Source organism: Coffea arabica, chromosome 6e (genome assembly GCF_036785885.1).
Source record: "Coffea arabica cultivar ET-39 chromosome 6e, Coffea Arabica ET-39 HiFi, whole genome shotgun sequence".
NCBI classification, from domain to species: domain Eukaryota; kingdom Viridiplantae; phylum Streptophyta; class Magnoliopsida; order Gentianales; family Rubiaceae; genus Coffea; species Coffea arabica.
Window position 1 is genome coordinate 4,490,270 of NC_092321.1, and position 551,449 is coordinate 5,041,718.

General features: G+C 37.3%; 76 protein-coding genes, 3 long non-coding RNA genes, 1 other non-coding gene and 1 pseudogene across 150 annotated transcripts; 38 read left to right on the forward strand and 43 right to left on the reverse strand.

Annotated features, from left to right (window-relative positions):
- Positions 1-309: 309 nt before the first annotated feature.
- On the forward strand, positions 310-3,921 carry LOC113697058 (uncharacterized). The gene is made up of 5 exons (XM_027216489.2): positions 310-671; positions 1,581-1,843; positions 1,975-2,186; positions 2,313-2,577; positions 3,336-3,921. The coding sequence occupies exons 1-5, from the start codon at positions 575-577 to the stop codon at positions 3,636-3,638; spliced, it is 1,140 nt and encodes a 379-aa protein (XP_027072290.1). The 5' UTR covers positions 310-574; the 3' UTR covers positions 3,639-3,921.
- A 1,391-nt stretch (positions 3,922-5,312) lies between these two features.
- On the reverse strand, positions 5,313-6,745 carry LOC113695311 (germin-like protein subfamily 3 member 2). Its single transcript, XM_027214348.2, has one exon. It carries the CDS (start codon positions 6,292-6,294, stop codon positions 5,635-5,637), a length of 660 nt encoding a protein of 219 aa, XP_027070149.1. The 5' UTR covers positions 6,295-6,745; the 3' UTR covers positions 5,313-5,634.
- A 981-nt stretch (positions 6,746-7,726) lies between these two features.
- Positions 7,727-12,196, forward strand: LOC113697602 (protein ABSCISIC ACID-INSENSITIVE 5). Of its 4 annotated transcripts, none has more exons than XM_072054588.1 (4): positions 7,727-8,124; positions 8,230-9,181; positions 10,029-11,388; positions 11,773-12,196. In XM_072054588.1, the coding sequence occupies exons 3-4, from the start codon at positions 10,174-10,176 to the stop codon at positions 11,869-11,871; spliced, it is 1,314 nt and encodes a 437-aa protein (XP_071910689.1). In that variant the 5' UTR covers positions 7,727-8,124; positions 8,230-9,181; positions 10,029-10,173; the 3' UTR covers positions 11,872-12,196. The 4 variants fall into 4 exon arrangements, with proteins under 4 accessions (XP_071910689.1, XP_027073086.1, XP_027073087.1 ...); XM_027217285.2 differs by having other exon boundaries at positions 8,230-8,255; XM_027217286.2 differs by lacking the exon at positions 8,230-9,181.
- A 2,606-nt stretch (positions 12,197-14,802) lies between these two features.
- LOC113697605 (putative F-box protein At4g38870) lies at positions 14,803-15,885 on the reverse strand. The gene has a single exon (XM_027217289.2). The coding sequence runs from the start codon at positions 15,883-15,885 to the stop codon at positions 14,803-14,805; it is 1,083 nt and encodes a 360-aa protein (XP_027073090.2).
- Positions 15,886-22,674: 6,789 nt separating this feature from the next.
- On the reverse strand, positions 22,675-25,422 carry LOC113697604 (F-box/LRR-repeat protein At1g67190-like). 2 transcript variants are annotated; one of them, XM_072054589.1, is made up of 3 exons: positions 25,164-25,422; positions 24,915-24,969; positions 22,675-24,774 (listed from the first exon to the last, which is right to left on the reverse strand). In XM_072054589.1, the coding sequence occupies exon 3, from the start codon at positions 24,291-24,293 to the stop codon at positions 23,034-23,036; it is 1,260 nt and encodes a 419-aa protein (XP_071910690.1). In that variant the 5' UTR covers positions 24,294-24,774; positions 24,915-24,969; positions 25,164-25,422; the 3' UTR covers positions 22,675-23,033. The 2 variants fall into 2 exon arrangements, with proteins under 2 accessions (XP_071910690.1, XP_027073089.1); XM_027217288.2 differs by having other exon boundaries at positions 24,915-25,422.
- Positions 25,423-28,927: 3,505 nt separating this feature from the next.
- On the forward strand, positions 28,928-35,141 carry LOC113697601 (cell division protein FtsZ homolog 2-2, chloroplastic). The gene is made up of 9 exons (XM_027217283.2): positions 28,928-29,250; positions 29,794-30,484; positions 30,862-31,161; positions 32,034-32,124; positions 32,552-32,676; positions 33,318-33,410; positions 34,279-34,344; positions 34,503-34,634; positions 34,751-35,141. The coding sequence occupies exons 2-8, from the start codon at positions 29,855-29,857 to the stop codon at positions 34,632-34,634; spliced, it is 1,437 nt and encodes a 478-aa protein (XP_027073084.1). The 5' UTR covers positions 28,928-29,250; positions 29,794-29,854; the 3' UTR covers positions 34,751-35,141.
- Positions 35,142-41,887: 6,746 nt separating this feature from the next.
- Positions 41,888-46,723, reverse strand: LOC113697073 (protein CIA1). Of its 2 annotated transcripts, XM_027216520.2 has the most exons (10): positions 46,309-46,723; positions 45,897-46,043; positions 45,516-45,734; positions 45,263-45,324; positions 44,694-44,759; positions 44,458-44,529; positions 43,707-43,769; positions 43,498-43,567; positions 42,938-43,021; positions 41,888-42,237 (listed from the first exon to the last, which is right to left on the reverse strand). In XM_027216520.2, exons 1-10 carry the CDS (start codon positions 46,501-46,503, stop codon positions 42,145-42,147), a joined length of 1,071 nt encoding a protein of 356 aa, XP_027072321.1. In that variant the 5' UTR covers positions 46,504-46,723; the 3' UTR covers positions 41,888-42,144. The 2 variants fall into 2 exon arrangements, with proteins under 2 accessions (XP_027072321.1, XP_071910691.1); XM_072054590.1 differs by lacking the exon at positions 41,888-42,237 and having other exon boundaries at positions 42,980-43,021; positions 43,503-43,567; positions 46,309-46,682.
- Positions 46,724-48,933: 2,210 nt separating this feature from the next.
- On the forward strand, positions 48,934-52,052 carry LOC113697148 (large ribosomal subunit protein uL1x). Its single transcript, XM_027216626.2, has 6 exons — positions 48,934-49,088; positions 49,233-49,275; positions 49,822-50,044; positions 50,858-51,023; positions 51,198-51,403; positions 51,842-52,052. Exons 2-6 carry the CDS (start codon positions 49,271-49,273, stop codon positions 51,893-51,895), a joined length of 654 nt encoding a protein of 217 aa, XP_027072427.1. The 5' UTR covers positions 48,934-49,088; positions 49,233-49,270; the 3' UTR covers positions 51,896-52,052.
- Positions 52,053-54,571: 2,519 nt separating this feature from the next.
- On the reverse strand, positions 54,572-57,836 carry LOC113694853 (iron-sulfur assembly protein IscA-like 2, mitochondrial). 4 transcript variants are annotated; one of them, XM_027213753.2, is made up of 6 exons: positions 57,681-57,836; positions 57,266-57,525; positions 56,197-56,321; positions 55,966-56,074; positions 55,026-55,133; positions 54,572-54,697 (listed from the first exon to the last, which is right to left on the reverse strand). In XM_027213753.2, the coding sequence occupies exons 2-5, from the start codon at positions 57,440-57,442 to the stop codon at positions 55,074-55,076; spliced, it is 471 nt and encodes a 156-aa protein (XP_027069554.1). In that variant the 5' UTR covers positions 57,443-57,525; positions 57,681-57,836; the 3' UTR covers positions 54,572-54,697; positions 55,026-55,073. The 4 variants fall into 4 exon arrangements, with proteins under 4 accessions (XP_027069554.1, XP_027069552.1, XP_071910696.1 ...); XM_027213751.2 differs by having other exon boundaries at positions 54,572-55,133; XM_072054595.1 differs by lacking the exon at positions 57,681-57,836 and having other exon boundaries at positions 57,266-57,668.
- Positions 57,837-58,210: 374 nt separating this feature from the next.
- LOC113697513 (putative pentatricopeptide repeat-containing protein At3g08820) lies at positions 58,211-63,056 on the reverse strand. 4 transcript variants are annotated; one of them, XM_072054593.1, is made up of 2 exons: positions 59,791-63,056; positions 58,211-58,865 (listed from the first exon to the last, which is right to left on the reverse strand). In XM_072054593.1, exon 1 carries the CDS (start codon positions 62,508-62,510, stop codon positions 60,450-60,452), a length of 2,061 nt encoding a protein of 686 aa, XP_071910694.1. In that variant the 5' UTR covers positions 62,511-63,056; the 3' UTR covers positions 58,211-58,865; positions 59,791-60,449. The 4 variants fall into 4 exon arrangements, with proteins under 4 accessions (XP_071910694.1, XP_071910692.1, XP_071910693.1 ...); XM_072054591.1 differs by having other exon boundaries at positions 58,211-58,912; XM_072054592.1 differs by having other exon boundaries at positions 58,211-59,356.
- A 113-nt stretch (positions 63,057-63,169) lies between these two features.
- Positions 63,170-70,406, reverse strand: LOC113695909 (uncharacterized protein At5g03900, chloroplastic-like). The gene is made up of 13 exons (XM_027215111.2): positions 69,923-70,406; positions 69,663-69,770; positions 69,476-69,576; positions 69,230-69,310; positions 68,307-68,379; positions 68,165-68,230; positions 67,039-67,125; positions 66,890-66,955; positions 65,590-65,729; positions 65,422-65,508; positions 65,276-65,339; positions 64,310-64,453; positions 63,170-63,562 (listed from the first exon to the last, which is right to left on the reverse strand). The coding sequence occupies exons 1-13, from the start codon at positions 70,319-70,321 to the stop codon at positions 63,419-63,421; spliced, it is 1,560 nt and encodes a 519-aa protein (XP_027070912.1). The 5' UTR covers positions 70,322-70,406; the 3' UTR covers positions 63,170-63,418.
- Positions 70,407-71,813: 1,407 nt separating this feature from the next.
- LOC113695050 (uncharacterized) lies at positions 71,814-74,315 on the reverse strand. The gene has a single exon (XM_027214009.2). It carries the CDS (start codon positions 74,259-74,261, stop codon positions 72,822-72,824), a length of 1,440 nt encoding a protein of 479 aa, XP_027069810.2. The 5' UTR covers positions 74,262-74,315; the 3' UTR covers positions 71,814-72,821.
- Positions 74,316-76,260: 1,945 nt separating this feature from the next.
- On the forward strand, positions 76,261-85,819 carry LOC113694764 (1-(5-phosphoribosyl)-5-[(5-phosphoribosylamino)methylideneamino] imidazole-4-carboxamide isomerase, chloroplastic-like). Of its 2 annotated transcripts, none has more exons than XM_072054596.1 (9): positions 76,261-76,431; positions 81,200-81,369; positions 81,484-81,545; positions 81,973-82,180; positions 82,715-82,800; positions 83,330-83,431; positions 83,697-83,830; positions 84,666-84,714; positions 85,257-85,819. In XM_072054596.1, exons 2-9 carry the CDS (start codon positions 81,234-81,236, stop codon positions 85,431-85,433), a joined length of 954 nt encoding a protein of 317 aa, XP_071910697.1. In that variant the 5' UTR covers positions 76,261-76,431; positions 81,200-81,233; the 3' UTR covers positions 85,434-85,819. The 2 variants fall into 2 exon arrangements, with proteins under 2 accessions (XP_071910697.1, XP_027069430.1); XM_027213629.2 differs by lacking the exon at positions 76,261-76,431 and adding an exon at positions 77,531-77,888.
- A 1,640-nt stretch (positions 85,820-87,459) lies between these two features.
- LOC113695114 (heme-binding-like protein At3g10130, chloroplastic) lies at positions 87,460-91,363 on the forward strand. 2 transcript variants are annotated; one of them, XM_027214090.2, is made up of 8 exons: positions 87,460-87,962; positions 88,113-88,202; positions 88,287-88,357; positions 88,474-88,575; positions 88,686-88,790; positions 90,111-90,249; positions 90,706-90,815; positions 90,956-91,363. In XM_027214090.2, the coding sequence occupies exons 1-8, from the start codon at positions 87,716-87,718 to the stop codon at positions 91,028-91,030; spliced, it is 939 nt and encodes a 312-aa protein (XP_027069891.1). In that variant the 5' UTR covers positions 87,460-87,715; the 3' UTR covers positions 91,031-91,363. The 2 variants fall into 2 exon arrangements, with proteins under 2 accessions (XP_027069891.1, XP_027069892.1); XM_027214091.2 differs by having other exon boundaries at positions 87,462-87,962; positions 90,114-90,249.
- Positions 91,364-92,659: 1,296 nt separating this feature from the next.
- LOC113697540 (uncharacterized) lies at positions 92,660-93,458 on the reverse strand. Its single transcript, XM_027217202.2, has one exon. It carries the CDS (start codon positions 93,381-93,383, stop codon positions 92,901-92,903), a length of 483 nt encoding a protein of 160 aa, XP_027073003.1. The 5' UTR covers positions 93,384-93,458; the 3' UTR covers positions 92,660-92,900.
- A 5,356-nt stretch (positions 93,459-98,814) lies between these two features.
- Positions 98,815-101,802, reverse strand: LOC113694849 (myb-related protein 2-like). 3 transcript variants are annotated; one of them, XM_027213747.2, is made up of 7 exons: positions 101,636-101,802; positions 101,331-101,553; positions 101,168-101,244; positions 100,695-100,752; positions 100,533-100,602; positions 100,383-100,452; positions 98,815-99,743 (listed from the first exon to the last, which is right to left on the reverse strand). In XM_027213747.2, the coding sequence occupies exons 2-7, from the start codon at positions 101,536-101,538 to the stop codon at positions 98,982-98,984; spliced, it is 1,245 nt and encodes a 414-aa protein (XP_027069548.1). In that variant the 5' UTR covers positions 101,539-101,553; positions 101,636-101,802; the 3' UTR covers positions 98,815-98,981. The 3 variants fall into 3 exon arrangements, with proteins under 3 accessions (XP_027069548.1, XP_027069550.1, XP_027069547.1); XM_027213749.2 differs by having other exon boundaries at positions 98,815-99,725; positions 100,533-100,605; XM_027213746.2 differs by having other exon boundaries at positions 100,533-100,605.
- A 5,247-nt stretch (positions 101,803-107,049) lies between these two features.
- Positions 107,050-112,731, forward strand: LOC140009358 (uncharacterized). 2 transcript variants are annotated; one of them, XM_072054597.1, is made up of 13 exons: positions 107,050-107,466; positions 108,618-108,682; positions 108,767-108,839; positions 109,086-109,104; positions 109,534-109,653; positions 110,126-110,195; positions 110,587-110,630; positions 110,716-110,757; positions 110,941-111,000; positions 111,156-111,223; positions 111,991-112,048; positions 112,128-112,245; positions 112,340-112,731. In XM_072054597.1, exons 1-12 carry the CDS (start codon positions 107,156-107,158, stop codon positions 112,215-112,217), a joined length of 1,020 nt encoding a protein of 339 aa, XP_071910698.1. In that variant the 5' UTR covers positions 107,050-107,155; the 3' UTR covers positions 112,218-112,245; positions 112,340-112,731. The 2 variants fall into 2 exon arrangements, with proteins under 2 accessions (XP_071910698.1, XP_071910699.1); XM_072054598.1 differs by having other exon boundaries at positions 112,332-112,364.
- Positions 112,732-116,329: 3,598 nt separating this feature from the next.
- On the forward strand, positions 116,330-119,163 carry LOC113695025 (alpha carbonic anhydrase 1, chloroplastic). Of its 3 annotated transcripts, none has more exons than XR_011816763.1 (6): positions 116,330-116,806; positions 117,217-117,434; positions 117,641-117,747; positions 118,154-118,256; positions 118,339-118,443; positions 118,533-118,672. XR_011816763.1 is itself a non-coding variant. In XM_027213974.2 (6 exons), the coding sequence occupies exons 1-6, from the start codon at positions 116,713-116,715 to the stop codon at positions 118,990-118,992; spliced, it is 858 nt and encodes a 285-aa protein (XP_027069775.1). In that variant the 5' UTR covers positions 116,358-116,712; the 3' UTR covers positions 118,993-119,163. The 3 variants fall into 3 exon arrangements, 2 of the variants coding, with proteins under 2 accessions (XP_027069775.1, XP_071910700.1); XM_027213974.2 differs by lacking the exon at positions 118,339-118,443 and adding an exon at positions 118,840-119,163 and having other exon boundaries at positions 116,358-116,806; positions 118,533-118,715; XM_072054599.1 differs by lacking the exons at positions 116,330-116,806; positions 118,339-118,443 and adding exons at positions 116,821-117,120; positions 118,840-119,163 and having other exon boundaries at positions 118,533-118,715.
- A 4,133-nt stretch (positions 119,164-123,296) lies between these two features.
- On the reverse strand, positions 123,297-124,169 carry LOC113694576 (uncharacterized). The gene has a single exon (XM_027213415.2). The coding sequence runs from the start codon at positions 124,167-124,169 to the stop codon at positions 123,297-123,299; it is 873 nt and encodes a 290-aa protein (XP_027069216.1).
- Positions 124,170-134,648: 10,479 nt separating this feature from the next.
- Positions 134,649-136,173, forward strand: LOC113695743 (uncharacterized protein At3g28850-like). The gene has a single exon (XM_027214881.2). It carries the CDS (start codon positions 134,733-134,735, stop codon positions 135,945-135,947), a length of 1,215 nt encoding a protein of 404 aa, XP_027070682.1. The 5' UTR covers positions 134,649-134,732; the 3' UTR covers positions 135,948-136,173.
- Positions 136,174-138,214: 2,041 nt separating this feature from the next.
- Positions 138,215-142,426, forward strand: LOC113697397 (F-box/kelch-repeat protein At1g57790). 2 transcript variants are annotated; one of them, XM_027216996.2, is made up of 3 exons: positions 138,215-138,415; positions 139,390-140,484; positions 142,072-142,426. In XM_027216996.2, the coding sequence occupies exons 1-2, from the start codon at positions 138,384-138,386 to the stop codon at positions 140,465-140,467; spliced, it is 1,110 nt and encodes a 369-aa protein (XP_027072797.1). In that variant the 5' UTR covers positions 138,215-138,383; the 3' UTR covers positions 140,468-140,484; positions 142,072-142,426. The 2 variants fall into 2 exon arrangements, with proteins under 2 accessions (XP_027072797.1, XP_027072796.1); XM_027216995.2 differs by lacking the exon at positions 142,072-142,426 and adding an exon at positions 141,618-141,912.
- A 387-nt stretch (positions 142,427-142,813) lies between these two features.
- On the reverse strand, positions 142,814-148,277 carry LOC113696110 (heterogeneous nuclear ribonucleoprotein Q-like). 5 transcript variants are annotated; one of them, XM_072054600.1, is made up of 9 exons: positions 148,065-148,275; positions 146,351-147,396; positions 146,156-146,272; positions 145,868-146,008; positions 145,483-145,656; positions 144,774-144,981; positions 144,513-144,673; positions 143,679-143,764; positions 142,814-143,102 (listed from the first exon to the last, which is right to left on the reverse strand). In XM_072054600.1, exons 2-9 carry the CDS (start codon positions 146,816-146,818, stop codon positions 142,973-142,975), a joined length of 1,485 nt encoding a protein of 494 aa, XP_071910701.1. In that variant the 5' UTR covers positions 146,819-147,396; positions 148,065-148,275; the 3' UTR covers positions 142,814-142,972. The 5 variants fall into 5 exon arrangements, with proteins under 5 accessions (XP_071910701.1, XP_027071253.2, XP_027071252.2 ...); XM_027215452.2 differs by having other exon boundaries at positions 146,351-146,854; positions 148,065-148,274; XM_027215451.2 differs by having other exon boundaries at positions 146,156-146,818; positions 148,065-148,277.
- An 818-nt stretch (positions 148,278-149,095) lies between these two features.
- LOC113695315 (replication protein A 14 kDa subunit B-like) lies at positions 149,096-150,982 on the reverse strand. Of its 2 annotated transcripts, none has more exons than XM_027214356.2 (3): positions 150,785-150,982; positions 150,389-150,658; positions 149,096-149,394 (listed from the first exon to the last, which is right to left on the reverse strand). In XM_027214356.2, exons 2-3 carry the CDS (start codon positions 150,645-150,647, stop codon positions 149,330-149,332), a joined length of 324 nt encoding a protein of 107 aa, XP_027070157.1. In that variant the 5' UTR covers positions 150,648-150,658; positions 150,785-150,982; the 3' UTR covers positions 149,096-149,329. The 2 variants fall into 2 exon arrangements, with proteins under 2 accessions (XP_027070157.1, XP_027070156.1); XM_027214355.2 differs by having other exon boundaries at positions 150,794-150,979.
- Positions 150,983-151,432: 450 nt separating this feature from the next.
- On the reverse strand, positions 151,433-157,302 carry LOC113697296 (ABC transporter B family member 29, chloroplastic). Its single transcript, XM_027216854.2, has 10 exons — positions 156,723-157,302; positions 156,217-156,303; positions 155,999-156,106; positions 155,040-155,306; positions 153,818-153,901; positions 153,450-153,666; positions 153,241-153,326; positions 152,342-152,529; positions 151,973-152,102; positions 151,433-151,825 (listed from the first exon to the last, which is right to left on the reverse strand). The coding sequence occupies exons 1-10, from the start codon at positions 157,299-157,301 to the stop codon at positions 151,679-151,681; spliced, it is 1,893 nt and encodes a 630-aa protein (XP_027072655.2). The 5' UTR covers position 157,302; the 3' UTR covers positions 151,433-151,678.
- Positions 157,303-161,417: 4,115 nt separating this feature from the next.
- On the reverse strand, positions 161,418-162,395 carry LOC140010004 (uncharacterized). Its single transcript, XM_072056370.1, has 2 exons — positions 162,042-162,395; positions 161,418-161,841 (listed from the first exon to the last, which is right to left on the reverse strand). The coding sequence occupies exons 1-2, from the start codon at positions 162,162-162,164 to the stop codon at positions 161,698-161,700; spliced, it is 267 nt and encodes an 88-aa protein (XP_071912471.1). The 5' UTR covers positions 162,165-162,395; the 3' UTR covers positions 161,418-161,697.
- A 629-nt stretch (positions 162,396-163,024) lies between these two features.
- Positions 163,025-169,979, reverse strand: LOC113696288 (signal recognition particle subunit SRP54, chloroplastic). 2 transcript variants are annotated; one of them, XM_027215721.2, is made up of 15 exons: positions 169,673-169,962; positions 169,416-169,569; positions 168,924-168,991; positions 168,742-168,843; positions 168,057-168,209; positions 167,894-167,971; positions 167,106-167,231; positions 166,922-167,024; positions 165,959-166,059; positions 165,335-165,472; positions 165,101-165,244; positions 164,831-164,906; positions 164,246-164,331; positions 164,008-164,133; positions 163,025-163,520 (listed from the first exon to the last, which is right to left on the reverse strand). In XM_027215721.2, the coding sequence occupies exons 1-15, from the start codon at positions 169,853-169,855 to the stop codon at positions 163,413-163,415; spliced, it is 1,746 nt and encodes a 581-aa protein (XP_027071522.1). In that variant the 5' UTR covers positions 169,856-169,962; the 3' UTR covers positions 163,025-163,412. The 2 variants fall into 2 exon arrangements, with proteins under 2 accessions (XP_027071522.1, XP_027071523.1); XM_027215722.2 differs by lacking the exon at positions 163,025-163,520 and having other exon boundaries at positions 164,053-164,178; positions 169,673-169,979.
- Positions 169,980-171,514: 1,535 nt separating this feature from the next.
- On the forward strand, positions 171,515-173,963 carry LOC113697456 (putative pentatricopeptide repeat-containing protein At3g11460, mitochondrial). Its single transcript, XM_027217070.2, has one exon. The coding sequence runs from the start codon at positions 171,618-171,620 to the stop codon at positions 173,541-173,543; it is 1,926 nt and encodes a 641-aa protein (XP_027072871.1). The 5' UTR covers positions 171,515-171,617; the 3' UTR covers positions 173,544-173,963.
- A 190-nt stretch (positions 173,964-174,153) lies between these two features.
- On the reverse strand, positions 174,154-177,155 carry LOC113697457 (uncharacterized). The gene is made up of 8 exons (XM_027217071.2): positions 176,879-177,155; positions 176,580-176,755; positions 176,375-176,442; positions 176,159-176,260; positions 175,890-176,045; positions 175,610-175,723; positions 174,674-174,803; positions 174,154-174,594 (listed from the first exon to the last, which is right to left on the reverse strand). Exons 1-8 carry the CDS (start codon positions 176,953-176,955, stop codon positions 174,491-174,493), a joined length of 927 nt encoding a protein of 308 aa, XP_027072872.1. The 5' UTR covers positions 176,956-177,155; the 3' UTR covers positions 174,154-174,490.
- Positions 177,156-177,604: 449 nt separating this feature from the next.
- LOC113694766 (rho GTPase-activating protein 1) lies at positions 177,605-182,069 on the reverse strand. The gene is made up of 5 exons (XM_027213630.2): positions 181,018-182,069; positions 179,862-179,982; positions 179,602-179,721; positions 178,823-179,053; positions 177,605-178,658 (listed from the first exon to the last, which is right to left on the reverse strand). The coding sequence occupies exons 1-5, from the start codon at positions 181,557-181,559 to the stop codon at positions 178,047-178,049; spliced, it is 1,626 nt and encodes a 541-aa protein (XP_027069431.1). The 5' UTR covers positions 181,560-182,069; the 3' UTR covers positions 177,605-178,046.
- Positions 182,070-193,189: 11,120 nt separating this feature from the next.
- Positions 193,190-195,763, reverse strand: LOC113697337 (probable small nuclear ribonucleoprotein G). Its single transcript, XM_027216917.2, has 4 exons — positions 195,371-195,763; positions 195,226-195,248; positions 193,587-193,708; positions 193,190-193,478 (listed from the first exon to the last, which is right to left on the reverse strand). Exons 1-4 carry the CDS (start codon positions 195,403-195,405, stop codon positions 193,416-193,418), a joined length of 243 nt encoding a protein of 80 aa, XP_027072718.1. The 5' UTR covers positions 195,406-195,763; the 3' UTR covers positions 193,190-193,415.
- Positions 195,764-199,461: 3,698 nt separating this feature from the next.
- LOC113695689 (protein SMALL AUXIN UP-REGULATED RNA 54-like) lies at positions 199,462-199,950 on the forward strand. The gene has a single exon (XM_027214823.2). It carries the CDS (start codon positions 199,462-199,464, stop codon positions 199,948-199,950), a length of 489 nt encoding a protein of 162 aa, XP_027070624.1.
- A 1,885-nt stretch (positions 199,951-201,835) lies between these two features.
- Positions 201,836-206,997, reverse strand: LOC113697060 (uncharacterized). The gene is made up of 3 exons (XM_027216492.2): positions 205,677-206,997; positions 204,476-204,644; positions 201,836-202,497 (listed from the first exon to the last, which is right to left on the reverse strand). Exons 1-3 carry the CDS (start codon positions 206,493-206,495, stop codon positions 202,034-202,036), a joined length of 1,452 nt encoding a protein of 483 aa, XP_027072293.2. The 5' UTR covers positions 206,496-206,997; the 3' UTR covers positions 201,836-202,033.
- A 2,194-nt stretch (positions 206,998-209,191) lies between these two features.
- On the reverse strand, positions 209,192-210,932 carry LOC113695346 (1-aminocyclopropane-1-carboxylate oxidase homolog 1-like). Of its 2 annotated transcripts, none has more exons than XM_027214402.2 (3): positions 210,264-210,928; positions 209,775-210,096; positions 209,192-209,652 (listed from the first exon to the last, which is right to left on the reverse strand). In XM_027214402.2, the coding sequence occupies exons 1-3, from the start codon at positions 210,806-210,808 to the stop codon at positions 209,401-209,403; spliced, it is 1,119 nt and encodes a 372-aa protein (XP_027070203.1). In that variant the 5' UTR covers positions 210,809-210,928; the 3' UTR covers positions 209,192-209,400. The 2 variants fall into 2 exon arrangements, with proteins under 2 accessions (XP_027070203.1, XP_027070204.1); XM_027214403.2 differs by having other exon boundaries at positions 209,386-209,652; positions 209,770-210,096; positions 210,264-210,932.
- A 2,037-nt stretch (positions 210,933-212,969) lies between these two features.
- LOC113694972 (uncharacterized) lies at positions 212,970-215,969 on the reverse strand. Its single transcript, XM_027213915.2, has 3 exons — positions 215,027-215,969; positions 213,763-213,928; positions 212,970-213,666 (listed from the first exon to the last, which is right to left on the reverse strand). Exons 1-3 carry the CDS (start codon positions 215,954-215,956, stop codon positions 213,218-213,220), a joined length of 1,545 nt encoding a protein of 514 aa, XP_027069716.2. The 5' UTR covers positions 215,957-215,969; the 3' UTR covers positions 212,970-213,217.
- A 3,563-nt stretch (positions 215,970-219,532) lies between these two features.
- LOC113694810 (kinesin-like protein KIN-5C) lies at positions 219,533-228,149 on the forward strand. Its single transcript, XM_027213690.2, has 23 exons — positions 219,533-219,837; positions 220,019-220,148; positions 220,590-220,748; positions 220,854-221,203; positions 221,287-221,425; positions 221,566-221,663; positions 221,753-221,909; positions 222,523-222,592; positions 222,689-222,765; positions 223,073-223,126; positions 223,220-223,300; positions 223,370-223,481; positions 223,587-223,673; positions 223,764-223,939; positions 224,043-224,204; positions 224,300-224,407; positions 224,586-224,744; positions 224,817-224,900; positions 224,976-225,181; positions 225,361-225,462; positions 226,030-226,139; positions 226,966-227,117; positions 227,705-228,149. The coding sequence occupies exons 1-23, from the start codon at positions 219,779-219,781 to the stop codon at positions 227,900-227,902; spliced, it is 3,030 nt and encodes a 1,009-aa protein (XP_027069491.1). The 5' UTR covers positions 219,533-219,778; the 3' UTR covers positions 227,903-228,149.
- Positions 228,150-228,828: 679 nt separating this feature from the next.
- On the forward strand, positions 228,829-232,460 carry LOC113697415 (putative pentatricopeptide repeat-containing protein At3g49142). The gene is made up of 2 exons (XM_027217019.2): positions 228,829-231,980; positions 232,175-232,460. The coding sequence occupies exon 1, from the start codon at positions 229,277-229,279 to the stop codon at positions 230,873-230,875; it is 1,599 nt and encodes a 532-aa protein (XP_027072820.1). The 5' UTR covers positions 228,829-229,276; the 3' UTR covers positions 230,876-231,980; positions 232,175-232,460.
- A 3,987-nt stretch (positions 232,461-236,447) lies between these two features.
- Positions 236,448-239,968, forward strand: LOC113697412 (beta-fructofuranosidase, insoluble isoenzyme 1-like). Of its 2 annotated transcripts, XM_027217016.2 has the most exons (7): positions 236,448-236,777; positions 237,292-237,300; positions 237,467-238,329; positions 238,672-238,830; positions 238,972-239,216; positions 239,334-239,424; positions 239,544-239,968. In XM_027217016.2, the coding sequence occupies exons 1-7, from the start codon at positions 236,573-236,575 to the stop codon at positions 239,724-239,726; spliced, it is 1,755 nt and encodes a 584-aa protein (XP_027072817.1). In that variant the 5' UTR covers positions 236,448-236,572; the 3' UTR covers positions 239,727-239,968. The 2 variants fall into 2 exon arrangements, with proteins under 2 accessions (XP_027072817.1, XP_027072818.1); XM_027217017.2 differs by lacking the exon at positions 237,292-237,300 and having other exon boundaries at positions 236,449-236,777.
- An 850-nt stretch (positions 239,969-240,818) lies between these two features.
- Positions 240,819-244,136, forward strand: LOC113697414 (beta-fructofuranosidase, insoluble isoenzyme 1-like). The gene is made up of 7 exons (XM_027217018.2): positions 240,819-241,055; positions 241,832-241,840; positions 241,927-242,786; positions 242,948-243,106; positions 243,209-243,453; positions 243,590-243,680; positions 243,814-244,136. Exons 1-7 carry the CDS (start codon positions 240,872-240,874, stop codon positions 243,991-243,993), a joined length of 1,728 nt encoding a protein of 575 aa, XP_027072819.1. The 5' UTR covers positions 240,819-240,871; the 3' UTR covers positions 243,994-244,136.
- Positions 244,137-251,955: 7,819 nt separating this feature from the next.
- Positions 251,956-255,246, forward strand: LOC113695374 (beta-fructofuranosidase, insoluble isoenzyme 1-like). The gene is made up of 6 exons (XM_027214453.2): positions 251,956-252,233; positions 252,994-253,002; positions 253,089-253,948; positions 254,110-254,513; positions 254,650-254,740; positions 254,874-255,246. The coding sequence occupies exons 1-6, from the start codon at positions 252,050-252,052 to the stop codon at positions 255,051-255,053; spliced, it is 1,728 nt and encodes a 575-aa protein (XP_027070254.1). The 5' UTR covers positions 251,956-252,049; the 3' UTR covers positions 255,054-255,246.
- A 1,159-nt stretch (positions 255,247-256,405) lies between these two features.
- Positions 256,406-260,500, forward strand: LOC113695416 (beta-fructofuranosidase, insoluble isoenzyme 1-like). Its single transcript, XM_027214511.2, has 7 exons — positions 256,406-256,809; positions 258,276-258,284; positions 258,397-259,256; positions 259,361-259,519; positions 259,637-259,887; positions 260,018-260,108; positions 260,204-260,500. Exons 1-7 carry the CDS (start codon positions 256,620-256,622, stop codon positions 260,381-260,383), a joined length of 1,740 nt encoding a protein of 579 aa, XP_027070312.1. The 5' UTR covers positions 256,406-256,619; the 3' UTR covers positions 260,384-260,500.
- A 1,041-nt stretch (positions 260,501-261,541) lies between these two features.
- On the forward strand, positions 261,542-263,697 carry LOC113694739 (1-aminocyclopropane-1-carboxylate oxidase homolog 4). The gene is made up of 2 exons (XM_027213603.2): positions 261,542-262,571; positions 263,171-263,697. Exons 1-2 carry the CDS (start codon positions 261,726-261,728, stop codon positions 263,435-263,437), a joined length of 1,113 nt encoding a protein of 370 aa, XP_027069404.1. The 5' UTR covers positions 261,542-261,725; the 3' UTR covers positions 263,438-263,697.
- Positions 263,698-264,444: 747 nt separating this feature from the next.
- On the reverse strand, positions 264,445-268,653 carry LOC113697323 (uncharacterized). The gene is made up of 5 exons (XM_027216903.2): positions 268,197-268,653; positions 267,858-268,096; positions 267,041-267,153; positions 266,368-266,508; positions 264,445-266,148 (listed from the first exon to the last, which is right to left on the reverse strand). Exons 1-5 carry the CDS (start codon positions 268,438-268,440, stop codon positions 265,896-265,898), a joined length of 990 nt encoding a protein of 329 aa, XP_027072704.1. The 5' UTR covers positions 268,441-268,653; the 3' UTR covers positions 264,445-265,895.
- A 2-nt stretch (positions 268,654-268,655) lies between these two features.
- On the reverse strand, positions 268,656-268,735 carry TRNAL-UAG (transfer RNA leucine (anticodon UAG)). The gene has a single exon. It is a non-coding gene; the product is annotated as a tRNA-Leu (tRNA).
- Positions 268,736-269,083: 348 nt separating this feature from the next.
- LOC113697311 (protein ORANGE-LIKE, chloroplastic-like) lies at positions 269,084-273,154 on the reverse strand. Of its 5 annotated transcripts, none has more exons than XM_027216888.2 (8): positions 272,609-273,154; positions 272,161-272,278; positions 271,927-272,043; positions 271,341-271,427; positions 270,636-270,712; positions 270,353-270,480; positions 269,830-269,896; positions 269,084-269,507 (listed from the first exon to the last, which is right to left on the reverse strand). In XM_027216888.2, the coding sequence occupies exons 1-8, from the start codon at positions 272,815-272,817 to the stop codon at positions 269,504-269,506; spliced, it is 807 nt and encodes a 268-aa protein (XP_027072689.1). In that variant the 5' UTR covers positions 272,818-273,154; the 3' UTR covers positions 269,084-269,503. The 5 variants fall into 5 exon arrangements, with proteins under 5 accessions (XP_027072689.1, XP_027072688.1, XP_027072687.1 ...); XM_027216887.2 differs by having other exon boundaries at positions 269,830-269,966; positions 272,161-272,275; positions 272,609-273,151; XM_027216886.2 differs by having other exon boundaries at positions 269,830-269,966; positions 272,609-273,150.
- Positions 273,155-274,491: 1,337 nt separating this feature from the next.
- LOC113694823 (uncharacterized) lies at positions 274,492-277,309 on the reverse strand. 3 transcript variants are annotated; one of them, XM_027213711.2, is made up of 3 exons: positions 276,863-277,303; positions 275,687-275,740; positions 274,492-274,935 (listed from the first exon to the last, which is right to left on the reverse strand). In XM_027213711.2, the coding sequence occupies exons 1-3, from the start codon at positions 277,169-277,171 to the stop codon at positions 274,702-274,704; spliced, it is 597 nt and encodes a 198-aa protein (XP_027069512.1). In that variant the 5' UTR covers positions 277,172-277,303; the 3' UTR covers positions 274,492-274,701. The 3 variants fall into 3 exon arrangements, with proteins under 3 accessions (XP_027069512.1, XP_027069513.1, XP_027069514.1); XM_027213713.2 differs by having other exon boundaries at positions 274,716-274,935; positions 275,719-275,740; positions 276,863-277,309; XM_027213712.2 differs by lacking the exon at positions 275,687-275,740 and having other exon boundaries at positions 276,863-277,308.
- Positions 277,310-277,844: 535 nt separating this feature from the next.
- LOC113697089 (sorting nexin 1) lies at positions 277,845-283,164 on the reverse strand. Of its 2 annotated transcripts, none has more exons than XM_027216549.2 (11): positions 282,978-283,164; positions 282,671-282,814; positions 282,156-282,291; positions 281,432-281,565; positions 280,967-281,041; positions 280,358-280,517; positions 279,742-279,875; positions 279,566-279,634; positions 279,165-279,244; positions 278,383-278,443; positions 277,845-278,304 (listed from the first exon to the last, which is right to left on the reverse strand). In XM_027216549.2, the coding sequence occupies exons 1-11, from the start codon at positions 282,987-282,989 to the stop codon at positions 278,095-278,097; spliced, it is 1,215 nt and encodes a 404-aa protein (XP_027072350.1). In that variant the 5' UTR covers positions 282,990-283,164; the 3' UTR covers positions 277,845-278,094. The 2 variants fall into 2 exon arrangements, with proteins under 2 accessions (XP_027072350.1, XP_027072351.1); XM_027216550.2 differs by having other exon boundaries at positions 282,671-282,811; positions 282,978-283,126.
- Positions 283,165-294,301: 11,137 nt separating this feature from the next.
- On the forward strand, positions 294,302-296,798 carry LOC113697527 (uncharacterized). Its single transcript, XM_027217189.2, has one exon. It carries the CDS (start codon positions 294,439-294,441, stop codon positions 295,156-295,158), a length of 720 nt encoding a protein of 239 aa, XP_027072990.1. The 5' UTR covers positions 294,302-294,438; the 3' UTR covers positions 295,159-296,798.
- Positions 296,799-306,666: 9,868 nt separating this feature from the next.
- Positions 306,667-309,129, forward strand: LOC113694657 (NAC domain-containing protein 90). The gene is made up of 3 exons (XM_027213514.2): positions 306,667-306,971; positions 307,608-307,894; positions 308,595-309,129. The coding sequence occupies exons 1-3, from the start codon at positions 306,818-306,820 to the stop codon at positions 308,910-308,912; spliced, it is 759 nt and encodes a 252-aa protein (XP_027069315.1). The 5' UTR covers positions 306,667-306,817; the 3' UTR covers positions 308,913-309,129.
- Positions 309,130-313,083: 3,954 nt separating this feature from the next.
- LOC113697516 (vacuolar protein sorting-associated protein 55 homolog) lies at positions 313,084-317,008 on the reverse strand. 3 transcript variants are annotated; one of them, XM_027217171.2, is made up of 6 exons: positions 316,715-317,008; positions 315,988-316,031; positions 314,794-314,833; positions 314,597-314,681; positions 313,468-313,539; positions 313,084-313,307 (listed from the first exon to the last, which is right to left on the reverse strand). In XM_027217171.2, the coding sequence occupies exons 1-6, from the start codon at positions 316,731-316,733 to the stop codon at positions 313,241-313,243; spliced, it is 327 nt and encodes a 108-aa protein (XP_027072972.1). In that variant the 5' UTR covers positions 316,734-317,008; the 3' UTR covers positions 313,084-313,240. The 3 variants fall into 3 exon arrangements, with proteins under 3 accessions (XP_027072972.1, XP_027072970.1, XP_071910703.1); XM_027217169.2 differs by having other exon boundaries at positions 313,084-313,539; positions 316,715-317,001; XM_072054602.1 differs by lacking the exon at positions 316,715-317,008 and having other exon boundaries at positions 313,084-313,539; positions 315,898-316,013.
- A 2,775-nt stretch (positions 317,009-319,783) lies between these two features.
- On the forward strand, positions 319,784-333,265 carry LOC113694895 (probable UDP-N-acetylglucosamine--peptide N-acetylglucosaminyltransferase SPINDLY). Its single transcript, XM_027213801.2, has 18 exons — positions 319,784-320,094; positions 321,029-321,463; positions 322,964-323,125; positions 323,222-323,397; positions 323,516-323,591; positions 324,355-324,483; positions 324,812-324,931; positions 325,017-325,085; positions 325,167-325,248; positions 326,553-326,647; positions 326,849-326,913; positions 328,269-328,467; positions 328,737-328,931; positions 329,984-330,078; positions 330,164-330,299; positions 330,413-330,630; positions 331,762-331,889; positions 332,321-333,265. The coding sequence occupies exons 2-18, from the start codon at positions 321,053-321,055 to the stop codon at positions 332,761-332,763; spliced, it is 2,799 nt and encodes a 932-aa protein (XP_027069602.1). The 5' UTR covers positions 319,784-320,094; positions 321,029-321,052; the 3' UTR covers positions 332,764-333,265.
- Positions 333,266-333,588: 323 nt separating this feature from the next.
- Positions 333,589-335,996, reverse strand: LOC113694897 (peptidyl-prolyl cis-trans isomerase CYP18-2-like). Its single transcript, XM_027213802.2, has 6 exons — positions 335,790-335,996; positions 335,552-335,647; positions 335,357-335,418; positions 334,787-334,920; positions 334,264-334,348; positions 333,589-333,831 (listed from the first exon to the last, which is right to left on the reverse strand). The coding sequence occupies exons 1-6, from the start codon at positions 335,859-335,861 to the stop codon at positions 333,786-333,788; spliced, it is 495 nt and encodes a 164-aa protein (XP_027069603.1). The 5' UTR covers positions 335,862-335,996; the 3' UTR covers positions 333,589-333,785.
- A 5,937-nt stretch (positions 335,997-341,933) lies between these two features.
- LOC113692028 (mitochondrial fission protein ELM1-like) lies at positions 341,934-347,193 on the forward strand. The gene is made up of 10 exons (XM_027210364.2): positions 341,934-343,000; positions 343,125-343,294; positions 343,721-343,817; positions 344,077-344,226; positions 344,337-344,463; positions 345,435-345,547; positions 345,619-345,682; positions 346,243-346,336; positions 346,421-346,529; positions 346,900-347,193. The coding sequence occupies exons 1-10, from the start codon at positions 342,896-342,898 to the stop codon at positions 346,993-346,995; spliced, it is 1,125 nt and encodes a 374-aa protein (XP_027066165.2). The 5' UTR covers positions 341,934-342,895; the 3' UTR covers positions 346,996-347,193.
- A 350-nt stretch (positions 347,194-347,543) lies between these two features.
- LOC140009359 (casparian strip membrane protein 1-like) lies at positions 347,544-349,469 on the forward strand. Its single transcript, XM_072054603.1, has 3 exons — positions 347,544-348,669; positions 348,796-348,919; positions 349,054-349,469. Exons 1-3 carry the CDS (start codon positions 348,392-348,394, stop codon positions 349,270-349,272), a joined length of 621 nt encoding a protein of 206 aa, XP_071910704.1. The 5' UTR covers positions 347,544-348,391; the 3' UTR covers positions 349,273-349,469.
- Positions 349,470-349,999: 530 nt separating this feature from the next.
- On the forward strand, positions 350,000-354,301 carry LOC140009360 (mRNA-decapping enzyme-like protein). 2 transcript variants are annotated; one of them, XM_072054604.1, is made up of 8 exons: positions 350,000-350,554; positions 350,965-351,005; positions 351,116-351,165; positions 351,483-351,627; positions 352,067-352,123; positions 352,469-352,592; positions 352,892-353,359; positions 353,872-354,301. In XM_072054604.1, exons 1-8 carry the CDS (start codon positions 350,366-350,368, stop codon positions 353,926-353,928), a joined length of 1,131 nt encoding a protein of 376 aa, XP_071910705.1. In that variant the 5' UTR covers positions 350,000-350,365; the 3' UTR covers positions 353,929-354,301. The 2 variants fall into 2 exon arrangements, with proteins under 2 accessions (XP_071910705.1, XP_071910706.1); XM_072054605.1 differs by lacking the exon at positions 350,000-350,554 and having other exon boundaries at positions 350,983-351,026.
- Positions 354,302-355,632: 1,331 nt separating this feature from the next.
- LOC113691310 (small RNA-binding protein 11, chloroplastic) lies at positions 355,633-357,600 on the forward strand. 3 transcript variants are annotated; one of them, XM_027209410.2, is made up of 4 exons: positions 355,633-355,921; positions 356,896-356,964; positions 357,072-357,178; positions 357,267-357,600. In XM_027209410.2, the coding sequence occupies exons 1-4, from the start codon at positions 355,768-355,770 to the stop codon at positions 357,366-357,368; spliced, it is 432 nt and encodes a 143-aa protein (XP_027065211.2). In that variant the 5' UTR covers positions 355,633-355,767; the 3' UTR covers positions 357,369-357,600. The 3 variants fall into 3 exon arrangements, with proteins under 3 accessions (XP_027065211.2, XP_027065210.2, XP_071910708.1); XM_027209409.2 differs by having other exon boundaries at positions 357,325-357,600; XM_072054607.1 differs by having other exon boundaries at positions 357,072-357,183; positions 357,325-357,513.
- A 1,026-nt stretch (positions 357,601-358,626) lies between these two features.
- Positions 358,627-360,036, reverse strand: LOC140009361 (probable F-box protein At2g36090). The gene has a single exon (XM_072054606.1). The coding sequence runs from the start codon at positions 359,908-359,910 to the stop codon at positions 358,855-358,857; it is 1,056 nt and encodes a 351-aa protein (XP_071910707.1). The 5' UTR covers positions 359,911-360,036; the 3' UTR covers positions 358,627-358,854.
- Positions 360,037-365,323: 5,287 nt separating this feature from the next.
- Positions 365,324-369,273, reverse strand: LOC113691696 (nuclear intron maturase 4, mitochondrial). Of its 3 annotated transcripts, none has more exons than XR_011816766.1 (2): positions 366,313-369,273; positions 365,324-366,071 (listed from the first exon to the last, which is right to left on the reverse strand). XR_011816766.1 is itself a non-coding variant. In XM_072054608.1 (2 exons), the coding sequence occupies exon 2, from the start codon at positions 368,790-368,792 to the stop codon at positions 366,501-366,503; it is 2,292 nt and encodes a 763-aa protein (XP_071910709.1). In that variant the 5' UTR covers positions 368,793-368,827; positions 368,972-369,273; the 3' UTR covers positions 365,324-366,500. The 3 variants fall into 3 exon arrangements, 2 of the variants coding, with proteins under 2 accessions (XP_071910709.1, XP_027065762.2); XM_072054608.1 differs by having other exon boundaries at positions 365,324-368,827; positions 368,972-369,273; XM_027209961.2 differs by having other exon boundaries at positions 366,545-369,273.
- A 2,590-nt stretch (positions 369,274-371,863) lies between these two features.
- Positions 371,864-385,753, forward strand: LOC140003762 (uncharacterized). 6 transcript variants are annotated; one of them, XM_072054611.1, is made up of 20 exons: positions 371,864-372,016; positions 372,182-372,268; positions 373,219-373,699; positions 375,544-375,635; positions 377,231-377,395; positions 377,488-377,881; positions 378,113-378,231; positions 378,337-378,409; positions 378,490-378,710; positions 378,798-378,842; positions 379,362-379,416; positions 380,037-380,228; positions 381,142-381,242; positions 381,320-381,407; positions 381,908-382,057; positions 382,632-382,760; positions 383,835-384,005; positions 385,037-385,096; positions 385,178-385,287; positions 385,382-385,753. In XM_072054611.1, exons 2-20 carry the CDS (start codon positions 372,228-372,230, stop codon positions 385,386-385,388), a joined length of 2,694 nt encoding a protein of 897 aa, XP_071910712.1. In that variant the 5' UTR covers positions 371,864-372,016; positions 372,182-372,227; the 3' UTR covers positions 385,389-385,753. The 6 variants fall into 6 exon arrangements, 5 of the variants coding, with proteins under 5 accessions (XP_071910712.1, XP_071910716.1, XP_071910714.1 ...); XM_072054613.1 differs by lacking the exon at positions 371,864-372,016 and having other exon boundaries at positions 372,050-372,268; positions 385,178-385,335; positions 385,426-385,753; XM_072054612.1 differs by lacking the exon at positions 371,864-372,016 and having other exon boundaries at positions 372,050-372,268; positions 385,426-385,753.
- Positions 385,754-385,966: 213 nt separating this feature from the next.
- Positions 385,967-387,607, reverse strand: LOC113691708 (protein trichome birefringence-like 9). The gene is made up of 3 exons (XM_027209979.2): positions 387,151-387,607; positions 386,351-386,740; positions 385,967-386,222 (listed from the first exon to the last, which is right to left on the reverse strand). Exons 1-3 carry the CDS (start codon positions 387,549-387,551, stop codon positions 385,967-385,969), a joined length of 1,047 nt encoding a protein of 348 aa, XP_027065780.2. The 5' UTR covers positions 387,552-387,607.
- Positions 387,608-391,672: 4,065 nt separating this feature from the next.
- On the forward strand, positions 391,673-395,157 carry LOC113691887 (uncharacterized). The gene is made up of 4 exons (XM_027210214.2): positions 391,673-392,108; positions 392,573-392,735; positions 393,429-393,628; positions 394,785-395,157. The coding sequence occupies exons 1-3, from the start codon at positions 391,965-391,967 to the stop codon at positions 393,620-393,622; spliced, it is 501 nt and encodes a 166-aa protein (XP_027066015.2). The 5' UTR covers positions 391,673-391,964; the 3' UTR covers positions 393,623-393,628; positions 394,785-395,157.
- A 1,748-nt stretch (positions 395,158-396,905) lies between these two features.
- On the reverse strand, positions 396,906-401,610 carry LOC140009362 (B3 domain-containing protein At2g36080-like). 4 transcript variants are annotated; one of them, XM_072054618.1, is made up of 3 exons: positions 400,338-401,606; positions 399,377-399,609; positions 396,906-397,659 (listed from the first exon to the last, which is right to left on the reverse strand). In XM_072054618.1, exons 1-3 carry the CDS (start codon positions 401,218-401,220, stop codon positions 397,609-397,611), a joined length of 1,167 nt encoding a protein of 388 aa, XP_071910719.1. In that variant the 5' UTR covers positions 401,221-401,606; the 3' UTR covers positions 396,906-397,608. The 4 variants fall into 4 exon arrangements, with proteins under 4 accessions (XP_071910719.1, XP_071910718.1, XP_071910717.1 ...); XM_072054617.1 differs by having other exon boundaries at positions 399,377-399,612; positions 400,338-401,605; XM_072054616.1 differs by having other exon boundaries at positions 399,377-399,615; positions 400,338-401,605.
- Positions 401,611-405,534: 3,924 nt separating this feature from the next.
- Positions 405,535-407,633, reverse strand: LOC140009363 (uncharacterized). The gene is made up of 2 exons (XR_011816769.1): positions 406,398-407,633; positions 405,535-405,905 (listed from the first exon to the last, which is right to left on the reverse strand). It is a non-coding gene; the product is annotated as an uncharacterized lncRNA (long non-coding RNA).
- Positions 407,634-409,754: 2,121 nt separating this feature from the next.
- LOC140009364 (uncharacterized) lies at positions 409,755-414,557 on the reverse strand. Of its 4 annotated transcripts, none has more exons than XM_072054623.1 (10): positions 414,002-414,557; positions 413,530-413,719; positions 413,299-413,432; positions 412,831-412,943; positions 412,630-412,753; positions 411,882-412,037; positions 410,601-410,756; positions 410,394-410,473; positions 410,264-410,313; positions 409,755-409,994 (listed from the first exon to the last, which is right to left on the reverse strand). In XM_072054623.1, the coding sequence occupies exons 1-10, from the start codon at positions 414,389-414,391 to the stop codon at positions 409,867-409,869; spliced, it is 1,521 nt and encodes a 506-aa protein (XP_071910724.1). In that variant the 5' UTR covers positions 414,392-414,557; the 3' UTR covers positions 409,755-409,866. The 4 variants fall into 4 exon arrangements, with proteins under 4 accessions (XP_071910724.1, XP_071910723.1, XP_071910722.1 ...); XM_072054622.1 differs by having other exon boundaries at positions 410,595-410,756; XM_072054621.1 differs by having other exon boundaries at positions 413,530-413,731.
- Positions 414,558-416,762: 2,205 nt separating this feature from the next.
- Positions 416,763-420,651, reverse strand: LOC113691716 (uncharacterized). Of its 2 annotated transcripts, none has more exons than XM_027209998.2 (4): positions 420,195-420,651; positions 419,564-420,096; positions 418,646-418,768; positions 416,763-418,413 (listed from the first exon to the last, which is right to left on the reverse strand). In XM_027209998.2, the coding sequence occupies exons 2-4, from the start codon at positions 420,023-420,025 to the stop codon at positions 417,025-417,027; spliced, it is 1,974 nt and encodes a 657-aa protein (XP_027065799.2). In that variant the 5' UTR covers positions 420,026-420,096; positions 420,195-420,651; the 3' UTR covers positions 416,763-417,024. The 2 variants fall into 2 exon arrangements, with proteins under 2 accessions (XP_027065799.2, XP_027065798.2); XM_027209997.2 differs by having other exon boundaries at positions 420,176-420,645.
- Positions 420,652-421,540: 889 nt separating this feature from the next.
- LOC113693994 (UPF0496 protein At3g19330) lies at positions 421,541-425,379 on the reverse strand. 4 transcript variants are annotated; one of them, XR_011816771.1, is made up of 6 exons: positions 425,149-425,289; positions 424,996-425,037; positions 423,866-423,989; positions 422,694-423,774; positions 422,522-422,604; positions 421,541-421,934 (listed from the first exon to the last, which is right to left on the reverse strand). XR_011816771.1 is itself a non-coding variant. In XM_072054624.1 (3 exons), the coding sequence occupies exons 2-3, from the start codon at positions 423,936-423,938 to the stop codon at positions 422,726-422,728; spliced, it is 1,122 nt and encodes a 373-aa protein (XP_071910725.1). In that variant the 5' UTR covers positions 423,939-423,989; positions 424,996-425,136; the 3' UTR covers positions 422,691-422,725. The 4 variants fall into 4 exon arrangements, 1 of the variants encoding a protein (XP_071910725.1); XR_011816770.1 differs by having other exon boundaries at positions 424,996-425,379; XR_011816772.1 differs by lacking the exon at positions 425,149-425,289 and having other exon boundaries at positions 421,790-421,934; positions 422,533-422,604; positions 424,996-425,136.
- A 1,956-nt stretch (positions 425,380-427,335) lies between these two features.
- On the reverse strand, positions 427,336-430,203 carry LOC140003767 (IAA-amino acid hydrolase ILR1-like 3). Its single transcript, XM_072054625.1, has 5 exons — positions 429,681-430,203; positions 428,930-429,055; positions 428,474-428,788; positions 428,210-428,338; positions 427,336-427,917 (listed from the first exon to the last, which is right to left on the reverse strand). Exons 1-5 carry the CDS (start codon positions 430,059-430,061, stop codon positions 427,543-427,545), a joined length of 1,326 nt encoding a protein of 441 aa, XP_071910726.1. The 5' UTR covers positions 430,062-430,203; the 3' UTR covers positions 427,336-427,542.
- Positions 430,204-431,592: 1,389 nt separating this feature from the next.
- LOC140009627 (secoisolariciresinol dehydrogenase-like) lies at positions 431,593-440,794 on the forward strand (annotated as a pseudogene).
- Positions 440,795-443,300: 2,506 nt separating this feature from the next.
- LOC113693913 (short chain aldehyde dehydrogenase 1) lies at positions 443,301-444,655 on the forward strand. Its single transcript, XM_072054626.1, has 2 exons — positions 443,301-443,515; positions 443,655-444,655. Exons 1-2 carry the CDS (start codon positions 443,469-443,471, stop codon positions 444,448-444,450), a joined length of 843 nt encoding a protein of 280 aa, XP_071910727.1. The 5' UTR covers positions 443,301-443,468; the 3' UTR covers positions 444,451-444,655.
- A 4,175-nt stretch (positions 444,656-448,830) lies between these two features.
- Positions 448,831-449,521, forward strand: LOC113692234 (small ribosomal subunit protein eS17-like). The gene has a single exon (XM_027210610.2). The coding sequence runs from the start codon at positions 448,949-448,951 to the stop codon at positions 449,378-449,380; it is 432 nt and encodes a 143-aa protein (XP_027066411.1). The 5' UTR covers positions 448,831-448,948; the 3' UTR covers positions 449,381-449,521.
- A 785-nt stretch (positions 449,522-450,306) lies between these two features.
- LOC140009365 (uncharacterized) lies at positions 450,307-457,136 on the reverse strand. The gene is made up of 8 exons (XM_072054628.1): positions 456,782-457,136; positions 456,542-456,647; positions 456,342-456,446; positions 455,633-455,718; positions 454,530-454,771; positions 452,902-453,079; positions 451,100-451,280; positions 450,307-450,672 (listed from the first exon to the last, which is right to left on the reverse strand). Exons 1-8 carry the CDS (start codon positions 456,844-456,846, stop codon positions 450,367-450,369), a joined length of 1,269 nt encoding a protein of 422 aa, XP_071910729.1. The 5' UTR covers positions 456,847-457,136; the 3' UTR covers positions 450,307-450,366.
- Positions 457,137-458,619: 1,483 nt separating this feature from the next.
- LOC140009366 (uncharacterized) lies at positions 458,620-460,791 on the forward strand. The gene is made up of 2 exons (XR_011816773.1): positions 458,620-458,997; positions 460,458-460,791. It is a non-coding gene; the product is annotated as an uncharacterized lncRNA (long non-coding RNA).
- Positions 460,792-477,439: 16,648 nt separating this feature from the next.
- LOC140009367 (uncharacterized) lies at positions 477,440-478,806 on the forward strand. Its single transcript, XR_011816774.1, has 2 exons — positions 477,440-477,679; positions 477,887-478,806. It is a non-coding gene; the product is annotated as an uncharacterized lncRNA (long non-coding RNA).
- A 5,198-nt stretch (positions 478,807-484,004) lies between these two features.
- Positions 484,005-487,811, forward strand: LOC140009369 (ubiquitin-conjugating enzyme E2 variant 1D). Its single transcript, XM_072054630.1, has 4 exons — positions 484,005-484,415; positions 485,689-485,828; positions 486,468-486,593; positions 487,450-487,811. Exons 1-4 carry the CDS (start codon positions 484,382-484,384, stop codon positions 487,588-487,590), a joined length of 441 nt encoding a protein of 146 aa, XP_071910731.1. The 5' UTR covers positions 484,005-484,381; the 3' UTR covers positions 487,591-487,811.
- Positions 487,812-489,305: 1,494 nt separating this feature from the next.
- On the forward strand, positions 489,306-490,536 carry LOC140009368 (probable CCR4-associated factor 1 homolog 9). Its single transcript, XM_072054629.1, has one exon. It carries the CDS (start codon positions 489,534-489,536, stop codon positions 490,413-490,415), a length of 882 nt encoding a protein of 293 aa, XP_071910730.1. The 5' UTR covers positions 489,306-489,533; the 3' UTR covers positions 490,416-490,536.
- Positions 490,537-490,686: 150 nt separating this feature from the next.
- On the forward strand, positions 490,687-496,602 carry LOC113694276 (uncharacterized). Of its 2 annotated transcripts, XM_072054631.1 has the most exons (6): positions 490,687-492,607; positions 492,701-492,767; positions 494,415-494,465; positions 494,582-494,740; positions 495,284-495,391; positions 496,236-496,602. In XM_072054631.1, the coding sequence occupies exons 1-4, from the start codon at positions 492,457-492,459 to the stop codon at positions 494,673-494,675; spliced, it is 363 nt and encodes a 120-aa protein (XP_071910732.1). In that variant the 5' UTR covers positions 490,687-492,456; the 3' UTR covers positions 494,676-494,740; positions 495,284-495,391; positions 496,236-496,602. The 2 variants fall into 2 exon arrangements, with proteins under 2 accessions (XP_071910732.1, XP_071910733.1); XM_072054632.1 differs by lacking the exon at positions 495,284-495,391.
- A 4,939-nt stretch (positions 496,603-501,541) lies between these two features.
- On the forward strand, positions 501,542-502,519 carry LOC140009370 (transcription repressor OFP13-like). Its single transcript, XM_072054633.1, has one exon. It carries the CDS (start codon positions 501,635-501,637, stop codon positions 502,427-502,429), a length of 795 nt encoding a protein of 264 aa, XP_071910734.1. The 5' UTR covers positions 501,542-501,634; the 3' UTR covers positions 502,430-502,519.
- Positions 502,520-514,987: 12,468 nt separating this feature from the next.
- On the reverse strand, positions 514,988-516,223 carry LOC113692516 (transcription repressor OFP6-like). Its single transcript, XM_027210937.2, has one exon. It carries the CDS (start codon positions 515,977-515,979, stop codon positions 515,419-515,421), a length of 561 nt encoding a protein of 186 aa, XP_027066738.1. The 5' UTR covers positions 515,980-516,223; the 3' UTR covers positions 514,988-515,418.
- A 3,137-nt stretch (positions 516,224-519,360) lies between these two features.
- Positions 519,361-525,769, reverse strand: LOC140009371 (uncharacterized). 6 transcript variants are annotated; one of them, XR_011816775.1, is made up of 15 exons: positions 525,624-525,769; positions 525,361-525,465; positions 525,124-525,197; positions 524,825-524,896; positions 524,663-524,691; positions 524,416-524,466; positions 524,258-524,308; positions 523,914-523,973; positions 523,737-523,819; positions 523,413-523,551; positions 522,076-522,126; positions 521,595-521,699; positions 520,769-520,907; positions 519,664-519,749; positions 519,361-519,534 (listed from the first exon to the last, which is right to left on the reverse strand). XR_011816775.1 is itself a non-coding variant. In XM_072054634.1 (14 exons), exons 1-14 carry the CDS (start codon positions 525,701-525,703, stop codon positions 519,739-519,741), a joined length of 1,050 nt encoding a protein of 349 aa, XP_071910735.1. In that variant the 5' UTR covers positions 525,704-525,769; the 3' UTR covers positions 519,361-519,738. The 6 variants fall into 6 exon arrangements, 5 of the variants coding, with proteins under 5 accessions (XP_071910735.1, XP_071910736.1, XP_071910737.1 ...); XM_072054634.1 differs by having other exon boundaries at positions 519,361-519,749; XM_072054635.1 differs by having other exon boundaries at positions 519,361-519,749; positions 525,361-525,462; positions 525,624-525,747.
- Positions 525,770-529,982: 4,213 nt separating this feature from the next.
- Positions 529,983-533,832, forward strand: LOC140009372 (putative HVA22-like protein g). 2 transcript variants are annotated; one of them, XM_072054639.1, is made up of 8 exons: positions 529,988-530,577; positions 530,762-530,873; positions 531,015-531,075; positions 531,248-531,346; positions 532,290-532,346; positions 532,450-532,513; positions 532,640-532,852; positions 533,314-533,832. In XM_072054639.1, exons 3-8 carry the CDS (start codon positions 531,044-531,046, stop codon positions 533,689-533,691), a joined length of 843 nt encoding a protein of 280 aa, XP_071910740.1. In that variant the 5' UTR covers positions 529,988-530,577; positions 530,762-530,873; positions 531,015-531,043; the 3' UTR covers positions 533,692-533,832. The 2 variants fall into 2 exon arrangements, with proteins under 2 accessions (XP_071910741.1, XP_071910740.1); XM_072054640.1 differs by lacking the exon at positions 531,248-531,346 and having other exon boundaries at positions 529,983-530,577.
- A 3,386-nt stretch (positions 533,833-537,218) lies between these two features.
- On the reverse strand, positions 537,219-542,282 carry LOC113694328 (transcription factor E2FA). 7 transcript variants are annotated; one of them, XM_027213248.2, is made up of 14 exons: positions 541,810-542,282; positions 540,674-540,866; positions 540,407-540,460; positions 540,235-540,320; positions 540,073-540,161; positions 539,884-539,938; positions 539,638-539,690; positions 539,507-539,557; positions 539,362-539,410; positions 539,148-539,213; positions 539,005-539,081; positions 538,666-538,897; positions 538,053-538,119; positions 537,219-537,960 (listed from the first exon to the last, which is right to left on the reverse strand). In XM_027213248.2, exons 1-14 carry the CDS (start codon positions 542,011-542,013, stop codon positions 537,827-537,829), a joined length of 1,410 nt encoding a protein of 469 aa, XP_027069049.1. In that variant the 5' UTR covers positions 542,014-542,282; the 3' UTR covers positions 537,219-537,826. The 7 variants fall into 7 exon arrangements, 6 of the variants coding, with proteins under 6 accessions (XP_027069049.1, XP_071910744.1, XP_027069048.1 ...); XM_072054643.1 differs by having other exon boundaries at positions 538,053-538,109; positions 538,672-538,897; positions 539,314-539,410; XM_027213247.2 differs by having other exon boundaries at positions 538,672-538,897; positions 539,314-539,410.
- A 4,548-nt stretch (positions 542,283-546,830) lies between these two features.
- LOC113692697 (protein SEEDLING LETHAL 1, chloroplastic) lies at positions 546,831-551,360 on the reverse strand. Of its 2 annotated transcripts, XM_072054644.1 has the most exons (4): positions 550,919-551,359; positions 549,607-549,720; positions 548,812-549,434; positions 546,831-547,212 (listed from the first exon to the last, which is right to left on the reverse strand). In XM_072054644.1, exons 1-4 carry the CDS (start codon positions 551,147-551,149, stop codon positions 547,134-547,136), a joined length of 1,047 nt encoding a protein of 348 aa, XP_071910745.1. In that variant the 5' UTR covers positions 551,150-551,359; the 3' UTR covers positions 546,831-547,133. The 2 variants fall into 2 exon arrangements, with proteins under 2 accessions (XP_071910745.1, XP_027066989.1); XM_027211188.2 differs by lacking the exon at positions 546,831-547,212 and having other exon boundaries at positions 548,287-549,434; positions 550,919-551,360.
- Positions 551,361-551,449: the final 89 nt, after the last annotated feature.

The window sequence follows — 551,449 nt, forward strand, 5'->3', positions numbered from 1 at the left end:
ATAAATGCATAAATGTTTAAAAATATAAAAATATAAAAATTATAAATTATAAAATACTCAAAAATATGTTTTAAAAATACCTCTAAAAATAATCCAAAAAACGTCTACAGTAACATTTCAAAAACTTCTACATAATTTTTTCAAAAATTTCTACAGTGCACTACAGTAAAGTTTTAGTCAAACTCCCAAAAAACTCAGGTTCCAAACCGGCCCATAATTCGTCGGACGAAAAATCCAATTTCCTTTCCTCGAGACTTAGCTGAACAGGAAATCTCAATTATTGCTTTTCGTGTATGAATACATCATTTATTACCGTCCTCCACTAACAAGCCACACAAGCTGGAAGAAACTGACCGTCTATACAGTATACAGCTTCAGACGGACGACAGCCAAGAAAGTCCCAACTCCCATCCTACATCACCTGTCCGGCCCCCCGCCCGCCCCAGATCTGTGAAGCTCTATTTCCCGCTTTCACTTCACCCCACGCCACGTGGGTGTGCGAGTTATTGCTGATTTGTGTCGAGGAAATCAGCCTAGTGACCGTTTCATCGTACTTCACAAGCGTCGAGGGAAAATGGCAGCAGGAGTAACTAGGAAAATCTCCGCAGCCTCTGCTAGGGCCCACACCAGGAAATCCAAGCAGAAGTCTTCCGTCCCCGTCCTTCCTTCAGGTCTATTTTCTTTTGCTGTCTTTCTTTGCTTTCTGCTATTATTTGTACGCAGATGCTGATTTTCTTGATTGAGAAAAGTAATCTGGAGTCAACGTTTGCTATTGGAGTCTGATTTTAATCCATGCATATGGGTCTCAACTGTTTGGTTTGACTATTGAGTTTTGATTTTTAATGTGTCCAATTAATGATCTTGGCTCCCAGATTTCAGTTCTCTGAACGCATGGATTGGTGAGATTCTTTAACATATGTCTCTGTGCTTGAAGTTGGATAGGATATCTCACGTACGACAGTACAAGTATACTACTTTTTATCATTTGACTCATCATTGCTTGTTTGTTAACTGGCTTTTATGCTTATTGGTAACGTTTGCAGTATCTGCTCTGCGTCTGTACGTTGTTTAAATCGAACAGCAAAATTTTCGGGATTAATTCTCGAAACATTCTGATTGATTGCGGAAACCCGCTCTAAGTATATGGCTACCTACATATGTGAGAAGCATACTCATAAGGATTCAATCTAATCTGGTTCACTCTGCTAAATGAAGTTGATGCATATGTATTTGATTTCTAAATTTGATTCGCATGCTACAGGTAAGTATTTACCCATAAAGTAATGATGATGAATTCCTTTATAGTTGGTTTGGGCATTTTCACAAGCAGGCAAAGCCAGAAGTGGACTGTGAGAAAACTTCGGTTTTTGCTAAACTGTTTAGGATTTGATAGTAAATTTTACGTGGCCTTGTTTGACTAGTGATGCTATAAAGGCTGAAAATTCCCTTCAATAACTTGACATAATTTGAAGTGGCATGTGCTGCCACGCCACTTCACACTGCTTTCTCCTAATGCCAGGAGGGAGTAGGAGCATTCTTAAAATTGGTGAACATGTGTATAACCAAACCTACAAATTCAGGGATATTTAAGAAGATCCTTGTGGTTTTCTTCATCGGCTTCTTGGCGTGGGCTTATCAAGCTACTCGACCTCCTCCTCCCAACCCGTTAGGCACTCCTGATGGTGCCCCTGTCACAGCACCTAGGATAAAACTTAGGGATGGAAGGCATTTAGCCTACAAAGAGCATGGAGTTTCAAAGGATAAAGCAAAGTATAAGATAGTATTTGTCCACGGATTTCGTTGTTGCAGACATGACGTTGCCATTACGGCTACCCTTTCCCAGGTGCAAATTTTTCTTTATTTGGTTTATGTTGTAAAGATAATCTTACTATCTTATACTTACAGGGATTGTAAGTTTCTGCACAAAAATGTTAAGGATATGATCTCTCAAAATGAAAAGATTTTTTGTAGCAGGATCTTATCGAAAGCTTAGGCATCTATATAGTCTCATTTGATAGACCTGGTTATGGAGAAAGTGATCCAAATCCTAACAGAACACTACAGAGCATGGCTTCTGATTTAGAGGAGCTTGCTGATCAGTTGGAACTAGGATCCAAATTCTATGTTGTTGGATTTTCAATGGGTGGACAGGCACTCTGGCCATCCATCAAGTATATTCCTCACAGGTATGATTCATTCAAGTCATGCATGTGACGGAGGGAAGAATATTGCAGCAGTTGCTTCATCATTCTTCTGAACAGTATCTTATCCATCTCCTCTAGCTCAAGTATAACATCTTTTATTCCGAACAGATTGGCAGGAGCGGCTCTCTTAGCACCAGTTGTCAACTATTGGTGGCCTGGTTTTCCTGCTAACTTGTCGAATGAAGCATACAACCAACAGCTTCCACAAGACCAATGGGCTCTTCGTGTTTCTCACTATGCAGCATGGCTTACCTACTGGTGGAATACTCAAAAATTGTTTCCTCCTGCTGCTGCTGTGGCTCGGAGTCCTGCTGTTTTATCACGTCAAGACCTTGAATTGATGGGCCACAATACTCTAAGACGTGATTATGAGGTAATTGTTAAATTTTCTCTCATTCCCTGAGCATTTTCGCGTTAGTCTAGATAGAGACATGAAGCATACGTTTTCATGTGTGTCAAAATGATTGTGTGTGTGTTGATAGTCAGGAAGATCTTTGTGTATTGTAACCTGGATCTATGCCTGCATTACCCATTGTAAATTTCAGTTTTCTTTCTTCCTGCTTTTGTACAATCAGTATCAGATATACTAACCAGCAAGTATGAGACAAGCTGCACCTTCATCCAATGATTACTTCTAAAAAAATGTTTAGCTGTCTTTAATAGATTACTACACCATGATCAACAGATCCCAACCCCTATCCTCACTGCTGTATATGTCATTTCTTTTCAAAGTTCTCACGAACAGCAACACAAACTACAGAAAATGGATCGGCACTTGACAAGTTCCTTTTTAGTGGAGTTATATATTCAACTATCAGCTACAGCAAATTATTTGCTTTCAAAAATGTTAATTTCACGCTTGTGCAGTGACCCTTTTGCATCCCTACTGGTTGTAGGCTGAACTGATTTTGACCTGGAAAGTATGTATATTTGTGATTGAATCTGCATCGCCAATCAAGTAATAAGATTTTCCTTACAGACATCTGTGAATTTTATCAGGCAACGTCCTCCATGTTCTTTCATTGACTTTATTTGTTGTAACGTGTGTATAAGCAATTGTAGCTCTACGGTTCTTTTAAATTGGAAAAAACCAGTGTCTTATTTTGGATATCGCTTCTATTTCAACATCAGGATCAGATAACACAGCAAGGAGAGTACGAGTCTCTTCACCGTGACATGATAGTTGGTTTTGGAAAGTGGGAATTTGATCCTATGGATCTGGAGAATCCCTTCCCAAATAATGAAGGTTCTGTTCACATATGGCAAGGAGATGAGGATTTGCTAGTACCTGCTTCATTACAAAAATACATTGCCAAGCGGCTACCATGGATTCACTATCATGAACTAGCAGGTGCCGGTCACATGTTTCCATTTGCTGAAGGAATGGGAGACAATATAGTGAAGGCACTTGTGAGTGGGAAGAGTGCCAGGTAATTCTCCTTTCTCATTCCTAAGCTTCTTTGTGTGAGCTCGTCTGAGGAATTTTTGTTTTTTCTAGTCCTTTTGTATTGTGTGATTAGACCTTTATTTTTCTTTTTTTTTTTGGGGGGTCATCAGACTGAATTGCTCTATAACATAGCATGATAGCCAAATTTTGCTCCTTTGGATTAGATAGTACAAGAGATGGAAACATTTACATGTCTCGATTTTGGACAATTGTTTGTCATAGAAACTGCTGCAGTCTCATCTATATGGATCTCTTTGTTTATTTCCACAACGCGGTAAATGGTAGTTCAATGCTATGAAAACATGTTGGAGCCATTTCGTATTGAAGTCGTCATTTTGGGTGGGTAGGCGATACTTTTTCTGCTATAAGGACGGAATTATACGTTAAATTAACCGCGGTACCTCACCCAAAATTGGATCGCCATGAATTGGTCGGCGCAAGGGAAAACCGGGAGCGGGAACATCATCATATCAGGGTTTTTGTGGTGTGGGTAGCTTAATTAGAGGCTCTTCCTATATGCCTCCAGACCGGATGCGTCTCCAGCTCAATTTCGGAGAATCTGAACGGCACTAGTTTCCTCAGATATGCAACTATTAAGCTATTAATTGATTATTTCTATCCAATTTAATTTCCTTTTTCTTCTCAGAATATTCGACAAATTGATATTTTTAACAGAAGGTCTTCAATAATTGAAGTACTATATCTTCTACCAAAGGTTTCAGAAGACAAATAACCATTATGGGTTAGAGTTTTCTCATGAATACTTTGCTAAACGTGAACTAAACGTAAAGATAATTTACGGTCGGAAAGAACATGGTGGTGGTGGTGACATTTCTGAGATTGAGGGGGGATCCGCATCATTGTAGCTTTAAAAGCGGTCTCCCGGAATGAATTTAACCATTGGCAACTAACATTAAGGTGTTCTAAGCTTTTTCTACGAACAACAGAAATTTTTATGGGATAATTTCAGAAACCTCCCTGAGGTTTCTCATAATATTACTCAGTTTCTCTTGAGATTTTAAAATTTCGCTTACCTCCTTTGGATTGACATTTCTTGTAATATTTTAACTCCTTGGGAAGAAAAATAAAAAAGATAAAACTTTTGTTCCAATACTAATCTTATGTCATTCTACTTATGAAATTTATAACAATAATAAAAAAATTAAATTAAATTAAATTTCTTGACAGAAATTATTTATTTTTGTTGTTTATTTTTGTTGTATTGAAACAAAATCAAAATTTACATCTTGAAAAATTCACATATATAAAGAGATTATTTTAGTTTTTAATATAACTTAAATTACACCACGAATTAAAACATAATTCCTCAAAATATATTTTGACTTCTTTAATTGTAATTTAGCTATGCACGAAATTTTTTAAGATATTAATTACTCATCAAAATCCTCCTAAGTGGTTGACTTTGATTACATCTAATTTATCTACGTCCTTTGTTAGTCCATCACAACTCTAATATAAAGAAATATGGATCATTATTAGCTAATAATTAATTTTTTTAATTTACATTTTTTGGTTTTAAGATTTTATTTTGGTTTGGCTTTAAGCTTAAATAGTTATTAAAAGTAAGGGTAATGTTGTCAATTTGTGACATTTGATAGGAATATTTAGTCTTATCAAGTTGATAAGGGAGGTAAATGAGATTTTAAAAACTTTAAGAGAGCTGAGTGATATTATGACAAACCAATTGCAGCAATTTTTAAACAAGCAGCATGACGGCTTAATGAGGAACTAACATATGGCATGGGAATGTCGAAACAGAATCTGGGGTTTTTTTTTTTTTTTTTTGTTATTTAAATTGAAAAACGACCAAAACAATGCACAAATAAGCTAATTGCCGCCCTTCATCTAAAACCTGGAACCAGGAACCGACTAATCACCTGACAAATGCTTGGCCAGGATTTACCGCTAGAATCAGCTCTGAACTGAAGGACGCAACTGGTAGACGCAGATTCCTGAGAATGGCTAACCTTTCCTTCCAGGAAAGAACCTCCTTCTCATCTTCCCAATCTGCTCGAGGGTCAACCCAAAAGCTTTCTCCAATAGCTCATCATTGATTCCGGAACCAAAAATGGTAGATGGGATTTTCTGCACTCCTGGATTTTGGCTGTTGAAACTTGCAAAGACGGTAGCAGTGGACTCGCCAACATTCATTTGGAAATGAACTAGACCCCTTGGGAACACCATCACTTCACCTTGCTCAATCACCTTGGCAAAAACTCGGTTCGTCGAATCCACAAAACCAGAATAAACCTTTCCTTGCACCACGAATGCAATTTCCGTCGCTCTGGGATGAAAATGTGGAGCATTGATGCCACCAACCTGGAGGTCTGCCCGTACAAATGACATTCCTAGGGTGTTAAGCCCCGGAAAAGTGGCGGGGTTGACCGATTTTGCCGAGAGGCCAGTTTCCGAGAAGTTTCCAGGGGCTTTTACACCCGAAAACACGAAATCATCAGGGGTAACCTCCGTTGAATTTTTGCACTGCGCTCTGGCATTATTGGAGCCACCTTTTGCATTGGGTATGCAAAAATCTTGCACGGGGTCAGGATCCCAGGCCAATGCCACGAGATGAGAGTGGAGGCAGAAAATTAGTGGAAGCAAGAGCTCCAGTCTTGGAAACATCTTCCACTCAGGCTATTTGGCTGCAATTATCAACTACTATCAAGGTAGCACTAGGGCAAAATATATACTTGAAAGAAAAGAACACGGTGATACTACTATATAAATATTGGCCAGGATAATCAGGAATTTCCAACTTATATAAATTGCTAGGATTTTTCGCGTGGTACGGTCATTTGTCTAGCTTGAGTAGGGCTATAGTACTGGTACTGCTGTAGGGCATCAACCTCTACTTTTGGCGACTTTTCTGGAGTGCCTCTCAAACAGCTTTTAATCGAATGGAGGGATGTGAGTGCGATGTGATATACACTAAGCAAAGCGTCGACGTGATTATAGCTAATAATTATTTTCTTGACTCTGTTAGGTGCAGGGATGGGTGGCTATGATGCTGAAAATATGATTGCAAATATCTTCAACACTGTGACACATGCAAGCAATCTCTATGAAAATGAGACCCGTTTAAATTTTTTTTTTTTTTTTTTTGCTTTTTAAAGTAAGAAACTAATGCGTACTGGATGCATATTCTTTTCCTTGTGAATAAAGAAAAAAAAAAAAGAGTTGCAAGTAATGCGTAAGTGATCTGTTCCAAGTTACTAGGTCTGTTGGATTGATCAGGGACCAGTTACTACTCCGAATTCTGTCATTTTGCTGGTGCTCAAGAGAGTGACACACACTGTTGAAAGTTGAAGCCGGGAGAACAGAACAAAGCAAAATGGATCCGTCGCGAGTTCCAGTTGGCTTCCTCTTTCGACGGGAAAGAAGAAAAGTGAAACTAGGAATAGAACAGGGTTGGTTTTGTGTAGAGTTTGTAAACTTGTTCACTGAAAAATTCTTTGTTTTCTTTGCCAAGGGATCGATGTATGACAACAACCAACGTCAAGCTCTCGTAACCTGCCACGAACGCTTGTAAAAAAAATAATTATGTTTTAGGACTTTGCACCTTATTATTAGACCTTTTTTTTTTTTTTTGGCTCGAGGCTTGAAATTCGATCACTCTTCTTCACCAAAATGACTCGTATCATAGGATGGGCCACGCATTGAGTCCATCACATGCGATCTGGTTGGTTCACATACTGACGGCCCAATTGGCCTGACAGGTCCATAACACACAATAAGAACGTCGAAGAAGAAGAATTAAAAATAATGAAACAGAACCACAATCAGCAGTTAAGCAGAGTGAACAGCACGCACTGGACAAGTAATCAGTTTGTATGCTTTTCTGTTTAAGAAAAATAAAATACTAGTGTAATATTTTGAGTAGTTCATGCAGGTGGGGGAGAGAAGGAAGGAGACACGTGTAAACATGTGGGGAGAGAGGATGACGCAGAAGAGCTGTGGGGAGGACACATGGGCGAGGACGTGTCAAGGAGGGCAGGCATTTTCAAGTTTCCTTACATGACAATTAGGCCGCAGTTGGAATTTGTGTTATGTTAAATCCGGGACAAGTTTAATACAGTACTACTATTCAGTTTTGACCGCAGGAGCTATCTGTTGTGGGGTCCCCCAACCAAGCAATGGAACTGTGGAATAAGTAGCAGTAAAAAAAAAAAAAAAAAAAATTTTCCTGTTTTTGGAGGAGAAAGATGAGGAACCCGAAATTTGACAATGCTGTCGCGACGTAAGAGCCCTTGAAGGCTAAAGAAAGAAAGCAGCAAAGGCAACTAAGCTAATTGCGGACCGCTGTCCAAAAAGGCAAAAACACACTACTGCTCACTGTTTCAACTCTTCCCTCTTCCTTTCCCGAGCCCCCTCAGATCACCTCAACAGACTTGATTAGCTAAAGGAGCAATTTAGCTAGGCAGAATGACGGTTCTCCTTGATTAGCTAAAGGAGGTCAGAATCATGCAAACATGATTTTTTTTTTTTTTTTATAAATTTTATTACACATCAACTTCTGTTCCATCTCTGTAACATTATTGTTTGAAGCTAATTTTGCAGATTTTATCTCAATCAAGAAATCAAAGGTAATTATTTGCTTTCTTTTTGGTAGCCTATAATCCATATGCATGGAACTGATTTTCGATATACATAGCTGCTCTCTTTTTTTCTCTCTCTCTCTCTCTCTTTAATAGCTGTTTTTTTTTTCTTTTGGGGTGGGGTGGGGTGGGGTGGTGGGGGTGAAAGATGGTTTTTCCTTGCGAGTTGAGAACCCTTGTCACTTCTGGGGTATTCCTTAGTATCTTCCCGACCTGAGATTGAGTTGATGATTACAGCTCTGATTTTGATTGGTGGGCTGATGACTTATCTAGAAGCCGTTTTGCTTATTACCACCTTTAGCACTCCCTTTTTCTTTCTGGTATAATAACATGTGTGTTTGAAACCAATACAAAATTCTTCATGCTGTCAGTTTCGTCTTTTAACTAAAACGACCAAACACAAGTGTTTATATTGGCTTTCCTCGAATTCTTAACAATTGTTTCTTCTTCTTCTTCTTTTTGTTTTGTTTTGTTTTGTTTTTGTGTGTGTGTGTGTGTGGGAAGAGGGGGTTGGGTTGGAGTCAGGAGGCTCACTTAAGTATTGGCATGTGGTGATATAAATATCTCAGGTTAAGTAAATTAGCTGACTGAAACACTTTTCAAAGGCTAGTTGCTTGAGGATCATTCCATTTTGGGAAAATCAACTCTGATAGATCATAGACCAGCAGTCATTTCATGGGGTCACATTTGAACATGACATATCCTCTTACTTCCTGCTCGTGATTTAGTTCAATTAACGGCTCATTGCGTCTCCAATGATGGTCAATTCAATATCAGTCGATCGTGCTCGTGTTGTTGTTTTGACAATCACGAATACGACAAAATAACCTGAGATGCCGTACTGGTCCGATGTATATCCATGGCCATGTCATCCACTGCACCTGGACGCTAGGAAACTTGGATTGCGTACTTGGGTGAGTCACGAATCTCGTATGGACTGTCCCTCTTTTCCCGTACGTCCAATGGGTGATGAATTCAGTCTTCTTCCAAAGATGAAATGGAGATGGAGTGAACGTGAATTTGACAGTTTTCTATCTCAATTTTGCAGGTGAATTCAGTCTTCTTCCAAAGATGAAATGGAGATGGAGTGAACGTGAATTTGACAGTTTTCTATCTCAATTTTGCAGGCAAAATCCCATACATGTCAGCTAACAGTTTAAGACTGCAACCACAGTTTTTGGAACGCATAAGAAAAAAAAAATTATCATTAGGGTCCCCGAAGCCAGTAGCTTTCTTCGTTCTAGGTAGTTGGCGGTTAACCGTCTGCTGACTTCATTAGTTTCTTTTTGATCCCTTATCGTCGCAGACCGAAGGGAAATAACGAAAAAGAAAAAGGGAGACTACGGAATTTATGATTGCCGTACTGCTCCAAGACTATAGATTACTTTTTTCTTTTATATTGTGCGGGGGGGGGGGGGGGGGGAATGGGGTGGGGCGTGGTGTAAGGCTCTTTATATTATATTACTACTGTTATGCATCCTGTTCCTGACATCTGAAATTCTGTCACCTTGCTGTACACATAAATATTTCCAGGTATTGTACATATTTGTTCGATTCCATACTCGATCCCTTAAGGTTTGATTCCAAGTGAATAGAAAAGAACATCCGTTTCATGTCTGATTGATGTCCTTGGATATTTCATTCTTTACGTTTACTTTCTTCGTAGATCCAGATGAATTCTGTTTGGTATATGTAGTTTGATCACATAGCGAAACTAATTTATATTGGCAATTGAGTAAATCCATTTTGTTTCATTTGCAGTCATATACTTGCAGCTTATAAAACCCCAAGTCGGGAATTAGAAGAAAAGGCATACTCAGGTGGAATCGGCTTATAGACCAGCCGGAGAACGAGGAACAGAGAACTCCCAAGTCAAATTCTGATACCAAGATTTTTGGGAATAAAAATGGTTGTGACAGATTCAGAAATGACATCTCATGGTAATAAGGTTGAGTCTCCTCCATTACAGTCAGAACAGCAGCAGCCCAAGAATCATGCATTCGCATCCCTTGGCAGTCAGTCGTCCATCTATTCGCTTACTCTGGATGAGTTTCAAAACACCCTTTGCGAGAGTGGAAAGAATTTTGGGTCGATGAATATGGACGAGTTCTTGAATAGCATCTGGACAGCTGAGGAAAATCAAGCTCAAGTCACTAGTGCGATGGTAGTTGCAGCAGCAAATACCAACCCCAATCCTAAGCAATTGTCCCAGCTGGGTGAAGCCAACGATGCGCCGATAGATCAGAAGGGCATCATCACCAGGCAACTAAGCCTCCCAAGGCAAGGCTCTCTCACACTTCCGGGACCTTTATCGCGGAAAACAGTCGAGGAGGTGTGGACGGAGATTCACGAGTCTCAACAAGAACATGAGCCCCCGACTAATTGCACCAATCCGCAAAATACGGGCTCTTCTCAGCAGCGGCAGATCACATTTGGGGAAATGACTCTGGAAGACTTTCTAGTCAGAGCAGGGGTGGTACGAGAACAGACTCAGCCACCGCCTTCGCCGTTGCCTCAGCAGCCGCAACAGCCCTACGGTGGTACTTTCTACCAAAATAACAATACTAATGTAATGGGAACTGGCTTTGTGACGAGGCCTGTCATTGGTGGCCCTGGTGGCAGTGCTAACGTTGTGGGCTACCAGCCGATGCCACAAACGGGGGATGCATCTGCCGCGTATCCCGGGAGCATGAAGAGGGGCGGAGGTTATGCGGCCCAGCCAACAGCGGCCTGTTTTGGCGGCAGAATGGGAAATGGAGGGAGTGGAGGCGGATACGGGCAAGTGCAGGGATTAGGAATGGGTTCACCTGTGAGTCCAGTGTCATCCGAGGGGTTGTGCGCCAATCCGATGGATGGTGCAAACCCATACGGGATGGACGTGGGCGGAATGATAGGCAGCGGAGCAGGCGGAGGAAGGAAACGTATCATCGACGGTCCAATAGAGAAGGTGGTGGAAAGGAGGCAGCGGAGGATGATAAAGAATAGGGAATCGGCCGCAAGATCAAGAGCTAGAAAGCAGGCATATACCGTGGAACTGGAGGCTGAATTGAACCAGCTGAAGGAAGAGAATGGTCATCTAAAGCAGGCTTTGGCCGAGCTTGAGAGAAAAAGAAGGCAGCAGGTAAATCCCACTCAATTTGTCCTCCTCTTCGTGTACATGTACGTCCCGACAACCGTTTTGAAAATGTTATAGTAGATGCTAGTGGAGTACAAGTTCTTTGCAGATGCTTGGCTTGGTTTCTTCATCGTACGCACAACCACCGAAAGGAGTCCGTCAAATAATAATAATCTGGTTATGCTTCTTGAACGCGAGAATGGATATTGAATAACCTCAAAAAAAAGTATCTTTGCTAATGCCGCCTTTATCTTTCTGCAGCTGATTCTTCTTTTATGCTACATCTTTCTTATACAGACTAGTGTTAGCCATATAAAAAAAGCTAGTAGTATAGCATGCGTAAAACATCTGATTTTTCTTGTTTTTTTTTTTGGGGGGGGCGGCGAGCAGCAGGTTGAAGAGTCCAAGATGAAAGCTCAGACGAGGACGCAGCGAAACAACGATAGATTGATGAGAACCATCAGGAGGACCACCAGTTCTCCTTTCTGAACTCAGAAACAAAAGCGGCGTGGACCCGCAGCCGCTGATATAATGTGCAGCTCAGAAGCCATCATAAGTTAAGCCGGGCCGCGTTGTCTTAATATTCAATTAATGCCTAGTATTTCGATGATAATTCGTGATTAGGCTGCCTTCTTTTTTTTCATATATTTATATATATATTTCTCTCTTCCCCTGACCGGTTTTACTTCTTGGTACCAGAAAATTGTTTGAGATTTTATACATATGCTTACTCTTGAATTTGTTTGTGTGGAATTCTTCTTCTGTAGTTTGTCGGCTGTAAATAATAAATATGATTGAATTAAATTTTGTTTGAGGTCGTGTGTAAATTGTAATAACAATCATCTGTCGTATTTCTCGTTTTTATCCCCGTAGTCGGAGTTTGCATATCCAAAGCTAAGCTGAGGAAATTTCGGGAATATGGATATCGTCAAGCAAATGTGACTGGTCATAAATAATTAATAACCAGTATTTGAGCACGAGATATCGATATTGGTCTGTTGTGTTAATTTGTCACCAACATGTTTTATGGCATGAATCAGTCATAAGAGAGATATTCATAATATTATTGCATGCTTATTTTTTTTGTAAAAAAAAATTAAACGTTTAATCTATTGTGCCCGTGTTGAAAATAATTTATACTACAATTAATGGATTATACGGCGATAAAATTCATCAATACGAAAAAATTAAGTTACGCATATTATTTCATATAGTAATAAAATTTTTACAACCTAAATTATGCATTCATTTCCAATCAAGTAGAAATGATGCAAATTCCATTTTTCTCACAAAAAGGATATTTAATCTTTATCGAAATTAATAATTCAGCAGTGTAACAATTAAAGCTAAACCAATCAAGTTACTCTATAAAAGTTTTCAGAAGAAAAATAAGCCATAAGAAGAATTGATTTGAGGAGAGTTAAGTACAAAATGAGTAAAGCATAAGTATCAGAATGATTTATTAGTTTTTTTTCAATTAAGCATGCCATCTAATTTTATGATTCCCCTCACTATTTGTACATAGAAAGACATATATTAGACTATTAGAGGATGCTTTTTCTTTACTTTTTTTTTTTCTAATGAATTTTATTTACTCGATTCGACTTTTCTCACATGTCCAAACACATGAATTATACACAATGTGAATTTATTTGATAGTTTGAGTGTACAAGTATTCTTAGGGTACTATAGATAATAGAATTTCTATCTTGGGGGCTTCTTATACATAATTTTATTTAGTGTAGAATTTTATACGGTTGCATCACCTATAATTATTGCAAATAATAAATCACAACTTGTAGCTATTTTTTTTTTTTTTAAATGAAATTTTGCAGGGATAACCTAAATCCATACCACTGCAATATAAATTCACGTCTTTTTAAAAATTAAGAATTGATGGCTTACAACATGAGCATTGTTAACTTATGCTATTAGTATTAATAAATGTTATACCATTAATTAATGGCCACTGGGTCTTGCAGTCTACTCGCGTGGTACTTGTCGTAATTAAGAACAAAGGCATTCCATTTGGATAAGTTGGGTTTAAGATTCAAGCCCAAATTTCTGCCCTCTACTGACCCAGGAGCCCAACTTTCTTTCCCAAAAAAAATACGCACACACACACACACACTCGCTGGAGACTAACTTTGTTTCGCAAAGCCCAATTGAAGTCGGAACACAGTTTGAACCCAGTAAGGAATTCATTCATGCATTTCTATTTGAAACGAGCAAGAATTTACTGCTTGGTCCCTGACATTATCTCGAACACCTCAATAATATTTGATCCACATTCCACAGCTTTTGTTTAAAGAAGTTGTTGAGAGCAAACCTTGGCAACAAAGCTTTCGCCTCATTTCCCTTCTAAAATACATCTTTCTCGTCTCCTTTAGGAAATGTTTGCATTGAAGCACAAAGAATGACCTCTAGACTCGTCAATTAATGAAATCAGCATCTGCTATTCTGCCATCCTTTTTTTTTTTTTTCTTTTTGATAATAGCATCTGCTATCTTTCGCAGCATGAATTTGCCAGCATTTATAATATTGTTTTCCTCTAGATTAAGAGACGCTAGGCAGCAACATCACCTAGACTAGACAAAGCAATGATTGATTGATATAATATCAGACCATTTGATAATAAACAATGTCCCAAATGTGTTGAGTATTTGATTAACAACAGAGCATTCGAAGAAGTTAACCAGTTTAACAAGCTATTTTCCTTATTTTCAGTGTGCAAAGCAGAGCTCCCCACAACCATATGATCGACAAAATGACACAGTAATGGCCCCTCAAGCGCAAAAATCCCAAGCATGAGTGCTAGCTAGGGTGGTCAAAAAGCATTTCTCAAACAGACATAGCGTAACACTGATGTGAACATGGATGGATGGTGCACGAGATAAATGGCTAATAGAAATTCATGGCCTTTGATCTCCAGATATTAGCTGACTATGCAAGCAGACAGATTCGACTGCCAGGACTACGAGGATAAGATGCTGTAAAAGGCATTTGAAGCAGCATCTTTCAAGTTGCTTGGAAAGGTTATATTCTAGAACCCTCAATTATGGATGGCTTCTTTTACCTGTCCATGTTTTAATTTTCTCACAAGCAAGACAAGAAGCGAAAAAGTTTGAAGAACAAATCATTATTATAAGACAGCAACATGTGCCCAACTTTCGAATCCCATGACCAGAAAAAAGCTAGATACTAAATGGAACTTCTACCATCAGTTTCTGTTTCTGATTCTCACATGTAATCTAAAATCCATTCAGGAACCCCCCCCCCCCCCCCTAACAAGAAGGTTTTTAAGTTGAAAGGGGCGAAAGTCTCAAACAAAACAAGTGTAATCCAGAGCAGCCAGAATCTGAGAGTGGGGATCGGCAGTTATATCTCAATCTCAATTACTACCATTTTTGGAGAACGCGCCTAATGTAATCGAACGAGACTCTCCTTGTAACTAGAAACTTGCAAACAGTAGCAGTTAATCCGAGGTCCAAGATGCCTGATTTCCTTTGTATCAGGATTCAGCAAGGCTAGCTGCATGATCCCTGTTTCTATGAAAATGAACCCAGTCTTCCAAGACCCGAGAGCCCTCCTGATGTTTAGAAGAGGTCCAATGCTGACTTTTTTAATCCAAGACCCTTCCGCCTCCATAACCCATACATCGACACTCGTTTCAGTACCGCGATTGTAAGCAAACGTAGCTAGTGAATCATTATACAAGGCGAGATTCCCCTGCATTGATTTGAACGTATCCGGAGTCCTGATTTCTCGAAAGATCTCATTTCTCACATCAAAGGCGAAGACTCTACAGCTGCTAATACCCCCCCAGTAATAGAATCCATTCAAGTATGTGTTAGTATAAGATTTCACCACGCGCAGGCTTGAAAATGTGTAATCTCTAAACTGCCTCCAGGAGTGAGAACTCAAGGTGTACACTGAAACAAGAGGGACATACCATACCTGCAAATCATCATCCCAGTAATCTCGTACACAGACCACCTTAAAGTCGTTAGTTGAGGGGTCTTTCCCAAATCCGAAAACATGGGAATACAGAGTCCGTGACGGAGAGGACAGAGGTAAGGAGGAGACTACTAATGGTGGGAGAAGCTTAACCTCTCTTGTAGCTGGATTCCAGAGTAGCATCAGGGAGTGATCGTTGTAGATGAAAACTAAACCGTCCACCGGGCCGAGCACGGTCGAGACGGTTGAGAAGGATGTCGGTGTAGGTATATGATCTTGGTATTCCAGGGATGTGCCAGCCAGGTATTCATCCGGGAACAAAGAAAGCGCAGAAGCTCCACCGTGTACATGATAGCAGTGGACTAAGAGATTTTCTTGGTTTTTGTGATGGCGGAGATGCTTAGCAACAAAAGTAGGACTTTGAATGAGACTGCACCAATACTTGCAGACGGCCTTAAATCGTAACAGTGATTTTACAGGAAGCTTTGAGAAAATCTCCATTACAACATCTGCAGGCAATTCAAGAAAAGTCGTACCTTCATTCATTGCAGCCTTCCAAACTTTTGAAGCCTGGGATCGTTTTATGCGAGGGAAAAAAATTAGAGCAGGATAAAGATCAACGCTCTCAAATTGTTGCAGGAATCAAATTTCCTATCCATCAGTTTTAAAGCAAGGTGATGCAAAGTGCAAACGACACAGGCCTTTTTAATTTTAATTTTTTTTGTTTTTGGGGGGCATAGACAAGGACATACGATGATGACAAGAAGACAAGTGAGAAAGATGACCGCTTAAATGGTTAATGAAATATATGCATATAAAAACCATTTTGCTACTTGCATACGGCAAATGGAACAAACTTCATTGGCAAGACGTGGGAAAACTTCTGTGTGATGATTACTCAAGAGAAAATATTCCACGGGTAGCGGCTCAAACTAGTTTCTGGGTGCCAAAGAGACGCAAATGTGTGTTACCAGGCCTCGTTTTTCAAATAGACAATGACGTGTTACTAGGCCTCTTTCGCAAATTTACAAAAGAAGAAGATCATTGAATACTAGTTTTAAAACTAATTTGTCATATTTAATTTAATTTCAAAAGTTATTTTTGAAAATAAAAACCGTTTATAATCACTTGTTTTACTCGCATACAAAATTTAAAATCAAACTAACTACATTCGATTGATTAATTAAAGGGTCAATTACATGAGTAAATCTTATATACACTGACATTGTATACATTATCATCGTTTGATTCATGACATGTGTGTAAAAGTTGAATTTTAAATTCAAATTTTGCATAGTTAACATTCATCCAATCCTGACAGTGTATAGTGTAGGGAAGATTAATCGTAATTATATTTACTTCCACTGTGGTTCGGCCAACTTATCAAACGGACCTGAGATTTGACCAAATTACAGATTCCCCCCTTTCCCAACAATGTCCGTTAAATTTGACTAACGAAATAGCCCCTCGGGGTCAGCTCAGCCGGTGAACCCATGGGGTATTCCTCATGGTGGCACAGGTTCGAATCTGGCTTCACATATCGCCTGGGTGCTCTTGGGGGCGGGGTACACAGGTGTAGAGGAATTAGTCGGGCCCCTTACGCATTGACCCGGACACCCTCTGTGTTGACAAAAAAAAAAAAAAAAATTGACTAACGAAATGTGTAACTTGACAAAAAAGCTAGACTGACAAATGACTTGTAAATCTAAAAAAATATATAATAAAAGAAAAAGATGCATTTATGCGATTCCCGCCATACCCTTTGAGGCACGGAAAACCAAAAGCCAAATCCCTTTTTTTAATCTCCTCAAAAGCACGATCTCAAATCCACTGCCCAGCAAAATCACATATTAAAAATGGATTGAAGATCATCAAAAGCCGGAGAGAAGTTTTTTGTTGAAGCACTTTGGTTCTTGCGAAGACAAGAGGGAAGCAAAATAGTTAGCCACTTTACTAGTTTATGGCTTGCATGATTATCTATATGGCTGTATACCTCAGAAATGGCCTTTTTTCAAACAAAAAAAAAAAATTAATCTCAGGCAGCATACAACTTATTTAGCATGGATTATTGCAAGTTTTTTAGGCCTTTTTATATTCAGTCGATTGCGTGCTTTTATGTCTTCGTGCTTGTGCATGGGTGGCCATGATTTTTCATCAGTATTTCATGTATATGCATTCAAAATGGAAGATTTTATCTCCTTCTTGTTAATCCGGAACATTTTGAAAAACAATTGGGCATTTTTGGGTATTATCAAATAGTCATTCTCTTTCTAATCAAACGCTTATAAGTGTAGTTTGTGGTCATTTAGGACTATGTGAAGTTATCTTTTGCGTATTCATGCATAGCAAATAGAGTTTGTAATGTTCTGATGCTTATGAAAAAGTTTTTCTTCCGTGTTTGTATGTCGACTGGCTGCAAATTATTTATACTTTTGTGAGTCTTGGAGTCGTAACGCTTAACTAAATCGTTTCATCTTTTTTTTTAAAAAAAAAAAAATTTTCTTTTAATGATTTTGACCTATTCTTTTACCATTGAGATGTTTGGATTGGTGTTTTTGAGCCTGTTTTTGAAAAACTGTTTTTCACATTCCAAATGCTACAGTAAATGTGTATTTCAAAAACAACTTCAAAAACACCAATCCAAACAATATATCAAAAACAACTCCAAATATATTTCAATTATGCATATTTAATTTGTATATTTTAATAAGTATATTTCAATTTGTATATTTTAATTATGTATTTTATATGTATATATCAATTATATTTTAATATATTTTAATTATATATTTTAATATGTATATTTCAATTATGTATTTTAATATGTATATTCAATAATGTATATTATATATATATATTATATTAATATAAATATATTTATTTCAATTATGTATAATATTATATATATTATGTCAATTGAAATAAATATTATATATTTATATAAATACATTTATTTATATATAAATTTATAAATATATTTATGCAATTTTGTTTTATAATATATATTAATATGTATATTTCAATTATGTATATTATATATAAATTAAATTAATATTAATGTATATTATATATATTATACATTTCTAATATTATATATTTACATATACATATCATAAATATTTTATTTTATTTAAAATATATTTTTATATATTTAAAATATATTTACATAAATATTATATGTTATATAAATTATATATAATATAATATATTATATATTATACATTTATATAAATGTACATTTATACATAATATATAAATATTTATGTATATTTATAATATACATTTATATTATATATTATATATTATATAATACATTTATATATTTATATTAATATACATAATATTAATTTTACATTTATACATAATATTAATACATGTATACATTTATATTAATTATATTAATACATTTCAACATAATATTAAAACATATTTATAATATATTAATTTATACATTTATATAATATTAATTTATAATTTATACATTTTTAATAACATACACTTATACATTTAAATATACATTTATATTATGTGTTATATATGATATAATACATTTATACATTTATATTAATATACATAATATTAATTTTACATTTATACATAATATTAATGCATATATACATTTATTTTAATTATATAAATACATTTCTACATAATATTAATATATATTTATAATATATTAATTTATACATTTATAATAATATACACTTATAATTTATAATATATTTATAATATTCATTTATAATTTATACATTTATAATAATATACACTTATACATTTATAAATATATTTATATTATGTATTATATAGAATATAATACATTTATATATTTTTATATGAATATATGAATATATTTATTTATAAATGTATTATAAATGCATAAATGTATATTTATATAAAAATTATAATTTATAATTTATACATTTATATAATATTCATTTATAATTTATACATTTATAATAATATACATTTATACATTTGTAAATATAAATGTATTATAAATGCATAAATGTATATTTATATAAAAATATAAAAATTATAATATTCTAAAAATACTCAAAAATATGTTTCAAAAATACCTCTAAAAATAATCCAAAAAAATCTACAGTAAAAGTTTTTCATATAGTTTTTGAAAAACAACCCCAAAAACAACTAATCCAAACGGACTTGTTTTTCAGATTCGAAATGCTACAGTGGTGTTTTTGAAAAACAACCCAAAAAACAGCTAATCCAAACGGAGCCTAATATTTTCAGTATGGATGATGAAAGCTTCAGTTCCTAGTAAGGCTGGCGCAGGTGGGGTTATTCGCAACCACCTTAAGTGTCTGGACAGGAGGTTTGTGCAGAAATTTGGGGATTGCCTCAAACTTTGCTGCAGAGCTTTGGGCTTTAGAGATGAACCCATTCTCGTTCTCAATCTTTGAACCTTCCTAACTTACAGATTGAAACTGATGCTGAAGTGATTGGAGATCTCATTCAAAACTTGAATGCTAACACTCATGAGTTCTCCCCTATTATCTCTTACTGCAGGACCATTTTCCAGAGTTTTTGCTACAGTTAGCATTAGCCACATCTACAAGGAAGCAAATAGGTGTGTAGTAGATCTTCTGGCAAGAATGGGTGCAGAGCAGGAGCTGGATTTCATTAACTCTACTTGTATTCCTTCTTGTATTTTAAACTTTTAGAGGATGATTGTAAAGGCTTCTCTCTGCCTAGTATTGTAAACTCTTTTTAACTAATTTTAATTCCAGTCTTCCTTATTTACTTTTACGCCTCTAACTAAGCAGATCAATTAATCTGGTTTCGGATGGCCACCGCGAAAGAGCAACCGAAAATAATAGGGGCGATGGCAAACTTCTCTACATTTCTGACTTGATTAGCTTGCTTGCTGCTAATGTTATTCTCACAACACGTGAAATAAACGAAGGTAGTTGCCCCGTGATATTGGCATATCCTCTGGTAATGGAAAACAATAGATTATATAGATACAGGACACGGCACCACAAGAACGCCCTCAGAGATACATGCACAGCCAGGCCACTGTTAGCAATGCAGGTTTGATCCAATCATAAAGACTGTGTCCAGATGCATGCTAAAGTGAGTTTATGCAAGAAAGCTACGTGAACAAGAACGTATGAATTGTATCACACCTTAAATTTAAGCATGTACATTAACTTAACATAAGACTCGTTTAGAAATGGGATTTGCTATGACAGAGGGATTTAGACTTTTGGTGGCAATCTTTTGTTTCTTAAAAAGCTTTTGGAGAACATAACCTGATTTTGGAGATCTTGTACTCACCTTGAATTTAGGCGAAATGTTCATGGAGAAAAGCAAGCAACAGGACTACAAGGGCAACTTTACTCCTTATGCACCCGTTGCATGACAGAAGCTCCATTGGACAAATGCATAAATGCAATCCTTCTTTCTGCACCTCATCCTTTCCAAATGAGCATAATCATACAATAAGTTTAGTGTGACAAGTTTTCTAACAATATCAGGACTATGTCCTGGGAGTGCTACACACAGTAAATTTACTCCTGCAAACAAGCTATTTTCCTATGTGCAAGTTTACAATCTTTCCAGTCAAATATGTCATCTAGAATCTCTCATGATGAATAATAATACATAATGAAATTCAAAAAATGCAGCTACGCCGATAAAATTGCAGAACTTGACGTGTTATTTAAAAATGTTTCAGCCTAAGCCTCAGCCATCATATTTAACCTTCAAATGATACAGACTAATCTCAACTTTTTCAATGTTTTGAAAAAGTAAACTTGTCTTGCCTGTAGTAGGCTATACACACTATTGACAAGTCACAATTAGTGATGATCCAGCAAAGTATAATAGCACAATTCATACAGGTAGGATAAACCTTGATCACCTAAAAAATTCTCAAAAACCAAGAGTTTTCTCAACAAGAAGTTTAGCCCCTTAATCAGTCTGTTTAGAAAGCAGCAAGTACTAACGAAGAAACAATCTCGTCTCTACTTTCTGTGTGATACATCTTTTTGCAGGTGGTATCCACATATACCCTCTTTGTCCTTCATAACTCTTCACTAAATTCTCTTCTAGGAAACTAACCAAAATCAATTATTTCTAGACTGAAATCTCTCATCACAGGATTGCCATCTTTAGCGTCACTCCCTCCTCCTATCAGCTCAACAACCAATACACTTGATAATGTATTTCTAGAGCCTTTAAGCACAGAGACCAGCGAAAGTTGTTGTTTTGATACCAAAGGATCCTTCATGAGACGGCAAAGGCTCTGCACTTGGACAATTTTTTACCCCAACAGCCCTCTCTAAACGTGATGATAGATGAACATACAAGAGAAGCAAAAATAAGCACTTCTTGTAGACGAAACCATTACTATGAAATTAGCCAATTTCACCCTTTAAACCAACTTGTTATCTGCATTCCAATAGCCTGAGAGTGAGATCCATTTTTCTTTTCACAAGCCTGGATGTCAAAGTTTTCAAGCAATTTCTACTAGTCGGTTAGAATGCTCGGGATCTCGAATTAGGTACTTAATGCTTCTATTTGGTGTCTTAATTGACTCCTAGAGTCAACAGGTCAAAATTTTCTTATCTTCTGTACTTTTACAAGTTTCTTCATGAACAAATGACTTTCAGGTGTTTCTTATTTTAAGGTGGGCCGTTAAATGCAATTTGAGTTTCATTACTATCAATGTGATTTTCTTGTTCCTTGTAAGACTAAAATGCTCTCTTCTCATTCTTAATATTTTCTTCTAGTCTCGCCTCAAAATCATGCCATTATTCAGACTCAACATCTTTCTTTGTCAAAAGCTACTCAAAGCCAGCCCAAAGTTACCTTCATCATTAAAATGACGACAAACCACTAAGAATTCACCATAAGCAGCTCTCATTTCAGGTTTCCTGAAGTTGCCGTACATTAAAATGTAGGAGCTCTAAAATAATTCTGAAAGATATATTACTTGACTTTCCTGTTCAGTGATCAATACAAATTGTTTCTTCATTGAAAGAGTAAGGGAACACCAGCTTCCAGCCTCTACTTAACTGCAGTTTACAGTACCTTTCAACTCATCAAACAATTTATGCAGAACCAAGTACATAGATTCAGTTTTTGCATTAAGCAATTGAAAATAAAAACATCCTTAGCTTTAGTAGCAAACTTAAAGACCCTCCTTTTATTCAAACTAGCTAAGCTGATATGGAGATAGAACTTGACATCCAAGGAAAGGTAGAAAAAAGAAATGGACAATTTACCTCGTATAAGAGCTTATGCAAGACAAAAAGATATGTCTTAGAAGTTTTGCACTTATGCATCAGCATCTAAAATGGGCTATGCAAGGATCCAGAAAATCAAACATTTAATATTTCAACAAAATGTTCCAAAACAATAGAATCCACAAAAGTTTGTACAACTGTGAGGCAAAGGACAAGTTCTTGCATTAAGTGAACACAACTCTTTCAACAGAAAAGACAATGATCAGCAAAAGTAGTTCGGCAATGAAGAGCAAAGTATAAAGACAAACACAAGATGTACATAAAAGAATGACTGATATACAATTGCTCGAAGTCGAAAAATTGTCAGAATGGACGAGATGGATACTGACAGGGAGAAGATGAATAACAGAACCTCATCTGAGCGTGTTGTTGCAGCTTGCAAAATCCATATTTGACATCGAATAATTGCGCCACATGGAAAATCTACTCGTATATAAACTGAACTTCCACGTCAGGATATTTCCTCATTAACTTTATCATGAACGAAGAAAAGTTGGCTAAGGCATGGCATTCTTCAGGGGTCTTGGTCTCTGACACAATACCATAAATCACCAACTTCCTGAGGATAGTGCACCTTTCCAGAAGTCCCGCAACCCAGTGCGAAAACAAGTCAGTGATTACCGTCCACCCAAGCTCCAGCACAACAATGTTCTCCAATTGGAAAGAACCTTGCAACCCATACTGAAGTGCTGCCTCTCTTAGATCATAACTCAGTGACAGGTGACTCAAAAGTGGAAAGCATGCCGAAATAGTCTCAATTTCTACAATCTCATCATCATCATCAAACACAACACCCCAAAGCCTGAGCCGTCTCAACTTTGATGATTTTGAAATCATATGATGAAACTTTGCCCACATGATTGTAAAATTGCCAACATCCACAACCTCAAGATTTTCAGCACTTTCACCAATGTCAAGATGGATAACACTAACATCATCAATCCTGAGGAGCTTTAGCGACCCCTTGCAAACAAGCTCAAACACTTCAAGCGTGCAATCTTTTAAGTGCAACTTCTCAAGACTATCTGCCTCAAGTATAAATTTGTCCAAACTAATAGCCTCAACATTTATATCCTTTAATGAGTTACTGCTCAGTTCCATTGTTGCCTGAGGATCTGACATGACAACATCAAGACTGACAAGAGTCAAAACCTCAATTTTTGGACAAGCGGTCAGTAAAAGACTTAGGTCCAAAGCTGATATACTGACATAACTAAGAGCAAGCAATCGCAAGCAAGGAAATTTCTGATAAGTAGGCTCAACCCCCGTTATTGTATTATGAGCCAACCTCAATACTTCCAGCTTGTGTCGACTGCATTTTTCAAGTATATTAATATTTGGTGTCGTTGTGACATTGTAGTGCAATTGCCGCAAGGTATCTCTAGTATACATAAGCCAAGCAATCACTGGGGCAGCTGAGAACTCATCAACATCATCCATAATTATTGAAAGGCACTGGAGTGCATTAGTCTGGAAAATTGTCTGCGTTATGATAATCTCTAGTTTAGTTGTAGTCAGGTCATGGTACACAGGCCAATCATTGGAGCTGAATCTAAGGGCGTGAAGGTGATTTTTCGATGCTTCTCGCCACTTTCGGCAAGTTGCAGATGCAATCAGAACATCACGAGCAGCCCCCAGCCGGGATAATATATTCCCAATGACCTCTACAGGAAGACACTCCATGCACAATCCAGAAAAACGAGCAAAGAATGAGATGCTCAATATTCCTATAACCTACTAAAATCGTCTAAGCCATTGAAGGCTTCAAAGTGAAAGAAAGCACAACCCAAAACCAAAATCTAATAATGGTTTTTTAAGTAAACTCAGTCCAACATATATAAATGAAGTAGCCAAACCTCCAGAATGATAAAATCAACGACCTCCAGAAAAGATATGTGGAGCAACCCCCGGTCAATCAATTTTTTTTTTTTTTTGTTGGCGAATGTCATGAACCAATAGTTCAACCAGCCCACTGACTAATCTGGAAACTGAGATTTGGGATAACGGTTTTTGGAATAGTTGGACAGAAATCCTGCCTGATCATAGTTCAGATAGCCAATCTCTCAACTTTGTCTTAAGATATAGCAGATTAGGTACCGCTAGAAAGGGCGCCAACTTTCAGTCTTCAGCAATCAACATACACAAATTACATCAAATTCTAACCCTGCAACCAAAATATAATCAAGAAAGGACCACTTTCAGATAATAACGCACGAATAAAATAGCAAAGAAACATACGTATTCAAATATTAAATCAGAATCAAGAAAGAAGCTATTGAAACAGAGAGTTTTGTAGCGACTTACCAAATGAGATTAATCAGAGCGTCACGATCAGAACGCAGAATCCAAAATCGACTGACTAATCAAATAAATCAAGAATATAAAACGCATTGATCAAGGATGCCCCTCAATCGAGTGCACCAAAGGAAACATAAATTCAGGAAAAAAGGACAGAGAAACGAGGAGCTGAGAAAGAAAGAAAAGAGATGGATGATGATATTGATTGACTGACGAGTAAGGAGGAAGAACAATCAACCAAAGAAGTATTAGTACCAACTGAGAGAAGGCAGGCAACGCAGGGAGGGCGGGGGAGTTAGGAATCTGATTTGCTGGAAGAAAGAAATGGTCAAGCTAGCTGTGTAGCCCCCCTGGCCTCCGCCTTTCTGCCCTCTTGGCTCCTGCACAGAAACATAACACACACACACGCACTGGTGACTGTTGTTGCCTTGTTGGTGTTCTAGGTTCGCCAAGTGGTTCGCACGTGACTGGAGGAGGAAACAGGAAAGTGGAAACCCGCGTACATGTAGATAGATAGATGGATATACATACGTCCGGTTTTATTCCATGATTCTACGCCCGTTCTGGTTTTTAAGACGATTGAGAGGCTCTACGAAATTGTCCTAGGTAGTTCATGATAGAGATTTCAACGTTTAAAAATATGTAGATCGAATTCAAGAAAAGTGGTAAAAGTAAATGGTAAATATTAGGGACAAGAGTCTAACTCTGATATTCTCGATTGCCCTTGTATCAAACAAAGAAAATGATAAATGTAGAGAAAGATTATTTTTGAGTTTGTTTGGATAGGAGTTTATTTAGATGATTTATTTGAAATAATTACTGTAACACTTTTTTGTGATGTGATGTATATGAGATAAAAAAGTGATTGGGAAATGAAGCAAATTATTTTTTTCTCAAATCATCTCAATCCAAACACATTTATTGTCAAGCTTACTAGAACAATTACACTAGTCAATCCAAATTTGAGAAAATCATACAAATAGTCCCTCAGCATATTAGTATTGCATTTTTTTTGTCTCTCACATATGAAATGATGATTTTTTTGCCGTTCACATGTTGACTTTATATTTTTTTACCTTCTTCACATGTAAAATAATGAATTTTTGTCCCTCGCAAATAACAATGTTCATTTTTAGTCCCTCGATTCATCTATATTCATATTCTTAGTATGCCTAACAAACATTACGGGTAAAATCAAAAGATAGTAGGAAAAAGGGGGAAAAAAAAGTCCCTCATATTTCTTTCTTTTTCATCCTATTTTCCTAACCAAGAATGTGGCAACATCCATGGCTACCTCCAATTACTGTGCTAGCAATGTCGCTGTCGGCAGATACTGCTTTCAATCACAAAATTTCATCTAATTTTGATATTAGTTTTTGTGAAAAAAGGACAAAAATGGCTAAAAAAAATAGAAAAAATATTGGCGGGTAGAATATTCCACAGCTAATATTGAAAAAAAAAACATTGGCATGTTTTTCTCTATTAGCTATATGACTAAAAAAAATATGAAACTAATGTTGAGATCAAAATTTACCGGCCAGTGTTTTTGCCTTTTTTCCATCAACATTTGTTCATTTTTTACAAAAAGCTAATATCAAAATTATATTCTACGTGAAAATTTGACTGAAGAATTGAATTATAATGAAATTTCATAACTAAAATAATAACCACCGATGACAACACTGCGATCAAAGATAGTTATGGCTATTACACTTTGTTTGGATGGAGCATTATTCCAAATAATTATTTGGAATAAATACTGTAGCACTTTTTTTGATGTGATATATGTGAAATAAAAAGGTAGTTGGGAATATAAAAAGATAAATTAGAAAATGTATTTTTAATGCAAACGAATTTTTTTTAAAAATGTAACAAAAAAAAAGAAAGAAGTGTGAAGGACTTTTATCCCTTCTTTCCATTTTTGCTCAAAAAATTTGAGAGGCATGAGATGTGCATGAATGTTTTTGGACAAGCATATGAGTAAAATTTAGATGAGAGACTTAAAAACGTGCATTTTTTGCATTTGTGATGAACAAAATATCATTATTTCTTACACAGAATACATTGAAAGGTAAATAGCTGATATCTGTGTGATGAAAAATCATCATTTCATTTGTGCGAGACTAAGCTAACATTTGAGGGACTATTTGTATGATGTTTTCCTCAAAATTTTGGTTTTTCTTGGTTAATATTTGAATGTCTCTCAAGCAGTTTCCTTTGCACATTAATAGGTTTTTTGTTTTTATAATTTGGTTATTTTTCAAACTTCTCCGTTAAAAATATGAAAAATTTCCATTAACCATTATTGTTTGAAGACTTCTCGAATATGGCATAAGGAGATTCTACAATTTCACACCTTCGAATTAAATTTGTCGTTAGATGGTAAAAAATATATATTTTCGACCATCAGATTGTAACAATTTCAGAATCTAACATATGAACCACTACTATCGTTAAGGATGCGATGGAGGGCCTCTACCGTAGAATTTTCCCACAGCATAAATAAGTGAACTGAGAAAGAGAAATATATTTTTTTATATCAATGTAGGCCCAAATATCAATTGTTTTTGGATCTCTGTTTTTGGAGTATTTTTCAAAAATTAGTTTTTCAAATACAATAAAAGTTACAACAAAGTACTCTAAAAGATAATCTAAAAATTAGTTTAAATTTTTTTAAAAATTTACCAAATATCTCATAATAAAGTGTCAATAAAAAATATTTCAAAATATTTTCTAAAAATATTTCAAAATATACTCTAAAAACTCTGCTACAGCAAAGTTTTTTAAAAACACCCCAAAAAATAGTTAATCCAAACGGAGCCGTCGGAGGAAAGTGTTGAAAAAACAAAAGCGTAAACTAGTGGTGGAGCAAAAACAAATAGCGGCCTATGATTACACGAATCACGACAAAATTTCCGTGTTTTGTCACATAAACAACCATTTTTAAAGATACCATAACGGAAGGCGTTAATTGCGCTTTACAACTCTCAATTATTCTCAAATCTTACTTTCTTACCCTAAACTTTTTACTTCCATAATATACCACCTTGAAGTTCTAACTTTTAACAATCCATTACATTTCACTATTTTATGACAAATTGAAATAGGGTTCAGATGGCCCATAGTTGGCAGAAAGAAACTTTCAACCATCACCTTAATTTTCTTCTAAAATTGCCATTTTTCTTCCTACCAGGAGATGTGCCAAGTAGCACATTTTTTTTTTCCCTTTCCATCAAAAGGTAACAAAATTTTGATTCTTTTTGAGCAGTCAAAAACTTAATGGAACTTTCTCTCTTAATTTCTTTTATTAAAAAATAGAGCTGTTATTAACTTTAGTTGGGTAGAAAATATGCCCACTGCAACACATTTTCTGACCAAAAAAAAAAAGAGGCATTTTAAGGAAAAAATAAGAGTGGGGTTCAAAAGGTCCTTGTATGCATAATTGGATGGCTCATCCATCAATTTGCCAAACTAAAATTAGCAGTCGATTGCAAAACTTAGAAGCTTAAAGTTAAAAATGGAAAAATTCTAGAGTAATAAGTGAGATTTGAAAATAGTTGAAGGGTGCAAAGTAATTCTAATATTATAGTAATTGTTGCACTGGCTTAAGTAGGACAGAAACGATAGAGGATGCTTCAAAAATAAAATAAAAAAAAAGAAACAAGAGGAAATTGAAGCCAACCAATGGGTTAAAAGGCAGTGCGATAAGGGACTATGTGGTGGCTAAATACCATTGAGCCCATGTGACGCATGAGTGGAGTCAATTTTGATTGATGGATTGACACACTCAATATTTTGTTTTGTGCACTGAGTGTGAAAATGGTAGGAATTAAAAAAAACCCCCCCATTTCTTGGATATTTTTTCAATGGTCAATCATCACCAACACAACTCAGACTGTTATCTTTTTCTTCAATGCGAGAGTTTATAGTTTTTTTTTTTTTTTTAGTTCAACAGGAATATGGCTTAAATCTTGCTTGGTTTGTTAGGAGGTAGCTGTAAAAGATAAATACTAAACCCCAAAAGAGAAAGGGAAAAGAAAATAGGACGAGCGCTTTTAGTGCTACTACTTTCTCTCCCCAGTCCGTCTCCACCTGCCCTGCCAACCCTCGCGTACGGTAGCAGAGCTTAGGCCGTAGAAATTAGCGGTACTAAAAGTCTAAACTAACCAGTGGTGTACATAGAAGGGAAAGAATGAAGTGATTAACCAAAATCCCAAAACCCCAGCTCCCCTGACATTTGCTGGCCCCCTTCTCTCAAAGCAAAAACCATTGCCACTGCTTTTCCAGTAAATGCTTCAACCATTGCCACTGCGGTTTACAAGTGCGGCGCTGACTGTCTAAGGTCTCTCTCTCTCTCTCTCTCTCTCTCTCTCCATCTCAAAAAATAAAACTCCTTTGTTTCCAGTATATCGATGTCTCATTATCATACCCAAAGCTCATTTTTCTCTTTCCCGCTTCTGTTTCCTTCTGATTCTTGATGTTTTAGGGCCTATCCTTTTTTTTTTTTTTGGTGTCAAGTGTTGCTGCAATTTCTTGCCCCATTGTAATTTGTCTTCTTTTAAATTGGTTTAAAGCTACTGTCTTTCTTGCGCCAAGGAGCCCGGGAAGGGTTCATGTTTATGCTGTCTGGAATAACATCTTAACACATTTCGAAAATCATCACTATCTGTTGCATTATAATGTAAATGATCTTGGAAACATACGTTACAAATTAGCGTTGGCTTTTTCCTCTTTCTTTCTGCTCTGCTGAGGTTCTTTACTTGTTTATCTTGTTGAAGTTTTCGTTTATTAAGTATTGGTTTAGGTTATGATTGTTGAGAGTTCTCTGGCTGCATTTTACAATTAAACATGAGCTAAAAAGGATATACTGGACTGCAAATTGTAGGATTCGGCAATTTGGCTTAAATTCTATCTAAGTTGCGTATAGTATTTTGGGGTTTTCTGGTATGGCTACCTGCACATCGACTTGTTTTACGCGTTACGATGCTCGAAGGTCAATGGGGGTTTTGACCGTTCTTGGAGGAAAAGTAGGCCCGCTGAAAACGCCCGATGAAAAGATTGGCTTTTTGAATGTTAGCCAAAGGGGTAGTCCAATATGCACTCAGATTAAGTGTTCAACAAACTCTCATAGTGTCAGCCAATTTCAGAGCAAGGATCCATTTCTGAATTTGCACCCAGAAATTTCAATGCTTAGGGGTGAGGGGAACACCACCATAGCCAACCCTCGGCAGGATAGCTCAAGTGGAAGTGTTACAGAGAGTTTGAGAGATACTTCGGGCTCAAACAATTACAATGAGGCAAAGATAAAAGTTATTGGTGTTGGAGGTGGCGGGTCAAATGCTGTCAATCGAATGATTGAGAGCTCTATGAAGGGTGTAGAGTTCTGGATTGTTAACACGGATGTCCAAGCCATGAGGATGTCACCTGTTTTTCCTGAGCAACGCTTGCAAATTGGTCAAGAGCTTACCCGAGGACTTGGAGCTGGTGGGAACCCGGATATTGGGATGAATGCTGCTAAAGAAAGCAAAGAAGCAATTGAAGATGCAGTTTATGGTTCAGACATGGTTTTTGTCACGGTAAGTTCTCTTTTGCCAAGTTATTTTCTGGGGTTGATACTTTTACAGGTAGGCACATACTTGTGTTCCTGCAATTTTCTCTATCAGTTCCAAGAAACAGTAGTGAAGGTGTTCAGTAACGAAGATGATGAAAAGATGTATCAAAGCATACATTTCTGTAGTAGCAACAGATTGTTGATTTTTTGTTTTTAACATATTGTGTTTCCAATCCATGTTCAGACACTAGTAAAATTTAAGTTCCTGTTAAACTCTACTAAATGGTGTAGAAGGCAATGCTATTTCATCTGATATATGTATGCTAATTTTTAGTATTTTTAATTTTTGTGTTAGCCATTTGTTTTATAATCTCGTGTTGGACTTCACATGGACTTCTACAGGCTGGAATGGGTGGAGGAACTGGGACTGGTGGGGCTCCTGTAATTGCTGGAATTGCTAAAGCAATGGGTATCTTGACAGTAGGCATTGTTACAACTCCTTTCTCCTTTGAGGGCCGTAGAAGAGCCGTTCAAGCACAAGAAGGGATTGCAGCTTTGAGAGAGAATGTCGATACACTGATTGTCATTCCAAATGACAAATTACTGACTGCAGTCTCCCCATCTACACCAGTAACAGAAGCATTTAACTTGGCTGATGATATTCTTCGACAAGGAGTCCGTGGTATCTCAGACATAATCACGGTATTGAATTCAATGTGACTAAAGGCTCATCCATTATATCTAGCTAATATAGTTGACACTGCTTATATTTAGCAGCCTACTCCACCTTGCTTATTTCTCATGCACATATACGTGAATACTAAGTTGTGTTGGAGATTGAATATATGAACTCTTCCTAGATGACCAACTCTTGTGGTAGAAGTTAAAGAAGGTCTATGCAATTATCTACTATTTGGGATTTCTGTGTTATAGGTGGATGGTGGTTCTTGTATGTTCCATCAGTTTTGATCAATTAGTAAAACTCAGTGATTGAGTATCTGCTTTAGCTAATTCTTCCAATTTTCTTGAAGGATGATGAATGTCACACAATAATGCAGGTGAAACTAGGCTAGAAATGTATTATAAAAGCGTAATATGTTTCAGTTATAACTGTATATTATATATACTTCTACCTTGTGAGTACCTTTTTAGCATGCAAGTGTGGAAGCGTACCTCATTCATGCACTCTTTCTCCCACCTCGAACTCCATATTTAAAATTCTTTGCACTCTTTCATGATTCATGGTTGTTAAAACACTTCATAATTGAACCAATCAATATGTAAAGTTGCACCAAGTCCTTTGGGTTCTCTATGTGAAATGCTACTGTGGAACATATGAAATATAGAATTTAGGTGTGTGTGGATGTCACATGGACATCCTATACATATAAATTTAAGGCTTTGTTATTGATGCTGAATGGTACAGCACATGACTGTGAACTATGAATTCACCAAGTTTTGTCAGCTACTGTACTCAGTAACAAATTAGTTTAATTTCTGTTTCACCATCGCTTTCAGTTTTTATTACAAGATACTCGTCTTATAGAATTTGTGATAAGTTGTGGTCAATGCAGATTCCTGGGCTGGTAAACGTGGATTTTGCTGATGTGCGTGCCATTATGGCTAATGCTGGTTCTTCATTGATGGGCATTGGGACTGCAACAGGTACTTTCTATAAGCTGCTGAATTGATGAAGTGCGTCTCAAGAAGCATCCGTGCTTCTCTTGTCTTTGTGACCATCTTTTTTGAGAACACCGCCCCTAAACTGGTTTCTTGGTAAACTCCTTGGTGTTTCTTATACTAAGCTATGATTTCACCTTTCGTATTCATTGCTCAGTTCCATGGAAATGACAAGTGAATATCTGAAAAAAATGCTTCATCATAAAAATGACATTATTTGGAAAATATCTTGAATCGGAATTTTGACCATTGTCATCTCCCTGTTAATTCAAATCAAAGGCTTGTTCACTTCTTTCTTTGTTCTTCTTTTCTATTTTTTTCTCATTTGAATGTTTTGTATTAGGGTATGATGATCGAGGTCCTAACTTATAGGATCCAGAGTAACTCACATTCTGGATATTTAACTGTGCAGGGAAGACAAGGGCTAGGGATGCTGCATTGAATGCTATTCAATCTCCATTGTTAGATATCGGGATAGAGAGGGCTACTGGTATTGTGTGGAATATTACTGGTGGCAGTGATTTGACATTGTTTGAGGTATATAATTCTTTCTCTGATGTGTCTGAGCATGTGCTTGGTTTGCTACAGAGGAACTGATGAAGATATTTTACACTAATTTACTATGAAGATTATCTCTCTTTTGGAAACAAAGGATTTACTTTTGAAGGAGACAGAAACCTCTGCTATCTGGTGTCTGTTTTGTTTTACATGAATAAAAATGCAGCCCATATCTCATAAAATAGTTAAATTTTTGCTTGAAGTGGTTTTTAACATTCATTGTTTGTGGACTTTCTCTCTCTACACAAACTGAATTGTGTTGTTTTTGAACTTATAACCTTTTCTTCTGGACAATGAGGTTTTTATGGGGAAACTGCTATTTGGGTGCTTAAGTGGCCCCTGTATCATCATATTATGACAAAATGAAGGTTTTGGGTGATGGTGACACAGTTTTTAATGTTGAAATGTTGAAGATTTTTGAGAATAACAGGCATACTGAACTTCGTACTTTGGGGTCAAGTTTAGGATTTCCATTGTAGCCTATATCCTTCTAACTTCTTCACACAGGTTATGTAATCCGCCCATTTGTGTATGTTGGCATCACTAAATAGTTGTCTTTTGTTTGATCTAGTTCTAAAATTCTTTGTTCATGCCATTAGTGTTTCCTGGCTTTGTAATAGGTAAATGCTGCTGCAGAGGTCATATATGACCTTGTGGATCCGAGTGCCAATTTAATCTTTGGAGCTGTTATTGATCCATCACTAGGCGGTCAAGTAAGTCGCTTACTATCTCTGCACAAGCAGGACAAATCTCGCCATTGGTATTCTGTTAAATTCGCAGTTACAGTTTCAGTGTATTGTGTAATAGTCTTTTGCCAATAATTGGTTTGTCCTTGAGAACAAATGTCGTAAACAAATCCTCACTCATGTCGTGTCTCCCTTTATCAAAGTTTGAAAGGGGGTTCTTTCTTCACATGCGTCTGTTTAATGTTCACCTATGATATCACTTACTCTCCTATTCAACTCACTTGGTAGGATATAAAACAATTTCAGGCAAGGGAACAACTATAATTCAGCCCTGATTTGACTTGTTTGGCTTAGTGTATTGACCGCACTTAATGCAAAAATTAAGGGGGTTTTGTTTTCATTGCTCACCATGTTAGCATCTGCCCTTAAGCTTTTTCCGTGATTCTTCTCCCAAGTTCTTCCCATGAGAAAAAAATACTGTCCCTTTATTGTGTTGTTTCTTTAACTTTACGGAACAGTTTTTTGCATCTTTATTTTTCTGTATTTCCAAAAAGTAAGAGATAGCTAGAATAAGCACTCCTTGATTGTCTTAATTGGAAGATTGAAATATAGAATTTGCAGTGAAAGATCTTTAATTCACAGAACAAAGTAAAAGAAACAGGTGGAAAAAAATTGACTTGGCAACGCTTGGAAGGTGTTACATTAATTGTTTGACAAATCCTGAGTATTACTACTTCTTAATGTTATAATGGATTGATCTGCATCGGTTTTCACTCAAAATTGATACCATTCATTGGTGATGGATCATTTTTTGTTTAGAGCAGATGCTTTAATTCCAGCATTATCATTTGTTTTTCACGTGGAGCTTTGAATTTTGTAATTTCTGCTCATTCAGGTTAGTATAACCCTAATTGCTACGGGATTTAAACGCCAAGAAGAAAGTGAGGGGAGACCTCTTCAGGTATTTATCATGCTTTAGCTGTACCCACAGCGCTCTTGCTGCCCCCAACAAAGTGGGGAAAAGAAAAAAACGCTGTTCTTATGTGCTCCTGGTTTCATTCTCTGTTGTGATGACCGTTTCTTTTTTGAAAGCTTGTTTGACATTTGGTCCACATACAGGCAGGTCAGATGGCACAAGGAGATGCAGGCCTTGGAATGAATCGACGACCATCATCCTTCCTGGAAGGTGGTTCTGTGGAGATCCCTGAATTTTTAAGAAAGAAAGGGCGTTCTCGCTATCCAAGAGCTTAAGTCAGCTTGTTGTTTTTTGCTTTTCCTGTCACACAATCTTCATGTTGAACTACACTGTTTTGTCGAGACTACATCCTCAGTTATGCGAGTATTCAGCAAAGTTTTTGTATGTACAGGATTGGGGTAATGGGTTCAATAGCAAATTTCCACAGGGAAGCATCGTATGCAATCCTTCAAGAATAATAAATACACTGTGCTCTCTTCAAGAATAATGGGGAGGTAGACAATGACGACGACGGGTATCATCTATTGTCCAGGCCAGCGGAATATTGTACAGTATACTTGTTTTTATCACCGTAGATGAACTTGTGCATATAAGTTGACGATTGCAGTGGAATTAGCATTAGTCTTTCAGAGTTCATACCCCTGGTGAGCAGTGTTGTGGAGTGGTTTCTTTTTTTTGGGTTTCCTTTTTGAGATATTGCTTCTCGCAATAGGTGGTTTCTCGTTGCCATTCTGCTGAGACCAACCTTTCTTGCCGTAATTTTACAGATTACGTTCACAAAATTTTTTTGATCCTGTTTTTCGCACACAAGACTTGACTGACTGCTAGTGATTACGATGAATGATGACCCCAAAGTGGCAAATAGCAGCAGGACTGATTAGTGGCCATCCTGAGTTTTTTAATCTAAGCGTAACAGAAATAGTGCAGTGCCCTGTCCATATACGCTTGTGGCTGGCCGCCCAGGGGGGGGATAAGATTACTAGATTAGGGGGAAAAGGACGTGCAAGGGCAATTTTAACTTGTGTCCTATTCATGGTTACAAGTGCTGAGCCAAGGTCTTCCTTCACTTCATTTGTTGCATTGCGTTTTATGGAATTGAAGGTATCGCTACCCAATTCGGCCACAAATACAATACAGCTGCATTTGGTCGTGTGCCATTCCATAGGTTTACAAAAGATTGGTTCAGAGGAATCCTAGGAAAGCGTCAAAACAGTCTGGACGCATCCGCCTCTTGTTTTTGACGGGCTCTTACAAGTGACAACCTGCGCATGGTTGTGCCTTCAAGTTTCAAGAGAGAGTGGGGCCATAGTTTTGAATTGTTAGGTTAGGTATCTCTACCCCATTGTGCAGTATTGGGTCTTTACTCGCACAGAAGTCGGATCCGCAAGACAAGGAGTTGCCTCCGCCCTCACCACTTAACCACTCTCCATCCTTCCTTTTCACTGCTTGACCCATGAACTAAATTTTTAGTTGAGACATATGGTAGAAAGATGTATCCATGTTATGGTAATGAAATTCACTACCCTTCTAGTTTCTTGCATATTTCGATTATGTCTCATGTATTTTGCTTCTCATTTGATCTAAAATATATTCAGAAGTTGTGTAAGAAGTTAAAAAATTTATGTGAATATCATGACTTACTGTGTGTTTTTTTTTTTTTGGTTATTATCACTTTATCCCATTAAACTATATCACTACTATCAGTTTACCCCATAACGTTGGGCCTGTTTGGAACCTGAGTTTTTTGGGAGTTTGTCTAAAACTTTACTGTAGTACACTGTAGAAGTTTTTGAAAAAATTTGTGTAAAATTTTTTGTAAGGTGAAAATTTTTTTGTAGAAGTTTTTAAGAGGAAAAACTTTTTTTTTTTTTTCTTTTTCTCTTTCTCTTTTTCTTTTTCTTTCTTTTCTTTTTCTTTTCTTTCTTCTCTTCTTCTTCTTCTTCCTTCCCTTCCCCCTTCCCCGTTACCAGCCCCCCTCCCCGCAGCAACGCAGCACCCCCTACCCCTCCCCCTCTCCCTCCCTCTGTTGTCACCCTCCCTCTCCCCTTCCCCCTCCCTCCCTTTCCCCTTCCCCTTCTTTCCCCTGCCACTCCTCTTCTCCCTCCCCCGCCACCCCCCTCTGCTCTCCACCCCTTTTCCTCCACTCTCCTTGCCACCCGCCACCCATATTCCTCCCCTCTCCCCCGCCACCCGCCACCCCTTTTTCTCTCCCGTCTCCTCCACCCGTCACCTCTTCTCCTCCCCTCTCCGCCGCCGCCCCTCTTCTCCCTCTGCCCCGCCAACCCCCTCTGCCCGTCACCTTCTTTTTCTCCTCCCCTCATCTATCCCCGTCACCCTCAGCAGCCCCGTCGCCCTCGCGCGAACAGATCGCAGCTCCCCTCCCCTCCACTTTTGCAATCTGGTAATGGGACCAGATCTGGTCGCGGGAGGGGGAGGGTTGCGGGGGACACACAAAAAAAAAAGAGGAAGGCAGTCAAATTGGGTAAAGGAGGAGGATGGCAGGGAGAGGGAGAAAGGCAAAAAAAAAAAGAAAAAAGAAAATGGCGCCGGAGGTGGTGGTGGTCGGCGACGGAGGTGGTGGACTGGGTTGGGATGGTAGAGGAAGAAGAAAGCCAAAGGGAAGGGAATTTTTTTTATGTGTGTTTTATGTATTGGGTTGGGATGGTGGAGGAATTTGTGTGTGTTTTGTGTATTTTGAAGTGTGTGGGTAAAAAATTTTGAGAAGTTTTTTGGGTTCCTGTAGCAAAAGTTGTTAAAAAACTTGTAGGTAAAAAACTTGTCCAAAAAACTAGCTTCCAAACAGGGCCGTTATCTTTTAGTCACTTCACCCCCATAAGTAATTCAACTCAATATGTTAAGAAATTTTGGATAAAAATACATTTTTATTTTATAGCATTACTACATTGTTATTATCACTTTATTCGTTTAGATTATAGTGATACAATCACTTTAGTTCCTAGCTCTCTCTCTCCCTCTCCCCCTTCCCCTCTCCATCTTTCTATTTTTTCAATATTAATGAGATTGTCAAGAAGAAAGAAATTAATACTTTGACTTTTTTTTCTTGATACGAAAAATGAGAAGAGTCACTTTAAATTTTTTATTATTTTTATTATGCAAAGGAGAGGGTATTTTCCTCTAAAGTTTTTAAACTTGCTAAGTTAGTTTAATGGTAAGATAAATTGCCTAAAAAACAACTCTATGGGATAAATTGATAATGAAACTATATTTTATGGGGGCAAAGTGATAATAAATTTAATAGTTAAACATGTCTCTTCACTTTAATTAATAAACTCCGTTAAGTTTGACCGTTAGTCTTGGAGGTAAAGTGACTAAAAGATGACGTTAAGGGAGAAGTTGATAGTAGCACCAAACGTTAAGGGGGTAAAGTGATAGTAACCCCTTTTTTTATTGTTTGTTTGGGCCCATAATGTTATTCTCATAAATATACATATACAACAATCGTAAATGAATTACAGTGGTTGACTTTTTGTTCTTCAATTAGGACACCGCGATAAGTTTATATATGAACCAAAATGGAGTTAAATGTTTTCAGAGTTTGTTAGATATACAAATTTTGACGCTCACATGAGCTAATTAGGACTAGAAAATCATTTGTAGTTATAAGCTTATTATTCATACCTACAATATAAGAATACATGTTTATATTCTCAAGTAATCATACTAGCTAATGAACTTGACACAGCGGATTGTCCAGGCTTTGCAAGAGATCATGGTGCTATCATGATCATGATTATTTTCTTTTGGGCGGAAATCATGGCGCTAGTAGTACAGGGGACAGCAAAACCCGCAACACAAGGCGGGGTACGTTACTAATGCAGGGAACGGAAAGTCAAAGAGAGTCGAAGATGAAAAGAACCAATCTGTAGCCAAAGGAAACGGCTTTGGATTTGATAAGCTGGGAAGTCAAATAAATAAGATCCAGTGCTGCTTGCTGAGGATGCAGTTGAAACTCAGTCGTGATAAGACATAGTGTTACAGAATATACATTAATCAGAGACAATTAGATACTGAAGAGAATGGTGGAAAAGTATGGTCCGGAGGCTTCAACGAAGTATTAGTGGAGGAGGAGGAGAAGAACTTTGTCATCATGCAAGTTATACCCCATAATTGTCCCAGCTGATTAGCTATAAGTCTCTAGCCTTTGAGTTCTTTCGACCTCTGGAATTTCAGTAGCCTGCAGGTATCCTTTTGCTTGCCCTTCGCTTGCTTCTTTTTCTTCTTCAACCTGATCCTTTCTCAAGTGACAAGAATAAGATCTCTGGTGACAAACTTATTAATTTGCGCTTTTTTTTTTTCATTTTTTGTTGACCTGGTCCTTTCTCAAGTGACAAAAACTTATTAATGTAGTTTCTTAACTTGAGAATTCTCATTGAACGCACAATTTGAGTTTCAACAAGAAGTCCAATTATTTTGATTCCGTCCCTTACTAGTTTTTTTATTCTCTAGTATGTATTACTAGTTTTTTGCCCTTGTCAAAGTCACTGCAGCTTATTATAAGTGACTGCCGCCTTCCCTATCCACTACAATTCTAAAAAATAAATGATTGCCAATAGTCCTTTTATTTGAATTTAAGCTATGGCCGTGTAAAATTAAATCCAGGATATTAATCACCTTGCACGTCACCATTTCTGAACCAAAAAATCTCAGCTTTTCAAATCAGACAATCGCTTGAAATTCTATTTTCCAGGTACCATAAAAATTTTCTTTGAATATAGTACTGTATAAACACAATATGATACCTCAAAGGAAAAGAAAAGAAAAGAAAAGAAAAATGGAGAGAACTTTCTTTTCGTGAAATTAATGCGACAATGAAATCTTGAAATAACATGTACACACAAACCAAACCATTGGGCACGAGTAAATGCCAGTAGTAATGGCCTTGTTTGCAACTGTGTGTGGTCTCTCCCTCTTTGGATCTTTCCTGCGATCTCTTCATCCCTCTCAAGTCTCATTCGGTGGCTTTGGATACAAATTTTCAACAATGGCCGAAAAATGGAACGCTGTAAAATAAGGCTGCAGGTTTTGGTTCTTATTGTTTGTTGCATGCATTTATCTCCCTGCATTTCATATGTATGTCAATGTAAACCCAACCCACGTCTCCTCCTCCTCCATTGATTGTGACAGTTGACAGGCAAAATATGAAAAACCCAAAACAAAATGGAAAACTTAATCATGTAGGTAACCTGCAATTTTATAAACCAGAGGAAAGGACTCAAAAATTTATGTCAATGCAAAAATATTTTGCAAAGCTCGATATGATTCAGGTAAGAACGAAAGCCGCCAAGTTTTGCATGAAAGAAATATCTGGCTAACCTTCTTCCAAATCCAAAGTTGTCTCCGTCTGGAATTAATTAATGATTGGTACAAATTGTAGCTGAACCAGTCGTCAACGAAATTCCCTTCCTGAATCAAAATCTCTACAATCATTGGCCAGCAACATCTAAAAATCACATTATCATTGATTATATCCCCAGGGAAAATTAAATTGCCAAATCAACATCAACCTCACAATCCTCCAAAAATCAATCGAAGGTATCAAACTCCCCCTCACAGCCTCTCTTTTTCCTTCTCTTTTCTGCGGGGATTTTCAAGCTTGAAGTAAGCCACACAATTTGGAATCTACATCAGAAAAGACACGTACATTTGTCCCATGCCATACATAAAGAAACATTTTGCTAGGACGTGTAAACGAACACCCCCACCCATTTGCTTTCTAGTTTCTATCTACTAGTACTAGTAGTATTTTCTTTATTACTATATTCCCATTGCTTCCCACGTAGTAAAGGCTTCATGTAATGTAATCCCCAACACTCGATTGGCAATTGGCATCACACACACACAGAGGAATAATATTTTCCATTTTTATATGAAACGAGAACATCCAAGTAGCAGTGCTAGCATGACCCTTCAGAATTCTTATGATTCTGCTCAAGATACTACCGTCTCAGCTGCAGTGCTACTCCTGCAGGAGTTCAAGAAAGCTAATCACGAGACCTTATCCTGCGATGAACAAATCAAGTCGGTCAAGCCACGTTGGGGAACTAATGATGAGTTTAAACGTCATCAGCCACGGCTAATGTCAAAAAACACTACTGTCAAAGACGCAAAACATCAACCCAAAGATGATGGAGCAGCAAAATTACAGCCGTCTTCAGCTGTTCTAACTCCTTTAGTTGAAAACTTGAGGACGACAAACGAGGCTGAGGTGTCGACCGGGCGGGAAAGACTGAAGAGACATCGGATTGAAGTTGCGGGTCGAGTTTGGATTCCGGATATATGGGGTCAAGAGGAGCTGCTAAAGGATTGGATTGACTGCAGTGCCTTTGATGCTTCCGTAATGAATAGTAGTATAATGTCGGCTCGGGCTGCATTGGTTGAAGAAGGAAGAAGAGCCAATTCAAGCAGAATAAGAATAGAGAACCGTTGTTAGTTTTTACTATTAATTTCAACAGATGAGTTCTATTTTGACCCTTTTTTTTTTTATCTTGATATCATGGCAACAATCCTCTGCATATGTGAATTAATTCTCAGTAAGTAGATTGCGTAGCTCTATGATATCAGTTGCAACCCATTGAATTGATGATTATCCAGCATGATTTAGGTAATGGAGATTCATGAATTATTGCAGCACGGTAATTGGCATACCTGATATCGTTTTCTTGTACACAAAAAAAAAAAAAAAAAAAAAAAAAAAAAAAAAAAACCAGTCTAGCAAGTAGCTGAAGTATTTCTCTCTCCTCTGATATAATTTTATTTTCCAAGGCAGATATTACTTAAACAAGCAGTTTTTGAAAATTATTTTCCCATCAAGAGTTTACTATAGCTCTTATAATAAGTTAAATCTCTTCATCTCATGCGCCTACATGAGTCAGGATAATTTACTTGAAGTGATTGGTGTCAATCGTTATTCGCGTCAAAAGGCTCTATCTTGCTCATGTGCAAGTTACTGGCGCCGTTACTCTCTTCTCTTTTTTTTTTTCCCCTTTTGTGGGTTGGGGGGGGGGGGGGGGCAGCCTACTGAAAGAAAAAAGAAGTTACTAGCGGGACCGTTGATTAGGCGAGATGCATTCCGCTTGTCCTTCACTTATTTTGAAAGATGTCCAGATTCTTGCCTCTCGTTTGGAAGCTTCGACGGGGTCCATGAGGGTTAAGCTGGGATCCAACTATTCAAAGACTGTAAAGAAAAGTCGCTTGAGATATAATGTAGAGACTGTAAATATCAAGTCAGGTGCTTCCTTGACGATTGTTCAAGGAAGGGGAAAATTTAGTCCCCATGAAAGGCGTACAATATATGGTTGCACAGGCCTACGTACAGGTCAAAGGAACTTTTACCGTACTAGTATAGCAAACATCGGCTCCGCCTCCTCTTTTCCGGCCGTCTCTTCTTACCGGGAGAAGGTTACATCATCGTATTGGGGCAAGAATGATGCTCAAAGTGTTGGAAATTATCGTTTCGGGCAGCTTCATACCCAGTCGTTTAAATATTTCAAACTGTTGCTCAAAATACTGGGCAAGAATGTTTATGCTTCGCTGGTATAAAGTTCTATCAAGGAAATTACATCGTAAACAGAGAGACAAACTGAAGATGAGAAAATTTAGCAGCATCAATACTCTGTAAACTCCACTGTACTTCTACGTGACTATTTTAACAAGCCACCCCAAAATTTATACGAAAAACTATTTTGGTTCAAGCATTGCGTCTCACGGATGATATCTCCACCACATGCGGGAAAAATCCACAACCGATCAAATTAACTAGTGGTATTAGAGTGGAGGTTTCTGGTCCCCTGCCAGGGAAATCAACTCCCATATCTTGATCGTCCCGTCATCACTTGCAGAAGCAAGAAGCCTGTTTCCCTGTCAAGTTTAGCAAGGCAAACGGGAAACATTAGTAACTTTCAACTAGAAAGATATTAAGATTGAAATGTGCCTTCAGTGACATGGTAGACACAGTACAAAGCAATGTTCTTAACCAATAACGTCTCATGTGTAACACCCCCCCCCCCTCTCTCCCCAAAGGGGAGCAGGTAAAACTTCTGTAGACATCACTGAGAGCCCTAGAATAGCAGATCAGGATGAAATTTGTCAAACAAGCAGCTCAAAGCAATGGCAACACACGTTCAGTATCTGTTCAGAATCCCAATCATTTCCTCCTTCGTTCTTTTGCTCTCACAAGCAAGTAAAACTAATGAATAATCAGACGTGCTGCACCAAAAAATGCCAGCATTTGTGGAGACTGACTTCATTTGTTGACGATTACATCCTACTAGGAGAATAAAATTGGCAAGCATGCCACATGAAGGCAGTAAGAGCATGTAATCAAGTAGCACGAACTCTATGTTTCAGGTGGGTGGTGTCTATGATGCATTTCAAAATGTGCCGGCAAAGAACCTGGCTGGCTAAGGATTTAGAATTTATTCACTGTGTCAGGCAGACAAAAGCCAGCAAAACTCAAGTTTTACCACGTGTCCACAGACATACTGCTATCTAAGAAAAAGATAAAAGAGTAAGTTTCTACTTCACATAGAAGGATTGAAATATTTGTTTATGCTTTTACCGCAGAGCTCCATTGCACAGAATTTACGTCCATATCATGAGCTTTGTCCTTCTTCAGAAGCAAATGGTACTTAGGTTCATCAACCTGTGGCAGAACAAAGACAAAATAGGTGTGAACTTATTGAAGCAGAGGCTTTGATAAAAGATGTATGCAAAATTTTCACAAATTTAGAACGTATTTAGTAGTGACTCTAGAACACCCTTTTGCAAGTTCATGGTCAAAAACCCATATGGAAACTGCACCATCTGAAACCACTGAGCAATTGTAATGTGTGTAGGAAACCTTTGTTAGACTGAAATGACTAACGCATACATACAAAGTGAAACTTTTTTGTCTTGGGTCCTTCATTTTTTTTTTTTTGAAGGGGGGGGGGGGGGGGGAGGGACATATTGAGATGGGTTGTTAAAGCTATCATTTCTTTGGACATATACCAAGTGACTAATCTGCAGAATATCCACTAAAGAATAAAAAGTACTCCCTTGGAATACACATGCAAACAGTAGACCACTAACAACGAAGAACTCTAGATCACATCCATTATGAGATGGGTTGTTAAGTACCAAACCATCTCCATCCTCAGCAAATAAACGTATAGCATCATCAGCTGCTCCACTAGCAATTATTCCTTCCCTACAAGCATAGACCATCAAGCTGTATGAATTATAGTTTATTCGAAGGAAAAGTTTGCACAAGAAATATGAGGAAAGGAGGAAGAAACGATTGAATAAAAGTCAGCATATTAACTGACTAAAGGACAAAGTTTCGCTACCTTGACCAATGGACTGAAAATATAGTTCGATCATGATAACCAGAGAGAGTGCAGATGTGTTTCCTGCAAGAGCAAATAAAAACTCTTATCAGCTGGTATTTGACAAACAAGCTTACTCTAATTGTTGGGTAGGTGTTTTATAACTTGCAAAACTTTGAAAACTACGAAACATTGAGATAGTACTAAGGACCAAATCCAGGTTGTTTCAAGCACAATTACTTAAATGAGATTAAAGAAAACTAGTAGCAATAGTTGGAATTAGATGTATCCCCAGGATAAACTTCTATGTCCTTACCACCGATTGCATCCTTACTATATCTTAAAACTTCTATCAAGTATATCATAAGTATCATCAATTCAACTACCTATATTTCAACTCATTAAAGATGGTCAAGAAGCCATGTTCCAAACTACTGGTATCTCGATATACTGTCTTTTGGAGATCAGAAAAAAGTGTGATGCATAAAGCAACTTAATGCCTCAAATACTCTAACGGATGGGAATATAAACATCACTATTAAGTCCAAATAGCGCAAAAACAATGTAGAACGTATACTAGGTATAAAATTTGGGAAAAAAATCCAAGAAATCAAGGGAAGTCGATGAGCCGAAGAATATCAAGTAAATCCAATGCAAAAGGCTCCTACCACTTTCTCAACTTTTACTCTTAACAACCAATGAATTTATCAAATTACTCCTAAAAAGAAAAGGTAACACAAAATTTTAAACTATAAGGCTCAACAAAACTTACCAAGGCGCAGACCCATTTCCAGACTGAATCGTCAAGAGGTCGCTTCCCCATATTTTCAAGGTAAGATCATCGCTGCAAAAACAATTAATTCCCATCGATTCCCTTAGAAAAAGCTATCGTTGTCATTCCCAGTGCATAATCAGGATCCAAGACGTATCCAGATCTAAGTTATTTGGAAGAAGAGCAGGCATATCGTAGAAAGCAAAATCATAAAAAGCCACAAAGGAGATGCACACCTACAAGTGGCCATTTTGTCTCCAGTTGCATTAAAGGATAGAGCCCAGACCGTAGATGTGTGTCCACTGAAAAGCCAGCAATCTAGATGCATAAGATTTTAACACAACTAACAATCTCAAGCATACATCAATAAAATTCAAACTTTACAAGCTTTGTGAAATCTGACACAAGATTGACTTCAAAGGAAGACACAATATATGATACAGCTAAAGTTGAATATAGAAAACTTGCAATACAGGCAAAGAAGCGTCAAAACTAAAAACAAAATAGTTGAAAATGTTTTACTTCATATAACCAATACTGCAGATCAGTCAACCAATAACTAAATTAAAATGGGACATCCAAGTTATAGCATTTCACTACCTGTTTGAATTGAAAAAACTTTTCTTCCAGGTTTAAAGTATCGAAATGCACACTAATAGCACACGAACAGAAAGAACACACTATTGTACTCATTCCAACTTCTTTCTCCTACCATAATTGACGTGGATTTTCATAACAGCCTACTGGAAAACAACATTCATGTGTACAAAAATGTCTCAAACATTTAAAAAAATGTAATATATACTTGTTAGCTTCTGCTAATGTTTGAACACAATGCCAATCATCATCACCATCCTCCGCCCAAACCTGCAAAATTAATGCATGTTATGAGGCCACAAAAGCTAAATAGGTTGTCAAGTATAAAATATTCCATACAGCACTTGTCTAAAAATCCTAAAGTGCACGTGCTAGATTACAACTAGAACAAAGATATGAAAATTGTTGTTAGCCGAGCAGAATATTTTTTAGTACCAGATGTGTGAATATGTCATATGTACCTTAATAGTGTTATCATAGCTGCAAGAGAACAGAATGTCCATGTTTGGATGCCACTGAACCATTTTAACATCTTGTGTATGTCCTTGCAACACAGAAACACACTCAAATTCATTACCAGGCAAAACTTCCCATATCCATACTGACTTGTCTCGCCCACAAGTAGCGAGCAGCGAGCCGGATGCATTCCAAGAAATGCTCTTTACTTCATTTTCATGACCCTGCATATTGAAAAACCAAAGGATTGACAGATCCAAATGAGTTCCGTATGAATAATTTGTTTTTAGCAACATTCATTAATTGCTTCAGCTAGTGATCACTAAAGATCCTGGATTGACAAATGAAGCTATGTGCATCAAAGGAAATCATGAATGAAAAACTACCTCCAAAGTGGAAACACATTCATAATCATCGCCAACGTGCTCCCATACAGCAGTGGTGGCATCAAAACTTGCAGTTGCTAATAGTTTTCCAGATGGAGACCAGGCACACGATCTAACCGTCCTAGTGTGCGTCTCCTCCAGGACTGCCTGCGTAAAATCACATTCAACGATCCTAAATCCAGTACTCAATTAAACACATCCAATTACAGAGCTTCTCCCTCATATTTTCAATTCAAAGTAATACTCAATGGTAAGTCGCTTGACAGTTCCACAGGTATAGTAATAAAACATAACGAAATAAAGTACCAAATCCTGATATATTAGCAGTTAGCACCGGCAGGATAAAGCTTAATTCCAAATACTAGTATATCTCAACACAGAGCACCAATTGATGAACAACTTAAAACGAAACCTTGCACTGGAAAGAACCGGAGGAAGGACTCTGTTCCCAAACCCGGACGGTTTTATCGCCGCTGCAGGAGGCGAGTACTGCGGGGACCCCGTCGAAGCCAGTGGCAGGTTTCCAAGCGACACTCCAAACCCTATCAGCGTGGCCTTCCAACACCTGAAGTTCCTTCAGCTCGAAGCTCTCGTCCACTAAGCTCATCGGAGATGAGTGGCCTTCCAACAATCCAGTCGTTGGCGAGGGCCGAATGTTTGTTGAATAGCAGCTGGAGTTGACAGGTGAATATCACGCGCTGCCGCAAGTGATGCCCTGAAATGATAGTAGAAATCGGGGATTGGCTTTGTGGGGGCGGGGGGCTCGGGGGAAGTGTGGTGAACTCGTGCCAAATCCTTAGAGCAAGGTTTACTTTTAACATATGAATGAATTACACTCTATTATTATTGGACTTTTGACACCCCCAGATCAATGCCGGCCAACAGATAATCGCATTTTCTACGACAAATCCACCCATAGGATTCGATTTTGACGGCTCTGCGCTTCTAAGTACTCACGTATTGCTGACAGGTATTAATTATCTAGGGCTTTTCGTTTTAGGTAGTAATTCAAAATTTTTTAAACACATTTAACTACCTTCAATAATTTCTTTTTCAACAAACGGAACTACCTTCAATAATTTCTGATCCAACGAAATTAACGACTCTTAAGCCTTCCCTTTCCCTCTTCCTTTTATGTTTAGAGTCAGTCTCCGTAATAGTCACGGATCATACATCTATTTAATTTATTTATAATTTCCTCCCTTATGCTTTAACATATTTTTTTTTTTATTTGATTTCGCTTCTTAACTAATAACTCATATTCTGCATTTTACCCTAAAATGTACTCAAGGCACAAATTATATGAGTGAAATCATTACCATCTCTTTCAATTCAATTAAACAAAATGAGCACAGAATAAACTATGACATAAGAGCTTGAATGTGCCCTCGATTAGAGTTGTTATCCAAATTTTCTCTTGTTTTCTTCCATTCCATGTATCTAAGTTAAGCGGTTTTTGTTTGAAATTTCAATTTTTTTTTTTTAAGTGGGAGCTTTTAAATCTAGGGTTTCCTATTTATAATTCCGAATTCCGTTTGAAATTTCAAGTTGGACAAACTTAGGCCATAATTAGTCTACTTTGTCTTGGAATTCCGTGGTTTGCTTGTACATTAAGTTTGCTTGTACAGTAGGAGCACGTGTTGATTGCAATTTTTGTTTCTTTTAGAAGTTTTATAAATAAAAAATATTTTTTAGCAATTTTTTAAGATGTGATGAATGTAAGATAAAACTATGGTTAGAAAATAAGTCAATAAAATATTCTTTAAAAAATCTAGACAAAATTTTCCCACAAAAGTAAAAACCTAAACAAAAATATTTATTTCTTATGAACCATGTAGTCATGTATCTGTCACGTCTCTTCTTTGCACAATTCAAGAGTATAATTGATGTGCAACGGATCTTCTATCTCATTTCATATACGACTCTCTGACCTTTTTTTTTATCATATTGCTATTTCTCATTCATAAATATATAATTTAGTTTTTTTTGTTTCCTTAAAATTCAATAACTATTAACTGAGTAATACGTATAATTTAACAAACTCGAAAAATCAAAACATATAAAAAATGATTTTTTTACTATATTTTTTATTTTATATTATATATTACTTTTTTGAAGCTGTTGTATTTACTTTTCTATTATATATTACTTTTTTGGAACTTTACTATATTTTTAATTTTCTATTATATATTACTTTTTTGAAACTATTGTATTTTTTTCATAAAAATCTTATTTTTTATATGTTTTGATTTTTTGAGTTTGTTAAATTATGTGTATTACTCAATTAACAGTTGTTGAATTTTAAAGGAACAAAAAAAATTAAAATATAATATTTATGAAATAAAAATAGCAATATAATAAAAAATGACACAAGAAATGAGACAAAAGATTAATTATGCAATTGACGTACGGACACTCTAGGCCCAGAATTAAAAGTGTGAGCAATTAGTTAGGCATACTTCTATGCTGGGCCTCTTTAGAGCCGTGAATTTTTTCGACCTACTTTTAAATGCAGACCAAATAAAGCATTATTTGGGCCAAGTTGGACTATATGTGGATCCAACCCAAAGTTGCTGCCACGGGTGTACCTGAAAGTGGGGTCTGTTAATGATCCGGGTTTAGATTCGAGCTCCATTTGAACCCATAAAATTTTTTATATATAAATACAAATATAACTCCGTCTATTCAATTCGGATTCTGGTTCTTTTTAATAAAAAAATAAATTAAATACAGAATATAGTATTTTAATTTGTATTCAACTTGAATTCATTTAAATAAATTAATGATTATAAAAATATATAATTATTAATTCAATAATACTTATAATAATAATAATATATATTTATTAAAACAATAATATTTATTATACAATAAATTAATAATTATAAAATATAGATACTTATTATAAAAGTCAACTAGACCCATATTTGGCACTCGTTGAATTCGAATCCGAAAGATCAAATGTAAGGCTGTTGGATACACGGGTTGAATTCGGAACATTTACATTAAAATGGGTTTGAGCTTCAATTTTGGCCCGTACCCAACCCATTGATGGGTATGCTGAAAACCCTAGAAGGCTAGAACACATATACATATCCATTGTCCCTGAAAACCCTACAAATAAATTCCCACCCTCGCCTCGCCGCTCTACTCTCTGCTAGTCGGCTCTTGCAGAACTCCGCCACCATTCAGGTCTGCTACTCCATCCCTATCTCTCTCTTTCTCCTCCTTTGCAGGGCTTCTTCCTCTCTCCCCTCTCTCAGTTCTTCGAGTATACGTCAGTTCAACTTGGCCGATGTGTTTCCATTTATTCTTTGATTGTTTTGATGTTGACAGGATAATCGCCTAGGCAAGACGAGACAGAATTTCTCACCATGAGGTATGACTTGTTTTTCTTTTCACAAGCATTTTTCCCGTTGTTTCTCCAATTTAATCTAATTGTTAGACGGAAGTTTCCTTCTCTTTGTTCTATCTTAGATGTGTGTCACTGATTTGACTGGAGTCTCTGACTTGATTGCTTGATCATGTGTATCCAGTGTCAGTTGCAAACAAGGATATTATTGAGTTTTTTGCTTCAATATTCTTTTGTCTTGTTGATTATCTGGATTTTTCGGAAAAGGTGCTGTTCTATCGAGAGTGATGCTTTGCGGGCATCTCCGTGTTAACATGACAAATAAGTGTTAACAGTCTCTGGTGGGTCTGTTTAAATTATTGAAACCGTCTGCTTGGTAACCTAATTTTATATGCCTTGTTTATTGGAGTTTCTTGGAAATCCTGTCTCTCGGTATTTTCGGGCTGGCCTAAACTAGTCCACTTAAATATTTCCCAGTCTGGTTGTTGTAGTGAACAAGTATATATATATGTGTGTGTGTGTGTGCGCTTTTCTGATCCTATGTAATGTAATGGCGCATTTGTTTGTTTGCAGCAAGCTACAGAGTGATGCTGTTAGAGAGGCGATTGGCGTAATTATGACCGAAGCTAAGGGTGATAAAAAGCGTAACTTCACCGAGACTATTGAGCTTCAGATTGGTTTGAAGAACTATGATCCCCAGAAGGACAAGCGTTTCAGTGGCTCTGTTAAATTACCACACATTCCTCGACCCAAGATGAAGGTTTGCATGCTTGGTGATGCTCAGCATGTTGAAGAGGTACATCCATTGTGTTCCGATCATTTCTAACGTGAATGAAATTGGTTTTTTTGAGTTCTAGTGACGATTTACAATGATTTGGGGCAATCAACTCAATGGTTGCAAAACTCAAGCTAAATCGTCACAGATCAAGCCAGTTTGATTCTGCAGCAGTTGAGACTCCCTTTACTGGGAGGACCCTGCTATTCAAGGTGGCATTCTCATATCCTATTGCCTTGGGGAGCTGAGTCTCAGCTATTACCTCTTGGGATTGGCCATGAGAATCACATTCTTTGATTGGTGTTACATAATAGAGAATTTTATTTCATCTTATTGCGCTATTCCAGCTTTCTGCTGAGTCGATGATGGTTCACCACCTTATGTGTCTTGTTCCCCCTCTGCTGTTAATGATCTTGGAGTAGGTCATTTGGGATTTAAGAGTCATTTTCTAGTAGTTCTATTAAAGAAATTTCAGGGAGCAAATGTTTGGTGAAATTTTTAGAGTTTCAGCATCCCATGTGTCACAGATCCAACATAAAATATTGACATGAGAATTGTATGTTTCACAAGAATACTTCATTCTGATGACATTGATTTCAACATTTTTCTTCAGCTGTCTGGCTTCTTAGGCTGAATATTCTCAAAAGGAAAACTAGTTGATATTTGTTTAAGATGTCTAGGAAGCATATTATGTTTGAGCAACATGTGGGGTTTTCTTAATACTGCAATTACCTCCTTGTGATGTGTTTCTGTGTTTTGTATGATCCCATTTTGGAGACTATTAGATGAAAGAATTTTTAACATGTTAACATGACTTCTTTGTCCTCTCTACAGGCAGAGAAGATTGGTCTGGAATATATGGATGTTGAAGGGTTGAAGAAACTCAATAAGAACAAGAAATTGGTGAAGAAGCTGGCAAAGAAGTATCATGCTTTCTTAGCCTCTGAAGCAGTCATCAAGCAGATTCCTCGTCTTCTGGGCCCTGGTCTAAACAAGGCAGGTATGTATCTTGATATTTATTTACTGGCTTTTTCCAGAATCAACTTTTAAAAGGGCATGACTGTTTGAGACAGGTCAATTAAGATTTTCAATAATTTGTCTTTTTTTTCCACAAGGGGATAATGTGGATGTTGCAGAATGTTAAGTTGCCTGACAAGTTCATCAAAAAATGCAGGAAAGTTTCCCACACTGGTGACTCATCAGGAATCTTTGGAGTCAAAAGTTAACGAGACTAAAGCAACAGTGAAATTCCAGCTTAAGAAGGTTCTTTGCATGGGTGTTGCTGTGGGTAATTGTGACATGGAGGAGAAGCAGATCTTCCAGAATGTCCAAATGAGTGTCAACTTTCTTGTCTCATTACTCAAAAAGAATTGGCAAAATGTAAGTTCAACTGTGTCTAGTCTCTCGATCACATACTGGCAGCTTCGGTCTTCTTGAGCCTTGCATTCTGGATTGTTTTAGCTGAAAACAAATTTCCAATGTGTTGGCCTGGGCTTTGTTCTGGTAGTAACTAATGGTGGTTTGGGTGATTATGGTCCCCATACAAAACAACTAGCTGAATCTAAATGTGTATTTGACTTGTGCAACTACTTTGGCTTGTGAGTTGGATTATGCATATTTTCTGCATGTAGTTGCTGATCTTGTTTTTTATTGTGAGCATATCGGTACTTGGGACCTTTTTTCTTGGGGGGTGGGGGAAAGTTCTGTAGGTAATTAGTTCTCTCTTATCTGTGTAATGCATGTAGCTGAAGTTTGACTATCATCGTTCATGTGGAATAAAATATATGATTGTTTATTAACCTCCTTTCTGTGAAACAGGTGAGGTGCTTGTACCTGAAGAGTACCATGGGAAAGCCAAATCGCATCTTTTGAGCTGTATTGGTTTTGCTTTGTTTTGAATCAGTTTAGCAAGATTAAGAGTGTTGGCCAAGTAATACATTTTTCAGCGAATGTTTCAGATATTTTTGTTTCCTTGCTATGTTGAATTGTTGGTTCTCAAAACTAAGAATGAAATTTTAGTTACAGTTGACCCGTTTTGGTTTATATAATATTGTAGTTCTGTTAATCCCTTTCCTCCTGTTGGACTTAATTCATAGTGTTCAATGATATAGGACCCTTGATCAAAAGAAAAAATTGTGAAATTTCTATTAGATATACTAAGAAAATAATTAAACTAACTGGGATATTTTGTTAGTTGTGTATAACCCGAGTTACTACTGGCGCTTTTACAGCTCTTACTTCCACGGAGTCGCACAAGCCAACGTTCTATGAGTCGCCCAAACCAATAATGAAGAAAAGAATAAAGAGAACGATAGCATATCAATCCGTCCTGTTTTTTTATTTTTATTTTGGGTCTGAGGACTTTAACATTCTTTATTTGAGGATGAGAGGTGAGATCTATAGAGATCTTAATTAATTTGTTTGGATAGCTGAATATTTTTTCAAATATATTTGATTATATAATTATTATAATTTTCAATACATTTTTTTATCTTCTCAATTACCTTTTTATTTCACATATATTACATAACAAAAAGTATTACAGTAAAAATATCTCAAATAATTTACAATCCAAACAATTGTAAAAATCTATTGACTCAGTACAACCCACATTTGAAGAAGATAATCTCCACGTTTGGATGGTTGAGGGCAAGTATGTGCAAGCCACCATTCCATAAAGCACGTTGGCCATATGGTTATCTTCCCGCTACTGTCTTCATCAACCCAGTCAGTTGTTCGGTTACGAGACAGGCATCATGGTTTCTATTATCAGCAGCGGAATGTTCCAGGGTTCCAATTATCAGCTTGTGCTTGTGCGAGGCTTCATATTGAGACATCCTTTAGATTTTTGTGTCGAGGTTTTTTCACAGCACGTTGTTTAGACGGGCCAAACCATCCGTTACAACAAAAAAAATCTGTACTTCCGTCTCATTGAGAAGATAACTTGCATAATGACCTTGAGATAACTTGCATAATGACCTTAGCACCAAGTGCTGGTACAAAGATAACTTGGACAATGACCTTAACACTAAAGTCTCAAATCTAAGTTCTGAATTTAAAAATTAAGTGCTTAAAATATTAAGTTACTGTAGTAATTAAGTCATATCTCTTTGATAACTAGTCGAATTATAATATTAAATTAGAATATCACAAAAATATTATGCAATATGGTTCTTATGGGAGGTTTAACAAAACATATATCAATTACCAAAAACACTTTTTTATTAGGTACACTTTCTCTTTGTGGTATTCCACCCTTGGCTTGTTTTTGGTCCAAAGAAGAAATTCTTAATGATGGTTGTATTCAACGATTTTTGCAATAATAGTTTGGACTCCCGCGGGATTAACCGCATTTTATATTTTTCGGATGTATTTACTTTCTTTTGAAGGGCATTTGGAATATTTATAGCATCCTTTTTCTATAAAGCCCCCTACTACTCTTTACAAAATTTTGATTTAATTAATTCAATTCTTAAAAGAGGTCCTAAGAGAATTCTTTGGGACAAAATTATAAATGGTGTATATAATTAATTGTATAATCGTGCTTACATAGATTCTTTTTATACAAGATCCTTCACTGGAGGAATAAGAGGATTGGCTAAATTAACTCATTTTTTTGATTGACGGATAATTGATGGAATTACGAATGGTGGTGGTATAATTAATTTCCTTAATCTTTGATAAAATTTGCCTGTGTTTGTGTGCTTAGAGAGAGAAAATTGTGTGTGTGAAAGGGATATAGAACATAATGAAACAACTTAGAGATGATGTTTAAATGTGCATATTTGCGTGTGTGTGTGTATATCTACTTGCATGCGGGTGTGTGTAGAATAGGAGGACAACAAATGTGTATTTTGTGCAATAACATGCGTGAGAATGCGTTATGTGCTTGAGAACTATAACATATGTAGTCAATTAAAAAAATTTATACACAAATTAAGCAGTACTTAATACACTAAGTGATAAGGCATTTCTGATATCAAACATGTTAAATTCAAAAAAATTTTGAATAAATTAATTTTCAACATTAAATAGAGTTGTCAAACACGGCCTAAGTACTCAGGCTGCAGAATTCCATACCAGCGTCTTCCCCTACATTCTCTACAACGTTGGGTTTATGACCAGAGCTACGTGCTGTTCTTCAAGTCACATAATCCTTATATACCCCAGGGATTTCTTCAGATTAGTTGTACATGTTAATAAAAAATGTGAAAGCGTAAAAAACATTTGAAAGATGCCAGTAACAGTCGATACCAGGCGATTCCATCCATGCAAAATACTACAAATCGTGCTTCTGTGTCATTGATAATGTCCACCTTTCTAGTTTAAATAATATGTCCAAAAATTCCATCCAACTATAGCGGGAATAATAACTACCAAACTATCTATAAATAAAAAAGCACAATACCCTATCTAATTTTCTTCAAATAGGGCTGCATTTACTAGACATAAATAAAAGTGCAGCCTGGATAAAGAAAGAAAATTTTTATGTCATAAGATGGCAAACCTCTCTGAGAAAGAACAAGTCTCCAAATGAAAAAGGACGCATGACCAGAAAAACTGAACATCAAATTGCAATAGAAGAATAACCACACCATACGCAAATAGAGCATCTTTGACTGTTTTCTGACACGAGTGGAATATCATATACATATGGTGGAATTCCGATCAATGCTGCAAGTTCAATAATGACAGTCATTTGACAAATCACCTCAACCAAAAGGATATCATTTTCTTCCCCTGCACCCATCGCATTTTTTACCCATTCTTTTCTCCCCCTCACGAATAGTATCCCAAATTTCTATATGAAGTTCAAGCTGCTGTTTATAGTAACCATACAGCAAATAAACATTGATGAAATTAATTAGGATTATGAGTCAAGAAATGTAGCATAGATTCAATTCCCCCTCCCCGATTCTTAAATCCCACCCTTCTCCTACTAGAAAAAAAAATTAAAAAAAATGTAGCATAGATTCACGACCAAAAGGAGAATGCCAATGACCTCTTGAATCGTGCTGAACAGTGAAGCAAAACAAATATCAGAACTCTACTACACCATAAAGGAACTTTTACAGCTGCAGCCACCTACAGCACTTGGGTTTGAAGATACCTGCATACAAAAGAAACTCGTTACTACTTTATGGACCAGATCCCATATAGGCATTTATAACCAGAATCCACAACCCATATCCATAAAAAGGCAGGTAGAACATAGTATTAAGTAAATTCGACATGAGCATGAATGAATCATTCCATATCTAAAAACTGAAACTATAAGAATCCTACCCACATATAGAAATTGTGTTGGTCAATTATCTTAAAACGTAATGTTGATGAAAGCATATCATCTAATACATCAGGAAAGTGAGAAACTGCTTTGTTCATGAACTCAAAGATGAAAGCTTATGTAACAATGTTGCTGGGTCAGGTTAAGTCAGTCAACTATTTGTTTCCGACTTTTTCTTTGTGCAGAATGTCTCATTCACCATCCCAAAGAACCTCAAAGCTAAGGCTTAAATTACTCTAGGCCCACAAAAAGCAGAGATATAGGCTTAAAGCATTTTTTACAATTTGTTTATTCCAGTCAGTCTAAGTAGTTTGTTTCCTGTTCACAATCAAGTATCACAAACTTTTTGGCCATCTGCGACTCCAATGCTCAAACTATTTTTCGCCCTTCATAATAAAATTATCCAAGAAACACTGAAGCAAGGATAATTTGGGAGAAAGATGCCTTTAACTCATTGTTTAAGAGTAACATTTTCCTTTGTCAACCATACTACAGGTAGGGCAAGGTCAAATGTAAAGCAGATGATGCACTTTTAATGATGGCCAGAACTTTTATTGGAGTGCTATCTCCGAAGAAATCACTTGCTACTCAGCAGCTTACATATGACATGGAAAAATACTGCATGTTTCAGTATTCATAATATATAGCAACAGACCTGGAAAGCTGAACGGATAAGCTCTTCAACGAAATCGACAGTCGCACCGTTTACAAAATCAAGAGATATTTTATCAACTACCAATTTCACTCCTTCTCGCTCAAATATTCTGCAAAGTCAAAGAATAGAAGGCAATAACGTGAATCACTAAGCCACTGAAAATAGCAAATGAAACGAAGCAATAATCCACGGTTGAAGAGGAAACTTATTCCAGTGGAAATTCACGGGAACCTGTCATCATCATTGTGCTTATCATCAAGAGAAAAGTTATATTGAAAACCAGAACAGCCCCCGGCTTCTATGCTCAATCTTAGCATCTTTTCCTTGCCTTCCTGAGATTGCAGTTCCCTCACTCTCTGTATGGAACAGTGAAATGAGCAAAATCCAGTCAATGAACAATTATTTTATATCTGAAACTAGTGCAATGATATCAAACAATTAAAGGAGTAACAGACTAACTACAATGAACTCAACGATGTGAATTTTCGTTTCTTTTCTTCTTTACCTTTCTTTTTTTTTATTTTGGGGGGGGGGGGGGGGGATGGTGGTGTGTTGGATGGATGCGGCTGGGTGTTGACCAAACCTAAAATTGTGTTCGACATTTTGAATTGATGCTTGTTCAAGCCAAGAAATGAGCCTTTATTCAAACGAGCTAAAGTCAAAGTTAAGCAACTTTCATTTACTCATATCCAGATTTCAAGTTTTATCCTTGTTCAGCCAAGCATACAAAGTAAACAAACACTAAAAATGTAATTCGCACTTGGTGAATTAGATAGTGAACCAACAACTCAAACGCGCTCTTATCAAGGCAAGCTGGAGTTGAGCCTGGAGAAGTTTGTATCATCTTTCAGACTAGAAGTAATATCCAATGGAACACAACAGGACCATTTCATACAAACTTCGGAAAGTGCCTTTGAAAGAAGTATGGTACAATAGTACATAACTTTGGAAGAAGGCACACAGACATTCTTAGCTAGCAAGACAAATTAATCTTCGCCAGTACTCATCTTCTAAGATCCAAAAGAGAAGGATGACAATATAAACGGGCATAGCTTCATTGCCACGGAAGTTGCATCGTTCCGTTTACTTATTTAAATTACTAATCCTAAACTACAAATATTTGCAACTTATTCAGTAGACTTTCATCAAATTATAAACAGAATTTCATCCGAATTGAAAGAGTAGGTTGTGAAACGAAACAATTAAAAACTGAACTTATATGGTAAAGGAAGAGAGAGAGAGAGAGAGAGAGAGCTACGAGTTTCGCGATTGCAAAAAAAATAGAATAATCTTAGAGTACCCGGACGCAATTGTCGGTCATGTGAACGGCAACTATAGATTGAGATTGGGAATGGGAAGGCTGAGGAGGAGGAGGTTGCTCGTGGAGAACGGAAGATGACGCGGATGACGAACCGAGGAGTCTCAGGTGATTCTCTCGAATCCGAGCTGCGAAGAAAGGAACCAGTCGACGAATCATCGAACTATACCACGACGTTGCCGCCCACCAGAACTATATTTCTTTCTTCTTCCTTGATATTAGCAGTTACGTGTTTCAGTTTCCTGCATCAGAAATCAATCAGGATTCAAAGCACCAAGACGAGGAGGAGGAGGAGGAGTTTGGTTTTGATTGTGGTTGGAGCCATTAATATTGTTTAGTTGATAGAATCGAGATGGAAATGGATTCCAGGTTATGAGCGACTGCATAACACGCGTACCTGTCCTGGTTGGTTGGGCAGGTTTGTTGTGCTTGACTATGAAGCTATTGGTTGGGCTTCTTCAGCCCACACACGACCAGTGCCACACCTTTTTTTCACTTGAATATATATTTAAGGATTTAGCCACCTGCACCTTGGGAGGATAAGAGTGCTGCTAAGTCGCGATTGTTAAAATTACTGTGGATTTATAATAGGGTGTTCTTTTTTTTGCCTAATCCGTCGACTTGACATTTATTTATAATAGAGTGTTAATGTTTTTCTAATACGCTGAAGTTGTAATTGATCATACGAGTTTAACATTGTAATTGACCTTAAAAACCTCCCTTCTCATTGGGGGGAAAAAATCGGAGGAAATGTTGTGTTGGAACAAAGTATGAACCTTCTATACCCGGATAAGGGAATGAGAATGAGTTTAGAATTTAGATGCCAATCAAGGGGGGAAAATGTGAATGCTTAGAAGGAAGAGATACACGTATTATATATTGCACATGTAGAAGCGCTGGGTAAAATTCCAGCCATAACCATCTCGATTGCAAAGAAAAGTAAACTATATTGGAAGGGTTGGTTGTCTTAAAGACAGACACAGAGATTATCGCGAGTGTGATTTTGTGAATGAACAGCAAACTTAAGGTTGAGCACTCATATTTGGTTCTTTTATGGCCACAGAAATAAGCAACATTTGTTCTCGGAAGTCAACCGACTTGCTATTCCACCGGTCCTTAACTGGTCTCGCTCATCAATCTCCAAAAATGAACACTATTGTACAATATATGTCTACGTCTCTACGGACCTCATATATTCATTACCGGTACATTAGGCTAATATAAATACAGTGTGACTCCTCAAAATCTCTGATCCACATCGCGGGCCTCATAATCTTGTTCATTCAAGCCCTTATTCTTGCTCCAGGTAATTCAATCCTGGCCAGTTTTCTGGGCCATGTCTGAAACACTCAATAACTAGAGCTGTTAAATAAATTAAAAAAAAAAAAAAAACCGAGAAGCAAATGAAAGATTTTAGCCTCTAAATATAGATGGAGTCACTTCCTAGTTCCTACCACCTTTAGTGTCGGCTACTTTAGACAGATACCTCCATATTTTAAGCCCAAAATTACTTCTTGAAGACTTAGCGTTGAGTCCTTCCAGATGGTGATGGTCAAATTCATGAAATCTTAAGATCCCGCGCCTGCAAGCCACCAACTTGTCAAAACTCTAACCAGCAATCCAGGACTCCTGGAGAAGGAACATCTTGCGTATTGGGTTTGTTCAAATGGAAAGGATTCAAGAGCAGCCACCTATGCTAGTTATTTAGAAATCAAACATCTGATTGTAGAAGAAATCAAAATGTGTTGGGAGGCATTTTTAATAGTTTGAGCAGTCCTAACTTTTCATGCCACAATGCAACCTTGGCAGATGCACATTGAAAAACCTCAATGGCATCTATGGAGCATATCAGTAAGTTACAACTGAATGAAACATCCATCTACAGCTTAATAAATATGTCAGATGCAAGCGAGATAAATCCACTTGATGACACAAACGAGATTAATCCTTCATGCAAAAATCAAGTGGAGACATTAAAAACTTGGGACTAAATATTCCTATAAGTGCATGTTTGTTTAGCAGGAAAATTAAAATCTTTCTTGCGCTTTCCCTCACTTTCCTGCATTTTGTCTCCTGCAAAATTTGCAGGATTTTGAGAGAAAATAGCTGGTTAGACACAAAAACTTTAATTACTGCCACTAACTATAACTAGCTTCTCATTTTCTCTCAATTTTTTTCTTGGTGACTACACGTTTTCTAGAATAAGATTTTTCTTTTCCTTTACCTCACTTTCTCTCATACTTCACTTTCCCAAATGACTTTCCCTCTATTCAAACAGAGCCTAACTGAACAATGCTAGACGACCACAACCATAACATGTTTCCAATAGAAAACAACAGTGCAATGGTCATTACCTTACCTGTATGTTTATCCATAAGTGAACCATCTTCCACCAAATCATATCTAACATTACAGACACAATGGAAAAACATTTGTATAGAGAGAGAGAGAGAGAGAGAGAGAGTAGTAAAAAGACAGGAAGTCATGCTACCAAATTAAGTTTATACCTGATTGGGTCTCATGGGGATGACAACTGCATAGAGAACACCATCCAGCGAATTTGAATTCATTCTTGAGCATCTTAAGATTCCTTTTTCAATGGCTACAAAGATATGTGGACCTCCCTGCTTTTCTGATAGATTAAGTCGTATTTTCTACGTCAAACCATCCATAAATAAGATATCGTCAAGCAAAAGAATGGATCATCAAAATCTTTATACAACTTGTTTAGACAAAAGAAAGAATTTCTAGCCCCGCAAAGCCAAATTCTCAAGTGTCAAGATTCACTTTTACTGACACAAGAAATTTCCATATATTAAGAACAAGTAGCTTACGAAATGCTTTACTGAGTCCCTGAATTGTATTATGTGTGCTGAAAAGCATGGTGTAAACCAGTATTTCGACAGAAAGTCACATGATTTTGCAGCATGTGTTCAAGGTCAAGGGTTGCATCAGATATATTGAATTTCCACCAGCCAAACAACTTTAACACCATCTGTCTGCAATCACACCCCACATTTTGTCAAAATTACCTCCAAACTTTTACCCTGTCCTGTGCTTAACAAGCAAGAATTCACGAATGCTTGCATGAAGACCTCTTGTACAGCTCACAAATGCAATACATAAAAAGATACCAGGTCATCTCATGCAAGGTGTGTTTTAGAGACTACCAATAATCATTGCATGAACATGATCCATCAATAAAACAATGGAAACGGTTAGTGTCCCGCACAATAATTTCTCTACCAGTTATCTTTGATATGAGCTTGAAGGCCATATGACAATCACCACAAATGCGAAGATTTTTGGTTATTCGGATGACATCATTTGGTCTAGTACTTATTAGACCAAATGCAAGAGCAAGCTTCTCACTGTGATAGCCCAGCACATATTCTTTCTCTTCCTCTTCAACGTCGAATAGCACAAAATCCGTAATTGGAACATAGCCTGCTGCTCTTAACTTCTTGTCCAATTCACCGAGTTTGGCATATATCTTATCCAACATAGGATGAGAAGTATCTCCCACAAGAAACTCATGAACAACTCCATCTAATTCTATCCAACTGTAAGCAGGTACTTTCTGAATCCCTTTCCCATTCATAAGTGCTCTGATTTTCTCAGAATCTGCCCATTTGTGATTAGCTGAATAAATATTTGATAAAAGAACATAGTTCCCAGAGTTCCACGGTTCTAATTCAATCAATTGCTTTAGCACGTGCTCAGCTAGTTGAGTATCTCGATGTAGACGACATCCACTTAACAGAGCTCCCCAAACCACAGTATTTGCCTTCATTGGCATGTTTAGGATCAATGAATGGGCTTCATCTAACAAACCAGCTCGACCAAGAAGATCAACCATGCATCCACAATGCTCAATTGTAGGATATATAGAATAAATCGAGTCCATACTATAAAAGTACCTGCGACCATCGGCAACCAGACCAGCATGACTACAACCACAGAGGAGACTGAGGAAAGTGTTCCCATCAGGCCTCAACCCATTTTTCTCCAACAACGCAAAGCAGCTAAATGCAGATCCAACATGACCACCCATGGAAAGCCCTGATATCATGGCATTCCAAACAACGAGGTCCTTTTTCTTCATTTGAAGAAAGACCTCCCAAGCTGAAACAATCTTCCCACATTTAGCATACATGTCAATCAATGCTGTACCCATAACAGGATTGGAGAAAAAATCGTTCGTACCCATCAACCTACTAGCCCACTCCCCTACATCCAATGCTCCTAATCTTGCGCAAGCAGATAGCACCCCTACCATCGCATAACAGTCCGGTCTTAAGTTCTCCCGATGCATTTGATAAAAGAGATCCAAAGCATCTCTAGGAAGCCCATTTGCTGCATAACCCTGAATCATAGAACTCCAAGAAACAATATCCTTTTCAGGCATCTCATCAAAAACTGCACGAGCCATCTCCATACTTCCAAGTTTAGAATACATATCGACCAAAGAAGTGCTCACGAAGACATTTCTCCCCATGCCACTCTCCGCCCAATACTTATGTATTAACTCACCAGCGCTCAAATCCCCTAACTGAATACAGGCAGACAATACCCGAACAAGTGTGAAACTATCGGGCCTCAAACCTGTTGTCAATGACCTCCAAAACATATCAATGGCTTCTCTAAATCTCCCAAATTCAATATATCCACTTATTATTGCAGTCCAAGAAACCACATTTTTCTCAGGAATATCATCAAACACTTTCTCTGCATCCTTCAAACCACCACATTTCGCGTATAGGCAGACCAACCCAGTCTTCACGAAGACATCATAATCGAAACCCCCTTTCACCACGAGAGTATGAAGCTTAGAACCGAGTTCCATATCCAACAGCCTCGTGCAGGCTTTCAGCAGAAACGGAAAAGTAAAATTATTCGGTAAAAATCCCTCTTCACGCATAGAGTAAAAAAATTCAACAGCCTGGTCAAAACAATCTTTAGAGACCAACCCACGAATCATAGTGTTCCACAAAAATATATTTGGGGCTTGTGTTTGGTAAAATATGCGTTCTGCGTAATTCGGGCTGCTGAACTTGAAGGTTGATATAAGAAGCATGTTGAGAAGATAGTTGTTTTGGTTGAGACCACTGCGAAGGAGGCGGCCATGGATATGTTTGAGTTGGTTTAATGAGTTGAATCCTTGAAACAGAGCCGCTTTGATCTCCTTCAAAACTGTCGGAACCATGGGAAACGCCTGCCGATACATTCTTCATAGAGGCTTTAAATTCATTCCACGACATGGTTCATTCCCAAATGTGTGCAATTTAGGAACAATCATATGAAGAATTTAGTACCATGAAGTTTTTCATAGAGAATTTAGTATAAAGCACATTCCCTTCCCGCATAAGTTTTAATTTCAGGTTTGTAGATCTGTAATCAACTTCCAATTAAAGTTTCCATTGCCATTGCTATGTATCGAAACCCTAATTCCAATACTTTCTTTTTGCCGAATCCAGACGTGTTGATGAATTTTAAAGGAGCAGAAATGTCTATCTTATGCACCTAAAATCCTTCTCCTGCCGAATTTGCCAGTTCCATTCTCTATAAAGATATCTAAAAAAAAAAAAACACACACACACATTAAGAACCTTACCCAACAAATTACATGGTTTTGATTCCTTAATGATCCGGCCTACTCTTGATGATAATCAAGGGAAAACAGATAACAGTGAGAATCATACATATGAAATATCTGAACGTGATGAATCTTTCTCTGGAAGCCAAACAGCGTTGCAAGTGGCTCTTGAATTCTGGAGCTGCCCAGTATATGAAGCCAGACAAGTAACAAGCGCATGGACCAATTTCCATGAAATCGTAGCGAGCCTTTAGAAACGTTATTCATTTCGTGATAAGAGATGCAGAAAATCATGTTAAGAGACGATTTTATTAGTAGACACCGAACAACAGGCTAAACAACTGGATTACTTCTTGTTTGGCCTAAGAATGCATAAATTACATACACCTCTGCAGTTGATAAATGATATGAAAAATCGACAACAGATTGATTACTTCCAGCTTAGCCTCCCTCAATCACAACTTTCTACAATATACCACTCCCTCTCCAGGCCTCCTCCTTTTCTTCTTGATTGCACATGTTACCAACAAAAGATTGATTCAGTCTGACTTCTCTACCTCGCGGAATCTTCTATCCCATTCACGACCCTCATAATCCTGATCGTACAAGTCCTTGTCTGTACTGTACACAATCCGCTCTTTTCCAATATAGTTTCTCTGCGCCATGTCCCTGGCACTCAAAATCTGAAATGTTCAATGGAAGAAGCAATACAAAGTCGCCGGTTAGCTGCCGGAAATAATGGAATAATTTCCAGAGTCATCATTAGTGCAATGAAAATGTTGAAATGCTAGAAAGTCTAATTGAAAGAAACTATAATTTCAACTGAAGCTGACATCCTCAAAACTTCTTCAAGATTCAAACCATCCGAAGGGTCCCAGGGGAAAAAAATCCCAGAAGATTTTCCCGTATATTTTCTCCTGTTTTGAGGGAGGAGAGAACAACAGCTACAAGCTGTGGATGGAAACAAACGTAGAAGGAAAAAGGATAGAAAGAACAAGGGCACACCAATTTCTAGAAAACAAAAAAAAAAACAGAAAAAAGAGAAGAGCCACCATAAAGAAACAGTACAAAATAAATTGCTGACATCAAACTGCTGTTGAAAACAGTATGATGCCCACAAACATGGCAATAATGGTAAAATACTGGGGTAATCCCCAAAATTGGCATTGAGAAGACAATGATGTACTTCCAGAAGAACACGCAGGTATAGTGTTAAATAATTCAACAAATGGTAAACTTAACAAAAGCAACAAACCAAGTTAAGATGTTATCTTAAGCCTTCTTTTCAAGTATGACAAAATAAAGTAGTCCATTTTCAGGTATACAGAATCAATAATAAGGTTGAACATTTACCTTATGAGATCTCATAACCCTAAAGCAGTAAATTATGAAAAGAAACAGCAGAAAATTGCATAAGGCTTCAGGTTTACCTTCCGCCTAAGAGAGAGATCAGGCAATTCAAGTGCCCGAGCACGTTGTTCCCTTGCTTTGTTTCGCTTTTCAATCTTAGCATTTGTTCTTTGAACGAAAAACCATCGAACCAAAGGAATTGCAAAGAAAGAGCCAGCATAAATCTGCTTATTCCCAATTGCAATTAAACAAAAGGAAAGATCCCACGGGAAAAACAAATAAATAAATAAATAAAAGAACAGAAGAACTTTGCGATGCAATTCCAGATCTCTCAATATATGGTAGAGTCGGCAGTGACACGAAAACCAGAAAATGAACCAGACAATCATAAGACAAATCTCACAGGAAAGACTGCTTTTTCTTGGATGTTTATAAAATGAAGCAATCCAGTATGTGAAAACGATAATTCCCAACAATAGCCAATTGATGCAAATAAGGACCCCATTTGCGAATAATAGCTGCAATACCAAGTCCTTATTGCTAGTTGCTGCATAAAAATTCCTCGAAGTGCAAACAGACAACTCCATCAACCCCCCCGCCCTCCTCTATCCTCCACCTTTTTTCTGTGCATATTCACCTATCCGTCATCCCTTAACACTCAAAATAACAGTATCAGCCACACCAACATGTCAGAAGTATAGCCAACAGAGGAAAGCTCAACAACTTCGCTATGAGTTTGTTGAGAAAGAAAGGATGCCAGAGGAATCACCCTCTGCTGAAACTTTAAACTTCAAAGTCTCCCTTCTGATTAGAAAAAAATTAATAGAAAGCATAAAGTCAAATACTAGAAATATAGGACGATTTACTTCCTCTGATTAGTAGTCTTGTGATCAATCCTTGCTTTTTATTGGACAACATAATGCAATATTGGCTTACCTGTTTGGACTTAAATCTTAAAGCATCATAATAAAAAGAAAACAAAACTAAAAAAGAACTCAGTTGCATCTACAGATTTAAAAAGTGTCCAACAAGACATCCAATCATACCTGAAGCAAGGGAAATATGTCAGGCACAAACGAGATGAAACCACTTGGTGAAACTGTCATACTCCTTCAAGTCAGAATTAAAGTAGAGATGTTAGTAATTGTTACAACTAGAAGATATTCTTAGTGAAGAAGGCCAGCTGACATACTTCAGCATTGTACCAAGAAAAATAACTCCAAATAGATTGAGCCCACCCAAGCCAATGACCATTGCCCTCTCCGAACTGCTGGTTTTACTGCAATATAAGCTCTCACATGTAAGGAAATTATGACAGATCAATTAAATAAAACACAATGGGAAGAAAATGGTTGAGTACCTAAACCTCCACTTGTTTTCCTTAAAGAATTTCTCACCACCAACCCAATCAGACCATTTTCTTCCTATATATTCCTTCCTTCCACTTCTTTGGGGAGCAGCAGTCCGCTGTAGCAATGGAAACCTGTATAGGATATTTCCCTGCAAGAAAATCAGTTCCACTAAGTAGGAGAAATAATTATTAGATAATCTGATAAAACATTCCATTGGCATGAACTGACGGTCATTCTAGGTGCAACATTACAACTGTCTCATTTTAACTTTAGAGCTTATAGATATGGCGTACAAATACAACCTAAAAAGTAACTTCTTGGAGGCTAAAGTTGCACACATTTAGTCCTCCAAGGGATAAGGGGCCTCTACACTCACTATTAGTGATTGTAAAGTGCAATATATTCACTAAAATTACAGATGCAGATGCTTTTAACAATTGTATACAGTCAAACAAGTGTTAAACAACTAATACTTTATTACTTTTCTTTGGAAGTAGTTTCCAAACTCAATCATAACCATTGAGTTCAAGAAAATCTCAACCCATACCAGGAATTGTACTCTACAATTCCAGATGCAATTGTGGAGGCCCCTCATCAGTGCTTCAGGAACCTTGCCATGATAGGACCTTCAACCATAATTTTCCTTTAACCCACTGCAACAAGGGCAGACAATGGCAACTCCATCCAGTTGCTTAAAATTATCCAGGATCCAGACATTAAACACATGTTTATGAAATTATATCAACCATATTTAATCTAATTCACCTTTTACAGTGGTTTTCCTCTTTTCTTTTCTTTTTTTTTTTTTTGGGTGGAGGAGGCATGAGGCATTGAGAGAAAAATCCCTTGTCACCATCAGAGAAGTGTTCCCTTTTCTAAATTCTAACCACCGCAGAGCAAATTAAATTTTCGCTTCTTACAGAATCATGCTGTGACTGAAGCAGATGTAATCTAGACTCCAAATTTACCCATACAACCAAGATCCCTCTTCATTACTAAATAATTTCCATAAAACGAAAACAAAGGCTCGCCAGAACTTTCCAGAAGCAACAACCACATGTACTGAAAACTAATTTTGTGGAAGGGAAAATGGGAAAAAGACATTGTTGAACTGTTGAAGAGATCATATACATGAAGAACAATCATAATTACAAAAACTCCTAGTCCTACAGTTAGAACTTCCACAAATTTCATCACCTTTTCTGCACACTAATTGTGGAATATCAAAAGGATGCTGCCTTTTAACTATGAAAATGCACCATCAAAACTTCTGATCAGTAAGAAGTCGGAACAAGTAATCTAACATACCTCTTCATCTACTTCTGGCTGACCATCAAACCTCAAAAGCACTGGTAATATGTAGGAATCTTCATCCTGAAACAACCAATGGCCAATGACTCATTGCAAATAGGACCAGGATCATGCTAAATGGTAGGCCACATCAAGTATGAACTTACCACTTTGTCAGTAGTCTCTATATCAAGATATGGAGCAACTTCTTCAGCAGTTACAACACCACCATTTGATGCAATGTATTCTCCAATCTAGCGTTTTGGGCAATGAGTAAATCATTTGCAGATACTCTCAAGGAAGAAACACAAAGGACTATAAACCAATTGAGAAGGACAAGAGGGCTAAGTAAGCTTTGATACAAAATGCTTAAATCAATAACTACAGAAAAACCATCTTCTATACTGACGCTGGACCCCCTAACATAAAAAGGGAGATCTTTAAGCAGATACAAAATGGCTAGAGTTACATCCCTGCATCAGACAAAACTAGGTGACACTAAACTAGCTATCAGCAGCTCTCAGTAACAGCTTTATGAAGTTATTTGATGCCAAGGCACTAACAAACCTTTGACCAAACACAGATTTCACTTCCTCGCACTCTCTTTGTGTCAGTCATAACACGACAAAAAAATGATTAACCCTCATGCTTATACATTTGGCACTATGCAGAAATCTTAACATATTCATAAAATACTTTCACAGTAGATCACCATGTCAACAATATGGAGAGAGTTTTCATTTCGTATCTCTGCTTGGTAGAATAAAGCAATTTCCATAGAACTGGATTTAACCATCACGAACTAACTAAATGGCATGTCAGAGAAAGAACTTATAAGTGAAGAGACTAGATTACAAAGTTTGATTCCTGAATAATTAAGTCTCTGAATTTAGATTCCCATGGCAGACAGTGGGTTATAGGAATGGTTCTTGAGGCCTAGTCCTGATCCAAAACATATTAGATGATGACAGGTTTAAGGGAGGCCAGGGTGTTAGAGGTACACTGGATTGTTCATACACCTGTTAAAGCTATGTAACACTACCTAATTTATAGTTTAAAGCCCCAAAGAAAGCAAGGATATTGCAAAAAGCGGAAACATATAACTATGGACAAGTACAAGAGCTAGATGAGCAAGCTTAACTCAATTGTCTTATTTCAGCCTCAGTAATAAGGTGATCAAAGAGGATAACAACATTGATAGGGAGAATGAATAAAAATTGAACATGCACACACAAATAGTTCAACTGCAAACAGTAAAGTTACGGACCACTACATTCAGAGCTCAATTATTACCAACTTCCACCTTTCTTCTTCAATTCCCTGGTTTGGATCACCATCCCCAAATACGAAGGAAAAAACCTGAAAAACATAACCAAAGTATAAAAATGGTTCCTTTTTCACTCATGAGCAGTGGAGGCTTAGAATATTCCCTTACAGATTCAATGAAGTTCATGTCTCCACTATCTTCCCTTAATCGTTGCCTCCGATAGTAATATGGATCCCAATACCTGAATGGCAAAAAATTGCAACAGATAAACAAACAATTGGGATATATATAAGTTATATAGTTTCTTTAATTTCCAGCTCCCACTAATATATGGCACTATAGTTGGTTTTAGCCAGTACACTAGTTTATGTTTACAACAAAATCCAAAACTGATGAAGATAAAGCTGGTTATTTGAACCTGAAATCTGTTTGATAAGGTGACCAAACCAATGCATATAAAGCTGTTCATATTTGAACCAGAGAAATCTGTTTGATAAGGTTTCCAGCCATGTGGTTATTAGTTACATCATTTTCCATTGCTGGAATTAAAAAGAGAGAGAGAGAGAGAGAGAGAGAGAAGCAGCAATCCTGAATCTCCTAGCTGCCTGAGACACCAACTGAATATAAAAATTTTTCTTCCAACTCTCGGGGAACCATATTTGAGTTTAGTCAATTATTTTAGTTACTTAAGTCATCTTAGAACAGTAATATACGATTATCAGCAAAAGGTTCATACTATCAATTGGCTGTATAAATAGATTTCTAAAGTTACAAAATTCTTAAATCATTATAAAGAATAATTTGTCTCAAATTTTGAACTTATATGAGAAATTAAACATAGGCATGTGACTACTAACATGCTTGTGGTGTAAGTTTTATTATTTTTTTTAAGTGCAAGTGGGAGGTCTCGAACCCAGGACCTCTCACTTACACTCCAATTGTAGCTGATATTTTTGTATTTTAACTACAGTGGCAAGCTGACAGGTTAAAAATCAAAGCACGGGGTCAATACTTTAGAACCTTACAATAGAACAGAATGCTTACAGCTTCTATTTCTTTTATTTCTTGAATAATCATGTTAGAAATATTACCAGAACAGATCGGTTGGACTGAAATAAAAAGTGAAACCAGTGTCATAAGATCTGCTACGTCTTCCTCGATTGTCTTCATCACTGCAGAATAGACAAAGAGTGATGTGAGAGTAGCAGATAAGGAACTGTAATTATTTTTGTTATAAAAATTGGATATGATGCAGTACTCTAATTATCAATGAGATGAAAAATTTCAAACACAATTAGTACACGCAACCATTTTAAATAAACTTAAGTAAGAGATACCTTCTACTTGAAAGGACTGCAATTATAGTGGTATACACCACTACAATGGAAGCAATTAGCGCCGTTCCGAACGAGACTCTCACTAGATATTCAGCTCCCAGCTGCCGGCCCAGAAAAAAGGTTGACAACGTTAAGTTTGTTATGCATATGGTACGCTTAGCTATGTAAAATGAACTAGGGACGTCACCTTTGCTTTTTCTACAAGAGGTTCAATCCTTATACTAAATGATTTAGCTGCAAGCTTCGAATGATAATCCTTTGGAAAAACATATAAAACATCACCTTCATCGGATACCTGTTGGAACCATCAGGAAAGTCTTTACCAAAACTACAAGCCCTAGATAATGAGGGGGAAGGTGGGGTGGAGGGGGGAGAGTACTACATAAGAAGCTAAAATGGCTTAAAAGCTAAATTTAAAAAAAAAAAAAAAGAATACTAATAAATAACCTCCAAGAAGCCTTCAGTGTCGGCCGCTAGGGCCTGAAGAGCTTTCTGAGCTTCATTGAATTGAAGCCCAGCTTTGCTTGCCACGTCACCAACAGTGACCCTCCGTCCGCAAGAATCAATGGCGTCCATGGCACGCTTCCGTAAATCGGCCGGGAGCTTATCGCTCTCAACAGCGCCTCCGGGCCGAATCGAGGACGTGGTGACATCAATACTAGCCCTAATTACAGCAGCACGGGCTCTATTGCAGCTGCGACGAAGTTTAAAGCTATGGAAAGAAAGGAGAGACGCCTGTCGGCGAAGTTGGAAAGTGGGTTTGGCAGAGATGGTGGTGAAGTAAGATTTGTACCTGGACTTGGGCGATACAGTGAAGAAGCAAGTGGATATGGCTGCCATTTTCATGGAGCGGTTTTCAAGTGTTTCTTGTATGCAATTTTTAAGTTGTAGCCATATCTGGGAGAGAGGGCTTTGGGGTATGGATATCTATATCTATATCTATATATATATAAATTTGAAAAGAAATTTTTAGCAACAAGCCTTAAACTATCAATTCCATTATCAATTCCACTGTCAATTCCATTTTTTTAGCATTTCATATTTAATTTAATTTATAAAATATATTCTTCTCAACTTCCACGTCTATTCTTCATATTTGAAATTGTTGGTTACCTTTTAAAATCATTTCATTTCAAATTGTTGGTTAATATGCATGTTATCCTATTTGAACTTCAACCCATCACGTTTCCGATTGTCTTGCGATATTTATGATTCTACAACAATTAAAACATCTATAAGACCATAAGAAAAGATAACAAATATAACATCTTTTCATGTTTTCTTATTAATTTAAATAAGTAAGATTATTTACACTCCATTTTTGTTATTCACACTTCAATAATCATTTTGGTTATATAATTTTCATTAATTATACTATATGATAAAACAAATAGTGGAATTACAAATAATAAAAAATGGAGTGCAAATAATATTTTCTTAATTAAAAAGTGGCTTCCATGCCTTTCTATTTTAAAAAAGTAGTGACCCCACTTATATAGGAATTTAGTTTGAAGTTTATTAGTGGGAGGGTAAATAAAAAGAAAGTATTGCCAAACTTAGTAAAAGTAAAAAAGTAAATGACAATATTTTATCTTTTAACTTAGTAATCCTAAGTAAAAGTAAAATTAAATAAAAAATATTCATGAAATAATGTCGTGGATTTAAAAAATTAAGAATAGTACCATTCGTGAAATCCAAATTATGAAATCACTAAATAAAAAACAAAGTACTACTAGCCTTTTAAAGTGGAATTTTTTTTTTAAATATTCATTTTTGATAAAAAAAAATAATGATAATAACAACACCAATTCTACCAAAAATTTTTAAAAAAGTAACATTATAGTTTAAGAGAAAGATATAGAACATTCAACCCTAAAATACTACTTAATTTGTATATATCTTGCCCAAATTTGACATTAGATTTGAATAAGAGTGCAAAACCCATCAATCAGAAGCGGGAGGATTATGCTGGAGTTTTATTGCATCGGTGACCTCGAAATTCTTTAAATTCGTAAAATGCTGGAAAATAATAAATACTATTAGTTAAAAATATCCGTTTGGGATCCTGCAACAGTTCCCAAAAAAAAACATTTTTTTAGAAATCAAGGCTGCAATTCCAGCCGTAATTTTCGGCCAGCAAGCAGAATTTTATCTAATGAATTTTCAAACATTCCTCCAATTAATTTCCTAATTTGTCAACCAAACCTACCTAACAAATCCATAAGGTTTTATTCGTTTGGATAGAATTATTTGGAAAAAAAAAATTAGAATAACATTATTCTAATAATTTTTGTAATTTGATGTATAAAAGATAAATAATTAGTTATAAAATAAAAAATTAATTACAAAATTATGCTTATAATACAACGGAAATAATTTTTCTACATCCTTTTAGAGGAAGAACTACACCTGATACATATGTTCCCTTCATCAGTACAAGAATTTCAGCTATGGTACTCAAGCAGTACATATGTTCCCTTCATCGGTACAAAGCATTTCAGGTTTGAGACTCTCTTGGTTTTAGATAAACTATGCCATCACCAAGCCACACCGTGTAAACTATGGAACTGGGTGTGCCCGGCTGAGCAGCCATTCTCTGCACTCAATCACGTCAAAGTTGGGGAAGACACTCATACTCCACAAGCAGGACTCACATCTGATCCACACACACTGTAAGATGGCTAATGATGCAACCTTAAGCGCATTTATATTTTTGTCCCATTCATTTCTTGCAACTGATCACATAGCAGGCTACTAACCCCCAACAATTGTTATGAATGTAACCCACGAGGTTAAAAGCAATAATGATACTTATTTCAAAGCCAGTCCAGCTCAAAGCCAACGTCCTTAAGAGAATCTTCCCTGTCCCATCTGTTCAAAATCTCCTAATATCCATAGTAATAACTTGTAATCAAAGTAGCAGAAAGTGATAATATCCCGTCTAGATTTCTTTTGTAAATTCAGAAATTGACTTCTTCATGCACATGATCAATGAACTGATTTCACACCTCTCAAGACCATGAAGAAACAGAAACTTAACAGCATGTATGCTCGTCTCTTAATTCTTCCATATTTTGCATTTACTATGAATTGCTGACTGGTGGCCAGAATAAAGTGAAAGGGGACTTCTGGATTATCCTCTCTATTTCTTTGTATTACAAATAAAGTTAGTGTAATCTTCCCAAAAAAGAGGTACACCTCCTACTCTTGCCGTCCATAATGCACCAGGTCCGGTTGCTTTTTTTCACCAACATGGAGTGTTAGACACATCCAGTATCTAAGAAAAACTTCTTTTGGTTGACATGCACTAGAGACCAAGATTTCTGAAAAATTAGTGAGCTGGCAGTTACCGACTCTTTCTTTTAGAGAGTCCAAGCTTCAATTTGTTATAGGTCGCAATATCAGGTATCAATCCGCTATCAAGCATCTCCTCCACCAATGCTTCCCCCTCCTCCTTCTTAGCCTCTTTACTAAAACCAGATATAAGGATCCTGTAAGTCATACCATCAGGATCCAGACCCTTACCAGCAGCCAACAACCTCAACTTATTAGCTTCCACTGCTCTTCCAGCTGCACACATATCACCAAGTAGACAATTAAAAGTCACACTATCCGGTACAATACCTTCTTTTAGCATCTTTTCCACAAATTTACAAGCCTCGCCAATTTGTCGGGTACACCGTAAACCTTCAATCAAGATTATGCAAGCAATCACGCTAGGAGCATTTCCCTTTCCCCACAACTCATCCACCAGCTCCACGGCTCTCCCAACATTTCTTTCCACGCAAAGCCTCTCAGTTAGCTGAAAATAATCAAAATCACTTGGGAAAACCCCTTTTCTTGAAAAATTAATCAATAAATCACAAGCTTCCATAACCCGCCCACCTCTACAAAGTTCATCAACCAATATCTCGCAGGTGACGCTAGAAAGCTCACAGCCTAACTCTATCATCTCATGAGCCAAGGCTATTCCCTCCTCGACTTTTCCCTCCCGAAAGAACCCCTTAATCAAAGTGTTGAAACTAACCACATTTGGGACACACCCTTTATTCTTCATCTCCTTGAACATTTCCAAAGCCAATCCAAACTGTAAATTCCTGCAATACCCGCTTATCAAAGTATTAAACGTAATCACATCCGGCTTAACATGGTCCCTAATCATCCGTCCATAAAATTCTAAAGCCTTATCATACTGCCTAAATTTAACAAACCCATGAATTATGATGTTGTATGTAGCAACATTAGGCTTCCCATCAATCAATCTTTTCATGGAATCAAAAGCAAACAAAGCGTCATCAAATCTGCCAGCTCTACAATAAGCATTGATGGCGAGATGAAAGATGGGCTCAGTTTTGGGACAAGAGAATATACCATCGGAGCAGGGGCAGGGGTTGGAAGCGATGAATTGGACAAGGAGATTGAGGGAGTCAAAGCGATGGGAGGTGGCGAGTGAGCGTACAATCCATTCGAAGGTGGAGTGGTCGTGGCGGAAAGTATCGAGAGAGGCAGCGTAGCGAAAGAGGTGGAAGTCCAGGTGGGTGACGCCAGGGTGGTGGTGGATGTGTGACTTGAGGAAAGATACCAGGTCCTGGGGTGTGAAGGAGGGTTTAAGATGTGATTTGACGATGTGGTTCAGGTGGTTGAGCTGGGTTTGGGTCGTTGGGATTAACGTGGAGGAGGAGTCCGGGATTGGGAGTGGCGGTGGTGCGAGAGGAGGTGTGGAGGTGTCGGCGGGGTTTACTGTTAGGCGGGGTTTGGGCAGCTTCTTCGACACCAATTTTCTCATTTTCCTATTTGCCCGTGGCCTGGGTAAAATGCTTCTTGCTGTTGGAGTCCAGTATATTTACCAGTTGCCTAAGCAGCCCGCGCTTCTTTTTAGTTGGTTCTTATTACGGCCCAGGCTTCAACTCGACTCCACTTCGTAAGGAAAATCTAAAAATTAAAAATATTTAGTTTATTTTGAACAAAAGAATATTTACTTATACTTAGTTAATCGCAAAGTTTTCTGAGCCGGAAATCACATGTATTTCATTGAGCAATGTCTAGTACAAATTGATCAATGTATTTACCTATTACAAATTCTCAATCTACTAGTAAAGCAACTTATAGTTAATAGATTTTGCAAATATCAAATTGGTAATTATTTGACAACACTTAAACTTTGTGAATTCATAGAAAAGCTCAAGCTTAGTTTTATGCATGTGATGTAAGCAATTCATAAATGGTACAAACGATCCCAGGCCTAAAATGTAAAACATTGGATATTTTCAAATATAGTCGACGACTATATGTTTTTAATTTATGATACTAATTTCGGTTGGTAAATTATTGTTTATTGTCATCGAAAACTATTGAAATAATCCATATAAAAGTATCAAGAAAAGTACTTGATCTATAAAGTTCAAAAAGTTAATAATGTCATCGTTTTCATCTAAACATGTATTGCTTACTCACATGATATGACCATGATAAGATGGCAAATTTTAACTTGCACCACTTCATGAAGTTCATGTTATCTATACTATACCAACTCACATACTACATTTTTTTTTTTCATTGTTCACCTTTTTTTTTATCATATGGTTTTTAAAGGCTAATGATTATGCTTATTTTTATCCAAGTAACAAGTTTTATGGGACTTTGAAAACCATAATATAATCACGAGGAATTGAAGTACTGCAAATAATATTTAAAAAAATAATAATTATACTGTGTTAAGCAATAGCTTAATATTGCTATTACAAAAGTTAGAAAGCTTTCTAGGAATCCTACAATTCTTACTATATATATGTGTGTGCGTGTGTGCGTGGACAGTTAAATTGTAGAATTTCATTTTCAAAGCAATAGGAAAGAGTACTAATTTATTTGAACAAGCAAATATAAAAGAAATTCAAATTTATAGGTTGTATTTTCAGGAAAAGACATTACATTTGTTGAATGGATTAGAAAATGTAAGCTTTCTTTACAAACCGTTTGAGCTAGAATTAATTATCATTCCTATATAGTTCCAACTATCTATGATATATATCAGACATAAAATTTTAATTATTATTCCTATACAGTTCCAACTATCTATGATATATATACCAGATATAAAATTTTGGATACTTTTAGAAATGGAATCATAATAAATTTTGACTTTTTTTTCCCTCTAAAAATACAAAGGGATAGAAAAATAAAAACATCTAGATGCAATTACAAATATAAGTAAGAAGAAATATTTCTTTTGTTGGAGTAATATAGCTTGATTCAATATGAAGAGAAATAGTGGAAAACTATTATTTTGCTAACCGCATTTTTTCATATATACTTTTGTCTCGTGAGCACACATTTAAATTATTTTTTGAAGAGGAGGAATATAAACTTGTAAAAGCCCTTCCTTTAGAGACATCTCAAATAAGCACATATAATGTACGTGGAGACAATATTTTATGTGAAAAATAATTATTAAGTTGAATCTTAAATACGTCTCTAACACAAACCCAGGACAAGCTGATAAAAATCAGAGAGAAAAAACCAACAATCAGATAAAAATCAAAGAGAAAAACCAACAAAGAAGAACCCCCCCCCCCCCTCCTTCTTCTCTGTACATTTACATAAATACCCTTATAACTATAACACAAAAGGGTAATTTAGGAAGTAAATAAAGACCGGAGACAAGAAGGTCTTTCTTCCGTCTCACGGCACCGTTTTGAACGGTAAAATAAGAGGAAAGTAAATACCATAAGTGGGACAGGACGAGTTATAAAAGTAAAACACTTAATGGGGCGGGAAATTAGAAAGAGATAAGAGAGGAAAAAATAACATCACACTTATAAATTCCATTTCATTTGTCAATCTACTAAGAGTAGATTTTACATATACACTTGTTGAAGAGAAAATAAGCTGGGTTTATTTGGATTGGCTGGCTACCAGGAGGAAAATTGCAGATAGTCAAACAACTTCCTCAATCTAAAGTAAGTTGTAAGCTAATGATTGTTTAGATCTGTAAGTCTTTTATCACGTGAATTAATAGACTAATATCTCGGTTTTGTTGATTTTGAGCATCATGTTGTACTTAAGATATATTGGAGAATTACTAGATGATCTTTTGATTAAGAGTGTAGCTGAAAGTTATAACCTAATCCAGGCCTGGAAACATTAGAAATGATTGTCAAAAGTTTTTGTCTGTCATTACCATTAAATTGGCCTTTGTTAATGAATATGTTGATTGTTATCATAAAATCCAAAAATAGGGATAATCTTGTGAGTTTTTTGAGTTTTTTTTTTTAATCGTGTAAGTGTTTTTCCTTTCCTTTTGTTTTACTAAGAGAATGCAACGGTCCTAAAAGAAAAAAACCTAGAACCATCTTCACGTTTCATCAAACGTTAATTCTTGGACACAGATAATTATTATTTTCTAATTATCTTTTCATCACATAATAAAAAGCCCTACAGGATTGTTACAGTTTTTTTTTTTTTTTTTCAAATAATCTTCTCTTCTCTCTTATCTTTTCATTTATCACATAATAAAAAGTGCATCTTAATATTTTCAAATACTTTTTTCTTCAAAAAACTCCAACGTTTCATCACATGGTCGTGAAATGATTATGCACCACATTAATACAAAACCAAAAGTATGGAATTCAAATAAATAAAAAGAAAATTTTGGGGGCTGAACAGTTAAAAGCTCAAATTTCCTACTTCTTTCCTCCCATTTTACGAACCCATGAATCCGTGCCTGCGTACGTACTCCATTTGGGTGTTTTTTCGATGGGGGTGCAGACACCAATTTTTTTTATTTTTAATATTTTTTAAAATTTTTTTATTTAATAAATTATTTATTTTTTCTTACATTTTAATACGCATTTTTCTCATTTTTACAAGTTTTGTTTTAGGAAAAAAATAATAATAATAAAAAGCAATAAAAAAAAGAAAATCAAGAAATCAAGAATCTTCTCCTAATTATTTATCTTTCACCAAATACACTATTGATATATTTTTGCACTCAAAATTTCCATAAATCTTTCTTTTTATTTGAGAAAAACCATCATATTTTTCCTTGCATCTTTCTTGTCATTAGGTAAAAAACCGTCATGTTTTTACTAACCAAACACTCCACTCTTCCTCCCTCCAAAAGACAGCTCTCGGTCCTCTCTCTTTCTTCCCAAGAAAAACTAGCAGATTTTCTCCTCATCTCCCTCAATCTTCTCTCGGCTCCCTCTCTGGCTCTCTCAATCACACATGCACTAGACACAAGCATTAAAACTCCAACTCTCTCTGTCTTGGCTCTTTCTCCCTCTCGCTCTCTCAATTTCTAAATTCCCATAACACATCCACACACAAATCAATCACCAAAGGGAGCCAGGAAGATACGCTCAAGGTTTGGAAATTGTATCAAACATCTTGGTCAAGGACTACTACCTACATTGAGGTATTTTCCGATTTTTTTTTTCATTATTACATCCATGTTTCAGTGTCCAGTTTCTTTTGCTTCTTGCTGGTTTTTATTGCTACTGTTGTGTGGTTAAAATTTTGGGATAGGTCATGAACAAGATTAGGAAAAGAAGAATGGTTTTTGTATATGCATGTTAACTGTTTGAAAAAATGTCAAAATGGAAAAAACGAATTTTAGGGGGCTGTTTTGCTTTATTTTAGCCTTTTTATGTTGTTTTCTTGTCAAATTAAAATCATAAGTGTTTTGTAGAAGTTGTAAGGAGTGTTATGGTATATTTTTTTATAATTTTTAGTGAAAGCTATGGTGATTTGAAAAAATAAAACTGGTCTGCCTTTTGTTTTTTTTGGCCACTTTCGGGTCATTTTTTGTAAAAACTAACCCCGGAAATGCAATCTACGCAAAAAATCGAGTGAGGGGGTGTATTTTGTGAAAATTTGGCGGCCGAAAATTCGTCGGCAGCCGGCGGCGGTCCGGTGATGGCGCCGCCGCAGGCCACCATGGCCACCAACTGAAGCTTCTTCAGTGGGCCGGACAAGAAGAGGAAGAAGAAGAGAAAAAGAGAAAGAAAAGAAAAGAAAGAAAGAAAAATGATGGGCTAATGTTTTTTTTGGTGGGTTGTGGTTAGTTTTGGTTGGGTTTTGGGAATGGGTTTTGTTTTATTTCTTTTGGGTTTCGGTTTGGGCTAGGAGGTCAGAGCCCATTTATTTTTTGGTCGGGCTTGAGGTATAAAAAGACGGGCTGGCCTGCTCGTTGTCTTTGGGTTTCGGCTGGGCTTAGGAACTTTCGGCCCAAGTAAAAATAAAAAGGAAGGCCCGATGACCTTTTCTTGCCCAAATCAGAAACTGAAATTTGCACTCTAGCCCCTGTTCTTTGGAGTAGTTTTACTTCGGCTCAGAAAATTTTAAATTTCTTTCATTTAGGTCCTTAAATTAATTCCTCTTTGGTCCCGGAACTTTATCTTTTATTTAATTTGGGCCCCTAAACTTTAGAAAATTATATTTTTACCCCCAAAAATTTTTCAATTTTTGCAATTCAGTCCCTGGTGAATTTTGACTCTCTCTTTATTATGATTGTTTCTTTTCTTTAATAGCTAATTATGCTACTTTTGAATATACTTAACTTGTAATTTTTAGATGTTTTTAAATTTCTTTATGTTTGACATATTAGTGTGAATTTAGTACTTTTGTTATTATTACTTTTCAATTAAATTGGTGCCATGATTTTTTTTGTTCATTTTGAGTATAAATAGAGAAATTTGACTCCATTTAGTCACCACTTCAAAAGGGAGGTACCCCTATTATTATTATTTCAATGTCAATTACGTGCTCCTACGTGTTTATATATTTTTATATGTTTCATTTATTTGATTTAAATGCTCATTCAAATTTTCTTATATTTGTTTAGTTAATTTTTATAATTATTTGAGCAGCATTTAAATACCTCAAAAATGTATTAGATAGGATAATTAGATTTGTTTTATTATATTTTTCCCTTTTAGATTGTAATTAGGTCCCCTATTGCAATAGATAGGGTAGATAAGATTTTTTTTATTTCCCCATTTTAGATTGTAGTTAGATTCTCCACTGTAATAGATAGGTTTTTGCGTGTTTATGTGGCTTATGTGTTATGTGCTTTATCCGTTTTTTTTAGGATTTTTGCATCTAGATATTATATTTATGTGTTATGTGCTACGTGCTCTTCCATGTTTATTTGTTTTAATTTATGTCTTATTTGTCTTACTATGTATTAAGAATGCATGGCGTCACCACACTAGTCCAACGCTAGTTGTGGCTTCTCCATTCGTTTATTTGCTAGTCCAACGCTAGTAAGGATTTTTAGAAATGGGTTAGTCCAACGCTAGATTCTGAGATCTTTCGTGCGTTAAATTCATTTTTGTGTGATATTTTTCACATTTTCATACATATTTTTTATTTTTAGGATCTTTTCTCATTTGCATGATATAGTCTATTATATTATTCTCTCCCCCCTATCCTCTTTATGTGTGAATCATGTCATTTAGAATTGCATCTCATTTAAGCTAGTTCATTTGCTTGTTTATGTTAGGAGAATTATTTTTCAAACATGGAAAATAGGTGATTATAACTTTTTAGTTTAAATATCCCATTAATCCCTGTATAAGAAAATTATGTCACGAGTTTTTGCCTCCCATATATATTATATTGCATTTCCTTTTCTTTTGAGCACTTATACCTATGTATATAATTTAATTTAATTTTCTTTTCTTTTAATTTCATCATTCGCATACTCATGACCTCTTCAGAGAATTATTTTGGCTTTCGCAATTAATACGATTGGTATCAATTAAACCCATGAATGCACATTTTGTTCCTCTCAACGGTTTTATTTACATTTATGTAGGAAACATCAAAATGTGATAAATTTAAGTGTTAGATTAGAGAAAATTTTAACTAAACCACGCAACTAGTTTAGACTAGGTTGAAAGGATGCCTTAGGTTTGAGTTAATTGAACATTTGCTTTCCCTTTTTTCAACCATGACTTCCGAATTCATTTTCTCTTGTTTTTTCAAAAACCTGGAATTGCCGAAAAGGGTTTTATTTTATTTTATTTTTATCAAAAAATATTTTTTAGTGATTTGGTACATCCAAATTCAATATCAAGTGTCGACTCTTCTTTTTCTTAAAAACTCTTTTAGATTAAATTTTGGACCCAAACTGTTGCATTTTTTGAAGTCCCATTCCAGGTCCTTTTTCACTTATTTTTAAATAAAAATCACATCATTTGTAAACATCTTATTTTCATCGCGAAAAAATGGGACGCGACAGCGAGGGCTTCCAAATAATCAACTTGAGAACCATGGAGCAAAGTTGGGTTGTGTCGCTGTTTATGTTAACGAACTGCCTGCGCAGTTTTGTTGCCTCCGACCCAGGTTTCTCAACTCGTCCTGTCCCACTTATGTACGACCAAAACGTATTTATTATTGCTCTGTCAAATTGTAAATGAATAAACACAGTAGTATTTCATAAGTTGATGATCGGAACTTCTTTTAGTGCTGTCGTCATCTATCACCAATAGACTTTCGTAATTAAAAGTCGTAGAATTACATGTGGGTTGTGGGTAATGGATCAGTGAGTCGTTTTAACTTAGCATAGGACGTGTTTGAGAAAATGTCTCTAAAATATGTCGAAGTGGCAACGAGAATAATTCTCTTTCCACGAACGGTTAAATGGATGAACATATTTGATCATATTGTTGACTATCAGATAGCAGAAATCTATTGGTAGCTGATTGTGCCCTTTATGCGCAGATGCCCAGACTCTGAGTTTGAAGCTCAATAAGGTATGATGATTCAGAGCCTTCATGTGAATGCGAGCTCAGCTAATCCTGGGTCACTGTGTAAATGGGGTTTCAGTTCCTCAATATGTGTTCCTCACACGATATACAAATTTCTAAGAGCAGCTCCTTTGCTTTACTACGGTACATTCTTTTCCCTTTCGTGACTGTGTATGTAGGTTGGAAGAAGGTAGTCGGGAGATATTTAAGTACTTTAATTGACAATTGTAGATTAAGTAATTGTTTTGAACCGTGTAGGACCTCAAAGGCTATCTGTCCAATGCGGAGTTAGGTTTCGCCCTTGCATTGACATACACAAGGTGGTATTCAGGGCTTTCTTTTATCCCCTGGTGATTTGCTTATGAAATACTGTCAAATGAATTTTGTGGCAGCATCAGGAAATTTGTTTAACTAAGATTGAAATAACAACTGACATCCAACAAGTTGGTGATTTGTAGCATGCTATCATCACGTGTCCTTGGACATGAGATTTTTGTGTCTTCTTGTTGTCACCCAAAAGTAGTGACTGTTCAAAAGGCAAGAAGAGATTTAGCTGCTTGAGAATCTTTTCACTTTCTCCTTTTCTCTATTGGTGGTATTTGTGGGGGGACAGAAGGAAGGCAGCCCGAGAATTGAGTATTAGTAGCCCATATTGCCATGATGGGAACCAATGTTTGATTCATGCACATCTTATAACAAAGCAAAGCAAACGCTTACTAATTTAGACTTTCTTTCAAATATTTTCAGGGAAAAGTGAAGCAAATTGTAGGATCTACTCTTCAAGATTCTAGGGAAGAAAGTTCAAGTCTCGTAACAAACTTTGAATCTGATAAACCAGCAGCAGATTATGCAAAGCTTTACAAAGATGATGGACTTACGGGAGGTCATGTGATCATGCTTGGCGCAGATCCTTTGAGTAAATCAGCTGCTATTGAAGCATTACATGCCTATCCTGGTATGGTATTCTCGTTGGTGATGCATCTTTTGGCTTTATATGCATGTTAATTAAGACTTGTTATTCAAGTATCTAAGCTTATTGCTTAATTGTATCTCCACAATTTATATCATGTATACTTGAACTCTACCTTTCTGAAAGTAATTTTTTTTTTTGGAAAGTGAAAGACACTCTCGTTGAATAGTTATGTGTTTTTGTGCGCGTGTATGCGTGCGCTCGCACATGATTTTTTTTACTCACAAGTACTCTTGATACTTCAACTGGCAGCCTGGCACTTGATATTGTCATCAATCTTAATTATATAAACAGAAATCAACAAGGATAATGTTTTTTTATATCTTTAATTGCATTTAGTTTTTCTTGTTATCTGTGTCATTAGCTGCTGCACAGATTTCTGTGCTGTTCTCAAGTGAATAGAACTTAATGTAGCCATTGTACGTCTGGTACAATATGAGGCTCACATTTTATGATTGCTAGAATGCGTCAACTTACGGCCATTCCTCTGCTGAACACTGAGATTGTGACAATGTCTAGGTGGTTTGCAAGTTGGAGGTGGTATCAATTCCAGCAATGCTTTTAGTTACTTGGAGGAAGGAGCCAGCCATGTCATTGTCACATCTGTATGTTTCCTTTAATTTTTTTTTTTTTTTTAAATATGCAGTAGCAAGCATCTTATGCACAAATTACAAAGGATTATCACACTTTTAGAAAACCTCTAGGCCCTAGCTTAATTGTTTTATCATATGCAAAAAGAAATTTGTCTAGAAGAGAGGCAGGAAATGGTTTACCTGCCTTAGTTGATGTTCTTTGCTTCAGGAATGCTTGATGAGTTTTAAGTTGACATTAGCTGTCTCTGTGCATGCCTTTTTTGGTTCTGATCAGGAAAAAAAAAGAGAAATATGTCCTACTCATTACTTCTTCTTAAATTTCAAATGAAAGGAGCCTGGAGGCATCCCTTTATTCCATGTTACCATGTCCTTTTGATGCAATGAGAAGTCCTTGTTTGTGTAACTCTGGGTTTTGGATGTTCTAGTGTTGGTTATAAGTTTGAGAGCTCATTTGAACTAGCAACAAGCTAGACTCTGAAGTAGCTTCTGTTTTACTGTTTAATATATATCAAGCTCATATTTTTCCTCTTTTTTCCTGCAGCATGTTTTCAGCAATGGACTAATGGATCTTGACAGGCTTAAAGAGCTTGCTAATGCTGTTGGGAAAGAGAGACTTGTATTGGATCTCAGTTGCCGAAAGAAGGTTTGCTTTGGCCTTGAGAAAAAACATACCTGAGATAAAATCTTTCTGAGCTAATGGAAATGATTATTTATTTTTGAGACTGTTCCATTTCTTATCTTAGAAAACATTGCACTTTATGTGATTATTAGCCCTGGTATGCAGCTTGTCTCAATCTAAGAAGTATAGCACTTACTCCGTGATTAAGAAACTATTTTGGTCATGGTTCCACATTATGCTCTACCATGTAATAAGATTATTTTCAGTGACTTCAAATATCAATTTGTAGGAGGGCAAATATTTTGTTGTCACAGATAGGTGGCAGAAATTTAGTGATGTATGTTTTGATGAGAAAGTGTTGGATTTTCTGGCTCATTATGCTGACGAGTTTCTTGTCCATGGAGTTGATGTTGAGGGAAAAAAGTAAGTGCACTCCTTCAATCATTATATTAATGCTGTCAAGGTTTTTTATAGGTGGTACAGCAAGATAGTTTAATTTAGAATCAGTATCCTTAACCTTGAGTAGAGGTATTATCAGTGTGTGGTTTTCTTCCAAAACCTTTTGTACATATATAAAATTCAAGTTTTTATGCATGTGCTCTTTGTCTTGCTGCAGTTTCAGTTCTTCATTGTGGTTTTTTTCTTTGCTCCGCACCCTTTTTCTTTTCTGTTTTTCGTCTATTTGGGAGTGGGGTGGGGTGAAGGGGCGACGGTCCCTCACCTTGTTAGCTTAGTTTGTTATACTAGCTTTGGCAGAGGGTCTTCCTCAAGCAATAAGTATAACAGGACACGGTACTGAGTAATATGAAGCCAAGCTAAGATGTTTTGGCTTTCAGCTGGGATTTAGCTGTTTAAACAAAGTTTAAACACAGTACTGGGTTCAGTTTTCATCCTGCATGTCATTCTCTAATTATACTTGTGGCTTTAAGGACGGGCTTTTGATTATGTATTACAAGAATGGACCCGAAATCCCACCCCCTCCATGAAATTCCTAAATCTCTGGCATGATGTTCTTTAATTTTAGTTCTTTCCATGAGAGATTTACTCTGACATTTAGGGAAATCGCAGACACTTATAAAAGACAGTCTAGGATACATCTATTGATTGGTGGTGCATTTTGCCTTACTTACATGTTGCTTCAGACTGGTTTTTCGACCAGTTGAGCATACAATAGATTAGAGTGCTATGAAACTGAGAATCATGATTAATCCTGTAAAAGAGCAACTTAACAACACTTTCTTCCACTTGAGTATTGCAGGCTTGGAATTGACAACGAGCTTGTGGCATTGCTTGGAAAGCATTCCCCGGTGTGTACTTGTTCATTTAGCTTTCATTCTTCTTGCTTGTTTTCCAGACTAAGGAAATGTATATAGGGAATTCTTGTATAGTTTAGGGTAGTTTCTGATTGGTTTATGATGTTTTACTATTTTTTTTCACTTAAAAATTGGAATCAGTGACTCAAGGTGGAGTCAAAGTGTAATGCCCAACTTTTAAAAATATGAGAAAAAGAATTTGATAACTGATGATGCAAGACAATGTTGGCAAGCCTTTGAAAACAATTAGCTCACGATTTTTGAATTAACCTATTTAAGTACGACACAGGCCTTGGTACATGTTCTTTTGTTGGAGTCTTCTTGGTTTGGAATAGCATTAGTTGCAGTAATTGTGCTTATGAATCACTATGGAAGTTTGGTTTTTGGTTGGCTTATATTGGCATTATTACTGGTCGCTGGCCTTACATGCAAAATCTAATGTATTGATGAAGTACCTCATTGTGTTTCTGTTTTTCTTGTGACTGGTTCGTGCTCTTACCCTCCTCATGTCTGACATTGCATTTTATGAATGGCAGATTCCAGTGACTTATGCTGGTGGCGTGAGCACAATGGCTGATTTGGAGACAATTAAAAGTGCAGGAATGGGTCGTGTAGATGTCACCGTAGGCAGCGCCTTGGATATATTTGGCGGAAGCTTGCCATACAAAGATGTTGTGGCTTGGCACGTCCAACAGGATGCCTTAGCGGTTTGACGGACCTTGGTGGTCCTTTTCTGCCAGCAGTGTAATCCAGATAGATGATGGTCATGTTTCTGCTGAATATGTGCTTGGGGAATGACGGGGAAGTTTTAATGACTTCAATTTTTGCACGTCTGACGGTGTGAAGTGCTTGCTGAAAATGACGGATGGAGCATCAACTAGAGTAGTGATTGACAAGCAAAATAAATTGTTTTCCAGGCCTTGTATGCCGTCAAGATGTTTTTGTTTCTGATATACACATTCCTAATGTTAATGCTGGTTTTTTTTGTTGCGTAAGATAACGCGTACTGATTTTATTATTAGACCCATTAGATGTTCAAGTTACATTTTGATCCTATGATTCATCTGCAAGTTAAATATGAGATTGCGTGTTACATGAATACTAGTATATGCTTACGTAAGATGGAATCATTTTACGGCATTCATAATTTTGCAACATATCTTTTTCTTTTTTCTTAAAAACTCAGAAGTTGAAGATCTTCCACCTCAACCTTAATCTGAACTCTTGCTAAGTGCACTGAGATCTGCTTAGTTAACGTAGTATTCATGAATTTCGGCAATTTCAAGCATCACCCGCACGGTGGGCTAAGAATTGCATTCGTCTGGAACTGCCATCCATCATCTCAGGAAATTAGTAGTGAGGGAGTGTAGGAGCTTGTTTTTATTTAGCAATACTTAATAGGGCAAATTACATTTTAACCTCCTGTGGTTTTCGCAAAAACCACATAACCCCCCGTGATTCAAAAAGCTATACATAAACTCCCTGTGGTTTGGGTTGAACTGTCAAATAGACGGAAAGCACGAATCATGACGATTCCAGGGCAAAATGTCCAAATTACCCTAATATAAATACAAAAAGGAAGCAGATGAAGTCAGATTCTCCCTTGTTCTGGTCTTTGTCGTGAGAAAGAGAGAGAAAAAACATGACCCCGAATGAAGGAGAGAAAATTTAACCCACAAAATTAAAACCGTAGATTTACCATTGAAGATCAAAAAGTAGCAGTGAAAGAGTTTCACGAAAGCTATTGTTGCATCTGGTAAGTTTTTTTACATCAGTTTAGCATATAAGATGCACTTGAGTATTTTGAACAGAAACTATCGGGCTTCAGACTTTAATAAATCAGTGATGCACTTGAGCATTTTGAATTTTGCTCTACCCGCGGCACCCCTGCCGAAACAACTGTCTAGGGCATGGTCTCAGGGTCAGCTTCTTGTCTGTGCAAATCAGTCAAAAACAAGGCTCTCTTGAACCAACCAGAATTGATAAAAAATGTTAGTGAGCCTTGTTCGGCTGCTAAGCTCGGGGGTTTCAGCATTGAAGTTTCTGAAATACTCGATCTCCCTCCAATTATGACTAATAAGCCACCCCGCAGCAACATCAGCAAGGAGAGAGAAGAAGGGGATTATGAGCCAAGTTGCAGGCTGAAGGGAAGTGAGTACCGGTCTTTGTCCGTCAAAGTGGCCAAGGATGACATTCTTAGGAGTAGGAGTAATAATGCTCGGGGAGTAGGAGTAATATGAGGACTTCCGGCGGCAACAATAAAAACTCTCCCAGAATTGCAAACTGACAGTAATCTAACAATAAAAACTCTCCCAGAATATGATTATTCAAAGTCCTCCGGCGGCAACAATTTTGGTGAGTCCGTCATCACCGGGGGCCGGGGGTCTCAAGCTCAGAACAAACTCTCCCAGAATTGCAAACATGAGGATTCAATATCAAGCCCGCAAAAAAGAAGAAGCTTTTAGGGGTAATATGGAAATGTTTTTAGGGGTAATATGGGAATGTTCCTAACTGCTATCAGTACAATCAGCGCGTTTTGCCCACGAATCGTCACGATTCATGTTTTCCGTCTATTTGACAGTTCAACCCAAATCACAGGGAGTTTATGTATAGTTTTTTGAATCATGGGGGGTTATGTGGTTTTTGCGAAAACTACAGGAGGCTAAAATGTAATTTGCCCTGCTTAATATTGCATGTTGAGATTTCTTCTTGGTTCATTTTCAAGCATCGAATTGTAGTTTGGATAGGGCTCCAATTTAGATGTAGAACCACATAAATTACCAAATTTCCAAAATTCATTTTTTGGCCAAATTATTACTACAAATTTCCACCGGTACCGGGTAATGGCCATACGATAATTTTCCGCGCCAAAAAAAGAAAAAAGGGTGCTGACGACTTTCGGGAGAGCCTGAGCCGCGATCCCGCACTCTCTCTCTCCCTCTTGACCAAACAGAGCTTCAAACAGAGCAGTGGGCAGTGATAGAGCAATCGAAACATGAATCTCTACGGTTCAATCGCCACGACGACCACCGTCACCCCCACCGATTCCCGACTTCTCAGAAATTTTGGGCATAAACCTTCACGTCCTTCGTTGATAGTTTACAAATCCATGGCCACCCGAAGGAGCTCTACAACCGGCGCCAGTCCGCTGCTTAGAATCAATTCTAATTTTTCGGCACTGGAAGCCAGAGTTTCTCTCGTCTTCGCTCTTGCCACGCAAACCTTCTCTCTCTCCCAGCGACGTAATCGTTATCTTCTTCAATTATATTGTCACGTCTTTGGTTTATGTAGAAATTTTGAAATCCGAGTTCGCTTTACTGGTTCTTAATTCTTCTCCTTATTTTATTCTTATTTTTATTTTTTTTGTTTTTAAACAAAAACGACTTGTTTAGTTCTGATGGAATTGGCGAGCGAGACTGCCAAGTACGTGTTCCCTTCGAGGAGATTCGAGAGTCGCACTTTAGAGGAGGCTTTGATGTCAGGTAGAACTTTGTGTTTTGCTGGAATTTCCTTCTCTACATGGAACCTCGTTATTCTTATCTTATCTTCCTTTCGATTTTTTGAAGTTCCGGATATTGAAACTCTGAATTTTAAGGTTTTGAGCCGCAATGATCAGTATGAGATAAGGGAAGTTGAGGTACTATTAATCGCTTTCACGTCATTTTCTAGTTGAATATCTGGAAGTTTTCACTAAAATTTTCATCGTCTTAAAATTCTATGTGGTATAAATATTTGTTTGTGATTTGGATTCAGTCGTACTTTATTGCCGAGACGACAATGCCCGGAAAATCTGGATTTGATCTAAATGGCGCTTCAAAATCCTTCAACGTGCTGGCTGAGTACCTCTTTGGTAAGGTAGCTAGCTGAAGTATTTTTTTCTGATTCAGTCCGTGGGTTACTTGCTATATCATGCTTCGAATTTTATGTCTTTTTCGTGTGGTTGATTTTAACCTGGCTGATTTTAGAATACAAAGGAGGAGAAAATGGAGATGACCACTCCTGTTTTTACTAGTAAAAGTCAGTCTGAGGGGGAGAAAATGGACATGACGACTCCCGTGATAACTAAAAAGGTAATTACTCCGGTTTTTCCCTTGGCGTTCCACTTATCCTTTGCGAGTAAGAGCTGATACATTAGATGGTAGTAATAGTTTTGTAACTGCATTTAGTTCGTAAGTTTCACTCTTGCAGGTGGTAGGTTGCCACCTGAAATTTGGGATATCCTGCAGTCGGCAATTTGGTTTGCCAAGAATGCCCTTAGGGTGACATACACTCTGGTCTGGTCATCCTTGCAGTAGTAGTACACTACTGACATCGTCCTAATGGACAACTGATCAATGGGGCAGGGTTTTCAAATGAATAAGGACGTATACAAGTGGCACTTTGGCATTAGCTCACAAGGTTTACCATCTTACAACTTGAGCCATTTAGAGTCCTTGATAGCACTGGCATAAAAGTATACGCACTAAATAATAAAAGTCAGGCATGTTGCTAATATTTAGATAAAGGTTATTGGAATACATGTGTCCTGACCCCAACCCTTTCTCCAAATGAGGGGTCACAAAGAGGATATAAACTTGCCTATAACTTTCCTTGCCTGATGAAAGTTATAAGCAAAAGGAGATTTTTCCAGGAAAAAGTGGTGCAGTCCTGCTTGTTTGCACCTCCTCTGTTATCTCCTGGAGCAAGGGGCATCACCTACCCAGGGTATCCAATTAGAACTGCTTTTAATCAGTCATTAAAATCTGTGTGTGTGTGTGTGTTTTTTAACTGGAAACACCTTAGAAGTTTTTTTTTAACTGGAAACACCTTAGAAGCCTCTTGAGTGTGTCATAGAATTTTGGGAGAAGTGATATTAGATTATGCATTCAGCACATTGGTGGAGCACAAGTGTGCCAGTTATCGAGTTTTAAGATAACAATTGAACTTGATTGGGTTAATGGTCTATCTATTATTGGAATCTCTGGCTGATTCAATGAGAGCTGTAGTTTAAGCACCTTTAGAAGTTGATTGTTTACATGGTTATGCTGGAATTCTGGTCATTTTTTGAGAGATAAAGTACCCTGATCTGATTACTCTTGGGTTGCTGATCTCATGATTGATACAAGAAGCAAAATGAACCAGCTTCTTTATTTGCACCTGAGACAAATTGAGAGGGTAATAAAGAATGATGGACATTAAGTGTCTTCTTTAAAGATTTTTCCCCGCAGCATATGTAGGTTCAAGTTTCATCCTTGAACAGCACATATCTAGTAGCAAGAGTTTGTTAATCCTGCTACTATAGTAGCAGAAGCATGACAATTTAGCTATTGTGGTAGCAGATATCCAAGTTTATTTTCCTTTTCTTAAGTTCTTGATGTTCATCAAAATCTGATGATTTTGTGAGTTTTCAGCAGGCGGCAGGTCAAGATAAGTGGAAGATGTCTTTTGTCATGCCCTCAAAGTATGGTTCAAATTTGCCATTGCCTAAGGATCCTTCAGTGAGAATAAAAGAGGTGCCAAAGAAAATTGTTGCAGTTATTGCCTTTTCTGGTATTTTCTCTCAATCAATTCAATTTGCTTTTTAATCACTTCTAAAGTTGAAATTTGCATGTAGCAAGTGGAAAGATACATTGTGGTCCAAAATTAGAGCCTTTGAATTTGACCAAAATTCTTGTACTGGTATATAATGCCGTGTGTGTGGCTTTTGTTATTTGTAAAGACTCTTGTGACAAGCAATGCACCCATAAGGATACCTTTGTCTCTTTGAGATGTTTTATGTGTGCAGTTCTCCTTATTTTTTAAATTGAAATTGATTGCTTTGGCAACAAACGACAATAATATTGCTCTGCAATTTGTCATTAAGATGGGTGCCCATCTGCTGTCATTTACTATCAATAGCAGGTGGTGACATGTTTTGGTCTCTAATAGTCAAGTCCAATGGCATACAACCCCCAGATGAAAGAGTTGCCAGTTAGAGTAGCTGACCTGCATTTCATTGTCAATCAGGTTTCGTCTCTGATGAAGAAGTTGAGCGTCGTGAATCCACTCTTCGTGAGTCACTGAAGAAAGACACTGAGTATCGTGTAAAGAATGGTGCGTCAGCAGAAGTTGCTCAGGTAGTTTCTGATACGTCAAGGAAACGTCAATTGGCACTCCTTATGGTGGCAGCTTTTAAGTTGTCTCTACTACCTAAGATCTTAAGCACTTCTGTATATGTTGATCTTTTGTTTTCTGTCATGCTTCTGTTTGATTGCAGTACAACCCCCCGTTCACACTACCATTTACTCGACGCAATGAGGTTGCTCTTGAAGTTGAAAGAATACAAGAATAAATCCTTACTGTACGGCACTCAAGACCTCACATACCTTCTTATTTAGTTTTAAAAAAATTCGGTAGCACTACTAGTCTGTGCTCTAGTCAGGTTAAATGAGACCATATGTGTCTTAAGTTGTGTATTCACGATAGTATTTTGTAGCATTTAATCCCCATAGAAGCCCCCCCCCCCCCCCCCCCCCCCCCCCCCCCCCCCTTCTCTCTTGCTTCCTAATGACGCGTTGATGCGTGTGTTAATATTACAAGTAACATAGTAGAATAGAAGTTGCCCCTGTTACTTCGGGCAAAATTGCAGCCTTAAACAAAAGAATTAGAAAATTTTCACATGCCACTATTTTGCTTATTCCGTTCATAGGCAGAACCCGGCTGCCGGCAGAAGGAGTATCGGACGGTTCTGCAAGTCTTTTAAACTTTTTATTCTAGTCAAATTGGTTATTTCCGATGGATGAGCAATGAAGTCACTGGAGTTCCTCTTGGTTAACCGGCACTGGCTGTGCTACTGTTATATTTCATTCCATTTTAGATATTTGTAATGATCGTTTTGGCCTTCCCCCTTAACTAAATTATATCTTGTATATCCTTTTTGGTTGTCGTCCTGGTGCGATACGCTCAAGCACGTATAATCTTGGTAATATCGTCAGCGTCTTCCTAATCCAATTTATTAGTTTTAGAAGGTGGACATTGCCGGGTACGGGGCAAGAACATTGTACCACAACACTTATGTGTCTCAGCGTCTTCCGTATCCATGGTGTGATAAAATTAAAGTTGTAGTAATTCATTATTAACTATTTGTATAAATTTACAACACTAATGTTTAATTCAGTTATTGGTCATGTATAATTAACAACATTTGAATAAGTTATAATTCATTCTTAACTACTTTTTTTTTTAATGTAAATAAGAGAGAGCTCGCGAACTCGGTACGTTTCTTACACGAGTATTTTTCTCCTTATCATCTAACTTGTCTCTCCTCACATTAACTACTTCTATAATTGTATAACAATGTTATTTTATTCAGCTACTGTTCATATGTAATAATATTTAGATTCATTATGAACTACTTATAAAATTTTATAACAATAATGTTGTATTCAATTACTATTCATGTGGTGTGGATACATAATAATTGCATTATGAGATTGAACAAGTAGTCAACAATGCGTTATAATTTGCTTGTAAAATGTCACATCATTTGCGAACAGTTGTACTACCTTCCCCCTCGGACATTGCCACCCCATGGTGTGGATGCCTATGCGGAAATTCCCGACAAAAAACAGAAGTTACTAACAGGAAATAGCGTACGTGGAAGACTATGCGGAAATTTCCGACGAAAACACTAAAGCTGTAATAGGAAATAGCTCACTCGATATTGCTGAGTTCACTTGTATATTAAAAAGACTGCTTTTGCAATTTGCTGCTGAAGTTGGATGAAAGGCTTTATTTTCTGAATTAGTGGGAGATAGCCACTTCCTTTCTTTTTTTAATTACCGTATAGAAAACATCTCACATAGGTGAAAAGTTGAATGACTGACTGGTAGGTTCATTTTTACGTTAAAGAAAACATCCATTAGGTGAAATATGGTTGATAAGGACTTAGGGATGAAAAATGTACATGGATCTCTCGATAGATTTGAAGTTCCAGTTCTTTAAATTCGAGTATTTCGAGCAAGCATGAGAAAAAAGGCTGTAGTATCAGGTGGAAAGCTGCTACCTTCGTGCTACTTGTATGTAGAAGGTAAGCTACTATAGTATGGGGGTTTTACAAATTACAACACAGGAGTGAGTTGCAATCATAATATTTTGGCAGTTGGGAGGGCTTGTTTTCGAGTTAACTATTGTTCTTTGTTTACTATATTGAAACACCGAAATCAGTTTCCTTCCGGTACGCTTTCCAGCAAAGGCATCCACCTCGGAGAGCTTCTCCTGCTATCACTACTGAAGCTATCAGTACCATACGTTTTCCCGTTATTCTGAAGCTTAGAAACCATATTATCAACCGTAATCCCACCTTTCCGCAGCATTGCTTGCAATTCTTCCTTGCTGATTACGAGCTTTATCCTCAACACTCCACCTTCTTGCCCGGTAGCAGTGATTTTACCTGAAACGTCGCCCGCCTTCCTTGCCCTTTGCGGATGAACTGTCAAAAGAGGTAAAAGATAGTAGACGCGACCACCAATCATATCGGTGTCTGGATGCAGATGACGGACGACAGGCAGTGAATCATAGAGTGCATGCCCACCAAATATTGATAGCACATGGCAGACTTTCATCGGAGGGTTGTATTCAAGTACTCGCCCATCAGATTTAATGACCTTGATGGCCTTCTTCCGCGGAGCTATGCAATTTCCCATATTTCTTGCTAAGACTGGAACTCAACGGAGAGAATACCTAATTTTTACTGATAGAAAGTAGGTCGTTGGGGGCAGCATATTTGCTTGGTTGTATTTATAAGAGAAACGCGACAAGTCTGCCCTTATTATTTGAGAATATTACAGCTAAAAACCTGGTGGCACTTTTGATCTCCACTTTCTAGTTCTTTTTATTTCGGCTGTGCGATCACTTGTCACGAGACAGGGCCAGTGGTGCCTCATTGGGACTGGGGACAATGATGACCTTTTAGGTCGAGAATTCACCATTCTTACTAATTTCAGCGATAACAAAAATTTTTTTTTTTTTTTTTTGGAGTTGTTTTTACGCATTTTAATATAGACAAATCACGGTTTAAATAATGCATGCGCGAGTAATTCTTATGTTAAAACTAGTAGTGAATTTCATGAGAAGATTGAAAACAGGGTCATTAATTTGATCATCAATCAAAATGAGTCAACATAAAAGCGTATTCATATATGAGACGCTGAAAACCTATTCTACAATTTTCTATTTGAAACTACTCGTGTATTCATCATGGTCTGCTTTGAAATCTTAATTGGGTTGGTGATTAGTTGTGAAATGGTGCGATGCATTAGATACACCACAGTGCATGTTGTGAGTCTTGTGAGTGAGTGGATCACAAGTTTTTACACGGAAAATTGAGCAGGACCACTAACGAGTAAAAGACGTAGTAAAACATACTGTATATAGATAGTAGAAGACTTGCGTAGTGGTTGACCGCATTGCGCCGTGTCCGTGTAATTGGTGGTACTTTGGTTGACTCCATTTTCCCAACATTGACTATTTAATTTGTTCGGTCTCTCCTTTAACTTTAAACAGCACGAGTCCACTAAAACAGATACTACTGTGATCGGGCCGCCAGAATGATGATAGTGTACAAAACCCAACCATCCTACTTCAAGGTCCCTCTTGGACTTGTTTGGATTATCAATTTTTTCTCAAAAAAAATTTTATATTTTTTGTGAACTTATTTTTTAATCATTTTTTTATTTTATATATATACATTAAATCACTGTAGAAAAATAGGAATGCAAATGGAATCTTACTATACAATATACAGAGCAGAAGGGTAATTATTACTAATTAATGGGAGAAGAAGGGAAGTTCATTTTTGTTCGCATCACATTTTGACGAATAAGGAAGAAGGCGATGGCATGAGTGTGGCCACGGGATCGGTAAGGCAACTAGTGCAATAAATCATGCATGGCAATGTGGGATTGGAGGGTTGTAGAAACAATTAGGTTCAGTGCTAAGTGATGTTATCCACACGCATGCCTGATATATATATACATATACATATATATATATATATATATGCGGATAATCACTTGCTAGGCGGTTCATGAGTTACTCGTTTTTACGTACTAGTGGAAACTGGAAACACGATTTTTCCCCCCCTTCCCTCCTCTTACATATTTAGGACTACAAGCTGGTTCGTAATTACAGAGCAGAAGTTGTGCTTTGCAGTTTTATCGATCTTGTCCCCTCGTAATCATCGATCCCTTGCGCGAAGGCCCGGAAATTGAGTTGGACAAAGCCGAAGGAATACAATAAGTCCTGTGTGCACTCAAGAGTCTCTTTAGATTTGCCGTGGGAATTCAAACCGGAAAACTTGAGTTAAAAAATGTTTTTTTTTTTTTTTGAGGCATGCTAGAATCAGATTTGATTTGCTCTCAATAGTTTACAGAACCGCATCAGAGATGGTTTTGGTCCTCAATTATATAATGGACCATCTTCATCATATCTGAAAGTGGGGTTGCATCTCACTAAAATCTCAGAAAACAACAATTGATACAGGATTTTTTTTAAAAAAAAATTTGCTAGTGCTGAAGTGCTCATCTAAGTCCCAAATATCTCGTCCCAAAACACACAAAACAATCTAAAATATCTTGTTTTCCATTAGGGTTCCTCTCGGACAAGTCATACAGGTATGCCACTGGCACAGCCTAAGGCACACGGATATGGTAATTTTTCCAACGCCCCCACCCCTCCCTCCACCGTAGGAGAAAAAGAAGAGGCATGCAGGACAAAAGGGGCGTCGCTTTCCAAACAAGTAGGATTACCATTACCAACTTGCTAGTAAGTAATTCCTTTTTTGGTGTACATCATGATTTCTGTTGTCCAAGTGCAGGGAATTTTCTGCATCTTTTAACAAATCAAAATTGGAAAAGCAACTGATGCTTTCACATCAATCATGCGCGGGTCAATCGATGAACTTGCATTCTTTTCTTTCCTAACTCGTGAGATTCACAATCTCAAGCTAACTTGCCACCCTCAAAGAAAGATTATATTTTCCCTATGGTCCTGCTTTTTTTGGTTTACTTTGTTGGCTTCTAGATTCGGATTGGACCATAAATGGTGTCTGTCGTTATATAATGTCGGGCCGGGCGGCCACCGCCGCGAAGAACTCCATATGCATTAATTTTGGCTTGCTTAGCACTCTGGTAGTTTTCTTTGACTGGGATTTTCGGCTGTTATAGCTAATGAAGTGTAAGTTTCAGTCTTTGCTGTAGCTTTCAAGTATGAATATAGATAGACTTTTGATATAACTGGCGTTAATATTTACGCGATTGGGAATTGGAGTTGTTTCACTCCTCTTGTGCGTTTTTTTATGCAGCCATTCCTTTTTTAAAATAACTGACAGTATTTAAAGACTCGTGAAATTAAATTCCTTTGATCTTTTGTAGGGTGGATTACACGGCTAAACCGTTGCACTTTGCTTCATTTGTTGGGTTGCTTGTAATTTGTATGGAAGTAGGGTTTTTGTAACGTCTGTTTGTTGTTCCCAGAAAAAGGGGGAAAAACAATCGGAGGGTGGAGTAGTACCAACACCTAGAAACCAGCAGTAGTCTATAAAGGTATTAGTTTATTTCCAACTTGCGAAGGACGGTACAGAAGAATTTCATCAAGAAAGTGACAGAGAAGTTACCCAAGAAGAAGACTGAAGAGCAGTAGTCTATTTGGCACAGGGACACAAGTCAAATTTGGGTAGCAAAGCCGCGAATTATCAGTATAACGCAGCTAATGGGGCGGTGGGGGATCTGCTGCCTTTTTTAGGGGCCAAAAACGTTATTGCTATTTTTAAAAGTCCGCGGACTTTGCAAAAAAGTGGCGTTGGATGACAATGGGATCCGACGGTGGGGCAGGGAGCTCTAAAATCACCCCCAGCCTCCGTGCCCGTGCCCGTGCAGTATATTTCTACCCCAATATCCTCGTGCGTTGGTCTAATCGTGGTTGTTTAATTATATTTTTTATTTTTAAACTTACAATCATCATATTTATTTTATTTTTTTGATGAATAACTCACGATATGTAAAATATTCACAAAATAATCAAAAAATCATTTTATCATACAAATTATGATATATATGTATATTCACACACACCCATTATTGATGTGTAATTATAATGTGTATATGTATAAAATCATGTATAGATATTTATTTTTTAAAGTTTATATTAGTAATGGGGGATGGGAGACGGAGTAGGGGTGTCCTCCCACGTCACCCATCTCTTCAAGAACAAGGAGAGAAAAATCCCCCCGCCCCCCGCCTTATGAGTCCCTCGGGCACTCATTTCATTGCCATCCATCCCTATTGATATGCTGCTAGTTAAGTAATGTTTATTTTGTTGTTTTAATAGGTAGATGTCGAGGTAATACCCAAGTAGAACTAGTTAATTAGGATTTGGCTTAAAGAGTGTTAGCTTCAAGTGTTAATTTTTTGGTAAGAGTGAAACTGATTTGGGAAAGTATTCAAACACAGTAGTGACAATAAATATGAGTGTGTATTCATATGGTTTGACAAGTTAGATATAAATTTTATGTCTTAATGTAGTGTTAGGAACTTGTTAGAAAAATATAATTAATTAAACTGGCATCACGAATACGGGCACAAATATAAAATTCTATCAATCTTTACTTTTTATCCCGTGAGATCTAACCTTGCCTGGAAATTAGTAGATAAGAATAACATGTAGTTAACCTTTTCTCTAAAACTTTCCAGCCAGAATATCCTCAAAACTCTCTTTTTAATCTTTGTTGAAATAAATTTTCCCTCTTAGAATTTTTTAATGAGAGTTTTTTCTATTATAGATTCTTCTAAGGGTTTTGTTCCCTTGTAAGACTTTCTTTTTATCTTTTTTTTTGTTTTTTTGCTGTAAGCTTTGAGATTTTTTGGATACGGTTTCTCAAAATTGAATTTGTTATATGCATTATGTCATATCTAAATTTTTTAGTTAAGGTTGCAATAGGATTTTTTTATTAGATTTTACTGTCATTGTCACTGTTAGATGACATGCACGAATCCACAGAGTTACAGTGAATATTTTGGAGCTTTAGTGTTCTCTTTGCCTTTATCAATTGTTTAGACTTCACCACATCTTGGATGTATATTTTCTGTCTTGAGTGCAGATTTATGAGAACGAAATTCTGTTTCTTAAAAAAAAAAAAAAAAAAAAAAAAATTACACGCAGCTAAGCATAGCCAATAACTTTCATATTTTCTCAATTAAAAACGCTTACTTACTTTCTTTGGGCTAACTTTCCCGTCCGTGTGGTCGTTTTGGGGTGTGATAACAAGAGTAAGGTGGGTTAACATCCTTGGGCCAGCCCAAAATAAATATTTTTCGGAGAAGACTGAAGAGTGATGCTTGCTTTGCTGGTTTGGAGAAAAGACTCAAGAGTATAGGCTAACGCGGCTCGCTTCGCTCTTCAAGTTCCGTCCCCCTTACTTGACATCTCTTTCTATTTAAAGGAAAAAAAAAAGAAGCTCTTTCTCCTTTTAATAAGAATAATAATAATAATAATAATGCAAGTTTTTTTTTTTTTTTTTGGGTGGGAATGAAAGCTGAATCTTTATTCAGGATTGAGAACTTCTGGGTATGAATCTTGCCCTTTGGATCGATGGGCTTGCCACTGGGTGTTTTACCCCTCGAATCTGACTTTGTATTTTTCTTTTTTCAAAGAAAGAAAAGAAAGAACAACACAAAACTTTTTTAAGTAGCAGTAGTAGTTGTTTGTACGAGGGAGTGCTTGGTAACTAAGTGTAGGATGAATATTCAGAACAGAGAGTTTTGCTAACAAAATTTCGACGTTGCGCATAGCTTAGTGATTGGGTTGACAGTCTTTTAACTATTATCTGATACATACATTACATACATATACATTGGGGGATAAAAATGAAAGAAATGTATCGACCTAAGACTTTAATTAGTTGCCAAACCTTTTGTGCTTTAAGCCGTACAGTAATGCCGAAGTACGGGAAGAAGAGGCAGAAAAAAAAAATTGCAGCTCCATCAAGACGCCATTCTACGTTCGCGCCGATGATAATTGTGAGCCGTTGATCAAGTAATAGATAGATTAAGAAGTCATGTAACGGATGCAGAGATCTGATTTTGCTATCAATTTCTTGGCATATATTGAAGCTTTTGCTTGTTTCACATGCATACAACATACATTTCCTAAGCCAGGCCAGCTTGAACTCTATGCTCTCGATCTGGTATAATCAAAAATCAGAGCGCCACTCCAACAAATCCTTTTCTCCATGAAATTTGGGCCTCTCAACTCCAGCTGAAACCATTTAAGTCGAACTGCTTGCACCTCGAACCTGCATCTGCACCGTCATCTGTGTTTAGATCGAGCTTAGGTGCAAAGAAGGGCAGTTTATACTCTTCTGAAGGCCTCTGAGTTTCGGGTGGAATGGGACCATATCTATTGTGAGGTTGATCAAAGAATTTGATTTCGCTTTCTGCCTCTCTGCCTCTTTTCTCTAAGTAGCTGTGGTGGCTGTTCCATCTTCCTCCTTGAAGCCCAATGCTCATGGACAAGTTGCCAATGTTTTTCTCAGCAGCACATGCCTTTTCCGCTTCCTCGTTCATCGTTGAAACAAGCTTCCTCTTCTCTTTCATCAGGTCGTCGCACCATCTACGTTCAGCATGCTGCAGGCTGGCCTCATTGTTCATGTTATTGAACTCCATATCTGTTCTCAGATTTAACGGTCTTAACATCATTTGATTGTTGTGCATCTCTTGATCCCTCAGGGAACCTTCACATGAGGTCAAGCAGCTGTCCATCGAGCAATCTGTTGGCTGGGGCGTTTGAGTTTGCTGGGGGCATGATCCAGGCAGTTCTTTCATATCTGAAAATGCTGAATTCAGGCACTGGTCGGACATTTTACTGACGAGTTCAGATAATTGAACCTTGGCAGCCTCTAAACCCACGGATCCCAAGTTTTGTCTGCCAAGTGTTTCCTGTGCTTTCTCCAGCACCGCCTGTAAATATTTTCCTTGAGCCTCTATCCTGAGCTGTAAGTGTCGTTGAACCTATATCAGTTCAGAGGGGACATACTTATAATGCTGTCAAAAAAGATTCTTCATTATGCAACTGCAAACTATATCAAAAGAAATCATGTCCATTTTGGGGTTGCATATTTGATCGTTATTTCTAGAAAAGCTAAAAGTTTTAGACTGTATCCATTTAATTGGTATGTTCGGACTTCCTGAAACCATCAGATTAATTTCAATCATGATGTTCATAAACTATTAGCTTCCAGAATTATGTAAACTGGTGAGGTGTTTGTTCTTTTGTGAATGAAATGCTGGTAGCTGCACCAAAAAAAAAAAAAAAGGAAAAAGGCAAAAAAAAACCGATTTTCTTTACTTCTGGTTGTTTTAGGCTATATTTCCCCTAATGTTTTTTTCATGACTAGTATGTAAAAAGTGTTTCGATGGCTGAATGTCTTGTAAGACATTGGGAGATGTGCTATTAGTGACACTGTTTTGCCAGTGGTTGGAGCTGGAAAAAGTTGTTAGGCTATTGCATAATAACTTCGTAATTTGAGGGCATCAAGGGATTGACGTGGCCAGGACTATTTGGAAATGATGTGATTCATGCATCGTTGGTCATGATATGAGAACTGTAACTGTGGTTACTCTGAGGAAAAGAAACATGATCATTCTTACCTCAAGTTGTTCATGCAGCCTTCTCTGCACTTCAATTTGCATCTGTATTGCTTCGCCTATGTGTAAGTTTCTGTATTAACGATTCATAATCAGAACACCTTAACATTCTATACTCTGGAAGTAAAAGAACATGCAATGGATTTTTCTTACTTATTCGCCTGAGATCCAATGCTTGGGTTAATTATGCTTGCTGCATTTGTCTCAGGTATCCTATCTCCTGCTGCTGCAAGCATTTTTTCGCCAAATTACATTTTACATTCAACAAGTGGTTTCATAGTAAAATACTTTCAGGAGAATTTTTTAGCAGCTTACCGGCTTTATTGGTTCCACAATTAGCTTGCCCATGGAGATTCTTGCTCAGTCTATATTTCTGCCAGCAGAATGTGGAAGTTAGTAAAGATTTTGCCACCATGAAATTACAAAGTCACCTAGAAGCCTACAACCTCATAGGTTTCAAAATTACAAAATTGTGGTAATAACTTTAAAAAGGACTGGATGTTCCATTAAAGCTCAGTTCCTGGTAAAGGTTTTCACAAACAAAAAATGAGGTATCCGCAGTATGTTCTTTGCCTTGTACAATGCGTACTAATTGGTATTCCATGAAGTCTATGTACTTAAGATTTATGGCGCTTAATGCAATCTATCGACTCAAAATGTTAAATTAGCTAGGAATAGGTAATATCTGACGGGTAGCAAATAACAGGAGGTCTAATTTGTTGGATACTATTTTCAAACAATGTATTTGATATGTATTACTATCACGCAAGCATTGATCATCTCATTACCTGTAGATGACTCTTTAAATGATACAAGGTTAGGCCTTGAATTCCCATTAGTTTCAGAACTGATTTTGGAGTTGCTTCTGCAACAAAAAGAATAAACCATATTAGCTGGTTGAACATGGTCTAGTTTCAAGCTGCTTGAACTTTAGATGTTGCATGCCCTTACTGTCTGCTCCTCCAAGTTGATTAACTGCTTCTATGAATCGCTCATGAAGGTCTGGAGTCCACTTTAGTCTTGGCTTAGCATCAGTTGAAAGAACAAGTCCCGAATCTCCAGGGCCATTCCCACCTTGCAGGAACAGATGTCTTTCAGGAGGAATAGGCATTCTTGAGGAAGAGTGGATGTTTTTTCCTTGTTGGTGGTGATGATACATCTCCTTATATCTTGTCTTCAAGGTGATAATTTACCATCAGCTTCTTTGTAAGAATATAAAGGAAATCAGCTCTTTCTATGAAAACTTGTAAGTTTACCTGAAAACTTCTGTGTTGCTTGGCCCAATCTGCTCCGACACTTGAAATATGAATTATGATTCTGTCCTAAACGGTACAATATTAACTTTAACCGCTGAAACTTGGTAAAGGGAGCTGTCTAATACAGCTCTTATCAATCTATTTTTTTCTTTGACCATTTCTCAGAGACAAACGATGTGTTTGAGGTCTCCTTATAAGCAAACGAGGAATGAGAGAGGTAGGAAGGGGTTTCAAGTGAGGCACAGAATCTTTGGTAGGGCCATCTAAATGCTGGACCCAGTCCAATCTCTCCAGTGACTGAAAAAGAAATCTTGCCCTTCCAGATCTCTGCATTCGTGGGTCCATTCATGCAACTCCTCCTGTTCATAGACAGCAGCACTGCCATTTTATATTCCTACGTACCACAACTTGACAGAACTCTTTACACCTTACAATAGGTACAAGAATAGATCCACCACACTAGTTTTTTACTGTTAATTCATATTCCTTCGGGCAAAGTTTGGGAACCTTATTCTCAGAACTAATAGTGGAATTTTATTTGATATTGACTGGAGGAATCCACTATCTATGATGTCCTGAGAGCTTCAAAACCATCTTCTCGTTTCTTATGGAAGATTCTGTTGACTAGAGCATCTAGAACTTTGCATTAGACACATACAAAAAAAAAAAAAAAAAAAAGTTAAGAGATGCTTCTCCTCGGGAGTGTTTGTGGACAGTATCGGAATAAGTCAAGATTCCGTTTTGTGTAGTTTTAGCTCGTCTCCACAGCTACCGCGGGTTCAATTAGATGATCGTGCAATACTCTAGGAGATATAGGCATTGGCTGGTATTAAGGAGATCTTTTTGCTATGTGCTCAGACTCGATGTCAAATCAAGTTTATTCTGTTTAAAATGTTCTTTTCTTGTACTTAAACCACCTCCTGAACCTTCCTTAGTCCTTTTGCCGCTGAAGACAACTACCTGTAATCTGCTGCAGCATGAGCCATCTTGTTTTCATGTTGATTGAATCTGTGCTCTGCAAGGACTTCTGCAACGATCATGCACAGGAGTATGTTCAGACTTGCAATTGCAGTCCTCATCCGCAGGACATACATCTCGGTTAAAATTGTGACCACTGAAAATTCCGGTGTTTTTAATATCCTTTCATCTATGTGCACCCTTGAAATATTTGAATTTGGGTAATTGCATGAGATAGGAAAATAGTGGAGAGATTCCTCCCTTTCACTTTGTTGGAAGGCCAGGAATGGAACCAAGGAACACATTCCATTTTGTCACCTTCAGTAAGTTTGGTACTTATTCAGCCTAGACAGAATTAAAATAAAGAGAAGGGTCCAGTGAAACTTTTTCCGCAGTTCAAACGGTATATGACTGCTGGCCCCGAGCCATTGGGTCCCCTTAGTAGGAAAAATGAAGTACAGTACTTTCTTCTACGCTGCGTTTGATGGAAAACATGACAAGTCACAGCCGATCGATAGGCGATCAGATCAATTGCTTGGTTTGGTTTGTCCTTGACTTGGGTTTTAACTCGCGTTGCAGATACTCCAGCATGAATCTCCATATAATTCTCTCATTACAGGATTAGCTTTTACGTTCTTTTTTGATGATAGTGGAATTTTATGAAATGCCAATGTGGCGGCAGCTTGTGCTGAACAATTGGATACTTTTTTTTTTTTTTTCTAAAAAAAAATTATAGCTGGATAAGTACTTTATTTCGATCGATTTACATAAACTCGCATGTACTTGGATTTTATATATGTACTGTACGTAGGGGTTGAATTGGCAACCCGAAGATCTCTTGACTGCCATGCAAATAAACCAGCATGAATGAAATGTACGCATGGATCTCGTTTCATGCCAACATAACATCCAATTAATGCATTAAACTTTGTCTCTGTTTCTCGTCTTCTTGTGGAAGAATTAATGAATGGATCGTTGAAAGTCTTCATGCATCTAATTTGTTCGTGCGTACGTGTTTGATGATTGAATCAAAGTCTTCATGCTGTGTTGTCTATGCTATGCGTATAAATCTTCCATTACGTGATGTCCAACATAAAGAATAAAATCAGCTTCTTATCGAGAAATTTAAAGTACAATAAATAAACCTGCATTACTGCAGAATAAGTTGGCGTAGCATGCATGCAAGAAGATCAAGTACGCCAACATCTTGCCTAATTCAAATAATTTACAAATAAACCTGGTGATCAGAATGAGGAATGCTGTCGAATGCAAACAAACACTTTTGAAAAGACAAAAAAAAAAAAAAAAAAACTTGCTGGTGCCTCAAACGAACGCTTGAGATCACTGATGAAATTTATCAATACTTTTCTGTAAGCTTTACTTTACTGTCAAACCGATGCAAACACAAGCAAAGTACCTCTCCCTCTGTTAATATCTTCACGTCAGTTCCAACTGAACTTTTAGGGAAAGATCAAACGATTCTGATATGTTAGGATATTTTATGCAGTTTGGGAGAATCTATAGAAGCCTTTACGTAAAGTTTGAAAAGCAATATTCCTCATTAGTTTTGCTGGCATGTGGAATTGTGGATAGCAATGAATTGCAGATGGAAAACGATTCGTTGCGCTGATTAAACCTCTAGATTTAATTTCTGATTTTTAAAAAAAAAATTAAGAAGATGGGTATTAATTACTTTAATTTTTCTGCTATGATGGAGAGTACGTAGGATTTTCAAACCAAGTTACTTCCTTCCTGCAGATGTCTTTCCACATTCTAGCTACTTGAGACATACGCCAATATCTTTCTTTATATTTGGTGTTGAATCCAATTTTAACACATGATTGAGCGCCATCATCTGATTTGCTGCAAAAATGAACTGCTCTTTAAGAATGTGGCTTAATTTTGTAATGCGTTTCTTTCTGTGTCTCGTCTCGTACGTCGTAATTTTTTTTTTTTTTTGGGGTCGGGACAATAATTTCTTCATTCTTTCACCGGATTGCGGCAAAGTTCCTCTTCTTTTCATCCTAATCATGATTTGACTGCGTCTAACCGTTGGTAACAGTGGTTGGCTGTGCATGGCGCATCCTAATGATGGTTTCGATCGAGGATATAGAAGTTGCATATATAGTGTGCCCTTTTGTGTCCTTTTGAGACACCCAACTTTCTTCTAATCATTGATGTTAAACCAAAACAAAAAAAAATCACTGGGTTATGTAATTATTTTACTAGTATAATTTTTTTTTTTTTTAGGGACTAAAACCAAACCAGCCATTAAGTTGATTACAGAGACGGATGTAACTTTCACATCATGTTATCAAGACCCAATCATCTTTCCAGTAATGGTAATGGTACATGAAAAGTACTTACCTTTCCTTGATGTGGCCGCAAAGCCATGTTTGTGTTTAGTTTGTAGTATTTTTTGTGTACGGTTGGGACTGGGAGAGCATTTTTATTACTCCCTACCTTTTTACCGCCGCCTGCAACCCAACTTCTTCCTCCTCAAATGTAAACGTTGTTTTCCCTTCGTATGTGATGTGGTGAATGATATAGTCAGATTCTCCACTTTAGAACAGAAGAACTTTTTTTTTGGAGGGGGGGGGGGGTGGTGGTAGGGCAGACTCAGTTGTGCCTTTTGCCCATTTTGGGGTCTCAGTGTTAATGTGAAGTTTTACTGCAAAGGATGAAGCTAGCCCTCAAGAGAAGAAAGGAACACAAAGCAAAGCATAGCATTTTTTAAGAATCAGTACGTAGTTTTATGAGTTACTACTGGTCAATCATTAATGGAAGCACTTGACAATCATAAAATTTCGAGTTGTGAGGTCTATTGAACAGCCCACCCCACCCCACACGTGATAAGATTGGCTAAAGAAATTCACAAAAAAGGATAGAAATGACCACGGAATGTTATTCCTTGTGGAAAAATGTAGAGGGCAGCCGGAAAAAGTTGAGATTCTGAGGAATGGAACTTGGGAATCTTAACTCAAACTAAAGCCAATGGGTCGTATTCTCAAGTCAAGAATTTTGTTATTCTTTTCCGCTTAAGGCCACAAAAAATGGGTTCCCACATACAATTCTTTATCCCCAATCTTAATACACTTAAGATGCTTTTCAACATGCATAATCTTTGTTTTGTCCTCGTAAGTAGCGTCGTTTTTGTCAAACAGCTCCGATTCTTGATGCTTAATTTGTGCTTTGCCAATGTTAGTTGCATACTACTGGAATCGTTTTGATCTTCATCAATCAATACTATTTAATAAATCTCCAAACTAGTAGGGTTGCAAGAATTACCCTTTTGTGTACAGTGATATCTAACACATGCAATGATTGCAGATTGGTCCAGAAGGGGACAAAGAATAAGAAGAAGGGCTGCATTAAACGTTAACGGAGGAGTTTTCTAACGAGAGCACTTGTTAAGACCTGTATAATTAACTTATCACACGAATACACACACTCATATTCATTGCTTCATTTACATTCATTCAGATACTTTCCCAAATTAACTTTAATATTATAAAAAAGTTGACACTCAAAACTATTTCAAAAGAGGGCACTTGTTTGCCAAACCAAAGTTAATAAGTAATATTTTGTCTGCATTGCAATTTTTGCTGAAAAATTTTTACGTTTTTCATTCACGCATTTCCTAATGATTTTTTTTTTTACCTCACATGCATTAAATCATTATAATACAGTTTTTTTTTTTTTTTTTTACAAAAACTCCTAAAAATAGCAATTCAAACGAGACTGACTAGGGCAGGTATTGTGGTCGGGAGGGTTCTAGTTTAAACAATTTCAAGCATATCTTTACTGATATTTAAGTTGATGGTTACATGTTAACTATGCATTAATTAGATATTAATGTCTTAAACTACGAAAGCATGTACGTTCTTTTAGTGAAAATTAAGCATTGGGAGAACTTCGAACTTTATTCCGTTTTAAACACCCCAATCCATCCACTGACGACATGCCAATTAGATCATCAGGAGAAGTTCCTCTAGGGCGATAATTAATGTTGATTGACAAATTGCAATCCAATGAGCGCTGTTAATTATTAAACCCTTTTAACCAACTCAATCAATCTGGCTATACCAACACAGCCTCCGAGGAGAAAAATGAAAATGTTATAATTTGATTACACTTCAACGGGAGGAATGACTTCCGAATCCTACACCATTGCATGACTAAAGACTCTTTTTACTGCTAAATCAAAACCTGGATTAAAGCTAGTACTTGAAAACTGAAGTGAATGTAATCGTCCACTTTCTGAGACTGTGTGATAGCCCAAGCCACACCATTCAATTCACCTTCTTGCTGGGCTATAGGCCCAATCCGCTTCCTCATACTAGGCCTTCTGGTGCAACTCCATCTTGAGAATGCGTGATGACTTGCTAGCCAAGGGACCACGCCTTTATCTTACATTTCCCATTTTCACGCCTTCGAAGTTCAACCAGATTACCTCAAAAAAAAAAAAAAGTTCAAACTATTCTTTGCCACAAGAAGATTCAGTAGCATCTTATTCCAGCTCCAGATTATTTTCGGCTTCCTCTTCGTGCCGGAGAAAAAGACATGGCCGGAATCCTCAGCTCTACAACAACTCCAATTTTCGGGGCATTCTTAGGCAGCAAAACATTATCAACCAAAAGACCTTTTCACGTAAAATTATCTGCTCAATCTTCAGAAACGCCTATTGCTGCATCCACTTCTGTGAGCACCAAAGAAGAACCCTCCACAAGTTCAGGGCCTTCATTTTCACCGCCACCGAATTTCAGGCCTCCGCAACCGAAGCCCTTTTCTGTGAGACCCGATAAGAATTTGGACATCCTAGGGGGTTCCCTTGCCTTAATTTTTCGCCTTGGTACTGGTGTTTTTGTTTCCGGGTAAGTACTACATATCACAACCTTTTCAATTCCTTCCATAGATATATGTTTTTTTTTCCTCATGTCGTTGTGCTTCATGCATATCGCATGTGTTCGACCTTTAGCTAAAGATAGATTTTGATTGGGGTTTAGATGTGGGTTTTGGTGCCTTGATCGTTACTCTCAGGACATAATGGCAGGAAATTTTGTTGAATTCCAGCTGCATAACTTTACGCAATAGGTTGCTTTAGCCAAATTTACTACTTCTTGTTTAGTGGTTAGCTCAATTGCAGACGTGCAATTTCTCATAGTTAATGGGGATTATTTGCCCTTGTAATGTTGCAGCAGGAAGCACAAGTACAGGAAACCTATGAATTTTTTTTTTATGAGAAGCAGACTTGTTTACCGTCAGGCATCCCTCGTTTTAGTAGTTTCATTGCGTCTGCTGCAGTGTTTATGGTCATGCCCTTGCCTTTGCCTATTAAAATGTTACGTACGGTAAATGCAGGTTGATTATGTGAACCTGTCATTTCGTTCTTTTTTTGCATACATATATAACTTAAATTAATGAACTTCTGAGACTAAATAACATTTTCCTGAGATTTCTCTAGTCTTTTAATATGACATAGACCATAAACAGAAAATTTTATGAAATTGACCAATAATTGTGGTTTACCATAAAATCGAGCCTGAAATTTAGATAAAGAAAAACAGATAGAATTGAAGAAAATAAGTCAATTGGCAATTGATTACTGGCAGTTGGATGTCCGGTGAGTATACGACTTAACAAGTTCAAAACATGATACTGCGTCTGATCTTAAACTTGCATACGATAAACTATATCTAGGAAATTTATACTAACAAAGGAGAAAAAAGAGTACAAAAAGGGATAAGGATGGTTTAGATTGATTTATGGCCTAAATGGGTTGATTTCTGATCCTATGGGTGAACTCTTTACCTTACCTAATCTATTGTAAGTTCTAGTCTACATACCTAATTCCTATCATATTGGACAGACCAGCCACTAGGTGTTTTCTGAAAATTTTCATCTTATATTGACACAGTTTGTTTATAGCCTTTGACACCAAAAAAATTTGCAAATATCCTGGGTGTCCCCAAATGTAAGTGCATCTATCTCAGGTTCTCATTTGCTTGTTCGTGCTTAATGACAGGTACTCGGCATCTTTTGTGCCAAAGAATGAGATTCCACCTAGCCAGTATGCTCTTGAAATTGCTGGTAGTCATCAAGTTCCTTCTGAACTTTGCAGGGTTTTTCTTTATTTTCAAAATGAAAGCGTTAAGGTCAACCTTATGTTAACAGGTTTCAAGGTGAAAGAGACTTCAAAGTTAGGTCCACGCCCTGAAAAGCCCATTGAGATATATGAATTTGAAAGGTATCTAGTTTTAAAGATATGCATACAGATGTACAACATACACACACACACACACACACAAAGCCCACAAGCACGCTCATCCATTTCACTATTTTACAGTTAGAGGTATGCAATTCTTTGAGTGCCTAAAATGATTAACCCACAACTTTTTTCTTCAATTCTTCAATAACTGAAGATTTCAAGACTAATGCATTTTTTGCTTTTCCAAATGTGCATGACAATCGACTGCATGGAAATTTGTTCCAGCTGCCCCTTCTGTCGAAAGGTAACCACCTCTGTTTGAGATTCATTCTTCTTTCTTTTCAGCAAAATAGTGTGATAATACAAACACGAATTTTTGTTGTACAAAATTTGTTTGCTCCCCAGGGAAGAAAAATTCTCTTTGGACTAGACATTTGATCACTTTTTTGGATCATTTATGAGATCTAGATTTGTGTGGCATTTACCTATGTTGTATTTCATTTTTCAGTAAAAATCTGGTGCTATGGACATAACCTTTTTGCAGTTAGTCTTTGTAGTGTTAGGCAGCTTAATGAGCAATTGATAGTTTAGCATGAAACTTGTCTCTGGTTTTCATTTGGGAGGTTGAACAACCATACGTTCTAACATATAAGCAATTCCATAGGTATTGTACATGTCATGTGGGCATTTCTTTCTCCATACATGTTAGCCTATGATTTTAAACATATGGCAGGTACGGGAAATTGTCGCAATTCTGGATCTTGATGTTCTATACTACCCTTGTCCAAAGAATGGTCCAAATTTTCGTCCCAAGGTTGTTGAAATGGGTGGAAAACGACAGTTCCCCTACATGGTTAGATTTGAATTTCCTTTTTCCTTTCCTTTCTATTGTTTCAATAAATTCTGAAGAGTCCCGTGTTTTTTGTTTCTTTTCAGAAGAGATTCTCATACTATCTTTATAACACTTCATTTACTTATTTAAGCTACTAATGCTAATTCACCTTTATAAAACTTGGATATCATTTTTATGATGGTAAATTCATGGTTATTTGTACTTCAATTGATTCATTTAGGCAAAATATGTTCTTCTAGATGGATGTGTCCTTTATCCTTGAACTGACTGCTGAGAATTGGAAATTTTCAACTTTATACTCTTTGTTGCGAAAGGCAAAGTACATGTAAAATCTTGTTAGCTATGGTGCTTACTTATCAAGTTCTGCTGCCTACATCCATGAGCCTTTTGCCTTTTTCCTGTGTTCTTTAGTTTTCTGTTAAGAAGAATTTGACACGTGGAAGTTAATTGTTCTTTATTCCTTCCAATGCAGGTTGATCCAAATACTGGGGTCGCTATGTATGAGTCGGATGAAATAATTAAGTACCTGGTTGGGAAGTATGGTACACCATTTTGATAAGTTTGATTCTCGATTTATTCTTGTATTCCGCTTTTTTTTTTTGGGTATATTACTAAGTTTTTCACTTTTGTAATAGATAATGATGCTCTTACATTCCTTTGTTCTGAAAAACTCTAGAATTCTGCTCTTACAGTCCTTTGTTCTAAAAACTCTAAAAAGTCTTTGTATATGCCTTTTTTTAGAGCTTAAAGAGAGTTTCCCAACAAGATTTTTGGAGTTCAAACTTGATTTTGTTCTGTGGCTTCCATAATGTGTCTAGCAAGTGTAGAACTGTCTCTGCAAGACAATTAACCTACTTTTTATCCCGTCATCCCTTTTACTCTTTCCAGTTTGTATACCTTTTATATTGACTGTATTTATATGTTTCATTGCAGGTGATGGAAATGTCCCTATTATGTTGTCTCTTGGTCTATTAACAGTAAGCAATTCTTAAGCCCTAACTACACTAGTTAGCAGAGGACATGGAGTAATTTGTGTTGCTTGCTGACTGTTTCTCTTTGTAGACTCTTACTGAAGGTTTTGCCATGATTGGTCGCATGGGTAAGGTATGGTATGCTACTCTTTCTCTGTAGATGTTCGAGAGAGAGAGAGAGAGAGAGTGTGTGTGTGGGTATTTGTCTGCCATGTAATCATGCATGCCCTGTTGAATGTAACAAAAAGTCTGTCATCCCATTTCACTTCATTTATGCTGTTATTTAGACTGATGGATTCTCTTGTAACATTTTCAGGGTTCTTCCTATACGCCATCAAAAATGCCACTGAATCCCCTTGAGATATGGGCATATGAGGTGAGAATCTGCTGACCTGAAGGATATATGACACCTTTCTTAGAGAGGATAAGGCAAAAGTCATGCTTAGTGGACACCTATAAATTTAGGTCCTTTATTTCCATGTGTCAGCGTGATATGTCATAATGTATTAATGTATCCGTCTTTTATTGTAGGCTTCTCCATTTTGTAAAGTTGTTCGAGAAATACTTGTGGAGTTAGAGCTACCTCACATACTTCGTAGGTAATGTCCTTATGTGTTTTTCATGATCAACACAATTACAAATAATTTTGAAAAGCTTCATTGCTGATCACAAATCACTCCAAGAATAGACATTATTGTTCTTAATATGGTTGATTAAATTGACTGGTTCATTGACAATAAAATATATTCTCATGGAGATGATGGAGAGCCTTGGAAAGCCGTGTATGCTCGATTTGCTTGGAACCATGTAGATGACCTCTGAATATGTTGCTATAATGCAGCATACATCCAATCAAACTGTTTTGCTTCTCATCTCATGTGGTTAAAGTTTCTTTTTTTTTTTTTATGTGTAGATTAAAAGCATGAACGCTGAAAAGTTAAAGGATCCAATAAGCCCAAAGTTAGCCAAGGAGGCCTTGGTCTAGTGGCTAAGGTTGAGGCTCTAGGAATTAGAGGTCCTAGATTCAAATTCCTTTCCCCACCCCCCCTTCTATTTCTGAAATCCCGCGCCTCCCTTGCAAAAAAAAAATTTTTTTAAAAAAAGTGATGCACATTTTACTTCTTTAATTAGCATTAATTGTATTTAGGCTATACCTTTTTTTTTTCAATTTTTTTGGCCTAGCAGGGGAAGGTGGGATTTAAGAAGCGAAGAGGAGGTGGGGGTGGGGCTTTTTTTTTTGGGGGGGGGGGGGGAGTGAAGCATTTAGCCATTTCTCTAGTTCTTAAGTTAGATTCCATATTACCTACTTGATGTACTGAAACAGAACAATTTCTTGCTAATCCTGATTACAAGATTTATGCTGCAGTTGTGCCCGTGGAAGTCCAAAACGACAGGTGCTGTATGAGAAAGCAGGACATTTTCAGGTCATAATATTTGATACCCTGATTTAGTCCCATCTATCAATTGTTTGTAAGCAAGATCACTCATGCTGCATGCTTGCAGGCTCCCTACCTCGAAGATCCAAATACTGGGGTGCAAATGTTTGAGAGTGCTGAAATTGTAGAATACCTAAAGGCAACTTATGCTCTTTGAGAAGAATAGAAAGTCAACTGCTTTTGAGGTTTTTCTTTTCTGATGCTTCTTTAAATAGCTTAAATTTTAAAATACTTTTGTCTAAATCTTTTCTTGCGTGGCTGATATTTGAAGCACTGCAGTTTTGGGAGATCGACATACAGGAAATATTGGCGGTTGCTGAGAGTGAATTGTTTGAGGGGAACAAACGCCTTAAGCAATATTCTTGTGCTTCCTTGGAGGTTTGTCCTATCTATTGATGCTGTATATACGTGTTACCTGTATACTATTTCATTTTGGAAGTACAACGAGCATAAAAACTGCTCCTTGTTTTTGGGGGTCAATGATGTAACATAAGAAAACAAAAACAATAGGTAGGATAAATATGTACTTGATTAAAGATGATTACCCTGATAAAGGTGCAAAACTGTGTAGTATAAATGGCAAATGGGCATAGAGAGGGTTCATTGCCACTATTATGTTGTTAGCTAACATATATGGAAATTGTATCTTTGCACTGTTTAGAGATTTTCAAGTTTATGGTTCAAGTGTCCAATGTTGCTTTTACTTTATTAGGAAAAATGTTCTCTCCTTGACAATGAGGAAAAAAATCTGACAAGAATAAACTTCCTCTCCCCTGCCTTCTCTCCCTTCTCTCATGTTGGTTGGGTTTTATGGGGTTTCTCAAATAGCCTGGCCTGATCCAAGGACTTGAATTTAGTTGTCAAATGAATAATCTTTTCTGTTATCACAAGGATAAGGGCAGAAAAGATTCTATTCATTTCTGGTGTTTTAATTACTTTTTGTTTGTTATTCTTTTCATTTATTCCTTATTAGGGATTACATCCAAACCATTTACAGAGACCCACATATCATGTAATGGCTTAGAAAAGGTCTTTTCCTTCTAGACAATGTAACCAGTATTTCTTTTGAGCATGGTTTGATGTAAAGTATTGGTTGGTGCTGATGTTGTAACCTTCTCGTTGCTATCTGTATGAAGCTGTCTAGTAGGTATCTTCTTTCAGAGTTCGTTTTTCAAGAATCCATTCAACTTAAATTCTTGAGAATCTCTCTCTCCCCACCCCCCGCCTCTCCTTCTCTCTCCTAGTCCCACCTCCCTCTCCTACTCTGCCCATTGTAGTCATTGAAAAGCTTTTCATTCTAGCCATTTTATGTGGAAGTTTAAAAGTATGGATAGCAATAGCATGTTCTTCAATTCTCTCACGATTCTTAAAGGCCATCTCCCACCCACAAACTTCTCATCTTTTTAAATGGTGAAATACCTTTTGAAGATTCTGAAAACGACGTGGCAGAGAAGGCAATTACTTTCTTGAAATCGTTGTCAAAGGCCATTTTCTACACTTCTAGTGAGGCAGTTTGCTTTTTGCATATCCTTCTGGTCCAGAAATGTATCGTACTATGATGCTACAGGAGTCGACTTTTATGCATGGATATACTTAAAAATTTTGAGGTTGTCTGTCTCTTGCTTAGGAGTGCAATTGATACTACTTGAACTCGGCTTGAGTTAAAAAGCTTGGGCCTGAACTTGTTGAGCAAGTGAAAGTTGAGCTGGAGTTCGAGTTCGATTTTATTATGCCTTACTTGAGTTCGATCTTGATCAAATCGAGCCCAATCGAGTAAGGGATAAGATAAACATTTCACACTCATATGTGTGTGTGTGAAGTTCGATTGAGTTCGATTAAGCTTGATGAGCTTTGAAGCTTCACATCTTAGACCTAAGCACAAGCTTGTCGAGCAGTTCGAGTTCTTCGAACTCGGTCAACGCAAGCTAGAGCTCAAGCTATGACCGAAGAAGGTTGGGAATCATACAATTGAGTTCAACTCATTTGCACCCTTACTCTTGCTGATTGGGAGAACCTTTGAAGAATCTTGACCCCTCCATAAAATAATCTTGAACGTCACGTGCTACACTATCCATTATCTTGTGGCTGTGGTGGTGGTGGTGGTGGACCTTGATGTTTTTCATTGTTTGGCCTTCCCATTTTGGTGATCTTCCTGGGAGTGGTGGTTTGAGATAAGAGCTAGGAAGCGCCCCTGTTCCATTCCGCCAATTGTTTGCGATGACCTTAATCTGAGATTGGAAATGGGTACCATGATATTGCGACTCGATAATCGTATTGGGTGAGGACTGAGGATGCTTTGTGCGGCCTTTCAAACTTCAACTGAATACTGTGGTGGGATTTTGCATAATTTTTTGGGTAAAAAGGAATGGTACTTCGATCATGGCACTTGCTCCACTACTTTTTGAAAGTATTGGCATGTTGTATGGTGTGAATAATAGATTAGATTCTGCTACTGTGGGCTTCGACAATCTATGCGGTCACGATGGCTTCTGCAAAAGTGGCAACAGATTGCCGCTGCTCCTCCTCCTTGTTAGGCCTTTCTATTGTGCCATAAGAATCTGAAGAGAAGCACACGACAAAACAAGTTCTATCGTTATGATAACATCTTCTCAATGGCGAGATTCCCTGTGATGTTGTCTTGTAAGGTGGTAATTATAATCTAGGTCAAGTAGAAATGGTAGTGAAGCTGGAATTCAATCCAAACGTACCCCGGCTGATTTACGCTTACTAATCGCCGTTGCCAATTGACCTTCGGGCTCAATGGGCAGTTAACAAGCTGTGGTCGAACGGCCGAACTGTTGATGATTGGAAGTGGCTCTTGTTGAAAAGTGTGGTGCATTGCATTGATGATACCATAACCCTTCTCTGTCGCAATAAAACCCAACGCTGGGCTCTGCTGCAGACTGCATCATGAACCGCGATGGCTAAGCATAGACGTTGACCTGTTGTTAACTGCAATGGCGTGCGATGATAATTAACGACGTCTATCAACCAACATAATTGATCTTTGCTCCCATAGGCAAAGACGTCGAAGACAGGTAATTATTTACAGACAGATCGGATTGGAAAGAGAAATAAAGAAATAAGGTCTGCTCTCCTTCTTCACTCCCGATAGGCCTAAGCCTAATAGAATAAGAGTAAGCCACACCTTCCTTTCTTTGCCTTACTCTCTATTGGAAAAGTTACAAATGTCATCTAATCTAATCTATGATGTCAATGAAAAAGAAATTGCATTCTTACCTATAATATACTTGTACGCATTTCATCTGTGAAGATGTTCAGCCCCCAGAAAATGACAAATACTTGAGTAGTAAGTAACTTGTATATATCCCATGTTACTTAGCTGCGTGCGTGCTACTTTGCCGCCGTGTATCCTTAGGGCAAGGTTTTACATAGGTTTAGGAGATTAGTTTGGTCAAAAAGTTGAAATACCCCTTATTGAATATATATGTATATATATATATATATCCCATGTCACCATGTACCCAAAAAAAAAAAAAAAGGTACTGCTGTTAGGAAGGCCTGTAGGCGTTTAGATTAGTGTGGACCGGATTAGAGTCGGACACAACATATACCACAACATCATATGGTACTAGTAAATAGTAGTAATAAGTCTCATGCAGCACCACGTCATCCCTCTCTCTTCAGCCAGTCTTCCCATTCTCACTCCTCTGTCACTCACTTTCTCACACAAAGCAAAAATGGTGGAGTACGCAAAAATGGCTACTCTATTTTCCGTTTCCCATTTTACCCCCATCACATTCCTCTACTTCCTCCTCCTCCTCCTCTCCATGTCCCATAAACCCATTTTCTCCAGATGAAAAAGTAGGCCATAATCAGAATTCAAAAGCACCTCAAGACCTACTTCTGATTTTCAGCCTTTTTTGGACCCAAATAAAATTTAAGTTTTTAAAATCAGTCAACAAAATAGCTTTCTAAAATCATTTGAGAATATGGCCATAATCTTTTAAATTCTTCAAGTTGCTTGGTGTTTGAAATGTCGGCCAATAATTATATGGAGATAAGAAGCAAATTGATGGTTACTTCAAACAACATTCAAAATTAAACTAAGTCAAAAACTCATCAACAATGAATCCAGAGGTCAATCTATGCATCATGACCTCAGAATATGGATCATCCGTGAATTATGTAAATTAGGATATACTTATGCGTTATGTCAATTTCTTAAATATCCTTTCTTTTTTTGATTTGGTCTCTCCTTGCTATTTTATATCTGTTATGATTGCACACTTGGTTTAATTTTCGCCTAATCCAGGTCATTCTTAATTGAAAATTTCTCCTTGGATATTAAAGAAAGCTGCCAGAAATGCTTCTGTAAAGCTGGATATATATACAAGTATAAACGTCAGTAGGTGAAGCACATAGCAAGACAACATAATAAAGTCAATAGGTGCTTCAAGATGGGGTCGGATACCTTTCATAACTGGACAACATAAAAAAGTCAATAGGTGCTTCAAGAACTTGGACAAGCACTTGTTGGGCTCGGCCTGGGGCTCGCTATATATATTATCCTCGTTTTTGACTGTCTACCATGTGGATTATGATAAGCTACTAGAGCTACTTCTCTGGTTCTCTGCATAAACATTTTCCAGGTTTATCTGTATAATCAAAGGAAAAAAGTTGTCTGGAATATGGCAGCGGCAACAATGCCTGCTGGGTTCGCCATTTTCGTGCTTGCAACCACAGTCTTGATCATCATCCATGCTTCTCCTATCTTCGGAGAAGGTACATATGATCCCAGTATCTTCCTCTAGTGTAAATGTATTCTTTTCTTTTCTTTTCTTTTCTTTTCCCAAAGATATGTAAATGCATTTCTTCAATACGTATCTGCAACTATCATGTCATAACCAAACTTCGTTTGTTTTCAAAGAAATTCTGGTAATAAAAGCTTTCAGGTTGAAAGTAACTTTCAACTGCATACAAATTGCTAGTATTCTTTTAGCACTACAGCTAGCTCTTGCAGAGGACAACAGCCATCTGTTTCCGTTCCGTTAAGTGGAAAAATCTTGTATACATCAGTTGGGGAAAGAAAGAATGCAGTTACAGTATCAATCTTACTCTTGGTGAATTTAGTAGTACTCTTATACTCAACAGGGGAACAGTTTTCAACACGTTTATGTTATGGTTCTGTGCAGAGGCTATTGTACAGATCCCATTCAGTTACATGGGTGCCACGGGCCCCAGCAAATGGGGAAGCTTGAAGCCCGGCTTCTCAGAGTGCTCAACAGGTAAATCACAGTCGCCAATCGACATTCGAAAGGGAAAGGTTGTTCTGAACAAGAAATTGAAACCGCTGACCAGAGAATATAGTTACATCAATGCTACCTTCGTCAACAATGGTTTCAACATTGGGGTCAGTATGTTCTTCGTGTTTCTATATATTCTTTCGTCTAATGCATTGATGTGGATTGTATTTTTATGTTTTCAACACTTGAGAATCTTATTCTATGCCTGCCAATGATTTGCCAGCACTATTTCTTTGTCTCTGATTATGCTTAACTGCCTTTCTTCCCAAGTCTAAAAGTTGCTTCCTGAAATGTTAAATCTTCTGACTTGCAGCTGCGATGTGGTAAAAATACAAACTTACTGATTTCAGATGGCAAGGCTTACAAATTCAGTCAGCTGCATTGGCATTCTCCTTCTGAGCACAGAATTGATGGAGTTCAGTATGCTTTCTTTCCCTCTCTCTCTCTCTCTCTCTCTCTCACCGCATAACTACCCTCAAGCATTTCAGATTAGTTACTCTACACTGAAAAAGAATCAGGGAAAAAGGCTTACTATTTAAATCAATGTGGGCATGTCAATTACACAGGAATTTGCATCACTTCAAAACTCAAAGCGATCAAACAGATATGGAAGAATAGAATTTTCTGTTGTGTACTGTTTAACTCTACACCGCATTACTTGACTGAGCGGGGAGTGAGTAGGTTTCAGGAATTAGTACTTGTATTTCCCCTTAGACTGTTGAAGGGTTATTTTACTATGTTTTGCCTTCTGTTATTTGCTTTTCAAGTTAACTCTTCCAGGTACTACTAATAACTTACCAAATGCATCTGATCATCATCATGACAGATACGATGCTGAACTTCACCTTGTTCACATTGCTGATGATGGCTGCATTGCAGTGATAGGTATCCTCTACCATCTTGGACATCCTGATCCGCTAATTGCTAAGGTAATCAAACTAATCTATGATAGACTTGTGCACTTACCAAACATGGTGCACTCAGAAAAATTGAACTTGTTAATTGATGTAGGTGTCCCTCTTATTGCAAGCTTGACCAGCAAACAACGTCCTTTTAATATATTTCCAAGTGCTAAATCTGTTTTTGTTGTGGTAGCTTGGAGGCAGCAGCAATTCGGTGATTAGAACTTTCAGTAGTAAATTAACATTCGCATTTCCAAATCAAATTTCAACTCTGAAAGTTCGTATGCATCATCATGGTCACAGGTGCAGAATAAATTGTATCAACTGGCTAAAGACATGTCCGGAGTTAAAGAGGGAGGTCAGGTTGCGCTTGGGACCTTCAACATGCATCAACTCAGAAAAAATGCCCGCAAGTATTATAGGTATTCTGGTTCTCTCACTACTCCTCCTTGCAACCAGACTGTAGCCTGGTACATCCTTGGCAAGGTATGAAAGGAACTTATTCCACTAATTTAGGCCACGGGCATACATGATACACGTAATTGCACAAATGAAATGGCAAAAATTCTAGCTAAAGACTTTATATTTGAATCGTCCTGATAACAAACAGGTGAGACCAATATCACCAGAGCAAGTTCAAGCTCTCAAAGCACCATTAGGTTGGGCGTACAAGAACAATTCAAGACCAGTGCAACCACTCAATGGACGACTAGTTGAGCTATATGAAGAGGTGATCCCAGTCCTGAATTTGAATCCATTTTAACTTGCTGAGTGCCTTGCAAGGTTTTCAGCACATATATATATATGTTGGTGAGGAGAGCAAGAGGCTTTACTATATTGTTGTGATGAGATTTTGTTGAGAAATTGCAAAAGCTTGAGGTGCAGAGAGCAAGAGTTCTAAAGCATATCACTAATAAATAGAGAAGTTTAAGCACGTGCGTGTTTATAATGAATGATTCCTTTTGCGCATGATGACTTTGTCCACCATTTCATTACGGAAAACTGTGAAATACCACGTTTTCTAGTATTACTTCTCTCTAATTACGGTTCTACAAGTATTCAGGGGCCTACTTTTGTTTTTATTTTTTTTTCCTTTGTTTTTCAAGAATCAAGTGCCTACTTATGTTAAACGAAACCAATTATCTTTTAGTGAATGCAAATGGATCAACCAGATACTAATTCAGCGTATGAACTGATGAAAGGAGTCAAGATAAAGGGTAAACAGCATACATAATTTAAAAGTTTATGGTTTTTGAGTGGTAGGCCTATCTCAACTCTCGCAACTGCTGGTCTAGATTTCAGAATTATTGGACTTCCTTTTCTTCGCTACTTGTAAGTTACAAGGGCTAATGACACTCCCTCCCCCCCTCTCTCCCCCCAGGCGTGGGGAAAGTGGTGCGTAATGACACTTCTCCCCCTCAATGAAAACAATAGGCATATTATCCATTTGAGAATATTTTATTTAGTATTTGTGGCAAATATTTCATTTGAAAAGGTAGAAAAATGGACTGTTTAAATATGTTGACAATTCTACCTTTATAATTTTATCTTTAGTCAAATTGATCCTATGTATTATAATTCACTTGGTGGTTACAATGTTTGTGGGTGGCTATGGGTAAAAATTAGTTGTAATTACATTGGTTGGCAATGTGCGTAACATGTAATCAGATGGTAAAGGAATAATTAAGCGATCGTGAGAGTAAAGTTAAAAATGAAAAAAAAAAATTATGCCATTCTCCCTTTATATATAATATAAATATTCAAAAATAATTTATTTGATAAATGTGGATAATCCTTATTCCTGAGGTAGAAAATCAAGAAAGAAGGCAAGCTTTCATAAGCAAAATCCTGTTTATGGACATATATCAAGACTTGGGATGGGCACTGTGCAGTTCTATCGTATCTAGGGTTGCAAGCAAGTTGAGTCGAGTCGAACTTTGGTCTAATCGAATTGAACCTTAACTTAGTTTTATCAACCTCGAGCTCGAGTTCGAGTTCGAGTTCGAAAAAATACAAAATAATTATTTATTTTTAAAAAATAAATAAATAATATTTTTCTTAATAAATAATAAAATATTATGGATATATATGTAATTTTATGATTAAAATAATATATATATACTCGAGCTCTAACGAACTTAATATTTTTGAGTTCGAGCTCGAGCTCAAGTTCAATTTGACCTACTCGAACTCGATATTGATCGAGTTCGAGTCGAGTTTTGACTCGAGTAGTTCAATTCGTTTGCAACCCTAATCGTCCCATGCTTATATGGAAGGCAAAACCTTGGGTAGATCAGGTCTTGCAGACCTAATGGTCCAAATTTTGTCGCATCTTTAATACTTAAATTGGTGAAATGATATGACTAATTTTGAATCATTAGATCTACATAAATCGGGTCTACCCAAGTGTTTGCTTATACAAAAAAAACCTACCAATAGAATTTGATGCCATCTCCACCCTAACTTGGAGAAAGAGGAAAGTCGTTCTAGGACTTGGTGGAAAATCTCCAAATAATTCCAAAGGTCCCATTGCCAATGCTGATCTTCTCATTTAGGGCTGGAAAAATACCAACCAAAGCCCCATTTTGATGTTTCTCTTGTTACTTTGTTATATTTATACTATATATAAAGAAAGAGAGGATGGTTGGATAAATAATTTTATATACTTGGAAATTTATGTTTATAAAAATCATTCATTACTTTACTACCGAACATGAATTACTAAAATAATTACTAGTAACCATAACTATCTGAACATATCTTGACCAAATAAATGTATCTATACATTATAACTACTAAAGTTCCATCATTTCATGGGAAAAAAAAGGTTTAAATACCATAATTTACTTTAATAATGAAAATTTTATGTAAAATTAAATATTTCTAAATTGTACACGTATCGCATGTACTTTCAGCACCGGTATATATAATCCACCGTAGGGTTCAATCCTGATGGCTGGATCCTGAGGCAGCAGCAACACTCCTCGTCTTGTTGGACGACAAAAGGAGGCGTGCGACAAATATAAGAAAAGTCCGCCTCAGTGCAAACCGTGATCAAAGTTCTAACGTCGTTCCTTGCTAAATGGTCGATCTTATCGTATTCCGGAACCTACTTAAGAACGACACTTGGCTTTATTCAAATTTATGATGATAATTTTGGGGAAAAAATGGGATCCCCTTCCTCGCTGAAATCAAATGAATGTCGAAACCAAAAACAAGAATAAACATGAAAGATGATTATCACAATTCGCGAGTTGCAAAATCAAAGCGTTTGACACCTTGTGACGTGTGAGGAAATGTGCAATTGCGGCCCGCATAAACAGAATGACCACCCAACAAAGTAACCCCCCCAAAAAAAAAAAAAAAAAAAAAGGGTAGAAAACTACTTTACGATACCTTCAAGTGGGACTGGTCCACCCTTTCTGTTCCATTCAACTCAACTCCATTTTCAGGTCAAGGGAAGAAGGTGAATGACTTGCGAGTCGAATTAAAAACTTCATAATTACTTAATGTTTTTTTATCAATAGGTTTGTTTGGATAGAGGATTATTTTCCAAAATTTATTTGCTTACATCACTATTACGATTTCCAACACACCTTTTTATCTTTCCAATTATCTTTTTATCTCACATACATCACATCACAAAAAGTTCTACAGTAAAAATATCTCAAATAATTTACAATCCAAACAGCTAAGCTGAAATTCAACTCAGTTAAATTAAATCGAGTCAATAATATCATGTAACTAACGTTTCTGCCTGTAAAGCTGAATGTTTAAAACAATTCAAAATGGTGCAGATTTGTTAGTCAAAATATATTCTACTTTTCTTACGTTATTATTTTTATTTTTTTTTTTGAAACGATAGAAATTTATTAATAAGAAGTATAACCATACAACTTGAGCAAGGCTCAAAATAAGCTTTACAATCATGTGCCATGACACGAAGAAATCCCCGGCATTCCTCGTCGCACTTACGTTATTAACCAATTGATCCTTTTCTCGGTACAGGAAAGAGTCAGGAGCACCGAGCGCATTACAAAACTGATGAACTAATCCTCGATCGAAGCTTGGTGCCAAATTTCGTTAAACAATCAAATTGAGCTATTTCTTTATTTTTGGTCATTGTACTTGAGATATATTATACAATAATAATAATGTCTATGGAGCAGTTACGCAGTTAGTAGACAGTACTGGGTTTGTTTGGATAGAGTATTATTTGAAATATTATTTGGAATAATTACTGTAGCACTTTTTGTGATGTGATGTATGTGAGATAAAAAGGTAATTGGGAAGATAAAAAGCTGTATTAGAAATTGTAATGGTGATGTCAGCAAATATATTTGACCAAATAATCTGCTGTCCAAACAAATAAAGTGTTATTGAACTACAGCGCGGGACGTGGAAGCATTACATGTGATTAATGTTCTCATGACAGAGTGTATCGACGGCACAAGCAATTGGTGTGAATGTGATCACAGTCACTCTAACCAAAATATGCAAATCATATGATTATTGCACCAGTACTTGCAGTTGAATTGGGAAAAATATAAAACTTACTCATATAAACAGTCCTGTTTTGTTCTCCAATTAAATTGTTCCACTCACGTTTATATATATATGTATGTATATGTACGCGCGGGTGCAAATAATACCTCAGTTGAAGAAAAACAAATTCTCGCACACAAGTTTTTGAGAAAAAAAATATATTCAACCAATTTAAAGGACCACAATACAAAATTCTACAATCAATTCCCAAAGATTATATGGAGAAGAAAAAGAGAAAAATAGATTAACTAGATACTAGAGTCTAGAGTCTAGATAGGTGGGGGTGTGATCCACAATGTTTGCATTTACAGGCTTTGCAGTAAATCACGCATATTTACAAGTGAAGCAAAACCCGATTAAAAAAAAAAAAAAGAAAAGGGCAAAAAAAGGCAAGATCAACTGCCTTGATCTACCTCGAATTCAACGAGGTTCGGCCATTCTTCAACTGCCACGTCATCACAACCCCAAAATTTCAACGCTCACATACAATTTCCATGCCCGCGGTTTTGTCACGACTTCCAATCAACTTCTTTTCGCGGGACCGTCTGCCACCAGCGAATTAGAGAGTGCCACGTCGAAATCCTCAGTGCTCCACGACCCCGATCTACGACCGGACGCAAACTTCTTCAGCCCTCCCAAACCGGGCGGTTCGGACGCGGGTTCAACACCAACCGGAAATTCGCGCATTCTTACAGTCACGCTCGTCCTTGGCGTCTCCTCCACAGTCGACTCCTCCGTTATTTCCTCAACCTCCCGTCGAAACGGTTTTCTGTCATGACTTCCGGATTTAAATATGGACAAAACCCGAGAACAGAACCCCTTTTTCCGCTTATCCCCAAGCGATCTCGACTTGTCGAGCGACATTTCTCGCTTACCCGATGATCTCCGGCGACCGCGCTTCGATCGCACTCTTCCTATACAGGAAACCTTGGGCGACGACGGTTCCACTCCCGAGACGGGGGCTTTTCCGACGGACGAAGAGGGTTTCGGGAACAACTTTACATTTGCGGGTTTATTATTCCTTCGTTTAGCAGTTTCGATATAGTTAGCCTTCTGAGTCTTGGGCAACCCCAATAGGGAAGTCTTCCTGACTTTCACTGAAAACCGCTGTGAATTGGAGTTGGAATTCGGGTTCTGATTCAAGTAAGCGAAATTTGAGATGCCTTTGGTGGACTCTTTCCGCTCAAAGAAAGCGTTTCGATCAAACCAGTCGAGTTCGGCGTCCTTCGACAGCCAGAACGACTCCGGCGGAAAGTCCTGTGGAACGTCAGCATCGCGGACAGCTACATCATCATTCTCGGATAAGTCGTCGGCGAGTGTTTCGCAAGTGATTTTGCGTTCGGTTCCTCCGCCTGCGCAGGCCGAAACTAGTGTTTCTAAATCAACCTGAGGCATTCTCTGTATAATTAAAAGAAAGAGAGTCCAGAGAGAGAAAGGAAAGAGAGATATTTGAGAAGGAGGCTGGCGCTGGGTGGGAATGCAAGAATTTCAAAGCGACGAAGGAGTTGGAGTAGGAGTCCAACCCACGGCAGGAAATATTTATAGTAATTTATTTAAAAATTGTAAAATAGGATGGTGAATTTTTATATTTAAAAAAATGAGGAAAAAGATTACTAGTACTTTTCCTGGAGGGAGCTTGAGCCAGCCAGCTGATCGGTGGTGCTGCCGTGTGGGCCGTGGGGGGTTTTGCGGTTTTTGTCCGTAGGCATAGGCACGAAACTCGAAACACATGAGCTGCCTTTCTCTAGAAACGTACTAGAAAAGATGAGAACCCAATTGATTTTAGTAAACTTTCCTCTTTTTTTTATTCTTTTTCAAACTAAAATTCAACTTTTCGTCAAAAGTATACTAAAGCTAGTTTTCCAAAATCGATTTCCTTTTCTGAGACTGGTAATATATGTGATTATAATATTATATATTCCAAGGTTCTCTTTTTTACTTTGAACTTCATACTTTTCCAACTTCCATTCTTCCCCAGGCTAAAGATATGTACACGCCACCAATACTGAAGAATGAATAATATAAAGTTTAATAATTTTTATTTAAATGTAGGTGGGAGGTTTGAGACACGAGACGTCACACTTACTCTCCATTCTCCATCTAAGGTTGTCGATAGGGTCGGTTCAACCCGTACAACCCTTAAAAAAAGGGGTCGAGTCTACTGTAATTCTAAGTCCAGCAAAGTTTCGGCTTATTTTTGAGGCCCGATTAAAAAGTGAGTAGAATATGGGCATGTATAGGCTCAATCTAATTAAAGCCCGACTCTTTATTATATATTATTTATATATTTGATATGTAATTATATATATATACACACACACACCCTAATGTATATAACTACGAGTGTATTATTTTTAAATATGTAATGTATAATTAGACTATTAACAATTAGTATCGGTTTGGAAGAGACTTAAATTCATTAAATAAATATATTTAAAGAGAAATACTTAGTAGTGATTATTGACTAATGACTATTATTATTAGTATATAACACGATCAGAAACTAAAAGCCCTATTAGTATTGGTTTATGTATTTTTAATGAACTTTTTATTAATTTATGTGTAGTTTTAATATTTTAGATTGCAAATTTACTTTACTATTTAATGGTTATAGTAATTATATCAAAAAAGTTAAAGCATAATAAATGAATTTGGGTTAAACCCGAATTAGTTTCAAAACCCGAATATATTATGAGTCAAATATGAATTTCACATGTATTAACTCGAACTCATGATTCGAAACCCATACGTTTCACTAACTAGATGAGCCGAATCTAGTTTTATTAAAGCTCAACTCACGTGGCTCAATTGACAATTCTAATCATACCACCTAATCCATCTCTCTCCCCACTCCCCCAGTCGTGTTTACTTATTCGAAGATGTGTAAATAGAAAATTTTCTATGTGAAAAAAATTTTGGTACGACTCAATCTATCAAATTTAGCCCAAACCCATCTATTTTAGTTTTAAAAAAAAACTATCCATTTTGGTGATGTTTCTGCTTCTGCCTACAGGGAGGTTACCCTTCCTGGCCACCTTAAGACTTACGCAATAGATTTTTAATTTCAGATGAGTAACACCAAAACATCTTAGTGCTACACAACGTGTGAGATTAATGTTTTGATTACTATAGACCTCTTTTCTTACTCTTTTTTTTTTTTTTTTGGTTACAAAAATCGAGCAACCCTCTGTATAACATGTGCCAAAAAAAAAAAAGAGAGTTCTGGTAAACATTATGCAACAAAAACGCAGCTCACTTGTAACTGTAGAAAATAAATTTATTTAATCAGTGTATAAAAGATCTAACTGTTTACATAAGAAACAAACATGCAATATACACAATACTTGAAAACAAAAATTGCAGGATAATGCATTTATCTCAATTACCTAGCGCAGTAAATTGTCTACTACGCAACCGAATCTAAATAGCGTGAGACTCTGAGATATCGCACTGGTGGTAAACTTATGCAATCAAGCATGTCTGAAATAAAGTTAATTTGATCCTAAGATGTGTACTATCTAGACAAGTTTGTTAATCATGCTCCATTCATTGATTGCTACCTAGCATAATCCATAGCTGACCGTCTGATACAATATCCTGAAACAGATACCTTATTAATGATGGATGGGCTTATGAGATGGTTTGTTTGGATTGAGCATTATTTTTTCAATTTTATTTGCTTAAATCATTATTACAATTTTCAATACACCTTTTTATCTCACATACATCACATCACAAAAAGTGCTACAGTAGAAATATCCCAAATAACTTACCATCCAAACAAATTTGATAAATTCTTTCGTGATCAGTTGTTTTAATTGGTTGAAACTTGTATGTAAAAAGAGTCAACATTATTGTCAATCCGTTTGTTGTATGCGCTCTACCTAATTGTACCCGTTTTGACTTCTACACACCACTTGTTTATCTTCCCTCCTTACTTTTTGTTTTCTTGGTTGGACTTTTTCTATCTTGATTGGGAATTTTGGTTTGTGTAATAATCAACTAAACTTCACAGGTTGTGCCTTGAAAGATAAATCAGTAAATAGTCATCTTCTATGATGAAGGTGGATGGGGAAAAATAGTATGGAGAATGAACAAAAGAAAACGATAACGAAGGGCAAGAAGACATGGAGTAAATGCACCAATATGGTCCTTGCAGCCGCTTATGTACAAATTCATTTGTCGGTCACGGAATAAATAACTGTTCATAATTGTTTTGCCAACCTGATCCTGATGATGTATGCCAAATTTAAAAAATTTGGTCCTACAACAAACGATGGATTTGGTTGATGAAGCAGTTAGAATGTCTTAATTTAGGATCAAGATGCAGAATACTTGTTGCAGAGACGTATTTTACTTGGACCTATCTCGGCTATACTGCAAAAATACACTTCCAAACTGGGGGATTTGGTTGTTTAACTGTGAGATTCGCCATTTACATACTAGGTTGAACCAAAAAGAGGAATAGGCTTGTAACTTGTAAGGCGAATGCAGTTATCTTCTTCACATGCTCAAATATGTCATCTGTCTTCACATTAACTTATGAGTTTTCTTTTTTTTTTTCATTTTAGCAGATGGTAGGATTTTTTTTAAAAGCCATTGGGGCGGGTCCAATAAACATAGAAGGGTTCTTACAGATTTCTTTACGGTTAAGTTCAGAAGATTCGAATTTTAGACCTATATCTGACGACGGTTGAGTTGGAAAGGATGTGGGAAGAGGTGAGAGGGATAAAAAAAGCAAAAAACTAAAAGATGACAGGGATTTAAGAAGTTCCGGAAGGACAAGGGAAGATTTGAGCTCAAGGACCAGAGGTGGTGATATTCTTGCAGTTTTGTTTTTTTGTCTTCTTGGAGTTTCAACATTAGATTAGGCACTAAATAAAAGCCTCATCAACAACTTATTAGTTATTAAACAGTTCTATCTTCCAAAAGTAACATCTTATTAGATGACGTTCCTCAATACTTATTCCCTTCCTTTTATCTTTCTTTTTCCAAATCAAAGAGAAAATTCCTTTAAAGAATCAAACCGTCTACCAAGAATACGGCAGTACAAATTGCGGCTTCTTTTGTTTTTAATAGCCTGAAATTGAATGTGGGGGAGTCAAGTAGACCGTGAATTAATTTGATACATCTCGTGGTTCAAAATACACTAGAAAATCCAATATTTACGTGCACGAAATGTACACTAGGCCTATTTGAAGTTTTGTATGCAAGCATCGTGCACCTTCACTGTCAAAGCTACACATAGATGAATAATTGCATTTTGTGTTTTTTTTTTTTCAAATGCTAAAAATTATACTCCCTCCGTCCCACTTTGATAGTCCTGTTTGTTTTTTCACACAGTTTAAGAAAAAGTAGTTAACTTTATTGGAACAATCAATTTAGTTAGCTATTTTCCTAAAATACCCTCACATTAATTAGAGTATAACTTTATGGGAACTTGAATTGATGGTAAAAAAAGAATCAACTCTCATTAAATGGGGTAGATTTATAGTAACAACTTACATTGAATAAGGGTATTTTAGGAAAATTAAAATACAACTACATTCTTCAATTGAAAATTAGACTATAATTTGGGACGGATGAAAAAGGAAAACAGGACTATCAAAGTGGGACGGAGGGAGTACTATATTTCAAATAATTCATAATTACTTGGCCTAGTCGAGCTCAGACAAGTAATCAATGCTTGGTGCATAAATCCACCATGTTACTCAGGTGGATATGACGATCTCCCATTCATTCAAGTAACTATTGTAGGAGATAATAAGATGAATAATTGGTGAGTAATCATAACTCTTTTTGCGTGGAAGAATCAACATATTGATTTCATTTTCTTCTTTAGCTTCTTTATAATTAAGTTTGATATTTAATACTTAATTAGATAGTGATGGGGACTGTGGTAATTGTCATAGAAGAAACTTCGCGTCCGATTGGAGTAGTTCTGGAGCTTTTGTAGAAAAATTTACCCTAACAATTTAATAAATATAAGATAAAATTTACAATTTTGATTGAGAAAAAATGACAAACCAAACAAGGTGGAATAAAAAAAAAAAAGAAAAGGAGTAAAAATAAGGTCTCCTTCTAGGCTTGCCTTGTATGTGCGGAGGACAAGGAGAAGTCTGGCTTTTTCCAAGTGGCATTCCATTCATTTATGTGCTAGTGGCATATAATCAATGGATTCTTCTTGACCTGATGTGGTCAGAGTTTATTGATGCCCTGGGAGACCAATTCTTCCAACTAACACCTAACCTAATCGAGATTGTAATCTCGTGTTACATAATTCCAATTCCGATCTCTAGGTAGGTTATTTAATATTATGTGTCTTAATCATCACTTGCCGAAATTAAATCTTTTCCCTTTTAATTATTCCTCTATAGGACTTGCTTACATCCGCGTTCGTTAATGGTAGAAGAAAATGAAATGACTGAACTAAGTCAAACTGAAATGGTAAAATGATACTGACCAGCAGTTTGATTTGGTTCAAATTCTTTTAAGTACGTACGCCATGCATCAATTCGTTTATAATTTCCACTACCAACAAATACATTCTTCAGCTTGCTCCATTATAGAGATCAAATTCAAGTCTATGGTTTGCATCATTTGCACTTTATATTTAGTTGTCAAGATTCCAACTAAAGCATCTTAAACGACATAAAGAAATTGTAGGAGGCGAGATAATAAATATCACTTAATCAGTCAGGTACACGACTGACCTTACCGATGTATACTATTCTCTCTGTTCCAATTATTTGATCATGTTTTAGAAATTTAATTTTTTAAAAATAGTGATTTGATTGTGATGTTTATATTTCTCTTTTTAATCTTATCCCACAAATTCAAATTTTGAATTTTGAGTAGTAATATGCATATGACTAAAAAAAAAGATTATATTTGACAATATGATAAATATTTTGGAACATTTCAAAATGCAAAGTATAACACTTTTAATGGAACTGAGAAAATATGCAGCATTATTTTTTTTTGGGGGTCCTTGGGCAACATATATGGGAGTATGATACGATTAAGCGAGGGTGAATTAAAAATACATGTGGTTTGTTTGGATTGTGTTTTATTTGGAATATTTTTACTGTAACACTTTTTGTGATGTGTGTGAGATAAAAAGGTAATTGGGAAGATAAAAAGATGTATTGAAAATTGTAATGATGATGTAAGCAGATAAAATTGGGAAAATAAAACACAATCCAAACAAACCAACGGAGTTTTGGGAACCAATAATTGAGATAGCACCTTGGAAAGCATTTGGTGGTAATACGTAATCGCATCACTCCGACGATTTGTCTTGTTGGAACTTGGAAACACGCATTCCTTGTTTTGTAATCCCTGCCGCCGTCACGCCTCTGAAGCAGCCAAAGAAATAGTACTTTAATCGACGTCCCATAGACCACACGCAATACCGAGCCCATAGCCCACCCGCCCACCGATTGCTGCCTTTTTTTATTTTTTTAAAAAAAGGGTTGGCAATTCCAGAAACTTTTAGGGGTGGACTCATTGTATGTATTGTTTACTCTTTCCTCTTCATTTTCTTGGCTGTAGGACGGCTGCAGTCCGGATTTAGAGGTTCTTTTGTTCAAGTCTCGGTCTAGCTAGTTTAATTCTATGTTAGTAGGATTTAGAGGCTATATACCTATATATATATATATATATATATGTAATATTATAAAGAAAATAAAAATTTTATCGCTACAATAACGCTACTTCCTTCGGGTTATCTAAATTGGAAAATATTTCATTCATCCGTGGTGGTTAGTTATGACGGAATTGTTAAGAGTTATGCGTCGAAACAAGTCAAAATTTGCAGTGACGGTGAAAGTAGAATACTTTGTGGATGTAGTAAGCAAGAACGTCTCCAATTGGGGAGAAATCTCTACTATATATATTGATCTGTACGACTTCTTTGTGAAATTTAAAATTAATCAGCCGGGATCAAACCTTTCCATCATCTAACCATAACAGAAGGGGCAAAGATGCATAAAGATCCAAGCACAGAAATTAATATGAACAGAAAGAAAGGAATTTGAATGGGAATTGATTTCGGAATCTTCGGTAACCTTTTTGCTCTTTGTTTTTATCCACTGACAAGCATGTTAACTTGGACTTTGCCGCTGAGCTGACATACGTGATTTGACATGCAGTTCAAATCTGTTTAACGTGCGGAGACTAACAAGAAAGTTTGTGCTTACTTAATTTATAGCTAGTTTGGAAGGATGGAAATGAAAAGAAAAGAAAGGTTTTGAAGGGGTAAGAAAGTTTTTCCATTGTTTGGGAGTTAAAATGAGAAGGAAAAGAAAAGAATAGGAAAGATTCCACCGCCCTCCATCTTTTGGAAAACTTTCCGCCCAACATTGGGCGGAAAGGGAAGGAACGGACAGAAGTTTAAGTTAATTTTTTAATATTACCAAATTACCCTTAAAATCCTATACAAAATATTTTAATACCCGATGAATCCCTCTCACATTTGTTTATAGAAAGGGCATATTTGTAAAATAATTTGTTTAAGTATCTTTTCCTTTCCTTTGCATTCAACTTCCAAACAAAAGAAAATTACTCACTTTCTTTTCTTTTTTAAAACTCCCAAACAATTTAGATAGAAACTTTGATCCTTTCTTTTCTTTTCTAACTTATCATTTCTCTTCTTTTCTTTTCATTTCCATCCTCCCAAACTAGCTATTAGCCATTGTGGCTTTATACGTAGGAAGGAGAGTTTCTTTAAAGCTCTTTCGAGAAATAGCCAACATCTCTTGGGCTGTTGGTCACCGAGACCTCTTTAAGTTTTGACGGAGGTTGAAGGTTAAGAATTCGATACTTGTTTCTCATCATTCACTATGTGTGGCTTCTCCTTCTCCTTCCCTTTAGATTAGACTATAATTAGATTATACAAAATGTTATCGTTGCTGGCCAAAAAAAAAAATTTTCTTTAAAACTCTTTGAAGTAACAGGAGATTACTTGCCCAAATATATTTACTTACCATTACAATTTTCAATACATCTTTCTATTTTCCCAATTACTTTTTTATCTCACATACATTACATCACAAAAAGTGTTACAGTAAAAATATCTCAAATAATTTACAATTCAAACACACTCAGTGTATTTATCTGATTTAGTGGTTCATCCCTAATTTTCATACGAGTTTTTTTATACTCTCCCCTCTCTTGTAGTTGTAAGAGCATGATATATTGTTCTCGTTGCGACGAAAAAAAAAAAAAAATGCCTTCTACTGTAGGAAACATGATTCACAACTCGAGGTCAACGCTTACGCCACTGCTCAAAGATTTCTAGAAGCTCATTAGTGCTTCATTATTGGAGCTCTAGCTTAGGACGATTACGTTTTCCATTCCATAACACACACAAAGAAATGTCAAAAAGATCATGCTATGGGAATCTACACATTCCAATCCATCATGAATCAGTCGATTTCAAAGAATAAAATTTTTAACCATCTGGTTCTGGAAGGGAAACAAAAATGAAGTGTACCATTTGATTATGTGGAGACAAGAATGAAATGTAACAGTTAATTATGATTATCCAATCACAGATATTTGCTTCTTTATTGCGGGAGGAGGAGAGGGGCGTTGGGCATGAAAAGAGTATTTTATCAGTTCTGATTGCTGAGCTCGAATGCCTCTCGCAAACGGCCCGACAATTCTCATTTCTCGGTTGATGGAAGGGAACCCCAAATATGTTGTCATATTTTTTTGTTATACTTTTATATACAGAAACGTGAACAGCCGAAAAAAAATGCTGCTCCTGCACAAAGTATCTAATATTTCTTCTGATCCAAATGAAATATGTTACTTGCTTTCTCCAATTCACCCTAAAACACGAAAATTTTCAGCTTCAAGTCCCTACGGTATCTTCCCATAAATTATTCCATACGAAAAAATAAATACTTGTTCGACTTATTTCCTTATTATATGTCTTTCACTTATGTATTCCAAAACATGCTTAACAATATATCCATTGGAATTTTGTCATACTGCTACTAAATGACCTCAGGCTGCACCCAACCCCCCCCCCCCCCCCAACAAAAAAAAAAAAGAAAAGAAAAGAAAAACTGGAGATGACTGGTATGATAGATTAATCATCATACTTTAAACTTGTAAAATTGTGAAACAAGTGTTGATAATCAAATTTAAGTGGAAATTTACTGAAGAAGAAGTTGAATAAGGAGGAGAGTTTAGTAGTTGGGCCTCGACCTTCTTAATTGGATCAACACCACAATTCTTGAGTTGCTCATCAGTGACCCGATGTTAGTATAATGCACATTGAAAGTCAAACATGAATTTGTTTCGTTTGCGTCTCGGAACTCCCCCACACAAACCCAGAAAATGAGACTCGGTAAGAATTGTACATATTAATTTTTCTGAAAATAAGAGAAAGAAATAGCGTTGAGGACCCAGCCTAAACAGAGATTAACTCTGGATGGGTTGAGGGGCAGTCCTGGAAGGATAACTTGAGGAGCAGCCCAAAAGAAATGAGAGTCGTGAACGAAACGCCTATGAAGAGAGCATGGAGCCATGGATCTCATGCGACAACATGGGAGCTGCAAAGAGCATTTCATGCTTTGGGCTTATTGAATTCAAATTCCCAATTGTAAACTCTTTCCTTTTTTTTTTCCCCCCAAAAACTCTTTTATTCTTTCTTCCGTAGTTCTACAATGTAACGAATTCCACTTAACGAAGCATATAAAACTTCCACCTTTTTCTAACCTGTCACATTTCTCCGTGCACATTGATTATGATTTTCTCCTTATTTTTTCCATTAGGAACATTTGATTTATGATTAAACGATTAGTTTTTTCTTTGTTGATCCGATGACTCAAAGGGACTGATAATTAGCTGTTAAATATCATACTCTACGTTTTTTTTTTTAAGATACTATATGTTAAGGGTGCAAAACAAATCAAATCGATCTCGAGCATGCTCGAAATCAAGCTCAACTTGGCAGTGTTTGAAATATCGAGCTCGACTCGATCAAGCATTAATTTAAATGATCGAGTTCAAAGCTTTATGAGGTGCTTAAGATTGACTCGTTTGGTATCGAGCAAGCTCGAGTCTATATATATAATTTATACTATATAATTTTACAATACGTACCGTTCAATAAGACTTGTCGAACTCAAACTTAACATATCAATGCTCGATACTTGATTTGTTTGATTAATCGAGTAGTTCGAAATCGACTCGAATGCAATCAAGATCAATGATTCAATTGCTCGCAAGTTACTCGGTTGGTTTTGTAGTCCTACTGTAGGTCGCTTATAACGAGTTTACATCTTTGTTACTTGTGAGAGGATGAACTTCAATCTCTCCATAGCTCATGATGCTTGTCAATGCAATTTTAACTTATTTATTCAAGAAGATACTTTTCTCTGCTTCATTTTGATTCTTTAATCTCAAAGCAAATGGTTGCAATGGAGAATTACAATTAAAATTGATTTATTTCACTAATAAGAAAATTAATATTTAAAACTTTTAATTGAGTAAAATCTTGGATTAAGGAGCACAAAAATTAAGAAGAGTTGTGTCAAATGTACAATTTGTGAGTTGTGATTCCTGTGTATAGTATCAATTACGGTCTTCATTTAAAAATAAAGGAAAAAAGGTTTTGACTAGTAATAAATTACTGAAACAAAAAACCTAACAACAAAAGACATTCTTGCAGTTTTCAAAAAAAAAAGAAAAAAGAAAAAAAAGAACGATCGAAAAGATAGAAAGACACGAAGACATCGCACACCGTTTACCTCGACAAGTCTTATTCGAATTTTCGGACCGTTGGGCCCTTTTGAGACAGGATAACGGTTACTGAAATGTTTAAAAAAATGAAACTCCCACTTTTTCTCTTTCCATCGGACCACCGCAGTAGCCTTCAAATCTTTCTTACGCATAAAACCACAAAAAACTGGCGAGAAAGAAGAAGACACCTGAACCGCATCAATGGGCTGTGTCTCTTCCGAGTTGTTCAGGAAAGATCTCAGTCAAGAAAATTTGGTTCAGAAAGCAGATAATATCTCCAACCATGTGGTCTCTCTCACGTCGAGTACTTATGGTGTCCTTAGACTTGACAAAGAAAACCAACAGCAACAGCAGCAGGGGCAACATCTTCATCTTCAACAACAATTGCAATCCATCAAAAAATGTGGGATTGATTTGAAGAAGCCTTCACCTCCTCGACAAGAGCCTGAAGTTATCAATGCGTGGGAGATAATGCAAGGTCTGGAAGAAGAAGTACCTCTATCGAATTTGATCCCGGACAAGAAAAGCCCAAAATCGCGACTTCTTCTACGTGGGTTCGGGGATTTGGATGCGAGAAGCCCACTAAAGTTCTTGAATCAAATGGCATCCCCTAGAAAACTGAAGAAATTTGGAGGAAAAGAGAACGCTACCCCGAAATCGGTCTTCAAAGCATGTAATATGCAGGGGAGTTCACAAAAAGCGTCTCCAATGCTGAGAGTTCCAAGAAAAGACAGTCCTAATGATGCCAAATGTGAGAGTCTGAGGATTGATTCAGGGGTAGTTTTGTCGCGGAGGAGGAGTTTAGGCCCGCTGTTTGATCCAGAACTCGTGGCATCATTCGAGAAAGAGTTGTCCGAAGAGAAAGAGCAAATCAAGAAGATGGTTTCAGGAACGCCCACCGCGGTAAAGAAGAGGAATTCCCAAGACTCGGTGTCTATTCTCGAAAATTTCGAGGAAAAATGCCCCCCGGGTGGTGAAAATGCGGTGGTCCTGTATACGACCACGCTGAGGGGTATAAGGAAGACATTTGAGGATTGCAACACAGCCAGATCAGTGATCGAGTCGCATCAGGTTCAGATGTTTGAGCGTGATGTGTCGATGCATTCAGGATTCAAGGATGAATTGAGGGGATTAATGGGCACAAAAGAAGTGAAAGTTCCCTTGGTTTTTGTCAAGGGAAGGTTGATTGGTGGGGCTGACGAGATAGTGAAGTTGGAGGAAGATGGTAAGTTAGGTACTCTCTTCAGCGGGATCCCGAAGGCAGTTGCTATCTGCAATGGGTGCGCAGGGGTCAGGTTTGTATTGTGCATAGATTGCAATGGTAGTTGCAAAGTGTTGGATGAGAGAGGGAAGAAGACTGTCAAGTGCAAGGAGTGCAATGAGAATGGGTTGATTCAATGTCCATTCTGCTCTTGAGATTAACTTAAAAACTTCATTCCAGTGTTATTGCTAACCTCCAATATTTGTTTTTAATGATTTGTGCTAATTATCGTTGGTTCTCCTATGTGTGGAGAATGAGGTTTGTTGGAGTTCTTGGTCCTCTTGGACGTGGAAAGAACTCCAAAGGTCCTCTGTCAGTAGTTGGTGGGGGATCCTTAAAAAAGTGTGTATACTTTTTGGACACCCACCCCACCACCCCCACCCCCACCCCCCAAAAAAAAAAAAAAAAAAATATATATATATATATATATAGTAGTATGTAATTTTGTCTTGGTTGCAAATTGCAATGCTTGTACCCTGGATTTTCAGGGCCTGGGATTTACAATTATGTGTATTGATTTGGATCAATTTGTGTGCAAATGGCAATGAAATTTCCTCCTATGTGTTGTGTTTTTTAATTAGTCGACTGAGCTCGCATTTCCAGTCGAGTTGACTGCGCCTCACCCTTGCAGACTGTTGGTCAATCGCGTGATTTGCTCAATAGGGACAGTACAAGGTTTGGGGTAGACCAGACCAGACCAGACCAGATCTGCCGTCTATTTCAGGGCTTTGACCATCATGATTTAAGCCTGGCTGGGCAAGAAGCTTTTCGTAACTTTCTTCTACCCTTATTCTCCTCCTTTGCAAGTGGTGATCTGTCCAGTTTTGTGTTGGGGCTAGCTTGTACATGTTCTCTGCTATTTTAAGAATTCTGGATAACATAGTAGCTCGATCTCTTTTTCTGTCATTTTCTTTGCTATTGATTGCTAAATAACTTCACAACTTCTGAGAAAGAAAAACTCTTTTTTGTTTCCCTGATTTGGCATTTCTTCCCATCTTGCATGGTTGCAAAATAATGGGCTTTTCTTGAATTGGATTTTCTGAGGCGGCTTGACGTTCGCCGTGATAGATTGCCCTTCATAGATGAAATGGGCATTTGATTGGAATCCCTGTAGTTGACAAAAAAAAAGCAGCCCGTTGGGCCAACAACAATGAAAGGTGTTCAGGTGGCCCAAGGTTTTGAGAGTATAATTCTCTGACGTGTGAGAATAGGGGCATGAGGTTTGCGATTCAATTAGATCAGGTGCACAGATTCTACAATGTCACGTAGCCCGCTGTTGGGGAAAATGGCAAGATTCCAGCACTGAACGTTTTGCATTAAAGAGTGATTAGAGAAATGAAAAATGTTCGACAAAGTCTTGGTTATTATTTGCTCTTAACAACCGATCCAGCGGCTTAACAGGATAGAGCCTCAAAATTCCAACGTAGAGCCGCGATTTTGAACATAATTTGGCTAACAAGCTTAGCGATGAACTCCATCTTTTAGACTGCCGGGCTAGTGTTCCCATATGGACATTAAAGGACCGGCCCTACCGGTTTAACTGGTCAAACCGCAAATTGGTCATGACACTAACAAACTTAGAAAATCATTTGAACCAATCAAATTCAATCAAGAACCAATTGACTTGTCAAAATTGATATTAAAAAAAAAAAGGAATTTTTGAATATGTTTTGTAATAACCAACGGCCCGTTGGACTGTTAGTCACCTGGAAGGTCCGATATCCTGATATTGATGGAAACACGTACGCAGAGTATTAATGCAGAGAGCATCCAGAGAACTAACCGCTTTACAGACAGAGCCTGTGCGGAGGCAGTAGGTTTCTCTGGTGGTATCTGGGTATTCTGGAACAGAGACAATATAGACCTAAGAGTTCAAATCTTGTCTCTCATCGATATGCCATTATACATGGATTCTTCTAAATTCATACGGGTGTGCAGTATACTCATCTAGTCCAATGATGGTTCAATCCCGTCGATTTCTCTAGTCCCTATTGGACCTCTCCTCCCCTAAGGTAGGTTAGAATAAGAGTAGGAATAGAAGTAAATTAGGCTAATTGTTACCGTCCGATAAAAAAAAATTATATATATTTTTGTAATAAATAAAAAATAAAGAAAAAAATACATTTAAAGAGGATTCAATTAGTTGAACCAGTTTGAACCATAAACTAGAAACTCATTCGATTCACTTAACAATTTGGATTTAAAAATATTAGTTACTAAGAATTGAATTCATAATATTTATGGACATGTCTTCCTTCTTTTAGATTTTACATTTCATAATATTTATGGGCATACTTTTTTAATGAGAGGGAGGTGGTATTTCAAATAATGCGTTGTCCAGACGTAAACAACTGTGGAAAAAGATAATTTGAGGTGGTAAAACACTGCTCATGTAGTCGTATATATAAAGTGGCGAGTCTTGACTCTTGAGAAGTGTCTACACTGCTGGCTCCACTCAGTAAATTCCCCTTCTCAACGCCCCATCCTCCCCCGCGACATTTCTACAAAAGTGCCCCCGGGGGGCCAACCGGCTGCCCGCCTTCGCTTCCCTTCTCCTCCAGAAACCAGATCATTTCTGCCCCTTACTCGTGATGGCTGGAAGAAAAAGGAGGAAGTTGAAAAAGTGAGTTTGATCTTTTTCAGTAAATCATTTTTTCGGTTGAATTTTGAGTGTGATTATTTGATTTATGCAAATGTGGTGTTTATCTCGCCTAGGATGGATGAATTCACAGAAAGGATTTTTGCCATAGTCGAGCGTGTTTCCTCTGATAATTTTGGGGGGGAGGCGGGGGTTTAGTTGGAGGAATTGGGTGTCTTTGGTGGGGTTCTGAGTATGTAATACCTGTGTCAAACTCGCCAATTCTTTTAGATGTGGTTAAGTACTTATCATCAAACCCGCCAATTCTTTTAGATGTGGTTAAGTACTTATCATTTTATTCAACTCCTGGTATCTCATTGCTGTCGATAGTACAACCTTTTTTTTTTTAATTTTATAACATTTTTTTAAAGGTTTACTCGAGAGACCGAATGAATCCTTTTATATCTCGTGTTACGCATCAGAACGTTTACGTCTCTTGGGAAATTGAAGATTGCTTGATGCATGTGTTTGTGTTTGTGGGGCTATATCCTAGCAATTTTGCATTTAGAAAATGAGGATGAGGTTCCTCTGAAACTACTATGGAAAATGGAGATGATTAGAGATCACAACGTAATAATTTGTGGTTAATGCGCTTTGGCTACCCAAACATATATTAATGTGCATTATCACTTAATCAAATGGATTGATTGATGCAGTCAGGGACTTCTGGTCATTGATGGTCACATAGAATTTGGCTTCATTTAAACTTTTGCAGGCTTGTCAATTTTTTTTTTCAGGGGATTGATCAAATCACATGTCATGCAGTTTCAAACTCCAGCATAGTTGTTGTAGGGTTATATTTGGATTATAGCGTAAGATATATGACATTCCTACGTTGTATCCATTGTGGACATCTATTAGTGACTTTGGCTTTGTTGGCCTTCTCTTCTTGCTTGTTGTCTTTGCGATTATTCTTTGAGAACTACTGGCGTTAACTTTTCTCAATTTCATACTTGTAGATTACCTGAAGAAAGTAGAGATAAAGAGAATAAGCCAGATGCGCAGCAGACCTGGCTGGAGCTTCCAGAGGACCTTTTGGAAATGATTATCTCACGGTTAACCTTGAGCGAAAATATCCGTGCTTCTGTTGTTTGTAAACAGTGGCTTGCTGTTGCCATCTCAGTGCGAGTGGTGAATAAACCTCCCTGGTTGATGTTCTTTCCAAAATATGGGGACTTGGTTGAGTTCTATGATCCTTTGCACCGTACATTCTATACTCTTGAGTTGCCTGAGTTAGTTGGCTCCAAGGTTTGTTATTCGAAAGATGGTTGGTTGCTTATATACAAGACTAGTACCAATCGTCTGATGTTTGTTAACCCCTATACAAGGGAGTTGATTAAGTTGCCTAAACTTGAATTGACATACCAAATAGTTGCCTTCTCTGCTGCTCCAACGTCTTCTTGCTGTATTGTGTTTACTATTAAGCACATCAGCCCCACCATTATTGCCATTAGTACCTGCCATCCTAGAGCAGCTGAATGGACAACCATCAATTACAGAAACCGTTTGCCATTTGTTAGCAGCATTTGGAATAAGCTGGTCTTCTGTGGTGGAAAGTTTTATTGTCTGAGCCTCACTGGTTGGTTGGGGGTTTATGATCCAGAAAAGCGCAGTTGGGTTGTTCATGTACTGCCCCCTCCCAAATGCCCTGAGAATTTTTTCGTAAAAAATTGGTGGAAGAGCAAATTTATGGCTGAGCACAATGGGGAAATTTTTGTTATATACACTTCATCTGAAGTTAACCCTGTGATGTATAAATTAGACCAAGCAATTAAAGAATGGGTGGAGGTGAAAACTTTAGGTGGTCTATCTATCTTTGCAAGTTTCTTGTCCTCCCATGCAAAGATAGATCTTCTTGGGACTATGAGAAATAGTGTTTACTTTTCTAAGGTTCGCTTTTATGGAAAGCATTGCGTGTCATACTCCCTTGACGATAATAGATACTACCCCAGAAAGCAGTTCTATGATTGGGGGGAAGAGGATCCTTTTGGAAGCATTTGGATTGAACCACCTGAAGATCATTCAAGCTTTGCTTAGAAAGGCCAGTGGAATAGGTAACTGTTTTTCTTGTTATAGAAGTTTTGACACCTTTTTTATCCCCCTTGACCATTTTACTTAATCTGTGTGGGGTGCCATTGATGATACTTGTTATACAGGTGACTTATGCGTGGTTTCTTAATCTTAGCAAACTCCTAGTATTCTTTCTGATACAGTATACATAATCACAAAGCTTGAGTCTCTTCAAGTAGTATTATTGCAAGTCGAATAGTATTAGGGACTTGGGCACTGTTGCTTATGATGGTCTATCTTGCTTCTGTTCTGCAAATTATGAATGTATCTGGTTTTCCTCTTTTGTTGAGTTGCTGTTTCATTTGAGTTAGATCTATCACATCTTATTTGTGATAGAAATTGTATACATGGTTGGTTGTTCAAGTCTTTCAGTGATCTCTTTTGAAAAATTGTGCGGCAGGCGCGAACTTTCATTTAACAAAAAAAAAAAAAACCAAAGTTAGTTTTTGAGTAAATGAGAGCAAATGGCCGTAGCCCCCATTGGTAACTTAAAGCAAATTGTGGACTGCTGCTAGTGAAAACTTGGAGGACCTGGGAAGTAGGAAGTGGAACTTATCTTAGCAAAAGAAAGCCTATTCTGCCTTTGTTTTTCATTAATTTGGTTGACTCTGGATGGTGCAGTATTCAATTTAGGTAAGCAACCACAATGCTGTGGGCAGAAACATGAAAGTAACAAGTGTTTCTGGTAATGCCAATTATAGAGCAGGACTACCTTTTCCCCTTAGACCACCATTAAGCCATTACTGGGAATCAGAGGAGCAAGTTCTGGTCCTCCTTGAACCAACTAGTTGGACATGAGTTTGTTTTTAGGTTCTTAACTCCTCCCCCACCTCTTTGAATATCTGTTTTCTCCCCTTTCCCGAAGAATGATTGCACTTGCTTATAAAAGAAGTTTGCTTTAACATCAGAATCTTCGAGTATTATGGAAATATGATTGGACTTTGATTCTGATATGCGAACTACATATCTTTGTTACTCTCCAGTAATTAGTGGTGTGATATGGATAATCACGGTCTAGTGATGCTCTATACGCATTATAAACACCTGAATAGCTTGATTATCTCAATTTGATAACTGCAGTTGAAAATTTCAAATTCCTTTTGTTTTACCTTGTCAGGAGCTCACTCTTTCATTTACATGAAAGCTCAAGCAAGATAATGCTGCTAATAAGTATCGTGTAGTTTGAGATTGTTGAATTGAAGGGCAGTGCAGCACCTCATTTCTCTTTGTCAATTAATAACGCATGAAGATATGAGTTGTACTTTGGGTTTATTCTAGGATGCAGAATTTTGAGGTGTTTAGTTTATTTAATAGATCAATAAACTACAATGAGGAGTGTAGATTTTTCTTTAGACACTTGAGTGATTTTATTTATATTTTTACTGGCAAAAATGCATTTTGCAATTATTGAATTTTTTTTTTATGGTGTTTCTCCCCTTTACTTATAATAACTTCACGGGCATGTCATGAACATGAGAATTTAGCATCTCCGGAAGTTGTATTTGAAGCATGTCATCTTTGGTATTGCTGAGTAATCGTGCACTAATGCAAATGTGTAATTGATTAATCAGGCCATATAGCATTCATAACTAAAATCTCACTTTGCGAAGTCTTTGGGTAGCGAACCCCATTGAGCCATTAAGGATGAGCTTTTAGCCGCCTGAAGAGTGAAGAGGAGTCCCCGACAGAACGAAACCCGGGCTTTGCAGTGAATCATCCTTGGCCCTTCTGTCAGTACTGCTAGTTGTGCCTTTCCATGTTTCCAGCATCTCACTCTCTGCCCTGATCAAGTATTAATTTAGAAGCGGGCCAAAATACCCCTTGATTTAAAAATCCATGATATCCGAATTGATTCGAAAAATATGATGCTTGTTTCACATTATTTGATCATATAAAAAAAAAAAAAAAGTTGGGTACTCGCTTATACACGAGACGGGTTAGGACCAGAGGATTCAAAACTCACAGGAACTCATCCACCCGGCATTGGCATATATACATGCTGGTCAAGCTAGCCAAATGGTGCGCCGGATGGATGCCCAAGCCGCGCCCACCTCAAATTCAATTGCACGTACTTAATTTTATGCCAACGCCAAACCATGATTGATCATATGCACGATTTAGGTTCCAAATGGATGCCCATTCTTGACATAGATCACATCTTTAATTTGAAAGGAAAATGGGAAACATAACTTTATGCTCGTGGCAGGCTAGCTTTTCAATGTAAACATTCCCTAAAATCTAGCTTAGCCAGGCAGCTTCCTCTAATCGTTCACAAGTGAAACTGCAAATTAAAAGGCCCGGAAAAATACGAAATTTTGAAAAAGAAGATGCAACTTGCCATTTCAGTTGTTTTCCCTATATGTCACATTGATGTACAAACTATCTCCATGTTCAAATGTCAGACAAATACATTTCAAATGAGCATCCCACGCTCGAGACCATCCTAGAGAAGTCAAACAGTGAATTCATTACTCAGTAAGGGTTGTATCGGCTACGTCCACGGCCTCTATCACCACCACGTCTTCCACCACTTGAACCTGCTGTTGTCCCACTGCGGCCACCTCTTTGCGATGGTTGTGGTGTCTGAGGTTGTGGCTGTTGCCTAGAGAGAGAGAGAGAGAGAGTGAGAGAAAGATTCATTTCGAACTTTCTGCATTAAAGCACCTTGTGATAGAAAGCTTGAAATTCAAACTGCCGAACAATTGTTCAACTAAAGAATTTCAGCCTATTCTCTGAACCTTAGCAAATACAGTTCCAAAATTGGAACCATGATCAAGCCTTTTACAGTAGTCAAAAAGAATAGGATGAGGCAAGGCTTAGCACATGACAGAAAAACTAGTACCAAAACCGCGTAAAATCACCATGACAAACCAAACTAATTTCACAGGATTCAGAGCTAGATCAGTAGATGACAATAATACAAGCACACATATCAGCAGAAAATCCATTATGTGGAACTGCATCAACCGTCTTCAAACTTTACATGTATGATAGTCCTACTCAACTAATGCTTCTATTCTTCCATGTCATGTACATCTTCAAAACAACATTTAGGAATCCTCTGAAACTCAGGTCTAGAATTTTTGCCATGAAGTACTAAAGCTTCTTAGGAACCACTACGATAAGAAAACAGGGATTTAGACTTCCAAGTTCAAATAACACTGAAGCGTTTACTTACAGGACATATCCAATCCTTCCATCAGGCAAAAGCATCGGTATCATTGCCAAGCCAGGAGGCGCAGCTCCCCTTCCATAGACCAGCGGCTGCAAAAAAAAAAAAAAAAAGGAAAGGATCTCAACGAACAGAATCATTGCCTGCTATACTCATGCTTAACCCAGGTTTTGATAGAGAATATTGTCTAAGAACTCTTGCACCATAATCTTGTCTCAGTAATTACATGCAATTTGTATTCAGGAGAACAGAAAATTGTGAATTAACTTTTCAAGCAAGGCACTATTCCCCCAAATAGTCATAGATCATATTGAGGAAATAAAATATAAGTTAGTAACTAACATGCAATAGGATACTATTTATTTGGCCCAAAAACTGTATCAAGTCAAAACAAAAGCTGTATTATGCAATTATGGAGTATGTAATCTCATAATCATTGTAACTGCAGAAGTGATTAACAGACAAACAAGCAAAGGCACACTACTTGACCCAAAAAAAAAAAAAAAGAGAAGCGCATGCTCACATACATGAGATGCAGTAGCTTGTCTACCAAACATGCATAATTAATTTTTCTTGCCCAACCAGCATATAATTTAAGTATGTTCTTCTATGTGGATTTTCAAAAAGAGGTAAAAAAAAAAGGAAAAATTTATTGCGCACTCAGTAATAAAATAAGCCTGCTCTTGAACTGAAAAATGGAAATAAGCATGCCAAGCTAATATAGCACACAATGAGAACAAGATAGAGCACAAAGACCCAGCTGAACCCAAAAGAAAAAGTGGAGATAGTTAACTATATGAAAAAGAAAACCTTTGACCTACAAATTGAATATTATCTTACTTGGGTTAAACCTCCACTAACAGCACCATAGTTAGCACCAACCAAGCCATATCCAAGAGGAGAGGGATAGGAAGGAAGAACAGCTCCCTTCTGTGAATTTGGTTGTCCAGAAGACTTTTGATCTGCCTGTGGCTTAGCAAGCGAGCACTCCAAAACTTGACCTATCAAGTAAGTCCAGTATTAACCAACCAAAATCAACTTGACAAGAAGTTATCATAAAGAAAGCATTGTACATGAAGTAATTTTCAAACAACAGTTTACCATCTATCACATATTTCTCTGTATTCTTCAAAGCCTTCATTGCACTAGATCTTTCAGCAAAGTGAACAAAGCCAAATCTGCTATTTTCATGCCCTGGTTTTGCAGGAGGAAGAACCACCTTTGTGATCTTCCCATGATGCTCAAACGACTTTCTCAGCTGATCCTGGGTAACATTTTTGGGTAGATTCTTCACATAGACGGCTTTAACCTATAAATGAGGAAAAAAGTTACCATGTAAGTGTAGTTAACAAAACTGAACAAACTCCTGAAATGCAATTTTAAGTAACACAGTAGACGTTTTTTCACAAAAATATGGTGCAGTCTCTAGATGCAGGATATTGCAGGTGTTTTTCTTCTACGCATTGAAGAAAGATGTGCCTATCTAGCATAATGAGCAACTTCAATAAGTTGAAATCCATAAAAATCACTTAAAATAGAAAATCCCCTTTTAGAGTATGTAATATATGTATCCAACTAAATCAGACTACCACCTATACATTTATTAAGCAAATACATTCAACAGATATCAATGGAAAGGCAGGGTCAAAGAAGTTCAAAAGAGCATTAATATCTTATGCATATTGAAGGCTTCTTATGAAACAGAGTAAGAAATTACCCATAGCAGGATGAACTTTAGAATCATTCTTGGGGCTAGAAGATTCATTGCCAATGAAAGTATCAGTAAAATTGTTCAATTTAAGAGAATTACCAGAGAGGAAGCCGAAGATTCTACATTCTTCGGGTCTGCCCAGCTCACTGTTGGGGCATTTTCATCAAGTTTAAAGCTCGAATCAGACATCCTTTCTCTGGAATATTCAGCACATGCATGATTGTAATACTCAATGAATGCAAAACCACGATTTCGGCTAGAGTTTTGTGGGTCCTGTAACAGCACCTCTTAATTGATCAAAACATACACAACCCCACAGAAAAGTTTATCTATCCATGCCTTGCTGGGAGAAAGGGGTGTTCCATGGAGGGAGAAGACTAATAGATAACAAGCAAAAGAAATGGGTATCACTCTTTTTAAGGAAGAAAGGGTATGCTAACTCAATAAAAACAGTATGACAAAAATGCAGTGGGACGACCCAGACCTTTAGTAGCTCCACAGTAATAACACCAGGCCCAACCTTGGTTACAACCTTTTTCATATCTTCCTCCCCCCAGCTTCTTGGAACGTTACCAATGAACAACCGGTGCTTTTCCTGAGATGTAGAACACTTCAACCTTCTTCCCTAAAAATACAGATTCCATTGTAAACCAGAAAAGTCAGAAAATGTTGAATGGTACGGATGTGAAAAAAATGGAAATCATAGCAGGATAATTCAGAAGAGAAGAAGTTCTCTTCGCAAAGGAAAGGGTTTCAAAACTGCCCTACTTACCTTAAGTTCAGTATTATTAAGAGACTTGATGGCCTCAGATGCCATTTCCTTCGTCCTGAAAGTGACAAATGCATATCCTTTGTTCTCATTTGAGCCCTTTCCTTTCATTATCCTGATCTGCAATTGGCATGCAAAACCTCTGCAGGATAAGAAGTCAAATAGACATTGCACACAAGAAGGACGGAAATGATTTACCTCTGTAACTTCCCCTATGGATCCGCAAAAACTCCTAAGGTCATCTTCAGAAACATCTTGAGTAAAGCCACCGAGGTAAACCTCTGAACCATGAGGAGGAAGTGCAAGAAGTTGATTGTGTTTTTTTTTCACCTCCTCTTCTATCTCAGCATCTTTCATGTTCTCATCATTTATGACATTCTGCTCACCACCACCACTGACATCATGTTCCTCTGTTTCTTCTTCCTCTTCTTCTACTTCCTCCTCTTCCTCATCCTCATCTACCTCTTCCACCTCTTCCTCTTCTACTTCTACCTCTTCATCTTCTTCCACTTCTACTTCTTCTTCTACTTCTTCATACTCAACTTCCTCCTCCACTGCCTCGTCATTATCATTTTCTCCATCCGTGTTCACATGATCTTCGAACTCAACAAGCTTGTTAGTTTCGCCTGGTTTAGTAGCTGCAGCACTTGACCTCGTCCTTGGCATCTTATAGATCTTAAAAGATAAGCTTGTGCTGGAACTCTGATGGGAGCAAAGAAGCCAGAAACATTTGGAAAAGAAAGAAGACAAGCACGGATAGATGGAAACAAAATGAGAGGCCAAAAGAAGCCTCTGAGTAAGATTGTTAATTGAATTTCTGCCATTAGGGGTGTGGCTACAAGGAGTTTCAATTCGAACAATTTTCAATTAAGGGCTGATAGAATACAGTAATACAAAAAAAGGCAGGTAAAGGAGAGTTCCAGAGATGATCGACAGGAAGATGATACTCAACAGGTAGAGAAAAATGAATACATGAATGAATGAAGACGTTCGATCCCCGAATAGTCATGTCCAGATTTTAATCAAAACCATCAATAGGACCAATGTAATTCACAAAAGATTAGAAAGGAAAAAGAGAAATCAACAAAGGGATGTGAAAGAGATCTACAAGCAATAAAATTGGAGAAATATCTCCAAATGGGGAAAAGAATGCTAAACTAGTTTGATCATCAAGAAACCGTCAATCCCCATTTAAAAAATCAATCCCACAACCAGAATTCATCCCCAGAACAACAGTAAGATTCCTGCAGTAAATGTACATTCCGTAAATGTACAATCAAAAAGAAACTAAAATGCATGTTGCAGAACCATTTCTCTACATATAAACCATCAAAGAAAAGGGCATGAATTGTTACAGACATAGCAAATCTATAAATCTGTCTTGTCTGCTAATAGAGAAAGTACCCAATCCTGCAGCTATCATGCTTTTCCCTAGGTTTTCTGAACAATATATGAAAATTTGCGGGTCATGGATCTCGTCAAATAACTTCTTTCAACTAATTAGCTTGAGACATTTCAGACGATATAGTGAATGCAGTAAATTCTTTGAGGTAGGCAAAAAGGCAAATATGAAAAAACATACAAGGACTTTCTTCTCTAATGTACTAGAATCCATTCAGCTCAGAAACCCACATTATAAAGTTAAACGTCCACCCAATTTATCGCCAGACCCCCCGCACCCACCCCCACCCCCACCCCAAAAAAATAAACACCCCAAACCCAAAAAAAAAAAAAAAGCGGAAAATATCAAAATGGCGAAAACGAGGGATATGAAACTTGCATAAAAGAAAGACAGGAAAAAAAAAAATTACAGGTAGAGATCAATCTAACAATAAAAGAAAAGGCATATACAAATGCAGAAAAATATTGAAAAATGCGTCTGTGAATTTAGGCATGTAGTTGAAGAAATTACCAACGAATCTTGAATCTTTCGAACTCTCTAAAGAAATTCCCGGATTTTGGATTTGGAATTATTTTGGCAACCCAGTAAATTGAATGGCTCCCCTGCGGTGATGATAATTAGGGTTTTGACAATTTGGGATATTTTCTTCCCCTCGAAGTCTTAAGGTTAAGGAGCAATGGTACATGACCCGTTTGCCCTCGAGATTGGGATACTTGAGTTTTTATTCGAGAGAGCTTTTCCCTGATGCGCCCATCATTTTGCCCCAGCTTTCTCGCGCCACAAAGCGGCACTTGGACAGCCCTGACCAGTTGGGTGATGGTGATTGGCTTTAGGCCCATTTGATTTGAGTGGCCCAAATAATCCTAAAAGCCCATCACTTTTCTGAGTCAGATCAGATTTGCCTAAAGAAAACGAAGACTAATGAATGGTTTTTTTTTTTTTTTTGACAAATCAGAGGCTTACCAGGTTAAAATTTTGGGGTCCTATCCTTAATACTTTTCAGCTTTATTATTCTTGATATAGTTGATTGGTAAATTTTATCAATCCCATTTAATTGGCACGTAGAGAAAGATAAATAATTTTATAAGTCGGAGTTTACTCTAATAATCAACTGCGGGCATCTTTTTTCAATATCTGGTTCATTCTTGGCTGACATGTTTGAGGTGTTGACGGAGTACTACCATATTTAGTGAAAATGAGGGGACTAAAGCAAAATAATAAACACGTTCATATTCATACGTTGCCATAGAACACCGTTGTTTTAAAGAAGCTAGTTCTACCTCACTTTGAACCAAAGCATACTTTCACATTTTAATCGGAGCTGTTCAATTTGGCTTATTTTCAATTACTAATGAAACTTCGTTTACAATTTCTGAACAGTTTGATCAAGAACCATCTTCCTTTCAGCAGCCTTGCACAAGCTAACACAAAATTTGCCGCCTAGAATAGGAACAATCGCAATGCCAGTTCCTTGCACACTATATCCTTCAAATGATTATATCAGAATTTAAACGAAGCATGACCGCAGAACAATGAACGAGTTTCCCAATAGAGATCTAGCTTTTAGATTTAGGAAAGTAAATTCATCAGGATGCACAAATAAAGCTAAAGCACTAGCAACTGCAGGGTGTAAAAAGTGAGCATCCACCAAAAATAACGCAAAGGTATCAATGATGTCCTGATCCCAGTAGTATCCGAAACCAATCACACGTTCATATACATAGTCACGAAGGTGAAGGTACTCAAAGGATGGCCCTGGATTCCAGCCCGAGCTCTCAAATAAACAAGTGTTTATACTCCCCGTTTGCAAGCTGACAAATATGGTTGTAGCCTTGGGTGTCTGGAAAAACCAAAAAATAAGCAGATCAGAAACATGAAAGCAAAAGCTTCATTTAAGATTGGGTAGCAACTAGCAACTAGCAACAGCACACATACAAGGTAATCTTTTCGTGCAAGAAAAATGTAGCCGTTTTTAGTTCCGCAAGACATCATAACATACTCATCAGAAGAGTCACGGATCCACCAGCAAAACATGTGGGCTTCAGTGGACAGCAATCCTTTAATATCTACCGCTGATATGCGCTCGAGTATTATCATCATCATGAGCATCAAAATTCAACTAACTGGTGAACCTATTTGGGGCTCTTGAAAGAGTTCTAAAGTTCTAAATCTAGTCCACTTTGATCAGAGTAACCAAGTAAACACTTACTGCCATTATATGGATTCTAAAACGCCTACTCCCTGAAATTTGGAAAACCTTTTTCGTGTTTAATTTTTCATGGTTAACTCCTAATTAACAATTGTACAATAGTTTAATTGTCTGACACGAGAGCTAAGAAAATATTGAAAGTTCCCTACAAGATCCGGCAATAAGCACCTGCCCTTTTCAGATTAGGATAAATTGACTACCAATATTGGCAAAACATAGAAAGATATACCTAGTTACACTTTAGGCTTTTAGGTCCATTTGTGCCCAAAATATAATAGGAACCAGCAAATCTGAAGCCATTGGCAAGAGATGCTCAAGGAGTAAGTTCGCTTAATACGCGAGTCGTTGGCAAACAAAGTCCTAGCAAACCAGTTCCAGCATCAAAGCAATTTAGATTTCAAGGGTCACAAGAACCACTTCAATCTAACAGATCCACGCATAGCCGTACAAATTCAATTACACAAATCATTAACATACAAGCGCCATAAGCAATCAAAAAACCCAAGCCAAGACGAGCAGTCTGCCCCAGAAAACAAGCTACTGAAGATTTTTTTTTTTTTTTTTAAGGAGAGAGAGTGCAAAAGGGAAAAAAATGAAAGAAATGTTAAAAAGTGCAAAATCTTACCAAAAACATCGCCAAAGTTGGTCCAGATATCGGCGCGGACAGACTGATTGCTATCAGCAATACCAATGACTTCAACAAAAGTGGAAAGGGGAGCAGGTGGATGCCCTTTCACGAATATTTGTTGCCCATCTGTTGATTTTCCGGTGACGGTGCCGCTTCCATCGGAGCGTAAGACTTGAATCACGGCTCTTACCCGCTTCCCGACGTGCATCGGGAGTAACTCGCCGTTCACTAATACTGCTGGGCTTGAGGTGTCCATCTCTTCTGTATCTGCAATAATACAAGTATACAACAAAATCAACCACAAACGTCAATCCTTAGAGATGTCCATTTCCATTTAATGAATAAAATCAAAGGGGAAAATCGGGAGAATTTTAAGGGATTGAGATACTTTACTTCCTCAACCTTTTAGGTTTTCGTGGAAATTCCTCGATTCCTAACCTGCGACTCTGCTACAATACTACTGGTAATGGAGTATTTGTTTGTCGCGGTGAGCACTGATAACTACTAGTAATACTCTTTTTTATGTTTCCTGGGCCTTTCCCATTTTTTGTTGGAAATGGCGGCAAGTATTCCCGCCCAGTGATCTGCAAAATAGGACACGGGTCGGATTGAAACCGAACTAGCATTAACTGGGTAGTAAATAATGAAAGCCTATTTAAACAGGTATCCTGTGATTTGATAATCTAATTAAATTTTTTAAAGTTCGTAGTTACTTATTAAGTTTGGGAATATAATAGGGTAATTAACTATGAAGTTACCGAAAATTTTCACTTTCGTCCTATTCTTCGCATAAACAGTTTTGAGCGTGTATGGTTAGAAGATCTTTTTTGAAATACATACTGAAACTTTTTTGAAATATTAATAGGGTAAGTAACATTTGAAAGATATATATACATATATATACACACACACACACACTCTCAATCACACTCTTAATCACAGCGTGATTCATCAGAACAAAATATGGTCCGAGTCTTTTGATCTACGATAAGAAGATTAGTATGATGTCTAAAACGTGTAAGTTTACAGCAATCCACAAGATTCAAAATACACGTGCGTGCTTTAAACTACATTAACATTAGTACAATGTTCTAGTAAAACGCAAGTATACAACAAATGAACATGACTGGCACTTGCATTAGGGTCGTAAATCGTAACTACCATTTTCCCTGTACAAAGCCCGAGGATGAATGTCTGTACAAGTGCAAAGCTGATTTTGCAATTGCATGAAGATTATTTAACAATAATATTTGGGTAAATGGATGTTCCGAATTCCCTCTCAAAGCATCATATTACAAGAGCCAATGAAGCCAGTGATGTATGTTGAGCATCTATAAGTGATGACCGACTTAGCTCCTGAAGCTTACCATCATCTAAGAGTAAAATTCTTTGGGCCATAAGAACTGTTTCCAGACGATGTGCAATGACTAGCACCTGCAAACACTCGTAGACGTACATCAGCACCTAAGTGGACAAAAAGTTAAAAAGAAAAGAAAACGAAAAAATCATTCATGCTGCTGCTATGACTATGAGGCGATAAGATGCTGAAAAAGCTAAAGAAATAAATAAAATTGTACTTACGGTACGGTTTTGCATCAGCCGTTCCAGAGCTCGTCTCACTTGCAACTCAGACCTGCTGTCTAAAGCAGAAGTAGCTTCATCCAGAATCAGAATGGAAGGGTTTTGATAAAGTACCCTTGCAATTGCCAGTCTGACATAAAATAATGTTAAATTACTGAAGGTTCTGCAGCAGTTGTGACAATTAAAACCATAGCCAATATGTTTCAGAAGAAAAGAAATTCTAACACTGATAACTCCTCCTAGAATTTTGCTAAAACTCGTCCTATGAGTCACGGGAGAACTTTCCACTTAATGAACCCACGCCATTCTCTATGCCATACCCTGGCAGGGCTAAGAAAGGCTAAAGTACACTCGCTAAAAAGATGATACCTTTGCTTTTGGCCTCCACTCAGACTTGAGCCCCTAGGTCCAATATTGGTTTGATACCGATCTGGAAGTGTTTCAATGAATTCATCTGCATTTGCAATTCTAGCAGCAAATTCAACCCTCTCCATATCAATGTCAGCCATTAGATCCCTATACCCAATATTTTCAGCAATAGTCCCTGAAAAGAGTGTCTGACAAACAACATAAAATAAAATCAGATCTAGCTACAGAAGCAGTTTTGACACCGTGAGAAATGTTCCATAGATCAAATCATAGCTGTAAATACACGAGGTTGGCATGCATTTTTCAATTGGTCTTTGTTAGGATAAAATAATAGAAGACATATCATCCACATTTCTCTGATGTTCAACTAAATATCTAGAGGAATGTCAGCAATCCAGCTTTCTCATCATTCTTAACTAGGATTTTCAAAAGTACAAAGCCTCATTATTTTCTTTCATCCCAGTTAGCAGTGTTTTTCAAGGTTAAAACATGGAGCTCCATAAGAAAATGAAGAATGGAATGACACTGGTCTTCAGGACGACTTCTCAGCATTCCCAACTTTTCAAAGCTACTAAAACTCTATCATCCTATAAATCAAAGCTCTCTAGTGTGTCATATTTGATGCTATGCATATCCCATTCCCAAGACTAAAACTCTATCATCCTATGGTTGATGTTTTCATCAACTGCAGACAGAAGATGTAACAACAGATGAATCTTAAACACATTACATGCAAAATACTCATTTAATAATCCCCTAAACTGAATAAAAATTTTCACACAATATTTGGACTGTTTCTCACCGAAGCAGCGCCAAACTGAAAAGATACCTCAAACCAAAGTAAGACTAGAATTAAACAAACGTGAAGAACATAACTAGATTAGTATCTTGCTACTCACTACATCTTGAGAGACGAGACCAACATGCCTCCTTAGATTTTCCAGTCGTATATTTCGAATATCATGGCCATCCATAAGTATGACACCTGTCAATAGAAAATAAGTAAGCTCCTCTACACAATAGGAAAGATGGGTATAGTGATCATAAACAAGGATCAAAGGCCAATTGAAAATGTGAAAGCATATGTTGAAATGACAACACAACTTACCACAAACAGGATCATACAAGCGAAGAAGAAGTTTTGCAACAGTAGTCTTTCCTCCTCCTGATGGCCCAACAAGAGCTACAATCTCTCCGGCCTTGATCCGAAGATCCACACCATTCAAAACAAATTGTGTACTATCTTCATATCTAAAAGAGACACCAGAAAATTTTACTTCTCCATGAACTTGGTCTAATTCAACTGAATCTGGCTGCTCAATCACCTAAAACGCAAAAAATTGAATAAATAGCTTGTTGCACAAATAAAGAGTGATGCTGCCAGGGCTGACAGGTGGTATATTCTCCACACCCACCCCCCAACCAGAAAAAGAGGAAGATCCTATCCAAATAGAAAGTAGTTAAATGATTTAAAACCTGAGGTATAAACCTTGTCAAAGTAAACAAGCGCTCTACTGCTGGCTCTCCTTGCTTTAATTCATTGTATGCTTTACCCACACCCTGCATAATCCTGTAAACTTAGATTTATACTCTAAGATAGCTCCACATATTCTAACAATGATATAAATACGGAGGATCACAAAAATATGGAGAAATAGATGTGAAAGAACATTCAGGCATTAGAAAGATGCGCAAAATAAAGACCTGAACTATTTCCATCATCTTCACACAAAAAATGCATAATTTAGGTAGGACAAGAAATTAGCTAGGTGTAATCACATGGCACATTATATCATCTCTATATTAACAACTAAAACTACCAGTTGATGAATATAGAACTGCAAATTTGCAGCAGCACTGGAAGGATGATAACAACCATATCTCCTGCAGTATCTAATATCCCATCAACTATGAAACAGTGCATTGTCAGTCCCAAGGAAAATTGAGTTTTGGAACCTGTTCTCTCATGGTTCTCATGACAAGTTGACAACCTAGGAATTTAATAGATATTAAATTAAGTTCAATGCAATTATTGATACCAAGTATAAAACCAATTAAGGAACAGTTGCAGAAAATGTTCATGTACCAGAAATGTCAGCCCTGAAACCTCAAAATGCATTAATTTGTTGAGAGTCAACCAGTAAAAAATTATGAGCACCATGCTTGCAAACGATCATATCTACACAGATGCATACTGACAACAGAGCCAAGAATGATTGTAAAAGATTATTTAGCAATGCGCCATCTACTGCATCATGACCTTTTTCCCCCTTTTTGGCTTTGTTTAGCTGTGTCATGACCTTATTCCCTTATATGAAATATTATAAAAAAAAATGCCTCAGAACTAATCAATATCAATCCCTCATACATGGTGTCAACAACTAAGGGGTAACAAATACAAAGTTGTTGGTACAAATCCATCATTTATCACTTAGTTCAAACAATAGTAAGAGATGAAAACTGTACCAACTTTTGTCCTTCATCAGGGAGAGAAACTCATAACCTTCTAGGGATAAAATTCTAATGCAAGTAATTGGGATTTCAGAAGTAACCAAAACTTCGTCATATCCAAAATTGTAAAACTATGTGAAGACATCCAATGAAAGCAGGTGTATAACTCATAAAGAACCAGACACTTACATGAGGAGAAAATACTACTAACATGTAAAATGCTTCACAACATTGAAGAAAATGTTACCTGAATCGGCTCGATCAACAGGTACAATGATGTTATGAAAGAAACAATTGCAGAACAATCAAATGAACCTCTTGAAGCTACCACTGAGCCAGCACAAATTGTGAACAATAGCCCAAAATAAAAGATCTGTATTATATGTGGAATTAAGGCCTTCATTTTCTTCTTGTCTAAACACGCAGAGCAGTCAGTGGAAGCAAGCAACTGAAACCTGATATTTTCGCAGAGTTCTGCATTATTTGCCTTCACAAAAAGAATTGAAGGCAGAACCTATTTTGAACAACGAACAGAATTACACAGTTATCCTAAGCATGTAATAAAAAAATATATAGCCAGTAAATTATACAATCACAAAAACTGAGGAAAGGCTAATTGCCAAAGAAGGCTTTGAGGCACCACAACTTGACTTTAAAAATGCCATAACTGGTTATCAAGATGTAACAAAGGAAAGACCAACATGCATAAGTAAAGCTGATCCAAAAATGTGATGCACATGATAGGCAGAGAAAAAATATATCAAGAATGCACGTGTCCAAAAAATTACGAATACATTTCCTTTGTGCTCTTTCAGGAAACAGCATAGACCTGGCCAAAGGCCAAGGAACAAATCTCTTGCAGTTAAGGCAAATTCTGGTAATCAGTTGTGAAAGCTTTATCAAGGCTTAATACAATGAGAAGGCATAATACAATAGTTCAAAGTTTTGCGGAGTAAGTTAAGATGCCTCACAACTCCCAAGAAACAGCTCATGACTGACAAAACAGATAGCTCCACTCGCTCCACATGAAGAGAAAATAGTGCTGATTTTTACAAGCAAACAAGACAACACAGAGTGTTTCTTATACCCATCCATCATGAACTCAAATTTTCAAGATAGAGGAATCAACATAGTCATTAACGTGTATACCAGCCAAATTAAACCATTAACGTGTATGAAACGTATGCCAGCCAAATTATACCATACCTCATTCAAATAGGCCGAGAGAGAAGCAACACTAAGATGCGCTCTATTAGATATCTCACGAAGATTTTCACCAAGGCATCCAACCATAAGAGCCATAACTGGAATCACCTTCAAGAAATGCCATAGATTTGACAGTGCAATCGGATGCTCCATTAAAACACACACATAGAAAACCACAAAACAGGAGAACAAAAACTTATAACCTATCATTTCCTCACCAAAGCCGAAATCAAGGAGAGTACAGGGCTAATGACCAGCATCTGAGTACCCATTGTAAATAACTGCAAGGTGCTGGGCACAATGGTCTGCCAAAATAAGTAGAGAAACAAATTATATTATAGAGCAATATATCCAACAGCCTTAAAAGTACACTTAGCAAACCATAAAGGCAAAGTTTTCACACAGCTGATGGCCACCAAAAAAATTGCATTGAAAATAATCACGAATCAAGCTAGTTGACTCAAAAAGAGCTTGTTCCAGATCAATCTATCACATGGTCAAACAAAACTCGAACAAGATTTTACTGGTTTTAGCCTCTTTTTTTTTTAGCTGCAGTCAGCCTCAGCTCCAGTTTCCAAAAGCTTAGAAGTTACACTACATACATCAAGCAGTTGAGCACGACTCTGGCTTGGCTAGATAAAAGCTTGTCCAGATTTAGTTCAAATAATGATCAAGCCAATCCCGATCCAATAAAAAGAAGTATAGCGGGAAAAGGGACACTCACGTTTAAGAAGGAATAAATAGTATCCGCTACGTCTGCGGACTCAGCTGTGATCCGATAAGCTATATCCCCGGCAGAAACTCCATTTTTACCTTCAAAAAACCCTAAATCTCTCTCTAAAACTCGACGGTATACAGAAACCCTGATATTATACACACAGTTGAGAGCGGCGTCCCAGAGGAACGCCTGCTGCAAGTAACTCGAGATAATTCTTACAAGCACGAGAACACCCAAAATTAAACCCTGGTCTCGCAGCGTCACGGCATCTAAAGTGGTCAAGACAGCGGATAATCTGCCCGCCTTGGGTACGATTTGGGATAGAGAGTAGACTGAAATGGCGCTGCAGAGCCAACCATAGAGGACGGGTTGCCATTGGGCTTGGAGGTAGGGTTTGAGGGGGTACAGCCGGGCAAGTGTATGTGGTGTAGAGTTGAGGTTGGCCCCGGGAGTAGAGGATTTGAGACAGGACGGAATAATGCAGCGGTGTCGTTTTGAAAGGCGGTGGCGACTGAGTTGGAGATGGTGGAGGGAAGGGGAGTAGGAGTAATAAACTGGCGGTGTAAGTTGAAACAATAGCGCCATACCGTAATTTGACGGCAAAGTACTTACTACTAAGTAAAATAATGGGATAATTTCAGAAACCTCCCCTGAGGTTTCTGACAATTTCACTGACCTCCCCTGAGGTTTCCACAATTACACTGACCTCCCCTGGCAGAACTTGGGACCCAATTGCTGACATCATATAATGCAAAATTACTATTATACCCAAGACATTTTGTGTTATTATAGGACTAAAATATGATAAGGCATATGGTGTTTTTGGATAGTATTGGATTGCATTTCTATTTATTTAATGTATGGTTATGAAATTTGTAATGATATTACTCTTGGATTGCAGTTTTGGTTTGCACCTTATTACTGTTAATGTTTTATAAATGACTGTTTTAGTTCTTGGATTACACCTTACCTCCAAAATTTGGGAATTTACCCAAATTTTCCATTTTCTAATATTCCTACAAATATGCAAAATTATGCATATCCCTCAAATCTACCCAATATTAATGTTTTGTTAAACTCTAAATAACAAAAATATGAAATATAATATTTAAATATATTTTAATACACACAAGTTGGACGGGTAACTAGTGTGTCAGAGAGTTGCCATAATCTCCTTAAACCCGCATGCGGGTTTAAAGAGTATTCGGATATTCTCATATGCACCTATGCAAATCGAACCAACCGGATATCTTATCCGTATCCCATTTTTTTAAATAAAAATCTTATAAATTTGAAAAATAAAATCAAATTTAGATGTATTAGGGTTTTAAAAATATTATATAAGTGATAAAAATTTTATAAATTGTAAAAATAAAATCAAATTTAAATAATTAAATGTTATATTTGCATAAGAAATAATACAATAATCATAATAATGATAATACAATAATATTGGTGTAATAAAACTGCCATTAATTTAAATATTTACTTATAATACCCAAAGAGGCTAATTACCAATTTTTTCTTCTCGCGCTCAAATATAACATTAACCCGCATGCGAGCTAACCTTGAAATAGAAAAAACACAGAATCCCGCTTGCGGGTTTCAACGTTATTATGCAGGCGGGATTTTAACCTGCTTGCTTGTGAACATGTACCACATTGCTTTGAATTTTTGTGACAAGAGGAAAGCTTTGTCTGATGAATGTATTTGTGAAATGACCTGAGTGGTGGTAGATGGGTTAATTGGGTCGGTTGCGTTACCCAATTGTTTATATCCATAAGTAAAATTTTATGATTCCCATACCCATCCCCTCACTTTTTCTTATTTATTTCTGATTTTTATTAGTTTTCATTAATTCACTAATATAACTTGTACACCTACCTTAAGGGCATTTATGGGAACAAAATTTCCTCTCTTTCCTGAAAACACTTTTTTATGTTTACTTTTGTGGTCATGGGCTGATTTTGTTACAAAATCAGAAACCTCAAGGGAGGTTAGTGTAATTGTGGAAACCTCAGGGGAGGTCAGTGAAATTGTCAGAAACCTCAGGGGAGGTTTCTGTAATTATCCCTAAAATAATACGTTAGTACTACTCTGGTGGAAGCAAACGCCGACGTTTTATAATGACCTTCGCACTTTGGAAATTCTTTAGGCTTGTTTGGGAGGCTTTGATTCATGATCATCGGAGAACAAATCCGAGAAATAATTCGCTCAATATATATGATGGATTCTTATTAGAACACTAATAAGGTTTCTGAAAGTGCGGCTGTATTTGATAATTTTTTCAGCTAGTAATTGTGATTACCAATGGAAATGCTTAATCTCATGTCGAGATAATATAATCCACACATTCTCTTTATATATTGATAAGAATATGATAGATTAGTCAATAAGAATGATATCATTTCATGTTTTCTTCCACAATGCAACTAACAACTCGCGAGACCTATATAATTAAAGATTAATCTTCATATACTAACAGTGGTGTTTTGACCCGTGCTATGCACGGGATTATATTTCAAATCAAAATAATATTGTATATATTTATATATTATGGTACAGAATAATAAATATATATATACTAAAAATTTTAAAGAAGTGATGCTTAATATTTTGAAAAAAAAAATAATCTATAATGATTTACATGATAAAAGAATTGTTAACGCATTTAAGGAGAGGGTTAGGTTGGGTGGTAAGGTGAGAAGAGTTTTCTTAAAAAAAATCAATTTATCAATATCCGATAAAACATATTATGTTATACTCATATATCAATACTTATAATATAAAAAAATAAATTATAACCAATTTATTTTCTTCCATTTTTAGAAAAAAAATCTTTCTCCTATCTTGTGCCCCTATAATTGTTGAATGCATTTAGATTAGCATTTTTCATAAACTTTAACGTATATTTTAAAAAAAAATCTCTTAATATGTGTTTTTAGAATTCTCAAAATTATTAAAAATCACCATCATTTCTCTCTTCCCTTATCCGATACCTAGTATCATATGTCTTCTACAACTTTCATATCTTCTATCATGGTACCACTCTCTCTATTATTATTTTTTTGGCATCTCGATCATATTCCTGCAATCCCCCTTATTCTTCTCTCCCTTCTCTGCCCATCCTTGTAATCCATATTTCTTTTTCAACCTTTCCTGCCACTTTTCAACTTCTCACCATTTTCTTCCTTCTCTCCCCCCCTATACCTAACCTCTAAATTCATATTCCTGCAACCTAATGTATTTAACTTTACCTATCATAATGAAAATATAAATTTGAAAATTGATTACAATGGTTGCAATTATTAGTATTTAATAATGGGAATGAAAAACTGATAATATCTATAATATCCTCAAGTACTACAATCAATATATATACATATTTAACATAGCAAATACATATTTACATATGAAGACAGCAATAAGAATACATAAATAATTAATGATATCAAAAGTTATCCTTAGTGTTTGGGTTTTGCACTCTTATTCAAATCTAATGTCAAATTTGGGCCAGATATATACAAATTAAGTAGTATTTTAGGGTTGAATGTTCTATATCTTTATCTTAAACTATAATGTTACTTTTTTAAAAATTTTTGGTAAAATTGGTGTTGTTATTATCATTATTTTTTTTTTATCAAAAATGAATATTTCAAAAAAAAATTTCCACGTTAAAAGGCTAGTAGTACTTTGTTTTTTATTTAGTGATTTCATAATTTGGATTTCACGAATGGTACCATTCTTGATTTTTTAAATCCATGACATTATTTCATGAATATTTTTTATTTAATTTTACCCTTTTACTTAGGATTACTAAGTTAAAAGATAAAATATTGTCATTTACTTTTTTACTTTTACTAAGTTTGGCAATGCTTTCTTTTTATTTACCCTCCCACTAATAAACTTCAAACCAAATTCCTATATAAGTGGGGTCACTACTTTTTTAAATTAGAAAGGCATGGAAGCCACTTCTTACTTAAGAAAATATTATTTGCACTCCATTTTTTATTATTTACAATTCCACTATTTGTTTTATCATATAGTATAATTAATGAAAATTATATAACCAAAATGATTATTGAAGTGTGAATAACAAAAATGGAGTGTAAATAATCTTACTTATTTAAATTAATAAGAAAGCATGAAAAGATGTTATATTTGTTATCTTTTCTTATGGTCTTATAGAAGTTTTAATTGTTGTAGAATCATAAATACCGCAAGACAATCGGAAACGTGATGGGTTGAAGTTCAAATAGGATACCATGCACATTAACCAACAATTTGAAATGAAATGATTTTAAAAGGTAACCAATAATTTCAAATGTGAAGAGTAGATGTGGAAGTTGAGAGGAATATATTTTATAAATTAAATTAAATGTGAAATGCTAGAAAAATGGAATTGGTAGTGGAAAGATGCGTGGAGGCTTGTTGCTAAAAATCCCTTCTCAAATTTATATAGATATAGATATAGATATGCATAATACATAATCTGAATTTGAATTTAAAATTCAAATTCTGCGTATATATCGTATATCCAATCGTGATAGTGTATACACCGTAAGATTTACTATATAATTAATGTTAAAAGTAAATAGGATGCTACACTTTGCTTGCATAGGTTTCGCGAGTTGTAAAACTACTACTATTAATTACAGTAATAAATAGGAAATCTTTTCAGATAAGAGAAAAGTCTGAACATGAGACATTAAACATGGATTGTTATTTCTTCGAGTCAAATGTTATAAGCAACTCTTGGGTAATCAGGCGTTGTCATCTCAACCCCAAAGAACTGTTAGAAAGGAAACAATAATGGTTCCACCAAAGAACACCAGAAACAAAACAAAATTTGCTTAATCTTACAAAGAGAATAGCAAAGAAGAAAAAAGGGTATTTTCAAAATAAAACAAAAATTGACAACAATAGCCAAAGAAGAATAAGAACAAAAATTTTGTCCAAGATATTCATGGAACATTTAGTATCATTTCTCTTTTAACTTTTTGACTATGGCGAACACAGCTCCAGCCAGAGCTACAACAATTCCTGAAACAAGGATAGCTGATTTAATTGTATCCAATGCATCTTTCTTCTCATTTTCCTTTTTCTCTGCTGCTTCAATTTGTTCCTGACAACATTGCAGCATTGTAAGTAAGTTAAACAGCAACAATCAAATGCACCAAAAACAAAGCAATCAACTAATATTGAGAGCAGCTTGTGTACATGATTCCACAAAAACTACTTTGGACTCGCTCAAACCATCATATCTGCATTCTAAAGTCAGGAAACTGACATCTGCACTGCAGGCTTGGATTTCGGAAACATTACCTTAATCTGCAAAGAGGTAGCAACTTCTGAGGAGACGGGATCGACCTCGAAGTTCTTGTTTTCTCCTGGGTTTAACTCCTTTTCAGCGTCAGCAGCCGGAAATGCGTCTCCAGGGCTTGCCATTTTCTGTCAGGATTACAGTATATTTGTTGATTCGGGAAACAAATAATATACTACTATTTGCTTCCAGTCTTTCTCTATATTTCCTCCTCTTGTAGCTTGTCTTGACTCTTGATCGTTAATGGGAAGGAGAATGGGGAAGGAAGAGAGCTAGGCTGATAGCATTTGGATTTCCAGAATTGGAAGCAAAGATAAATTGGCCAAACACTTGTCAGTAGTCCTACAAATGCTATCGTGAAAAAGGATCTCAACTACCGCTTCACCAAACCCAATAATAAAAAATAAAAAATAAAAATAAAAAAACTGCCACTTCACCGTTCTTGCTTTCAACTGCCCCGACAAAACAGGTGCTGCTTATCAACCTTGGACCTCCAATTTCCCAAATCACCCTCGATCACTACTCCTGCTCTGCTGTGCCGATTCTTTTTCTTCCTTTTTTTTTTTTTTGGCCCTCCACTTTTTTAACGCAAAATGGGATTTCATAAAAATGCTATGGTCAGCCATGTATATATATATATATATATACGTTGGTTGTCTTGATGTTTTTGCTTTCTTATATTTCCATGATTCGTCTGACAATATTTAAATCCATGGACTTTTCTTTGCCACATAGATATTGTTCCTTAGACCCAAGAAGAAAGGAGCAAGAAAAGCGTGAGGAAGTTAAGTAGTAATGGTTACTTTAAATTCTGTTTGGATTGAAAGAAAGCTACACACTGAAGTATCATGATAATCATTAACTATCGATTTTTCCCTTAATTTTATTTTATCAAATAAGCATCCACAAGAAAGTAATTTTGTTCCTCTACCTCAGTTTCCTTAGTTAGCTCTTTAATCTATTTATATATATAGCCGGTATCATATAGGGATAAGTAAAATTTATTGGGAGACGTCACGACGCATGAAGAATATTTGTACATCAAAGTCATGAAACACAAATCTAGGCCTTCCGTTCGTGCAAGTATATCAAACAAAATTACTGCGTCTCCGAAAGGCCGCAGAGATAAGTCATGTCATAAGCACTTTCACCCGAAACAACTAATCTCTGCTGCCCCCCCAGCCTTCCCCGTTCGACGACCCCCCTGCCTCCCAAAAAAATAAAAAGAGGCAGTAAGCTTTCTCTTTCAAAGGAAAATTTTCTAAACCTCTGCCTTCTGGTGTCAACTGGAGAACACAGATGGAATATGTTAACTGGTCCAACTGCCCAATGGCAGGCACCTTGCCACTGTAATTGGTTTGAAAAATTGGCTCTCACTTCTTGGCTCCAAAACCTCGAGGGCCTGGTCTTGATGATGCTGAGTCAGCAAACTGTCTCCTTGACTCTGATCTTCTCTTCCTCCTAGCAGTACCAGGAGGAGCCTGATGTAAGAAAGGCACAGAAACAGAGTTCCAAACGTGTTAGGTTCATTAACAAAAGAATGGAGTTGTCAATGAATCAGCAGCTACATTACATGTTAGCTTTGATGCATTCCGAGAATAAAACAGTGATGCAACTTTGGTGACAACTGTAGAGCATCGATCAACATAAATGTTTAATGGAAAAACACTTAATATTCAGATAGGATGTGACCAGATAGATGCTAGTATGATACAAAAGTTTTTTCTTGAACCACATTGGAGAATCTGAATAGAATATTGGGTTCTCGCAACAAACAACGAAATGGGAGATGCTCGGTTCCAGTTAGAGTAGGATCAAGCTAGACTATGAATAAAAAATCAAGTTCAGGATAAAGCAGGAGTAGAGTTTGAATGATGCATGAATTAACTTGTTTTGTCTATTCCAGCTCTTCTGAGAAGTTTGTACATGAAGAGATGGCACATGCAAATGAGACAGATACATATGCACCTTCTGTTCAGCTTTCATTGCCTCCTCAAGATTGCTCAATGCAGGAATAGATCCACCTTCCATTACGCCCATGAGATTCTTCATACGTACACGCATTTGGAAAAGTTGAGCAACAAGTTGACTCACCTAAAAGTTTTACCCAAAACTATATTAGGCAATGATGCTGCATACCTGCAGAGAAAAGATAATAAAAGTTTTGTTTTGGGCTGTCGATGAACCACCACAGGACTCCATATACCTGTTGCTCTGTTTTTCCGGAATCTTGTGCAACCCGTTTCCTCCTTGCAGGTGATTCTGCCAACAGTTCTGGTTTCTCCCTTTCCTCTGCAAGTTATCAGGTTAGCTTAGCTGACAAAAGGGAATATGTATAAAGCATCCTATGTTTATTCTAAAATTATGACTAATTACTAAAAAAGAAAGTAAAAACAGAACTCATTTTGATCATGCAAGAAAGAAAGAGTGTGTGCACTGAATCAGAACACATTCAAAAAGACATTCTGAAGCCGGGTTAGACAAAAGAAGAATCTGTCTTCCTAGTTCACATAGCAATAAACCTAAAACGTTCTCTTAAGTACATACAATTGTAACCAAGGAACACATGAGCCCTCAAAGAAAAAGCCAATTTTTACCATGTAATGTATCAGAGTCACTATATATGAATAAATTGTTAATGTCCTACTTTGAACAAGTAAATAAGAAGTTGAAAATATGTGATAGAAAGGTGAAGACATGCTAATTGGTAGGAATCAGAGGAAAGACGAAAGAATCAAGTATAAGATTGCTTCACAAGATTGTAGAGATTCCCAACAAGACTTGATTAGACCTGGGGTCATTGCTTCAATCATTGCCTCCATTATCTTCAAATTCTTCTCTGCCTCTCGAATTTGTGCTGGTGTAACCTGTTTGTCCATCAATGAAATATCCATTCATCAGAAGCACTTAACCAAACTAAATTAAGTATCCAAAATTTCAACTTGTTGATCCACAACTCTGGAAACATGAGCTATCTAAATTTCTCTACACTTACGGAAAACAAAAAGAACATGATTATATTTTTAAACAAGCAAACTACAAGAAGAAGAAGAATTTATACCTTCCCCATGCCAGGTATCATTCCAATTACACGAGACATGGAACCCATCTGTGCAACTGCACGGGTTTGCTTCAGGAAGTCATTGAAATCAAATTTAGCACTCATGATCTTCTTCTGCAATTCTTCAGCATCTTCTTGGCGCATCTGTTGAGTGTTGGAAAAAAGGCATAAATGATCTTGCGATTCCACAGGATAAAAGGAGCAATTAAGTAGAAGCAAATTAGTTGCACTCACAACTTCTTGAGCCTTCTCGACAAATGATAGAACATCCCCCATTCCTAAGATACGTCCTGCCATACGGTCAGGATAGAAAGGCTCAAGATCCTCGATCCTCTCCCCTCTTCCAACAAGCTTGATTGGCTTTCCAGATACCTGTGATTTGTTTAAGTATTATATGCCACCAATTTCTTTTCATTATCAAGAATAATTAAAGTTTTAGGTGATTTATCCTTTTTTAATTTGTTGGGAAAAGGTGCACTGACTAATCTTTTGAAGACTTCATACGTCAAAAACCATTTGTTACTATATTACAAATTCATCCCATTCCAACTATAATGACCTAAAATATTAGGCCTCAAAGGGTTGATGGTAATCAAAAGCAGAATGTCATATCACAATTTTCATGCTGTAGAAGATGTTGAAGCAAAATGACATTCTATTACAATGTTTTTAATTCATCCTATAAAGAAAAACCACGAATGGCTGCACTATTTATTCGAAAAAGAAATCATGAAAATGCACTCTTAATATCTGGGCAAAGTAGTTTGAGGAAATTCCAACTTTACTTCTTTAAAATGAGGAATGGGAAAGCCAGGGGAAACATCATAAACATAAGGTCACTCCTATAAAAGGCAGTACCTCTTTCACACTCAAAGCTGCTCCGCCTCTGGAATCTCCATCCAGTTTAGTTAAAATGGCACCAGTGATTCCAATTTCAAGATTGAAAGTTGTGACCAAAGCTATAGTTATTGCAAAAAACTACAGTGAGAAATAACTCTCAAAATATCCAAAAGGAATCTCATTTTCCACATTAAATTTGTAAATTATACTTATACATCTATAATTCCAAATAGACATGAATGCACACTAACTAGCAGATAATTGCATTAGTTACTAAGTTTCAATAATCCATGGTTCCAAACATCTTTTTGCTAAACGAAAAAAATATCAGATTGTTTTTTTTTCAAGAAAAAAAATATTTGAGATGATATAACTAAGAGATTCACTCTGTTGAAGCCATACTTTTTTTAAAAGATTCTTGCACTCATAAAAAAAAGGAAAAAGAAAAAAAAGGCACGTGTTTTTCTCATAGCAAGACAAAATGCATATTACATTTCTTGAACTGACAAGATGCGTGAATATTATGCAAATGTACCAAACTCGGATATACAGGTCATGGTTCTGCATTGCTGAACATGAACCATGAGAAAGGGCATCTTGTACAAAGCCACATAGTTGAGATGACCAGAGGACAATCAAGTAAATGACTAGAACAGCAACCTGATGTGGTACAGCAGATTGCTAAGCGTATTGGAAAGGGAAAAACAATTCTTTTGCTCTTAGTGATGCTAAAGGGATCAGCGTTATCAATGCGAAAGCTTTATCTTTTATTGTCTACATTTATCATTAGACATTCTTAGGACAGGCATTCTTGTAATCAACCACAAGAAGCAACTTAGCTCCGATAACAAGCAATGTACATTTCACATTGAAATCAAAGAGGTGAAAGGTTACTTTAATCTACCTAGTAAGAAAATGACAATGAATACCCTCAAAGTTATTACAGATGTTAAGAATTTTAACAGATACAAGTACAAATACCTGCAGCTTCTTGGCCAGTCATTGCATCTACAACAAGTAAGACTTCTGTAGGATTTAATACCCGTTTCACTTCTTTCAATTCATCCATCATCACTTTATCTATCTGATGAAAGAGAAATCTTAAGACATCCTAATTCATAGACAGTAAAATAATCTTCAAATTCTTTGTAGCGTAGATTATTACCTGAAACCTTCCAGCTGTATCCATAATAACCACATTGACATTCTTCTTTCTGGCCTCTTCTAAACCTTTTCGTGCTATCTCAGCAGGTTTGATCTCAGTTCCTGCTGAATAAACAGGCACGCCAACCTATTCCAAATTTTAAAGAGTTTGCAAATGAGGTGAAATCAGTCGGAAGCATAAAATATTGTGTTGCAGACAGGGGGGAAAAATGACATTGGGAAATGCATTTCACCCATTTACCAACAACATGCAAGGGATCACTGTGAAACATGAAAGAACCTTGATGAATGACATATCTTTCTAGGCCCTCTTATGTATGAAATTAAAGATCAAATTCTAGTTTATACTAATAAAGAAAGACTGGGCATAACTCTTTGAATTGTAAATTTTCTAACTCTATTAACAGTTACATTACTAGCAAACTCCAAATTGAAACCTGAGCTAATAGTCAAGTTAAATCAATAATTGTATCCAAATAATGCTCCTCATAATATGTTGCTTTTTTACTCATTGACAGCAAGTAACAGATATGGTTTGGCCCTGGTTTTGCTCTTATGGTGCTACAAACATATCAACCCATAGGAAGTATTTTATGTAAACATATCAAGGAGTGGAGAATTTCTAGGCACTGTGTAATAAGGAACTTAACAACTGGGAGACTTACAATTAGGAAACAGAGTAAGTAGCAAGGTTTTTGAAGTGCAACTTAAGATTATTTTTGGCATAAAAATTTAAAAAGAAGGGAAACCTAAGTAAGATTTGTCATGACTAGGTAAAAAATTTGATACCTGTTCACCTAAAATGACAAGTTGGTCTATTGCAGCAGGCCTGTACACATCTCCAGCGATAAGCATGCAACTCTTTCCCTGCACTTTATGAAACCATAGCTTCATCAAGTCCATGTAAATCTACCTAATGCAGAGACGAGAGAGAGAGAGACAGAGAGAGTACCTGCTTTTTGAGATATAAAGCTAACTTTGCACTAACAGTTGTCTTTCCAACACCTTGTAGACCAGCCAATAAAATTACAGTTGGCCCAGTTTTTGCAAACACTAGCTCAGAAACCTCTCCTCCCATAAGTTTTACTAGCTCATCATTCACAATCTGCATTGACAAGTAATTACTTACACATGGATGTACAGCCAAAAAGGGAAAAAAATAACCAAAGAGAAGCACCATAGCAGACAAGTATTTTTATTCCAATCATCCACGCGTATTTGAATTTGGTCTACATCCTTGAGTTGACATGACAACCAAATTATTTTAGGGGCAGAAGTGGCTATAGTCCAATACAAGTAACAAATACTTGCAAGAAAACTGAAAATGGAAACACCCCAGGTAGGAATTTTGAAAGTCGAAAGGACAATAGAATGATAAAAGGACAGCACAGAAAGAATTCTGTGGAAGCAGATGATTGCCAAGAGAAATTCAGCAGTGATAAAGCAAACCCTCAAACTTAAATAAATAAAATACAGAATCAACCACTGCAAGTTATGATCTTCAACAAGAATTTTTTGAACTGCACTCTTATTTTGAAAAACTACATACCGAAAATATCCAACGTGAAGATATGCTTGGCAAGTGAAAGTCATTTTTTAACTTGCATAGTAGGGTCCTTTCATCACCAAAGTTGTACCTTAACCAATTGTTGATCTGGCCTTACTCCACGGATTACACCAGTGCCAACAGCTTGATCACTGACGGCTTGAACAAACCTTCTCACAACAGGAAGGCTAACCTGCCAAAGTGAAAAAAAATATCATTTGGATTCACCAAACAACCCCCACGAGGAATATAGGTGAACAAGAAGTCACTTACATCTGCTTCTAAAAGAGCTCTCCTAATGTCTCTCATAGGTTCAGCAATGTTTTCCTTGGTCAAGACCTCTGACACAGAAAATAAGTGGAAAAAATATCAGCTTCTTGGCAGGAGCAAGCAGAAGAAGTTTCGGAAAGGCAAATGAAAGGCTCAATTTAAACTTTATGCAGCTTCAATACAGATGGCCATTTTTTATGACATTCTTCATTTTAGATGGCAAGGTATTATCCTAGATAACATGAATAAGTTCTCAATGACAAGAATAGTAAATCTGTTGGCTATTTTCTGTATTTTGTAGATCCAATTCACAATCATGTTCAGTTGGCCGCCAAAAATTATGACCATGGACTTTGACAGCAGAGGTAGAACATGGAATTACAAACACAAATTATTTGTTCACAGAAAACAAATTTCAATTTGGAAAGTAACAATCAAAAATTGGCATGAAAATACTATTACATTTACATGTTAAGGAGAGAAACAGAGAAGAACCTTCCCCTTTGAGCTTATTCCAAGCTGTTTCAAGTCCACTAGTCAGCTGCCCAAACATCTCAGCCCTAATAATAAGTCCACCGCCCGCCATTTTTCTTGTTCCAGTAACAGCAGCATTCATGGAACTGGAATGGATCACTCCCCATAATTCTCTCTACAGTTAAATGCCCAATGAAAGTTACATTAAATAAACAGATGTACTAAGATTACGATAGGGTTAGTTGAGTGATAGCAGTATCAATGTAAGCAGTCATTACAGTGAATGGATTTCTTGAAGCGAAGGAAAGAGAATGTGTAGAGCCGATAAACGAAGAGGAAGAGCAGGGTTGTGTGGATCTTCTGAGAAATTTGGAATTCGAAAGGTGGGTAGTCTTGGAGAGTGGAAGTGCGGTCGACAAATGGCGCGAAGCAACGGTCGACACAGATGCTGTAGCTTCCATGGTACTCTTCAGACGAGGAGAGCAAAAGAAGCGAAGAAAGAAAGAAGGAAAAAAAGTTCTTTCTTCTTCTGTTCTGATACTTTTATCCTTTAGGAATCAAAAGCGAATAACGTAACGATACGTGTAATCTGTTCGTTTATCCAGACTGGCTATGTTTGGATAGCCCGCGGGCGCACCGTTGTAAGCTTTCGACCTTCCTGTACTGCTAGCTTTAGACGACTGTTCAAGGCAGCGTCCAGCACCAAACCCCCCCCCCCCCCCCTCCTCTCCCCTCCTCTCTTCTCAAAAAGAAAAAAAAAAAGGCACAAAAAAATTACAGTTAATGTTTTTTTTTTTGAAATGATAAGTGATTTTTATAAATTACCAAACTTGTATTGTTGTAAGCAAATTCTCGCTAGAGCTATACAATTAGCGTGCTTGGAAACATTGAAGAAGCAAAAATTCCTCCTCTTGAAAGGCATATTCTATTACAAATTCCTTACTAATTAGACAAAGAAACACATTTGAAACAACAATCTTAATTGATGAATATCTTCTAACAAAATTGCTAATCTCATATCATGAGTTTTCCTATACATAATGTAGCTGAGAGATTGCTTATTTTGGACTTGAATCTCAACCTTTTTCCAATTATACCAACCAAATGTAGGGTTTGGGGCCTCCCAAGTTTAGTTTGAATGCGCCAAAAAAAAAAAAAGAGTTAGTCGAACAAGTTGTGTGAATTTAATAACACTAGATATAAAATTGTACTATTTCAATATAACCGTGAATTTTACACAAACGTAGTTGCAAGTTATAAATTCAAAATTTACATCAAAATTATGTTAATTTATATCAGGTGTAATAAGAATTTCACAACTGTCGAGAACGTTTGGATTGCTTTTTTCTTAATCTTTAGAGAAAAATATTTCGTAATGATTTGATATATGTAAAATAAAAAATAATTTATAAATGTATTTATGAAAAATATGAATTATTTTTGGAGAAAATTGACAATCCAAACACGCTAGGATACCTTGAATTTCCAAATACATGAGCAGTAGTACAAGCAAACGCATAATTACGAGTCAGACGTTTCCTATATAAGAGTTATAATTTAAAATTGTATCTCTTTTTTTTTGTTTTTGTCAATTTAAAAATGTATCTCACTCGTACCATATTAGAGGAACCCACCTTCTGAAGTGTGATACAATAAAACCTCTTCAGATAACAAATGACAAGGCTCCAAATATACTAGTCCTTTTTTCGCAAGTACTCCTAATGGGTTCTGCTAATACCTGTTGATTTTTTTTTTTTGCGGTCAAATGCTAATGCCTGTTGATTAAGTGACGATAGATAGATGTATATGAAACTTGGAAAAAGAGAAACCTTTCAGATTACTAAGAAAGAAAGAAAAGAGAGAACTTAGGAACCCCAAGTTCAAGACAATCCTCATGCTAGTAATTAGTAATGAAAACCATGCATAGTTAAGTTTCATGGCTAATGTTCGAGTCAAGAAAATTTGATTAAATCAAGTAGATTTTGCTAACTTTTACTTCGGTTTTCATCACAGGTAGTAGTACCTTTTAATTAATACCAAGTAGATTTTACACATTATTTTTGAAAAATAAATGCCATATAATATATTATTAGAGTCAATGGGGGCGAGGGGAAAATCCGGGTTTAAAGAAAAAATAAAATAAAATAAAATGAAGCCAACGGCGGAAATGCCGTTAGTGCTTACTCCGCGAGTCTGGGTGGATCGAGCTCATAACATGATTTAATGATCAGGCTACTGCGGCCTTTCCAAAATAAAAGCAGACTAGTCTTGCATCGGTGTGAAGCTCCCAAAACCACCACCACGCAGGCAACAACCATCCCAGTTCCATGGAACACTCGACTAAGAGAGCTTTCCAAACAAGGCCAGTACCAACAAAGCCTCACTGTCTATCGCAAAATGCTCCGTTCCGGGGCCGCCCCAAATGCTTTCACCTTCCCCTTCACACTCAAGTCCTGCGCCGCACTCTCGATTCCCATCACCGGCACACAACTTCACTCTCACGTCACCAAGACCGGGTGCTTGTGTGAACCCTTTGTCCTAACCGCATTGATTTCTATGTACGCAAAATGCCTTCTAAGTGAAGACGCTTATAAGGTGTTCGACGAAAATCCACTGTGTAAGAAGCTGACTGTCTGTTACAATGCTTTGATTGCTGGGTACGTTCAGAATTCAAATCTTTTAAATGGGGTCTCGTTGTTTTGTGAGATGAGACGAATGGGTGTCTCGGTTAATGCAGTCACAATGGTAGGATTGGCCTCAGGGTGCACCAATCCGCTGCATATGAGCTTGGGAATGTCTCTACATTGTTTGAGTTTGAAGAGCGGTTTTGACAATGACTTGGCTGCTGAGAATTGTTTACTTTCAATGTACGTCAAATGTGAGTCAATACAACTTGCTAGAAAGCTGTTTGGTGACATTCCTGGGAAGGGTTTGATCACTTGGAATGCAATGATATCTGGATATGCACAAAATGGGCTTGGTACCCATGCTTTGGATCTTTATTATGAGATGGAATCATCAGGTATAAGCCCCAATGCTGTCACGTTTGTTGGGGTTTTATCATCTTGTGCTAACCTCGGCGCTCGGAGAATTGGTCAGGAAGTTGAGCAAAAGATATGGAACTTGGGACTTGGATTTAATCTTTTTTTGAAGAATGCACTGATTAACATGCATGCTAGATGTGGTAATTTAGTCAGAGCTCGTGCCATTTTTGATGAAATGCATGAGAAAAGTTTAGTATCTTGGACAGCTATTATTGGTGGTTATGGCATGCATGGGCAGGGAGATATTTCCGTGGAGCTTTTTGATGAGATGATTAGGACCGGCATTCAGCCGGATGGACCAGTGTTTGTGACTGTGTTGTCTGCCTGTAGTCATGCTGGATTGACCAACAAGGGCCTGGGTTATTTTGCTGCAATGCAGAGGGATTATGGTGTCAAGCCTAGTATAGAGCATTACTCTTGTGTTGTGGATCTTTTAGGTCGGGCAGGTCGACTCGAGGATGCTCGTAAACTTATTGACTCAATGCCTGTGGAACCCGATGGAGCTGTATGGGGTGCCCTTCTTGGCGCTTGCAAGATTCATAAGAATGTCGACTTAGCAGAATTAGCTTTCCATGAAGTTGTCAAACTTGAACCAACGAACATTGGTTATTATGTGCTACTGTCTAACATGTACACTGAGGCTGAGAATCTTTCTGGTGTCTTGAGAATCCGATTGATGATGAGAGAACGGAAACTTAAAAAAGATCCGGGCTGTAGCTATATTGAGTTCAAAGGGAAGATTCACCTCTTTGTGGCTGGGGATAGAAGTCATTCTCAGTCAGATGAAATACATTCAATGTTGAGCAAGTTACAAGATCTTATTAAGGAACTTGATGGGACAAAAAAATATAATGATGAGAAATCGGATAGGGAACTTTCAAGTGGTGTGGGAGTGCACAGTGAAAGGTTGGCAATTGCATTTGCATTACTGAATACTGAAATCGGGGTTGACATTCTTGTGATAAAAAACTTGAGGATGTGTGGTGACTGTCACTTGTTCATTAAGATGGTAAGCAAAATTGTGGACCGTCAGTTTGTGGTAAGGGATGCTACTCGTTTCCATCATTTTAGAGGTGGAGCTTGTTCCTGTAATGACTACTGGTAAGACCAGAAATCGGAGTAAGATGGCTTATCAGAGGAGGACATGATTTCATCACACCTAAAGGAAAAAGAGAATTTTGCCTTGAGGTCAAAGAGATTGAGCCTTAAGGTCAAAAAGAATGAGCCCTCGGATTGGCCTTGACTACTTTGAAGCACAATGTGGCTGCAGAAGTTATTTTCTGAAGAACTACGTTGATGAATTAGTTTAAGGAACAAGTTATTTTGTGACTGCGATTTTACGTGTTTTTGGAGCATCCACCAATGGCTGATGTGGCAGTTGTTGAAGGTTTATCAGGAGATTTGGATAAATGCACAATCGAATATGATGCTTCTGCATAGGGTGATTGATTGCAAAAAGTTTTATTGGTATGCCATGTTGTATCTGTGATTCATTAAAGGTACATCAGGTTTCAATGGTTGTACATTGCATAGTGCAGGATTTTATGTCAACCACAACAGAAGAACCACCTTTCTGGAGTTGAGAACAGGTTAACCACAGAATGGATACAAATAAGCTTGTTAGGTTTACGGTGTTGTTTTGCAACTTAAACTGATGTGGAAAATGAGGTTCTTTTACAGGGAAATTCCAAATAAAGATGTTTACACCATCATGGTGAAGGCAAAAGAACTCAGAATTTTTGAACCATAATAGATTCCATGAACAATACAATCACAATAGACACAGAAAGAAGCTAAAGAATTGCTAACCTTAATTGCCTACAAGTCAAGATTATCTCCGTGGTTAGGAAAGAATATAGATTTATGGCTTTATGCATCACTGTTCCCATCTTTTGATGAAACTGGAAGTCCCTGGTAAAGGCGGGACTGGACTAAGTGTTGATCCTTTCTATCCAAAAATTAAATTGCTGTCACACAATGTGGTGCATAACATCCACTCTGTCAAGTTACCACCAAAATGATATCTCGCATCATCAAAATGAGAATCTCAACTTAGCCACTAATAATCACAACTGCTGCTGTTCCTGAAACGCATTCATCGTGAACGAAGGGAATTGTCTTCCATACTGTCAGTTTCGTAGGAGTAATCTGTATGCCTAAAAGGTGAATTACACTTAAATGGATCAATTCACTTTGTGTTTATAACGAATCAAAACTGTAGGAAGACATTCACACCTTGAATGGAAGAATCCTTTTTGGTACAAATGGCAGCATAATGAGAACCAGCCAAATCCATGAGTACAAACTTCCAATCACTTGTAAGGTCCATGGAGTCATCAAAAGAATCCACCACTATTTCAGAAGCCTAGAAGCAAAATGTAATTAGTGAATGAAGCAATACATCTGACAATGAGGGACATATACAGTAATTAGCTCAACATAATTTGTAACAAATAAGTCCTAAATCCTAGCTACAACCAGACGCATAGGAAAGTAGTTTTTAGTTGAGGTATCAAGGAATGGAGAACCTGAGGTACTCACAATTAAGTTGCAGACGTGTATGATAAAAGATAAAAATCAGGGAATCTACATCTAGTTGAGCATCTTCAGCTTTTCACCAGCCTCCCCTCAAAATTCATCCTTCCTGTTATTTTTTTTTTTCAGAAAAATGGAGCACAAACTGTCTATTTTTTGTTTCTTTAGATTCAGAAGTAAACTTGAACCTCAATATTTCCTTCTTACCAAGTCAAATTGGTCGATTAGCTTAAGTACCATGCAAAATATTTATAGTGGTTCCAATCAACAGAAGGGAAGCGGTTTAATGACTGGTTGATGGAGTTGTGCATGCCATTGGCATCAGATGAGGGAGTTCCACAATTTTTTTTTATTTAATATCAATAATGTCGTCATGCATGTGCTTATATTTCAGCTCAGCTTCTGTGGAAATTAGAAAGAGAGAAAAGTAATGATTTAACACATGCTACTAAAAATGTGTGTTCCAGCCATAGTTTGATCTCTGTTCTCAAAGGCAAGACTTATTATCAGGCTATGGTTACACAGACGGCAACTGGTTGGATAACTTTAATTGCAAAATGTCACTATGTGAAAAAGCAGTCTAAGGCTCTGGCTGTCCATAAAAAAGTCCAAACGATTTCAATATTTCTGGCATACCTCAAAATTGGAATTTCCTGCAAAGCTTCCTTTAGTAGCAGACCTAATTCGAATTGTGAAAGTCTTGAATGGAGCATCTGAAAAGCCTCGTCCCAATGCTTTGACATATGCTTCCTGGAAAATATTTGACCTTCAGAAATAAGTAGGCACAAGCTTATTTGAGTTTATTTAGGCAACTGGGAAAAAAAGTACTTATGTGCCCCATAAATCTCCAACTTCAATCAAGTAGCAGCAGGTGGGATATGAATCATTCAGGTTCAACAGTTCATAACTATCTGACCTTGAGAGTCCACAATTTTATAAACTCCTGCAGCTGAAGTTGGGGATCTGAAATAGCAGACAACACTTGAACTTCATGTTTTGAAAAATATCGTTGAGCAAAGGACATGACATTATGCTTCAGTCTTCGATTCTTCTTTTCCACATCAATACCAATCTGAAGTGGCAAGTGAATTCAAATGAACTTAAACAAAAAACAACAGCACAAGGATGCAAAATTTTAAAACCTCAGACAAGCACAATCTATTAATTGAGACCGAGAATCCTAACAGGAGAGTCGACTGTGACTCCGCAGGCTATCAAAGACGAAGTGTGTGAGATGTTGAAATGCAGTGGCAGTGGACGCCATTGTTCGCAGTGTTGCCAATCCACCTAACAACATAACATTTTCCAGAAAAGCTTTTAATGGCAATTCGACTTTAACAACAACACATACACTGAAACTAGCACCGTGTACACTCACACAGAGAAGGAATCATAACAAACCTCTGGTTTCCCATGTACGTTCTTAATAAACTTCAACGATCGTGGACTAACATGAGAATTTATCTGATCTAGTACAAAAACCAAATCATTCAAGCTATAACATAAAATCTTTGCCACCTAAATATAAAACTAACAGATGAAAAAGGATGAAAAGAAAGAATGTCCAGCTAAACAACAGAAAAAAAGAATGATCAAAGCTACGTACATCTGGCAATGGTAGTCCGAACCAAAGCACGAGCCAGCAGAGCTCTTTTTCTGAGCTCCTCGTCGCGCATTTCGAAAACTATTTCTTTCTCGCATGGGGATAGAATTTCGGCGTACTGATTTAATAATGATTGGGATTGCACTTCACTGGGTATTATATACCATAGATGAGCCTCCCTGAACAACAATCATTTTAACAGGAGATCAAAAAATTTTCAAGATTCTATCAAATCTCGTACGAGATTAATTTTGAAACAACATCGAAAAAAAATTGATAAAAAGAGAGTTGCTGGATCGTGCATTGGAGATGAGAGTTGAATTCGGGGCAAATTCGCAGAAGAATTGAACAATTGTTTGCCCAAGCACTGAAGTTTCATTCTGGAGGTCGATTTACGACGTAGAGATGATGCGAGAAAGTATTTAAGTGAGAACTATTGAGCAATGCATGAACAGTTCCCAATTCGAAACCCTAATTAGATCACACAGTAAGCCGATGTAGCAGAAAAGGTTTTATGCTTGGACGTCGTCGTTTCCTAAGCAGTAATTCACCATAGGAACGCACTTGTCGTCGAGGAAACCAAGAACGATTGTTCCGGCCTTGAGATCTTCTCCCAGGAATGGGCCTCATGACATTGGGCCAATGAGAGCTGTTTCTGAGATCAACTTAGGACTGCTGTTTTGGGCTTTTTCTAGGTTGGCGGTAGAGATTTTCGATATTTCTGAGAGCAGTAGGCATGCATATGCCCTTGGGCCTCTTTTTATGGACCGGAAAAATACAATGAAGACATGTTACCACTACTATTGTCTAAAAGATTGCTTCGTTTACACGAAATTTGTCAGCACAAAAAGGAAACAAAAAGAAAAAATTGTTACTCAATAGAAGAAATCTACAAAATCTTTTATCGTTTGGTAAAAAAAAAAAAAGAGAAGAAATCTACAAATTACTCCATTATCTTTTGATAGCCAACAAGCCATGAATAACGTTTCCCCTGTTGAGAAACATCAAGTTGCCGGTCGCCAAAGTGATGATAGAATATTCCATTTTTATACATGAATTTTATCAGTAAATAGAATACAAGAGGTGAGGAAGGAGAAGATGCAAACTCAAAGTTGATCACTCACTATACTTACAATGGAAACAATAATGGAGAAAATAAGTTACATAACCAGCTAATTTTCTCAAAGCCTGAACCTAATGGGAGTACACAGATTCATTACATGAACTGGAAAAGTTCGATAGCGATAGGCATTGAGGCATAGAAGTTCCAGTATGTCAGCATGCGCTACTGAAGAGCAGCTGCATTTCCAGAGAGACAAAGTACAAGACTCTACCAAGAAACAAATACAACATTCCACGGAACCTAAGCAACAACCCCAAATCAAAGTGAAAATAAAGATGACTCTGTCCTTCGAGTCTAAAAGCACTTCCTTGCCTCTCGATCTCCCCATTGACACAAATAACTGAAGTTCACCGCCAGGCTTCGACCCGTTCTGTTTGTGAATTTATGCGGCTAATGATACTAACCTCCTTGTTCTTTTCTGCATTCCTAGTTGTTTGAATGACTGGCTGCTCCATGAGCTTTTTTGCTGTCCTCTTTAGGCCAGAATTACTTGACTGCCCAGTTTTTGTCCTCCTGCTTTTTGATTGATATCTTCCACTTGCAACTTTACTGTTATTTCCTTTGATTCCATCCTTTGATGCTGCAGCATTATTTAGAATTTCACCAGGGAAATACTTGACAACGTTTTCCTTTTCACCAGGAGGGTCATTCTCAGTAGAAATTACAAAAGCATCTGGTGCATTGGAGACATTCGACTCATCCTGATAAGAATGCTCCGTGGTATTTGAAAGTGGCTCTTTGGCTACTAACAGTTGGTCCTCTTGGGTCTCTTCAACTTCTTCCCAAATGATTGATTGTGATGCACCATGATGTCCATTTTCGTCAGAGGGCTCCAACTCAGGTGCATGAACATATTCTAGGATAGCGTCTTCTCTTTCCTTTAAGGTTTTGACTATTAGAGTCTTCAGAAAATTCATTACTTGCACAGCATACATCAATGCTGTCAAAGGATCTGCCATCTGTAACTAGTAGAATTAGTACTGAAAAGGAACTCGAGAAGATGATTTCTTTTAGTTTTTTCTATATCTCATATGTTCTTTTAATCATTTTTCCTTGATAGGTGAAAGCATGACGTAGATGTGATTTTAGCAAGTATCAGGACTAGCTAGAATTAGGTGCTCACCTGAGTCATATTTGGTGCAAAAACCATAGCAATATTGCGTGCATTCATTTTGTTTAGATGTTCCAGTTGAGCAACGTCCGCCATCAAATTTATGGCCCAGTCCAATAGAGCTGCTTCAGTAGATGGAAGAGCCCTCACAAGCTGTGAACATTCTTCTTCCGATTGTGCCTGCATGACCTGCTCTGGCGGGAGAGAATCCAACAACCCAGCCGGAAGTTCTCTGAACCAAGCCTACAGCATTGGCACTTCAGATTAAAACAGAATAGTTATCAGAAAAGCCAAAAAAATGCAGTACTATCTCCAGCCAATTCCAGAAGGCACCAGAACCTCAAATTATTGCGAGATAATTTCAGCTAAAGCTGAAAGAGGGAGCTTTCAAAATCTATATAATTTATTGTACATAAAAGAAGCCCAACCCAATTGGTCAGGAAAAATAGAATACACTAGACAGAAACATTGTTCTAGCTCATCACTAATAGTTTGAAGAAGGTTAGTTACTTTTGGTCTATCAGTTGAAAGAAAAACTATATAATTATAGACAACGGTAAACCAGCCACTTGAAAGAAAAGAAAAAAAAGGATTCCAATACTTGTTTGTTCATCATGATGCGATGCACTAGTGGTCATACCGAATGCTATAAGAGATACTCTTTCATTACCATGGATACGGGTTATTTGGTAGAGTTGAGAGCCTTGGTTGCAATTCTGGTCTCTATCAAGCCTAAGGTGGTAAATTAGGTAAAGAAAAGGTATTTCTGCATTCATGTTGCAGAGCAGTACCTTGATTAGACCTGCTAAACAATGTATGTCAACATTCTCTGGCACTACTCCACTGTTCAATTGTTCCCTAACATACTCTTCTTGGCCATTCTCAGCGTTAATCCTGAAGATTCCTTCTGCCTGCAAAAAGTTGAATTTTGCTGTAATTGGAAAGACACGCGGTTTGATTTTTAACAAATCCACCAAGACCTCCCACTCCAAGCATGAGATAATAGAAAAACAGCAAAAAATGGCTTTGAAGTGTCTAATCAAATATGTACCTGCAGTCCACCATGGGCATAAAGCCGTCTTTGCATCATCAGAAGTATAGTAGGCACGCTATTCCCTCTAGAGTCAAAAGAAAGCTGCATAGACTCAGTTGAAACCCCGAAAACTCTCGTGCTGTGGAAGCATAATACTGAGAATCAGTACTACAATGTATACCTTGGTGCTACAAGAATCTCATCTGCTATTGACCCATTCTGATACAATATTTGAATAATCATCTAAAATTGTCACAGAGGTAATATATGGATAGCATGATAATGGTAAATCCTCACTGATCACAAGAAGGCTTTCCAGTCTTCAGGTACCACACACAAGGGATCATAAAGCTAAACCGTAACCAAAAGTCCTTCAAATGGGTGTTGCAGGGCACAATTGTGTAATAGTTTTATTTTTGTCTTTTCCTGTGTTACCTATGTAATACTATCTTTCTTTGAACCTGTACTGGCTAATAAGTTATCCTGACGATAAAAGGACCAGGGAATGGACATCAGTTCATAAAGCAGCATCATGAAGGGGGCATATTAAGGCCACAATTTTCATGATAGATGATGATAATGAATTTATGAGGGCTGATACTATCGCCAAAATTTGAAATCTAGTGATCCTAAACAACTTCATTCTAACCCAACAGTCATCTTTGAAGGGACCCTGTTTGCTCCAGAAAATTAGCATGCTTAAATTACAGAAGTCAGAACTGTTAAGTGACAAGTTCATCATGAAAATCCAGATTCCCGAAACTTGTTTTTACTTAACTCTGAGAAGACAGAACAATAACTACATTAAACAATTACGATAAAATTTTCTTCCTGCACCCTTTTCCAACAAAGTATACAAACAACACTAAGGCAAATTGAGAGTGCTTCATCTTTCTATAGTTCAGAAGTCAACTTAGAAAAACTTTCCAAGTACGAAGTTCATGATCTCATCAACATGAGCAAAGTTTTTAAAGTCCCTAAATGATTCCAGCTGATTGAACTAAAACTTTTTTCATGTCATACGCTCAGAGTTCAAGGTTTTCTTTCCCTAATGATATGATCTCGGCAATCAGTTACAATGACTTTTTACAATCACTAACAGAGAATGAATTAATGCCCCAAAAAAAGTTTTTTTTGCTCCTGAAAAGGGGAAAATTACTGAAATGGAAAAGACCTGGCACTAGGAGGCCTCCTGGGAACCTCAGGTTCAAACTCAACCGGAAGACCAAGAAAACCATCGAAGCGATCAAAGGTAACATGAGCAACATGTCTCACATTTGTAGGCCAGCTAATCTCCATGGCAGAAGAGGAAGATAGCCGTTCTTCAACTCCACCACCCTCTTCGCTCCTACAAGCCACCAAAGATTTCCTAAACACGGTAACTAACACGGCCAATAGAGACAGCTGATCTCCTTCTTCTCTCTCCCTCTTTTTCCTCTCTTTTCTGAACTCAACGCTCCTACTACTCACACCACCAATACCAACTTCCTCCCTTTCTTCTTCTTCCTCTTCTCCTTCTTGTATTTCTTCTGTATCTCCCCTGTATACTGCTACAGGAGAAGAAATGATAGGACTGTTGTTAATAAGGGTGGTGTCATTTTTAAGATGCGTATGTTGGTCTAAGCCATCATTATCTGTAGGTGGTGATGATACAAATGTAATGGTGCTTGAAGATGAAGGCAAATGTTGTGGTGGGGATTGAAGTATTTCTGTCATTTTTCCGTGTGTTTGAATTAGAGATAAAAAGACCGGATTTTTATTGGGATTTTTGATGGAGGGAAAACAATGAATGAAAGGATTCGGTTGGGTGGTTTTATCTTTTCAATGGATTGTTTATGATAGTTTGGTAGAATCAGTAGATTACAAAGAGGAAGAGGAAAAGCCAAGGATGGGAGAAAGCTTGTGAGACTTTCTGTAGAGTTGGATTGAAGTAAAGGTTTTGGAAGGTGAGACTTAAGCATCATGATTTACTTCTCTTCCCCATGCTTTTGTGTGCATATATTGCAACTTTGTGCATGTACTAGTAGTTATTTTTCCTTTCTAAAGAAACAAACAATGAGGAGTTTCAGAGAGAAGTGGGCAGGAGCTGTGTCAATGAGACAGGAGAAAAGTTTCAGAGAGAAGTGGGCAGACTGTAGAGGAAGAAGAGTGCACAGTGCTTTCTTTTCCAGCTATATTTTGGGGGTTGGAATCCACACTATTCCCATCTTATAAGCAAACTAAACCAGCAAGGCTAATTAGGCTCCCTAGAAACTGGAAAGAATGGAGCTTCTCTGTACTTGATTTTGTTAACAATATAATTACATCATTTGATGAGCACTACTAGTTAATGGGAGGGTCCCAGTAAATAATCAAAATTCTGCAGGAATTTTGGTTGATGAGATTATGACGTTAGGTTGTGTACACATGGGATGTACGTATCTTAATCAAGGATCTTAAAGACACTCCTATTACTTCTGCATTTATATGTAGAATTTTTAAAAGAGTTCGTTTAATAATTTGGAATGGCTAGAAGTCTTCATTTAGCTTTGGTTGAGCTTTTCAAGAAGCCAGTTGTGACAGGTACAGATCCAAGGACGAGAGGATGGGAATGTTATAGGGTGGAAGACTACACTGCGTTTCATAAAATTGAAATATGAAATATAAAATTTGAATTTATTAATTTATTAATTTATTATGTATTGAATGTAATATAATTAATTAACATTGAATACAATCTAGATATTGGATAATTCTAGACAGTTGAATATTAAATTTATATATTTTATAATATTAATTAATGGTGCTGTTAAAATATTATATTTTATTAGTAATATATATGATTTGATTTCAAAGAGTATAAGATATTAAAAAACTAAAAAATGAACCACCACAAGCATTTAACAAAGAATAAACTTTAGCATAAATTTCAATAGTTTCCTTTGCTCCTCTGCTAACATGTGCACGTACAGTAAAAAAAAAATTGAAATAAAAATAATAAATCTTGCATTTTGTATTAACTGATAAACGAACATTTTAGTATCTAATTTTTGGAGTAAGATTCGCATAAAAAATTCATAACCAATTAATTAATTAATTAAAATGTTCTAATTTTATTATCAAACACATATATTATGTTAAGATATAAATTTATTAAATTTAAATACAGAATTGAGTCATCAAACAAACCAACCCACTTGTCCTGATCGGAATGATTGAAGAAAGAGAATGGATCTAAAATAAAAATCAGTTCTGGGCATAAATTCAAAGGCTAAAAAGTAAAAACTTGACCCCAAAGTTAGTCCTAGGTTGCCCAAGTCCATTAATTCGGACCAAGATTTTCGTTAAAAGAATATTTCATTTCACAAGTGAATTGACCAAATACTCAACAACATCTTCCAATTTTCCCGGTGTAAATTAAAGTAGCCTACGTGTACATAAACATTCACATTGGAAGAAAGGCTAGTTTTTGTTTTTAAGTGGTAAACCGGAGGGTCTTAATTCCATTGGTTGGGCATGTCAAATCATGAAAAAGCGTCGAACGCTCTATGAATTCCTGCGCCTTCATTCCGTAGTTTTGCAAGACAGTTTGCTGCTCATTAACTACCAACGACTGCGATGTAGTCTTAATTTGATTTCTCTGTATTCAACGTAAGTAACTTCTCCACCCACCTTCGGTAATAATACAACAGGGCACGAGACCAATACATACAAATCTACATTTTGAAACTTTTCTAGTTTATGCTATCGCACAAGCCACATACAAGTCAAGTTCTACCCCCTCGGAGTCGGATCCGACAGTGGAAATAATTATTATTTCCATGCAGCAAAGTGGAAAAGGCCCAGCCAGGTATGAAAAGGAAAATTCGACTGAAGAAACTGATTGATTTACACAGTTCAAAATTATTCTCTTCTGGATAAGATACAAAGTAGCCTAGCAGCCCGTTATAGCTTTCTTCTTTTTTGTTCTTGCCTATTGCCCTTCAGTTGTAGTAGTCTCTTAACTGGGAGGAGTAGACGAATATTTCGATGTGCAAGCGGATAAAATTAATGTAAACGGTCTGATTTTGCAGTACTACTTGCAAGTTTTTCAGTTCTATTTTTGTTCTTGTCTGGACAACAACTGTTATTACGAAAGGACCGCTCAAACCTAGAATAACGGGGAACTTAATTGGAAACTGTTGAGCAATTTTAGCTAGTAGTAGTTGGTAAAAAGTAACTCCCGAAGACCCATCTCAACCATATATTCTGAAGCCACTGGTTAAGAAGGATCTAAATACATACAGGAGGGAGGTACCTTTATTAGTTTTTGGGATAATATCAGAAACCTCCCCTGAGGTTTCTTCAAATATCACTAAGCTCCCTCCACATTTTGGAAATCTCTCTTACCACCCTTTGAATTGACATTTTCTTAACAATGTCAGCCCCTGGTGTCTAAAGTAACATTAGAATATTGGTTTTGGAGGAGGGAGAGTATTTTAATTCCCTTCATACCCTTAGTTTGACTGAATCCTGTGATTAAGAAAGTTGCAGTGGGTGGAATGTGAATTGGAGAAAAATTTTGTGGTATGAGCACTGTTGCATGCCGTTGGACATGCAACGGCTAATTTGACATTGCTTCCAGTGGTATTAAAAGGTGACGGAACCGCATGAAGTAGCTGCAAAACTTAAAGAGGAAAGCAAGCAAAGAAATGGCTAGTTCATCCTTCCAAGGTCAGTCATACAATTCACCTTCATCACTAAGCATGAAGAACCGGTATTGCAAATGCAACCGGAAGGCTACATTACGAATCTCAGAGAGTGAAAGAAATCCGGATAAGCTATATTTTAGTTGTTCAAAGTGCAACTACTTCCAGTGGTATGAAGGAAATGAAGGTGAAGAGTTGCAGAGGCAAAGAAATGAAGTTGAAGAAGTGCAGCGTACAAGAAATGGTGCTGATTCTGCAGTGCTTCCATTGAGGAAAGCAAATCAGGAATGTAACTTTGTGCCTCAACAGAATGCATGCATCACTTTCTTGTTCATCATCAATCTTGTACTCTTAGCAATTTATCTTTTCATTCAAATTGTTAAAGCAATCACAGTTTCTTGTTCCAGTAATAGTAGATGTGTTCCAAGCTGTTTGGCCCTTACTGGCCATGCATGAAAGAACCAGAAGGCATGTGTAACTTGGAGATGGTGTTAAGCTATGTGAAAAAGAGTTGAAGGAATGTTTTACTTCATACGTATGCCCCCATATTTGTTGCCTATCAGTGTTATACCAAAGTTAAGCTAGACAGAAAATGCATTAAGCTATCAGGTGTAGTTCCTTAGGTATAACAATACTTTACTGCTAAGTTCATTCCAATTATAACAATAAGGCTTCATACATAATGGTAAGGAATCCGAGACATAGAGTTAAAAAAAAGCACAGCATACACGTTGGAGTTAGCAAATTCCATACACAATGGAATAAGTCATCATGTTCCAAGATCTGTGGATAGCAGCAGAGCATATTTGGCAAGAGTAAATTGAAATTCCACCATATTGCACCAAAACATATGTCTAAGATTTTGTTCACTGGGACTGGGAATACATATAAGTACTTGGCATACGGTACAAATAATACTTAGCAAAAGTATATAGCAATCCACGAGAATTGAAAACATCATCTAAAAACATCATTCTAGATGATGAGGATTGCTACATATATAACTGTACCAGATCAGTCTCCCAAAGCAAAACTCATATTACTAGTACTAATTAAAACCACATACTGATGCTGCTATTGTCATTGTGAGTTCCAGTGGTAGTTGCAGAAGTGGATATTGAAGAGGCAGTGACTGTTGGAGCTGTTGCAGATGCAGTGACTGCTGGAGTTTGATGTGGATTAAGAGCTGCATTTCGTCTGGCTCTCTTATTATTGTTAGCAACAGTAGTTCCAACCCATGCATTTGGCCCTCCTCTCTGAAGCCATGCAACAAATTCTATTAAACTAATGGCCTTGACAGTTAAAATAGTTAGCAATAGGTAATGAAACTAATTTCTGATTAGCATTACCTTTCTGGTATTAGTACTAGTGCTAGCAGAATGAGTAAGTTGAACATTAGCTCCAGTAGTTTGATTTTGAGTGCTTCCATTACTGCCTTGACTTGACACAATCACTGGCACATTTCCTTGTGCATGTTCCTGACAAATCATGACAAAAAGCTAAGCTCATTTGCAATCCCAAATACACATAAAGATACTGTAAATATACAACTGCTACAATTACCCATAGAACAGATCCTGCTAATCCAGTATTGGCAATGCCTCTTCCTGGTCTTCCTCTTCGTTCTGCTACCTGATTTGCAGAGGTACTGCTGCCTCTTTTTTCAGCAACAGGAGCTCCTTGACAAGTTCTCCTATTATGTCCAAATGCACCACACTTAGAGCACCTAAAACTGATTGATCTCTTGTGTTGAGATGCAGGAGCTCCTTCATCAGGTGCTCTTCTTCTATTTCTTCTTGGTCTACCAGCTCTTCTTCTAAGTGGTGGTGGCAAAACTACTGCTGGTGTCACATCTTCCATAGGAGGCCACCTATTCATATGTGGAATTGGGTTGATCATGAATGCATATGTTTTCAAATACTGATCTCTTGAAAAAGCTGCATCACAATAACTTTCCAGTTTCTCCCTTCTGTAAATAGCTCCTAGTGCTGCATGTTTGCAAGGAATGCCAGTCAACTGGAAAGCCCCGCATTCACATGTCCTCTCATGCAGCTTGACTATATAGGACTTATCCACATCTGCTACTTCAAATGTGTTCTCACTTGCCATTGTCAATGAACACTTTCTTGATTCAGATGCAATATCCTTCAGCTTACCAGTAACATGTGGAGTAAGTCTAGATGTCCATGTGCAGCCTTTTTGATACCTCTTATGTAGTTTCTTCATGAATTTTTGCCTCAGTCCATCAGCCAGAGCAAGTATATTCTTTCCTCTCAGTTCACCAACCCATGCATTAAAAGATTCTGTGAAATTGTTGGTGACATGATCACACTTAATTTCAACAGAAAATGCATGCCTTGCCCAATTACACTTAGGAATGTTTGCTAAGTATCTCCAAGCATCTATGTTAATATTCTTTATTTTTTCCATAGCCTCATTGTGTCCTATCAGATCATAGCTTTTAGCTGCTTGCCAAAAAAATCTTCTTAGAAGCAATCCTGGAAATTTCACTTTGAAGTTGCTATAGATGTGCCAATCACAATATCGTGCAGCAGCTTGTGGCACTTGTTCCTCGTATGCAAGGTTTAGTCCCTAAACAGAGAATGGACAGAAACAAATTCCTGTTCTGTTACTTGACAGCCATGCAAAACAACAATGGAAGAAATCTTATACATAAAACATAGAACCAGGAAACATACCTTCTGCCTATCACTCATGAAGGTGAGTGGAATATTGTTTGGAAAAGGTCCAAAGAAATCCTGAAAATAGTAAAAAAACCAACTCCAAGCTTCCTTGTTTTCACACTCAACAACAGCAAAAGCTAATGGAAACAAACTGTTGTTCCCATCAAGAGCAACAGCAGTCAACAGAATGCCCCCAAATGCACCTTTCAAATGGCAGCCATCAAATCCAATAAATGGCCTGCAACCTGCTAGGAAACCATCTCTTTGTGCCTTGAAACTTATGAACAATCTCAGAAATTTAGGCTCCATAAGAAGGTTTGGCCTATCGTAGTGAATTTTCATGATGCTTCCCGGGTTATTAATCCTCAAAAGTTCAGCATATTTTGGTAACCTTCCATAGGCTTCACTGTGTGAGCCTTCTATTTGTTCCAAGGCTTTCTTTTTTGCCCTGTAAATTTGCATTCTACTTGGCAAGACTCCATGCTTCTGCATTTCAGCCTTTACTCCCTTGCTTGTCATCTCTGGGTGATCTCTCATAACAGAAATTAATTTTTTTGCAATCCAATCTGATGTTGCTTCTGAGTTTTTCCTATCCATCACACACGTATGCTCAGGTGTATATGTCTTAACCATGAATGTGGTTGTATCAGCAACTGGGGATGCATGAATCCTCCAATTACAACCCTCAGCTCCACACTTAGCAGTGCATCTGCTCTTTTCATTTTTCAACCTCACCAATGGAAATCCTTTTTGAATAGCATAGTCTTTTAACACTGCTCTAAATGCATCCACATTAGTAAATAGCATTCCTTTCTCAAACTCAATGTCCTCTCTTGGATTGTAAGTCCACATTTTTGACAGCATGATTGCTCTCAAAGGATCTGATTCTTGGTCAGATTCTGAATCAGGCCCAACTTGTGCATCCTCAATCTCCTCATAATCAGACAAGTCATTTTCCTCCTTGTCACTGGAAGAAATTAAGGCCCTATCTTCAGCTATGACATCTTCTAAGTCACTATCCATGTCATCTTTCCAAGAGTCATCAGAACTAGAAGCATAAATCTCATCATCACCCTCACTGTCAACTACAAGAATAGGAGCTTTTTCGATTCCTTTGTCTTTCTGTGCATCCTGAAGTTGGTTATTCCTATTGTCTACCATATTCTCCTCTGTAGTAGGAATAATATCCAGGTGCAGCAAGTACAAGTTTATAACAAGATCTTGCTCATGAAGTTTGAACATATCAGATACTGATTTGTCACTACTGATGTCCATAAAGCTTGTTGTTCTAGGAATCGCACATTTCATATGCACAAGCATGTTCAAATTTCCAGGCAAATCATTCATTGCCTTATCAGTAACATCACCGAGAAGGTCAATATATTGGTAGTTCTTTGGATCGACATTTGGAATTCTGACAGTGTTTCCCATGTAATGAACTACAATATCATGTGCAATAATTCTTCCCATCCTACATATCAGTGTGTTCCCAAGAAAAGTCTCAATCAGTTGCTATATGGATCACATACTCAGACGGCTATAACACATGCATGCTTATTCAAAGTCAAACTCAGGTTGCAAAACAGAACCTTCATTGCAGCTTTCATGAACATCATCACTCTCACCAGCTTTTCATTTAAATTTTCACTTTTGTCTACTAACCAACAGTATACACTACACTTAGAGCTTGTCATATGTATTGCAACTTTAATCTACAAAGCTAAGCTCTTCTTATGTATTACAGCTTCAAAAAACTCAATATTCATCAACTTTTTTGTTCATCAACTTTATAAAGGTCAGGCATACATCATCAAATCACACATTTTTTATAACATCCAACATCAATAATACTTAATAAAACAAGAGCATACAAAGGGTCTGGTTGGATTATAAACTCAGTCATCAAGTCCAACAAAACAGAAAAATATAAGGAAAACAGAGATATTATAGGCAAATCAAACAGAAAGCTTAATGACACCTGCATTTTGTCCAATTACATGTTGATCATATCAACCAGCAATGGAAGATTTTTACCTGTTTTGCAGCTTAGTTTTGACAATCACACTTTCGGTCCAACCGAACGCATGCAATTCATTCAAGTGCCATATTTCTCCTCCTCTGCAATATCCAGCAAGAGATTTCCAGAAACATAGCTTCAATTGGTTCTCCAAGCTACAAATAACAATCACAGTTATAAGTAGTATTTCATTCCTTGGCATTTCCCGGGCACTTAGATGTCTTATCAGAGCAAAATGGCGCCATGATACACGTACGGAACTCAACTTCTAGGCGGCAATGGTTTCCCGCTCCTTATACAGTTGCATGCTTAGTGATATTGTCATTTTTTCTCCTTTTATAAGCTGAATAAGACCACAGCAGAAACAAGGGTATTATTGGCAACTGATGAATTTTCATAGTGACTTCTGACCCTACCATCACTTGAGGGGTGGTAGGAGAGATTTCCAAAATGTGGAGGGAGCTTAGTGATATTTGAAGAAACCTCAGGGGAGGTTTCTGATATTATCCCTTAGTTTTTTGACAAAGTATATATAGGCATTGTTTGGCAAGCAACTTTTTGGTCAAATTTGTCCGATATAAATTTTTTAATAACTTTAACTACAGCAACATCAAAAAAATTTTCAAAGTTTTTAAACTATACACTTCAAAATATTCAAAAATTTACACACTTTAAAAAAATTTTCTACAACTTCTACAGTTAATTGCAGTAAAATTTTAGACAAACAACCAAAAAACTTACTTGCCAAATGGGACCTAATTTAGGAGGAAAACGTCTAAATACAGGAGTTACTTTTTGTTATGATTGTATATATTCGTATGGCAAGTTAAATGTAATATAAAACTAAGCAGCACCTTTTAACAAAATCTATAGTTAAATAGTACAAATAAGATGCTAGTGCTTAATTTCCGGTGGAAAAAACAAAAGAAGGAAAGTCTGCTTATTGCTTATGCACAAGATTTCTATGGCACAATCAAGGGCATAATCATTTTTGGATGCCTTTTTAGGCTCGCAAACGCAAGGAAAGAGTGGTGTCTAATTATGTCTGGGAAGACTAAAAGGGCTCGTGGTAAAACATAATAGCCCCAATTTGCGGGTATGTGGGGTGGCCATGCTGCTGTTCTTTGCTCCCACACATGTACATATTCTCCATTTACAATAATCATAGGACGCACGAGGATCACAGAGTACAGGACAGGCAGAAACTGTGTAATGAGTGGTTAAACAGTTCTGCATCTAATATACGGTTCTCGGTCCAAGACGACAAGAATGAACCCATGTTTGTATTGGTGTTTCGATTCTGGTTTTCTACCAAACACGTGCTCCCTTGCCATCTGCGAAAAATTCTTCAAAACATCTTGAATTCTACCATTAAATATGAACATGTTATTCTCTCATTTTTTTTTTTTTAATTTTAACCTCTTAAAATAATCGCAGTAGGAAATGTAAAAGAGCGTTATGTTTACACAGCAACTGTGTCAACTGAATAACAATGAAAGTCATAAAACAAACATGAGGCTTCAACTTTTAGGATTAATCTTTCCTACGCTGATAATGATGGTGTATACACTGTCAACGTTAGATGAATAACAATTATGTAAAATTTGAATTTGAAATTCAACTTTTGCATGCATGTCATAAATCAAATGGTGATAATGTATACACTGTCAAGTATATATAAGATTTACTGTTAACTCTAAGGCATTGCATTGTGAACACTAGGACATACAAATACTGAACTTAGAAAAAAGGACAGCAAAACCTAAGAAAAAGAGATTCAAGCATGGATTATAGTCCCTGTAATTGGATGTCTGATATGCGTTAAAAATCCAACATAGGTAACAAAGAAACTTGCTTTGCTTGTTTTGGAATTATCCCCTTCTTTTCCTCGTGTATCTCCTCTAAAACTAAAACGAAACAAAAAGACGTAGTAGTAGTAGTAGTAGTACCATATATTTCCATGTCCAATTGTCCATTCCTCGAGGGAGGGGTGGGGCAGGGAGTTGGTTGTGGCGTAGATTTGGGAGTAGGTTATGGCTTTGTATGAACTCATCAATAAACTTTCCTTGTGTCCATTAAGGCTATGACGAATAAACCACCAACAATAATCAGAAAGTAATAGCCTTTTAACCTCTTAATGTGCTGTGGCTACCTGGCACTGTATAGGACCACAAGGAACACAATTTATTGCCCACTGCTTGCCGGAAAAATGGACCAACCCTACATGCATCTAGACTATCAAAGCAAATTCTTTTGCCCATTTTTCCAAGCATTAAACCAAGAAAAAGTAAAAGGGCATTAGTTTGTTGTAGTAGTAAAGATTTGCATCGACAATGTGCTCTTTCTTTAGCAGTAGTATTAATGGGAGATTTTGGGATTTTCCTTGGACAGCTCAAAGCAACAGCGACAAAAGCAAAAGTGAAAAAAGGTCGCAGCCCAGATTTGTACGAAAGCCAGACCGGGGGAGGGAGAGCGTGCTGTTTGGAAACCCGTAGTGAAAAGCTTTCTAAGGCAGCTGCCCGTTGTATTGTGAGTCGTCACTCTTCCAATTCCATAGATGATAGAACAGAACCTCCCCACTGTTTCAAATTTGAACTTAAAATTGCGGGATACTCACTTTGTCATCGGACATACGGATGTAAGAGTTGCTAGACTTGAAAACAAAGCAAAAATTATTCAAGTCAAGTGGTAACTTTACCAACACCTTGCATTCATTTATTTATTTTTTGGTCCCTTCCAAAGAGAAAGGTATTAGTATTACTTGCCATGACAGACATCTGATTGGCACATCTAGTTGACATGCGTTCACTTCACCATTCATAGTTCAATATTAATAGTTCGTTGATAATTATAGATGATAGGATTGTATTTGACATATGCATTCGACATTTTCTACGTAATGGCATTTGTAATCCCCCTTTGAGATGGAAGTTGCAGAACCAAAATGTTTAAATTCGACTTGACAATTTCGGAGAACCCATACCGTGGGTGTGTGGCTGATGTGTTCTGAAGGATTCTTCTTTTGACGGTGGTACCGTGCTGCTTGTGAACTTAGGTGAACGATTCGTTTTTGTGTTTGATGGTGTATACTTTCGACTGATAAAATGCATTTCTATCTTTATCATAGATAGTTCAAACTTCATTATTGATTTTTTAAAATAGAAAAGCTGGAGCACCACTTTGAGCATCCAGTATCAGTGTGATTCTCAAACAAAATTCACTTCCGAAATGATGTTTATCAACCACCTTAGAGGTAATTCTGTTGCCCAGAAGGATTTTTTTTCCTTTTCCGACAAAAGTAACGCACTTGGAAACCAGGAAAACCTGCAAGGTCGAGAAGACTACGGCACGCCTGTAAAATCCAGCAAAAAGAGTTGCTCAAACATGTAATAATTCAAATCAGGTCCGCATCCAGAATCATACGCTTCCAATCCTGAATGGAAACACCCGTTGGGCTTTCTTTGGTCGAATGATGAATAGGTCAGTTTCCAAGATTTTCAACTTTCATTTTGCCCTAGACACAAAGCTAAAAACAGAAGCTCGGATTTAATCCACTGTGACTAAACTATAGTGCAATCAGCATCAATAAATGAACAGAAATTCTACGGCTAAGACCATAACAGAGAGAGAAATGGCCACGGGAAGATCACAAAAGGCTTTGAAATGTAACGAGCGTGTTTGGATTGTAAATTATTTGAGATAATTTTGTGAAAAAATACTGTAACACTTTTTTGATATGATGTATGTGAGATAAAAAGATGATTGAAAAATATGTTGATGATGCAAGCAAGTCAGTGTGTGTAAATAATGTGTAATTTTTTACAAATAACAAAAAATGACTGACGAAGAGGAATCTCCATAATTCAACAGTTCAAGCACCAGAACAACTTTTCTAAGAAGAATATCGACTTGCTTTTTCTCCACCTGCTGACATCAAAGACCTCAATACTGGAAATATATAGTTTTAGACGGAAGAAATGCTTTCCAAGATAGACGTCGTCACAGCTAATCATATCAGGAGTCATAACTCACAACACAACAAACCAAGTAACCCAAGAATTTTACACCAAAAACTACATAATATGCCACAGGCCATTCCATTTGCTTAGTAAAGTATTAAAAAGTTACATGCTAGTATCACTTAACCTCCACAATAACATCGGATTGCATGATAAAATAAAACCACTGCCTGAGAAATATACAATCACTGTGCTCTGGCAACTGGTTCGAGTGCTTCAACAGTGACTACACTATTTCCTCTGACAACCTACAAGAAGACAACATGCAAAGAAGGATGAATAAGAAAAGCCACAAAGTAGGAGCACAAGCAATAATTGAAGCATAAATTTAAAAAAATCCAAGAAAATATACTTACAACCATCCCTATCTTAATCTTATCATTGCCATTCACTTCCACTGTGTCATCAACCACCAGGTTCATGAACTGATCAAAACCCCGAAGTGTTCCAACCACCATGCGGTTGGCATTCAACTTGACTGCAAAAAAGATTATCACAATAAATTTCACACCAAACTTTAAAACTTTCAAGTAGGATGGAAATATTGAACTACTCAAAAAATGAGAATTATAAAATTCTGGTTGAATCTTACTGAGGCAGTGTATATGGGGAAGGCCCCAAACACTTTATAGTTTGCACAGAAGTGACAAGCAAAGTTTGTACAGAACACAAATAGCTTGCACAACACTTGAAATCTTTTGCTAGAAATTTTTGTACTTGAAAAGTACCGCCAAACGCATTTGCAGGGCAACTAAATTAGGTTAGCACATCACAGAAACAAAGAAAAGTGGTAGACTCAATGATGATTCACTCAGAAATATCATAGCATAAATCCATTTTACCAAGCAGGTCAAATTGATGCAATAATACACCTACCCAAGGCATAATCCATAGACTTATTAGGTATAAAATCTACAGGTAGAGCCTCCTCATGGCAGAATAAGTAGTTGTCTCCCTTCAAAACTTACTCAACTTGGATATTGCATGCTTGATTAAAGGACTGATACCAGATTTTACCCTCCTCACCAACTAGGAAAGTGAAAATCTACTCGTTGACTTCTCAATATTAAATGGGGCAATTCAGTGAAAAAATATGCATCTTCAGAAACTATGTGTGTCCTGAACTGCATCACGTTGCTGTCTTCAAATGTAAACCTACCAAAACATCTACCAAAGGATCTCAAAAAACGATTTCACTAGATGCCCTCACAAAAAATTTGAACCATTAAGTGAATAATAAGTTATTAAATCAAGTCCCATCTCATCAAGCCTCAATGTGAGACACAAGCTCCATACCTATCCCATATTACCGAAAATCGCACAATGGGTATCTGGTTGAATGTTCCAAAAGAAAACTCTTACACCAGATAAAACAGTTGTTCATCAATTTAAACGAACAACTGGATCATATTCCATTATCCTAGTATTGCAAGTCAAAGTCATTCAATACAAAAATAAAATTACTTAAAGCATTATAAGAAACGAACATGAATTAGCCAACTAATCTGTAGTCACACAACAAAAAGTTGCAAAGAGCAAATGTGTTATCGAAACAACTGATAGGCAGAAATTCAAAAAATCCGTTGGCCATTTGGTCAACTATTGAATTTAAAGTATTCCAGGAACTTCAACATATACATTCTACAGAAACCATATCAATCCATGTAATTTCACAACAGTTGATACTTATCATGTCAAAAATTATGCTTAAGCTTCAAGTTGACATCCAAGCTCAAAAGTTATCTTTGATCCTATTTTTTAAGGTCAAATTCGGGCATCATACTTGCGCTTTTTAGCCATTAACAGGAGGAACAACATAACTAAGAAAGTTATCATGTATTTTATAATAGTCCTCTAAGGTTCAGCGCAAAACTGGATGAATTCCTAAAAAACTTTAAGCTTATGATTTTTAACTTTCTAAATTTAGCGATATATGGCCCAGGACAAACAAATATACGAGGAAAAAAGAGCAAAACATCGTAGCTGAGAACATACTCTGGAGTTTTTTGTCCATGTACCTGCAATAGAAACAAACAGACAAGCAATTTAATTTAACGGCATAACGTATAAAATCAAAATTAATGCTTAAATTAAAAATCAAGATGAAAAGGAAAAGAGCATATGGAAGTAAGAGAAGTACTTCTTCAGATCCGGGGGTTGGCCCGATCGACTCATGGTGAAAACCCTACACACAGAGAGAGAGGGGGAGTGTGTGTGTGTGAGAGAGAGAGAGAAAGAGAGAGAGAGAAAGAGAGAGAGAGAGAGATAGACTCGCGAAGCACCGGTGAGGGACGACCAAATAGGGAAAGAGCGAGAAGCACCTCTAACAGGGGTTTACCAGTGGTCAAAACCCTACCGTATATGCTCTCGGAAATCGGAAGAGAGGGTGACCTCGGGTTTATGCGACCAACGATCCACCACCTACAGAAAATTAACCCATAGTTCATGGGCTGGATGGCTTCTTGATCTTGGATCTTTTAATATTAGAGATGGCCCAACAGATATTGTTCTCGAAACGGCTAACAACTGATGTGGCTTCCTAGACATAAAGTTTTGAAAAAGTACATACATTTATTCGTATTTCCATATTTTTTCCTCCTAGACTTTTAGGGATACATGATATCTAGTTACTGAGTGGTTACTACTTACTAGCGTTTTGACAACCAGACCGGCTGGTTTAATGGGTCGAATTGCAAACCGGTCATATCTCCAGTCCGGTTTAATAGTTAACCCAAAAAATTTAATTGAATGGATCAAATCCAATAAAAAATCTGTTGAATTAATAAAAATCAGAAAAATTAGATAGTTCAACCGGAGTTACTAACTTTTTTATTTTCTAGAATAAATATTTCAACGTTATTCACTTTATTTAATATTAAAATAATTAAACAAGATTCAAACTTTGAATCCGAGTTGAACCAACCGAATCAGAAACTTTTTTGATTCATTCTCCGATTTGGGTTTAGAAACATTGGTAGTTACTACTTTATCATGGCACCCGATGTTGTTTTCTTTTTTTTTTGTTTATTTTTTAGGAAAGTGGTGATCTAATCTCTCAAAAAATGTGTTTTCATCTTTTTTATTGCTTGGTTGTATGTTTTTTCTTTCGCTCCCAGTTTTATTGTGATTTTAGTAGCATCACAAATATTTGTAACTTTAAAACTGCCAGACATATATAACATTCTCTCAATCTCATCTTAGTTACTTTTGCTTCCCTTGGAATTTTAAAAATGCCCAAGAATTAGGAGGGTAAAAATCCCTAAAACATAGGATGACAATAGATTTTGGAAAACTAAAGGATAAAGAGTAGTAGGTAACTCTCAAAACGCATCTGTAACATCCCTATTTTTCTCTTATGAATTTAAGTTTTTATTTTCATTTGGATATAGTGCACTTAAATCACAAGCTAAAAATTGTCAACTCGTTGCATTTTAACCATGGACTGAGGATGACTTTACTGGCACTGTCAGGGGTCTCAATATAAACTAAACTTTGTAACGACTTGTTTGCCAAGTGGTTAACCAATGTTGACATCCCTCTTGCAAGTAGCGCAACTGGTTGGGTTTTGCTTTCGAAGTCAACCGAGTTCCTTTTCACGGCTTGACGCTCTTGTCATGGAATCGAGTCATGTTGAAACCTTCAATTCTGGTCGTATTGATATTTCCACAATGATGAGAAAAGTCTCCAAAACCAGGTCTCGTGAAGAAATTAGGAAAAATTTATTTGAACTCCTCTTTTTATTATTTGCACTTTTATTACATAATTTTTATTTGTTAGATATAAGATACAACAAATGATGATAGTGCCAATAATAAAATATGAAACGCAAATAATATTTTTCAAAAAAAAATTCCAGGGCAGAATCAGATACCTCAATAAGCTTCGTATTGTCTGATCCTAAGGCGCAGCTCGCATAATCTACTGTTTCTATCAGGCAATGGTAGCTTCTGAGTTGTGGAACTGCCCTTTTTTTCTTCATTTTCCATGAACTTCCCCCTTAGGATAACCATGAAGAATCAGGAAAAGAACTCAATTAAAACAGCAGCCTCGCCATTTAGCTTGTTTTGAAGTTTATCCTGACGTAAAGAATGCCTAGTCCATATTAGTTTTATTTATCTTCCACTCCTTACCCTGTTTCGGTCAGTGCATGCAGGCAAGTTTTTTTTTTTTTGCGTAAAGACTAAAGGCAGGGAAAAGAATAAAAGATCCATCAAGTTCGAACTTGAGCAAAGCGGTCGGCACGTAGAGCCAAGGACTGCAGCTGGCAATGGATTCATATATAAGATCTCCCCAACTAAAACTCCCTACACAGTCGTCCGTGGATCGGGAACAATTTTGTATAATTTGATTTGTTGCCGCCACGGAGATTGCGTAATCCAATCGTTGATTGGAAGTAGCCACGTCAATTGTTCATACAAAGTCAACCGATGCTTATCTACATCGAAGCCTATGTCAACCCTCCATTGTGCCAATCCCCTCTCGCCGTCAAGACTGAATTGCAGGCAATGCCGTCCAAGAATTCTACGTCTCTAGTTCTTCTCTTAAAAAGTTTGGTTAAAAGATTTTCTTATCGGGGTATTCGGTAAAGGATATCAGCTTCATTCCCGTCCACGTATCATGAATCAATGGGCCTCCACTCTTTCAAGTAGGTGATATATTATCGAACCAAGGGCACGTTTGGGGTTGACTAATTCTCTTAGCACTTACATTACATGAGGCCGAAAGCCGGTAATGTACTGCAGAAGCTGCAGAGTATTTTAATTGCTCCCTACCATCTGATTTATTTTTAGATATGTGTTTGCTTGTTACCCACCGTTTGATTTAGCCCTTGGCCGAACGCATCTTTCTTTCGCTCTAAAAGCAGGAGATAAGAGAGGCGGGTGATGGGATTCTCTTTGTTGAATTTAGACGAAATTCCTTAACCATCAAATCATTTTTTCCGTTTTGAAACGCTGCGCAGGATGTGCGACAAGTATGGCTTATGGTCCTCGACTGAATTATGGAATGGTTATAACTAATCGTGTATCACGTATTCTATGTGTTTCCGAATTCGATTCAGAAACACTAAGAAATTGAGGAAGGCCTGTAGTTTAGAAGGTTTGGTTGCAATTGACGCTCTTGATATTTTAGTCTGTTTATTCAACCACAGATTTAAAAATAATTGGCAAAAGGAAAGGATTATTAATAAAAAATGCAATCAAATGAAAATAGCTAGGTTTAGGTTTGTGCTCAAAGGCAACGTGGCATCCCCTCATTTTTTTTTTTTGGAATAAAAAAATCATCATTTTATTAAATCTATAGTAATGGTAGAAATTACATTAGCTATACACATATACAAATAGATCTGGAGAACAAACACTTTGATACCGTAGATCTAGAAAATCAATAGAATATTACATCAAAACTCCAAAAAAAAAATCAAAAGATAAAATGCTTATAACCCCAAAAATATCATTCCAATTATACTGCTTGCTTCGTTCTAAATCTACTAATGAACTGATTCAAACCCAAATGTTAAGGTGAGATCTCACCATGCATGTCTAAGAAATTTCAGATCTAACAACCAAATTCGAAAAAACTTAGATCTAATACAATAAATAGACTAACTACAAAAACTCTTGCTAGAAATACTTAAGAGAAGGTGAAACTCTTATTAGAAATCTCTAAACAAGAAGAAATTCTCACTAAAAAATCTATGGGACAGTAATTGTAACTGCAGATGGATAATTGTTTGGTTACTTTCTGGCCTTTGAATGCATTAAAGTAGTTGCAACTGCGAATCGATATGGAGCATCAATTATTGGGCAAAACACCACTAATGAACATTTGGTGCATCATCTTCATCTCAACACTCCTAACCCCGTTAAAAATATTTATTCAATTCAAAAGCGAAAAATTAAACCAATTGACAAGTGGTACGGCCCCATTTTTTTCGAAAAAAAAAAAAACATTGGTATGGCCCATTTTAGGGTATCAAATCGGCGGAATATTAAGGTCCCGCAAGGACGAGTGAAGGTACCCGCAAGGACGATTCCAAAAGGAATGACAAAAGCAAGCCACCCACAATCATAGACTCTAATTGATTCTATACCCTTTTTTAGCAGTCCAAAGACTCATGAACACCCTCACCGTGAGTTGTGAGTTTGAGTTGGGGAGGCATTTGTATTGGCCCCGATAACGAAGTCGCACCTTATTTACATAAACCTTTTTCACCCACCACCCCTTTCTACAATGCAAGCTTCTCCTCAAGAAAATTCTCTTCCTTTAGCATCAATCTCACTGTCCAACCGTTCTTCTTCCTTCAACCCTAATACACTTTCTAAGTTCAAAGGCATGATGTGGGGAAAGAAGATTGGATCGGTGAAGAAATTAGCCAGAAGGGCCAAGTCAATCAAGAAAGTTCAGCGTGAGCCATCACAACAAGAGCATTTGCTTATGGGCAATTGTGAAGCTGAAGAATCATCACCTTCGACAACACCAACAGGAACATTTGCTTTGTATGTAGGAGAAGCCCGACAAAGATTCGTGGTACCAACCGGCCACCTCTCTCACCCTCTTTTTAAGATGTTGTTAGAGAAAGCATATGATGAATTTGGTTTCGATCAGAGAAATGGTCTGGTGGTACCATGCAGCGTCACTGCATTCCAAGGGGTGTTAAGTGCCGTCGAATGCTGCAACGGCAAGTTTGATTTTGGAGATTTGGTGCTGGAGTTCATATAACTATGGTAGACCTAGTTCTAGAATTGATGTAGGTTGGGGCCTTTAGCTTGAAAATACCGCAGTTTTCTCTTTCCTTCCACTAGTGAAGTGATTAAGCTAATCGACTTATCGAGGTAAATTTGGGAACAGATGTAGGAGAGCATTGTAATTATCCATTTTCTAAGTTCTACGAATTTGACCATGCTTGTAATTCTATTCGAGTTGAGGTGCGAATTAATTTGTTTGGATATTAAATTTTTTCAAATAATATTTCACTAGTATTATAAATATATTTTTTAATTTATTTTTTTATATTTTCAATCATCTTTTTTATCTCACATGCATCACATAAAAAAAATATTACATTAATTACTTCAAATAATACTCTATCCAAACAAATCTGTTATTCTTCGCCGAGATGGCTACTTGTCTGGCTTGATCCGCGTTGGGTGGATAATTGAGCAGTGTTGATTCAGTTTTCCAATTACCTGCCGGCCGGCCCATTAGTTAGAAACTTCAAAATTGCTGTTCCGATGGAGTGGCAGTTGGGGTATTTAATCTTCCTTTTTGGCTCTTTAAGTGATTAGCGTGTGAACGTGAGAGGATTAAGTTTAGGACTCTCTACTATGGATTGAAAGCAAAGTGGTTGGTCCCGTTCCAATTGCTGAAAATCTATGCGTTTTGTCTCGTAATGAACGTTTCCTATGTGCCAAAAGCCAAGAGGACCCATTCGCCCCGCCAGTTGCCAGAATGATTAGTCCGGAGCTTGGTCTTAGTGAGTATAATGACAGTGATATTATTTCGTTGTTGTTGTTTCCGAAAACAAGAGCAATTAATTACCTTCAGATGGGATGGTACTTGTTGGTGCGTACATGATCAAATGAAGTGATTAAATCATCGTTTAGTGGAGGACACGTTTCGCTATCCTGGTGTTTGTTTCGTTTCTTTTGCCGGACATTTTATTCTACCAATAAAAGCCATTTGAAAAAAAATCAGAGATAGAAAGAGAGAGAGATTCTAAAATCTTGTGTTTGGATTGCATTTTTCCATGATTTTTCATGAAAAAATTACTGTAGCGATTTGATGTATGTGAGAAAAAAAAGTAATACGGAAATGTGATCACGAAAAACGACGTAATTTTTCGACAGAAAATGACAATCCAAACAGGGTATAGGGATGTGCGCTTGTGACTTTGGTATAATTAAAAATCTAGCAGATTTAATATTTATGGACCAAATCATTAAACCGAGTTTATTGACAAAATGATGAAAATTTTGTGGACCTATTTTAGGAAAAAAGAATCAGAAAAAATAGAAGCATGTTGACCCACTTGTGACATCAGCTACTCGTGTGCTGATCATCACAAAGTGGCCAAATTTCTTTATCTTATTAAAAAGAAAGCGTAATCATTCCGTCTGCTTGTCCTGAAAAAATTTAAAAAAGAAATATGCGGACACATCTTACTTATAATAAGATTAGGAGCTCACGGGTTGAATTCTATAAATTCAAATTGATTTATATAATTTTTATCACATTTAGTGTAATATTGTAGTGAATTGGTATATAACTGTCAATTTAATTGTATCAGTTGATAGATTTAAATTTACTTTTATTAACTTATATGAATTTACATGAAAAATTATAGTAAAAGTTACTCCATAGAATCGATTCGAATAGGACAAAAATCAACCTTGTGAAAGCTTGCTCAAATCGGAGATGTGACAGCATCTACTCCTCCGCAGTCTCTCTTTCCAATTTCCACATTCCCTCGTGCCTCCAATTTTCACCCATATCAATGCCTTACCTATTGGGTTCAACGTATAATTATAGCAGCGTGTGCTGGTTTTATCTACCATGACAAAGCTTCAATAACCAACAAAAAGAAAAAAGGAGAAAGACGAAGAAGTGAATCAACCAAAGCAAAAACAGAGGTGGTTGTAATTCAAAATTTAGTGATAATTCCAGTCGGCTAAAACTTGAGACACAACCTCAATGCTTATTCCAAAGAACAAGTTTGTGCAATGAAATCTGTCTCCACATTCGACAAGCCGCCCATTGCGAGACAAACATGAATTACTAATCAGCTTCTGTAGTCACTAGCTGGTTAGCTGGTGTCTATGCCGTTGCTTGCCTCCACAAGAATCCTTCTCATTTCGCCGATCAGCTCATGCATTTGATCCCTGGAGTGCAAAGGCGATGGATACACACATGCACAGTCCAGTTGTCCGTCTCTTATGGTATCAAATAATGCAATTGAAGGGCCTACCCCGTGAGACGAGGCGCAACCGACGTAGTCTTCCAATCCAACCCTTTGGTGGAGCTGGTTAGAATGATCGATGACAGGGTCCTCAAAAACGGATATCAGGGCAGTTCTCAAGGATGAAGATGGAGTCAAACCCGGGTTTTCTATGGCCTTGCACATTAGAAAGTTGACGTCGGACATGTCTGAGAAGTGCTTATTGTTGTTTTTAGCATTGTTATAGGATGCGTGGGTTCTCTCCGCCAGCTCCCACAAATTCTCTCCGCCCTCAATGTCGTGCGAGTTTAAGATGGCAGAATGATAAAACCCTGCAACCGTCATGTAGCCCGCGGCCGGTCAAGTACAAACCATGAAAATATGCTAGAGGCAAGGAAATAGAGCTGTACTAACAAGCTTGCCACTGAAACAAGTGGTGGAATTGATTGTACCAAAGTTTGGCATATGTATATACAAGGTTACCGATTCAAGTTTAACATTTCGGTAATCATTTTAGACAATTTTGCTAGGATCTGTTGCAGATAATAATATACCATGGCAACGACCCCAAACTCTAACCAAGATTGTGTACTGATTAGCAATGGCAGACCCAGGAAGGAAGGTTTAAAGGGGGAAAAACATAGAATCGACAAGCATAAGAATGTGGAGAAAGAAATTCAATTTTTAAAAAAAAAAGAAAAAGAAAAAAGAATTTGAGGGGGCAAAGCTAATTTTTTTAAGAATCTGCTTATAAAAAGTAATGTTGGGATGTATTTAAAAAAAAAAGGATCATTTCAGAAACCTCCCCTGAAATTTCTAATAATTTCAGATATCTCCCCTCACGTTTTAAAAATTACACATACCTCCCCTAAAATATAGGTTTGGATTTTACCTTGATGATGTAAGACCAAAAAAAGTATATGAACACCCAAAATTACCCTCATCTAATTTTCAAAATATGAATAATCATTAAAAAATTTTAAAAATCAAGAATACACTTGTATACTACAAAATTATGAGTTTTATTACTTAGTTAATGTCCTGAGCTTTCCATCGTATGATTTTCTATATCCATCCAAAATTTCAAACTCATCACGTATTCTTTTTCCGAACAAACTCTTTATTTTAGATGCCAAAATCCACCATCATAATTCTTACCTTTATAATTTTTACCCATTTATAGGTTTCTTCCATATATTGCCTACCAAACCGTCAGTTACAAAACACACAATTCTTACATTTTTCCCACTCAAACAGCCAAGATTCTTCCTTTTTTGAGTGATAGAAGGTTATAATTTAATGGCCATGGATGAAACAGTTTCGTTACAATATGCGGCTTAGTCAAGAAGAATTGTTTTCCTTTTTTTGTTATCTTTTTTATCAATAGCCTGTCTTTGAAAAAATTATGAAGGTTATTATAGTCAATGTCTATCATCAAGGGTGGTAAGTATAATATTGAAAATCTCAAGGGAGCTCAATGAAATTTTTAGAAACCTCAGGGGAGGTTTCTAAAATTATCCCTTATTGTAACATTTTTGTTGTACTACTTTTCAAAATATCTTCTTACTACTAATTTAAAGGACTTCGACGTGTGATAGAAGGGTTACTCAAGTATTAAATTTAAACCCGTGAGCGTGCAGGTCATTTCCTATTATAGCACATTAAAAACAAGCTGGTCATTGCTATACACAACGCCAATTTGCTGTACGTGCACGACCGGTATTTGCCCATTTGGTACCACTTGCCAGGCTATACAAAATGTCACTATTGTAGATTGATAAAGAGAAAGAGGTTTTATGACAAGAAAGAAAAAAGTCACTGGCCATTTGGTCCAGTGGTCATCACCATTAAAGGTATTAAAGGTGATGCTGGAGGTCAGAGGTTCAATCCCTGCCTCCCACAAATTTGCCACAATTTGTGGCGGTCTTAATTGACCTTCATCGATGGAGTCTGTACTCACATCGAACCCCCTCTCCTTCCCCTTAGACTAGGCTAGATTAGGTTATAAGACATCTATCGTTGCGACAAAAAAAAAAAAATGACAAGAAAGAAAAAAAAAAGAATAATATTGCCAGGAGGAAGAGATTTTATAAGGGAAGGAAAAAAAGAAAAAGAAATAAAGAACGATGTGGCCTAACCATCCCGATTTAGTAAGCGAAGAACGGTCCCCCCAAAGGGAGAATTTGAAAAGAGAAAAGCAAAACTAGAACAAATTGCCTTTTTCACCTGGATGTGGTGGAAATTTTGGCACCCAAAGGAAAAAAAAAAAAAGGAGAGAAAGGAAAAAGCAACAGTAAGAAGAAAACTAACCGTGATCGTTGTTTTCGAGTACTGGATCCAGAAGCGAACGACAGTCAATAAGTGTGACCACTGCGTACTTTTCCCAGTGATCGTCTGGAAAGCATTTTGCGGAATGGGCAGCAATTAGGGCAGCAGCCGCCAACAGCCCGCACAATTTTATGTTCCTAGCTTGGCATCCCTGCAAGGTTAGGCCCTTATTTTTTTTCACGTCAAGAGTGGTAGCTTCCCTACTCCCTAGTACTCAAAATCCACTAGTCCAAACCATCATAGACTCCTGTTGTTTGGTGAATAATGAACCCATTTACTTAAAAGTTTGACCGCAGCTTTAATTTTACTTACAAAATTCCATATGACATTAGTTCAAAAACTATCCAAATAAACAACTTTTAGCGTTTTTGAAGCTTTAGGATGGCTTGAAAAGCGCGACAATAAACGTGTATCAACAACTATCAAACCACAAACTACTGAAAATTAAAAGGAATTCGGGTTTCGCTTGAAAAAACCAAGTTAAACGTGATCAATTAAAAAAAATATTTGCATAATTTTATATGTTCGGCCAAGAATTTTTTTTGTTTTGTTTTTGTTTTTCTTTTTCTTGGGGCGGGTTGGGGGGCAATGGTTGATGGGGGACCTGTGGTAACTTTTCTCCCTCGTCCGCGACACTAATAAGGTATTCTTCTTCTTCTTCTTCTGTTTTTTTGGGCCAAATAAGATATTCTTCTTTGAAGGTGAAAATCGCTTCTCTGACACCTAATCGTCTACCGCGAGTAGCTATACTTGTACCAAAATTTATTGCGAAATCCAATGCCAGTTTGGCAGCCAGTCAGTTTGGTCCGGCAAATTGCAAGGCGCAAAGGTAATTGGTAATCCACTCAAATGGTGTTCCTACAACTTATTTGCTTGTTTTCATTCAAACAAAAGACGGATTTATTTATGCCAATATATACAAGATTAATTTCAGCTTTTTGGGATGCATCAGTTCTAATATATTTTCCTAGAAATGCTTGTCTAATTCCTTGTGAATAATGAATGCTTCACAATGAGCGAAGAAGGAATCTCTCTAGTTTCTATCCAAGCATAGTGACCAAAAAAAGAGAGGAAAAAAAAAAGGGATGTAGCGAATTCAGCAATTTAAGAATATTCCCTGTAGCATAAAAATTTGGGAAAATTTAGGATGGATGGAAAATAAACTGTGGTTTGAGTGACTTACAGAAATGAGTTTTTGAGTGACATCCGCATTGATTTGCAACCTTATGACCTGTGAAGATCTGGGCAAGCCAGTGTCCTGGAATGTTAAATTTGACAGCCTGAATGAATTCAACGAGTATCCAAGCATGTCCACTCCCCTGGCCCAAAATGGCTTATTACCCTTCCCACTCGGCACGTAGTCTTCGATCCCCAATCTAACCTCCAATAATTCCTCGTCAATTTCCTTTTGCGTCCCTTCCCCATTGTCCGCAGACATCAGCTTCAGCAACTCCCTCAGCAGTGACACCGCGGTGGTACGGTCGCATACCGACGTGTGAAGCCGGAGGGCCACGACCCACTTGTCATCGCTCAAAGTGTACACGCTGGCAAAGAATATATCCACATCATCAGCTTCTGATGAAGGGTCGGGATTTGGCCAGACGATTCGATTTAGCTCGTGCTCGAGGATCAGGCGGAAGTCTGAGGTGGAGATAGTGCTACTGTTTGAACGAGTGAGGCCTCGGAGAATCTCAGACGTCGATGCAAGATCGAACGGTTGGATTTGGAGCTGAGGAGTTGAGGGGATGATGTAGGAGTAAGTGGTGGAAGTGGAGTCGTAGTGGAGTTTTGATTTGAGGATGGGATGGGTGTTTTGGAGGTTGCGGAGGGTAGTTTGGAGAAATGGGACATCTGGGGCTTTTGAGAGGAGTAGAGCCAAAACCGTGATGCCGGTGCCGCCTGGAACGGCTTTGCACCAACTTTGCTCCGTGCCGCCGGCCGGGCGGCTCTTGGGTTCAAGTACTCGTGGCATTGGGCTGCTAAGGCTCTCCTGCTCAGACATTGATGCTTCTGTTTTGAGTAGAAATTCAAGACTCTTTCAGCAGCAGCAGCACACTAGTACTATATATCTGTTAAAGAGCGAGGGATGATGCTTTGGTGTAAAAAGAAACCTCGAAGCTGTGTCACACTCGAGTCGAGTCTCGACAAAGGATAAAAGATTTCTCAACTACCTCACAAGATAGATTAAATGGATAACTCGCAGGATAAACCAAGGTCTTGCAGAAATTAGCCTCTAGCCATCGCAAGGATAAGAGAAATCAGTGCCCTGATCTTCTCCGTGATTTATCATTATCATCTGTAAAAGAGCAATCAATTGATGATGTAAAGGAAGCAAACCAGAAAGGATCAGAGGAGAATATTCAGGTGAGGTTCTCCCGTTTATCTTGGTATTCTGGGGGCTCCTAATGGCCTTATATGTTGCAACTAGCAAATTTTGGAGACAATTAATTGATTAAAATGGGAATTAGTCTTGTTTCTTCTGTATATTTGACCGCTATCTCGATCAGTAACAGATGTGTGGCGCAATTTTGCAGTAAGAGTGTGCAGTGATAGCGTCAAAAATATTTAAGGATTTAGCTAATGAATGCTCCGGAGACTTCCTGAAGCAGTTTCAAGTGTTTTTTCTTTTTTTTTTTTGCTCCAAAAAAAATGTTTTTTTTTTGGTGAGGGTAAAATTAATTGTGAAAAAGTATGCAAATATAGGAAAGCGATAGATGTGAACATGTATATTCACGTGATAAGTTTAAGTTAGTGTAGTTTATACATTTTGAATCTGTGCATCTATAGGTTTTTGTTGAAAAAATCCAACATATAAAGCAACTAATTTTCTTTTTAAGAAAGTCAAACTATAATCACGACTCCATCATAGCGTTGTACTTCCAAATTTGCTAAACCACAACAACTGTCCTTTGAAAACACATCCATCCGTAGAGGTGGCAAAATGGGCGGGATGGGCGGGATTTGCTTGGGTTTGAGATGGAATCGAGTCATATGGGTTTGGGCCCAACCTTACCCATATGTGTTTTGGGACTAACTTGGGCGGGATCATTTTGGGATGGGTTTAGATTGATCCCGCCCAATACCCAAATCCATTTTCTACATATTTTTTTTCCTTTAATTCATTTTTTATTTTTATATAATTTTAATATTTTTGATTTATTAAATTTCTTTTAGTTTTATTAAATAAACATGCAAGTGCTTTATACTCAAGATTCCCACCAAAAATTGGATTAACAAATAAAGGAAAAGATAGATATACAGCCATATTCCAACATATATCAAGATGGCCAAGGTCCTTAGGATGTTGAATATTTATCCTTATCATTGTCCAAGAATGACAGGTCTAAACTAACTGAAATGCTGGAAATTCTTGTGGATAATGACTAGGAAGACTACTAGATTATATTCGCTGGTATGACTATAAAAATTGTTAAAGATAATTTTTGAATCTAAAATTCCGTTTGGATTGACTTTTTTTTCAAAAAATAAGTTTTTCAAATACAATGTTACAGTAATATACAATAACTCAAGAAACATCCCATCCATATTAATATATCAAATATTTCAAAAAAATTTTATAGTAAAAATTTTTCATATACACTGCTACAATAAAATATTTCAAAAACACCTACCAAAAACAGCTAATCCAAACGGAGCCCTTGCCATTTGAGCCCAATGAGTACCCAAGTATTTCCCATCCTTTCCCATTCATTAATGGGTATAGTTGGGATGTGTCCCAACTTAAACCCAATACCAAATTATAATACCCATCCCGCCCAAAGTTCCTTTAGGCATGGGTAGCCCATTGGGACTTGGGACAAATTGCCAGCTCTATCCATCCGTTTAATGATTCTTGCTCACCCATTTAAGCCCTTTCAACTGTGGTTCATCCATTTAAGCCCTTTCAACAAAACTGTGGTTATACACACATGTTACCACAAATTTCCTTTTTTCATGGTACTTTGAAATTTCTATTGAGAAATTCGAGTCTGATAAGCTTTTGAAACTAAACACTTTATCACGCTGTTGGCATTACATGCTTAGACATGAAGAAATTGTACACTTTTTTTTCTATAAAAGTAAAACATTATTGTTCGTGAAACAAAAGACAATTTAATAACTGAAAACAATTATGATGCTTTTTACACATTTAATCAAAATGCAGAATCATGTTTTATGGTGCGTTTGATAAAACTGAAATTTGAAAACTGAAATCCGAATCCATTAAGTTGTTGAATTGTTAAGTATTAAATCTAATACATCTGAGTGCATATCATATTCAGTGATAAGTGAATAGCTTATCACTTAATTTTGAGTGCAAGTTTTGCCTATGAAATTTAGTGACACTTAATTAATTCATATGTTCAATTTTTGGTTATCAAACGATCTGAATATGTTAAGATTTGAATCCATTAAATTTAAGTGCCGAATTGAGTTATCAAACAGGGCTAGCTAATCTAGAAAAATTATGTACTAATAGACAAGTTTTCTTTATAACACACCAACATTAGTCATACGAGTGTGAATTTAGGCCACAAAGGTATGGATTTGGCAACACTCTTGTGAAAAATTATGGGAACTAGCAAAAATTCATTTGAGTTGACTGTTTCAGTTCAGTGTAGTAATTTAATCCAAAAGTTAGTAGTACCTAGTGAACCACTAGAAACCAAGTCAAAATTCCACTGCCAGGAATTTAGGTGAGGGACTAAAGTATACACTAAAATTTATTTGGTATTCAATGCAAAACACAAGAATAAAATGTTTATGCTATCATGCCTTTTTTTTTCTGTACCGTTGTTCATTATGCAGAAAACATCTATCGGAGTTGAACAGAGTTTTTAAGTATTGTGATCTCACACTCTTACAATTCACTCGAGGTTAAATCTGTATCATTTCCATACGGATAATTACAGCCGGTAGTGCAGCAAAGGAGAAGTTCCATCGAGTCCCTTGGCGTCGAAGTAGGCTGAATAATCCTTAATTGTGGTTTCCCGGTACTTGGGTGGATCATTTTCTGAGAGCAACTCCTTAATAGGTCCGTAGAGCTTTGTAGATGGCCGGAGATATGTGGTAAAGAAGGATGCCACTGATACCCTGGGACCAACACGATTGGCTACTACTCGATGCCGAGCACTGAGGAACTTGTCATTGGACACCAGCTGAGAAGTTCAATCAGATCAGAAATGGTTAGTGCTATTTGAATTCGTTTCTGCTGACTGCTGAGTGCAGGGGACGATTAAAGTCAATAAACTAGTATAGATTACAACAAGCGTGACCTTGCCTGTAGAAGGTCCCCAATATTGACTACAAGAGCTCCAGGTGTTGGAGGAACATCGATCCACTGGTTCCCGTAAAGAACCTGAAGACCTCCTACATGATCCTGGAGAAGCACAGTGAGAAAGTCATCGTCTTCATGTTTGCTGGCGCCTAATGTCAATTCTGGTTGTGGGCATGCTGGATAGTAATGGCACAAAACAATTAGCCCCTCCGCACAATCCATGTCCTTCAGATGATTTGGATCAAGTCCAAGAGCCTCCGAGAGTAATTCAAACAGAGAATATCCCAATTTCGTTACTTCCTCTGAGTACTTGAGTAAAATTTCACTGCAACCCAAGGATAAAGGGCAAAAAGAAAACGCACACCAATAAAGTTTATGAAGATCTAGAACGTAGCAGAACGAAGCTAAAATTGAAAATAATACTACCAACAGGATCTGAAAACCTGCAGGTATCTCAAGTAGTCGTAATCTGAATCTTGTAGAATGACGTACCTGCAGACTGAAGGCAAGTCTTCAGGACTGGGAGGATTAGGAGCCATGGCACAGGTTAATGTATCTCTCCAGTTAGTTACTGGTGCACTGTACAAGTCAAAATTGCTATTGTACACGACTCTTCTTGATCCGGGCTCTCTTGTGTACCATGGCTTTTTGACTTCAGTATCTTGCTCGTAGAATCTGCGTACACCATTTAGCATCTCCTCAAGAACATCATCAGGGATCCCATGATTGATCACTTGGAAGAAACCCCATGTTCCTGATGCTTCACGGACTTTTTCAACCGTCTCCTTCCGCTGGGCCGCATCTTCGTGGATGCCATGTAAGTCAATGACCGGAAACTCATGCTGCTCGCTATTGGAATTACTAGAAGCGTTCAAGTCTTCTGGTGGTCCAATGAACATTCGAGGGACTTCCGTGATGCCAGCATCAACAAGTCCCTTAACACCAGCTTTGGTGTCATCAAACGCTTTTATTTCACGCTTCCTGTCGTACTCTGCTTCAGTTTCATGGTTAACATCATTTCTCTCAGAAGCGACCATTTTCTGCCGGTAAGGAAATCAGTGATCTCGTTCTGAGCAAGGTTAAAGTCTTGGTTATACACAAAGTTTTCTAGTTCAGAGGAGCCTTGGTGGATGTGAATTTCCATAACGGGACATGCGTTTTTTCAATAAGACAAAATCTGGATGGACAAAGATGGCGGGCTGTGTACGGTATATTTTTTTTCCCCTTGGGCAAGTACCTTTCAGGAAATATATATCTTATTCGTTTTTATTGGCACGTATCTAACCCTCCGATGACGCATTCTGGGCAATCTGGGTTCCGGGTTTGTTTGTGGTTGATAAGTGCTTATCAATTATGGGACATGCTAACACCATACTTATCAATAGTCGCAGTTCAGAAATCCGAGTTAAATTAAGGCCTAGAAAACAACAAATTCTCGGGTTATAAATAAAAAATTCTTTTAGCTACACCATCTACCAACCTAGAAATATAAATTTCTTGTTGGATGTCCACAATTTTCACAGCCTAGAAACTGATCCAAATAGTTGGAATGATACTCGAAACTTCAAGCTACTTCTCTTGAAAATGGATTTGTTCGTGGAAGCAAACGTGCAAAAGCCTGGCTTGATGTTTTTACCTATTTGTTTATCCAATGTTTCTTACCGGGCAGGCCTTCGGTTCAGTATCTATTTCTGATACAAGGGAGATCAATAGAATAAATCATACAAGACACACACATCTTATACGTACGAATGGCAATTACATAAATTTGGCTATCAATCCAACCCTATGCTATATATGTAGCTAGGCTGCAAGCGATTCATGTTAACACTTGCTCACTCTCTTTGTAACTAATCATTTTCGAGGGAAGTTTAGAAGAGATTGAAACAGGTGAAGGGAACTTAATAATGTTCGATAAACATATTTTAGAGCTTGAAGTGCAACCGGAGAGAAATCGTATCTATATTTTATCACGAGTTCATTAGGCAATTAATCTAGTAAAGTCACCTTGAATTAAAACTAAAAATATCACTTTGGTTTAGTGGCGGATTTAAGGTGGGTGTATGGGCCCCCACTACCCCCCTTAAATTCCTATAATACATGTATAATTTCAAGTGTGTCTCCAGAGGTTTTTTTATGATGGAAGTGAAAGAATTACGTGGTTCTCTAAGTTGGTTTATGAACTAATATTCTAAAAATATATGTGGGTTACAAATTTCCATTTGAAGTAAACTAAAAAATGGTTTTTCATTTCAACTTGTTGGTGAATATTTTTTTTGCTTAAAAAACTTAAAAAGGAATAGGTAAAAAATTTTATTGTTGTTTTTGTCCCCACTGAAAATTTTTTCTGGCTCCGCCACTACTCTGGTTCCAAAAACATTGAAGAGTAATGTTTGTTATCGAACCATCATCTTCCTTAATAACAGTTTTACACTTTATCTAAATAAAATGAAAGAAAAGGTTAAGAAATCCTTATCAAATTGAAAAAGAATTATTTTTATTGAAGAGCTCATCAGTGGGCTACAAGACCTAACGCAGTTTGCCATGGAGATGGTCCAGAGTGGGCTGCGTATGTTTGCGTGAATGAAGGGAGTGGTCCATGACAACGAAAACTAGATACGCCAAAATGGTTATTGAAGCCCTAACGTCACGTCTGTTAACAGGCTCGACAGCTCATTAGTGGGCTACAAGACTTAACGCAGTTTGCCATGGAGATGGTCCAGAGTGGGCTGCGTATGTTTGCGTGAATGAAGGGAGTGGTCCATGACAACGAAAACTAGATACGCCAAAATGGTTATTGAAGCCCTAACGTCACGTCTGTTAACAGGCTCGACAGCTCATTAGTGGGCTACAAGACTTAACGCAGTTTGCCATGGAGATGGTCCAGAGTGGGCTGCGTATGTTTGCGTGAATGAAGGGAGTGGTCCATGACAACGAAAACTAGATACGCCAAAATGGTTATTGAAGCCCTAACGTCACGTCTGTTAACAGGCTCGACAGCTCATTAGTGGGCTACAAGACCTAACGCAGTTTGCCATGGAGATGGTCCAGAGTGGGCTGCGTATGTATGTGTGAATGAAGGGAGTGGTCCATGACAACGATAACTAGATACGGCAAAATGGTTATTGACTTTATAATTGTACATCCCGAAAAACTGAAACAGCTACGAAGATGGGAATATAGAAGATGGGCAATCTGTAATCTGTGGACTGACCGGTAATGTATTAATGATCCGAAAGGGCTACAGCAGCAGAGAACACAATTAGGACAAAGTGATCAACCCTCCGTAATGAAGAAGGGCGTTTGTTTTACTCTTAATAGAGGAATATAGTAGATAATAATAAATTATCAATATTAATATGAGTTAAACATAATAAATAATGATTAATTTGTGCTCAATAGCTGGACCCTTAGAAGTGGTACTAGAAAATGGAGAGCAAGATTTGCTAATAAGTAGCATCGACGAGGACGGCCTTCATCTTCTCAACCAGCTCCTCCATTTGAGCCCTCGAATGCAGGGGCGACGGGTAGACACACAGGCAATCCAGCTTCCCGTCTCGTATGGTGTCGAAGAAAGCAATAGACGGACCAGCCCCGTGAATTGAAGCGCAGCCCAGATAGTCATCTAATCCAACCCCCTTCTGAATCTGATTAGAATTGTCGATGACGGGTTCCTCAAAAACGGAGATGAATGACGTTCTGAGGGATGATGAGGCAGTCAAGCTAGGGTTCTCGATGGCTCTACAGAGCAGAAAATTGAGGTCAGCCATGTCCGAGAAGTGTTTGTTGCATTTCTTTGCATTGTCGAAGGCCAAGTAGCATCTGGAGGCCAAATCCCACAAGTTGTCTCCTCCTTTTACTGCATGAGAGTTGAGGATTGCAGCGTGATAAAATCCTGATCAAAGAGTAGAGTAGAGTAATTAGTTGGTGCTGCTGCAGCTAGTTTTTCCTTGCGGGCCATCAAAACAATCAACAGCTGTGAGAGGGTTACCGAAATTATGAGGAGAGAGGGGTGGGTCAAGAATGGAGCGGCAGTCTGTAAGGGTCAACACCCCGTACTTCTTGCGCTGATCAGGGCTGCTTCTGGAAGAATGTGCTGCAATCAGTGCAGCTGCTGCTAGTGCTCCACACAGCTTTATCCCTCTCAATTTGCATCCCTACAGTTTTTTTTTTTTTTTTTTTTTTTTAGATTCAGTATCATTTACTTCTTCAATCTTCAAAACTTAATCCAAATTGAGCATTATTAATATTTTTTTAATATTAATTAGTAATATGGAAGCAGAGACCAAAGCATCTTGAAATTAACTTGTATGGATCAGGCTACAAAACTTGACGGCTCTAAGCCTCTCATTTGAGTGACATCAACGTACTAATACCGACCATTACGATATTATGGTGTCCCTGTAATGCAGCTAGTCATGATCAAGGAAAGATAAAACTGTTCTAAGACAAATTTGGTTTCGAAAATCTTACGAAAAGGGACCTGCATGGTTTAATTCATCTTCTCTAGAATCCTATTTGTTAACTGACTAATTATTAGGATTATAAAACAAGTCTAAGCAACATTGACCAAAGCTCCAAACATATTTTTTTGGGATGGGGGGAGGGGGGCAGATCATGTTAATTTATAGTATTCTCTAAGGTAAAAGAGTAATGATCTTACAAGCTATAGTGTTATCAACATTAGAGAAAGGAGCGTATGATTTTCAAAACTGTCATAAGATCCCATTTGGGAGTAGCAGCTTGATATTAGTAAAACTCTTGAGTATCAACAGCCTGGGAACATTATGTGCTGGTAATGCATTAGACATGAGTTTTCAATTAGGAGTTCACTGAAGAGGCCAAAACCCGCTTAGAAGTTTTGATAATTAAATAAGAGTCAAAATTTCATCACACTTATTCGAGAGAGAGGTCCAAGGTTTCCATCAGAGGGAACATGGATGTAGGCCAGACTGACCCCAGAGTACTCGGCCTAATTCAATGCAGGTCCAGACTGTCCAGTCAATTAGAGATTCGGCCGCTACTAAAGAGAGGAAAGGTGAACGGACAACAAAAACAAAATCCAACGTTATGGCTTGTTCTAATGTCATTACTGTTTCTTTTGATCCAACATTATGGGCCTGTTCTATAAGTCCTTGATTTCAGAGATTCCCGTACTCATTCGTTGTATGTTTTTAATATCGCTTCTTAGTTCTAATGCAGGATCAATGGTGATTGGCGGAATGATATTGTAATTTAAATAAAATGCCACTTACAACGAGTATCTGGTTGGTCTCATGCGGATTCATGCGCAGTCTCGCAACCTCAGAAAACCTCGGCCACTTGACATCTTTGAACTTGAGATTGGTCAGCCTAAGCGAGTTCACCGAATATTCCAACACGTCAATCCCGTGAGCCCACAGAGTCTTCTTTGCCTTCCCGCTAGGAATCAGATCCTCAATTCCCTGCTGCATCTTCTCCTGATATTTTATCGGACCCTCGTCGGGCTTCTCGCCGCCCTTTGCTTCTTCCTCAAGTCTGTCCCCAGCAAGCTCCATCAACTCCCTGAGCAATGTCACGGCCGTGGTCCGGTCACACACTCCCGTGTGAAACCTCAGTGCAATAATCCATTTCGAACCGGGCAGCTCATAAACACTAGCCAGGAACACGTCCATGCCACTGCCAGGAAAGTTGTACGGATTCGCCCATGCGTTGTTGTTCAGTTCGTTTTCTTGGATCATGTGGAGAGGAGAAATGGAAAACCCGTTACCACATTTTTCAGAAAGATTCTTGAGGAGGTGTGAGGTTGTTGAGGCGTCGAACGATTGAACTTGGATGTGGGACGTGGCGGGTGTTGTGAATGAGAAAGCCTTTTTCGATGGATTGTAGTGAAGCTTCGACCTGAGTATGGGGTGGGCATCTTGGAGCTTGCGGAGTGCTTGTTGAAAAATAGGGATTTCTATTGCCTGAGACAGTTGAAGGGTCAACACAGCAACTCCGGTGCCTTGTGAAAGTGCACGGCACCAACTGTGCTCCGTGTTGCCCGCCGGTCGGCTGATGGGCTCAACTCTTTGGCCGTCATTGTGGTTTTTCCCGGACATCGTTTGAGAGAGATGGCTAAGTGGAGACTGTTCTGGAGGAGATATAGCACTTTCAGGACAGGAAGTTGATACTTTGGCCCGTTGAGCCTCGTTCAAGAGTTCCATATATAAAGGTGAACACTAGGGCACTGGTGGAATATTGCTGATTTGGAAGATTTGGAGGAGTAAATATCGCCATGGATGGTTTGGTGAGTAAAACTTAAATGACATTAATTGCTAGGGGAAAGTTGTTCAACCAGAATCCTTAAACAGATCAATCTACTAGTATTTTCTTTTACCTGGGCTTTAACTGTAGATATTTACGATTTAAGACAATCTTGACCGAATTTACAATGTGGCTGTTTCATCTAAGTCACTTTTCTCAACCTCTCGCAAGTTCTTTGCATTTACAACTTCAAATCGGTGCTACAACGACCAAGAATTTACTTGACTCTTAATTTTGACGTGACATGCATGCATGCATGGCTTCGTAATTAATATCCATCCATTTACCACAGTTGGATATTGGATATTTATGCAGTTGCACATGTAACATGTTAGTATATTCAAAGGCCCATAGCAAAGAGTTCATCAATTTGACGATCACCTGCCTCGATTCTTGCTAAGAAATTGTTCAGCCCCATCCTCAAACTTCCATGCTCAGGTCTCTTACCTTTTCACTTATACAGTTCGTCGCAGAAAGTTGTGGAGCTTTCTGACACGCACATGATGTGCTGCCGTTGTACTACAGATTAGGGTCCTCAAGAATTAGTTAGCTCTCGTAATAAAAGGTCAGTGCAGTTCCTGGAACGAAGGACAATCCCTCGCCCCTGTACCTACGCTCTTCGCTGGAAAAAGGCAGAATGTAATTGTGGAAATCAAGTGTACAATTTATGTGGTTGCTCCCCAGTTGTTTGCTGAGATTAAATGTCCTTCTCTTAGCATATACTCCACTGCATAAAAGTCTATGGTCGAAGCTGGCAAGAGCACCATTCTTAGATCGGGGTGGATGGTGGGTAGAGAGTCGGAATAATGCTATCGACAACGGTAATAAATGACGACAGTAATGGGCAGTTACCTTAATGAGCTTGGTAACAAAATGCAGGAGCTAGATCTATAAGATTAATGTTATCTCACCATGTTATGTTTTTGACTTAGAAATTTTTTTTAAAAAAAACTTGGTTCTTCATTAGTTTTATTGATTTGGAGTTATTTCATTTCTTTTGCAATTAAAGACAAATTTTTTTTTAATAAAAAAAAATTGCTTTAACTTTTTAGAGGGATGCATCGGATTCCAAACGACATATAAAAATGTACAGGTCGAAATTGCAGAAATAAACGCTTTTCATGCTTGATGTAGTGAATAAAGAGAGGCAAGGAGTTGGTACATAATTAATGTCCTTATATACGAGGATATCGGATGGACCCTAGAAGTTATTTCCACAATGTTGTCTTCACGAAGATCATTTTTTTATATAAAAAAATAACAATCATTTCATTAAATATGAATCCTATACATATATAAAAAAGCAGTTTGCATCTGACTCTTGGGAATTTTTCATCTGTCTTGTGGAGGGGTATTTAAGGGAGTGAAAAAATGACATGGCAGATTTTGTGCAAAGAGTACAAGCTAGTTGATATGTTGTAGTAATAGTGTGTTCTCTATATTGCCCTTTTGGCTTAGTTCGTGACAGGTGGTTGGGAAATGAGCATTATTCTCTGTAGAGGTATTTTGGTCGGAGGCAAGTAGGGAGAAAATGGTGAAGCCTAACATATAGTAACATGGTAATACTTTTGCCAATGTTGGTTGCCTATAATACCCTCTTAAGTGGGCACATAGCTTTTAAGTAATGAACTTAATGGCTTAAATATGACATAAGAATTTGACATAAGAATGATAAAGCTTTGTTGGAGAAAACTTTAATGGAGGGTACTTGGATTTTCCACTTGTGTAGTATAATCGCAACAAGTGAAGCATTATTTGCAATACTTTTAAGCTACTATGACCAATGAATAGTTGGATGATTTATTTGAGATATTTACTGTAATACTTTTTGTGATGTGATATGTGTGATGTAAAAAGGTAATTGAGAAGATAAAAAGGTGATTGAAATTTGTGAAGTAAATTATTTTATCTGAAATCAAGTCAGTCCAAACAAACCCATTGTTAACTCTCTATGTATAGGATTCTTTGCGCAATGGTGTGCCTATTTGTGTAGATATCTCTGCTAATTTTATTAATTTAAATACTTTGTTTAGCCTACCTGACAAAGGTGTTGCTTTCAGTACTTAATTTACCATCATTGTTTTGCAGTTGCTCTTATTTATTGGAATTGAGTTGTTGTTGGTTAAAACTGGTGTAAACTATTGGAGCATCCTATGTTTGGCACCATTTTGATAGTAGATGTAAAATTGACCTTATTTGCACTGATATTTAGGATGGCTGGATATAACGATAAATTTATTGCTAAAAAACAACTTGGCAATGAAGGATCAAACCAGCGATATGGTTCGTTATCCATTGAGCAAAAAGAAAAAATTCGTAAAAAACAACTGCAAGATTTTAAGAGACGTAAAGCAGTTGGGAAATTTGTTGGACCTCCATTTCAACCCACGAGGGGGAAATTTGCTGGTTCTTTTGCTCCATCTACACTTATTGCACTTTTTCTCATTGTAGTGAGCTTGTTATACCAAGCTCATTCTTCTGCTTTCATGGCTAAAAATTATAATTTTTTACAATTCCTTTCATATTTTGTGATGCATTACAACTGATACAACTACCCTTATAACCCACCAGCATCTACAAGTTAATACACAAAAAACCAATTCACAAGTCAAAACACCCGCACTTTGCTCGGGCGGACCCCCAAAATAATCTAAATTAATGGTAGATATTACATCAACTACATAAACATATGGAAACAAATTTGAAGAACAATTACTTGATTTTTCTATCGTTGAACCCAATATAATAACGAGGTTAAAAACTTTGAAATTTCTATCACAGCTTTGCAATTCTCGTATTAATATGCGATTCCAAAATATGTTAATTACTGTTATACGTCGTACTTTATATATTAGTCCAAGTCTTCAAGAATTCAGTGGAAGACTTTCAATCTGAATTTCCATATTTTGGGTTAATTAATTAAGCAATGCAGTTAAAAAGCGACAAGGTTAAATTCTTAAGAAATCAAATTTTTAAGAGTTGATTTGTCATTTTTTAAGGATAATTTACAAAGTACACCAAGTTATGTGGAGGCGTCAATCAAAGCCTTGCAAAACGTGAGCAAACACTTCCACAGACTAGAGAGATAGTGGGGAATGGGAAAATTGTTTGAAAATTTACCCTGTATTTAGCTTTTCCTTGAGGAAAAAATAAAATTGATTTGAAGCTAGATCTGCAAAACAAATTTGTTATTGTTTTTTTTTTTTTTGGGGGTTAATTTTGTTGGTTTCCTTCTCCGAGACTAAACAATTCACGATAGAAAAGATGATGTTTGCGATGGAAAGATTAACCGGAGAAGCGAAGCCCCAGTTAATCAGGCCTTGGACCCATGGACCTAACTTCGGTGCTTAAGATCAGCCCATGTACTTATTCAAGTCTTCCATCCAACGGGCAGCCCAAAAGAGGGCAGATGCCCCATATACAAACCGGAAGGGCGTCATTGTAAATAAAACCATTATAATATTCCGACAGACCATAAACCGTCGGATCCAAATGACCACGAAGAAACCAACGGCGGGATCAAAGGGCAACAGAGAGAGAGAGCGGCCCTGGAAAATTCAAATCCCACTGCTAAATTCTCTATCCCGCTCTCATTTCAGATTTCACTCAAACCTTTGACACTGAACCGGCACCGTAGATACAGAAAACAGAGATCTGGGTAGCTAGTAAGAAGATTTCGGTTCTATTCCAAATACACTCTTTCTCATAGCCGCTAGAAAACAATGTCGAGTCGGCATGAGAAAGAAAAAGGAGTTAATGTTCAGGTCCTTCTTCGTTGCAGGTACTCCAAAGTGACACTACTGAATCGCTAAATAGGCGCTTTCAAATTTTTTTTTTGCCTTCTTAAAGGTGCTTGCGTTAGTGATGTAGTAGTGTGGCTAAGGGTTTATTTTTCATTGGTATTGTTTATGGAAAAAAAGTTCAAATATTGAACATCTGAATGCAAATTTGCTACTTGGCAGGCCGTTTAGTGAGGACGAATTGAGGAACAATGCACCCCAGGTTGTGACCTGCCACGATTATCAGAGAGAGGTTTCAGTGTCGCAGAGTATTGCTGGGAAGCATTTTGATAGGGTTTTTACTTTTGACAAGGTAATTTTGCTCCCCCCCCCCTCCCCCAACACCCAAGTTACGCGTTTTCTATCTAGTTTGTTCTGGCCTGCATCTCCACTTCCATCGCTTCAAGCTTCGAGATTTGAGCATTCGATAATTAGGGCTTAGATTAGGAATCAAAATTTTGACTGATTTCATGCCTTTTCTTTGATGGTGAGAGAAAAATGGAGGAAAGGTTTTATGTAATTGTTCCAGTATCTTTGTTTCTCGGAGATTGGCGTCAGGATAGGAATTGTAATTGCCTTCATTAAGGGACTCTGAACTTCGAAGACTCTTTAGAACTTGTAACCTTTTAAAATTTACAGATTCAAAGTTGAAGACCCCGTTTCTTTTCGTTTTTGATTTTTGGGAAAACAAACACTTCAGTATTTTCAAGTTTGCTTGTAATTTAATCGTACTTGGTTACCTTGCTGTGTTCAGGTTTTTGGTCCATCAGCTCAGCAGAAAGAACTTTTTGACCAAGCAGTTGTCCCAATTGTCAATGAAGTTCTGGAGGGTTTTAACTGTACCATATTTGCTTATGGGCAAACTGGGACTGGTAAAACTTACACCATGGAAGGTGAATGTAAGAGGTCCAAGGTATTTTGTCGTGGTGTTTATAAAGCATCTACTTGCGTTTTGCTTTTGATTTGGATTTTCTTGGTTCTCTTAATTCTCATGTACTTTATAACTCTGAATCACTAGAGTGGCCCTAATGGTGAATTGCCTCCGGAGGCTGGTGTAATACCGAGGGCTGTAAAGCAAATATTTGATACACTGGAGTCACAGAATGCAGAATACAGCGTTAAAGTAACATTCCTGGAGCTGTATAATGAGGAAATTACTGATCTGCTAGCCCCTGATGATTTGTCTAAAGTTGCTTTGGAGGACAAGCAGAAAAAGCAATTGCCACTCATGGAAGATGGGAAAGGAGGAGTTCTTGTGCGAGGACTTGAAGAGGAAATTGTGACTAGTGCCAGTGAGATTTTTACTTTACTTGAGAGGGGGTCTGCAAAACGTCGTACCGCAGAAACCTTATTAAACAAACAATCTAGGTTGTAACTCTTCTACAGTTATGGCATTTAATAACAATTTTCACTTCTTTTTTCAATTTTTATATTAATTTTGTTTTGTACAGTCGGTCGCATTCTCTCTTTTCCATAACGATACACATCAAGGAAGCAACCCCTGAAGGTGAAGAACTCATAAAATGTGGAAAGCTTAACTTAGTTGATTTAGCTGGTTCCGAAAACATTTCAAGGTCTGGTGCCAGGGAGGTAATTGCTTGATCGCTTTCTAAATTTTCAACAGCACTGTTGTAGTATGTTGCATGGTTATATATTTTGAGCTAGTGAACATAGTCTGTAAAACTTGAAAATTATGCTTTGCTTGAAATTTCTTGTTTCAATGTCCTTAGGGTCGTGCAAGAGAAGCTGGAGAAATAAATAAAAGTCTACTTACACTGGGACGAGTAATCAATGCTCTTGTGGAGCATCTAGGGCATATTCCCTACAGGTTCGGTGGATGGTTATATGTTAATTATGTTGTTTGTATATTGTTCTTGTTCCTTAGGTTCTAATATACAATTTTTATTCTTGGTTCAGGGACAGCAAGCTTACACGTTTACTTCGTGACTCGTTGGGAGGAAGAACTAAAACGTGCATCATTGCCACAGTCTCACCTGCTGTACATTGTCTTGAAGAGACCTTAAGCACACTGGACTATGCCCACAGGGCAAAGAACATAAAGAATAAGCCTGAGGTATGTTCTTTTACCTATGAACTGATCTCGTGTGAATCCATGTTAGCAATAATTTCACCACTTTCTCTCTGTCTATCTGTTTGTTGAACAAAGAATACAGGCTTGCAAGTTGTATGATTTCGCTGTTAACTTTCCTTTGTTATCTGTTGTATTAAATGTATCTTCACCTTCACAGAAATTTATTATTTTTAGGTTGATGAATGAAATTCTTAGTTGGATGACTTTCTTTTTGTTGATTGGTTTATTCCATTCCTGTGGCAAAGCTGATATGCTATCTTCTTGGTTTTTTAGTGTCGGTTCTGGAGATGTTTCCTGACTGGTAGTTTGTTTCTGAGGCAGTACATGGTCTCCTCTATATAGATGAACTAGTTTTCTATTTTGTAGTTAAGATAAGATACATGCAAGTGCCTGCATGTATTCTGTTGTCTGGGCATTGTGCATGTGTATATAATTTTACTTTGCACCAATGTTTATTAGAATGTTTATGCCTCAAGGACACTGTTTGGGTAGCTTCAGTTTGCCTACCCAATTATTTTGTCAACTATGATGATATACTTGTGATTATCTCTTGAGCGAAACCCTTCTTAAATGTCAATATTTTGTTTCCTTGCAGGTTAATCAGAAAATGATGAAATCCACCCTCATTAAGGACCTTTATGGTGAAATTGACCGGCTTAAAGCAGGTAAATGGAAAACGTTGTGCTTTTTTGTGGTTAGATTATTTCCGAAGTGTTTTCTTGCATTCATGAAAGCTAGGTTAAGTTTCTTGACTTCTGCAGAGGTTCATGCTGCACGTGAGAAAAATGGAGTTTACATACCGAAAGAGCGTTATTATCAGGAAGAGAGTGAGAGGAAGGTACTATATTGGGTTTATCTTTAATTTTCAAACTTAGTGTAGATTCGTTTTCTACTTTTATCAGGTACGATATGCTAGCATTTTATTGTACGATAAGTTGTTGTGGTCTATTTTAAGTTAGCCTTTGTTTTCTACATTTTGTATTTCTAATTTTTGGTCTATAGAGTACAAGTTGGGTCACAGCTAGGTGTAGGATCAAGATATCATTTTTTGTCTCGTACATTTTTTGTTTCGTTTCCTCCTTGCTTGCTTTAATGCATTTGGATCAACTTGCTGATCGCTTTCATAATCTCTTTTAATTGCATAGGCAATGGCAGATCAAATTGAACAAATGGGAATAACAATAGAAAACCATCAGAAGGCAAGCTTCATTTCGAATAGCAATTGTATTACTGTTTCACTCCAGGTGGCTACTGTAGCATCATGATTCCAATTCTTTGTTGTCAATGAACAGCAACTTGAGGAATTGCAAGCTAGATACGATGCTCAAGTTCAAGAGTGCTTAGACTTGAGGACCAAGCTAGAGAGTACCCAGGTTACTCTTTGTTTACAAATATTGTGTGCTGTTTCTAGATGTTGAAGTACTAATTGAGTTGTTTTGCAGAAAGATTTGTACAGAACCACCAAATTGTTGGCTATTACGGAAGAAGAGTTGCGAAGATCCCAATATACTCTTGAGGAACGAGACTATTATATATCTGAACAGAAGAAAGCGGGTAGGTTCATGGATGATTGTATTTCAAATGTAGGTTCATGGATGATTGTATTTCAAATGGTGCTTTAATTCTCTCTCTCTGAACCATGTCTGGAAATTTCAACAGAAAATGCACTGGCTCATCAAGCATGTGTCTTGCGGGCTAATTTGGAGAAAGCTCTTCAGGATAATGCTTCATTATTAGCAAAAATTGGTATGTAGCCTCCTTATGGCTAGTGTTTTATGAGCCTTTACACTGGATACCTCATATACCACTCATCTTCAAATGAAATGATTGCTATAGCTAGAGAGGACAAATTGATTGCTGACAACCAGTTCGCTGTGAACAACTTTCAATCTGAGCTTGCACAGCAAGTTAGTTCCCTCTGTAGAATGGTAACTGGATCAATTTCCCAGCAAAATGACCACATAGAGTGTGTTGATAAACTCTGTCATTCTTTTCTTGAGTCACATGAAAAGGTACTTTTAGATTTCAACTTGCAAGAACTCTTAATGGTCATTTGGCTTTCAATTCTTTGCTTTGTTTCTTTTGTGTCCAATGATTTAAAATATTTGCTTGTAGGCTATGGCAGATATTAAGAAAAAGTTAAGTGCCTCAAAGGCTTCGTTTATCTCCCACTTTGAGGCTATGCAAAATGTTGTTCGACTGCATGGAGCTACATCGAATGCTGCTTTGGAGGAAATATCAGCTTTGGCTGCTTCTGATGCAGATTCTACTGAAGAAGTAAGAAGTGCACATTATTTGATCTACTAAGATTTATATTTAGCTGGATTGGCTAATTGTTCTTATTCACAAATGTTTTGGACCTGTGGATATAGTTCTTAGCTGCAGATTCTGTTGAAGCAAAGTCAGTTTTTGACAAACTTCAGGATACACTATCTACACACCAAGGGGAAATGGCACATTTTGCGAGGGAACTTCGCCAGGTTTGCATCTTAGCTTAAGGAGGGCATACATTTACCTTTTGTTTGGTAGTCCTCTATTGTTTTCAACTTGATGTTTCTACTTTGCCGATTGAATTGCATACATTTGGTTCGCGCCTGAGTGCACTTTTATTATGGCTCTTTTAGTTTCATGTTATAGTTGACCTATTCTAACCCACAGAGGTTTAATGCTGGTGTTGAGCATTTGACAAGCACGTCGGATGGCATACATGGCTTCCTTGAAAAACTCATGGAAGAATCTAAAAGGCTTGAAAGACATGCATCTCAGATTGATGAAGTTCAGACAAACAGTATTGCTGAATTTCAGAAGGCTTATGAGGTACATTGTAAAACCTAAAAACTGAAACTGGGATTGTGAATTGAGATGCTTATATTTTTGGTCTGATTGTAGGAACAATCCAGGTCTAATGCAGAGCAGCTCATTGCTGATATGACAACACTGGTTTCCACACACATACAGCGTCAAAAAGAGCTGGTTTGTTGTGATTTTTTCGTTTTGGTGCCTGTAGGCTTTCATCTTTGTATTTGGATTGATGGATAAACTCAACAGGTAGATGCAAGACTTGTCAATCTTAGGGAGACAGTTACTGGAAATAAAACATTTTTGGATGGGCACATTTCGATGGTGGATGGTATTACTACAGAAACAAAAAGAAAGTGGCAGGATTATTTCATGCAGGCTGAGAATGATATAAAAGATAGTGCTGACTTTTCTGCAGCTAAACATTGTCGGATGGAGTTACTTTTTCAGGAGAGGTATGAAATGTTGATGGCTATGTTCTTGGACTGTAATTTTTCTTTCTACATGGGAAATACAATCTTTGTTTTTCCTATCTGGATAAAGTGTTGCTTTAAAATTTATATTTATGCTCTTGTGGTGCTCTTTTACCACTTTATTTGTACTTTCTTTAGTCTTGCTTTTCTTTTGAATCTAGTGTATCGACTACTCAAGCAGCAATCAAGAGGTGGGAGAAAGCACAGGAATCTGTTACTGAGATGAGCAGTCAACATGTCACTAAAATGGCTTCACTTGTTAGGTCAGTGCTAAACTTTGGAGACTATCTTCATTTGTGAAAGGAACAGTAATTAAGGCTTCTAAAATAATGGAAGAAATAGGAAAGTTAAATGTTGGTTAATAAGGAAGGAAAGGCATTGTTTTGCTTAAGTATGTTAGTTCTTTTCCTCCCTTAGACAGAGCTTTTGTGCCCTTAGCATCTGTGCTTTGAATTGTCTCCTTCAAACAGCAAAAAAAAAAAGTCACTAGTTGACAGTCAGATCCAATTAATCTTAACCAGAAGCTGGTTTTAAAGATCAAATCTTGCAAATGTTATTTTGGATCCTGTTTTGGTAATTTGGAGTTGGACAGAAATTAGAGAGGGCCCAGGTTTTGGCCGGGGGGGGTGGGGTTGTTACTGTTAAATGAATGCATCCTGGACTGTGCAATTTCATGCAACTGATTTGCTTTTTCCTGGATGTGGTAGTCTTTAGTTACTTGAAACGTGCAGAACATTTAGAGGCAGATATTAAATAGGTTTGCTATTGATTGCTTGAAAGATGATTAATAATGGCACTGTATCAAATAGATTTTAAAACTTTTTTTACAGGAATCTCTGTGACGGTAATGAGCAACATTTGTCTGAGATAGACTCTGCAAGAATTGCAGCTGAAGTGGATGTAGTCAGATCCAATGAAGACACAATCCAATGCTTTAATGGTAATACTCGCAAACTATTACTGCTTCCAATACCAGATTTAAACCTGTGATTTAGATTGTCATTTAACTGATAAATGTCTGTAAACGCAGAAGAGTCTGTATAGAATGTCATTTGTTTTAAAAAGATACATGTCTGTGTCATTTCTGTGCCATTTACATATTTTTAGTTAGTGTTGGATATCCACAAATCTTGGCTGACATAATTTGTTAATATTCCCTGTCAGTTTGTTTTCATGCCAATAACATGAGGGGGAGTTTGTGATGAGCTTTCCTTCATTCTGGCCATTTTTCTGATCTTTTGTGGACCTTCAAACAAAGGAATTTAATGTGGTTATTGCGAGGTACTAGGATGCTTGCACTAAGCACTTAAATCTTTAAAAGTCACCACAGAATACTGAGATCTACAATCAGAATTGCAATTTGCTAAAGAAAGGAGAGAATTTTAGTGACCAAGCCAAAGTATAGCATTTTGTTGATCTTTTATTAGTGCTTATGCCTGTGTTGTATGGCATGACTCATGATAGATTCAAAACAAGCCTAGTTTCAGCCTTACTGACACTGTGTTATATATGACTCCACTCATTTATCGCAATATAGCCATGCAGATTACAATTTGTATGTGCAAAACCAGCAATGCAAGGGCAGATCACTGGTAGAACAGAGATTTTATTCTTTGCATTTCTGAAAGTAATCTGTCTGGTATAGGAGGACCTTATATATTACTTTTTGTGCATGTATATGTACCTTAACGGGTTGTTCGTGCGATTTTAATGGATCTTAAGAATTATGTTGATGCTTGGTGATTGCTCTTTTGCTGAAAATTCAGGCATGTCAGAGCAAGAGAGGAGGTCTGTATCTGAAATTCTGACAGCTTCAAGAGCTCATTCTGAGACGCTTGAGAAACTTCAGAATGATCATAATATGCAGTCTGCCGTAATAGGACAAAAGGCTAATGAAGCCTTCAATGAGCAGTATATGGTATGATGATTTACAACTTGTCTATCGATATCTTAATTAGTCCACTTGTCTATAGATGTTCAATAGGCTTCACTCTTCACTACAGTGAGAACTGTACGCTTTGCCTGAATTTATTTCTTCATAACTTTTAATTGTGAAGTAAGCCATCTGTTTCATGCTGGATGCAGACATTATTCTTTTGCCTTTTGGGCTTCAAAAATTAGGTAGTCAGATAGTGAGAGAGAGAGTAGTGACGAGACCAAAGCTGACAACCTTTGTTACTTCCCTAACCGTTTGTAAAAGTTTCCCTGTTTGGCTAAGGGCTAGGACTTTTCTAAGTTTGATTCTCCACTAGACAGATATAATTGGATGGCTATTTTCTCAAGTAGCATAAGGTACTACACTTTGAGGTTTCACAGTTCCCCTTTGTGTTTATATAAAATTGAGTCAAGCAGTCAAGGAAGGAGATTTGGTAATCTTAAGCTCAAAACTAGTAAATGAAGCATGGCGTTCTTCACTGTTTTCATTTCGAATTTTGCTTAGAGGAAAATGCTATAATGCATTAACGTGGTTTTTTGTTTAATGTGGCGGGTTAATAATCGGGTCAGGATTATGAACCAACGGGCACAACACCATCTCGGTCAGAGCCAGATGTTCCTAGCAAGAGTAGTATTGAAGCACTTCGGGCCATGCCGATGGATACCCTTCTGGAGGAATTTCGGGAAAACCATTCATATGAATCTTTTCGAAGAAAAGAAGCAAAGCCGTCTCTTATTCCACGCTCCCCTCTGTCACAGATCAATTAACAGCTTCATGGTTTCTGGCTTGGACATGTTTTTATATTTTGTTTTGTATCTGTATGTTTCATGTATACCTTTACTATCAACTGCAATTGATACATGCAGAGCAGAAATTGGTCTTAGGATTTGTATTATTATAGGCTCATCAATTATAAATAATCCCTACTTGGGATTAAGGTAAAAGTTGTAAATTGTGGGGAGTCTCAACGTACATTTAGAGTACTTACATTTGTTTGTTACGCACCTTGTTTCAGTCAGAGTTGCGGCAAAGTCAACTATTTCCTTTTCGGGTCGGGTCACCAAAAAAACCCGTCTTCTAATTAGCCATGTATTTATTTTGACAAAAAAAAAAAAAAATTAGCCATGTATTTATATCTAACAAATATATTGGCTATTGGCCACCACTATAGTTTTTAAGATTTGGTGGAATGGAAGATTAAAGGTTTAAATTTTGTTTTTCATCATTTAACTAACTCCTTTATTTGTGGGATGAGAGGTCAAGAGTTTAAATTTTACTTTTCTATCAATGTAGTTTTATATGAGAATTGTTCTAAATTCACATGGATGGATGGTGCACCTGTATGATCTGATGTCGATTCAATTCTTGTAAGTCCTCCCAGTCAATTGGATCACCTCATAAAAATTGCCATGTACTCTTTGTATCAAGTTCAAGTACTTTTCATAAATATGATTTTAACCTCTAAAGCTTTTGTTAAATTTTTGAAATTCTATTTTGACTACGAACTTTTGATAAACCTGCAAAACATTTATCTTTTAGAAAAGAAAACTAAAAAAGACACAAAACAAAAACTAAAAAGGGTTGATTTTATAAAAGAGGGTATTAAGAATGCTTGGGGCGTGATTTTCCTATTTTGTTATTCAAGACAAAGCAGAAAAAAGATTTCAATAAAATCCTCCTAATAATAAGAAGGCTTGGGGGTTGATTAAGGTCAATTCAAAAATGGCTTCGCCAGGAGTTCATAACCAGTCTTACATTGTAATGGTTACAACACTCGTTTCTTTAAAGTCAGGCTCTTAGTCTTAGTTAATCGACTCCTAGGAACGAATGTTCAAATTTAAACACCAATACCTTCTGCCCTCTCCTAAGTTCGGAAGAGTTGGCTTACTTTCAGCAGGTCCTGGCAGTCCTGCTACTGCAACAGTTGAATCCTTGGACCATCCCAATGATGATGATCCAGAAGCTTTCCCAACTCAGATCACGCCATTTTAGAAACATCTAACTCTCAATCATTGGACCCAAGTTTTTATCTTTTTACACTTCCCAAATGTAAAAACGTACCCCAGATCAAACAAGTTCACAGCCAAGTAACTGTGAACGGACTGCTTAAAAATCTTGTCATTGCTAATAAACTTCTTTACATGTACACAGCGCACAGGGCTGTAACTGAAGCTCATGGTTTGTTTTGTGGAATTAAGGAGAAAAATTCAATGTCTTGGAGCGTTATGGTTGGTGGGTTCGCGAAAAATGGGGACTGTGTAGATTGTTTTAGGACTTTTAGGGAGTATATAAGGTCAGCGGATCATCCCGATAACTATACATTGCCTTTGGTGATAAGGGTTTGTAGAGATACAACCGACCTCCAAATGGGTAGATTGATTCATCAAATTGTACATAAATTTGGATTGCATTCTGATCCTTTTGTTGCTGCAGCCCTAGTGGATATGTATGCGAAATGTAAGGTTATCGATGATGCCAAGACGATGTTTGATACAATGCTTGAAAGGGACCTCGTCACTTGGACGGTCATGATTGGGGCGCAAACTGAATGTGGAAGCGCAAACGAGGCCCTTTTGTTGTTTGATAGGATGCAAGAAGAAGGTATTGTCCCGGATAGCGTTGCTATGGTAAATGTTGTTAATGCTTGTGCCAAATTAGGGGCTATGCACAAGGCTAGGCTTGTCCATGATTATATTTCTGGGAAGAAATTTTGGTTGACTGTGGTTCTAGGAACTGCGATGATTGATATGTATGCCAAGTGTGGGTGTGTGGAATCTGCTAGAGAGATATTTGATAGAATGGGAATAAAAAATGTAGTAACTTGGAGTGCAATGATTGCGGCTTATGGATATCATGGGCGTGGTAGAGAAGCTCTTGACTATTTCTCTATGATGTTAATGACTGGGATGGTGCCTAATAGTATCACTTTTGTCTCAATATTGTATGCTTGTAGTCATTCAGGGATGGTTGAAGATGGGCTTAAGCTCTTCTCCCTTATGCAAGAAGAGTATGGTGTTAGACCAAATGTGAAACATTTTACTTGTGTGGTTGACCTCTTGGGCCGCGCTGGGAGACTTGATGAAGCCTCGAGCTTAATCAAGAATATGGCCATTGAAAAGGATGAGGGACTGTGGGGAGCTTTACTAGGGGCATGTCGAATTTATGGTCATGTTGAACTTGCAGAAGAGGCAGCAAGATCTCTTCTTGAATTGCAGCCTGAAAATGCTGGGCATCATTATATATTGCTTGCTAATATATATGCCAGAGCAGGGAAGTGGAAAGATGTTGCCAGGATTCGGGAACTAATGACCCGTCAGAGATTGAAAAAAGTTCCTGGTTGGACATGCATTGAAGTGGATAACAAAATCCATCAATTTACCATTGGAGACCATTCTCATCCTCAGTTGAAGGAGATATATGAGAAGCTAAAATGTTTGTGCAATAAATTAGAGCTGGCTGGCTATGTTCCCGACACGAATTATGTGTTGCATGATGTTGATGAGGAATGTAAGCGAGGAATCTTATACACACACAGCGAAAAGTTGGCTATCACATTTGGTCTCTCTGCGACTCCTGAGGGAAGCCCTATTAGAATTACAAAGAACCTAAGGGTTTGTGGTGATTGTCATACATTTATTAAATATGTTTCATTAGTGGCAAATAGGTTAGTTATTGTGCGAGATGCAAATAGATTTCATCATTTTAAGGATGGTGCTTGTTCTTGTGGAGATTACTGGTGATTGCTGTTTCCACGTTGGTGGGATGACTCCTCCCTCACCCTACATAGAATTTTTTGTTTGTGACTATGTGGATGCAAAAATGGCGTCTGTTGTGAAAATTTGAAATTTGAGGGTTGTATACAGACTCGTGGGACACTCTATGCAGAGCTTCTGCAACTGCTGTTGATGTGCGCTTCTGCCACTGTGAATGCTAGCTTGGTTGCCTTCACTATCTTGTGGTCCTTGACGCCGGGCCTCTAGTTGATTTTAAGTGATAAATATATTGTGTACATAGTTAGAGCTATACTAGCTCCTTGTTTTGAATTCTTCGTTGTCTTCCAAATGTCCAAAAGCCCCATGTGATCATATCATTCTGCTATACTGCACATGAGTGTTCCACTAACAGAGCAAACGAGGATATCTCCACATATCTGCATGATGTTGGTAAGGAACTCGAACACGAATCTTATACATACACTCACAGTGAAAAGTTGACATTGCATTTGGGCGCTCCTGATGGAACCATATTAGGATTACTAAGTATTTTAGGGTCTGTGGTGATTGTCACACATTTATTAAGGAAGGTACTTGTTCTTGTGGAGATTGCAGGTTAATGCTGTTTCCACCCTGGTGAGGTGAGTTTTCTCCCATCTGTGTATCTTACCCTCATCCATAGTGCTACAACTAAAAAAATCCATTATTAGAATGCCATTCTTTGTGATTATATTGCACGAGAAATGGTATTTGGAACAGAAAATTTGGACAGCTTGTACAGATCTAATGGCCTATTGGAATTGGCAGTCCATCTACAGGTTCTGCCACTGCCGTTAATGCGGAGTTTTGCTACCATGGATGCTAGCTTGTTTGACTCTCTCTATCTTGTGGTCCTTAACTGGCAGGCCTGCTAATTGATTTTGAACTGTTGAGCCCATATGCGTCTCAACTTCAGGATGGATCAGTTTGGCTCCATACTTTCTTAATTGTCTTCCAAAAAACACAAGTTAAAAGCACCATGTGCTGATATCATTGTGCTACTCCGCTCTCTACATGTTTCTTCAACCAACAGAACACTCAGTCAGCATATCTCTTCATACCTGCTCTGGGCTTAAGCTGTACTATCTTCCAGGTACGCAATGTTAATTTTTACTGCTGAAAGATATTTGCAAGAGTCTAGTATCAGAAGCCTGGTTAGGCCTTGCTCTTTTTTTTTTTTTTTTTTTTTTGTCGACGGAGTAGGTATCCGGGTCAAGTCCGTAAAGGCCTTGCTCATGTACACTAATTTCTTACCATAGTTGACCTAACATTCACTATCCTTCATAGGTCTGTGTCTTTGGAATCCACAAGGAATTACTACTACTGATTGAAGTGAGATGTACAGAAGCTTTGACATGTTATTACGCCCCCAAACAAGCAAAGTTGTAAAAGTCCATACTTTTTAATTGCTGAATGGACTTAGTGCATGTATATGTGTGCACCGGTAACTCTTAAGCATTGGCTATGCTGCATTTGCAAATGTAGTACAAGTCACTGGTCTAGTCTCGATTCTTGAAGTAAGAAACATTTCAACATTGAACTGATGATATTACTTAAATATAGCAATTGGCTACGCTGCACTTTGACTTAGTGGGCTGCATAATGCAACCTACCCTAACTTTTCCTGTACAGTTAATGCAGTCGCATTTTCCCTGAACTTCCCGATACATGAAAGACTCTGACGTCAAGAGCCCGCATTCATTCTTTGGCTCCGCCCCAGAGTACCAATTTGTATTCCGAACATTAGGCTTTACATATCTTGTAAGTAGTGGGAATTCATATGTCCCCTCACATTTTGAAAATTACACATACCTCCCCTAAAACATAGGTTTGGATTTCACCTTGATGATGTAAGACTAAAAATGTATATGAATGCCCAAAATTGCCCTCATTTAAATTTCCTTAGTATGAATAATCATAAAAAATTTTTAAAAGGCAAAACAGCAACAAAAGTGCAAGTTTGGGGTAATAATTTTAGTACAGTCTATCAAATTATACTTTATCGTAATCTAGTAGCTTTTTTTATGCTCAATAATATGAATAATTGGGTTGTTGGCAGTGATAATTGCTTCCATCATCATCAATAGCAATAGCATATCTGAATGAAAGAAGGAATGAGACATCTATCTTGATTAACATATTTGAGTGATAGAATGTTATAATTTAATGGATATGACTAAAATAGTTTGGCCACAATATATGGCCTGGTCAAGAAGAATTGTTTTCCTTTTTTTTTATTATCTTTTTCCTTTTTTATCAATGGCTTGTCTTTTGAAAAATTATGAAGGTTATTATAGTCATTGTCTATCATCAAATGAGGTAAGTGTAATATTGAAAACTTCAAGGGAGTTCAGTGAAATTGTTAGAGAGGTTTCTGAAATTATCCCAATGGGAAACTGATGGTGCATCTCATACTTCAATCTTTAAAAAAAAAAAAAAAAAAAAAAAAATTCCCTCAGCAGTCAGCAAAGACCTTAACCGAATTTCAAGTTGCTCGAAAGGTCTGGAGTGGGGAGACGTGGATCGCGAAGGCAAATCCATTACTGGACTCAGATATGTTCTAAATTTTAAGAGAGGCTACGTGGAAATGTAAGAAATAAAAATCCAGGACCAATTCCAATGGAAACCAAGACCATTTCTGGATTCATGTTTCTTCGTGGTCGAGTAAAAACGCGAATCAAGTCAGTGGAGGAGGGTACAATGTCGGTTGTGGAACTCTGAAATGGGCGCTTTATGTTGTCTTACTCATTTGATGTTGGATCTTTATGAAAATGCACCCACCTCACATCTTTTTCTAAGGCCAGAAACGTGCAAGATCATTACAAGAATCATTACAAGAATACGTGTATGTAGATAGATGCATATATTATCGGGCAGGTAGTGGGAAACTGGGAATGTGCCTGAGACAAGTGTGTTTTGAGGCTCTTTTCGGCTGGAGAGGGTAGAGAGTTTCACTTTAGGGAAAAGCCCGTGGAGGACCATTATAGTGATTTCGGTATTTGTCCAATCTTTATCACCAGTCTGGAGAGGTCTCCAAATGGCTATGGTGGGTATCGTTTTTCGGCCTCCAAATGGCTTGGCTTACCCTTCCAAGAATGCATCATATATGTGAAGACAAAGACCGAAAGATCCTTTTGTGATTCGTAGCTGTGGGGGTATACGCATTTTAGTGAAGAAACCTGCAGAAAAAAAAGAATTACAGATTTCGGACGAATGCTTCAGAAGGAAAATGCCATTTTAGTGACAAGGCATGCAACTTTTGTCATTTCAACTTCAGTGAAGGCATTCAAGAAGATTAATATACAAGTCTTTTGACCTTTTCTGCTCTTCTGCATAATTGTCGCATTCAGCCTTCTAACTTTAGCTCTAGTTTAGCACAGTCATTAAATTTTAAATACCAACTATTTATTCTGCTTGATAATTCATTTTTCAAAAACAAAATTCATTTATGCATAAGAAATGTTAAAATTCATTTATAACTTTAATTACTTCTTGACTTTCTCTTAGCTTTTGCGGCAAGGATTGGGTTGAATAGTAAAGCGGAAAGGGTTATAAATAAAAAATCTCAAGTTCAAGTCCTCTCACTAAAAAAAAAAAAACTTCCCATAGTTTTAGTCAGAGGACTTTGCAACACACTACAAATTATATTTGTTAATTATTTAAAAATTAATAGAATGTTATAAATATGCAATATTGATTTGAAAAGGTAGAATACCAACTAACTGTATAACATATAACCAATAAAATGATAGGTATGCCAAAAAGAAACTCAAAATTTGTTTTGAAATTCAGAAATCTTAGTGTTGAATTGCGATTTCAAAGAGTATGAAACGATGATTATATTTTTCAACTATGGAAAATAACATAGTGTGCCTACGGGTAATAACAACAAAGCACTAAAGAACTCCATTCTATTGTTGTGGAGCATTTTTATGTTATTTTTTCTTCTATTCTCCCTTGCCATTCCTTTATAACAAACAAATTTATGTGAAATTGTAAAATTTTCATTACTCTTTGTGTACGGTGTTTGTACTTATTCTAAATTTTGGTATATATTTACCAACCGAATGCTATTCATGCATTAAGCAATTGTGTACGAATAACAAGGTTATATATATAATGATATATCAAGTTATATATATGACAAATACAACAACGTTGTAACTGCATCAAAATGCCATCCTTGCTTGCATTTGTACTTTGTAGATATGATTTTGTATTAATTGAAGCTGCTAAGCATTCATTTTACTCAGACCCATGCACCCGGAAAGGTTCTACTGCCAAGTGCTTGTTTTCTCACATCATTAGTCAATTATTATCTACCGGTGCTTAGGCCTTCTTATACAAGAAACAGGAGCATCCGAATATTAGTTTAAAACATCGTGAAGTTAGCACTTGCAAATGAGGCTAGGAAAGTAGGAAGAAATTCGTTATATGAGGGGGTGAATGTCGATCGCCATGTATCACATAAATGAAGAAGCATATGCAAATGTCGCCATGTATCACATAATCAGCATTTGGTCCTGCAGTTGGCGACTGCGAATGCTCACCCAACCTTTTTGTCAGAAACCAAGCTGCAATCAAATGCCAACACAACAACATGCACCGCAGTTACTAGCGAAGAAATGAACATTACAAACTTTTTTGGGGTCGTCATTTTCGAACTAGAAAGATGTATGTATACTCTGGTGGTAAGAATGATAGTGCTCTCATCTCACTCATTCCCCCGGAACGTTTCCACAAATGCAATGACCACATAAGCACTTTATCCGTGCCCACAAATTCTTCCACTTTCAGAAAAGATCTACGTAAATGCAGATGGTAGGAAGGGGTCGGTACAATAATGTTTCCAAAGTCCATTATCGTTTCCCCCCAAGGGTTTTCCGAAATAAATCTGTTAGTACCAATTTTCTCGTGTCTAGAGTAAAACTTTTGGCTCCGCAGATCGATCTACCCAATTTCACATACTCTACAAATGCTGAGATAAAGCCATGGGCAAAAGGAAAAAAGAAAAAAAAAATTCATGCTAGGGATTTTAACAACTTTTTCATCCAGTAAATTTGCTTTTCAGTGTTTGATGTTTAGTAGAGATCGATCTAGGTTCTTCATCCAGTACTAATTTCAGCTTCTTGTTCCTAAACGTTAAGATGTTTCTGAATTCTTTGGTGTTGAGCGAACCACACCATACAATACACTATTCCGAAATGACTGGAGCTTAATGTGACGTAAAAAGAAAAAACTGGAGCTTATCGTTTCCAATATATAGCCAGTACAAAAGCAATGGTAATGGCTGGCTATCATCATAACTAGTTAGCGACTCGTACAAAATATCGAACATCAAATCCAAATTAATTTATGTGGTTCATCTCATATAAAATCTTACTCATTTTTTTTTCCACTCAATGATTTAACAAACTTTCATTAATTATGTAAGCTCTTGGCGAGTAAGAAAACTGATTTTGGAGAGAACAGTGGCAAGTCTTGATCCAAAAAATCAAAATTTCCCGATTTTTTTTTCATCCACTCAAAATCCCTGTCCAACTCAAGACAGAATTATATTATATATATCCGTCGTTAATTGTCTTGCTCTCTCCCCGGACAATCCAAGACGTACTTCTGTCTGTCTATAAAAACCGAAAACATATATTCAGGAAACCGTGAGTGACACTTTAGATTGTAAGCAAGATGAAGTGCTACTACTGTGATCATGAGCTTGTGCGGGCTTTGTCACTTGTTTTCGTATGTTTATTGCTATCACTGCTAAGCATTAAGAAGGTTGACGCGTCGCACCAGGTTTATCCGGAATATCAAACTCTACCTGCTGTGAAGGTGAAGCAATTGGAACACAGAACCGGCTATCATTTTCAGCCTCAAAAGCATTGGATCAACGGTACCTCTTCTTCCCTGTTAACTTCCATGCATGTTATTTACTACTGTCAAGGATGAATGGGCTTCATGCATGTTATTTACTACTCTCAGATCTCGGCTAAATTGCCAAATGCTTCCTACATCCCATATCCTCAGACACAACCGACCGACATCCTCAGACAAACAATCTATCTAGCTAGATATGATCAGTTCGTTTTGCGTATTATTCTGTGTTATGCTTTAGGCTTAAGCGCTGCTTGTGTCAGATGCTGCTGCATAAGTCATGACTCTTGGGTTCTGGTGGTTGGTAATAATATGTGTTTGCAAAAGAAAACAAATTTACCAAATGAAGAAAAAGAGGAGGAGAATATTCACTAATCATTTCCATTTAACTTTCATGGCCAACATCAGAGCACATGTTAACATCTTACTGAACTATATAGTACTTAATTCTTTTCGTCTTTTAAAAGTTTTGCTAATGAATTTATATTTCTTTTCCACGGGAACTCAACGGGCGTTAAAATGATCAAGAGCAGATCCGAATGGTAAGCAAACTAACATGAATTTCTTTCTCCTCCTTTCACTGAAACGGACGATCTTCTCTTTCTTTTTGGTTCGTTTCCTAAATACATCTCTTTGTTGATTAACTTTTATAACCTAAAAAATTCAAAAATTTTTTTTTTTTTTTTTTTTTGGTGGGGTGCTGAGCAGGGCCGATGTATTACAATGGAATTTATCATCTCTTCTACCAGCATAACCCTTATGGTGCGGTCTGGGGCAACATAGTATGGGGCCATTCAGTGTCAATGGACTTGATTAATTGGAAAGCATTAAAGCCCGCAATAAAGCCCACAAAACCATATGACAAACACGGTTGTTGGTCCGGCTCAGCCACGATCCTTCCAGGCAACAAGCCCGTTATCCTCTATACTGGGGTAGTAGATGAGAACCAGACACAGGTCCAAAACTATGTACTACCTGCCAACATATCCGATCCATATCTTGAAGAGTGGATCAAGCCCGACGACAACCCGTTAGTCGTTGCTGAACCGGGCGTTAACAGGACAGCTTTCCGCGACCCAACAACCGCGTGGATGGGACGGGATGGCCACTGGAGAATCCTGATCGGTAGCAGGAGAAAACACACGGGGATTGCCTATTTGTACAAAAGCAAGGATTTTATCAAGTGGGTTAAAGCTAAACATCCGTTGCATTCAAAGGATAGAACTGGGAATTGGGAGTGCCCCGATTTTTTCCCGGTTGCGAGGGAAGGAAAAAAGGGACTGGACAATTCAATGATTGAAGAACAAAACGTTAAATTTGTGTTAAAAGTTAGCCTTGATACCACCAGATACGATTATTATACGGTCGGTAAATACTTTCCCGAGATCGACAGGTACATACCTGATAATACTTCCGTGGATGGCTGGAAAGGATTAAGATATGACTGTGGAAATTTTTATGCTTCCAAGAGTTTCTTCGATGCCAGCAAGAATAGAAGGATCCTGTGGGGTTGGTCCAATGAATCGGACACCAAAATGGACGATGTTGAAAAAGGATGGGCTGGAATTCAGGTATTGTAGGATCTTATACTAATAATAGCCTAGCCTATCTTTTCAATAGTAAAGTCATGTGTTTGGACAGTTTTTACTAACATACTACTAATTAAGTTTGTTTGTTTGTTTGTTTTTTCTTTTGGTGAATCATTTGATAACCTTCATATGATAGCTCGTATGATAGACGATATGCTTGCTTTACGTCTGTGTGCTAGACACCAGACAGATGTACTACATTCATTCCTTAACACGTGCATTAAGTTTCGATAATTGATTACACCAGATTTTATCTTTTCTGGTTTGGGTAAATCATAAATGGGAGCTGAAGATGCTAATTCGTCTGCTTTTGAATCGTCGTAGACTATTCCACGTAGAATATGGTTGCATCCTAATGGAAAGCAACTGTTGGCCTGGCCTATTGAAGAAGTGGAAAGTCTTAGAGGACACAAGGTTCAGTTGAGGAACGAAAATATGAAGAAGGGAGACGTTGTTGAGATCAAAGGAATAACAGCTGCACAGGTTAGGTTTGCGTAGGATATTCGGGTTTCGTTTACGCTGTCGATCATACTATGGATTAATATATTATGGCATCGTTAACCGAACCCTAAGAGCAAATTACAGGGCTGATTGAATGTGCTTTGCTTTGACATGCACTTGCAGGCTGACGTTGAAGTAGTGTTCTCGTTTCCAAGTTTGGACAAAGCGGAGCGGTTGCACCCTAGTTTGGACCACCTTGATGCTCATGAGCTTTGCAGTCGAAAGGGCTCAAGTGTCCATGGAGGACTGGGGCCGTTTGGTCTTTTAACGCTAGCTTCAGGAAAGCTAGATGAATACACTCCAGTCTTCGTTAGGGTATTTAAGGCCAAGAACAAACACAAGATTCTGCTTTGCTCTGATGCTTCAAGGTTGGCTGATCAGATCTCAACCAGCTAGCAGCATTAAATCTTTGGTTTCTGTCTTTAAATGGTCGTGCTAATCTTGCATGTAGTATTAATATTTACTATTACCCTTGGTCTTGGCAGCTCCTCCCTAAAGAAAGGGTTGTACAAGCCCTCATTTGCAGGCTTCTTAGACGTAGATTTGGCAAAGAAGAAGCTTTCTCTCAGGAGCCTGGTGAAAACTTTCACATCTCCCTCCGTTTTTTTTCTTTTTTTTTTTATTAAAACTAAGAAAAAACTTTTATTCTGTTTTAAAAGATATTCGTAATGAATGAGATGTATTTCTGTTGGCAGATTGATCATTCTGTGGTGGAGAGCTTTGGCGCCGGAGGCGAAGTGTGCATTACATCTAGGGTATATCCTGCTTTGGCAGTCTCCGACAATGCCCATTTGTATGCATTCAATAATGGCAGCGAGACAGTTGCTATTGAGACGTTGGACGCTTGGAGCATGAAGGGACCTAAATTGATGAACTAATCCAATACGACATGCATGGACCTCATTTTTCCAACTTCATATATTATGTACTGCCTAATGTATTTGACGTACTTTAGCTAGTCAGCGGTTGATGTTTGTTTGGATGGACATTGAAATTTATGACTATAACGATCGTCTCACGGTCAATTGCATTACATCTAGGGTTTATCCTACTTTGGCAGTCTCCGACAATGTCCATTTGTATGCATTCAATAATGACAGCAAGACAGTTGCTATTGAGACGTTGGACGCTTGGAGCATAAAGGGACCTCATTTTTCCAACTTCAGATATTATGTACTGCCTACTATATAAAGAGCCTAATATGTTTGACGTAGTACTTCATATACCATTTTTTGGATGGACATTGAACTATATGACCATAACGATCATCCCACGTTCGATTAATATTCGGTCGGTAGCAACAGCTAATTTTGTTCAAAGTTGCCGGGGAATTCTGAATTTTCAGTGTTTGCTTTTACCAAGGTCCTTGATGGACATTTTAGCCACGATTATTCATGTACTTAATTTTCAAAGCGTCCATAGACAAGTATGAAATGAAGAATGAACGTGAGAAAATTGTTTGAGCCGAAAACGTTCTAGCAATGCAGGACGTTGTGCAGATGACGTGAACTGGTTGGGATCTCTTTCTCCTCCCATTTTATTTTTACTTTTCAAGAAGCAAAGATGATTTCTTTCTTTTCTCTTCATTCGGTTTTCCTGTCGTCAGACCCCACGTTTTATTTTGGCCGAACTCAAGACACCAACCGCGATTATTTCCTGGTCAAAAATAGAATAAAACAGGTAGTTAAAAATGGAAAAAGAGATCAAAACTATTGGACGCATACAAAACGGCCGCAGGTTAATTTCGCAGTTATTTCTCAAGCATTCCCATCCATAAGTAATTTTCTGATCTATATAGACGTTGTTCTTGCGGTCAATTTTTTTCTGATCTATAAATACTCAAAAGTGCACTAATTAACCATTCAAAATCCTAAAATCTCTCCCATCTCTCTCTCGTCTGTTTTCTCTCCCATCTCCCTTTAAATACCAAACACACTGCCTATCGAATAGCATCAATTGTTCTTATTTGTACATATATATTGTATCTTTTTTTTGTAAAGATAGTATCAACTGTCAAAGTCCAATGGAGCTCCATAACAAGTTTCTTTGGGCTTTGCCAGTATTCATGTTATCCTTTTTAATTTCTTATAATGGTGTTGAAGCCTCCCACAATGTTTATCTTCATTATCAGTCTCTTTCCGCCATCAAAGTAGAGCAAGTGCATAGAACCGGCTACCACTTTCAACCCAAGAAGCATTGGATTAACGGTAATTTTCCTCATAATTTTTTGTGGTTTGCTACAATTTTTAACGTTCTCTCTTGGGCATCATTACAAGTTTACACACAATGCATGCAACCTCACATGATATATTCTGCTTTATTGATATTCACACTATTTCAAAAAAAAAAAAAAAAAAAAAAAAGAGAGAGAGAGAACAAGCAAGAAAGCTGAAAGAGTTGACTCTCACCCTTCAAGTAATTGTTTATATGACAATCTTTTGGCTAACATTAGAAAATTCACATACCATTATCCTATAGTCAAGGAATTTGAAAAGGTTTTAGTGGATGATGGAATAGGATAGGCAGCCAGAGTCTCAATCCAACCCAACATTCTTGGTTGTGCTATGCTGGCGTAGACATTCTGCTCCCAGAAAGATTTCCTGATGTGGTCGTTCATTCCAATTGCTCAATCTGATATAGGGCAGAAAAATATTAGAAAAAGCGAAAAAGAAAGTTGAGCGGAACATGTCATCCTAGCATCGACGACGCCATTATCCACATGTTTAGGATAATCCAAATCCAGCATAAAGTATCTAACCCAGACTGCATTCACATATGTATGAAGGTTTCGTAAAATACTACTGAATAATACAATCATGCACGTTTCTTGCTTTCTTTTTTTTTTTTTTTGGGTTGCTTTCTTTTTTTACACTTAGAGAATTTCTGGGCGTGCCCAGTCCAATTGGTTTCTTCTACTAACTACTAATGGTCTGAACCCTTTGTTTACATGTCCATGCGGGACCATAAAATGACTGGAGGGCAGATCCAAATGGTGAGCACTCTCAAAAACCACGCCTTTTTAAAACCTTTCCTTTTTGATGGTTTAAAAACTAATTTTCATCTCAACGCTGATGACAGGTCCTATGTATTATAATGGCGTCTACCATCTTTTCTACCAATACAATCCCAAAGGAGCTGTATGGGGAAACATTGTCTGGGCCCATTCAGTGTCGACTGACTTGATCAACTGGACTCCATTGGAACCTGCAATCTTCCCTTCAAAACCCTTTGACAAGTACGGCTGCTGGTCAGGCTCTGCAACAGTTCTTCCAGGCAACAAGCCGGTCATCCTTTACACCGGTATCGTGGATAAGAACAATACCCAAGTCCAGAACTACGCCGTGCCAGCCAACCTCTCCGATCCATATCTGCGCAAGTGGGTCAAACCCGATAACAACCCACTGATCGTCTCCGAAGCCGGCGTGAACAAAACAGCATTCCGTGACCCAACCACAGCCTGGTTGGGCCGAGATGGGGAATGGAGAATCTTGATGGGTGGCAGACGGAAGGATACAGGAATTGCATTTTTGTACAAGAGCAGAGACTTCATGAAGTGGAAAAAGGCTGCAAATCCCATCCATCAGTCTGCTGGGACTGGCAATTGGGAATGCCCGGACTTCTACCCTGTAGCCAAATCAGGAACAAATGGGTTGGACACTTCTGTATTGGGACAAAATGTAAAGCACGCCTTGAAGGTTAGTCTTGATGCCACGAGATTTGAGTACTACACCCTTGGTAAATATTACCCCGCAGAAGATAGGTACGTACCCGACAATACGTCCCCAGATAACTGGAAAGGGCTGAGATATGATTATGGCAACTTTTATGCGTCCAAATCATTCTTCGACCCAAGCAAGAACCGGAGGGTTTTGTGGGGTTGGGCTAATGAGTCCGACGCCGCCAAGGACGATATCAAAAAGGGTTGGGCAGGCATTCAGGTACATATTCTAAATATTAGTATTAGATTTTACTCCAAGAATCATTTATATATTGCTGGACTATAGGTATTCTTTTATACCCCGTCCAGTCGAGTAATACTCGTATTGATAATCTAATGTTGTTTCACATATTTTTGACTAATTTGTCTTCAATTGATCAGTTGATTCCACGAACAATCACGCTCGATCCAATTGGGAAACAATTGCTTCAATGGCCAGTTAAGGAATTGGATACTTTGAGGGGGGCACATGTCCGTCTGAGCAATCAGCTGCTGAAGAAGGGCGACCTCGTTGGAGTTACAGGAATAACTCCTGCACAGGTTTGTCCTCATTTCCCCCCAAAACAACAAGACATGGGAAAAAATTAGGTGAATATTGGAATGCATGAAATCTTCTACACTGATTCATAAATCCTGTTGCAGGCCGATGTGGAAGTGACGTTCTCTTTCCGCAGCTTGGACTTGGCAGAGCCATTTGATCCAAAATGGAAAAAACTTGATGCTCAAGATGTTTGCAGCAAAAGAGGTTCGTTTGTTCAGGGCGGTCTCGGACCATTTGGTCTCGTGACGCTTGCCACTGAAGACCTGCAAGAATACACTCCTGTATTTTTCAGAATTTTCAAAGACGCTGGCAAGCATGTTGTTCTCATGTGCTCTGACGCTACGAGGTTGGCTAGATATTTTACAAGTCAACTTTCTTTAGTTGGCAAATAATTCTACTCTCGCTCTTTTTTGACTTCTCTAAAACTAATGCTTTAATTATACATTGATTGAACAACTTTCCACTCCCTTATCGCGTCTCAGGTCATCCTTAAAGAAGGAGTTGTACAGACCCTCATTTGCAGGATTTGTAGATGTGGATCTGACTGATAAAAAGCTGTCTCTTAGGAGCTTGGTATGGTTGCAGTTCTTTTTCTACCCTTTTACTATTTGCCTAGTCAGCAGGCCTCCGCCTGCTGTATATTGATTTCCTTTCCATGATGTTATGATGAATCATTCATTCGTTTGTGGATTCCTTGTTGGCGCAGATTGATCACTCAGTGGTAGAGAGCTTCGGGGCCGGAGGGAAGACCTGCATTTCATCCAGGGTTTATCCAACTAAAGCCGTCTCCGACAAGGCTCATTTGTATGCATTCAACAACGGGACTGAGGCTATTACAGTAGAGACTTTAGATGCCTGGAGCATGAAGACTGCTAAGGTGAATTAAGATGCATGGGAGAGCTCTACAATCACCATTTTGGAATTTTTGTTTTTGCATATGCTTTTGGGCTCTTTGACCAGAGCGAGGGATAACCTATATTAATTGTTTTTTTTTTATTTTTTTACCTTGTATTATCAGCAAAAATAAAAATTTACGATTCGCGTCCAACTATGAAGTCTATGTCTTTGTTCTTTGATTTTCTAGCTTGTACAACCTTTTACATCCCGAGGAAATCTTATCAATTGTTGATCATCTACTCGCTCATAACTTGAAGAGTAATGAAAGTAAAACAAAGCATGAACGCAATAAATTATTTGAAGGGTTGACGTTATTTTAATGTTGATAAGAAAATCCATCAGAGATTGAAAAAAGTTCCTGGTTGGACATGCATTGAAGTGGATAACAAAATCCATCAATTTACTGTTGAGACCATTCTCATCCTCAGTCGAAGGAGATATACGACAAGCTAAAATGTTTGTGCAATAAATTAGAGCTGGCTGGCTATGTTCCCCACACGAATTATGTGTTCATTGATGTTGACGAGGAATGTAAGCGAGGAATCTTATACACACACAGCGAAAAGTTGGCTATCACATTTGGTCTCTTTGCGACTCTTTAGGGAAGCCCTATTAGAATTACAAAGAACATAAGGGTTTGTGGTGATTGTCACACATTTACTAAATATGTTTCATTAGTGGCAAATAGGATAGTTATAATGCGAGATGCAAATAGATTTCATCATTTTAAGGAGGTGCTTGTTCTTGTGGAGATTACTGGTGATTGCTGTTTCCACGTTGGTGGGATGACTTCTCCGTCACCCTACATAGAATACTTTGTTTGTGACCATACATGGATGCAAAAATGGCGTCTGTTGTGAAAATTTGAAATTTGAGGATTGTATACAGACTCTTGTGGGACACTCTATGTACTAACCCTGTTGAAATTTGAAATCTGTAGTTATACTAACCCTGTTTTCACTTTTAATATATTTCTTAACCTTCTCTTTATAAGCATGTAAGCAGTCACACAATCTTTCTTTACTGTTTGCCGGTTAATCTTTTTATAAAACGGGGATTCAACTTTCATAAATTTGTTAAAAACAACATGGTCCAGCATAGAAAAAGGATATTCATATACAAGAACCATATGAGTTGCTAAGTCTCGGACCTTGGCATGACCATAGAAAAAATTAGTTATAGAAGTTATACCATCCGAGGGTCCTTCAATGAAGGATAAGACTTGTTGCCTTTTTCGATTTTCTTCCCCAAGAGCTAGCTTCTTTTGTAGACAATTTTTTAGGTGACGCTTGTGTTGAGAAGTGGTTCCAGATACACTTTTGGCAAACAGTTCTTTGCAGTGATTGCACTGCATTTTCATTGTTCCATCGGTCTGCTTTACTATTTTTATATCCTTTAATATTGTTGACTTCTTTTTCCTTTGTTTTTTTTCAAATGATTTTGCTCCTTCATTCGACTGCTCTAACATATCTAGGGATGGCAACGGGGTGGGGATGGGGTTGGGGCGGGGGATTTTATATAATTTTATTATGATTGAATTTTAGCAAATAATCAAGTACTAAAATATCAACACATCATCAAATTATTATTCATTGTAATTTTACAATTGAAACTTATAAAATCAATCAAATAAAAATTATTTGAATACAATCCAACATGATGAAATAAATATAACTAAAGTAGTCAAGTTTTCACTTTTGGCACAAATACAATCACTAATTCATTATTGTGCTTGTGCTTTTTTTAAGAAAAAAATGTTATTGTATTAAGTGTAATTAGGGATTTAGTATAAATGTATTAGTAAATTTAGTATAACCAATTAATAATTTGTATTAGTACACATATATAATTATTAGTATAATTAATAATATCAATTATATTATATATACTAATAGACATTATATAATACATATAACTAATAATATCATTATCATAAGTTTGTAACTAATTAAATTATATATTATATATAATTATATACATGTATATTTTATATATTTATTTTTTTAAAGCGGGTGGCGGGGCAGGGTTACACTCCCCCGCCCCGTTTCTAAGTGGGGGGAAAAAAATTCCCCCCGTCCCAACCCCCTTTCCATTAGCCCCCCACGGGCACCCGCCCCCATTGCCATCCCTAAACATATCTAAATCCAACTTTTCTTCGCTCAACTCATCAGCATTTTCCTCCACCTCAAGTTCTTGATCGGCAACTTCATTTTCAACCTCCATAATAGGACTTAATGATGATTTTTTGAGTGAATGAAATAGAGGGCTATACATCCATGTTTTTTGAAAGGGAAAAAACCAATCAATTTTACTGTTAGCATGATTCAAAAAAGAAAGAAAAAGAAAGCAGATAAAAACAGGTGTATAATTGCACTCAAATATGTCAAACAACCTTTCACAAATATTGTTAATAGTGTCAGTAGTTGAGTATACACTATATGAATTTAAAATTTAATTAATAACTTTGTTTATGTCTTTCTATATCAATATTTAAAAACTTAATTAACAGGTCATAGCCTTAAAACTTAGATAAGTTCATGTGCTCCAAAATTTGAAATTCAAAGAAGAAGACATCAACAAAGACTTCAATATCCGTGAAGTCTAACAACATCCATGAAGTCTAACAAAAAGAACATAAAGAAGAACACAACAACAAAATATGGTATATTGCTATTGCTACTTAGACACTAAAAAAAATATATCAAGGGTACTACAAAAATCTAAACTGGTTGACTAAAGCAAAACATTACCATATCAGAAATTTACTAGTCCAGTAAAGAAAACATTACATTATTATATTGGCAATTACCTTATTATTTTTATAATAATTCCAAGTTTGTGTTTTTTTATTGGCATTGAATTTGATCACTACTATTATTCTTGCTTCCTATGGCTACATATAAAAATCGGGGATGTTGAGTTTGGCAGATCTCTCTGTGCCCCATGTGTTGAGTTTAGGTGGTTGGTGTCATTTTTGTCTCTCTAGGCGCTATGTTAAGCAGCTTTCTGCTGCTAAAAGATTTTCCTCTTTTTTTTCCCCTTTCTTTCCAAGGAAAAAAGTCCCGCACACTACTCTGCGTACACTGCTTATTTCTGTGGGCTTTGCAGGATTGCCTTGAGGCAATCTCTAACGGCTTGTTTAACAATTATTCGAGGAAAGCACCAAAGACCCGGGTCATATTTTTGGATTTTCTACAAGGGATTTTGTTTTTTGATCCCAATTTCGACACGTAAAGAGCCTCCTCATTTGGCGATGTGTAGGGAGGGGAAATCACATAGAAAAGAGAAGAAAGAAGGGGAGCGTTTTTGTTTTTCGATTTTTGTGGGAGGTGTTGTTATAGAACAAAAAAAAAAAAATGTTAAGCAAGAACCATCCAACCTGATTCATTGAATTTTCGAAATTCATCAAGAATTAAAGCACCTCGCCAACAAAGTAATAATAGGTATTTTTCCTTACCAAAATTGACGATGGTTCGGCGAAATTAGTCAAATTGGATTGGTCAGCGGTTACTTGAATGCTTGCGGTGATTTTTGCTGGAGGTGACTGGAGCTGGAGGTAACCAAATAGACTGAGCTAAAGATGCAGCCGTGACTGGTAATAGCAGTGAAAAAATGAAGGCCTTTTTGGTGCAAAATTTCTAATAGATAAGTGGGGTGTGACGGAGAGGTAGAGAGGAGGAGATGGTGGACTGTGGGGTTGAAGCCGCGAAATAAACCTCCACTTGGTTGTGACGGAGAGGCATAGAGGCGAAGCCGCGAAATCGAAGAAGAAGAGGAAAAATTATACAGAGCTGGAGAAGCGAGAAGTGAGAACCCTAATTAGATTTGTTATATTTTGATTTATAAAATGGCAAATATGCCTTTTATTAACAAGTTTTAACGAGCTACCCAGCTACCAAACGAGTCGAGTAATTAAACGAGCACATTTCTAACTCGAGCTCGGCTCGTTTACCACAACTAACGAGTCGAGGTCTAACGAGTTTTTGAGCTACTAGTTATGTTTAACAGCTCTATTAATGCTGTTTCCACCTTGGTGAGGTGAGTTTTCTCCCATCTGTGTATCTTACCCTCATCCATAGTGCTACAACTAAACAAATCCATTATTAGAATGCCATTCTTTGTGATTATATTGCATGAGAAATGGTAATTGGAACAGAAAATTTGGACAGCTTGTACAGATCTGATGGCCTATTGGAATTGGCAGTCCATGTACAGCTTCTGCCACTGCCGATAATGCGCAGTTTTGCTACCATGGATGCTAGCTTGTTTGACTTTCTCTATCTTGTGGTCCTTAACTGGCAGGCCTGCTAATTGATTTTGAACTGTTGAGCCCATATGCGTCTCAACTTCAGTTTGGATCAGTTTGGCTCCATACTTTCTTAATTGTCTTCCAAAAAGCACAAGTTAAAAGCACCATGTGCTGATATCATCATCCGACTCCGCTCTACATGTTTCTTCCACCAACAGAACACACAGTCAGCATATCTCTTCATACCTGCTCTGGACTATCTTGGCTTAAGCTATACTATCTTCCAGGTACACAAGGTTAATTTTTACTGCTAAAAAATATTTGCAAGAGTCTAGTATCAAAAGCCTGGTTAAGCCTTGCTCATGTACACTAATTTCTTATCATAGTTGACCTAATATTCGCTATCCTTAATAGGTCAGTGTCTTTGGAATCTACAAGGAATTACTACTCCTGATTGAAGTGATATGTACAGAAGCTTTGGCATGTTATTACTCCCCCAAATAAGCAAAGTTGTAAAAGTCCATACTCTTTTAATTGCTGAATGGACTCAGTGCCTGTATATGTGTGCACCGGTAACTCTAAGCATTAGCTATGCTGCATTTGCAAATGCGGTACACAATTCACTGGTCTAGTCTTGATTCTTGAACTAAGAAACATTTCAACATTGAACTGATGATATTAATTAAATATAATAGTAATTGGCTATGCTGCACCTTGACTTAGTGGGCTGCATAATGCAGCCTAACTTAACTTTTCCTGTACAGTTGATGCAGTCGCATTTTCCCTGAACTTCCCGATACATGAAAGACTCTGACGTCAAGAGCCCGCATTCATTCTTTGGCACCCCCCAGAGTACCAATTTGTATTTCAAACAAAAGGCTTTACATATCTTGTAAGTAGTGGAAATTCACATGTCCCGTTATTTTGTCCACCAATTTGCAAAAGTCGCAATTTGAAGCATAAACAAATCCAAGGTAAAATGAGAAACTGATGGTGTAGCTAATATTTCAATCTTTTTTATTGAAAAAAAATTAAAAATCCCTCAGCAGTCAGTAAAGACCTTAACCGAATTTTAAGTTGCTCGAAAGGTCTGAAGTGGGGAGACGTGGCTCGCGAAGGCAAATCTATTACTGGGCTCAGATATGTTCTAAATTTTATGAGAGGCTACGTGGAAATGAAAGAAATAAAAATCGAGGACCAATTCCAATGGAAATCAAGACCATTTCTGGATTCATGTTTCTTCCTGGTCGAGTCTAGAACTTTTCAATGAAGGGGGAAAAAAAAGAAAAGATACTAGTACTAAACCCCAAAAACTCGAAGCAAGTCAGTGGAGGAGGTTACAATGTCGGTTGTGGAACGCTGAAATGGGCGCTTAATGTTGTCGTACTCATTTGTTGTTTGATCTTTATGAAAATGCACCTACCTCACATCTTTTTCTAACCTGCCCCAGAGGCCCGAAACGTGCAAGATCATTACAAGAATGCGTGTATGTAGATAGATGCATATAGGGCAGGTAGTGGGAAACTGGGAATGTGCCTGAGACAAATGTGTTTTGAGGCTCTTTTCGACTGCAGAGGGTAGAGTTTCTTCACTTTAGGGAAAAGCCCGTGGAGGACCATTATAGTGATTTCGGTATTTGTCCAATCTTTATCTCCAGACTTGAGAGGTCTCCAAATGGCTATGGTGGGTATCGTTTTTCGGCCTCCAAATGGCTTGGCTTACCCTTCCAAGAATGCATCATATATGTGAAGATAAAGACCGAAAGATCCTTTTGTGATTCGTAGCTGTGGGGGTATACGCATTTTAGTGAAGAAACCTGCAGAAAAAAAGAATTGCAGATTTCGGACGAATTCTTCAGAAGGAAAATGCCATTTTAGTGATAAAGGCATGCAACTTTTGTCATTTCAACTTCAGTGAAGGGATCCCTTTCTTCCATTCAAGAAGATTAATTTACAAGCCTTTTGACCTTTTCTGCTCTTCTGCATAATTGTGGCATTCAGCCTTCTAACTTTAGCTCTAGTTTAGCATAGTCTTTAAATTTTAAAAATCAACTATTTATTCTGCTTGATAATTCATTTTTCAATAACAAAGTTTTGACATAAGAAATGGTAAAATTCATTTATAGCTTCAATTAATTCTTAACCTTCTCTTAGCTTTCGCGACAAGAATTGAGTTGAATAGTAAAACGGAAAGGGTTGTAAAAAGAAATCTCAAATTCGAGTCATCTCACTTATAAAAAAAAAAAAAAAAAAACTTCCCATAGCTTTAGTCAGAGGACATTGCAACATGCTACATAAAGAGGAGATGATACAGTAGTATTTTTTAGGTGTCATACTCTCAAGTTAGATTATTATTGGATTATGAAATAAATGTTTTTTATTCTTAAATTTTAATCATTTCAAAAATTTAAAATATAAGCCACCATTACCATTAAGAGATACATATTAAAGGAATAATACCGAATTTTCCCATACAAGGATTTGAACGTTGACCAATAACCTTCAATACTGTGTAAGGCAAATTTACAAATAAGATATTCCCAGTTTAGATTGTTATTTTTAAAAGTTTTTTGTAGAAAAATATATTGTAACGATTTAATATATGTGAAGTAAAAAGGAGATTGCAAAATATATTCATAGAAAATGTAAAATATTTTTTGCGAAAAATTGCAATCCAACCGGTACTCTAAAAGGTGAAAATGTTGGGCTAGGCATTTTCGTTACTCAAGGGTAGCAAAAGTCCTGAAGCACATGACATAAGTCCTACAAATTATATTTGTTATAATTTAAAAATTAATAAAATGTTACAAATATGCAATATTGATTTGAAAAGGTAGAATACCAACTAACTGTATAACATATAACCAATAAAAGGATAGGTAAGCCAAAAAGAAACTCAAAATTTGTTTTGAAATTCAGAAATGTTAGTGTTGGATTGTGATTTCAAAGAGTATGAAACGATGATTATATTTTTCAACTATGGAAAATAACATAGCGTGCCTACGGGTAATAAAAACAAAGCACTAAAGAACTCAATTCCTATAGATTTCAAACCTGAAAACTTATACTTCAAAGTTACAAATTTCTTCCACTTGCACGAATAGCTGTTAGTACAAAGTGTTTGCTTTTACCAGGGTCCTTGATGGACATTTTAGCCACGATTATTCATGTACTTAATTTTCAAAGCGTCCATAGAGAAGTATGAAATGAAGAATGAACGTGAGAAAATTGCTGGAGCCGAAAAAGTTCTAACAATGCAGGACGTTGTGCAGATGACGTGAACTGGTTGGGATCTCTTTCTCCTCCCATTTTATTTTTGCTTTTCAAGAAGCAAAGATGATTTCTTTCTTTTCTCTTCATTCGGTTTTCCTGTCGTCAGACCCCACGTTTTATTTTGGCCGAACTCAAGACACCAACCGCGATTATTTCCTGGTCAAAAATAGAATAAAACAGGTAGTTAAAAATGGAAAAAGAGATCAAAACTATTGGACGCTTACAAAACGGCCGCAGGTTAATTTCGCAGTTATTTCTCAATCATTCCCATCCATAAGTAATTTTCTGATCTATATAGATGATGTTCTTGCGGTCAATTTTTTTCTGATCTATAAATACTCAAAAGTGCACTAATTAACCATTCAAAATCCTAAAATCTCTCCCATCTCTCTCTCGTCTGTTTTCTCTCCCATCTCCCTTTAAATACCAAACACACTGCCTATCGAATAGCATCAATTGTTCTTATTTGTACATATATATTGTATCTTTTTTTTTGTAAAGATAGTATCAACTGTCAAAGTCCAATGGAGCTCCATAACAAGTTTCTTTGGGCTTTGCCAGTATTCATGTTATCCTTTTTAATTTCTTATAATGGTGTTGAAGCCTCCCACAATGTTTATCTTCATTATCAGTCTCTTTCCGCCATCAAAGTAGAGCAAGTGCATAGAACCGGCTACCACTTTCAACCCAAGAAGCATTGGATTAACGGTAATTTTCCTCATAATTTTTTGTGGTTTGCTACAATTTTTAACGTTCTCTCTTGGGCATCATTACAAGTTTACACACAATGCATGCAACCTCACAATGTCGATCATCTTATATATTCTGCTTTATTGATATTCACACTATTTCAAAAAAAAAAAAAAAAGAGAGAGAACAAGCAAGAAAGCTGAAAGAGTTGACTCTCACCCTTCAAGTAATTGTTTTGGCTAACATTAGAAAATTCACATACCATTTATGCCATTGATATTATTGTTAATTTAAGGAATTTGAAAAGGTTTTAGTGGATGATGGAATAGGATAGGCAGCCAGAGTCTCAATCCAATCCAACATTCTTGGTTATGCTGTGCTGGCGTAGACATTCTGCTCCCAAAACGGTTTCCTGATATGGTCATTCATTCCAATTGCTCAATCTGATATAGGGCAGAAAAATATTAGAAAAAGCGAAAAAGAAAGTTGAGCGGAACATGTCATCCACGACGCCATTATCCACATGTTTAGGATAATCCAAATCCAGCATAAAGTACCTAATCAAGACTGCATTTACATATGTATGAATGTTTCGTAAAATACTACTGAATAATACAATCATGCACGTTTCTTGCTTTTTTTTTGTTGCTTTTTTTTTTTTTAACACTTAGAGAATTTCTGGGCGTGCCTAGTCCAATTGGTTTCTTCTACTAACTACTAATGGGCTGAACCCTTTGTTTACATGTCCATGCGGGACCATAAAATGACTGGAGGGCAGATCCAAATGGTGAGCACTCTCAAAAACCACGCCTTTTTAAAACCTTTCCTTTTTGATGGTTTAAAAACTAATTTTCATCTCAACGCTGATGACAGGTCCTATGTATTATAATGGCGTCTACCATCTTTTCTACCAATACAATCCCAAAGGAGCTGTATGGGGAAACATTGTCTGGGCCCATTCAGTGTCGACTGACTTGATCAACTGGACTCCATTGGAACCTGCAATCTTCCCTTCAAAACCCTTTGACAAGTACGGCTGCTGGTCAGGCTCTGCAACAGTTCTTCCAGGCAACAAGCCGGTCATCCTTTACACCGGTATCGTGGATAAGAACAATACCCAAGTCCAGAACTACGCCGTGCCAGCCAACCTCTCCGATCCATATCTGCGCAAGTGGGTCAAACCCGATAACAACCCACTGATCGTCTCCGAAGCCGGCGTGAACAAAACAGCATTCCGTGACCCAACCACAGCCTGGTTGGGCCGAGATGGGGAATGGAGAATCTTGATAGGTGGTAGACGGAAGGATACAGGAATTGCATTTTTGTACAAGAGCAGAGACTTCATGAAGTGGAAAAAGGCTGCAAATCCCATCCATCAGTCTGCTGGGACTGGCAATTGGGAATGCCCGGACTTCTACCCTGTAGCCAAATCAGGAACAAATGGGTTGGACACTTCTGTATTGGGACAAAATGTAAAGCACGTCTTGAAGGTTAGTCTTGATGCCACAAGATTTGAGTACTACACCCTTGGTAAATATTACCCCGCAGAAGATAGGTACGTTCCCGACAATACATCCCCAGATAACTGGAAGGGGCTGAGATATGATTATGGCAACTTTTATGCTTCCAAATCATTCTTTGACCCAAGCAAGAACCGGAGGATTTTGTGGGGTTGGGCTAATGAGTCTGACACCGCCAAGGACGATATCAAAAAGGGTTGGGCAGGCATTCAGGTACATATTCTAAATATTAGTGTTAGATTTTACTCCAAGAATCATTTATATATTGCTGGACTATAGGTATTCTTTTATACCCCGTCCAGTCGAGTAATACTCGTGTTGATGATCTAATGTTGTTTCATATATTTTTAACTAATTTGTCTTCAATTGATCAGTTGATTCCACGAACAATCACGCTCGATCCAAATGGGAAACAATTGCTGCAATGGCCAGTTAAGGAATTGGATACTTTGAGAGGGGCACATGTCCGTCTGAGCAATCAGCTGCTGAAGAAGGGCGACCGCGTTGAAGTTACAGGAATAACTCCTGCACAGGCCGATGTGGAAGTGACGTTCTCTTTCCGCAGCTTGGACTTGGCAGAGCCATTTGATCCAAAATGGAGAAAACTTGATGCTCAAGATGTTTGCAGCAAAAGAGGTTCGTTTGTTCGGGGCGGTCTCGGACCATTTGGTCTCGCGACGCTTGCCACTGAAGACCTGCAAGAATACACTCCTGTAATTTTCAGAATTTTCAAAGACGCTGGCAAGCATGTTGTTCTCATGTGCTCTGACGCTACGAGGTTGGCTAGATATTTTACAAGTCAACTTTCTTTAGTTGGCAAATAATTCTACTCTCTCTCTTTTTTGACTTCTCTAAAACTAATGCTTTAATTATACATTGATTGAACAACTTTCCACTCCCTTATCGCGTCTCAGGTCATCCTTAAAGAAGGAGTTGTACAGACCCTCATTTGCAGGATTTGTAGATGTGGATTTGACTGATAAAAAGCTGTCTCTTAGGAGCTTGGTATGGTTGCAGTTCTTTTTCTACCCTTTTACTATTTGCCTAGTCAGCAGGCCTCCGCCTCCTGTATATTGATTTCCTTTCCATGATGTTATGATGAATCATTCATTCGTTTGTGGATTCCTTGTTGGCGCAGATTGATCACTCAGTGGTAGAGAGCTTCGGGGCCGGAGGGAAGACCTGCATTTCATCCAGGGTTTATCCAACTAAAGCCGTCTTCGACAAGGCTCATTTGTATGCATTCAACAACGGGACTGAGGCTATTACAGTACAGACTTTAGATGCCTGGAGCATGAAGAGTGCTAAGGTGAATTAAGATGCATGGGAGAGCTCTACAATCACCGTTTTGGAATTTTTGTTTTTGCATATTCTTTTTGGCTCTTTGACCAGAGCGAGGGATAACCTATATTAATTGTTTTTATTTTTATTTTTTTACCTTGTATTATCAGCAAAAATAAAAATTTACGATTCGGGTCCAACAATGAAGTCTATATCTTCGTTCTTTGATTTTCTAGCTTGTACAACCTTTTACATCCCGGGAAAATCTTATCAATTGCTGATCATCTACTCGCTCATAACTGGAAGAATAATTAAAGTAAAACAAAGCATGAACGCAATAAATTCTTTGAAGGGTTGATGTTCGTTTGATTCAAGGGAATTTTTAAAACTTCTAAAGGAAAGGGTGCTTGACCGTCGGATCAGAAGTTCTGAATTACGAACCAGCACATCATTTTTGCTAATGGATAAACAAGCGCTTCATTTTATTTTTTTTTAGGAGTAGCAAAAATATCTATGTGGAAAACCTGCTTACTCCATTGATTTGACAAAATCTAGTTGCATTTTTTCTTCTCAACAAAAGCAAGTAGGTCGGTGAAACATTCCGGCCCGGCACTGGTTGGCTTCGCTACCTGCATTCCATCTGTACCCGACTCGGCATATCTAACTTCTGACCTCGTAAACAGCACATGCCATTTTCCAAATCCAGCAGCAAATGTATAGCCAAATCTTTGGGATTTTGACTCCTATTTTTTTGCTATAGTTTTTGACTTTTGACTTTTGAAGTCCAAGATGCAAATTTTCTCTGGTTGGCGGCTACCTTCTCGATTGCTCGCTATGAATTATCCAAAACATCTTTTATTCCAGGAATAATAAGTAGTTAAGTACTTTTCCCACTTATTATGAAAAAATATACTTCCATCGGTGCAGCAAATGTAGATACTACTTTGTTTCTAGTTCCAATGTTCCATGTAATATTATTATAGATATTATTATTATCTGGCAAGATTCTCATAAGCTAAATTAATCCTTCCTCGGGATTAGAGAGATGGAGGTTTTTATTAGTACATTAATCATTCAAATTAAAGTATTTTAAAGGAGGAAAAAAACAACACAGTAGAGGAAAGTGAAATTGCTCAAAGAATAAAATACAAGAAAAAAAAAACAGTGAAGATACAACAAATGTTTTTATAGGTTATAGCTGATTGCAATTTCCAAAAGTTAAAGAAAAAGTCGTTGAAACAAGGAAAGATAAAATTACTACCAAAAAGATTTTGAACAAATCAGTTAGCACGTTTCCGGAACAAACACGGTCTAATTTTCAAAGTTATCCAATAACCAATCCTATCCCTAATAAACTTCTGTTAATTCTATAAATACAGAGGATTTTAACCATTGACTACTCCAACATTTCTCTCTCTCCCTCTCTCTCTCTCTTTTTTTTTTTTGCAAAAAAAAAAATCACGTACGTCTCACGTCCTTCTTTCCTTGCGCTTGCTAAATTGCAATAGCCGGCCAATTTCTGCGACCGCCGAAAAACATATAGTTGTTGCGGATTTGTGTTGATTCTTAGACAAGTTCCAGCGCTGTTCTGCAAGTAAGGCCAATGGGGCAGTTTTGCAGTGAAAAGATTTTATGGGTTTTGGCACTAGTTTTCACTTGCGTTTTGGTTTCCATTAATGGCGTCGAAGCCTCGCACAAGGTTTATCCTGATTACCAGTCTCTTACGGCTTCAAACGTTGGGCGTCTGCACAGAACCGCTTACCACTTTCAACCCAAGCGGCATTGGATTAACGGTACGTTTTGCACTCTCCTTCCTTCCATACCTTTGTTCTCAACTGATAGATTTAATTTGAGATTTTTTTTTTGGGTCCAAAAATGTCGAAAATTTTTGGATTTTGGTTCTGAGTGATCACTAACTGCCCGCGTTTTATAGTCTTTCTATTCTCTTTCCATTCTCAACTTATTTCTAGATTCATCGTCTATGTATCTCTTGTTTTCTGCGTCCACCATTTAATCTTCGTGAAAAAAAATAATTAATTAGATTAAGAAATCATTTAATCAGAAAAAAAATTCATTTATATTTCATTGATATAGCATATACAAGGCTAATATATCGTCATCTTTTTGTCAAAATCTATTCTTCAAACTCTTTTCAAGAACACCTATTCATTTATTTAAAATGCCTTTTTTAAAGAAATCAATTTTACAGAGTCAGCTTTTACAAAATGGTTAATTTTTTTTTTTTTTTGAGTATTCGTTTAAAAAAAATGTACAATGTTTTACATGTTTCCTCCAGATTGATGTAGAAAATCTGGGAAGCTGGTACACTAGTTATGCTCATCAGATAGGTTTAGTACTTCAAAATAGACTACATATAAGCACAAAAGATGACAGATTTTTTAATTGAAAGATAATCTGAGTTGTAAGTTAATGATGCTCTCAAAGATAGAGAACACGGCATGAGTTTCGGCAGTGGTGTGGAAAATTCGATATGATGCTTCAGAGGAAGACGTCTGGTTTATGAATTATGACCTTCTGCCGGCGGCGATCTCAATTTATAAAAGCAATTGAATGCTCCCTTCCCTTATGGATTTATTTCCATTCTGTGCATGCATGCATCAGAAAGATGGCGTAACATTTATTTATTTATTTATTTTACAGTTCCCCTTATTTTGTACATGCAACTGCAAACGTATAAACTCTTGTACTCTACTATGTATATTTTATTTACTTCAAAAAAAAAAATACTAGTAACTCTTCCCTTACTTTAAACAAAATTTGTTTTCTTCCTATAAAAACAATAATATCTTTTCTTTTTCTCCGTATTCTTCTGAGACGTTGTTGAATCATGAATGTTACGCCTGTTACAGGTTCAAAGTTTTATCCATTTCGGAATATGAGTAGAAGTATATTATTATTTCATAATCCACTCCAAGATTCTTGGCGCTTCTGACGGCTTCCACGTAGAAAATATTACCCGGCCCGAATGATGAAAATATGCTGCAATGGAATGAGCTTAAATCGCTTGAGGATAGCAATTCCTAATATGGACCCAATTATTAATATTGAAAATGCTAAATTAATTCCATGATCACCTTACGACAAAACTACGTTACCTGTGTTGGTGTTCTTTTTTGGTTGCTCGGAACTATTTTGTGAGTTTTCTTGCTTCTTTTTTTTTTTTGCTAATAATTATCTCACCTTTTTTGCTTTGCCTTGCATGTTGCCGTGGGACTCTAAAACAAATCTTGCTGGACAGATCCGAATGGTGGGCAATGACGCTTTTAAGCTTCTTAACAGTTGATGTATTCTCATATGAAATTAGTTATTGCCTTCCTTAATTTATTTATTTACAGCGTCTAACTAATTAGTAATTACAGGACCAATGTATTACAACGGTGTTTATCATCTATTCTACCAGTACAATCCAAAAGGTGCTGTGTGGGGCAACATTGTTTGGGCCCATTCAGTATCTACTGACCTGATCAACTGGACCCCGTTAGACCCCACCATCTTCCCATCGAAACCCTTTGACAAGTACGGCTGCTGGTCCGGGTCCGCAACTGTCCTTCCGGGGAATAGGCCCGTAATCCTCTACACTGGCATAGTAGACCAGAACAATACCCAAGTCCAGAACTACGCCGTGCCAGCCAACCTCTCTGATCCGTACCTTCGAGAGTGGGTCAAGCCCGACAACAACCCCTTAATCGTTCCCCAAGCCGGAGAAAACAAAACGGCTTTCCGTGACCCAACAACCGCTTGGTTGGGCCGGGATGGCCGCTGGAGAATCCTGCTGGGCGGTAAGAGGAAGCATCGGGGAGTGGCATTTCTGTATAGGAGCAGAGACTTCTTGAGATGGACCAAGGCAAAGCATCCATTGCACACCGCTGCGGGAACTGGAAATTGGGAATGTCCTGATTTCTACCCTGTCCCAAAGCAAGGATCAAATGGGTTGGACACGTCCGTGCTGGGCCCAAATGTTAAGCACGTCTTAAAGGTTAGCCTTGACGTTACTAGGTATGAGTACTACACCCTCGGAAGTTATGACACCGATAAAGACAGGTACATTCCGGATGATACATCGCGGGATGGTTGGAACGGTTTGAGATATGATTATGGCAACTTTTATGCTTCTAAATCGTTCTTCGATCATAGCAAGAATCGGAGGATTTTGTGGGGTTGGGCCAATGAGTCGGACACTGCTTATGATGATATGACGAAGGGATGGGCCGGCATTCAGGTACTACCCAAATTTCTAAGACTCCTCTTTTTTTTTTTTTTCAAGCAGTTTCTAAGACTCCTAATTCTGTGGTTGTCGAACGATTCCGCTGGGCATTTTTTCAGTTGATCCCGCGAGTAATTACGCTGGACCCCAATGGCAAACAACTGTTGCAGTGGCCAATTCCAGAATTGGAAAGTTTGAGGGGGGAAAATGTCCATTTAAGCGGTCAGGTGCTTAAAAAAGGCGACGTTGTTGAAGTGACGGGAATAACTGCAGCCCAGGTTCGTGCCCGGGGTAAATATACTCTTAATACTGCTGCATTTGATTTGAGCGTAAATAATGCATGGCAGAAAGAGGGAAGTATTTAGTATTTAGTGAGCGGACCATTCATATTGCAGGCCGACGTGGAAGTGACATTCTCCTTCGCCGCCTCTAGCTTGGACCTGGCAGAACAGTTTGACCCGGCGTGGAAAACGCTTGATGCTCAGGACGTCTGCGGCCGGAGAGGCTCAACCGTTGAAGGTGGGCTTGGTCCATTTGGTCTCCTGACGCTCGCCTCCGAAAACCTGGAAGAGTACACTCCCGTGTTCTTCAGAGTTTTTAAAGCCGGATACCAGCATGTGGTTCTCATGTGCTCTGATGCTCGAAGGTTTGTTTCCTTTTAGTTACAACACCATCAAATCTATTAGTAATAATATTATTATTCGCTTCAGTTGTTGTGCTTTTCTCGTCAACATTCATTTGTTTAACCTCATTCCGTCTCGTCCTCTGCGTTTCAGTTCTTCTTTAATGGATGGGCTGTACACGCCTTCATTTGCGGGATTTGTAGATGTAGATTTGACCGATAAGAAGCTTTCCCTCAGGAGTTTGGTACGGCTGATTGATCGATCATTTTTGCTAAGACTGGCAGGTATTCTGTAGTTAAATCATTTTTGCTTATTCCTTTTTTTTTTTTTTTCTGGCAGATTGATCATTCAGTTGTAGAGAGTTTTGGGGCCAGAGGGAAGACGTGCATTTCATCCAGGGTTTATCCAACCTTAGCCGTTTCCGACAAGGCTCACTTATACGTATTCAATAATGGCACTGAGGCTGTTAAAATTGAGACTTTAGATGCTTGGAGCATGAATAGGCCTAGGATGAACTAAATTTAAGTACCAACATGTTTATCTTTTTTTGCATTGGAACACGACAAGGATACCTTACCTTGTTCGCGTGGTTTGGTTTGAATTATATATTCTCGGTGACGTTTCTTATTTGCAAAAGAGGAGTATGAGTTGTTGTATTAGTGGAAAATAGTGGCAGTACTAGTCAGAAGAAAAATGGCTATTATCAAAGAAGAACACTAATTAATGGGCGAATTGATAAAGAAGCCTTTGACAAAGTGAAAACTATGCCAGTGGAAGGCACTTGGGATCCTCAGTGACATATTTTCTATGCTGAGAAGACAGTATCATATTTTCTGTGCTGATTGATCAACGAAACAGACCTTTGCTTTCTGATTCGGGTCTCCACAAATTACTTACTAATGATACTGTCTTCTCAGCACTCAAGGATAGCGCTGCGATGGGATATTTGGCTCCTGAGTACAGTCCTACTGGCCGGTTTACAGAGAAAAGTGATATTTATGCATTTGGGGTACTTTTGTTTCAAATCCTTTCTGGGTTCGAAAAGTAACCAGCACAATGCAAGCTACTGCTGACTTAGGAAAAACTCAGGACTTCATGGATAGAAATCTCCATGGAAAGTTCTCTGAACCTGAAGCCATCATCCCAGATTCTGTGCATAATTGGACTTCTTTGTTTCCAAATATTTATTATGTTATTCCTTGTCTCCACTGCCGATTGTCTCTTTTTGGCTTTGTTCAAAGCAATCACCGATGAAAGAGTTTGGAGGCAATTTTGTTTAGGTTTTCTTTTTCTTTTTCCCCAATGCAACAGATCGTGAGTGGTTATGGTATTTGAATTAGACCAGTCGGTTAATTTTGGTTCAAAGTTTTAGAGGGTAGAGAAAATTTGTGTTAAACCAAATCAATTTGAATTATTAAAAAATTAAAGTGTAAATAATAACAGGACACTTGGCGACATATTAGAGGTGGCATTGGATTGGCATAGAAAATATGTCAGCGAGGATCCCAAGTGAATGGAAGGTGGGTAGACGCGACCTACAATGACATTTATACTTTGTTTAACATTCGGTTGAACTCAAACCTTGTCGTCCATATAATACACGTGAACACGAGACATTTGCCTCCATAGTGGAACGGTGCGCCCTCAATAATGTCTTTACCAAAATAGTGAATAATCACTTGCTGATTGTCACGTGCCTTCCACTAATACACGTAGTGGGTACCACACTGCAGACCGCAGGATGAATTGCCGAATGGAAAGTTTTAGCAATTAAAGTATTAAACCCACCCCCGACCGACGTTTTCATTTCTTCCACAGAATTCCCCACAACAGCACAAATCAAGTTAATTAGCAAACTACCATGGCAGCAGCTGTGACGACTACCAGCAGTGACCGAATGGAGCAGCTGAAGGAATTTGACGAGTCCAAAATGGGAGTAAAGGGTCTATCCGACTCGGGTATCTCCACCATCCCAAGTATCTTTCTACATCCCCCGGAAACCCTCTCGGACCTCAAATCTTCTACAACATCCTGCGGCACAGGAATCCCTGTCGTCGATTTATCAAACCTTCATTCTGATTTCCACAGACCAAAGATCGTAGAACAAATCCGTGAAGCCGCAAGTAGCTGGGGTTTCTTCCAAGTAGTCAACCACGGGGTCCCTGTCTCAGTACTTGACGAGACAATCGCTGCCATTAAAGCATTCCACGAGCAGCCCGGAGAAGAAAAAGCTAAGTATTATAAGCGAGATCAAGAAGGCCATGGCGTGATGTACTCGAGCAACAACGACCTGTACCGTTCGCAAGCTGCATGTTGGCATGATTCGCTACAGTTGTGGATGTCTCCTCAGCCCCCGAAAGCGGAGGACATACCGGAGGTCTGTAGGAGGCAGGTGGTGGAGTGGGACGTGCACGCAAAGAAGGTGGCTGATACAGTGATGGAGTTGTTGAGTTTAGGGTTGGGATTGGAAGCCGGCAAGTTCAAGGAGTTGACATTTTCGGATGCTAGGGCGGTTGTAGGGATTATATACCCTCCCTGTCCCCAGCCGGATCTAACCATGGGGATTACCTCGCACACGGATCCTGGTATCATCACTGTTTTGCTGCAGAATCAGGTTCCTGGCTTGCAAGTGAAGCATGGGGATGCCTGGGTTGATGTGAAGCCCTTGCCAGGAGGGCTGATAATTAACATGGGAGATTTTCTTCAGGTAAGAAAACTAGTACTGTACTACTTTTTTTTATAAAGCAAAAAAAAAAAAAAAAAAAAAAAATTCACACAACGTTTTATTTTATTATTTTTTTTTTTTTTGTGTTTTTGGGGCGGGAGAAACGTTTTGAATTTCTATAAGCAGATTTATGCAGGTCGCTTACTGATAAACTAGGAAAGAATAGAAGTGATTAAACCCCACAAGTGTTAAACTTATTTAGAATTCATATTTTTCTGGGGAATCAAGAAATTCTTTCAAATTAATTGATAATAAGAATTTATGCACGGAAAGTCAGTAGTCAAACGTCCTGCTCGATATCCTAGTTAGTATATACTATATAGAGATGATACAGTTTAAAAGGTCACATAGTAGACACGTCAGTCATGCATACTGGGAAAACAAATGTAGTACTGGTTGATGTCCAAAACTTATCGCTTGAAAATATATTATTGTACGACAAGTTAAACAAAAAAAGATAGCTGCAGGTGATTGATGGTACAACAAATTAGCGCATGTTCTGGAGTTATTAAGCACTTGGGACATATAAATGATAGCGATATCCTTCCTACTCTACTCTTTTTCGGCACGATTTTTACCAGATAGTCTCAAATGGCGAATATAGAAGCGTGCAACACCGAGTGTTGGCAAATGCCTCCAACGAGCACCGCATCTCCATCGTTACATTTTTCAACCTGACGAAATGGAGAGAACTCGGCACATATGGACCCCTGCCGGAGTTGCTGTCGCCTGACAAACCAGCCTTGTATCGAGATTTCACCCTGCAACAGTTCTATGACAACTTTTACAGCAAAGGATTGGATAGCAAATCTCTGATTGAAAGAATTAAAATTACCACCTGCAGCTAATGCCTTGTAACCCAGTGGCGAAGGTCAAAAAAAAGGATGTGGAGACGGCGCTTCAATTTCAGGTGATATGCTGTCCGTCCAGTGCCAAAAGTCAGTCGTGTTTTAGTAATATATTCAAATACGCAGCAATTTTCCTGTAATGATTTCAAATTTCAAAGTCGTGGGATCGTGCAGGAAATCCTTTCGTTGTTATATGGATATGAATGTATGCGTGAAATTGAGGTCAAGAAATAAAGTAGTACTACTATTAATTTCGTAAAGCACTGTACGTGAATGGGCTCGATTTGCTTCTCTAATTCTACATTTTGTGATAGATTTTCTTGTAATAATCCAAGTTAAAAAAATCCCAGTTGATAATTAGTTCCGTTCAGCAATTGAACTTCTTGAATGTCAGACATTATTATCTCCTCAGTTTGGTGCCAAGTGCCAACCTTGTGGCGGCGGTAAAGGACACCAACCCGAAATGTCCCGAATGAAAAAGTCCTTTCATTTAGAATAAATGTCTTTTCGGTCACAATAACATGATGGAAAGAAAAACTTTCATTCCAATATTTTCAGAGCGGGTGGAACATTTTCATCAAGGATAAGCCAAAATCTTTCGTTTCGGTGGGTTTTAGGTCGTCTTTTTCGAGGATTTTTCTCCATCAAGGATTTGGTGGGTTATAAAAGTCTAAATGATTTTGTGTTGCTTTCATGGATTTTTCCTCGTCTTCTTCCCAAACATGAGATTGTGGCTGGCCAATTGTATCTTTTCCCTTTTTCCCCCATGACTGATTTGTAGACCATCAAAGTCGACTATCTCTATCTGCGAATAAATTTCACATCGAATCAACCACACGGACCCAACAATCGGGATACAAAGTTGGCATGAAAATCTTCAGAACAAGCCATACAGCTCTTGAATGTGGCACAATCTCCAAGCTTTGTATCATAAAAGGCACAGAAACATAGGACGCTTGCAAAATCTTCAGCAGAAAAGCCATCTACAAAAATCACGGACATCAAGCTCTCCGGAAATCAATCTCCGACGGTAGATAGATTATATAATACAGTTGTTCACCAGAAAAGCCACTAAAAGCAAACTATACAATTTTCGATACCACTTCAAATGACCAGCATTTTCAATACCACATTTAGTTGCAACGTGACAGCAATTAGCACAACGATAACATTTTAAAGCAAATGAACCATCTACCACCCACGAAAATCAACTGCAAGTGAATCAACTGCAAGCTGACAAAGTTAAAAGAGTGGCAATAAATGTAGGGACCTACAGAGCCCCCCTTGCCACTCTAATAGCAAACGGGGCAACAATATAAAAGTCCCATCCTTAAAAGACTAATTTCGAGTTTCTAAAAGCATCAACATCAACAAGCTAAAAAAGAAGGCAGAAGCAAGGGGAAGGCAGGGAACCCTCCCAGCAGGAAAAAGGGTACGTGGCTAGCTTCTACATCCTGCTTTACATGTTCTCGGATGCTGCTTCCTCTGGAATTCTTGGTTGAACTTCCAACACACCAAATATGAAAATCATTATGGTTACAGTCAATGAAACAAAGGACGAAAGGACATGATCCAGAGACCTAAGGATTTAATTTGCCACCCATTTCCAGATTAATTTCTGCTTCGTGTATATTATCAAATTACAGAATGCAAAACTGAAGAACCACTAGCTGAAAATAGATTGTTACTCCTTGAACCTGACAAAAAATGAGACCTTGTGCAACAATCCCTTGATTAATGCCTTTAACCAAGAAGACAAACATTTCATTCATAAGAAAGCTCAAAGATGACTTCAACGAAAAAAATACAATTTTATCCAACTTACCACTTGAATTTCTTCACATGGAGTAAGCTACACTCTAACAGACACTATCGAGTACGACAACAGACCACTATCAGACATCCTCTATCTCAAAATTCAGGCCACACTCACATGCACAGGGTCTAGAGACAGCAGCAAGTGCATATAGCAATAAAAGAATGAGCCGATCAGAATTTGATACAGCGATTGGAGGGTGATGCAGCTAGAACAGTTGCACGATTCAACTCCAATGGATCCTTCCACTGTTGCATGAAATGGCAGCACATAGACAGACTGCCAAGTGTTGTGGGATGCTCGGACCATTTAGTAGGTATTTTCCACCCAGAAAGTGCTGCTGATCAAATATTACTAACAAAAACATTCAAATAATTACTGATATGTCATGCACACAAGCACATGATGATGCTAACTTGTACTTCCAAAATTGTTATCCAAGCACATGTTAATAACAGTATGTGATTTACTGAAGTTTAGCATGCACCCGTATATATAAAACTCAAGTAGGTAGCTTCTAGGTTCAACGACAAATAAAATTTCTTTTTCTGTGGGGTATATTGATTGTTTATATTTCCACTTGATGGAAAAGCAGGAAAGCTTTCCATGCGAAAAAACCTCAAAGCTTGACAAAAAATGCAACTAAGTTATAGATGCAAGTTCAGGAGTCACAATCTGAAGAAGGCCCTTTGGATTATCCACATGAACCCAGTGCCCTGATTTGGAAAGAACATGATAAGAGACTTTCCCATCAGCTTCATCAACTCTTTTGGCAGCAAGCCTTTGAATGCGCTGAATGGTGTCTTGCGTCCATCTGTCACTGTTCTCAGCCCGGACGATTGCTATCTCCATCCCTTTGGGAGGTTCGTCCAACAGAGACCAATAATCTGTTTCCCTGATGAAATTTTATTTATTCAACAATGAGTTCCACTTACAACTGGTAACTCTTTCTTCTTATTTTCCCCCTCCCGGATCGATAAATGTACAAAAAAACATATTTTCTTCTTACTTTTCAGATTATGAAATTTTTGTTCCTAGATTTTTCTTTGGCAGCGGTCAGACAGTGAGCAATAATTTTCATCCTATAATCATAACAAGCAGCAGATTAGTGTACCTATAAGAATTAAACATCTGGATTGCACCTTCAAAATTAAATGCCCATGTCTCTTGGTCTCCGGATCTCTTCAGATTGCTTCCAATCCATTCTGACAATGCCTTTGAAAACCCACGCTTCATCATGTGATCCACCAACCATCTAAGAAGATGATTCCCGACAGAATGGCACGTTAAGTAAGTATAACCCGAATAGAAGAGGGAAGACTAAGGCAAAAGAATACTGATGTGTGAGAGATAAAGCACAGAACTTCACAGCCATGCAGTTGCTTGTCTCAAAAAAAATAAATAAATAAATCTATGTAGTTGTCGAATTTGACCTGCTATAGAAATTGAAACTAAAATTGTTGTACATTTTTTTTAAAGGCTGTACCTGATAGGTTTATCGGTTCTAATGAAGAAAAGTTCAAAAGATCAGCTTTTCCAAGAAGCATGCCATAAAGCAACAATAGATTGCCTTTAACCAGGTAAAGCAGTAATAGAGTACCTTTAACCAGGTTGAGTAAAACTGAAGACACTTAAATTGTCAGCTAATCACAAAAGATACCACAGGAAATATTCACATAACATGAGCGCACAATTCCTGTCTCAACAATCTGAGACTTGGCTGGTAGTGCACAATAAAGTATGCATATAGGAAACAAAAAAATCATCAGAGGGGGAAATCGACATACTTTCGAGATGGAATTGATGAAGGTAGACATTGCAAGGTCTGCAATACTTGCTCCACTTCTCCATCACTTTCCTCAGGGTCTACTTTCCCAGGGACTGAGTCAAGTACCCATAACTGCTCTGCATCAGGAGTCTTATGCATGAGTGAACCATAAATTGTTACAGATACGAGTAAAGTACAAGTACTCAATTGACAAGTATCTGAGGTGGCAAAAATTTAAATTCAATATGAACGCTTGCATTGCAGGTATACAAGAATGAGTTGCAAAAACCTTTACAATTGATTTAATGAGGTATGGTATCCTTAAAAGCATCTTTGGGAGAGAATTAAAGCTAGCTTGTTTGCAGTAGTCACGTTGTTCATACACCTTTTACTCTTCAACACTAAAGATTGAACTGTGCAGCAGAACATTAAAATTCGAAAAATAACCAGCCAAGATGATACCAGAAGCTCGGCAGTACTCATAAGTTATCAGAAGTTACAATAGATTCCAGTCAAGGAAATTTAAAAACCGGAGTTCTATAAAATTCGAAAAAGTAGGCAACTGAACGCACAACAAATTGCCTATCACTGGGACTGGTAAAAGGGACACTATCATTGGGCTATCAAAACGTACATCCTACTTAATAACACATGCCAGTTCAGGCTTTCATGCACAAAAGGGACAACGATAATAGGAGCAAGTATTTCAGTAAAATGACAAGCAACTGTGGGTACAGTAACAGAGTGAAGAAAAAAGCATGCCACAACTCCCAGAGTGATTAACAACCAAAGACAGCAGACGAATTATCAATGGAACAGGATACTAGGAAAATGACCTGCTTGGGCAAACAAGCATGTTCCCCATAATCACCACGAGCACAACTCCGAGCGAAATCCAAGGCCACCTTGCCACCCAAGGAGTGCCCTATAACCACATCAGGCCAATCCCATCCTTTTGACTTCACCAAATCAGCCAAATCTCGAGCCGCACTCCCTATAGTATGCGGTGGCGACAGTCCTGTTATCTCGGCCGACTTCCCGTGATTCCTCAAATCCACCATCACCATCCTCCATCCTATCTCAAATTCAAAAAACACACCAAAGACAAAAGGGGAAAATAATTAGCTCAGATCACATGGTTGTAATGCAATGTCCGATAGACATTTGTAATGTACCTGAAAGAGAGGAAGCGAGGGAACGGGAGAAGGAGCGCCAGTTGCGACCGGAGCCTAAGAGGCCGTGAAGTATGAAAGCTGTATAAGTGTAGGGCTTGTCTGGGGAGGATAAAACTTCTTCGAAAGCTAGGGTTTCGAGGGTCCTACTGGACTGGTGAAGGATCGGATTGGGGCACGGCAAGATTAGGAACCGGTTCAGGAGTTTTGAACCGGGCTTGGTTACTAGAGATAGAGTTCTAGACATTGATGGGGCTTAGAGCTGGTGGGGCGTTGTTGAATAGGAAAATTAAAGAAGATGGGAACTAAGAATGGAGACAGTATCGTGGTGGAAGTTTGGAAGGGACGAGAAGAGAAGACGAGAGACCGAGACCCCAGAGGATATGGAAGAGGGGTACCGTCAAGACGATGTCGTTTCAGTGCCCCATCTCTGAATATCAAAGAGTACTAGTGCAAAAATGTTGACAGCTGTGGGATTTGAACCCACGCCCTTCCGGACCAGAGCCTAAATCTGGCGCCTTAGACCACTCGGCCAAACTGTCTATTTGTGTCTATATTCTAAAGAAATTTTAGGATATTACAGTACACAGACGCCATGGCTCAAATCGCTCTAATATGCAGTTGCGAACCCTGTGATGCGCACCAAAAGTGTATCTAAATAATAAAACTGTGTTGATTGCACTTTATCATTTTTATTTCTTGGATGATAAATTATAGTACATTTTTTTCATCTTCAACTAGTTTGGATAACGGCTTACTTTTCATTTTATTCCCAGTTTTTTTTTTTTTCTTTTTTCTGTGGCCAAATGCTAAGCTTGGAAAAGACAGCTTCTGAAGAAGCATATACTTATACGCCAGTCTCTTTTCTTCCTAGAAATCAAATTCCGAGGTGCAAATGAATACAACTAAATTCTTTATTTAAGCCTTTCCCCAAATATTTGCAAGCGAATGGGCATTAGACAGGGGAACTCCCACACAAAATGTCATGCAGAAGAACAGGACCGTCGCCTTTCTAAGATATACAGTAATAAATCGTGTATTTTTTAACTTTTCAAAATGGGACAAATTAACCAACTCGAGCATTGTATATTGATGTGGCGTTTGTCCAGAAAGTAATCAATACGTCGGCATTTTGATCAACTTTCAAATTCCCATTTCCAGAGGACCTGTGGTTGAACTTCATCTTCCATTTCAACTTTTGATATCATGCAAGTCCGTTTGCTCAGAGGACTGCCCTTAATCGAAGGGATCTATTCGAGGGTCATGTTCACTTGCCATGGCCATCCCAGTGCAAAGGCATGTCGGGCACATCACCTATCAAAGAGACAAGGAGTCAGCAAAAATGGCAGATAGATTTTAAGGAGCTGGAAATCAACTGAAAGCATGCAATCAGCATTCAGTGTAAAAAAAAAAAAAAAAAAATTTCAACATTCTGCGGTGCCAAGTCTAATTTCCAACAGAATAAGCAGCATGATCTGATGCCAAAAAACACAAGAACAGAATAAGCAGCATGATCTGATGCCAAAAAACACAAGATAGGTCATAGTCTTTTTTAGCTAGGTAAATTTCCCTTTGAGAGAGGTGTGTTGAATATTCACCAGATGTTCACAAATTATGCAATTAACAAGTCACATACCTTTCCTGAGCCTGAGCAATTTTGACACCTCTGAGTAGTTGGTCCATGCAATTGGCGGATGGAATCACTGCTAGTCGAGATGGGTTCGAATTTTAAGCACGTGCCACTAGCAGAACAACGGGCGCATGCCAAGTATCCTTTTGACATTACAGTGCAGACAGAGAAGTAATGGCTAACAACGATCAGATATCGAAAATAAAATTAATTGCAGAACAATATAACTGTAACATAACATAGCATTCAAATACATTTTGCAAACCAAAGTAACAAAAAGCAAATGAACAGTTGTAATTCAATTTGAGATATCTTAGCATATTTCATTACACCAAATTAGAATGTTTTCAATTGACATTAACCTGGAAATCTGATTAGAAAAAGAAACCATGGCTTCTCTAAGCCTTAGCGGTTAATAAAGAGCTATTTACGAAAAAGAAAATATTCATTTAACAAGATACCAGGTCTTGGGTGGAAGGGGGAGTTTTTGAAAGGCCAGAAAGAAGCCTTCACAAGTTTTTGTGCTTACCACTTCCATGGCAATACTTGCATCTTTTCTTCTCTTGTTGCTCAACATTGTTCACTTCTATTAACATCAAAGCAGAAATAACCCCCACTGCGCCTCCTGAAAAGGATGCCACTATTGGATCGACCTGACTGAATATACAAGGAGAAGATTGTTCAAAAACATCCACCAAATGAACTGTATATGGCAGAGCAACTGCCAACCAAAGAATGCTGCTAAAATAATGTACAGAGATATTATTAAGAAACTTTCGATTCCTGACATATAATTTTTGTATTATTTATACCTTAATTGCATAGGCAAATGCAAAGTGTGGATGAAATCTTCATATGACGTGCCACCCAAACCTAATTTCAGCTCCAACTGCCATGTGAAACTGCTCCATAAGTCGCAAAACAATAATGTAGTACTATGCAAGTAGCACAGGTGAATTCGTCGAATCATTCAGGTCTTAGAATACAGTTGACTTCCACTTTTTTTATAATCTCTATCCACTGTACATGCATGCATCAACTTTTTGTTCATATTATACCTTCCCAGCAGGAAAATTGGTTGCAATCTTACATCCAAAACTAACAACTTCATCTTAAGCTCTCTAATATTGTGAATCTGTCCTGTTTCTGAGATGGACAAGAACAATATGCAGCGTAATTGTAGAACTACCTTCAAGAAAATAGACAATTGTACTTTCAAACTAATTCTTACAAGCCATCATACACGAGCACAATTAGTTTGATCAGTCTGATCAAATACACCTGAAATGGTGTATAAATCTATATTAGACAATCAGACCTGTGCAGTTTTTAGATTATGTCTAACTTCAAGTAAATCCAGTAGAAAGCACATCAAGCAAGAGGTCATTCTTATTGCTTTCAGATATTAGACCTTTTTTTCATAAGAACGAACCAAAAGCAAGACAGATAATACAAATGGTATAAGTTTTGCACAATAGCAACAGCATATACAGTAGTTTGTGGATGAGAAGGCTCACAGTTGGTGCAATAAGCCCCCCAAAGACAATTATTCCAGATACAAACGAAAAACTTGTTAGATAGAGCTGCTTCAGCGTCTTTGGCGTCTACATCAAAGGAAAAAGATGTATTCCTAAGTTAGTATTGGACAGCATGACAAAGAAGAGAAAAACAACAATCTAGGACTCAATCAAGAAGAATGATATAGAACAAGAAAATAGTAGACAAAATCTCTTTAAAGTGCATCTACGTCCATCATGACCTGGTTATAGAGGCTAATGCCATAATGCACATGTCAAATCATGCATTGAGCTACTTGTGACTAAAGTTGCAATTGTGAAGATATAGAGAGGATTAATTACAATAGCTCACAAAAATGTAGAGTTAGTAGAAACGAGTACATATCTGTTTCTGTTATACAGCTAAGGATTATCAGCAGGGATTATATGCTTCATCAAATTTCAACCTAGACATATATTGACTAAAGCTGATATTCCTTTCCCGACATAAAAAGCTTCAATCCTGTTTGCCTAAGCATAAATGCGTTGAGTTTCATCCCTCAGGGAATTCATACTTCAAAAGCACAGATAAATTTCAGAGAATCACCACATGGGGGAGAAAAGGAATTGATGAGGGGATATCAGGCATCTCATTTTCCTGTTCACCCGTCCCATCAGAAACTTTTATGCTCTTTATGTGTTGTTGTACTCTTAACCTCCGTACCTACATGTATGAGAAAAAGCTTAGCAGATCATTTCCTACAAACATCGAATGATTAAAATTTGCAAATTGTACTAGAGAATATACTATTCCCTTTCTGAAAGCAAGGAGAAAACAAACCTCCTCCATGAGGAGAAAGATTTTATTGCGCCTGCTCCTAATGTTCTCTTGTATCTCCTGCAGCTGCATTTGTACAAAATCCTCAACTGTTTCTGGCCCTTCTATAATGCAGAAACTGCTGTGAATATGAAGAAAACATTTTAATAATCTGAGAAAAGTTGAATATATACAGAGCCAGCAATATTGACCAATACAACCAGGAGGCAGTCTCACTCTTCTTTAAAAATAAAGGTCTTTGCGAGACAAAACAGCAATTAGCACCCGTCCCCAAAGAAACGTTATTATATACGAAGAAAAGTTTATCTAAATCGGTATGAAATTACAGCTTCCAAATCCTACAATCCAAACATGAATAAAAAGACATCCATAATATTCAGAAATCATACCCTCACCCAAAGAAGCCCATACGAAAAATGGTATAGAAAGTTGAGAAATTGGAGACATCAACCTTCGGATATTCTCCCCAGAAGGCATAGAATTGGGATCATCTGTAGAGGAACATACTATTCTTTGAGGTGTCGAAGACTTGTTGAGCAAAGCTCCGCCTTGGGGTCTTGCAACTCTGGAAGAGCTCAAGAAACTAAGGTTCTTGGAGAAATTAACATGTGAAGGATGCAGTGATGGCACCAAAGAGTATAGACACGAAGAAGAACCCATAATCTTCCCCAAGCCACTCTACAATGATTTTCCTGATTTCATTTACAACAAACTAATAATGCCTGACACAGAAGAAGATTGCGCAAGAGGAAAGGGGATTAGGGATGAAGGGTGCGGGGCTTTGTCCGTACGCAGAGGAGTGTGGGTATGGCATCTCAGAAGAATCCAGATGGAGACGACAGGAATCCATCCAGTATGTTGCTACAGAAGCCGGCAAGTCAAACCTGTTTGACCACATGAATGGAGTTGCAAGTTACAAGCTTTTCATTTTTGGTTATGCACAGGTGGCCAGCCCAAAACTTTCAGGGTGGCTTCAGATGGCAGAGTAAGGCCCGCTCCAGCCCCGCATAGTACATCTATAAATTTATCCTGCGCCCTGCATAGTTAGTGCATCTGCATCATATTTATCTATAAATTTTATACACAATTCACGGGTATATTATGTACACAAATAAGTAAAATATGTACAATATGTATATGTGTACATAGATAAGTAAATATATGTTCTTCAATGCTTATTATATATGTTGCTTATGATATAAGTTATCCATTTTTTTTCAAATAGTTTGTAATCTTAACGTAATTTCCTCATATTGTGTTTCAATATCTTATTTCATTTGTTCACATGAAAATACATACTTCCAATAAATGAATTTTGTGAAACATAAAGCCAATGTAAGATTGATGGGAATACAGGGTAGGGGTAAGGCTTAAATGAGCCAGCATTGGGACCAGAATTAAATTATTTAAGCGTGGCCAGGGCCAGGGGATGAGGATTAAATATAAATATGATGAATGCCGTCATCTTTTTAGAATTAATCTTTCTTACACTGGCTGACGGGGTTGGTTGAATGGCACATCATCTGAATTTAAATTTAAACATCAAATTTTACTTATTCGGCATGTATCTAAATCCGCTAGTGTATATACTATCAGTGTATAAAAAAATTTATCCATCTTTTTATCTCTTTAATATAATAAAGAGTTTGACGTTTTAAAAAAAAAAAACGTCATTATTTGTTATTTTAAAAATTAATGAACACTACATTACCTTCAAAGAAACTTTCTAATTAATTTTTTATTCTGTCTTTTTTGTTATTTACTTTCTTCTAAAAGACGCACCCACTAGTCTAAACAGGGCTTTGGCCATCCAAATGATTAATGATGGCGACGAGGATGGTCAATACTACTTCATTCCTGCTTTTACACCCATATACAAAATATTACGGATATTATCTTGTTTGAATCAAACACAAAGTATTCACTCAAAACGATGGGAGTTACTATATGTGCTCGGCATTCTTATTCTCTCTTTTGTTAGTCTATTTCAAATTTCCTCTTAGTAAAATTTATTTATTAATGATGTACGAGCCTTAAAATTTAAGGGCACCGAGATAGCACCTTGGCAAAGACTATTTCCCAACTGTTAAAAGTGGAAGGGACCTCAGACCATTGCATCTCCTCATTCGGCTTTCATAGTCATTTACACCATCCAATCCGAGTGAGAACTTATCGGCGGCCATTAATACCATTTACGAAAAGAAATAGACTATTAGAAATTGATGAAGGATGATAATACTGTCTATCTCTTTGCATCTCATCTCCCTTCACTCCAGCCCCACAAGTCGGTTCTTGTGAAGCTAAGGAAGACAGAGGATTATGTCAACTAGCATGTACACATGAAGGTTAACGTAGAATTGCATTGACTAGAGTCTTTAACATGAAAACATAAATCTGGAAAGCAAGTATGAAGATGGCGCAATGTAACAAGGTACATTCCTTCTACCAATGCGGTAATGCATAGCTATTTAGTCTGGCATGTAGTAATATCCATTCAGAGGTAATTGTAAATTTGTAATCTATCTAAGCAGCATTAGTTAAAGTTTATACTCTGGCAATTTCCACTGATTTTTGAAGAGCTGCTAGAAGGCTTCTCATGATTCTTGGCTCTCCAGGAGGTGACTGAGCTTTCAAGGGTCCATTCCTTATGGCCCGAAAAATTGGACCTGAACTGTCAGTGGCTGGAAAAACTAAGCAATCTATGTAGACTAGTACTTCGGTTTTCCCGTCTCCAATGGTAATAAAGCCAAGTCTAGCTCCACCTGCAATTTTGTCAACCTGCACATAAATTGCATAAATAAGAACTAAGCCATTCATAGACGGACGCCGCCTCCCATAAAGTTTCACAATCACCCTCCTGTTTCAATATGACCAAGGATATATCAAATAACTTTTAGGACAACATTAGCCCATTCAAAATCAGTATCCAAGAATAACAGCAGTGTAGCCTGTTATATATGTGCCAGCTACCTGTCTAATGTTCACAACATCATAACACAAGATTTTGCCCCAATAGGTAAGGAATTTCCCATGATCATCAAGGTCATGCACTTTACACTACCCTGCCCCTCTTGCCATCCAAACCATAACATTTTTGCTGAATTGCCAATGCTTAAGAGTAGGTTACTAGCCTTGCCCAGCAATACTTTTCCTCATTTTTCCCGGACTGAAATTTATGAGAGCTGTCTTCTGCTGTGCATCTCCTGAGCATTGGCAGAGGTCAAGTTTGGCCTTTGAAGCTAGGATAAAAGCCTTTTACGAACACCGCTCAGTTTTGACTCAGATTATACAATTAAAGAAGGATACAGCAGGACCAGGTAGTCATGTAAATCAAGAATTTTGTTTTGCTGCTGGCAGCAACCTAGATGGTACTCTTGAAATAAGAGAGGGGAAGCCTAAAGGATTCGCATTTGGTACTAAATGGACAAGTCAAGTGAAGATATATTGCTTTGTTAGCATAGTTTCAGTATGATTCACTTAAAACAGCATGTAAGAATGATACATTGACCAAAAATCAATAAGCATGAACCTTAAGAGGTACTGGTAGTGGTAAATTGGCACCTTGGCAGAGACTGTTCCCCCACTGTCAAGTCCAAGCACGAGAAACAATTGGTCAATAACAAGTTCAAGATGCATAATAATGATAAAGAGGCATTCAGGTCAACACTGCAGTGAAAGAAAAGTATTATGTAATGACATTAGAATAAAAGAGAAAAGGTTCTGACAAAGATAATGAAGCAAATAAGCAGGTACAACGGCAAACTTGTATCTGTTTGACTTGTGAGGATCGTTTCAGTGATACAATAAGACAAATTTGTGCTCAGTTGCAACTTAGATGAACCGAGATGGTCTTGCTTAGTGGCCGAAAAGGAAAGTTTGAGCAGAAAATGAGAACGCCTGGAACACAAGTTCATTCCCCATACCATTTGTCAATTTATCTATACCTTACATACAATTGGAAGGTAAAACACACCTAGCTTAGTGTTCGTGTGTTGGGAATTTACTAAAATACACTAAAAGCCCAGTGACGCCCAATGAAAACTAAGCATTCTAAGCTGCACTACTGTTGTCAAGCTTATAGGTGTTTCTGTTCATGACCAACATAATTATTGTCCAATTGCTGGATCCTTTATCACAACTCAATGCAAAGCCTGGATAAATTTGATCCCTAACGTTCCTACCAGCATGGTAGTATGTCTACATCTTTATCCAATTTATTGATCTCAATTGGAGAAAAAGTTTTATTTGATAAATTCCAAGATTTTGGCATGCCTGCATCAATAACATACATGGGTACCATCGAAACAAAACAACAAATCATAGTTAACTCTTATTGGCGTTTCATAGGGCTCAACTAGGCGAGGATAGACCGCAAAAACACAAGTTTCGAACGGTAAGAGGTGTAATCCAACTATTCAAGTCAATCACCTGGTTATTAATTAAAAGGTGTGACCAATTTATCAAATTAACAAGCACTCATCGTACTCATCTTGTTGTCCGAGATAAAGCCTAAAACAGCACGAAAAGGACTCCCCATTAAGTTTAAGCAAGAAAATCCAGTTTTGTAGCTTCAAGACGATGCCTTTTACTCAGAAGGAGATACCAAATTTCAAGAAAAGCCACAACGTAGTGTGTCGAGACACTTAGGAAACTTACACAAAGTTAAAAAGAGTCCAAAAACATCAAGACATCCGTATGCATTTACCTGAAAAAGCAAGGTTTCGAATTTTGCAAGGTCAGTATCTAATGGGAGCTTCATGGTTCCTAACGACACGCCGTCCTCGTAATCATTGGCGGATGATATGGCGTCGTTTCCCGTGGTTGCCTTCAAGGCCTTACGCAGAGTCCTTTTGCTTGAAAATGAACGAGCGTGGATTAATAGATTATATTTGTCCCGGGAGCCAATTGCTGGTGGAGGACACAGAATTGATTGGCGGAACAGACATTTTGTCGCGTGAAAAGCTTGCGTTAAGGGAAAGAGATGTCTACCAGTTACACTTGCGTTACTAACCATGGCTTCTGGGGAGGTGGGTTTGGGCCAGAGGAGAATCAGGACTCAGTAGTCAGGAGACAGATAGGAAGCGCTTACATATACCATCGAAAATACAAGGACTGGAATTGGATAGGATGTGCTCCTCAGTGGTTTATTTTTCTTACATTCTATTTGATTCTATTATTGTTACCACTCCCAGGCATGTTAAATTTATTATCCTTTTCAAGTGAGAGAGCTAGAATTCCACATGTCTCATTTACACTTTCTTCTCGAACCCCTCATTTACACTTCCTTCAGGAACCCATTTTTCCTGCAGGTATGTTCATTACTTGTTTGTTAGCAAGAGGAATGTGTACATTCAATCTAGTACTCTTTTTTTTTCCTTTTAAACTATTTATTTTTACATCCTATCCAAATCTGTCAGTTAAAAGTCGAAAATAAATTGAACACCCAAGGTGAATTGGAAACAACAGAATTAGGACGCATCCATCTCCTCGGCATTTACCATTTAGCGTGTTTTGATAGAAATCATGAAATACTTCAGCCCTTTACAACACTGGAGTTTAGTTCAACGAATGCCCCAAAACATTACGCACACATTATACCACCCCATATCTGGGACATTTACATGGATTCAAAAGCTAGTGCATAGCAGGAGCAGGCCTTCAAAGGATTTGCTTGGTGAATCTTTGAGTTCCTCACTAAAATTAACCTTTTATTCATCACTGCGTTCTATATGTGCTCCACAACTCTAATTTTTTCTGCCCTACTTCAGGATCTGTACATGTCACAAAATGAAATTATCCTATAATTCTTACAACAATAGAGAGGCAGAACACACTCAACAAATAATAATCCATCTCACACCAAGAGGTGCCTCAGTCATCTTCGCAGTTGTCATCAATCTAGTGTGTGGTTATCTTGGCGGCTCTTTCCCAGTTTCGCTATGAGGAAGCACAAGCTTCAAGCTTTGGAAGAAGACTCCGCCAGGCTTCAGCAATACCATTTGCTAAATGTGCTTGTCCCTTAGCAAATTCATGAAAAGCAAGCCCCATATCCAGTGTCTTTTGTTCTTGAAATCGGACAATTTCTTCATTCATTAGCTGGACGATTGCCTCAAATCTTCTTGTTGCTTCCTCACCATCAGCCTTCAGCTGCATACACAAACTCATAATAAGGGGAAAAACAGCAATCATAGTAAAAGCAAACAATACAATTCAAGGCCAACTAACCACGTCATATTCACGCTCAGCGTCAGCCAATTTTTCTGAACGCGTTAGCCTAAGTTTGTTCCTGCAGAAGAATACAAACACATTTTCATCAATAATAAATTTCTAGCAGTAAATTCCAATTAGTAGTTAATTATTAACAAGTTCTCTGGATAAGTTTCTATAGATTTGCTAATATTGATGTTCCCTTGTGCATAACTTGACAAGACAATATTTTGAAAGAACATTTCCTAAGACAGAGCAACAAGGAAGAAGGGCGGGTATTGCAACAGCATGGTCAATGTAGTTCTGGCTTAAATTTGGGTTCATAGGAATTAAACCTTTAAGTAACATTTAAGTTCATAAAAAAGACCTAATACAGATTAGTGCAGTTGTTTACAAAACTTGATTTGCTAAGAACCAGAAAACATGTTGTAAAATTTCTTAAAGCAACAGTTGGTTATCAACATTAAAAAAAAAAAAAAAAAAAATCCAAATTTTGTTCTGCTTGCATCACAAACACAATTTCCAACCACCTTCTTATCTCACACGCATCACATCACCAAAAAATGCTACAGTGTTATTTCAGATATTTTCCCCAAGCAGAGTTGACATCACTACCTACCAGCCTTGCATTTTGTGCTGAACATGAAAGAGTTGATATCATTATTCAATTACCAAGCATTAGCTCACTAAATCCTGAGTTCATGTACAAACTCACAATCTTCTACAGGGCATGAAGTTTCTGTTTTCATAATAATGTTTCCAAATATAAGATCCACAAACTAATGCAAGTTGAAACTCACAGATCAATTTCCTTGAACTTTATAGTTTCAGCCAATTCACATTGCTGCTTAAATGCATTTGCCCTCTCAGCTATTGTAGCCTGTTAAGAAAGAAGGATGGAAAGAGTGTCAGATTATATTGGTAAAAAAAAATGTGATAAAAAAATAGACAAAGCAAGAATTGCGGATCAAGACAAGGCGACATCATTCCACTATTCTTTGCCACAATTGTTGTATGATATTTGGTATTATAATTTACATAGAGAGAAAAAACGGGGGTTTTCTTCCTTGATTTATATTGCAAGAGCTACTCCCAATGGCTAAATAAATTCACGTATACGTTTCAAGAAAACATAATATCAGACAGAAGTCTCCACCCTTCAATAGGACACATGAACAATGCATAAGGCTCCCAGACTAACCTTAATTGACTGTACAGCACGAACATAGTCTTTCAAAGATTCTTCAAAGTTCATCAACAGGTGGTGAGCCTGAAACTCACCAAAAATAAATATACAATCAGATAAGTAAACTTCAGTTTTAAAGTAAAAAAAAAAAAAAGTTCAGTGTGATATTTTATATAAGTACAAAAACGCACCTCCCTCTGCATCTTAACCGAGACTATTTCTGCTTTGTCCCCAACCTCAGAAAATACCTTACCGAGAGCATTATCTTCACATGTACCAAGCAGCTTGACTGCCTTCCCAAACTCTGACAGAGATTGCCCCAACTCTGAGGTAAAATATCAAGAAACTCAATATGTGTAACTACCTTCATTCAAATGCAGCAAATGAGGAACCAAATCAATGTTATACAATAGCATTCAGCTCTGGAAAAAGAAGAATCTAAAACCACGAAAACCCATAAATGAGGTTCCACGAGAGAAAATGGGGAAAATCCAGTTTAATAGAGAAAAACTGAAAAGGTGCTGATGAAAAAAGGCAACAGTATGAAACACGTTTCATTGTGGAAAATCGACTCTCTAATCTCTCAGAAAGAAATCTCTGCAGATCAAGTATTGGGAAAACAAATACTTTACTTTGTTTTTGGGAGATCAAGTTTTTGGGAAATCTCTGCAGATCAAGTTTTTGGGAGAACAAATACTTTACTTTGTTTAAAATGATAACATTTGCAGCATATACACCAGAATAGCATCCTACTACTGACACTAAAACATATAATCGAGCATTACAAGGAATGAGTACCCCTAATACCTCTATGTCTTTTTACAAGACGATAGGCATGCTTCTGAGCTTCAGCTAAGTGATCTTCAAGCTCAAATATATAACGTTTTAGTTTCTCATACTCAGGAGTCGATTCTTCAACAGGTTTCTCCTTTCCAAGAACAACATCACTCACCTTTGACTGTACATCCTGCACAATATTGCAACTCTGTCAATATTATATCTCTGAATACACACCTTTCAAGTTTCAAGGGATATTTCAAAACATTCTGCCAGTATGAAATGGTATTGAGGACCAACCAAAATGCTTATTGAGCTCCTTGTGAACGTGATGGAACTCTATGATGTGGAACACAGTGACCAGGAAAGACCAACTCACTAAAAGAAACCAGCAAGGTATCTCACTTTTCAGTATAAGCATCTCCTAACTTTTACCAACAGCTTAAATTTGTGAAAGAAAGAAATTGCAACATTTTCAAAATGTAGTTATCTAGAGCTCTCCCTAGCAAACTGGTGTGGTATTAAAGATCACCTGAATGCATCTCGATGGCTAATTTTCAAAGGATTAATCAAATTTAAGTCAAAATTCCATCTGAGATAGAATAGAGAGTTTGAAATTTCAATCCAAATATACGGTACCTTGAAAATCTGCATCAAATCAGCTGGTTTCTTCTTGAAGATACCAATCTCTTGTGATCTTGCTCTTTCCATTGTCTACAGAACAGCCAGTGAAACGACACAATGCATAATGTACCAAACAAAGGAAGAAAAATTGAAATGGCATAGCATATAGAACGTTAAAAAGGTATGAAGTAAAATACAGAAGAATCAAGACAATGGAAACGAAATATGCACTTCAGATGCATTGTAAGAATTGACAGGTGTGGAAAAAGTCCTTGAAAAGAGGTAAGTAGGCAAAGAAAATGCTGCCAGACTGAAGTTGAACATCAATTCTTGAAAATGAAACATTTTTAAAGTACAACCTTAGAGAGGAAAAGGGTGCTCCCTTTAAAATAAATTTCCAAATGCAAGAAAAGCTTTATTCAAAATGAATTGCAGAACACCAAACCTTTTTTGTTAAAGCATCAAATTCAGCCAAACTACCTGTTCATCTGCCTGCAAAAAGATTCTCAGGTCCTCACTCTGCTGAAGAATGTGATGAGAAGCTATCCGGTTGACAAATATATCAAGTGCTTGACGCCGCATTTCGATGAACTCGGCAGTGAACCTAAATTTTTCTGCCCAAGGAAGGACAAAATTACAGTTACAGAAACACAGAATTGTCCCAACTAATCAGATTCACTGTGTGACAAGGTCAAAGTGCCTTAGACACATGCTAAACAAGACTTGCACTTCATCAGGATTTGTAGTAGTGAAATGACAGATGCATAAAATGCTATTCAATTCCTGGGTATGATGAATTGATGAAACTTTCAGGACATGGATGTGAAAAGAATATCAGTCATTAATGCCACTTTACATTTATTTTTTCCAGCCTAGATTAAAGTTGAAAAAACAATGGACAGTAATGGCTAAGTAATTCGATAAATGAAGACAAGGAAAAAGACAAAGAATTATTCTGAGAATGAAAACCTAGCATTACTAATATCATCTCCCATGAGAACCTGTTCATGAATGTTTGATCGTCCCAATTAGCATATTTCGGAACTATAACAATTGCAGGAACATGGTCTTTACTTTTGACACATTGCCACATCAGTCACTTCCCCAATTTGGCAACAGGAAAACCATAAATGGATGACTATCATGCGGAACCACAGATAAAACAAGGAGAAACGAAGGAAAAGTATGTGCATTAACTTATTACCTACTGTGCTCTTCTCCGGAAGAGGAGGGATAAAGATTCCCTTGTACTTCTCAAAAAGACGATCTCGCAACCACACAAAATCACTATATCTACGAATAACAATCTTCTCTGGCCCTTGATAATCTGGCAAATTTGTCTGCAATAATAATTCCCAGATATAACTGACGCAGCCGAATCAACTATTCAGATAATTAAGAAGTAAGCATCCTATAATAGAAACATTCTAAAAACCTAACAATACTAATACCACTTTGACTTGCTTAAGGGGTGCAACAGAAAGTAAAGGCAAACCCTGACACTACAACAATGTAAGCACCGGAAAAATATATCTAACATTTACCGCTTATTTTTCACTACAGTTATCAAGAAAGCATCGCCATCAACTGTAAAAGTCATCACAGTAAGCTACTTTCCAAAAGAGCGATCTGTATCTATGTATGTGACTTGATAAGATATTTAATCAATCACAGCATACAATATTCGAGCAAATGAAGAATGAGGTGAAATATGCCAACCTTAGTGATAACTTTGTAGGAGATATAAGCTTGAACGCCATTGCCCATCTTAGCTGGATCAATCACTGATACTGATAAAAACGGCTCTTGCGACGACGGGGATCTAGGGCTCTGCGTTGACCCCGATCCACTCCTTTGCAGCTGCTGCAGCGTATTCAATCAATTCGAGTTAAATCCGTCATCAATTATGAATCAGAAAAATGTTTATTACTGAGACATGATATTGAATTTATACGCATGCAATATAAATATAAACGCGTTCAACTAAGTTCAATCACTACAAGGATGGTGGCATGTGTGTAAATACCGTCGGGATCATGGTTGTTCTTGTATTGGAGTCAGTGAAGAAGAGCGGCGGAGATACAGAGAAGAGCGATAGAAGAGGTTTGTCGGATGAGAGGCGGATATGGAGTGTAGAGTGACGGAAGAGACTTGTTTGGAAGTTAATTGTATCGGCGGTGCTGGGGTAGTTGCTTCACCGTTCCGGCGAGTCCAGAGTGTAGTAATGTGCCAAAGCTGGGGGTATTATTGGGGTGGGATAAAAAAGGGGGGGTGACTGGTGAGGTAAATTCGGCCATTAACTGATTCGCCAGCTTACGCAATGGCGTCTGAGTTGGCAACTAACAAGTGGAGAACCCTCTTGTTTGTGGGCCCAATACCCTCGAGTTGTTTGTTCTAGTCCAGATAATGGTCTAAGATGTCTACTTTAATAATAACCTTGAACTTAGAGCACTTTGAGGATTAGCATGTGTATCATAAACTAGTACTACTAAACTGCTACTAGATGCTAAGGTGTAAACAAGATTGGTCGAGCCAACATGAGGTAACAGAAAAATTTAGGGTTCTTTTGCTTGGATAATGATTATCATGCAGTGCCAGTTGGAGCCTAAACTTATATTAGATCGAGTGTGTTTGGATTGTAAGTTATTTGAGATATTTTTACTGTAGCACTTTTTGTGATGTGATGTATGTGAGATAAAAAGATAATTGGAAAGATAAAAAGGTGTATTGGAAATTGTAATAGTGATGTAAGAAAATATATTTTGGTGAATAACTTGCAATCCAAACATATTTTCGATTTTTTACTTGGTAGGTTGAATTTATATTGTCAAGGCCTCTGCATTTTATTTGCACTAGTTAAGAGCCCATCTAATGTATGTGAATTTAAAAATATTAAAAATGAATTATCTTTGTATATATTTTTTTATATAAATAACATTTGTATTAGTTTTTCTAAAGAACTTTGGTTTGTATGGTTACAATAATTTAGTAGTTATAATTTTTGGAGTAGTTATGGATAGTTATTACAATACTTAGGTGGTTTTGAGTAGTTGTATCAATAGAACGTGATTAGATGAGTAAGGTTTTTTTTTTGGTAAAACTATAATTGAAAGTTCAAAAGATTACAATGATTGTTTATATCAATTGCCAATACTCTAACTTTTTATATTGTGTAGATTTGACTTGACTAGATTGACCAATATTAATTTGCAGTCACTATTATAGACGCAAATCACGTTCAAATAAGAATTCTTTCCCTTTAAAGTGTTGCTGTGTTCTTTGCCACCCTCCCTCCTCCCAGAAGGCTCTTCCACTACCCAATCCACCATCGTTTTTCATCCAATTCACTACCGTTTTCGTGAATGTATTTAATTCTTCTCTTAACTTCTCTTCTTGCTCTATTAATCAAAAGTATCTTATATATAATAGTTTTGAAGTGACAACTAAACTAAAAAGGAAGTGAGACCGGTGGCAACTGCAAAAATAGGTTGACTTTTTTCCATTTTGGTTATGTCTCGTTTAATATGAGATCGATTCCTAATGAGATCAATTTGATTGACTAGTGCCCTATTTAATTTTCTATTTCTTGCCTAATTAACATCTTAGATTTTTTAAGACATGGCTTTTGCCTTATGGTGCCAAAAGCAACTCTATCATAAAATGTAAACTTTTCTAATTATCGGCATAATAATTCACTTCATAATATCTAATCTGTAATCATTCTCTCTAATTCAAATAATTAGCTTCATTTTATGTGTTGAATTTTGTATGGCTTTTATCATTGAATACGTGGCCCGTAATGTTATCAAATTTGAACAAAAAGGGGACAATTGATGATGAAAATTGGCTCCTAATTTTTTCATTTCGTACAAAAAAATAAGTATATTAATAATTAGAAAGATTCAAAAAAAAAATCAATACCTATGAAAGTTTTGAAAGTTACATAGGCAATCATTGAAACAATATAAATAAGGTATATATATCTTAAATTTTTATGAAGCTATTTTTTACCTATTTCTTGTGTATATACTAATGGTAATTATAGTTTCAATTTTTAAGTTTTAACAAAAATTATATTTGTTTGTCAAAAATGAAAGTAAGATGTGATAGATAATTTTAAGTATTTTTATTTAACTATTATAACTAATTTGCATGTGGTTATCATTACTAGCAATTTGCCAAATTTTTTCAACAATTCTTTTTTATTGTCAATATTACAAATATTATGGATCATAATATGTTTCCTTAAAAGTTAAGAGATCAATATATTAGGGATCATATATTTTAAATTTTGAAATACATGAAACTAAATTTGTTATCTTGGTGACTACTTTAACTCGGTATCTAATATTTGACAATTGTCTCGATAAGCCTACCTAACAAATACAATAAAAGTACAAAATGGCATCTAAAGTCTTGTATACTACAAATATAATCAAATCTTATTAGATCTCCGTAGTGACCTAGGGTTCAGCACTCCCGAACTTTTATCGGGAGTTCCACGTGTCTTTTAACCTCTTTATCTTTTGGGATGCACCATTTACAACTTTGCATAGGCCGTCTGAGTTGTACATCTAGAACATCAGTCACATTTTCTTTCTTTACAATCTATAAATGTCACCCATACTCCATTTATTTAAGATAATGACCAACTCCACACTCTTAGGCACAAAATGGCATCTAAAATCTTGTATACTACAAATATAATCAAATATTATTAGATCTATGTAGTGACCCACGGTTTGGCACTTCCGAGCTCTTTGTCAGGGACACCAGGTAATTTGACTATCTAGTGTGGAGATTGAGAGTTAGAGGAATGAATTAGAGAAAAGAGAAGAGAGGCAGAAGAGGGAAAGAGAGAAAACTGAAGAGAGAGGGAAAGAATGGAAATTGTTATTTCTTCAAAATGTCGTTGTTACAATTAATGGTGGTCCCCACCTTTATAACAACCTGATTCTGGTAGTTAATCCTAACCGACTCAATACTCACTACTAAACTACATCGTTTTGATTGCAATTAATCCAAGCCTGACAATTCCCTCCCCATAAAACAGACTTGTCCTCAAGTATAGAATTCAGGGAATTGATGTTCAACAAAAGACTTGTCCTCCCAAGATGCCTCCTCATAATCCAAGTGATTCCATTTAATCAGAAACTGAATAACTGGCTTAGCATCTCGCAAAATAACCCTCCTTTTCAGAATTACTTCTGGCTTTAATGGACATTGATCCTGAAAGTCTAACTCTGGTAGGGTAGTGGAGCTGCCCTGCATTGGTCTCAATTTCTTCTTAAGCAAAAACACATGGACACTGAATGTAGTTTGGAGTCGGCTGGCAGCTTAAGTTTACAGGCTACTGCCCCCACCTTCTGCTCAATCTGGAATGGCTCGTAGTACTTAGCTGCTAATTTGAGACATTTTCTGATAGCCACAGTCTGTTGTCTGTAGGGTTAGAGCTTTAGAAACACCCAATCCCCCACAGAGAACTCCCTTTCAGATATGTGATAATCAGCATACTGTTTCATCCTTTGTTGAGCCTTGGTCAAGTTCTCCTCAATGCAGTATGATATCCTGATCCTTTCCTGCACCATGTTGGAAACTGCAGGAATCATGGAGTCTAATACGGTCCCATTGGTAAATGTACTGGCTTGTATCCAAACAAGGCTTCAAAAGGGGTCATTCCCAGGCTTGAATGGTAGGTGGAATTGTACCACCACTCAGCCAGAGATAACCACTTGCCCCACTGGGAAGGAAGCTCTCCAGTCATACACCTCAGGTAGTTTTCCAAACATTGGTTGAGTCTTTCATTCTGACCATCAGTCTGAGGATGGTAAGATGAAGAGTAATGTAGCTCAGTCTCAACTAGCTTGAAGAGCTCTTTCCAGAACCTGTTGGTGAAGATTTTGTCCCTATCAGTGATGATAGACTCTGGTAGGCCATGTAGCTTATAGATGTTGTCCAGAAAAGCTTGAGCAACCTCCTTTGCTGTAAATGGATGTGTCAATTTGATGAAATGACCAAACTTGGTGAATCTGTCAATAACTACCAGTATAGTATCATAGCCTTGTGACTTAGACAATTTCTCGATGAAATTCAATGTGAGATCATGCCTGCTTAGGTACAGAGAATGGTTGCAGCAATCTGGGGTAGAGAACATTTTTAGACTTGTTTCTTTGACAGACATCACACTTATGTATAAAGGACACCACTTCTTGCTTTATGCTTGGTCAGTAGAATAAGTTCCTAATTTTCTGCCAGCAATTCCTCTGGCCTGAGTGACCACCTATTGCTGAAGCATGTAAGGCCAGTATAACTTGCTCCCTGATGTTCCCTGCCTCTCCAACATAGATCCTACCCTGGAATTTCAATATTCTATCCACCATAGTCACTGTGAGAGTTGGGATCCAGCACTAGTTTAGCTATAATGTCTTGGCAATGAGTGTCATCCTCATAACTTTTCTGCAACTCTGCAATCCAGCCAGGTTTGACAGAGCTAATAGCCATACAAGAGCTCAGTGCAACTGTAGGTGTAACTTCATGTATCCTAGACAATGCATCAGCCACCTGGTTTTCTCTACCTTTTTTGTACTGTATCTCATAGTCCAACCCTAGAAGCTTAGTCATCCAATTATGTTGAAGTGTAGTGTTTAATTTTTGATCCAATAGATACTTCAGAGACTGGTGGTCAGTTCTAATGATGAAATGATTCTCAACCAAGTAGTGCCTCCATTTAGTAACTAGCATTACTAGAGCAAGGAGTTCTTTTTCATACACTGATAATCCCAAGTTCTTAGCTAAGAGTGCCTTGCTTAAGAAAGCAATACGGTGCCCTTCTTGCATCAGAATTGCTCATATACCTCCTTCACTGGCATCTGTCTCTACTATTAAAGACTTATTGAAATCTAGCAACTGAAGAACAGGAGCTGAGCACATCAGTTTCTTAAGTTGATCAAAAGAATTTTGTGCTTGCATTTTCCATTTGAAGCTGTCCTTTTTGAGCAATTCAATAAGTGGCTTGCAGACAAGCCCATAATGCTTTATAAACCTTCTGTAATGTACTGTAAGTCCCAAAAAGCCTCTCAATTCCTTAACAGTTTGTGGTATGGGCCATTGCATAATGCTTTTGATCTTAGAATCATCCATAGTGATCCCTTGTTCAGTAATGGTATGCCCCAGATAGTCCACTCTGGTCTGAGCAAAGGCACACTTGAATTTCTTTATGTATAGTTGATTACTGCTCAGAATGTCAAACACAATCCTCAGATGATGCACATGAGTCTTCACTGTAGAACTGTATACAAGGATGTCATCAAAAAATACCAGAACAAATTTCCTCAAATAAGGTTGAAATATATGATTCATCAGTGATTGGAATGTGGCAGGAGCATTTGTGAGTCCAAAAAGCATGACTAGAAACTCAAAGTGCTCACAGTGAGTTTGAAAGGTTGTCTTGAAGGTATCCTGACATTTCATTCTGATCTGATAATATCCAGCTGTGAGATCCAACTTAATCTTAAACACAGCACCTGTTAGTTCATCCAGTAGCTCATCCACATTGGGTATTGGGAATCTGTCCTTGACAATTAATTCGTTTAACTTTCTGTAGTCCACACAAAATCTCCAAGTACCTTCTTTTTTCTTGACTAGCAAAACAAGGGAGGCAAAAAGACTATTGTTGCACTTGACTATACCCTTCTGCAACATCTCAGTAACCTGCTTCTCAATTTCCTCCTTATGGCAATGGGGGTATCTATAAGGTTTCAATTTGAATGGCTTAGTTCCTGGTTTGAGGGGTATTTCATGATCCACATTTCTACTGGGAGGTAAGTCATTTGGGGTCTGAAACATATCTTCATAATGTTGTAGTAGTTCAGCTACTTCTGAGGGTATAGGGTCAGCTTCTCCTCTTTCATCCTGTGCTTAGCTCATTGCCATACACATCTGCTTCTTGTACTCTATGAATCTCCTTAAATCCTTTCCCTTGATTAGGTCCATATCACAATCTTCTGCTCTCCCATGCAACTGGATCTCATCTCCCTCATGATGTAAAGATATTCTGAGCTGATGGAAATCGAATGTAATTGGACTAAAGTGTGTTATCCAATTCACTCCCAATTTTATGTCCCAACCCCCAAGTTTCATTACTTTGAGGCTGAATCTGAAATTATGTTGGTTAATCCTCCAGTGCACATTAGGACAAATAGCATTACTAGTTACACACGTTCCATTGCCCATGATAACAAAAAATGGCTGATCCACCCACTGATACCCAATATCCATGCCAATAACCAACTCATTGCTGATGTAACTGTCTGAACTTCCAGTATCCACCAGAATTAGCACCTCCTCCCCATCAAGGATGCCCACAAATGTAATGATTTTCCTTTTTAATGTTTCAGATAATGCATGTAAGGACATCTCCATTGCCTGCCCAGGATTTCCTGTCTGTTCATCCTGCTCACTCACTGCATCTTCAAAGGCAGATTCCTCTTCTTATTCAGGAACATGCAGTTTGCATAGCTTACCTTGTACTGGTGGCCTATTCCATACTTTTTCCCACACTTGAAGCATAGTCCATTAGCCCTCCTATACTGCATTTCCTGTGTTGAAGGTTTCTTTGAGTCCTTGAATTCCTTTTGAGAGTTTCTGAACTTGGAATATTTGAAATTGCTACTGACAGGCACCTTATATGAGTGACTCCCAGTAGTTGGTGTATTACTCATTGTCATTCCAAACTTATGCTCCCCCAGAGCTCTGGTACTGTCCTTAGTATTCCTACGTTGGATCCTGATTGACTGTTCCTGCCACTATGAAATCTCAAATGTTTCTGTCAAGGTAGTAGATTTAAGCATCCTGACCATAGGTTTGATTTCTTCATTTAATCCACTTATGAAACTGGAAACAAAATAGTTTTCATCCAGATTTCGATTCTTAGTCATCATCAGAGGTTTCAATTCTTCAAATTTTTCTTGATATTCTCTCACACTCCCTTCCTGTTGCAGCTTATTAAACTCTTCTATCATATCTCTGCAAGTACTATCATTGAATCGCCTATACAGTAATTCACTAAATTCTTCCCAGTCCAAATTAGATTTCTCAATTTTTACCCCTTGAAACCACTTGTCAGCTCTACCTTCTAGATACATCTCAATGACCTCAACTTTCTGTTCCTCAGGAACTTGATAATTCAAAAGGTATTTATTACATTTGCGGAGCCAATCCCTAGGATTTTCACCAGAAAATAATTGTAAATCAATTTTTGGAGGATTTGGAATCTGAAACTTACTCCAGTCCTTCTTAAAAGGTCTTTTGAGCCTCAATTTCAGCCTGTAGCCTTTGGTGAGCTGGAGGAGTAGGTAGAATTGGTGTTAGATCCACGTTTACTCTTCCATCCTTTTCTGGAACCTTATATTTCCCCGTTGTCATCTTCATCAGTAGGTTGTTAATCTTTTGTTCCAAATTCTATTAAGATTCTGTTCCATTCCAATGACCAGGTCCTCCATCCTCTTGTTGCTTTCTTCGAGCTCTATTTTCAATTCGCTCCTAATTTGTTGTTGCTCCAATTGAGCTGAATGCAAGGATCCTAGCAGTTCCTGGAGCTTGAACTCCTATTTTTTCACTTATTCCTCCAATGTTTGAAGCCGATTGCCTTCTGCCATTGAATTTCAAAGCGAGCTCCAAGGATCGTTTGCTCTGGATACCAATTGTCAGGGACACTAGGTAATTTGACTATCTAGTGTGGAGATTGAGAGTTAGAGGAAGGAATTAAAGAAGAGAAAAGAGAGAAGAGAGACAGAAGAAGGAAAGAGAGAAAACTGAAGAGAGAGAAAGAATGAAAATTGTTATTTCTTCAAAATGTCGTTGTTACAATTAATTGTGGTCCCCACCTTTATAACAACCTGATTCTGGTAGTTAATCCTAACCGACTCAATACTCACTACTAAATTACATCGTTTTGATTGCAATTAATCCAAGCCAGACACTCTTATCGGGAGTTTCACGTATCTTCTAACTTTTTTTATCTTTTGGGATGCACCATTTACAACTTCGCATAGGCTGTCAGAGTTATACATCTAGAACATTAATCATCTTTTCTTTCTTTACAATCTATAAATATTGCCCATACTCCACTTATTTAAGATAATGAACAACTTTACACTCTCTTTAGAATGTGAACAGTTGGTACTAACTTGAGTATCATCAACGAGACCCTAGTTTTGTATTGACACTCTTTTTAAACCTTGAATAACTTGAGTATCATAATCATCTTGGGGACGAGACCTTGATTTTGTATTGACAATCTTTTTAAACCGTGAACAACTCGTACTAATTTAAATATCACAGTTATCTTGGTTTTGTATTGACACTCTCTTTAAATTGTGCTACCTTGAATATCATAATTATCCCAGGATAAGATCTTGGTTTTGTACTTGAGTGTCACAATCATTCAAGGACAACATCTTGGTTTTGTATTGTTGTTCAATACTTACAAGTGTTTAAGCAATAGATCGTAGCCCACCAACTTGTACCTAACCTAGACTACTCAAAAATATATCTGAGAGCATTTCTAACCCTTCAATCTATAGGTCTTATTTTTCATTTTTTTAGCAACAAGAAGAAATCACCATTTTCATTGAGAATTACGTCTATCTATTTTTAAAAATTAAAAAATCAAACATTTACACAAATTGAAAACTACCATGTATAAATGTGGATTAAAATTTAAAGAAACTTGATGTGTATATTTTTTTTGTGGTTTGATTAATATTTAGGTTACAAAAATTATCAAGTTTTTATAAACACAAGTTCAATTTTTTTTAAGTTCTAGTTTTTTAATCACTAAGTAAGAGAATATTAGGATACGTTGGATAAGTGTGTTTTTTAGCATGTTTTTAATTTTTCTCTCGCTGTCACCAATATTTCTAATCAAATCTATGTTCATCACTATTATCACCACTCTCAATTCCTCCCACCATTGCTTCATTTACAACTGTTGCTTCTCGCCACCATAATTTTTTCACTTTTGTCATCTTTTCCCTGCCTCTCATGCATTTTTCCTCCATTCTTCAACCATTTCTTCTGCTTTTTCCTCATTTTCTCTTCCTTTTCTTTCTTTCCCTCGCCACTTCCCTCTTATCTCTCTTTCTCCACCCATCTTTCCTATTCACTGTCTCTTTCTCTAAATCCAGTTAGGCTATCAGATCTAGGGAGAGAGAAGGAGAATAAAGGAAAAAAAGAGATCATAGGAGGATAATGAGAGAAAGATGAGTAAATAGAAGAAGGGAAGGGGAAATGAGGAAGGAAATGAGAGAGAAAGAAATGAAGAAATAGAGAGAGAGGTAACTATGTGGATGAATTGAGAGAAGGGAAAAAGAAGACGAGAGAGTGTAACTGCTGATAGTAGCAAGTGAGGAAAGGGAGGCAGTGGTAGTGAAAAAAAAAGGAAAGGATGGGAAGCGGCGAAAAGGCAGTGATATGATTAAGTTACTATAAATATGATTTAGTTAATTTAGCTAGTTAAGTTAAATTTAAATATGATTTATTATAAGGGGAGGAGTAGAAAGGATAGCACGAAAAGAAGAAATGTAAGTGAGGTGTTGTGAGTTAAAGGCATATTACTTACATTAAATACACATCCCTCTTGATATATGTATGACTAATAAAACGTTAATGTTAAAATTTGCGGAATTAAAAGGGGGGAAGTATTAGCCAACCAATAAGCGGTATGGTATCCGACAATGCAAAAGTGAAACTTCACTCGATGCTTCACCCTTAATTTGGGACCAGGGACAGGAACGGTTGCAAGTGCTGAAGGTTATGTGCATTTTACATACGATGTAACTCTGTTTGTACATGGTGTAACTTACTTTTAACAACGTGTAATTTTAGAACAAAATTTTATGGATCCTCCACATATTATTAAAAATGAGATACAAGATGGGATCTAAATCGTATAATTTTTTTGATCAAATCTTGACCGTGAGCTGCTCAAGGACGGTTCGCTTGATGGCTGTCCCTGCCCCAAATCCCTTAATTTGCGACCACTTGCGATCCTCGTACGATTCTTCATATACGGCATACTCCGAAAGGTAGAAAGAGACCTGACGCATACCATCCATCCATACTAGGAAAAGGACGTTCCTTTTTTCAAATACGAACGATTGACCCACCAAGAAGCTGAGGGATAAAAAATTGGGATAATTTCACAAACCTCCCCTAAGGTTTCATGAAATATCACCTAGCTCCCTTGAACTTTTTAAAATCTCACTTAACACCCTTAAAATGATAGTAGGGCCATATGTTAATATCAAAGGTGATGAATTGTCAATAACACCCTCCTATTTAAATTTTCTAAACTTGTTTTTCTTTCTCTAAATGTCAATAAAATATAGGATTTAATAAATGAAATATTTAGCGCATTTGGAGAAAAATAGCTGCAGATTCTTTTTTCCTCTTTTTTTTTGTGTTTCATAACTTTATTTATTTATTTAGTTATTTGTTCCTATTCATGTAGAGCGCAAGAGAAATAAAATAACTAAAACACCGAACTGCAGTTTTACAAATTCTGAGTTTTTTATAATAAAATTTTCATATTTCTTTCCCAGAAAAAAGTCGGTCTATTTTGAGTAAATTCTCTGTATGCTATTGAAGTTGAATTTCATCTATTGCTGAGTTTTTTGGCTCAAATGTATGCTTTTTACATGCTAATTGCCTTCAATGCTATGGAGGGTTTTATTTATAGAAATGGTTTAAAAAAATATTTGCTTTTATTGTCTCTCTCTACTATAGAAATGACTATTGGTTGTAACATAAAATCTTATAAATTTTCATCTTCTCATTTTTAAAATGATTCCAATTTAGTACTTTTTTTCTTGGTTTGTCAAATGTTCATTTTTCTATAGGCTACGGGTAGTAAAGGCACTAAAATAATCTCTCTCCTCAAATATGAATTTTTTAATATGACAATGTTACCAAAATGTCAATTCGAGGGGTGCTAAGTGAGATTTTGAAAACCTCAAGGGAGCCAGGTGATATTTCATGAAACCTAGGGGAGATTTCTGAAATTATCCCTAGAAAATTTAAACGAGGTGAAAGGGGTGGTGGGTCCCGCGTTTGGACTTCACACTGGCTCTCTTCCCTGTGATAACTCATAGAAATTATCACTCCCATCATTGCTCTCTGCGACCCCTCGCCACGTCATTAAACCTTCCCATCATCCAATCGCTCCTCCCTCCCACTCGGCTTGCATGATACGGATACCATCGTGTCCGTTCGATTCCTAGTGGACCCCGCACCCTACAAAGAAATATGGGCCCCACATATTTCTAGGGGCATTTATTTTTTCCTAGGCCCGTTTTCAGGGGATAAAAAATAGAACTCCCGAAACCCATCCCAACGCCAACAGAGTACTCGCGCGGTGCTGCAGTTTCACTACTACCGGAGGCAGCAGCAGCTGCAGCAGTAGGTAGGAAGATAGCTGTCACACTCAAATGGACCAAAACGGCACCGTTAATTCCCGTCATCGTCGATCGCCCTCCTCTGACAGATTTCTCGGCGTTTTCTCTCCGACCGAACGAAGCACCGCTCTCAGTGCTTCTGGAGACAACTCTGCCTCCGGCGACGAGCTTAACGAAGACGACGTCTTCTGGACTGGTGACTTTACTGAGCCTCGTGGCCGGTCCTCTTCCCCTTCCTCAGTCATCAACATGCGCCAGCCCTTCCGGAAGCCGGAGAATTTCGGTATACTTGCTGCCTTGTCGGATGACCACCGTAACCCCAACCAATCTTTGCTCTACAGGAAGGCCTCTCTCTCTCCCTCGACGTCGTCGTTTAACAAAACCCCACTTTCGGCTTCACCTACTCAACCGTCGCCGTTTTCACGTGCGATTCCTTCTATTCCGAAGCCGCAGCAGAACTACAGCACCTACTCGCAGTCGATGCCAGCAAGGAAGTTCCAACAGTCGGCTCCGGTGAATGTGCCGATGATGCCGAGAAAGGTGAGGAACGGCTTGCTGGCTGACGTGGATGTTGATGATAATGACGCCGACGATGAGATGCTCCCGCCGCACGAGATCGTTGCACGAGGATCGGCGGCTGGGTCTCCGAAGACCACGTTCTCGGTGCTTGAAGGCGTCGGGAGAACTCTCAAAGGCAGAGATCTTCGTCAGGTTCGCAACGCCGTCTGGCGCCAAACAGGTTTTGTCGATTGAAAAGCTACGATATCTGATTTTGACACAAATATACCCGTATAAATTGGGGTTTTTCGGACTGAGAAGTTTGAATTTTTGCTAGCTTTTCAGAGGCCTAAGATACAATTGCTGTTGTAGTCAGCCGGGGACTTCAAAGGTTCCCCATTTTGGCGCATCGGAGTTATTATAGTGCTGAGGATGTTAAATGTGTTATCTATAAGATTTTGTTGCGGAAGAAATTCTTGTACCATTATGGTACAACCTGGATAACAGATACTAGTCTTGGTAGAATTAAGAAGGAAGAACTTCTTTTTTCTGAATTTCAATCATCTTCAATACTTGAGGGACTAATAATAACAATCGACCATCCTCAATAGTTATCCTACTAGTTATAAGGTTTGAATGCTCAAAATGAAGAAATGAAAATGAAGGATAATTGTTAGTTGTAATAGTGGCTTTTAAGTTATGGTAGGCTAAGTATATAAGCAGGTTGCTGCAGATTAACTAGTTTTGCAAGTTATAGGTACTTTAAAGTTAAAAATCAAGGTCCACCTTTTCAATACATGGATGCCGTAAGCATTTGTACTCTGGTAGAGATGGAGGACGCAGAGAAGACTGCCTTCTATTATAAATTTGAGTACATTTCATGTAATTTCCAATGTGTGACTTTGTGATCAATCCACTTTGGTTTGGTAGGTTACCATCACACACTCAATTCCGAGTGTGGATATACTCTAATCGAGTTAAACTTGGATTACCTGGTAGTTTTCTAAAATGTGTTAATTAGTTGTGTAATTTGAAATAGGATGGCCTGTTAGTTACTGTATTGTCTTTTAGTCTTTCTGTGTTGCTTATTTAATAGTATAGAAGGGTATTGATTGTCAAGAAAAAGAAATACAACTACTTAGCACCTTGATATCATTTTTGATTTCAAATAATACTCTATCCAAACAAACATGCTTCCCGTCCATGTTGTAACTGTATTTAATGGAAGTCCAATGCATTAACATCAATTAATGTCAAATGTTGTCTCAGGTAGAGGCCTGACAGGTATTCAGCTGGTTCCTTTGCATGCTCCAACTTTTGTACTAGTTCATTGGAGAACTTGAATAGATTTTGTTCAGATATTGTTACTTTTTCCTGTTGGTAAATTTTAGTAATACAAGTGGGAGATAGTCACTGTACATTTTATTCTACATTTTAGACTGCAAAGTGTGTCCATTTAGGATATTAGTGGTGCAATGCTGAGGAATGACAAACTTGTGCTGGACAAGATTAGAGAAAGAATAATAAGTAGGTAATGACATTTTTCTTGGTGGTTGTGTATTGATGTGACCTAGAATGGAAACTCAAAGGAAATGCTGGTAGTCAACTCTTACAGGGATCTTCAAATTACTCTGATTTCACTAAATGTACTGTCGGGGATATTCCAGATGCCGCTGTGTTGTGGATACATATTAGTTGTAAGAGAACAAGATTATTTTTTTCTGAAAGTAGCAGGCCTGAGCTATGCTTGCTAATTATGCTGTAGCTGGAAGGAGTACAATAGTTTCTCTTCTGATAATTATGTTTGCAAATTTCACAAAATGTACAATAACTTTTATTTGATTTGTGTGCTTCTGATATTTTAGATTGGACCAAAAGAGAGAGCATTGCATTTACCTTCTCTTTTTAGTTAACATTAAGAAGCTCTTTGCTTTGCACTTTATCAAACTCGTGAACTGGCTGTTCACACCACCACCAACGCAGTTGATCTAACTTTCTTTAAGATCAATAGCCATTAGCATGGTTTGCACTTAACCCGCACATTCGGTTATGCTATCGGCATTGATCATTTCTTTGCGCAACTGCATATCCACCTTGTGACTAGTTAGAAACTTGCAGTTCACGTCTTTAGTCGGCTAGTTATGATTGATATTGGTTACGGCTTGGCATAACCATGGCGTACTGAAATTTGAAAAAGTAACAGTTCTTACTTGGTCAGAAGTCACATAAGTGATGCCATCAGCACTGTGTTTTGTTTAACTGTCAACGGGATTGGCTTTGGTGATAAAAGTTATATACCTGGTTTGATGCTTCTTCTAGTCACCTATACTTGAAGCTTAATGCATCCTGCACGATTTTGTCAAATATGGTCCCATTGAAAGATCTGAATAGTATTTGAACCAAAATTTTTTGCAGTTTGCCTGCCTTGACCACTTACAACTTAAATGTGGATATTATACCTGGTGTTAGTAATCTTGTAGTCATATGGACTTGAAGATCAATGCATCATGCCAAACTCGGGTCACATTTAGAAATTTGAATGGTATTTGGATTAGAATTCTTCACAGTTACTCGATTTTGTCTAATCACAATGTATAGCTGTTATAGTTTCATGAAAGTAACTGGAAATCATGGTGTTCTAATCATGATGATTTATTTAGTGAGAAATGCTCTTACTCCATGTGCAATTGATTGAATGGATTTTCAACGGTTACAAACTAAGGCTCGTGTTCTAGTTGTGTAGAGTCAAGACACTTCATTCAACACTACTGTATATTACTAATAGTAAATAGTATCGTGTTCATGATTAGAGAGACGAAAACTTGTTTGTACAATCTGCACAAAGAATCTAGATCTAAATCACCTTGAAACTATTCATGAAAACAATATATGAAATTCTATAACTTTTACTGTTTGAAGGAACTTTTGCGATGAGGCAAATTCTAGCAGTTCATTGGACCTAATCTAAAGCATTATACGACCTATTTACCAAGGCATAGCAAGTAGGTTTCACATTATGAAAAATCTAAAATCTGAATACTCTCTTCATTTTGTAAAGGACTCGTAGTTATTTGCAACTTTGCTTCGTTCAAAATTTAAACTTGGACTTGAGTAGCTCAAGCTATTTAAATTCCTTGTGATCTTACATGAGAAGTCTATTTTAATCTAATCTATTTAAGGTGAATGTCTATTTTATCAATATGTTTAAAACATAAATCTGTACTACTTGAGAACTCAATTAAACTCGAATTATAGCGTGTTAAAACCGCCTGTTTAAGTACCTATTAACGCCTCTAGTATGTTAGCTGTAGTCATGCTCCCACATAAGGATCTCCTTTACGTTAGAGCTTGAGGAATAATTAGAAATGTGAGAAGCCTTGCTGATTCTTGTTATACTTTAGCGAAATAATTAAAATAGAGGTAAGAATAGTCGATTCTCCATTTCTTTATCCATGTTAGTATATTTTTTAAATAAAAAATTCATAATTCATTCTCACAAATCTGTACTAATGGCACAAGATGCATCAAATCAAATTAGCATGTGACAAAAATAACAGATATATTAGATCTGAAAAATTTTTAAAAAAAAAATTAAAACCTTGTACAGAACAAAATAGGAGAAATAAAAGTCTACCTATGAAATCTTAGGAGAGAGAATACTCTAATTAAAAAAAACTTTGGACAGGCTTTATTTAAACAATACAAGAAAATTAGAAATTCGAGGAAGGGAGACCATGGTCGATTGAAAAAATTTGTCTACAAGAGACAAAGAGCTTATGAAGATTACTAATAATGCTTAGTATAGTGTGGAATGAAAAAAGATTTCGATCTTTAACCATGTCATGTTTGGGAGACAAGGTAACTTTTTGCATTCATGATCAACGCTACTGCTATTTCTTCATCCGAGTTATGGGTTGGGGAACAAAGAACTTTGCTTTAATGATAAACGGTTGGGTATTTAGCTCGGTTTTGTGCCTACACCTAATTGTTCTTCACATAAATCTATTCATCGACAATACAGAATATCAAGATTCAGGCAAGACTAGGAACAAATGCCCTTTCTTATTTCTGAATTGATTTCGATCAAATTGGAGCACCTTTATGCTTTTGATCAGAAAGACGAGCGTCGGACAAAACGAGTCAGATTTCCATATCCAGCAAACAAAAAGCGTGACAAGTCAGAATATCAATAAGCGTTAAGTTGTGGAAGTTCACAGGGGGAAAGAATCCCCTCACCGTCCATGATCATTTTCCTCATCCTTGCCACTAAAGGATGCAACTGCCCGCAAATGTCCAACATATCAGATAAACTTTAATTTTCCCCCATAGAAACGCGCAAATGCAACAAACAAAAGAAAAAATTCAAGACCAAGAACAATTTGAGGCCAGGGCAAACGCAAGTCAGGATATCAATAAGCCTGAAAGCAGAGCTCATGGAGGTATTCACCTCTCGCACATCTAATTTTGTCTTCATCCTCGCAATGCCATCCCGAATCAAAATCAATCAAATGAAAAATTACAAGCACAAGAAACAGTAGCCCCTGTACTAAACAATTATTGAATGCCCAAGGTAGTAATTCCCCCATATTTGATTCTGTTACAATGATAAAACTAAAATCCAGATGAAAAGAAATGTACCCCACTTCACCGCGAGACATTCACCAATCAACAATTTTGACCCTGCCAAACCCGATGTCAGAACCCAAACAGAAAGTCATCTGCCGGAATTCCAACAATTAGGAAAAAGCGGGCAGCCAAAAAAAAAAGTTATGCCTCGACAAATAAAAGAGAAGAGCGGGATAAAACAGGACTGAATCCTCAATAGGAAAACCCTAAAGAGAAAGCCCTAGGCATATACGACACGCCCCAAAAAACAGGGTCTGTAGTATATAATCGTTAATCTAGCGCAGCTATGACTCGAAACGCTTCCATTGCTGAAAGGTGGAAGGCGATCTTAAGGGCTGCGCCTGGGCATAATATTTTTGAATTGCTATCAAACATTCAAACGTCCAACTGATTGATAATTGAAAGCACCAAGAGAGAAAAAGATTGAAGCGAGAATGATTTCAATTTTTCCCACTCAAATCGAATTGGTTCGTCAAACCCTAGCCTGCGGCCGTTGAGATGTGGGGGAGCGGAGCAAGCCAGAGTTATTTATACTGGTACTTTTTATCTTCCTCTTCTACGGGCCTGTGTCCCCTCGGATTGCCGAGCCCATTCGGCCAGAAATTGCTTCCATCAATAAGGTTTAAAACACAAACCCTTGAAGTTGGCACACCGACTTGCATGGACAACCCGGATTGCATTGCATGCCTCCACACACTGGAAGATCCAGCCCAAAGCCGCAAGTGATAGAGCCCACCAAAATTTAGACAACAGGTTACTCAAACACGTTCAGCATCTCTATAGACCTAGGCTTGGCTTGGATTTTCCTCCCGTCTCCCGGACCATTGCTTTAACATTTTTTATGCTTAGGCATTTTTTTTTTAAGCCCTATGGATATGTTCTTACAAGAAATTTTTATTTTTTGATCTTCTTTCCTTTTTGACAGGAAATAATCTGGGGAATATAGAGCTTCACTAGGCTGAGGGGAGTTTTATTTTTTCCTCTTTTTTTGGCAGAAGAAGAGAGTGTGAGCTGTTTTGCAAGTTTCGTTCATTTTGTTTGAAACATGATGCTCGTACTAAAACTATTAAGAATTTGTTTTTGAATTAATCTTTCTATGTACTTACTAACATGTATACCTTGTCAGATTTGCATGCACGATAAATAATTTGAATTTGAACTTTAAATCTAAATTTTATATATACATACGTCATACATACATTTAACCATCAGTATATATACATAAAATTACTCCTTGCTCTTCTACACCGCGGGGCTGGGTGTTTAAATCATAATTAGGTGATGATGCATGCACTAAGGGCGCAAATCGACAGAGAGACTTTCTCTTACTTGTGGATGTGAATTGAGTGGTGCTCCATAAAATTCTTTTGAATTGGTACCATCACTCTTCAGTACTCTTCTTCCATGCATGTACATTCTGGGGGAAAAGGCCTAGGCGATATCGGAATTCCGATGTATTTTACCAATTTCGTTTCAGTTGTAGGTAAGAATCTAATGCGGAAAGTCACCATCCGAGAATGCCAAAGCCGATTTCGTTTAGTGAACTGTGAATAACAGCCGAATTTCAGCTGCAACTTCCCAATCGAACTCAATTTTCTGTGTTGAAGAATTTATGTGCAAGGAGTGGTTGGGCTCAAAACATAAAGCAGTAGTGTCATTTCGTTGTAGAGTTTCGTCGTGCTTAGTGAGGATTTTCATCTGCAATTGCTCGAATAACTCTCAATTTTCTTGATGAACAACATGCGTCAAACTTACCCAAAAAAATCATGCGTCAATGGGATTTTTTTTTTTTTTTTTATTCCGAATCTTTGATGTATCAAAGTACGTGCTTTGAAAGTATCGGAAAAATAACTAAGAAAGGGGACTTCCGGGTCAAAGACACATCATTGGCAAACTTCATACTTGGACACCTGTCATTAGGCTTTCTTTTTTTTTTTTTCTCTCTCTTTTTCAACAAGGCAGGAGTGAAACTTAGGAAGTAAGGAAGGACCATGAGAATCTAAATTTAGAATTCTTAATTCTCAGGAGTAATCTAATTTATGACGAATGGATTATGTCAAAAAGATCCCTAGCTTGTATTTCTCGCTGGCTGGCGTGGTGTTCAAATCCAAATATAACATGGAAATACCATGGTTCAGTACGTTCGAAGGTTCGACCAATCAAATATGTGCTCTCTTTATTTTAATGTTTTCTCCCAAAATAGTAAATAGTAATAAATGTTTTCTCCAATTTGAGGAAGTGCGCATGCGAATGGAGGAGAAAACCAATCGAGTGTTTGGACTAACTTTTTCTGTGCGATGGCGAATTTTCACTACTACTAATATATTTGGAGATTATTCTTCCAGTACTAATTGACTCTTATTTAACCCCATAATTCTGTAGATTGACCAGCATTTTTTGCATGATCTTGCCTGTTTGCTTCACGACGACAGATATCAGGGAACAGAGATGCGCGTGTCTGTATCTGATGCTTCCAGCAAAGCCTCCCCGCCGCTCTTGTTCTTGTGATTTTTATGTTCCCAAGTTTCTTTTAATTTTTAGAATTAATCTACTGTGCACTGAAAGTGTATATGTTATCACGATTGAATACATGATACATATTTAAAATTTAAGTTTAAATTACGTGTCATGCATCTAATAATGAATATATGTATACACTGTCAATCAGTCAGTCAGTCAGTATACTACAGTAGATTAATCCTAACTTTTATCCTCTCTTCGACCCAAAGTTGTATACCTTGATCATGGGAATCGTACGTGTTGACATTTCTCCACGTATGCTGCCATTCCAGGAAAAGATGTACAGAACATTATTATGTTGGTGTGAAAAAAAAATTTGAATTCCACACCTGGAAGAGAATTCTCTTGAAAAACACGAGTTCCACAATCTGGTCTCCATTGCTCATTTAATGTTGGCGTACTACCGGTTTCCGTAGAAAATATGTCGCATACGTCACATGCCTGAAAGCAAGCAGGAGGAGGAGACTTTAAACAAGTAGTATAAGTCTATATGTTTAGGAGGAGACCACAATTTGGTCTCTCTATCTCATTTAACTTCCAAAGGATTCAAAGTTCTTCCTCAAAGTTTCTATATACTTTTAATTAGTCTGCATGCCCATCGTCTACTGCTGCACACGCATTGGCATTGGTTTGCTTCCGAAAGGACCAATCTGATTACAGACAATTCGTGATCGAAAGGAGCATCTTTACATTTCCGCAATCACTAGAGCCAAGACATGAGGGGACCTGACCGACAAATCAAACCACGTCGAAAAGAACATGCACAAATTGTTATAAATATAAATGAATTAATAAAAATTGAACTGACCCATAAATAGCGAGGACTACAATCCAACTAATATCACGACAAACTAATCAAAATAAATTAGTAGGCGTTTTTGATTGCTAGAACAAACTCGAAAATATCCAGCTCCACGACCTGCGCATCGATCACATCTGATGGAAATGGGCAATGATGGTGTTTTGATTTGGCATCGGGTGGAGCAGTTTCTCGGCCGAAAAGAGGAGCAGAACCGGAAGAGTTAAACAAAAAAGAAAAAAAAGAGTAAAGGTTCCACAAGAAATTGGATCTATTCTAAATGCGCGTTTAGAAAATGACTTGTAAACTATCGTGATTCATTAAACGCAAGACATGGTATATCATTCCTGTTGACTTCTCTTGACCAAAACTCTGCATGTTCCTCCTAGGCTACCATTACATTAGTGATGAAAGTCTTCATCCGAATTTGTACGGTTTCCGAACAGAGAATTGGACTTCATAGACGTGTAAACGCAAGGACGAGGACGTGGAGCTGCGAGGTCCAGGTCCAACTACATATGTATTGACATTTGACATATACTACATACTGTTCATATATATATATATATATATTGACATTGAGGTTTAAATAATACCTGTGTAGACCAAAAAGTTTTCTCATATTCTCCAACCGCCACCGCCAAACGCTGCCATAGAACCAAATGAAGACCACGCTGTTAAAAAGTCCATTCGCGTTGGTGGGACTTGGGGGTCAGGGAACCAATGAGATGCATTTTCCAGGTCTATCAGCCTAGCAAAATATTGCAGTGAGGGTTGAACCTCGCGTAATACAGCTGGCTAGCATATGGCATTGCTGTATGCTGGGCCCGAACGGATTCTGCTGTCACGAGTGACGCACGGCATTGCTCTACGTAAATACTGACGCAACAAATGTATATATTAAATGTAATAAAATTTAGAATATAAAATAAAATAAATTTTTTTCATTCATTCATTGAAATTTGTGCTGAAAAATTTATTGGCTTTTTTACATATTATTATGTTAGTATCTATATTTGTTGTTTTGGCGCTCACATTTGTTTTAGTAGTATGCACGTACGTCTACGCTCGACTTTATCATGTTATTAGATCGGGTAATAGCAGAGACCCGTGATCCGCCCCCAAAAAAGGAAGAAGGGGAGGGGGAGGAGAACAAGGAAACAGAAGTCGTTTCACAAAAACTGAGAACCTCATTTATTTATTTTTTTTATTACAACGACAACATTTCTATAACCTAATCTATTCTAATCAAGGGGAAGGGAAGCCGATAAGAATAGAAATTTTATCAGAGAAAATCACTGTCATATAGAATGACAATTTGGTGGAAGATAAGGATTAAATCCTTGACCTCCCAACATCGCCGAGACTTGAATGCTCGGCAGGACCACTTAGGCCAAGGGCGGGTAGCTTTGGCCTGGTGGCTATTGAGAACCTCATTCATGATCCCGAAAAATGGGGTATTATTCCAATAATGAAACTATCAAGTTATTTCACGAAAACTGAGAACCCTTTTCGTGTTAGTTACTGGGAAAGAATTCCAGTCTTCGGTCTTCTGTCCTTTGAAAAACAGTCAACCATGCGTCGTCCTTAGTGCGCTGATTCTCTATTTCAAATTATGTCCTCGGTCACATACAGTGGTGTATATATTTTTTGTCTATGTGGAGAAGTAAATATCATGAAGTGAGTTACTTGCGTCTCCGAGTACAGAAATCAAAAGAGAAAGAGCCTAGATCGATTAAATTAATTTTAAAGTTTGAACGGAAACAGTTTTCAAAGAGAACAGTAGTAAATGGCAGCCAACAAATAAGTAGCTAAGTGCTCGTCCAGAAGAGAAGGATGGTCAGTCGAATAAGAAGAATAAGAATCCTTGACCTTGAATCCCAGAAAAGAAACGAGCATGCTTTGCTTGATCGACTAAATTCTGCTGCCAAATAAAAAGTACCAATGCATTTTGAAGACGTCAGGTCTAGGGCTTTAGACTAAGAACTTCAGCGTTATTAATATGTTTGGTAATTGGTATTAAAAGTGGCGCACCTTTCATCACTAATATAGGCCATGGTATTACGCGGGTTAAAGATGCCTTTCCCCCACCACTTCATTTCACCGTCATATTGATTTTTGTGATTAATTTGCTTGAACTGCTTTTTCAAAAAAAAAAAATATATATATATATATTTTTTGCTTCAACTGAATCCCTTAGAAAAAATTTTACCATCCAGCCAGGATACCAGAACCTCAAAGTACACTTAAGAGTAGCCATGAAAAATGATCAGCAGTTGCAACCCAATTTTACTATTGCCGTGAGTTAATTACTTCTGGATATCATACACATTGATTTAATGGTCCGAGTTTAAATCCATATTTTGCACGGTTGTAGGTTATCTTAAACTTGTAATATACTTTAAGAAAATGTGCACACACGTTTTCTTTTACAGGTAATGCAAAAATTAGACATAATCATGAATTCATTTTGAGGAAAAAAGAAAAAAGGTACTTGTTGCCGAGTTTGAGATCGTAAACCTAAATCCTTGCCATTGAGAACTAGGAGACAAAAGTTTGCATGTATATGTACACCGTGTGTGTGTATATATATATATATTCCAAATTAAGTTAATGTATAATTATTGATTGAGGATCAGGAGCTTCCGTTGTCACTAGATCAACTGAAACCGTAGACACCTAATAAATTTTAGGATTATTATCACTTTACCCCCTTAAACTATATCACTACTATCAGTTTACCCCCTAACGTTATCTTTTAATCACTTTACCCCCATAAGTAATTCAACTTAACATGTTAAGAAATTTTGAACAAAAATACCCTTTTATTTTATAACATTATTACATTGTTATTATCACTTTATTCGTTTAGATTATAGTGATACAATCACTTTAGTTCCTAACATTATTTTCTAAGCATTTTACTTCATCATTAATCTAACTAGTATGGTCAAAAAATTTTAAATATATTTACCCTTTTTTATATATAATTAAAAATAAAAAAGTTGGAATGGTTATTGTTCCTTTTTTTTCACTTTAAGAGATCGAAAAACATAAAAATAAAAGGATTTTCTCAAAAAATAACTCTAGGGGGTAAATTGATAATGAGACTATAGTTTATAGGGGTAAAGTGATAATAATTTTAAGGGTTAAACATGTCTTTTCACTTTAATTAACAAACTCCGTTAAGTTTGACCGTTAGTTTTGGGGGTAAAGTAACTAAAAGATAATATTAAGGGGGAAATTGATAGTAGTCCCAAACGTTAAGGGGGTAAAGTGATACTAACCCTAAATTTTATCTCATAGGAGTAATACATACACATGCAAAAAAAAAAAAAAAAAAAAAAAAAAAGAAAAAATTTGCTGATTTTGTAGTTAGAATTGCCAACCATAAAGACGACGTAGTATTATTGAAAGTTTAACAACGCAGAGGGCACATGAAAGTTGACTGCTAATTTGACCAATGCTGGAGGGGCGTTAATAAGGCGCTAATGGAGCAATCTTGAACGTTCAATCCGTAACTTTATGTCCCCCCTCCCTAACATATTACTGCTAAGGGATTATTTCGTAAAATAAAAAGAGAAAAAAAAGAAGCATTTTCATATGCTAAGTACACGGTGAAATTATCGGCGCACCGTAGTTATAGACGGTATTGCATGCACCGTAGCAGCATTAAAAAAAAAAAAAAAAAGGAGGAAATGAAATTGACTGACTCAAGGAAGTAAGAGGGAAATTTCCGAGGAAATCCAAACCTCCATCATTTTTCTAACTTTACTCGGCTATGGTCTCTTTGCTTTCTTCTCCTCATCTATTTAACCCAGCACCCTTATAGAAAAGAAACTCATGAATGGTCTTTTTCCTTTGTATACAAAACAGAAACGAACACGTAAGCACGTGTGATAATCAGTTTGCAGTCATCAACACGCATGGTTTTAAACCGTAAGAAGAAGCGCAGATTGTAAGACGAAAATGGAAAACTTACCGCCTGGTTTTAGGTTTTATCCAACAGAAGAAGAGTTGATCTCTTTCTATCTTCATAGCAAGCTTGAAGGAAGAAGGCAGGACATTGACACAGTAATCCCAGTTGTCGATATTTATGATCACAAACCATGGGATCTTCCGCGTAAGTAGACACACATGCCCGCATGATCATAAGTTCTTCAATATGTACGACATTAATTTGTGAACGATGGTCAGCTTGTGATTCAATGAAGTTCTCTCTTGCATTTGCTTGATTTTTTGCTCCAAGGAGCATCTTCAGCTCAATAGTTTTGTCAAATACAACACAAGAATCTTTAAATTTTTTTTTTTTTTGGTCATCGTTAAATTTTCTTAGATTTTTTTTTTTTTTTGGGTTTTACTGGTTCCTTATTAATCAGCTTCTATATTTCTTTCCTCTGATTTGCAACTGAATTTCGTAAATACCCAATGAACAATCTCATAAATGTTCAGGATATCTATACATATGCCATTTCGTTGACAGTTTCATCTTTTTTGCCGGTTGTATCGCATTAAAGTACTAGCTAGTGATTAAGTTATCAGCTAATGATTTGGGAAAAAAATAAAAAATAAGCAGTAGTAGCTAGCTATTAAGTTATCGGTGCAATCAGATCGGGCCGTCACCTGATTTTACGATTTTTAGTTTCAAGTGCAAATTTGATAAGGGATTAAAAAAAGAATTTTGCATGAAATTGTGCAGCAACTAATATTGAATTATATATTATTACTTGGTGACAAAAATTGATCGTTGAAAAACCAGAATTTGCTGGAGAATGTTGTCGGGGGGACCCGGAGCAGTGGTTTTTCTTCATTCCAATGCAAGATAGGGAAGCTCGTGGAGGAAGACCAAATCGGCTCACCACTGAAGGATATTGGAAGGCTACCGGCTCTCCGGGTTGTGTTTACTCTTCCCAGAACCGTATCATTGGAGTGAAAAGAACCATGGTGTTCTACAAAGGAAGAGCACCAAACGGAGAGAAAACCCAGTGGAAGATGAACGAGTATAAAGCTATTGATGGCGAAGCCTCCTCAGCAGCACCTCCAAAGGTATGGCTTTTAGCCTGCCCATATATGATCCCTATGAACCAGTTTCTGTTCTTAACTTTTCCCTCTATTTTTCTTTTTTCAAATCTGAAGCAATGAGATCATAAGACCTATTAATACAGCTCAATCATTCTAAGCTTCCCATTTTAAACATGCTTTGTCAAGGGTATAAAATGTAAAAATATATAGTTAGTGACCATAAATAGCAGTTAATATCACAAACCGCAGGAAAAAAAGGGGGTGGGGGTAGGTGTTTGGAGGTAATATATGCATGAATCAATATAATTGTTTCTTGTGGTGTAGATGGTCATTTTTGACTTAGCAGCGACTTTCTTATATGAAAACCTAATTTACTCTAAACTAGAGATAACAAAATTTGCGAACAAGACAACCAATCTGACATACTGTTGTGGTAAGATTTTGAACTGACATTTACATTTCCAGATCCATAATATGAACAAGAACTAACTTTACCTGGTTTATGGTCTCAAAGCTCCCTCTACTCAGCCTTCAATAACTTCCCATAATTCAGACACAATGCTTTTCCTTGCTGAGAGAGAAAAGCTGTTTCATTTTTCATACTTGGGCTTAATTTTTGGATGTGGAGCTCTGGCTAGACGTATGATGATATCTAAAGAACTATTTCTTTATCTGATTAATTTGTTCTTAGTTAGTTTTAACTTTGCATATGAGATGCATGCAGTTACGGCAGGAGATGAGCTTGTGCCGAGTATATATTGGATCAAAATCGTTGCGGGCATTTGACAGACGCCCACCACCACCACCTGGAGAAACATCGTCTCATCATCGTCAACCTCATCACCAGGAGGACCAGCCAGCAACCATTACGTCCCATCAAACTCATCCACCGTCACTAGCAGCAGAAATAGCAAGCTCAACCTCCGGCTCCGGGGAGGACAATTTTCTGGCTTCTTCCTCCCAGGGAATGGAAAATGAGAGCCATGATTTGGCTTTTAACCCCGAACCCATGTGGGATTGGGAACAACTCAATTGGTTTTAACTCATTTTCTGCCACCAAAATCAGTTTGTTGAACTCTTAGGGCGGTTGGATCTTTACTCATTAATAACTTTTTCCTAATTATGTTTGGTGCCCTTCAAATAATTAGCTACTTTTGTCCTATGTTGTCTTAGTCAAATGTAATTTTCTCTCCTATATATTCTCACGAGTGAATGCTTCCTGAGATATATATACATGAAAGCCCGTCGAGTTCCATGTAGATTTTTGCTTGAAGAGTATCCCGTTACCAGGCCGTGATTTCCGCCCCATGACTATTAAATAAAAAATGAATTATCATATCATGCTTCAGCTTGTATATACGTCACTAGCTTGATTTACTCGCTGACTACATTGGAATTAAGTGGTTGATTTTTTCTTACACTAGAATTTCGAAATTTGTCAAGTGTAGATGAAAGTGGAACCATTTTGAAATTACACACATCTCAAACTTGGGCAATTTGTCAGGCGCAGGTGAAACCATTTTGAAATGACACTTCTCAAACCTGTGCCTCTCTCTCTCTCTCTCTTGCGACTAGCGGGATTGGGAGAGGAAGGGAGAAGGGGGTGATAGGGGAAGAGGGGAAGGATGAGAAGGCGAGGAAAGTAGAGGAGGAGGGAGGGAGGGAGGGAGGAGAAGGGGAAACTAGAAAGAGCGAGGAGAGGGAGGGATAGACAAAATAAGGAGAGGGGGAGGCGGTGGTGACAGCGGCAACAGTGGACTTAGATGGAAATGATTAGAAACAGTGGTGATAGAATAGAGAAATGCGCTTATGTTTTTCGATATTTTAGAGTGTGCATTTTAAGATTTTGTAATATTTTAAAAGCATTTTTACAGACAAAATTGTTAAAAAAAAAAAAACTTGTTTATCACAAACATTCTTTCTTGTTTTTTTTTGGATAATTCAAAAACATTCTTAAAAATAAGGGTGCCAAACAGAGCCAAGAGTCCAAAGTAATACTAGTATTTACTAGCTTGGACATCTTAATTGTAATGTTAGCACGGCGAGACTTCTTGCTTGTCATGTGTCGTAATTTTTGGTGTGATACCATCGAAAGGTGCTTCTAGCTCTGCAATTAGTAGCGCCAATCCTACAGTGTAGGTACTAAGACGATGTAGACAATACGATAATAGAAGTATGAAAAAACAACAAATTTCGTCACTAATCAAAAGTGATGTCTACCATCACTTTCATTAATCCAATTTCGAATTCACCTTATCCGTGATTATATAATATAGCTGCTTTGTCAACTGCAAAGTCTTCCCGAAAGGGAGTGGCAACATGGTATACAACGGAGTTTGGCCTACAAGACACTAGTGATTAGTGGTCCTTCGAGAGAAACATGTTCATTTTTTGGCTTATTAATATGTTCATGAATCAAAGCGCACGCAATTGGCTGAAATTTACTTCTGCTATAAGTTGAGACAATTATTTCAAAAAAAAAAAAAAAAACCAAAACTATTTCCAAATTTAGGAGGCAAAAAAAGAAAACTATTTACTTCTGAGATGCCAGTTTGCAGCATATTTACTGAATTTTGGGTTTTCAATTGTAATTGCAGGTACGAAGAGGGAATAAATTGATTTCGATCTTCAGACATGTGTGGTTTCCTTAATCTAGTTGCACTAGCATAACCCAACTTCTGGTAATTATTATTAACCGGTTCAAATTAAGGAGTTGAAAGAATAAATTAATGTCTTTGCATATATAAAGCTTGTAAAACTACACTAGTTAATGCATCGGTTGTCATCTGTATATGGTCATCAAAGAGCAACTTTTTTTTTCGCCCCAACCATAATATATTATGGTCCTAAGCTCTTGTTCCTCTTATATGTAAGACGAGTTTTATTACCCTAAGCTGATAACTTTTCAATCTTTCTACACTCTTTAGTTGTAATAATACTACTATTATTAGAGTCGTAATCTAGAATCACCTGGCTAGGAAAGACACCAAAATAAGAACTTTCAGTGACAACTAATGAACACCCTCGCAGTCTATTCTAAGATGAAGTTAAAAGAGTGTTTGGCTCTAATTAGCCAAGACTTACAAGTAGACTTGTAAAGAAGTGCTTGCTTGACGTAGTGCATGTATGCTCTTGACTTCTTTCCCGTGTCATCTTCTTGAATAACATCGTGCTACAATAATATTCCACTCGTTTGTTTTTAGCCTTCTTCTCAACTTCAATTTAGTGGTGGACCATAGCAGACACTGTAATATGATATCCATGCATCATAATCCGGCCTGAAAGCTGCCTTCGCAATGCAACCTTCACCGTCTGGCAGAAGCTTCATTCCTTTTTTTACTAGTCTTTATGTTTTATTTATTTAGTTTTTAAATCCTTTCAGCAAGAGACGGAAGCAAAGATCAGTAACAATATGGAAATATAGAATTGAGGTGATACTAGGCTAGGGCTGACAGTGAAAATTGCCTGAGGATTGCAAGCTTTCCATCCTTCATATTCTAAATCTAACTCAGTACCAATGTTTTTGAAAACCAGTAAAAATCAGGAGGTTCAACAGGTTTTTATTAAGTATTTATTTTTTAAAATAAATATTTTAGTTTTATTCAAAATTTTTAACACTAGAATGAATAAAAAATTATTCAACTTTCGAACCGGAATCGAACCAGTTGAACCGATCGAATCGTGCATCAAAAGGTTCTCCGCTTCACTTTCCGGTCCGAATTTAAAAACATTGCTCAATACCTGCAATTTTATTGACACCGCCCCAAACGGATGTAATTTCTTTGTTGGGGTGTCCATTTTGACGCCTGGCTTCCAGTGAAAGTGTCATCAGAGGAGGAAAATTCCATATATTTACATTTCATCTCTTCCTAATTAACCATAGCCTGTTTATCAAGTATTTCCTTTTGGGATGCATAAACACTAAACAGGGCTACATGCATATTCATAGTTTTTTTTTTTTTTTTTGTATTTTGAAGTGTCATAAAAGAGATGACACTTCAAATCATTTTCCAGTATTCTTCAAGTACTGGACAGGAAAATGGCATGTGCTTTCACATGCTCAGTCCTAGAGCGAATTTTATGTCGCAGTCCTCGTAGTCTCTCGTCTCGTCAGATGGAATTGGAAACAACCATAAAATTTCATCTAAAGTCTTTTTGAGGTAAATTTCTCCTTCAGTCAAAGACTGGGCAGTGTCTAGACGCGGAACTTCACGTAAATTATTTGCCATAACTAACGGAAAGGAACTTTAGCCAGCGATCGTATTCCGTAATATAGAGTGTGTTTGGACAGGAGATTATTTGTTCAAATATATTTGTTTATATTACCATTACAATTTCCAATACACCTTTTTATCTTCCCAATTACCTTTTTATCTTACATACATCACATTACAAAAAGTGCTACAGTAAAAATATATCAAATAATTTACAATAGTAACTTTGATATTTAAGACAAAGGGTTTTTCCTTTTGGCGGTCAACCGACCCACGTTACCACGACGCAGAAGACCTTCAACGGTATATTGGTAAATCGGCGTATGCATACTTGCCGAGAGGGAACAAGCAAAAAAGTGTTACAAAAAAAAAAAAAAAATTTCAAATTTTATTCTACGTGCATCATATAAACACAATTTTTAATCACTCACGTGCATCATATCATATCAAAGAAAGTGTTGTAGTATTATTTCAAATAATTTTTCTTAAGTAATCTCCGGTCCAAACGGACCAAGAATTATTGTTTACCAAAGACTGAACAGCTGCATGGAAAATGGAAATTAGATTATGTGATCGTAAATTTGTAGTAATTGCTAACGGCGACCGAATATTCTTCTGTGTTAGTCCAAGTAAACCTGAAAGCAAGGTTTGCTCTTGCAGAACATGACGAGTCCTATAAAACAATGAACCTTGACGATGGATGAACCATCTCTGGTCGACTGGTCAGTCACCACAGAAGGAGCATAACTTTTCATTTGGGGAGAGAATGCGGGTCTTCCATTCCATTCCGTACCCGATGAAGCTGCTGTAAAAGAATTCAACGGAACACGTGGATCACTGAGGTGTACCCATTTTGCATAAAGGAGTTGAGAAGAAATAAGGAACGGAAGCAACCGGACCTTTTTATCCCCCTTTTTTTTTTTTTGGGTTCCTTCCTTCCTTTCCTTTCCTTTCCTACGGGAACCAAACCACACTACTATCTCCAGTACATGCAACAAATACACAATTCTTATGTGATTATGTCTGCACGTGTTTGTAACAGGTCTTACTGATCTCTTAGCAATAATATCTAATCCCGTTATAAAATTCATATCACAACTTGTGGAAGAGGGAACCTAATAAATTATGAAGATTCAGAAAAGAACTTGTGTTCTAGCTATATACATGGGAAAACATTCTCCACTTCATTCCGAATGTTATTCTTCATTTGTCTGTTAGAGCACCTGCAAGCGATCAACATGCAAACTTACAAGACTATTGCGTCATTACCATCACCATTCATCTTCAAGACTAGCACGGTGGAAACACAAAACAGTGCACACAAATATGAAGAAAGAAGTAAATTCAATGAACATAGCTCCGGTTCCAATCAGATTCGCATGCCTGAGAATGATTGGAATGGCTAGGCTCCCCACTGCTGATGCCCCTGTTAAGAACTTTGCAGCATCTATCCATCTATGAGAAAAGAAGAGAGTCCGAGTTACACAGTGCAAAAAACAGCAGAAATCTGGAGCAAAACCAACAGAAATCAATATATCTCCACAATAAATCAGTGAAGGAAAGAAAAGGGGAAGATGCAGCGCAGCATCCTCTTAAGAGCAACCAAATAACCATATACTGAGATCGTGTTTCCAGAACAGAAACATGTTAAAGCAATGAATATCAGCAAGCTCTAAAAGTATGAACTTGGAAGGGAATGCTTGCTAGAAGGAACAGATAGCAGCAACCGTTATATGAAAAAGAATGAGACCTCGTACACCAAAAATCAAACAAGAAGGCAGGCCAAGAATATTCAGAAATTCAAATTCTTCGAAAACATCTGTGGCAAATAAGAGTGACAGAGAATGCCTCAAAAATGTTTCTTGCATGTCAACTTAATATTCTAAGGGCTACGAAAAATCTCAAAACGAATTTTTAAATGACTTGATGGACCACTCCTATCAAGCTTCGGGATGAAGCAATCAAGTTGGACGGCTAAAAGAAAAGGTCACAAGGCCACCAAGTTTGTGATTAGACATAAAAAAGCATCCCATGAGTATAGTAGCAAAGTACCTAAGTTGGATAGAAAATGTAGTGAACTTTTCCAAATATATACTCGGTGCAAAACGTGCAAACACAATACACAAAATTAACTGCACGTCCTCAGCTTTGTGACTGGACATAAAAAAGCATTCCATGTAGGATAGCAGCAAACTAACCAAGCTACCTCAGCTTTGTGACTGGACATAAAAAAGCATTCCATGTAGGATAGCAGCAAACTAACCAAGCTACACATCAAAAGTGGTGAACCTTTTCCAAGTATATACTTCGGGCAAAACTTACAAACACAATACACAATTAACCGCATGTCCTTGACCTTGTGATTAGACATAAAAAAGCACCCCATGTAGGATAGCAGCAAAAGTAACTAAGCTACACATAAAAAGTGGTGAACCTTTGCCAAACATATAGTTGATGCAAAACTTGCAAACACAGTACACAAAATTAACTGCATTTCCTTAAGATCACTCACCCTCCACCGTCACGACTAGTTAAGAACTGAGTAGTCCCACCACCAAAGAACATACAAGGCATGGGCACTAGAACATACATAAGAGCTGAAAAAACAAAGACTGGTCAGTAAGTCAGAAGAAACAGTGTTCAATAACTACACCTCCTAAATGTTATTACTCTTTGCATTACAAGAAAAAACGGCATTAACCCACCAACCTGATAACAATGGCCACCAGTTACTGTATATTGCACAAGCCTGTAAAGAAGAATAGAAAATTTACTGCAACAAGCGAAAGTACAAGTTTACAACTGCACAACTACGCACTAATGCACAGAGGCGAAGAAAAATCAACCATTTAAAATAGAACATAAATCTTTCAAAATCCATTAGCAAAAGAGTCTAATCAAAAGTTTGCAAAGTGAAAAGCAAATTTCTCCTTTACCTAATTGATGATTTTGAAAATTTGCACTCTATAAAGTTGTAATATAATTGGTATACTAACAGAATTCCCTCTTTCTATTGATCCTTCTGTTTCATCTGTGAGAAAATATGACTAAAACACTAACTTCAATTGCTCAACAGCAATATACAGGCACCATTTAGTGGTTCGGTCTATTGATGGGGTATGGTAACCAGATCTACACTTTAGAAAGCAAATTGAAACATCTATTTCAACCATTTCATGCATGATGAATTCTGAATATCAATTTCAAAGTTAAGCAGACTAGCCAGCCTCACATTCACAAAATGAATATGCTAAGATCATTTTTCTTTAGTTTTTCATTAAAATTATAGTCAGAGTTGTATTCTTTTGTTTGTATCGAGCAACCAGTGCTCTTAACTTGTTAAAATAATTTTAAAATTCCTATTGATATAGGCCAAGAAATGATATTGATGGGGTATGGTAACCAGATCTACACTTTAGAAAGCAAATTGAAACATCTATTTCAACCATTTCATGCATGATGAATTCTGAATATCAATTTCAAAGTTAAGCAGACTAGCCAGCCTCACATTCACAAAATGAATATGCTAAGATCATTTTTCTTTAGTTTTTCATTAAAATTATAGTCAGAGTTGTATTCTTTTGTTTGTATCGAGCAACCAGTGCTCTTAACTTGTTAAAATAATTTTTAAATTCCTATTGATACAGGCCAAGAAAATGATAATTTTAAAGATTCTCAGAAACTTTAAGGTCAAGACTAGCTGTACTGCTGGTTGAGGGATGAGATTGCACAAAAAAATCATCAAAGAAAACCTCGACCCATGATAGAACTTGATTACTAAAACAGGCATGAAGACTTGAACAAACTGCTTACAGAAGAAAGTTGCACCATCCAAAGACATCGCTCTCACAAACTACAAACGTATCCAAAACAATCACCCTAAAATAGGCTCATAAAACCTACCAGGATCTGTAACAATATGCTAGCTGAGAACATAAAAGCAAGCCCTGCAAGCCTGATACGTATGAGTAAAGTTAGAATTAAAACTAAATCAGAAATTCAGAACAAACCCAAATGTCAACATCGAACTTACACTGCATCCGATGAGCGAGCACCATGAAACAAGAACCCCAGGAAACCGATTAGAACGACCAAAGAAGAAGTGTTAGCGCTTTGAAATATCAAACATATCAAAATGCAACCAACGGGATACAATGTCCGCTTGAAACCAACAACTACTAAATCTAAATCTCCCCGTCATTTAGATAAAATACTCCACTTTCTCTCTGCTCTCTCTACTCAAATAGGATTAATAAATTGCAATAATTCACGCTCGATGGCAGAACTACGATATATAAAGCGTGAAAATGCGTTAAGAATTTTTTTTTTTTTTTTTTTAAAACAGAAGTCAGCCACTAAAATTTCAATATACGCGGACCTGGGCTTTTAGTTCACACAAGTCCATTCATATTTCGTGAAATTAAAGACTAGAACAATCTCATAATAACGTTCATATACAAAAGCAATCCTGATTATCAAAATGATAGAACTCTAGAGTACTGTTAACAATTGAAATTGAGTTAATTAGTCAACTGCAAAATTAGACAAAATACTTAATAATAATAATATCAGACGGCACTGCGTTAGAGCAGTTGAGTAAATGCGAAAAGTCAATCGAATAAGCGTGTACCTTCAACGGTCATCGCCATAGCTGAGCAGGATCAAAAGGGGGCAAAAGTTGCAGATATTTTAGTAAAATCAGGGTTTTCGACTTTGCAGGAGAAGATGGGAGGACGATCGACAAAGAGGACGGAACAGGTAAGGTGAAACCGTGAGAGTTGATGGAGCACAGCGGAAACTACTTTCCCTTCATGACTTTTGCCAATTTCTTTTTTAAACTGGATATTCCAGAGTTTGGAAGCCAAAGTTCAAGTTACATCTGTATATATTTGCTGTGCACCGGGTTGCCGCGGTCCTAAATGGTAAAACTGTATCTTTTTCGCTTTTTGTTCCACATCTTTTTTTTTTATTTTTGGGATCTAATTTTAGGTTTTTTTTTTTTGCAGAAAATAAAATTCAATTTTAGTGAATCACTAAATACTAAATACAGAGGATAATAAATGTGAATATAATTATTTAAATTGTATGTATGTGTCTGATAAATGCTTACGAGTCATGACACACCTTTTTAGGAAAAAAAAAAAGAAAATACTTTGAATTAAATATATTGTCGATATCAAAACATTTGATTTATTGATTGCTAAAAACCCCTTTCGTCTTATGCCTAGGTTGCTGAATTTAGAAGACCAGGTTCAAAAGAGATAGAGCTTAATACAAAACAATAGTTACGAAGATAGGAAGAAAATATAATACAATGACGAGGATTTTTTGGTTTAAAGTTATATGAATTATCCCCAATAATGTACCAAACAGCTTCATGGTAATTTTAAATGTTTTATAGTTGAATTTTAGACAATGTGGTTACAACTTAAGCTTTTAATTACTCAACAGAAATAATTAAACATTAGGTCATTATTAAAGATTAAAAGGAAAGCTGCAGATAATTTTTTAAGAGTTTTCACATAAAAAAAATGAAAAAGGTGTTTTAAGTGCGGACACGTGATCTCATGTGACCTCTTTCTCACAAAAATTAAACAAAATCCGTCAATTGTTCACTTTCCCAAATTTTGTTATATTTGAGACCAAATTTGTTTTATGAAACAAATTGGGGACTACTTTTTACGCATGACCTATAGATTGGGAATCAAAATTTCAATTCTTCCTAACGTATGAAAACCTGTCAGTTATCTTAAAATTGCATCAATCAAATGTCTTATTTAACTGCATAAAACCCACTTTATTTTAAGGTGGTATGCCTTCTACATGCATAGTTCGTGAAATATGGAACAGATATAAATACGAGTGTTTGGATAATAGATTATTTGTAAAAATTTATTTACATGTATCATCAATATATTTTTAATCACCTTCTTATTTCACATTTATCATATCAAAAAGGTATTACAGTATTTAAAAAAAAATAATCCCAAATAATCTAATATTCAAACACATTTTTTTTTTCATGTAAGTGGGAGGTTTTGAAACTATTATATATTACTTACAATCCTTTCCACCAAACTACCCAACCCAACAATTCCCTGAGATGTGTTGTATGTATGAATATTATGTGATTTTTTTTCGAAAGTATGATTAAAAGGTTAGCACAAAAATACGTATTCAATGAAATTTATGCATATAAATTTCTACACGAATAGTATGAATATATTTAAAAATTATAAAACTTAAAATACAATTAGAATTTCTATATATTTTTTAAAGAATGTGCTATATTTATACTAATTTTAACTCGTGTCCTTGTATAGGAGATGGTAAATTTATTGGAATTTCATCACCTCATTACTTTTATATGTATAAATCTACAGAATTATATTATATGTCAATGTTCTTTTATAAATAACCAAGAAGATAAGCCATTGTCTTTATTCAAAATTTAAAAATTTTCAAAATTGAATTATAATCCATGAAGTATAATATGTCAAAAATTTATTATGTGTTTTACATAATTAATTAAAAAGTATGAATATTTTTAAAATATAAAAAATAGAAAAGTTTTTGAATTATGTGTAAGAATGAATATATATATATATATATATATTACATAGGTATACTACGAATATTTACTAGAGTAAAAAATCTGGATGGCCCTCAAACTATTAAACTCATCGACTTTTAATTCTCTAACTATTAAATGCATATTTTTGCACCTCGAACTTGTGATGCGGTATATTTTCCACCCCTTTTAGCTACAGAATTTTTTGGAAACTTCCCTTAGATTTATGTAAATATTACTTGACACTTTTAAAGTTTAAAACAAATCACATGTGAAAAAAAAAAAAAAATCACTAATCTTTCATAAAACCATACTTTTGTAACTGTCTTACCCTTGTATTATTAAAATATTCTTATAATAATAATACAACGTAGAGATATATTTTTCTCCCAATTCTACCATTTTGTGTTGTTTTATGTTGAATTTTCTATCAAATTGATTACAATATAAGATTTACGTGGTTTGTTTTAAAATGTTTGGCCTAAAAATTGATTACCATACTTTTATGTTGAATTTTCTATCAAATTGATTACAATATAAGATATATGTTTCTCCCAATTCTACCATTTTGTGTTGTTATTTTTTATAATGTTTGGCCTAAAAATTGTTAAAGTATTTAAGATCATTTTGTGAATTCATGTGCTATGATGCTCATTAATGGATCCACCTCACTGATATGAAAGTTGAGTGATATCTTTAAAACTTTAAAGAAGTAGTTTTAAAGGAAGGTTTTTTTTTTTTTTTCCCCCGATAATCCTAAACGAGGGTTTTTGAAATTCTCTTTAGCTAAAAGGGTGAAAAGTATACAGTTCATATTTACTAACTGGGTGTATCTACGCAACGGCATCGGGGAAACGAGAGAACCGGCACCACTATTGATGGTCATAGGCAAGAAACGTATTCCCGACTTAAAAACCCCAAATAGCCCCTGGTCGTAGCACAGTAACTAGCGAATTCGCCACCGTCTTAGTGTTTGACGGACGAATTTGATCGATTGGGCAAAGGGCATAGGGGCGTGGACCACCCGGTGGGCAGAAAAGCAAATAGGCAAAAGGAGTAGGGTTAATTAAGTCAAAAAGACGGTTGGTATATGGTGGGCAAAATAGCAACCGACGAGCACCCACCAAGGGGGGAGGCTCCGGAGCTTGGGAGACATCACAGTCACACACACCCCTTACTGTCGGAGAGAGAAACAAAGCCCAAAAGCCGCCCCCCCCACGACTCCCCAGCCCCACCCCACCGTCTCGTCTTAAAACGCCTTCTCTTCTTCTACAGTTTTCCACTATTTTTAATACTCCAGACGCAGTTCCTTAAAAAACGACAAGAAGAGAAAAAAGGAACGAACAAAAGTAACAGGTATAGCACAGTCAACTATATATGTTACTGGTTCCCAGTATAGAGCCAACCATCGCAAGCTTCTTTCTCGGAGTTTTTGAAAGGTAAGCTTTTTTCTCTCTAATTGTACTTTTGCCCCCTATTTTTTGCTTCAGCTGAATCTTTTTTGCATTATTGATTGAAATTTTAAAGATTAATGCACGTGTTGTTTCTTGTTCAACTTTGTGGTTTCCGCTATAGTTGCCAGATTCCTGTTAGGGGTTTAAATAATGAGTTTAGAAGCTGTAATGCTATTAGCCCGCTGGTTTTTAGGGCTTTCTTTTTTGTAGTCTAATTAATGCGTAATGACGGTTTAGTTGGTTTGCTTTTTTAACTGCTAATTGTTGTTAGCCAAAATGGTGCTTTTTTTAACAGTTTGGATGTCTGACATAACAAAAAATGACTTCGGGTTTAGTTTCTAGGGTTTCGAGAATTTGATGATAGGATTGATTGCTGGGTTTGGATGTGAAATGCGGATTTTTATGTGCTTTTAGAGCTGAAATTCAGGTTCTTTTTCTGAAAAGAATGTTTTTCGTGAAATGCTTATTACGTATGCGTACAGTTCACTGTATTCTGGAATTGCCGTGAGCATATGTTAGAAATTTCAGCGGTGTTCTGATTATTACGTGGCTATATGACTGATTTTAGAAAAATTACTTTTGTATGTCCTCACAAACTGTCGGTCAATTTTTTTTTTTTTTTTCAGTTAGCAACTATACAACTTCAAGTTTGCATTTCAACCTTTTGATAAAATTATAAACTTTCCGCATATCAAAATGTTAGCTTGGTCTATTACACTTCGACAAAACGCCCAAAAAAAGAAAAAGAAAATGGGACAGCAAACGACTTGGTGTCGCATTATGTGGAGAGATGGGGTTCAAGCTTGTCAATACAGTAAACTTGAGTAATGTCTATGTTGTCTGGGGGGAAGTTGTCTCACTTGGCATAACTTTTAAATCTTCCTTTTCTAACGAACAACTTACTCTGGAACTATACCAGGGAGTTGGTTTGAAGCATATTTGAATGGCGTGGACGGATAAAGATAATGGCAATGTGAAAGAAAGAGATTTGGCTGGTGAAAATGGTTTTTTAAATGGAGGGCAGCCTTCTACAGTTTCTGGAGGTTGTCAAGTTAGCAATAGTCCTGTAAAGAAGATCTTTGAAGGGAAGGATGCTCTGTCTTATGCCAATATTCTCCGCTCCAGAAACAAGTTTGTTGAGGCACTTCAGATATATGAGAGTGTATTGGAGAAGGATAGTGAAAATGTTGAAGCTCACATTGGTAAAGGAATCTGCTTGCAGATGCAGAATATGGGTAGGCTTGCTTTTGAGAGCTTTACTGAAGCCATCAGACTAGATTCGCAAAATTCATGTGCTCTCACACATTGTGGCATTTTGTACAAGGAAGAGGGCCGCCTTGTGGAGGCTGCTGAAGTATGCTTTTCGCATTTTGGTTATTTATTTCGTCTAAAAAGCACTTACATTGTTATTACTTTGCCCTATTCAGTTATTTTTTTTTGGTCTTATTCTACTGTTATTTCCCTTATCTCTTACAACTTCTTGTATAACCATAACTTTGGCTTCTAGATTTACCATGTTGAGTTTCCTCATGCATAATCGTCCTCACGTTGGACTATTGGAAACTTTTCCCTCTCTATATATGTGCGTATACATTTGGATGAGCTGGTCTGAATTTGCATACACTCGATATGTCTATCACATGGGTGTATGTTTCCCCCTCTCTGACTTGGATCTGATTTACATAAATTAGTCACTGTCACTGTTGCTTCTTGTTGCATTTAATCTTGAATCGTCTCTAACAGTAGAAAAGCGGGAAGAAGTTTAAATTGATATTGCAACGACTTTTTCTTCTTCATCTGGACATATCAGGATATAGATCAAATTAAGGCAAAACCACAGTCTGAGGGACTGAAACTGGAACTTCTCTTTGGGAAAATTCATATGTGCATTAACTGCCGAGTTTTGGAAACTGAATGAGATTAAGTGGCTTCTGAAAATGAAATACACTTGGCTGTTCTGTTTGCTATTTGTAAGTGTATTTTGTTTGCTTAAATTTGAAGTTTTTCTCTTGATGTTCTGGTTTGTATTATTTTAAGATGCAAAGAAATTCTTCCTGAAAAGGTCTCAAGATATAATCTTTTGAAATTTTAAGACAAATATTCTGTTACTTATTAAAACATCATTGTGAAAGAACATTCAAGCGAATGAGAATAAGTTATGAAGCTGTTGAGTGATTTTTGCCTAAAATTGATGACAAACAAATAGCTGGGTTTGTTTGGATTGTGAATTATTAGAGATATTTTTACTGTAGCACTTTTTGTGATGTAATGTATGTGAGATAAAAAGGTAATTGGGAAGATAAAAAGGTGTGTTGGAAATTGTAATGATGATGTAAGCAAATATATTTTGGCAAATAAACCGCAATCCAAACAAACCCAGTGTTTCTCGAAAACACTTTGTATGCAAAAGTGAAGGTTTGGGCGAGCGGCATATGAGGAAACAACTCATAGTTTTAGAAAAGTTGGAATCAAGGGAAACAAAAGACAGATTTTTGGATCCAAGGTTGAGGATTGATAAATATATGTAAATCTTCATAAAACTTCAAAAAACTCAAGTTCCATTATAAAGCTACAAAATTCATCTTATGTTTTGGTAATTAAACTTCAATTCTGGTTATTAGGTTTGATAATTCATAGTTGCTTTCACTTTTCTTGCTGTACTAAACCTCTTGTCAGAGCTGCTCCAGTGCGTGAAGAGTTTTCCTATTTAATGCCTGACTGTTCCTCCATACCGTAGGGGCAAGGCACATGTTCTGATACTGGTTTTCCAGACAGCTGAACTGGAATTTCAAATGACTAGCTGGCTAGATTACTTTCATTCTGAATAGTGTTATACTTGTTCATTTTTTTGCAGTCATATCAGAAAGCTCTTAGGGCTGATCCTTCATATAAGCCAGCGGCGGAATGCCTAGCGATTGTACTAACTGATCTTGGTACAAGCTTAAAGCTTGCTGGTAACACTCAGGAGGGAATCCAAAAATACTATGAGGCAATCAAAATAGATCCACATTATGCTGTAATTCATGTTTTCTTCCTCCTGCCTTTTGATCACTGGTTCCTGTTCAATAACTTCAGTTTTCATTGTTAACGTGATGGATTTTCATTCTTTCAGCCAGCTTATTATAACCTTGGTGTTGTCTATTCCGAAATGATGCAATATGATGTGGCCCTTAATTGCTATGAGAAGGCTGCACTGGAGAGGCCTATGTATGCTGAAGCATATTGCAACATGGGTGTCATCTATAAAAACCGAGGTGATCTGGAGTCAGCAATTGCCTGCTATGAGAGGTCCGCCACCGTGTTTTATATGATCTTTCCTTTTCTGTTGTTCCCCCTTCCCCACTAAAATGTAGATTAGGATTTATCTGCACATCTGATTCTGTTGGTATTTTTCCATGTATTTTAGGTGCTTGGCTGTGTCTCCAAACTTTGAGATTGCGAAGAATAACATGGCAATTGCCTTGACAGATTTAGGCACAAAGGTAATTAAGATAGTATTGTTGGTATCTCATTCTCTGTTACCTGATTGGAGATTGCACAGGACTATATCTTAGGCCTATTATTTAGAATTTAATGAACATCTTAACCTTCTTTCTGGGGTTCTGCCTTCAGTCGCTCTTGATGTAGAAGTGCCAAATGGCTGTCCTGATTCATTCTTTTTGATTGTAAGCTAGAACAGTTGCTTTTTGAACATGAAAATGTATGCCACTGATTTTTGTTGGTGTTTTCTTCATTTTACGTCATTCGGAGTGCACTCATTTAAGAAATATGATGTGATGCTAGAAGAATCAGAGAAGTAAAGATCACCTAAATTTGTGAGGCAATCTAGGTTATCTAGTGAAGACCAAGAGAATATCCTGCACAACCTTAATACAGAAGAGCTGAGAAGAAGCGGCAAGTTAATGACCGAATGAATGTTGATTCATTATGAGAAATAGGGGTTGAAGAACTAAACTGACAACTTATAAATGAAACTCCAAAAACCTACAGCGCTTAATGGTAAAATCAGAGGTATAGATTTTACTCTACAGAGTGGAGGAACAGTAATTAGAATGATGGCCAACATCATGTCCGGAAGACAAGGAAATTTAATTCTGGGGCAATAATGGTGCCAATTTTGCTGTAAATTGGTGGTCCTTTTTCTATTAAGTCAAGGAAAATATCGTCAATCTTAAATAGATTATTTCTGCAAATTTGGAACTCATCTTCTTTAATATTGGATTCTTAGTTTCTACCGCCATCCAGGTCAAATTGGAGGGAGACATCAATCAAGGTGTGGCATACTACAAAAAGGCGCTATATTACAATTGGCATTATGCAGATGCAATGTACAATCTGGGTGTTGCTTATGGTGAAATGCTTAAGTTTGACATGGTAATGTGTGCTGTTTTGTTTTAATCTTTTATGAAAAGGTTAGATATGGCAGTTGGTGATTGAAATTATGTGATTCCACTTGCTTTCTCTGTGACATCCATTTTTCTTGGTATTGCTTCCTGCACATTGTTGGAAGTTATTTACTTAATCCTGTAAAAAAATTTAACTTCTGGCCTATATGCCATTAATTTTTTTTTGTAAGTCACATGTCATTAATTATTCATTTTACTTTATCTGAATGTCCTTTCTCCAGGCAGTTTCCTCTTCATATATTTATGCATCTTAAGTTTATAGCATGAGAGATTTGTAAAAAGAATTTATTTTGCAGGCAATCGTGTTTTATGAGCTTGCGTTCCACTTCAATCCTCATTGTGCAGAGGCATGCAACAATTTAGGGGTGATATACAAGGATCGAGACAACCTTGATAAAGCAGTGGAGTGCTACCAGGCAATATTGGTGCTTGATGCATTTATAATAATTGAGTCACTTTCTTATCTGTGTGTTTACAGAATTTTTAATGTCTATTTTGCAGATGGCTTTGTCAATCAAACCAAACTTCTCTCAGTCATTGAACAATCTTGGAGTAGTTTACACTGTTCAGGTTTATTAACCATGCCAGTGATTTCAGTGTTAAAGAGGAAGTGTTTGTAAGATAATGATTTGCATACATGATTACCTGTAGGGTAAAATGGATGCAGCTGCAAACATGATTGAGAAAGCAATTGTTGCCAACCCTACATATGCAGAAGCATATAACAATTTAGGTCCCTGTCTCTTCCCTGTCATATACATCTATCTTGTCTTTATGCATTCACCTACCTAATTTTGTTCATTCTCTCAATTACTTCCGCATTATTGCTCTGTAAGTGTATTTTTCCCTTAAGATGAAACTACCTTCATATTATTCCTCTGTAGTTCTCTGTCAGTGTATTTTCCCCTAGTTAATATATCACTGAATTTTCCTGTATTGTTTCTCTCTCCTGAATGATCATTTTAGGCTCTAAATGGAAAGAGTTTGGGGTTTATGTAATAAACTTGAAGGTGGAGTGTAGATTGTTTTGATGATCTTTCAATATTGGCAGCTTAGATATTCGTCCTTAGGTCGTTTTATGTGGACATCAGAGCGCTTTAATGAGGCAAAAGCAATATCTGTATCTCAAATTTGATGTTGACTTATCACATAAATAATTTCTGGAAATTAAATTTTTCGCATTTTTAGCAACAGAATCTCCTGGAATGTACTTTTTAATTTCAACAATGTTACCAGGCTGACTTTGTGGTTCTTATGTCCATTGGTTAGCTTTCACTATTTCTACTTTCCCAGTGGGCATGGGGATGACATGAATTTAGATAATGACCTGACTTGCATTAAGTGGTGTCTGGGCTTGTATAGCTCTCCTAATGGCTTTTGGGGATTGGAGAAAATGCTTTGCGCTTGGTATAGAGCATTTGGACTTAAAATAATTTGTACTTCAGCATGTTTGCGTAAATGACGTGTTCGATGGCTAGATGCCTTTGCAATCTAGGCTAAATGGTAGCAGGAAATTTCCCTTCCTACTGTCCATGGCCAAAAACAAGTAGATAGACAGAAGGCAGATCAGAGGCTTTCCCATTATGAGTTGGTTCCAAAAGCCTAGCAGCTAACTTCGCATCATTTTTGCTTCTCTAAAATTGGAATCATATCATATTTGAACTATTTTGACGTGTAGGACCCGGGGCGGGGGGTTCGGGGGAGAACAGAGTGGGTAAATCATATCTTCTTCCTTGTTTTATAATTTCTTTAAAAAAAAAGAAAAAAGAGATGACAGAACTGACCACCAAATGGATGGGCCTTGCATTATCATGTATGTGCATCTTTATAGCATTCAAAGTGGTTTGAAGTTAAAAATTTTTATGCTGGACTGTTTTCCTCAATTTTCTTCAATAAAGCTGTGCTTGTTATCTTCTATGTCATAGTATTATGTCTAACGTTTTGAGTTTTTTCTTTTCTTTTACCTTTTCTCATTTTCCCCCCTTCTTTTTTTGGTATTAATTGGCTTGTTGGTGATAGTTTCTTTTTTTGGTGTAGGAGTTCTTTATAGAGATGCAGGCAGTATATTTCTGGCTATTGATGCATATGAGCGGTGCCTTAAAATTGATCCTGATTCTCGTAATGCAGGCCAGGTATTTTTTTTCCTGATATGAAAGCATAAAGTTATGTCAACTCTAAATGCTTCTTGTACCATGCAATAGCATCCCGCTCCTTACTCATTTCTCTTTTCTTGTGCAACATTCTGACTTTTTAAGTTCTAGTCTTGTTTGTCTAGCTACACTCATCCTTTGTCCCTCATTTTCTGATACTTCATTTGGTTTTCTCTTTTGCAGAATCGACTGCTTGCAATGAACTACATAAATGAGGGAACAGATGACAAACTATATGAGGCTCACAGGTTGAGTTTGCTATCACACATATATGTTGCTTTTCTTTGCTTTTTCCAGTGCAAGCTGCATTCTTTATGCATAAGGGTTTTCCTGGAGCTTTTGTGCGAGTTGTTTGAACACAAACCATGCTTACAATGGCATAGTTGATGTCAGTGTTGTTCCTACTATAATGATTATTATGTAGCTCAGGTTATTTTGAAAGATAGGTTAGTAGAAAGTAAAATATCTAATTTGACTCTGGAATTTTGTTATTGTTTTGGCTTTTTGGCCTGTTTTGTGCCCCAGCCCTACATTATTTTTCTGCCCAATATCCTGTTGGCTAGATTAAGGCTGATGATATATGAATATATCAATTACATTAGATGGAAACAGTTGAAACCTATGTGGTAAGCACTTGTCTTCTAAGATCTGTCAGCAGATCATTTTTGGGTGATTTGATGTAAAGCTGTTTGTGGCTATGAGAAGGTTGTTTGTGGGGGTGTTGGTTTCTCAATCATTTGTTGTTGCTTTTGGAAATGATGTAATGGCCGGAAATATGGCAAGGTTGTTAGTTTTTGTTGAAGAACTTGGAGAACTTCATTCAGATGTGGGAACAGATAACCTTGAACCTGAACAAATTGGCCATCCACAATGTCCGACATCACTCTTATGTGTGACCTTTTACATGTATTGCTGCCCCTGCATGGTTGATCCTAAAGTGATTAGTATCTTCTGTCATGAAATCCATATGAGAATTGGAAGAAGATCTCACATAATGCACTACGTTTAGATCCCTTTCCTTTTGCTACTTTTTTTCCTCCGAGGATAAGAGTAGGGGAACTATCATGAGATTGTATGCTGCTTGACGATCATGTACTGTCAAATTAAGGTGTAAATTGTTGAACATCAAGAATTCTTATTTGCAACATCATTTGTTTTACTTTCTGGTAAGCTTTTGTTAGTAACATCATTTTCTCCTTCTCTGCTTTACGTGTTAAGTTTAACTGCACTTTAGATGATTTGGGAGAATCAAGGGTTTTCCCCCTATTATATATTTGCTCCTGCAAATTTTATGTGTACAAATCTCATGATGTAACATTGAGATAAACTATTAAATCTAAACACCCATGTTGAAAGTTTCACCTTTTTTTTTCATATGTTGATACTGCATGTCATCATGGGCTTAGCTGATGATTTTTTTTTTTTTTGGTTCATTGGATATCTTTGTCCACAATACTGGCTATCCACTTGCTTTTACAATTTCTTGTATATTTTGTTGCCAGGCTGAATTTGTCTTTCTGAAGCTGTACAAGTTATTTGGAGTGCTAGAATCCCTTTTTGACATTATCCAATGCCTTATTTTAATTCAAAGTTTTACATGCAGGGAGTGGGGCAGTCGCTTCATGAGGTTATATTCCCAGTACACCTCATGGGACAACCCTAAAGATCCAGAAAGGACACTTACCATTGGATACGTGTCTCCTGATTATTTTACACATTCTGTGTCATATTTCATTGAAGCACCTCTTGTCTATCATGACTATGAAAATTACAAGGTTGTGGTTTATTCAGCAGTCGTAAAGGTACAAAGAGTTGCAACTTTCTCTCTGACTATTCATGATTGCTAGCATTGTGTTAGATCATGTTGCAGTTGTCATGTACTTCTTTGGTGTTGGATCATGTTGCAGTTGTCTTGTACTTCTTGGTGATTTTCTCTGTTGTTATAGCCATTCCTATTGAGTGCAATGCATTAACATAGACTGTGCTTTCCTGACTCTTTATCCCTTTGAAAGCTGCATTATAGCTGTTTTAAGCTTTGAGGTTTGTTAATATGTTCTGTACAATGTGACAGGCAGATGCAAAGACAATTAGGTTTAGAGACAGAGTCTTGAAAAAGGGTGGTATATGGAGAGACATATATGGGGTCGATGAGAAAAAGGTTGCCAATATGGTTAGAGAAGATAAGGTTGATATATTGGTTGAACTTACTGGTCATACTGCAAACAACAAGTTGGGAATGATGGCCTGTCGGCCTGCTCCTGTTCAGGTACTTTTGAGGCAAACACTTGGCTTATCACCATTTCTTCTATGTTTGTCTGTGTCAGTTCTCCTATGAGTCTGTTTTTAACTGTTAGAACTCTGCCTGAATTCCTTTAACTTAATATAGATAGATAGTCTGCCAACCAATTTGTTGGCATATTCATTGATCTTCTAGCGTGACAAACGAAATTGTTTCTAGAGTTGCAATGAAGCTCTGTTATTTAAGATTTCTTAGACTTGCTGCTATCATTCAGAAAACAGGTGTAATAAGGATGAGGGGACTTGAATTTCCTTACTCATGTAATTCTATCTTAAACCTTGTGAGTTATTTGAAATATTACCGAATGGAATTTTACATGCAAAAAATTTCAACCTTGAGCTATAATTGCAACCATCTGCTGGTTTGACTCTGTTTGTGGTTGAATCATGCAGCTTACTTCATACTGGTGGTGATAATCTATTGTACAATGCATCTGTTGGTTTTCCGTATCAGGAGCAGGATATCTGCCAAATATCTTTGACATGTGACATTTTTCTGTGTCTTTTTGCTGTTGATTTCTCCTGGCATATTATTTTGTAAATGGATGAAATTAACCGTGGTTTACAAATTCCGTTCCTTTTGGTTTTTTGGTATGTAAGCTCATGAGTATCATTATGGGGTCTTTTCTTTTTATTTTTTCTTTTTGAGAAAATTTGTTTTATCCCCTTTACCAACTTCAATTGTTAGAGACTTGGCCAACTTTAGCAGTCATGTTTGCCTCGACTTATTTGTCTACCAAGTAAAATTTTGTTCCTCTCTCTCTCACACACGCACACACAAAGAGGGAATCGGGTAAAGAATGTGGTGGCCAATAGTTATCTTATTTCAGTCCTTTCATTTAGCTAACTTGGTGGGTAAGTTTTTCCCCTTTTTCTTTCCTGAAATGACATCGCGAGCCTTACTAGTATGAGTTTATTGAGACACTACTGCATCAATTCTTGGGTAACTTGATCTGGTGCCTCTTGTCAGTTGATTGCTAATCTTGTGAATTATTTTCTGTATTTGTCCTTGTGTGATAGGTAACATGGATTGGCTATCCAAATACAACTGGTTTGCCCACCATTGATTACAGAATCAGTGATCCCTTGGCCGATTCTCCTGATACTAAGCAGAAGTAGGTGATCCTTTGGTCTTAAATTAGTTAAAATTTGTTACTGGATCCATTTGTGTCTTCTTTTGATCACTGATACCTATGGCAGACATGTTGAGGAATTAGTAAGATTACCAGCATGCTTTCTTTGTTATACGCCTTCCCCTGAAGCTGGGCCAGTATCTCCCACTCCTGCTCTGTCCAACGGCTTCGTCACTTTTGGTAGCTTTAACAATTTGGCAAAGGTATTAATGTCTGTCTGAAGAAACTTACTTGTAAAGTAACCTTGGTCTTCAAGTGGGTTTTTGGTAGGCTGCTGGTTTTATTCATACTGTTTTTATTGTTCTCTTAACATTAGATAACACCTAAAGTGCTCCAAGTTTGGGCAAGGATTCTACGTGCAGTTCCAAATTCTCGGCTTATCGTAAAGTGTAAACCTTTTTGTTGTGATAGTGTGAGACAAAGGTTTCTTTCAACACTAGAGCAGCTGGGGTTGGATTCGACCCGTGTAGACCTTTTGCCGTTAATTCTTCTCAATCATGATCATATGCAAGCATATTCTCTCATGGATATAAGGTAATTACTCCATTGCTAAAAACCAACCTTAGTATTTCGTTTCTTCTAAAATGAGTTAGTTAAGCCTCTTTCTTCTTCTTCTTTTTTGGTAAGTGGGAGGTCTTGAACCCATGACCTCCTATTTACAATCCCTCCCCCCTTACCACCCAATCAAGCCCTCCTCCCATGTTAGTTAAGCCTTATTTGTGCTGTTATTGGAATAATGTTAAAAAGCGGGTTTTGTTTGGCAAGACTGACACTTACAAAGAATTTTAAAATGAAAAAATTGGATAAAGAGAACAAGAAAATCTCTATCAGTTATGTTTTCTGGTGCTCCTGTTCCTGGATGATTCTTTGTCTTTGAGATATACAAGTCTGGCACATGTATGCGAATACGTTAGTTCCAACAGGAAGCCTCGAAGAAAAGAAACACCTCCCCCCCACCCCTTCCCAAAAAAAAGCACAAAAATGAAAAAAAAATTCTGCCTAATGTTAACCACAAGAATTAAAAAAATGTTAAAAAGTAATTAAGTTGCGTGTTTATCTTGTAAGTAGCATGGAAAAAAAGGAATTCAAGGTTTCATTTGTTTTTGTGCTTTGTGAGTCATTGTTTCGACAGCAAGCTGATAATGCTGTAACTGAGGTGTCGGCTAAATCTACCTCTTTTTGCGAGTCTCATGGAGAAAAAGGAATTCAAGGTTTCATTTGTTTTTGTGCTTTGTGAGTCATTGTTTCGACAGCAAGCTGATAATGCTGTAACTGAGGTGTCGGCTAAATCTACCTATTTTTGCGAGTCTGTTAGGAACTTTTTGTGCCCTCAGTTTCATGGCAGACTGGGAAATCAAATCAAAAGGCTTCCTACTTAATCTAATGCTTCAATGTCCTTGTGTAGCCATTTTATCTTTCAAAATGAGAATGAAAAGCTAGTTAAGCAATCTTTTAACATTAATTAGCAATGCATAAAGTGGCAATTTCAAACATGAAACCTTTAGGGTTTTTTTAATTTTTTTTTTTCTGTTTTATATGATATGATAATTATTTTTGCCAATTGTTTGCAAGCAATATTGAGATTGTTATTCTGAACAAGCTCTGAGATTCTTTTCAATTTATGACTTGGCAAAACTGACTGATCTTTATCATTGTTATGTGTAGCTTGGATACATTTCCTTATGCTGGAACAACCACAACATGTGAATCTCTCTACATGGGAGTTCCATGTGTCACCATGGGAGGTTCAGTGCATGCACATAATGTCGGTGTTAGTCTACTAAATACTGTTGGTAAGTAACTTCTTGTGAGTTTTCTTAGTTTCATTGCCATGTTAGATAACTCTCATAAAATTACACTAACCGGAATGAAGAAAAAATGGTAAAGAAATATTTACATGATGATGACACCAGTAGATGGCATGCTTTGGATAATATCCTGGCTCATTGCATTGATGTTACAGTTCTCCCAACCCTTTTGTGTGTTGAAAAATGGTATAGAGGGAGGAAGATTAGAATGATAAGCGCATGTCCATCGTTTCTGGATCAAAATTAGAATGATAAGCATATGTCCATTGTTTCTGCATCACTTGTATTTGCTAAGAAATTGTGTGCCTCATTTTGTGAGCAGAACTTTATGGGCCTTTTAGCACACGTGGAGCTTTAACTAATATCTTAGTTTTATGTCAACGTCATGGATTTTTTTCATGGCCATTGGGTTGCAGGTTTACCTAACCTGGTTGCTAAGAATGAAGATGAATATGTGCAACAGGCTGTACAGTTAGCAACAGATGTTACCGCTCTCTCAAACCTGAGAAGAGGTTTGCGAGATCTTATGTCCAAGTCACCTCTTTGTGACGGACCTAAGTTTACCCAGGGCCTAGAGTCTGCCTACAGGAATATGTGGCGCAGATACTGCAAGGATGACGTGCCGTCCTTAAGGTGGATGGAGCTTTTAAAGAAAGAGCAGGCACGGGAGCAGGCGCAGCAACAGAACTCACATGAACAAGAGGTAGTTCCAGAAGAGCCAGTTATCAAATTTTCAGACCCCACGAGGATCTCTACATCTAATGATGGCCCGTTTGGATCAGTTATGGTTAATGGACTCAGTCTGGGGCAATCTTCCATAATAAACCACCCCTCATCTGTTGAAGAAAATGGGGTTTAGTCAAAGATGACAGCTTACCTGAGGCACGTTGTGGCTAGTCTAAAATATGAAGGCCTGTAACTGAAGAATTTTCTGGAGAGATTTGATTGTGCGTTAGAATCTGCAATTGCTCTTTTTAAATCGAGCCTTCTGTATCATATATTGAATTGAGGCTTGATGTGTTAGTACTCACGTTAGCCATGGTGGCAACCAAGTGTTGCTCAGTGTTTAGGCCCAGATTTTTTCACGAGTAGGATGATGGCGGCATTGTTTACCCGAAAAAACTTAACCTGCTTAAGGTATAGGAGGAGTATAGCTTATAGCGACACGGAGGTGATCATATGGTATTTGTATTAAGGTATGACATTCCACATCTACATCTACATCTACCCCAGTAGCAAAAGAGATGGGGATTTTGTAAAATATAGGATCTTCGAATATCATATTGAGCGCTTTTGAAGGAATTTTTTTAATATAAATTTGTGGACCAGTTAGCGTCGACTGATGGTTCATATTATTGAAAGCTTCAAGAATTCATCAAGAAGTAGACTGGACATCTTGAACTAACTTTGCTGGCGAGTATTTCATTGCCTTAAGAAATTTAAAAGCCAGCACGCTCTTCAGAGATTATTAGTACTCAAGCCGAAGGCTGAAAGGGTGGGGAAATCGAGCTTTACCTTTGCAATGATCCTTGCTGGTTCATGCACTAGGCGCCCTTCACTTTGACCATAAAGGATTGGAAAAAAAAAAGAGGAGAATGGCACTGCTGTCGAATTATGAGAAATGAGGCTCAAGATTCATGACATTGAATAACAATAAGGGAAAACCAAAAATCAGATGAAGAAGGGAGCAAATTAGAACCACAAATTAAACCCTTTTCAAAGTATATCCGTTGCAACATTTCCAAAGAGTTCCTTTTTTTTTTCCCTTTGATTTAAAAAAACAAAAAAAACCCTACCAATAGTTTTGACATTTCTGAATTTCAATCACTTGTTTCTACTTGTAACTGCTGAACCTCGAATACTCGAGCCACACGATATACATCAATCTTTGACTACAGCCCGCAGTATCTTCACATCATGGATTGGTCTGATAAATAAGAAAATATGAAGTCATAAAAAATTTCAACTATACAGCTTAAGAAAGCAAGATGTAAAAGAAATCGCAAGACAGTTTAAATGTCCACGAAAGAATGCTATTTCACTGCAATTTGGGGAACTTCAAGTCAAGCGAAAAAGGAAATAATATTTAATAGGAGACGCAATGCCGATTAGTATTTTGTAATCTTTTGCAAATAGATGGGCAACGACCACTTCAAAATGTAAAGAATTAGATCAAAAGATCTAACGCTCAGTTGAAAAAATGCAACCGCTCACAAAATCTTTGCTAACATAAAAAATAAAGGGTAAATCTATGAATCGATGATGGACTATGAGCCTATGGCTAGAGATGGAACAGCAACGGTTCATTCCTTACACTGCACAAGAGAAGCAGTCAATAACATGATCAAGAAAGACAAACCTATCCGTGTTGTCAGTCTGAACACTGCCGAGTCTCTTGACAATTTCCATTCCCCTACATACTCTTCCAAATATTGCATGTTTCCCTGCGCACCCAAACAAAAAAATACAAGTCTTCATCAACTGCTGATGATTCGTACACTGACTGGACCAGTAGGTGATGTTGAAAAAGAAATTTGGGACTTTGGACAAGCAAGCTCATGAGTCCTGCAGCATGGGGAGACATATGCAAAATTGAACCCCAACACCCCCAGAAAAAGAAAAACAAAAAACAAAAAGAAGCACCAAATGAGGAAGGAGGAGGGGAAAATTCTGCACTACTACAGGAAGGCAGGTACACAAGGGTTTTGCTTGCCCATCTCAAATCAGTTGAGAAACAACATTCGTGCCCAGCAAGAAGAATTGCCTTTGAAAAAAAAGAAGTAGGCTAATAGAGATCGATGAAAAGTGCAAGTTACACAATAATTAATGGGAGATACTTAGTACTGAAATCTGGTTGTAACGTGAGGGGAAGCATAAATTACCGTCAAGTGACTGTGCAGGTGCCAAGGTAATGAAAAACTGGCTTCCATTAGTATTTGGACCAGCATTTGCCATGCATATGATACCAGCTCCAGTATGCTTAAGCTGCGGAGTAATCTCATCCTCGAATTTGGGACTGCCAATCATAAGAAGTTACAATCACATCCTTCCAGGGTCTATGTCGAAAACACTAATCCATAGCAAAACACGAGGAGGAGTTATAATGAAAAATCGAGCGCAGACTATACAACCCCACTACAAGGTTAGTTATCCAAATGTCTTCAGGGAATCCATTTGATATGTAGAGTAAATCATCAATGCATACCACAAATTGCAGCCAAGAAACCATGTATTTCAATAAGACTATCCCAAACAGAAAATCAAACACACACGTGTACAAAACATATATAGTCTTGATTATTGCGCAAACTAGACTTCACCAGGTGAAAGCAGGACAAAAAATACTTTTCTTAAAGCAAAGAAAAAAAAAATATTAGAGCAGAAAAAATTTCATGACATTGAATTTATACCACGACTCCCTCCCAAAAAGAACGGAAGAAAATAGGTCATACCCGTAGATGGATTCGCCACCGCGGCCAGTGCCCGTAGGGTCTCCACCTTGCACTACGAAATCCTACTTCACAATATCCAACAATAAAGCATCCAATCGTATTATTTTATTTTACGTAAAGAAAATTAACAACAATATTTAACATGGGATTTGGGAGTAAAAATAATTAAAAATGAGAATGGGGATAGAAAGCAACCTTGATGATTCTATGGAACTTGACGTCGTCGTAATAGCCTCGACGAGCCAGCTCTATGAAGTTCCTACAAGTCCTCGGAGCGTGCTTGTAGTACATCTTTTTTTAAAAAAAAATTATTAGTAAAAAAATATTGATGTTAGGGCAAGAGTGTGAACTGAGATGCATAGGTAGGGAAAAGGGAAGAGGAGATTCAAAAAAAAAAAAGAAAAAGAAAAAAAGGAGGAGTAGGAAGGGGTACCTCGAGGGTAAAGGAGCCCATGGAGGTTTCCAGAGTCACCTCCGGGGCTCCTCCTTCTGAGCTTGCCCACATCTCTCCCTCCTTCTCCTTCTTCTCCAATGCTCAGAGGCTTTGACTGTTTAGACTTGAGAGGACTACTCAACCATACAGCGCTAATTATCAACGACACCCCCAATAGATCATCACACTAGCCCAATAAATGAGTCCACTCTTAAAAAGACAACTAGCAAAAGGACGTGAACAAGCGATAGATATAAAATATGAACATTTTTGAAATTAAGGAGGTGAGTTATTATTTAGTATTAATTCTTCCTTCTAGTAATTTCTTTCAATAATGATACCATCGTGCGGATGTTTACATAGTTTAGTATGTATTATGTCGTAAAGAAATATATTTGTCACCCGTTGAAACAAATAAACCATGCTTTTTTTCATTAATTCTTTATTTATGCATTTTCAATTCTTATGCTAGTAATTTAAGTAAAAAAGGAAAAATGAGTCGAATCAATTACACAAAGATAAAGAAAAAAATTGCTCGGGATTGAACTATGATCAAGTCACGTACGATTAAACTTATAAGTTGATAAAAAAAATTAATTTCATTTAGGCTTGTTTGTCTCTCTTAAGAATGAGCTCGTATCAAATCTAAATACACCTAATTACATGAAACTATTGGTACAACTTTTATTGTTTTGGCGTTTCAATGCCCTTTTTTTTTTAGTACATGAAGGGTGAAGCACTGAAGCTATGTAAATAAAAAAAAGATTATTATCATTTTATCCCCTAAATTATATCACTGCTGTTAGTTTAACCCCTAACATTATCTTTTAGTCACTTTACCTCCATAAATAATTCAACTCAACATGTTAAAAAATTTGGACAAAAATACCCTTTTATTTTATAGCATTGTTATTATCATTTTATTCATTTAGATTATAGTGATACAATCACTTTAGTTTCTAACATTATTTTCCAGCCATTTTACCTCCGTTAATCTAACTAGTATAGTCAAAAAATTTTAAATATATTTACCCTTTTTATATATAATTAAAAATAAAAAAGTTGAAATGGTTATTCTTTTTTTTTTTTTACTTTAAGAGATCGAAAATCATAAAAATAAAGGGTTTTCTCAAATTTCTTTTTTTTTTTCACATTTATTAATACTAGGAAAAGAAAAAGAGATAGGAAAGAAGGAGACAAAAAATTAGATTTTGCAAAAAAAGAAAAGTCTAACATTATCGTATTACTTTAAGGTTATCGAGATTAGGATTAGAATTTGGTGGTAAACAAAAAAGTGAAATAATTTTAAAATAATAAAAGTATTTAATTCTTTTTATTTGTAATTTTTTAAAAAAGAATTGAGCTCTCTCTCTCTCTCCCCCCCTCTCCCTCCCCATCTTTCTATTTTTTTTTCAATATTAATAAATTTGTCAAGAAAAAAGAAATTAATATTTTGACTTTTTTTCTTGATACTAAAAAGGAGAAGAGTTACTTTAAATTTTTTATTATTTTTATTATGCAAAGAGGAGTGTATTTTCTTCTAAAATTTTTTAACTTGTTAAGTTGGTTTTAATGGTAGGATAAATTGTTTAAAAAAAACTCTAGGGGGTAAATTGATAATGAAACTATATTTTATGGGAGTAAAGTGATAATAATTTTAAGAGTTAAACATGTCTTTTCACTTTAATCAACAAACTCCGTTAAATTTGACTATTAGTTTTGGGGGTAAAATGACTAAAATATAACGTTAAGGGGGAAATTAATAATAGTACCAAACATTAAGGGGGTAAAGTGATAATAACCCTAAAAAAAACCAACCAAGAAGGAAAAAGAGAAAAAAAAAAAGATGAAATTACTGAAGGGTCTTTTTTTTTTTTGTCGAAACGATAGCTTTATAAATTACTCAAATCTGTACATATTTGGACAAAGGTCCATACACCAGGACAAAGGTCCTACTAAAAACTTTAGTGTCTAGCACTTCAAATTGGGATTCACCCATTCCTCATCAACAAAGATTTTTAGAGCATACATGCTCAATTTGATACTACCTACGAATCCTGATTCAACAAAAGAGAAAGTACACTTTTGGAACAGATTACTTATAGATTGAATATTCTCCAACAGAGTAGCCATCTGTTGATTGCTTGTCCTTGTATGTTTTATGCACTCTACCAACTCACTATCCTCCAGCTCCACTTTAATACATGTCCAGCCTTGATTGATTGCGTTCAGAAGTGCAACCCTCACCGCACCAGCTAGGTCCTGCTTTGTATCTCCTGACGTTCTTTCCCTTAAAGCCCAACTCACTTGTAGACAACCTGTTAAGTCTGTCACAGTGACTGCAATTCCCACCATTTGTTGCCTTCTGTCTTGGTGGGTGTGGACCTTGATCATCAGCCTGGCTTGGTTCTCACTCTGTCTTTGGTCTTGCTCAGCACATTCCATAATTTCTGTTCCCTGAGTGTTCTTCCTAGTCTCCTTCCCTTTGTTGGCCTCCTCAAATTCCGTCCAACCTTTCACAGCTTTTTGTATTACTCTATGAGGCTCCTTTTCCTTGCATTCAAACTCCCTCCCGTTTCTGGCCTTCCAAATCTGCCAGAGAATATTAATGGTAAGGTTCGCATGGTCCTCTCCTCTTCTCTCTTTTTGAGCTTCCACGATTGCAGTCCACCATTTCATGAAACAGTTAGATACATGCTGTATGCCATCCCATTGTACAGGCGCTAGCTTCCAAACTTCCTTTACTTTGTTGCATTGTAGCAACATGTGTTCTGTTAGGACCGGGGCAGGAAATAGACAAACTCAAGTTAGCACAAATTAGGCGATATAACCGACCATATAATAGATAGGCGGTAGATACCAGCCATATAATAATTAGGCGGTAAAACCGACCATATAAAGACGGATAACAAAGCAAATAAGAGACACAGAAGATTTACGTGGTTCGGTCAAATTGACCTACGTCCACGGGCGAGGGAGGAGCAATATTTCTACTATAAAGAAGAAATACAAAAGACAGTAGGAAAGTGGTTCCTAGGCCAATAGGCACTTACAAAAGAGTTTAGAAAATATTCCTAAACTCAAAATAAGAGAGCCTAAAATATTTGACTGAATGAGCTAAATGACTTAAGAAGCTAATATCCCATATAACTCTCTTAAGTGGTGCGAGTTTATTCCTTCATCAGGCTCCCTTATTTATAGGAAACCAAAGGAAGAATTCCTTTGTCTTCTACCAATGTGGGACGAAGCACCAAAAGCATTTGGTCAACAAATGCGGCTTCAACAAATCTCCACCTTGATGAGTCCCCAATATCGAGTGATTATAAACTTGCTCCACCTTCTTCATATAAGCCCTAATGGGCTTAAATCACCAATAGCGAACACCAACCAAATCCAAGCACTGCTTGAACTTGTAAACTGGAAGAGGTTTCGTAAACATATCGGCTGGATTGTCCTTAGTATTGATTTTCTGAATAAGGACTTTTCCCTCAGCAATGATATCCCGAATGAAGTGATACTTCACATCAATATGTTTCGTCATCTCATGATACATCTGATCTTTAGTCAAGTGTATGGCAATTTGACTATCACAGTGAATATCAGTAACACCTTGATATAAACTTAACTCGCTAAATAAACTCTTCAACCACAAGGCTTCTTTGATTGCCTCGGTCACAGCTATATATTCTGCTTCTGTAGTAGACAAAGCTACGACAGGTTGTAGAGTAGCTTTCCAACTGACAGCACAACCGCCAATGCAAAATACATAGCCTGAAAGTGATCTTCTCCTGTCAAGATCCCTAGCGTAGTCTGAGTCTACAAAACCAACCAAAGTGTTATTATTTCTTCCAAACTCCAAACATGCATTTGAAGTACCTCGCAAGTATCTGAGAATCCACTTCACAGCTTGCCAATGTGTTTTACCAGGGCAAGACATATATCTGCTAACAACACTGACTGTTTGTGCAATATCTGGACGAGTACAAACCATTGCATACATAATACTGCCGACTGCACTGGAATAAGGAACCCGTGCCATATAATCTTCCTCTTCATCTGATTTTGATGATTGAGCAGCAGATAGCCGAAAATGGCTAGCAAGAGTTTATTTAGCGAGTTAAATCTATATCAAGGTGTTACTGATATTCACTGTGATAGTCAAAGTGTCATACACTTGACTAAAGATCAGATGTATCATGAGAGGACGAAACATATTGATGTGAAGTATCACTTCATTCGGGATATCATTGCTGAGGGAAAAGTCCTTATTCAGAAAATCAATACTAAGGACAATCCAGCCGATATGTTTACGAAACCTCTTCCAATTTACAAGTTCAAGCAGTGCTTGGATTTGGTTGGTGTTCGCTATTGGTGATTTAAGCCCATTAAGGCTTATATGAAGAAGGTGGAGCAAGTTTATAATCACTCGATATTGGGGACTCATCAAGGTGGAGATTTGTTGAAGCCGCATTTGTTGACCAAATGCTTTTGGTGCTTCGTCCCACATTGGTAGAAGCCAAAGGAATTCTTCCTTTGGTTTCCTATAAATAAGGGAGCCTGATGAAGGAATAAACTCGCACCACTTAAGAGAGTTATATGGGCTATTAGGTTCTTAAGTCATTTAGCCCATTCAGTCAAATATTTTAGGCTCTCTTATTTTGAGTTTAGGAATATTTTCTAAACTCTTTTGTAAGTGCCTATTGGCCTAGGAACCACTTTCCTACTGTCTTTTGTATTTGTTCTTCATAGTAGAAATATTGCTCCTCCCTCGCCCGTGGACGTAGGTCAATTTGACCGAACCACGTAAATCTTCTGTGTCTCTTATTTGCTTTGTTATCCGTCTTTATATGGTCGGTTTTACCGCCTAATTATTATATGGCTGGTATCTACTGCCTATCTATTATATGGTCGGTTATACCGCCTAATTTGTGCTAACTTGAGTTTGTCTATTTCCTGGCCCGGTCCTAACAAACTCATCATCAATTTTCGAATTTATATTTCACAAATCCATAATAATGGAATCAAATTTATCAAGATGGGAGAGTATAGATGTACCTTCAGACATCCGAAACATGTACAAACTCTGCTTCAAATATAGCCGATTCTCGACTGTCTTCTTCATATACAAGGCTTTCAATTTATCCCACATAGCCTTGGCCGAAGTCTCCGTTGCTACCTCACGCAATACCTCATCGGAGAGATTTAAGATTATGCTGGATCTGGCCTTCTTATCCATATCGGCGAAATCCGTATCCTTTACATCTTCTGGTTTGTTCTCGATTCCTTGAATCGCTAGATCAACTCCGTCTTGAACAAGAATGGCCTCCATCTTGAGCTGCCACATTCCGAAGTTGACATTCCTGTCGAATTTCTCGACAACCGTCTTTGTTATCGTCATTATTGCCACAAAATCAGTAACTTAAAATTTGTCCCAAAAAATTGGCCAAACAAATATGCAAGTCTCGTGAGCGGGCCCCACAGGGTGAGCGGGCCCCACAAGATAAGCGGGCCCCATGGGGATGAACGGACCCCACAAGGTGAGCAGGCCCCACAGATAAACGGACCCCACAGGATGAGTGGGCCCCACAGGATGGACGGACCCCACCAGATGAACGGGCCCCACCAGATGAACCTGTCTTGCAAAATATAATAACCAGCTCTGATACCAGTTTGTTAGGACCGGGCCAGGAAATAGACAAACTCAAGTTAGCACAAATTAGGCGGTATAACCGACCATATAATAGATAGGCGGTAGATACCAGCCATATAATAATTAGGCGGTAAAACCGACCATATAAAGACGGATAACAAAACAAATAAGAGACACAGAAGATTTACGTGGTTCGATCAAATTGACCTACGTCCACGGGCGAGGGAGGAGCAATATTTCTACTATGAAGAAGAAATACAAAAGACCATAGGAAAGTGGTTCCTAGGCCAATAGGCACTTACAAAAGAGTTTAGAAAATATTTCTAAACTCAAAATAAGAGAGCCTAAAATATTTGACTGAATGGGCTAAATGACTTAAGAAGCTAATAGCCCATATAACTCTCTTAAGTGGTGCGAGTTTATTCCTTCATCAGGCTCCCTTATTTATAGTAAACCAAAGGAAGAATTCCTTTGGCTTCTACCGATGTGGGACGAAGCACCAAAAGCATTTGGTCAACAAATGCGGCTTCAACATGTTCTACTGTTTCATCCTCTTCACCACACGCTGCACATTTAGGATCTCCTTGCTTCGTTCGTCTGTAAATTTCACCTCTCACTGGGAGCCCTCCATGCAGACATTTCCATATGAATACTTTCATTTTTTGGCACACTTTCTGCTTCCAAAGTGATTTCCAAGCTCTCTTTATAGATCCTTCATAGCTTGTCCCTGCTTCATCCCTCCTTCCTATACTCTCCAGCTCCTTTTCCTTCAGCCAATTCTTATATCCAGATTGAGTAGTGTAATGTCCAGTTTGAGAATGAATCCAGTAATGCCCATCTTCTTTCCCTGTAAAGCTTATAGGTATCCTCAGTATTCTTTCGGCATCTTGCTGGCTGAATATTCTGAATATCAATACAACATTCCATCTGTTGTTGATGATAAGATCTGACACATGCTTTAAATGACATCCTGGTGGTCTTGGTGTTGTTGGTTTCCCACTTTTACTGTCTGGAATCCAACAATCTTCCCAGATACTCGTAGCCTTGCCATTTCCTATCTTTCTTATGATACCCTTCTGTACTTCTTTGCGCACCTCAGCAAGGCTTTGCCAAATCCAAGAAGCATTTTGAGGGACTTTACTGGTGAATAAAGATTGCCTGGGGTAGTATTTTTCCTTCAAGACTCTACTGACTAGCAGGTTTATTTTCTCAATCAATTTTGGTTCCGTCGTTGTTTGCGTCTCGCGTTTTCGAGTCGTGCTCTCCATCGCTTATACACTGCGCTGTCGTTTTGAGCTAGCGTTCTCAGTTCTCAAAGTCAACTGGTTTGTTTCTTAACCCTCGCTAAAACCCTTTCCAAAACCTCTACTGGGAAGAATTTCTACGGTACCATCTTTCTGCCAATTTTCCATCCATTTACATCCTTTACCCGTCCAGCCATCCGTCCTTCCTATATATGCCAACAATCAGGAGAGCGGTTATAATCGGCAACGGTATTGCCGGCGCGGAGAACCAATGCCTCGGTTTGGTTCGAGCCTTGGGGCTCTCTCACACTCTCTACGTAAGAGTAAAATCATTTGACGAAATTAGAGATTCAGTACATTCATTCTAGAACCAATGCTTCTTTTTTTCCTTTTTTTTTAAATTGAAATTGAGTTTTACTTTCACTTGAAATTTAATTGCAGCGTGTTACTAGACCCAGGGGAGGAATTAATGATTGGCTTCGCTGGTTGCCAGTTTCCCTTCATAAAAACCTTCATAATGTCGTGAAGAGATTTCGTGTTACAGGATTTTCGGGTATTGCAGAAGCTAAAGCACATTATATTGCGAAACTGGCGCGGGAAACGTTGGACAAGTATGTATTTCTGCTCTTTGGTTTCTTTTTTTTTTTCTTTGGTTTCAACTACTTCAATTTTTGGTTACTCTATTTATTTTACTTGAGATTACTCATTACCCCTGATATATGTCTGGTTTCTCTTGTTTGTGTGGACTAAATAAGATCGTACCTCCATCAATATACTTATGGGGGGTGTGTGCGTGTTTGAGGTTTTTTTTTTTTTTTTTTGGAGGTGGGGTTTGTGTCGTGTTCAGTTTATCTCAGGTGATCTTTGTCGACTATGATTCTAGTTTTAGCTTCATCTCAGGCTTATTTGTACTATACTCTGAATTCTATCATCAACTTTTAAAGCATATGAATGCTGCTAAATTGATTCTGTTTTTTTTTCCTCTTAATTATTGGGGTTCTATCTAATTTTCTAGTGTGTTCAATTAAAATTTCTAGGGATGGCCCTACATTGGTGGTTGCATCAGGGCGGGATACTATTTCTGTTGCTAGTTCTATAAAACGATTAGCTCCGGAAAATGTTTTTGTTGTTCAGGTTCGAGATGGCTCATACAATCTTTACAGTCTGTTTTTTATGGTTGTGTCTCTAACTCTCTATCCATGTTTGCCTGAAACAGGGCTGGCATGTCTAACTTGATTATCTCATTTTGTCAACCTAATTGGTTCTCGTCTATTCCTTCTCTTTTCAAAATCAATAGCAAGATAGTTTGGTTTATGTAGTTTACAAAGTGAGTTGTGGACTTCTGCAGCTGCATTGCTTCATAAATAACTTTGCCTCTGTGTTATGCTTTCAGATTCAACATCCCCGATCAAAACTAAATAGGTTTGATCTAGTGGTCACGCCTCGTCATGATTATTATCCCTTGGCACCTGAGGGACAGCAACAGATTCCCTGGTTTCTTCGAGGTTGGATAACTCCTCGTGAACCTCCTGACCAAAAAGTTGTATGTGCTTGATATATCTTTGAACCAGATTAGTTTCATCAAATGAACTTCTATATGCAGCTTTTTGGATTCTTTGTTGACTCTGAAGCAATCACAATGTGGTATGTCAGGTACTTACCATAGGCGCTCTGCATCAGGTTGATTCTATTGCACTGCACAGAGCTGCGTCTCTCTGGCATGATGAGTTGTCTCCACTGCCTAAACCATTGGTTGTTGTCAACATTGGGGGGCCTACTGGTAATCTCATGCATTTGAGCCTTGTAATGTCAGTATAATTGACCCTTGTGTTCTGGGTATCAGTAAAAAAATCATCTGTCTTCTTGTTAAAGTTATTTAGTTTAGTTATATCATGGTTGTCCTCTTGCGCAATATTATTCTAATTCTGTGTGTTTCTGGGAGGATGAATTAGCTGCAAGCGTGAGAATGCTTGTTTTCTCCACGAGAGACTAGTGCCTTAACTACGGTGTTGCATCCATCTAGTAGTTACCTACCTAAAGATTTTGAGTTTTTCGGCCTCATCGTACATTTGGTAACATAGTCACTCTTTTGTTGACCACAGGTTTCTTCTCAATACCCACTTTTATTTTCTTCAATGATATTTTCAAAATTTGGATACCTCAGCCTTCTCATATCAATGCAGAATGAAGGCATGTAGTCTAGCACGTGTACAAGTACTTGCTTTCTTCAAAGTTTTATGTTTCCCTATCAGCAGTGGCTTTTATCTGTTGCCATGAGAAATCAATGTCTGAACATTTCAGTAAGGGGCCATCCCTTGATTGGGAATCGTTGCATTTGTTTATCTTTTTCATTCATACAGGATATACTGCTATTATGAAATTTGGAAATATTCTGTTTATCTTCCATTTAATCTGACTATAAATTTCCTTGCTTGAGGTGTCTGAAGTGTTTGGAACTGTGAAACATAAGCTTTACTCAGAATAAGATTTAGTGTGTTACTTTTTTATTTTCATAACTAGAAATCTAGACCAGGCTCATGTTATGTTATACAATTAAAATTGCTGTTTACTTGAAACTGATTCTCCATCTGGCACTAGCACCTGTTTTATAGCTTTTGTTAAATCTAAGGACAAGATAATTAGATGAAGCATCTATTCTGTTGGAATACTGGTATTCACTTGTTTTCTTTGATAAAGAATAAAATTTCCCATTGCAATAATCAGTAACTTTTAGTGTTCTTACAAATACAGGCCATTGTGGATATGGGGTAGATCTTGCTAAGCAGCTAATTTCGTCGTTGCTGAATGTTCTCTCAACTTGTGGCAGCCTAAGAGTGTCTTTTTCTCGTAGAACTCCAAAGCAGGTATGTTCCTCTGGACCCTTGCTGTCCATTTGGCTGATAGATCTAAAGCTTGCAACTGCTCTAGTAAACAGGTATCAGACATCCTCGTCAGGGAACTTGGAAGTCATCCTAAAGTTTACATTTGGAATGGTCAAGGTACTCCCTACGCTTGTTCACCTTTTCCTTCATGAGAAATGTAGATTGATACAATTCATCAACAACTAGGTCTATGTTTATCTGCTATACACAAAATTATAAGTACAGAAGCCAGTCTATGCATATCTTGTGCACGCAAGTATCTCTCGGTATTTTAACACAAAAGATCATCCCCTTGAGAAACTCTGTTTGGAGGATTTGGGCGAAGGACAGCAATCAAAGGATTCATAGAATTCTAAATAGATTTGAGCCTGTTTAATGGGATTCCACTCCTCCATATTTCTTTAATTTGTTTTGCTTTTTTTTTTTTTTTTTTATATCAGAAGAGGGCATGATGAATCTATTTTTAGCATGCATTTATGCTTTTGGTCCTTTAGAAAAGGTCTAGACAAATGAAAATCGTTTTAGGCAACAGGTATTACTAGAAAGTCCACTGAATGAGGATATCAAAGTAGGACATCTGGCATTCCTTTTACAATATCTAATTTATGTAAATTTGGAGTCTTTTGCACTTGGACATCATGCCTTTGTGAAATATTGTCGAATATGATACTTGTCAGATCCAAATCCACATATGGGACATTTAGCTTGGGGTGATGCGTTTGTCATTACAGCTGATTCAGTTAGCATGTTGAGCGAGGCTTGCAGCACAGGGTAACTCTCCAGTTGAGGATTTTAAGGTCCTTTACATATGTTTAAATTGTTTATTTGTTTCTAGTTCAAAGCTTGTTGCTGCAGGAAGCCTGTTTATGTTATTGGGACGGAGCGGTGTAAGTGGAAGTTTGCAGACTTTCACAAATCTCTGCAAGATCGGGGAGCTGTTCGACCATTTACTGGTGAAGAAGATGTGAGTTATCTATTACTGCAACCTCAGTCCGTGGTTATCATGAGTAGAAGGAATTGGGAAGCATTATGAACTTCTAAAATCTGATGGCTCCATTTTTTTCCCTTTTTTGGGTTGTGTGGGGGTGTGGGGCAGAGTTATTTGACACTTGCTTTTGGTCCCATGTTTCCTTCATCCATTTTCGTCCATGCAATTTGGGAAGTATTTTGCTTCAGCTAAGTATTTTTTCATTAACATTGTTGTGCAATGGAAGTGAATACTACATAATCGCCCATTTAAGCGTACTGACTTCATTGCAGACCGCTTCTTTTGCAAATATACTCTTGACGGTTGATATGTAAATTCTAAAATTTTGTCCTCTTATATGGTTCAGATGTCCGAAAGATGGAAGTACGTTCCACTTAATGATACTGAGGAGGCAGCTGCTCAAGTGATAACAGCACTGGCTCAGCGTGGGTGGAGGTTGTAGGCACTGTGAGTGTGTGGTGAGTGAAGTCGCCTCGATTACTTTTCCCCTCTATGATTTGCGTCTGTTGCGAGTAGTTCGCTTTTTTTTGCCCTTTTCTTCCCCCTTTAGCTATGTGAACAGGGCAGGCGTGCTTCCAGGTCATGACATCGATTATTATCAGCTTTCGTTTCTATTCCTATTATAATGTTCACAACTCTCTATATGTATCAACCACCACCACCCCCCCTCCCCCAAAAAAAAAAAAAAAACCAACAAAAAAACCCTGAAACAAAAACAAGACAACAATAAGCCCCTTCCCTCGCCCCAAAGTGGGAAAAAAGGGAAAACCCAAAGAAAAAAGAGAACTGAATTTGTTGTGGATTTTTGGTTTATGCGAATGAATTTATATTGATCAGATGCGCTCTTGACTGTATTGACCCTCCATCGATCAGCGGGAATCCATTTAGGTTTAGTCAGGCTAACAAATGTGTCAAAATAATTTGTGAATGGTTTGACCGAAATAGGGCCATTCGACTTACATACATCCATTTAGTCTATGTAGAGTCCACTGATGGTCAAACCATGAAATTTAATCGTTTTTAAGTTAAATCTTACAAAATGGTATACGTGAACACCGGAGCGCGCGAAGGGGTTAGGAGAAAAAGTGAGCCGAAGAATCAAAGTCCATCATAATGGATTAGGGCAGAAGCTCGTTGTTTAGTTGACTAATCATGCAAATAAAGTAGCAATTTTTCTGAAAGACAAAACAAAAAGTTGTATAGTTTTGTCTTAAGAAAAACCGTTTTCCATCCAATGTTACATTCCCTCCAGTCAAGTCTAATACTACTACTAAATACAGAAGATGATACACAATAAAGAATTAATTAGTGGCGCCTGTACCCAGTTCTTATGAGATGTTTACCCCCCGAATGACGAGAGCTTTTGACGTGCATCAAGAGGTTTAGGCAGTCCCGTTGACGCCTCCAGCCTCCAAACATAAATGATTCGACTTCAAATCGGTTAAAGACAATTGTACTGATCATCAAAATTAATATGAACATCCATCCATCCATCCTATATTATCTTGTCTCGCCCAGCTACCCACCCCATCATAACCTATTGCGTTATGATTCAAAGGTCGATGCAAATAATTAATAATTCCACTCTTCTTGCTCCATTAAGTGAATCATAAGCTGGCCTCCCACTTCTCTATTAGAGTTAGAAATCATTGATTGACTTGCATCTCCGTCTTCTATATAAAGGTTCGATTCTCTTGCATTCTCATCAACAAGCGATTAGCGAAGCCAAAAGCAAGAAGAAGTTGCATTTTGTACACCCTCTCTCTCTCTCTCTAATTTCGTTAGTCAAATATCCGCATTACATACAAGAATCTCTCGAGTGCCAACAAAGTCTGGAAATGGAGAAATCTGAGTCAGCCAAGATTGACATCGCCGAGACCGGCAGGGAAAGAAAAGGAAAGGCGCCACTTCTGGGAGGAAGATCAGGTCCGGCGGAGCGTGCAAAGGCAGGAGGATACAAGAGGGGGATTGCAATATTCGACCTCATCCTCAGAGTAAGTGCTGCTGCGGCCGCTTTAGGCGCTACCGTTTCCATGGGAACCGCCGAACAAACTCTTCCTTTCTTCACTCAATTCTTCCAGTTCCAAGCCAGTTATGATGATCTCCCAACCTTCTCGTAAGTCACCTCAACAACCCCACTCCTTGATACTGCTTCCAGTGCTGTCTACTACGCCTACTTAAAATGCTACCAAATTCAGATTATTGTTCTTTACAACTGAACATGCCGTCAATTTGTACGCAGATTCTTTGTGATCGGAATGGCCATAGTTTGTGCCTACCTTGCCCTATCGATACCCTTCTCCATAGTGTGCATTGCTCGTCCGCATGCAGTAGCACCCAGGCTCCTCTTAATCATCTTCGATACGGTAATTGAATAAGCTCCTACATGTAGCACCATAATTAATCTGCATATCTCATGGCGGCTTTGGTTTCTTTATCAATTATCGTGTTGGTATTTGGTATACTGATCCTAGTTAGTTACGTGTGTTTGTCCATGTAGCTGGCATTAACTCTGGCTACATCTGCTTCGGCTGCAGCGGCAGCTATGGTCTACTTGGCTCACCAAGGAAATCCAAATGCAAACTGGCTTGCAATATGCCAGCAGTTCACTGATTTCTGCCAAAAGACTAGTGGATCTGTGATTGCAGGATTCACCACGGTCGCCCTCCTAATATTCCTGGTGGTGCTCTCTGCTATGGCTCTTCGGAAACGTTACTAATCCAGGAGATATGATCAAATTTACTGGTCGATCAACCATTTCTGTTTTCTTCAATTATCCAATTGTATTAATTCTGTGTGTTTGTGTGTTGTGGTTAATCTTGAGAGCTCTTTCTGGTTAACAAGGACCTAATCAGTCAAGACGAGGGGAAACAAGACAAACTAGTTTGTGTTTATTGATGAAAGATTGCAATTCAATTTGCTGTATTCACGAGAATTGCTTGTTAAGAACAAAATATTGTCCCTGTGCCAAAGAAATGGATCGAAACTACCAAAATGTGTTTTGCATTTTGCTTCCAACTCTTTGCCCAACAAAATGAAGTAAAAAAATAAATAAGAGGTTCTAAAACAATTGTGCAAACATTTTAAGATGGAACTGAAGCGGCTAGTTGAGATGAAACATGATTCTAATTTCTCAGACCTAAGTGGTTCAAATTATTTCCAAGTACTTTGATTCCTCTTCTTCCTCTTTTTCTTTTTTATTATTTCCGTTGTCTTCTTGGATCTTTAATGGTATACTTTAAATTACCGAGCGAAGGGCTATAACCAATTGGGACACTCCCCGTCTTTTTTTTTTTTTTGGGGATAATTTCTGGAGGTTGCAAATTGGTCTGAGCCCAAAGAGCTGTCCTGAAGAGGGGGGTAAAATATGGAAGCCCAAAGGCCCCAACCAAGGTGCGAGTTGCTCTATCGTTAATAGCTCACTATCCCCCCGAAAGAAGAATAGTACAATAAGAAAGGGTTAAAAAAAATAGAAAAATAAATAATTCCCCCCCCAACAAACTTCGGCCTTTGTCTCCCTCAGCGGCAAAGTCGATCAAGTTTGCTATTTTTTTTTTTTTTTTTGATAATGATCAAGTTTACTATTAAATACTCGTATAGTCCGTCAATAAATGTGTTGTATAGATAGAGACATCTTTTTACATGTATGTATGTATATATATTTCGGGAGTCTGTTCCTACCAAATTTTTTTATTTCTGTTCTGGGCAGTCCATAGATAAACTCGGTTTCGGTTCCAGTAATTACGCTACTGGTAAGTAGGGTTTTGCCGTTTCCGGAATTCAAACAGTTAGTAGAATTGGAGAAGAAGAAGATGTCGTCGTCGTTGTCCACTTCAACGACCTCCTCGCTCACCGGAAAGCTGACTCCTAATTTGGACCAGCACTGCACTAAGAAGCTCAATCTCACGGTCCTCCAAAGAATTGACCCCTTCATTGAAGAGATCTTGATGATCGCTGCTCACGTCACTCTCTACGAATTCAACCTCGACCTCAATCAGTGGGTGGGTAACAATTCAATTCCGCTACTAATTTTAGATTACTGGTGCAATTTACTTTACTCGCCCTATTTAATCTCTTTCAAGGCTGGTAGGAATTGGCTTACTTCTCCAAGAATTTGGTAAATTCCATAGTATTACTTGTTAGATCGAATGCACTTGAGGATACTAATAATGCCTAAGAGCCTTATACCTTTATTCATACATGTGCGATATTACCAGATGTAACTGAGTTGAAACTAGTGATGGGAAGGACTAAGGAAGTTGCTAGTGTTGTATCTGTTTCTTACACTCAATCGATGGAGTTTGGATATGTTTTTTTTTTTTTTTTTTTCATTGGCGGCAGCACCAACGGATGGATGCTTGGGGCTTCCGTCTCTGATGTCTTTTGGTTTTTCTTTTCGATTTGGTTGCAGAGTCGAAAGGATGTTGAAGGGTCTCTCTTTGTAGTTAAAAGGTGATAGTCCAACTACATGAGGTTATCTTGATTTTTCAACCGTAAATCTTTCATTTCATGTGCTGATTAGCAGTCAACCGTCAATTATGATTGTTTACTGTTTGTATCAGGAACACACAGCCACGGTTTCAGTTCATTGTCATGAACCGGCTGAGTACAGGTTTGCATACGTTGTACATGTTCTTATATTTTTTGCTTCTTGTTTGTGAGTGAATCTCTTGTTTGAAGTTCTGACTAATGATGATTGTTTAATTCCAAATATTATTGCTCGTTAAAATAAACCCCTTCATTGCCTTTTCACATTGGATTTTGAAATATGAGAGTATCCGCTTGCCAGCTTCAATGATATGTTAAGAGATTGATCAGTAGTTGAACAGAATAACACCCATTCCACACTGGAATATCTTGATGCTTTCTTGATGTCATTAAGCCAATCTTTTTGTGCTTTTGTTGACGTTTTTTTTTTAATGTTGTCAGAAAATCTTGTGGAGGATCTGCTGAGCGATTTTGAGTTTGAAATTCAAGTTCCATACTTGTTATACCGCAATGCTGCCCAAGAAGTGAACGGTATTTGGTTCTACAATACTGTGGAATGTGAGGAGGTTGCCAATCTCTTCACTAGGTATTATCTTATTCCTTCACTATCCCGACTTGCTGTCACTCTTTCCCTGTTAGCTCCATGTTGCCTTTTCTCGGTCTTAGATTTATATAGAAGATATGTGCCCTGAATGAAAGGTTATAAGTAATTGATTTGTATGTTGAAGTATTTCATTTGGTATTAATTGCACCCACCCTATTTACTTCCTGAATAAATGAAGAGAGATACACCTTCAGTTTGCAGTGATGCAATATGTTTACTTGGCATTTTTAAGACAGACTCATTATTGGTTAGCAAACAAAAATAATTTTCTTTTTATCGGCGTACTCAATGGTACTGTAGTTGATGTTCTTGGATATTCTTTAAAGAGTAAATGTGTTCTAGAGGGGTGTTATTGTTGGTGTCTGTATACATAAATAGATAATGTGTGCCCTTGACAAGTTGACTTTGCTTTCTGATGCAGGATTCTAAATGCATACTCAAAAGTTCCTCCAAAGCCACAAGCAACTCCGACCAAAAGGTATGAAGCAAATCTTAAATGGGGGATTTTTTTTGGTGCTACCAGCCTGCTATTTCCTGTTAGGAAATAGAGTAAAGGGCTGACTGATCCTGAGTTGGGGGGAGGGGGCGGTTGTCTCCTGCTGCCCCCCTTCTGTCTTCATTTGTTTAATATTAGTACTACTGTTTGCTTTTTGACTGGGTGAAGCAAAGTGAAGAACCTAAATTTGTTTGAGTGACTTGGTTGATGTCATCAGTGCTGCCAATAAAGTGTTATAGCATGCAGAAGAATATTCTGCTTGGACAATCTGTTGGTTGTTATATCAAGTGCTCATTTTTTCTTTTGTTCTTTTTATCCCTCTTTTAGTGAGTTTGAAGAACTTGAAGCAGTGCCAACAAGTGCAGTGATTGAGGGACCACTGGAACCATCAGTTAATCCCACCATTTCATCAGTTCAGCCTGAGGATTCTTCTTTTGAAAACTTCTTCAGTGTGAGGATTCTTGGATAAGTTAATCATACCTTACTCTGGATCATATAGGAATTAAATGGTATATAAGCTGAATTGATAAATAAGGAGATAACTTAATTTTAGGTGCTAAAAAGTCGAAAAAGCTATTACATGCATCTAATTTAAGCAAAGCAACTGATCTGTTACACATACTATGTTTGTTGTATCATGCATATGACACAGTCTTATCTGCTTCGAAAGTGAATATTGATCAAGATTCTTTGCAAGAATGTAGGATTACACTGTTATAGACACTTATTTCTTTTGACAATTGTTTGCAGACGGCTATGAATATGCAAAATAGCTTCTCAAAGGGCTTACAATCTGGACAACTTTATCATACTAGTGCACCAACTGCTCCTTTATCCCATGTCTCAAATGTCACCCCCTCTTATGCTCCAACTGTCCAAGCCCAACCATTTTCTGGAACCTCTTCGTCAGTTCCAATGATGACCACGCATGATGGATCTGACCATATCAGCAGTAATAGAGTTGCTAATCTAGTCAAGCCTTCTTCTTTTCTTGTAACCTCTTCATCATCTTCATTGTTGATCCCACCTGTCTCATCTATTTCATCTCCTGCTCTTCATCCTCTATTGAACCTGCAGCGTCCGCATGGTACCCCAATGCTTCAGCCATTCCCTCCTCCAACACCACCTCCATCTCTTACTGCAAATCCCACAACTGTGACAGAATATGGACCTGTGACAAGGGAAAAAGTTAGAGATGCACTTCTAATGCTTGTTCAGGTATTTACTCGTTTATTACCAAATTTTTGTTTTGTTCGACATCTTCATCCTATTTGTCAATATCAGCAAAAACATCTTTGCTTTGATGTCTTTTCATTTTGATTAAAAAAATTTCCATGTGTTTTAGTTTTGGCACAAAGTTTTGGATGTCATTGCGATAAAATTACTTCTGTTTTGCGATGACGCGAATGATATAGAACTTCACTTGGATATTATTATAATGATGTATACATTGTATGGTAGCTAATGGAGGTAATTTTAGAAAGCTAAAAGTGTGTGTGGTGAATGAGCTAGAATGATGTAGTGAAACGTAATAAAATAAAAATCCTGATAAGAATGGATACACCAGCATATGCTCAAGTTTTGAAGTGTTCGATAATCTTAAGCAAAAATTTAAATAAAATCATATCAGGACACTAGTTGTGTAGTTAGATATATTATTTTATCATATTGTATTTATTTATTGTTTCTTTTTTTTTAAAATTTTTAAATTTTTTTGCTTTTTGTGGCAGGATAACCAATTTATTGACATGTTTTACCAAGCATTGCTGAAAGCGCATCAGTCATGATATCCTTGTAACCATAACTTTGTAAAATATAGTTGTGTGTGGTTAGTTTGTATATGCCTGCTTAATCAAAAGGGGATGTTCTTGTGGAAGTTTGTGGTTTATCCTTTCTTGCTGTCTCAGTGGTTTCAGGTATTCATGTGTTAGCAATTGTTGATAATGATATGAACAATTTGATTTAGGGGTCATAGCGAGTATACAAGTAGATGTATAGATTCCTCTTGCTGTGGCTTGATTGCTTCCAGAGATATATTTGTCCAATTTAGTTCGCAAAAGGTGGCGGCAACAATGGCAAAGAGGATGGGTATCAGAGAAAATCCAGTTGTCACCATTCATCGTTTCAACTTATTAATTGAGCTGATTTGAAGTTTATTAACTTTCATTTGCTTCATCTTTTCTTTTATGATTAATGGGGAGATTGACAAACTATAGAACAGGTAAAAATTAAGGCGCGGATTTATAGTAGTTTGAAGCTGTTGAAAGAAAAGGGGAACTGCATATCCATTTGATATTTTTGTTTAGTTTTTCCATTTGGGTTTGTGGGGGGGGGCGGGGGAGCGGTACAGATTTGTTGATCCTTGCGGATGAGAATGCTCCTAAGTCGTATAGTCTGAAAGTCAACACCGCTCCTACACATTTGTGCGAGATTGTGGCAGAGCCGCAGAGGCTTCTTCAAACGGACTTGCGTTTATTGAAGTAAATTACTCCAGTTGCACCTTAGGTGAAGGTCCTACTCTACAGGCATTGGTTGCTGAGGTCGGATTTGTTAAATTATAAATTGATAAGCCAATGGTTCTTTCCCCGTGGGATAGGCTTAATTATTGACAGACCAGCCCCGTCCAGCACCCCCCACCCCCCCCCCCCCCCCGCCCCCCAAAAAAAAAATGGCCCAAATGGATATCTGGTCAATTTTCCTATTTCACCATTATGGAATCGGGATATACGAAATTATCCCACTCATTAGTTCGTTTACTATTCTTTTCTTTTAGAGGCATGGCAAAGCATTGATTCGAACAGGATGCTGCCTAATGTTTTCCTCATCCTTCTTTCAGTTCAATTACCAAAAGCCGAATAGATTGGGGTGGGGGGTTTAAAATTTTCACTGAAGTATGTGCTAAATACAAGAACCGATTTTCGAAGTTAAAACTGTTCTCGTAAACAAATCCGTCCCAATGATGGTCCGAAATTGGTTACAACTCGTATACAGCCCTAGCACTCCATACCCAGGGGCTGCTTGACACCCCCATTGCCCAACGGATATTCTGTCCCACACACTGTATCATTCTCTGTCTCACTTTTTATTATATTATTATTTCTCCTTCATAAACGTCATGTTTTAGTTCTTTTTTATTTCCTTAAGATCCAATAACTATTAATTCAGTAATACACAAAATTTAACAAGCTCAAAAAATCAAAATGCATAAAAAATGAGATTTTTTATGACTTTTCTGCTGTATTTTTTAATTTTCTATTATATATTATTTTTTTGAAGCTGTTGTATTTATTTATTACTGAATTAATAGTTATTGGATCTTAATGAAACAAAAAATAACTAAAACATGATGTTTATGAAGGAGAAATAGCAATATAATAAAAAGTGAGACAGAGAATGGCACAGGATGTGATGTGGGACAGAAGATCCGTTGTGGCCCCATTGAGTGTAGTCCAGTATTAACGGATGGGAAATTGGTCACAACTCGGAGACAGCCCACTTTGTCACTTTTTCGATTGGATCATATCATTCCAAAAATCCAGTCCAACAAAGATCAACCTGAAGGCAGCCGGAACGGTAAACCCTTGAGCTCTGCTGGAAGTGTTGCAGCGACGGCTTGATCAACAGAAATGGCGGCCCTTAGAAAACTCTCAAACAACTTAGTCGGTCATCTCTTACAACCCAACTGTCGAAATTCCACTTTTCTATCATCATCATGGCCCTCTTCTTCTCCTGCCCTTTTCATCTCGCGCAGAGGCATAGCTTCCAAGCTCTTCATTGGAGGTCGGTTCCCCACCATGCTCTTAAATAACATCACTCAGAATTATAATACTGAGAAATTGCGTATTGGGTTCTGCTGTCAACATATGAAAAATAAAAAACAATTGTGGTCAGGGTACATGGAGGGTTAATAACGAATGCGTCCTTTTGAAATTCAATGGCTTCTGAAATTGAATTGAGAATAACTGACGCCGAATCGTTGGCGTTAGCTTTGTGTTTTTTTTCCCGGCCCATCTGCTGTCATCACTATCTCACTCTGTGCCCTAGGGAACATTAAATTGGTAATTAGATGAAGGATGGATATCTTATTTTTCAATCTCAACTGAAATAAATTTTCTGATTCTTGTGTCCCCCTTCACGGTTTGTGTATTGATCCGTCATTGAGCTTTGCTTCCATTTCCATTTCTATGATAAGCATACTACTATTTTCTGTTTACTTGTTATTGTTTCGTACCGTACTGTACAGAGTACACAGTGTAGTTTTCTTTCTTATTGGCAATGAGTGAGTTGAACAAGTTCTTGCCAAACTCATTTCCCTAGAAAGCGACGGAGAGGTAGTTGTTATGAACTGTGGATGCATCCAAATGGAAAAGATTGAAATTTTCGGTATGGAAGGAATTTGATATCTTCATTTTCCCATTTCTGCTGGGTTAGGTTAGGTCGCAACCTCAATTAGTTCGGTCCTTCCTCGAAGCACAGGATATTTAGCTGAAAATTAGAGCTGAACATTTTGCCGTTGATGGAATTGGAAATTGTGGTGTCAGAGGCCAAAACAGTTTGGGGGTGTAAAATATCTATCTGTAATGATCAATTCATTGCAGCATTCTCATTATTGGACATTGCTGTTTTTTTTTTATGATTTTCCGATCCAGAAAATATGACTTCTAAGTTGCCTGGAACTTTTCGAATGCTGGCCCTTATTTTGATGATTTTCTAGTCATAGCGTTAAGAATATTTATGCTAGTGCTGTGTTGCAGGACTTTCATACTACACAACAGAAAAGGGATTGTCAGAGGCGTTTTCTCAGTATGGCCAAGTTGTAGGAGGTGTGCTGAGCTAGTTTGATACTAGTACTTAGTAGTTGTTAAAGAGTATTTGCTCGTGTGATTAAAAACTTCATCAACTTTGAGTTTAACAACAGTGATTTTGATAGCTAAAATTCCCATGGATAAAGTCTCCGGAAGATCGAAGGGTTTTGGATTTATTACTTGCGCTTCAGAAGACGAAGCAGAGAATGCCATCAAAGAACTGAACGGAAAGGTAAGGTACCTCTTTTATGGCCTCGTACTCTGTTTCTTGCTCTTCCCATCTGATCACTTCCAACTCCATGGTTTTTTTTCATTTCAAGAGAGGAAAGGAAAATTCTGGGTACAAAAGAGCTAAGTATTTGGAGTTGGTTGCTGCAGGCACTGAATGGGCGTGTAATCTTTGTGGCTTATGCAAAACCTAGAACCGGATTCGGTGGGGGAACGCCAATAGCTCGAGGGCCCCCTGAACCAGCCCCAGGCCAATGACACTATTAATGTCCTATTAGAGGCAATTGAAGTCAATTAATGATTTCAAGAGCGTCGTATGAAATGTTACTTACAGGGTTTGTTGTTGTTGTTTTTCTTTTTGAATTAATTAATGTTTTTGTTGGAAATAATAATTAATGTTGCTTGCTATGAAGTCGCTCTTTTTCATTTGTTTGTTGGACATGAGACACGAGGATCCATGTCGATGGAGATTGCATTGAAACCAGAGATTTATTTCGTAGATGGGGAAGTTGCAACTGTCCGGACCCGAGGCGGCCGAGATTTATTTCGTGGTAATAAGTATATGCATGACTGCAGAGAAAAGTTGGTCGGAGGAGAGGCGGCGCGCATTCATATTCATATTCATAATCATAATCATATTTGTGTGTGGTGACTGGTGAAGAAGATGATGCAGCATTCATGCTCCTTCCCTTCCTCCTATACACAGACAGACACAGACGGGTGGGTTAATACTTGCATGATGATATCGACGTTAACAATGGCAGCTATATACTCCATCAACCGTTGGTTTTTGTTTTGAAAAAAGAAAATTTGCAACGTCATAAATGTTTTTGTTGGAGAAATTATTTTCTTATTTTTATCAATCAATTATTTTTTATCTCACGTACACCACATTTCTGTAATTAAAAAAAAAAAAAACTACCTTGCTACAATCTTACATGCAAACATGCTCCATAGTCCAACGACGAAGAGGGAATCATGTATTACCATCTAACATTAGTGAAAACTTTTTCTTATTACATTCACCCTTTGGGTTACTACTGTTTCTTATAATTAGAGACTTGTCTCTCCTCTTTTGATTTTGTAGCCAAAAGAAAAGAAAGGGATGGTAAAGAATCATCACAACGCCTCTTTCTTTTACCCGTTCAACTTTTCATTGAACAGTGTTACCATCTTGCAAGATCTTTAGGTAAACATCCTTTCCTACCCTGAAGCTCCTCTTCAGCTTTGGATTCATTTCTTCCAGTTTGCGCCTGTTGTGGTCGGTGACGATGAATGATGATTTCCACCCTTAATGTGAGTCGTGACAGATTTTACGAATGGTACTAACTCTGATTAGATTGAACAACAACATTACATACAATTAAAACTTAAAAGCTGCTTTGGAATTGGGTGAGTTTTAAGACCATATGACAGTAAAAGTTAGCAACAAAAAATCAGCACCCAGTGACCTTTCGCTTTTGATCCAACGTTCCGCCTTACACAAAGTATTTCATCTCCTCATCCCTATTGCCCCCCACCTCCTCTGTACAATTACAAACAAAAAAGCTAACAACGTATTTGCAATTTGGAATTCTTCCTTCTTTCTTTCCTTTTAGGACTCTACTATTTATCCTTTCTTTTCCTCAATTACCACTAACTATATTTGAGATAAGTTGTTTGTTAGTAGAGAGAGTAGTATCATCTCCACCAAACGAAGCACCAAAAGGCCACGAATGTAATTACCCCAGAAGCCACGCACATTACATCCAATGCCCCTTCTGTCCTCATCTGTCGCTCTTTCCTTTCACTCTTCATTCCCACGTACTCCTCGTACCTCCTCCTCCCTTCCTCTCCTCTATTTCTCGCTTTTCCCCTTTTGCCCTCCAGAGCCCTGTGCAAAATGACCAGGCTGTCCTTCCCATTCAAGTGCATCCCGTCCATGTCCTCCATCTCCATGCTCACGTCCCTCACCCGCATCTCCCCTCCCTCCGACTTCCCGCACGTGACCACCACCTCGCACTGCACGTGACCCCTCGCCGGCCCCTTATGATCACCCACCAGGATTGACGCAAACCGCACCTGCACCTCCCCGCTCAACCAGTGCCGCTGCACCGCAACGGGCTTGTGGGATGACAAGTTCACCGCTCGCCTCCCGGCTGGGTCTATCAAAATCCAGCTCAGCGTCATGTCTTCCATCAGGGACGTCCCACTGTCGTTGTCTCCCTCCGGGTGTTTTATTGGTGTGGGGACCACGTCCTTGGGTTCCAGCAGGTCAATTCTAAAAGGAGAGCACCGGAACCACCCGGTCACGGTCTCCGTCTCCTCAACCTTTGCGAGGATTAACTCGCTCCTGTAGTATATATCGACGGCCGAGATCAATTCCGACGGCTGCGGTGAGCGTGAAGCGGCGGGAGTGGGGTCCGGTAGAGGGAGAGGGAAGGAGTTTGCGAAGAAGGCGCGAGGGCCGCCGTCGGGGAATGCAGAAATGAGTCGGGAGACACGTGGCAAGGCGGTTGAGGGCCACGTCGAGCGGCATATTTGAGACCACAGGTGTTCTTGGGAGGAGAGGCGGTGGAGAGTTGCGGAGGAACAGCCGGTTGTGGCGAGACTGGGCCCGTCAAGGCGGGTGAGGATGTGAGATTCAATGATGTCGGGGTGCAACATGGAAAAGTTGGGGGTAGCACCGCCTTGATCATCAGTCTTGGCGGTGGAGGAGTCGGAGGACGGCAGTAGGGGTTTTGAGGTGGGGTTCATCTGGTGGGTGGTGGTTTCAGGTGTGGGAGTCTAATAGTTTAGCAGTAGGCAGGCCCGGCTTCCCCAGTCGGCCGGTGACCGAAAATGCAAGTTTGAGGCTTTGAGTGCAAGCGGGATGATTTTTTTTTTTCAAGTGAGGCAGTATATATACATACATACATATGGGTCGTCATAAATCATAGTACACAGTACTTAAGTTTATGAGTCCAATTTTACCCTCAATTGTATCTTTAATTACGGAGAAAAGGCGATCAGTCTCAGAAAGTGGACTCGGGTATTGGGGTTTGACCACGAGCAGGGCGACTCAAATGGACTTGAAAAACGTTTTTAAGTGATCGATCATTCTAATATGTACAACATGATTTATCTCCTCCATCTCCATGCAATTCTAAAATTTTCTTTAATGGAGGGGAAAAAAAGCCCGGTATGTTGGAAGAAAGTCCCGAGGATAAGTACTCAAAATGTTACTGTATAATATTTATAAATTTATAGAATGCCTCTTATTTTTTAGCACCTCGTTTAGTGAATCTGCAGCCCCCGCAACGGTGAGGATTTATGACGGGTACGGTAATATGACTTGAATTCAGTTTCAAAAATCTCAAAAAAACTTACTTGGTTTACATCCATCCCTAGTAAAGTTTACCCAATATTAATAAGAATAAATCTTATATATACTGATAGTGAATATATTATTATAATTTAATTTATGATATATGTATAAAAATTAAATTTTAAATTTAAATTTTTTCATATTAATCATCTATTCAACGCTGACAACGCTGACAGTACTGTCAGCGTAAGAAAGATTAATCCTATTACATTGTCTGCACAGAAAAGATTAATCTTATTAATAATATTACTTATCATTTCTTGAAGAAAAAAAAAAAAAGAAGGTATCCCTCCATAGTAAGTATCCTTATACTATATAAGAATGAGTTTAGGGCAAAAATTTCAACCGCAAGGATGGGGCTATTTTGGGAATATGAGAGTATTTGAGGTGCAATTGGAATATTAAATATGAATCATTATAGCTGATTTGGTTTTTTTTATAATTACTTAAATGTCCTTTCAGACATTTAAAGCTATGGGTAAGTTTAACATGTGACAGTATTCGATGGATAAAGATTTTAACTGCAATGATTGGGCTATTTTGGGAATATGAAAGTATTTGAAGTGCAATTGGAGTATTAAATATGAATCATTATAGCTGATTTGGTTTTTTTTTTATAATTACTTAAATGTCCTCTTAGACATTTAAAGTTATGGGTAAGTTTAACATGTGACAGTATTCAATATCCAATTAATATATTAGGTACCATTGAATTCAGCTTGTGTTTTAGTGGAATTACATAAAAATCCTTTTAATCATTTAATTGTATTAACATCCAAGTCTCTTAATTTCTTAAAGCCTCTCTCAATAGTTATTTGCAAACTTATGATATATAGATGTTAAGACACAATTAATGCTGATTAGTAGAGAAGTTTGGTTTCTTGGCTGTTACCATAGTAACTCCCATCTATTCAAATTCATTTCATTTACCTATAACTTTATTCCACTACAATCATGTAGTCTATTGAATTCAGATGTTGCTATATTAGCTACTACTCTTTCCCATTTTGCAACATCTTTCTCAATAGGTATGTTTTCTTTAGCTAATATACTTTTTTGGTTGTAAGAAATTTGTAATCTTGCAAGTTGTATGTGCAATATTTTTTTAAGTATTTTAATTCAATTGCCCATGTTAGATAGGCTTGATAGGGAGGAGATCACATTTGTTAATTGTTATTTGTGGTTTAAAATAAGTTTGTCATCATAAATTTTTTTATTAATAGATTGTATCTACTTCTTTTGTTGTTTTAACTATTAGTTACGGTAATTTTCAAATCATTTGCTACTTTATTGATGATTCCATTTAGGCAATTTTTCACTTCATTTGATTTGCCAATATGTTTAACTATCTACTTAAAACTATTTGACTGCAAATCTAAAGTATGTACTTCATTACTTTTAATTGTTTTCTTGAATTGAGTGGATTAAGATGTTTTAGTACTTTTTTTGAGGTAATTATTCATCTAGATTAGCGTGTTAGTTATTGTATATCTTTGCAACTAGGTCAAAAACTAATGTTTTGTGATTGTAACCCCTATCGAGAGGTGTTTTTCTGGCAATAATTGGCATGATAGGGGCTGCTTGTTCCGTCCCTTTTAGCTTAAAGATGACTGATAGGAACTGATACTGACTAAAGGCCTAAAATTACTAAAAATGTGTATGTTTTGAATGGTGTAAATGTGTATGTTTTGAATGGTGTAGCTTTGAATTGAAGCTTGTTGTCAACGCCTCTTTCGCTTCCCTCCCCTTAATTAGCTCTCTTCAATAATCATCAATCAAGGCTTTTTGTTGAATCAATTTTCAAGTCTGAAATATGAGCTTTTATTATGTTTCCCTTCTCCTGCAAGTTCAATGAAAGATTTCTGGGTAAATTACATATAATTTCTTGTAATTTTATCTATTATCACATGACTCCTCTAACATTTTAAAATGTTGACACTACGCCCCTATGATTTTATGTAAAGGGGACTCTTGACGGAAAATAGTCTATGTAACGTCGTTAATTGAAATACTAGTAGTGCCATTACTTAAATACTAAATCAATCGACGGTTTAACTATTTTGTATAAAAAAAATATAAGAGATTACATTGATAAATGCAAAAATAACAGGGGATAAAATGGATATTCATACAAATTATAAGACAGTTACATGAATATTAAAATTTTATCACACGCGCTTTTTAAAATGTATTTGGTATAAACATCGTAACTAATTGTGTATTTCATCAAATTTTTTACTTTACATAAAACCACAGAAGGGTTATGTGTCTATTTTAAAACCTTAAGAAGATCCTCTAACATTACGTAAAACCACTGGAGGGTAATAAAATAATTTACTCAGGATTTTTTAAATAAATTATCTGCAAAAAATCACAGTCCAAATGCACCTAACATAGCTTCTTTATTCTTTTACTATTTCTAGTTTTTATTATAGTAAGTATGTTTCCCTTCTCGTGCAAGTTCAATGAAAACTTTTTTTGAGTAAATTATTTGGTACTCCAACCTTTTTGCATCTCTCTCTCTCTCTCTCCCAAGTCCGAATATGAAACATAATAGGAACGCTCCCTAGTCCCTACATAACAAAAAGGACAATGGTAGCTTTCAATGACGGTCGCGGGTCTCCTTTCCAAAGCCAATAATGAGAGAAACTACACGTAACTCCTCCGTCCATAGAATTTCCTTCCCCACTTCTTAAATTCGTAAACTAATCAAAACAATGCATTATGCACTGGCCCGCCGCATGATTAGTTTAATTACCGGCTCCTTCACGCTAACCTCTCCTCTTAATAAATCCTGAATATCGAGTAATCAGCATAAACTGGAGAGGGGTTACATCATAGAATAGACTAGATTTTCTCGACAATTGAATCGGCTCTTGTTTTGTTTTATGCGGATTAGTTTACTTTTATTCTAGACTTTGTAGTTGGGAAATACTCTGCCACAGATAATGACAGCATGGCTACGGGAGAAAAAAGAAATCACAATTTTTAAATTCAACTTAGATTACAAAGGGCCACCTCTATGTTTTCTACTTGCTTGGTGGGGTCAGTATCAGCCTGCATCATGAGGTTGAACGCCATTTATCTCCTAGATCATCCACATCCGTAAGCAAGGATTTTTTTTTTTTTTTTTTTTTTTTTGGTCTTAGTACCCAGTAGCAAGTGAAAATCATTAATATGGTATCTATACTGCTCTGAGTCGTGCATAATCCACATCGATGAGAAGCACATCAATGTGGCCTTTGCCATTCTGTTATTAACCGCGGTAAAAAATCCATCTCAAATGTTGCAATAATAATGATTCTCAAAAGAAATGCGCAAAAAATTTACAAGGACGGGTGACTCTCTTACCGGTTTTTATGAATCTTGAAGAAAAACGTGTGAAGAGTTTTAGCAAGATATATACGAAATTAGGGAACCTGAAACCCATCATTCTGACCTGAAATGCTTGCACAATTAATATAGCAGGAACCAAAATTAGGAAGATAACAGACGCCTGCCTTTCCACCGGTCCAAACACAAATAAAACCCCACTCCAATAAAGATCAAGCAGTGTCTAGCCATACCGCCGTAGGACCATATGCCACAACTCAATTAAAGGAATTAGGAGATTCGTGGCAAAAGGGCACGTCCCTCTGCGTTACACCCACCACCCACGGCATATGACAAAAAATGTTAAAATCACGAGTTGAGGTTAGGACCGGCCGGGTAGGCAGGTTGGCTCCATGTCTCCATTGAAAATGTTGGCATATAGCAAATTTGCAATGCGAAAGAGACAGCAGACCCAATTAGCCAATCTTATTAAACTCTAATCCTCATCCTTTTGACGGTGAAAGTGAAACTTGAATTGGAAGCCCTTCGTATCCATCTCCTCGTCCAACTACTTCGCTTTGAAGCTTCAAGCCACATAACGCCGGTTAAAAACTAGGCAGTCGAGGTCTTCTTGCCGAACCAGGCAAACTAGGACATTATTGGTACACCATAATCAGAATGGTATTTCCATGGATTTCTTTGAACCCAACAATCTTACATCCTCATTCAAGTTTATGAGGTTTCTTCTTCTTTTCTTTTTTTTTTTTTGGCTTAAAATATTTGATCACTGAAAGTTCTATCAACTTTACATCTTGGGGTTGTACATACAGTCAATCTCAAACCAGATTGATTTTGTAGTGGCATCTTTTCGCCTAGTTGACGTCATAATTGAAATTTGACGAAGTCATACTCATACAAGCAAGAATGTCGGTTTTCCTTTTTTTTTTTTTTTTTTTTTTTTTTTTTAACTAATGGTAATGAATTTACTAGGTTGGGTAGCTGCCCGCCTGCTTATATATATAAAAAAAAAACCACACGAAGGCCAATTAACAACCAAGAAAGAACTCAAGGGTCAACAACGTTGAGGCTTGGAAGTCGATCAATAGCTCACTCAGGCACAATAGGTCACCATGAGTTTAAAGAGTAATAAAAATTGCAAGATTATCACAAGTGGTGTGGTGTGCGTACACGGACCTTGAGTGAACTATTATTATCCTTTAAGGCCTTGCTCTTAATTGATTTTCGAGACCTGATTCCAGATTTTGATTTTAAAAAAGCTATTTTGTTGTGTTCTCAACAGCTTTTTATAACCTGATTTTAGATTTTTAAAAGCTTAAAAAAGCTGAAAATCAGAAGCATCTATTTTGGTGCTTTTTTATTCTGATTTTCTAATATCAACTTTTACGCAATCAGAAGCAGAGGCTTGATGTGAATGTACTGATTTTCGCTCTACATTTTTCATGCTGAAACACCAAAGGGTAATACGGGAGCTACCAATGCTTCAAAGTGCTGAAGCAAATTAATCAATTTCTTCCCTATCCACGAACGGGAAGCATGGCACCGAACGACCACATATTTGCCGGAATTATGTGTCTCTGTTTTTTAAGTTCCGGATCTCCATATTGTGGCATGATATTACATTTAAAGTGGAATAAGTAGAACATGCATAGTACTCACATTCTAGAAATGGCTACTTTGATAACTATTATCAGGTATTATGGAAGCGCCTTAGATAAGTAACAGAGGGTGCCCAAGTTTACTTATAGACTTTTCCTCTTTCTTCGGTATCTATCCACCACGTTATTCATGAAGCAATTCCACTTTCAGCAGCTTGAATGCGAATAAAATTTGATCGATGGGGAGGTGGCGGACATTCACCTTGTACTTGAAATGATTAACGTCAACAACATCAGCTGATCAGGCAAATTTTTGACATGTAGAAACTTCATACAAAGGCATGACAGTCTTGTATGACTCTATCCGTGCATGACAGTCTTGGAGCTGGAAAACAGTGTCTGACTGTCTGGATCCACTTTGGCTGGCTACCTCCGTTGTATCATGCTCCTTCTACGTTCCCGTACCTATCAACCTCTGAAAAGCACTACTCTTTGTATTTACCATGCCTTCTTCAATCCTAAATAGTATGACATAAGGTCTCCAAGACAAAGTTGCACGTTAGAAGAAGAAAGGGTGAAAAATTCCAGGGGTTTCAAGCATGCCAAGAATTTTGCTCAGAGCTCTGCAACAAAAGCTAAAACAAATTAGTACTACCACCTATCCCGGTTCCTTTTACAGCAACGTAACAGAGTTCTCTTATTTACAATGAATAGTGATATAAAAGTCGGCAATACTGAAATGAGCTCGTGTTCATGTGAGATAATTTGGCAGAGAAACTATTCAATAAAATTAAAGTAAGAACAACTGAACAGACCAGAGAACATCAGGCAAGTCAACCAATTAGACAAAACTGAAATAGATACCTTATAGTTAACATGTCCAACTACTATATAGCATGAACAATCTGTCATCCATCTACTGCAGTTCTACTTTAGTTAGGAAGAATTACTGTAGTCTTCACGCTAGAGCGTATGTTAAAGACCTTTCTCAAGCATTGGGCTGTTTATAGGCTGGGGACTCCACTGATTAAGAAGAAACTATACCGGGATTTTCACCTCCAAGCACCAAAATTAATAGATTGAAGTGATATATTACCAAGAAACAAATCTTTTAAATGCTGCCTGCACAGCCCAATTCGCCTCCTATTTAGGCAAGGATGGATGGAGCTTGAAAATCCAGTCTTCCAGCCTGGGAATTTCTGTCTTTCCATCACATGAAGAGTATAAACACAAGGAGCAGCAACCGTGCATCCCATGACAAAGCAGTTGCAAGGTCGCGACTGGCTTACCATTCTTGCCAAAGATAACAAACATAGACTGTTATTAGACATTCCGTTGAACAAGGTGTCGTCATTACTAAGAGCTTCATCAGTTATCTCCTGTTCTACCTCTTGGGTGGAAGGAATTCTGCTGAGTAGGGAATCAAACCTTTTCTCTATTTCAATCTCATGTATTCTATATTTTGCAGCCAGTGTTCGGATGCAGGACATCCTTACTTGACCAGATATAATAAGCTTAACCTCATTAAAGTTGTCACACTCATTATACCATCTAAGCCACCGGCCAACAATTCCTGAAAACCAATGAATGATATGATCATCATCCTGTAAAATTAGAATATGACACATTTGAGGGAATCCATCAGCATTTGTTAATCCATATCTTATGAGACGCTTCTTTATGGCTTCAACAGGGGCTTTAATTTCTGTGATAAAAGGAGATACTGGTGGATTAGGACTAGGCAGAAGAGCAAGAGTAGCAGTTGTCTCTGATGAAACATATTCTTTGGCATGCTTCTGGAAATCATAATAGGAGTCTCTTAGTTCTTGTGGAACGGATGGTTCCACAACGTGCTTAGACAAGATCAACTCCTCACTGGGCTCACACTTAGCATTAATATTCTGCATCCATACCTTCAGCAGGAGTTTGTACCAGTGATCAGTTTCCATACCAGCTTTACGGAAACAGGAAATTTGGCTTAAAATCGAGGTCTTGTCAGCTAGATGCTTTATCTCAGATTCTTTTACCTTCTTCAGCCCATGAGCTAGACATTTCTTTCCTATTCTAACAGTCCCAGCATCCCAAGCCTCTTGTTTCTGTGAAGCAAACAGCTTTACTTTTTCCTTCAACTTGTGGACAGCTCTTACTGTTGGGTTCTCTTTCAGACTTCTTTTAATCAAAGTTCCAAGAAATCGGACACTATGGGGACCATCACATGGCATAACATTTGTGTGATCAAGCTCTATGTGTAGAGAATTCTTCAAGTAATTCTCGATGTCAGACTTGCATGAAAGAGCAATGTCCTTGGAGCCTGAAATGGCAACAAAAATTTCATCCAAGAAGCGGCAACAATGTATTCTGATGATAGGGCTCTTCACAGTAGTGCATTCTTTTGCAATACTGCCATTCATCTGTCTCCTAATCCAGTTACGCAGGTTTGAGTGTGTTCCATCATCCTCGGTAGCCAATTTTGGATCAAGAGCTTCATAATTCATCGACATCCTGTAAATTTCACGATCAAATATATCAAGATAAATATTCATCAAGATTGGAGACAACACTCCTTCTTGCGGAAGACCATGGCCTTTAGGGAACCCCCCAAACTCCAAATTCAGAACCTGCACATCGAACATGTCTTGGATTACTGCATAAAGGCCTGGATCTTCTATCTTATTCTGCATATCAGAGATAAGCCTATTAAGGATCCGGCCATTCAGTTTCTGGTGAAGAAGCAAGGTGAACCACCAGTTAGTATCTTTCATCTCTTTCTTAATATATCTTAAAGCAGATTTATGATCCCTCCCGCTTCGACCACTGTGTGAAATCTTAGAAAAGTGAGGTTTATAGACAACTTCCAATACTATCCTAATGGCCTCTTGTAGCACTTTCAGTTTAACATTTGGGAAAACAAGAACTTCCTTATCTGGCCCCCTCGTTGATATGGAATGCGTATTGGCGTTCACATCAAAATTCCCACTAAACAGCTCATCTGCCATGGATTCGAAAGGCAAATTGTCCCCATCCGTTGTCAAGTCAACGTTAGAGTTCACCCTGATACAATCATAAGCGTCCCGGAGAGTTTTTGGATTAGCAATGACTTTCCTCATAAGGTCTCGGAACTTGCCGTTTATATACTGTTCCTTGACCCTCTTTTTAATACGAAGCTCAAGAATCCTCATGAGCCCCATGCGAGTTCTGGGCTTTCTCTCCTCAATGATGGAAGATTCTTCAACCAAAGAAGCTAAGTCCATAGCTAGTGTCCCCTTTCCTCTCCCCCTCTTATCATCGCCATCAGTTACTACCCTTTGCGCTGTTGAATAAAATGAAATCTCCACGAACCTCATTCTACTTGGCCTCGCTGCCCCGGAGAATTTGTTCTCTGAAACAAAATGTTGCAATCTTTGCAGGACAATAGTGCGTTTTGTAAAGCAGATTTTTCTATAAAAATGAGACAACCTAAGCCACATCTTTTATATTGGTAATCTAGGAACAAGAAGAAAAATGCATGGCCAAGGTGAGATACCCAAATGTAGAAGCTCAAAGTTGCACAGATCTTGGCATGCTTGAGGAAAGAGAACATCTTTCTGAGGGGCATATCATCAAGCAGGAGATAAGCATTAAAGGTGGAAATTCAGCATCCACCAGTTTACGGCTCCTTGCTGCAGGAAAAGTGATGGAGGCAGAGACTCGCCGGGGACTTGGTGGAGAATGGAGAGAGGAAAGGCTTGAGAAGCAGCAAAATTAAACTGAAACTTCCGTCGCATTAGCATTTAGCGATTGGTATTTCTGAGAAGGCTCTGGCCTGTAAGATTGCGGTTAGTCATGTGAAACGTTATTCACATTTTATAAAATAATTTTTTTTATCCTTCACATTTAAAAGTATATTTTTACGTTCTTTATAAATTTGATCTCTACTTAGATTTTTTATTAGTTTTTTACCAAAATTCATCACATACCTTACATGTGATCATTTTTTAGAGATAAAATTGTCAAATTAAAATTTACATAATTTGATTTATAGTTTCTTACATTTCACAAAATGAATTGTTTCGTCCCTTACATTTCACAAAATTAATTTTTTAATCACATTTCACAAAATCAATTTTTTCATCCCTCATTGACTATATGTACAGATAATTTTTTTTTAAATTCATGTATATATCTATTTGATTTCACCTGAATAGTATGAATAGCGTGTAATATATATGTATTTGATTTCACCTAAACAGACTAATTATAATTGTATACATGCTATTCAATAGATATATACATGAGTTTAAATCTAATAATTTTGTTTTAAATCCAATATATATATATTTATTTAATTTCACCATATGAATCTATCTAATATTTGTAACCTTTCTCTTTTGATAATAGTTCGTTTTATTGAACTGTGTAATAAGGCCATCTAATTAATCGGTTCTAATTTGAATTCGGTAGTCTTGTTAACAAATTGCAGTTTAAATTTGAAATTTTTACTTGCCACCTTTAAGACCAACAGTTGAATTTCTTGCCTTGTGCTAGTCTTAAAATTTGAAAGTGTCAATCACTTGCTTCTTTTTGTCATACTTTTTTATTGTTTATTTTTTCTGTCCAAAATCTAATTTGATATAAATACTTGATAATGTTTATAATTAAATATCTTCTTTATTTTCACTTTTTGAGGAAAATAAAATAAACATGAATGAAAATTTAACAAAGTTTTTAAACTCTTGTAGATGAAATCAAATAAATATATACATGAGTTTTTAAAACAATTATTCTTACACATGATCAATGATGGATGAAAAATTTATTTTGTAAAATATGAGAAATGAAAAAAATCATTTTGTGAAATGTAAGGGGCAAAAAAATTCATTTTATGAAATGTGAGGGACAAAAAAATTTATTTTATGAAATGTAAAGAACATGAATCAGAGTGTATAAATTTTGATTGGACAATTTTATCCTTAAAAATGATCACGTGCAAGACACGTATTGAATTCAGACAAAAAACTAGTTGAAAATCTAGATAGGAATCAAATTTGACGATTGTAAATTTATAAGGAATATAAAAATATATTTTTAAAATGAGGGACAAAAAAAATTATTTTATAAAATGTGAGGGACGTTTTAAACGATTTTTCTATAAATAATTTACTTTGCCACTGAAACCTGATTGAGGGCAGACGCTGAATCTTCTTCACCGTCACATGGATTCGAACCTGTATCATGTGTTGAGGTGGGAAGGGTCGAATTATGTGTTTGGGCGGAAAAGGCGTGAGTAGGGGTTGGAAAAATAATAAATATATATAAAACTCAAAAAAAATCTAATTGATATTCAAATCAAATTCGATGTATACGAGCTTATTAAAGTTTCGTTCACCTGATAATCAAACCGAATTTGAACATCATTTTTTATTGATAAAATTTTCTCAAATTTGGCTTGATACGCATGTAACTGAAACTTACATGTAAAGAGTTAAAATTACTCGAGCTTGATTCGAGTTTGTCTCAATAAAAATTGGTTCAAGCCAGGTTCGCAAAGTAAACAAATTAAATTTAAACAAAATTAAACTCGTCAAAATAATTAAACAAGTTTAAATACTATAATATTTAGTTCATTTAAACTCGTTTATACCACTACAAATAAAAGAAAAAATAACCAACTCTTGTATTGCTATACATTATTGTTTTTACTATAATTTGGCCTCCCTTATTTTTTAACTCACTACTGTCATTACTAGCATTAAGATTTGCAATGCTATTATCGTCACAATTCAAATTTTATTTCCACAATCATTTCTTGCCATTTTCAAAATTAAGTACTATAATTTTGCTTATAGAAATAATCTTGTCATTTCGACAAAAGTTGCTGCAGGAAAAATATTTATTAGGGGAATAAAAGTTTAGTTTATCATTTGCCAAAAATGTGCTAAAAAAATATTGAGTAAATTGTATGTAGGTATTTTTACCAATTTACCATGTACTATATAATGAAATTAAGTAACACATAATAAAAATTAAAAGTAAAGTATTATGATGCAATAGATCGATGTCATATAGCTTCCATGTTGAATTCAGAGATGAATGCTGGGTTAAACTACTCAAAATTTGGTTTATTAAGAGTTTATTTGAATTTAGTTCACTGACTATTCAAGTCAATCTTAAACACCATTTTGTATTTGCTAAATTCTCAAACTTTTACGGATCAAAAGTTGAAATTATCCAAATCTCAATTAAGTAAAAATTTATTTAAATTCATCTCGATTAATAAACAAATTAAACATGAACATAATTTGAAATTTTATCAAAATAATCAAATAAATTGGAACATCATGATATTCTATTTGATTAAAGTCGTTTAAACTCCGATCTAAACTTAAAATCACCACAAGTTGCTGATTTGCTAAATAAAAACTGTGAGGGAGGCTATTGTTTGCGGCAGACATATGTAAAAAGGGCAAAAAATTGAGAAGTGAAAAAAGAGAGAAGCGATGGCCCACAAAAAAGATGAGAGGGAGGGAGAGAAGCGATGGCCCGAGAAAGACAGAGAAACGATGTCTCGACTCTCGAGAGTTCTGTGATGGTACGTTTCCCCACGTTTACGGAGTACGGATAGAGCTTTGGTTCAGCCACGTCGACATTTGTTTTCTCCACTTATTACCTATTTTCAGTAACATAGAGAAACTTTTCCCACCAAATTTAATTGGATCCCGTTTTTTTTTTTTCTCTCCATCTTCACTCTGTCCAGCATCAAGATTGAAACTACGTTAGATTGACTAACTGTTTTGCCTCCAATGCCACTCATATTGCATCAGCGCAGCCTCGTATCTTCAAGGTTATCTCCTTTTCTCCAATCACTTTCTACTTTCATTTTTATTTTTGTAATTCTTTTATCCATTTTATTGTATAACATGCTACTGACAAAGTTAAAGCTGTTTTTCATATTGTACGCATGTTGTTGCGTTGATCATCAGTTACTCAGTTTAGTTTATACTATTTAAGGAGCAAGGACTAGTCGCAGGTCCGAAGTTAGTCAAGGATAAAAAGAAAGGGTATTAGGGTTTCAGGGTGGGTGGCGTGAAAGGGTTTATATGATCAACTCTACACCAGACTGGTTTTTTTTTTTTTTGGATGCATAAATATATAATCAAGTAGCTTAATCTTCAAAGCTTGACAGATCAACAGTTTAACTGGATACTGGGATGATAAAATGTGCCTTAACATTGCTTCAATAGGTATGCTTGGGTCTGACTAATGTTATTGCAAAATTACATTGCTGTTTAGCGTATTTCTTCATGTTTGTAACTTGGTTTGCACTTGAACATCTTCTTTTACCAATTGAAGATTGAACAAGATTTATTTTCTCTATATGTAACGTACTTTTGCGAAGTTCTTATTGGTTGGTACCTCGAGCTCATAGCCTTGTTGGTGAATTTTTTCATCATCTTGTTCCTTACTACAATATGGCCGATTCTTACAGTGGTTGTTTGGGACCACAGTGACAGCTCTACCAGTATGCGTAGTGTCTATGCTTCATTAATGAGAAAACCAGTTGATGTGTATATCAGAAATCAACTTATAGACTTGACACTGCAATCTGGCAACGTCTGACTATGCTGGACATTCTCTCGTGGTGCCATAAAATTAATGCTTCTCAGTTATGGGCTAAATAGGTGCCATGGATATAACATCTGCAGTCCCCCCCCCCCTCTCTGGATTCAATGTGATTTTATACAGTTTTTCTCACTAATGTTTGCTATTCTTCTTGTATTTGCCGTGTTGCAGCGCTCCAGATCCATGGCTTTCAGTTCAACCATCTAGAAACTGTAAGGTAGTTAGCTTCAATCACCAGCCATTTTACTGGTGTTTTAGGAAGAAGAGACGTGGTTTGAGGCTTTCTTTGTTGGATGATGGTAATCTGAAGCTAAACTACAGCTTCCCAGATTTTGGGAGACATACTCTAAATTTCTCCAGATCAAGAAGAAGTGGACTCCTGTTACCCTTTGCCTCTGCAGATGATGGGGTGACAGTTAATGGGAGTCCTCGAGCAAGTGCTGGTGGTGAAGTTGAGGAATTGAGAGTTAAACTTGATCAGTCATTACAAGGTGAAGACTGTAGTACTGGACTGGTCCAATCATTACATGATGCCGCTAGGGTATTTGAACTTGCTATCAGAGACCAAAGCCTATCATCAAAAGTTTCATGGTTCTCAACTGCATGGATTGGTATTGACAAGACTGCTTGGATAAAGGAACTATCCTACCAGGTAACTCCACTGAATATCCTTGTCATTTATTTTTTTCCCCCATATTTTTTTTGAGCTTCTAAGCAACCTTGCTTACATAATCATGGAAAAGGTCGTCCTATCTGGAGACAATATTGCCTTCTGCTAGTCCAACTGCCTTTCAGTCAGTTCATCTGTTTCTGCAACTACTGGTGTAATCATGTTACTTCCAATCCTTGTTATTGGTTTGCCAGTGAGTTTCCCAGCCGATGAAGCCAAATTGGCAGATTTCTACTTTGCCAGCTCCAAATGAGCTCTAATCTCTATCATTGTATTTACTAAAGCCATACTATTATAATCCTGCTGCTTTTAGTATGATAACAAGTGCATCGTTCATGCAGCTACTAGCAGCATTTTACATACTTGGTCTTTAATATCTGGGATACCAATAGATGCTCAAGTTTTTTCCATCTCAATAGAGGCTACTGTTGTCTGTTTAGAAAGATCAAATCCAAAGAAAAGGGCTGTTACTCGTGTTTTTGAGGGTGTAATACTATAGTTTCTCTTCTGGAACTCAAGAAATATGATCTTCAAAGCTCATGGTTTGTTTTGGAATGTCTTCTATGATGCATGAGCCCATATTTACTTTCGCTGTTACACCACACAATTAGTTGTTATTACTTCCTACATGCCATTGAGACTGTCATGCTTTCTATTGATCCATCTCTATTGTTACTTACCTTAAATGGCAAATAACATCTTGTATGCGTTTCTCCTTTACCCTACACACGTTGAAAATCAGAAGCTTAACATCTTAGCTGTGGCCCCATAGTGTCATGTTTTACTTTTTGGCACAGAATTTTGAATAAAGTGGATGCGATTGTCACGACATGTATGTGAACTGTAGCATCCATGTGCGGAATGCTTCAGAGCACTTTGAGGTTACTAATGGAATTGACCCACGTGTTTTTTTTTAATTAAATTTTGCACCACTGAAGCACTAGGGATAGAAGAGGAAGCAAAAAAAAAAAAAAGAAGTGTTTTGCGGTCTACATGTAAAAAGTAGCGCAACTTCCCGATATGACAAACAAATTGGGGCAGATGGAGTGGAAAGTCTTTTGACTTTTTCATTATTTGTCAAAATGAGTTGCAGCTATTTAGTTGCTATTATTAGTCTGTAGCCTGTGTTGGAGTTTGGTCAAACTAAAAAAGCCAAACCAATATATTCTTAGCTTTTGTCGCAGAATGTCATTTCAGTCTTGACTTTCACACTTACAAGTTTCAGTAGTGCAGATCCCAGAATGAGTGGAGAAGTGTCTCTTTGGTAAATGTAATGTAGTTGAAGCGATTTTGGGCCATGTGTTACTAAATTCTAAGAAGCAATTATGGGACATGTGTCACTAAACTCTAAGCCCACTTAGAGTAATGGTTTTCTACTTCATCTTAGACACACAGCAAATTGTAGTGATAATCTTTGTGATGACTGGGAATAACTCAAGCTATGGTTTGGGGATGGGGGCTGTTTTCTATTAATAAGACTAGCACACTGGCATTGCAAATGAGTTCTGTCACTGAAAATGAGTTTACCTCCCCTTTTTAGCAGTTTGAACATATGCATGTGCTGAAAAGCTGGAGAAAAAGGTCTGAGGTGCTCTATTATGGTAGCAAAATGTTAGCAGCAAAAAATTTCTTGCTTTATCTACATTATAGTTTAAGGCTGTCTTCCAGCATTTTTTCATTTTCCATCTGAGTGTAACTAGATGGTTGATATGGGGGTTTTTTATATTCTTATCTTTGGTTTTGAATATCTGGAAGATTTCACTTTGTTTCCTTTTGCTGGGTTTTATTATTGGTTAGGTTGGCTAAAGGTTAATATATTTCTTTAGGCATCAGTTTATTCTCTACTGCAAGCGGCAAGTGAAATTTCATCTCGAGGAGATGGAAGAGACAGAGATATTAATATTTTTGTCCAAAGGAGGTATGAAGATTGTACTGTCATATAACCCAAGCTTGTGACATGCTCATGAAAGCAAGGAGATTTAAGAATATAAAATTGCATTTTACTTTTTAACATTTTGATTTGTTATTTTTGCTTTAGCTAATTTACTACAGTTGTCTCTGTGAGTCCTAACAAATTATATTGCTAGCAAAATTAAGTGTTACTTTTGGCAATTTTTGAAATATCCTGAGTACTTAAAATTTTTGTTTTCCAACTTTTTTTGATATTGTTCATGTGTATTACTTGTTTGTGACCATTATTTCATAATTATCAGTTCCAAGTATTCCAGTTCCGTAAGAAATGGAAGGTTTTACATTTCATTTTCTTCCCACAGTTCCTTAAAGCTAAATAGTCAGTTCTAGGAACAAAAAAGGAAGAGAGGTCTGGGGGTAACTTATCTTATTAACATCATTTTGGATATAAATTAAAGAAATATCCATGATTTTATTCCTTTTCCCGAAATAAGGAAGGCAATTTTCACAATATTGACTTCTACTTCTCCCCTTCTGAGCTCCTTGCTCTCCTCCTCTTCTGTGTCGTTTCCTTCCTTCTCACTCCTTTTTTCCACTTCTCCATTCCTCATCTCCGCCTTCTCCATCCTTCTCACCAACCCACCTCCATTGCCATCAAACCCTGCTCTCTCTTCTTTGGCTATCAGTATAAAACACGTGCACACACACACAAAAGCTGAATTTTGAGTAGGGTGACTGCTGCAACTGCCGAGGCAAGTCTTGCTGCCATTGCCATCACCAGTGTCTACCAGCCCTTCACTGTCATGGCTGCCAGATTGTGTAATCACTAATTGGAACTGTTTTTTTGGGCTATTAATGGTCAAGAGGGAGGGTGGGAGGAGGGTTTTGATGGCATTGGTTGTAAAGTTGGGGAGAAGGGAGGAGGAGGCAGAGAGGGGGAATGAGAAGGGAGCAGAAGGTGTAGAAGAGGCAGGGAGGAGTTGAGTAGATGAGAGTCAATTCAAAATCAACTTTGAATTCTGTTGTGTTAACATCAACTTACCTATTCTGGGAAGAGGAATAAAAGCATCAATATGTTTTTAGTTCTGGTTAAAAATGGAATTATCGAGAGAAATGAGCCCATGGTTTAGGTATAGAAGTCATATATATATATATATATATATGTTTTAACTTATATGCATGAATTAAAGAAGTACTTTCGATAGTATAGGATTGAGAAGAAGGAATCCTTATGAAAGTGTTTGTGATTCATTTTTGTTAGTTGTGATAAATTTGACTTATCAGCTTGAGAAAATAGGTTTTGTTGACTACATACTTGTTAGTAGGACCTAATGATATGGCCTTTGGCTTTTCACTTTCCTGATCTTTTTCCCTGTTGGTTGGGTAATTAGATAATTTTTTTTAAAAAAAAGCAATTTTCTGGATTTCTGTCTTTTTTTAAATTATTTGCACTGCATTTGTATTTAGATGGAAAGAGAGCACGCAATTGACACATCCAAGTATATTTTTTAATACGAATAATCTATGTCAATCCGTCATTCTTCTTCAATGCTGGTTTCTTTTATGTTTGATTTTCAATATGTTATAGTTGCTTGAATGTAGTTTGTTGCGGCAATCTGCGGCATTGGAGGCTGTAATTAATAATAAATTATCAGCCAAACAACCTCAAGCTCATCAATGGTTTTGGATGGAGCAAGTTCCTGCTGCTGTCAGCAATTTTGTAAACTATATTGAGAAGGACCAATCTTTTTCTGCTTTTACTTCAATGTATGTAGTTTGGCTTTTGTATTTATGTTAAAGAACATTTCATTTGCCCACAAAATATACTTGATAATGTTCTTGCTCTCTTCTTTGTTAAGGTCTGGGAAAGTAATGCCTCTGGTTTCGGAAAATGCAAGTGACTTGTCACTTCTTATGCTTGCATTGAGTTGCATTGCAGCAATTATGAAGCTTGGCCCAACTAAAATTTCTTGTGCACAGTTCTTCTCCAGTATGCCAGACACGACAGGTAGATTGATGGACATGCTGATTGAGTTTGTGCCTATCCGTCAAGCTTATCATTCCGTGAAGGATATTGGTCTCCGCAGAGAGTTTCTTGTCCATTTTGGCCCTCGTGCTGCAGCAAATAGAGTAAAAAATGATCGACACACTGAAGAGGTTATGTTTTGGGTTAGTCTTGTACAGAAGCAGCTACAAAAAGCTATTGATAGGGAGAGGATATGGTCCAAACTCACAACATGTGAAAGTATTGAGGTTAGCAATTTGGCTTTTCAATTATGCGTTTAAAAGAACACATAAAATGGGTGGTCACCATAACATTTCTGTAGGGTAGAAAGTTCGCTTACGTATGACACTTTCTGGATTTATGTTTGTTCTATGGTTGTTTCTATGGGATTAGACTCTTATAAAGTGCTTCAATTTACTGCTGAGCCATTGAACTTATTATTGAAGAGGTATAAGCTTTTCTTATAATTTACTGCATAGGTGCTAGAGAGGGATTTGGCCATATTTGGGTTCTTCATTGCTTTAGGAAGAAGCACACAGTCCTTCCTTTCTGCAAACGGTTTCGATTCTGTTGATGAACCTATTGAAGAACTTATGAGGTATACATGAATTTAAGTTGCAGTTGTTTTTGTTTTAAATTGTGGTTATATCATAATTGTTGACATATATATATATATATATATATATATACTCTAATGAATCAGGTATCTGATTGGGGGAAGTGTGTTATATTATCCTCAGCTGTCATCTATAAGTTCTTATCAACTGTATGTGGAGGTTAGCATGTTAAGCATAATATATCTTTTGAAATTTTGTTTAAGAATAATTTAAACTGACAGACGTTTATTATGTTACAGGTTGTTTGTGAAGAGCTAGACTGGCTTCCCTTTTACCCAGGAAGTAGTAATAGCTTTAAACGCAATATGGGGCATAAAAGAAAGGAAGAAAGTCCTCCAAATCCTGAAGCTATACCCCTAGCATTGGATGTTTGCTCTCATTGGATCCAGAGTTTCATTAAATACAGTAAATGGCTGGAAAATCCTTCCAATGTTAAGGCTGCTGGATTTCTTTCCAAAGGGTATTTGAGCTTTTCAATGTTTTGAATTTTAAAACTGTGTCTAGAATTATTAATCTGGAAAATTTTCTGCTTTTCTCATTGTTTCAGGCACGAGAAGTTGAAGGTGTGTTTGGAAGAACTAGGTATACAAAAGTAAGTCAAATGGGCCTCGACTTGGCTCCCTATCTTAGTGTGCATACCCTCATACAAGGCATATACATGATGAATAAATTTCTGGTTGTGGAAAACCTGCACAGTGCAATACATTGTGGCTTGGTTTCAGATGATAAGAAATAGTTTGAATTATCAAAAAATGATGAAACCTGAAAAAAATAGAATGATTAGGAATAAGATTTCATTTAAAGAGATAAACTAACGAGTGTTGGTTTCTATCTGTGTATTCAACAGTGGAATAACTGCATAGGGTGCTTTGTATTACAGTAGTTGCTACTTTGAAGTTTGTTTTGCTATGACTTTGACACCCAAAAAGAAGACAAAATATTATTGTTAATGTCTGATTCCAAATCTTTCGCCTCCATCACTTCCTGTTAATATGTTGTTCCTTCCCCAGATACTTAGTTGCTTTATTTGGAGCCAACTTTTTCTGCAGAATCAGTTAATAGTATTGATACCAAATTAGATAATTTGATGCACTAATAAGTCAGTGGACAGGACCACATCTGGAACTTATTCACCAACCGAGCTAGAGTCTGATTCCTTTGATAAGGTACTTTCATTTCTTGTCATTTAGGTTTATCTGTAAGCTTGTTTCTTTTCTATGGAAACTTTTGTGTGTCATTCAGTTTTCTCTGATTGGAAATGATTTTAAACTAGCAATTCCTCCCTTCATCTCTCTCTCTCCCTCCCTCCCTCCCTCTCCCCATATACGTGTCTCTCCACTACTTTTTAGCAATTCCCCATCTGTAGCTGGGTAGAATACCTATTTGCATTTGATTCAGTTGGATTTAAGTTAACATCTCATCACTCAGTCTGCAGAATAGAAACATTCATTGGGGAGCCTCTGGCCATTGCAAAACGATATATAAACTCTAGGTGTAGCTTCCTCTGGAGCAGTATTTAATATGTCAGCAATCTTATACTATGAGAGTTATTTTATCAATTGGGGGTTTTCCCTCAGAATAAACACATATCTATGTCCATTAGATGATGAAAGATATGCACCTTTCATCTGGTGGTCGTTATATGACCTATAGCATTTGCAATCTTGCCAAGCATTGATCTTACAGAAACTGATTGCTGTTTCGGTTTCATCACTGCCTCTGTTAATCTGCCTATTTTGTATTGTTTAGAGCACTTTGATGATGCTGTTGTTGGTTTTTGTACTAGGCTTTGGAAAGTGTTGAAGAAGCTCTGATGAGATTGGAAGGATTGCTTCAGGAGCTTCATATGTCAAGCTCCACTTCTGGGAAGGAGCATCTCAAAGCTGCTTGTTCTGATCTTGAGCGGATAAGGCGGCTAAAAAAAGAGGCTGAGTTTCTTGAGGCATCTTTCAGGGCGAAGGAAGCTTCCTTACAACAGGTTTCTGCTACCATTTTATTGCTTTTCTTTTGGGGAGCAAAATATACCACTAGCCTTTTTTCAAGGGCATTTTAGCATTATCAAATTGGCGTTCGTCGCAGTTTGAAAATCGTGTTTTCAGTTGTTTAGGATTTTAATTTGATTTGGAGCATATGCCATAATGGATATCCAATCAAGTCAAGCAGTTAAGGTTTTCTTAATCTGGATCCATATTACTTGTAACATTAAGAGAAGTCTTTGGAATCTACAAATTTTTTGCATTAGATTGTTAAGTCATATAACTTCTGTGAGTCATGTTAAGAGTCATTTGACTCTTCTTGGTTGTTTGAAGCATCTTTTGCATTCAGGGATTATAAGTGAGGAGAACTGACTCTTGACATATTTCTTTGGCCCCAGGTTTGATATAGAAGCTCTCAGATCTTATTATCACCCTTTCAACTCTTATCCTGGCCCCTCCTTCAAACTAAATCTATATAGTCAAAAGAACTTTTTGTTTTGGTGACATCTGCTGCAATATTTGCAGCCTGTTAATTCCCACTGTACTTTCCCTAGTCAATTGCAACATTTTCTCCTATCTACTATTAATCAAAGTAATTACTGAGTTTCATTAGAAATTGTTGCATAAAGGCTTTATCACCTAGTTTTTTGGAGTTTTGTAAGGTTAATTGCCCAATGAGAGAAGATGATGTCATTTATGCACCTTAGATGACTTGAAGGCAAGTTCTAATGTACTTGATAAAGAATGATACCTCGTTTCTAGCTTGGTCTAGACGTGTCAATGTTTTTTGTTGCTACGTCACGCTTAATGTCAATTACACCAATTTTTTTCTATTTGTTGTTTGGGTGATCTGAGTTGTTTTTAACTTTATTTATTAGGACTTCTTTCTTATCATCTGTATTTTATTTAAGATAGGAGGGTGATGCAAGTGATTCATCTTCTGTTAGCAATGAGAGACAGCATTCTAAGGGAAAAGCCAGCAAGAGGGCCAGTATAAATAGAGATAGTGGCAGCAGGTACGTGACTTCTGTTAATTTTGAGTTCATAAACCTTCATGCCACTCTCTGCCATTGATTGAGAGTTCTTGATTCAGGGTAAGTAAACCTCGTGGATTGTGGAGCTTCCTAGTACGCCCCTCAAACAAATCCAGTGACCTTGGGATGTCAATGGCCAATGCAAATGTATGCTTTATGGTGGTCCTTTACCATTTTTAAACGCTTTATGGTTTTCTGTTCTCTCTAGATGCTACCTTCCACAAAAATCTTTGAAATTGAAGTAGATCTTTAGAGGTTGCAAGCTAAATTTCTTGCCCTAAGGTAATTCTAACGTAATGGGAAGCAGAAGGGATTAGAGCCTGTCAGCAAAAATCCTCCAGAAGAGCTTTCCCAGATATTCCACCTGTTAGTCAAATCTTCAGTGAATAGTTACACTACTTAATTCATGCAGAATTAATTGTACTTATATATACTCACTGGGGCCTCAACAAAGGTTATTTTGTGAATTTTGAAATTGGATGAGGACACGTCGTTGTGTAAGGTTTACTAGCATTGTACTTTCTAGAAATTTTAATGGACAAAGACCAATTGTATGGGCACTTCTGCACTGAAATCACCGTTAAATTGTGCTTAACAGTTCTGTCTCTCCTTTCAGCTACTGGTTATTTATTTTTTTCCCAATGCAGGATGATGAATGCTTTGAACAGAGAACTGCAGGCACCGTGTCTTCATATTCAGAGTCAAATGAAATCCAACGCTTTGAACTCCTAAGGAATGAACTAATAGAACTGGAGAAGCGAGTTCAAAAGAGTGCTGATCGGTCTGAATATGAAGAGGTATCCTTTGACATTCAGTGGGTACTTAACATGTAATTCCCCATTGTGTATCTGTACTCTGTTGATTCCTGTTCGTCTTTTGGTTGTTCTGTTGCTTTATTCTTCATCATTTATCTATTGTTCTTAACTGGTATGTTTTAGGAATTTATTTTGTTTGACCCACTTGTAGGTAGCATTTTACCTTAATTTCTGTGCTATTCTTCTTTCCCCCTTTTAACCACAAATTTCTTCTTGTTTCTAGGGCCCAACTTCTTCTTTGATTGTGATAAAATATGGGAACAGAAATTTCAGAAATTTTGTTTCTGTTGCTGTCAGTAGAATACAGTTGTTATGGTTTCCTTTCTGTTTGACAACTTTTGCTGATAGATCAAGAAAATATTGTGTTTGCTGTGTTCAAGACTAGCATTATTTACTCTATGTTACAGAATAGGGTCTTGAATAGAAATTATGTCCATGTTGCTTAACTGACTTTATGTTGTGGATGGTCTCATAGTATTGAATTTCTCTCTTCTCATCCTTGAGGTTACTCATAAATGATGTGACTTTTAAAGATTGATTTAATCTTTGCTTTCAGGAAGATATTCAGACAACCGATGAAAGTTTCAGCCAGCGAAATGAAGTTAAAGGCCCTAACTTGGTTCGAGTTCAGAAGAAGGAAAGCATTATCGAAAAGTCATTGGATAAGCTAAAAGGGACTAGCACGGTATGTATGTCAATTTCTATGCATCCAAGAAGAGAAATGTGGTTCAGCATGAGTATGTGGCACACAAAGTTGGGTTGAATTGACCTAATTTATCGTATTAAGAAATTGAAAGAAGTCCTATTTTTAGGAGTGCATTTCTTGTTCCTTCCATTTGGTCTCCTTTAAATTATTAGTGTGATTTTTGAAGACCTTTTAACTGCCAAGCCATAGGAGAAAAAGTTGTTTCAGCATCTGTATTTGATTTTATTCTTTGCTAGGTAACCGTCGCTTTAATGATTACAAAATACGATAGCAAAATATTTTTTAGAGTATTTTCATAGTCCCCACATCAATCAAGCTTGCTTTCCTGTATCATGCTTGTAGTGCCCCCAAGGCTGGAGTCTTTATTATGTAAGAATGGTAGAACATGGCACCTGGCTCTTGTTGGGCATCAAATGAATGACTAATAAGGGATGTTGCTCACAGTAAAGACGGTTGCAGGAGTGGCAATTTTGATGAATGGATTTGTGGAAGCACTGTTTCCATTGGAGAAATTGACTATGCTTTGAAAAAGCTCCAAATGATTGCAGACTCTGTTTCTGTACATTAGCATTCATTCGGGAACATGGGGTGCAGGTGCATGTGCCTTTGAGGAAGAAAGACACTTCCTTTTCGATTTTTGAGTGCATTGGCCTTCATAGCATACTATGTTCTTGGCATCTCGGGTAGGGGGAGGGTTGTGGACATATTCATTTGTACTGTTTCAGTTGAATGCCTTTTTTAAAGCATTGAACATAATAAATTCTGTAGCTGCCCATTAAAAGCAGACTGGTACAAAACATTGTTGCACTTGTCAGGAGAAGAAAAAAAAGGGAAGGAAGGAAGCTTATGTCTGCATAGTTTTATGATTGTCTATGTAGTTTACTACGTGCAGTAAGATAAAAAAATTTGCAGACACTTAATGAAGCTTCAAAACACTTCTTGTGATGTTCTGTTCTGACATCTTTGAAAGAGTTCTTAAATAGTATTATAGTAGTACTTGTCTTTTCAACCCAGTAGTTAGGTAGTTCCTCAGTCCATTAGCTCTATGTGCAGGATGTTTGGCAAGGAACTCAACTTCTTGCTATTGATGTTGCTGCTGCTATGGGGCTGCTTAGGAGGGTTGTAATAGGTGATGAATTAACGGAGAAAGAAAAGCAAGCACTTCGAAGAACCTTGACAGACTTGGCATCTGTAGTTCCAATTGGCTTTCTAATGCTTCTTCCTGTAAGCTCTTAATTTTACTTTTATTTGGTCTTGTCTGAGCTTGTGTCAGTAATTTCCTTTTTCCTGTGACTGTTATTGGCACATTATCTAGAATTGAAAACTGATATGAATTGAAGTACCCTGTTGCTTATTCCAATAAACCACAATAGGTAGGAGCTTATAGGAAACCCTAACTATGTTTTCAGGTAGCGTTTATCCTTGGTTGTTCAAGTATGACTTTAAATGCGAATTTTATGGTTATCGGTTTGTCTTGCTAAATAAACTAGATGAAAGTAGAACATGAACATTTTAACTAAACAATCTAATATCCATATATATATATATTTTGCTTTTCCACCTCAAGCACTTTACTGGCCAATTTATGCAATTTTTTATAAGTAACTTAATACAAGTCATATTTCAGGGTTTCTTTTTTCCCCTCGAGCACTTGATATATGAATCTATTCTAATTATGTGTGTATTATATTGTGAAAGAATTGAAAGATCTTAGATATCGTGCAACTAAATGAAGCAATTTTAGATAGATTTTTCCATTATTCAACTTCTTATTACTAGGTTATATTGGTCTGGACATTATTTTTCTTATGTCTAATTCCTTTTTTTTCTCTTAGTCCCTCATTTGAACGTTTTTCCAAATCAGAGTGAACGATAGATATCTTATCTTCAATTGTTTTCTGATGTGCTCATACATTGGTATTATTAAAGGGAAACAAAGTACTATACTATAGTCTGGGGCAATCAGATTTCATTTCCTACAAATCATGGTTTCGCATTGGATGTTACTGAAGAAGAATAGCTGTTTCTTTTGAGATAAACCTGCCAAGAACTAGCCGCAAGATGCAATCCTTTGGTTGGTGGAGGTCTTTACAAGCGAGATTTGGTGGTTAGGAGGAGAAGATGATGGAGTTTATGGCCTTGTATTGTGTGCATTTAGGACAAAGATTTTCACAGGACAATATATTTCTAGAGTTTGTTGCTCCTGAATTTGATGTCTTGGAACCTGAACTTGGTGCATAATTCATCTTTTGCAGGTTACCGCAGTTGGGCATGCTGCTATGTTGGCTGCAATTCAAAGATACGTGCCGTCTCTGGTGCGTACTCTGCCATTATCACTTCTTTCTTTCGTTGAATATATGTGTGGACTCTAACCTGAGTCAGCCACCCACTTGTAGATACCGTCCACATATGGACCAGAAAGGTTAGATCTCTTGAGGCAGCTGGAGAAAGTGAAGGAAATGGAGGATGAGGTGAACTCCAAGGACAATGCTGATGAAAAGCCCAGGTAAAAGCATCGTGAACATCTTTCCTCTGAACTTCACTTTGCTTTTAGGTGAGGCTCATTTTGTTTTCAACCTGGTTCTGTATTGTTTGGACAGTAAATGAGCATAGAGAAGTTCATTCCATGTGTCTGGCACCCCAGGTAAGCACCAGTGGCTGCAGTCTTGCGGTGCCGTTTCTGGAGTGCCCGGTTCACGGTGGATTGATGGGTGACCATCTTTTCTGAGCTCTGTCAGATATGTGATATTTATGAACTGGGCCTTTATTTGTGCATCTTCCATTTTCTTTATCACCTCAGAAATTTGTAAATTGTTCAACGGCTCACTCTCGAGCTTGGTCAGATCCATTTCTGGTGATACAAAAGTGTGACAATGACCGCCTTCATCCCATGTACCGTTCCTGTAATTTCACATCAGATTTTTTAATTTTTAATTGCATTTTTGTCCCCTAGTAACACCTCTAGGGCTTAATTTTTTTTCCTCATATATATATATATATATATATTTAGTATGTTTTTAATATAGTATCAGCGTACAATTTTTACTTTTCATTGCCAAAAGAAGAGAAGATTATGCAGAAAAAAGTGTCCTGCTGCTTATCATAGCGAATTAAATTCCTCGTATCGTTGTACTATTCCTGGCCTGTCTTCTACTTTTTTAAAGTTTTCGGATGAACTAAAAACATTATTTGATCATTAATTTGTACAACGAATAAATATAAAGTATTTCATATAAGATACTTAAAGAAAAAGAGATGGCAGTGAGGTAGGTTTTAACTTGCCTGTAATGCACAGGAGAGTAGCTGCGGAAGAAGATATAACTCTGTTCTGGCTTCAAGCTTTGCAAGACCCATGACATTAATGTAATTAAGGACTTTCCAAAAGCCTCCTTCACATCGATGGTGGTGTTCACAGCGCCGCCTTCCTGGAAATAGTTGCCCCTGAAATAGAAAAATCTCTTTTCTAAATATAATTGGAGAACCATTAAGTTCTAGTTCTGCTGTTCTTCCTCCGTTACAGAAGAAGAAGAATTTTTTTTAAGAAGAAGAAGAAGAGGAAATGTTCGTACATCTTCAGTGTTTTATCTTCGTTCCACCAGTGTCCTGGGCTGAATAAAAGAATATCTGCTCCAACCCATTTGGCACAGTACCAATGTAGCCTGTCAACCCTAATGGCACCTCGTACTTCCTTTGGGGAATCTTTTGGGGGGCGATCTATGATTACCAGGAAAGGCACCCTGTAGTACTCAACCGTGAGGTTGTACTCCTCAAAGTGCATTGAAAGATATCCCTTGTGCTTTGTTATCGGGCTTCCATGTTCTTCATATATCGTAGATTGGTTAGAAATTCCTTGAGCAAGCATGCAAAGCAGGGATTCCCATTGGTTTCTAACTATGGAGTCGCCGGCGAAAACTATCCTTCCATCGCGGGCCCGGTCAAGAAAGTCGGTCGCATTAAATCTGCAATACAGCATTGGTAAAAGTGAAGGACAAATAAGTGCAATATGCTATTGTGCTCATGCATATGACAAGGATGATAGCATTCAATTGAACTTATTGCACTAAATGCATCACGGGATTCAAAGGTGGCAATTTAAATTACAACTTGGGCTGCTCTAATTTGCTAGACTAACTTGTGGAAAAGCATTATTATCGATACAGTTGGTCTACATGGTGATGATCGATAATAGGACATGACAGACAATTAAACATGATTGGAACCTTGGGTTAGGACTTGGGAAGGATAGATGAGAGGAGAAAAAACGCCCAAGAATAAGTTTATGTTCTTGTGTAAAAGCACGCACCACCTACTGGTGTCCTATTATTAATGTTCTTGTGTAAAACTAGGCTAGAATCTCGCACAAGTATACCTAGGAAGATTACAAGCACGTGGTTGCCAACGCCATTTTTGATAGCCTGTATCCGGTCGTCCACTCTGTTGGCATCGGAAACCGGGATCCAAGAACGGACATTTCTCTGTGTACTTGTGAAGCGGGTAGCTTTCGTCCCGAACCCATGATCCATACGAGTAGTCACATACTTTCGGTGCTGAATTTTGATATTTGGTTAGGATCTGGGAAAACAAACCAATGTCAAGCAGAGATGACGGCTGAAATGGCCTTGTTATGGTAAAGAAAATAATACAACTCAGGAGCAGAGAGAGAGAGAATATTGCAAGGGAGGTTGGTCGGTTTTTAAAGATGACTGGAGAAAAGGAGAGGCGTGGAAAATGTTGTGTTTTAGGAAGATGATGAGAGGGCTGAAGATCCATGACAAGGGGATGAAAAGGAGGAGGGGCGATTTTAGTTCTTGGGTCGAAGACTTCTTGTTGTTGGTTACTAACGTGGGAGGTTGGAGTTTTTATGGACGTGATTTTCTTAAAATAGTAGTAGCAGTAATCAAAGATCTATTTGACTGTTGGCGCCTACTTTTGATAATCATTCATAATATTTGATGTCTTTAAAGCATAATCTGTGGACCTCAACGTGTCCTGAATTCTTGATTTCTTCCTAAACGTGCACTGCTTATTTTTTATTGCTAACCTTTAGATTTCATCATCTTTGCCTACCTCTCTCTTTCTCTGTTTCTTTCTGAAACAATTAATTGTCCATGGCTGGTTGAGAAGTACTAGTAAATGAGAAGCAGAAAAGCAATTATCTTTGTCGGCTGGAGTTTAAATTTCTTTTCATGTTGACAAAGAAAGACTTGCATCATGTTTTAAACTACTCGTACAAGTAAGGTTTCATGGGACTGAATTTGCCATTAGATTGCAGCTAAAGGCGGTTGACAGATTGGTTCTTCAATTTGCCTTACCGCATTTGCCTCCACTCCGTTACATAAATGGGTGTCTATCGAATAATTGTGAGAAAAATCTTAGTAAATGAATACAATAACGAACCAGAGAGTTGGGAGCGGCCAAATTAGTAGCGAATGTATAACAAGGTGCCGGCCGTGCGTCTTCAACTATGTAGGTAGGTACGATGACGCTTTCGTCTTTTTATTTTTGTGCGTGCCATCTTCCCTTGAAAGCAGCCTGGGAACTTTTCTGAACGAGGACGATGCCTTTGGTGCAAGGCACTACTATTGCAACGGGGGCGGAACCTGGTTAAACATGAGATGGTACAATCAACTTAGCCAATTACATATATATATATATATTTTAAAGCAAATCTTGCTTGGAAAATCTTTAACAGTGTGTAATATCATGCAGCAAAGTGTCATAATGGAATCCATTTTGAAACACTGCGTTATCTTTCAAAATTATGATTAGATTACTGCATATCATCTTTCTCTCATCATTTTGATTGACTCGTACGAAGATGTTTGGATAGCAGATTCTTTTCAAATAATTAATATTTCGCTTGCATCATAAACATATTTTCAACCCATCTTTTTATATTTTCAATCACCTTTTTATCTCACATACATCACATCACAAAAAGTGCTACAGTAATTATTCCAAATAATATTCTATCCAACAAGATGTTTTTTCTTTTCTTTCGAAATAAAAAAAAAAGAAGTTTTTCTTTAATGTGCAGTTGAGTAAAGTAATTTATCTTCCCTGTCGTGGGTCCCATTTATGTAGTATGGTAAATCTCTGAGAATTCTAACGTTTGATATAAAAGATAGTAGTAGTTTTTAAAAGGGATAATTTCAGAAACCTCCCCTGAGGTTTCTGACACTTTCACTGACATCCCCTGAGGTTCTCAAAATTTCACTTACCTCCCTTGCTTTTGATTTTGTGGTAACAATCCAGTCCAAATCAGATTAAAATATTATTTTCATGTGTGAGAAGGTATTTTTATTCCATAGCTACCCTTTGCAGAAGTTGTATTAGTAGAAGATTCAAAGAAGAATAAATGATTTGGACTAATTAGTAAAGTTGAGGGGGGTAAGTGCAATACAAAAAATTGCATGCACCAGATGTGCCATGCAACAGTTATTTGGTAGATTTTGCAACGGCTAGCTGCAAATTGCAACGGCCAGAAGGTTTGCTGTTTCAGTAGCAATAGCATATAAAGCAAAGCAACTTAACTACCTCTGAGGTTTCAAGCTATTAACATTCTTTGCTACTAATTTGGAGTGATAACAAGTGCATTTGCTGTGCTACAATTAGAGCTCTGAGTAAAAAGTTTTAGCTGCAACCATGGCCTCTTCAAGCCATAGGGGAGAATCATGGAATTCACCTACATCTTTCTCCATTAAAAACAGGTTTTGCCGCTGTAATCGCAAAGCAACCGTAATGATATCAGAGAGTGAAAGGAATCCAGACAAGTTGTATTTCTATTGAGAAATTTCCAACTTTGTGATGAATTTTAAAAAAATTCTACAAAAGGGGTGATTTTGGGTTTAATTTCCGTCAGGGGGGTCTTCGCATTTGTGAATTTCACAAATGCGAGCTTACAAGAGCTCGCATTCGTGGAATGCGAGCTCTGGTTATTGAGCTCGCATTCCACGAATGCGAGCTCTTCTCAATTTTTTTTTTCCTTTTTTAAGAGCTAGGGAATTATTTCTAGGAAGCAAATGCGAGCTCTTATCTTTTTTATTTTGGTATTTTTTGAGAGGTAGGGAATTATTTGCAGAAAGCTTCTAATTTTTGTTTTAAAAAATGTTGCAAATATTTAAAATTTTGCAAATAGCTCGCATTTGTTAAATTTGACCTGCAAAAATTGTATTTAACTTTTTTGTTAGATTTCGCATTTATAAGTATGACTTGTAGAAAATTAGATTCAAATTTAGATGTATTAGGGTTTTAAAAATATTATATAAGTGATAAAAATTTTATAAATTGTAAAAATAAAATCAAACTGCTTGGATAATTAAATGTTATATTTGCATAAGAAATAATACAATAATCATAATAATGATAATACAATAATATTGGTGTAATAAAACTGCCATTAATTTAAATATTTACTTATAATGCCCAAAGAGCCTAATTACCAATTTTTTCTTCTCGCGCTCAAATATAACATTAACCCGCATGCGAGCTAACCTTGAAATAGAAAAAACACAGAATCCCGCTTGCGGGTTTCAGGAGTATTCGGATATTCTCATATGCACCTATGCAAATCGAACCAACCGAATATCTTATCCGTATCCCATTTTTTTAAATAAAAATCTTATAAATTTGAAAAATAAAATCAAATTTAGATGTATTAGGGTTTTAAAAATATTATATAAGTGATAAAAATTTTATAAATTGTAAAAATAAAATCAAATTTAAATAATTAAATGTTATATTTGCATAAGAAATAATACAATAATCATAATAATGATAATACAATAATATTGGTGTAATAAAACTACCATTAATTTAAATATTTACTTATAATGCCCAAAGAGCCTAATTACCAATTTTTTCTTCTCGCGCTCAAATATAACATTAACCCGCATGCGAGCTAACCTTGAAATAGAAAAAACACATAATCCCGCTTGCGGGTTTCAACGTTATTCTGCGCTTCGTGTGTTTGCTTTTGTTTTGCTTTTGTCTTTTTTTTTCGAAATGGAGGGTTGGCGGTGGAGCTTAGTACGAGAGCTCACTGAACTCTAATAGGTTTCTAATTAGGTTTCTAATAAAGACTTCGTTCGATATGTGATATTTCAGCCGAACTTCGAATCCATGGCACTTATTACGCGCTTAAGCCACCTGTCCACATTAGCAATCAAATGGCTTGATATCAAGAATTCCACAAAGGTAAATTACCTAATAACCTTGCAAAATAGGCTATCCATCTTCCTTGAGTTCATATAAAAACATTATCCTAAATACCAAAAAGGACAAGCTTGAATTCCCAATCCCACCTGTGTACATAAATTGTTCTTATTTGATTGAACTTCTTGTCTTGTAACAAATGACCCCACAGACATTTTCTTGCAAAGTACGTAATTTGAAGTCAGGCGTGTAATCTTGCATGACAAGAATAGGTACGTAAAGAATAAGAAAATTCATTATGTAACTTAAACATAAACGGTAGTAATTAACCCCAACTACTTGGGATATATCTGTAATTTTGGCCCTGATGACGTCAGAAAAGGGGCCCAATTTTTTATCAAGGGAGGTAAGTGAAATTTTGAGAACCTCAGGGGATGTCAGTGAAAGTGTCAGAAACCTCAGGGGAGGTTTCTGAAATTATCCCTTTTTAAAACCCATGGATGTAAATGTACCCTTGCATGTTTAAATACCAAAATACATTTTGTTTGGATTGAGATGATTTCAAATAAAATAATTTACTTCACAAATTTCAATCACTTTTTTATCTTTCCAATCATCTTTTTATTTCACATACATCACACCACAAAAAATGTTACAGTAAATATCTCAAATAAATCACCCAAATAAACTCCTATTCAAACAAACATCTCTGGCAAGAGAAGACGTAACAAAGAAAACACGTTTTTCTGAAGCCAAACTCAGAGTTCATATATACAAGCGAAAAACGCGACCGGACAACCGTTTCAAACTGGAAAAAAACGCTTTTTCTTGGTCCATTTCGTTCCTTTAGCAGTGTCCCGTCTATTGTGCTCATCTTGTTCGACAGAATGCCTCAGTGAAAACACACTCCTGTTTCTGTCAGGGTTAGAAACAGTAACACTAGGATTTCTTTATTGTCATCGATTTTACTTCGTTTTATGGAGGAAAAAAGTAGTAAGAGTGTGTTAATTAATTAGAGTGCTGGAGAAGATGGGAATAAAGCTAAAGGTGGTGTGCAGGAAAGTTTACGATTACGTCCGTTATGATCTAAAGGAGATTGCATTTCCTTCGTCTTTGCCCGACCCACCTCATATCAAAAAGCGCCGCAAACTCACTTGGAAAGAGCGTTTTCTTGTAAGTTTCTCTTTCTATCTGGTACTAGTATGCTATTGTACTCCACAATATATTTGTTTGTTTGTTTAACGGTCTTGATCTAAATGATATGCTTTTACCCAATGACGATTGTGAGCACATTTTTGTACAATCCGTTGTTATCTTCTCTCGTTTGTGCGTCTTGTGTCAACATTATCTTAAACATGAGAATCACTCAAGGTGTTGTTCTTGTTTAGTTAAGCGCAAATGCGGCCTCTGGAATTCTTCTGTAGTTGTTGTTGGGGGCTGTTACAAGCTCGTGGCTTTGAAACTGCTTCATGACTTTTCTCATGTTGAGCTGACAAACTTCTTTTTTCTTTTTTGGGTGCAAATTTGTGAATTCAAAATTCATCTTAGCAAATAATGGATGTGAAAGAAATTAACTCCGAGTGCGATTTGCCTGATGCATTTTAATTATTCTCTGCCAATATAAAATCGTTGATCAGGTGTTGAAGGAAGCTTCTAGACTCTATGCAGCAAGTTGGGTTAGGGATATTGGTCCTGAATTAAGGCCGAATGATTACAAGAAGAAGGTAGAGAATGATGATAAATTTGATGAAGAAAACAAGGTAAAAACAGAGAAGGAACCCTCTACACTTGAAGATCTTGGTAAGTCACTTAAAGGTTCCCCTTTCTTATCACATCAATAGTTGTTGGTTAGAATGAAGTTTACTGATTGTTTGGGTATGTTTGGCTTTCTTTAAGGTCATTTGGATTGAAAATGTAGTGGTGTACAGGGGATATGATGAGAAGAAAAGTAGAAAATTTGAATTACAATGTGAGTTGCACTGAGAGGGCCTCTTTCAAAAGTATTATCAGTTGCAAACATCAAACAGGGACACACTTCAAGGGTACATTGTATTCATACTAGGAATCAATCTAGAGACTTTTAATTGATATTTGTAGTTCTGTATGTACAATGCATTCATTATCACGCACACAGAGACACATGGAGAATTTGTACAGGAGATGGAAATAACTTGCATAAGCCAACTTTATACAAATTTTTTATTAACATGTGCTCGTATGGCATGAGCATCACATTTTGGTTTAGTAGCATTAGCCTGCCTATTAAACTTTCATGGTTAATTTAAGATAAAATAAGATAAAATCTGCTTAACTTTCAAATGGTTTGAAGTTGTATCATCCGGTTAAGTTCAAATGGCACCCCAGGCTGACAACTTTTGACACACACCCCTGGCTTAGACTATTTCTTTCTTTGGGTGATCATCTTGTTGATTAAATTGTTACAGGATCAATCTATTTTCTTACCAAATTCTGATACACTATTTCTGTTAATAGCTGTTGCTGCAAGAGGTGGCATGGAAACGCTAAGACCAGCATTGCAGCGAGTGTATATGACAAGAGCTTCTGCATATAGAGATGCACTCAAAAGTTTTATAGAGGGTTATCAGGAAGGTGTACAACAAGTCATGGAGAAGAGAGATTCTGCATCTCAATCAGAAGAAGGCACTCCAAAAAGGCCTACAAAATAATCATTGGTAATCCTTTTTCTGAGAATATATTTTAGTTGCTTCAGTATTAGACTGCTATAATTATGTGCAAATGCCTAAAAGGTACAAGATGAAGATATTGATTTCGGTTTAATAATTTGGTTATGGGAAAGGAAAATCTGCAATCATCAAATGTCTTCGCATCAGTGTTTCTTGTTTTATGTTCACTCATATTTTCAACTTTAATATAACAGAACTTTACGATTAACGAGTATTTGGTTTGTATTAATTTAATTGATGTTATAGTATATTGTACAGACTTCGATGACTGCTTTCTTGTGTACAAATAATACTTCTCTGGTTATAGACATGAAAAGAGAGAGAAGATTCTTTTTCGTTAGCTTGCTAAGTTGAAAACTGTTGGTGTCCTACCTGTAGAAGAGATTTTCTGAGACAAAGATCAGATAACCATAACTTCTTGTTGAATTTTCTTCTGAAGATGTGTCATTTATTTTATGTGTTCTTTGATTTTGTAACTGATTATTAAATGAATGCGAAATGGCAATTAATGACATTGAGATGAGATGCCATATGGTAACCAGCTTGAATTTCAGGTAAAGAGGGCATGGGCCCTACTATCTGGTGATTGCATGGGGTTTCTTAAATGAGGAAATGAATTTGGGCTCTTTTATTTGGTTTGTTAGGTCATTATGCCAAGCTTCACGTATGAAACTCAAGTTCCAATTTTTTTGTCAAGCATCAAACTGCATATAGAATGGCTTCTGTACCTGATGGACCCATCTGTGAGCTGTTTGTGGGCTCTCTCTAGGTGGTTGTTTTAGGGCCTTAACCTATGAGATTTGATGGATTTACTCAGGTACCTCAAGCATGCGGGTCTTCCTTTAAGACACATGATGTTGATCTCCTCTTCTTCATGGTTAAGAGTCGTATATGTAGCTTCGTATTAGATTCTTTTGTGCAAAGGCTTCAGGATCGTTTCACATTCCACATGAGCCATCAATGTAGTTCATAAGAAATTGATTCATTCTCCTCTGAAGATGCACCCGTTCTTTATTGATTACCTGTAAACGCTATGGGAACATTTTCTGAGCTCTTGAATCTTTGCAAATTCTTTCTTACGGTTAAGTCAATGAAATTGTTTTCTTCCCAATGTTAATGGAAGTGGATCCTTTCTGCTTGTCAGGTGCAAAACTTGGAGAAGTTGAAGTTGGCTCTAGAATCTCAAAAGGCAAAAAGTACGAGGCCAACGAAGGCCAAGTTAGAGGGGAAAAATGTTCACATGCTTTTGCATATGTATTCCTGTACTTGGACATGAATGCTTGAGATATTGTTGCTGAAGCAGTTTCCTTATGTTTTAATTAAAATCACTATTTTAAAGCCCATGGGCCTTTGGGGAGCCTGCCACTTGCTGGGCACACTACTAGTTGGTAACCTTCGCAAGCAGATGTCAATGGATTCCTCCATTGTCTTAGTTCTTTTGGATGCACGTAATCACGTCCCTGAATTTAGACAATGTAATTCTTCCTCACTTGGCATTTTTCATTTTCCTCTTCTAACTGGTGACCTTTTCATTTCTACGAATCGGCTAGTGTATTAAGTTAAAAATTCAGCCTTATGCCTTTGCTTCATGTGATGCTGATGCATAGCTAGCTCAAGATTTTGACTGACAGTTCCCTTCTGTTAGGTGCATTTTTGAAGATATCAGCTGAGTTTTTGCAGGGGAGGGGGGTGTGGGCGAATCATGCTTAGCCGGAATGAGTAAATTAGTCCCACAAACCCTCCTTCCCCACCCACTGGCAAAACAAAAAGAGAGAGAGAGAGAGCGAGGCGTGCTGTATTTATAGTCATTAAACCAGGTATATACATTCTTCAAGGCTAAAAGTTCGATAATTTGATTTGCTTTGAACGTGATCGTTAGTTCCCACGCTTACGTATTTTTCTCAGTTCCTTTGTTTCTTTCTACCGTATTGGCTGGAGGATGATGGGTGTTCGAGGAGGCTGTTCCCAAGTTTACACGTTCAATTCTGATTTTGACGGAACCTTGCAGCAATTTTTTAGTTCTCTCAGGCGTGGCTGAAGTTTATGTTTCTCGGAGATGAGACTGAAGAATAGCCATGATGTGACCTGATATTGTCTTTTATTATTTTCTTCCATGACTAATACCAACAAGTATCAGCAACGGACTGATAGGTGACTGCAAAGTGAAAAAAAAGATTTTTTTGGTAAAAACAATATTATGGTGAATTTGATTTCGATCACCATCACGGGTCAGAATATTGTCCATGAGACTCTTAAGTACCTCATAGAGGTAGAGATTCTTATAAATCGACCATCAATATAGTTATCACATCGACAGCATGATTCAAACTCACAATTTTTTTGTACGAAAATAGTATATTCTTACCAATAGAGCCAACTCAGTGTTGGCTTCGTAGTAGAAAGCTGGTCTTGTGGAACTGTTATAGAGCAATTTGTTTGTAGTTTATGCATCAACTTGTCTTTGTAGGAGTGAAACAGCAAAGCATGCTGAATAATTGAAGTGAGTTTCTCCGCTTTTGGTTAGGTTAGATGGCTGTCCCCACGCCACGCAATTGAAATAGAGGAGGGGTTGATGCCCACCAGAATATTATCAAGAATTTTACAATACTATTTGGATTGGTAGTTTTTATATATTTACGAAAAATATAAAAAGATAATCGAAAAGTATATTTATGAAAAATATAAAAAAAAAAATTTGTAAAAAATCACAATCCAAACTGGAGAAATGCTCGAGATCAAGTAGACAATAGCTGAGGTATCGATTTTACATTTTAGTCGAGAAGTTTAGTAAAACATAATGTGCATCCATTGTGTCCGTAATGATTTAAAGTGGAAATTACAGGGCTTGGTTGAAACTGAAAGTTGCTTCTGGTGGGCTTCAATGAACCTCCTCGGTGAACCCTTTTCCTGAGCAAGAGCACTTTGGAGGATGAATGAGGACGTGCAAATGACAGAAACGGTGCAGATACGTGGATGATGCTAATCTTTCAAAGCATTGCGTGGTGTCTTTACTCTTTAGTACTCATCTCGCATTAGAATTTCGGTTTTCAGATTTCAAGTTTCTGAGGGCTAGTTTTAGCTCCAGTGCTGCGTTGTCTACTCTACCAACAATTTTCAGTGATGGTGAATATCATGCAGACTGTAAACACCTCTTCATTTTTGTCTAAAAATTTCACCGTTCTGATGAATGCAGATTTAGGATGAATAAGAGATGAACCCTCAAACATGCACGTCTCGTAAACTAACAAGCAAGTGGGCAAACAAAAAAAAAATTTACTCCAGAATTAGATTAGCATTAGTATCGATCGAGTTTCACCTCAGAGGAAGAGAAATAAACAGTCAACCTACTGGTGCTATTTGCTGCACCGGTGAAGCTGCTGCAAAATCCCATCCTTTCACCACTTTACCCACCCATCATCTCCGGCTATGATGATGATGATGATGATGAAGCCTGCGAAACATGTTCAGGCAATATCTCAACAGTAGCGAAAATAGCAAAAAACCTATGCATATATTTTATAGTAGATTCTTGATTTATAGTAGATTCTTGATTTAACGACCCGCATTCTTCAATTTGGGTCAAGGCTACAGCTGTTCAATATTTCTTATGTGGGCCCCTGGTCGCCTCCGGTGAGTCCATTCCGATTTGGCCATTACCTCTACTGAGGTCTCTTTCAAGCTTCAATTTTCAACTTCTCCATTGCATGCGCTTTCTCTTCTCACCCTCTGGTTTGGGTTGGGACAGTTTGGTAAGCCATTCAGCCATTGCCACCTTTTTCTGGTTAGAGAAAGTTTCCGGGATCTCCCTTAGCTCTCTTTTTCTTTTTCTTTTTTTTTTTTTTGGTTTTTTGGTTTTTTCAGTCTCTCCATTTTTTCCCCACTTTTTTGGTGTCCAAACTATATATTATTTTCCCTTGAAGTTCCAAGTCGCCCAAATGGTCAATCCTGGACGTCACATCCACAGATCTTTATCCCTGGCGATACCCCGTCTGGTTCATGTCTCTTGAGAAATTGATATCCTGTTGCAGCAACCATATACACAGCTATATAATTATTGCTTGTGAAAAATGATGGGCTGTTTGAGTTGAGCTGAGCACACAAACTTGAAATTCGCGGCCATCCATACAGGGATTTGGAGCCTCCACAGTTTGACCAATTGGCCGCTCCAAATTGGATTGCCATCAATATATAATTTTCAAAATTTTAGACAAATAAATAAATAAATCGAAGCCCAAATTCAGTGGTCTAGAGTGGGTAAAATTAGATGTCGCTTGACCTAAGCCGCCAACCATTATTTGCAACTGCAAGTACAACTGTAGACAGTCTCATCCTAACATACAAAATGTACTGTGCATTCTTGAGACTGGCATCTCTTAATAGTCATCTATCCCGTATTACCCGGCCTTGCAAGTATAATACATAAAAAAAAAAAAAACCAAGAAGATAGTATAAAAGAATCCAAATCAATTTTGTCCCCAAAAAAAAACCAAATTAATTAGTTTCGTCAGGTTAAAGGCTTGGCGAATAAAAACCCACACTACTATTTCATTTGACTACCTGAAATTAAAGATTTACCGACTGCAATCAGTTTATATTATGCGGAGAACTACAAAAAAAAGCTAAGAATTGGCAATTTTCAAGGGGTGACAATTGTGTAGGGAAGCAGCTGATGCTTTAGTGAACAGGATTCATGTGGGTTCTAAAATCGGCCGTGGGCTGGGAACACGACTAGCAAGTTGACAAGGGTGATGACCTTGCAAAAAAAAAAGGTTGGCCTTTTCTTGGAACTAATAAATGTCTATCTTATACAGTAGCATGGGATTCAAGATTTTCAAAGTTGGCTAAGGACCACAAACCAAACCGGTTGATACACGATAGAGTGGGATAATAGGCAACACCAATATTTAAAGATAATATGCCACTCTCAGTAAGGTATGGCTACTAAATAAATGCATTCCCTTGCTAAGTGTCCAGGTTTCACACGATTCCTATCTCACACATATTCAACATATATATATATATATATATATATATATATATATATATTCTTCTAGAGGGGAAGAGGGAGGGGTGGGCGGTGCCGCCGGTGGGGCTTTGGCCTTTGGCCCTGGTAGACTTGATAGGAGTGGGTAATATTTTTGGGGGGCAAGAAGCTGTGGGTAAATGTTGCGGATGCGTGTAATGTGGACTGCTAGGACGGGTTGGGTGGGTGGGGGAAAGAGGACAGCAAAGATTTCCCCAGTTGAGCAAGCTAACTCCAAATTGTGTGTTTCAGTTCTTTTCATGACCGGTTGTGCCATGCATTTCAGTTCTTCCACAAATGAACATTACTTGTTCAACTGGACTACTTTTGTTTTGGGCGGTGAGGGGTACTAAGACCGCAAGAGACTTTTGACCACTTTCCTTGGTTTTATGACCAACCATTTCTGGTTTAACTAATCCTGATCCATCCTCTAGTTAGGCAGATACAGATTTTAGACCTTTTTTTTTTTTCTTTTCAATTTCTTTTCTTTTCAGATACATATATTATGTGTGCGTGACAGTAGTGTCTCATTAGGGGAAACAGCAAAATCATTATGGGAAATTGGACTGGTCATATATCTTTACCCCTCCTACTCCTGCCCGATGCCTAGTCCCCTTGTGTTTCTTGGGTCTAACATCTCAAAACTTATAAGCACGCAATTAAATTTTTTTTTTTTTTTTAAAAGAAAGGATATGTGGGTGGGATTAGCCTACCATGTGATTGTGATGGTTAAAATAGGAATGATGAAGTCTGGGGTTGTAGGAGTGAAATTGGTAGTGGGCTTGATCCTGGGTCCATGTCGATGAAGCCTCAGGTGTTGTGGGCGGCTCGGAGGAGGTCTCGGAATCATGATCTGGTTGCTGCTGGCATTCTAGGTTTACACCAAACAACCTCAGTCTCTTGGAGTTGGCACTTGCTGCTGCTGTTGTCTGAATCTGCAACACTCCTGCTGCTATAATCACAACACGTGCGCTCATTAGCATCTGCTAGTGTACTAGGGTTATACTACTCATTTCACTCACTCCAGATAAAATGAACTCTCTCTCCCTCTCTGACGCTGGGTGGGGAGACAAAATTTTAAAAAAAAAAAAAAAAAAACAATACATGTTGTACAAGTAAGTATATACAGTAGTGCAATAAAGACACAGAGGAAGTACAGCAGTAGAATTGCGCAAGGGTACTATCTTCATTTCAGTTACTGCAAAAAAATTTTCATGTTCTGCAATGTGACAAAACTCGGGTTCTCTCGTCCGTCATCAGCCAAAGCCAGACTATATATCTGAATACTGACGACCATCCAACTTTGTCTAACAGTTACAAAACTTGAATTGCGTAGACATCACGGGTCATATTCGTCGTATATCATTGGGAAAAATAATCACCCCACCTTATTATTACCATATAACTAGTCAACACATAGACTCGTATACCAGATGGAAATGGAGTCAAGAAGAAGAAAATGTGGTCATGAAAAACATGCCAATCTCCCTGGATGAAGTCCGAGGAAAGTGTTTCTCACGCCCCTTTAACGTGCGTCTGATGAAACCCAAGGGGCACAAAAATCCATGGCAAAAATATGCATGTCTACACATGTAAGTTAATGCAGAGAAGAAAGAAACAAAAAGGGAGGATAGGGTTCTAATTGTGAAAATGCGGGTTGTAGGAAAATGATACCTGGACGAAGACAGTCGGGTTGGTATGGGAGGGCAGGCCCATGACCATGACCATGACCATCATCATGATGATACTGCTGCAGCTGTTGTGGATAAGGATGATGCCCGGATGGAAAGTACACCCGGGTCCACCCACCTCCTCCGCCGCCCGACGTAGCTGGCTGAGCTTGAGCAGCTCCAGTACCCTCTTGACCACCTTGGCTTGGACCACCTGCTCTCCTTTTCCTCCACCCTATAAAAAGCCGGTCACCGTCTAGACGGTGCCGTTCGAACAGAACTACATCCCCCGCATCCAGCCGTTTCTCTTTCACGAAACGGCTCCAGCCCTTGGTCAATACGTAGCTCTGGCTGCTGTTCCAGTAAGAATATCGAAACCGCCACCCCTTGCCGGACTCGTCCTCGAAACTCAGTAACAGCCCTTTCTCTCCTCCCGAGTCATTGTTGCCACCGCCTCCGCCGCCGCTGAGAGGAAAATATTTCTCGGCGTGTTGCTTCGGGATGACGAGGCGGTTGAGCTTGCCGACGTCACTCGGGGTCAATGGCTTCTCGAACAAGGGCTCTTTGGGTACTATTTCCTTGTCTTCCTCTTGTTTGGCACTGATGATGCGGGCGTTGCTTTCCCTCTCATCCTCAATGGCAGGAGCTTCATCCTCCTCTTCGTTGTTTAGGTCGAAGCTGAAAGCTGCTGAATTATGCGGATTGTGGGCGGAGATTGGCCGGTAGAGGTGGGAATTGGGCCAAAAGGCGGCTGCGGTGGTGGTGTTGGGCCTGGAGGGTGGAGTTTTTGCGGAGGAGGGTTCCATGGTATGGTGGTAGTGATGCTGTTGTTGAGGCCACCAGTAGTGTGTTTCTGGGAGGTCCGAAGAGAAGTGGTTGATGGACATCACGAAGATCGATAAATTTTAAAATAGAAGGCGAAAAGAAAGGAGAGAATGTGTTATGATTTTGTGAAAATCTTTGCAGTAGTAGGAGCGAGGTGGTGATGAGTGATGCTAAACAGAAGTAATGGGACTGAGAGAGAGAGAGGGTGGGTGTTTTGGGATCGTGAGGGGGGACGCCGAGAGGCGTGATTTGATTATGGTTGGTTTTTGATGTGGGAACTATTCTATAGTATTTGATTTGAAGTACCCCCCAACCCCAAGAGATATACAATGCTGTACTCCCAACTACTAAATGACACTACTAGTACTGCGTGTTTTTGTGTGTGTGAGTGTGAATACGAGAGACAGAGAGAGAGACAGGGGCATGGCCGCATGGGATGGGATTGTGGGTAGGGGGGGGGGGGGATATCATATCGTCGTCGTCGTCGTCGTCATCATGGTAATTCATGTACATGTGTATGCAGAAGTACGAGAGTACTTTTCAAGGTTTTGCGTGATGAGAAAATCATCAATCATTATATTCAGTGCAAAATTTATGGTTGGTACTTTTTCTGATTCAGTAGTGTTATAAGTAATAAGATTTAATAAGAAGAAGAGCATCAGGATGGAAAAACGGGACTACTGAAATTGGCAGAAGAACACGTAGCGGGGTTGATGAATCTTTGAGAAAGAAGACAGAGAGAGACTCTCTACTTCCAAGTTCCACCCCACAGGTGAATAATAATAATATTACATCATCAAGTCTTGAGAAAATTAAAGGAGGGGAAAAAAAAAATGATGCTAATAAGTAATAACACACACTGACCCGTGTTACCATGCTGGCTACCAGCAGCTGATCGATTGGTGGTGGGTCTTGTAACCAAAGTCCTCTCAGTTTCTTAACCAGCTCACACGAGTCTACTACACATTACCGTGAAGTCTACCCATTAATTCCAATATTGCAATCCAAATCAATCCAATGGCGGTGGCCTCAATCCTTCTCCTCCTACTTTTCATATTTATTTTCCCTAAAGTTGATGTACCTCATTTATTATTAGGTTGACAATAACAATGATATTGTATTCTGGAGCCGGGATTTATTTTTACCGGTATGACAGGTGACCAGCTAGACAGCTTGTAGTAGTACTACAGTACTCCCTCCGTCCTACTTTGATAGTTTTGATTCTTTTTTCACACAGTTTAATAAAAAGTAGTTAACTTTGTTGGAACAATCAATCAATTTAGGTAGCTATTTTTCTAAAATACCCTCACATTAATTAGAGTACAACTTTATGGAAACTTGAATTGATGGTAAAAAAAAGAATCAACTCTCATAATTAAATAGGGTAGGTTTATAGTAACAACAACTTACATTGAATAAGGGTATTTTACGAAAATTAAAATACAACTATATTCTTCAATTGGAAAGTGAACTACAATTTGGGACAGACGAAAAAGGAAAACGGGACTATCAAAGTGGGACGGAGGGAGTATATAAGATGGAAAGTTATTTCAGTTTTATGACCCTTTTTATGTAAATTAAAGCTGCAAGTGGAAATGCCATCTCGATCGGTTTTACTTAAATTAGTCCTAGGTTGACGAAATATCTCCCCAACAAAAAACCTTAAAACAACCCTGCCTTGCCAAACCTAATTTCTTAAATCAAGGAATTAAGCGATTGCACAGTGACTTTACAATATTGTTTATTACGTGTGCTGGAATTCTACGTAATTGAGAGATGTGGATGGATAATATCATCTCTTCCACTCCGTTAGCTGAAATGAAAATTTTAACATCTGTTGGACAATTGATCAGACTTTTAGGTGAAGATTGAAAGAATTGGTGGGGAGATGTAGTGGTAAATGTAGGGAGGGATTGCAGATCGAAAGAAGCTGGAGGAGTAATTCAGCTCACGTGCATGACAGCAGAATTATTGATGCTAGTTCATCATTCATATATATATAGGAGCAGAGCAAGAAAAGAACAGTAATATTTGCGGGAGGGTCTGATTCTGATCTAAACACCAGACATGCCTTCAGTGGAATTCCATTAAGCACAGGGATGAGATAAGATTTGTCCAATAGGAAAACCAGTACAACTGCTTAGACGACTTCTGGTTTCATTTCTATTATTATTACTCTTCTTCTTCTTCTGCAATCGTGTTTCAATCCTCTCCTCATACAATCGTGTACAACGTAACCCACCCCTCTTCCGTCCCTCTCTCACACATTAATAATCACGCTCTCTACTTACAGCATACAGCAGCAGCATCTCTGTGTCCCTATCTCATGTTTTATGTTCCATATTAAATTCGGCTGTGGCCATATTTTGCATATATCTGTGCGTTTTGTTCCAAGTATCAGACAAAAGCCCCACCTCCTCATTTTCCAGGTAGATGCAGACACCCTTTTCTTCTCACAAAAAGGTTGGACTGACTGACTGACTGACTAGTTTTTTATTTACTGCCACTACTATCATATATATCATATTGATTGATCAATGAATAATAATAATAATAATATAATGTGCGTAGTAGCATATAGTATAATATATCATAATTAATGGACGTCGTTGCGCCATCGATCTTATGCTTGCATCTGATCATATCCTCATATATATCTACAATTTGCTTTGCTCATCTCACTCCAGCCCATGACTCATCCTCAAATATAAACAATATTCACATCACATGCGACTACTGGATATGCTTCCAATTCCCCCTCCTCCATTCACCTAAGTTTCATGAATCACGCTAATTCATGAACCCTCCTCTAAAATATCTGCAATAACCTTTTTTTTTTTTTTTTTGTTTATTAATTAAGCCTGCAGCCAAGTGAAACTGTTGATGTTTAAGAATTTAATAGTACTAGTTGGTTTGATTATGTACTGACAGTTCAATTCAGAACTAGCTAAAAAGGTCTAGTTGCTTTGTAGGGGAATCTAGCATGTTATTATCGGAGAGTTTCTGTCATTTTTTTTTTTTTATGTTCACACGCTAGAAGAGAAGAGATTTAGTCAGATGATTGACTCGTGATGAGGCAGACAACTAGTATGTATGTATATCGATAATGCAATTATCAGTAGTAGTGCAACACAATCCATGTATAGTTATGCATTAAAATGGGATGTTGAGTCATGCAGTTCGAATATTTGATAGGTGAATTGAATTGCAGCACAAGAATAGGATAGAATGGAATGTGAAAACTCATCGTCATTGTCAACTGTCAAGTTTTAGTTACGTTGTTGGACCAAAAATAACATGCCGTAGCTGTTATGCTGAATATATCTAGTTTTCTGCTAGTCAAGTTTATTCGTATATGGTCCCGGAGCGAGCGCAAAATAATACAATTGACCGTTCTTCTTGTTTCTAACAGTGTATTATTTAACATACCCGGTCTACTTCTTGTTCCCAAGTTAAACCCACCTGCATTTTCTTTATTTATAATACATCGCCAGTCTCTGCCACTTTCTATATTAACGTCCAACCACATTATATAGCCACCTAAAACCCCACACACACACACACAGTTAATTTAAGTGTGTTATCAAATGGAGTACTATAGAGTATAATAGTTTTTTTTTTTTTTTTTTTTTTAAAAAAAAAGGGGGCCTGGGAACACGTGAAGGTATAATAATGACCAAGTTTTTCAAGACAATAATAATATTCATGATTGAGCTATTTTGTAGCATAAGAAATCCAATTGTTTATGACTTTGAGACCTCTGCAGACGGCATCAGTTCATGTAGTAGTATGATTTAACAGACCTCACTCCCCAAAAGCCAACCTTAGACCAAGAACAATGCACCATAATCCAAACCCTGATGCGAATCTCCATTATCTCAAGCTTCATGGATGTATAATTGAATAATTCCCAATTGTTGTTGCCTGTTGGTGAAGAAATCCTTCCCCTTCAGCATGATTACGTACGTATGGAATCAAGTAATTAATGTATTTGCGTTTTCTAATTGCCCGGGTTGTATTTAATTAATCAACTATGGCGTTCGTTGAATTAGGAAGCGATACAATAAATGTGCAGTTGCTACCTAATCGAAACATGACTCCAGTATTGGGATTATAATCTGCTGACAAAGTTGTTTATTTCCTGTCTCCATGTTCTCTAGCTGTTTAGATTTCATTTGCTGTGTACGTACGGCCACCTCCTCCAGTACCCCCCTTTTTCCAGTAAAAAAAAAGGGAATTAATCATAAAGCGAAATGCAATTAATTTGAAAGGTCAATCCATTCCACTTTGACGATCTTTGGCTGTTTATTGAGGTCCCCTTTGTCTGTTGATTCTGACTGATTAATGGTTTAACTAGTAGAAGTGATCAACCGACGAATAATAGCATAAACAATTTATGTTTTCTGATTAAACTGGAAAAGATCATTTGATTGAATTTTCGGACAACCAGTAACCACAATTTTCAAACGTAGGTCTTACTTCTCTGGGGCAATAATTGAAGAAGGAATCAAAAGATGCATCCTAATTCTGGGGAATTTTTCTGGCACCTTTGGATGTTCAGATGGCTTCCAAATGTCATTATTGTGATTTAAAGCGAAGATTAGCAAAAAAAAAAAAAAAAAAGTGATGGTCATCATAAAATAAAATCCTCCCGTTGAATTTTCTGTTCTTGCATTTCTGGCCGTCAGGTCGGCGTAGGGGACCTCTTATACTCCATATACATGTCTGGAGATTGGACCATTACAACCTGTTCACACACAATCATGGAGCCGTTATATTAGACTCTGAAATCTAGGTGGGCCTAAATCTATTTGTCATCAGGAGAGGAGATGTGCCTAATTAGAAAGGGGTGTGGAAAAAAGAATGGTTAAAAACCAGTCTCGCTCCGCAAAGGTACAAAAATTAACCAAGGAACCGTGTCAACTTTCCCTTCACTCTCTGTTTAATAATGAAGAAGAACTAGTACCATATGACTGCATTTTTCAGGAAGAACATGTCATGTCCACCTAAAAAAGAAATTTTGCCGTGCTCAATTTAATTGGGAAGGACCGAATCTTCTTTTTCCTTTCTTTCCACGTTTTTCGTGGAAATTCTGGAAAAAGGAAATCAGAGAGTAATATCTTCCTCAAGGGTACGTTAGAATGCAGGATTTCAAGTGAAGATAATAAATTACTGTAGTGATACAAGTGATGTTGTTGTTCAATCTAAAAGACATGACAAACAGATATGTAGTACGTACCTGCGTAATTACTTTCCCCAAAGGTTGCGGCATATCCCCACCAACTATCCCGAAGACATTCGTTCGTTTACGGCTTCAAGGAGATTTTGAGATCACTTTCTTCACTAACTCTTCTGCGGGTTGTACTTATTGACATGGATATGGAACCATTTCATTGCTACGAGTACTCATTTTAGCAAGGAAACAAGGGCCACCTACCACCATGAGTTTACTTTCAGTTTCACCAACTACAAGTCATGAACTACTTGCTACATTCGTGCAGGCAAATCGGAAATTGGAGCGGCGGACTTGCTTGCTACTTGATCACATTTTTTCTTTTAGAAAAAAAAAAATGTTAGTGAAAGAACGATGAGATTAAAAAAGCGAAGAGAAAAAAAGAGAAGATAAACCTAGGATTTCGAATTTCTGGCGTTTCAATCTTAATCATAAGAATAACATCTCCTAAGAGTTGCTTGATCACTTGCCCACAGTCAACTATAATAGAAAATTCTAGCATATAGAATATTATATTCTATATAAAAGAAGCATGGATTCAAGAGCTTTTGAAAAACTGTTTTTGTCTTTCAAATTTACAGTAATAAACTCTAAAAGTAATTCAAAAAACCAACTCAAAAAAAAAAACACATCTCAAATACACTAAAAAAAATAAAAATCCCTTCTTTTCCCTTCACCGATCACCCACCCCCACCACCATCAACTTTCATCATACACCATCACCCGTCGCCGCCTCCCTTTCTTCTCTCCTCCATCCTCCTCCCTCCGCCCCACTCCTCTCCCGCAACTCCCCTTCTCCTCCCACCCTCTTTGGTCGCCACCAACGACCCGGTGACCAAAAACTAGCTGCCAACTATGGCGACCAATTTTTGGTCGTGAGGGGGTTGCGGGGAAGGAGTGGGGAAGAGGGAGGAAGGAAAAAGGGGAGGAAGAAAGGGAAAGAGGAAAAAGGAGAAAGGAGGAGGGAGGGGGCGGAAAAAGTTTTATAAAATTTTAAAAATATTTCATTAAAATTTTAGATTTTAAAAATATCAAAAAATATATTTTCAAAACCATCCAAAAAAAAAATATTAAAAACATTTATCATAAAAGTTTTTTACATATATTATTACAATAAAATATTTTAAAACATTCCAAAAACAGCTAATCCTAAAATATTGCCACGCTCCAATTTCTCAAGGCTTTTATTTCCGTGACAAGTAATTACATGCCGTTAAGCTAAGAGTTTATTTAGGAAATGGAGCAGGGCCAACCATCAGGACGATTCACGGCTATAATTGATCAAAATATATATATATATATATATATATATATATATATATATATATATATATATATGATGTCATATGTGAGACTCATAAAAATTTGATCTATATTTATTTTGTATTTAGAGTGAATTACACATTGAAGAAATGAATGTGCATCATGTAGCGGAATCGTACAAAACTGACATAATGTCCCAAATCCGTTTATTTAATCTTCAGGATGGATTATTTGTATAGTTCATTTTTCGTCCATTATTGGAAAAAAGTATGGGTTGCAAAAGTAGTAGTAGCCTTGTGGCAGCAGCATATAGAAGCAGCCACGTCTTCCCTTTTTTCCTGGTGGTCCGGACCGGCTCCAAATGCCAAATGGTCCTTCAAGTCGAAGATCAATTCCATTCCATCCGCATGGTACATAGTGGTAGTATATTAAAAACGGCAGAGCAGAGAAGGCGTGCAGGGACTTCTCCAAACTGGGGCCCACCAGATCAAAACACGAACATTTGTGATTCAGCCCAATTTGGCCCACACCCCATATTTGGTTCTGATACATGCAACTATTTGTGCTCTAGTCCCGTGAGTGCGTGTGTGTGTGGTTGTGTCCATCATTCTATCTTCTTCACTCCCCTAAGAACAAAATTTTGAAATTGGGATAATGACACGTGGGAGATATCTGTGGAAGCAACACAAATGGGGTACATTACATGGGGTGGAAATGCGGGACCATGAATGATGGAGCCGGTCCAGCAACAGTGCGTGGTCCCAAATCGATGAGCCTCAAGGCCCTGATCAGCATCATCGGTCGAGAATTTTGAACCAAATGAATCAGAAAAGAATGGCTATGTAATTGTAAACAGGAAGCTGAAGGTGCCACCACCGGTTTCAGGAAGAAAGGTCCCTGCCCTGCCCTGCCCGTCCCGTTAGCTCAGTGGGTTGGAATTGGATGCGATAAGGATTCGAGGAGTGTCAAAGTCAGGTCCAGATTAATCTCTAATAAGGACTGAACGTTGCGGATCCAAAACGAAATGCAACTTTCAGTGTCTGCCTGCTGTCTTGGAAAATTCTTTGAAAGGGAAAATTTGTAGAAGCCAAAAGGAATCATGCAATTGCTAAATGGACCGACCGCTTTTCCTCGTTAACCACATGAATCTTTCCAAGTCCTGTGTCCTTTTTCACACAAAAAATATGCCACCCGAAATGCCATTTTTATCACACGCTGCTACGCTTAATCCTCTTGTTCTAGAACCTTTTGAATTCTTGTCCAAAATTCGGCCTACATGGGATTGCCCTTTCAATGCTGAAATTCTACCTTTGTCTGGTTTAAATTCTTGCGAGGCATGATTAACTTGCTCTGTGACTAGCAAAAGAACAATAATATTTAACTTGCATGTACTTGAAATATAACCCGTACCAAGGCTGAACTAATGGACTTCTTGGTATAAGAATGCTCTGCTCCGTCTGGTCTTCCCCCTGAAAGCCACAAAATATTTGACACAGACCCATAAGAAAAAGATGAGCAAATTAAACCGGAAAAGGGAAGAACAAAATATCATAAAGGTTGAAATATTTCTCTCCAGATGCAATTAATTTGCTTTAGCTTTATCCTATGCTGGTTTTTTTGAGGTCGAAATCCGCGGTACACATGATAATCTAGCCACCTAGACTTGGACATTTATTAGCATGAGGTGACAACGACTTTGAAAAGTCATTACTTATTTGCACGTGTCTACAATTTTTCACTTTTCCCGTTTATTGAGATGAGATGGAGCATCGATCGCATCATGTTCTCTGCTTTCATAGTGTTATTTATTTGACTAATGGACCGACCTGGCCTAACTTGGAAACCCTACCAAAAGCTGTCTGAAGAAGACAGCTTTTCGTCATCAATTGCGTCAACAACAATGAGATTAATAAAAATTTGCAACATTTTTGTTTTTGAGACATTCCTCCTGCACGTCAATTTTCACGAACTCGGCAGCCATTAATTGTCCGCCCATTCGCAAATTACCTTTGGATGATTCTTTACGTATCCACTTCGCAGAGCGGATACCCAATCGATAATCAGTTTTCTCTTCTGTGTTTGCATAATTTCCAGTAAAAGTGAGGAAGAAAAAGAAATTGCGGTATATATATATTGGCACTTGATCTTATTGAAAATCCCATGTGTATATGCCAAAAAATATGCGTTTGGAAAAAATCAAGAATCACATCAATTAGCTGCTGCTGGAGCGGTAATATTGAGAGAGCCAACTCTCGATGATCTTGACCTCTCTTCTCCTCGCATGCTTAAGCCATTCTGGATCTTCAGGCGTCGAGAATCTAAGGTCCACATGGTGTGCACCTGTGACACAAAATCCAGAACACGTCATCAATTTCACTTTACATTATTATTATTATTATTTTTTTTTTTTTTAAAAAAGAAGCTTGGCGTACGAGATTTCTTCACTTTAAACTTGATATACTAGGTCATGAAAATGATTTGCAAAGACAACTTAGAAGTTCCAAATTGTCAAAAGCAACATGCTTAAATTTTCCTTTTCTTAAGAAGTGTGTGTAAATGGAAAATCCCTCCAAAAAAAAAAAAAACTAATAGCAGTAAAGTAAACTGACCTTCCTTTGCAACAATGGCTACGAGGCTTTTCGATATATCCTGTAGCACCCTGCAATAATTACATGCATTAATTACAACACTGAGGCCATATCATATAGAAATCTCATTTCGAACGAAGAGACGACTGACCCTCCCCCGCTCCATGGATCCCTCAGTCCGTTGAAGAAAATAATATTGCTTCCGAAGCGCTTCAAAACTCTCTGAATGTTCTGTCAGGGAGAAAAACAACACAAAAAAAATAGGCATGAATCCATATTCATTATTAAATTAAATACTACACAAAAAAAGGTGGATTTGGTGACTTGTCCAATAAGTTGGGAATGGGATGACCCTCACATGGCCGCCAAACTCCGTGGTAATCCAGTTGGGCCTGGGCTGGACACCAAGAGCATCTTCGCAGGATTGGGCTCTTCCTGCGTAGTCCCACTCCGAAGGGGGAAATATGCTGTCCGCATTGTTACCGCCAATGGGCAATATCATCTCCGTACATGCCTGAAGAATAGATGACTCCAGAAGATTCATTTAAACCCACCTAAGCTGGATCTTCATTTGGTTGAGAAATTCAAAGAATGATTGATAAAAGTAGCAATTCATTTTCAGGGGCATCGCAGCAGGGGCTAAGGACAATTCATTCAAAAGTGTTACTAGTATATACGCTTTTTAAACCATTGTTGAACCTTCCTCATAACATTTAGTTAATCAAATTCAATATAACATATATTTATTATTATTATTTTGATTAGGAACAAAACTAGAGTGGGTAGTATTTGAAGGCATCTAATCCAAAGGCCGGACTACTGGAAGGGGGCCAATAATTGGACTCGCCATCACATTCACAGGTCGTCGAAGAAAGAGGAAGGCTTACAGCCTGTACATCTCTTTGACAAATGCATCAAGCAGTTGAAATCCCCAATAGGGCCCACCAATGAATTATTATTATTATTATTTTTTTGAATATCTGATGGTGAAGATCTGTCCTACTAGACTCCCCCACTCGTACGTGAAGCAGACTGGATTCCACAATACTACTATAATATTAGTGTGGACATCTCGTTGTTTCAGTGCTAAAAAAACAAAATTTTTTTTTTTTTGTTTTTGAGGAATACGAAAATTGGTTTAGAGTGAGAAAGTGAATCTTTGCGTCTCTATTTTTGAACTTTGTTAGTACTCCTACAATTTTGTCTTATTTTCCTCGACCAAAGCAGGCCCTCAAAAAGATTGACCAATCCCTCAAACTCTTGAAGAATATTACTCCGTTTGAGAAAAGGTAAAAGCATTATTAACTTTTAGTTTTGCGTGGCCCTGGATCCAATGAGTAGGATATATTTATATACAGAAATCCTCCTGTTTAAGAATCAAAAAGAGCTCTTCAAAAAAAAAAAAAGAAAGAATCCAAAGAGTTGCTCCCGTGGAATCGAATCACAGACCCACTCGTCATTACGTTCCATGTTAATCTGACTTTTGAATAGCCTGACTAAGACTATTCTGTCCTGCTATCACAATAATGGTGTGTGTGTGTGTGTGTTTTGCTGTTGAGCTCAGAATCCGGATCCGGGGGGGGGGGGGAGAATATTCCTTCATTTCTGGTAACAAAGGTTCTTACTTCTTACTACTTACCTGCCATGACCATTCATCGAGGCCATGCGGATCTGAATCATCATTCAGATTGAAACACGTGGCTCTTCCGGTCGAGTTGTAGTAGACGTTAGCTGCACTGTACAGCTTCTCCAACGTATTGTTTCCCGCTTTTCGATCGTCAATGGCCTTGCACATCTGCAGTGAAAATATTCACAGGCATTTCTCAGGTTTGACTCTGCAAATTTATTTTCACCCTGTCCTTCCTCTCGTCTTTGAGAGCATTGATGAAGATGGGTCGGGTCTCTCCGGTTCAAGTTATGTTGTTGACTTGTGTAAACTAATATTTTGATGATGTAATTGTAAATCTTATACCGACTTAATTATAATTTATATTTACATTAAAATTATAGTAACTTACAGACCCCATTTCCATAGGAGATTGATCCATTTGCAATTAAGTGTAACCTTATTGGAAGCCAATGGAATTATTTGAGGGTGGTTGGTGAGAAATGATATGCACCCAATTGATGTAACGACACCTTTCTTGATTAGATTAGATTACATTGCCCAGTCGATGGACAAACTGACTAGTGAGCTCTGTCAAGATATTTCAAATTAAAGCGAGCGAGGTTGTTAAGAAATGGAAACGATATATATAATACGTCCAAATGACAGCTTAATCCTAGAAGTAATGTGTTTCCCGCAAGCAAGCATTACCATGAAAGCATGAACCACTTTCCTGCAAATTTTTAAGGGGATTCTAGCTTTCAAAACGTATAGTACATACCTGCTTCACTGGATAGGCTGGCAAAGGATTGAGAAAATTGGATGGAGTTGGATAATCCGTCATGGCCGTGTAAATAAACGCTGTGGATAGCCAACTTACAAGAGCACCCGCACTGATGTAGTTCCTGTGATTCAATTTAATTAAAGTTGCATGTATTAAAATTCTTTTTTTTTTTTTTTTTTGGGGAAATTTGTGGTTTACTTGCATATTCTGAAGGACTTCCGGAGTGTGTCCAGGCCGCCTGATTGTTCTGCAGTGTCTTCTATTTGTTGCCACGATCCCTTTATCACTTTGTAGCAGTTCTCACTCTCGCTCTGTTGTCACACGCCACAATATCGCTGTCAATTATACATAACTAATATATACACTGTCAGTTCATTTGTAAAGATTTTTTTTTTAATTTTTTTATATATACTAATAGACATAGAGATATATGTGATACATGAACAAAATGTGAATTTAAAATTTGAATAATTATGATGTTGCATTCATTTCATTTAAATATTGACGATTCTTTCAATATATCCAATGTACTTTTCTGTATGACTTATATCTTAATTTAACTTTGGTGTCTTTTGCTTTGGACGTATGATACTAAAAAATGCGGGCACGAACAACGACGACTACCGAGAGAGACGAAGACAGAGAGAGGGAAAGAGAGATACATGCCCTGAAATCATTGCCGACGGTGCTGTGGAAGCTGTATTCAGATGTTATGTTGTCAAAATAGAGGATTGGTGCAGAGGATGCCAGGGCTCCTATTGCAACGTGCGGATACTTTAGTCTGAACCAAGCTGCAAGCACTGTCAGGATCAAACAATTAAACTGCTCATGATCAGCTCACTCAAATTAATTCACTAGAAAAAGAAAACCAAACGCCAAATAAATAAAATGCCATACTTCCCCCGTAGGAGCCTCCAAACACTACCACCGGCGAATCAACTGCACTCAAATTCTTTTTGAGGTCAATGATCAAAGTTGCATAATCTGCCAATGCCTGCGTGGAGCTCAAATATCCCAGAGTACTTGAGTTTGCGTAAGCCACGTCTTTATTGCCCCCGAACGGTATCGATTTTCCATAAAATCTATGCTGCAGATTGATCTTGTACATAAATTCCAAATCCCCAAAAAAAAAATCAAAGCGTGTACTCTGTTTCCGTGAACATGTGCATGAAAACACGATAGGATGGATATGAAACAGTAACGATTAATAACTATTGACATATTTTCTTTCCGCCTGATTATGTTGCAGGGCTTTTACTAGTAGTATTTCTGAAACTTCACATCGTACTAAGGCACGACGCAAAAAAAAAAAAAAAAAAAAGGAATAGAATTTTAACCGGAAGAAAGAAACGAATAAGATACAAATTACCTCGATGAAAACAAGAAGAGCTTTGAAATGAGGTGCGTTCTCGAACATGAAACCTGTATTTTGAGTAAACCACTCGATGTCTCCTTCATTTCCCGTATAGACGAAGATTGGGGCATTTTGCTTAGCGCCGCCCCAGTGTTTGTAAGAGATTAGATATCTCTGTTGAAAGGTTTGATAACTCTGGGGAGTATAAGTGAAATGATCGAGTATTTGAGTGTAGTATTTTGTTTCGTAAAGCTTACTTTTGATGGAAACAGATGACGATGATTCTGGCCGGAAGGTGGGAGAAGGAAACCTCAAGGTAATCTTGGCCGACGAGATAGCACAGGAAATGAGAAGAAGTTGCAACGTCAGAAACAACAATCTGAATCTGGTACCACCCATAGCCATGAATTTTTGTGTGCAGTGGTGTGTGTGTTTCGGAGAGAGGGTTAATTAATTCTAATTCTGCGGCGAAGGGCTCTGGGCGAGTTTGTTCTTCCTTCTTCGGAAGGACTAAGGACTAAGGAGGAGTGTCGTTAAAACAACCCAGATGAGATGAGACCAAATTAAGCTTTATTGGTGCCTCGTTGGAATATTAAGCTTCTTTTCTTTTCTTTTTTTATATCTTAAAAAAGCAGATTAGGAGTTGACAATCACGACCATACCAACTAGGGCTGCAAACGAATCGAGCCACTCGCGAGCGGCTCGAGTCGGCTCGAGCTCGAGCTCAGAATATTAAGCTCGTGCTCGCGAGCTTGGGTATATATATATATTTTTTTATTTTTATTTTTATTTAATAATAAAATTACGTATATTATATATATATTTTTTTTTATTTTTTATTTTTATAGTAAAATTACGTATATATCCTTAATATTTTATTATTTATTAAGAAAAAAATATTATTTTATTTATTTTTTTAAAAATAAAATAATTATTTTTTATTTTTTTTCGAACTCGACGAGTCGAGCTCGAGCTCGAAATTTGCCGGCTCGTCGAGCTCGAGCTCGAGCTCGAGCTTGGTAAAATTTAATCGAAACTCGGCTCGATTAGCTCAAAGCTCGACTCGACCCGACTCGTTTGCACAGCCGTAATACCAACCAACCAATCATGGTCCTGGTCAGCATTAGTCACGACCACTAATTAGTAATTACCATGTGCCCACCCTTTCTATCGCTCTATGTAAATCAAAAGTAATATTGATTGCCCGAATATGATCGAATCACGAGCATAAGCTAGCATGCTCTCACGAACCAATCACTACATTTATCTTCATATTTTTTTAATAAAAAAGAAGAAAATTATATTAAGCGAATTGAATTGCTGAAAGTCGTCAAACGCGATTAGCTTGGCTAATTTGTATGTATACCCATATAAAGAACACGTACAAAGAAAAGAGAAATGAAAAATAACGAATTCAATGTTTGAAGTGCAAATATTTTTTTTTTAAAAAAAAAAAGTTTGCAGAGGATAAGAATCTTGTCAGTCTACAATTAATTAATTTACAAATTATCAAAGTTAATTTTTGGTCTATTCTTTTTTGACCCATTTCGACAGAAACCAATTCAGAGGTCTTAAAATTGTTGAAAATTGGGTGATCGGAAGCTCGAACGGTTCGATCTTCTCGAGTGAATGTGAAATATAAGATGGGCAGAATCAAAAGCGGGCGGCTTGCTTGCTGAAAGAGCGCTGAGTAGGTGCGTACGTTCTTGACTGTGGATTCATTTTCCACTGTCTATTTTTTTTTTTTTTTTTTGTAAAAAATTTTCTACTATTTATTTAGTCGTCCAGTCTATAAATGGCATCTAAATGAAAGATTTTCGGAGCTCCTGCCTTCAAAAGAAACATCCTTAACATTTTTAGACTAAAACGGTAGGAAGATCAAAGATGAGGCCAGCAACAACATTTCAGGAAAGAGGTATTAGGTGATTTAGGAGAAACCAGAAATAGCAAAAAATCTCATTAGGTGTCGAAACGTTTAAAAAATCATCTTTGCTCACTCACACTGTCAATGCGAAAGGATTGACATCATTCACAGGATCGTGTCAAAAGCTCTTAGACAAAAACTGAGACCACAATTGATGGACGTGTTTTATTCTTTTTCTATTTTTTTTATAACAATTGATTCCCTTCCTTTTTTTACTTCCTTATTTATAGCATGATTTATTATTTATGGTCAATTTCAACAAATCTATTAATGATTTATCTTATATAAATTTGTATTAATTGTACCCTATTTATTTTTTTTTTCAAACAATTTCAATCACATTCTTTATTCCTGATATCGGTTCGCGTTTTTCAATCACAATCTTTTATGCGGGGTTGTAAATGTTCTCTCAGATTACTTTTCTTAATTTTTAGTAATTTAAGTAAATAATAAGTTCATCATCTATTAGTTTGCTTTTAAAACTCTTTTTAGTCGTGAAAGAATAAAATACTTAAGGACACTTATTTCCTAATATATCTCCTTCTCCATTAATTAGAGTAAACTTAATTGAATTACAATATAAGATTCTATTAAAACTAATTATTAAGTTGTTATAAATTAATCATTTTAATATTTTTTTAATGTTTGTCTTACAATTAGTATATTAAATTTTTTTAAAATAGCATTTTAAGCTTTTTTATAACAAATTTTGTTTTGAAAAAATAAAAATTATAGAGCATAAAAAAAATGCCCATGCAAATGCACTGGAAAGAAACTGGTGTGCTAGTATTTTCAGGCGTATTTGTGCAGTTTGCATTATCTCATGAGAAGAAGCCAAACTAAACATGATGGTTTAAAACCGCAAGAAGATTAAAGCATGATTAACTCATTAGAATCAGAGATTTTTGTACAAGTTACACTCAAAACTGACACAATTTTCTACATAAAAAAAAAAAAATTACAAAGACAGATTCCTGCTGAGAACTTTCAAAGCATAACTAACAAGATGTTAATTCTTTCTTTTAAACATTCCAATTTGTCTCGATCTGCGGAGCTATCCCAGGTCCACAGCCTTCAGTGCCAGTCTGCAAACATTAGTTTCTGAAGCAAGAATTTACCGTCTTGATCTTCTTGCAGACTGTCCATCTCCTCTGCTTTCTGCCAGTCTTGACTTTGAGCCACTTCCCTGCGAAAAACTATTCCTCTCTTGAATAGCACCATGAGGATCTCTTGAAGGCCATGGTTGCTCCCACTGTCTGGTTGGGCTCATAAAATCTCTAGCTGATCCTGTCCTGGAATTAGACAATAATTGGTCCCTTAGGCCCTTCACAGACTTGTACCTTTGTGTCTCATCTGCAGAGCTTTTTCTCTGAGCTTGCTTCTCGAGTCCAGAGAACCTCTCCCTGTCTATACCATCTGCTGGGTTTTGCATGCCTCTGGATTTAAACCCCCATTCAGCAGTATCTGAAGTGCTCCTTTGGAGAGAAGAGCTTCTCCTAGGGATCTGTCCAGTAAAAGAGTTCCTCCCCTTCCCTTCAGCTTCGACAGAGATCCTCCTGAATTCAGAACCAGCAGCAGATGCATGGGCCCACTTATATGCCTTGCTGTTATTGTCCATGTTCAATTCTATAGGATGTAGCTCACTCTCAGCTGAGCCTTCTTCAGCGTCCTCCACCTCTCCTCCATCATCTTTTTCTTCACTCAAGTAATTACTGCATTGAATCCTACTTAAGCATGCCACTATATCTTCACCGTTGCCAAAATTATGAGAGTCACTTCTTTTTTCTTTACCTTTCTTTTTCCCCAGGAAAGCTTCAATTTGTTTCTTTAGCTTGTCAACAGCAGTATCTTTCTCCTCAAACTGGTGTTTAGCATCTCTCTCCTCGCGCAGCGTATCAGCTAAATGGAGCATCTCTCTTCCCTTTTCAATCTCTTCACGGACCTTTTCTGCATCTCTCTTTAGCACTTCCACATCTCTATCCTCATCAACATCCCTAGCTAACTCATCATATACTTGTTCCATTATCTCCCTGGTTCGTTTCTCACTCTCAAGTTCTTTGACTGCTTTCATAAATGATGCTTTTGTTTCTGATAGTTCTTTTCCAAGTTTTTTGTTCAAGCTCTCAAATCGCCTCCTTAACTTCCTCTCCACCTCAAGTTCACCTGCAATGGTATCAATTGCAGACTCAACAGCTTGACGCTCTTTGCTTTTCCATGCAGCCTTCTCCTCAGCAAAACACTTGATCATATAACTAATTTCATTTTGGTCCATATGTTGCTCTTGTATAAGCTGATTAACCTGCAGCCGAGCCCTCTCAAGCTCAGCATGTAATGCAGAAACAAGAGACATGCTAGACGAAGGTTGATCAGCATTAGCCCAGAGGCGATTGATAATTTTTAGCAGCTCTTTTGATGTGGTCAAAGCATTACTAACATCCTTCAGACGGTTCCTTACACCAACTACTGATCCACTTGGTGTCTGTGCTCGAGATCTAGTCTCAATCTGCAAGAAAGAAGTTCCAATTTTAACAATTACTCTTGGTAGATGTGATAAGCATTTCCAAAGCCCTGAATCTTAGAAGTCTATTAGAATCTAAGGAGCAGGAGTTTTACAAACAATGCTAGCAAGTTCCCTTTGAGGAACACCTTAACTGATGCTGCAGAAGTGAAGTAAAAAACAAACTAGTGGAGGGATGACGAACAGAATTGTTAGTTATAGAGGAATTAGATGTTACCTCCATTAAACTAGCACTGCTAAGGGAATCAAAAACTGCAGCATTGTGGTCTAGAGTGCGAAGCCTTTGAGAAACTGATGACGACCTCCTCTGGTAGCTACCGGTTCCTGATCGATCCATCCTCTACGATATCAACAGATGTCTTAGATCAACACAAAAGTAACTCAGACCACGATATACTACTGTATAAAGACAACTATTATGCCAATCGATAGCTAAAGTTCTAAAAATTGGATCAAGCTTATAATAATTAGAAAAAGATGTAGCCAAGTTACCCTTTCCAAAGATGATCAATGACACCTGTTTGTTTGGTTCTTAGAGATGATATATATAATTTTCAAAAATCAAGTACCAACAATCACTTGAAATCTGAAAATCAAGTACCAACAATCACTTCTTTCTCGTCTTTTAATTAAAATCCAGTAACAAGATGGGCAAGTTTTCTACGCCTGAGAAATTTCCAAACAGATGGGGCAAAAGAATAAGAACGAAGAAAGACAGATTAAGGCTCAACCCCACTTTTTTCCCTTACAAGAGACGGAACAGCCCAGTTCCCAACCCATTGTTCACGTTCTGGTAACTTCAAGATTTAAACCTAGAGAACCTCAGAAAACCCAAAAAGGTCAGAAAATATATCAAAATGTTATTGTCTTTCATCTTTCATTAGCTTCGTCAGGCAATTGAAAAAAAAAATTGTCTACTACTTAATCAGTCCACATCACAACAGTTACTAATTTATCAACAAAAAGTTTGTAAATTACTATCAACAGCTTAAACCAGTCAACATAACAAGAAAACAGTAAATTATCAGGACAGAAAACCTGCTGTGGATTTGTGGTCAACAACAAACATTACTCTTTAACGGTAAAAATCATAAACTAAGCACAAATACATAATTAAAAGCAAGAAAAACCCCACCTCAGAAACAGGGCTATGAGATGGATCAGACAAATGGGGAGGCACAGATGACCTTAACTTCTCCTTCTTCAACATCATCAACTTCTTGTTCCTTTTCTTCTCCTCCTCCAAATTCTCACTCAATTTAGGCGATGGCATCTCATTCATTTCCCACAAAGTAGCAGCCAGCCTTCTGGCAGAGACCGGCCGGGACCTCCCACCACCATTACTCTTCTGAGAAAACTTAGGGGAGTCAATGGCGCTCTTCAAAGGCGTCATTTTCCAACTTGGCACTGGCGTGCTGGATCTGGACCCTCCGAGCCCGATACCTCCTCTAGCCTTCTTGCCCACCAAAATGGCCCGCTTGAAACTGTAACTGTGAACCTTTGATGACGAAGATGATGATGTCGAGCAACCCCTTTTCCGGATCTTGGGTACAAAATCCCCCATTTCCATCATCCCTCGGTTTTGCTGCCTCTGCATTGTAACTAGCCCTAATTCTTGATCTGTCACAAAAACTGCTCTTCAATTTATGCTCAAATCTCCTTCTTGATCTGTTATAACAAGTACAAGACAAAATATCAATAACGTAGGAAAAACTAAGGGCAAAAATTGTGGAATAGAAGCTCATACAATTTTGTTGATCGAGTACCGGGGTAGTATCACTTCCGCTTTCAGTCAAGTTTCAAATTTTAACTTAAAAAGAACAAATAGACTATCTCTGCTCTCTCTGGCGATTTGGTGGATGGATTTGTTGGGTTTTTGTCAATTTGGAGTATTTGGAGTATGTGGCCTAAAGTATTGATTTTGATTTTTAGGTGGGATGAGAGAGGGGGAGAACTAAGAGGGTTCAGGGAGAGCAAATGAGTTAAATTTGAATTGGAAGGAAAATTTGAGCAGAGTTTCGAATCAATTAACAAAATGTAAATTTTTAGTATAATTAGCACATACGACGACTAGGACATAGTACTACTATCAAACACTTTGACACGACAACAACGTATTACGGAGGATACGCATGATGATGATGATGATGATGATGGCGTGAGATGATGAGAAGTAAATTAATTCGGGGGGGAGCAGAAAAGGGAAAAGAGAGCTCTAAATCGCATGTGACACTACAATGGTGGCAGGGAATTATTGGTTTCTGCCTCGAATCTCTTTTTTGCTTTCCTTTTATTTCTTTTCTTTTTTTTTTTTAATTTCCGTCTGGCCCATTTTGACTTGTTGACTGGGGTTGTGATGCTGCTGAGCTCCATCATTTTGCCCTCTTCAGCCAGCCTTTCTCTCTCCATTCTGCGCATCCATCCATTTCAAGTCCAGCTCAAAAGAGCTTTTTCGTTTTTGCTGCGCATCCTTGACTGGGTACAATGCGGAAGCGAAGGCACACGCTGTTTGATCTCTCCTCCAAGCACAAGGATGACCAATCTCCTGCTTGGACCCCGTTTCGCGGAGAACAAACAAATGCCACTCTTCTGGTTTAGCTTATGTCAGATTATCGGGCAGGCATCAGAATACGGAACCAAACAAATAATTTAACTCAAGAAAGTAGGAGATTATATGATATCAAGAGCCGCCTATGCGTTATTTCAAAACTAGGATAGAGCCCCAATCTAATTCTTTCCATCTTCTCTTGGCATGGACGGAAGACAATAGCACCTTGCTACCCTTCGGGCATGGCATCAAGAAGGCATGAATTCCTTCAAATACAGCCCAAAAAGATGCAATGCACCTTGCGAAAGTGGACAGACCCAAAGTCCAACACAGTAATAGGTCGTCCAAGTGCACCGGTACAAGCAGCGGAGTGAAGCCTGATGGGTGGCAGCAACTGCTTGCAAAAGGGATGAGCAAAGTTTGAGGTCAGTCAGACCCGCTCGTGAACTTTTGTGCCTTTTCCTCCCAGAGAATGGAGGTAGACGCGTTGAGTTGAGAACTAAACTATCGTAAGCTGATTTAAGAACAGCGGCACACCCTTTAGATCACGTGCATACGCACAAATTTCAAAGAGACCGAGTACAGAACTTCATTCGCGAAAATTTTCTTTTGGGTGGGGGGGTAATCATTTAAGGACAATTACAACTGATTTTGAAAGACAAGAAGCATAATAATCCCTATAAGTTGGCACAAAAAAGATCTAATACCTCCGACGATGAACCTTGCTGACATGTACAACATCTCTCGGGGTTTTAAGGGCAGTAGTCTGTCATTTCACCTACTAGTATAAAATAAGCAACAAAATGAGGTTCCTTCGGGTCAGTTTACGTGTCAGGACGACTCTGTCCTAAGTTATTGCAGCATTTTAGTGGCCACTGCCATCTGATGACATCTCCTTGCACATTCTGAAACTGTGAGAGTCAACTTTAACGGGTTCCAGTCCCAGCTATTATGTTTCCTGACATTTCCATAATTAAAACAAATTACTATAATACTTGAATCAAAGGCTATACACCATAAACGTTGATAAACATATGAAAAACTATCTACACAAATTATTAGAACTGATACCACTTGCTCAGACTTTTATTTTTCCAATATTGGTATTTTAGGCTTAATTTGGGTGATGCAATTTGTTTTTCTTGCTTCACTTTTGGCCCCATATTCTTGAAATCTGTAAAGTATCAGCACAAAACCATCCCTAACATCCTACTTGCAAAACACGTGATGACCCACAAGTGAGCAACTATTTTTCTGTCATTAACCCACAAAAATACTCATTTTAGCGCCACGTTCATGCAAAACAAGCAAGATCAAAATGCCAATAGAAATACAAAAATGAGCAAATGAAGCATGGGAGCAAAGTATTTAGGCCCAAGACCTTTCAATTACTTTCCTGGTTAAATCATAAAAGAGTTCTCAGAAATGCTATGTTTAATTATCATAAGCATCGCAACGTCTCTTGGTTCTGATTATCAAAAAGGCCAATCTAGTGATTAGCACCGGATAGCCATGACTAGTAGATCAAAGGAATTTACATATTACCAAATTCTCACTTGCTTAAACACACCAAGCTTGTCCTGATATAGCTTGCAGGACCTCCAGAAACCACTGTCCTTATTTGCCATCTGTAGATACAAACAAGCTCATTCAGATAAGTCTGAGCACAAGCCAAATATGAAATTCCATAAAGCAGATGAATTAAAAGAGGACTCACTTGATGGTATAGAAATGCGGAGATGCCATGGACTAATAAATTTGTATCTCACCAAGAAGAAGTGATCTGGCCCGATTGATTGCAGCAAAGCAGAGACACAAGTGTTCATCAAGATCTGTCAGCTGCTGCAAAAAATTTGAACGGGTTTTGCGAAGCTGCTTCACAACCTCCTGGATAGAATGCCTGTCCCTGCCCCTCTCCAATCCCAGTCGTATGAGAAGCTTGTCACCCTCAAATGCCATGTGCAGACGGGCCACTAGGCGATCAATGGTGTCTAAATCATTGTGGAGAACATAAGTCCCCTTTGCAGCAGCATCAAGCTGTGCCAGATGGGACACCTCTCTCTTACTCACTTTGGAAGGAAGGCAAACAGGACATAGGGGGCTGGCAACAAGGGCGGCAAAAGCATGAGTAGCTACAACCACAGCCGATATAACCACTCCAACCGTAGCGGCAAATAGGCAAATGACAGAGCCTCTAGTAGCATGATGAAGGAGGCGTATTTTCGATCTTGACTTATGGAGACGGTGGTCAAGCTCTTGTCTCAGCTGGGAGAAGCAATGACGCATATCATCAAAGTTGTATGAACCAGGGCTGGGAAAGGGGTTGTCAAATTGGTCAAATTGAAGAAAAATGTCAAACACCCTGTCACATTGGAACTGTGACAGGGAATGAGCACCATTGTCCAAATCTTCAGGTAGGATGTCAAGAAGGTTATCAAAAGAGGCATAAATCAGTCGAGCATGATGAACACTTCGGTGAATGAAAAGGCAGAGTCGCGAAGTGGACTCACTGTGCTTGAAGTAAGTAGCAACAAGTTTGGTTAGAGGGCTCGGCCTAATATGGGAGAGTGCCTCTGAAACAAACTCATGACTCGGACGGAAGACCTGCTCTAGCAGCTCAGATTCCTCAAGAAGCTCCACCTGCCCTACATCAACCTTTTCATTGTAATGGCTGTCATGGTGAATTTTAGACCATATCTCACTGTAGGAACTGGTTTGAACAGCGCAAGTGTATTCACGAGTCAGATTGACAGTTGGAGAGGGCTGAAAACTAGAAGCTGCAGTCCCATCCGCAGATCCTGTAGTTCAAATCGACAATATTGCATAAAAATCAATAGACAGCTCACAAGGAGAATGTCAACGAGTTGAAGGTTGGTTGGACAAGTTTACCTTGGGAAAAGGTTGGGGAAGCATGGTTGTTCGTAGCTGCAGTTGACGGTGAAGGCCTCAGACAAGGCAGCATTTGGCCTTGTCCTTTGACGAAGACGACTAGAGATCATGAGCACATTACAGGCTGAAAAATATGCCCCATGAGCCAGGGCGGGAAAAAGCAAGCTAAGATAACCAAAACTAAAAACTTGACTCTTACACTAAGATATAATATTCTACAACCACATGGATAAAGCACATCACAAGTAAGAGAACTGATACCGCAGGAAGACAAAACAGATACTAAACATTAAATTCAATCTCATCTCAATAGGTTCTGCAAGGTGACAAGTTGTAGGGGCATAGGGAAACTCCAATCTAATCATGCACAAAAGCTTAAATGAAAATGCTCAAAGCATATCAAAATCAGACCCATTTTGAAGCAAAGGAACTGAATTAATCTAAGCACATATCCGTTTCTATGCTAACAAAAAATGATCGTGACAGTCAAAAAAATAAGCCAGTTTATATTTGGCTCGAGACCATAATTCTTATTCTAGCAATCATAATTTCAAAAAGCAAGTATACAAGTGCATCTGTTAGCTACCTTGTACTTGTTCAATTATTAAAGCCAATTTTCTGGAGTTCATCTCTCAGAAACCACGCAATATTAGGGACAAATAAGACCTCAATATTAAGGCCCAATTAAGAAATCTTGCTGAATAGCCAACTGTACTCAAGCCCCATTGAATTTAGGGGGTAAAATTGTTTTTGGCCACAATGTTGATAAATACTTCCCGAAGGTTTTAGGGTTTATAGTGAAAAAACCAAAATATCTGTTTCTTCGGGCATTGGACAAAGAAAACTTTTACAGACATTTCCAAAATACCCAAAAAGGCTAAAATTTCCTCTGAATAACCAATTGCTAGTAAAATGAAAGCGAAGCAGAAAAGTTGGCATATCATCGAACAAAACCCAGAACCAAGAATCCAACTTAAATCCAATCGAATACTGGAGGCAGAAGGACAGCATAACGTGAAAAACCCAAACCCAGTGAAAGGATCCATTTCTATCCAATAGAGACGACATACAAATGCAAACATACTTGAAGTGAATAAGCTTAATTAGAATAATGGCGTGGATGCGCATACCTGGTACAAGTAGTAAAAAGACTGAATCTTTCAAGCTCAATACTGAATGAAAAAACAAAGAAAGAACTCAAAAAGAATTTTGGGTGGGTAAATGGTAGGGGAGGGGAGGGGAGGTGTAGGGTGAACGAAAGAAATTAGTCGTCAAGGAGTTGCCTGAGGCGAGCTTTGATGTAATCCTTACGGGCCTGAGTGCGGGCTTGTTGAGGGGCGATGTTAGTAAAGGAAAGGTAGGCCCCAACGGCGAAGAAGGAAGCACCGGTGACCAAGCCGCAGACCGTAAAAGTTAACTGCTTTGGTGTGGGCGGGTACGACCATAAGACCATCTCTCTCCCTCTTCTTTTTCTAGTTTGAGGAAGGCAGGGACTGGAAATATGGAAGTCCCTTATTTTCAATTGAAGTGAAAAATTGTTGCGGCGAGACAAGTTCCTTTTTTTTTTTTCAAATAAAGTAAACTTTTTTTTTATTAGAGGAGAAAATGAAACCCATGTGGTGTGCTTGACTTTTTTTTTTTTTTTGGTCAAATGTCAACTTGTATATATCTGTGGTGTGCTTGACTTAAGCAAGTGATTGCTAGTTTGCCGCTGCATCTGCATCTGGTGTCCTCTTCCTCTTCTCGAGTGGCTGAGTACTCCCCATTTATTTTTTATTTTTCTTTTGAGTAAATTTTATATAAATTGTTATTTAGTGTACAAATTATCACGATTAAATGAATGACACATGAATAAATTTTATATTTTAAATTCAAATTTTATACATATATCATATATCTAATAGTAAAGGTGTATACACTGGTGGTGTATATAAGATTAATCCTGACAGTGCATACATTATTACCATTGAATCTATGACACATGTACAAAAATTGAATTTTAAATTTAAATTTTACATAATTGTCATTCATATAACACAGTGTAGAAAAGATTAATCCTTTCTTTTTTTTTTCTTTTTTTGTTAGCTGTTAAGTACTCCCAAGCTAGGGGAGTCTTGCTGGGGAAGTCAATACTAGTCATAGTATTTTGCCCCAGAAAATTACTAATCCTACCAGGCTATTTGTCAAAGTTGTTATGGGTCTTATGGCTCTTAAAAAAGAAATGTAGAAAACAAAAGTGAAAAAATATGTAAAATAGCAGTATGAAATTGTGCTAGGTAAGGTTTCTAACCCTTTTTCCCTTTGAAATAGAAAAAGGAAAAAAATATGCTGGTTGTTTTTTTAATTTTCTGAAATATAATTGATACTTTGTCGCGAGTGCATAATATAAATAATTATTAAATGAATGTACACCAGTAATTATGAGATCACCATGATGAACAATGTGAACATCATCTAGCCCAAAGGGCCGAAATTGCCCTTAGGAATTTTTGCTTCATTCTAATCCGAATTTTAGTACTGTTGTGAAAATTCATAATTGTTCGCTATTTGATGCTTATTTCGCGTTAATGTGTTATAAATCTTCACAGCAACAACTATGAACACAAGGATAAAAGTTGCTTTCGTTGCACTAGTGTTGTTAGACCCGGATCGGACCGAACGATCCGGCTAGTTCCATCGTGAACGAATTTTCTTTTCGAGTTGATTTGTAGCACAAAATTGTTTTGATAAAAAAACAGTCGAAACCGTAAAAAATCGATTAAATCAGTGATTCGATTCGATTGATTTACCCGATTCTCAAACTTTTCTTTCTTATTTTCCCTAAACATAATGAGTTATCTAAATTGTAATAGGATTAAGAAATCGCCACTCACTTAGTGTAAATGTTAAAATCACTCACTTTCCTGAATGATTTTTAAATCAAGATGTTTTCATTATGATCTTATTAATTTAGCATCAATGATTCCAACTTGGATTAATTTGTTTTAATTTAGTTTTTCAAGTAGTTTTGGAGAATAAACATATTTTAACTATGAATTTACATTTTTATATATAATTATTAGGTGTATATTGCAAGTTTAATATTTTTGAAACTTATAAAAATATAAAATAATTATGACATCATACTAACGTCAGTGAGTTTAGCCAAGTGGTTATCCGGTCTAAATTTAACAAAATTGCATTGCACCTCCTCTTTGATTTGAAATGGACCTTTGAGAGCCAAACCTACATGCGTTTCTCCCCCAAATTCGCAGCTTCTTCTCCTTCCATGTATCCGACGCTAACTAAAATTCTTGTTTCATATTTTTCTATCACGTTGGACTTGCGATTGCTTGGAGAAAACAACAACTACATTTCTAGGTGTATGTAATCATAACTTTCTTGGTATTCAGCATCAATTGTAGAAAATTTGTGAATGAGTCACCAAATGTTCCACTTTTTCACCAGTAGAGATCTTGAAGGTTTTGAACTTCAATTAACACCAATATTTTTTTATTTTTTTTTTTTGGAAACACGAGGGTTCCTGGATCTAAATTATAACAATTGCCTGTGCGAAAACTGTTTTAGCACACATGAATGATGGTCAAACTTATATTGGCTACCTTCATAGTTGGAAGGACATTCTTCCAAGTCTCAGCCTTTACCATCTTCTGAAAGAGCTGAAAATGGTCATGCTCCTATTGAATCTGAGCATGGCTATCCAAGTAAGTAGTTGCAACTGCAGCATGAAAAGCCGCTCCGATGGGAAGAGCTTCTTCATCTATGGCAAAGTAGGGTGTGTGTATATCTTTTATTGAATCCATCGTCTTATTTCTTATACCTATCTTAAAGAATGCAGCTCGCATTTTCTGTCCGTAGAAACTGAAGTCCTCAGCCCCCATCGACATTGGAGTAAGCTGCACTCCGTTTTCCCCAAGTAAGATGTCTCCAATTCTTTTTGCATGTTTGTACATTGAAGGATCGTTGATGGTTGGTCCGTAAGGCCTCAGTTTCTCCTCCATGAAGTCAACAGTAGCAGTACAATGGTATACGTGCGCTTGAATTTCTATGACCTGAAAGCAGTGCACATACAGAATAGTATTGCATTAACACTTGTGTGAACAATGCCAACAGAACATTTAAAAGTGCAGACAAAGTGATAATATCCGAAAGAGGCATGAAGTGGTCTATGCCTCCTCTTGTCATGCATGCTTAAACACAACAAATATCAATTCTTTTAACACCAGAATGTGATAAAATTATGCCATGATGATTTGTTGATCTTGTATCAGTGTTAAGAAGTAAGAACAATTTTGGAGCTAATGTTGATGACACTCCGAAGAATATTTCTTTTAATGATAGTACCTCCTTGATCCTTTGACGAAGGTAGGAAAAACCTTCAGAGGTCATGAACCGAAATGTGCCTCCAAACTTAACTGTCTCAGGGATCACATTTCCTGCTTGACCACCATCTATGGATCCAATAGAAACCACCTTCACCAAAATAAAATAAAATAAAATAAAAACAAAGTCTCGGTGTTTCTTAGAACTTAACTTTGCAGGACCAATTGAATAGCACTAGCAATTTTAACATGTAAATTCTAATGAATGTTCTAAAGGAGAAAATACCCTGGCCTCTAGAGGATCAGTTTCTCGAGAAACAATCTGCTGCAGTGCAACAATTGCCATGGAAGCAGCAACAATTGGATCTCTAGTTTTATGAGGTGCTGCTGCGTGTCCACCTATGCCTTGAACTATTGCTGAAAACCTGCCTGATCCAGCTAGCATTGGACCTGGTCTTGAACCGATAGTACCTACAAACATCTCTGGGGAAACATGGAGGCCAAAAATTGCTTCAACCCCTTCTAGTGCTGCTTCTTGTAAGACATGATATGCGCCAGCATGACCTTCTTCACCAGGTTGGAAGACGAGCTTAACAGTCCCCTATGAATTTAAAGAGTAGAATATTCTGAATGCAGCTAATGCATTTTAAGGCACAGGCTCAATGCTCATCTTTATTTCCAAAATTGGCTTTTCCTTGTTAAAATCTTTCGAAAGAGTAAAGGATTGGATATCATATCCTACCTTGAGATTATTTTTGGTGTTCTGAAGCAATCTAGCTGCTCCAAGCAACATGGTGGTATGAGCATCATGACCACAGGCATGCATTTTACCATTGATTTTGCTTTTATGCTCCCAATCCACCAATTCCTACAAGTTGAGAGTATTGGAAAAGTATTAGATTCTGAACTAGCAGAGATACTTCATCCTTTTGACAGCAAATTTTACGAGCACCATCTAAAGCCCTCTTACTTCTATTAGATCACTGGGCCAGGCCTGTCGCTAAAATCACCTGATGAGGAGGTCAGGACTACCTTAACTCGTATACAGAATCTACTGGGGAAGACGTAATATACTAATTTATCCTCCTGCAAGCCTGCAACTCCAAACTCATCTCATCCCTGATTTCTTACTATACTAAGGACATGATTTTATACTACATTATCATTTCATCTTACAGAAAAGAAGCAAAGAGTCAAACGGTGTATAATTGCCACCAAACCGTGCAAGGGCATGACACCTTATTCACCACAAATGGAAAGACCACTAGTTTATCAAAAAAAATGTATATATATATATATATATATATATATAGTAATCAAAAGTTTACAATGTGAATATTTTGATGGTTGTTTAGGTAATTTGCCGGCCTTTGCTCAAACAATAGTCAATGATTCAATTCGTCGAAAATAGAAAAAAGCAGAGTCATAAAAAACACAGAAAATTATTACTCGTAGTTACAAGGGTTGACCGATGATGTGAGAAAGAGGGAGACCTGAATAGGAAGGGCATCCATGTCTGCTCTTAGAGAAAAGAAAGGCCGATTTCCAGACCCAATTGTCGCCACCACCCCGGTTTTAGCAACTGGCCAGGCGTACTCCACCCCGAGCGAGTCCAGCTCATCTCTGATGAGTTGACTCGTCTTGTGCTCCTCAAATGCCAATTCCGGATACTCGTGAATTCTTCTCCTAACCCTTTTTAACCATTCGAAGAAGTCGGACTCCCTTGCCGATTCCAACAATTCCCGAATCAGCAAGTCATCAGTCTCCGAAACCACCGTATTCTCCAGGGCCCATGATTTGCAGTAATAGGATGAATTCGATGACAGTAATATAGTCAATACACAGCGCCACCAATACTCTCTAAACCGTCCCATTTCCAGTCAGTAACAAACACATCAATTCTTAGGCTTAGGTTTCTCCGTTTGGCCCATCGAACTCGTTTTTGACTTCTTTCACCTTAGTTACCGGATGAATTTGGGGGGACGTTATTATAATTTTATTTTTCTTTTAATTCCTGGGTGGGACTGAGTTTATTGGGCCAAAAAAAAAAAAAAGTTCCAATTACTCATGTCATTCAGAAAAATCAAATCAAAACTATATACGCAAGATGTCAAATTAAGGAGCCAAGTAGCTGCCTTTGAAGCAGTGCAAGCACGATCCAAAACGTCAAGAACAAGAAGATTGGTTATGTAAGCTTCGTTTGGATTGATTTAACAAAGGATTTGGAAAACCATCCAATCCGTTTCAGTTGTTTGGATTATTCATCAATTATTCAAATACGTTTTAAACATTAGAATAATTAATGATTTACAAATTTAAATATTTTCTAAATAATCTAAGCAACTAAAGGAATTTGATTTTTTTTTATAAAATTACAAAAAGTACCATAATGGCCAAAAAATTACAGCTCAATATTATATTTATTATAAATTAGCATATAAATAATTGGATGGATAGTGATATATATAATCAAAGCAACTTAGATATAATGAAATTAAAATTCATGACCTTTAATTCTCTAGAATTTAATGTTAACCACTAAACTAATTAAGGATCCATCGACATTGAATACTACTACGTCTACTAGGCAACAACAACACATTAGAGATTTAGAGTAAACTTGTCATTAAGCAAGTGCTGATGTTAACTTGTTATTGAATAGGTGTAATAACTAATAAGAGGGCTATCTATTTATATGGGTTAATAACAATTTATCCCCCTAAATTACAGGAGTAATCCTACTCACATTTATTAAACTCCTTTGTGTACGTATAAATTAACTCTAATTTTACAATAAATAAATACTTACTAGGTACCTGTTAGCCAAAATCTTTACATCTCTAATTAAGAATATCATGAGTCCGCAGAAGCATAGTTTAACCTTAATGATACGGAACACTTACTGGATCCAATCGGATGCTACTGGTGCGGAACCCTTAATTGGATCCAATTGCATGCTTCATTTCTCATGCAGTTTGAGCTAAGCCAAACCACTCATCATGAAAGGATTAACAACGCTGAAACCTCCATCAACCACAAGTTTCTGCCCACTTACAGAACTAGTTTCATCGCTGGCCAGGCATAATGCAGCTTTGACCAACATCGTCCGCCGTCAAAGTCTCCCCCTTCTAAGATTAGCCACACCATATATAAACATTTGCATTTGCGCGATGTGTTCTTCAGGATGGTTCCCTCCTCCAATGCCACTCATCACGGCATAAGGCTGCTAACAAGATGCATCCCCTTGCGCTACATCACAGTGAGAGTGTAGCATGCATTTTTGCCAAGCTTAAATTGCTCGCCGGCCCAGAGTATTTCGACCATTGCCATGAAACAGGCGGGTACAGCTGGAACCTCCCGTAATAATTTCCGCCTTTAGCGTCTAGCCTGAATAAGGGGACGAAAATGGAACTTGCATTGGAGCGGTTGGTCGAAAGAGTGCTAGCAGTAATAGGAACAGCTACAGGTAGTTTTTCAAAATTTGCAGCCAAACAGATGGGAAAGTATCGAATCATAGACTCAGAGAATCCATGCAACAATTAACTATATATCCATCTTAATGCTCTTCCAAAAAAATTTATTCATTTTTTGCGTAGTTCATTTCATGCCATCCAGACAGTGAAACATTTATTGGGAAACCCGTATGGCTAGTTTGTGATCTTGAAGTCGTAAAGAAATATAGAATTGTTTGCGCAATTTGTTTCCGTTCTAAAGTAATGTAATCTCTAAGTGATTTTTAGCTGAAGTAAACTGACCGGGCATATAAAAATTGGCTCAAAACGAATAGATAGCATCATTTTGTCCTTATCAGTCTAAAATTTTGTAACATCTGCTAAGCTATTCATTAAACTGAAATACAAACCTTTCATTGGAGGAAGCAACTGACGGATCAGCGCTTATCTGATCCTAAGGGATTGTACGGATATCAGCTGGCCCCCAGCCACGAGTTTGAAAAGAGAAGGATCGACCTTGAAGTCTACCATGAACTCGTGCAATAGGACATCAAACAAAATCGTGAAGGACGATCCGGAGAGAAAAGCAGAGATGACGACTTACAAGCAATTGGCTAGTGGCTACTAAGGAATTAGGATTCTCGTCAGTTGGTTGGAGAGGATTTTTCTCCATCACAGCATGACAACTCTAAGTTTAAACATATGATTTATAATTTTTTCATAAAAAAACTTATGATTTATAATTAAAACTATTCAGTGCGGTATTCATAATTGCTAATCGTAGTTATAAAGAAGAACTGGAACTAAATTGATTAAATGTTGCCATTTGAGTGATCGTTTTAACTTTTGTCATAATCTTAACTCAGTTCCACCCCTCAAAATTTGCATGCAAGTCCAAGTATAGAAGACTTTTAGTGGTCAATGAAATTAATTTCATAATTAGATGACAACGAAGCACGGTCTAGTTGATAAGACGCTTTATCTGTAACTGACAGATTCGATCATTAAGAAAAACTTAATACACGAATACAAAGTTATCTTAATTATTTTGGTACGAAGTGTATCTTGTTGAACTCATAAGGGGGGTAAAAGACAAACTGACCTTAAAGCAATCCTGTCAAAATTTGAAATTTATGAGAGGAAAAGATGAATCTACCACTCCATGATAGTTTAAAATGTCTACATCTACTAACTTTAGTGCTCAAATACGGTAATTATTTAGTAATGGTAATGATAGTAACATTAAATTATGGTTTGGCTTGCATGGCATTTAATTGCAGTCTTTATTTTGATTGAATTGGGCAGGTAAGATTGTGTACTGTCCTACGTACTAAATATACGTTAAATACATCTCCATCCAACATTTCTTAAATGCCGTTGTCTTCACTTCACAGTGCCAGAATATTGGGAACGAGAAACCATAGGAGGAAAATCAACTTTGACGGGAATCGCTTCATTTTGAATCGTAATGGCCTATATCATTTGTTGCAAAAGAGGTGGTGTTGTAGACACCAAATTCTTGTCTCATTTTTTTTTTTAATATTTGACATTTGCTTGAATTTTGTCTATTTAAGGGTCATTAATTTTATGCATTTATTTGCCCATATTTCTTATATTGTAGATTTTCTTTTGTTATAAAAAAAAAGGAAGGAGAAGAAAAGATTTTACACTCTCTAACCATTTTTTCCTACCAAAATCACTATTAACCCATTTTTACGCTGAATATCCATTGACCTTTCTTTTCATTTTGGTAAAAGTCCATCATGTCACCCCTGGTTCTTTCTTGTCATTTGATCAACTAATTCCTTTGCCCCTCACCCTCGGCTCTCTCCTTTTCTTTTCCGCACAAAAACCACTCTCACACACTCTCTTAACTCACGACACTTCCACTACACAAACACACGCAAAGAAGAAAAACTCCTCCACTCTCACTCTCGGTCCTCCTCACTTCAAAAAATTTCCAGCACACTTCCATTACACAAACACACACCAATACAAAATCACTCCCCTCTCTCTCGGCTCCTTCCTTCTATAGCTACCTTCCCACAAACCATAAAAAAAAAAAAAAAAGAGAGAGAGAGAGAGCAAGAAAGGGTAAAATACAAGATCAAAGTGAAGTTGGAAGCTCGTTGCCAGCGCCGTTGCCACCATCACCGCCATAATAATCTATTTGTAAAACCATTGTAAGTCTCTCCTTTTACTTTTGATTTTGATTCGAACAAAGATAGTTTTCTAAAAATTTGGTAAAGATTTAGTTGATTCTTATTTTATATAAAATTGGTTCGGTTCTTTTCTTCTTTCTTTGGCTTTGATGATCAATAATTTTGTGGGTCTTATGAAATGAATTGGTTGCTAGTGTTGTTGAAGTTTTTGGGACAAGTCATGAATAAAATGAAGAAAAAAGAAATGGTCCGTGAATGCATGTTAAGTGTTTGTAAAAATGCCATGATGAAAAATGAATTAAGCTAGTGAATTTTTTGTACTTATTTCTAGTGAAATAGATGGTTATAGTTAGTATGTGATTTGAAAAATGTTGAATTATTTAAATGTTTTGAAGTTTTGAGCTTTAGAAGCATGTAAATATTTTTTTTCATTTTGGGCTGTTTTGTTTTGATTCATCACTTTGTTGTTGTTTTTTTTGTTAAAATAAAATCATATAGTTGTATTGTAGAAGTTATAAGGAGTGTTGTACTATAAATTTTATAATTTTTGATGAAGGTTTGAGTGCTTTAAAAAAATAAAAGTTGGGCTGTCTTTTTGCTATTTCATCACTTTTGGTCCATTTTTTTTGTAAAAACTAAACCCAAAAATGGATTCTACGCGAAAAATCGAGTGAGGAGTGTGTTTTGCTCAAATTCGTGACGGGAGAGTTTGCCGGCGACCGGTGACCGCCAGTGGCTGAAGTTTCAGCCTCGCTGGAGAGAGAGAAAAAAAGAAGAGGAAGAAGAAGAAAAAGGGAAGAAGAGAAAGAAAAAAGAAAGAAAATAAAAGAAAGGTTGGGCTGGTTTTTTATTTTCTGGTGGGCTAACGTTTTTTTTTCGGGCTTTTGTCTGAGCTCTAGAGCTATTTGACACTTGGACTTGCATTTTATTTTAATAAAAATAGCCTGTGTTTTCTTTTGGGCTATAGGGAGTCCGGCTCATAGTACATAAAAAAGAAAGAAGGCCCAATTTTTTATTTATTCATTATTACCCAAATCAGAAACAAATTTTGTACTTTAGCTCCTGATCTTTTGAGTAATTTTATTTTGGCCCAATATTTGTAGATTTATTTCACTTAGGATCTTAATTTAATTTCAATTTGATCCTTAAACTTTATTTTAATTTAATTTTGATCCCTAAGCTTTTGAAAAATTATATTTTTACCACAAAATTTTCTAATTTTTGCAATTTAGTCTCACTGTGACTTTTTGACTCTCTTAATTATAATTGTTTTTTTCTTTAATAGCTAATTATGTTATTTTTGAATGTATTCAACTTGTAATTTTTAGATATCCTTAAGTTTTTTTATGTTTGATATATTAATATGAATTTAGTATTATTATTATTATTATTATTTCCAATTAAATTGGTGCGATGATCCCTTTGTTCATTTTGAGTATAAATAAGGCAATTTGACTCCATATAGTCACCACTTCAAAAGGAAGATACCCCTATTATTATTTAAATGTCAATTACGTGCTCTTATGTGGTCATGCGTGCTCCTCTATATTTATATATTTTTATATGCTTTGTTATTTATTTGATTCAAATGTTCATTCAAATTTTCTTATATTTGTTTAGTTAATTTTTATAATTATTTGGGAGGTATTTAAATACTTCAAGATGTAATAAATAGGTAATATTTTTAAAAAATTGTAATTAGATAGACAAATGTAATAGATAAGATAGACAGGTTTATTTTATTATATTTTTTCATTTTAGATTGTAATTAGATTTCCTATTGTAATAGATAGGATAGATTGGTTTATTTTATTATATTTCTCCATTTTAGATTGTAGTTAGCCTCCCCGCTGTAATAGGTAGGTTTTGTGTGTGTGCATGGCTTTTGTGTTATGTGCTTTATCTTTTTTTTTTTTAGGATTTTTGCATCTAGATATTATACTTATATGTTACGTGCTACATGCTCTTATGTGTTTATTTATTTTAATTTATATCTTATTCGTTTTACTGTATATTATTAATGTATGACGTCACCACACTAGTCTAACGCTAGTTGTGGCTTCCCACTCCACTTACTTGTTAGTCCAACACTATTAAGGACTTTTAGAAATGGGGTAGTCCAACATTAGACCCCTTAGATCGTCCATGTGTTAGATTCATCTTTTGCGTGACATTCATTATATTTTCATGCATATTTTTTTAGGATTTTTTCTCATTTGCATGATATTTCCTATTATATTATTCTCTACCCTCACCCTCTACATGTGTTAATCATATCATTTAGAATTGTATCTCATTTAAAAAATTGTAAAATAAATTAGTTTATTTACTTGTCTAAATTAGGAGAATTACTTTTTGAACATAGGAAATGAGCAATTATAACTTTTTAGTTTAAATACCCCGTTGATTCATATATGAGAAAAATTATGTCATGAGTTTTTACCTCCCATACCTATTATGTTGCATTCCCTATTCTTTGCCCATTTATACCTAGATATATAATTTAATTTTTTTTCTTTTTTTTGAATTTCATATATGCATGCTCATGACCTTTTTAAGGGATTATTTTGGACTTTGCAATTAGTGCGATTGGTATCAATTAAACCATTGAATGGACATTTTATCCCTTCTGATATTTTCTATAAATTTAGATTTGCATTTATGTAGAAAAATTCCAAACGTGATAAATTTAAGGGTTAGATTAGGAAAATTTTGATTAAACCTCGCAACTAACTTAGATTAGGTTGAAAGGGTGCCTTAGATTTGAAACCTTTGTTTTCCATTTCTTCAATCATGATTCTCGAACTCATTTTTCTCTTGTTTTCCAAGATTTGGAGTTGTCGAAAAGAGTTTTATTTTATTTATGTTTTATTTTAATTTTGTTAAAAAAATATTTTTTTGGTGATTTGGTACATCCAAACTCAATATCAAATGACGACTCTCTTTTTTTTTAAAAACTCTTTTAGATTAAATTTTGGACTTAAGCTGTCGTATTCTTTAAAGTTCCATTTTAGATTTTTTTTTACTTATTTTTAAATAAAAATCACATCTTTTGTAAATACGTTTTTATCGCAAAAATGGGGCGCGAAAGGTGTAGTGATTGATATTCTTCAAATGTAAATTCTATAATAATAATAATAAGTGATGTATATCTTTAAATTCATAAGTGATGCATTTAAAAACGTTAATGTTTATAATTGATAGTGCATGAAAAATTTATCTTAAATAAATTATTAGTTAGTCGAGAAATGTCAACTAAATTTTATCAGCGAAAGCCTTGTATTCGGAACAGGCTGCTCAGGCGAAGCAGGTTTAACTCTGGTTTTTCATTTTTCTTTTTCTTTGTCTTACGTGGTATGTAGTAGGGGTGGGCAAAATTATCCGCTAACCCGAAAACCCGTCATATTCGATCCGATCCGATCGGAAAATTAGGATATCCGATTTTTATTATTTGATCGGGTCAAAAGAGAGTCGAGTACCCGCTAAAATGCGGGCCGGGTTAGGGTCACATAATTAAAAATTCGCGGGTACCCGATCCGTCCCACATATATATATTTTATTTTATTTTTATTTTTATACACATACTATAAAATAATAAGAAGTAAATAAGTAATTTTATTGAACAAATTGCAATACAAATATGAGAGACTATAGTTTATTTACAAAATTCATTTGTAGAGGCCATGATCTTATATTTTATAGAAAAAAGTTTAATTAATGTGGAATATATATATTAAAAATTGTGCTACTTATGTCAAACTTTTATTGATTTCAAATTCTTTTAATTTTTTTCCTTTATCTTATATTTTCTTTACATGCTTGTTTCTTGGTGGGAAACCTTTTTTTAGAAAAAAAAACATTTCTTAAATCTTAGATGAATGTATAAAATATAAAATTAAATTGGTATAAATCATTTTTTTAAAATTAAATAATAAATGGGGCCGGGCGGGTACCCGTTGACCCGACCCTACGGGTAAGGGTAAAAAAATGACTGACCCGCAAGATGCGGGTCGGGTCAGCCAAATGGTGAATGAGGCGGGTACTCGACCCGCGCCCAGCCCTAGTATGTAGGATTCCTCTACACGAGGAGAACAAGCCAAGTGAATATTCTGCTTTTGTTTGCACGCGGATTATTTTTTCCCTAGTGTGATGATAGATGCATGCTGGCCTTGAGTTGATTACCTAAAACAACACATTTTCATTAATGAGATTTCCACCAGCCGACAACCTACTCTTTTAATAATTCTTAAACAAGATTATCTTTTGTTTGATACTATTAAAATAAGAAATAAAACTCCTATCCTTTCTTGTAAATGTCTTTCTGCTTTGCTTTACTAATTGCATGGTAATTAAACCAGCACTAGCAAATAGCAACTCTTGAAAGCAGAATTGCTACTACTAGAAAGTAAACAAGATTGCTTCTGTGGGCTTTTTCTCTGAGCTGAAGCTCCCCCATAGCCTCAGCTGTAAACGTTTTCTCGGTCATTATTAGCCGTCAGGATTTCGACTACCCCCAAGACTCTCTCTCTCGCACCCTCACCAAGCAATGGCAGCTGCCTCTGTATTTTCAGCCATGACAAGAATGTATGTTTTTAATTAACGTAGTTTTCGGATGGATGTAATTAATAATCAAAAAAGAGAGATGCATGGGGAGTAGAGAAGGAATGGAAAAGCAATGCCAAAGAAGGCTGCAAAATTCTCATAGTAGCTGTATTTGGTAGACCACTGTTTGCAATTCAGGCATCAAACTAAGCCCAAAAAAATCACGGCAAGAAAATTCTAGTCAAAATTCAATTAAAACTGGGATTGGTGGCTTCAGAAAAAAAATGAAATTAACAAGATATCCTTATACTATATAAGATTGAGTTTTGGTCAAAGAGTAGGTTGGATATCAACCGCATAAGTGGGGGCTTTCTGGAAATGTAAAATGTTGTGTATTAATTTAAAAACTTTAGGTACAAATTAAGGAAGCATGTATTTGGGTATGTTTACTGAAATGACCCCATTTTAATACATTTAAAGTTGTCATTGATGAGTCATCTGGGTATTGATGTAATGTGTAATTAGTATGCAACCGTTTTTGCATTATGTACAACCCATATATGCTTGTGTGTTGGTGTAATTACCGGAGTATTCCTTAACTACCAATAATTCCGCTTTTCAACCGCAAATAACCGTTTGAGATGTTGCTTTGTCTAAAACATTTGAATGGCAATCGGATTTAGGAAATGAACCAATGATTTCTCTATCAATGGCAGAAACTCATTTCTCTATCATTTATAATCTGCATTTATGAGTCACAAACGTTGGTCATTTTATCCCCTTTCAGTTTCAGGAGTTAAGTTTTCCCTTTTTGCTTTTGTCTACAACGATTTGTCTTATCGTTTTCTCTTCCATCCAAGCTCAACTCTGAAATTACCTATTATTTCGTCATTAATTACATCCAATTCAATTGCCGAACCGTTGGTATCTTAATTTCTAAACGGTTGATTATCAGTTTCTCCCTGTTCGCATTTTAGGATTGAGATAATTCTATCTGGTTTCATACTAATCAGCTCATAATGCTCTTCAGTCCCAGCTACTCTTGGTGGTTCAACGTGAGGTTAGATTTCACCGTCCCCAATTTTTCAGTTTCTTCCTTAATTTTGTCGGTGTGTTTTTAGTACCTACAATTAGCGACTCTTATCGCGTTGCCTAACCGCAATATAGCATTTTTCGCGTAACCTAACCCCAATTGGTCTGAGTTGGTTATAATCTTATAGGTTTGGAACAATAGCAAGAAAGAGTTCTCGGTGGGGATTCTAGAATAAGGTTAGCTTTCTGTGTTGCTCTGCCTTTCTGCATTATCAACGACCTTCAATTTGACACAGTTTTATTGTAATGCTGTGTGAATTGATTGATTATATCGTTTATCTTTTCATACTCAGTTTTATTTATTCTCACAATGTACTATCATTTGTTCAACAAAAAAACCTCCTTCCCCACAGGTACCAAACACCCGCGCGATGCGCGGGCACTCCTCCCTAGTGTTGACAAAGTAAAATTACTCAATATAAGCCTGTTACAACCATGTTATATTCTACAGGCTAGAAGGGAAGGTAGCACTGGTAACCGGGGGAGCCAGCGGCATTGGAGAATGCACTGCGAAACTCTTCTCCCAGCACGGTGCCAAAGTTGCAATCGCCGATATCAAAGACGAACTCGGCCACTCCCTTTCCGACGCCTTGGGTTCATCTAATAGTACCTACATCCATTGTGATGTCACCAATGAAGATCACATCAAAAATGCCGTGGATAAAACAGTAGCGACTTATGGAAAATTGGACATCATGTTCAATAATGCAGGAATTGCTGATCCAAACAAGGCCCAAATCATAGACAACGAAAAATCAGACTTCGAATGCGTTCTGAGGATCAATGTAACAGGGGTTTTTCTTGGGATGAAACATGCCGCTAGAGTCATGGTCCCTGCTCGAAGCGGAAGCATAATTTCCTCGGCCAGCTTAGCCTCAGGGATTGGCGGTGCGGCATCGCATGCTTATACTTGTTCAAAGCACGCTGTAGTTGGGCTGACCAGAAATTTGGCGGTAGAGCTGGGCCAATTTGGGATCAGAGTCAATTGCTTATCACCCTTTGCATGCGCAACACCTCTATCCACCAAATTCGTGGGGCTTGAGGACGAAGCTTTTGAGAATGCCATGAATTCGATGTCAAATCTTAAAGGGAACTCTCAGGACTGATGATGTCGCTAAAGCTGCCCTCTACTTAGCAAGCGATGACTCTAAATTTGTGAGCGGACACAATCTCTTCATCGACGGTGGTCTAGGTATTTGCAACTCGGCATTCAACTTGTTCGTGTATCCAGAATCTTAGATGTAAGCAATATCTATTTGGAACTCAATTTCACCGTGGTGTGTAGATAAATTATGCACAAGGGGGCTGCTTAAATTTGTTCCTGTATCCAAACATTTTGGTTTGTTCCGAGTTTTTTTCCTTTTTCCTTCCTTCCCCCCCCCCCCCCAAGACTTGCGAGCTTCTAGAGCTTCGTAAAGATATACAGCCCTCGTTGGTGCTTGAAATTAATAATTAATTTGGGACGCAACTGTCGGAATTCGCATATAATTGGACGGAGCAATTGCAAGTGTTTGATGAAAATCACCACTAGCTGCCTTGTCGAATATATATAACGACCATCTTCACATAGTTATTTAGTTGGCTTGTCAAATGATTGTTCGTTGGCATGTACAATGATTCAACTGGAGACATTGACCACAGTATATTATATAGTTTTCAACCCAAAACAGTAGTAGTTAGTACGTAATTTCCCATCTCTTGTGGGGAGGACTTGAACAATTACATATATCACACGTACGATATCGGATGGACACTATATATGTTCTAAACAGTTGTCAATGAAGAAAGAGGAGATGTAAATGTAAATGCGCTGTTGAGTATTTATTAGATGAAAGAGCTTGTGATCCCCGTTGTGACCGGTAGTAGAGACTAGAGAGAATTAAGCGCAGCAGAAAATTAAGACTTCTTCGAGTTTAACCACGGTATTTTAACCACGGTATTTTATATCTATATATATATATGTATGTATGTATATAAAAGTTAATAGGGAGCACTTTTGAGATACTCCCACGTCACATGCTTCACTGCTCAATTTGTTTAAGATTCGCCGAAGCACTCATCATGGAAGAGTATTAACAACGCTAAAACCACCGTCACAAGAAGTTTGAGTCCACTAACATAACCAGCTTGCTTCATTGCTGGCCAAATATAGGCTAGTGCGGCTTAATTGAGCTACATCCTCACCTTTCAAACTCTTCCCTTTCAGATCAGTCACCCCTAGGTATATGAACGTTTCCTGTCGAGCAATTTCTTCTTCAGAAGAATTAATCCGTCCTCCTATGGCAGTTGTTAAGGTGACACATTGTTGACTCGTGCGCCATGTTCCCCAGGCTCAGTTGATGAATGCTTAGCTAGACCCAAAATTCCATATATGCTTTGTGCTTGCATAGGCAGGAGTTCCTAGGATCACACATGCATGCTCTTGGCTGTGAATGATATGCATGATTCTCGCAGCGCCCCACTTTGCATCCGCCACTGCTTATAATGATGGACGATTAAATGGCAAAAAAATGAAGAAACCAAGTTTCGTTTCTGCTGAATCATTGTGGTGGATTCTTGCAATTCTAGCTTATGTGCATGTTGCAACTTTCAACTGGAAACCGTTTTAAGTGCTTAAAGGAAGAATATATCTGCAGTTACCAAGTGCTCTGTGGCTTTCTGCTGAGAATAGTGACCTGAAGTATACTAACAACTGATATCACAACGGTATTCTGTAGATAGAATCTACAAATGTATGTGGTTCAGCGTTTACCAAGTCTCTGTGACATCTTGAAGGTTCTGAGTCTTCTGCAGATTGTGTGTCAATTATAGAGGAAAGGTAGAGCAGAATGGTCTCGGTCGAACCAATGCAGGTTGGCTGGTGAAGCTAATTAATAGGATTTGAAACAGAGTAACGGAGTTCTGTACTTCGAATGGGTGCATGCCTTGTCCTTCCAAGATTATGATTAGAATTTAGTTGGGCAGGCCGAATGCAAACTATTTTATGCGTGATGTGAAACTTGCGTCTTTTTTCCTCGAAATCTCGTGTAACCAGCTACTGAAACGTATACTTTTTCAATGGGGATGGTTAGCGTTTATTCTTCCTTTAAGAATGAGAATTCAGCTATAATTTTCACCACTTTATATGTACCATTTTTTACTTTTTTACGTTTAATAATTAATACCACTATATCCATTACATGCTTCAGTCTAAATCTGGAAGGTGTGGCGAATTTTATGTGCGAGAAAATACTCACAAAGAATAAGGGGAAAAAAAGATCTCTTTTTGAAATGCATGCTCTCTATCAAACAGGCCCAACTAAACTATTCACTTGGTTGAGTCGTTCCAATGCACATGCGTAAAGAATTCATCTACTTTCTTTGTTGAACTCAAACAATTTGTGATACAATGCAATTAGTGCATGTTGTAATTCAGGAATCGGGAAGCGTAAAACGTTAACATTTGAAAATCAAACAAAAGAATAAGCAAGTTTGGCCCTTCATTAGATCAAAGAGTATGGCTCTCTCATGAATTCCGTCCCTTTAGACAAATAATATCCGCGCACAAATAGGTCTTCTTTTTCGCTCTTGGTGGTGGTGGGGTTTGTTTCAGGTACGGAACAGAAAGATCAAAGTATAATCTCAACACCTTATTAACTGGTATACATGATCGATCCTTCAGCCCAGACGTCAGGCAAGTTGAACATCATTATCCTCATTTATAACACATGGAAAGTAGCTTCAGCCTCCTTTGTTTTTCTTCACTTATACAGTGTCCAATTCTGGTAGCGGTTGTGGTAATTTAATTCTTCTTGATTTTCTCTGTACTTCTTCCATCCCATACTGTCGCCCCCCAAATCGAAATTTAACACAATCATGTCGATCAATCATAAAATTACGAAGTGCTAGAAAAGCCTTTGGCATTGGTTGGCTTTTAACCTATTTTTCGCAACTCAAGTAGTAGTAAATTTTTATTATAAATGCCAGGCTAGCCCATAGAGCATCCCATTGGTTAGGATCTCCCAAGTCATTGGCAACCTACAAACTGTTAAAGATGAACGGTTGCTCCTCTAATTCATCAAATGGCCCAACCAACAAAAGGTAAACTCACTACTTATAATCTGTTCGTCATCTGGTCCGGACTTCACTTCTTTCGTTTAATTTCCCAATTAATTAATTCAGGTAACTAACTAACGTATGGAAATTGGAAACCACTCCTCCGTCCCAAAAACGGATGCAGATTAGAAGGCAAAGTTGCCATTATCACTGGTGGTGCAAGCGGCTTCGGTGAAAGCACCGTGCGACTTTTCGTACAGCACGGGGCAAGAGTAATCATTGCTGACGTTCAGGATGACTTGGGACACTCCCTCTGTGAAGAACTCAGTTCTTCTGGAGATGTTACCTTCGTCCATTGTGATGTTACTAAAGACATTGACGTTAAAAATCTGGTTGATCTCGCCATGTCCCAGTATGGCAAGCTGGATATAATGTACAACAATGCCGGGATCCCCGGAAACTTAGATTTCACCATTGTAGATGCAGATAATGAAAACTTCAAAAGGGTTTTCGACGTGAACGTTTACGGTGCATTCTTGGGAGCCAAATATGCTGCAAAGGTTATGATCCCAGCTAAGAAGGGGGTGATCCTCTTTACTTCCAGTCTTGCTTCGGTTTCTTGCGGGGAGTCACCGCATTCTTACACCGTGTCGAAGCACGCAGTCGTGGGGCTTACCAAGAACCTGTGCGTGGAGCTAGGGCAATACGGCATCAGAGTTAATTGCATATCTCCTTGCGCCGTGGCCACTCCATTGCTGAGAAATGCGATGGGGTTGGACCAGAAGGCTGTGGAAGGGATCATTTGTGCGTCGGCCAACTTGAAAGGCGTGGTGCCCACCGCTGAGGACGTTGCCGAGGCAGCGTTGTACCTATCTAGCGATGCGGCCAAGTTTGTAAGTGGATTGAACCTGGTCGTGGATGGAGGTTATAGCGCCACCAATCAATCGTACATGACGATTATAAAAAGTTTGATGCCTTGAGGTGTATTTGTGGTCGCCTTTCATCCTTTGTTAGCCAATAGTATGGCAGTTTAGTCCTCTTAGTTACATACTGTACTATTTATTTGTTTTTTGGTCCTAAATGAAACTATTAATTAGTACTCGTATTTGTTTTTCAGTTCTTGAAGAAGTCCAGATCTCTGTAATCTGCATTTTCGAGATGGTTAATTCCCTTTTCTTTTTCGAAGAGAGTTATGTTGTAATCTAGTCCCAACTATCATTAAACATAAGTCACTTGGATTAATTAAACTTACTAAATCAGTCAGTCTTACGCGCGCTTATCCAAAGTATGCTGCCCCCTGTGCTTTTTTCTTGCTACATTCCTTCCAGCAACCAAATGTGCCAGGTTATCTCCACCTTTTCGTAATTTTATTTCTCGTAAATAGCAAAAATATTCAGTTGGATCTGAGTAGTGTATGTCCGTTATCCAATTGATTTAATCGCCCTCTCTTTATTTCTCCGCCGTTGCATTTCCGGTCTAGCCATTTCCAACTATATACTACATACTCTTTGGCATCTTTAGTTTTATTCTCTCAATGTCGGCTTCACGGTTTCAACTTTCAACTATTTTATCGCATCAGTTGCCCCATTCTCCGGCTTTCTTTCGACCAGGACTAGTTCTTCAACCACCCCATTAATGGCGCTCCTCCCTTGTTGAAGTGATAGGTTTTCACGTAATGTTTATTGGTCAAGGTGTACCAACCGTGCTTGTGAAACCGTAGTAGAAGCTATGCTGGATATGTGGAAAACTAAGGAGTGCAAGATTTTCTTTCTTTCTTTCTCTCCTTTTTTTTTTTTTTTTTTTTTTTGAACAAGAAAAAGTTGCTAGAGAGGATAAATGAGCAGCAACATGGAAGTTGCGATGTGGGGAATTATTAAGCATTAACCCATGCGATCCAGTTGTCACTTTCCTCGATTGTGAAATGAGTGTTGGGGAATATATATTTACTTATTACAATTTTGTTAGGTTTATCCCTTCGTTCTTTCTGAAAAACATTTATGGCTCTTGATTTACTTATTTACGTTGACTTTATATTCTTAGCAAGTTAGCTTAACGCTTTGAAACCTTTGGATCGTGGCCTGTGGGATATGCATTATTGCAAGTGTCGGCAGGATGGATTATATTACGACTAGATTCATTTCATCCATTCCTTGCCGGTTTCTTTACTGACATTTTCCGGAATAAATATGACCCTTAAATTCCAACTCGAATGACAAAAGGTTCAAGAAACAGAAAAGAGAAGGAACAGTTGCCCCTTAACGGCGAGTCATTGCCAAAACAAAAGGAAATCATTGACAGCAAATTAACCTGAATGACTTCAGAAAGGAAAGATCTGCAAGCCAAGAACTCGAGAAGGAACTAAAAGATCCAGGGGGTAATTTTACAAGTGCATTATGTGGAAGAGGCAAAACGCTGAAACTAGTTAATCATGGGGACCAAACAATTGCTATTTCGCGATACTGGTGTCTTACAGCATCTGCTGTGACTCATGAGTGACCAAATACCAACCTGACATGTGTTCTGCAGCAAGAAAGGATTCTGAGTAACAAATGTAAATTAGTATTAAACACCAAAAAAAAAATCTTCTTCGACTTGCTACGTACGTTGGTTAGGCAGAAAACTACATCGTGTTAGAAAATAAAAGTGTCTGTACCTCGTGGAACATTAGAGCCCACCAACGATTATTGGACCTTTCAACTGGCCATGAAACAAAATTATTTCACCTTCCAACGCATATCGCAACTAATAGCAAGCCGCAACCTTTATCCTATTAGCCTGTGCATCACTATATGTTTTCTGGCATATAAATGTAGAAGTACGTATGGACGTCTTCATATACGTACAATTTAGGAGTTAGAAGACATCTACACTAACTAAAGAAGAGCTCTAGTGGGAGCCTGGAGATGGCAACATCTGATTTGCCAAATGGCCATATTTTCCATAGATAAGGCTCTATATCATCTATAGTTATTTGATTTTTCATCTCCAGCACAGAATAGCAACTGAATTTAATTCAGTTCACCGGCGCAGGCAGAGGCTAGAAGGTGAAGTTGCACTCATAACTGGCGGGGGCATGCGGTACCATGATTGCTCAAAAATTTAGGCTGCGAGAAGCAAAAGGCAGAGGAATATGTTTGTGAGATTGCAAATTTGAAAGAGGCAGTTTTGGAGAAAAATGATACGGCTGAAGCAGCACTGTTTCTTGGGAGCGATGAATCCGAGTATATAAGTGGGATCAATCATCAATCTTGTGATAACCACCGGCTCTTGGGCTGGTGGCCACCACCAAGCTCTTAAGGTTTTGGCACCAAAAAATGCCACTCTTGTGGCTCTGCTTCAAATCCAGACGGGTGCGTAGTGCACCCCGGGTCTAATGAGCCAGGCTTTGATAAGATCGAGTTCAGCTCATTTAATTTGTAATATTTTCGGGTTTCGGGCTATGAGTTTCAGGTTAATAAATGTGAATTTGATACTCAACTCACATAATATTCGGGTTGTGAGCCTTATTCAGGCTTAAGCTTAACTAGAGCTGTAAACGAACCGAATCGAACCGAGTATCTCATGTTTGAACTCTGTTCGTTAAGCAGTTCGAACAACGTTCGTGTTCGTTCGTTAATTTTCGAACTCCAAACCTGTGTTCGTGTTCGGTTCGTTAAGTAAAATTCGTGTTCGAATTCGAGTTCGAGTTCGGCTCGTTTAACATAAATTAGCCGTTCGCGAACATGTTCGAAATGTTCGAATCCAATTTATTTTATGCCTTAAATATGCTATGCAAATTATTAATCATTCTAAAAAATAATTAAAGCACTAAGTGACTAAATTATATTATTCATTAACTATATAACTAACATTAACATAAAAACAACAAATAAAACAAAGAAATTTGCCCTCCAAATATAAAAGTCCAGTCATAAAATTAATCCTAAAATTTGTCAAATGATAATTATGTCTATGTTCGCGAACGTTCGTTAAAACTCACGAACATGCTCGTGTTCGCTCGATTATTAATCGAACAAAAAAATTCGTTCGAACTCGGTTCGTTTAAAATTTCGAACGAGCCTTTCACGAACACGAACGAACCGAAACGAACCGAGCTACCGAACAGCTCGGTTCGTTTAACAGCTCTATGCACCCGTCTGGTCCGGTGGTGGTTCTGTCCCCATCGATCCCCATAGGCTCAGTTGAGCCTCCCCCGTAGATAGAGTAGCTCGGTTCGTTTAACAGCTCTATGCACCCGTCTGGTCCGGTGGTGGTTCTGTCCCCATCGATCCCCATAGGCTCAGTTGAGCCTCCCCCGTAGATAGAGTAGGAGTAGATATCACAATCGGAAAAAAAAAAAAAAAAACATCAATCTTGTGATTGACGGTGGCTATGGCACCACCAACATTGCTTTGAGAAGTAGGCAAGCAGAAAATGTTCCCTTGATTAACTATATGCTTCTTCATACTTCTATGACCCCCAATAAGAACTTGCTTGCTCTGTGCTAAGTCTTTTTTTTTTTTTTTTCTTAAGTGGGGATACCCATATGGGTTTTATCATGCTATACTACCTCCACCACAACCCAAATATTAAGAAAAAAAAAAAAAGAGAGAAAGGATTCAGAATTCCTTCTAAATAACATTTATTTACCAGGTCTACACGAGTCTCTTGAAGCAGTAATGCATTCAGAAAGCATTCATTTATCAACAACTGCCGAACTTGAGAATAATGATGGGCGAAAGTCATTCATCTATCAATAGCTGCCAAACTTGAGAATTGAGGGCCAAAGTCGGATTTTTCCTACTCTAGGATGATAAAAGTGTATCATGCGCGGTCCATACTCCATACGTGTCTATAAATGTAACAATTTCCTTTGCCATTTGTATTTGGAAGGTTTTGGGTCCTGTACAAAGTTACGTGCACAACCAATTATGGTCACACCGTACTAAATGCAGCAGAGTCTCCAGTCCCCACTGCCTTTAAGGAACCATCACTTACAAGTCTTGGCCTGTGAAATGCGCCATGCCAAGCCTTTTTTTTTTTTTCTTTAAATTTTATGATTTTATTTTAGATAGTGACTGACATACTAACAGTTGAGGCCTGTTTTTGTTTGATATGGGCAAGCAAATGTGCATTAAATTAAATATCATGTGAATTCTACTTCTTTTCTTATGTCCGAGCCCAACATTCGGCCCACATTAGGAATTTTGATAAATTAAGCCCATACTTAGAACTGGTCTACACACGTCCTGCTATAAAGCTCACCAGGGCCGGGCCGGTGACAAGAAGTTGGGTCGCCCCTACCGTCCTACCCAACTCTTGTCCCAGTTTGGTCACTTCAGCTACCCACATCCACTCGTATAAAACCTCCATCCACCGCTTCCCCAAACCCTAGTCTCAGCACCTCTCCCATTTCCTCCGGCTCTCCGCAGCTTCGCTCGCCCCCCCCGCACCCCCTTCCCTCGCCGCCCGGGCTGCAAAAAACAAGCCAACCAAGAAATGGGTCGCGTCCGCACCAAGACAGTGAAGAAGTCCTCCCGCCAAGTCATCGAGCGGTACTACTCCAAGTTGACGCTGGACTTCCATACCAACAAGAAAGTCCTCGGCGAAGTCGCCATCATCCCGTCAAAAAGGCTCCGAAACAAGATCGCCGGGTTCTCCACCCATCTCATGAAACGGATCCAAAAGGGCCCAGTTAGGGGTATTTCGCTCAAGCTTCAAGAGGAGGAGAGAGAGCGCCGCATGGACTTCGTTCCTGAAGAATCCGCGATCAAGACCGACAGGATTGAGGTCGATAAGGAGACCATTGAGTTGCTTGCCGTCATGGGTATGAACGAATTGCCCGGTATTGTCCTCAAGGAGGAGCAGTCTCCTCTCATGGTTGCTCCGCCTTTGGCTTATGGCGCTGGTGGCCGCGGTAGGAGGTACTAGACAGGTTTTGTCGTGGATCAATGTACTTCTTTTTTAATTTGTTTTGGACTTTAATTCAAGAGGTATTTAGACTTGTTTACTGTTGTTATTATTAAGTGGTTTAATTTTGAGTTTAAATGTGTTTGGAACATTTTTTGGGAATTGCTATGTTGGATTTTTCTTACACAAAGGAGTATTTATCGGCTATAATGCGCCCCCCCCCCCACCACTTTTTTTCCCTCTAATTATTGGTTGTGGTTGATGATGGACGGATAAAGCAAAGCAACCTTTGGAGTGTTTTATTTTGGCTGTCATTTTGCTTGTTGGTTATTATTCAGTTGGCCGATGCTATTTAACTTGAACGAATAGCAAATCTCTAGGCGAGCAGAGAAATTAGGGGTACGTTCTTCCATTTGGTTATTATTAGGATTATAGTGTTGGAATTCCTTGTGCTATTTGTATGAGCTGTGTTGAGTTCTGGATGATCTCCAGATTAAACATCTAATATTGGTACTGAATATGAAACGACTTTGAAGCGGCATTGGCATGCGCGCGTATTTGCGACTTTGGGAAGCTTATGTTTAGAAGTCTACCCCTGCTTTTATTCTCGTCTGTTTCCTGAAATTGATTTGTGCTACGGAGAGTTCAAGGAGTAGGGTTGGTGATGAACACTGAAACAGAGACTGACATCTGCTTGGCAGGGATTTCTTTAGTTATTTTTTCCCCTTGTGAACGGGTGCATATTTCGTTTTGAATCGTACTTCAAGAGTTATAATGGCATCCAGCAGCTTCTTTGTGGGATCTGAAAAGTCTATTATCTACGTCCTCTAGTGTCTTCTAAGTTATCAAGGTCCCCGAATTTTATGGTGGGACATTTTACATACCGCACAGATATTTGTTCATTCTACTGTGAGGGCTTTTTGCAATTAGTTACGAATCCATAGGTCTGATCAACAAAATTGCAGTATGATATATAACTTGGTGTATGTGGGGTGTCATTGAACAGATTAATCACTTGAGTTAGCAAGACCAACCAAGTTCAACATATGGCGATCCTCCTTGAATCTCTCCAACACAGTACCTCTAATGGCTTCTGATCTTTCCTGTTGAGCTCCCTTTGGCACCATGCCCCAGCATTCTATCACTTCCGGGTATATATAGTTGGTCTTGGATAAGCAAGGGCTACCAAAAGTCGTGCACTCAAATGTATGCCCCTTGTCAAAGTTAGCTGAAATGAACAGGCCAAAATGATTTACTCGCCCTCCAAAACCAATTCCATTGGGAATGCTTTCCGAACTGAAATTCACAGCACACTGCAAACAAATAGAAATAAAAAACCATTTCAGTGACATTGTACTGGATACCGCAATGAAGCTAAATTACGGTACGTATCATTTTGGCTGTCAAAGAATATGAACGCAAGCACGAATGTGAATTACTACGTCCGGTTTGTAATTTAGAAAGAAAAAAAAAAGAAAAAAGAAACAAGGTATCTTTCTCAGCTGACCAAACCAGAATGGGTGAACAGTAGTCTGTACATGCTACAACTGGTGTTTTTCTCATCTTATGACTCTGATTATCACAACTAAACAGTAGAAGTATTTACAAAAACTATTTTTCTTAATTCGGATAGCTTATAGTCACATCTTCTTAAGGACTGGGATCCCATCTGAGAAGATTATTCAAACTTGAGGGTCACTGAAGCATTCTGTATACTGGTTCTATAGTCCAGTAACTTACCCATTGCATGTTGTGATTTGCACCAGTAGGCCGGAAGATTGAAGCCTTTGGATATAGCTGGAAAAGGAAAGACTTAAGGTCCCCATAAAAATCACCATGCTTTTCCCATGGCTGAGAAGCATAACCTCCATAGATGCATCCTTCTCTATCCTTGATAACCAAAACACTTGGTCCATCATCTCTGCAGTTCAACTTAACAGTTATCCAGTCTATCCTACTCGAGAAATATTATCAAATATTTAGATACAAATTTGAAACAGAAAAGCCTTGCCCCTTATCCCTTGGACATAAATGAGATGAGTATTTGGTCAGATACTTTCTGTTTTAAGGTTGTGATTAGTGAAGGAATATGCTGTAGTACATCAAAGAACTCAAAATGCTGGCAGTATAACATGACAAAAGCATCAAAGAAGTGGTCCAAAAAACAAGGGTCACAAAAAAAGTTAAAATGTCCTAATTTAATTAAGAAGCCCTAATATTCGCCTTTATGAAGGTCAGGAAAGAAAAGGCCTCGAAGAACATACGAACGCAAAACACACGGCTATATTTTGAAGGATTTTTAGGGCAGGGTGGTCCTGTGTGAGTCTCAAATTAGTTGTTCCAGTAGATTTAACAACAAATAAAGTAATTTCACTGTTTCAACTTTTCCTACAATTAACAGACCTCTCTGATTGAGCTATGTTCTTTTGGAGTTGAGTTATGGATACTTGGCTAACCCAAGCAAACTACCCTACCAAGCAGTATGGCTCGACTGGATTAATCTGTAAATAACTGAAGGAGATCAACTAAACATTAATCAAATAAGAGAATAAGTGATATCTTGCTACCTACATCACACAGTAGTAAGATTGGATTAATGTTCAACTCAACCAATACAAAATGACCACAAAATGATCTACCCTGACATCAACTTCTGGTCAAAACCATCATGGACCTAGCAGCCAGTCAAAACAATAGCAGATGGTTTTGAAGAGCATGAGGCCAACCCTAAGTTGGAAGCTTGACATGGTAACAAAAATCTGTTTCACTAGTTTTTCTTCTCAGCTGCCTACATATCATAGCACAAGACAGCCTTGGGCATACTACTAACAAAAATGGAAAAAGGAGCTTCTCACCAACTATATCTGCCTCAACTGAAGGTGGCCTCCCCCTTCTTATCGAGGAAAAACAGATAACAGCTGGGGGCTGAAAAAGAGGATCCTTTGATTCAAACTTACACTAATAAGAAGCCAGAACACTTGCATTGACCATTATTTTCCCACTAAAACTCATCTTACCATTGATATGTTTTACAATACTGCCGTACATACTAAATGTTCAGAAATCATATTAGATATCTTTACAAGCAACCAAGTTGATTACAGCATAAGTGATCTCACAAGAAGAGTCAACAGTTGGTGAGGAATAAGGTTGAAATATATCAAGATTAGTTTCAGAAACAACTTCATTGACATATATATAATATACCTCATATTTACTCATTCTAAAATACCATTTTTTTATTCATAATGCAAAACCTATTAGCTGACCTGCACACCTTAACAAACAAGAATCAGAAAAGCCAAATTATATATATCAATGCAAAATGATTATTGATATCTGATTATTTTCTGTCACATGAAATCTAAATCAAAATACACATTGCATATCAAAGTTTATGTCCGATAAACTTGCAAGGTTTTGCTCGAAAAGTGTGACCCAAAAATTTTTAGTTATAGGAGTAATGTATAACGAAACACGGATAAAAAATTGAATAAGCTAACCGAAAGGGGCAGATATGACCATATGGAATAAGCACTTACGACATTTTCCCAAGGAATGTGTTGAAACTTTGACCATGAACTGCACTATGATACAGAAGTTTCCATTCACTCAGTTCATGGGAAAGTGCTCCTCCAATAAGCCAAGCATACTGCTTTCTCATCAAGACTAGATTGGGGTCAATACTTTCTCCATCTACCAGCTTGGGAACTTGAGAACCTATGGAAAGAAACAATAAATCACACGTATATAACAAACTATTTTAAATTGCATATTTCCCTTGAAAATTGCATATGCATCAGCATAACTATCAAGTATAAAATGTTCTTTACATCCATATTCACATGCATTTGTGTACTATCATATTTTTTCCAGCAATTTCAAAATAGTCTATGAAAGAGAAATGGAAGAAACATAGTGACCAAAACATAGATTGCAATGTGATCTAGCTAATGGCAATATAGTTGTGATAAGACTGGCCAAAAATTGGTGATTCAATAAATACATGCCCAACTTATTTACTGATCAATATTGGGCTAGCCGAGTAGCCATTTACTTTGTTGCTAGGCTAGACCAAGTTAGAAGTCCCTTGCCGGCTATACATCCAAATAAACATTAAATGGCCCCAGGAGAACATTTTTTCTACCTTCCAGCAATGCAACATCTTAGAACTATGTGTCAATTATGGTTCCTAAAAAACCTAAATAGCCTTTAAGAATAAAACCTTTTACAGAGAAATCACCACATTCTCCATTTTTTCCATTTTTTGAAATACAAGTTTTTCATTTACAATGCTATAGTAATACACAACAAAAACAACTCCAAAAACACCACATTCATACAGTATATTAAAAATAATTCCAAATATACAAAAAATTAAAAAAATAAAATAAAATAAAATCTACACCATTTTCTTCTTCCATCTATCACCACCATCTACCACCACCACTGCCACCATCCTCTCCTTCCTCCTCCTCCCTCTCTTTCCCTCTCTATCCTCGCTCCCTCTTTCTCCTCCTCGTCTTTCCTCCTTTCCTCCCTTTTCTCTCCCCTTTCCCGCCACATCCACCCCTCCCCTCCCTTCCCTCCCTAATCTGGCTGCGACCAGAGCCTCGATTTGGCCGAGGGGGAAGGAAAGGGCGGGATGTGGTGGGAAAGGGGAAAGGGAGGATGGAGGAGGAGGAAGAGGAAGAAAGAGAGGGAGGAGGAAGAGGGAAGGGTAGTGGTTGTGGTGGATGGTAGTGTTAATTTTTTCAAAATATCCTAAAAATTTTTATCCTTTAAAACTACTCCAAAATACATCCCAAAAACACCTTAAAAAACACCACTAAAAACATCTACAGTAAAAGTTTTTCATATACATTGCTACAGTAAAATATTTCAAAAACACCCCCAAAAACAGCTAATTCAAATGTAGCCATGGTTGTTTCAAATTTTCCATTTCTCACAATTCTTGGATTAGACAAAGTTTTCAAGATGCAAATAGTGTGGATTAATAGTTATGCACCATTCAATTTTGATGGGTAAAAGACAAAATCAACACCATAAAAATAAATGCCAACATTTAACAAGTCAATGAGCTTCTCTAATTAGGTCATGATAACTGGACGCCATCCAACTACAAGTTTAAAAAATTAGCTCAAGAAGATAAACACAGGTGTGTAATAACCTGAATCAGGTGGCATCAATAAGCTTCCAAGGAACTTCCTGACAGATGGAAGAAGGGCACACCACCTTCTGAAATCCTCAAAAGACAAACTACTTTCAGCTTTGTCACTAACATCCTTCTTAAAATTTGCAGCATTGAGAAAAATATCAACACATTCTTGTTCTGAGCCTGATCTTGATTCAGAGCAGTTCTCAGAACATATAGAATTCAGCATGGTAGCTAAAACACGCTCGACATCAGACCTGTCAGTTGAGTCTCAAGATTAAGAGAACATATTAGGAAAGAAAACAAAAAAGACAAGGCAACCAAGTGTTTAACATGAAAGCTGTTGATTTATGCACTTCCAGTCCTAGAGATCTTAAAATAAAGCTATGATGCTGTCCCTAAGTACATACTTGAGGTTTAAAGGCGTGAATTGTGAAGCCCTGACAGAAAATTTAATAGAAAAAACCTTAAACTGTTAGGCTTAATCAATCCCTTCACAGATATTGCTGATTTTGAAATTTTAGCCTGCACTAGCTCATTATATGTTTAGGGACATGGGACCTCACCAGACACAGAGGTGAAAAGGAATATTGTACTTTGGAACTTGTGATGTCATTGACGGAAAAAAAAATGAGCAAACGATTCTGTAAACATGTCCTGGCCAACTCGTTATGTCATGATACCCATCCTGTCAGTGCTATTCATAACATCAAAGTTTTCAAGATTCATTGAAACATAACAAATCAAACATTGGCAGGAAAGCAATAGAGGCTGGAGAATTTACACAATATTTAAACCAACTTGAGTTTTCCTTCTCTATTATGCCTAAAAAGAAATTAAGTTCATTGCTTCAAGAGTCGTGGTAAAACCAGATCGTTGGTTTATACAACTTGAGAGAGTTGTTCTCTATATTTTCTGCGAATCAATTCTGACCAACAATTACAACCGAGAGAAAGCTACTTACAATTCATTTTTATTAAATCTGAGACAAACTCACACTGACACATGATATGATTTATTTACTACATTTGCAAGCTTTAGTATAGGAACCAGCAAAAGAAGAGAAAAGATGAGAGAAAGACTTCCATTACGAAGGATGAAAAAGTTTAATCTTCTACCTTCCAACAACACCATCACCATAGACATCTAATAGTTGATAAATGAACTCTTCAATATCATCTTTTGTCCCTTTCTCATAAGTACCCTGCAATAGGCAAGTATGAAGCCTGTACTGAAAATTTAAAGCATCTAAAATATGTCATTGTCATAGTTAATACCCTCTGTTACCATGTCTGAGAATTGACAGTTTGAAGGTGATCTTTTCTAACTCAAATAAAGAATCTAGGAACGCTATGCATTACTAGCCACCCGTGTTCCTATTAAATTCATCTACTATAATTTATATCCGTGGTAATTTCATCCATATATTTGTAAAAATGATTGTAAATGAACAGGCTATTCAAATTATAATGATGTTGGAGTTGCGAATGTAAATGAGGCTGACTGAACCACACACTACAGTGACAATATTGTTTTGATTCTTTAACACATTTAAAAACTTGTTAGCTCGGCTTAACAAAAGAGCCAAGCCCAAGTAGCTTCATATGTGTATATGTAAAATCGAGTTTTGTGCTTAAGAAGCCAAGCTCGAGTGAGGATCAGAAGTTAATCGAAATGGAATCTTGCTCAGGGGGCCTTGGTTTGGTTAAGTGATCTCTTATACACTCGAGTTCCACTCATAGTAATGAGTAGCCTCCTAAGCCTATCAAGCAAAGTCATACTGTTAAAAGCTATAATTAAAGAATGAAAGAGTAAGAAACAACTTACTTTGGCAATGACGAGGTCTTGGAAGGTTAGCTTTTGATCCTTGCGTTTCTGCGTAACCAAATCGAACATTCTATCTCCTAAAGGTCCTCCAGCTCCTATGTACTCCTGGAAAGCGTAAAACTCCATATAAAAAATTAAAATGGAAATAAAGGGAAAGAGAAATTGTCATGGATTTGGGAAATTTCCAAAAAAACAGGAACCTTGAAAACCGGTGGAGTAATGTAGTGAGGATTGTCGCTTTGGGATTTGGCAGCAAGAGATACGAATAGGGATTTGAGGTCTTCCAGTTCCTTCTGCGTGAATGCTCTGCAAAATTTAATCAATTCAACAAAAAGAGGTTCTTTTTTGCCCTTTTTTTTTGTATTCACTATTTAGGCGCGTTTCAAGTTCAGAACCAACGACCCATTACAACGTATAAACAATTTAACAGAGAAAGAAACCTGCAAGCGGATTTGAAGCGAGGATCAGCAGAAGAGGACGATGATGATGATTCTGAGTTGCCCATAATGGGTTTCTGCTCTGCTTTTTCAACAGTATTATTGGCAATTCTTATTCTTCTTTATTTCTTTCTCTGAAAATCAATTAGAGATGGCTGGGTAGAAGAATAACAAACACTTCGGCTTAACTGATCTCAGCATCCCGCAATCATAAGAGGCTCCAACAACTGTTTTACTTGTCTTTACACACAAAAACAAAAAAAAAATGACTTGCCGCTTCGCGCCTTCTAGGGACAAAATTGATTTTCTCCTTGTTTTTCTTCTTTTGCGATTGGGTCACCACCAGGGACAAGTGACAACTGTGACCTCCACTTGTCTTCAGTTACTCTTCAGCATCTGGATTTGTTTCCCCTGACCTGGAGATAAATTAATGGGTAGTCCAGCGAAAAAATAATAATAATTACTAATAACTATGATGATAATAATCAATCGCGAAGTAATGAATTACTTGGAAAGGTTTTTTTTTTTTTTTTTAAATATCACGAACACGACTTCTAGTATCTTTTTTTTCAAAATATTTTAGTTGCATTATAAACACGTTTCTCGATCACATTTTTATCTGACCAACACACATTTTGTGTTTCTTATATATTATATTAAAAAAATATTATAGTATTATTCTCCCAAAACAATTTCAAATAATCTTCGATCCAAACACATTAGTTTAGCTTGGCATGCAATTTTACACAACAATGTTTTGGGATAGAATTAGGGCAAACCAAAAAAACTAATAGTGATGATGTGTGATAGTTCCCTTTACAACGTCATATCTTAAGGTAAAATAAGGATTTTTAACTCTTAAATTATAATAATTTTAAAACATATACCCGTTTAAATGACATCACAGATCATTTTTCCAAAAAAAAAAAATGTGACATGGAGCGAAAATAATTGAGGGAATGATTGGCTATGAAAACAACCATAGAAATTTTCGGTGGTTTAATGGTATACATAAAAATACTTATCTATACAATATATAAAGTCAAAACATGATAGTTGGTGTAATTTTTTTTGTCATTTCTGAATTTCCAAATTTATTGTTATAGAAATTAATTTTTGTCTTAATTACCTAATCATATTTTACCAACATAACTATTCATAGCCACTCTAAATATTGTAATTACCAAATCACTATAACATTATAAATCAAAGTTCTTTAATAAATTTATATAGATTGTATTTATGTGAAAACCAAAATTTATATAATATTAATTCATTTTTATTTTTTTAAAAATGTACATGCATTGAGTGTCTCCTTAGCAATAGTTCGTAAAATGTAGAAGTACATGCCTAATTGTTTGAATATAATATACATTGTTTTGTTAATTTCAAAATACGCCCTTCAAATATATGTCAATTCCCACTTTAGTTCTTAAACTATAAATCCCTTTCCACTTAAGGACAATTATCAATGGAATCTACCAAACTAATGAAATACTAGTCAAGTGAACAAAAAATTAAATAAATAAATAACAAAAAATTGTAAAATTAGGGAGAAGAAAAGAGTTTAGGACTAAATTGAGAATTGTGGTATAACTTACGACTAAAGTATTTCAATTTAGAGTTTAGGGACTAAAGTGAGAATCAAAGTGTAATTTAGGGATTGAAGTGTTCCAATTTAGAATTCAGGGACCAAAACAAAAACATATATAGTTGAAGGGCGTAAAATAGGATTAACCGTAAATGGATTAATTACTGGAATCAATTTCGTGCGTAAATATTCGGTCACAAATAAATTAACCGTTTACGAACAGTCCCTGATAAATCACTGGAATCAATTTCGTGCCTAGATATTCAGTCCCGAATTCCGCAGCGGAATGCTTCTCATCACTTCCCGAATAGAGGGAGCTAAATTCTATCACCAAAAGAAGAAATTAAAAACAAGAAACGGTAGAAGACAGGAGCGTATAAGTAATCAGAAACACTGAAAATAACATCATCAAGACATAAAGCAGGGTACATGAGAGGCGGACCAACAGTCAAGAGAGACAATGCAGAGACCTACTGTGGTTATAGTGTTGTTGATGATGATAGTGCTGACTTCTAGGATTGAGCTGAAACCTCGTACTCTTGTTCAACCAGAAGTTGCAGCAGGAGCAGCAGCCACAGCAACCCATCTTCACGGATTCTCGGATCCTCAACAATCTCTCAAAGAAAAAGTCAGAGCCTTTTTAGTCTTCTATGTTCTCATTTCTCCTTTCGCTTTTTTATTTAATAAATTAACATATAAATGGTCTCTCACTATTACTCTTATTGGAGTTCTACAGCATCATCAGATCTCTGCAGTATATCATCCAATCATTGCTCCTTGCTATTGAAATTTCTCTTTAATTTTTCAAGTTCATTTACTTTTCTTTTCCCAATTGAGAAAAGATCCCATTTTTTTCTCTTTTTCTTCCATTTGTTTTTCTTTCAACTTTAGGAACGATAAAGTGTAGAAAATATTTTGTGCTGCCAATTTTTAATCCAACAATGTCAGGGATAGAATTTTAGGTAACTATTTTGGGCAGTATGCAGCTTTAGGATCATTTATGCCATAGAAAATTCTATATTTTGCTAGTCCAATTTCGGTAATACTATATAGGGTAGGATGAAAGAAGGTATTGATTAATTTTAGTGGATGCTATTTCAGGTGTGTCAAGTAGATGCTTTTGGTAGTATCCTCCCAAATTTCTAGTGGAGCTAATTCAGCTTAGTTGCAGCTCCTTGGTCTCTTTGTAACTAGCCACCTGGAGTCCAACAGCATACTAAAACTTTTGGCTTAATTTGTTTGCTGACATATATCTCTAGTGGTTATTTATTTAGCTTGTCAACCCCATGGAACATGACCAAATTCGTTACAAAAGGGTTTCAGTAATTAGATGAGCCTCCTAATACCAATGGATCAAAAGGAATAATCATTACTGGTCCTCTATGTTGCTCTATAAAATTATGTCTTGTGAGTTCATTTTGTTTGCATTAGTTTAGTCACCAGGGGAAAAAGGAAGGGATTCATCAGTTTGTTCCTTCTTGCTAAGGTGACTGATGTGATTTCATTAGTGTACTTCACTATAATGGGGATATTAGCTGTATGAAGATGTCCAAATGTAAATCCCTACCCAAACTCTTCCTTCCAGTCTATCCATCACGCACTGTTGATTATCTTGGATGCTACTTGATCACACATCTGGTTTATTAGGGATCTACCTTACCATTGTGGTCATTTTTAGGATAGGAAGCGTCATTTGTTGTTTTATAACCATAAATTGTCGAAGAGCTGCATCCAATGAGTTCAAAAGTGTCTAAATGCAGGAAGTAGGAAGCGAGATATTCTCCCTTACATGGTAGTTGCAAGTGCATGTGATTTTTTTTTCTTGTTTCCTTTTGTCTTTTAAGGAATTACGGAGAAATGCATTATTATTCTTGTTTCAAGATTTCTTGTTTCTTTGTGCTTCATCTGCGCTGCTTTAAACTTGCCCTTTGTTACAGTTTGGTCAGGCTAAGATCCTATATTTTGACGGTGCACAATACTGGTTAAGCTAACCATTTAGACAGATTAGGACTTTATCGTTCAGCTTAATTTTTCTCTCCATGCAGCTTTAACATCATCGAATCTCATACATGTGCAAAATGGATGCAGATTATTCTGTCTCAAGAGCAGAGCATTCAGAAGTTAAATGAGCTGGTTCAAACTCTTAAGCAACAGTTAGAATTCTGCAGGGCAGTGAGTAGGAATGCTGTAAATGACACAGGGACCTCTGTGTCTCAACATCTGAATGAGATAGAGCATCCATGAATTATAGTGGACAAATCTGTTGTGTCAGTTTGCTTTATATGTGAAAATGGGTAAACTTATACTTGTTTTTTTTTTCTTGGCACAAGTGTATATTTTGATTGTATTTATCCGTTCTTCATGCTTTCCTCAACTTTCAAATGGTATACTTCGGTATATAGTCACTTGTCATCATGAGTCATTGCATTGTGTTCTATTAGTTTCACCTTCTGTCCTTTGGTGGGTATTGTTTATATGCATTTACACTTCTTCTGGAGTAACTTGTACTCGCTGCAGTAAAAATGATGATACAAGTAAACAATTTGGTGCAAAGAACTTGCAAAAGGAATTATAGCAGCAACAACTATATATGTCAAAATAAAAAAGAGTAAAATGTCATGATCTATTTGATCAACGCATCAATGGCTGTGTCGCTGGTTCAACATCAATGTTGATATGAATCCGATCTTAAAACATCATTAAATGTTTCTATCTGTAAAATGTCATGTTTACCAAGTTTCAAGATACCAATTTGATATTTACGACCGTCTGCAGTTGTTTGATGGAATTTTGTTCGTCAGTTCAGAAGTCCATCTTGCTATCTGCGGAGCACAGCCTGTTATCACATTCGTTCAACTTCTCCTATCATTGAGAGCTGAGTAGCTGACACTGGTAAATTTTATGGTCAACAGCTAAGCCATGTTCGGGTTGTTTGGTGCGGTTTTAGTTTGAAATTACTATACGTTTCGATGCCTCTAAGAGTGGCTTTTCCTTTGACCAACTCATCTCTTCCATTTGCTTCAGTTCTGGTCTGATTAACCGTAATTACCTGGATAATGTGCTCAACTTCAGAGTGAGGTGAGGCTGCACTACCAATGATAATGAATATTGATAACTGCCCCTGGAAATCATTTCCGGGCCAATCCACCGAAGGTTTTTGCAGAAACATTTTCCAGAAAATGGTAATAAGCCCGGTGCAAAATGTTGTCTGCCATCAAATCCCTTCACACCATAATAATGTAGTTTGGCTCCTGCCCTGCGAGGCTGCGACATAAAGCAATTATAAGTTGGGGGATCCAAATTCCAAATCCATTTCGAGGGAGAACTTTGTTAACAAAATGGAAGAATTGAAAGCCCCCCTAATTCTTGGCTGGGTGTCGTTATGCCCAAGGTAAGCACTAAGCAGAGTACCTAATTTCCGGTGCACAAAATTATTGATCCGTTGTTTGATGGCAAAGGCAATAAATTCCGACATTCATATGTATCTACACGGAACGAGCTTTAACGAATTTTGCCAACTTTCAGGGAAAGAAAATCACAATCCTAAAAAGGGTACATTCATATGCATCTGCGCGAAACTAGTAACATGCATCAACCCATCAAACTTAATGCCAGGCGACAACACTTCAAGAGGCACCTTTCAGGCGGCAGTAACCTCAAAACGTTAGGTTGTAAGAGTCCGGAGAGAACAAGTCATGTGCTTATGAAACATGAGGAATCGGCAGTCAAAATCGAAATTAAGACTCCTACTACACGGTACTCTGTCTCATGGATGAGCCACGTTGTCGAGTTTTAAACGCTTCCAGAAGGAACAGTAATCCGAAGCCATCCATCTTTTGATGCTCCAATTAAAAATTAGATAGAAAAACATCAGCATCTTCCTATCCTTGACTAACTTTTCGATCCTGTGGTAATTCGCTCAACTTAATTTAAAGAAAGCCATCAAGCTGCAGCAACTTTCCATTTCAATTTACGCAGAAGCAACTCAACCATCATTCATCGACTCTTACTTTGGTCGCTGTCTTTTTTTCGTGCTGGTTATAGAAGTCACGAGTATCAATTCAAGTGGCCTGCCGGGTGGAATTTTGTTATCTCAAGTTCTAAGATGAGAGAAGCCATCACTCACAATCACAGCAGAGACACAGACTAGTCTCATCCAGGACCGAGGACTCGTTTGCTTTCAAGTCCCAAATAATCTTACTTACTTTTCTGAGGCTCCTTAATTCTGATTTAGATGATGCAATCTTCAATTCGCCATGGGAGGGTTATGAAATTCATAGGAGTCACCACTCTTCTAGTTCTAGCTTTGATTACATTAAACTCTTTTTTTTTTTTTTTTAACAACGAAAATGATCTGCGAATCTGTCTGTTGATGAATGAAGGCTAGTCCATTTGACCAACCTGGGCTGCCTACCAGTGGCGGCCCAGATCTGCATTGCTACTATTTACTCTTCCACTCCTTGCTTCCTTCCAAATTACTACTACTACTACTATCAAAACTCACTTCTGTACATGAAATTGTTGAATTGACCCTTTCCTTTCTGAAGCCAGGGACAATTTGGACCTAAACAAATCAACAAAACTTGAATTTTATAATCTAAATTAATAATGTGCGGCCGTGGCATTTGAAGGAAAGCATTTTGTTCCTTGGGTATGCCGAATGATCAATTTCTCTTTTCATTCTACGCACTGCACATAGTCCAGTACGTGTAAGAAGAATGAACAAGCGTGAAATTAAGTAAGGATTCGGCTATTGATATTATTAACGTGTTCCAAGTAATTACAACGAACGACTGATCGAGCAACTCTTAGTCTAATCTCATCCACCTTAATTAGTTGGCTGATTCCTGCCCTTTTTGGACGCATTTCTTTAGACAAAGAATCTGTTTTTCCCTCTTTTCGGATGGTAAACATTTCTCAGAATATGGGGTGAATTGAAATTGCATGCAAGTTCTTCCCTGGCCCGAGTCTTCCATTGCATGAGAAATTCACTTTGGAGGTGAGAGTGATGACTGATGAGACGAAACTGACAAAATCTAAAAAAAAAATCACTTGAGAAGGTGGATCTTTCAGCCAATCTGGCAAATCTTAAACGTAAATAGCGTATTGCTTGGACCTAGTTAATGATGAATGAAGGAAGGAAGAGAGGAAGCAGCGAGAGTATTTATGGATGGGGCTGGAGTGGACGGTTGCTTTTAAATCCATACATTAATTATTTTTAGGTAGTGAATCTCAAGTGCTGGAATTTTCTTTTTAAAATCATTCTCTAAGTACAGTAATTACTGCTTCATGCCTCGCTCTATGCAGATGTATGCTATGCTCATGCAAGTTGTTCGATTGGATTGGTGAGGATTAATTGTACAGTTTAGGTCCCTGAAGGTGGTGGTGGAATTTTGTAATTGTTGGCGCAAAAATTGGGTTACGTTAAAAGCTAGCTCGGGTCGTGAATGCGCTGCTGCTGGATCAGTGTTAAGACTGGTCATGTCTTATCAACCACCGCAATACAGGCACACACACACTGAGCCCTCCTTACTCCTCACACTGGGGGGCGGATGAGAGTGGTGGAGTGATTCTCCTACTCCACCCGCATCTTTACAGATTTTAAGACCCTAATCTGTTGGTATATCAGTTAATGCTGTATATGACATAGTATATGAATGCACTTCAATGTGGGGAGGTTGAGAGTTGAATTCAACTTTCATTAACTCAACGAATGAACAATAAATCAGGTACCCTGCATCCCACCAAAGTCACTCTTTTGATTCAATACTGCTGCTACTACTTGATCCTACTTTGTACTAATACCAACTCTCCTGGATTTCTTACTTGACTCGCGGTGAATTGCATGGTTCAACATGTTGCTTCCCTCTAAAACTGGACAACGTTATTTCAAATCACAAAGCATAAAAACCATAATGGGACCTATTCACGTACTCTAGATATTATGAACAAGCTCACCACCAAAGGGCTTGTGTCATCTTCACTGCTTAATTTGTCATCATGACAATTTTGCAGGATGTGCAGAAGAGTTAGAATGATGCTTAAGATTGCACATCTACCAAGTGCCCAAAAGCTGCATTACGATGACAATATCGACAGCATAAACTAAGAGCAGGACTGTTAGAAATTTCAGAATGCTCCACATTGCATGTTTGTTATACTATACCTAACAGCAAAAGTTTTCACGAATTCAAAATGAATGGAATGGTGTGGATAAAGAACTTGCTGCACCTTGTTGCACATATTTTCTTCCGGGGGTGCACCAAGTATATATATCTTAACATACGAATGTGCTCATATGATGGTGAGCTCCAGCCAACCACCTTAATTTCCTTCGGGGGAGTTTTTATACCATCCTCCTAACGATGAGATGTGTGTTCCAGGTGTAAAAGATTGATTTTTCTTCATACATTCGGAAAATTCTTGCAAATATTGCATAAAATTCGGATGCTTTAGGAACTAGTTTTGGTCATAGCGACACGAATCGTCCTCTTAAAAGGGCATTCGTATCTCGGTCAACTCTTGCGTTTGGGGTTTTTGCTACTGCTCATCGAATCACATCAGCTTACTAATTCATCATATTTGTACTGCAGCTATTTATGCGTTTCCTGATTCTATTGTTTTAATGTGGTGCATCAGATTCTTAATGGCCTGAGACATTGGACCACTAGTACCATGTATAAATTACATGTACGATCTGTTCAGTGTGAATTAAGACAGGTATGTGAATTTCTATGGAGGGTAAAGTGAATTCATTTGCTAGTGGATCTGGAAACCTATTGTTCTAGGTTTGTGATGACAAATGCTCAAACAATGGCACTTCACCGAAAATCCACAGTTAAATGTATTATTATTGTGTTTGTAGCATGACACAGGTGTTTCAGAACTCAGGAGTCATAATCTCAGTGCCGACTTTCATCAGGCCGAGCTAGGCAGTCCCACTGCGAGCCTTGCTTGACCGCTTGAGTTAAAATTAAAAACTCGCCTCTCTTCCAAAGGGTGTTCGTGTAAGTGAAAGGGGATTGTATCTTTCAATCATGAACTCTCGGGTCCCTAACTCATAGGGACGGAAAGGATAATATTGAGAGAGCTTTCCCATCAAGGGTGTCAACCTGGTTCGAACAAAATAAAATGCAGACAGTAAAAACGGATGCAGAAAAGAAATCAGTTCATGATGTTTAAATCACCTTGATCTTCCGTTTAACATGTACATTACATTATCCAAACTTGCTTTTATCCAGAAATCAGGTCATGATGTTTGCAGAAGAGAAACAAGGTCTCAATTTTTTTTCGGTCACTGTCGAAATTAATAAGAAAAATAAGGCTCTTAGGTCTTCTCCAGTGTCAGGTTCAGCGTTAGAATTTTGTGCCAGACAATTAGAGGTAGTAGGGTAAAAAAAAAAGTTCTTAGCTTTGTGATTCTCAGCCTTTTGCTGTTCATAATGTACCCGCTTTAATGCAACACCTAGACGCGATCAGATTTTGTATGAGGTGCTTTGCCTTGCATAAGATTTTCTATATTTGGCGGAGTAAATTGAGATGTTATGATATTAGAAAGCATTAAGTCCCAAATAGAAGTTAGGTATGCATTGTCGAGAGAAGAAGTATTAGTTAGGTACAGATGGTAAAGAATTTAGAAAATTAAAATGTGGAAAATATAATCAGTGTAGTGGAAGTGTGACTGATGGAAAGCTCAGGCTACAATCCTAGGCGACTTCAGTGGGCTGCCTGGGAAACATGTCCTACATTAATTTGGGGTCCGGCCCACAACTGAATAGCTATAAACACTAATGTCAAAAACCAGGTATGAATGATTGAGTTGTGAGTAACTTCCAACGTTCAATTTGTCGTACTGCTGCTAGAAACTAGAAACCAGAAACCACACCAGGAAATTGGAAAATAGACGGCCAGATGACAAAATAACGAGATATGACGTGAATGGATTAAACAAGAACTCAAAAGTGATCGAACTTTCTTGTCTCCAAGCTTGAAATAATTCTTTGTAATTTTGTTTTAAATACAACCAACGAATAACTAACTTTTGTTTCTTACCAAATAAATAATTTTCATTATGTTATTATGCTCCTAGTACAACAAATAAATCACATTTTCAACAAATTTAGAGACAAAATTGAACTGATCCATCTTTGATGAAGTATAGAGCTCCAAGGCTTCAAAGCTTCAACAAATTTAGTGGCAGTATTATCCCCTTATTATGAACAACAATAAGAAATTTCACATAAAATTTTGAATACACATCTAAAAAAATATCTGGGTACGCTTCGATGGTGATAATTTCATAAAACGTCTTCTTCTTCTTTTTTCTTCCTTCTAAATACATCTTTAACAAACCCATACCACACTAAAAAAATCCAAACAACACGCCACCACACACATCATCATGCTCCTCCTCCCCCAGCCCCCCCGCCCACCCCCACCCTCCTCCAACCCTAGATCGCCTTAAAAGGATCATTGTTGCCTAGGGATAATAACGAGGCAGTTTTGGAGCAGGGTATTAAAGTTTTCCCCACTTTGCTCCGTTCTCCGTTACTCCAACTCCCGTCCTTGCCCTTACCCTGCTCCATTACTCTCGCAAGTGCACCCGCCTCACCTCACTTTTATTATTATTTTTTTATTTGATTTAACTTTTTCAATTTATATAGATCTAATAGTAGTTTTATTAATCATATTTTGTAGTTTTAGCAAAAAAATTTATATCATTTTATCATAACAACATAACATGTTACTTATTTTATAAAATTAATTGAGCTACTCGACGAGCACTTGAGTAGGACAAAGAGAGGCTCGAATTAGACTTGATTCCTATATTAAATTACTTGGGTTCGAGCTCAAACTCAATCAAACCAAGTTTGACCTGAGCGTTTGATCGAACCGCTTGTCACTCGCAAGCGACTTGACTTGCCAGCACCCCTTGTTATGGAGAAGGATTGACGGAAAATTTAAAAGTATATAGACTCAATTGAAAACAGATTTAAATTACCACATGTATGATTAATTAGCAACATGTGGTGCAAGTTAAATTAGATTTTGCCATATCAGGAATTGTTTAATGAAATATTTTAGGAGGCTAAGTCACATTATTTTCTCACTTCATCCGTTGCTTTTTTCATCATTTACTAACAAATGGGAATTTTTATTTTTTTTATCCAAGGGAAATGGGAGATGTTCAAGGCCCAACTCCAACTAGATCAAGATGTTTTTCTTTTCTTTATTATTTTAAGAAATGGCAACATTTTTAACGTCCTCATTCCTTCCGGGGCTATAGTATACTGATTCTTTTCTTTTTTTATCTAAACGTGGGCAATTCTGGTATTGCTCCTATGAATGGACTGATTTGGTACTTGTGTAGATAAGCACGTAACGGTAAGGACCATCTCAGTGTAACTTGACCTTAGGATTAAATTCTTACGTGGGCATCGGTTTTCAATTACTAACGAAATAAAAAATAGATCCCCTAGAGCCATGTCCGACACATTAACTTTTTCGAATTTGTGGTACTCTCAACTATGGAGGCTCGTGATCACATTGATATTTCTTTTCTACTGTATTTAAGTGATGCACCATTGCGTTGTGCCCAAGCGTCACTTAGAAAAAAAAAAAAACAAAAATAAAATAAACCCAGGAATTAAATCCCAACCCGAAAGTAACCCTTCAGTTGCTTGAACTATTTTACATCCAGTGTTTATTTCTACCGTCTTGGCTGATCACCAAAACTCAAGTACAGAGAATTCATAGAACTGTATAGCTGTCGCTTGTCACTGTTGTCAGTCAATATGGCTTGCATTTATCTACTCCAAGCCCCAAAACAAAACCTTGCCCCAACATAGCCCAACCAATTGCATTTATCTAACACACCACCAACACCACCCCCCCCCCCCCCCGGGCGGAGCGGCACCAAAAAAAAAAAAGAAAAAACCACCAAAAGAAAGGGAAAATTTTCTCGCGTTTTATTTGCCGTTGGACCTCAAACGTAGTGAAATACATTTCCCCATTTTTAGCTACGATAATCCAATATGGAAGACATTAGGTAGTAGAAAATAAACAATAGTAGTGTCTTCTTACCATTCTTGCATCCTCGTCCAATTGACATGACCGATTGACTACTTTTTTACTAGATTAACTTTTTGTATCTAATTTGCTACGATATTCATGACACATTTTAGGTACATATGAGCTTTAGTTTAATTATACGCATCATACAGAACCTCTTATTTGGGGTTCACTTGCTGTTTTCTAGAAATTTCATGGCTATTAATACCTTTTTAAGCAAACTATATATTGCAGGAGTACTAGGAATTTTGTATTTCAGAGTTCAAAGTAATAGCAATTTTTGATATCATTCTTAATACAGTTTTCTTGACCGTTGGATTTCATTTCTTCGATAGAACTGAAATAGAAGAGAAATTGTATATACATCTCATTCTGAACTTATATTAATGGTCTGCATCAGCTACAGTTTTACTCTCAACTCAAAGGCGTTGCATTCTTGTATTCATTTTGTGTGTGTGTGTGTGTGTGTGAACGAGCATGTAATGTTGGCTACATTTTAAAATATAGTTTTACCCGAGCATGTAATAAGCTAGTTGTTTATTTGTATTTTTTTTTTTACATGGGGGAGTGGGGGAATATATTGTTATACTGTCTAACATGCTTTCCTTCTTTAAAATGAGTTTCCCTAATTCATTTATGGGAACATCTCTTTCCGGTGGGAATGCACCTAACGTATGACTTGCATAACTCTCATCCTAATAGTATAAGGTAAAAGAAAAACAATATTTGAGGGCAAAGAACGCTTTTGTCAATAAACTCTTGAAGTACTTCGCAATTTGAAGGGGAGTTGGGTATGATGATAAGGTAGGAGGAATTGAAAATGGAATGTCTTGGATTCAAAACCTCTCGCTTATGTTTTTTTAAAAAAAAGGTAGTTTGCATAATTTTAACAAATAATATAAAATATAATTTATGAATTATGTACATAATTACTACGTAGTTTTTTTTTTTTTTTGGCAAAGGTGAAATGAAGAAAAAGCAATTTTTGTGAGTTTCAATCATTGAAAGCATATTGAGAAAGAAGCTAAAAAAGGGTGCAGGTAAACTTGAGTTTTTGATCAAGAGTGAGAGGTAAAATATCTAGTTATTTATTTTTAAATTTGTTGAGTTAGGATGTCACCTGAATATTTTGTTAAAAGGTGGTAAGCAATAATCTCTAAATGTGGTGGCATATGATTATTAATTTACACATTTGTACTAAGGACTTTGGTAGGCCTTCAAAGCAGTGGGGGCAAGTGGATAATATTATCTAAGCATTGGGACAAAATTCTTAATTTATACATACATAACCAAGGATTTTGCAAGACTTTCAAGTCACTCCTTAATGATATTATTGTAATTCAAAAATTAATTAAGAGAGAATGTAATGCTCGCACTAATGATCATAAGGTATAAATTAACACATGTAACTACCGTAAACGAAGAGGAAAAAGTATATACAGCATATGACCGATGAAAGAAGAAACACTTGAAAATTGTTTTTTTTTTTTTGGTTATTTACTCTATCAGTGATAATAATTTATAATAGTGATTTCATATGCATGATTAAGTTGAAAATGTTAATTTCGTATATATAGGACGCATGTAGACCCATTAATGCTAAAAAAAAAAAAAATTCTTGACATCCACCGTGTAAAGAGTATTTGATCTAACACACACTAGTTTTTTTTTGGTAAAAAATCAAACATATTCTAGTCAGAGGCAGCACAAGGAGGTCCTCCGATTGACCAAAAATAGTTACCGAAGCCGGGTACTCCCCGCCTGCTTCTTATATAAGGTTCAAGTAGATGAAAAGTACGCAGCTTTATTTTGGGTTTCCAGTTCAATAGAAACATAACCGGCTGTAATTAATGTCATAGACCACTCAGGCTGGTGGTAATAATAAGTAATAACCGAAGCCTGCATGTTTCATGGGGAAGAAGGAAGGTGGACCTTTCGAAGAATTTAAGGAGGCAAGGTGAAGACCCCGCCAACATTTGTTCGACCCTTGAATGCCCCATAGGAGGGAGGACAATTGCATGTAATGCTAGGCGTGCCCTTTTGGATCGGATCCCAAAAGAAAGTGACCATTTTGAGAGAACAAATATATAAATTTGAAGGAATTTACCAGATGGACGTTTAGCGAGAAGCTTGCTGGGCTCAAGAATATAAATGGCTTTTATTATCCCATCTACTCGTCATCGACGCAAGAAATTCTTTTGTAGTTTTGCGGGGACCTTGTAATTCTGACCTCTCTGTGGGTGTTGTTGGGTGTTACTGCTTCTTCAAGTGATCAGTCCCACCGGACCGGACCGGACCGGCAAATCATCCTTCCATGTACAGGCGGAGGGCTTCTGGGTTTTGGCGCCCACACGAGAGTTGCATAAACAATGGCCTGGTAATACCTCAAATTTACTTGTTCCCGGAAAAACTTGGGGAGTAGTGTATTCCTCTACACTACCATATTAAGCTATAAAACGTGATAATTTTACTATACCCCAATTAATTAATTAAAACCAAAAAAAAAAAGATTGCCAGAAAAAGAAAAGTTTTTCATTTCACCCTTAAAATAATCCTACCCTCTCTACCCCTACCTAGATAATACTATTTGGTAGGGCGACGAAAGACTACTTCAATTGAGACTACTAAAGAAGGAAACTTAAGAGGGTAAGAAGAAGGCTTGTTTAATCTGAAGAAACATTTCAACTTCTTGAAATAATTTCTTAGAACGATACACTATTTCACACGACTCAAGCTACATTTTATCAACTTTAGTTAACATTTTTTTTTTTCTCTCTCTTTAGCCCTATGTCTTTTATCCTTAGGCGGCCTGCCTCCACTGGCAGTAAATATTTCAAGATTGCGACGTGTGATGCATAATATTAATGTGTCGTTAGAAGGCTTCTAAGCTGTTCCGTTTTGCGGCTGCGCAAAACGTGCAAAGTACCAAATTCCATCATCGATGAGTAATTGGATTGGATACTTCATTATTTATTAGTTATTGGTGCATATGCCTATAAGGTCAATGTTTTCCGATCTCTCGAATTCGAGAAGAGTGGTAGAGAAGTTTCAATAACAATAATATCCCTTGGGCCTTCAATTCAAACTGTGACCTATTAATATTTTGCCACATTAGATCCAGACCGAAGATGCTGCAAATTGCCGCTCTCTTTATGAGGCCCTTACTTCTCTAAGGACCTTTCAGCACCAATTCACAGATCCAAGGGAACGAGCTAGTCTCTCACCAACTTTCCCCCATGGTTAATTTGTGAATTCAGAATCCCACCATAACATTGACCCGAATGAAGGGCATTTTACTAGATTAAGTCTGACGGCTTTTACTAATTTTATCATAACATTGACCCGATCTCCCTAGGTTTTTTTTTTCCGGGACCGGGAACCCCTTTGCTAATTTGTATCCCCAAAATATTTATTCCTGGCAGATCATAAATAGATACTGGTAACATTTCACAAACTTTGTTGCAAGATTCAAAACATATTTAATGTTGTCTACGGTCAAAGGCAGCATTTTCCGCAATCCAGCTATTTACGTGTTCTTGCATCCTCTGATTTTTGACTTCATTTTAGTCACTCATTTCATCTCCAATTCCCATCTTTGCAATAATATCATAGGCTCTTGACGCTCCAGTAATTGCCTCGCGATCAAGCTCGAGTTTGCAAACTCACGCACGCCACCAATAATTTAGCAGCCAAGGCACAAAATGCAGTTAATTAATTAACGTTTGACAGGTTGAGTTTTATATACGGTGAGGACATCCCCATTATGGACGATGCATTTTCCATTGTTTGTTGGACGTTTCTTTCAAAAGAAACGTGGAAACCAGTTATATTACAGCATTAAATTTCTTAATTGCTGCCTTGTACCGTATGATCTGCATGGTTTGCTAAAAAAGTTTACCAACGTTTCTTAAGAATATTTGTGTGGCGTGCTAATTCTTTCTGTAGTGCCCACTTCGCCTTCACGCTGTTGCCTACCTCTAAAGTATAGGTGGTAAACAAATTCATTTAACTAAATTTATTTATACCCGTCCATGAATAGATGTGTATGGATATATTAAATTTTTGCATATGGGTATAAATGGGTCACCTAATAAAACTCATTTATTAAATGGGTATTCTTTCTGTAGTGCCCACTTGGCCTTCACGCGGTTGCTTGCCTATAAAGTATAGGTAGCAAATAAATTCATTTAGCTAAATTTACCTATACCCATCCATGAATAGATGAGCATATGTATCTTAAATTTTTGCGTATGGATATAAATGGGTTACCCAATAATATCTATTTAACAAATGGGTATTATTGGGTAACCTATCTAACTCAATTAATCCATTTAGAAATTGTTTTCGCCCAAATCTCCTCTCTTCCCCCACCCATTTTTTTTTCAGATTTTTCATTTTGTTATAATGTTAACTACTTTTGTTTCATCATTATTATTATTATTGGTTGATTTTATCTTATCATTTTATTTTCTCTTAGTTTGTTAACTTGTTCATTTTTCTGCATTACTAATTTATAATAAGTTTTAGCCTCTTTTCCTACCTTTCCAAAATGAAATTTTAAATTTATACACTAAAAAATGCTAAGGGTTTCAAAATTTTTGGATTAAGTTTTTATATTAACTTTTATAGTACTTAGTTCAAATTTTTATATTCTTATTGTTTAATTATTAAATAATATGTAATTTTGCGACATAGAGTACGGATGAGAAAAAATTTGGTAATTAGGTTTATTGAACATTATAAGTAAATATTTAAAACTAATGATGGGTGCAAAGGGTAGTATAAATTGATAACTTAGTTTGCAAAAATGAATTTAAATGAGTTTACAAAAAGGTAAAATAAATGGGTTATAAATGGATAATTTGATTACCTAATTCATTTTTTGACTTATCCATTTATACCAATTTAATTAAATGATTATAAATGGGTTAACTCACTTATATCCATTACCCATTTTAACCAACCCAAACCCGTCCAAATCACCCATTTTGACACCTCTATTACAAAGTATAAACCTGGGGGACTACTTTCATTCTTATTGTTGTCAACGGCTACTGTTCTACTCAAAACACTCGCACCAGTTTAAGTTTCTAAATAAATAAAGAAAATATGCAGCATTTTGAAATTTGTTCGGGCCTCATTAGGCAGAAAGTAAATTTACCTGTAAACTAATAGTAGTAACATGAAAGCTCAACATTGAGTATCATTATTGCTCTAACAAATGTGATTTTCGATGAAAGAAATCTTTTGCAGGTGAAATTTTGCGAAGACCTTCCTTTTTTTTTTTTTAACATGATGAATAACAAATGGTGTATTATAGACCAGATAAGAAACCCTTTAGATGATATTATGTAGTAATACCAGATTTCCTAACTTGTTATTCATCAAAAGGCAAAAGAATCTCTTTATGACGACGAAATTACCTTAGAGGGGGGCATCATTCAAACGTGAATCCGAATCAGATCCATGATCGAAATTTCTCTTGGTTGCTTGGATAGTTTAACCGCATTTTCGGAGCATTGACTTTTTTTTTGCCCTTTTCGCAGCGTTGACTTCAGCCCGCATATCGCAAATATTAATTTTCCACGTGCTTCTGGTAAATAATTAGGGGGGACATGTCGCTGTTGACAAGAGTAATACGTACATTCCGAATTTGCATCAACAGCAATCTCATCAGACCTAACTTAAATTTAACCCCCCTCTGCAGTCCAAGGCTCCCAGTCTTTTTTTTTTTTTAACCCCTGGTCCATTATAAATTATCCTGAAAACAATAGAATTTATTATATGAAAAGCTTAAATATATGAACATCTTTAATAAAAACTCTTAACCAATTAAAAAGAAAAGATAAAAAGAAAGAGAGGGGGGAAGAAAAACAAAAATCTATGCAGACTGTCGCGTTGCATGGAACGTATGATGCTTCAAATCATTGAAGTGCTTTAAGAGACTCATTTTTATCCACATTGCTGGATCTAATTTTTCCCAATTTTTTCATTAAACCTGTTCCTCGCCATTCCAGACCTGAAGTTATGCGGAAAAAAAAAAAAGAACAAATAACTGAGATACCAGCACGAGGTGCGATTCATCAGTAATATAAATTTGCTGTTCTTTGAACGAAATGGGAAGGAAGTAAACTCTGAATCCAAAAGATTTTTGTAAGAAATGAGTTTTATTGATTTACTGGTCGGGATGGCAGAGCAGACTAGAGATTAAATCATCTAGTTTGAGAAGTCATGAAACAATTGATCCTAAAAAGTGAAATAGAACAGCAAATATTAAACCGGAAAGAACTAGAGATTTTTTTTTTTTTTTTTGTCGATTCCTGAATTTGAATGATATAAAAAGCAAACGATTTACAAAACATAATAACAATATGCTTTCTGAGCTTGCTGGGGTCTTTTTTCTTTTTTTTTTTTTCTTTTCTGCTTACGTTTACTTAAAGCAATGTAGGAGGATCGGCTAAAGTTTACTGTTCAAGGATATTGCCTTGTTAATTGTTATCCTAAAAATGATTTGTTGTTGACTTGATTCCCATATCCGCCAATCTGTATTTTTTGCTTTCTTCCTTTTCCTATAAAAAGGGACAAATTACTAAAGGCTATTGTGTAGTTCTTGGGATCGTTCCACTACAAATTTTGGTTGACTTTTTTTTTTTTTTCTTTCAAGGCTCATTAGTTATCACAGTTGACTTTCGATGATAGAGAACATAAATCGGATATGGGTATTTGATTTTCTTACCAGTGTCATTAAAAGCTTCACATGATGATGCTTAATTGCAATAGTTAAGAAATGTTGTCCATCTGTCCAATTCGTATTCAAGTTTAGGTTGTAATGATTCTATTCATCTTTTGTCGGTCCTGTAATAGTAGTAGTAATAGGCTAACACGGTTTGGTAAACTAATCGTTTGGTAAACTAATCAATCGTGTAAATTGGTTTATTTAACCTTAAGTATTAAAAAAAAAAATCTAGTTTCTGATTACGCTACGGTCAAACACTCTTTTACATAAACGTCATTAACTTATGGGAATAACATTTACTAATAATAGGAGCATTATTTTGTAAAAGTAGACTAACAAAGTCAAGATGGCTCCTTCCTTTTTTGTGAGTTGGGTGCATCGATTTCAACTTTTTAAATAGAGTGGGACATGAGATGTAACAACATCATCAAGAGTCGAATTCGGGCACAAAAATCACCTACTTTTCTTCTAAAAGAAAAAAGGAAAAGACATGGCGCAGGAGAAGACTATCTTTTCATCACTTAGGGTGCCATGCGTTTGATCAGATTCATTTCACTCGTGTTTAATTATTGGTCTCAACATCGAATTAGTTCTTGGCCAGAGTCTTGAGACAAGAAGCAGGCGGAAGAGGGCCAATCCTAACATGAAAACTCTCGAGTTACATGATCGATAAAAAAGAAGGGGTAAAAGGAAAGTCATGCGAAGAACTATGCTTAAAAGCATTAAAAGAAAATGAATCAAATGAACTTTTTGATTTATGGTTCAACCCAGTTCAAACATTGTTTATTTTTCGTTCAAAAGTTCAATTAGATGAAAAGAAAATTCAGTTTGAATCAGTTCCAAAGTTCAATTTTTAATCGATTCTTAATTGGATTTGACTGGTTCAATTAATTTTCTGAGTTGGCTGACGAATCGGACTACTGATATCATGGCCGGTTCACTATTTGACCGATCAATTTTGACATGAATTTCAAAACATTGTTAAAAGAAAATGTGTTAAATTTAAAATAAAAGCAATCAATTGTACGAAATTCAGCATAAAATTTGTTACGGGTTTGACTAATGGGTGCTAATTTTTCAGCCAAAATGTTATAAATTTAAAACAATGTTTAAATGTAGGGGTGCAATAAATAAGAATGTATGCATCAAAGTAGCAAATATGGTGTAAATTAGGCATACTAACAGCGCACTGGACACAATTAAAAAAAAAAAAATCCATTTGTTAAAGGTTTGTGTTATACGTCTCGACTCAATCAAAAGTAAATCAACCACTTCCCAAGTTAATTTAAAAACTTAGCATTCTTAAACGCTGGAATAAATATACTACCCCATTTTCACCAGGTTGACCAATGTAAATAATGCAGTTTTCCAATATAAGAATATGATCGATGTTCGGTTCAGGTTATTAAATGGCGGTCTAATAGACACAGAAAAAAAGATCAGATCGCGATTCTGAATTTGCACCCTAAGATTTGTTCAATCAAAGAAGAGTATTAATCATTTCTGAAGCTCAACATTTGAAATTCAACTAAATACATTAACTCGCAATAAATGGGATATTGAAAACAATAAATTATATTGGGCCGATCCAAGAAGCAATGCTTAGCTGCTAAAATCATAGCATCGGCGGCGAGAAATATGTCCATCAAACCAACAAAGGAAGGTCAATAATATTACGCAACCTATAAGGTTAGCAATTAAACTCAAATCTGCCAAAACTTTGACAAACCGAAAAAAAAAAGGCATCATGAATGGGAATGGATACATACGTATACGAAATTTATAGCAGTGTGGTTGGATTTGTTAGCTAATAAGTAAAGCTTTATTAAAAGTTGTTGAGCTTTCCTTGGCGTTGTATTGAATATGAATATTGATGATCACTCTTCTTCTTTTTTCTCTACTACACATAATAAAAACACGCAGATAAACACACATACCGACTCAATAAGCAATGAATGAGAGAGAGGCCTTCCTGCACTTAAATTTAATTGCAATATTTACTCCAAATTTCCTTTTTCTGCAACCATCTTGGGATTTTTTTCCCCCCCACAATTAATACATTTCCTGTCCCTCAATTTACACTCTCTCTCGTCTTCTACCATTCCCCGCCTTCAATTCTCTCAATTCAATTCTCCTATTCACTACACATCTTCTCTCCTTTCCACCTCTTCCCCATAATTTAATTTGAACTTTAAAGCAATCTCCTCTCTCCTCTTCCCTATTCTTCTTGTATATATAATGGCCTTACATCTCCATTACCAACAACAACAACAACAACAACCACCCCTGCTCTTCCTGTATTCACACTTCAAGCAGCCGGTGGTGCGGCCAAAAGCTGGTTGAGCGCCTTGGCCATGCTCTAAGCTGAAATTCCGGCAGCCCTTCCTTCCATCTCGATCTCTCATAAAGTAACAAAACCCTTTTCCAAATTCTACAACACCCTTTCTGGCTTTCTCCTCCTCCTCTGCCTTTTAGGTTGACTAACTGTTAATCAATCTAAAAGGTACACAAACACACGCATACGTTCACTTGTCAATCAAAACTCAATCAAATTTCGAAAGTTTAATTTGTTTCAGTTTTGACGACATGTTTTTTATACTTTACATGGCGTGATCAATGAAATATCCTTCCATCTTTTTTTCCTTTGTATGAGATGATTTTGACGCTCTTTTTTTTTTTTTTTTTAACTTTCTTAATGTTGTTTGTACAGAGAGAAAAAAGATAATTAACGGAAGAGAGCGAGATCCCTGAAAGAACGAGGCATCATCATCATCATGAGTCGCAGGAATGGAAAAGCTCCTAAACTTGATTTGAAGCTGAATTTGTCGCCGCCAAGAGGGAACCTCCGGCTTCAGTCGCCGAGCCGATCATCGACGGTGTCGCCGACATCTCCGCCCAGTTCTTGCGTCTCCTCCGAGCTCAACCAGGACCAAGACACCTATACCTTCTCCAACAGCCCTGATTCAACAGCAATGATAGTGGCGGGCTGCCCCCGCTGCCTGATGTACATCATGCTTCCGGAGAAGGATCCCAGATGCCCCAAATGCAAGAGCACGGTTCTGCTAGAAGTGTTCAATGAGAGCACCAAAACTGGCGGTGCCCCCAAGCCCACCTCAACCACAACCACCTAGATGAGGAGTGGTAGACTTCTGCCTCATATTACTAGGAATTGTTACCTTATCTTGTCCGCCTTGGCTCTATCTACCCTTTGTTTTTTTTTTTTTTTTTGGGTTTGGGTTTTTGGAGGGGGGGGGGGGGGGTTGTGGTTTCTTTAAAAGTGACTCTATTTAGACTCCACTTTTTTATCCATTGCATTTTTTACAGTTGACGGGGACCAGGGGAAAAAAAGGGGGAAATTAGTAATATTCAATATATATATATATATATATTATATGCATGGATTGAGTGGAATTTGAATAGTTTCCACTTTTCTTTTATCTTTTTTCAATTTCTTAGGCATAGGATGCAGCCTTTCTGGGATAGCAGAAGATGTTATGGTGGTTCTGAGTGAGACAATATGTAAACGGGTTATATAACTAGAAAACAGCCCAACTTTTTTGTTATCAAAAGGAAAAAAAAATTGAAAAAGGCCAGGTCATTTTCTGCCTTGTTTTTCCAGTGGGATTTTCATCAATAGCCCAATGTCGTTATGTAATGCATGATGCCGTATTGCCAATCACTGATTACCGATCAGTCGATACGCTGGTGGATACCGCAGGTGTGAGTACAAATTTTACTTAACCGAAAATTCAGAAATTGGCCACGATGCTCTCGTACTTGAACTTGAAGAAGAGCAGCAGCAGCAACAAAAGCAGAAAATTATATAATTTTTTTTGTTTGTACGGTCCCACTAAATTGCCACGTGCACAGCCCCCACAAAATTCAACCTTAGTTCCCAAATTCGTAGGCCTAATTTTGCCGGATAATTCTCCGTTCCTATGCCACGTCAGCTTATGCATCGCGTTACGCATAACCTTCCGAGAACGTCCAAAATGATTGTCAAACACGAATCCAGCATCATCACCTGCTGGTTCTTTAGTTTTTACCCACATAGAAAAACCAAACAATTATCAAATGAAGAAATACTACTACTAGTAAGTAAACAAATGAAAAGAAGAACGGTAAATAGATCCATTTTCCCATGAAGACAAAAAAAAAAAAGAGAGAGAGAAAGAAAAAGGAAAAAGGTGAGTAATTAAGGTTTGGTTGGAGGAGGAATACATATGGAGCGGGCAGAAATTGAATTCGCTCCAAGAGAAGTGGGCAGGCATGAAAACATTAATGTGATCCCAAGTTGTTCAACGTCAACATTATTGTTATTAACCAAAATACTACGTAGTAATCAGCTGAAATGATAACACGATACCGGCCTACATGCATGTGACGTAATTATTAGGTCAAAGACGAGAGAAAGTAATGGGAAGGGTAATTAAGTAAATGTGAAGGACCCGGGTAGCTCGGGCATTGAAAAAAAAAAAAATGGGGGACTATTTCAGATTGATAGACCATTAAAAACAAATAAATGCAAAGAGTAATTGAGACGGTTGAGAATAATGAGAGTATTGCGTCATATGATAAATACAAATTGAATTCGCATCCTTTCCTTGCTTCTTCGCCTTTGCCCTCCTTACTTCTCTTTCCATCTTTTTTTTTTTTTTTTTTTTTGCATTTATCGACATTTGTACTACTGCTACTACTTTCATGATGCACTGCTATGGGGTGGTATCCGTATGTGCAAATAAATTGTATGCTTATTTTTGCAACATTGCACCAGCTTTTTACACTTGTCCCACTAAAAAAGTCCGATCCCATGTCCTTTCTCTACTTCAACAATGACAGATGCTTCACCTTTCTGTTCCTGCCAATTCTAAACTCCCTTAATTTCGTTTAACAGACCAATTTTACCACACTCCACTTGTGCTCATTTCACAAACCATTAGTATAATTAGCCATCCGATTTTCTTTTCTTTATTTCTTTTTCATTTAAAAAAATATTTTTTTTTGGGTTGTCAAGGTGTATTGATGTGCTCCATGTGGTGATAATTAATCGTATAAAGAAAGATGATGCATCAACCCCAACTGCATGCTATCGTTTATCTATCACTCACTTCGACTTTGTTTGTTAGATGTTAATATTTAAAGGGGGCCAAAAAAAAAAAAAAAAAAGCAAGCAAGCAGATGACACCAAACTCCCAATTTAGTCGAGGGCCAAAAATGTCAGACACTAAAACATCACACACAATCTGATGAAAGCTGAAAGTGTGGCCTTTTAAGTAGTAACATAAGGAGTGGGATTAGTCGGGTCCTGTAAGGATTGACCCGGATACCACTCCGTCAGAAAAATAAAAAATAAAAAAGTAGTAACATAATGAGGAAATACCACGTCCAACTCCCCAACCAAACTCTACGTTCTACAACATAACCCAAATTTTGTCTACAAGTTCATGTGGAAAACGCAGGGGTGACGTTACGCACACGCTTTAACTTTGGAAAATTAGCTTTTAGGTTTAGAAAAATTTTAAAGTTGCATCTTATTTGACCCCACTAAATTTTAACAAATTTTCTTTTCTATATACATTGACCCCAAACAATTGAAAATTCATAATTGTTATCATCACAAGAATTTTAAATTTATTTCAAGTTATTTATGAAAGTTATTTCAAGAATAAATTCTTCCAGAGTACTCGTAGGGTACGTAAAATAATGAATATTTCAGAAGATAAGTACTCTGGGGTACAATTATGAATATTTTGGGTGGTAGGTGGAAGGAAAGGGTGGTACATTTTTCTTTTAAGTAATTTGTTAGTATTTTTATTGGGTGTATTTGGAATGTTTTTAGAGTTATTTTTTGAGTGTATTACCGTGTACTTGTATTAGAAAGACTAGTTAGAATCAAAGTGCATACAGAGGCATTTGAAATGTTTTTTAGAGGTATCTTTTGGGTGTGTTTGGATGGAGATGATTTGAGATAAAATAATTTGCTTCACATATTTTAATTACCTTTTTATCTTCCCAATCACCTTTTTATTTCACATACATCATATCACAAAAAATGTTATAGTAATTATCTCAAATAAATCATCCAAATAAACTCCTATCCAAACAAAATTGTTTTTCACATACATTTTCATAAACTATAGTGAGAATGGTATAGCACATAGCACGAATAATTTTTTATACTAGCTGGAGCAAGTATTGCTGTATTGGTCCAACCTGGGGCTTTTTAATTGGGTTCAATTATTTAGACCCAAAGTCCATATAAAGTTAGACCCCAAATTTAACGGTTCAAACGGGCTAATCTCGGACTAGTCGGGCGCTGTCAACAAGACCTGTGCATCATAAATATTCAAGTCAAAACAAGACCTCTGCATCATAAATTTGAATAATTTTAACTATTGTTAACAGGTAAAGACACGTGTCATGCATAAATGCAGATGTGCATTGTTGGAAATGGGAATAGATTTCACTAGGAAGGAACCAAATCCGTTTCAAGACCGATAGACAATTTGTAAGAATAATCGGTGAAAGCCACTTAATTAATGGGCAGATGACATGCTCTGGCTAAAAAACCTTAGGTTGTGTTTGGATTGCATTTTCCGTGATTTTTCATGGAAAAATTACTGTAGCGATTTGATGTATGTGAGAGAAAAAGGTAATAGGAAAATGTGATCACGGAAAACGATGTAATTTTTCGATGGAAACAGGCAATTCAAACAAGGCCTTTTGGGATAATTTCAGAAACCTCCATTGAGGTTTTTGATAATTTCATTTAGCTCTCTCGAAGTTTTTATAATTACACATACCTCTCTTATCATTTAAAATGACAATATTACCCCTAAATATTTTAATGCAATTCCCTTGCTTGATATGCTTATACTTAGAATGACTTTTAAAATTATTATTTTTTCATTCTTTTTCCTTCTTATTTAAATTTTTTGTCAATAAAACTGTAAAACTACTACTATTATCTCTAGTTTCTATTGTAACCAAATGTTGAATTAGTGATTTTTTTAATGAGTTAACTTTACACGTAATACAATATTTTTTGCTAATCTTTGTTTTTTATTTTTTTGGCATTAAAATTAACAATAAATTAAAAAAAGGTCCAAAATCACTATTAAATTATGATAATCCCACTATTCGAAAAATTCATAAATTCTAAATTAATTATTTTGACATTTTCTTTCATATTTTATAAATCTAAATCCATAATAAAATACCATAAAAAGTATCCTATCATAGTGATAAATTTATTATTATTAATATTATAGTTATTTGTCAAATAGCAAGTATGGACATGAACATTTTGACATCTTTTCCTTATAATTACACTAGATAACGTTATAATTGGACAGGGAAGTAAATTAAAACTCACTACACAATGGCATTTTTGAGTATTCATTTAAAAATTTAATCAAATTAATATTATTTTAAGGTTTTGTTACTAAAACTATCAAATCAAATGAGGTAAGTGTAATTTTTCAAATTTCATGAGAACTTAGTGAAATTGTTAGAAATCTTAGGGGTGGTTTCTGAAATTATCCCTAAATTTGTTAGTTTTTTTTCTGAACTAGACAAACTAAAACAAAAAACGCACTAACCACCGAACTCAGAAGTGGTGCAAGAAACGTTTTTAATCCCATTGCGTAATTCCAACGCCTTTCTTACGCGACAAAAAGGAATGTCAAAACCATAAAATCAACGGATAAATATGTGCTCATTTTAGTGAACCAAATTTTGTTTCTAATTAAAGAAGGAAAAATGATTAATTTTTACATTATACAGCTATGCAACCAAAGTGTAAATAAAAAAAAAAAAAATAAGTAAGGATCTTATTCTTTGTTCTCCTAATTCGACTCTTCTTTTTACATACTGAATTCCCCCAGCTAGTAATCTCAACTTGCATCGTTTAGCAATATTTCTTAAAGAAACACAATTGCTGACATGATTCAGAGTAGCGCGGTGGTTTTATCTACTGTTATTATATTTTTAAAATTTGGATCATATAATTAGAAGTTAGAACTCATGAATTAAACGAGAGAAAGCAAAATAAAGTGAAAAAAATGACTTCTTTTTTTAAAATTAGATTTCGTAATTTTTCACTTATACCGCTTTCCCTTTTGCTATCCAATTAGGATGAAACACAATTGCCTACATGATTCAGAATAGCGCGGTGGTTTATCTATTGTTATTATATTTTTTTAATTTGGATCATATAATTAGAAGTTAGAACTCAAGAATTTAAACGAGAGGAAAGTAAAATAAAGTAAAAAAATGACTTTTTTTTTTTTAAATTAGAATTCTTGATTCTTCACTTATACTCCTTTCCTTTTTGCTATCCAATTAGGGATGTCAACGGGTCCCCCGCCCCCGTCTCGCTGCCTAAACATATGCCCCGCTCCCGTCCCACCCCGTCACCCGCTTCGCCCCGTTTTCCTTGCAAGTGCCTACGAGGGGAAAAGTTTATAATTAATAACAAATATATAATAAATAAAAATTATAACTAATAATTCAATATAAATGTATAATTAGTAAAAAATATCTAATAGAATAAATGTAAACTAGTAAAAATTGTAATTAGTAATTTAGTATAAATATATTAGTATAACTAATCAATAGTTTGTATTAATATAAATATATAGTTATTAGTATACCGAATAATATTAATTATATTACATATGCATAATTTGATATTTATAACTAATAATATTAAATATGTTATGTATATAATTAATATATATATTATTTTATTTAAGTGAAGGACGAGGTGAGGGATGGGGCTGCCAAGTTTTTTAACCCGGAGGAGGGGGGACATTTTACCCCATCCGGTCTCATTAATCCCTGGTGAGCGCCCGTTTCAATTGCCATCCTTACATCCATTCCATCTCTCTCCCCCAAATAAAGGAAATGCTTGATCCCCACTCGGAGAGGGAAAAAAAGGGGGAGGAAAAGAAATACTAATGACTACAAGGCATTAAAAAAAAAAACGAAAGGGTAAAATCGCTACACTAGTGCGTATTTTGTCTAGGCACCCCTTGCGTTTTCCTTGTGAATTGAGTAGTAGTAGAATAGAATAGAATCTGCGCAGCTGCTGACTCTCTCATCAAATATCTCTCGCCTTAGTCCTCGGCGTCGTCGATCAAATCGATCTCTTCACAAAATCATCCATCAGCGACTGAACAAGCTTTATAAGCTATCTTCACTCATGACGCTTGGCTCAGGAGGATCCAGTGTCGTGGGTCAGTCTTTTACTTGTTTATCTTCGATCTCTCTTCTTGAAGATTTATCTTCGTCTTTATTTATTTGCTTCAATTTCCAATTCGAATCTGCTAGGTGGATGACTCGATTGTTTTGTGCATATCTATGTGCATCACCTGATGTGAGTTTTTTTGGGTTTCATTTCTTGTCAAACTTTCCTCGTCTCTTTAAATGATTGAATGGTGGAATTTTGATGGTTCCTTCTTCCTTTTTTTTTTTTATTTTATTTTTTTGGGGACAAATATCCTTTCATTTATCTCTGCTTTATTTGTCGTTCATTTTTGATCCGTTAGAGCTATTATTTGTTTCTTTCTTACTTACTTTCCTGGTTTGTGGGTTTAGCATCTCAGTTTGATTGCTGCAATAAGTTCGGTGGATTGTGAAGGGGTTTTTCGAGATTTGGTGTTATTGGCTTTAGTTTTTGGATGTTCATGCAATTAATTGTCATAAATGGGGGGTTTTTTTTCATCGAATTTAAGTTTTTTTTTCGGCCAATTGTTGCTGCAAAATTGTATTTCATGTTTTTCTTTGGCCATGATATTTGCATTCCAAAATATCTCCGGCACTCCACTCTAACACGTGAAGGAATGTGGAGTGCCAGAGGATTATCTCGCAGGGAAAATACCGTTTGCCTTTTCTTTTCTGGAATTTTCCTGGTTGAGTTCACTCTCTTATTGAGATTTCCGAATGCTATTCTTACTAGTTCAGTAAATTTGCTGTCATTGTCAATTCTAAATGCTGCATGGTACATTTCATGAAAAATTCTGAATGAAGCTGCAGAAATAGAGGACCTAAGTAATGTGTTTCTTTGCTTCCGGTGGTTTCAATTTTCCCAAGTTTTTCATTGTTGGTGTGGAATTCATTGTTTGGAGATGCATGGATAGATTGTTACTATTTTGGTGCTCTGTAGCTATCTTTCACTTATGGTCTTGCACAAAGCAGGGAAGCAGGGAGTCAAGTAAAAGTATTACTATTGCCTTATCTTGATGATTTTGAGTCTGTGTAATTGGACAATTGGTTATTATATTATCTGGTATGATCAGCCTTTTGTTGGTATGTCGGTCTAGTTTCAAATGTTGCCAAGGAAAATTTGAATGAGCTCAGGAGGGGAATACGTTGCAATCTCAGGGTTGTGGTACTTCTTTTCTTTTCTTAACATGCATTCACAAGCATTGGAAAGTTTTATAATGTTCGAAAGCAGGATGCTTCATTCTGGAGAATTTTAGCTTCTCACACCTTGAAATCGCCTTGCAGTCCCTCGAAATTTTAGATTGCTAGAGGAACTTGAACGTGGAGAAAAAGGTATTGGAGATGGAACTGTGAGCTATGGAATGGATGACGGAGATGATATTTACATGCGTTCTTGGACTGGCACCATTATTGGTCCTCACAATGTAAGCATCTTTTTTTTATCTGTGACAAGTTTGATTTTTCCCTGGCTTGGCCTTGTTTGAAGGCCGCTGAAAGAGTTGGTAGCAATAATTGCGCATATTGCTGAATTTTAACGTGTCATTTTGTTTGGGAAACAAAGTTCAATAGACGAGAGTGATCAGATGCTCAGATTAGCTTTTTTTTAAGCAACCAAGGGCCGGTTCTGGTTCTCAACTGCATATGGCCATATCGTTGCATAGTTCACAGGGTTACCAATTACATCTGCCATTTGGTGCCTTCAAACTACTGTTCTTACCTTTCAATACTGCCAAGTGGTGGGTCTATGGTTTGATATGCAAGAACTGTTTTTTATATATATATATTTTTTACTTTGGAACCTTTATTGTCATGTTTAAGCATGACCATCCAGTATATGTGGAATTGAAATTTTTGAAAGTTGTGGAAATATGATTCAAACACAATATTTGTTGGCCAGAATGTGCAGGAAATGTGTATTCTTTCAGTTGGGATGTTCTATCAGCTGACTGTTCCATCCTTTCATTTTAATTAACTTTTTATAGATCTGGTTTGATTTCTCTATTATATTCTATCTTTGATCTTACTAATTTAGCTGAAGGATGTTATCGTTTTCTTTTTTTCAGTCTGTCCATGAAGGTCGCATTTATCAGTTGAAGTTATTTTGCGACAAGGATTATCCTGAGAAGCCACCAAGTGTTCGTTTTCATTCTCGGATCAACATGACCTGTGTTAACCATGAAACTGGAGTGGTAAATGTCAACCTTTTGTCTTTTAAGTGGTCAATCATGTATTTTTCATTTGATCTGGAATTTTTTCAATTTACTTGTGAAGTTTTGCTGACCACTTAATTGATTGCATATGTTTACTTTCTTTTTAACCTTTTTGTAAGAGGGGAATAAGCGATGAGGGGTTTGTTTGGCATGATTAGCTCCATGTTATTCTCCTCTAATCATGTATGATGCAATTGAGGTAAACAATGATATGGACCTTAGGACTTTGACAACTTTATTTTGAAATACATGGCCCTCTTGGGTATGGCTTATATGCAAATTCAGATATACATATTGTTTGTGACTCTGTACAAAATGGTGTCAACATTGGGTGTATCATGCCCTGGCCAATATGAATATGCCAATGTCAACTATTTTGGACATTTTAAGTGTATATTCGATTGAGTCCTGCAGTAGTTGAGTTTTTTAAGAAGCATCATCATTTGAAGCACTGGGAAAATCTTGATCCCACTATAGATGGGTTAATTAGCAGTGAAACTTAAAGCTAACTGATGATGTAATAAGTCTACTGCACGATATGATTGTCCCTGCTAAGTTCGAGTATTATGAGCACTTACACGGGACTGCTTCCAAAAGACTATTGACAAAGTCTGCTTAGCTATTGCTACATCAATGCATGTGCACCAAAAGATGTTTGTTCTCCTTTGGGAAAAGTTATGCACAACTACCTTCCGCTCAACTTCTTGTGACTTATATGTTGAGATATTATCCAGTACTTTGCTCAGTATAAATAACAAGTTACAGTACCTTGGTGCGTTGGGTGTGTGTGATAATGCATATGGTTGGATGATAACATACCGACTGTTTGGTGTAGGTGGAACCCAAAAAGTTTGGGCTTCTGGCGAATTGGCAACGGGAATACACCATGGAAGACATACTGACACAGCTGAAAAAAGAGATGGCAGCACCACACAACCGTAAGCTCGTCCAGCCTCCGGAAGGGACCTACTTTTAGCATAAAGGCTTTATAGTTCTTGTTGGCCAAATGCAGATCTTATAGTTGGTAATGCTGTGGTGAGCCTAAATAGGAAAGGAACGTCTCAAGAAACTTCTGTTGACTCTCCAATTCCTATTCATCTCTTTCTTTGGCTGTCCTATTCTGTAAACTGCTCTGCTGAATGTTGTTCGTTGATGGGATCGTAACTGTGTGCCAATTATAAATACTACTTCATTGAATTTTGCGTTGCCTTTTTAATGTTTAATGCTCCATGCACAATCCTTATTTCGCTCTTTTTCGCGCGTATTGTGCTTATTTTAGTCGTCCATCTTTGTCAAAGCACGTCTTGTGGTGCCAAACCTCAGCATCCTAGTTTGGAACAGGTAATTAAAGCGGGTCCGCTGCTCAGATTATTATATGGCTCTGCTGGCAGAACATCGTCTTTGATTTGAATGACCTTACAGATTGGTAATTAGACCAACCAGTGTCCTTAACCGCGGGTATGTCTGTTCTTTGAGCCCATATCCCATGACCCATAGAAATCGATCTGATTAAATTTTGGAAGCCGGTGTATCCTCTGTCCTCCTTTCTGGCTTTCTGCTTGCCTAAAGCTCGTCAAATCAAAGGCTGAAAATAGTAGTGTGTGGATTGTAAATTATCTGAGATAATTTTGTGAAAAAATACTGTAGCATTTTTTTGATATGATGTATATGAGATAAAAAAGTGATTGAAAAATGTGTTGATGGTGCTAACAAATCAGTGTGTGTAAATAAGATGCAAATAGAGTGTAATAATTTATGATCAAAACACACTCGATTTGAACTCCCTCGCCTCAATTTCTGATTTCATTTTTCGTATTCTCTCTATATTTCCTTTTTTGTTGGGAGGGATGGATGAAAGGTTGAAAAATTATTGATTGTATTGATTGGAGGAAGGATAGAAAAATTTATCAGTTCATTTGACCAATTACGAAGGAATTTTGTAACCTCGAGCTATTCACACAAAATCAGGTATGACTGGAGTGGCCTACAACTGCTCATTTTAGCTTTTACATGATTCAGTTACATTTTCAAATAAATGGGAGGTTGAAATGCTTAGGTTGTGTTTGGATTGTAATTTTTTGGAATTTTTGTAGAAAGTGTACTGTAGTGATTTAATACATGTGACGTAAAAAAGTGATTAAAAATATATTCACGAAAAATGTATAAATTTTTTTTAATCAAAAAATCCCTTTCCAAACAAAGCCTTAGGATCCGAATTAACAACTCATTTGGAGATCCGAAAAGTAAAATCGAAGCAAAGCAAAAGCTCTCCATATTCCTGCCCTCCCCCAGTCTCCTCCCCGCCCCCAAAACCCCCCAGGGAAAGGGCCCCCCGGGAAAGGGCAAAAAAGGGAAAAGACAAAAACAAACAAATTGGTCGGAAGAAGAGCCAACATTATACTACTAATTAAAAAATAAAATCAAGCAGTTGTAAGTTGTAACCGGTAACCTCTGTGTGATAGGCTAATTTTTGGGGTGGGGGTTGTTTTACTCACACACAGAAGCCGATGGCCCTAGCAAGCCAATCAGCAGTAATTGTGATATGGCGAAAGGGTATTCTCGTAATTAAACGAGCCCAAATAGCCGAAAAGCGTAAAACCAGTGGGCTCCACATCCTACGTTACTTCAATCAATCCCATCCGCCTCTCTCCCACTAGTCCACGTCGGCCACCTCCTCTTCCCCATGCCTCCACCCATACCCCACCCAAAAAAAAACGCAGCAAGTCCCCTCATCTGTTCCTGTTGTTACTCGCAGAGACATCGCTTTCCGTGCTGCTTCTATTGCTACTTGTACAAAGCCCTAACTTCACCAGCCTATCACCATCATAACCCCCAGAAATTAATAAACAAATAGTAAAAAAATTTTAAAAAGTAAGGTGGGGAAAAAAATCGCCGCGATCTGGAGCCGTCAGATCCTACATGTCCCCTCGCTTCTCTCTACTATCGTCGCCGTCCACCACCACCACTACCCCGGCGGCCGACGGCGTTCTCAATAGACAGATCTTGATCCGTTCTGTCTGGTCCAGCAACTTAGAGTCCGAATTTTCTTTGATCCGCCACGCCATCGACCGTTACCCGTATGTCTCCATGGACACCGAGTTTCCCGGCGTTGTCTTCCGCCAAGATTTCCGCCACGGCAGCCCTACCGATCACTACAAAACTCTCAAGTCCAACGTCGACGCCCTCAAGCTCATCCAGGTCGGCATCACACTCTCCGACTCTCATGGAAACTTCCCCGACCTCGGCTCCCCAGATAACTACTACATCTGGGAGTTTAACTTCTCCGACTTCGACGTCACCCGCGACGAGCACGCTCCCGGTTCTATCGATCTCTTGCGTCACCAGGGCATCAATTTCGAGAAGACTCGTATGTACGGAGTCGAAGCTTCCCGTTTCGCTGAGCTCATGATGTCCTCCGGACTCGTCTGCAACGACGACGTCTCCTACGTCACTTTTCACAGTGCCTACGATTTCGGCTACTTGATCAAGGCCTTGACGGGTCGCGTTCTGCCGGCGGAATTGGGGGAGTTTATGGAATTACTGAGGGTGTTCTTTGGGAAGAGGGTTTATGATGTGAAGCACTTGATGAAGTTCTGTAAGAGCCTCCATGGCGGGCTGGACCGAGTGGCGAGCACCCTTGAGGTGTCCAGGGCCGCTGGCAAGTGTCATCAGGCAGGTTCTGATAGCCTGCTTACGTGGCACGCATTTCAAAGAATCAGGGAGGTCTACTTCAACGGGGATGAGGGGCTGCCGGAAAAGTACGCTGGTGTACTGTATGGGTTAGAGGTCATCTCTGCTTGAATATTTCTTTTATATTCTCTCTTAGGCAATGGTACCTCGTGTTGATGTAGACTGCTCTTCGAATTTCTTCTTGTCAAGTTGTACAATCCTTTGGCATTATATCAGTAGTAATTTCAGCTCATTTGTTTCCTTTAGCCTGATTAATTTCCCATGGAGCTGCATGTGTGTGTGTGTGTGAGACAGAGTTTGCACACAGCTCCGACAGGTTCACTTGTTTTTACGTTTAGTTATTCAAGTTAACAGGTTTATGGGCATAAACATGATACTACTACACTTCCCACCTTTTTTTTTTTTATTGTTCTTGAACTTCAAGTTGTCGATTGGCTGTCGTGCACTTCTCTTCATTATAAGGTTTACAGTGGATCGGGTTTGATGAATGTGACATGCTTCCTAAAGTAAATTTACCAAGGTTGAGGGTACGATATACTTCCTGTGTGGTAATACCAGAGTTAGAGGTTAGACCAAGAATTCTGGTCATAGTACATCATTCTGTTGGTACAAGTCTTTTTTAAGCTTACTGGTACTTTTCCAAACAATGCAGGAGTTTGATGTATCCGTCTGATTAGAACTTCCAAATTAATGCTTTTAACTGTGAGAGTGGCTTTAGGTAGTAAAGGTTAGATTTTCAGTCTGACTTGTTAGGTCGTGTCCTTTGCTAATTGTGAATTACCTTTTTGCTTTTTCTTCTTTTTTCAGTAAATCATTTCATAAGCAATTTGCAATTGGTTTTAGAGGTTATGAATTTTTAATCTCTGGATTATTTGTGCAAACTTCTCTTCTATCAGGATTAGATGGAGCTTAATTTTGCTAATTTAGGATTATCATGGAGATTTGGTAAAGTTGGATTATTAGCACATGGAGTATTTATTAGAAAACTTTTCCTTAGACCTTGACCAAATTTACTCAGCAATCATAACTGTGATCCAAAACCAACGCGTCTGCACACTAATTTGCAGATGAATTTTCTCATATTTCTATTTTTTTAAAGATTTCTTCACAAGATAGTCATTTTGGGTCAATGAAAGAGAAAAAGTTAGATTATTTTTCGAGCTAGCGTTTTTCCTTTACCTTCTGGATGCTTTTGGGTTAATCTTGTATGTATTACCAGGGCGAAAAACAAACCTTGCTTCACTTGGTATTTTTGAGTGCAAGCCACTGAGTTACTGATTGAGCCAACTTAAAGCTTAATGATGTCAAGCTTATATGTTTGCTAACCTGATCAAGCTTTTGTGTGTGGATAGTTTATATTATATTCCTGACTTCACCTCACCGTTTTTTGTTCTCTCCTCCTTGAGATTTCCCCCCACCACTACCGGCCGAGCTTCCCCAATGTCTCTCTCTCTCTCTCTGAGGGATGCCCTTGCTGGTACACTACATCAAATGCAGTTGCTTTTTTCTTGCTGTCAAACCAACTACAACAACTGGGGTTTGATGGTAGCCACCAGAATTGGGGCTTCTCTTCTTGTGTCTTTCCAGCAGTCAATTATCTAGATAAGCACCAAACTTCATTTTGGTCTTCTTTATGGTAATGTAATTCAAGATCTGATGTTCTTGATGCAAAAATACCTAAAAAATCTGCTGTTCTTGATAGAATATTTATATGTTCTGGGATCATTACATTGATTAAATTTGTTGGAGTCAAACAGGCATCGAGAAGCATGCACTTTGGTGTTCCATCCGAGATTTCATATGGTTATTCCCTTACTCAAAGTTGTATGTTTTTCTAAGATTATGGCTGTTTTTTATACGCATCTGGTGGCAATCAAATGTTGCAATGCAAGCTTTGCTTCCTTTTGGAGTGAGGAATGTGCAGCTATACCTCTTGACTTTGCTCATGGTCATTCAGCAAAGAGATCTTTTAATGTTTGTACATGTTGACAAGGTTGTCAAGAACTCTTTGGAGGTGGAAGTTTCTTATTTCTGTACTACTTCATGATTGTGACAGCAGGAAATAGCTAAAACACGATAGGCAACTGTACCTGGTGTGAGTGGCAAGGAGCTTGGCTCCCCTTAAGCCAGGTCTCAGGTTCAAGTCTTGCGAATGGAGAGACAGGTGCTGGGAGAGCTTGCGCCTCTTATGGGGTCCAACCTGGCTCAACTCCGGATTAGTCAGGGCCCAAAGTGGCCACTGGATACCGAGGGGTCTGACCGAAAAACTATACCTGAATGCATCGTTCATCCAAATATTCTAGGTAATGAAGCTCTTTTGAGGTATCATGGTTTAGTTGTCAATTGTAGTGCCATCTTTTCTCATTTATCCATGGTTTTTGTTCTGATTGTGCTAGGTAGAAGTCTGCCATCGGCAGCCAAGCTGCTGTTTGACATCCTAGTAGGTGGCGTTTTTCATATTTGGTATGGGAATTTTCTTTTGGTTAAGAAAATTAAGGCTGTTCAAGTTATTGACTTCACGTCTATCATAGCCATTTTATTTTGGATCGTTTGGAGATATGTGGCATCAGTCTTTTGAACATTATATGCAACTACATGGTGAATTCATTATAGATAAACAGTTGATTCTTGCTAATGGCTAATGCGATGCATGCATACAGTACCTATGAGATAAAAGCGTCTATAGAAAGGTTAAAAAGATTATATTCTGTGGCTGGAGAAGGACAAAGACTGAACAATTCTGGTGATTTGAGAAGCTGTAGTTTAGCTGGTCAATTTCACTATTATGGTTTTTTTTTTTTTACTGTGGCGCTCTATTTTACTTACACGTCCTATAAAATCGCAAACCAGAGTCAACTTATAGTGTCGATAAATTTGGACTTAAGATTTTATAAATCATCGCTAGTCTTCAACATTTCATCTGCCTTAAAATTGAATCAACCAATATCAGAAACAATTTTTATTTCGGTAGTCGCCGTTGTTGTTATCCATCTAACACTGCACTTTTATGATGCTAATTAGTCTTGAGAACTTTACTACTAAGACGTGACCTTTTATTGGTAATAATTTATCACTTCTTTTGTAGATATGTTGGTTTATGTTACTGTGTCTTGCAGTTTTTCTGATTGCTTGTTGTTTTAGGTTTTGCTGTTGGTTGTGCATTAATGGGGAATATCTATGTTACTTTAAACGGCAAGATTTACTTTTAACAGCCATTCAGTAAATTGGTACCTTATGCACGCCATTGCAAGGATTTTTCATTTAGCTATTTAATATGTTGTTTCCAAGACAATGTTTTCAAGTGTATAGTGAATTTTCCACTTAGTGGTGGATGATATGATGTGGACTTTGATCAACTGCTAAGGGTTGATTACTTGTAAGGTATCCAATTTCAGGATGTTCCTTGGTTGCCTTTTTAGGCGATTAGGACAATTTACAGCAAGGTCAAAATACACTGAGGTTTATGCCCGAGACAAAAGCTTTACTTCCTTAGGATTACAATTAACTGAATTCTCTAACATTTCCTTGAGGATCTATCTTAATTTATTTGTATGTTTAAATACTTTCAATTTGTCTTTTGGAAGTTGGGGCCTGTTTGTGGAAGAGACTAACTAAAAGATGATACTCAAACTTCAATTGGCGTGTAGTTCTGAACTTTTTCCCCAACTGATGTTGTTCCTAGATTATGTCTTTCAATAATTTGCCTCTGCATCTTATTTTGAAGGTGGTTACATCCTATAAGAGAACGTATTCAACCTCACTTCTGCTCTTCATTCATTCCCCTTCTCTTTATTTATGTGGGTGTTCTTGATTTTAGCTTCATTTTTGTTCAATTTATCGGATGATAAACTTGGGGTCTCTTCAGTCAAATTGCTGTACTTGATACCCATTTGTCTTCACCTTATTTGACTTTCATATAACGTTTACTGAAATAAATGGTATATCAAATTCTTGCCGTCCAAAGAACTTGTTTTCGATAATTTGTAATTTCCCTTTGCTTGTGCTTTTGTGACTGTTGTTACTGTCTACCATATTTAACAGCTTAGTACCTTAAATTGGAGCTTTCTTTTCCATGGCAATGCTGATATTCTATTTTTCTTGTTGGTTGAGCAAGTTGCTGATGGAAAGAGAAACACACCGAAACAGGAATTTAGCATGTTGGTGAGGCTTTCATCCTGGTATTGTAGATTTAAAATTTTGTCAGATTTTTAGATCTTCATCATCATGGTTCTCTTTTAGGTTTGACTCGTTTATGCATTGTTGCTGGTAACTTGCAGTAGTGTCTTTCTTCTGTTGGAACTTTGTCTTCATCTTGGATGTTCAAAGATATGTCAAGTTGTTCGTACGGGAGGCTTCAGGTCTTCATCTTAGTTCTTCTTGTTTATGCCAACTGGCTTTGGTGGACGGGAGGCTTCAGGCGGGGAGATTTATAAGAGGTAAGGTTCAGAATGTCGATGTACTTAATATTTTCATGAAAGTTAAAAGGAGTGGATGAGTTTATGAGATGGCTTTACTAGAGTTTTAGATAAATAGTTATATGTTTTTTACTACAACTGTTGTTTAAGTTGATGAGTGAAAATGAAATTGAGTAAGATTTTAATTTGTCTTAGTTGTCGGAGTTAGGTTTTTTGCACAGGAAAAAACATTTACTTCCTTACAACAATTATGATGCAAAAAAAAAAAAAAAGAAGAAAGAAATGTTCTTTCGAGTTTGGATTTAGTACCGGTTGCTTTCCCTAGCATTCCTCAAGTCCCAACTACTGAATAGTCCTAAATAGGCTGAAGTATTAGTTTGGTGGGGTTAGGTTATCACTCTTAGGCAAAGTAACGCTATAATATCCAACTTGGGCAAAGTCTCTACCCAAACTTCAAATTATATTTTTCCAAAAATTTTTTTTTTTTCTGGTAATGCGCAAGGATATCTCCCCGATGCATTATTTTGCCAAAAGGAAAAAGGTATTTGAGGATTTATTTTTCAGGTAAGGATGTCACGCACATGGGGTTTTGGTTGGTTGTTATTCCTATTGGGATTAAATACATCAACACGTTAGGCTGCCGGGGTTCACCGAATCCAGATGTCCAAATTTGTAAGTCGTACTCTTATTTAGTTTCATCCCCCCTCGAACGCAAATCTTTATTTGCTTTTTGTTTTTTTTTTGTGTGTTTTTTTTTTCTGTTATGGCATATAAGAGAACAAAATCTTACTCTGAATAAATAAGAGCCAGAAATGAGAATGTCAAGAGGGCTCAATCGGTGGCTCCTCTAAATCCACCTGAGATCTCAATTGCCACCACCACATAATATTCGGACTTTCAAAATTCGTGATTCTAAAAGAGAGAAATTTCTTTCCCCTTTTTTTTTTTGAATTGGAGTTGAATAATCATAAATATTTTAAGACCTTTGTGAGTAAGGGTTGTTCTTGTTTGATTATTTCATATAATTTTAGATTCTAATTTTGGAAAATTATTTAACTTTACTTTTTCATTTGCCTTTTTTTTTTTCTTTGAACTAAATCTTGGATTTTATAAGTGAAAAGGCTAATGAGTTTAGAATTTTGCGGTTTGTAAGTAAGTAGCCTTTTTCGAAATCTATAGCGACAGAAAACAGCTGTGAAATTTGTTCTCTTGTTCGAGTTAGTTAGTATTTTTCTTGTCGTCAACCTCCGCTACGATGCAAGTCGGTCCAAACTTTAAAGTGAAGAGGAAGTTAGCGTCTGAGAAAGGAGCGTGAGATTAAAACAATAACAGGAGAAGGAGGATAGTATTAATTGTATCTAGTTTGACGAAGTGGAATTTTAAAGCTAGTTAAATCCTCCGACTTATTTAGAGTAGTGATCCCCTATTACTTTTTGATGTCCTATTTTTACTTAGAATCAATAACGACTGATTCGACAACACGCCACTTTCCTCATCATTCATTGTCAATTTTCAGATTTAAGATTTTGTACAATGTCATCAATTCCTGGGGACCAGAACGAGACTAATTAAACACAAGTGATGGAGCCTTGGTCGACGTCAAGGTTGATGCGCTGCGATGGGATGCCCCCAAGATCAAAAGGTTTATTATCAAAAAATTAAAAAACCGTAGGTTCACGTTTCATCAAATTGTGACCGTATTTCTAATTTTTTGTAAATATCGTCTCACCAAGTGTAGGGGCTAGCAATAATTGGGTTTGTTTGGATAGGGTATTATTTAAAATATTATTTGGAATAATTACTGTAGCACTTTTTGTGATGTGATATATGTGAGATAAAAAGGTGATTGAAAATATAAAAAGGTGGGTTGGAAAATGTGTTTATGATGCAAGCGAAATATTATTTGGAATAATTTCACTATCCAAGTCAAGGTGGTTTGGAATAGTATTTGGGGATGCATGATCTTATCAACTTGTACTGGTCTCACAACTGTGAATATATATATTTTTATCAAAAAAATATTAAATGATGCGAAAAACTGGGGATTTTTATTTTTCAGTCTGAAAACTGATTTCCAGCTTGATTTTGCATTATCCTTTAGGAGTCAGGCTTGAATCTGGCGGAGGGGAGAAAGTTCTTGTGGTGGTCAGAAGGAAGCATAATCACGTGGACTTTCATTTTAAAGCGAGCTGTTTAGGAGGCAAATGATGTCAAGTTGTAGTCTGATACATCATAATCATGATCATCAAGTCATTAACGTTATCATAAATGGTGTTTCATATGCTTTTTCTTCGAAGCCCTCAAAAACTGATAATCGTTGTTAATTCTAAAGGCCGCAAAAAAAAAAAAAAAAACATGTATTTATTCTGGAACTAAAATATTTAACACCTCAACTGTCTCTTCATGACTACTTTAATCAATCCACAACTCCTTCGCTCTTGTCATTAGCACGAAACATATGTACATGTACTGCAGAAAGTTAAAAGTGGAAGCTTCATTGTACACTGCTGCGGCAGTCGCATAATTGAGGCCCTCAACTTCATGGGTAGTAAGTAGTAACTAACCAACAGCCACCACCATAGTCTTTTAAGGCTTGGTGGTCATAGACAAGTGACGATTGACCAAAAAAAAAAAATATCATGGTTCTACTACTGCTACTACTAATTTATGGTGCAAGCAGCCTGTTGAGTGCGAGATGCTTAAAACTTGCTACTTCCTCTTCAATGACCAACTTTTTCCTACAGAAGAAGCTTGCAATAAATGTACAAACGGCTCGTCTTTGTTTCTTGACAATTTTGAATCAAGGCTGGAAATGACGAAAAGGATTTTGAAGACAATAAAAAGAAATTGAGAAACCTTATCAAGTGTTATATCCCAGCTACTTTTTGTTTTCTGTGTGTGAGGAAAAGGGATTAAATAAGATAATTGAGGAGTAAATTTTTAAAAATAAAAAATGGGAAGAGTTATTGAAAACTTAAAGAAGTTCTGGTTATATCTCTATGAAGAGAAAATATTAATGAAAGGAAAAAGAACTCGGACTTGCTATATTAGAAATGCATTTTTTGAGTTTTGAGTATGAGCATGAGACTTGTATTATTACATTTCTTTGTCATTTGGGAGTGATGCCTTCTTCTTGCGATGGGAGCACTCGTCAAATCATCAATCCTGAATTGGTCTAGCAAGCCATTTGGATATTTTGAGGAGCAATTTCTTAGAAAATTAATTCAGTGCTACTTACGAAGACAATTCAATTCTCAGCAACAAAGGTGAAAATGTTCATTGAAGCTCATTTAATGCTCCTAAGATGGTCATGGGATTTTGAATTTTGATGCAGTCATTCGCATTTGAAATGTCCCGTTTCGGCCGTCAAACATCGGGAAAAATCCACATTTCATTCCTAAACTTTGAGCTAGAGACACATTTCGTCTTCAAACTTTAAGACGCACAACATTTAGTACATGAATTAATTATTTTTTGCCACATTTAGTCCAAAAATGGTAAATTGTTTAATTTGGATGGAGAAAGTCGCATGTTTGACATATGGCTGTTAAGTAAAAACAATTTCTCAGTCAAATTTAACAGTCACGTCAACATTCTCCATCCAAATTGAATATTTTGCCATTTTTGGATGAAATGTGGATCAAAATAATTAATTCATGTATTAAATGTGGTGCGTCTGAAAGTGTGGAGACGAAATGTGTCCCTAACTCAAAGTTTAAGGATGAAAAGTGGATTTTTCCCGTCAAACATGTATGAAACTTTAAGTAGAAACTTCACTTTGCATCTCTGAACTTGTATCAATTTTTCACTTTGCATCTTAAATTTTAATTTTGAATATTTTGCATTCTAAACTTTCATGTTTGTTCTGTTTAAATCCAGTCAATAGCAACTTTAGCAAAATTAACGTGATAAAAAGACCCAATAAATCAATGATAAAGTGTCAAAAGCAGTCAAAAGGTGCTAAGGTATCATAACAAACACTAATTTGCGCCATCTTTTATATCATTGTTTTTGTTAACAAAATTAGTAATTGAAACCTTATAAATGAATGATAATGTGCTAAAAGCAGTCAAAAAGCTAAGGGATCATAGTTAGAACAAAACGATATATTGTTATTAAATTTCATTGCCCTTTATCTCATTAATTTTGCAAACTTAGTCATTGATTGGATTTAAATGGGACAAACTTGAGAGTTTAGAGTGTAAAGTGAGAAATTGATACAAGTTTAGGGGTGCAAAGTGGAGTTAATCCTAACTTTAACATTAAAGAAAAATCTAGACATTTGAAAGGTATAGATAACAACAATCCGTAGGTCGCGTCTGTTTCCACTTAAATGCTGATCAAAGTACAGACCAGACCACTCTTTTGAATGTTAATTCAGTAACAAAAACAAGAAATCCACACTGTTTTTTATACTTTGCTTTTTGTTTGCTTCAATTTTGTGCTTATAAAATTTGGAGAACGAACGTGATTAACTTCCAAGTGCAAAGCCACTCTGCACAAGAGAAGATTGAATTTTGATTATTTCCCTTGAATTGATTGATGCATGCAAGAACTAGTCATGCTTTTCCAGAGGGGAAAATGGTGAGAAACAAAGCCAAAGATTATTGTAGTGCCAGTTTTGAATGAGATATCTTCTCCACTTAAAGGCATTATTCCTTTGGGCTCTTCTCTGCTGAATATGTGCTAACTTATAAGCAGTGAATGTGTTTTAGTGCTCCATATCATCAGCAAAGCAGCTGGAAGCAAAGTGATAAGATTAGCAACTTTTTTTTTTTTTTTAAGAAAAGCTAATTAATCTGTTGACGATCTTATTAGAAGTGTAATTAGATGTGTTTCATGCAAGGGAATATAAAAGCAGTTTGCTTTTTGTGGTAATTCAAAATTCAATTGATTTACAATGGGACAATTAGCTAATATCCACTACAAATGGCAGTTTCATAGTTCGATTGTTTCATCCACTACAGATGCCTTGCACATTCAGGATTCGTTGTAGGAACGAAATTTGCTTCAGGAATATCCATCTCCTCGTTGCCATAAAACCTTCAAATTCTAGGCCAACAAATCCGAACACCATGAAAACTGAAAGTGGGAATCGAAAATATTATGAGCAGTGCTACTTACAAGAACTATTAAAACTTTTTTTTAAAGAAAAAAAAAGTGGAATATGTTCATAGAATCTCGTATAATGTCACTAAGATGTTATTAGCATTTGAAACGTACCAATCTAGCCGTTGACAAGTAAAAACTTTAACCTAAACAGAAAAGAAAAATTAAGACCTTTGAAAGGCATATTACGATAATCCTGAAGTTTCGTCTTTTTTTTTTTCCCACTTAATGCTGGAATTGAGAATATCCACTCCCTTTTTTTTTCTCCATTTTTAAAGTATATACTTCGTATTTGCTTCAGTTTTATGCTTCAAGAATTGGAAGAACAAGTCTGATTCCCAAGTGCACATTCTGAGCGGAAGAAGCTTAACTTCTGATTATTGGCCTTAAAATCAATTACCAAATGAGCTAGCCGTGCTTTTCCAGATGGTCGGGGAAAAAAAATATTAAGCCAAAGGTTATTGTGGTGCTTTCTGTGATAATTCAAGACTATATCGATTTACTGTATCATTTAAAGGGATAATAAGCTAGAATATATTACAAATGGCGCTTTACTAGTCGGCTTCTTTCATCTTTCCCAACCTATTAATTTATGTGAATTCTAAATTCTTGAGTAGGACTGCAAACGAATCGAGCCGCTCGCGAGCAATATCGAGCTCGAGTCGAGCTTGAGTTGGCCAAGTTGAATTCGAGTTCGAACTCGAACTCAAAATACGAAGTTCGTTAGCTCGCGAACTCGAGTATATATATATATTTATTTATTTATTTATTTTAATAGTAAAATTACATATATATCCTTGATATTTTATTTGTTTATTAAGAAAAAAATATTATATTATTTATTTTTTAAAAAATAAAATAATTATTTTTACTTTTTCGAGCTATTCGAGCTAAGCTCGAGCTCGAGCTTGAATTTCAAAATTGTCAGTTCGTCAAATTTGAGTTTGAGTTCGAGTTCGATAAAATTATTAAGGTCCGACTCGATTAGGACAAAGTTTACTCGACTCGATTGGTTTGCAATCCTATTCTTGAGTAATCAACAGTGTAGATGTCAGGGATGGATTACACCTTATTCAGGAACTACTAAGGATTTTCTTTTCTTTTTCTTTTCCCACTATAGATTCTTTGAATTAAATGTCCCTATTGAATTGAAGAAGCAAGAAAGAATTTAAGAAACTTAAATTGATCACAATGTTTAACATTAAAAATTTCTGGGTTTTGACAGAAAAATCGTAGTAATTAAAAACAACTCATACATGCTCTACTCGTAGTGGATAAGGGAACTATTGGCGTAGTAGCATTTCCATTGGAATGAAATTGAGGTAGTGTGTACATTATTAGTTTAGTAAAAACCAAACTCCTCGTTATTGTAAAATTTTGAAAATCTAGGCCAACAAAATCCCAACACCATGAAAAGTGAAAGAGGGAGTGAGATACAAAACCCAAGAAAATATTTGAATCACTCAAAATTAATAAGCACGTACTACTAGTATTTATTTCGACAGCCGGTAAATGAAGAGAGATGTATATATATATATATATCTATACATATAGAGAGAGAGAGACTGAGAGGGACGTTTGACCCCACTGGACCAGCCTCTCTTGCAACATCTCTCACCGGTCACCACTCCTTTAAAATCCTAAAATTGAACCTAAAGCTTTGACGCCGCAGTCACCCACACCCCTACCCCAAAAAAAAAAAAAAAAAAAAAAAACCATCACAATTCCCGAATATTTTTCAGTCTCCGCATAAATAATCCAGAAAAAGATAAACTTTTCTCCATCTTAGCGGCTGATATCAAAAAAATGGGCAAGAAGAAAATGAAGCTTCCTTTTCCCTTCAAATCCAAAGAAAAAGTAATAGCGTCTACTTCATGGGCATGGCCAACTTGCGGAAATCCTAAAACCCTTTCTTTTCGGGCCAAGAATGAGGATGGCTGTGGTGCCAGTATCTTTTTCAAGACCATGAATTCTGCTTATGTGGACGCGAGCAACCTGGAACTGATGGAAATCCCAGATTTGTACAAGTCCTACGAATGCGAAAGCTTTTCATCAGTGCTTTGCGAAGAGGAGTCCGTGGAGACGGTGATACGAGGTCTAAGGTCGGAAAGGCTGTTTTTTGAGGCGGAAGAGACGAGTTCGATACTGGAGAAGGCCAAAATGGATGGGTTTCCATTCAAAGAAAGTCTGGTAATGGCGGTGGACTCGAGAGACCCTTTTGCGGATTTCAGGAGATCGATGGAGGAAATGGTGGAGGCTCATGGGTTGAAGGATTGGGAGAGTCTGGAAGACCTTTTGACTTGTTATCTCAGGGTCAATGGGAAAAGCAATCATGGATATATAGTTGGAGCGTTTGTTGACTTGTTGGTTGCTCTTGCTTTTGCTGCTTCTTCTCCTTCTCCTGCTTCTTCTGCTGATCCTCATGGTGTTTCAACTTCTTCAGATCATAATTACCATTGTTCTTCTTCTATGACTCATTCTTTCACCTCTCCTTTCTCTCTTTCGTCAACTACCACCTCCACTAGCCCTTCTTTATCTTTAGTAGAAGTAGAAGATGAGATTGAAAAAAGTATAGACAATGCTTCATCTTCAGATGCATGAAACTTTAGGCTTGCTAACAATGCTCCAAAGTATATGTATATGTATACCGTTAGATTCAGAAATGAAAATGAAACTTTAGTTTTTTTTTCCCTTTTCTTTTTGTGTGTGTGTGGGAAATTTGGATTAGTCAGTAGCCGGGGAGAAATTCGAGGAACAAAATGCAAATCGCTATGCATTAAGTGAAGAAAATTTGTCTTAATTTTCATAAACTGTCCGTTTCGGGTGGTAATTCATCGTCTTTCTTGTCTTTTACGTGAATTATGTTACTTCTGGATTTGATCTCAGGGAGGGAATATCAACTCCACTTCGGTAATGTAGTCATAGCAAGTCAGTAACAAGTTGCTAATTTCAAGCGGTGCTTTTATATATATATATATATAAATATTTTTTTTCCTTTTTACCACTGGGTTGTCTTGCTACATTTACTTTTTGGTTTATTTCCTTCATGCTGTTTATTGAGTTATTACTGTACATATAGGTGAAAAAAGGTGCAGAGCGGAGCATAGAGCATATGCAGCAAGAAAACAAAGAGAGATAAGTATATCTTAACATCAGTGAAATAAACTTGAATGAATAGATAGATATCCAGAATCAAATTTAACAGCGACAAGCTAGTTTTTATCATTTATGTTGCGTCATGTGTGGCAAGGACCATTGAATGCGTAATGCTAATGAATGTGTAATGCTAGAAGGCACTCAGGATATGAGCATTTTATGGCCCTTTCTTGGTTTCAAAATTCAGTCACGATCACTGGATAGCTACTATACTGATATGCACGCCAGCTTTGGTGTGGTGTGGTCCTGGAAATCCTGCTCCGTTCCTCTCTGTAGTCCTCTCCGCCTGCAGGGCGGGGACAGTGGCCGCAACATTATCGTAAATCCTGAAATTGAGAATGAGACATTCATATGTTTATGTCTCTAAATGTTACATTCACATGTTTACGTCTCTAAATGTTAACTGTGACTTTGAAAGTATAGATTCTACTTAGATGTATGCAGTCGGTAGTCACTAAGTAGTGGTAGCATAAAATACTTGCAACTATTGTTGGACATGCATGGAATATTGGAATGGATTATGGATACCATCAATGGCTTCCATACAGCTATCCTCCTCCACAATCTGCACTCCCCTGCAAGGATACGAGTCTTTCACTCTGTCCCGTAGCAGCTACAAGATGAAGGATAAAACAAGAAACACAAATATTCTCATGCCATCGCCCCTACAACACATGTATTGGTGGTCCTAAGGTGCACTAGCTCATGTTCTGAACCCCTCTATGGACAAAGCTCGCTATGTGGATACAAAATTTTGCAGGTTTCGGCGTTAATAATTCTCCCGGCAGTTGTTCCGTAAGAGGGCTCTTTTTTTTTTTTTGGAAGCAAGTTGTTCCATATGAGGTTAAACTTTAAGAACCAATGACATCTCTTTTAGTAGTATGTCACAAATTGAACGGGCACATCCAATCTTCCATGGTTGAATCAGGAGGGATTCATGTAATTGAACAGGCACCTCTCTCTCTCTCTCCCTCTCTCTCTGCTTCTGTCTTTTAAACACAACATATTAATCATACAGTTTTACTGCTAAAGTTTCAAAGAGAAACATTTTATTGAAAGTCAGAGTTCATAGCTTCGGCAAAGAAATTTGAAATGGGTTCACCTAATTGTACTCTGTAATTGAATGCGAGCATTGAAGAGGCCAGGCCAGGAGACGAGAGAGTGCACAACAGACAATAATAACTTTCTCCTTTGCCTCTCTTTAGCATTTCATAGCAGAGTAGTACTATTCAAAATGCCGCACATCTTAGCGTTTCTTTTTGGCACGTACTGGAGTGAAAGAACACAGACCCACCATGCCTGCGTCGACCTCAAGCAATCGATTTAGACAAGCAGTATATTTTTATGATAGCCATATGATACATATGGGTACCCACAAATTTTTTTACCACTCCAAAACCCCATCAATCATGTTTATTCTTACTTGACAAAATTTGCACCAGTCCTGTGTTTAAGAGATGCAAAAACGCAGGGAAATGCAAGAACAGGAAAGGTGGATATATGCAAGGAGAATACTTAGATATTTCTGTACTTGAGTTGAGTGCATATATGGTAGTAGGAGTAATTGTTCAAGAAATCTTGTTAGAAGTACGGGTCTCCGGTAAAATTTTTTTTTTTTTTTTTTTTTGAAAAAACGAGAGAGATTTAATCAGGATATGGTGGAGTAGTGATAGCAATTAAGTCAGAAACTGAATCCAGTTAAAGAATTCCTCTCCATGATTACGGAAAGCTGGATCCAGTTTAGTAAATAAAATACTTAGGACCAACAAAAAGAAAAAAAAAAATGCAGCAGCAATCTCATGGAAACATCCTACCACAAAATGCTCCACTCTTCATGCTGTCTCGCCTTGAGTTCAACTACGTGCATGGAGTACAGTAAAAAAAAAAAAAAAAAACCCCCCCCCCCAAGCAAATTGTCCTTTATTACTATATTAAAATTATGATAATGATTTTGAACAAAAAAAAAAAAAGAAAGTATCATCTTGGTTCGCTTCAATCTCAGAGCCAAGATTCTTTTCTCAGGCATCGAAGCTTCTCAAAACCTTGAGGCTCGCCCACTCTTTTATTTTAATTCTAATACTAGTGTGAAATGAATCTTACTTCTTGCGGTAAACCATGCATGCATGGATCTTATGATAACCCCACTCGGATAATTAATTGATTGATGATTACTTAAAGCTAAATCTACGTATGATCTGCATGCTATGTCTCTCAAGTAATGCTCCCCAAAGGAAAAAATATACTCCCTCCGTCCCACTTTGATAGTCTTGTTTCTTTTTTTCACACAGTTTAAGAAAAAGTAGTTAATTTTGTTGGAAACGTAAATTTAGATTGCTATTTTCCTAAAATACCCTCACATTAAATAGAGTACAACTTTATGGGAACTTGAATTGATGGTAAAAAAAGAATCAACTCTCATTAAATGGGGTAGGTTTATAGTAACAACAACTTACATTGAATAAGGGCATTTTAGAAAAATTAAAATACAACTACATTCTTCAATTGGAAAGTGGACTATAATTTGAGACAGATGAAAAAGGAAAACAGGACTATCAAAGTGGGACGGAGGGAGTATATATATAAGAAAGGTGCCTCTCAAGTACTACTAATTAATTGACCTTAGTTGAAGTGAGGTTACTCAAAAAGTTTCTCCAAGTTGTTCCTAGCACTGGGGTTGTGCTCCAAAGTTCAGCCCCTGCTGCCCCATCAATCCATCAATGGATCAACTCTTTTTTATTGGGGGTTATAAAAAGAGAATTTTGCCTAGTTCATTATTCTAAAAAAGAAGAACGAAATTGTCTCAGAAAAACTAAAAATATATATATATAAAAAAAAAGAAATATAAAGTATCTATAAATTAGGGATACAAATACTTAAATTGTCTCCTTTTTTTTTCTCTCTCTTTTTTACCTGATTCTGTTCAATTGTTCATGGTGATAGTTCAGAGTCCTGTTCTGATCTAATTCAACGTTCAGTGTGGCAACAAAACCTTAGGCAATGCGTCATTCAGGTTTGGACAGCCTTTCTTTGCTCAAATGAAGCGTGACTCGCGTATTTGTGGTTAAAACTCGAAACCCACATTTTTGTTGGTTAGAAGCTCAATTAGTTTCGGTTACCTTAGCCAGATTTGGGTGAGTCACATTGCAGTCGGAGACCCTGGTCACCATCTGTCTCGTCTCTGTCTTTTGTACTTCTCGAACCAAATTTTTACAGTCGTCATATGCAAATCACACTCCAAAAATTAGGGGGAAAGGGAAAGGGAAAAATCAAGCAGACACAAGCAACATCTCAGGCTCCACTTGCCTGGCCATGCAGCTGATATTTATACTCCATCACAACTCAGCCGGTACCCTTGCAAGCTGAATGAAAACTTGGAGAGGAGATCTTGTTGCCTATCTGCTTTTTTTTTTACTTTCTTTTTGACCCAACAACCAACAACAAAAAATCCCATCCCCAAATAAGACTCCTCCTGATTGATGTTGTAGAAGCTTGGAAATTGATGAACGGTCAAAATCTCACTGGGTACGGCTGTTAGTGTTAATAGTGTCAGTGATGAAAACTCTTATAAAAAAAAGTGTGGGGTAAATGAATCATTAATGCACTGTATATATGTATGTATGTATCTGCATGGTGGGAGAAAATTATCTAAGATTGCGGGGGTGGTGAGAGGCGATTCAGTACATCATCATCCGAGACAGACAAAACCGACGGGGTATATAGCTCTTTTATCTGCAGGTTTTAACTTGTCATTTGTAGCACAACGATACGGGTTTCTTTCTTGAGGGATCAACTGATCTGGGTCGGGTCATTTTCTCACTAATGGCGCTTCCATTCAATGAGATCTTACATTCCCAAGAAAATTTTATCTTCAAATTCATGACCACACACAGAGGCAGTACATGGTGGTATAGAAGTTGGTGTCCGTCGTCAACATTTTACCTGAATAAGTTGGCATTGATTGCTTATCACTGGGCCGAGGCCCAAGACACTTCCACTTCCCGCTGCTCCGGGTTGACTCGTTCTAATCCTGATTTTTCTTTCTTTTTTTTTTTAAAAAAAATACTACTACTACTTTTTATTCGTTTTGAGAAATGGAATAAGTATTGTTTAAGATAAACAAATTAGTACAATATTTACGGTGACGGGATACTTTAAGATTAGAAGCTTTAAGCACAGAAATAAGGATTTGTTAAGATTAATTTTTTATGCACTGACAATGTAGTAATTTTTTTACACTAGCAGTTATGAATATATGTTGCATGTTTATGATTTGAATTCATGTTATGTGACAATGATCTAAATCTGTTAATGTAAAAAGAAAAAAAAAGTACACTGATATTATATATATACAAAAAAAAACTTACTCCATTAGGATTATAAGTTAATAAAATAAAAAAAAAAAGAATGTAGCTACTTCAACATTTTTGGTTTTTGGAAAAGAAAAAAGGAAGAGGAAAAATCTCACCGTAATTTTATCTCGGAGAGTGAACGAGGACAGCACAGAAAATCTTCCATCACAAACAATTTAAAACGACTGTTTTTAATGCCCATTGGCCGTACGTAACGCACCACGCAATTGATCGATTAAAAGTAGAGCTGTTAATCGAGCCGAGTATTTGGCTGCCGAGCTCGACTCGAGTTTAATTCGAGCCGAGCTCTACTCGAGCTCGTTAGGAAAACGAGCTTTAAAATGTGTTCGAACTCGGCTCGTTAAATGTACATGTGGCTCGAACTCGAGCTCGAGCTTGACTCGTTTATCACAAACGAGTCGAGCTTCACGAGCTCGAGCTCGAGCTCGTGCAAATTAATCTTAATAAAAACCTATAATTTTTAATTTTTATAATTTTGATTTCTAAAATGACAAATATGCCCTTCATTAACGAGATCTAACGAGCTATTCGAGTATCAAACGAGCCGAGCTTACTCGGCTCGTTAACTAAACAAGCATGTTTCGAGCTCGAGCTCGACTCGTTAACCAAAATTAACGAGTCGAGCTCGAGCCTTAACGAGTCGAGCTCTAACGAGCTTTCGAGCTACTCGATTAACTTAAAAGAGAGCAAGACAAGACAAGGGTGTCCAATTATGACACAATTTTCACAGGAGTAATTCTTTTCGATTAATGTTTATGAAAATCTCATTGACTATGTGAAATTTTATTGTTTTAATTTTGTATATATTGACAGTGTATAACTAACACTTTTAGATTCATGCATATCACATGTGTAAAAGTTAAAATTAAAATTATGCATCCTTATTGTATACACTATCAATATACATAAAATTAATCTAATTTTTCGATAAGAACATATAATGGTCAAGCACGAAAGAGGGCTACTTCCTTGATGTTATGGATATTTCAAAAAGAAAAAAAAAACAATGCTAAAGGTTTGTCATTTATCAAATTTTGAAGAAAAAATGAAATAACAATAGAGTAAGTTTTTTTATGCAGCGTCAGTGTACAAAATATTTTCTTTACACTAACAGATTTAGATCATACAATATAACATAAATTTAAATTTAAAATTTAAATCATGCACAACTGATGTGCATCCATAAATACTAACATAAAAAATAAAAATATAATTGATCAATTTAACTTGACATATATGGTAGGCCCAAGCACGTTTCGTTATTATTATTATTTTTTTCAACACAAGAAATATTTCAGTTTTACTAGACTAATCTCCCAGTGTTCCATTGTTGGGATTATTTAATTTTGAGCAAACAATCTACTTACAGCGTTTAAGAAGACGCAGTAATATCTTCATAGCAGGCCTCGTGATCCACAAAAGATATGATGGATGACTATTCCCTTTTCTTTCTCACGCATACAATCAATTGAGTTCATAAATTCGGAATTGCAGCAGTAATCAATAATATCTGCGCCCCATTCAATTATCACAAAGTGGAGCACAATCACCACTGATTTTGATCCCTGAATTCACAGAGAGTTATGAAATTAAACTACTCCTCTGCTACTCCTAGTAGCCTAGTGCTACTGTACAACATCTGCTTCAGCATACATAGTAGGAGTATATACTGCTACAAGTTACACTAGTTAGTTTCTTCATTTTTCATCACTCTTGAATTGGGATGGCCACAAAATTTTAGCAGCGGAGCACCAAAATTGAGCGAATATGCGTTCGGAAAGTGAGTGAATTTTTAGATTGATTAGTTGCGAATCACATCCTGCTTTGAAATCCGAAGGTAACAATAATGGAGCAAGGCAAGAGTTCGAGTTCATTATTATTGTCTCCGTCTTCTTCGCCTTTCTTCCTTAAAAACGACTTTGCAAATGGACAAATCGACGCTGTCACATATCCACTCCCATTCTACCAATAGAATAGGGTAAAGCAGCCGCTTATCATAGAAATTCTTGACATCTTTCTTAGTTGGCAACAAAATCATGAAACTAAATCCAAATGAATAAACGCCAACGAGGACAAACAAGATATCAACGCATTTATTTTATCTTCCTTGAAAGATGGTCTTCGGCGATGTGTCTTTTTATCTTGGGAATTGTATATGAACCATTGCAATAATATAAAGAATAGGTAAAGTCTCATTTCTACTTTGGGTAGTGAGATTTGGAAGGAAGCGGAGAAGAAAGGAGAGAAGTTGAGTTTTCTGTTGTTTGTGAGTTTCAGCTTTCAAGTGAGAAGGAAGGAAAAATAAAATAAAATAAAAGAGGGGTTAACTTTACTAGCCATGTTATTTGGGTAGCTATTTTGGCTGTGTAGTCCATGTTATCCATATTCCATAGTGGCATGATTCCCAAGCGTTAGAAATTGGAAACCTATTTTTTTTTTTTTTTTTTGTCAAAAAAAAGGACTTGGCCCCACTTCAGGCCCCAACCCTTATTCGGGTTGTTGGGTTACCCATTTTCGTTACTGGGACTCGAACCGGTGACCTACGGGATACTACCGCATGTGGTCACCGGCTGAGCTATTAACCGAACCTATTTTTATTGTTTTTGCAAGAAAAAATAGAGACTGCCTACCCCTCATCAAACACGCGGGGCAATCACCTGTTTCCCTTGTGGACTGACAGAAAGGGTCTCATCTCACATATATAATATACCTGTTCTCCTTTTTAGATTTGCCTTTGAACTGTTGAAAACAAGATGGCCAACACTACTACTACTTCAGAGTCCCATATTTTGGTGCTTCGTATCAGAATGAATATTGCCTTCCATTGGTGGAAGAGATAGCTTGTTGTCGGCATATTTGGCATCTCCGATCCGTTTCCAACTTGAATGAAGTTTAATAGTAGTAGTACTGTGTATGGTTCCCTTTTTTCTTTTTTTCCCTCCTTTAGCTAAGTCATTTCATGTCTATTCTTTTCTTGTGCTGAGTCAATTCATGTATAATCTTTATCAAGCAAGATCATTTTTTGATAGCTAAGACGACATTATAAAGAAGTAAAGAGGCTTCTATTGTTCAGGGGCGGGCAGGTTGCTGGTCTGGACTCTATTTATTTTCATCATCCTATGTATGAAGATTGTGCAAAAAGGTCATGGTTTAGTGGACAAATAATGTCCTGACATGCATGCTTAATATGCTGCAAGTTAAGGGATTGGGAAGTAATAAGCTTAGGTTGTGTTTGGATTGCATTTTTCGTGATTTTTCATGGAAAAATTAGTGTAGCGATTTGATGTATGTGAGGAAAAAAGGTAATAGGGAAATGTGATCACGGAAAATGACGTAATTTTTCGACGGAACCGGCAATCCAAACAAGGCCTTAGTAGTTATCTTCTTTCCAGATAATGTGGTGAAGTATATAATTTTTAAGGGACGGAATGGCCAACTTAAAAGTGGGATTCATCAAACAACCATGGTCCATAAAAGCGTACCTGGCTGGCTGTTTTTTCAATTGGTTCAAAATTTTAACTGCAAAAATGTTCATATCTAAATCATTCATTGCCATCTGAACGCGTTTGCAAATTGTAAATCTTTTAGTAGTAATAGAAATTCAGTTAATGTGGTAACAATTTATATAAATCAAAATCCAGGCTTGCAAGTTGCACAAGGTGCCATTTTTATCGGTGCTTTTGTTGAATAATTATTATCAATATCTTAAATCGTACTATTACTAAACAAATAATGATGCATGATTCTACAATCTGTTCATTTTGATCTGGCCGTCTTAATAAACATTTTGCAAAAGAAGAGACGACTACGTGCAAAAGAATTAGTATTTCAGTAGAAAGAAAAGTATTAACGCAAATCATATGAAGAAAGAAAGGCCATACTAATAGTCATACAAAATTTTCAGCGAAAAATCACGATCCTGTTAAAACAGATGCAGCGAAACGGAAGAACAAGCAAGAACAAATTTGGGGGAAATCATATTCTTATTAGGGTTCGGAATGTATCAGATCTTTTGTACAGAATGGATATAAGATATATATATACAATCAAATAATCAAAACGGACTGGATCCAAAAATAAGTCCAAAAAACCGAGACCCAAACAGATCCAAACAAGGTGCAACAAATAAAAGACGAGAACTAGTGGAACATTTTGTTGAGAATAATTCATTCTTTTTTTAAAAAATATCATACTTTCATTTGATCCTATGAGGTTGCACTAATAGCAGAAAATATAACCAAAAAATGCAATTAATACAAACACATGTGAAGAATTAACAAAGATTACGTCAGATTCGAAAATTAACAAAAGCTGTACTAGAAAACTCCAAAATATTTGTTTAGAATTATGAAAAACTGTTTTTCAGGTGGAAAATTCAAAAAAAATTATTGAAGTTGATAAAACTGCCAACTCTTGTCAAGAGATTTCTATCAAACTCCAAATAAAATAAGTACCGCTACTTTTCTCCCAAAAGAAAAAAAAAAAAGGCATGATGATCGGTTCCAACTAGTTAATTGCCCCGGAAACGATTCATTGCATTAGAGTCGTATAAATCAATGTTGTCCAATATTTTTTTTCGTCGATACGATAAATTTTATTCTAAACTTACTCCTAATTTACATAGGGAGGAGGGAGAACCTAAAGAAAAACCCGATAAACCACCACCGATCCTTATGGGTGTGTAGGTTCAGATGGGTGGATATTAAAATGCAGGTAGGCAAAGAAATTTGATCTCTTGACCTATATTTATTAAAAAAGTACATAATTCTCGTATATTTGTTCTTGACTTTTATTTTGGGGCGCGGTTTTGCATCCCCTTCTATCTGTTGATGCTGTCTGTCTCGTCTTGTTTCATGGTGGAGACTTGAGCAGAGGCATAAGGACCAGGATATCTTTTTAGCCAACGAAAAGATGTCTCCCACCAAGATAGTGTAACTTACAACAACAACAACAACACATCACATTCTTGTGAAAGATGGGTTTTAATTACCCAGAAAGATCAAGTAAATGGTGGGTTTTTGTATTTCTATTTGTCTAATTCTGCACACACACAGTAGTTACAAACAATACATGGTAGTACATACTAACAATAAAATGCCGTCAATTATCTGTTGCAAAATATCCACCTGAAGGAAACTGAAAAGGCAAAGACAACCAAAAAAAAAAAAGGACGGAGAGTCTCCTCTGCCAAACAACAGATTAACATCCACATAATCATTTGCTGGGTTGCAACAGGACAAAATCTGCAAAGCAGCAAGCGTTCTGTCACACGCACAGAAGCATCATTTCAGAGCAGGTGAAAACTGGCCCTTCTTTTTGTAATTTTTCATGGGTACTGTACTGGAGTGCCTACTAGTAGCAACAAAGTGAAAATTCCAGAGTCTGTCCACTGAAAATCAAAATTAAAGAATTTGACAGCGTTACTGCGTTGGCACATGCCTTGGTAACCTCTAACCTTTCACAAGAAAGCGTTGATATCTCTTCATTGTTTTTAATGATGGTCAACTTCAGTTTCTACTCATCAGTTTCAAGCAGCACTGCACTGGTCACTAGCACATGAGGATCCCTCATGGATGGTCGGCACATTTTTGTGAAGACTTGATTCTGAGAAGCAGTTAATGCACGCGTCTAAACCTCTTAGTTGATGATTTGACTTGAACATTCGTGATGACACGGGTAGAAAATAGGAATTCAGGACTGACTTACACTAGCCCTTCTTCATCTGGGTATAAAATTGAACATGGTCCTGAATGCACAAACTCTGTAGGTAGCAGAAGATTTATCCAACCAAAAAAAAAAAAAGAGAAGAAAAAAAGAGAGGGCATAATAAGCCTACGTCTTGTACAAATGTGCTACCGTAGAAGGGACCAAAGAAACAGATACCCTTGCTAGTATCTCTCCAATTAAATTGCTCAACCATCTTCCTACGTTTCAAGCATTTTATCCGGACCTTGAAAAGATGAACCAAGGAATTAGTAAAAAGATATAGCCACAAATGGCGTCCTCCAAGCGATGCATATGCTCAAGGGGACTTCAAACTTCCATGGTTGCTGGTAAAACATGCTTCTTTTTTTTTTTTTTTTTTTTTTTTGAGGGTGTAGAACATGCATTCAAATGTTTTTAAGTACTGCATCAGTGCTTTCAAAAATTTCGAATTTTCTTTTCGGCCAATGAATGTCATCTCATGTGTCCAGATGATACACTTTTACGGTGGTTAATCAATTGCCTCTTTAAATCTCTGCCACAGTACCAGCGTACATTGCTTAAAATGCAGGGAAGGGAAGCAACCGTGAAGCAATAGCTAAAATCTATTGACTTTGCTAGAGCAGTCGCTATAAAAATTAAAGAAGCGCCCATACAATGATGACATTGCTGGAAAATGTACCGCAATAGCAGTCACAAAAGTTGTAGTGACCACCCATTAATGTGCATTAAAACTACCACTGTCTCGTCCCACTTAAAGGAGTACATTTTCTTTTCTTTTTGGTGCAGTTTCAAATCCCAACGTCTATCTTTTCCCCACTGGAGCTCCGAGATTTTGACCAGCAAGCGCCAACTTCAGTACTTTCATCTTTGACATGTACTCCAGTTGAAGCTCCGACTTCCCTACCGTATTCTCCCTAACATATGGATCTCGTTTGGAAGGTGAGTTTTTTAAGTGTTTGTCTAAAATTTTATTGTAAATTACTATAAAAATTGTAAGAAAAATTTTTAGGTTGAAAAACTTTTTTCTTTCTTTTTCTTTTTCTTTTTCTTTCTTTTCTTTTCTTTTCTTTCTTCTTCTTCTCCCTTCCCCCTCCCCGGCACCTCTCTTCCTTCCTTCTGCTGCATCAGTTGCCCCTCTACCCCTCCTTTTCTCTCCCCCTCCCCCAACTCCTCTGCCCCTTCCTCCCTCTCCCTCTCTGCCCCTCTTTTTCACTCCCCTGGCACCTCTCCCTTCCCCCTCCCCCGTCACCTCTGCCCTCTTCCCCTCCCTCTCCCTCTCCTCTCCCTTTCCCCTCGTCCTGCGATGCCAGAGTTGTTGCAGCCATGAATTTATTTTTTTTTAGCTTTGTCTCACCCCCTCTCCTAGTTACGATCTGATCGCACGACCAAATCGCAGCTAGCGGGAGGGGGAAGGTGGCAGGGGAGGGAGAAAGAATAAAAAAGGAAAAAAGAGACACACACCAACAAATCAGTCAAAGGAGAGGGGGTGAGGGAGAGGGAAAGAAAAAAAAAAGAGGAAGGCCGGCAATAACAATTGAAATAGTGATCGGCATCGGAAGTGGTAGTGGAGGTGATAGCCGGCGACGGAGGACGTGGTGCGCTGGATGGGAGAGGAAAAAGAAAAAAAGTTGAAGGAAAAATTTTTTGTGTATTAGTTTGAAGTGTGTAGATTAAAAGCTTTGATAAATTTTTTGGAATTTCTGTAGCAAAAGTTGTTAAAAAAACTAGTATTATACAAATTTGTTAAAAACTTGAGGTTCCAAACAGGCCCATAATTTGGCCACCACATGCCTGCTTATAAACTCTTCCTGTTATGGCAGCAGGCAAATCTGCCTCGTCTATTTAGGCAAGGTAAATAACCAAAAGAAAGAAATCAGCATTACTACTACTTTCACATCTTAAACGAACTCAATTACGACACCAAGAAAATAAAATGACCACATTCACTAACAACAGTAATTGCTAGTACTAGATTACAATTTTCACAGCATTTTTGACTACCCGTCACAACATCTACAGACTCTTTCTGCTACAGTAGGATGAGATTAACAAGTACTCCACTACTAAAGGTGGTCAAAAAGGCTGTGAAAATAGAACCCAAGAGTGATTAACCTTACACTCTATGATGGTACTCTAGTAATTTGGCATATATGGACTCTGAGGAAGGGAAACTAAAAAGAAAAGAAGCAGCCTAAACTAGCAAGTAGCAGCAGCCCCTGCAAGCGCGACTGCTGCCCTGGTGCCATTTTTGCATGGTTGGCCAAGATAACAGCACATTTATTTATTTATGAATTATGATCCGGTGGTGCGGTGCCAAGACTGATAGAGATGGACACCTAGTGTCACGTGCATCACCACCTAGAAGCCACGTGACCTCCAGAGGCCATGCAAGAGATTTGGGGAGGCAGCAGTCGACCTCACTGAGAAAACACCATTCCAGATCTCCGTGAAGGCTCTCACAATGGTGCCATGGTAGTAAGGCGAATTCAGCTGCAAGAAACAGTTGAGAAGCTCCTTAAGGTCATCTTTGGAGTAAATCTCCTTCTCCAGAATCATCTGAAGCATTGACTGTCGAAAATCGAGATAAGGGTCGTCGGAGTCTTTCTCCACAGCCACACTCTCCCCGCCTATCCTCCCAAAGCCCTGAACGGCCCTCAAACTCTTGATATCAGAGTCAGTATCAGATGAATAGTAGGCATTACAGGTGTCATCCGCGTCTGTGGAGAAGGTGCTGGTGTTGGTTTCCAAGGAACCGGAAGAAGAGTAATAATGGTTGGGTTTGTGGTAAGAGGCGGCCGCTTTACGCCTTGCTTTAGGGCGGAAAACGTGGGATAGGAGTCTTGGCCTTCTGCAACTGCTGCAGCCAAGATTCACTGCCACAGAGCTGCGAATGAGCTTCTTCTTGCCGGGCGTTGACATTGGAGGGATTGATTACCAGAGAGCAAGTCTTACTATACTAGTTAAAAATGGATGGATTTCTCTGCTGGGAAGGAAGCAGGCAGCGAGTGTAGCGTCTGCTGGGGTGTTACTCGAGGAAAGTGAGTGCAAACCAAGGGGTGCTGAAAAAAATGGGGCGCAGAATCTGATATAAATTGGGCATGTGAGGATGGAGGACCCTGCTTAAGAGTTTAGACGGGACCCCCAACCCCTGCTTCCTTTCTGGGATTTGTCTAGGCTAATCTGACAGCTCTTGGGGGATTACACGAAACCAAATCAAGCATAAAGGAAAATTGAGATCTCTATCTTGTTCCCCCCCCCCCCCCCCCCCCCCCCCGCCCCATGTTGGCATCTTTGGAGGAAATGGGAAATCTTTAAAATTTGGGCCTTGTGGGTAAGGAGGTGAAGTGTTGATGCAAGTCACTCTAGACAACGGACTGTAGAATTATTAATATTAAATAAATGATGGAAGGGAGAAAATGGGCCGAGTTTGTTTGGATAATATTAAATAAATGATGGAAGGGAGAAAATGGGCCGAGTTTGTTTGGATAGCAGATTATTTGTTCAAATATATTTACTTACATCACCATTATAATTTTTAATATATCTTTTTATCTTCTCAATTATCTTTTTATCTCACATACATCACATCACAAAAAGTGCTACTGTAATCCAATACGTACGGTTGCACTTGTGTTAGTTTAAAACAACAGAGTAGTAGCAGAGGTATAGAATGAGAAACGGAAGCTGACAGGTGTTAGGAGGGATGATGATGATGATGATCTATTCTAGGGATCCATTAAAAATTGACCAAAAAAACGCGGGCTAAGTGTCCAAATTAACAATTGCTATTTCACTTCGGATTGTGGTATGGAGTACTATCAATGGTGGGAACACCTACGATGTGGAATTCTACATTTGTGGTATCCGGTGAAGTCTCGTACTGTCGTCTATGCCATCACCTCTTTTTTTTTCTTGATATTTTCAACCCTTTGATGATCTTGTATTCTAGACGCTCAAAGTGGGTTGCTATAGTAAATGATAAAGTATACAGTCTCCCCAACTTGTAATTGTTCATATTATTTAGGGAGTTTCTGAACTATTTTAATTGTCAACTGTTGGAATCTCATTTATTTCAAAATTTAAATTGACAACTCAATAATTTAAAAATATTAAATTGTGATCCTTCAATCGTTTTCACCGTTAAATTTGATGGATCTAACTGCAAAATTGATGGATCTAATGGTAGAAATAGATTGAAAGATCATAATTTGACATTTTTTTATTATTGAAGGTACAGTATAAGATTTAAAAAAGATAAGGAACTAATAGTTGACAATTAATATGATGATTTAAGGACTCCCTAAATAATTTGCCCTTGTTTGAACATATCCGCTAATCTCATAAGCCAACAGATTTAAAGCTTTTCTGAGAAAAATTTATTCCTTAGCAATGAGCAAATAGTTCCCTCAAGGAATTGTAGAAGATTGAGATCTTAGATAATTGAAACCCACACCCACATGCAGCTTAATAGTAGTGCTTTTCTACCCCAAGAGAGGAAAAATTACTAATTTTAGTACCATGATGATTTTCAACGTCAATATTCATTAAAAACGCAGGCTGCAATATGAATTATTCTCTCTCTCCGATACCCAAAAAAATTTTTTTTTTTCTGGTTTCCTTTACCTACAATAAACAGTACTTAATCCTTATACTAGAAAACGAAATAAATGAAATGGTTGCTTCACAAATACTTGCTGATAGCTCATTTTGAAGCAAAAAGTTTGTACAACGGACCAAAAACATATTGTATCAAGATAAAAATTATCAAATATTATTTTGTTCGCATCATAAACACGTTTTAAAAATAATTTTTTACATTTTTCTTTTTCTATATTATATACATAACATTACAAAAAAAAATGATACACTGGTTATTTCAAACAATACACTATCTAAACACACTTATAGAGAGCCTAATAAAGATTGGACTTGGATTGAAAATTATTCAGAAAATTTTTTTTGGACATCAGTACTGTATTATATTACTTTTTCAATGTGATGTACATAATGTAAAAGATGAAAAGAAAAATAGTTGATTGGAAACCATGCTCAAGGAATTCAAAAAAAAATCCAAATATTCTATTCTCTCCTGGTGCTCGCTCATCGGTCAAAAGTAAACAAACTCAGAGGAGATAAAGAACTAAAGCTCTGACTATATGTACGTCTCTGACTTTCCTCATCGCAGAATTGAGCAAGACAATAATATGAGGGTCCGTGGTTCACAGCATATATATAAAAGGGATAATTTCAGAAACCTCAGAGAAACCTCCTCTGATGTTTCTGACTGAGCTTCCTTGGAGTTTGAAAAATTACATATACTTCCCTTATTATTTAAAATAACAATACTACCCTTAAATATTTTAATAAAATTCCCTTATTTGGTACGCTTATACTTAGAATGACTTTTAAAATTATTTTTTCATTCTTTTTCCTCCTTATTCCTTTTCATTTTAATTTTTTGCCAATAAAACTGTAGAATTACCACTATTATCTCTAAGTTATATTGTAATCAAATGTTGAACTAGTGATTTTTTTGATAAGTTAACTTTATACGTAATCTAATTTTTTTGCTAATCTTTGTTTTCTATTTTTTGGTATTAAAATTAACAATAAATAAAAAAAAATTGCCCAAAACAGTTACTAAATTATGATAATCCCACTACTCGAAAATTCATAAACTCTGAATCATTATTTTAACATTTTATTTTCTATTTTATAAATCTAAATCCATAATAAAATCTATCAAATGTATTGTATCATAGTGATAAAATTATTATTATAGTTGTTTATCAAATAATAGGTATGAACATGAAAAATTCGACACTTTTTCCTTATAATTACATTAGATAATCTTATAATTCTATAGGAAAGTAAATTAAAACTCATTACACAAGGGCATTTTTGGGTATTCATTTAAAAATTTAAAAATTTGACCAAATCAATATTATTTTAAGATTTTATTACTAAAACTATTAAATTAAGGGAGATATGTGTAATTTTTTAAATTTTAAGGGAGTTCAGTGACATTGTTAGAAACCTCAGGAGGCTTCTGAAATTATCCTTATATAAAAAGGGTAAAGACTAAGGCTTAGATTGGGAGTTTAGGATAGAAAAGAAAAGAAGGGAAAACTCAAATTATGAGAGAAAAGAAGAGAAAAGAAAAGAAAGGATTATTATGTTGTTTGGAGTTTTGAGAATTAGTGGAATGATTTGGACATAGAAGTCATTAAATATTTGTTCAAGACCTTTTTAAGAACAAATAAACATTTTTTTGACAAGCTTTCTGAAAGTTTCTTTCCATTTTCGTCCAATTTGGAAGGAAAAGTTTTGGCTACTGTTCATTCGTCTTTCTGAATCCTCCCATTTCTTTTCTTTTCTTTTCTTTCTTACTAAAAACTAACAAACAAAAGGAAAACTAAACTTTCTCTTCTTTCTCTTTCTTTTCTGTCCAAATCCTCAACTCCCAAATGAAGCCTAAAGCAGAAAAGAAAAGAAAAAAGGAGCCTCGTGAGGACGCTTCAGAGACAAGGTGAAAGCTTAGAATGGTAAAACCATCTACTTGATGATATTTCAGCCTTTGTTTAGAGCCGGCTACGTGCACACCTTTTGTTTTCATGCCATCCAGATGATCCAAAACCCTTTTTTTCATGTGCAACTGGAGGCAGAACTTTTACGCCTTCACCTGCTAACTGCAAAGTAAGAAGAAAATGGTAAATCACAGGCTGATGTGAAAATATGCAATGATCATATGGTGCAGAAACTCATTTACAGTCCACTGATGCAAAGATAAATCATTTCCTACAATGTTTGAGTGCTGTTCAGTACGTTCATGGCTTCAAGACAAGACCTTGATAAGAAACCACTAGCCATCAGGCGTGTTTCCCTAAATACTAATCGATAGTTTGGTACCCTCTTCCATCTACCATTCGCACCCCAATTGAAGTCAAGTCGTGCCCTTTACCAAAATAAATGCAGTATTTAATTCAACTTCAACACACATCAGGTCTACGGACAGAAAAGAAGGAAACAAAAGATCAATGCAAGAATTACGTTAAAAGTTATGCAACTCTTGAATTACGTTAAAGTAAGAGAAAGAAACAAAAATATTATGCTATCTCAGGTCTACATAATTCCTCCCGTACCTGTAGTATTCGCTAAATTGCTGGGTTTTTCAGTGATTCACCCAATCCGCCAATCGCCTAACTTCAGCATCATCAGTCCTAGTTTGTTGACTAGATGAGTTTATATTTATCCTGCGTTTATTTTGCTTCTTTGAAACTGATGAGCCTTCAAACCATGTATTCAATTTTAATCATCATGCATCTAGGAGGAAAAGTCAGGATTTTTTCTTTTTGGGTAGTGTTCAGCTAGATGGTATATAGTAAAAGTTACAGATTTCTACAAAGCACTGATAGCGTTCTAATATAAATCAATCTCACAATCTAATCCTAATTCTTAGTTGTCAACGGTTCTCAAATTCCCCATATAACCAAAAACAATTGCTGGAAATTCCAAAAGCCTGTGCCAGGGTTTGAAGATCCCCGTATGGCTTCTTCAGAACCCAAGAAAACCCAATTCGGTATTCATCACAATTGATTTAGAAGGCAAACATCCATTCCACAATAATCCAAGGGAAGAAGAAAAGAAAACGATTCGGAAGCAATATATGGTCCTAAATAAGCAAAAGCTTGATCTCCATTTCACATACTAGACTTCAACATGTGATTCTTTATCAAGCTTGCAACATGCTGAGCAACCCATAATGAGCCAGCCTCTGTGCAAGAGAAAGTGTGAGAATGGCCCTGACGTTCAACCGCGAGAACAGCATCTGGGACTTGTTTGGATATCTGCGAGCAAAACTGTGATCAGCGGGTAGCACTATGATCCAGGGTCAAACAATAACCAAATCGTAAAAACTAGGTAGTAGGATAATAATATTACATTAATAGGATGTGTCACCATGATACAAGTAGAAGATATCACTGTAGACGAGGTCGTGACAAAGTGAGGTTTTAGTCCCATCATTTGAAACTTCTATTTCAATAAAATCCTTCCTAATCTAACTACTCCTTTCATCCGAATCAAGAGCTCCGCATATAAAGTGCAATACTATATGGAATATAATAGTCTTACAATAGAAAACAGTCTAAATTCGCTTGAGAGACAAAAATTGCTTTATGATTTGAATGGCAAGAGGACCAAAGGAAACTACTTCTAATGGGGATCCAACTGAACTCTCTCCCCAAGTTTGATGCAAATGCTACCAAATTATCCTGTAAAGCATGTCTCTCTATTGTTCTTATTCCAGAAACTGCCACCTCTATGTAATTGGTACACATTCTTGAACCTCTTCTCAGTCCTACTTCTAAACATGAATGCTCATGAATTTTTAATTCTCTAATGGTAACAATGCAACTATTCTTAGCTGGTTTTAGAGCTAGACAGGTCTATAAAGCTGCTTATCAGGTTAGTAATGATTAAAGTCACAGATTATTCCCAGAACATTACTATTCAAAAAGAAGTGAATGCCCTACCTCCTCGAAGAGATGCAAGGGACCCCAGTGATCATCAAAGCCAAACAGAAAGGCAATCTGACCTCTCTTTTCCCTTATGAAGTCCCAATCTGGAGTTTTGGAAAGCTGAAATAAAATGTCATCGTTTAGATAACAAATCCATATGATGATTGAGACAAAACTTATATTTTGCTTGCATAGTCCTTTTCAAGAGGACTAAGCCCGTTCAAGATAAGCACCTTAAGAGTAGTGACAAACCGAAGACTGAAAGTTAAGGAACTATACATAAACAAACATTTCTTTTGGAATTAAGATAAGTAGTCAAACATGAGAATTAGGCCTTAGAGTATAATAACTTCAACCATTGATTTCTAGCACACAAGATTTTTTCTTGGAAAAGCATAAACAAAACCCACCATGGACTAATGAACCGCCTTATGTTTTCTTCTTAAGGACCAAGACGTTAGATGTGAAACAAACAAGTGGATAAGCAGCAATTTACCTCTTTGAATTCTGTCATGGCCATAAAGAGCACATTTCTCATAGAATGGTACTGCAAATTAATGAAGTTACCATCAGAAAATCAATTACAGGAGTCACCCAAATACACACATATTGCTAAGAACAACAAAAATTCAAAGTCTATGCTGTTTATTTACATAGTCTAGACGAAACCCAATGATCTGAAGCTAGCAATGCAAGAAACTCAAAACTAACGAAGACCAGACAACATAGTACACCGTGAGAATGCAGCTAAGAAAACAAACAAAATTGTATTCAGCAGGGTTTACCATATTGTTCTACAATATTATCTTGCTCGATACTGCATGACTCCTAGTAAATAAATACATATTAAGATGCAATTGACAAATGAAACATCCGCATCCTAACTAGGCTCCCTCTAGATAGTGTCCTTTACCAGATTCCAGATACTAATGCCAAGATGGCAGTTATTTCATTGGCTCAACTCCTTTTAAAAGAGCTGTCATTCACTAGATCAGCTTGGCAATATTTCTTTTCAAGAAGTCTTAAGTTAGTTTTAGCTTATTTACCGAATAATTAACAAAAAGTTCTAGAATATGTAATTTGACAATAGAGTGATTATAATTACTCAGGGTTGGGTCAGTTATTAGAAGCTTTGCTCACAATCTTGAGCTAGATGCACAAGGACGCTTTACAACTTCCATTTACATGATACATGTGAAATGGCTAGATCGCTTAATTGTCTAACATCTCACCCAGTGCCCTGATACATAATTATTGAAAAATAGCTCCAGGTAGCAAATAAATGGTAATCATGACAACTACTATCCACTTATTTCTGTGATTCGGGTCTTCAAAAGCACCAACTTATCTGAGGCACTTGCATGCCAGGAAAACTCAAGTTTTTTAAAGCAAATAATTCAGACAGAGCAGAAGAATCAAACTCAAAACCATATAGCCTAAAGCCAAAGCCTTGGCCCTCTATTATACCATTTGAAGGTGTAAATTTATACCGATTCTAGGTCAACAGGAGGATTATGTAACTCATCCACACCCTTAACGGAAACTTAATGTAATAATTAACCAAGAAACAAAAATGAAAAATATTGCAATGAGAGCATAAAATAATGCTTGTTAAGAGCTATTGTTCCACAGGCACCATAATGTAATTAAAGCTTCATCCATCTTACCCAGCAAATGAATTAGCAAGGTACTTGGAGAAAAAGCAATAACATCTAAACTTGTTGTCCAAGAAAACTCAGTATTTGTTTAGCAGTTTTCAGTATGAAATTTTACCCCATAATATAAACCAACATAAGGAACAGTAATCTGGTAGTCTGAAGAAAAGGACTTCACCTGAAGCACATGAGTACATAATGCATCAACTGCAGAAGAGGACCACAGCTTTCCTAGAGTTTTTGTAACAAGAAATTTGGAGGTCCAAATTGGTACCATACCCGCAATTGAACTAAGTACAGCACATATAAGTGGAGACCTATATTCACAACCTTGAAGCATCAATACCTGAGGAAGTAAACTAGATTTCTTCCAAGCATAAAGGTATAAAGAGTACAGGGAAACACGTTATCATGGGTAATGTTAATTGTAATCAGGCACAAGAAGCATGCTGAATACATAACACGAGATGTGAGAAATGAGTGTAAGAAAGAAAGAGCTTACGCTGAGATTTTTCTAATCAAAGACTGTGTTGAAGATTTTGTATTTACAGCCAGAAATGGATATAGAAAGACGCAATATCTTACCTGCAGAACACAGAAGTATGCAACAGACCATGATTACAATCATATAAGAAAAAACTAAAGGCATGGACAGTATATTTCTAGATCTGCACATCACCTTGTCTGGGGATCTTTTAAACATTTCCATAGATATGTAGGCACCAATTGAGTGGCCGACCTTCAGAGGGATGTCATGATTCAGAAACTAAACGATCTAATAAATCTCCAGAAAAACTAAAATAAACAGGTTTCCATGCACTTGGTACATATATACACGCCAAACAAGCAATAATCTGCACTATAAGTGAAATGCAACCTCAATAACCTGCACTAAAGTGAAATGCAACCTCAATGACAGAGGGAAGCAATAAGCAAAAAAATCAAGTGTTAACAAATTGCAGGTGGTTCCTTGCCAAAAAAAAGAGTTCATGAATAACACAGCAAGTATATCAATACCCCTACCAGTACTATAGGGACTTCAACGCCTTCAAGCTCTTGTTCCACAAAATTCAACTGTCAAAAGTGAAGAACGAATCAAGAGAAGAAGGCAAAACGTTCAGTATATATCGTTTACGACGTGAAAATTTGTCTACAAAAATCACAACGATCTCATAGGTCACCTTATGTTCAATTTGTTCTTGTAAGGAGAACAACCTTCCATGCTCCCAGTTCTGAAAACAATCAAACAAATATTACCAGTTTAACAACAGCCACAAAACTCGTCAGTCGTCAGAATCAGATATGGCTGAAAAGGAACACAAGTAGAATCAGATACTATATGAGAGAGAGGGTAAGGAAACAAGATTAAGAAAAGCATGCGGGCTACATTGCTCCAAACGTTGACGCTGGTCTCAACATATTACTTACCTTTTCTGTGTGAGATACATGCGCAATAGCTGCTTCAGCGTCGATCACATTAACAATGCATATAATCAAAAGATAAGTTACATTTTGCTAAATCCAAGACCGATGAAAAAGCAGCTACAAATTAGGTAATGCATTAAGAGAGCAAGTAGCAGCATATCTTACCAGTCACACTTGCACCTCCTCCCAGCAACTCGTACAGAGACTCCAAAAAATCAGTGTAAAACGAAACAACACCTGCCAATCCCGTCAGCCATCAATCATCTCTCAAGGCTGCATTACATACAGCCCAACTCCTCGAGAAGGTATTGGGTGCTCAAATCTCAAGGCGTACCACATGGCACATAAGTACCAATGACAGCACCGCCAAGGAACGGTGGTGGGTCATCCTTCTATTACTAGAAGAGGGGGGAAAATGAAAAAAAAAAAAAGGAAGGAAGGAAAGAAACTAACAGAATAATTACCTGGGTTTCCAGGAATGAACAGAACATGGAAGGCAGGATTTTGGGCATGAATCTCGAGCAAGTCGGTCTTATAACTAGCAAAACAAATTTGAAAATTATGAATTACCATAATCCTTAAGTAGTAGCATAATCAAAAGAAATTGACATTTGGTAGGAATTGAGGAAGAGCTGCAATGACGCGGGAAGACAGAAAAGGAGGAAACAAAAGAAATAAAACTGCTAATATAATACACCCACCCTGCCACATTGCAGAGCCGGAAATTGGCACGGGTTTTTGTATCCATTAACTTGATGTTATCCCGACCCAACTGTGAATTTGTATACCTGGACAAGAATATCCTGCTGAAGAATGAATCAAGTGTCGTAGTGAGTTGAAATGAGGATCAGGAAGAATAACAGGTACTTGTGAACTTGAACCACTGAAACACCACCGTCCGAGTTTGTTTGTAGGTATTGAATTTTGCGGGTAAAAGTTCCAAAGTTTGATTTGAGTTGAGTACCTGGAGCGGACGCTAACAGTTGAAGGCAGAAATCGGGCAACAAGAGCTGGTAGGTGGAAGCCCCAAGCCATAGACGTCATATGGACCAAAGACCTTTGCCTTTGTTACGTCTCATCATTAAATTTCTTAGTTGGCAGTTGGGGGTCAAAACACCTAAGATATGAGTCGCAGGAAGGATCATGGTATTATTATTTGGGCCTTCGACTTGTTTTACTCCCAAACAAAAATCTTCTGTACATAGAGCCCATTGTTAGCAGACTTTCGGGCTCAATTGCTGCTAATCCAAGTCCAGGTTTTCCCCTTTAAGCTAGAGTCCCACTCTACACTATTTCCTTCGTTCGGCTAGAGCAATTACTGTATATGGTATTTGCATGCCCATCACGCTTTTTCTTTTCTTTTGTGGTGATTTTGCATATCATAGATTTTCTTTCATTCCTTCTACTTTTTCTTTTTCTGGTTCGTATTTTACTGGAAAGGAGAAAAAGAAATATTTTGAAAAGGAGAAGAGTAAAAGACCTGGGGAGCTCCTAAACTATTATCATTGTCTACTTTTGATCCCTTATACAAATTTTATTTTCAATTGATCTTTGAACAATTAAAACTACACACTTTAAGAACTTTCGATGACTTTAGGCATAAATTTGACTGGATTTAAAGGGCATTTTTATCCATTCATAATTGAACCTTCACGACCAATATCAGAAACCCTCAAAAGAGGTAACCCTTTAATTTTTTAAGCAGACTATTAGATTTTTCTTTACAAATTTTTTAAGCACAGTGCTTCCACTATTGAAGCATGGAAAAAGGAAATAAGTAGTAAGTAATTCGCGTGTCTTCTAACCGTGACCATAATAATAATTAATTAAGATGATGTCAACGATGCTGACCTTATATTATTCTGCAACTTTTAGTACGTTCATACCATTATCCTTGACCAAAGTATAACTTTAATTACAGAATATAAGAATATATTTACCAACTAATCCCAAATTTTGGTTGGTTAATAGTTCAACTAACACAACTACTCTAACGATTGTTTGTGTTCAGGTATCCCGTTAGCAAAGAGGCAAAGACAAAACAGCAGGCGTTTCAGTTCAGGCATGTATATGGATAGCATCATCTAAAACATGGTGTCCTTGAATACTTGAGTGGTTTACTTTTGGAAGATTAAGTACATAATTGGCTGCTGATCGTCTATCCATTAATTATGTATGTGGAAGCTTTACAGGCAATATATGTACCACTCAAAAAGGGTTGAAATTAGCATCCAACGATGGCTGAATGAAGGATTGATGGGCTATCCACTTCCTCTGTCACAAACAAAGTAGTACTACGACTAAACGACTAAACTTTGGTCCGCAACTCCCTAGGAATTCTTCTTCTTCTTCTTTTTATATATTTTAAATTGCATTATCATTTTTTTTTAATCGACACAAGAGTATCCTGACTTGCATCATACTAATTCCCTGCAGTTATGCAGAGCCTGTCCAAGATACACAGCACATTATCAGCGGGAGTCGATGATCTGATGACCTTGAATAAAGATTCAAAGGCAGTCACCCCATTGGGGGGCTTAAATTGCATTATCCATCTTGTTCTATTCAAAATGGTTGAGCGCTTGAGCTCCCTGCTGCGGCTGCACTCAAAGCTGCACCTTTAGTTTCATTTCGTATGCACCATTAAACTTTTGAGGGCAAAGGCAAAATCAAAAGCCCAGAAAAGCGATAGTGTATGAATTAATACTTACCCTGGATTTATCATTGATGATGATTACAAGCCCAAAAAGTTCTTCAAAACTGTATCTGTATGTTGCATGTTCCACATTGCAGTCACACATAACACAACTGAGGTTTAATTGGTAAATTACAACAGTGAATTCAATCGTAACTAAAAAAAAAAAATCTTGCATGATCCACAAGCAATAGGGAAACATGAGGGTGTACGTTAAGGACCGCCGAGGCAAAACAATAAAATGGCGGGAAAATCGCCAATTTAGTCCCTAAACTTTTTTTTTCCGTCAATTTAGTCCCTATACATTATTTATAGCCAATTTAATCCCTAAACTTATATTTCGATTCCAATCAAGGAACTTAGCGGCGGCGCCACCTCATAATTTCCATCGGCTTCCAGATCTAGGAACCCAGAAGGGGTATTTTAGGGACTTCCATATTTTTCATATTTCCCTTTGACTTTCATCTTATTTCTATATGGTCTTCACCTTCAACGACACCTCCCTCTCCTCTATCACATCAGAGCGTCTACTCCGGGCTATGCAGAGCGTCTACTCCGTCCTCTGCTCCCTCAACCTCCAGGACAAGGTCTCCATCACCACTGCCCACTCCCTCGCCGTCCTCCAGACCTCCTACCTCCCCTTCGCCTGCAGGTTCCACCCGGACCTCACCCCCTGCTTGACTGCCATCCTCAACTTCCATCTCAAGACCGGCTCCCCTTTCCTCATCAATGCCTACCCCTACTTCGCCTACAAGGCCAACCCCAAGCAGGTCCCTCTGGAGTTCGTCCTTTTCCAGCCCAACTCCGGGATCGTCGATCCCGCCACCCCTACTGTATTTATTCCAGTGTAAACAATTATAATAAACCCCAGTTTCCTCGAAACTTTGTAAAAAAATTAAAGAATTTCCATCTTTGCCTCCTCATCATCGGGATGAATTATGCAGAGTTATCTCCTTCAAAAGCTTGTTAAAGTGCTGGGAAGAAGATCAATGGGATGCGTGCCATAGCTGCTTTGGCATTGTATAATGTATAGTTCTAATATATAGTATATCCAAAGCCTTACTCATCATTACGCACCACATACAATTTGTCTGGTGCTCAGCGAAGAAGGGCCGGCTTAGATTATGGGCGCACCAACTACGAATGCTTTGCAAAGTTGAATTCCTTCAGGATTCCGCTATAGGAAACCCGCAAGCGGGTTTCAGGCTATTTAACAAATTACTTAAAAAAAAAAATTTTTTTTTTACATGCAAGCTGCGTTGAGTTGCACATGCCCATCGGAGGGCCCTAGGATGCCCAGCAAACCTCCCCTCTCATCCTCACCCTTCAGGTGAGGGTTTGAGAGTATGTGTTTGATATAAATAGAACAGAAACGCAGCTTTTAGTCATTTTACATAAGGGGGAAACCCGCAAGCGGGTTTCAGGCAGGCTATTTAACAAATTACTTAAAAAAAAAAAAAAAATTTACATGCAAGCTGCGTTCTTCAAAAGGGTATTTTCGTCTATTCACTCAGGAAACCCGCAAGCGGGTTTCAGGCAGGCTATTTAACAAATTACTTAAAAAAAAAAAAAATTTACATGCAAACTGCGTTCTTCAAAAGGGTATTTTCGAGACCGGCTGGCCCTCCAAGGGGGACACCGACGAGGCCGGAGCCACTCCGGAGAATGCCAAGAAGTACAACGGCAACCTCATCAACAAGCTGGTGTGCGGGAAGAAGGGGACGCCCATGAGGCCCAACGCCGACTTGAACATCTATGTCTTCGCCCTTTTCAACGAGAACATGAAGTCCAGCCCAACCTCCGAGAGGAACTACGGCCTCTTCAAGCCGGATGACTCCTCGGCCTACTACATTGGCTTCAACAGCACCGGTCTCCTTTCCACTTCCTCCAATACCTCCACTACTCCTAGTAGTACTGGTAGTAGCAGCAGCAGCAGTAGTAGTGTTCCTCTTGGCTCCTCCTCCTCCTCCGGTAGCACCACTTCTTCCACAGCAGTAGTAGTATCATAAGATGAAAGTCAAAGAGAAATATGAAAAATATGGAAGTCCCTAAAATACCCCTTTTGGGTTCCTAGATTTGGAAGCCGATGGAAATTATGCGGTGGCGCCGCCGCTAAGCTCCTTGATTGGAATCGAAATATAAGTTTAGGGATTAAATTGGCTATAAATAATGTATAGGGACTAAATTGACGGAAAAAAAAAGTTTAAGGACTAAATTGGCGATTTTCCCTAAAATGGCAATTCGGCCTACTTTTTATCTCTTTGCAGAAAGAAAAGTCGCCTGTTCTTTTCATGATAACTACTATCCTTCTAGCACAAGTATTTGCTTCAATCTTTATTATCACTGAAAACAAGTAGTATTATTAAAATTTAGGCTATTTAATATTTTGTATAGAATCCGTAACCTGTCAAGATACTGCAAAATGAATAGGAGAAAGTGAGTTACAGTGGCTTAACCAAATGAGGCCTAAGACCTATATATATATATAAGTCACATTATCCAACTCAAAAATTAGTAAAAAATGACTTGGGAGATGAAGTAGACAAATCGAACGTCTGAAGCTTAGAATACTCAATAAAGTCCAGAAGATCAACGACTTCACCTTTCCCCATCCATTTTGAGGTCTATTTTGACCTATTCTCCATCAATCTTAAGGTCTGAGTTGAATTATTCTCTTTTTTCACTACGACGTGTCGGCTCCTTCCACTTCTCATGAATTCCATTCCCCGGATTGAACCCTGGTTTGACGGTTATGATTGGACAAACAAGCCCCTTTACCACAAGTAACATAGGCTAATTGGGAAAATTCCGTTCGAAGAATCTCAAGAAATCCTACTTTTGATTATTAGTACTTGTTTCAGGAGCACTTTCACTGAAATTATTGCGTGTAAAATAACGAGAAGGCGTCCATGGCAAGAAATCCCCTAGGAGAAAGCTTCCTCGCTCAGTCACTAATCCCTCTTTCTTCTACGTTTCACCCGATCTTAAAAATCATCAACCGGCTCATATTTATACACTTTCGCACGTCCAATTTTTTTAATCCAATTACTTGTCTTTCAGGGTAGAGCTCAGCGCAATCATCATTTTGATCATTCGTATATCTGCATATAAAATAACTATTTATAACCGACTCCTTCCTTCTGCCTCCCTTCGATTCCTACGCTTCTGGGGTGTTTGTTTTCGATATTCAAACACCCAGAGAGTCTTCTTCCTCTGCACCAAGGTAACATAAACAATTCCATTTTGCCTCAAGAATCTCTTACTTTTATTATCATTTTCCCTTCATCTTTCCTCTTTTTCTCTTGCCTTTCCGGAATCGCTATCAATGGGATTGTGCTTTGCGATTTTTTTTTCCTGGGCAGCAATATTTCTGATCTTGCTTCTTTTTTGTTCCTCTGCAAGTGCAGTTGCTCATTCCGTCAACCATTTAATATTTCCTGGTGGCGGATCAGAAACTTGGTGGGTGCAATTGCTTGTTCCGTCGTACTTTCTAAATCAAGACTGCACAACTCATTGAAGGTTCAGTTTTCACATTTCTTCCTCTTATTCAACATGAATAATGCTGGTCTTTATGTTGGTTCTTGTTATCATTATGATTTCATGGTTACCGAATCATTTGACTGGTTGCGGTCAATCACATGGATTACGTGGGTGTTGCAGGAAAGCAGAGGGTTTTGGTTTCATTAAAGATGTTAGGAGAATTCATCACCAGAATTTTAGTGTATGCTGTCTTGATCCAATTCTTTTTATTGTTATGCCCACTGTTTCGTTGATTCTCTCTGTTTGTGCCTTTTGTTCTTTACTTTCTTTTTCATCTTTTACTTTTGGGAACTTGTTTGTAATGGTATCCCTGAATAGTTGACTTAAAAGAGAATGATTAACTTAAATGGCAGGTTGGTTCTAGGGTATGCTTACCCTGCCTTTGAATGTTTCAAAACTGTAGAGAAGAACAAAGTAGGGATTGAAGAACTCCGATTTTGGTGTCAATACTGGTAAGAGTCCATCCCAAAATTTTTACATCTGTTTGATTTTTAAACATCATGTCAATGTTTTTTTTTTTTTTGTTATAGGTAAACCTTGTAAACTTTTATGGGCTAGCAGTAATTTGATTTTGTGTAGTTTTTCTTAGATTTAGGACACTCTATGAAGGTAGAGTAGTTCTAGGCTCTGGTCCAATCACATATCTTATTTGAGAAGTCAAGTTTCCTCCATAAAGTGGAGTTGAAAGGTGACCAATAAGTAGTAAGTATTAAATTGTTCTTAGGGCCTGCAAAGTAAAGACTAGGTGCTTATTATTTGGATTAGTTGCGGTTAATTTGTTTGAAAACGACGTTAGCATGTGGATAGAGTCTATTATTCTAAATAATTATTTAGAATAATTACTGTAACACTTTTTGTGATGTGATGTATGTGAGATAAAAAAGTGATTGAGAATATAAAAATATGGATTGAAAAATATTTTTACGATACAAGCGAACATTTTTTTGGAAAAATTTGCTATCCAAACATGGCCACATTATCCATGTTGGGTTGAGAAAGTGACCATCTTAGTGAACAAAATACAACTAAACAAGCTCGACTCTGCTTGACTAAACGCTGTCATTTGTTTTGCATGTTTTAATCTTGAGAATTAGTGTGCAATTGGACTTTAGAACTAAATCAAGACTACGCAACTGGAATTAAGCAAATATAGGTTAGATCTTGCCTTTAGTTCTTAGTTTTGCTGGGCAACCATTTGCCAAAAATTCTTAAAGGTCCGATCTGTTAATAGGAATTTTTTGGCATAAAAGCCATCATTGATTCATCCCATTCCCTTTCATCATCCAATCACTGTTTGTGTACTTAAAAATTGCATTGCTACTACAGTGTACCATAGTGTGATCTGTGGATGTAAAATGGAGTGACTCATGAGGTCTTCTGTCATGATGGTTGCAGGATACTGGTGGCGTTGGTCACAGTTTTGGAGAGAATTGGTGATATATTTGTATCATGGTATCTAATCCTTTCAATTTCTTTAAAAATGTTCTCAATCTAGGTAATTTGATTTTTGTGGCCGTCTTTATAGTCGTTTTAAAACCCCTTTTTTTGTTTACAGGTTGCCCATGTACGGGGAGATGAAGTTGGCTCTGTTCATCTACTTGTGGTATCCAAGAACGAAGGTAAACTGGACTACGAGGGAGTTAATTTAGGCTTTGTTTGGAACTACGTGAATATTTTTTTTAATCATTTTTTTGCTTCGTATATATCAAATCAAATCGCAGTAACACGGAGTTCTTTCTTCTCAGGGATCTGGCTATGTCTATGATACCATATTGAAGCCTTACATGATTAAGCACGAGACGGACATTGACCGAAATCTACTGGAGTTCAGGGCCAGAGCCTGGGACCTGCTGGTTTATTATTGGGAAAATTGCACGCAGTTGGGGCAGACAACATTCTTCCAAGCTCTTGATTTCTTGGCTACTCATGTTGGAAAGCTTCGACTGAGCAGCCCAGCGGTAACAACATTACTAGCCTTTTCCTTAGGCTGAGCCCAAATTCTTGATGCACAACCTAAATTTGACATGCCTGCCTTGGTGGGGGTTGATTTCATCCTTTGATTTCCAGTTTAGTTTTTCCCCCCTACAATCTATTTAATTTGCATTTTATCTTTAACGCATGCCACAATTCACGAGTACTGGAATCATACCCTTCCTGCCTGGTCCCCTAATCACCATCATAACTAAGAGAACCCCAGTTGGCACGTTTTGAGAATACAAATCATTACCGCTGCTCAACTTGAAATGAACCCATCAATCTCCCACATTCTCAACCTTTGCTTTTATTTTTAGTTGGCCCACCCTCACCCTTCATCTCTGGTCTAGTAATAAAAATCAAATTTGGCGACTTGCGCTTTCTGATCCAATGAGCCTGCCCACCATTTCCGGCCAACTAAATTTAGCTGTGATTACATTTGCAGAAACCTCAAAATCAAGAAACTCCCACCACTCCACCGGCCGCCCCTCCAAGTCCCAGCTCGCCGCAATCAGCAGGTGGAATATTCCGGAGGCTCAAGCAGCCGTCCGACAAGAGGCGGCCGCCAGTCCCCCCGACATCCCAATTCAAAGCCCACCGCTCCGCCACCCAACCAACCGTATCAGAGTCAGTACATGTCAATCTCCACGACCAAACACACTTCGTCCGAAGCGAGGGCCAGTCCGAGATCGATATGGACATGGAGACGGAATCGGATAACGGGTCAAGCCCAAAACAGGCCTCAGAACAGAAGGAACCTAATTTGGACCACCACTTACGTGTTGCCCGCCTCAAACTTAGACGCTCCAAAGGCTTCCATTAGTCCTTAAAAGAATGTACAAAAATAGTCCCCCAGGCAAGAAAAATTTAACGACTACAACACCCCAAAACAAAAAAAAGGGAGAGATTCTTGTAATTGAATAGTAGTATGTCTTTTTTTTTTAATAAATGATTATTTTATTTATTTTATGCTTTTTGCCATCAATGATCAAACCTTTGGTTATATTACAGACGGGCTTGATCAAACCTTTTCCATCAATGCATCTTTTTCCCCAATATGGTTATATTACATTCAAGGGGGGATAAAAAAAGCTTGAACATTTCCGTTCCATGAGATCACAACAAATAAAACCTCAGTCCAGATTTATGCCGGGTGGTCAGCTAAATCTCCGAACACGAACGGCCCGGAGCAGCCAATCGAAAGCCTGATTGAGCCTCCGAAAAATGTGGAGATCGAAGAAGTCTCGAAAAGCCGCGAGTTGGTTCTTGAGCAGTTGTAGATGGCTCCAGAGACGGTGGAGGAAGTTGCGCGCGGAGGAGTCCGGGCAAGTGGACATGGGCTGGAGATAGGCCCAAGCGGCCTGCTTGACCAGACGATTTTTTATGGAGATATCGGAGCCGGTCTGGGCAGGGGAGTTGGGCTTGGGAGAGTTAACAGGCGTCGAAGGTAGGAGGTCCCTGAGGGAAATATACGAGACGGGCTTGATGGAGATGAAGTCAAAATCAACCAATGAGGATGAAGTTGATGTCGAAGAAGACGAAGTCGGAGTAGCAGAGATGGAGTTTGAGGAAGATTGATGGTGGATGGTGGTGAGGTTGATGGGAAGCACTACTGTTGAGGACATGGAGTTGCTGCGGCGGCGGAGGAGGTGGTCTTGAGAGGTTGTTGGCAGTGGAGCTGGTGCCACGACGTCGTCCATAGCTTCCAAATCTGTTTTCTCTTCTATGGAGAATTAGTGGGGGAGAGCGAGAGAGAGATGTACGAGTCCAAGTTTGATTCGATTTCATGGATTGTTGTGGAAAGAGTGGCGGCGGGGTAGTGGGTATCCATGTATGCATCCATGATGGTACATCGTACAATCGACCCAATTATTGGCGTATGGCATATTCAAAAAAAAAAAAAAATATATATATATATATATATATATATATTGGTGTGTACAACAGTCAATATTGTCGCCTTCTCTGACTGTGAGCTGGGATTTCGTTTTGCCAACCGACGCTCTTTTTATTTATTTTCTTTTTTTTTTGGGTGGTCAAACAATCAGTGGCCAATGGCGTAGTACTTCGTATTGCTTCTTTTGGCCTTTCTAATTTCTATGCTGTGCTTTCAATAAAGTGTTCAACGAAGGTGTATACTGTTAGGGAGATATATAATTTTGAATTGTTATTTTAAAAGATTTTTGTAAAAAAAATATTATAATAATTTTATATATATATATAAAATAAAAAGATGATTAAAAAATATATTTATAAAAAAAATAAAATTTTTCTATAAAAAATCATAATCTAATCAAGGCCTCATTTTCAATGTTGCCTTTTGTGCATGAGCCTTGATGCACAATATGAAAAACTCTTTCTTCATTTATTAGTGTTTCATTTATCACAGGTACTCTTTACTAAGGATGGCAACGGGGCGGGGCTGGGGCGAGGCCCGGCCCTATCCCCAGTCCCCCGCTCCGCTTCCCTAGCGGGTGTCTCCGTAGGGCTAATAAAAATTTGTTATATTATTTTATTATAGTTAAATTTTAGCAAATAATCAAGTATTAAAACATCAATATATTACCAAATTATTATTCATTATAATTTCACAATTGAAACTTATAAAAACAATCAAACAAAAGTTATTTGAATACAATCCAATATGATGAAATAAATACAACTAAAATAGTCAAGTTTTCACTTTTGACACAAATACAATCCCAAATTCATTATCGCGCTTGTGCTTTTTTTGAGAAAAAAATATTATTGTATTAAGTGTAATTAGGGATTTAGTATAAATGTATTAGTAAATTTAGTATAACCAATTAATAATTTGTATTAGTACACATATATAATTATTAGTATAATTGATAATATCAATTATATTACATTTACTAATATACATTATATAATACATATAACTAATAATATCATTATCATAAGCTGTAACTAATTAAATTATATATTATATATATATAATTATATACATATATATATTTTATATATTTATTTTTTTAAAGCGAGTGGCAGGGCGGGGGAGTGTCCGCCCCGTTTCTAAGTGGGGGGAAAAGAATTCCCCCCGCCCCCATTATCATCCTTACTCTTTACTAACGCTACTACCAATACAGTGGAGTAATTTTTAAGGAATATTCCGGTTTTATATTTTTGTTGAGTTTTGGAACTTAAATGGCATTTTAAATTTGCTTAGGACCTAAAAATCAGTTTGTGTTTTGATATCATTTTAAAAAGCATACACCACCAGAATCTAGTAAATAACATTTTTTGGGAAATTATATTAGCACCTTTTAAAAAATTTCAAATACTCCTTAAACTTCATCTAATGCAAAAGAAGAGGAGTGCTTAAGGATTTTTGAAAAGTGCTAATATCATTCTCATTTTTTAATCCTCCCACACCTCTTCACACTCTTTCTACTCTGACGGTGAAAAAGACTATAAAAGTCCTCCTTAGATTCTAGTAGATAACTTAAGAAATGGATTTTGGGGAAGCTTTAAAGTAGGCCAAATTCTACTAGATAGCTTAAGAAATGGATTTTGTGGATGGTTTAAAGTAGGTTTCTTTTTTCTAATGGAGAAACGATGAGATTTAAGAAGTGACAAGCGACAAGGAACCAGAATCCAAAATCTTTATGTTTTAAGAAAAAAAATAGGGACAATAAATTAAATTTTCGTTATTACACGAACAACTATGGATAAATGAGTTAATTCTTAGGTATGAAATTGTTTGTCTCTTATTTTAGGCTTGAGCTTGGTCCCTTGGCTAAATTACCGAACGACTCCGAGAATGAGTATTTCTGATGAAGTTGTATAGCATATGCTCAATCTCATATTGTCACTTAGTTTTTAACAAGCTAAAGAAATCTCTGGGTTTACCTGAATTTTTGTGATTCGAATTATGACAAGATATCATATTGCATTATATTCGGGGACAGTCAATACTTTTGTGCTTAAAAACTCATTTTCAGAATCAGAGAATGAGATCTAAATCATAATGGGAAAAATCAATTACTCCGAGTCAAATTACACGCAAAAATATTAAAATTCACATCACATTATAGAACATCTTTCATCACTTCAATAATTAGTTAAGGGGCCGTGAGAATAATTCTAATTTTCAATTATCAGATTGAAAATCCCTTCCCAGCTTCAATTTCAAGTCAGCTAAGCAACAAAGTCAATTAAAGAGTACTGAAACAAGGACATTTTATATTCTTAACCACGTCGCCCGTCCAATTAGGTGATGGTGACCAGCCTCTTGCTCTAACTTTTTGAAATTTAGTCGTAATAAAATATTTCATGTATCGATTAAATAAAAACTAAATACGTGACCATTTAGACTTGCAAGTAAAATTCTGTAATCGCAGGAATCTATAGAAGTCGCGATCAAATCTGACAGCAGTTAGTTCGGGAACATAACGTGATCCTCGTCACAAAAGGACGAAAGAAACGCTTCGAGGCCTATCTATATTCAGGGCAAAGTGCATTTTTCATGTTTTGTCAGGTGAAGCAGACATGCAGATCTTACCAGAGGGAGACAGACATAGAATCAATGACAATGAACTTCTATCATGCTTCTCCCAATCCTCCTCTTGCCTTTCTCAGGGAGTTCCCTTTACAACTGCAAAATTCCACGAAAGAATCTGGTGAAGTTCTGTAAAACAAAATAAATAATCTTAGTTTTGAATGTGTGGTCTTGCACATGACTTTCGCTTATACTCTTTCACTTTGAACATCCAGATTTCTGAAGCGAACTTCAGACACTTCTATTGGCCTCCATGCCAGAGGGCTACGCGGATGGCTCAACTGTTCTGCATTAGCTTTACCTCATATTTTAAATTGTTATCCTCTTGTGAGTTCCTTGCTGCAGAGATTCATCATGCAAACCACCTGCATCTCTTTAAGCAACTACTTGATGAAGTCGACTTGAGTTTCAAAATCCAACTCAGTGCACAATTACATCACCTAGGTGTTGCATTTGCCGCGGGATATGTCATGTCAACAACACCAGATGGCGGTGTCTGTGGCCTCTCACTGATGTCACTCATTCCAAATTCATCGTGAAGCATATTTACCCCATTCCATTCAACACCAGCTGTAGTTGAAGTCAGAGAATTGAGCATTTAGACACGAAAACATGATACGTATTAGTATGCAATGCTACAGAATCATTCAAAGAAGTGATACCATCTGACTTCCACATGTCTGTGATGCTAACACCTGCATCTGATAGAAGCCAGTAATCTGCGTCGTTCTAAGAAAGCAAAAGCATCAGTTTTATTGTACACAGGCACAAAAAGCATAATTAGTAGGATAAGAGATAATTCAACGCACTAACTTCAAGGAAAAAAAAATCTATGTCAATCTGATTAATTCATTTTATTTATAGCAAAAGCAAACCAATGGAATCTATATTGGGATCAGATTACAACTAAAAAATTAGGAGCAGCTAGCAAAGATTAACCATCTAAAAAAATCAGGATGGAAGAGGAACAGGAACAGGAAAAGAAGAGAGGCCGCCCGCGGGCAACGGCGTTATTCAGAACTACTGAATCATGCTTGCAATCAGGTACAGTGCAAACTCTGATGTAATATGAGAAGTGCCAAGCCCTTAGGCCAGAAAGAAGTTGGCTATTTTAAAGAGAGGGAAAGAAGAGAATGCAAAGTTGAGTTCCTGGAATTACAAACAGTTGCTCACTTTAGTTATTTGAACCTATTAATAACAAACTTACTGAGGTACATAAACATTAGGTTTCCAATAAACCTAGTGTTTGAAACGATTAAGAGTTAACTGACTCACACCAACCTCTGAGGGAACAATTTTCATCATTCCTCCAGCATAGTCATGTGAAGCATCAAGATCAGCAGCCATTCTTGTATCCTGCTCTGCCAGTTCGCCTACCACCAGCCCAGTCTTTTCATAAACAGCTGTCTCTGCTGCTGGATTGTCATTTGAACCTGAACTGGAAGCAAGTGCATACCTCATTGATGGTTCACCACCATTTACATCCTCAAATTTTTCCTCGAATTGGCTGCAATGACAGATGTTGCAAAATTAAAAGGTTAACTGAAACCGAGAAAAAAATTCCATCTTGAATTATCAAACGATTAAGAATTTGCGATAGTTTAGAACAATTACCTGACAAGGTAGACATCAATGGGCCCCATTGTGCTTCTGAGGATTATTCTGTATCTCCTTTGTGGATAATCAACAGCCTGCATTCACACAATTTAGTTACTTGAAGTGTAAATATGTACATGAAGTTCTCTTCCAAGTTTTACCTCATCAGGATCTGGGACTTCTAGAGTGGTACCGTGTGGGGCTTTAATTGCTATAAGAGTTTCATTCTGCCATACAAAGAAATGCAGGATTACTTCCATGAATAAACTTAAACATACAAATATGCAGCATAATAGTAGGAACTTCTTTCCATATTATTTGTCTTACCAGCACATTGAAGGGGCATTGCCTCATAACCAAACAATAAAAAAGTACCTGAAAGCAAGGTAAAGTCTTGATATCCTCTTCGGTCACAAAAAGCCATCTATAGCAGTCAAAATGTTGGACACAGGTATTAGTTGGTATAGAAGTTTTACAAACTGCATTCGAGAATGTAATCAAGTGCAGGAGGACAAATTACTTTTCATTGATTTCATCTTCACTCAAATCCCTCAATCTTTCTCGCATCTCTCTGTAACAATCCTAAGTGTCAGCACGAAATTACAACCTTCAGGAGCACAGTTTGCTTAAAAAGATAACAAACTACACAACCTGATGCGATCATCTAATCTTCGTTCTTCCATGGAAAGATTCTCAACTTCTGCCTGCAGACAAGGATTATGAAATGCAATCTAATTAAAGATCAACATATGAGGAAATTTGTTTATGAAGATATCAAGGATAAAGACTGATACTCAATTTGCAAGAGGTCATTGAAGGCATATGAGGGGACATCATCTCTAAACTTGTTAAAATAATAATATGCAAAATCTGTCGAAGTTTAGTTGTTCATAGCACCTGTAAGATAGAAGCATCGTTTTCCACTTCATCTGGTCTTGATGCATCAAGGCCCCTATGTAGCCAATTTAGAAATTTCCATGTAAGTTGTGAAATCTTCATTTACTTGATAAACTTTAATTTGATGAAGGAGAGATGAACAAAAAATGCCAAAATGTCCCATGTCATAGTAAAGACGAGAAACCTTACTTCCAATGGATTCTGTTTTTCAATTTCTTTTCAATTAGACCAATTCCTTCAAGAACATTTGTAATGTCATATATCCGTCTTTTTTGCACCTGAAACATCATAAAACTGAGTTCGAATTAGACTACACACGTAAGACATATAATGAACACAGAGATTATTCACCTCCAACGTCTCTGCTGCCTTGTTCAGATCCAGAATTCCATCCTCTGCATGCTTTATCAAGTTGATGAATTTTTTTGTCAGAAGACCTGAAAGGCAAATCAGAAAATAACTTGTCTCATGCTAGTAGCTTTTCCAGTTTTTGTGAGTCACTTTGACGCAAAGAGAAACATACCCAAAGAGCTGTCGTAGCGGCAGCTGCCTGCTGGAGTGAGAGGAGCAGGAGAACCTGCATCAACACAAATTCAACGTGTCATATGCTTTCTTCAATGGCATAAGTTGGTACAGAACTATCCATCGTGCTTATTAACTGTTTTGAGTTGAATCAAACATTGCCACAAGGAAAGAACTTTGTCATAAACCATTCCAAAGCAATTGGTCATGATAATCAAGCTCTTTCCCGAGTCAGATCAAAAAGCAGTTCCTCAAAACCATATCATACCTGCATTGGACAAAGGAGTTGAAGGTCCAGACATATCCCCTTTTGTGACCTTTGATCTGCCGTATGCCTTTCCTCCCTTGGCAGATACAGGAGTGCAAATTGGGCTGCTGACTGTACGAGTATTCCCAGGACTAGCAGCCCAGTCTGTAGATGAAACTTCATGATTATCTGTTCTGGACTTCCGTTTTATTGGCTGAGGAGAGATTAGCAATTGCATAAGATGGACAAGGCAAGCTTCAATCAAGGTTTAAATAAAAATACAAAAGAATTAATGACGAAAGCTCAATGTGAAACCTTAACTAATGAAATACTTGTGATCAAGGTACCTAAAACCATTAAAGTGGTTAGTAACAGTATATCCTTACACAACGTCCAGTATTTATGGGAAGAGATGTTGCTAACAAAATTCACTCCGCAATTTCTCACATTTACGAATTGAGGATTGCGGATGCAAGCAATGTTATGGTCCTTTTCAAGTTTTTTGCAGCCAGACTTGTTTCTAATATCCAGTAACCATTGATTAGTTACATGTCAAATCCTATCCGGTAGCACATTGGTATCATTTCCCATCGCAAGGAAGCTCAAATGCGGCAATATCGTTGGATTAGTATTTCTTGCTAGAGGGGATGGGAGGAAAATGATTGCGATGAGCGGTTGTACAGCATTAAGACCAGAAAGGCTACTCGATGACAACAATTAGGAAGCTGCCTATTCTCTTATCCGATACAAAAAGGTTAGAAACTTCGAGCTGTACTTTAGGAAGTTCTTATCTAATCCGTTACAACTACAGCTCGATTCTTCTGATGGAATGAGGATTTTCCAGTCTTGAATTCTTCCACATCTCATTTCTAATCCACAACCTAGATCGTAAAACAGAAAGGGGCTGCTTGAATTACACAGGTCTTCACACTCAAACTCAAAATGCTCAACTTACAAATCGAATCGTACCGAGTGTTCTAGAGAAAAACACAGCAATTCATACGTGTTATTATAATCCTATATAAAAGCGGATCATTTTCTTTCTTTGGCTGTGAGGGGCGGCGGGGACAGAGCGAAAATGAGGCTTCAGGTTGGATAAAAACCCAAAAACGGTTTTATTAACCAAATCCACAACATAGGCTTAGAACGGAACTCACAGGAGATTTGACAACGATAGCTTCGGCGTCCTGAATCCGGACAGTTTCAGTGCCGGCGCCAGCTGGGGTGGAGAACCGGTGGTAATCCTCGGGAGGAACGAAAGGCGGCTTCATAGATGAGAAAGGTAAGTGTCGCTTGATCGGCTGCGGAATCTGGCGGCCCCCGGCAGCAGCCCCTCTTGACGGAGCTTGAGGCGTAGACATTACCGTTAAATTATTATAATTGCAATTTACTTAATGTTTTCGGTCCAATTAACTGACAGTAAGAACCCAAGCCGTTCCCCGGTGGGTGTTACTGATCGGAAGCGCGTCTGGGTAATTGGAGTGGGAAGGTGGCGGGTGGTTTTAGTGCGTGTAGTGTGTGAGAACGAGGAGGAAAGAGGTGTAGTGGGGGGAGGTGTGTATTATGTGATGTTTTTACTAGTAGTAGTATGAGAGGAGAATGAAAACGAGGGAAGGGAGGGAATTTTGGTTCGGATAGATGTGGAGGGAACGTAGACAAAAATGAAAAGGCCTTCGACACGAATGTCGTGGAATATTTTTTGGCGTTTTGGTCCTTCTACTTTTAATGATAATGTGATTTGCACCTCGAAACTTTATACACTTCTTTCTTTCTTTTTTGGCTCCTTTTAAGGGAAAATACAGTGTTTTAACCCTAAAACACTAAGCATGGAACTACAAGGATCCTTAATTTAGTTTGATGTGCATATTTTATGTGTAACTTTTCTTGTTTTACGCTTGTTTATCATAACAATATATAACATATCTTAAAATTTTAGTGGTGTTGGCCAATCTTTAGAATAAGGTTTTTATAGTATCCATTTTTTTTCTTGATTTACAATAGTATGTGTGAATTTTCTATAGTAGCATAAGTTTATTATAGCTGGAAGAGCTAAAAAAATGCATACGCACTTATATATGATGAATACCTTTACTAGTTAATTAATATTCGTATCTTAAAAATATTAAATATGATTTTTGGAGGAAATGATTTGTGATCTAGAAAGTATAATCAATTGATTAATACAAATAGTTTTCTTTACACTAAATCATTTAATTAGTGCCAAATATAAGAGAGACAGCTCAAATTTGTAAATACATAAGTAAATCAAAAGGTATAGTAAATTATTATTTTTATAAATGGAGAATAAACTATGCAATGGATTTTCTAAAATCGTGATTTTCAACTTTATGTTGGTTCAATAACTCCCTTCTCAGTTCCACAAAATTATTAGTCCTTTGTTGTTAGAATTGAAGTGATGTCATTCTATTGATACATGGACAACTAATATCTTGCATTTGATGTTATTCAAGAACCATAACCTTTTTGAAAAATGTTATTTGTATTCTAATTTTTATTATTTGCACTCTAACCATTTACTTTATCATGTGACCTAATAAATGAAAATTGAATAACTAAAAAAATAGTATGGTTATGATTAACAAAAGAAATTAAACTTATATATACTGACAGTGCATGCACTGTTACTATTAGATATACAACAACTAATCTAAATTTGGATTTAAAATTCAAATTATGTATATATGTCATGCATCCAATTGTAATAATATATACATTGTTAGTATACATAAAATTAACTCTTAAAAAAATGGAAATGCAAATAATATTTTTCTAACATTTTTTATGTTTTTTTTTTTGTGAAGGGCTTATGCAGTTTAATTTGTAGTAGTACTTTTGCATCTAATAAAATGAGGGGAGTGACAATGTATGAATAACCCAAAAAAGGCCAAAACACCGCAGGGAAGTTTTCTGATTTGACTAAAAGATGGCGGACTAGCGTTGCAAAATGAGCAAATATCCTGGGGTGCACGCTTTCCCCTCTGCCTTAAATAGCAGCCGACTATCTTGCACACTCACAGCTCATGGCCGTGGTGCAAGCGGTCCCTCGCTTCCTCCAAGCTGAATGCGAATACACTACTGCCACTACCAGCAGTAGCATATATCCATCTTATCAAACCCTAAAGGTCACGTGACAGCATGGCACCCAAGGCGGGTCACTACCGCCTCTCAAATTAAGCTACGTCGCGAGATCAGACCCCCTACATTGTTTTTTTTTCTTCCTTTTTTAAATGAATCCTGATTTCATTCCGTTTAACTCATTCCTATCCCGCATTTCTAATCTCTCATTCAGGCTTCTCTTTCGATATCATCCAACTTATTTCTCCCCTGCCCCTGACATTGCTCGTTACTACTTACTGGTTACTGCTGCTGTTTACGAAGGAATAGGAAAAATTGAAAAATTAGAATGGCCATTAGCCTTTATTCCGCCACTCCCCCTAGCCTGTGGGGGCCTATAAGCATGATGTATCTATTATTAGTCTATAGCCCCGTTTGGAAGGTGAGTTTTTTAAGTGTTTGTATAAAATTTTACTGTAAATTACTGTAAAGGTTGTAAAAAAAATTTTTTGATATGAAAAAATAGTTTTTTCTTTTTCTTTTTCTTTCTTTCTTTTTCTTTTTTCTTTTTTTTTCTTTCTTTTTTCTTGTCCTTCCTCCCTTCCCGCTTCTTATCCCTTCCCCTTTCCCCTCCCCTGTTCGGCTGTTTCCTCTCCTCCCTCTCCCTCTCCCCTTCCCCTTCCTTTCCCCGCCACCCCTATCCTCCCATCTCCCTCGCCACCCCTCTTCCTCCCCCTCCCCTATCCTCTTCTCCCTCCCTCTCCCCCGCCACTCCTATCCTCCCTTCCCTGCCACTCCTATCCTCCCCTCTCCCCATCCCTCTTCCCTCGCCCGCCTTTGCAAAAGAAGACCGAAAAGAATGGGGAAGGGGTTTGGGTCTCAAATCCAATGACAAAACCATTTCCCCGCGTCACGTGGCATTTGAACTTGCTCCTTCCAATGAACCCAACAGGGTTCGTTTCCAAGTTATCGGAAAGAATCCCGTTTGGGTGCACAGCGGCGAACACGGTAAAGTCAGCACCTTTAGGACTCGTGAGTGCGGTGAAATAGAAATTGGGGACAAGTTTGCGTTTCTGCCAAGACTCCCGGTCGATGTGGTGGTTGGCTACGGAGGATCTGGTGAGTTGGGTGGGAGAGGAAAAAGAAGAAAAGTTGAAAGGAAATTTTTTGTGTATTAGAAAAGTTGAAGGGAAAATTTTTTTAAGTGTGTAGGTTAAAAATTTTGATAAGTTTTTTGGATTTTTGTAGTAAAAATTGTTAAAAAACTAGTAACATATGAACTTAAAAAAAACTTGGGGTTCTAAACAGGCCCATAATTTATTGGCATATTAAATCAAGATTCAAAATTAAAAATTTTCATATTATTATTTAGTATAGCCGGGGGTGTTTGGATACGAAATTTATCCCAAATAATATTTCGCTTGCATCATAAACACATTTTCCAACCCACCTTTTTATATTCCCAATCACCTTTTTATCTCACATACATCACATCACAAAAAGTGCTACAGTAATTATTTCAAATAATATTTCAAATAAGACCCTATCCAAACAATAGTACTGGTGTTTTAGTAAAGTTATGGTAGTTTTATCATTTAAAAATTAGCATTTTATTAGGAAATTTCTTATGATTATAAGACTTGTTTATCAAGTCATCTAATCTATAAATAGGGAGTTATAAATTGTATGTCTAATTTGTGATGATTGGGCCATAAAATTGACTCGAAAGAATTGTCAAATTGATTGTGGTTGTGACGACATAGATCGGAGAAAAATCTTGTTAGTTGAATTGTGATTATCAATATTACAAAGTGAATTGTCAAATAAGTTGACATATCTAGAAGCGTGGATATATTTTTGCAAGTGAAAAATAAGTTGAGTAACGAGATAAATTTGTCAGGTGCGTGAAATATTGCAATAGCAAAAATCAAGAGATATTATTGATCGTGATGACGGTGAACCAGATCCAAGAGAGAGCTTGATTTAAGGGAAAAAATGTTGACACATTAAATCAAGACTCAAAATTAAAATTTTCCATATTATTATTAAGTAGTGTTCTAGTCAAGTTAGGGTTTTAGTAATTCTATTGAAGTCAAGTTATGGTAGTTTTATTATTTATGAATTAGTATTTGATTAAGAAATTTCTTATGGTTGTAAGACTTATTTATCAGGTCATCTAATCTATAAATAGAGAGTCATATTATTGTGTTTAGTTCAAAAAATTGAAGGATTGATAATCTTGTTCTTATGATGTGATTAAAAGATATATTACTAGTATTATTCATTTTCTCCCACACATATTTTTATGTGTGTGAATTGCCTCCCCTCATAGTCATTTTGTCAAATATATCTCCTATATATTTTTTTGGGTTCTACATAACCAAATCCATTAGAGCCTTCATCTTTGTACTTTTGATGATTATCAAAATTTGGCTTAATTTCACGCTCTTACAATTGAGTCGTGCTTAGAGCATTAGACTTCACAATTTGGCAATTTTGGGAAGGGAATGAGGAAAAGCATGTGAGAGCAAGAAGAAAGCAAACTCATTTTCTCGACATGCTCTTTACAGAGCTAGGGACTGGGGAACTCTTCTTTTTTTTTTTTTGGATAAGATTAGACATAAAGAGATTACAAGTATTCTAAACCACGACTAATTCTTATACCCAACACAAGGTCCGGAGAGGCTCACACTTTATTTTTTATTTTTTTTTATTTTCAGACACACACTTAAAAATGAGATTAAAAAGCTTAGGTGTTTACTACGCGGTAGTGAAGGAATTCATTGAATTGTTGGATCAGGCTACAAATATTTTCCACACGGAATCAAGAAATTCAGAAATAAAGTCTTCATAGCTATAATCGAACAAGAACAAGTGCTTGGTTTTTATTTTGAGGGGCTCACATTCAATCTTGATGAATGGAATCTTGATGCATTCCATCCATCAACATTCCGTCCATCCTTGTTTTCTTTTCTCTCTTTTCTTCCACCTGCATTTACCATCTCTTTCACCTCAGGATATGTAATTGCAGTTTTTTTGGGGAGGCGCACATCGAGTGGATTTGCTACAACGTAATTTTAGTGCAACTGTAACTCAACAATCGTTAAAGCTTTCGCGCATGAAGCAGAAGGCGCGGGCATATGCATATTCCAGTGTAAGAAACTCGAAACTCATAGTGTCATGTCCTGCAGTCGTAGCAGTTGTAATACTGATGCGGGGCTGGAGCGGTTGTTCTGACAACCGCTCCGGAAGGTGTAACACCATTTATACATGGTGTAACATCATCTGTACAAGGTGTAACAATAGAACAATAGCGAGTAATACTAGAACAACATTTTTGTGGGTCCCACACGGCGTGAAAATTGAGTTACAAGACGTGATCTGAGCCGCACAAAATTTTGAGGCCTCATCCAGGCCGTGAACTGCCTGGGATCTCCTCAGGTCCCTCGTCCTTGTAATACACGTTCAATAGCAAACGCTGGGATCTCCTCAGGTGTAGCAAAAATCATGCGACGCAACACAAAGAAACAGATATTCAACCACAACCCCCAAAATAAATGGCAACAAGCTATTAGTGGAATTTTATGTGGCCTACATAACTACGTATAATATTTAAGATTAGTACTAAGCTATTATCTCACTAATTAAAGAGACAAATAACTACTTAACTATAAATTTATACGGGTATTTACAGAATGAAAGTAAGGATGTATAGGGATATATGCAGACGCTTTTGTTGACAACAATAATTTTAAGTCTAGTTTGTTTGAGAGCAGGCAGTCGATGACAGATTGAGTCTACATGATGATGAAAAGGAATCTAAACTCTATAAATGCACAACTTTTAATTCATCGTCTTTGATCCACAGAGGGATCTAACTCTATAAATAACTCTTCTCTAACCAGTCTTACGTACCCGATTGGAGCTCCTCTCTCTTAAGTTCCAATTGGTATTCCCTCCAATCATAATCATCCTAAGAGCTCCCCTCTAATCACTCCTTAAGTACCCGATTGGTAGTCCCTCTGACCATAAGGTACTACCCTAAATTATCTGTCTCCACGACCTACAAATCTAAACTAAACGTCATATTAAGCGTGAAGCGTCCCCTTCTAGGAATACAAGGGTGGAACAAAATTAAAACTTCAAGCATTCAAAAGCGATACAAGCATGACATAATCGCAGCAAACAAGCACCCAAAACACAAAAATCCTCCAAGACTCTTTTATGTGCTTTGCAAGAATAACTGATTAAGCAGCAGAATCTGAAGGAAGCACAATCAACTGCTTCACTCTGCCAACATCCCCAATCATATTTACCTTCCCAACAAATACAATATTCGAAGTCCTCCCAGATGTTGTCCAAAAGATGACACCCGGGCAGTCTAATAAAGGTGACAAAAGATGCAAGATACGACTAGGAAGATGTAAAAGCTAAAACTAATTTGCATAGCAACTTCGAAGTACTCCTAACAAATAGAACTGCAAGCGTGATTATACTGCCAGAATCCAGAATTCCATTTTTAGCTGCAATCTCAAGAATAAATCTAAACATCGATCAAATTCAGCAAAAAAATGGAATTTCGTATTTACTTTTCCTTATTTTGTTGTAAGCAGATACAAGTGCAGTGCAGTAGAGAATGTATACAGGACTATGATTTTTCCTATGTTACATCAATATCAAGATTGACCCTTTTGCACCACAATGGAGAAGTTGCCAAAGGAACCGAAGAATCACAACAGACTTCCAACCTATCCATAAATCGGGCCTCCGAAGACTTCAACATCACAGGCAATGACAGACACACCCCCCTCTCCATACACATCTTGTGCCTTGGCTTTATCCTATTCTCTAAGCTAAACGAAAAATAGTGTGGGAAATCAACCAACTCCCTCAACTCCCTTCCCATTTCCACCACGAAGTAATTGAATTTGGGCTCTAAATTCTCCTCTATACTGTAACAAAACAGGGACGGAAACCTCCGAAATAGCGAAATGGCCTCCCTTTTGGGTATCCCAAGTTTCAAAAAATAGTCGAGACGAGGGATGAACTTTGATTCGACGCAGCAGGAGAGAAGAGGAGCGCACCTGCTGACATCGTCAATGCCAATGGTACCTCGGAGGAAGTAAAGGGTCGGGCGAAGGCGGCGGTCGACGCTGCAAATGAGGAGGCGGGGGCGGCGGTTGATGACGTGGCGGAGATCCTTGCCGCTGACGTGGGCCTCCCGAAGGAGAAAAGTAACGGCGGGTCTCAAGACGGTTCTGAGAGGGGTGGCCAGAAGGTCGGGGCACATGGAAAAAGCGCGGCGGAGATCAGGGGTGGTGAGGCCGAGGGAGTGGAGGAATTTGACGAGGGACTTGATCTGGGAGAGAGGAGTAAAAAGGATAGGTGAGTGGGCAGCGAGGCAGTAGAGAGAGTCGAGGCCGAGGGAGTCTAAGTACAGGAGTTTCTCCTGGAGGAGCTGGAATTTGAGAGGAGGGGCAATGTTGTTATTTTCCTGGGAACTGGATGATGGGGGGGCGGTGGAAGGGATGGAAATGGAGATGGAATTGGAATCGGGTTGCGGAGGAGGAGGGGCCAAATGGGCGTGCTTGGGGCGGGAAAGCGAAGGAAATTTTGGGGTGATGAAAGGGGGAGTGATGGAGGAGGAGGTGGAAAGGTGGTGGAGGGTATCTGGCATTGTAGCTACTGAACCGCTAGCGACATGGTCCTTTTAGGCAGTGCAATTTGTTCAGGACAATCAAGAAAAAGTAAAAAGTTAAGTACAAAAAGTATCAGTATTTCAAAGGTTAATAACTGAATGCACAGCCCCAACCAACCAAGGCATTTTTCTTTATTTAACGTGGACTTCAGCTACAACGAAAACCCCCCAAAAAGGTTACCTGCAGTGTTCTCAATGATTCGTCAACACTCCTGCCAATTGCAAGGTTGTTAATGGTTGCGTGTTGAATAACTCCTTCCTTGTCGATAATAAAAAGCCCTCTCAATGCAATTCCCTGAAATACCAAGAGCAGAAAAGTGTTGTCATGATGCTGCTCCATAAGAACTCGATCAGTTGCATGCCCTTGTAAATTACTAGTGTAGTTATAGTTGAAAGTCAAAAGGCAAAGTTATTAATCAAAACATTAGTTGAATGGATAAATCTCTTTCTCCTTTTTTTTGCCTGATTCAGTGTAAGGTGTTCATTCCAAAATCTAGAAAACTTTCACATGCAACAAATTAGGATAGCCTAAATTACGAGAGTTTCTTAACTTTATCCGATGCCTCCCCACATCATGCTCAACAGGTGTATCATGGACATCTTATGATGTTATCCACATAATCAAGATAAACAATGAATAAACAAATAACAGCATCTACCACACAACCTGCTCCCAGTATGACTTTTGCTTCAATTATTAGTGTGCTCTTAGAACTCTGAACTGTTGGATATAAGACAGAAATGCAAGGGCAATCCATTTTCATTCACTTATTCCATTTGTAATTTAGTTCAACTTTTTAAAACGAAAACACTAAACGTAAATGTGGTAACTGACAAGCTATTTCCTGTAATACAAGAATGCTCGAAACTAGTTGTTGCAACATCATTATGGGTCCTAATATCAGCTTGGAGTTCAAATTTTGCTCAAGTTGCTGCTGCTTAATACTACAAACTAACACCATAAATAAAAAAAACCACTTTCGTTGGCGCAACAAATTGAAAGCGCGTCTCTAAGTTTCTGGAGAGAGTACAATAACTTCACCATGCAGTGCATCAAGCAACTGAGCTAAAGTAGTTGAGACTAGCAAATCGGTAGATGTATCTGTCTCAAAGACACTCCCTGTTTGAAATCTCTTTTTTTTCTCTCTCCAAATAAAAATTCAGCATTCGCCACAAGAAGTTCCCTTCACGAATTAGAAAATTTTAAAAAGATACTAATAAAGGTCTGGCACAAATTCAAAAAAAAACATTGCGATAATACCTTTAAATCTCTATGCAAACACACAAGTAATATTACTTCGATAGTAGTGAACTTAATCATATACACAGCCCCAAGTAAAAGACTTTCCTACAAAATCAGCTCAATAATACCTAACCCACAAACAAAAAAAAAATTTGCAATTTTTGACGGCCAAAATATCGAAAATAGGAAAAACTGAAGCTGGCATAGAAAAGCATCTAAAACATGGAAAATGCGGGGGTTTAGAACTTACTGCTCGGACAACGAAACTTCGGCGATTGGGGAAGGAAGAGCGGGAAGAGAAGGAACAGGGGACATGGGATAAGGAGGAGAACGAGGGCGAGGACTTACGGAGGGTATTGAAAGAGGAAGGAGTGGATAGGGTTTGAGAGGATAAAAAAGATTTGGGAGAAATGGAAGGCCTCGGGGGGTTTGGGGATGTTGATGATGAAAGCAAGGCTGTTGAAGCCGCTGAGCAGGCCATTGGAGTGGAGGATGGGAACTGAATGGAAAATGGAAGAATCTGGAGTGACGGTTCTTTGAGATGGCCAAAACGGGGGCTCCCTCTCAACTCTCAAGTCTCGAGTAGAAAGTCTGTGGACTGAGTGGATTTTGCCGAGTGTGGGAGGCAGCAGAATTGGTTTGGTGGTTGGTACCTGGTCGGTGGCAGTGCCAATGAGCTGTGGATAATTGGAATATGGCCATCTGTCGTTATGCATATTAGGACATATACATACCAGGGATCTCATCTTAGGGCCTTCTCTGTTTTTTTTTTTTTTTCAAC

Bases quoted from the DNA above. Each gene is read 5' to 3' on its own strand.
- LOC113697058 (XM_027216489.2), top strand. From the start codon at position 575: ATGGCAGCAGGAGTAACTAGGAAAATCTCCGCAGCCTCTGCTAGGGCC. The intron at 2,187-2,312 runs GTATGATTCATT...TATTCCGAACAG, and splicing joins ATCAAGTATATTCCTCACAG to ATTGGCAGGAGCGGCTCTCT. The intron at 2,578-3,335 runs GTAATTGTTAAA...TTTCAACATCAG, and splicing joins CTCTAAGACGTGATTATGAG to GATCAGATAACACAGCAAGG.
- LOC113695311 (XM_027214348.2), bottom strand. From the start codon at position 6,294: ATGTTTCCAAGACTGGAGCTCTTGCTTCCACTAATTTTCTGCCTCCAC.
- LOC113697602 (XM_072054588.1), top strand. From the start codon at position 10,174: ATGGTTGTGACAGATTCAGAAATGACATCTCATGGTAATAAGGTTGAG. The intron at 11,389-11,772 runs GTAAATCCCACT...GGCGGCGAGCAG, and splicing joins AGAGAAAAAGAAGGCAGCAG to CAGGTTGAAGAGTCCAAGAT.
- LOC113697605 (XM_027217289.2), bottom strand. From the start codon at position 15,885: ATGAATGAAGGTACGACTTTTCTTGAATTGCCTGCAGATGTTGTAATG.
- LOC113697604 (XM_072054589.1), bottom strand. From the start codon at position 24,293: ATGGAGTGTCTTCCTGTAGAGGTCATTGGGAATATATTATCCCGGCTG.
- LOC113697601 (XM_027217283.2), top strand. From the start codon at position 29,855: ATGGCTACCTGCACATCGACTTGTTTTACGCGTTACGATGCTCGAAGG. The intron at 32,677-33,317 runs GTATATAATTCT...GCTTTGTAATAG, and splicing joins GTGATTTGACATTGTTTGAG to GTAAATGCTGCTGCAGAGGT. The intron at 34,345-34,502 runs GTATTTATCATG...GTCCACATACAG, and splicing joins GTGAGGGGAGACCTCTTCAG to GCAGGTCAGATGGCACAAGG.
- LOC113697073 (XM_027216520.2), bottom strand. From the start codon at position 46,503: ATGAGCTTAGTGGACGAGAGCTTCGAGCTGAAGGAACTTCAGGTGTTG. The intron at 46,044-46,308 runs GTTTCGTTTTAA...GATTTTACGCAG, and splicing joins CCGGTTCTTTCCAGTGCAAG to GCAGTCCTGGAGGAGACGCA. The intron at 43,022-43,497 runs GTACTTAACAAC...GTTCTGCCACAG, and splicing joins CTGAGGATGGAGATGGTTTG to GTTGATGAACCTAAGTACCA.
- LOC113697148 (XM_027216626.2), top strand. The intron at 50,045-50,857 runs GTACATCCATTG...TCCTCTCTACAG, and splicing joins ATGCTCAGCATGTTGAAGAG to GCAGAGAAGATTGGTCTGGA. The intron at 51,024-51,197 runs GTATGTATCTTG...CAAAAAATGCAG, and splicing joins CCCTGGTCTAAACAAGGCAG to GAAAGTTTCCCACACTGGTG.
- LOC113694853 (XM_027213753.2), bottom strand. From the start codon at position 57,442: ATGATTCGTCGACTGGTTCCTTTCTTCGCAGCTCGGATTCGAGAGAAT. The intron at 56,322-57,265 runs GTACTCTAAGAT...TGTTCCATACAG, and splicing joins TGACCGACAATTGCGTCCGG to AGAGTGAGGGAACTGCAATC. The intron at 55,134-55,965 runs GTCTGTTGCTAT...TTTTGTATGCAG, and splicing joins TTATCCGTTCAGCTTTCCAG to GTATCTTCAAACCCAAGTGC.
- LOC113697513 (XM_072054593.1), bottom strand. From the start codon at position 62,510: ATGTATCGGCAGGCGTTTCCCATGGTTCCGACAGTTTTGAAGGAGATC.
- LOC113695909 (XM_027215111.2), bottom strand. From the start codon at position 70,321: ATGAAAATGGCAGCCATATCCACTTGCTTCTTCACTGTATCGCCCAAG. The intron at 69,311-69,475 runs GTATCTCTTACT...TCTATTCTGCAG, and splicing joins GCAGTCCTTTCAAGTAGAAG to TGATGAAGACAATCGAGGAA. The intron at 68,231-68,306 runs GTAAGGGAATAT...TATGTTTTTCAG, and splicing joins ACATGAACTTCATTGAATCT to GTTTTTTCCTTCGTATTTGG.
- LOC113695050 (XM_027214009.2), bottom strand. From the start codon at position 74,261: ATGAGAAAATTGGTGTCGAAGAAGCTGCCCAAACCCCGCCTAACAGTA.
- LOC113694764 (XM_072054596.1), top strand. From the start codon at position 81,234: ATGATGATTCAGAGCCTTCATGTGAATGCGAGCTCAGCTAATCCTGGG. The intron at 81,546-81,972 runs GTGGTATTCAGG...AAATATTTTCAG, and splicing joins CTTGCATTGACATACACAAG to GGAAAAGTGAAGCAAATTGT. The intron at 83,432-83,696 runs GTTTGCTTTGGC...ATCAATTTGTAG, and splicing joins ATCTCAGTTGCCGAAAGAAG to GAGGGCAAATATTTTGTTGT.
- LOC113695114 (XM_027214090.2), top strand. From the start codon at position 87,716: ATGAATCTCTACGGTTCAATCGCCACGACGACCACCGTCACCCCCACC. The intron at 88,203-88,286 runs GTAGAACTTTGT...GATTTTTTGAAG, and splicing joins AGAGGAGGCTTTGATGTCAG to TTCCGGATATTGAAACTCTG. The intron at 90,816-90,955 runs GTAGTTTCTGAT...GTTTGATTGCAG, and splicing joins CGTCAGCAGAAGTTGCTCAG to TACAACCCCCCGTTCACACT.
- LOC113697540 (XM_027217202.2), bottom strand. From the start codon at position 93,383: ATGGGAAATTGCATAGCTCCGCGGAAGAAGGCCATCAAGGTCATTAAA.
- LOC113694849 (XM_027213746.2), bottom strand. From the start codon at position 101,538: ATGTATCATCACCACCAACAAGGAAAAAACATCCACTCTTCCTCAAGA. The intron at 100,753-101,167 runs GTAATGAGATGA...TTCTGCTGGCAG, and splicing joins ATTTAAAGAGTCATCTACAG to AAATATAGACTGAGCAAGAA. The intron at 100,606-100,694 runs GTAAGCTGCTAA...AAATGCTTGCAG, and splicing joins TTGTGGAACCAATAAAGCCG to CAGCAGGAGATAGGATACCT.
- LOC140009358 (XM_072054597.1), top strand. From the start codon at position 107,156: ATGGCCGGAATCCTCAGCTCTACAACAACTCCAATTTTCGGGGCATTC. The intron at 110,758-110,940 runs GTATGGTATGCT...TAACATTTTCAG, and splicing joins TGATTGGTCGCATGGGTAAG to GGTTCTTCCTATACGCCATC. The intron at 111,001-111,155 runs GTGAGAATCTGC...CTTTTATTGTAG, and splicing joins TTGAGATATGGGCATATGAG to GCTTCTCCATTTTGTAAAGT.
- LOC113695025 (XM_027213974.2), top strand. From the start codon at position 116,713: ATGGCAGCGGCAACAATGCCTGCTGGGTTCGCCATTTTCGTGCTTGCA. The intron at 117,435-117,640 runs GTCAGTATGTTC...TCTGACTTGCAG, and splicing joins ACAATGGTTTCAACATTGGG to CTGCGATGTGGTAAAAATAC. The intron at 118,257-118,532 runs GTAATCAAACTA...TCATGGTCACAG, and splicing joins CTGATCCGCTAATTGCTAAG to GTGCAGAATAAATTGTATCA.
- LOC113694576 (XM_027213415.2), bottom strand. From the start codon at position 124,169: ATGCCTCAGGTTGATTTAGAAACACTAGTTTCGGCCTGCGCAGGCGGA.
- LOC113695743 (XM_027214881.2), top strand. From the start codon at position 134,733: ATGGGCTGTGTCTCTTCCGAGTTGTTCAGGAAAGATCTCAGTCAAGAA.
- LOC113697397 (XM_027216996.2), top strand. From the start codon at position 138,384: ATGGCTGGAAGAAAAAGGAGGAAGTTGAAAAA. The intron at 138,416-139,389 runs GTGAGTTTGATC...TCATACTTGTAG, and splicing joins AAAAGGAGGAAGTTGAAAAA to ATTACCTGAAGAAAGTAGAG.
- LOC113696110 (XM_027215451.2), bottom strand. From the start codon at position 146,818: ATGCCAAGGACGAGGTCAAGTGCTGCAGCTACTAAACCAGGCGAAACT. The intron at 144,982-145,482 runs GTAATTCTCTTA...CCTCATTTATAG, and splicing joins AATCTTCGGCTTCCTCTCTG to GTTAAAGCCGTCTATGTGAA. The intron at 143,765-144,512 runs GTAAGATAATAT...TTTTTTTTGCAG, and splicing joins TTAGTGGAGGTTTAACCCAA to CCGCTGGTCTATGGAAGGGG.
- LOC113695315 (XM_027214356.2), bottom strand. From the start codon at position 150,647: ATGGACACCTCAAGCCCAGCAGTATTAGTGAACGGCGAGTTACTCCCG. The intron at 149,395-150,388 runs GTAAGATTTTGC...TGGTTTTTCCAG, and splicing joins CAACTTTGGCGATGTTTTTG to ACACCCAAGGCTACAACCAT.
- LOC113697296 (XM_027216854.2), bottom strand. From the start codon at position 157,301: ATGGCGCTATTGTTTCAACTTACACCGCCAGTTTATTACTCCTACTCC. The intron at 153,327-153,449 runs GTAAGTTGTGTT...TTCTATTGACAG, and splicing joins CTTGTATGATCCTGTTTGTG to GTGTCATACTTATGGATGGC. The intron at 152,530-153,240 runs GTGAGTAGCAAG...GTTGTTTGTCAG, and splicing joins GTCTCGTCTCTCAAGATGTA to ACACTCTTTTCAGGGACTAT.
- LOC140010004 (XM_072056370.1), bottom strand. From the start codon at position 162,164: ATGGCAAGCCCTGGAGACGCATTTCCGGCTGCTGACGCTGAAAAGGAG. The intron at 161,842-162,041 runs GTAATGTTTCCG...CAATGTTGTCAG, and splicing joins CTACCTCTTTGCAGATTAAG to GAACAAATTGAAGCAGCAGA.
- LOC113696288 (XM_027215721.2), bottom strand. From the start codon at position 169,855: ATGGAAGCTACAGCATCTGTGTCGACCGTTGCTTCGCGCCATTTGTCG. The intron at 168,992-169,415 runs GTTCTTCTCTGT...TTTCTGTGTCAG, and splicing joins GAATAAGCTCAAAGGGGAAG to AGGTCTTGACCAAGGAAAAC. The intron at 168,210-168,741 runs GTACAACTTTGG...TTGTCAATGCAG, and splicing joins CAGATCAACAATTGGTTAAG to ATTGTGAATGATGAGCTAGT.
- LOC113697456 (XM_027217070.2), top strand. From the start codon at position 171,618: ATGATCAGGCTACTGCGGCCTTTCCAAAATAAAAGCAGACTAGTCTTG.
- LOC113697457 (XM_027217071.2), bottom strand. From the start codon at position 176,955: ATGAAACTTCAGTGCTTGGGCAAACAATTGTTCAATTCTTCTGCGAAT. The intron at 176,261-176,374 runs GTTTGTTATGAT...TTATGTTGTTAG, and splicing joins ACGTACATGGGAAACCAGAG to GTGGATTGGCAACACTGCGA. The intron at 174,595-174,673 runs GTGTGAATGTCT...TTCACCTTTTAG, and splicing joins AAAGGATTCTTCCATTCAAG to GCATACAGATTACTCCTACG.
- LOC113694766 (XM_027213630.2), bottom strand. From the start codon at position 181,559: ATGACAGAAATACTTCAATCCCCACCACAACATTTGCCTTCATCTTCA. The intron at 179,722-179,861 runs GTACATATTTGA...AACTTTTTGCAG, and splicing joins ATGCCCATGGTGGACTGCAG to GCAGAAGGAATCTTCAGGAT. The intron at 178,659-178,822 runs GTGAGCACCTAA...TACTAGTTACAG, and splicing joins TTGCACCAAATATGACTCAG to ATGGCAGATCCTTTGACAGC.
- LOC113697337 (XM_027216917.2), bottom strand. From the start codon at position 195,405: ATGAGTCGATCGGGCCAACCCCCGGATCTGAAGAA. The intron at 195,249-195,370 runs GTACTTCTCTTA...TTTCTATTGCAG, and splicing joins CAACCCCCGGATCTGAAGAA to GTACATGGACAAAAAACTCC. The intron at 193,709-195,225 runs GTATGTTCTCAG...TCTTTTTTGCAG, and splicing joins CATGGACAAAAAACTCCAGA to TCAAGTTGAATGCCAACCGC.
- LOC113695689 (XM_027214823.2), top strand. From the start codon at position 199,462: ATGCAAGCTTCTCCTCAAGAAAATTCTCTTCCTTTAGCATCAATCTCA.
- LOC113697060 (XM_027216492.2), bottom strand. From the start codon at position 206,495: ATGTCTGAGCAGGAGAGCCTTAGCAGCCCAATGCCACGAGTACTTGAA. The intron at 204,645-205,676 runs GTAAGTCACTCA...CTAACCTTGCAG, and splicing joins TCACTCAAAAACTCATTTCT to GGATGCCAAGCTAGGAACAT. The intron at 202,498-204,475 runs GTTAGTTTTCTT...TGACGGTTGCAG, and splicing joins ACTCGAAAACAACGATCACG to GGTTTTATCATTCTGCCATC.
- LOC113695346 (XM_027214402.2), bottom strand. From the start codon at position 210,808: ATGGTCGCTTCTGAGAGAAATGATGTTAACCATGAAACTGAAGCAGAG. The intron at 210,097-210,263 runs GTACGTCATTCT...CTTGGGTTGCAG, and splicing joins GACTTGCCTTCAGTCTGCAG to TGAAATTTTACTCAAGTACT. The intron at 209,653-209,774 runs GCAAGGTCACGC...TGAACTTCTCAG, and splicing joins ATATTGGGGACCTTCTACAG to CTGGTGTCCAATGACAAGTT.
- LOC113694972 (XM_027213915.2), bottom strand. From the start codon at position 215,956: ATGGAACTCTTGAACGAGGCTCAACGGGCCAAAGTATCAACTTCCTGT. The intron at 213,929-215,026 runs GTAAGTGGCATT...AAAAAACTGTAG, and splicing joins AGACCAACCAGATACTCGTT to GGATGCAAATTGAGAGGGAT. The intron at 213,667-213,762 runs GTAACCCTCTCA...CTCTTTGATCAG, and splicing joins CCTCTCTCCTCATAATTTCG to GATTTTATCACGCTGCAATC.
- LOC113694810 (XM_027213690.2), top strand. From the start codon at position 219,779: ATGTCGAGTCGGCATGAGAAAGAAAAAGGAGTTAATGTTCAGGTCCTT. The intron at 222,593-222,688 runs GTAAATGGAAAA...TGACTTCTGCAG, and splicing joins AATTGACCGGCTTAAAGCAG to AGGTTCATGCTGCACGTGAG. The intron at 224,408-224,585 runs GTTTGCATCTTA...TCTAACCCACAG, and splicing joins TTGCGAGGGAACTTCGCCAG to AGGTTTAATGCTGGTGTTGA.
- LOC113697415 (XM_027217019.2), top strand. From the start codon at position 229,277: ATGTACACAGCGCACAGGGCTGTAACTGAAGCTCATGGTTTGTTTTGT.
- LOC113697412 (XM_027217016.2), top strand. From the start codon at position 236,573: ATGAAGTGCTACTACTGTGATCATGAGCTTGTGCGGGCTTTGTCACTT. The intron at 238,330-238,671 runs GTATTGTAGGAT...GAATCGTCGTAG, and splicing joins AAGGATGGGCTGGAATTCAG to ACTATTCCACGTAGAATATG. The intron at 239,425-239,543 runs GTGAAAACTTTC...TTCTGTTGGCAG, and splicing joins AGCTTTCTCTCAGGAGCCTG to ATTGATCATTCTGTGGTGGA.
- LOC113697414 (XM_027217018.2), top strand. From the start codon at position 240,872: ATGGAGCTCCATAACAAGTTTCTTTGGGCTTTGCCAGTATTCATGTTA. The intron at 243,107-243,208 runs GTTTGTCCTCAT...ATCCTGTTGCAG, and splicing joins CAGGAATAACTCCTGCACAG to GCCGATGTGGAAGTGACGTT. The intron at 243,454-243,589 runs GTTGGCTAGATA...ATCGCGTCTCAG, and splicing joins ATGTGCTCTGACGCTACGAG to GTCATCCTTAAAGAAGGAGT.
- LOC113695374 (XM_027214453.2), top strand. From the start codon at position 252,050: ATGGAGCTCCATAACAAGTTTCTTTGGGCTTTGCCAGTATTCATGTTA. The intron at 253,949-254,109 runs GTACATATTCTA...TCAATTGATCAG, and splicing joins AGGGTTGGGCAGGCATTCAG to TTGATTCCACGAACAATCAC. The intron at 254,514-254,649 runs GTTGGCTAGATA...ATCGCGTCTCAG, and splicing joins ATGTGCTCTGACGCTACGAG to GTCATCCTTAAAGAAGGAGT.
- LOC113695416 (XM_027214511.2), top strand. From the start codon at position 256,620: ATGGGGCAGTTTTGCAGTGAAAAGATTTTATGGGTTTTGGCACTAGTT. The intron at 259,888-260,017 runs GTTTGTTTCCTT...TCTGCGTTTCAG, and splicing joins ATGTGCTCTGATGCTCGAAG to TTCTTCTTTAATGGATGGGC. The intron at 260,109-260,203 runs GTACGGCTGATT...TTTTTCTGGCAG, and splicing joins AGCTTTCCCTCAGGAGTTTG to ATTGATCATTCAGTTGTAGA.
- LOC113694739 (XM_027213603.2), top strand. From the start codon at position 261,726: ATGGCAGCAGCTGTGACGACTACCAGCAGTGACCGAATGGAGCAGCTG. The intron at 262,572-263,170 runs GTAAGAAAACTA...GATTTTTACCAG, and splicing joins ACATGGGAGATTTTCTTCAG to ATAGTCTCAAATGGCGAATA.
- LOC113697323 (XM_027216903.2), bottom strand. From the start codon at position 268,440: ATGTCTAGAACTCTATCTCTAGTAACCAAGCCCGGTTCAAAACTCCTG. The intron at 267,154-267,857 runs GTCATTTTCCTA...GATGCAGAGCAG, and splicing joins ATGCTTGTTTGCCCAAGCAG to TTATGGGTACTTGACTCAGT. The intron at 266,509-267,040 runs GTATGTCGATTT...TCATCTTCTTAG, and splicing joins TCATCAATTCCATCTCGAAA to ATGGTTGGTGGATCACATGA.
- LOC113697311 (XM_027216886.2), bottom strand. From the start codon at position 272,817: ATGGGTTCTTCTTCGTGTCTATACTCTTTGGTGCCATCACTGCATCCT. The intron at 272,279-272,608 runs GTTGATGTCTCC...TCATATTCACAG, and splicing joins TCTGGGGAGAATATCCGAAG to CAGTTTCTGCATTATAGAAG. The intron at 269,967-270,352 runs GTAAGCACAAAA...TAATGTCAAAAG, and splicing joins CAAGTATTGCCATGGAAGTG to GATACTTGGCATGCGCCCGT.
- LOC113694823 (XM_027213711.2), bottom strand. From the start codon at position 277,171: ATGGTTAGTAACGCAAGTGTAACTGGTAGACATCTCTTTCCCTTAACG. The intron at 275,741-276,862 runs GTAAATGCATAC...TGGACTTGACAG, and splicing joins TCGAAACCTTGCTTTTTCAG to TGGGGGAACAGTCTCTGCCA. The intron at 274,936-275,686 runs GTTCATGCTTAT...ATTTATGTGCAG, and splicing joins CACTACCAGTACCTCTTAAG to GTTGACAAAATTGCAGGTGG.
- LOC113697089 (XM_027216549.2), bottom strand. The intron at 280,518-280,966 runs GTACCGTATATT...AATATTGTGCAG, and splicing joins ATTTGATGCAGATTTTCAAG to GATGTACAGTCAAAGGTGAG. The intron at 279,876-280,357 runs GTATTAGGGGTA...ATTTTACCTCAG, and splicing joins TCTTGTAAAAAGACATAGAG to AGTTGGGGCAATCTCTGTCA.
- LOC113697527 (XM_027217189.2), top strand. From the start codon at position 294,439: ATGGACCAAAACGGCACCGTTAATTCCCGTCATCGTCGATCGCCCTCC.
- LOC113694657 (XM_027213514.2), top strand. From the start codon at position 306,818: ATGGAAAACTTACCGCCTGGTTTTAGGTTTTATCCAACAGAAGAAGAG. The intron at 306,972-307,607 runs GTAAGTAGACAC...TTGAAAAACCAG, and splicing joins CAAACCATGGGATCTTCCGC to AATTTGCTGGAGAATGTTGT. The intron at 307,895-308,594 runs GTATGGCTTTTA...AGATGCATGCAG, and splicing joins CCTCAGCAGCACCTCCAAAG to TTACGGCAGGAGATGAGCTT.
- LOC113697516 (XM_027217169.2), bottom strand. The intron at 314,682-314,793 runs GTTGGTGGGTTA...TTGTTTTTTCAG, and splicing joins CTGGTGGCCATTGTTATCAG to CTCTTATGTATGTTCTAGTG. The intron at 313,540-314,596 runs GTGAGTGATCTT...CTTTTCTCATAG, and splicing joins ACTAGTCGTGACGGTGGAGG to ATGGATAGATGCTGCAAAGT.
- LOC113694895 (XM_027213801.2), top strand. From the start codon at position 321,053: ATGGCGTGGACGGATAAAGATAATGGCAATGTGAAAGAAAGAGATTTG. The intron at 323,398-323,515 runs GTCCGCCACCGT...CATGTATTTTAG, and splicing joins GCAATTGCCTGCTATGAGAG to GTGCTTGGCTGTGTCTCCAA. The intron at 330,631-331,761 runs GTAATTACTCCA...TGTTATGTGTAG, and splicing joins TATTCTCTCATGGATATAAG to CTTGGATACATTTCCTTATG.
- LOC113694897 (XM_027213802.2), bottom strand. From the start codon at position 335,861: ATGTGGGCAAGCTCAGAAGGAGGAGCCCCGGAGGTGACTCTGGAAACC. The intron at 335,648-335,789 runs GTACCCCTTCCT...TTTTAAAAAAAG, and splicing joins TGGGCTCCTTTACCCTCGAG to ATGTACTACAAGCACGCTCC. The intron at 335,419-335,551 runs GTTGCTTTCTAT...ATTGTGAAGTAG, and splicing joins AGTTCCATAGAATCATCAAG to GATTTCGTAGTGCAAGGTGG.
- LOC113692028 (XM_027210364.2), top strand. From the start codon at position 342,896: ATGCCAACAATCAGGAGAGCGGTTATAATCGGCAACGGTATTGCCGGC. The intron at 343,818-344,076 runs GTTCGAGATGGC...TTATGCTTTCAG, and splicing joins AAAATGTTTTTGTTGTTCAG to ATTCAACATCCCCGATCAAA. The intron at 345,548-345,618 runs GTATGTTCCTCT...TCTAGTAAACAG, and splicing joins CTCGTAGAACTCCAAAGCAG to GTATCAGACATCCTCGTCAG.
- LOC140009359 (XM_072054603.1), top strand. From the start codon at position 348,392: ATGGAGAAATCTGAGTCAGCCAAGATTGACATCGCCGAGACCGGCAGG. The intron at 348,670-348,795 runs GTAAGTCACCTC...ATTTGTACGCAG, and splicing joins GATGATCTCCCAACCTTCTC to ATTCTTTGTGATCGGAATGG. The intron at 348,920-349,053 runs GTAATTGAATAA...TTGTCCATGTAG, and splicing joins TCTTAATCATCTTCGATACG to CTGGCATTAACTCTGGCTAC.
- LOC140009360 (XM_072054604.1), top strand. From the start codon at position 350,366: ATGTCGTCGTCGTTGTCCACTTCAACGACCTCCTCGCTCACCGGAAAG. The intron at 352,593-352,891 runs GTGAGGATTCTT...AATTGTTTGCAG, and splicing joins CTTTTGAAAACTTCTTCAGT to ACGGCTATGAATATGCAAAA. The intron at 353,360-353,871 runs GTATTTACTCGT...TTTTTGTGGCAG, and splicing joins CACTTCTAATGCTTGTTCAG to GATAACCAATTTATTGACAT.
- LOC113691310 (XM_027209409.2), top strand. From the start codon at position 355,768: ATGGCGGCCCTTAGAAAACTCTCAAACAACTTAGTCGGTCATCTCTTA. The intron at 355,922-356,895 runs GTCGGTTCCCCA...GCTGTGTTGCAG, and splicing joins TTCCAAGCTCTTCATTGGAG to GACTTTCATACTACACAACA. The intron at 356,965-357,071 runs GTGTGCTGAGCT...TGATTTTGATAG, and splicing joins GTATGGCCAAGTTGTAGGAG to CTAAAATTCCCATGGATAAA.
- LOC140009361 (XM_072054606.1), bottom strand. From the start codon at position 359,910: ATGAACCCCACCTCAAAACCCCTACTGCCGTCCTCCGACTCCTCCACC.
- LOC113691696 (XM_027209961.2), bottom strand. From the start codon at position 368,915: ATGTGGCTTAGGTTGTCTCATTTTTATAGAAAAATCTGCTTTACAAAA.
- LOC140003762 (XM_072054611.1), top strand. From the start codon at position 372,228: ATGCCACTCATATTGCATCAGCGCAGCCTCGTATCTTCAAG. The intron at 372,269-373,218 runs GTTATCTCCTTT...GCCGTGTTGCAG, and splicing joins CGCAGCCTCGTATCTTCAAG to CGCTCCAGATCCATGGCTTT. The intron at 378,711-378,797 runs GTATTTGAGCTT...TCATTGTTTCAG, and splicing joins GCTGGATTTCTTTCCAAAGG to GCACGAGAAGTTGAAGGTGT.
- LOC113691708 (XM_027209979.2), bottom strand. From the start codon at position 387,551: ATGGATCTTCAGCCCTCTCATCATCTTCCTAAAACACAACATTTTCCA. The intron at 386,741-387,150 runs GTATACTTGTGC...GCTGTATTGCAG, and splicing joins CGTGCTTGTAATCTTCCTAG to ATTTAATGCGACCGACTTTC. The intron at 386,223-386,350 runs GTACGAACATTT...TTTCTATTTCAG, and splicing joins GAAGATAAAACACTGAAGAT to GGGCAACTATTTCCAGGAAG.
- LOC113691887 (XM_027210214.2), top strand. From the start codon at position 391,965: ATGGGAATAAAGCTAAAGGTGGTGTGCAGGAAAGTTTACGATTACGTC. The intron at 392,109-392,572 runs GTAAGTTTCTCT...ATCGTTGATCAG, and splicing joins CTTGGAAAGAGCGTTTTCTT to GTGTTGAAGGAAGCTTCTAG. The intron at 392,736-393,428 runs GTAAGTCACTTA...TTCTGTTAATAG, and splicing joins CTCTACACTTGAAGATCTTG to CTGTTGCTGCAAGAGGTGGC.
- LOC140009362 (XM_072054616.1), bottom strand. From the start codon at position 401,220: ATGTCCATCAACCACTTCTCTTCGGACCTCCCAGAAACACACTACTGG. The intron at 399,616-400,337 runs GTATCATTTTCC...TTGTGATTATAG, and splicing joins ACCCGACTGTCTTCGTCCAG to CAGCAGGAGTGTTGCAGATT. The intron at 397,660-399,376 runs GTAGGCTAATCC...TTGCTGCAACAG, and splicing joins TTAACCATCACAATCACATG to GATATCAATTTCTCAAGAGA.
- LOC140009364 (XM_072054620.1), bottom strand. From the start codon at position 414,391: ATGGCTATGGGTGGTACCAGATTCAGATTGTTGTTTCTGACGTTGCAA. The intron at 413,433-413,529 runs GTATGGCATTTT...TGATCCTGACAG, and splicing joins TGGAGGCTCCTACGGGGGAA to TGCTTGCAGCTTGGTTCAGA. The intron at 412,944-413,298 runs GCATGTATCTCT...GTGTGACAACAG, and splicing joins CCGTCGGCAATGATTTCAGG to AGCGAGAGTGAGAACTGCTA.
- LOC113691716 (XM_027209998.2), bottom strand. From the start codon at position 420,025: ATGCAGAGGCAGCAAAACCGAGGGATGATGGAAATGGGGGATTTTGTA. The intron at 418,769-419,563 runs GTGGGGTTTTTC...TTGATATCGTAG, and splicing joins CTCATAGCCCTGTTTCTGAG to AGGATGGATCGATCAGGAAC. The intron at 418,414-418,645 runs GTAACATCTAAT...TCTTTCTTGCAG, and splicing joins GCAGTGCTAGTTTAATGGAG to ATTGAGACTAGATCTCGAGC.
- LOC113693994 (XM_072054624.1), bottom strand. From the start codon at position 423,938: ATGCTGCCTTGTCTGAGGCCTTCACCGTCAACTGCAGCTACGAACAAC. The intron at 423,775-423,865 runs GTAAACTTGTCC...TTTGAACTACAG, and splicing joins TTCCCCAACCTTTTCCCAAG to GATCTGCGGATGGGACTGCA.
- LOC140003767 (XM_072054625.1), bottom strand. From the start codon at position 430,061: ATGGGACGGTTTAGAGAGTATTGGTGGCGCTGTGTATTGACTATATTA. The intron at 428,789-428,929 runs GTAGGATATGAT...TTAAATTCATAG, and splicing joins ACACCAAAAATAATCTCAAG to GGGACTGTTAAGCTCGTCTT. The intron at 427,918-428,209 runs GTACTATCATTA...CACTGCTTTCAG, and splicing joins TTCGTCAAAGGATCAAGGAG to GTCATAGAAATTCAAGCGCA.
- LOC113693913 (XM_072054626.1), top strand. From the start codon at position 443,469: ATGAACGGTTGCTCCTCTAATTCATCAAATGGCCCAACCAACAAAAG. The intron at 443,516-443,654 runs GTAAACTCACTA...AAACGGATGCAG, and splicing joins AATGGCCCAACCAACAAAAG to ATTAGAAGGCAAAGTTGCCA.
- LOC113692234 (XM_027210610.2), top strand. From the start codon at position 448,949: ATGGGTCGCGTCCGCACCAAGACAGTGAAGAAGTCCTCCCGCCAAGTC.
- LOC140009365 (XM_072054628.1), bottom strand. From the start codon at position 456,846: ATGGGCAACTCAGAATCATCATCATCGTCCTCTTCTGCTGATCCTCGC. The intron at 455,719-456,341 runs GTAAGTTGTTTC...TGCCTATTGCAG, and splicing joins AAGACCTCGTCATTGCCAAA to GGTACTTATGAGAAAGGGAC. The intron at 450,673-451,099 runs GTAAGTTACTGG...ATTTGTTTGCAG, and splicing joins CAAATCACAACATGCAATGG to TGTGCTGTGAATTTCAGTTC.
- LOC140009369 (XM_072054630.1), top strand. From the start codon at position 484,382: ATGACGCTTGGCTCAGGAGGATCCAGTGTCGTGG. The intron at 484,416-485,688 runs GTCAGTCTTTTA...ATCGCCTTGCAG, and splicing joins AGGAGGATCCAGTGTCGTGG to TCCCTCGAAATTTTAGATTG. The intron at 485,829-486,467 runs GTAAGCATCTTT...TCTTTTTTTCAG, and splicing joins CCATTATTGGTCCTCACAAT to TCTGTCCATGAAGGTCGCAT.
- LOC140009368 (XM_072054629.1), top strand. From the start codon at position 489,534: ATGTCCCCTCGCTTCTCTCTACTATCGTCGCCGTCCACCACCACCACT.
- LOC113694276 (XM_072054631.1), top strand. From the start codon at position 492,457: ATGGAGAGACAGGTGCTGGGAGAGCTTGCGCCTCTTATGGGGTCCAAC. The intron at 492,608-492,700 runs GTAATGAAGCTC...TGATTGTGCTAG, and splicing joins CGTTCATCCAAATATTCTAG to GTAGAAGTCTGCCATCGGCA. The intron at 494,466-494,581 runs GTGAGGCTTTCA...GGTAACTTGCAG, and splicing joins AACAGGAATTTAGCATGTTG to TAGTGTCTTTCTTCTGTTGG.
- LOC140009370 (XM_072054633.1), top strand. From the start codon at position 501,635: ATGGGCAAGAAGAAAATGAAGCTTCCTTTTCCCTTCAAATCCAAAGAA.
- LOC113692516 (XM_027210937.2), bottom strand. From the start codon at position 515,979: ATGTCAACGCCCGGCAAGAAGAAGCTCATTCGCAGCTCTGTGGCAGTG.
- LOC140009371 (XM_072054634.1), bottom strand. From the start codon at position 525,703: ATGACGTCTATGGCTTGGGGCTTCCACCTACCAGCTCTTGTTGCCCGA. The intron at 524,897-525,123 runs GTAATTATTCTG...CGGGATTGGCAG, and splicing joins GTTCATTCCTGGAAACCCAG to GTGTTGTTTCGTTTTACACT. The intron at 523,552-523,736 runs GTAAGCTCTTTC...TTGTGAATATAG, and splicing joins TTGATTAGAAAAATCTCAGC to GTCTCCACTTATATGTGCTG.
- LOC140009372 (XM_072054639.1), top strand. From the start codon at position 531,044: ATGTTAGGAGAATTCATCACCAGAATTTTAGT. The intron at 531,347-532,289 runs GTAAGAGTCCAT...TGATGGTTGCAG, and splicing joins CGATTTTGGTGTCAATACTG to GATACTGGTGGCGTTGGTCA. The intron at 532,514-532,639 runs GTAAACTGGACT...CTTTCTTCTCAG, and splicing joins TGTGGTATCCAAGAACGAAG to GGATCTGGCTATGTCTATGA.
- LOC113694328 (XM_027213246.2), bottom strand. From the start codon at position 542,013: ATGTCTACGCCTCAAGCTCCGTCAAGAGGGGCTGCTGCCGGGGGCCGC. The intron at 540,461-540,673 runs GTATGATATGGT...GTGTTGATGCAG, and splicing joins AACTCCTTTGTCCAATGCAG to GTTCTCCTGCTCCTCTCACT. The intron at 539,214-539,313 runs GTAAGACAAATA...TTTGTATGGCAG, and splicing joins AATGCCCCTTCAATGTGCTG to AATGAAACTCTTATAGCAAT.
- LOC113692697 (XM_027211188.2), bottom strand. From the start codon at position 551,149: ATGGCCTGCTCAGCGGCTTCAACAGCCTTGCTTTCATCATCAACATCC. The intron at 549,721-550,918 runs GTAAGTTCTAAA...TTGGTATTTCAG, and splicing joins GAAGTTTCGTTGTCCGAGCA to GGAATTGCATTGAGAGGGCT. The intron at 549,435-549,606 runs GTAACCTTTTTG...ACTGCCTAAAAG, and splicing joins AATCATTGAGAACACTGCAG to GACCATGTCGCTAGCGGTTC.